Source organism: Rhinolophus hipposideros (genome assembly GCF_964194185.1).
Source record: "Rhinolophus hipposideros genome assembly, chromosome: 25".
In the NCBI taxonomy this organism is placed as follows: Eukaryota; Metazoa; Chordata; class Mammalia; order Chiroptera; family Rhinolophidae; genus Rhinolophus; species Rhinolophus hipposideros.
Genome location: NC_138071.1, coordinates 14,935,213 through 15,511,928, shown reverse-complemented (window position 1 = coordinate 15,511,928; position 576,716 = coordinate 14,935,213). Strand labels below are relative to the sequence as shown.

Genomic DNA, 576,716 nt, shown 5'->3' with positions numbered 1-576,716 from the left:
GCACCACGGCCAACAGCCCTGGTGTTACCACTTCAGAAGGAAATGCTTCCTGAGCTCATGATATATGGCACACCCTTGACCGGGTTACCTTATTTCCGTCCTCACCGCATCTTTAAAAGGTGGTGCAAATGCTCCATCTCACGGAAATGCAGACAAAGGCTTTAAGAGGTTGACAAACACTCTAAGGGAGGAAGGATGGAAGTCAAGTCTGCCTCTGAGGTCCTAGCACTGCCCCCCCCACCTCGCACTGGGACAATTAGCAAAGGAGGTCCAGGGCTCAACGCAGCGACCTCACCAACCTGGCTTCCCTGACCAGTTCAGGCTCAGTCACGAAGGTCTCCTCCCCACCATAAGGTAACAGAAACCTGCTCCCTCACTCCCTGCGTTACCCAAAGGCCTGCAGCTTGCAAACCTTTCTTTCTGTTTTTCTAGCCTCAGATGCCCCCAGTCTCAGGGGGGAAAAAATGACCCCAGGTGCCGCATCCTTGCCTGTTGGCCTCTCTTCTGCTCCAGCTCAGAGTTTTCTGCAATCCTTCCTCTTCTGTTTTCTAGCCTCTCCTTACCAAACCTGTAGGACTGTTTCGTTATCCTGCTCAGAATTTTACTACTATTTATCTTCCTCAGTCTCTGCTTTTCACAGAAGAGAAACACAAAACAAAACAGCACAACCACTACAAACGAGCAGATAATTCCTGAGCCTGGGAGCAACCCCTCCCAGGGGTGGGCACGGGAGGGGGTCAAGAGACATTCCTGGGCTGGGGGCAGGGAGTCTAGGGTTATCTGGAGCTGATTGCACTTAAAAGTGGTTGCTTCACTTCAAAGGGGCTTTTAAGGCTAGTTGTGGGTTCTGGCAATCAGAGACTATCCCCTGGGGAAGGCAGTAAACCTCTGAGAAGGAACAGAGCCAGGGGCCCCACCAGGCCACTCTGGGTCCCACACACACAAGTGAGGCTTTCCGGACAGGTTTCAGAGCTATTTACAGTCATTACTGTGAATCTTGGCCTCTTTTGTGACAAAGGGAGAAACTGTCGCAGAGGACAGGTCCTGGAGTAATGAGAATTCTGGGACACCCCGGGACCCATCTCTCTGCTTCCCATCACCACCACCAAGTTTCTTGCCTCATTTAGAGGTTCCCACACCTGCCAGGCCATAGGGGACAGTGCTAATGAAAGGGTTTCCAGGGAGACCCAGCATCCCACAGGGAGACCCAGAGTCACGTGCAGTCCTGCACATACGCCTGCACGGGACCTGGGCTTTGGGCTGCTTCTCCAGGATAAATTTTTAAAAACAGCCATTGATGACCCCTCCTGAGCACGTACACAGGATTTTGCATACATTTTTCTCCTCTAAGCCTCCTAAGCGCCCTGTGAGATAGGTGTCACACCCATTTGAAAATGAGGAAAGTGTCTCAACATCACTAATCATTAGGGAAATGCCAATCAAACCCACGAGGACAAACCGCCTCACACCCACTGGGATGGCTACTATTAAAAACAAACAAGCAAACAAAACACAACAAATGTTGGCCAGGATGTGGAGAAAATGGGACCTTTACGTACGGTAGGTGGAAATATGAAATGGTGCAGCCATGATAGAAAACCGTCTGGTGGCTTCTCAAAAAACTAAAAATAGAATTTTTCACAAATGATTCAGCAACCCCACTTCCGGGTATCTACCCAAAAGAATTGAAAGCAGGGTCTCGAAGAGACATTTGCACATCCACGCGCAAAGCAGCACTACTCACAACAGCCAAAACATAGAAGCAACCCAAGGGTCCATAAGCAGCTGAATGGATAAACAAAATGGGGTCTATACAGATAATCTCTTGTTCAGCCATAGAAAGGAAATTCTGACACGTAGCACAACATGGATCAACTCTGAGGGAAGTACACTAAGTGAAATAAACCAGTCACAAAAGATAAACAGTATATGACTCCACCTCTGTGAAGTGCCTAGAAGAGTCAAATTCACAGAAACAGAAAGTAGAATGGCTGCCAGAGGCCTGATGGGGGGTGGGGCAGGGGGGGAGGGGGATGGGGAGTTGTTTAATGAGTGTCGAGTTTCCCTTTTGCAGGATGAAAAAGTTCTGGAGACTTTTGCATAACAAGGTGCGATGTCCTTTACAGTGTGCATGTACTGAACTGCACACGTAAAACGGTTAACGTGGTCAGGTTTATGTTATGTGTATTGTATCGCAATGAAAAACGTTTCAATGAGGAAACATGAAGAATCCAGAAGTAAGACACTCTCCCAAGGGGCAAAACTGAGATCTGAGCTCACATCTACCTGGGGCCAAAATGTGTGCTTTTGACCCGCCAACTCGCTACAGCCAAAGGGTTTCGGAGAGTCGGCCACAGTCCCTTGTTGTAACCCCAGCAGTCTTGTCCTAGATGACACCTCGGCTCATGGCACAGTGTCGAGACACCTACACCCAGTGATCGACCTGTCTCTGCCGACACCTGTGTCCCAGGCTCGGTGATAGGCACTAGGGCATCATGAGGAATAAGACTGTCCCTGTCCTCACGGCCCTTACTTCCTGGCAAGGTGAGCCAGGTAACAGGTATGTAAATAAACCTCTGAGAAAATCACGGACAGTGGTAAGAACGAGGAAGGCAATAAACCATGAGGGCAAAGGAAAATAATGGAGAGGAGGAGGAAAGAACAGGTGGCTTTTGCTAGACTTGTCAGGGAAAGACTCTCAGAGGAAGGGACATCCCGCTGACTGACCTGAGGGAGGGTATTCCAACCGGAGGGTGCAGTTCATACAAGGACAGTGAGCCAGGCACAAGCTCCAAACTTCAGAAAAGGTTCGCTGGCGTGGCTGGCACAGACGGAGAGAGGAGAGAGATGGGGTTGAGGAGGGCAGGGCCTGCTGCACAGCTTGGGTCATCTCACGGCAAAGGTTGCACGCAGGGGGTGACACGGTTTGATTTTTGCTGTAGAAATAACCCATGGGTGTGGGGATTTTTCTATGTGAAGTTAACTTTTCCTTGGGGTATCATCAAATGCTAATCAATGGAGCTCAGGGCTCAGACCAGGACCTTTCAGAGGGAGGCCTGTGACCCACACACTCTGCACACCTGCCCCCTGGGGGCCAACGGACATTCCACAGGGCCACCCTTGGAAAGAAGAGGGGCTTGGACACAGCACCACTGCCCAGAGCAGGTGGGAAGGGGTGGGGGTTCTATTCTGTCTGCTCTGAGACTGGGCTTCCTTCCACCACCACGTCGACTCCACACGGATGAGCTCTCCAGATGGCTCATCGCTGATAAATTATGATTTCAGGAGGGACACGCACACCGCTTTCCCTGAGTTACAAGCTGTACTTTCTCTGTAATGTATTTTTAGCACTGTGAGCTTCAGCCCCCTAAGAAGAGTCAGGAGAATCAGGAGCTGTTTACACACGAGACAGCTGAGGCTCAGAGGTAGGGTTCTGATGCCGCTGAGACTGACAGAAGCACAAAGAGCCCAGGTGTCCCACTCCCCTAGTGTGCCAGCCCCGGGTCCCCTGTGCCCGCCTTGTCCGTCAGTGCGTGGGAGCCTGGACAGCCGGGATTTGCAGACTCATGGTTATCACACCTGCTGTCCTGTGAGGCCCATCTGGGACCTTCTAAGCTTTCCATCAGCTCCCAGCCCTGACAAAACACATCCCTCCATCTGCCCCAAATGTCAGAATGTGATTGGGAGAATCAGTGTTTTCCTTGACCACCATGATGGTTTACGGAAAAGTGACCTGATTTCAGTCAGGGGCACTCATCAAGCTCCCTGTGTGTTCAGACTCTGGGATAATCATTTGTTCTGCTCTGAGCTTCTGTGACCCCCATCTGGGCTTGTCTCTCTCTGACCCCTAGCCCTCCTGCCATCCCCAATCTCTGGTTCCTACAATGGACATCCCTTAAAAGTTGGGGTTTTGGGGGCGGCCAGTGGCTCAGTTGGTTAGAGCGTGAATTCTGAACAACAGGGTTGCCGGTTCGATTCCCACATGGGCCAGTGAGCTGCGCCCTCCACAACTAGAGTGAAGACAACAAACTGTTGCTGAGCTTCTGGAGGGGCGGCCGGATGGTTCACTTAGCTGGAGTGCGGGCTCTCAACAACAGGGTCACCGGTTCAATTCCCTCATGGGATGGTGGGCTACGCCCCCTGCAAGTAAACATTGAAAACGGCAACTAGACTTGGAGCTGAGCTGCGCCCTCCACAACTAGATTGAAGGACAATGACTTGGAGCTGATGGGCCCTGGAGAAACACACTGTTCCCCAAAATTCCTCAATAAAAAATAAAAGTTGGGGTATCGAAGCCTCCACTCCAGCTGCTGATCCTCGCCCCCTCCCCTCACCTGGGCTGTAATACTCACCTCTCTGCTGATGGAGCCCAGAAGCACACTCCAGCCCTAAGCCACTTCCTGCTCAGGGAATGTCCTGCAGACACCTCAAGCCTCGTTTGACTGACATGAACATAATGATTTCCTTCCCCAAACTGGCTCCTTCTCCTGCGTTCCCTATCTCCCTGAAAAGCCACATCAGTTGGCAGCCAGACATCCATCATCTTTGACTTCACCCAGGCCAACTGCCCACCATCGGTCATGAGATGTTATCAGTGCAACTTTCACCTCTATCCTCTCCTCACCGTCCCCAGCCCCACGACCCTCACTCAGGTTTTCATCATCTGTTGCCTACATTACGACAGCATATCTCAAATGGCCCCTACACTTCCAAGCCCCCTCCCAACACCTACCACCAGAGGTATTTTTCCAAAACATTGATCTGATCATGGTACTCTCTTACTCCAAAATCTTTCATGGTTGCCCATCGCCTTCAGAACCCTTCCTAATGCAACCTTGACCACCTTTGTGTCTGCTCTCAGCACCCTCCGAACACACCCTATTCTTCAGCCAGTCCACCTCAGTTCTTCCCTAAACTTGCCATGCACTTTTGTTCACGCTGTAGCTCCGCCTAGAATGCTCCTCCATCCTTCTTCCAGTAGGCACAATCTAGACTCAATTCCAAGGCCATCTCCTCTGACCCTCCCAGCCTCATTCCAGGATAGTCGCTCTTTCCTCACCGCCAGACTTGGTTATGGTCGCTTTGTGGTGGCCCGTCCACCTGCCTGCGAGCTCCTCAATAAGGCAAGGCCTGCCTCTGTGCCCCAGCACATCAGATGTTCCAACGCTCACAGAATTAGATCCATTCATTCATTTACTCAGTCACTAAATATTTATTTAGACCTGGCTCTAAGCAAAAGTTTTACCGTGTTTCCCCGAAAATAAGACCTAGCCGGACCATCAGCTCTAATGTGTCTTTTGGAGCAAAAATTAACATAAGACCTGATATTATATTACATTACATTATGTTACATTATATTATATTATATAAGACCGGGTCTTATAGTAAAATACGACCGGGTCTTGTATTAATTTTTGCTCCAAAAGACGCATTAGAGCTGATGGTCTGGCTACGTCTTATTTTCGGGGAGACACGGTAGGCACTGGACGGGGGATATGCAAGGATGCTTGAGCTGGAATCTATTAATACTATCCTACCTGTACCACCCGACACGTGAGAAGAGCCATGTGGAGGTTGTAAAGAGCACGCAGGCTCCATGGAGGGAACTGTCCGGCACAGTGACTGCCGTTACCCTAACAATCCAAGTGACCCACTGGGACTGACTGGGAAGGCGCCGGTGGCTACAGCTGATTACCAAGCACCAGCAACGCTCCAGTGCAATTCTGCTCCGTTCTTTGGGTCCCACGTGAGGCACCTCACAGTCACCTCATTTCCCACCATCCTTCACGGTCCCAGATCCCACGACCTCTGTGACGTGCGCCCGGCCTGGCCCAGGCCCCACGAGCACCCACTCCTACAGCGCTCGCTCCTCTGCCACGTATGCAGTTCTGCTCCATTGGTCCTTTTCTATCTAAGACCCTGCTGTGTGTGTCGCTCCGTGTCCCAGCAGGAAACAGCACACTCTAACTAGATCACCCTAAGAGCGTTCCGAGAGGCACTTGTCTTATTAGGGAGACCACTTCACGGACAGTGTAGGTGCCTGACCACTGCGCTGTACACCTGACGCTGAAGCTGAATAATAATTGAATGTCAATTATAATTTTATATATAAACAGTATATAATAAATATATATATATAGTCACAGAATATGGAGTACAGCAGAGGGAATAGAGTCAGTGGAATTGTAACATCCGTATATGATGTCAGAGGGGTAATTGGGGGAGGGGGGATATCACTTTGCGAGGGGTGTAAATGTCTAACTATGACATTGTTTTGTGTATCTAAAACTAATCAAATAAATAAACTTAAAAATAAAGGTCCTATTTCCAAAAGCATGGACAGACTGGAGAGGAACAAGAAGAGACAGGGCTATACCAAGAGCTGGTACCAGGACAGCGGTCACACACCAAGGGCTGAAGAGGTGACTGGAAGCAGTGTCACCGGACCTTAGAATGAGGTCAGGTAGGACCTCGACACAAGCTGTGACTCTCCATCACCAGGCACCCCCACCCCCAGGGAGGGAATTACGGGAATAAATCCCCAGTGTGTCCTCAGCTACTAATCCTACCGGTATTCCTCCTTGGCCAAATCCTGCTGGAAACCACAGAGGCCTAGATGTTTCTCTCTGGAGGGCAGAGCCTGGCAGGGTGGGTCTGCCAGGGCAAACAGATGATACCCAGCACACTCTCCAAACAGGAAATGTGTCTCCCCTGGGCCTGGCACTCTGTTTTGCCCATGACGTACGTACCATCGGAGATCATGTTCTCAATTAACTGAAGTGACTATTTTCCTTCTCAAGCCTGTTCCACGCCCTCCTCAGAGACAGACTCATTCAAAGCAAAGAAGGCCGATAGCCAGGTGTTAAAAGCCTGGAACTCTGGACAGAGACAGCCTGAGCTAGAAGCCCAGCTCTGCCAGTTTGTGAGTTTAGGCAAGTAGCGTAACTTCTCAGCATTTTAGGATTATTATAAGGATAAAGAGATAATTTATACCACGCATGTAGGAGGGTGCCAGCCACATAACAATGCTCAACTTGCAAATATTGTAAGTTGCAGCTGTTGGTGCTTAAGAATCCTCTCCTGGAGCCCCCTGAAGGCGTGCCCCAGCTCTCGGGGGTTCCCACACAGGCAGAACTGGCTTTCCTAGCCAGCGCTCCAGGTTCTATTCCCACCATCTTCCCCTCATCTTCCTACCCCCATAGCTTCTGTCTGTCCATGTCCCCCTTCAGGGCCTAAGAAGTGACCAGGAACTAGAGCTGCTTCTTGCAAATACCAAGGCTCACTCAGACCCCAATGCTGACCTACAGAGGCCCAGCCACCCAATGCCAAGACCCAATGCTGCCCATGCAGACACATCTGAATTTATAGTCTCTCTCCCTCCTAACTTACACAGACGCTCTGGGCGTTCCCCAAGACTGCCCCAATGCCTGGCTGTGGAATATGGGGGTCGTGGTGTTCCCTTCTAGGGGTGCCAATGTTTTTCTTTCCAGGAGAGAGCATATCACTTGGCTTGTAAACGTCTAGAGAGGGAGCCTGGGGGAAGGGGCCGCTGAAATTCCAGGGCTCCTTCCCAATACCATTTGACATCACTCCCCGAGTTGTACCAGGAACGGGGGGAGCCCATATGTCCATCTGAAGTTTCTCTAAACAGCAGAATCCTGGATCTGAGGCAGCTCTGGCCGCAGCCCCCACTTTGGAGCTCGCAAGGGATGTAGGGCTTTGCCCTTCATCATCATGTCAGCCTGGTGGCATCAGCACAGTAAACAGAGCCCTAAGAAGGAAGGGAGTGGAGGCGGAGGGGGTGATGGACTGCTTTCTCTGCAACACAGTCAATTAATAAGGAAGTTAAAAAGGGCCATTGTGTTATTCCACTTATGAGAGGAATGTGACCTGGGGCTGTGGTTCCAAGGTACCTGCTCTCAGCAGCACTGGTGTTGCTGTGGGTGATGAGGGCGGCTCTGGGGGGCGGTAGGATCTGTCTGGTCTCCTGTGAGTGCTATGACAAGCCGCCTGCAGGGCCCACAGCAAGGAAAACGGTGGTCGGTGGTCGGCAGGTTCCTCTAAGGCGCTTCCCAAACACAAGTCCCAGGCTGCCCCTCAGGGGCCAGGCCTCTGTGGCATGTCCCCTCCTGTCTGCTCTGTGTCCTGTTCTGTTCCCTCTAAGATGTGACCAAGTGATCTACCCCCAGTCTCTGCCATGTGACTGTGTCAGGGGTGAGATTGGCATCAGGGCCCACGCCAGTGTCAGCACAGAAGCCTGGGACTGGGCAGATGCCGGAGGGCACCTGAGAAAGAACCCTCTCCCATACTGGCCAATATCTGAAATTCCACCCTTAGACATTCATTCCTTTAGCTTACATACGGAATCTTTAGGCGTTCTCTGTACTAGGAGACAGGCGTAACACGCCCCCCTTCTCTCCAGGTGGCCACACGCTCATTCCAATGGCACATGGCACGTTTCCAGAGACTATGCCTGTGCCCTTGTCCTTGCCTAGGGGACCCAAATTCTGGCACAGAGGAGGTCATGGCCTACTTGAGGAGCTGCTGCTGTGGGCAGGCCCCTTCGAGACCAAATGGTTCAGCAGAAAGAACAGTAGCCAAGGGACCACTTCATAGACGGTGTAGGTGCCTGACCACTGTGCTGTACACCTGAAGCTGAAGCTGAGTAATACTGAATGTCAACTATAAAAGAAAGAAGAAAGGAAGGGAGGGAAGGAAGAGAGAGAGAGAGAGAGAGAGAGAGAGAGAGAGAGAGAGACAGAGAGAGAGAGACAGAGAGAGAGAGACAGAGAGAGAGAGAGAGAGGGTGAGGGAGAGAGAGAGAGAGAAAGAAAGAAAGAAAGAAAGAAAGAAAGAAAGAAAGAAAGAAAGAAAGAAAGAAAGAAAGAAAGAAAGAAAGAAAGAAAGAAAGAGAAAGGAAGAAAGAAAAAGAAAGGAAGAAAGAAAGAAAGGGAGAGAGAGAGACAAAGAAAAGAGCAGTAGCTAAGATCAGCAGCTGTGAGCCCTAGGCTGTGAGCTGCAGGTCACTTCCTTTCTCAGGGTCTCAGTTCCCAACTCTAAAATGAGCAGGTGGATGCCTGGTCCTCCCAGCTCAGACATGTTCAGCTATATACACACCCGATCCTCCAGGACAAGGAAGAGGCCTGGCTGGGCAGGCCCCGGGCAGACCAAGGCAGCTCCCCTGTGCAGGTCATGTTTCAAGTATCCAACACTTGCTTCCAGGCTGCCCCCAGCTCTTCCCTCCTGTCCCCAGGCCGCTCCGCCAGCCCCACCTCGGGTTTCCATTCCTCCTCTGGACCACACTGATTTGACCCTCACCCCACACCACACGGTCTTCCAGCCTCCTTAGTTCATACAGAAGCTAGGTCTTTTGCCACCAACGTCCTTCCACTCGACATTGGACGTGACCTTTCCAGGAGCCACGTCTAACACCCATGCAGAGCTGACCCTGAGTGTTACTGGGCAGCAGGGTTTCCAGAGCCATGGCTGCTCATCCCCTCGGCTCTGCTTTCCCACCTTCTCTCCAGCAGCCTGCGCCTCCCCGTGGCCCCTTCTCACGTGCCTGTGTGCTTCGCCGCCAGCCCCTCGGAACTCCACAGACGGGGTTGTGAGACCATCACCTACACTGGGGGATGGGGGAGCCCCATATCCCACATGCTTCTTGGCCATCACCATCTTCCCTTCTGGTAGTCCAAGGTCACACTAGTCAGGACAGGGGCCAAGACCCAACTGTGTGGAGTGTATGTCCTCATTCTGGTCAACAGCTATGACAGCATAGGGTGCCCATTTCACACTCATTCATATCAGCTCCTGATATGGTGAGACAAATGCCAACCCAAAGCCACCTGAACTTCCTACATGAAAAGGCTCCACGAGAGTCCTTGGGCAGCAGCCCTTCCAGAGGCAGCTCCCATCAACCTCAAACCCGGGACCTCCCAAGAGTAGCACGCTGCAAAGAATTCACGCAAAGGCCAACATTCACGTTCCTCAAGCACATCTGGCCGTGGCCCTGGGCACCTTTTCATCTGTAATCACTTCAGCAAAAGGGAGGCCATAAGGGTCTTTTTCTTACAGACGTCCTTGGTCTTACTATGTCCTGTTCCCTTTACCAAATGGTGGGTGGGGGGAGGGAGAGGTGAACTTTCAGGGCAGGAGGCGTTAGCAAGGCTGATGTCTGTGAGTTTCTCTTCCAAGTTCAAGAATTGGGGGGGGAGTCAGATGACTGGACCAGGGGTGGTCGGTGGAAGGGAAAAAGTGAGACTGCCCATCCTCCCCACCTGTTCCCCTCTCCCATGGAGTGTGTGCAGGTGTGTCCTCTTCGAAACCACCACGTGTGCAGGTGTGCCACCAACAGGAAGAGGTTGTGATTTTGTGTGTTTGCCAATGAGTCATAACTCAGCATAATTTAATTCTTCTAAAGGATTTAGCCCCTATGGAGTTACTTCTCCAACTCCCCCTCAGCTCAAACCCTCTCCCCAGGAAGGCTAAAGACAATTCTCTTTTCCACATTATGGAGACTCTTAGAGCCTAGCAAAGGGACGTGCCTTGACCCCACGTGTGGAATATCTGAATTTAAAACACAGACAAATGCCTCTTAATCAATATTTATCAATATTACATCACTATATACGCTTCCTCTTTCCAAACGAGGCTTGGCTATGATCAACAGCATGAATAGCTGGTTCTCTGAATTCCAGGGCACTAATAGAAAGCTCAGAAAGATTGTTTAGGAACAAGGGAGAAAAAAATAACCACTTGGGTAATCGATACTCTGGAGAGACAGTTCCAGGAAGCTACATAAATTGGCACTAAAAGTTTTAGATAAAATCACAGCGTTTGTCCACTGTGGAATATTAAGAGCAAAATGGAATTTGGAGATGAAGTCCCTGATCTTAAGAGTGACATCAGGGAGAATGACTACCCACAAATCCAGGGCACTCCTCAGGGACACAGCCCCTGGGCTCGGGGACCACAGACCGAGGGGGCTGTGGCACTTCCTGTGCCCTCACAGACACCCAGAGACCCTCCAGCCTGATGCAAAGTCCGCGTTCCAAGCCGCCTGAATATCTGCCAAGTGCCTCTGCCTGAGTTTGATCGGCAAAGCACAGAGGGTGGTATTTTTTTCATTTTGCTGCTTTTCTGTCTCTTTGTTCTTCCCTGTGCCTCATTATCTTGAGATGTCTTTAATATCTGAGCGGGCCTGGAACATTCCTCCTCTCTCCCACACGGGCTCCTGCCACCCCGGCGTGGAGGAGGGCTGCTGGAGACCAGAGCTCGCTGGCCTGAGTGTCTTCGGCTGGGGCAGCTGGCTCTCAGCCCTGGCGGAGGAACTGGGAAGAGGGTCCTGCAGCCTCCACGGAAGCCATCGGCCTCTGGAAACGGGATTTTAGCAGAAAAGAAGGAGGTCTGTCTGCCAACGCTTCTGCCCTGCCCTGAGTGCACGTGGGTGTGTACATGCACATGCACACACACACACACACACACACTTTACACCCATGAGTTCTCCAGCCAGCAATGCCTGTGTCACTGGGTCCCATGGGTTGTTAGGTGAGAAGAGTTTGTGGGGGCGTGAGCAGTGGGTATTCTGGGTTGGAATATGCCAAATCAGGTGTTTTCCTACAACTCACTATGACGCTGTAGGAACACACCCCCACAGACGGGATATTACTTATACGAACAGTCAGTCCCCAGCTGGTCAACATTCCAGTGACAACTATAGAACATTCTAGATCTCCCAAATGCTTCTCAAACCATCAGGTTTCCTGTCAGTCCAGGTGGGAGGAAGGGAGGGTGGTAAAGTCCAGATGGAGCACCGTGCTGGGATGGAGGTACCAGGAAGCCAGTCCCTCACCCCAAGGGGCCCCCAGGCTTTCAGAGGAGCCACAACCACACACAGGCCATGCCCTGCAGGCGGCCAGTGGGGCTCTAACAAGCCAAATTCTGTGACAGCACCAATAAGGGGAGGGGGGGAGGGGAGGAGTGCCGAAAGAGGTGGCTCGGGAGCTGAGCCTTAAACCTCTGAGAGATGTCTGATCTCGGCTGTGAGTTCAGAGTACTACAGACCTGTCTGGGAGCACGCTAGCTACTTGGGAGATGATGGGGCTAGAAAGGAAAACAGAGCCAGGTTCCAGAACACTTGAATGCTGTGATGAGAGTTTGCGTTTCATTTGTTCTAGCCAAAGGGCTTCCAGCACCGGTTTTCTAGTAAATCACAGGCCTCAGAGGATGACTGCCTGGGTTTAAATCCAAGCTCTGTCATTTACTAGCTATATGGCCTTGAGACCGATGCCTAACCTGTCTGTGCCTCAGTTTTCTCATCTGTTAAATGGGATAATGTATTTCATCACTTATAACATGCACTTTTTTCTCACGACACATTTTGGCACTTCTAAAATCATCTTAGAATGATTAGCAAGGTAGCAATAACTGAATAGATGTTATCCTCTGTGCATGCATACCAAAAATTACAGAATTAGTATCAGTTATTTGGAAGAAAATCCAAGCTTTTAAGAAATACAGTATCACTTTTAATGGCACAGAGAATATTATGTGGAAAAAAGAAAACGGAGATACATCTGATGACTGAGTTTAAAAACAATCCAGAAGGGTGAAACTCTTGAAGATGAGGAAATTTTAAGAATACCTAAACTAACTTATTTCATTTATAGACTTCTTAAGTTTGTACACAACAGATACAGGATTTTGGAAATCCTTGTCTAAACAAGTCTAAAAGAGCTCTTTCATTAAAATATAAAATAAAACCTCTAAATGATGAGGAAGCATTGCGTCATAATTTTTCTTAGTGCTATAAAAATAAGGTGCATCTTACAATCGACGGCATCATCCATCAACGAGATACGGTTATAATCATGCGTACCTCATAAGTTTGGTAAGAGGATAGAATGAGCTAATAGTTATAAAGCACTCAGAATGGTGCCTGGCACGCAGTGATTGCAATATACATGCTGTCAAGTAAATAAGCTGATTTGTGTTTTAGAAATGTTCCCGGCAGTGCTGTGCATTAAAAGAGGAAACTGAGGCTGGCCCAGTGGCTCAGGCGATGGAGCTCCGTGCTCCTAACTCCGCAGGCTGCCGGTTCGATTCCCACATGGGCCAGTGGGCTCTCAACCACAAGGTTGCCAGTTCAATTCCTCGAGTCCTGCAAGGGATGGTGGGCAGCGCCACCTGCAACTAAAATTGAACATGGCACCGTGAGCTGAGCTGTGCCCTCCACAACTAAGACTGAAAAGGACAACAACTTGACTTAGAAAAAAAGCCTGGAAGTACACACTGTTCCCCAAGAAAGTCCTGTTCCCCTTCCCCAATAAAATCTTAAAAAAAAAAAAAAAGAGGAAACTGAGGGCACAGGGCAGGAGACTCCTGCAACCCTGTGGGAGAGAGAGATGGTGAGAGCCGGTGTTACTCACGGCCATGTGGACAGACAGAAGTGACGAGCACACCAGAAAGTCTTAGTGGTGGGTCTTTACAGATGGTCACTGGATGTGTGTATGCAGGGAAGAGGGAAAAACGAAACACCACATTTCTGGGGGGAGAGAGGGATGGGGACACAGAGCGAAGCTTTCACGTGAGATGGGAAATTCAGAGAAGCAGGTGTGGGGAAGAGAAGAATGACTGGGTGGGACAGGCAGAGTGGGACATCTCTGGGACATCCAGGTGGAAGCTGGAAATTAAGGTCTAGTGCTCAACACACACATCCGAGACTCTGGAAAAAATGAAGGGAGGAAAAGATGGAAGGAAAGAGGGAGCCACCAAGGGAGAGAGGGAGAAAGAAGGAAGGGAAGCTGAACCAACTTCTGCCCATCACACATTACTTACATCGCCACTGGAACACTCACCCCATTCTCTTTCACACTTGAGTTATTTGTGTAGTTGTTAGTCTCGCCCACTAAGCAGAAAGCTGACGGCAGGGACCATATTCCCTCATATTTGTAACTCAGTGCTGAGCCCAGAGCTCAGTACATACGAAGCTATTCCATGAATATTTGTGGGTCTCATGCTATTTGAGGGTAGAAGCTTGGAAGCCTTGTCTTCTGGTTCACTTGCTCTTCACTCTGCTCCCCCAACCTGTGCTTGGTAACTATGTATTTCTTTTTTTTAATTTTTATTTATTTTAAGTGTGTTTTTCCAGGACCCATCATCTCCAAGTCAAGTAGCTATTTCAATCTAGTTGTGGAGGGCACAGCTCACAGTGGCCCATGTGGGGATCGAACTGGCGACCTTGTTGTTAAGAGAATGGGGCTCTAACCAACTGAGCTAACCGCCCCCCCCACTTGGGGGGGAAGTCACTTGGTGACTAGGAAACAAAACCGACTGGGAACCAAAACGAATCAGGAGGAAAAATACAGGCTCCTTGCCAGCATCAACGCCCAGCCCAACCGGATGAGGAAGGAGAAGAGAGGAGCCACAAAGAGAAGACAACACAAGACAAGCCAGGTAATACCTAGAAGATGAGAGAAAAGAGTATTTTGAGGGCTGACCACTGGATCTGCCGCGAGGCCTGATTGCCGTCCTCTGCTGTGACCTCAGTGTTCTTTCTCTCAGGAAACCCTACCCTTTCAGCTTGCCGAGTTCAACTTCTTCGTACCCGCAGGTGTGTGCGTGTGGGGTGATGGGTGGGTAGTGGAGAGCACCCACCACAGGTGCTTAGTTGCAGAGCTGGCCTTGCTGTGGCTGGGACACCTCGCTGGGTGGGCCTCGGTTTCCCCGTCAGTGCCCCGAGGGGATGGCCTGGGGGAGGGTCGGGGGAAGGGGGCGGATGCCAGCTCCTTCTTGACTTGAGCCTCTGATGCTCTCTGCCCTCTCCTCTGCCTCTTTTCAGCCCACAGGGAGTATGCAGGGAAGAGGGAAAAACGAAACACCACATGGCTACATGATGCTGATTTGCCTTCATGGTGCTTTTTGAGCACTTTTCACGGGTCCCCTGTTGTTTGGTACTTGCCACTTCCCCCACCCACTGTGTCTCTCTTTTGTAACCACCACCCTCCAGGCTCTGCTCTGCTCAGCACCACCCACTGAGTCTCCGTCATCAGGGTCAACCCTCTGAGTGTCCTTCCTGACCGTCCCAGGGCACCCCACACCCCACAACCCAGAGGCCTGGCTGCCTGTCTCAGGCATGCTCCTGTGATCACGCCATCGTTCTGACCGAGTCACTGTCCAGTTCAAGGAGAAAGTCTGAAAGGGAAGGTTGGGACCACCCCTTGAGACACATCTTCCGCCAGAATGGGTTTTCTGAGGAACCCTTAGCCTTAGGGGCCAGTCCAATCCTACCAGGCCTGTCCCCGGGGTCAGGTTGAGAAAATGGAGAGGGAAGGGGCAGCGCCCAGCCGACTCGATGGGAACTGAGCCCTGACCACGGCACCTGGGCGGCTCTGCACCCGGAAGGCAGAGGAAAACAGATGTTGGATGAGATCAGGGCAATGTCACTCCACCCTGCTCCACCAAACTTTCCATGGATGTCCCAGGATGAATACAGACTCTATTTTTGGTCACTGACCACCCCCATCCCCAACCCGAAGTCCACCAGAGAAACACTGGGTCTCCCAGCCAGCCATCCTTGCCTGCCTGGCCTGGGTCTGTTCCAGGGGTGCTCTACCCCCCACGGAACAGGGAGACTCCAAAACCCCATGGCATGATCCACTGCCCCCCTTCACTCTTTCTTTGCCCCAGCTGGCTGGGAGGGTACAAAGTCACCTTATTTCAACAGAGATGAAAAGGGGGAGCTGAGATGCTGAACAGAGGAGAGGGTACTGGGTGGTCACTGAAGCTCACAGAAGGCTGGGGCCTGAGAAGCATGGGTTGTGCCTTGGAAGATGGTGGCTGCTGGTGCCTGGGACAGTCCCCAGAGACCAAGGGGCCTTACAAGGAGACCCTGGAGCAGAGTTAGAGTTGGGACAGGCACGAGAGGGATGTTTATGAGACGAAGGGGGTGGGCTAGAATTCCACAGAGAGATACAGCAAGCCAAAAGTTGTAACATAAAATTTTGTGGGGAAGTGGAAAGAAGCAGTATGAACGGGGATCTGAAGAATGAAAACCCCCAAAGGCCCTGACATACATGCAAGGAGGGGGGTCCTTGGACGACAAAGGTTGGCAAGCCAGCCCAAATGCTAATTATTAAGAGGTGAAAACCTTGGGAAGATCCAGCAGAAAGGAAAGAAAAACAGCACAGACTTTGGGAATGGGTTTGCCTGGGTGAGTAGGGCTAGAGGAGGCAGGCAACGTGTGGTTTTAGGCCACGGAAAGAAATACAGAAGCAAGTTGATTTTTTGATGCACTTTATGTCTTGTATTTGGTTTACCCAGTTGTCAAAACCCATCCTCCCCCAGGCCCACTGGACGGTCAATTGAGTGATTTGACAAGGATCTTGTGGGCACAGATCTTTTGTTCATCCTTGTTTCTAGCAGGGTGAAAACTTAAAACATGTGAAAACTCATGGGAACAACGGTGAGCCAGCAACCATACCCACAACTACCATCGGGGTTTGTGCCCTACGCGGTGCCCAGTCCCGGGAAATGCTTGTTGCTTTGAAATGATTTGAGTGAGAATCAAGTTAACGAAGGAAAAAAAATATCAGTCCGTTTAGCCAAGCAACGGGTTTGACTGGGGATCGAGGTGACTTTCTTCTCCCTGAACTGCGGTGCTGATGAGGGCTCCAGGCTGGCACCCGGAGCTGGCGCGGTAATGGGTGGAGGGCACTGCCTTGGCTGCCTGCTGTGTCCTCTGCACTGGTGAGCGGGTCTTCGGGGTTGGCTCGAGGGGAGCAGCTGGGCCCTGCTGTGTTTTCAGAACTCAAAATTGCCTCTGACATCAGCAAATAGCACCAGCAAGTTTCATCAGAAACCAGGGACAAAATAAACAAATAAGAAGAAACCAGGGACAGCTGCGTGCCATCAGCCTAATTTAATAAACTATGCAGTCTACTATGGTCAGCTTTCTGCCTCTCGATGATTCCCCCCCACACACACACCCCCCCTCCTGTAGAGGGACCGAGGTCACAGCCGGGAGGAGGCTCCTTAGTCCCAAAGGTGGCCCGAACTCTGAGCTCCTATGCACTTTCTCTCCCTTCAGCCCATCTGCACGGCTCTTCATAGAACCTGCCACGCTGCGTCTCGCTACCTCAGAGCTTCCAAACTTGCTGTTCCCAATGGGTGGAAAACTCTCCTACTAAACGTTCTCACCGCTCCCTCCTTCACTCCATTCAAATATCGCTCAGCTATCACCTCCTTACAACGGCCTTCCCTTTGTGCCCTGCCTAAAATAGCACCCCTGTAACCGGTAACCACGTAACCCCTTATTCTAGTTTCATTTTCTTCAAAGCACCCATCTCTGTGTCAAGTTAGATGATACTCTTTCGTTTTGCCGGTCTGGTATCTCTTTCTCCTCCACCCCCCAGCCCCGGCTGAGGACAGGGGTTCGCCTATTCACTGCTGTCTCCCGAGCTGCTTGAAGAGTGCCTAGTACATAGAACGAAGTGCCATTCCTTTCAGGCCAAGAGGACCCATCTGACTTCCCATCAGAATGGGTGCTGCTGTTTCCAGTAAAGGGTGAGGCTGGGAGAGTTCCTGTTACCACGAGGCCACGGCTCGTCGGCAGCACAGGGACGCCACCATGCCAGTTTCCCTGGGCGAGGTCCTCGCAGGGACCTTCACATGCATCAGATCACGTATTCCTGACAATAACCTCATGCACTCAGCATTTTTATCCCCATTGTCCAGGTGAGAAAACCAGGGCTCGGAGACGGCACGCTGTTTCCCGGGTTCACTGAGCTAATCCTAGACTTCAACTCAGATCTGTTTGAGCCTAAGCTCAGCCACAAAGAAGCTGTTTCCTGGCACGAGACTAGAGTGACTGCCACATGACCCAGCAAGTCCACTTCTGGGTATTTACCCAAAGGAAACGGAAACACTAACTCCAAACGATATCTGCACCCCCGTGTTCACCACCAGCATTAGTCCCAACAGCCAAGACGTGGACACAACCTAAGTGTCCATCGCTGGATGAATGAATAAAGAAAAGGTGGTATCAGCCATAAAAAAAGAAGGAAATCTTACCCATTTGCCCACAACGTGGGTCAACCTTGAGGGCACTATGCTCAGTGAAATAAGCCAGACAGAGAAAGACAAATACCACGCGACCTCACTTATATGTGGAATCAAAAAACCAACAAAATCTGAGCTCATAGACACAAAGACCAGATTGGTGGTTGCGGGGTGGGGCGGGTAGGGGTGTGGGAATGGTTGAAGGGGATTAAAAGGTACAATCCTCCAGTTTTAAAATAAGTAAGTCAGCTGGTTGTCATGTGCAGAATGGCAACTACGCTTAATAACACTGTACTGCATACTGGAAAGTTGCTGAGAGTAAATTTTAAAAGTTCTCCTCACAAGAAAAACAATTATAACCATGTGAGATAATGGATGTTAAACCAGACTTATTGTAGTTATCATATTATATATATATATACACACACACACAAATATCAAATCATACACCTGAAACAAATATGTTCTATGTCAATTATGCCTCAATTGAAAAAAAAAAAAAAAACTAGAGTAATTGCCCCATTGCTACTAAAACCTCCCCCCTCCCCTGGATCTGTATTGGGGGCATCAGCCTGCCCAAGGAAGGGCATTTTTCTACCTTCTCCACCCATAACACTGAGATTGCTGAAGGAGTTAATGAGGCTTGTCCACCTAATCATCAAAGCCTTTGAGAGATAAGAGGGGAGAAGACGGAGGAGGAGGAAGGGAGAAAGGTGCAGGGGCAGGCTCTGAGGTTAACTGATCTCCTTTCTAAGTACTGTCTGCCAGGTAGGGAAAAGCAGCAAGGGGCTAGCTCAGACCCTCCACCCTCCCCCTCAACCCGATAGGCATCTCAGAAGTTATCTCAGCCAGAGAAAGAAACTGTCAGCCCAGTGCAGCTGGACCTCCAGGCCCAGGCTGCAGAAGACAATAGGGGGTGGTTTCCGGTTGGGGACAGCAGCAAGATGGGAGGCAGGGCCCCAGGCTGGACAGCGGAAGGCAGAAACTCTGCACGAGCCTGGTGACCAGCAGGCAGAGAAATGCCAGCTCCCAGAGCCCAGCTGTTGACTCACTGTATGTCTCAGGGACAGGTCACTTCCCCCGGGGCACCTTTGTCTCCAATGGACAGAGCCAGCCCACACCGGCTCTCAAGGGCTCTGAGGAAATGGGCAAGGGAAAGGGAGAAGGAAGGATGGTTCTGAATGAGGGAGGCTTTGAGGATACACGTGGCTTCTCAGCCTCAGTAGGTCTCCTGTGGGCAGGGCTCTCGGGGCACTTTGTAAATATCATCTCAGCTTAACCTTCGCCACACCCTGTGAAGTAGGCCCTTTTCTTGTCCCCACTTTACAGATGAGGAACAGAGGAGTCCAATCATTTGCCCCAGTCACATCTATGCTGCATGTCTCAAGTGAAAGGAAAACGAGTTCATTTCTCTCTTCTTACATCCTTTCCCTTTGCCATCAACACAAACAGGGGCCCAGAGCTCTCCGGGACCTTCCCCTGGGGATGAGGCTCCCAGGGTTGCCTGCAAGGACCTCTTCCAGCCCGGCGAGGCCAAGTACAGTCTGGCACACTGAGAACCGCATGGACATTTGGGAGCTGTATTGTCCTTTCCAGCCCTCATTACACACTTCCTGCTTTATTGCAATCTCCACTTTCTGGGGACTCTGAGCACCGTTATGGCACCGCTCACAGCTCATTATGTGAGGGAGGACGGGCTGGCGACACGGAGATTTGAATGTCAGGCTCAGTTCTGCTGCTTAGCAGCAGCCTGGCCTCTCCTCCCACTTAGGGGGGCCTCAAAAGGCTTTCGGTGAGCTAGAGACACCCCTCCCTGCTCCCTGCCACTGTGTGTAAAGCACCAGGTTCTGAGTTGGTAAGTGGGCAGTAAAAAAGGATGCTGTCCAGAATGTGATGTCCGCCTTGGCAGCATAGTCCTGCTGGGGACACTGAGGCAGAATTTGTTCCGCAGCAGGCCTCATCCTGCAGCAGGAGCTCACACAGGACACAGACCCCCTGAGGCAGGTTCCAGGCTTGAATCCAGCATAACACATTGTGCCAGGGTCTAATCTATCCAAATATCAGTGACGTCATCCAGTTTCTTTGCCCCTTCGGTACCATCTCCCTGACCGCTGATAGGGTATCAGAGGCTTGTAAACCCCAGAATCCAGCTTATTGGCCAGAGAGGCTCCGAAAACACACAGAAGCCTCTGGTGCTGTGAACAACAGGGGGAACAAAATCACCTTTCTTGTAAGGCAGCATCACCTTCAAGAGCACTGTCTCTGAAGAGCCTGGAAGGACAAGTCCAGGGTAGCTGCTGAAAGTTCAAGCTTGAACGGGGAGCTTCACAGTCTCCAGATCAAAGATCCAAGTTGATTTTTCTAGGTGTGACCCCGGTACCCCAGCAGACCCTGTGAGGTTCCTGTCCACTCTATTTTGGTCCCTGCATCTGGGAAAACTGACTAAATTTCCTTTTATTTGGAATTAAGTCCAAGTCTGAAGTTGGGTGGATGTGGCCACACTTCCGCACCCAAGTTTCCGTCGGTTTGAAAACAACGCTGGGTACTGCAGAGAACAGCTGTGCTAACAAGCACAGGCCTTATCTGTCCAAGCCGAGTCTCCCGGGGTGTCCTGGAGAGCCAGGGCAGTGACTGAAGCGCGGCCAGCCCCACCCAACAGGGAGCCAGAGCTACAAAGAGGCTGGTTCATCAGATAAGGTGCCTCAGAGAAAACCCTTAGAAGGGAACAGAAGAGTGCGTTTGCCAGAGGGAGGTACTCTCCCTTAAGAGCTGCCTCTAGCCCATCTTCCAGAAAGACTGGCCTGGTTATTCTCCTACCATCTGACTCATCTTCTCCCTCAGCATTCTCAGCACCTATATCCACACTGGCACGGGTTGGACATAGTGGGCACCACACCGAGTGTTCCTGTCTCTCTGAGCACAGGTTCTAGCTTTCTCATTCACTCTGATCACTTAAGAGCCCCGAAAGGGCGGGCACCCATGTGTGCAGTCATCTCTGTGGACGCCCCCATACCGCCTACTGCGGGACAAGCAAACCCACGCTGGCCCCTCTGTCAGTGTTGGGGCTTCTCTGCACCTGTCCCACTGCCTCAGTGGTCCTTGACCCGGGCTGCACACCAGAGGCATCTGCAGAGCCTTAGAAATGACTCCTGCTCATCCCACAAGTTCTGATTTAACGGGTCTGGGATATGACTCAGGCCTTCGTGTTTTTTAATGTGCAGCCAGGACTCAGGGTCTCTGCCTACAGTGTGGACACCAACTTGGAGCCAGAGATTAGCTAAGTCCAGGGCTGAGAGGTCAAAACAGGTAACCCAGGTGAGAGGTGGGAGAACCCATTCAGGCAGCCATCTTTAGAGAAGCAAAGACGTCAACACAGTACGTCATCAGACTAGCGCTGGCTTGGGGAAGGAAGTTGGCCCCAGATTTGAATCTTTCTTCCCTCCAAAGAAGAAGAGGCTATGACTTCTGGGCAGAGGAGATATTAAAAGATTTGTCAATCAGTATGGCGTGGGCAGTGCATGGAAGCCAGCTCCTGAGACTGCTGGACTCACCCTTTGAAACTTTACCTCAACAGTCACTACTCAACAAAATGCTCAGTAAACATCTGGTTTTTAAATGATTTTAAAACATTCAGATTTTTACATTTCTAATTCCCCTTTAGAGAGTGAAAACGTAATGCTTGTTCATGGTAGGAAATGCAGGAAAGCATAAAAAGAAAACCAAAATCATCCACAATCCACCATCCAGAGACAACCGCCGCGAACACACACACAGGTGACTCTCTCCCCTCCTGCTCAGAAAGCCCACCTGCATCTTCCTTGCTTCTGTCTGGCAAGTGCCTTCCTTGGAGAACCGTCAGAGGAAAAGTCCCAGCAGCCCCAAAGCCTCTCCAGGTCGCGTTGCAACACTTATTCCTCCTGAGGGAGTAGAAAAGGGAAGAAATCTTAGCTGCATTTGAAAGAGAAAGGGAAAGGGAACAACCAGGTGGGAATGGGAAGTCCCAAGGGCAGACCGAGTCAATCAGCAAACATTCCTGGAGTGTATGGAATTCAGGGGATACAAACACGTGGCATCCCAATCTCAGTCCTTGGGGACTTCACTGTACAATTAAGGAAATCAGACAGGCACCCACACACACAAATACTGAGATGAAATTAGTTAACAACTACAAAGTGCTTACAACGGTACCTAGAACATAGCAAGTGTTCTCTAAATGTTTGATGATAGTCTGGTTTTTATTACCCAAGACACTTGGCATCTACGTTATGAAAGTGATAAAAATCAAAAGGGCTCTTTGGTAGAGGGAGGAAAGATTGTTGGGGGCTTGGGGGAGGGAGGGAGGGACGAGGATGGATTCCTGGTTCTGAGAATGGACAATGACCTCAGCCCTGAGCTTTGGAAACACCCAGGAGCAAAGCCCAGGGCGTACAAAAACATGCATCTCTCCTCTGCAGTCTTCTCCTCTGGGAGTGGTGAGATGGGCAGAAGAGTGCACCCTGGGCAGGTTTCAGACTGCGGCAGTTACAGTGCAGCCATTTACGTGGCCCTTGGTGGCTGGGCCTGCTGAGCCTGCTGGGCTCTGTGTGCTGGGTGAAAGCTGCAGTCTGCAATTGAAGGGAAATCCTGAGGCGGCCTGAGGGGAGGATCTGGGACAGGCCCCATCGCTTTGAACAGCAGACGGGTTTTCAGAGTCTGCGTAAGAAGCAGGAAGGGAAGAGGGGGCTGGTAACCCCGTGCCAAAGAACAGGGATGTGGAGAGGGCCAGGATGTCTGCTGGGCAGGGAAGTCTGCTATTAAGTGTTGCTGGGTGACTGGTGTGTGAAGTGCCCCCTCTTTCTGACCTCCACAAACCTCCAGGAAAATCCACACTTCTCCCAGGGCTAGGGGCTGGATCAGAGGCTATAACAAAATGCTGGCTCCCAAGCCTGGAGCGGATGGGTACAGGGGCTCCCCACGGAGTCCTACTGAGGCTCACAGAAGTTGCTCTGATGTTCATTTCCAGCCAAAGTGCATGGACTGGTTCTCACACAAGATGTTTGTGCAAAGGACATCACAAGGAAATACCAAATACCTGTGTTTCCCTGAAAATAAGACCTAGCCGGACAATCAGCTCTAACGCGTCTTTTGGAGCAAAAATTAATATAAGACCGGTCTTGTCTTATGTTAGATAAGAGTCAGTCTTATAGTAAAATAAGATCAGGTATTATATTATACTATATTATATTTTATATTATATTATATTACATTATATTATATTATATTAAAGACCTGGTCTTATAATAAAATAAGACCGGGTCTTATATTAATTTTTGCTCCAAAAGACACATTAGAGCTGATTGTTCGGCTAGGTCTTATTTTCGGGGAAACACGGTATATATATTATCTGTCTTGTCGCTCCAACCACTGGCTGGTGGATTCCGGAAATAGTGATGTACGAGGGGTGGCCCACGAGCAGTTCCTTTTGATGGGTCCTTATCTACCCAAAAGGGGCGTGAGGCCCAGGGCTCCTGGCTCAGCCCCCTCACCCAGCCGGACCAGGCCTATAATTCAAACACTCTGGCCTCCTGGCTTCCGAGGGGCTTCGGTAGTGAAACCACAGTTCCAGCCGGTACCAGCCACACACTCCCCCTGGGGATTAGGGTGTAGGGGGGCTACTGCATTCCTACGGACCACCTCACCTCTTATCCCCTGCCAGTGCCGGCCTCTCAGGCATCTGTGGGCCAGACCTGGGGGCTCACATAACCCCCCAAGGAAGGTCGGGTAGCATTTCAGCTGGAGAAATGAGGAAGTGAGATTGTTTCTCCCCAGGAACCTTTCTCTGAGAGAAGCGCTTTCCCATGGACCCGCCTCACACTGCCCGTGAGTCAACCCCGGAGCCCGGAGCCAGGAAGCACTCTCCTTAACGCTTGGCAGACCTGCCTCAGCAGCTCTCGAGAGAAAGAGCCAGCCAGCAGCAGTGGGACAGGTCCATCACTCACTGCCACCATCCCCAGCAAGCGTCAGCCGTCACTGCTCCCTAGCAAAGCAGGGTCCTCGACCCAGATAAGGGCATCTCTTCTACCCCATTCAACCATAACCTCTTTGAGGGTAGAGCTATATCCTTAGTTCCTATATCCCAGGGCTTAGCATAGATTACGGCCGGTAAAGGACCCGGGCACGTCCCAAAGACTTCTCTCTGCTCAGGACTTATCTCTTTCCTTTGTCCTTGGCAGAACGAGAGCCTGTCCTAGGACCAGAGCTGACCTGGGCCTAACCAGGTCCCACAGTCTGCATTAATGGCCCCAGGTGGGCACCCCACCGCGGGGATGGTGGAGGAAGACGGGCTGGGCCCTCAGCTGGCCAGCACGCCCCACACCTACTGGTGGCTCCCTCCACCTCTGCGGCCAGAAGCCCATGGAGACGTGGCCAACTCCACAGTCAGGAGATGTTTCCCTTGAGGTGCTTCCAGTTAACATCTCCTCTCTGGAGGAGATAAACAGCAAGGCTGGTGACGTCAGTGTGGCCACCGAGGGCCTAAAGCCAGGATGACTGGTCACAGGCCCCTGGGAATTCGGGTTCATGCTTTGGCGCTAGTCTCAGGAACCTCAACTCTCACCTCCCAACCAAATCCGAGAGGTGAGGAGGACAGGTATCACTATCTCTATCTCACCCTGGAGAAGGTGGAGCCAGAAAAGTCAACGTGGCTTGCCCAAGACCTCATAACCACTGTGCAACAGCGAAATGAAACCTCAAGCCCCCGGCTCTGAGAACTGTGTGCTGGGAGAGAAAGGGCACCCAGGGCAGTCGTCTCTGGGACTCTGGGACTCTGGATGCAGGAGGGAGAGGTCACTTGCTCAGTGTGAACCTCGAAGCGGGGGGAGCACCCGTCCATGCCATACCTCCCTACAACAGGCCGCCATTCGCTCACTCATGAAATATTTACAAGTACCTACCTGGTACCTGGTACCCTGTGGGAGCTGGAGATAGAGATACAGCTACTTGTGAATGGGACACGCAAAAACGATGTCAACCTAAAATGGAATCGCAGGAGAGGAAATGGAGACTCTCGTGCATGTGCCCTCGGAGGAGCGGTACTTGAGCAGGAACTGCGAGACTGAGTGCGCGTTAAGTGCCTGATTGACAGAAGACCGCAACTTAACCTCCTGACCAATGAACCTCCGCCAAGAAGCTCTCTCCATCCTCCAACCAATGAACTTGGGGCTTGGACCCTGATTGGACTCCCCTCCCCTTGACCATAAAGACAGCCCATCCCAAATCCTCCGTGGACTTGCCTGTGGCCAGCTGCCCCCACACGTTTTCCAAATTGCAATCGCTCTGCTATTCTCAAATAAACTCTATTTCTGGTCATTAGAACTTGCCTTTATTTAGGTTGGCGGTGAAATTGGAGAACAGGGGAGAGAAAGACACTAGAGTATTTCTACCCCCTTCTCGCTGGGCGGGATACAACCAAGGCTGTATCGTTGAACTTTTTATAGTCTGTGACAATGAAATACATTCGTGTCTCTTGCATTTTGAATGAATCTTTTATCTCTGCCTGATTTTGCAATCTCATGTATTGGTTATTTGAAAAATATTGGTTCATTAAACCACAGGAATCTTGCAAGTGTGGGCCCATTTCATACAATATCAAAAGCCACATTCATTACTATCAACACCCATCTCATCAGAAAACTCTTTCGGTGTTAGGCAGCTGTCGAGCTCACAGAGGCAGATACAATTTTTCCAAAATTCTCATTTTTGCTTTTACAGCTGAAATTTTATAATTGGCAACAAATCAGTTGTCTTCATTGAAGTGACAGTGTCACTTTGTTCATTTTCAAAAATATCTGCAAAATATCCAAGTCTCATAAACACAGCTTGTCAGTCATACTTTCAGTAAATAAATAAATAAATAAATAAAGTTCCAAAGAAAGCAGCTAGTTCAGCTCACAACATTAAAAAGTTCTTTTTCCTAAGACAACCATCATATTCAGTGTGCTTTACATTATGTGTATTTCTTATTTCATCCCCCAGAAAAAAAAAAACATAAAAAGAATCATGGCTTAAGATTTAATAAAATTAGTATTTATTACAGTTCTATAAAAAGCATTTAGTGAAACTGGTTTTTGTTGTTGTTGTTGTTGTTGTTTCTGTGAATAAAGCATACAATGACTACTCCAAATTTTGGTGCCACTGCCGGGATTTATGCTAAGGCACCAGCCTGATACAGGCTTACCCTCACTTTATTATGTTTCACATATATTGTGGTTTTGTTTTGGTTTGGTTTTTGTTTTGTTTTGGTTTTTGTTTTGTTTTGGTTGGTTTTGTTGTGTTGTGTTTTACAAATTGAAGGTTTATGGCAACCTTGCAAGGAGCAAGTCTACTGGCTCAGATGGTGGTTAGCATTTTTTAGCAAAACAATATTTTTTTAATTAAGGTGTGTACATTGTTTTTAGATATAACACTATTGCACACTTAATAGACTTCACTACAGAGTAAATATAACTTTTATATGAACTGGAAAACCAAAAAAATCATGTGACTTGTTTTATTGCCATACTTGCTTTATTGCAGTGGTCTTGTATAAAACCCACCTTCTCTCCGAGGTATGTCTGTATAGTATTCTGACTAGTGACGTGGAAACTTCTTTACAAAACTTTCTTCTCCACTAATGAATGGGCCAGGTGTTTCCATTTGCACCTCCAGATTCACTCTCCATCATGAACCCCAGCAGGCTGACATGTAGGGACTATTTGAATGGGTTTAACGTATGGGAAACACCAAGCAGAGATGGGAAGGTGGGAAGAGAGTGAGGCTTCCCTTCTCTCAGGTCATCATGACTTGTCTGTGTTCCTGTCAGGGAACCCTCTCCATGCACCTGTCTCTCCAGGTTCTCCTTTTCCCCCTCCAGCCAGGGAGTGGTAATGGCTCCTGGCTCTTGCTAGTTGAGGGGTACTGTGTCATTTCTTGTTGGTTTCTCTTAACCTTGCCCATCTGTTGTAAATAGCTTTTTTCCAAAACTCTCTTCAATAACCTTTGTGTACGGCATCATTTTCCTGCAGAGACCCTGCCTTTCCAGCACCTCCCCAACCTCATGGTCCAGGCTGTCACCATACCTCCAGCCAATGCTCTCCTCTCTGTCAATGGCTCTCCTTTTCTCACCCACCTGTAGAGACACTGGATTTATAAATGATCCACTCCTTTTTTCTTCGCACACTCCTTTCTTCAGACATTCCTCTTCCTTCACCATTTCATGTGGGCTGTGTATACATATGAGGAAAGGGATAGATGATTGATAGATCGATCGATAGATAAATAGATACATTAATACATACATACATACATAGGTTTTTATTACGTATTATTTCTAGACCAATAACATAAAATAACATAATAAATACCCACGTATGAATGACCTAGTTTAATAAAGAGAACATTACTATAGCATTTTTTTAAATTAAAGTTGATTGGGGTGACAGTGGTTAGTAAAGTTATGTAGGTTTCAGGTGTACAATTCTGTATTACATCGTCTATAAATCACATTGTGTGTTCACCACCCAGAGTCAGTTCTCTTTCCATCACCATATATTTTACCATAGCGTTTTAAGCTCTTTTGTGCCCTCTTCATTACAACCCTTTCCATCCTCTACCTGAGGGAAAATAGTTTTCTGAATTCTTTTGTTCACTTTTAGTATTGTTTTTCAGTATATTGTCAATACATATGTATGCGTCCCTAAACTACCTTTTTGAAGCGTAGTATGTTTTTGAAGTTGGTTACTTTTTTCTGTTTGCTCATTTTCTTGTCTAGATATGTAGGCTATTCCAAACCATTAATACCAGTGACAGCCACTGAGCATCAGGGCTTTCTACTTAACACTTCCAGGCTACTTCCAACTTGGGAGGCTGTCACCTTAAATTGAAGGGAAAAGAGCGTGGATGATACCACATCACTTCTGCCCACATCCCACTGGTCAGGACTCCTATCACTCAAAACTAGCTACAAGGGCAGCCCGTTAGGCTCAGTTGGTTAGAGCGCGGTGCTCTTAACAACAAGGTTGTCAGTTCGATCCCCACATGGGCCTCTGTGAGCTGCGCCCTCCACAACCAGATTGAAACAACTACCTGACTTGGAGCTGATGGGTCCTGGAAACACACACTTAAATACATACAAGTTTAAAAAATAAAATTAAATGAAAAAGAAACAAACAAAAACAACTAGCTACAAGGGTGTCTGGGAAATGCAGCCTTGCGATATGCCTAGGAAGAGAAAAAGGAAGCTGAATTTGGTGAACACATTGCATTGTCTCTGCCTCTCCAACATATAAAAGTTCCCTGTGAAGTACTAGGCTATTTGCTCCTTGAAGATATGAATCTTGTTTAGTGTGCCTATCCCTGTCCTAGAAAGCTCTAAATGCATTTTAATTGACTATTCTGGGCCCACAGAGGAAAAGACAATTCTGTTACTTCATATTGCAAGGTGACTAGAGCTTGGGGATCATCTTTCTTTCCCTGGAGCCTAGATAACTAAAAGAAGTAATTTTAAAAGTGCAGGGGGCTTTTCCCAGCCCCAGGTTCTTGGCTCTCTGTCCTAGCAAACTTCCAACCACAGAGCCAGGGCACTGCCAGCCTCACGATAGGCTAGAGTATGTGTCATGCAGGATGTCATGCGGGGTCTCTGGTCCCACTCCCCACATAAGAACGCAGGACATGGTGAGGCCAAAAAGGAACACCCACGGAGCCATAGGTAGGGGAGTCATACCACTATATTTTCGCTGGCGGCTGGGCTGGAGACACAGGAAGCAGGAGCCACATGATCCGCAACCCGCCTTCCGTTTGTCTGCCAACCAACCTCACTTGCTAACTGCAATCCGCCTTTCTGCAATCCGCAATTCACAATCCGCAATCTGCCCTTGCTAGCTCAGCCATGGCAGTTATATCAGTGGCTAATGGCTAACCGGTAACAGCTGATGGCCAACTAGTCACAGCTGATGACCATCTACTACCCGAGCCAGCACCTTTCCACGTGAGGCTGACAGCCTGGAAACTGCACTCCTGGCTCTGTCCCCACAGTATGGCACCAAATATTTGGCCTCGTTATGATGTACCAGGCACTGTTCTAAGTGCTGGGGCAGTTAGTCTCTGCCGTCATTCTATTCAAATGAGAAGAGAAGCACAAAAACAGGTGAATGATTTCAGGATGCTTAAGGATTCATTCATCCACACAATCCTCTCCTGGGCTAAGACAGAGGACTGCTAGCTGGGGAAAAGAGGTGAGGTACAGACAGGGCAGAGTGAGTAGGAAGAAAAGAGAAGGAAGAGGGAAAGGGAAGAGAGAAAATGGTTCAAGGAGTGGGGCATAGTGGGGGAATACCCTGGGGGTCCTGCCCTGGTAGCTGAACTCTATTAGGGGCCCAAAATTGCTGGTGGCCCAGGGCCTTGGCTTTCTTGGGGCTTACTTTGAGTTTGTCCCCTCTGCTTCCAGGCTTTTCTCTGGGGACCCACCTGCCCCAAGCTTGTCTGCTTGAGACTATGTCAGCTGCCTCAGAGGCCTGGGCTGGGCCCTGAGGGAGGCCTCCAAAGGAGAGAGATGGCTGAACACGAACCCACCAGTGGCCCAAGATGACCTGGTTGGGATCATTTCTTTGTGTCTGATGGAAGAGTGAAAACAGAACAGCATTTGCCCTGAAAATCAAGTAGCCCCCTGAGACAGCTGTCATTTTGACAGAGCTGGGCATGCCAGGTCTCCAGGACGGCTTCCCAGCTCTCCTGGGCCTGCCTGTCAATGAGCTCAGGGAAAAAAACCAAGCCCCAAGGAGCCATGAGTCACCACTGCATGACAGCGACAGCCAGGAGGGCAGGCATGGAAGGTGGGGCAGGGTCTGGAGACACTGAGGCATGGATTCTCCCTGGTGTCCATAGTTCCACCTCAGAAGGCCGCCACTGCCTCTCTCCCTGGCTATATCCAAGCCCACCTTTCAGGTCCCCTTGCGTGTGACGTCTTGCCTACTTCTCCGGCTTGGATGGGAATAATTTGCCCATTCATTCATGTATCAGCAAATACTTACTGAACCTTCCATGGGGTAGTGGATACAGAAAAACACAACCATTCTTCCTTTAAGGGGCTCACATTGCACCGGAGCAGATAAGGAACTGAGTGTGAAGAGTGCTGGGTGCACATGTGCATGTACATACATGTACATGTGCATGTACATACATGTATATGCGCATACTGTGTATGTATGTGTGCATGTATATACATTTCACATATGAGGTTGCGAGCACCTGGGAGGGCACCTCACCCAACCTGGGCTGTTTTGAGAGATGGGTGGGCTCTGCCAGGTGACCTGCAAGAGCCCTTACAAAGGAACAGACGGGGGGTAAGCATGTCCACCGAAGTGAAAATAGGAAAGCATGGCCACCGCCTCAGTCTAATTGTACTAAATAAAGCATCAGCCATAACTTGCTTCCCTATTTGATTTTAACCCAGGGCATCAACACAGCCACCCTGCCTACATTGAATAGATCATTTAACCTGCTTGCAAGGAGCAAAGAGGGGCCTACCTCCGTTTGTTCTCACTGACCATCTGATCATCAATGTTTTGGTGGAGGAGGCATGGGAAATAAGGATAAGAAGTTTCAAATGGAGCAAAAGTATCCAAGATAGACGCAGGGTGGCCAACAGTCCCAGCTTTAGCTCTGAAAGTTCCACATCCTCGGGACGTCCTTTGTCCTGAGTAAATCAGGACAGCTGGTCACTGTAGAAAACAGACAGCGTGATAAGAGAGGTTTCTGGCTCATGGATCAATTAACCACCTGGGGGAGGTGAGGGGTGGCTGTAGGTGGGCACAGAGGGGGTGTCTATATACGGGGAAGGGAGACTCTTCCTTTGGAAGCATTAAACCCACATGCCCCCACCCCGCATCACCCTGGTCCTAACTGCCCCTGGGCAGTTGTCGTCTGTCCCTGACTTGTAGCCTCTGCACAGCCTGGAGCAAAACTGCAGCTCTCCCTCACCTCTCAATGACCCTGGTGGGGGGGCACGCTGGGCTTGTACCCCCCTTCATGGATAAGAGTCCATCTGGCTTCCTCCCTTGTCTGACAGCGAGGCCCCAGGGGAGTTGGGCTTTGGAGAGGGAGCCAGGCAGCTGTCTTTAACCCATTCCTGCCCAGCATGCCAGCGTGCTCCCTGCACATAGCAGTCCCTTCACCCACATTGCCACAGCCTTGAACGCTGGTGAGGGGGTCAGGGAGGATGAAGCTGTGGGCAATATGACTCTTAGCATCTTGCCCTCGGGGAGGAGACAGCTAAGCCCCACCCCACCTCCCCTCACTGGCCAAGCAAGGTCAGCAAGAGCATCAGTGTTGTTCCACCAATGCCACGCGTCTGCCAGACCCCACGGCTGCCCTTGAGCCAGCAGTCACGCTCAAAGCCGCCTCTGTGGCGAGGTTGCTCGTGAAAAGCCCCTGTGTTGAGGCTCCCGGCTCCAGTGAGGTCGTCCATACAAGGTCTGCATTCATGCCAGGCGGGCCCTTCTCGACCGCGCAGGCAGCCCCTGCACCCCGAGCAAAGGCCTGGGGTGTGGGGTGAATTGTCCCCTCACCTTCCACCAAGGCCAAGCTCCCTCCATCCGCTCACCTCCACCTTCTGTCTGCCTCCTGGGAAATGCTGACAGGGGCTCAGAGCAGCAGGACCAGGAGCACACCCTAGTCAGCGGGTCTTGGGGGACGGGGGGGGGGGGGGGTGGGGGGGGTGGGGGGGGTGGGAGGGCTATTCCTCTCTGTCAACAGCCGTCCAAGCTCCTGGCTGTCACGAAATGTCAATGAGAGGACACACATAGCAAGGCACACAGAAGATACTTTCTTTTCCCCTCTTGCAATGAGCTGAGGGGAAGAAAAAGAGCTGTCTGGAAGGTGCCTGCCTGTAGGGGCTAAAGAGAGAGAGTCAGCTCTGAGGACTAAGGCTGCTGGCAGGGACCTTAGCGATTAGAGAGCCAGTCAATGGGCTTTTTGAAGCTCGTGCACTTGGTGAGTTCTGTGCTAGTCTGCAGAGCATTCGTGCTCCAAGCAGTGGGGTAGAGCAGTGGGTCTCCAACGTGAGCGTGTGCTGGAATCACCTGGCTCAGCACAGCTGCTGGGCCCAGCCCCAGGGTCAGCGGTTCATCAGGACTGGGGTGGGGCCTGCGAATTGCATTTCTCCCCAATTCGCAGGTGGTGCTGGTGGTCAGAGCACTTCACTCTGAGAATCATTGGAATAGGGTCTCCCCTGACCTCAAGGAGATTACATGTCGTGAGACCACACTATATACACTTGAGTTCCTGAAGAGAGTTCCAAAGCCAAAACTACCCACAAATGCAATGCAGACGAAATATATCAGAATTGAAGGGATTTGCGGGGGGAAAGAGGGGAGATATTTGTTGTGCGCTTACTACATGCTCTCATGACCCTCATGAAGACCTATAATGTGGGTAATCATTTCCTTATTTCACAGATAAGAAAAAAAGAGGCTCAAAGGACCATCACTTTCCCAAGGGTAAGCAAGTAACTGAGTGGTTCTGAGGCCAGGCCTGCCTGACATCAAGAGGAGAGGCAGGGCTCGTCAGAGAAGCCTTCCAGAGGACAAGTGACTCAAGCTAGATGATGAATGGGATGAGCAGTGAAGAGGACTAGGAAGTTTGTGAAATGCCATCTTGAAATGGGGCCAGGGGGAGGAGAGGGAGACAGGTGTCCTCCATGTTGGATGGTGAAAGGTCAAGAAGGTGAAAACAGACTGTTTGGGAAAGGGGTTGGATAAATGAGAAGTATGGCAGGTGAGGGCAGCCATATGGGAGGGCAGTGGAGAGGGAAGCATAGAGGCTGGGGAGAGGGGACCCTGGGCTGCTGTGGGGCCTCAAGTGCCACACCAAGACCCCTGGGCCAGATACAGTGGCCAGAGGGCGCTACTGCGGGTTCTAAAGTTGGCAGTGGCATGACAGAGACAGTGCCTGAAGAAAATTATTCTGGCAGCCAGAGAGGAACAAGGAAAGTGAAGTGAACCAAAGTTTTGCCAGCCCCCCAAAACGGTGCCTTTGGGGATATTGATTTTAAGCTAGTTATTAAGAAACAAGACTCAGAAAGAATCTCTGACCCTCTTTCCTGCCTCAGAGATTCAGATGGAAAGGCCTGTTCCAGGAAGGGAATCTTAGGATATTCTCCTTAGCCTAATTTGAATTGAGTATGGTAGATGGGAGGGGCTCCAGGCAGGGGCCTGGTGGCTGGATCACCCCCCACCTCCACCCCCACCCCGTCCCTTTGTTTCTGGATTGCCTGACAGGAATTTCCCTGCTTTGTGTGCTCCTCTCTTCCTCAATTACCTGCAAATCGCCCATTTTCAACTTTTGAAATCTAAGAGTCTGCCCCGCCCCCTTTTCTCCTTTGTCGTCTTGCCTCCCGGTCTTTGGAATTTTCATGCTTATGTGAATTCCCTGTGTGCAGGTATTAAAATTAGATTTTCTCCTGATCATCTGCTGTATGTTGTTGGAATTATCAGCCAAGCTAGAACTTAGAAAGTGGGAGGGGAAGTTGTTTCTTACTTTGTAGCACCCACAGAGACTGAGACAGGTCTACCAAGTTGGTACATCTGGGCAGTCCAGGAGCAGGGAAATTCCCCTAATGTGCGGTAGGTAACTAGAGCAGTTCCCTGCGGTTTGTGGAATCCAATTACTGCCATTACCAACCACTCCTCCACAGATTATCTACAGGTTGTCATTTTTTTCTGTGTTTTTTTTTTTCCTCACCTCCTGAGGAGTCACAGTGACTCCCCCCAAAAACAGATCTTTCAGAGAAGGAAAGGGGAGTTGGTGGTAAATACGTGGGCACAGTGAGGGCTGGCAGGCATTTGCCCAGACTGCCAAGGGCCCGTTGGTATATGGAGCGTCTCAAAGCTGTCTTAAAATGAGTTCTCTCCCAATTTCTTCACTCCTACGATGTCCTCCAAAGGGGAAGGAAAGTCTAAAGAACCCTGACCCAAATGAGGGCTCCTCTTACAGGGCTTCGTCAGAAAGTGAAGATGTTCCCATTGCCTTGGAGAAGAGTGGGGTTCTTCCCAGTCCTCAACCGCCATCAGGGCGGCTGGGAGAGGAGTGTGGACTCCCCAGTGCAAACCGCCTGCCGTGTCCTGGGGGCCACTCACCAGGCCCATCTGGGTTCACAGAAGTATGTTCTTACATGAGCACGAGAGCATGAGCTGAGCTGGGAGGTTCCTAATTTCATTTCTTCTCAGATACAAGCTTGTAGCGAGTGGGCAGTAGGCCAGGCCAGGCCCGGCCCGGACAAGAAAGCCTCCATGCCCATTCGCAGCTCCTGGGGAGCTGAGCCAGAGGGTGGGGGAGATGCTGTTGGAAGGAGGCGCTTTGGAAATTCCTCACATTTTTTGGCCTTTGTCTCTGGGCATTGAGATGGAGATCCACGTTTGATTCTGCAGACAGCTCAAAGTCTCTCCTTTGCATTCCAAAGGAAGATACTAGCAGAGAGCAGAAAGAATTTGGTGATTCTTTTTTCATGTCAAAAACCAACTGAGTCATTTGGGGAAGGGGGTACAGAGGGGGTAGATTGGTTTCTTTTGTTCCTTCATTGCATTTCCTTCCTTCACCTCTTGCTCCAGCCCCAGGTCCTAGGCATCAATGTTGTAAATGTCATGCCCCTCTCTAAGAAGAGCTGCCCTCCAGCACTCTTTGGGTTCCGGGGGACCCTCCAAGGCACCAGTCTGCTGGTAGACATGCCTGGGTCCTGCCAACTCTGCAAGACCTCAAGCAAACCACTGTGGACTTGGATATGCCTCCAACCTGGAGAAGAATGTGGTCTTGTCCTCCCACTTCCCATCCCAAGAGCGGTGAGGGCACCAAAGGTGAGAACTAGGTGTAAGAACATTAATAAGGGACAGGGACGCTGTGGCTGGGCTCCACCAACAGAGCAGTAGATTAGCCAGAAGCCTCTTTGGCCAGTAATTTCAGACTTCCACGGACCTCTCTGTCTAGAAAGTCTTTGCAGTTATTGTGAACCAGAGTCCTTCGTTCACCAATTTGAGATCCATATCCTTTCATCCCATCCCCGCCCCCTGCATCCGCCCTCCCACACTGAACTGGTACTCCTCCCCCCAGATGCCACTTTGCATCCAAATCTATGGATTCACATGCAGCTGGGGCAGGAGAGGAAGCAGGGAGCCTCCGTGCTCTGACTAATGTCATAGCCTGCCCTTGAAGGCCACCAGTTGACTTTCTCAGCTCACTCCCTTCCTGATGGTGTCCAGATCGCCTATGCTCTGAAGGACCTGAGTCATCTTATCCACTTTGTAACCAAAATAAAGTCTTCCAGATTTGAGGCTAGGAGGAAACCATCCCTAGGAGGCTGTCCTCTCCAGACACACCCATCTCACACCTTCCGTGAAGACAGTTATTCCCCCAGTCAAGAAAGATTCCAAATCTCGGTCTTAGGATGGTGAGGACCATTCGCAAAGACTATGGTCCACTATTTTGTTTACTCCCATGAGACCCCCTCCACCCAGTGTGCTCTACTCTGGCTGGGCCATACAATTCCAGGGGAGTGAAATCGGAGAAGAATGTGTGGAAGTTTGTGGCTTTCATCTCTTAAACAAATAGCAAATTCCTCTGGGCTGCCCCTGCTGGAATTAAACAATGATGTGTTGGGGGAGCCTCTAAGGCGTTACCTTAGCAACGCCCTGGCTGTTTTCAGGCAAGATCTAGTTAAAGAGGAAAAGAACAAAAATAATAATGGGACGAGTCTGGATGGGGTCCAGGAATGGGGGTCTTTTGGCTGAATGTGTATGTTTTGTGTTCTGATGTGTTTGCAATCCTCCTTTCAGCTAAGTTTCCTCCCACCTCCCCTTGGTGTATTCTACCATTGGTGCGTTAGTCCACTAGAATACTAATGGGAGGCTAAGAAAGGACAGCATGCTACGTGGGGGAACGGGTTAGAAAGGGTGGTCATAGCTGGGACCACCTAAGTGGGAAGAGACATGCATGAAGCCTGCCAGGTTGGCCCTTGAAATCATGAAGGGAGAGGTCATGTCGTTTCAAACATGACCAAGGCAGGGCAGAGGCCCATGAGTGGGAACAGAAAATATACATTTCTTCCCACCTTTCTAAGTTCTTCCGACTGGACTAATAAACAAATTGACATGAGGCAGATTGGCAGGAGAAAAACAAATTAAAGTTTAGTAACTTTACGTGGAACTTCCTGTGTACATGGAAGAGACCCAGGAAAATTGAGTAACTCGACAAAATGGTGGAAGCCGTCACTTTAAAAACCGCCTTCAGCCAAAGACAAAAGATGTTGAGGGTGGAGAGTCAGTTAGGAAGGTTTCCAGGAAAAGTATAGTAAACAAGCAGATTTAAGTCCTGCCTTCTCCACTGATCAAAGTTTTGTTTTGTTTTTTAACAGAGAAAAACAAACAGTTTATTAACATATATAACCCATGTATGCATGTGAGATGTCCAGGGAAAAATGAGTAACTTCCTGTGGTAGCTTAGAATTCAAGCTCAAAATACCATCTTAATGGGGAATGGGGTGTGGGGGGGCGGAGGATGTAGGGCTCTTAGGAAAGAGTATATTATTATTATTATTATTTGTTATTGTTAGTGTATTGATCAAAGTTTATAGAGATTTACATATCCTTCTCTCAGAGTGAGGGAAATACCCCAACAAATGGAGATTTACCTTACAAATTAAATAACTTTTTACACAAGGTAACGTCTACTTGGTTTTCACAGCTTCTCCCTTGTCTGCATTTTCTTAAAATTAACCAACTTAAAATAATCACTATCCCAAAGAAGCATATTTTGGGGTGATCAACTCTGCTCCCCTTCACTTGCTACTCAACGTGGCCGCTTTTGTGGTATCAAAGCAGACCACAAGTACGGTGGGGATCCAACACACCAAAAACAGGCATGTCCCATTTGCTGGTAGAGCATTGTGGTGTATTTGTTTTTTAACTTTTTTTAATTTGATTTTTTGTGTGATGATGATGCCAATGATGGTTGAATAGTTAGGGGTTGAATAGCGTCCCCCTCAGAAAGACGCGTTCAAGTCCTAACCCCTGGTACCTGGTAATACGAGCTTATCTTGGCAGATGTAATGAAGTTAAGAGGAAGTCATGAGGATGAGCCCTCATCCAAGGACAGGTGTCCTTATAAGCAGAGGGAAATTTGGACACCGACACCGGGAGAATACACCACGTGATGACAGAGGCAGAGATTGGAGTTCTGCTGTCACTCGCCAAGGACTGCCAAGGATTGCTGATCGCTGTCAGACAGTAGGAGAGAAGCCTGGAATGGATCCTCCCTCTGAGCCCCTAAGAAGGAACTAACCTGCTGACACCTCGATTTCAGACTTCTGGCCTCCAACACTATCAGACCATACATTTCTATTGTTTGAAGCCACCTACGTTGTCACATTTTGTTACAGCAGCCCTCGCACAGAAACTTCTCCCTCTAAAGCACTTTCACGTACATCATCTGGTAAAAGCAGACAGAAGGGACATTTATTCCATTTTACGAACGAGAAGTCCCTTCCTTTGAGAGGTCACAAAAGTGAGGAAAAACTGTAGCAGGTCGGGCCTGGGACGGTGACATTCTTGCTGGGCCTGTGAAAATGGGCTCACACCCTGGGGATGTGGGCCTGAGCAGCCTGTACATCTGTCCCCAACAGGCATTGGGGACCTTCTGCTACTGCCCCTGAGGATACCAGATAAGAGGGACGACCAGGACTGTAGGACTCAGCCACCTCCACCTCTACCACCTACATCCTATGGGCTCACAGGTGCCCCCAGCAGTGTGGCAGAGCTAAGTATGGAGGCTTTGTGTTATCCAGAAGTTTGTATTTGAGTTATTAAGTGTCATCTCTGTAGTGACACTTTACCCAACCTCCTCCCCCCCAGTTTTATTTATAACACTTAACACCATCCATAATGCTCCTGCTTATTTATTTAGTTAATGGTATATTTCCTGTCTCCTTTACTAGAAGGTAAATTCTGGTCCCCAGAATAGAGCGCTGCCCATGACAGGTTCTTAGTGAGTAATGGGAAGAGACCCTGTTAAAAATACTACCGCGTGTGCGTGCACTGAAATGTTAAGCAGCCAGTGAGAAGAATGACTTGGGTTCATATGCTGTCCTTGGAAAGATGGCCATGGCATCATCGGGTGGGGGAGCAATTTGCCTGATGGTACACATTGTATGATCCAGGGGGATATGCCAAGAAGGCCAGCCAGGAGCGGTCACGACCCCGGCTTATCTTTCCCTCATGGCCATGACGAAGGACACCCCCCCAGCCACCCCCCCCCCTGACATGTAGGGTGGGGAGAGGCTGGTGTTGCTACTTCTGTCTCACACAGAGAAGGAGAAGCAGGGATTTCTGCCATCAGGGAGACTGCAGTGTGACAGAGGCATTTAAAAGTCCAACAGAAGCTCCTTCACCCATTGCCAACTAAGTTGCTGAAGGAGAAATTGCCTCTGCTGCGACCTCCGCACCCACTTTACCCCGAATCAACAACTGTTTTAGGAGAGCCTCCCACAAATTTCCTTTACTTGCCAAACCCCTCTTCCTTACACAAGCCCCGGCACTTTGTTAAGCTTCTAGCTGTTTCCTCTGCATAAAGGGCTCCTCAGTCCCCATTCCCACTGGTCTCCCTGGTCCACGCAGGAGAAGCTGCCCCCCACTTCAGCCAGCATGAGGAAGCTCTGGGGCCCTGTGGGGTACCAGCCTGCATTCTGACTTGAACTCTTTTGCATTGAGTTTCTAAACCTCTTCACCTCAATGTCCCCATCTGAAAAGCAGTTAGAGGAGGGCCATCACTAAAATTGGTACCAGGAATATAAACGGTGGGGTTGTTGTATCAGCACGTGCTCTATTCCCAGACCACACTGGGCATCGAGGAAATAAAGATCAATGAGCCTACCTGCGTGTCCACCTACCAGAAGCCAACGATCTGCTTGGGGAAGGGAGACTTCCAGGCACTCGGAGGCCAGTGTCAAGTAGTAATAACTCCAGCAGCAGCTTGGCCCCATCCCCCAGCCTTGGCTGCAGCACTCAGCTTTGCCCAGCTGTCATCTGACAGCATCTGTCACATGCACTTGAGACCATTCTGCCCCAGGGCTCCTCTGTGACCCGAACAGGTACTCGGGACACTCACACGTGATGGGATAACCCTTGGCCAGCGGGGGATGGATGGGAGTTCCTAGGTCGACACTATCCCATTCTTCCCGAGGACTATTCCAAGACCCACTCTATGCACTCCTCATAGGTTCCCGGCAGGATGGAACCGCAGCTGTCACAACCGCTAGCAGCCTGAAAACATCCTTGGATTGGCTTGCCTTCCTTCACTGTTCACGCTCTCCAAACCCCCAGTCCTGTTCCTCGGGATCACCTCCCAAAATGAACCACCTGGATTCAGGTCTCAGGCTTTCCCAGAAGGAGCTGAGGTTAAGACAACAGAGCCGCGGCTTTGAGCACGGGCTGTGGAGTCCTGCGGCCTCTGCCACTGGCCGGGGCTGTGAGCTGGGGCAAGATGCCCTCCCTGCCCAGGAATGGCATGTGTTCATCTGCTCTCAGTGTGTTCATCAGGCATCTCCAGAGAAACAGAACCGATAGGAGATAGGTACACAGAGGGTGCCACCAAAAATGTATGCACATTTTAGGAAAGAACTGTTAAAATTGTAATACTCAATATATACCGATAATAAAAGATGAATACAAGTCACGTTTGACTTCTGCAAAGAGGTGCTCAGAGTGGTTACCATCAGTGTAATTTTAATACAGTTTTGTCCTTTCTTAAAATGTGTATACATTTTTTTTGGCACCCTCTGGCTAGATAGATAGACAGACAGATAATAGATACAAGAGTCAAATAGCTACTTTGTCATAGGCACTGGCTTGTGCCATGATAGAGGCCGAGAAGTCCCATGATGTCTCTGAAGATGGAGAAGCAGGAAAGCCGGTAGGGGAACTCAGTCTAAATCTGAGGGCCTGAGAATGGGAGCGGGGGTGGGGTGGGGGGTGGGGTGGAGGTGGGGGTGCCAGTGGCGTAAGTCTTGGTCTGAATCTGAAAGCCTGAGAACCAGGAACACAGACGTCTGATGTCCAAGGGCGGGAGCCGACAGATGGAGCTGTCAGCTCAAATCCGCCTTCCTCTGCCATTTTCTTCTATCCAGGCCCTCAAGTGGAGTGGACGGTGCCCTCCCACATTGGTGAGGGCAATCTTCTGTACTCATTCCACTGATTCAAATACTAATCTGCTAATCTCTTCCAGAGACACACTCGTGGACATACCCAGAAATCATGTTTTACCAGGTCTCTGGACATCCCACAGCCCAACTGAGTTGGCACATAAACTTAACCTTGACACTAGTGGTTGCTGCCGTGAAGGTCACCTGAGAGATGGTTTAGCACAGAGGTTCAGGACATAGTCTCCGGAGCCAGGCTCCCAGATTCTTCAACTTGTTACCTGTGCGACCCTAGAGAAGTTAGTTAACCTCTCTGTGCCCCAGTTTCCTCCAATGTAACATGGGGATGGTAATAATAGTACCCACCTAGAGTTGTTGCGAGGATTAAACAAGGTAATACATGTAAAGTATCTAAGACAATGTGTGCAAAGCACTTTGTAGAGTGCCAGTCACTCTGGAAAGTACTAAAGATAAGTCAGCGCGAGACAATGTAGTAATCTTATAAGGTTACAACAAGAAAAGCTGGGAAACTAATTTTGTGAGTTTGAAACTGGAAAAGACATCTGAAAACTTCACAAGCACACACCAAAATTTGAAAGATTGATTTTCGTGACATCAAAAGGAAAGATTTCTTGCCATTGAAGGATATTAGAAAGAAAACAGTAAATGGATGACAGAATGGGAGAAGCCACTGCTAGGTCTAAAAACCAAAACAGATTTTATTCTGATTCTAAGTATACTCACATCACTAGAATATACAAAGGACTCCTAATAGTCAGCGAGGAGAGGGCCACACAGGAAAAAGATGGAAATAGACCATACAGAAAAATAACCCCAAACGAAGACCATGTGCAGTGGTCAGTGGTTGGCAACACCACTGTTCTGGAGAGCCACGTGACTGCCTGGGGCCCAGCCTGGGGGACCAGCCTCGGGTTGCTGGTATCAAGCCCACTCTTCGAGGAACCACACACTGGATGTTTCCTGAAGCGTTATCTCTTGGGGGTGGGGCGTGGTGGGGATGAAGAAATAGGAGGGGTGGGATCGATTCAGCTTCTGACCCTGGGTCTAAACAAGTCTTCACAAACATTTGCTACAACTATTGCAGTCATGTCAGTAGAAAATACAAACCTAAAGCGGGGAGGGATGGGGAGAAGAGACAGAATGGCAGGGAAGAAGGCACAGAACACATGTGGTCAGTGACTGGACTTAGGAGTGGGGGGCAGGGTAGGGGAGGAGCCCCCGCTTTTTAGCCAGAGTGCAGGTAGAATGCCATGGCCGGCAGGAAACGGAGGCACAGAACCTGGTGTGACCACAAGGGTGTGAGGTCCTGTGGAGACAGGCATGTGCTTGCAGCAGCACAAAGCGTGGTAGGGTGCAGGGAGCCCAGAAAGGCCCTCTAGGGTAAGGGGTGCCGAGCCCAGGCCCGGGGCTCAGCAGCGTCATCCTTGGGGCATTGCGGGCAGTGATGGCAGCACACGGCCACACCTGTGCCCAGCTGTGCCCAGCCTGTGAAGGGGGTATGCACAGTATAGAACCCCGAGGTGTGAGCTGGTGGGGGTCAGCAGGCAGAGGACGTGGGGCGGGGGGGAAGCGCCAGGAGAGCTGCCGTGGTTCAGGAGCTGGAAGCTGAGCCTTAACGACAGGGACACTTTCTGAGGCGGAGAGGATGGGCAGGGCCTTTCACAGAGAGGAAACTGAGTCAAAGGGGCCCAGAGACTGTAAGACACACAGCCTGTCCTGTCGGAAGACACAGGAGGTGCCTGGGAGGGCGAGGGGGACAAGGTGCCCACAAAGCCTGGCACTAAATCCTCAAGGCCTCCCGTGATGGCCTGAAGCACCTGTCTGGTAATGGGAGTCACAGCTCAGCCCTGTTTTCAAGACAATAGGGTGGGAGCTGGGCCAGGAGCCTGTCCTTTTGACCATGCACTCACCCCCCACCCCAATGCACGCACACGTACACATACGGCACCCACATATCACACACACACACACACACACACACACACACACACGCCCGCATTGGAGCTGGGCCTCCAGGAAATGCAGGCAGGCAACTGACTTGTGAAGAACCTGAAAGAATAACATGTGCAAAGCCTGCAATCTCGGGGACTGTCATTGGTCATTCAACCCCAGATAAAGTTTGGAGCTCCTGGATTTGGGGTGACCCCAGGGCACTCCCCACCTCCATTTCTGATCAGAATCACAGTGACTGGGCTAGGGTGATGAGAGGTCCCCCTCAGCTGGCGCCGTAGCCCCCTGGTCCTGCTCCTGCCCCTCCTACTCGCCCTCTGACGCACTTTGGCACCTTCCTGTCTCCCAGGACTCTGTCCCCAGAGGGCCCTCTCTGTCACTGTGCCTTTCCTCGGATAAGTGCAGGTTATCTGTCCATCTGTTGGCCACTGGCCTGTTTATCTTCTTAGGGCTCTTTTCCTGAAATAGCTCTGAGTTATCTAGGCTGCTGAAGCCAGCTGACTGCTCGTCCTCACAAGGAGAATGGAGGCTCACCACTGGCAGTTTTAAACTCCTTTAATCCAGGCCTGAATTCCACACAGTATTAGGCCAAGCTGGAGAACTCCCTGGGGAGACCCAGCACCTCCACCCATCGGAGCCCCAACTGCAGCCTGTGCCCACGAAAGCGCAAGGTGGCCTCTCCCTCCCGCCTCCCTCGGTGAGGCTCTGGATTAGGTAGGGAGCTGGTCGTGCTGCACCCCGGTTCTCTCACCCCAGCACCCACCTGGCGGCTGGGCACTTCTGCTTGTAAGGCCAGTCATCCCCTCCAAGTTGGCAAAGCGAAAGCCAATCTCATCCTTTGCCCTATTCCAAACCTCCGCCCTTTCCCACATTTCCATTGTTCATTCATGTCAAAACTTTCCTGGACTCCTGGATTAAAACCTGTCACATTCCTGTACCTTTCCCATCCTGGCCGTGCTCCCCACTAGCTGCCAGCACTTCCATGTGGGAGTCCCTGGGGCTCTGGAGTCCACGCCTCCTACACACAGCGACCAGAGTAATAGTCTTCAACTAGCATTTCACCCTGGCACTACCTCTCTCAACAGCCTTCCATGGCTCCCTGTGAATGGCTGTAGCAAGTCTAGATATATCTGTCTGGCTCTCAAGTTGCATGTCCACTTGTAGGATATCATATTCCACTATTCCAGAAAGTATTGCCTCGGCTCCAGCCAGGCTGGACCCCTCATGGCCCCCTCACCAGCAGGCTCTTTTGAGCTGCCATGCTTCTGCGTGAGCTGGCCTGCCGACCAGCAACACCCTGATGGACCTCCGCTCCCTCCAAGTCTCAGTTGTATTAAAGTCCTCTTCAGTTTCCATATGTATTCAAGCCATGTTAATTGAGCACTTACTACGGGCCAGGCTTTCATTGAGCAGCCTCCCTTCTGAGCTCTAATGCACGAGGAACTTCTGCCCACACTTTTGCACAGAATCCCTGGAGGTCTTGTAAGGCGTCACCATTACAGGTGTGTGACCTTCCACCATGTCATAAGGTCCTTGAGCACAACTCAGTGTCCCTCTATTTCTGTGTGCCCCATGGCTGTGGCTCCTCCACCCACGACAGTGGTTTTGTTTTTGTTTGGAGGGCTGGCCTAGAATTGCCAACTTTTTGTTTCATCAAGTAAAAACATTTTTCAATTCCCGTGATGTCATAAACAAATGCACACTTGAACACTAAGAAAGTAACACTAGGAAACTTGGAAGAACATAATCTCAGAAGGAAGGACCATCTTTACAATGGTCTGAGCGTAACAGTAGAGAAAAATCCACCACGTTTTTCCGTTTCTTCATTTCAGAACCTAATCTCAGAATACAAGGATTCTTGCTTGCTGATGAAGTTCAGCAAGCTAGAGAATTCATTGTGTTTCTTTTCCTTCGGTAAACATCCACCCCAGTATTCAGAGCCACTGTCTATACAGTCCCTTGCCAGGTGAGGACAGCTCAGGTAAGCGGAGTGGGTGCTCAATGTCTGTGTTTGGTTGTTGCGTGGAGAAGCCACCCTGAGTCTCCTCACACAAGACCCAGTCTGGGCGCCAGTGGGCAGTGGTGACCCTGTCCCTGGTCTGCCATCCCTTTGGACTCTCAGACGCATTGCCTGAGGTTTTGCTCCTTGGCAGGCACACGTATTCTTCACAGTGATTGCGTCCTACTCTTGGCCAGTGCAGTCCTGGAGCTTCTGGAGAGGTGGGTGGGATGGACGCATGTGGAGTGTTAGGCAGAAGCAGAAAGACATGGGTCCCAGAAGCTGACACCTCCCCCGATGGCCTCACAGCTGTGGGATTGTCAGGAGCAGAGCTGGGTGAGACCCCACAGCCTCTGTCTGTCCCCCAACTCAGGTTCTTTCCTCTCCCTTCCCTGTCTGAGCCAGCTTCTTCAAGAGAGAAATACACACAAAACTTTCCATTGCTCAGCCCTGGACCCCTCCAGCCGATTCCATAAAAAGCCATGGCTGCCTGGACGGGGGAGAGATAATTTTTCCAAAGGATGTACGTGTGTATTGTTGGGAGCAGCAAGCATTTCGGTGAACTCCGGGTCACAGCACAGCCTGACAAATGGCAGGAAGTTCAGGACTGGAGCCTGACATTTTTTGCACAAAGGCCCCGCAGCCCAGCCAGGTGAGCTGGGCCTGGGGACACACACAGGGCCACCGCCCGGCACTTCCTGCCCTTTGTTGGCTCATGTTGACAGCCTTCCCGGGGCTCTAAACAGCCTTTCTTTGGGGCCTGACTCCTGTTCGTTATTTATGGAGAGGAGCTCCTCAATATAGAAATGGGTGGGCCTGGAGTCCACAGGATGTGGGAAGGCAGGCTGGCAGCATGCCCATCACCGGGGGCAGAACTGACAAATTAAAATAATATGGCCGTCTACACCCAATAATAAGCCTGTGTGGTATTTATATACCTGATGAGATGTTCACCAGGCCCCCCTGGCACGCTTCAGGGGCTCACAGCCGCCCATCCCTCAGCCCTCCCGCTGGTGCCAGCTTTGGTCTCTGACCTGCTCTGTCTTCACCTGTGAGTGGATCTGCCTGGATCAACACTCAGAGTCCACGGGGGCTCCTAGGAGAAGGGGACCCTTTCTTTCTATCATAGGAAAACCTTTGCTGTCAGCTCCCTCGGGGTTTGTCTCTGCTCCCCGATAAGCTGGTGTGTGTGCACGTAGGATCTCTTTAAGTGCCGAATCCTTTCTTCATGACATCATTTACGATGGAATTCTTTCTAAAAGGAATCACACACATTTCTGATGTCTCTGATAGAAGATGTCGAACAGAATTGGAGGTTTTCCTGGCAACTCGGGGTCTCGGTTAGGAGTCCTGCGTGAGCAGGAGAAAGAACTTGGGCCACATAGGACCAGGAGATCTGGGGGCCATTCCTCACTCTGCCCGGGAAGCTGTGCAATCTTGAGCAAGTTCCTTCCCCTCTCTGGTTCTCAGAGGTTGGTCTGACCACATGAAGTGTTCATCTTGAGTCTCATGATCTGCGGCTCCATAATTTGTTCTGGTGCCATGTGGTCATGCAGTGATGTCAACACAAAAGTTATTGAGGTACGTAAGGCGAGTTGTCTCACACACTAAAATCATAGCTGACTTTGAGTTCCCATAATCATTTTTGGTCGACTTCCTACTTTCCTACCTTGTTTTGAGGCTAATTTTATACCACTGTTTTTAGACCCATCCATAATATCAACTCTCTCTTTCTAGTTTGTGACTTCTTATTCTGCTAGCACCATGTGTGAATTAAGAGTTAGTAGGCCTGGAGTAAATATACGAATGTATGCTTTTATGTGGGTGCTTTGCAGCACATTTCTGACGAACCCACGGTTTTTTTGCCCCCTTCTTAGCTCTTGACTCTATTCCAGTGGGATGAGTGGTCAGAAAGGTGAGGTCTGGAACGGTGAGGCACTACTGTACCTGTCCCATATATTCCTATGGTACCTTCAAAGAACATAGTAGAAATTTAATAAATTATCATTGAACCAGATAACTTCCCCTTCTACTCAAAATTCACCTAGAATAAAAGTCAGCCTCCCCCAAGTTTATTTCTGAGCTACATTGCAGAGAGCAAACGGGCCAGGCCTGCATGCTTGTTTGACAAACCCGTCTTCCTCTCCTCCTGCCTCCCACAAATACAGTGCCCCCTCCTTTCCTCGTGACCTCCTGCCCTGTTCCATGGAGCCCCTTCCCATCACTTCCGTTTATCCCGCAGGATAGGAATGAGCATTATTAGATTTCCACCCCCCCTCCCCAGGGTGAGATTTGGAAGCTCCAGACATTTCTAGAGGCCATGCAAAGGCATTCCAGGAAGGTGGAGCTCAAAAGGTATTAATTAACATTGCGTAGGCTTCAAACTTTACAGAGCACCTCCATATACTGTATTTCACTTAGTGAGCTCGTCAATCCTGACATAGCATTGCCTGCATGTGGCAGGTTAACTAAAAGGAGGTACAGCTGAGTTATTTGCCAGATTAATTTGGGAGCCCAGGACTTTGCCCAGGGTATTCAACCCAACCCCCCTGGAGGGGCTGCAGGGATGGTGAGAGCTGGCATCTGGTCACCTTCTACCAAGGGGGTAAAGCCAATTATCTCTGAGTAGATGGGAATGTGTGGAGGAGGTGGGAGGGGGTGAGAACAGGGTCTGAAGTAAGACCAGAGCTTCCTGAGTGAGGTCTTTCTTGTGGATTCTGATCACTTTCCTTCCCATCAGAGTGCCCTGGGAAGAACCTGGGATTTGGGATCAGAAGACTTGGGCTGAACCTTGAGCTCTTCTGGTCCTGGGGAAAATTAGACTCCGAGCTCCCTGTCAAATTTCTCATCTACAAAAGGAAAAGGATAACAACAGCAGCAGGACCAATAACACAACAGCCACAGCAAGACTACCTGCTCTCATCCTTCCTCACAAGGCAGCCGTGAGGATTAGGTGAGCCGAGCACATGGAAGAGACGCTCTTAGGACATAAACTATTATACACTGGCGGGTTGTCGTTGTTTGCATTCATTCCACAGATATTTATTTATGGAACACCTACAATGCTCTGGACACTGAGATAAGCCCTGAGGATTCAATGATGGAAAAAAAACAAGGCTCTCGTGACGCGTGTCCTCACAGATGAGTCGGCTGTGCCCCTCCAGCGTCCCGTGCTTTGGTTCTGCTGGCTGGGGAGCAGCGTGGGCCACTTCTTCAAGCCTCAATGTCCTTCTCTGGCTAACTGTTGTGGGAATTAAGTGACTTCATTTATGTGAAGCATCTCCATGGGACACAGTGCCTGTCACAGAAGGGACAGACACTTCACAATCGTTAGCTCTTTCTCCAAAAGCACCCTTTAATGTCACACTTCTCTCTGAACGATATTTGGATTTTTGTGCTCTGAGCTTAGTCGCTGGCTAAAAGACTCCCCCGAACCCTGTCAATGAGGATGAATGCAGACTGCTGAAGTCAGAGAGGTTCCTTCAGGCTCAGGATGGGTGTGTGTGGGTTCTTTGTGCCTTATCTCTCAATAGACCGCAGACTCTTGGAAGGTAGGGACTCAGCTCAGCCAACCAATGGTCCTCCCGGGGTGGGTACCAGAGGGATGGTAAGTGGCTCTGTGGCATGACCTCCTCTTCTGACCCAGGCAATGCAGGGCTTCCGAGAAGGAAAATGCCTCCTGAAGACAGGCCAGCTGTCAGGTCTGAGCCAAATCACTGAGAAATCCCACAGCTCTAGTTCTATCAAAAGATTTCCTTTCTGGCTCCCCACTGAAGTGTGAAACGTTCTGACAGCATGGGAAGGAAGCTTCAGGAAGGGCCTGAGACACTTAGATGAAGGAAAGATCATTCAACAATCTGAGCAACATTCACTATTCTGTTTCCTCAGACACAACAGTCCGGGAATAAAAAGGGGCCACAAAGACTGTGAACTGGCCAGTATTTTCCTGGCTCCTGGGTCCCCAAGCTCCGACCTCCTGGAGCCCAGCCTGTGACTGGGGAGTGTGCGGTGTGAGAACGCAGCTGTCCAGTCCAGCCACCAATATCCTGCCTGTCCCCCCCCCCCACACTGACTGGTTCTGGCCCAGATGGCACCTGTGTGATAATTAGGAAAGGGGCCCCCCATCTTCTGGGCAGGCCACGCCCACACCAGCCCTTCAGGTTCCTGCTGTGATGGCTGCTACTGGGTACTGTTGATAAACTGCCTCCAGGGCTACTCTGCTCTTCGCGGAGATTCTAGCCATGGTAGCCTGGACCGTTGTTCTAGAACCTAAGCGAAGTGTGTGCTTCTCTCGTTCCTTAGAACGAGTCCCCTGCCAGGAGGCTCCTGGACGCTTCATGTAGGTAAAGGCCTCCCTCTGACAGATTCGAGTGCTCACGGACATGCAGTCTGGCTCCTTGCCGGGACCTGCTATCCCAGAGACATGCTCAGAATCCCAGGGACCCTGTTTCCCCGAAAATAAGACCTAGCCGGACCATCAGCTCCAATGCATCTTTTGGAGCAAAAATTAATATAAGACCCAGTATTATATTATATTATATTAGACCGGGTCTTCTATAAGTATTTATAGTAAAATAAGACCAGGTCTCATATTAAGTTTTGCTCCAAAAGATGCATTAGAGCTGATGGTCCGGCTAGGTCTTATTTTCGGGAAAACAGAGGATTTTGGCCTAACTGCCTCCCATGCCTGAAGGCCCATCGGAGCGTGCTGTTGAAGCCCTTCAGTGATAGGCCCTCCTGGGGCTATCCATTTTATTTTTTAAATTGCCTTCGCTGATAGAAAGTTCTTCCTCTGATCATTTGACATATCTTTAGAGAAGCCATTTCTAAGCCCTGGATTCTGGGGACAAGTCAAATCAGAATCCTCCTCGCACCGAGCTCACTGTCTAGGTGTGTGTGTGAGCGGGGGGCAGATAGCAAAGAATATGCAAAGGGTAATGAGCCGGTTTCAGCGAATACAAATTGCCATGATGAAAACAGTGTGATAATGGGAAAGCCTCCAGGAGGCAGAGGGTGGGTGGCTCTGAAGCTCAGCGGGGTCAGCCATGGGGATGGTGGGGGCCAAGCTCCAAGGGCAGACGGGTGGGCCTAGGAAAGATGCTGGGGCTGGGTAAGGCTCTGGGAAAGGACCTCTGCTGCTTCAACAACACCAAGGAGGCAGAAAAGGGGAAAGGAAAGAAATGAGGATTCAGTCCTCGCTTTACAAGAAATCCTTTTTCGGGCAAAAACTGCCATCACCTCCACCACAACACATACCTTCTGTCATCACCCCAACTCACATGCATCTCACCTCCCACATGCTGACCCTTCTGCCCAGCATACATTACCACCCCCACCACCCCCACCCCGACCCTGGCAAACTGCTTACCCATCGAGATCCAGCTCCAAGCTCCCTCCTCTGAGAAGCCTTCCCTGCCCACCTGTGGGCAGAGGGCACTGCTTCTCCCTCCCTGCCCTCAAAGTGGCCGTACGAGAGTGGGCTCTGGAGGCAGACCCACCTGGCTCCCCCTCACCAGTGGTGTGACTTGGGGTCTTCATTTCCTAGGGCTGCTCTAACAAAGTACCACAAGCTGGGTGACTTAAAATAACAGAAATGTATTGTTGATAGTTCTGGAAGCCGGATGTCTGAAATTAAGGTGTTGGCAATGTTGAATCTTTCTTGGAGCTCTAAGGAGAACCACTTCATGTCCCTGAACTAGCTTCTGGCGACAGCTGGCTGTCCTTGACCTTCAGATACATAGCTCCAGTTTCTGCCTCTGTCTTCACTGTGTGTCTGTTTTTGCGTCGCATTCTCCTCTCTGTGTCTCTCTCCTCTTCTTATAAGGACACCAATCATGTGGGACTAAGGAAGGGCCCACTTCCCTCCAGTGTGAACTCATCTTAGTTTATCTAATTACATCTGCTACGGTCCTATTTCCAGATCAGGTGGCATTCTCAGATCCTGGGGCTTAGAACTTCGGCATCTTGTTTGAGAATCACAATTCAACCCGTAACACCTGGGTAAGTTTAAAATGTTTCCTCCTCTACGAAACACCATATGCAAACGTGTATCTCCCTTCTAACATGAAGATTAAATGAATCACCGGTATCCCAGGCTTCCCTGCTACATAATAAACCTTCACGAAGGTAGCTGTTCCTGTGAATAATAACTGGCTGGCCCAATCTGAGTTCTGCCGGGTAGGATGGACCACATCTTAGGACCTGAGGGGTGGGGACCAGATCCGAAAAGACTGCATGATCTCTGAACCTTCAAACACTAGGACAGGTGGTAGGTGGATTAACTCCAGACACAAGGAGAAGCAAAGGCAAAGTCTTGAAGGGAAACATGAGGGTCAGAGTTGAGTATAAAGAGCCTCCTCCCTCTCAGTGGGAAAAGAAGATGGAAAGGCTAGTTGGGGCCAGAATTTGGAGAACTTGAATGCCATGCTCGGAAATTTGGGCAACAGGAAAGGGGACAAGAGTTCGAGCCGGTGAGGACAGGCTCACATCTGATGCTGAGGACAGCACTCTGGTGGCACGTGGAGGGAAGGCAGGAGAGGAGGGAGAGAAGGGTGCAAGATGCAGAGGCAGGGCCACCGCGGGTCCAAAGGAGAACCAGCCACAACCCTTTTCTCTCGGAGCTCGGAGCTCCCTGGGAACTTGGACATGTCCATGTCAACAACCAGAGAGGAGGACCACGAAACAAAGCTACATCTACCTTCAGGCAAATGCCAGGCTAATCAAGTTTTGGTTTTCTCATCTGCAAAATGAGTTAGCGCTCCAGATTACATGAAGATTAAATCACTTTAGGAAAGTAAAGTGTTTAGCATGTGCCCAGAGTACAGGCAGAGCTCCATGCAATACCACTCCAGCACACGTTCTGGCCCTGGTCAGCTGCCAGGGTGGATGTAGGTAATTGCATGCTGTTTTTATTGCAGAGGGCAGAGGAATATGGGGTTAAGAGGTCAGGGGCTAAGTGGGAGATGAGATTGGAAAGCAGGTCGGGGTGTAGGTATCAGGAAGACTGAGCCGAAGTCTTCTTTTATTTCAACTTAATTAGGAATGGACTCATATCTCCCTCCCCGTTTCATCTCCACAGCACATCTTCCTTTGTTCCCGTGATGGCATCTGTGGCTTTCTGAGTTGGCAGACAGACAGCCTGGGACACAGAAGCATGAATGAGGATAATCCTGAGAGCCAGGCAATGGACTATGCTAGAACAGGGGCTGGAGTTCGAGACTTGTTCTGGAACCAACACTGTTTACCAGTTGGGTGACGAAGAACAAGTCCGATCAGCTCTCCAGGCCTCTCGGTTTTGTTCCCATGTGAGGAGGGCTTTGGGCCAGTGATCTCTGACACTTCCTGAGCCTCAGGCTCTCTCTGAATCTGAGGTGTTTGGGAATTCCAAGGATGCCGGTGCAGGCTGTTTCCTGGAGACCCATGCAGTTCCATTGCATTTGATGGGGAGGGATAAGCTGAGTCTGTAACCCACAGCCCTGGCCTGCACTGGCTCCAGCTGTCCTGGAAAAACCTCTTCACGGCGCTGCGCTGGGGCATGACCTCCTCTTCTGACCCAGAATGCAGGGCTTCCGAGAAGGAAAATGCCTGATGAAGAGCAGCAGTGGGAAAGAGCATAGAGTAATGTCCCTGTTGCCCAGGACTCCTCACAGGCGTGAAAGTAGTAGGAAGATGTGGGCAGTGGAGCAGTTCTGCTGACATAAAAATATTACCTTCCATTTACTGAGCTGGTCAACTAGGCATCTACACTCCCTCACATTCTCACAGTGATCCTGCAAAATGGATGTCATTATTTATTTGATAGAAGAGGAGACGCAACTCAGAGAGGTTAAGTAAAAGTTCAAGTTCACACGGTTATTACAGTGAAGGCAGGGATTCCAATTTTGACTGACTCACCCCAAGGCTACTTCTCATCAGCCATAACAGTGTCTCAGTCCCATACGTTCAGCGATAAAGTTCCTTTTGCCTGAGATCAGTCCTTCTCTCTCTGCTTCACAGCCCTTCTCCTCTAACTTCTCCCTTTCGACTGGCTTCTTCCTCTCGGCCCACAGTCATGGACGCTTCTCCCACTAGCTGGGTGAGGTGAAGTCTAAGGGAGTCACGAGATGTGGCTGGTGGTTTTTACAAAGTTAATGCAGATTCAGTTCTTATGACAGGTGTGTGACTACTTTGCACGGTGCCCTGAGGACACCGCAGCCAGCCACCGCCCGTCTCAGGCCTGCAGCTTCCTGAGAGCTGCCCAAGAGATGCTGCCCACCAGCAAACGTTTCCCAGGCCGCCGAGAGCCCACAGCCACAGCAAAAAGGGATTAATCCGAAAACTGATGTGGAACCATGAAAGACTCAGAATAGCCATGGCAATCTTGAGAAATAAGAACAAAGCTGTAGGTATCACACTACCTGATCTCAAATCATACTACAAAACAGCACGGTATTGGCATAAAGACAGACACATAGATCAATGGAACAGAATAGAGAGCCCACAAATAAATCCATGCCTATATGGTCATTTAATCCATGACAAAAGAAGCAAGAATTTACATTGAGGTAAAGACAGTCTATTCAACAATGGTGCTGGGAAAACTGGACAGATATATGCACACAAAAAATGAAGCTGGACCAACTTCTTAGGTCATATACAAGAATAAACCCAAAATGGATTAAAGACTTAAATGTAAGACCTGAAACCTACAAGAAAATATAAGAAATAAACTCTCAGACAATACCTTAGTTATATTTTTACTGATTATTTCCTCAGGCAAGGGAAACAAAAGAAAAAAGAAACAAATGGGACTATCAAACCAAAAAAGTTTTTTCACAGCAAAGGAAACCATCAACAAAACCAAAGATATCCTACTGAGTAGAAGAATACATTTGCCAGTGATATATCTGATAAGGGATTAATACCCAAAATTTTAAAAAAGTCATACAACTCAACACCTCTTTCTCTGAAGAGGGCATACAGAGGGCCAATAGACATATGAAAAGATGCTCAACGTCACTAATCATCAGAGGAATGCAAATAAAAACCACTATGAGATACCATCTCAGTCCTGTCACAATGGCTATTATCAATGAGTCGACAAACAAGTGCTGGTGAGGATATGGAGAAAAGGAACCCTTGTGCACTGTTGGTGGGTTTGCAAATTGGTGCAGCCACTATGGAAATCAGTATGGAGGTTCCTCAAAAAATAAAAAAATAGACCTACCTGATGACCCAGCAATTCCAGTCCTGGATATTTATCCAAAGAATTGCAAAACACTAATTCGAAAAAGTATATGCACCCCTGTTTACTGCAGCGCTGTTCACAATAGCCAAGATTTGGAAACAACTGAAATGCCCATCAATAGACGACTGGATAAAGAAACTGGTACATTTACACAATGGACTATTTACCATAAAAAAGAATGAAATCTTTCCATTTGCAACAACATGGATGGACCTAGAGAACATTATGCTAAGTGAAATAAACCAGACTGACAAAGACAAATATCATATGATCTCACTTACATGTGTAATCTAAAGAACAGAATAAACAAATAAACAAAATAGAAATAGACTAATAAATACAGAGAACAAACTGATGGTCGCTAGATGGGAGGGGGTTTGGGGACTGGATGAAAATGGTGAAGGGATTAAGAAGTACAAATTGGTAATCACAAAATAGTCATGGGGATATGAAATACAGTATGGGGAATATAACCAGTAATGTTCTAAAGACTATGTAGGGTGTCAGATGGGTACTGGACTTACTGGGGGGATCGTGTAATAGATTATATAAATGCCTAAGCACAGTGCTGTACACTTGAAACTAATATAATATTGAAGGTCAACTATAATAAAGTATACATATACAGGTAGTCACGGGACGGAAAGTACAGCACAGGGAATATAGTCAATGGTATTACAACAGCCATGTATGATGTCAGAGGGGTAGTAGACTTGGGGGGGTCATCACTTTGTGAGGGGTGTAAATGTCTAATCATTATGTTGTTTTGTACACCACAAGCCTTTTGTTGACATGGTTATTAAAACGTCATGATAGTCTCTCTCTCTCTGTCTCTCTCTCTCTGTCTCTCTCTCTCTCTCTCACACACACACACACACACACACACACACACACACACACACACACGGTATTGATACGGAGGAACACCCTCTGTCTTTCCCATATGCGGCTTTGAAACCAGGGCCAGAACGACTCTGCAGAAACTTCCTGATGAAAACAGCGGGGTCAGCCCTCCCCAACCTTGAAGCCTGGTTGTAGTGGCACCGCAGCCAGGGCGCCAGGGCTTCCTTCGCGGCCCTGGAGATGCTGGCAGCGCCTGCGTGCAGCCGAATTGCAGCTGAGAGGCTCAAGGAGTCCAAGGTCCTTGGCACAGGGGCTGGGTCCTGGGGACCTTTCTTCCCTCCTAGATCCGTCACGCAGAAACTCCGGATTATCAACCCAAGAGGCACGTGAGCCAAATCCGTGCAGCCCCCCGCGCCCCCCAGGGTTAATCACCCCTCCCACTTTAGGTCTGCGTTCCCCCTTTCTTCCCAAACCCGCGCCGCTGCCGAGCCTAGGGGGCTCCAGGATCTGCATTTCCCCCACCCCACCTCCGCCAGCAGCTTTTGAAAAAAAAAGCAGGGGTGCTTCTTCGTTCTTTCACCGGGTTAACTCGGTTTATGGCATTCAACTCACACCCCCCATTCCGAGTTTGCAAAGGTCTCCCCCTGGCCTCCCGTGCTGGCCGCTTCATTCAGGGAGGCTCTCCGAACTCCTGGCCCCGGGCTAAGTGCTCTTCCCGCGTTAACTTAGTTTAAGTCTCAGAAGCACCCTGAGGTGGGCGGTGCAGTCCCTCTAACGCAGACGCAAAAAACCCACCGACAGAGTAACTCGCCCGGGGCTTACACCTCTGGGTTTCGAGCCCAAGTCGGTTTTGGCCTCGGAGCCCTGAATCTTTACCGCTGTTCTTTACACAGAAGAGTAAAACTCCTAGTAATAGTTATTGAGATACTACTATTGGCCAGCGACGGCGCAAAATATTTCTCCCAAGTACCCTGGAAGGCAAGTTTGCCACTCACCACTTATGGGAGCTTGATCAAGTTTAACCTCTTTTTGACTCAAGTGAGGCTAAAAATATGGATGTTGTGAAGAGTAAATGAGTTCATACATGTGAAGCTCTTAGACTGGCACATATTAATTCTTTAAGAAGGTGTAATAATAATAATAATAATAATTATTATTATTATTATTACTATTAATCTTTACCATCACCTCAATTTAACAGGTGAGGAACGTAGGCCAGGAGAAATTGAGGAACTAATGAGTGGCGATTGCCCGGTCCACAGTCTGCAGCAGGACCTGCTCCGAAAGTCCTGCGAGGGTCCGACCCCGCAGGTGGGGAGCACCCGGCAGGTGGAGACGTGCTTCGCGGGCGCTGCAGGACGCGCGGCACCCGGGGCTGGGAGGGTCCTGAGCCCACACCTACGGCGGGGGGGGGGGGGCATCTCGTCCGGGACTGGCCCGCGAGGGCCGCGGCAGTGGGGGCTCCCCCGGGACCCCACGAAAGCAAGGCGAGCGACACCTGTGAGCCGCGCGGGCGGGGTGCGGTCCGGCACACAGCCCCCCCGCCCCGCGCTCACACTCAAAGCCCTGCCCACGGCCCCCCCGCCGGGCGCACACACGCGCGCTCACACTCACGCTCACGCTCACCCTCACCCACACACGCACTCACCCTCACCCTCACACACACTCACACTCACCCTCACGCTCACGCTCACCCTCACACACACTCACACTCACCCTCACGCTCACACTCACCCTCACCCTCACGCTCACTCACCCTCACACCCTCACACTCACCCTCACCCTCACCCACACACTCACGCTCACACTCACCCTGACACGCTCACCCTCACACACACTCACCCTCACACTCCCCCTCACCCTCACACTCCCCCTCACACTCACGCTCACACTCACGCTCACGCTCCCCCTCACACACACTCACCCTCACACTCACGCTCACACTCACCCTCACACACACTCACACTCACCCTCACACACACTCACCCTCACCCTCACACTCACGCTCACCCTCACACACACTCACACTCACACTCCCACTCCCGCGCTCCCCCGCCCGCCGCGCTCCAGGGCGGAGTTTCCTCCGCGGCTCATTGTTCGCGGCCCGGCCCGCCCTGCTGGGCCCCGCCCGCCCCGCCGCCGCCGGCGCGCTCCTGGGGGAGGGGGCGGGGGCCGGCGCGGACGGGACGGGAGTCGCCGCAGCGCCAGTCGGCCCGCAGCCGCGCAGACACCGCCCGCGCCCCGCCGCCGGCCCCGCGCCCCAGCCCCGCTCTGCGGCAGCGGCCACAGGAGGGGCCTTCGGAGCGCGAGTCCGCAGCCCCGGGTCGCCGCCGGCCGCCGCCACCGCCAGGCCTCCGCGAGCGGCGCCCGCGCTCCCGCCGATCCCGCAGCCACCTGCTCCGGGCCCGCCGCCGACACGATGCGCTGCGCGCTGCCGCTCTGGGCGCTGCTGCTGCGGTGGCTGCTGCCACTTCCGTCGCTCGCCGACACCGGTGAGTTGTGAGCCGGGCGCTGCCGAGTCCCCGCGGGCCGGTGCGACCCCAGCCGGGCGGGTGTGCGGGGAAGCCCGGCCCGGAGCTGCCTCTCCGCGCACCCCCGCGGGGGCCGCACGCAGAGTCCTGACCTTGTACCAGCCATGCCCCTTCCAGTTCCCCGAGCGCCGTACGTGCTGGGCCGCGAGCGTGGATTTCCCTGGGTCTGGGTTCGCGTGTAGTGGGCGGTGGGTTGTGCCTGGGAAACGGGGGCGCGACGGTGCGGAGAGGGTTTGCTGGCGAAGGACGCCGGGACTTGGGGGACAGAGAGGCTCCCTGCTTCCGCGGACCCCCAGGATCTGATCCCGGGGCATGAGGGACGGTATTGTGTAGTCTTTGATTATGCGCAAAGCGGCAGGCTGGACGGTCGTGAGAAAGTCCACGAAGCAGGTGACAAGCCTCCCCGGCGGCCCACGCGGGTGATGTGTTACTCGTTCGCAAAGAGGTTTTCCCAAGCAACGTGTAGGCTCAGCTCACCTAGCCCGTGCTGGGGCAGGCGGAGGGCGCATGAGTATAGCTTCCACGGTCACCGTCACCTGAATAGGGTTCCTGCCTGCATGCCACCAAAGGAACAGACCCACCCTTAGCTCATGGTCAGGGCAGGAGACCGCCTCCAGCCCCTTTGTATCAACAGGAAGTTTTCCCATGCAGCTTGAGCTGCACCTTAGACCCCCCTCATGTTCCTTCTAAAGGTGAAATGTGACCCTTTTGGGGGGACAGGCGGAGGCTGCAAATCCAATCAGAGCACACGTTCCGAAGCTCCTAGGAACAGCTGTAGTCTCCGCCCCAGAGACAGGTACATTTCCTTCTCCGTCACGGGTGCACGTGTCCTCAGAGAGAAAGAGGGACGTTCCTACCGTAGTGTCAGGAGTCCTGTGGGGAGAGCCCAGACAGAGAAGGGACCCTGCTGCTGCGAGGTGCTGGCATTTGGGACTAAACTCAGGGAGACAGTCAGATGGACTAGCAATGCAATCTCCTCTCTGCACCTGCACTGCAGGCAACCTTTGGAGGTGGGAAGGGGCCGGCGTCCAGAACACGCAGGCTTAGGCACCGGGGATGGTGGGTGTCGCTGAGACTCCACCAGCCTGGCCTGAAAGGAAAGGGCACTCCCAGTGGAGGAGGGGAGGAGGGGCCGCCGGGTGAGGAACACGTAGTAACCAATCTGAGGAAGGGCTCTGAGATGGCAGTCAGCTGAAGATTTGCACAACCTGCAGGGCTGAGAAGATGCCAGGGGAGGGCCGCTCTCCTCAGCCCTGCTTTCAGGGCCGCTGACTTCAGTGTGCACCTTTCTGCCAGGAGACTTAGTGCCAACCAGAAGGGAGATGGGCTAGTTCCCAGGGCTCCTGAGCTTAAAGAAGCTGAGCTTTGAGGAGAGGGTGTGGGCTGTGGAATGAGACCCCCCTGCCTGCCCTGAAAGGAGGTGGTCTGGAGTCACCCATGGGAAAACCTGCAAGCCCAACTTCGCTGGTTTCAAGGCTGCGACTGTCTTCCCTGGCATCTGGGCACAGCCTGGAAACCCTGCCTCTTCCAGGATACCCTCCTGAAGCCTAGCAGGGGCATGGCACAGGGTAGGAGCTTGATATGTGAGAAATGCAAACCCAGATCCCTGCTCCCTTCCCTACCCAAGTCACTTGGCCTTTCTGAGCTCCCCTAAAATGCGACAATTAGAATATTCAGTAATGAAGGGAAGAGCTTTGAAAAGCAGCAAGGGGATATGTTGTTATTATTTGCATACACTGAGGCCAGAAAAGGCTGAGGGGTGCAGTTTGGTGTTTAGTGGCTGTGGAGGGAGTCAGGGAGGACTGCTCCATCTCTGCCCTTCTGAAGGTGTGGCTACCTGGGCCACAGCCATCAGGGATCGCGTGACCCCCCCAAAACTGCTGGAATCCTGTGATTTGAGTCTAAAAAAACATAGACTTATAGTGTGAGTCTCCTTCTTAACAAAGGAATTATCCCAGGACAGGTCTCCTCGAGCTTAGCTTCTTAGACAGGTGGATCGCGCAGCCTACAGCATGAACAGCACTAAACCAGGGGCCTGACAACCTATTAGACCCCTTCTCGGGACTTTTTGGTTTGATACCCATTTGGTTGAACCACATGGCAAGTCGTACCTCTGAGCCTCAGTTTCCTCATGTATAAAATGGTAACAAATCTCTAACCTGCAAGTTGTCCTGATGATGAGAGATAACTGACGCGATGAGAAGACATTGTACCCAGCTCATGGTCGAGCTCAGTAAATCCTGGCTATTGCGATTCATGAAGCACGTGTACTGAGCACTTGGTCAGTTAAGGCCCCCCGGAATCAGGATTCCGCTCACGTTTGGGGTGGGGGGTTAGGGGATGTGTAGTAATGAGAACGGAAGCCTCGGTGCCACATGGTGTGGGAAAGGGAGGCATGTGTTAAAAAGCACTAAGATTTGGGATTGGGTGCTGTGGGCAAATCTTTCTGAGGGAGGTGGGGCTTTACATGGGGATTTAAAAATGAAAGGGTCAGTGTGGGATGCAGACCACTTCTTAGGACCTCTGAGTCTGAATGAATAGCAAGGTGTGGGGAAAGCACAGATCACAGGCTGCGGGTTCTTGACACGGGCTCAGTGAGCTGCAGGAAGATTCTGTGGGAGGAGGTGAGCTTTCAGGGCCTGGAGAGAAAGTTCCGGGGGACAGGGTGTCCTAGTATGGTGCTGCTTGGGCACGGCTTTGAGGCAGGAGTGAGCAGATATGGGGATGGGTTGGGAGCAGACTGGTCTAAGCAGGCCTGAGAAGAGGAGGTACAGGGGCTAGACTGGGAAGGGGTGAGAAGAATGAGGGACACCAAGGCACCAGATGGCAGCTTGGTCAGGGCTGTGGGGTGTGGACACCTACAAAAGGGCAGAGGAAGGGAGCTTGGCACACCAAGGAGGATCCTGTGGGAGTCCTGGGCCTAGAGTAGGTACAGCACAGCTGGGGGGAGGCCGCCCAGGGAGGGGGCCCAGGGAGGGGGGGAGAGGCGGCCCAGGTATGGGGGAGGGTGGCCCAGGGAGGCGGCCCAGGGAGGGGGCCCAGGGAGGGGGGAGGGGGTCCCAGGGAGGGGGTGGCTGCATGCAGCAGGCAGCAGCAGCAGCATGGAGGCTGCACTCCATCAGCCTTTCCTCAGGAATCCATGTCTGAAGGGAGAGGAGGGGCTCCTGCTGGGTGGATGTCTCAGCCCTTTGGAAGCTGAGAGAGGAAGGGAACTCCCCTGAGCACCGGGGGCTGGAGAGTCAATTCCCACCCGCCCACAGGTGTCATGGGGCTGAGAAGCCCTCCCTGCTTTCCTAGATGGAAGCAGCTTTGTTCCATCGGCTGTTGGATGTCTCCCCACCATGCAGTGAGGTCCCCGAGGGCCCCGGTCAGCAGCATATCCGCCTATACCTCCGGCACCCAGCACAGCGTGGGGCACTGAGCAGTTGCTCGGAGTTTTGTCTGGACTGTTGGGCTGAGGGGACCTGGCCTTGGCCCCTGGCTGCGGGCTCTGGAAGGGGAGCCCAGGCCAGCTCGCATCCTGGGCACTGGGCTCCGGCTGCAGCTGAGCCGGTGGGAGCAGTTGTCCAGGGTCCAGGCTTCTGGGCTTGGCCTCCCAGACCAGACTGGTCACTGCTGGGAGGACAGAAGAGCGCCTAGCTGGAGGCCCTCCATTCCTAAGGGAAGTAGGGGGAACCCTCGGGACCGCTCACTGCACTTCATGGCTGGGCGGTTGGGATTCCATGGTCCCTACGCTGGGAAGGGCCTGCTTCACCCCTTCACACTCCGGGGGCCCTTGGCAGGCCTGCCAGATGCGAGTCCTCCCACATAACGACAAAGGTGTCCTTCCTCTGCAGCCCCTCCCACCGGCCTCAGCCCACGGCCCCCACACACTTCCTCAGACCCTGAGGCTGGGGGAGCTCTGGGTTCACTTCCTATTTGTGCCCACAGGGAACGAAGCTCAGCGGGTGCGGGTGTGTGTTCCTGTCCTGTTCTGGTCCCAGCGACACGGATGAGGTCGCATGGACCTCTCCTTGTCACGTGTCCTGTCCACTGTCGGGGCTGTTAGTTAGATCACATGAGGTGGCAGGTCTGGAACTGTGACGCCTCGGGCCAGGCAAGCCCCACGACTGTGGGCATTCTCTTAAGAGACGCCTTCCAGGGACTCTACACAAAAGATCCTCAGATTCGCGGCAGCGTTCCCCCTCAGAGCCCTTCAAGTAGGCTGTATACAAAGTAGAATTCAATTGGCTAAAGGTGACTTCCAGACCACGTCCAAGTCAACTAGAAAATCATAGAATGCAGAACTCTAGAGCTGGGGAGCCTCCTGGAAAACATCTACACTGCTCACGTTTCACACGGGGGAATGCAGACCACCCTGTGGGGGTCACTTGCCCGCGTGCCTAGTGATGCCCAGTGAATTCTTCCCAGGAGACGTGTGGGCAGGTCCATGCAGATACTAGCAATGGGCCCTTTCAGGGCTCTTCTGTCCTGGGCAACAGAGAAAACTCATTACAACCCTTTCAGAAAGGGCTGCATGATGGTGACAGCTCTGGGCTGTGCTCAGACTCTCCCCACCACTCCACCATCAGGGTAAGCTGAGGCTGGGAGCCCTTTGTTACTCAAGAGTCAGGCTCTCTGAGAGCGTCCCAGTGCTGGCCTCCATGCATGGCGACCATCTATGTCTCCCATTGCCTGGGCACCCTGTTGTGTCCACAGCACCCAGCCAGAACCTGGAACAAACAGGTGGGTAGAAATGCTTTTTAGATGACCAGTGCACAAATGCTGCGATCAACTGCAGATTCAGGAGTGGCCCCTCCCCACCGCCCCCCACCCTGACCTCTTGTCTTTACTCTGAGCCCTGGCCCCACCCTGGACCCTAGAGCAGTGGCCAGTACAGACCCCTGGCGTAGCTTGACCTTCTGGCCCATCCTCCCTCTGTTCCCACCCCTTTCCCGACACACACCACTTCCACCACCACCCACTCTTCCTTTGTAGACGTATCCCCCTCGGGTCAGCCACCTCAAACTTCCCTAGGGCCAGGGCGCAGGGTGGCACCCCGTCCGCCAATTGTCGTTGCCGGAAGGCTGTGTGCCTCAGCCCAGGGCAAAGAGAATTCTGAGGAATGACTGAGTAAGGCCTGCCATGCAGCCCTGGGTTGGGGTCCAGGGGGCCCTCCCAGAGCCACGCATGGTCTGACCAGGAGTCCATAGCTGTCTGACCTCTAACTTTGCAACTCCCTGACCCAGGTCAACATAGAAGGGACGATGGGAGGCAAGGACACTTTGTAATTCTTAGACTTACTGGCTCGGTGTGAGGCTGAAGACATGCTCCTTTCTTACATGAAGTGCACAGAGCTTTGTCCTAAGGGCCCTTCTGTCCCCATCCAGTCTGACTCCTGTGCTCTGAACACGCTGACTGGAGCTAGAGTCTCCAGCTGTGGAAGCGTGAGGTGGCCTTTGGACAGCCTCTGTCTCACAGACCATTCCAGAGAGGGGAAACTGAGGCCCAGACACTGAGGCCTCGCAGATCACACAACCAGCTCTTCTCCAAGTATCCATGTGCTTCACTCCCTCATTTCCATCAGCTATCTGCTTGAATGCCACCTTCTCAGAGAGGCCTTCAGACCACCTTGTATAACACACCCATGTCCCCTTACTCTGCTTATGTTCTCCACAGCACTTATCACCTGAGTCCACTCATTTTCTTTGTCTCTGTCTCCCCTAAGTTCCATGAGGGCAGGGACTTCTGTCCAGTGCTGTAACCACAGCACCTTGAACAGTACCAGGCACATAGTGGACTTTCAGTAAATATTTACTGAATGAGTGAGTGAGCGGCAGAGCTGGTTTAGAACGCAAAGGCTTGCCTGCCAGCTCTAAACTTTCTAACTGCAAGGCTCCTAACCTCGTTCCAGAAGAAGAGAGGCAGGTGGCTGGCAGGCTGGGGTTTGGAGGAACAGACACATGGGCATGAGAGAGAGCAGGGACTACTGGAGGGAGGAGGAGAGCAGTGGGGTGTGTGTCTGCTTCTGGGCCTCTCCCACCCAAAGGACTCTTTGGGTGAATTTTAGAGCTTGTTAGAACTTGATTTGGCTGTTCAGAGCAACTAAAAGGAAATAGTGCAGTAAACAAAACAGAAGTTATATCCTTCTATGTAACAGATGTTTCAGAGGGCTGATATAGTGATTCTGCCACTATTAATATGCTGCCTCATGGTGCAAGATGGCTACTGGGGCTCCAGATGTCAGGAGAAAGGAATAAGAAGCCTGCAGCTCTTTTGAGGTTACCTGCCAGAAACCACACACAACACTTTCAGTTACAGTTGTTGGATGGAACTTAGTCCTGTGGCCACACCTAGCTGCAAGGGAAGCAGGGAGGAGTACTTGCCTTAGGGAAGGGTAATTTTTATTTCAGGAACTCATATGGCCAACCAAAAATCAGTGGTTCCGTTATAAAGACAAAGCAAAGGATGGATATTGGAGTAGGTCACTGGCAAATGCCACCATGGACCCCATCCCTGAAAACCTTGGGTTTCTCCGCAGTGGCCCTCTGTCCTCACCTTCCAGTCAGATCAACTTTGCATATGCTTGAGTGAACTGCAAGCAGTTGTCCTCGATGACCTGAGGCTTTGCTGCCTTCTGACTGAGCCACTTCCAGCTTAGCCCTTACTTTTCGGGGCTCCAGCCTTTCTGTACTGATGAGCAAGCAGTTCATTGGCATGCACAAAGAAACCGGGCTTCCTCCCACTCAGGTCCCTTAGCCTCAGGACCAACGGACTGATGTGGCCTGGATACTACCCATGAGCAGGGCCTGCACCACGGAAGGCATGGGGGGACCTGCTTCCTCCCACTGGGTGGCAAAAAAGTGTTTCTGCACCCATCCTCCCCTCCCCATCTCAGTGGGTCGAGTACAGGGCGGAGAGAGATACTACACTGTCTTAGGAGTTTGGTCCATGGAGACTCACGAGAGCAGCAGCTGGAAGCCAGTGGCTTTCAAACCTGGATGAGGCGTTCTGTGAGCTGCCTTGGGGACCACTGAGAGCTTGGGGTACACACCTGGAGGGGAAAACTAAGAGTAGGCCCATTTGGGGGGGGCTTCACATTCTACCCACATCATGTCGTTTATCTGTTCTGCATAGTAGGTCTCCACATAAGAATTCCTTTGAGAAAAAGTTCTGCTGTCATAGAGAAGAAACACTGAAATCTCTTGGCATATGCCCCAGGTTTTGAAGTTAGAAGCGTGGATTTTAGTCCGAGCTTTGGTACTTACTAGCCTTGTGACTTCAGACGTGATCCTTGGACTCTGTTTCCCCAGCTATAAAATGGGTATGATGCCATCATCAGGGAGGGTTCAGTACAATCACATAGGTGGTGGGCCTGACACATTTCAGTTTTATTTTGTTGGCTTCAGCTTTAGCCCAGTGTGAGGTGCGATGAAACGGACGCTGCTGCTGCTCCCACCCAAGCTGAACCTCGCTAGGCCAAGCTTTCTCCTCTGTGGCTCTTCCCTGGGAAGCAGCCCATCCCCGTTTAGTCACTGCGCTACAGCCAGGTCACTCAGGGTGAGCGGCCCGGTTCTGGGGGGTAAGTTGTACACCACAGTCCCAGGTTAGGGTGGCCAGGGTGAGCTTAGCTAAGAAGCGGCTCCGTGGCCAGGCCCCCACCTTTCTTGTTTCCACCCAGGTGCTTCTCACCCCTGCCCTAGAGGGCACTGCCTTCCACTTTTGGGCTTTAAGTGAAAAGAAGTTTTCCTGAAGCCATCCAGACCCTGATCCCTGCAGGTTCTGCCCGTCACACTGTGAAATGGAGTCTCACATTACACAGCTCTTTTCCAGCGGGATGAATGCTCTGGCCAGCCCTGCCCAGTGCCCCGGTTGAGCCTGCAGATGTGACTCTCTCCCTCTCCTTCTAAGTAGCTTTCTCACTCTTCAAACGATCCCCTCCCCCCGGCACCAAATTCCCAGTGACACCATCCAGGCCCAGCAGTGAAGCATGATGTGGGACTTTCTACAGCTATCTCGACGTTTTCCTTCTCAGAGAAGGGAGGGGAGGTGCATGGGGTCGCAATCCCGCAACTAACATAATCGAGGGAGACGAATATTTCCTCACAAAGATGAGAAGTGGGAGGAAGATAGGAGCTGCTCACAGGGCTGCCTTTGGCTCTCTATACACTAAACCCCAGTGGGGCAGGGCTCTGTGCCTCAGTTTACGCAAATGGTAAATCAGGGATAGCACCATAGGGTCTTCTTTCTTAGGTTTTGCAACTCTGTAAAACAGTGTCCCAAACTGTCCGTAGAAAACTTAGTTTTCAAGATATTAATCATTATGCTCTCGATACATGACAAATGAATAAAAAGTGTTTTAAGGCTAAAAGAGCACCATGATCCACAAACACGTGGAATGTGCTGCCTACTCTATTCCCTTTCTTGGAAAATCAAATGGTCGGAGCCATTCCTTATCACCTTCGTTTAACCCAGCGTGTTCCCCAAACATATGTTAACCGTGGGACCTTTTCCTTTTCTCCTTCCTCCTCTTTTTAGTAGAACATCTTGTGGGGAAAATACGATTGTAACGGTCGAGTGACCAACTGTCCCAGTTTGCCCGGGACTGAGAGAGGCATCTTGGTATGTAACACTCAGTGCTAAAATCCATCCAGTGTCGTGCAGAGACCGGACAGGGCTAAAGAGCATCAAATATAAACACAGCGGGGCTTGGCTAAGCAAGACAGCTTTTGGTACGGAAAGGCCCCCCCCCCAGGGCTTTCATAGGACATGGCATGGATGGTTGGTTGCCATGTGTACCAGCGTCTGGCATGGTTGGTTGCTGTGTGTACCAGCGTCTGTGCGGGAACCAGGAACATTCCAGGCCCCTCATGGGTGTCGCCATGGTGTTGCCACTCAGAGAGAAGGGGGAGGCATCACTAAGAGAATTATGGATGTGTGTTTTTGGTGTTTGATGTCTGCTCAGATGGGGGCCAGCGTGGTTGCTTCCGGCTTCGTCCTTCCCGTTGAACCTCTGTCCCCTGCAGGCCCTTAGCCTGACAGCATCACGTTTCCGTTGAAAATTCAGCCTGAGGGCCTCCTCTTGTCCTCCTGGCCCCAGGGCGTGGAGAAGGGGTTCCAGAGGATGTGCCGCCTGTCAGCACTGCCTCAGTGGCTCGCCAGGTGCAAGCAGTGCGGCTCTCTTCCCAGCTCTGCTCAAACAGGGCTTGCTGAGGTGCATGGAGCTCATCCACTTTCAGGCTGCCATTTTTCCCGGGAATCCAGGAGCCAGATGGCCGAAAGGGAGGCAGGGTGGGGGGAGTGCATCTCGGTTGCTGAGTCACCAGCTTGCATGTGTTTCCCAAGCTGCCCTAGCACATCATGCACCCCTTGCCGCCGGTCAGTGAGCTTGGGGTCCTCCTGCTCAGGCAGGTGCAGCCCTGCACCTCGGTCCCCAGGGGGCGCTGCCGAGTAGGGAGCCCACTGGGCCTCCGCTGGCCAACCCCCTGGGGGCTCCCTGCCCCAGGCCCTATGCCGTCAGCCCTCTCCCTAAGGTGCCGCTTGTCCCTGCCAGGCTGCCTTCACCCAGAGACGCCCAGAGCACCGCACAGAGTTGCTTTTCACCCCGGGATCATCCTGGTTTGGGCTTTGCCGCAACCACAGTGGGCTGGGGCACTAGAGAGCTTCTGCTGTGGACAGCTGGCTCCTGGGGAGACGCAGGGGGGAGCTTGTCCGTAGGCTCTCATTCCCCCCTTGGCACACTGGGAGGTTGCACTTAGGTGGAAAAACACTTTGGCTTTCCTCCCGGGCCCTGGGAGAGTCTGGGAGTCTGGTCCTGACCACACAGAATCGCATCTGAATTCCATGGGCATCCTGGGCAATCGTGTCAGCACTGCAGCCGTAACTGCCCCTGGGGCCTCCTGTTAATTAAGCTTTGTGTATTTCTGTGTGTGTACGTGTGTATGCGGGTGGCGGCAGGCATGGAGCGGATCCCCGGAGGGTCCATCCGAGGGGTGTTGAATAAAGAGCAGGGAAAAAAAGATGATGGGTTTGCAAGAGGAAGATGCCCTGGGTGGTGGGCCCTCCTATTTAGTATTTCCTAGTGGTCTGAAAGACTGGCTTCCTGATGATTTCTGCCCCAGAATTGCTGGTATATTGGGACTGGGTTCAAGTGTGTGGGTGCAGCCAGGAGGGCTGGGGGGAGAGAAGGAGGGGGAAACGGGGCAGCCTAGGTCCAACAGTACTGGTGCCTGAGTCATTAGAGATGGTTGGAGGGAGGGGAAGCTGTCGCCGTCGCAGGGGACTGCTGGGGACAGCCAGTGACACCTTGACTTCCTGAACATGAGGGAGGCGTATGCACATGTCCCGTGGTGTCCTGGGGGGCTCTCAGGATCTCACTGGCCTATGCTCTGCTCTCTCTCCTCTTCCTTTCAACACAGGCCTCCCCATCTAATGGCCAGGAAGGGGGGCAGCTGCAGGAGTCAGGAGCATACGGGCACATATGCCCCACAGGGTAGAGACCTGCTTTGGGAGTTGGACCACAGAGATCTAGAAACCAAAGAAGGTGTGACCTGGTACCCAGGTACTCAGACCATCTGTTTGCCCATCTCTCCCGTGTTGAGGTAGGATCAAGTGACATCTAGGGTCCCTCTAGTTCTGACGTTACGACCCAGGGACGCAGAGGAATGTGATGTCTGCTTGGCTTCTAGAGTCGGGGATCCACCCAGCCACGGGTCATGGAGGGCTGTGTGTTCAGCCCCGACTTGGTCCTGCAGCTCCCGGACCTCTGCTTCCCCAGCCGGAGGGTTGGGCATCAGCTCCTCTGCCAGCTGCGCTTTAGGTATGAATAGCATCACTATAAAAGCTAGACCACACTGAGGGAAGAGAAAGGCAACAGCCCTGTGACCCGCATCTCTGAATTCCCGTGGCCCTCGGCCGTGCCATGCTCCAGAGCACTGCACCCACTTTCCAGATGGGAAATCCGAGGCAGAAGATGCTGGTGATTTACCTAAGAGTTGGGTCTTGAGGCTCCAACTAGCCCCTTCCCCTTTAGGTATGCCTTCGTGTTCTGGGTGAATAAAATTTGCCTAGTTATCTGGGCTCTGCACCCACCTGGCAGAGTGGCAAGGCTGGAAACACGATAGAGAGTGGAGAAAGAAAGAAGGGCCAGGAGCGTGTGAGACACAGGGCGAGAGATGGTGCCACCCCCACACCCCTTTCAGAGCCCTAAGTCTGACTCGGGGTCAATCTTGTGGGATCTAAGCAAACCTAACCCCCTTCCTCACCTGCAAAACTTCAGAGGGAAACATTTCACCCTCTTCCCAAATTCTGAAGAGCTGTGAAATCAGCGTGTGTCAGTGTGTGTGTTTTCACCCCTTCTGGTCTCTGCCTCTCTCCACTACTGTAGGGGGATTAATTTTTAGCTGTTTGGACACCTGGCTCCAACCAGGGCTGGCTCTGGGCTTCTTGATTCACTTCCCTAGGTGGAACCCAGAGGAAACCAAGCTTCCTTGACTAGCTCTTAGGTCTCAAACAAGGGGACGGCTTGGCTTTGCTTAAAAGGAATGGACATGGCCTTTAATTACACTCCTCTCAGACCTTGGGCGGGGGTTGGGAGGGGGGCGGGGTGACAAGGGAGCCAGCTCTCAATTGTTTAATCATATCCATTTACGAAATTTGTTCTTTTTAAGCAACACCCTTACTGGACCCCCAGCCCCCACCGGCAAGCTAAGAACTCTCCCATCTTCCAACACCAAAGAAATCCAGATTCTGTGCTTTCTAGGCAGTAGTCATGCTTAAGCCCCCAACCTCTGGGGTCAAACACAGTCTTGACTTTATTTAACCCGCTTTGCAAAGGAAGTGGGGTTTCAGGAGCCGGCTAACTGAATCGGAGCTTCTCCCTGGACCCCACCCTCCACCCAGCACATGCAGATTTAGTCTGGGAACAGCGTACTAACATGGATTATTCTGCAGCAAGGACGCAGGTGTTATTCCTGGAAGGGGAAACTCTCTCCAGGACAGAAAAAAAGTCTGGAAGTTTGGAAAGCTATGCTTGCTACCTTAACCTTCAACTTCCAGCAGGCGGAAACCAGTCATTCCCTGGGAAATTCACAGGCCCCATTTCACAGAATTTTGTCACTCCGTTCCCAGAGGCGACTATCCCACCGTCTGTACTGGACTTCCCTCTGGCTCCTGGCCCTTGTTTGTTTTCAGCCGGGAGTGGAGACTGGTCCCTGGCGGAGGTTTCCAGGAGTGGCCGAGAAACCCGTACGCATCTGGTATTTTCATGGCTTTGGGAGGTGGGGTGGGAATGACAACGTGCTCCCTCAAAACAATATTTACCGAGGTTGTTTTTGAACTGACTGCTAAGGGAAGAGTTGGATGCCAAATGGGCGCGTTGTGGCTGTGGAAGTATGTAGGAGCCTGAGGATTTAGAGGGCAGCAGGTGTGCCCGGGGCAGACGGGGCCAGACGAAAAGTTGTGCTGGCATGGGCGAACCCTGTGCCACGGCGGTTACTGAGGGAGGAAGCAGAGCTCTCCGCTCACAGACGGCCGCTGCCTCACTGCTCCCTGCCCCCTTCTAATAGCAGGTCCTGCCTCCCCAGCCCGACTCCTGCACCTCCTCAGAGGGTCTGGGAGACGCAAAAGGGAGCACACGTAAACCTCTCAGCTCAGTCTTGCTGATATGATAAGGCCTCAATAATGGCTAGTTCTAAGTTTAAGAGCAATGATGAGAAACAGTGTTTGATGTGTAGAAAATTCCACCACATGAAGAGAGCGGAGCACGCACACACCCACGCCTGTGCCCCACGGTCTCAGACCTGCCACGAGCTCCACAGCACACATAGCACCCTGCCGCCTGTCCCACAGCCGCTGGCACAGGTATCTGTCCCGAGCACACAGCACATGTTGGCAAGATTGCCAGCTCAGCTTCCATCCAGCCCAGCCTGCCCCTCGTAGATCTGGAGTATTTCTGACATGTGCCTCCAAAGCTCGTACATGTTCTTAAAAGTTCATTTTGTTCCAAGATAGAGATTTCCCTGTCCCTTGACAAACGAGACCAAAGCCCAGGAAGCGCCGGGCTCACACAGGATGCGGGTCTCCCACCCCGAACCTTCTCTTCCTGCACAGGCTGCATGTACATCACACGTGTGGCCCTGCGAACAATCGTAAAGAGGAGCTGAAGGGCACTCTGCCTCCTCCCCAGGGCGCTGGCCTGGTGTCCTGACCTTTGTACACAAGCCCTTCCTGGCATGCGAGGTGAGCTCAGGCAGCGGGCATTGCGCCCACCCCTGTAGGCCGGTGGCTTGGCAGCTCCTGGGCAGGCTGCCCGCTCAGACAGATCAGGATTCACATGGTCTGCAGCAGGCGGAGGGATTAGGAGGCCCTGGGAAGGGTGTTGTTTTAAGGTTAGTCCGTCTTTCCAGCTCAGGAAGAGCCCCTGGGCAGCCTGGCAGTCCCCACACAAAGCTTAACACGCCTGTCCCAAACCTGCAGGGGTCAGCATGTGCGCACCCCTCTAATTAGGAACAGCCACAACAGGCCCAGGCCAGGGACCTCCCCGTGGGTGAGAGGGAACCAGAGCCGGGGCAGCGGGGCTCACCACAGGTAGAGGCAGGGCCGCAATCTTGGGTGGTACAGTTGATTGAATTCCAAGCTCTCCTCTTACCCCTCTGCCTTCAGCAACAGAATTGTAATAATGAGTAATCCAAAGAATGCATTTAGAAGCTTCCTGCTCAGAAGCTCAGTCCTGTTCTGGGGTGGGGGTGGGGGTGAGGTTCTGCCTTCTGACCCTCACCTGCAGAGCTTCTGACGGGGTGTGATGGGCGTATGCAGCCAGCTCTGCCTCTGCCTCTGCCTCGCATTAGGAGGGATTGCAGAGCTCATGGAAGCCACCCCTGTGAACCACGTGAAAACTAGGGCCCCTGAGCTGGCATGCACAGCCACCCTGGAACAGGCCTCCCGGCGCCAGCTCTGCACCCACCACCCCATCTCCTCTAGCTGAGTAACAATTGGCCGGCCCGGGAATGGGTGAGGGATGACAGAGCCGAGTGGAGTGGCCCACCCAGAGTGGGATCTGGGCAGTGACAGAGGAAGGAGCTCAGGAGATGGGTCTGGAGCTGTGTCCTCAGCTTGCCCTGGAGCCAGCCCTCCTGCTTCGTCTCCCATCCCACACTGTGGGACAAGCAGCAACAGGCCGTGTCCACACAGCTCAGCCTGCTTGAAGAGCAGACATCTGCTCCCTCAAGGCGTGCACTGCAATGTCCTGCAGTGGCCCTCGCTGGAAGCCACCAAATGCCCATCAGCGTCAGAATGGGTACCTGCATGGTGACACGTTCCCACTGTAGCCTACTCTATCGCAATGAGAATGAGCAGTCAGTCTCCAACTGTTCGCCCTGGGAAGGCTGAATCGCAGAAATAAAATGCCAAGGGAATGAAGCCAGACCCAAAAGTCAATACTGCGTGATGCCATTAATATAAAATTCAAAACCAGGCAAAATGAACCCATGATATTTACGTCAGAAGAGAGGTTACCCTTGGATGGAGAGTGGAAGGGAACCCAGGGAAGGTTTCCAGGATGCAGTGTCCTGCTCCGTGAGCTGGGCGCTGGTTACGTGGGTGTATTCCTTCAGCACTTGTGATGCATGCAGTTCTCTGAATAGATGTAATTCTTCAATAAAACAACTGAAATAAAGGGGGAAGGCGCTGTTCCCCGAGGACCCCCTGACGGAACACAGCAGAAGCTACTAAGAACCCATCAGCAGCCAAAACCCCAGGCCCCAGGCAGACAGTTCAGGTGGGCAGCCCAGGGAGAGAGGCTCTGGACCAGAGGAGAAGAGGAAGGGAGCCAAGGAGGTGCATGACATGCCTGCTGGTCAGCTTCTACCCCAGCCCTGCCCCCGACCCCCGCTGTCTGTCACTGGCCATTCCCGTGAGGGTCCGAGAGCGAGCGAGCGAGAGAGCGTGAAGCACTAGGGGCCCATCCTGGGAACACACCTAACACGTGGCCACTGGCAGTGGTGCTGCACAGGAGCCAGGGGTCCTCGGGGAATGCACGGTCCATTCCACGAGGGTCTCAGCACCGAGGAGTGACACTGCTAGTAAATGGTAACATCCATACAGAGTGGGGAGGGCGCCCCTGTAAGGCCCTTCACCCACACTCACCCCTCTGATGTCTGCGATTGGACTGGGGTGATCTTTGGTTTGTAAATTCTTACTTTTTAAGTTTGCTTTTTGAGTAGGTAACAGTTTAAGTATTCCCTTTTGTGATACGAGTTGCAAATACTCTTCCCAGTTTGCCCTCACACGGTTCCATGTCCTACAGAAGGCTAGCACAGGTGGCTCTTGGGGTCTTTAGGGACATCCCTGTATTGGGTCCGCCTCTGGATAGAAACCCAGGCTTCTGGCCCCAGACCCAGCGGGCATCCTGTGCGTCAGGGGTTGGCAAACTCGGCTCTGCCGCCTGTATTTGTAAATAGAGTTTTGCTGGAACACAGTCCCACTCATTTACTACATACTGCCTATGGCTACTTAGTTGCAACAGGGACTGTATGGCCCCAAGGTCTAAAGTGTCTACTCTCTGACCCTTCAAAGAAAAACTGCCATTATTCTACACATGGGAAGCAAAGCCCAAGGAGCCTAAGAGGCTTGCCCCTGTACCAGACCCCCACTCTTAGCCTGGTCTTCTGCCTCAGGACCCCACGATGCCCTGGAAAGAAAGCTACTCCCCGGTCAGACTGGCGCCCCAAGTGCCCGGACCACTCACTTGCTGTGGTGCTGAACTGGTCAGTTCACCTTTCTTCATTTCAGTTTCTTAGTAATAGAAACTTCTGGCGTTTTTCAACATTAAGTGAGATTCTACATAAAAACCCAGCCCTAGCTGATGGTCAGGGTGTTAATACATGAGTTCCCCTCCTCCTTCTGCAGTCAGACACTTATCAGACTCTTCCATCTTCACCCACACCCCTCAGGGTGGGGTGGGGCAGGAGGCAGAGGGGACGTAGCTTGGTTTCACCCAGGAGGAAACCCAGGCCTGAGCAGGAGATAGGCATGCTTGGCATAGGCCCCTACCACCAGGCGCACGTCGCAGAGCCCACCCAGCCGTTCCCTGAGACAGGTGTGCGGTCCCTGGCAGGGCAGAACTTGAGGCAGGAAAGGCCCTTCTCACCGCTGCTCTGACTCTTACCCCAGATTTCTCTGAGGAGGCGAGGAGATTCTTCTTGGAGCTGGGCCCCACCCAGGCCTCAGGTTCCGCTTCTCCAGGGAGCTACCCCTTCTCTGGGAATTCCTCTGACCATAACCACCCTGTGCTGTCACCTTGCCCCTCACCCCTCCCCACGCGGCCGTACCTCACTGGAGAACCTGGGGAGAGCCCCAGTGGGTCTGGGGAAGCCTTGTGTCCACCTTCCCCTGGGACGAGGCCTGCACAGGTGTGAGCATCCCCAGAGGAGGAGAGGCGTGTTAGAGCATGGCGCTGCGACGGGAAGTGCGGTGGGGGCCTGACTCGGGGCAGCGAGTGAGGAGCCTTTCCTGTCTGCCTTGGGATAGAATCACGGCTGACGTGACTTGAGCACTTTCTATGTGCACCCACTGTTCTAAGGACTTAGCCGTATGACGTAGGCACTATCACTACCCTCCTCACTTTTGAGGAACAGTGTTAAGACACTTGCCTGGCACAGCCAGTGTGGTGGAACTGGGCCTTGAACCCAGGTGGTCAGGCTCCAGGGGCAGGCTCCTAACCACTGTTTCGTGGCGAGGGAGGGGAAGAGCTAGAGGGGTCAGGCAGCGGCACTGGGCACTGGAGTGGGTACCCTCGGGCTCAGGCCACACTCCCAGATGCAGGGGACAGGAAAGAATGAGGCATTGCTGTTTTGGGGAAGAAGTGGGGTGAGGTCCTCAGGCCGTGGTGCCCTGGCCTGCAGGGAGGAGTGTACCCAAGCGAAGGCTGCCTTCCCCCATTGCCGGGAGACCTCCACACTGGACAGTGGCAGCCCTCTCCTGCCCCGGGAAACAGCCAGACGGGCCCCACCCACGAGCCAGTGTTGGGCAGGCCAGCTGAAACAAGCTGATAAGGGCAAACAATTCCCCATTTGAAGAATGCCCGGAATTATCTCCCCTGAGGGGGCAGCTCTGGGCCCCTGGGAGAGGTGGTGCTGAGGAGCCTGATAACCCCCAGGGGTGCTGTTCGCTGAGCAGCACCAAGACGCAGACTCACAGTACAGCCAACAGAGCTGCCAGGGCCCCGGGGAAGGGCCAGGGAGGTGGGGCCTGACCCCTCGGCGGCCTGACGGGGGTGACGAGGTCAGGTTGGGACTCTGTCCTTCCTGCGATTTCTGTTCTCACTACCAACCTCTACCCCGCGCCCCTTGTCTTAGCTTGGGCAGCTGCAACAAACCACCACAGCCTGTGTGGCCTACACAACAGACTTTATTTCTCACAGTTCTGGAGGCAGGCAATTCCGAGCTCAGGGTGGCAGCAGGTCAGGTCCGGGAGAGAACCCTCTTCCTGGCTTGTAGGCGGCTGCCACCTTCCCGCGTGTCCTCACACGGCAGACAGGAGGCTCTGGTGGCTCTTCCTTTTCTAAGGGCACTAGTCCCATCATGGGGGCTCCACTCTCAGGATCCCATATAAGCTTCCCAAAGGCCCCTTCTCCTAATACCAACCCATTGGGGGGTAGGGCTTCAACATAGGAATTTGGGGGGGGGGCACCAAACATTCATAGTGTAACACCCCTTGTGCCAGGGAAGTTGACCAGGTGCGTCTTTGGGGACACCAGCGCAAACAAGGGGACATCTGGAGGCATACAGAGAGCAGCCCCAGAGATTGTTATCCCCATTTTGGGGGGACCTGTGGCAGCCTGAAAAATGGTCCCCTCTCAAAATAAAAAGCTGTACACATCAAATCCCTGAAACTGGTGATTATCACCTTACTTGGGCAAAGCATCTGTGCAGGTGTAATGAAGCTGAGGATCTTGAGATGAAATCATTCTGGATTACCTGGATGCTTGTTCACAAGTTTGATTTGGCAGTCATACGTTTTTTCTTGTTGACAAGTTTCCTTATAAGTGACAGAGAGAGAGGAAGAGGCAGCAATGTGACCATGGTGACAGAGATTGGAGTCATGCTGCTGCAAGCCAAGGAATGCCAGTGACTGCAAGAAGCTAGAAGAGGCAAGGAAGGAAGGGTTCCCCCTGGGCAGCTCCAGAGGGAAGGTGACCTGCTCAAACCTTGATTTCAGACTTCGGGCCTGCAGACCTCCTCCGAGACAATACATTTCTGTTGTTTTAAGCCACCCAGTGTGTGGGCATTCGAATGGCAGCCCTAAGAAACTGATACAGGACCCAGGGCACCAAGAGGGTCCCAACTTTACCCGAGCCCAGTGCAGGCCTGGGAGAGCACCATACTGGTTGGCAGAGGTGAGGCGAGTGGGCTTCCCTGTTGCCCTCCCCAGGCTCCTGGTGCAGAGCTCTGACCTCTGCCCACAAGCCCAGGTCAGGCCCCCCCACCCCCACCACTGCAGTTAGGACCTTTGAGGTGGGGGGTAGGGAGCAGCTTTCTTGATGCCACAGAGGACAAGCATTTGTAAGGGGTGGGCACAGAACGAATGAGATACCTAGGGCCGAGCACCAGAGCAAACAGTCTCCAAGGACAGGAGCCCAGTGGGGGCCGAGGGGGGACCCAGAAGGGCCTGTTGGTGGAGGGCGGTGAGCGCTCAGCTAAGTAAGAGGCAGGCAGTGGGAGAGGATGACCCAGCTCCGCGGAGGCAGGGACGTGGGGAGTCCTGGCTGGAATGGGAGGCACTGACTGAGCTGATGAAGCCCCAGAAGCACAGAGGTGGGAACGGACCACGGAGGGCGGGGAATCACCTTTTTCAAAATGAAGGAAGGAGAGTGAGAGGGGCTGAGTGCAGTGTAGAGAGGAGACTGATACACGGGCGCTGGGGGAAAGTGCTGGCCAGGCCGTCAGTCGGCCTGGAGACGCTCTCGGGCCCCAGGGCAGCCCAGGCCCCTTACTGATGCCAGGACTTTGGGGCCGTCATCCTCCCAGCGCCCCCACCCTACGATCCACAACAAAGGACTTGGGGTCCGAGAGGGGTGGGCCCCAGAGAGCTGGGAGGCTTCCGCCCCACCGAACCTGACGCCGGCAGGGCCTCCTGGGGGGGGCCGAGGTCCGCACAGCAGGCGCCCTGTGCTGGGAAAGGGGTTTCAAGGTCCGTCAGGTCTCAGAAGGGCCCGGGGCAGGGCCTCCAACGTGGCTGGTGAGGACGGCTGGCCTAGGACAGCCTCACGTGTGGGGAAGGACCCACGCGTCCCCAGGGCCCTGAGGAGTCGGCTGGCCCGTCTCACGGATGTGCTTCCTTCACGGAGGGCGGAGGGCCGGCCGGGGCCGTGGGGATGGAGGCAGGTCCCGGACCACGGGCTGCGGGCTGCTGCCCCGCGTGCACTTCCCTGGTGTCCAGGCCTCAGCCACGCCCTGTCCCCGTCCCCCGGGAGCTTTCTGGTCTCACTCCCCTGGAGACGGACGGCAGTGGGTGGGGGGAGTGGGGGTGACGCAGGGGACGCGTGGGCGCCCCGCCCGCCGAGCCTTCCTGCCCCCGCCCACGGGGCATTCTTCTGGGTTTCCTCTCCCACTATTAATAGTCCCGGGTCTGAGCGCGGCCAGGAAGGCGAGGACGCAGCCCCTCTGCAGCGTGAGGGCAGGGTCCTCGGCCGGGGAGGCCCTGCAGTGGCGCTCGTCCCACTCGCGTCCAGTCCCCACCCGCGCGCCGAGACCAGCACGTGGGGCGCCCAGCCCACAGCCCTGCGGACCCGCCCCCCCCCCCCCCCCCCCGCGTGACGGCCCCTCCCGGAGCCGGGCTCGTCCCCTACCCTCCGCCCGCCGGTCCCACCCACCGCAGCGCCGCCACCCCGGCCGCCCGCGCAGCCCCCGTGACACCGGGCGTCCACTCTCCGGCCGCTGCGTCCACCTCCCGACCTGCCCGCTCAAGCTGCGCGTCGCGTGGACGCCGGCCCGTGTCACCGCCCGCGGTCACGCTCACCAGGACCCTCCCGCGCGGGCCCCCGGCCGCAGAGTCGCCGCGCCGCGCAGTCCCGGGGGGCGGGGGGCAGCCCTTCCGCACCCACGACTCGAGGCCCCACTGGCAAGTTCTCCTCGGGCCGGACCCCCCTCCCTCCTGCCTCGTGACCCCGCCGCCCGCAGCCGGACAACCACGAGGAGCGTGTCAGACACGCACACGCGCGTTCCCGCCCCACCCGGACCTGCGGATGGCCACGGGGGGCGGGCCCCGGGGGCCCCACGCTCCCTCAAGCCGGACAACCGCTGTCTCTCGTGGGCCGCTCCCTCCCCTCTCATTTCATCTGCACCACGACGGCTGCTGTCGTCTCCGCCGCACTGAGCGCACGACGCTGTGCGACGGAAACGCATCGTCCCACCCCCAAAACGACAGCGTGCCTACCGTCTGTGTCCATCCTCCCTCTGCGCTCAGAGGCGGAAGTGGCCGCTCTCAGAGGCGGAAGTGGCCGCTCTCAGAGGCGGAAGTGTCCGCCACGGAATAACGTCCGGGTCCGCCAGGGGTTCTGGGTCGACACACGTGTACCCTTTTCCGTATCTTACGGACCTGAGCAGGCTGCACAGCGGGAACGAAAAAGGAGCAATTTTCATCGGCCCTAGTGTCGCCTACCTTCAAAAAGGGAGGAAAACGTTCTTGACTGGACCGGCTCCCTCCAGTGGCTGCGTATTTCTCTGCTCGTCTGCATTCCTAACATCTGACAGTTACACACACACACACACACACACACACACACACACACACACACACCCAAAACAGACGTCCCTGTTGCATCTCCCTAATCCTAAACTTAGTATTAAGTTATCCCTAACTTAGTATTACATTCTGTAAAATTGCAGCAATATGTTCTGTTTCTATCTCTGAAATTTTATTTAGTTTTGTCAATTTTTGACTCAAATGAAATCATATAAGTAGTCTTGTTTTTAGCGTTCAGTATGATTTTTTAGATTAATTCATGTTAATGCATGCCTTAGATAATAAAATACATATAATGCATTTGCTGGTTTCCAGGGCTGTGTAGTGTTCCAACACGTGAATATACAATAACTTATTTGTCCACACTACTGTCGACAAACATTTGCTTGTTAATTGTATGGGGCCACTACAAAAATCCTGTTAAGAACAGTCTTATGAATACATCCTGAGGCGTGCATGCATCTCCCTAGGGTAAATGCCTGGTGACACAACTGAAAGTTGTACATTGAAAGCTGTCACTTGGTAACGCCATACTATTTTCCAACGTGTTTATACCACTTTACACGACTCCATATTCTTGCTAACGCTGGTTGTCTGACGTAAACTATTTTGCCAATCTAGTGGACATGAAATAATTCTTATTTGATTTTGCATTTCCCTAATTACTAATATATTTTAGAATGTCCAGAGACTATTTGGGCTACTTCTTCTATGAAATACCTGTTTAATTCTTTTGGCTATTTTTGCCTAAGAGGTTGTTGTTTTCTTGTTTTTTGTGTGTTTTTTTGTGTTTTTTTTCCCAAGTCAAGTTGTTGTCCTTTCAATCTTAGTTGTGGAGGGTGCCATTCAGCTTCAGATTGTTGTCCTTTCAGTCTTAGTTGTGGAGGGCGCAGCTCAGCTCCAGGTCCAGTTGCCGTTGCTAGTTGCAGGGAGCGCAGCCCACCATCCCTTGCGGGAGTCGAACTGGCAACCACAGTTGAGAGCCCTTGCTCCAACCAACTGCGCCATCCGGGAGCTCAGTGGCAGCTCAGCTCAAGGTGCCGTGTTCAATCTTTAGTTGCAGGGGGCACTGCCCACCATCCCTTGCGGGACTCGAGGAATTGAACCGGCAACCTTGTGGTTGAGAGCCCACTGGCCCATGTGGGAATCGAACCGGCAGCCTTCGGAGTTAGGAGCACGGAGCTCTAACCGCCTGAGCCACCAGGCCGGCCCCCGGTTGTTGTTTTCTTATATAGAAGTTTTTTGTTTTTTTTTAATGTATTCTAGATACAAATCTTTTATGACTACATATGTCGCAACTATCTTTTCCTAATTCTTTTTTATTTCCCCTTTTAAAAAAGTTTTTAAATAACTGTAGATTTACAGAAGAGTTCCAAAGATGTTACAGAGAGTTCATATACCTTTCAGCTTCCCCTAACGTTAACATCTTACACAATCATGCTACATTTATCACAACTAAGAAGTTAACACTGGTACAATACTAATAACTAAACTACAGGCTATTTATATTTTACCGGTATTTCCACTAATGGTCTCTTTTGTTCCAGAACATGACATTGCATTTAATCATCACGTCTGACTTGTCTCTTACAATCTGTGGAAGTTTCTTATTCTTTCCTTATTGTTCATAATCTTGATGGTTTTTAAGAGTACTAGCCGGATATTTTGTGCAATGTCTTCCAATTGGGGTGTGTCTGATGGTTTTTCATGGTTAGACTGAGGTAATGTATTTTTAGAAAGAAGATGACAGAAGTGCCCTTCTCATCACAGCTTATCGGGATATGATGACTTGTGGCTGGTCATGACTTATCACTGGTGATGTTAACCTTGATTATTTGGGAAAGACGATGTGTCTGTCAGATTTCTCCACTACAGTGTTACTATTTTTCCCTTTCCATCCTCTGTTAGAAGAGAGTCACTAAGACCAACCCACATTCATATAGAGGTGGGGCAGGATATGTTCCTCTTAGAGATGGGAAGAGTAGCTGCAATTTTTTGGAATTCTTCTGTAAGGATAATTTGGTCCTTCTTCTCCATTGATTTGTTTAGTCAATCATTTATCAGCATGGACTCATAGATATTTATTATATTCTTTCGGTTCCAATACAGTATTTTTTATTTTGTTGCTTAAATTGTTCCAAGTTTGGCCTTTGGGAGCTCTTTGTCTTTTGGATTTGCCCACGTTTTTTTTCTTCTTTTAGCACTTCCTATGTTTGGCATTACAAGGTGTTCCAGGCTCATCTTGCATTTTCCCTAAGTCAGTACTAGAGTCAAGTCATTTCTGCAAAGAGCCCTGGTTCATTTTATTGGAGAATAAAGAGGGCTGGGTATACTTGATGTTACTGGCATGTCACTGTTGGTAGACAGAGCTAGGAAATATATGTTTGTGTACTAACCTATATATGCACACAAATCTTGGTATTTCTTTATCTGTGTATATACTTGTATATTAAAACATGAGTTCATCCTGACCTCTCTGTTTCTAACATCACATCACAGCTTGCTTATTTGTAACTTCTTTGACAGTGAGGAACCTGGCTTTTGTTATTTATCATTTGTTTTTAGCCATTCTAATAGGTGAGTGATGATATTGCATTGTAGCTTTAATATTCATTTGCCTATTGAGTAATGATGTTGAACATCTTTTCATATGCTTGTCATTTGTATATATTCTTTGGTGATTTTTCCTTGTAGATCTTTTGCCCGTTAAAAAAAATTGGGTTATCTTTTTATTTTTGCGTTTTAAGATGAGATCCCCCACCCCAGCTTATTGAACTGGCTAGGACTTCTATGGAGTCCTATGTGTTCAGTGGAGTGGTGAGAGAGGACATCTTTGTCTTGTTCCCAAATTTAAGGGCAAGGCATTCAGTCTTTCCCCATTTAATATGATGTTAGCTGAAGGATTACTTGGAGACATCATTTATTAGGTTAGAAAAGTTCCCTTCTATTCCTAGTTTGCTGAGAACTTTTAAAATCATGAATGAATGAATGATCAATTTTGTCAAATGATTTTTCTGCATATGTTGATGAGCATGTGGTTTTTCTTACTTTGTTGTTGAGATGGTGAATTGCATTGACAGATTTTTTTTTAACTTTTTAAAAAAAATTTATTTTAAGTGTTTTTCCAGGACCCATCTGCTCCAACTCAAGTAGCTGTCCCAATCCAGTTGTGTAGGGCGCCGTTCACAGTGGCCCATGTGGGGATCGAACCGGCAACCTTGTTGTAAGAGCACCGCGCTCTAACCAACTGAGCTAACTGGCCGCCCCCCGGCCTTGATAGATTTTTGAAAATTGAACTAGCCATGAGATAAACCTTGCTTGATCATGATGTATTACCCTTTTACTATATTGCTAGATTGGATTAGTCATTAAGGAAATGCAAATTAAAACCACAGTGAGATACCACTTCATACCCACTAAAGTGGCTATAATGAAAAAGACAGATGATAGTCATTGTTGGTGAAGATATGCAGAAATTGGAACCCTCGTGCCCTGCTGGTGGGCAAATGGTAAGGTGCAGCCACTTTGGAGAACAGCTTGGCAGTTGCTCAAAATGCTGTACTGTAGAGTTACCATCTGACCCAGCAATTCCACTTCTAGGTCTGTACCCAAGAGAAATGAAAGCATATGTCACCACAGACACTTGTACATGAATGTCCATGGCGGCATTATTCATAATAGCCCAAAAGTGGAAACAACCCAAGTGTTCATCAACTGATGAATGGATAAACAAAACCCACATAATGGAGTATCATTCCGCAATAATAAGAAATAAAGAACCGACGCATGCTACAACACTGATGAACCTAGTAAATGTTATACTAAGTGAAAGCAGCCATTCATGAGATGAGCCATCCTCATGGTATGATTCCCTTTATATGAAATATCTAAAATAGGCAAATCCATAGAGACAGAGAAGTTAGTGGTTACCCAGCACATGGCTTTTCTTCTGTTATGTCTTCAGTACGAGGGTTTGTGTTAATCTAGTAAGGAGTTGGGTTGGGTTTCAAACTTCTTATTGTACCAGAAGCTGAAGTTTCATGAGTAATAGTCTGTTTGTCTCCCTGCTTGGCTGTAGCTCTTCCCTTTTTGTTGCTCCCCAGAGACTCTTCAAAGGTCTCTCCAGTTGTATTCCACTTATGTTTACTTCACACTTGCTAGCATTTGAGTTAAAGGCAGATGAGAAGGACATTCTCTGATGTTTTGATGAACAGTCAGGCACTGGAACCTGAGGCTTGAGGGTGTGGCTTTCACTCATGTTCCTGGTGTTTCTGGAAGTTAAGTGGGACTTAGCACGTATTCCTACCCTCCCCAGGGAAAAAGAGCACTTTCATTTTTCCTGGTCCTTTTCCCAGCTGTAGGGCATCAGGCTATAATCTGCCCCCTCCCCCCTTCTCCTATAGTTTTCATGCTTTGGTTTCCTAGCAGAAATACGGGACATGAATCTGGGCAGCATTTCGTTGGTGGCTGTCATTTTCCTTCCCCAGCTGTGGTGGGTTTCCACCAGTGCCCTCAGGCTGTAGATTTTGTTGACTTCCATGAAAAGTAAGGCTTTTTTCCACCTTCCATAGCGGATATGGGGCTAGATGGAGTTTCAGGAGTGGCTATTGTTTACTTTCCCTGGCCAGCCCCACAGGGCAACTTTTGCAAGGTTCTTCCCAATCTTCCTTATGAGCCCCTGGTGGGGGAAAACCTACATAAGGGTCTTAACCTTTCAATGTCTGCCGCGTCCTGGACTTCACACTTTCACACTAGCCCACACTCAGCCTTTAGCAATTCATCAAAAATATTTCTTTATCTTCTTACCTAACTGTCCTGGGTAGCAGATGCTGGGGTCCAGTTTCTCCCTGCTACAGGGGCCTGTCTCCAGTGTTCAGGATGTTTGTTTGCCCATGACCTCAGCTCTCCATTGGGTTTAAGAAGAGTCACTGATTTTCTGTTCCTCCAGCTTTTTTCTTGCTGTAAGGGTAAGAGCGACATTCTTTTCAGCTCTCTGGACTCTTTAGCTGAAACTGGAAGTCCTAGGGTTTCTTTTGATGAATATAGTTTTGGTGAAGCCAAATTTATCCGTCTTTTTCCTTGGTTTGTACTTTTCATATTTTGTCGATTGACAATTGCATATGAATGAATTCTTTCTTTATAGATACACATTAAGGCAAAACAGACTATGCTATGGAAACGTCCATGTAAGGTCAAAATTATTCGACGCTTGAATCGAGGCTTGGAGTTTCCTTATGAGAAAAGTATTAACTGCCAATTCAATTTCTCTGTGAATATAGGACAGATTATTATTTCTATTTCTTCTTGAGTCACTGGTCAATTGTGTTTTCTTAGGAATTTGTCCATCTCATCTGCTTTAAATTTATCAGCTTTTGCTCATAATGACCTATACTATGACCATCTGTTATTATTTTTGTACCCCACAAAGGGTTATTTTTCCCTTGATCAACTTCACCAAAGGCTTTACTATTTTCAGTCTTTTCAAAAAAATCATTTTGTTTTAAAGATTTTATTGGGGAAGGGGAACAGGACTTTATTGGGGAACAGTGTGTACTTCCAGGCCTGTTTTCCAAGTCAAGTTGTTGTCCTTTCAATCTTAATTGTGGAGGGTGCTGTTGAGCTTCAAGTTGTTGTCCTTTCAGTCTTAGTTGTGGAGGGCGTAGCTCAGCTCCAGGTCCAGTTGCCTTTGCTAGTTGCAGGGGGCGGAGCCCACCATCCCTTGCAGGAGTTGAGGAATTGAACTGGCAACCTTGTGGTTGAGAGGACGCGCTCCAACCAACTGAGCCATCTGGGAGCTCAGCGGCAGCTCAGCTCAAGATGCTGTGTTCAATCTTAGTTGCAGGGGGCGCTGCCCACCATCCCTTGCGGGACTCGAGGAACTGAACTGGCACCCTTGTGGTTGAGAGCCCACTGGCCCATGTGGGAATCGAACCGGCAGCCTTCGGAGTTAGGAGCATGGAGCTCCAACCCTGAGCCACTGGGCCCTGAAAAAAAATCAATTTTTGACTTTGTTTCTATTTCATTGATTTCTGCTTTTATATTTATTATTTCATTCCTTCTATTTTTCTTTGGGCTGATTTTGCAGCTTTCCATTACAAAATTGGAGAGTACATACAGGATCAAACCTGAGCAGGTCCTAAAGAACGATGTGTAAATTATAACGTGGCTCACACCCTTACGATGCCTATACCACACCACCACCTTTCCCTCAACTCACACCTAAAGGTCTCAGAGAAAGCTAGTTCCCTGTGGTCAGTTGTCTGAAGAGGGAAAAAAGCCAAGTTATGTTGGTGTATATAACATGCTGGAGCCAGGCAAGAGTGGACCGCTGTCGGATAATGGCCCGATTTAGGGGAGACCCTGAAGGAAAGTGTAGAGAGAAAGTTTTTCCAATAGGCAGGACTCTGAATAGTATAGTACATTTCATGGTCTTTTGTTTTGTTTTGTTTTGTTTTAAATTGAAGGCAAGCTATAGGTGAGAGGTGAAAATCTGACCAGATTCATAGGCAATAGCTGATGATTTTTAGATACATGATTAGGAACAAGAATGGAGAATCAGTGCAAGAAAGTTTATGGATGAGCCGTATAGATGGACTTCTAGGAATAGATCTGGAGTGCGAGGATTTTTGTCTCACTTTTGATAATCAGATGGACAAGATGAGCCATTGTGCCTATCTGTTAGTTTCTTCATCCACCTAATGACTGCTGTGTGGGCTCACCAACTGGTGGCCATGGTGCAGGGAGGCAGCTAAAACAGATACGTTTTGCTTCCAAATGTGTTTTCCCAGCCGTCATGTGCTGTCAGCAACTATTCACGGACTTATAGAATGCCCTATTCAGCATCATGATATTACACAGAGCGTGGGGCCTCACCAAGGAATTCACTCGAAGGTAAAAATACGTAGAGCATTCACCTTACAAGCAGCTATGAATTCTACATGCAGCCACATAACAAAGCAGGGAGGGACATGGGTGGAAGCCAGGGGATTCCCTGTGGTACCTCCTAGTTCTACTGATAGCCTGTCTGAAAAGTAAGTGGACAGATCGCTCACTGACAGCATCCCTAAAGACTCAGATCTCTGAGACACGCAATCCAGGGTCTCGTACTAGTGGTGTCAGTGGTGCCCAGGTGAAGCAACCTGTGCTCGCCGGTGGCAGTGATGTCCTCACCAGCTAAGTTCAGAAGAGTTCTGGGCACTGCTTCTGACTTGAGCCTGATTATTTGGCCATCTCAAGTGATTTTTATTAGCTAACTGATTCTCTTTTTAGTACACTCACTTTCTGTTTAAAGCAAGAGTTGATTTCTAATGTTTGACACTAAGAACCCTGGTTTTTATAGAATAGTGGGGGCACGGGAGCAGATTTGAAGGTTGAATTGTGTCCTCCCTAAAAGATATGTTCAAGTCCTGATCCCCAGCACCTGGTACCTGTGTAGGTGACCTTGTTTGGAAATAGGTCTCCAGAGACACAGACACACGGGGCAGAAGGCCATGTGATGGTGGCGTCAGAGACTGGAGTCAGAGCAAAACCGAGGAGCAGAGCAAAGAACACTTGGAGACACACAGATTCTTCCCTGTGCCTTGAGGCAGGCTCTGCTGACTTCAGACTTCTGCTGTAGCAGTGTTGGGAAACGAATGCTTCACTTGAGGTGCCCGAGTCTGTGAAAAGATTCAGTTCTGGGATCTGGATGGGTGTCTGACTGTGCTCTCTCTCTACTGTGCTCATTCAAGGCAGGTCTCCATTTGCTGGGCCTAGAGGTGGGACCGTCGGAGGCTGCCCATCCACTTTGGTCCTAAAGAACATACGGTGGGGCGGCTGGTTGGCTCAGTTGGTTAGAGCGCAGTGCTCTAACACCCAGGTCACCGGTTCGATCCCCACATGGGCCAGTGAGCTGGGCCCTCCGCAACTAGATTGAAAACAGTGACTTGACTAGGAGCTGATGGGTCCTGGGAAAACATGCTGTTCCCCAATTAAAAAAAAAAAAAAGAACACATGGTGATTAGCCACTGTCCCCAGTCCCCTTACTAGACTATTCTGATGACCATGGGTATCGTACTCCCCTTTTTTCCTGGGAATGACCTTCTGCCCTGGCCTTTACTAAAACCCAAGGAATCTGGTGTCCATCCTACCACACCTGACAAGTAAGGAACAGCCACAACACCCTGCTAGTCTCCTCAACAATATCCCCAAGTTAATCACATCCGAGACACCATCAAAGATAAGATGCACTGTCATGTGATGAACTGCTTAGAGAAAAATACTGTCAAAGTGTGGTGACCCCAATAATTCATAATACATGCTCATTTCAGAGACGTGAAAAATACACATCGTATTAGGTGGATGCAAAAGTCATTGCGGTTCCTGCAATTGTTTCTAACCTTTCAAACCGCAATGACTTTTGCAACAACCTAATAGAACTCATGAAGCAAAGTATTTCTCAAAGCCTTGGTGGAGGGCGTGTTGTTGGAGCTCTCTTAAAGAACGAAGTTAGAGTGTGAGTGAGCAGGTCCTACACGATATCCTACTCGGACACCTCTATCTAAGACCTTGCATTGTTCCAATGCATTATTTCAGGGAATTTCTGGCAACTTACCTTTATTTAATGAGTCCAGATTTCAGCCAACCAACTAAGAAAACAATTAGCACTGTTTCTAGCTGTTTGAGTCAGCATATTGAATCCAAAACCCCTCATAGGCATACCCATATTGATCAACTCAGCCCATTATAAAATTAGGATTATCCTTCCTGATCTCACACCCTCATATTATATTTGCAAGAGTTTTTGCAGCTATTCTTTAGTGTGTAAGCCTTCTCGTGGGTCAGATTCTGTATTGGTCTTTCTGTGGCAGCCTGCGGTCTGACTGTTATTACAGGTTTGGGGAAAAACGAAGAGTGGTGGACATGATGAGGAGATAACGGCTTTGTGTGTCAGTGAGCTCAAGTGAGGTTATTAAGAGTTTTCAAGCAAGGTAATAAGGCCACCATCAGACAGGAGAACAGGCTGAGTCTACTGGCAAGTGAGTTCCATTGCAGATTGAGATTTCTGGATACTTTGACTCGTCTGCATCCTTTCATAGGTCTCTGTTCCAATTCTCAGGGTCCTATTTTCATGTAAGAGACCTGGTGAGGTTATGAATAAAACCGACACTGTAATTTGGCAACTCATGGGATCAAACTTTTAAGTTTGACTTTCGGTCTTCGCAGCTTTTCAGCTGCAAGCAAGAGAGATTGCTTTACTGTAGCCTCAGAAAAACCTCTGCTTTTCAGCCTGTGCTTTGATAGGAAAACTTAAGAATTAGAAATTTATCTCTTTCTTTAAGCCAGTAGTTCTCACCGGTAGTGACTTTTATCTCACCCATGGGACATGGGGCAATAGCTGGTGACATTTTTGGTTGTCACAACTGGGGAGGGATGTTGTGTATATTTTACTTGCATCTAGTGGACAGAGACCAGGGATGGTATTAAGTATCTTATAATGCATAGGACAACCTCCCATAACAAAGAGGTATCCAGCCCAAAATGGCAGTAGTTCTGGGGTTGAGAAACCCTGATTTAAGCTCTTTACCACAGTAAGAAGTAAACATTCCTCTCCATCTCTTACTTCCTCAAATATGCTGACATCTCCCTTCAGCAATCTCATAAAGATACTGTGACACAATCAATTATAAGAAGCACCATACTCTTAAGAACTATTAAGAAGGCAAACTCACTGTCAAACCATAGCCCTACATTGATTTTGCACACATGTCCCTTACGTGTGCCCTTCATACTCTTCTATGGCAGCTCTCAGCCCTGCAAAAGCCACTTCACGGGCACTTCATTCTAGGTGATAGGTGATGATACGTATGACTGCTTCTCTCCAAGGTGCCATGTCCCTTCAGACCTGCAGAATTCCCACTTCCTTTAGCCCCAGGTAGGCCCAAAAATTAATCTCTGAAGTCCTGCTGCCTGCAACCACTCCCGATACAGATTTCTGCTTCTCAGTAGCAAAATGTGTGTGTGTGTGTGTGCACGTATGCCCGTGTGTGCGAGACACTGGATATTGTCTAGTGTATGGAGGAGCTGGGATTACTGGAGACCATTAGGGCTATTGTTAATATCACCCAAGTCAGGCTATAGAACTGGTCCAAAGAGGCTGGCATTGGGCGCTGTGGCTCTGGCTTAAACCATGTGTTCCGGCATCACTTCCACTGCTGCTTGCACTTGAGCATGATTTCGCTGCTACTGCCTCTTCACCCCCTGGATGGGATGTAAGCATCTAACTTACGGCATCTGAGCACGTGCTTGTGCTCGAATCACAAGGGATGATGGAAAAGCAAATATCTGGCATTTTCAGTATCTAGAATAGGAGACTGATCCTTCTCCCCAAATAGAGTCAAACGGTACAGATTCTGCTGTTGGCTACAAAGAATGGCAAAGGTCTACCCCCTCCCCCCAAGTCCACTCTGTCCTTTCTGCTCAAGACAGAAAACTAAGAACCGTCCCAGATTCTCCTCTTCACTGCACTTAGTACATCAGCAGGTATTTGATTCCATCTCCAAAATATAGTCTTGAATCCACTCTCTTGCCATCTCTTGTGTTAATAACTTAATACTATCATCCATTTCATCTGGATTACTGCAATAGCCTCTTTTCTCCCCACTTTCTCCCTTCCAATCCATATTCTCTAAAGCAGCAAGAGTGTGTTTCTTAGTAAATCACCCTATAAGACTTTAAAGTCTTCAGTGGCTTCTTTTTGAACTTAGAATAAAGTCTAAAATCCTTATTTTGGTGTCTAAGGAGGGTGGCCTTCCATCTTATTTTACTTAGGATACAATTTTTAAGGGAGCCTCCTTTTATTCTTAGAAATGTACGGTTTGGACAATAAGTTACTGTCCCTTTACCCACAAGGCCCTGCTCCTTGCCCCTCACTGACTAAATGTCATTCACAGTTATCTTCTCTTAGCTCTTCTATTTTGGGGCTTTTGCAGGTTCTGTTCCTTCTGCCTGCTACACTTTGCCTCTCATTTTCCACACAGCCTTTTCCTTGTTACCCTTTAAGTCTTAGCTTCATGGACATCTCTGAGCTGCCTTTCCTGAGCTCTGTCTAAACAGCCCCTCCCCTTTTTCTGTATCATTTCCTTGTTCATGTCCTCCATATAGTCAGAATTTGACGTTTAATTGTTCTGTCTACTTGTCTGCCTCACCCACTAGAATGTGAGCCTCCTGCGGGTATGTTTTATATATGTTTTATTCACCGTTGTGTCCCAGGGCTTGACAGGGAACCTGTGGTTTAATGGTTCTCTCCATAAATAACTTGCTAAATAAACAAATAGAAGGCCTTCGTTCCCTGACCCCTGACAAGGTTAAGCTAGCACGCTAAACACAGTCAAAGCACGCTGTACTTTTCTTCCTGAGCATGTCTCACAGTTGTACTTAAATAGTCATTTGTGTCATGTCAGCTTGATTGTAATTTTCTCCTTTTAGATTATAATTCCCTGAGAACAGACATATGTCTCTCTAACCATGCTTACAACAGGGCGATTCAGGAAGTATGAATCGGCTGACGCTTCTGGAGGAGCATGTGCCTGGGAGCTGCAGAGGACGCAGAGGTGATCGCGGTGGCCTGGTTCTGTGGTGGCAGATTGAAAACTTGAAGGGCAGGTGCTGGGGGCCGACGGAGAGGGCTTCCATCGTATGCAGCCGAACCAGCTGACCTCGTCTCTCTTCTCTCCAGCGGCACCTCCCTTGATTCCCTCTGCCTCACTCTCAGTCTCCCTCTCAGAGGCTTTTTGAACCCCAGAAAAATCTGGGCATATCCAGGACCTGGGCGTTAAGAAAGGCAAATGGCAGAGATGGGAGCAAGACTCCTGGATCCTGGGGAAGAGTTGGAGAAGCAGAGAGAAAAACTCCCAGCTAATACCCTAACTTGATTCTGTGTTGTCTTTGCAGGAACCGCGATCACAAAGGCCCCAACGACAACAGCCCCGACGACAGCAGCCCCGATGGCAGCAGCCCCGACGACAGCAGCCCCGACAACAGCAGCCCCGACGACAGCAGCCCCGACGACAGCAGCCCCGACGACAGCAGCCCCGACGACAGCAGCCCTGACGACAGCAGCCACGACGACAGCAGCCCCGACAACAGCAGCCCCGACGACAGCAGCCCCGATGGCAGCAGCCCCGACGACAGCAGCCCCGACGACAGCAGCCCCAACGACAGCAGCCCCAACGAGAGTAGCCCTGATGGGAAACGGGACAACAGCCTCGACGACAGCAGCCCGGACGGGAAACTGGACAGCAACCCAGACTGCAGGAACCCAGACGGCACGACCCCAGTCCATACCAGGCCAGCCCATAGAAACGCAGCCCACACAACCCCAGTCCACACGGGGTTGTGTCCCATGTCCCATGACCCCTCAACCTTCACAGCCTGTGAACACCTCAAACCCCAGTGCAGCTCCTCCTCCCGTGACCTCCCCACCCAGCACTCAGCAGCCGGCTCCGAGCCCGATTACTCCGAAGGGCCCAGGGAGCACTCCTGAGGGACCAAAAGAGATTACGGCTTCAAGTAAGTAGTTCATGCCGGTGGGCAGGTCACACCTTCCCAGCTCAGAGGACACCTACCACACTAAGTAAGCAATGTCTTTTATTTCCAAGCAAGAAAAACTTTTAAATGCTTACATTGTATACAGTGGCTCGGCTGGAAGAAGAGTTTCCTGCTGAGGGGTAAACCTTGTGAGTGCACTCCACCTTGATTCAGCCCTTTTTCTGTTTCAGTGAGGAGCAGAGACCAACCGTGCCACCCTGTTTCCCTGAAAATAAGACCTCGCCGGATCATCAGCTCTACTGCGTCTTTTGGAGCAAAAATGAATATAAGACCCGGTCTTGTCCGATCTTATATTACAGTAAAATAAGACTGGGTCCTATATTAATTTTTGCTCCAAAAGATGCATTAGAGCTGATGGTCCGGCGAGGTCTTCTCTCGGGGAAACACGGTATGTGTTCTGATGAGCCGTCAGTGTTTTGCCTAGTTGGGCACATAAACAAGCCAATAGTCTATACGTGAGTACGGCTCTGGGAGGTCGTAGTGGCGCAGTATTGCGGGATTAGAAGTACTCCAGAACAGTGTTTCTCAAACGCTGTTTGAGAAATGGATAATAAGAAATACATTTGATGGCAATCTACAGTGGGAAAATACATTGTAGCTTTACATCATGATCCAGGACACATACCTATGAGAGACATGTAACACACGCATAACTGATACAATTTTTCACTAACCTGGGCTTATCCTTATTATGAGTGATACACTCTGATATTTTCTATTCCATACCCCTCCACCCCCCTTTTTAAGTGCTGGTCTTAACCCAGTAAGTTAATTTCAAAACTCACGGATGGAATTATAAGCCTCCAGATTATGACTCATGTCAGATCTATTGAATTAAGAGTTTCCGAGTGTGAACCTGAGAATCTGCATTTTCAAGACCTCCGCAGGTAATCTGGGTGCGTAGTGACGTTCACAGACCACCACACCAGAAGAGAACGGTAGAATCCTGCAGTATAAGGGCTCTGCGCTGGATAAAGCTGGATTCAAATCCCGGCTCTGCCCCTTTGCTAACATGTCACCTTGGTCTAACTGTACAGCCTCTGTGAGCTTCAGTTCCCTTGTTTATGAAATCGGGATCGTTACGGCACCTTTCTCATAGGGTTGTTGTGAGGATTCAATAAGAAAGTACCTGTAAAGCATTGAGGACAGTGCCTCAGTTCATGTTAGGTATTGCTGCTGATGTCATCGTCATTACTCCTTTTCTCTGGTCCTTAAGCTGGCTTCTCCATCTGACCCATCCTGTAATATGTTACAGGGATTGAGCTCCTGTTTGCCTCTTCTTTCACATAGTCTGCTTACTCCAGTTTGCAATCTAGGTGGGGGATAAAACCAAAAAACCGGAGGAAATCAAGGACAAGAAAGACTGGCCTCTTCTCTTAAAGGTACCACTCATCTTTTCTCAATTGTTTCCCAATTACAGTGGTTACTACACAAGGAAATCAACAGAGCTTCAAGTCAGCCATCCCTGGGACCATTGCATTAGGACCTGCGGCCACGCCTCCTGTCAGAACCACAAGCTCCAGCACTCAGGTGGCTCCAACTGCTCCCCATGGCTCTAACATCCCATCTCCCACCTCACCTCTTGAGAAAGGAAGGGTAATTCCAACAGGGATGGGACAAGAGAGCCCAGACTCAAACAGAAGGGGCTCTGAGAAGAGCATTTCTATTCTTCTCTCCAGCCCAGGGTCCCTGGCTAGTGGGGGTAGGAGCAAACATCCATTTGCTCTGTGCTCTCCTTGGCTTGGCCATCTCTGGCTGACACAGCTGGACCGCCAGTCACACCGCTGGCTGTGGACCTCTCGCCCAGCCATGCCCCCAGTTTGCCAGGAACTCCTTCCTTTGTGTCACCCCCTCAGGGCGGGGAGGGAGAGAGGCGTCAGATGAGATCCTGTCCGTCTCAGCCTGACCCTTAATTCCAGTGGTTTCTTCCAGATCGAGTGCCAGCCTCTCGGACAGCTGAAGGAGAAATTGCTGATCCTGAACGTCACGACAAGCAGCCGCTGTGTGAGTACCTCGCTAGTCTGAGCCCCACGCTGACCCACACCCCCAAAATGCAGTTTAGCAGCAGGGTTGAGGAAGGGAGAAGGGAAAGAAGTGTTTCTTCTGATGAAAAGGGTGTGTGCTGACTTTGCTGGCCTTGCTTTGCCCTGCTAGTAGGAAGTGCCCCTTCCCATCTTAGAGAGGGACTGAGTGACCTTTGCACGACTCCTCGGGAAGCCGTGCAGAAGTACCAGGTCTCCTGGGCTTCCACTGTTCACATGCTCTGAGAGTCTGGAGACCCCAATCCTATTTCCCGTTTGCCTCTAGCTCAGGGTGTGACTTTATGTTAAGTTGCTCTCTTTGGGCTTCAGAGGCCTCGATTGAAAACGACAGGCTTAGTGTGCCTAAATCTCCCTGTTCTGATGGTGTGTAGTTTTCTATTTCTTGGACCATGGACTCAATGGGGAATAGCATGGAGAGATTCTTCCTCTAAACTGAGGAATCAGACAGATCCCCTGATCATCAGAGATCCATTGCTAACAGCTGTTCTTCCACTCAGGGTGGTGTGTGTGTGTATTGGGATTGGGGTTGTCAGCATGTATGTATGTGAGTGTCGCAGTGTGTGCCTTCAGACTGCCAGTCTCTAGGATTAAGGGTTTTTACTCAGTAAATGCCTGAGCCCTGTGAGTGCAGGTGATGGGCGGCTCACTGCTGCCCTCTCGTGGTCAGTGCCTATTTTTGCAAACACCCCTAGGAACTAGAACAGAACATGGTTTCCTAAAGGATGGAGAACTTGGGTTTACAACACTGTAATGCCACCTGTATTTTCTGCAGTTGTGTTTTCTTTTCTTTTTCGTGTGTCCATTTTGCTGGAATTTTCCAAGTGAACTTTACAAAAGCCTACATTTAGACTGGAGTTTTAAAAGGGAATGGTGTTTCCTTGGGGTTGGGCTTTTGGGATGAGGCACGAATCACACTGCTGCTTGCACAGCCTTTCTTCAGGCCCTTTTTGGCTAAAACTTGGCAGGTGGTGTGACTGGGTGTGAGAAGCATTTTTTCCCTTTGCTGTGAGGAGAAGGTGGAGAGCCCTGGATTCCTACCTGGTGTCAGGCTGGGGAATTAGTGAGCCTCAGGGAATTCTAGGTAGAAAACCAGTGGGTGGTTTGTGGGGGTCCTGAGGTAAGTCATAACAAGAGTCCTTTTCTTCGTCTCAGTGCCTTATTCCAAAATCAAGTCAGAGAAACACCAGCTCGGGTGCCTCTCGATGACAATGGCAGGATTGGGTAAAAGCCTCCCACACTTGGCTTCTTCACCTGTAGCCCTAAAGCCGTGTCAGCCATGCTCTTTCTGCTTAGAAATATAGAAGGCTCCCTTCCAAGATGACCCCCTGTGCATACTCCCATGTTCCTCTGTTCAGTGATGGTCCCGCCTTTTGTCCTGTAAGCCTGCTTATGGTTTCAGAGTTTTCGCCTAGGGAATGGGCACATGTTTCAATTCTGGGATCGATAACCTTGAGCTGAGAGTCACGGCTTCCTCTCCTGAGGTCAGTGAACTGAGTGTCGAACCTGGTGAGAGAGAGATCCAAGATGGCGGAGTAGATAAACACTGCGCCTACTTCCTTCTGTGAACACATCAAAATTACCACTACATTATACAACAGTCAACCTGGAAAATCTCCTGCAATCTGTTGAACAGAAGTTTTATAACTAAGGATATAAAGAAGCATCCACATCTAGACGGGTAGGAGGGATGGAGACGCGAAATGGGCTGGCCCCAAACCTCGTTGTGGCAGCTGAGAACTGGGAGGGATATCTCGGCGACAAAGTTCCCCCCAGAGGAGTGAGAGACCCCAGCCTGACACTGGCCTCCCCAGCCCAGCATACTGGTGCCAGGAAGAGGTACCCACACAACATCTGGCTGTGAAAAACAGTGGAGATTCCAACCAGCCAGGTGGAAGGAAGGCTGCAGGAAACCCAGATATCCTGTTAAACAGCCCACCCAAAGACTCTCTCACTTGCTGGCACTCACTTGGGCTCCAGCGAAGGGACAGTAACTCAGGGGGCCGTCGGAGGCATATGGGTATGTGGCTTGGAGCGAGGCCTGGAGGACAGTCACCAATTTCCCTGTGTAGGGCCCTTCTCCTGTGCAGCTGGTAGGCAGGTGCCATCTTTCCTGAGTTGAGCCCTCCCCCACAGGCCAAATCTGAAGCTGATTGGCGTGGTGAGCTCCACTGTTCCACCCTACTGACTCCCTGAGACCCCACCCTATCCAACTTGCTCAACACTAGAGGCACTTTATCTGAGAGCAGCCAGCCCTGCCTGCATGGCACTCTTTCTTGAAAACGACCCACATGGGTGGCAGCTGGCCTTGGTGTGCTCTGAGACTTTTGCTGAGCAGCACCAAGCTCAGCACTGGCACCAAACCAGAATCTACATTAACCTGTTGACCACAATTCTTCCTACTCTAATGATTCCCTGAGACTCTGCCTCACTCAACTCATGTACCCAGGAGGCTTTATCAGGGGCTGAAACTTAAGGGAGCCAGCAGGTGGCAGCAGGTCTTGGGATGTCTTGGTTTTTTGCAGCGATACCCCAAGCCCAGTACGGTTGGCAGCTATCCTCAGTTTGCAGCATGGCCTCTCTCATATGCCTCCAGGGTTAGCACAGGCAGTGAACAACTGCAGATCGCTTTGTAGCTCCTACCAGGTAGTCCATGGCTGGTCACAGGCAGTGGGTAAACCTGGGCCTGCACCAGAGCTCCTCCCAAGAGGCCCCAGAATCAACATACTTAGAGGTTGGCTTCAGCCCATAACAGAGCACCACCCAATTAGCCCAAGTGGCACACTCAAAAGGTGGTCTCAATAGGTATGATGCCACTGGGGTGAATCCGTCAGTGAGATAAGCCCCCCACCCAACAGCCTGTAAGCTGTGGACATGGTCAAACTCCATAGCCAATCAGCCTAAGAGTCAGTCCCACCCACAGACATGCCAATAGCAATCAAGGCTCAACAATAACAGGAGAGCACACACAACCCACACAAGGGATACTCTTGGAGCACCTGGAGCAGATGACTAGGAGACTATGCCAGGGCCACGCTGGACACCTACTACATAAGACTACCTGACAAGACTGGGAGACATAGCAGATCTACCTGATACAAAGGAACACACACAGAGAGGCAGCAAAAATGAGGAAACAAAGAACTACGTCCCAAATGAAAGAACAGGAGAAATCTCCAGAAACAGGACTAAACAAAATGGAAGCAAGCAACCTACCAGATACAGAGTTAAAAACAGTGGTTATAGGGATGCTAAAGGAACTTAGTGAGAACTTCAACAAAGAGATAGCAAGCATAAAAAAGGACACAGAAACCATAAAAAAGAACCAGTCAGAAGTGAAGAACACAATAACTGAAATTAAGAAAGTAGTAGAAGGAATCACCAGCAGACTAGATGAAGCAGCGGATCGAATCAGCAATTTGGAAGACAAGTTAGCAGAAAACATCAATCAGAACAACAATCTGTACAATCAGAACAACAAAAAGAAAAAAAGAATTTATAAAAAATGAGGATAGTTTAAGAGACCTCTGGGACAACATCAAGCATAACAACATTTGCATCATAGGGGTACCAGAAGGAGAAGAGATAAAGCAAGGGATTGAAGAAATTATGACTGAACATTTCCTTAACTGGTGAAGGAAATAGACATACGAGTCCAGGAAGCGCAGAGTCCTAAACAAGATGAACCCAAACAGGCCCACACCAAGACACATTATAATTAAAATAGTAAAGGTTAAAGACAAAGAGAATCCTAAAAGCAGCAAAAAAAGGGCAGCTAGTAACTTACAAGGGAGCTCCCATAAGATTGTCAGCTGATTTCTCAACAGAAACTTTGCAGAAGGGATTGGCACAAAATAGTCAAAGTGATGAAAAGCAGGGACCTACAACCAAGATTACTTTACGCAGCAAAGCTACCATTTAGAATGAAGGACAGATAAAGAACTTCCCAGACAAGAAAAAGGTAAAGGAGTTAATCACCACCAAACCAGTATTAACAAGGAATGTCGGAGGGATTTCTTTAAGATGGGGGGGGGGAGGATCAAAATCATAAGTAACAAAATGGCAATAGCTACATGTCTATCAACAATTACTTGAAAAGTAAATGGATTAAATGCTCCATTCAAAAGACACAAAAGGTGTGAATGGATAAGAAAAAAAAACCTTACATATGCTGCCTACAAGAGAATCATGTCAGATTGAAATATACACAGATGGAAAGTAAAGGGATGGAAAAAGTGTATTTCATGAAAATGGAAACAAAAAACAGCTGCGGTAGCCTTACTTATACCAGACAAAATAGACTTTAAAATGAAGACTATATAATGAGATAAAGAAGCACCCAGTAATTCCACTTCTGGGTATTTATGTGAAGAAACCCAAACACTACTTTGAGGCGACCAATGCACCCACTTGTTCATTGCAGCATTGTTTACAATGGCCAAGATGTGGAGGCAGCCTGGTGTCTGTTGATGGAAGAATGGATAAAGAGGAGGTGGTACATATATATATATCATGGAATATTGCTCAACCATAAAAGGGAATGGGTTCTTGCCATCTGCAGTGGCAAGGAAGGACCTGGAGGGTATTGTGCTGAATGGAGTGTCAGACAGAAAGACAAGACACAATGCGATTTTGCTTATATGTGGAATCCAAAGAATAAACGAACAAAACAGAAACAAACTCATAGATACAGAGAACATATTGATGGTTGCTAGATAGAAGGTGGGTTGGGGGTGAGTGAAAAACGGAAAGGGATTAGGAAGTATAAACTGATAGTTACAAAACAGTCATGGGGATATAAAGTAAAGCACAGGGAATATAGTGAATAAATATGGTAATAAGTATGTATAGTGCCAGGTGGGTACTAGACTAGTCAGGAGGATCATTTCTTAAATTACGTAAATGTCTAACCACCATGCTGTACACCTGAAATTAATATAAAGTAATATTGAATGTCAACTGTAATTGAAAAATTTAAAAAGGGGGGAAAAGGGGAAGGAGAATAAGAGATCCAAATTTGCAGGTATAAAACAAGTAAGTCATGGGGATGTAATGTACAGCATGGGGGATATAGTCAATAATACTGTGATAACATGGTACGGTGTTAGATGGTTGCTGGACTTATGGTGGTCACTTCTTTAGGTCTATAAATGTTGAGTAACTATGGTGTACCCCTGAAACCAATACAGTATTGTACGTTAGCTATAGTTTATTAAAAATTTTTTAAAAAGAAAAAAGAAAGGCTGGTGAGAAGTTCAGAGAGATTGGGTCTTCCCAGTGGGGTGGGGTTGCCAGGCAGTTCCTCTTCTAGCCCCCTTTCAGGAGAGAGATGATAAAGGGCAGTAGATTGTGATCCTTTAAGAGCTTTGACAGAGAAAGGGGCTCTAGGTGAAAGGTACTGTTCAACCACAGCCAAGGTAAACAGGGTGAGGGGACTGGGGCAGAGAAGGCAGTGTCTGTTCCTGGAGAACAGCATGTAACCTGTGACTCCTGGAAGTCCTAGGAATGCTGGAGAAGGGAACAGGTTCAGGCTGGCCACAGCATTCCCCTCACCGTAGCTCTGAAGGGCAGTCCACAAGCCTAGGCTGCGGGCAAGATCCCTGAGGAATCACCTCTGATCTCCCACAATAGGCAAAGAGCCTTCAAGATGACAAACTGGCCAAACTTCTGTGCCGAGCCGCAAAATCTACCTTCAACCCAACTCAAGATCAGTGCCATATACAGCTGGAACCTATTCCCGATACCCAGTCAGTGGCAATCAAAGAAATCAGTATCCAGAGTGAGTTGGGAGCAAAGGGGGACTCGGCCCTATGTGGGGCGGGAATGGGGCAGGGTTGGCGGTTCAGGAACCATGGGGATGGGTCAGTGCTGGTGTTCCCTCAGTTTCCTAAGAATTATCAAGCTGCTCCCCCTCCCAGAGCCACCCAAGAGAGCTACCCCTCAGGAGACTGAGATATAGTCCGTCCTCCTCGAGGCCCAGTCTCTATGCCTTACCAGACCGCTCTGAGCTGCACCACTGAAGCAGTGTTTCTGCCTCCTCCCCCACAGCAAACCTCCTTCCCGAGCACATATATGAATTGCTGAGGGACAAATGGGATGACCTGAAGGAGGTAAGTGGGCTTCTCCCAGGCGTTGGCACAGATGGGGTCAGGAGCCTGTCCCTGAAAGTCCAGTTATTTTGTTCCACAGTGTCTCTCTCAATGTAGCGAAACCTGTCACTTGCAAGCATCGGGAAGATAGGATGAGAGGGGGACAGGAGGCTGGGGAAATAAGCCCCACCAGACCCAAGCGGAAGAGCTCATGAACGAATGGGAGTTCAGAGAGAGGGTACCCCAGAAGCTGTTTCCTGCCACCTAACTTTCTCCTTCCTGGCCAGCTGGGAGTCAGTCACATGCAGCTTGGGGACCAAGGACCACCAGAAGAGACTGAGGACCGGTTCAGCATGCCCCTCATCATCACGATTGTTTGCATGGCATCCTTCCTGCTCCTTGTGGCGGCCCTCTATGGCTGCTGCCACCAGCGCCTCTCCCAGAGGAAGGACCAGGTGAGGACGTCCCTCTCCTAGCCAGGAAGCAGTCCGACTCACCAGACAGATGACTCGCACATCATTATTCCCATGTTAGAGGGGAGTGAGTAGTCAGTCCATGGACTCTTCCAGGCAGAGCTCATCCCTGCTAGGAAATGGACGTGGGAAATTAAAGAGGCAACCTGGTGGAAGGGAAGAACGTGGGCTTTGGAATCCGAGAGATCTGATTTAAGCCATAGTTCTGCCTCTATTATCTCTGAGCTTCAGGTTTCTCATCTGTGTAATGGGAAGAAGAGCCACCTTGCAGAGGTGCTCTGAGTTGTCACTGATGTAAATGGGTATAGGCATGCCTGGGTAGCCAGTTCTTTTATCTGCCTCGTCACCATTCCCGTCACTACACTTCTCTCCAGACCCATGGTTTTCAGCACTGGTTGCACGCTGTGGGGAGCTTTAAAAAAATTCCCATGCCTAGCTTCCTCACAGACCAACTGAAACAGAATCTCTGAATCAGTGTATTTGTTAAAAGCTTCCCAGTGAGGGGCGGCCGGATGGCTCAGCTGGTGAGAGTGTGAGCTCTCAACAACAGGGTTGACAGTTCGATTCCCACATGGGCCAGTGAGCTGCACCCTCCACAACTAGATTGAAGACAACGAGCTGCTGCTGAGCTTCTGGAGGGGCAGCCGGATGGCTCAGCTGGTTAGAGCGTGAGCTCTCAACAACAGGGTTGCTGGTTCAATTCCCTCATGGGATGGAGGGTTGCACCCCCTGCAACTAAAGGTAGAAAATGGCGACTGGACTTGGAGCTGAGCTGCACCCTCCACAACTAGACTGAAGGACAATGACTTGGAACTGATGGGCTCTGGAGAAACACACTGTTCCCCAGTATTCCCCAATAAAATTAAAAAAAGAAAGCTTCCCAGTGACTGCTGGGCAACCCAGTTTGTACCTCAGCAAAAGAGAGAAAGCACGGTCTCCATGTGGCTCCTAGCAGCAGCTGAGCTGGCTCCCGGTTCTGTCCTCAGTCTGTCGGCCTGAGGAAAGTTGTTTAACAGTCCTTCCCAATTCAGTGCAGTGGGGGGAGGCATGTGCCGGGGGAGGAAGGTTTGCAGGGAGGAATGCAGGACCGAGTGGAGGGCTCTGGGGAACAAAGCATCTCCGTGGGCTTCAGGGATTTGTCAGCGGAGTGAAGAAGTGGTGAGTTTTAGAGCTGGGCAAGTGCTTGTCTCAGACTAGCCGTGTGGCAGGCCAGTACTCAGGATGGCCTTTAGGAGCACTTCCTCATTCACATGAGCCAAACGGGGGTTCTTGGATTATAGGGGTGCATGTGTTATATGAAGACTAATAGCCTCAAAAATGACCTTTCTTCTTGGGTCATCTTCCCCACTGTAGCAACGACTAACAGAGGAGCTGCAGACAGTGGAGAACGGTTACCATGACAATCCAACACTGGAAGTGATGGAGACCTCCTCAGATATGCAGGAGAAAAAGGTGGTCAACCTGAACGGGGAGCTGGGCGACAGCTGGATCGTGCCCCTGGACAACCTCACGAAGGATGACCTAGACGAGGAGGAGGACACACACCTCTAATCAGCTCTGCTGGCGCCGCCGACAGTGCCAGAGCTGCAGACTGAAGCACCGCAAGTGCCGTTTGGACAGGGGAGGAACCCCCTTCCCATCCGAGGGGAAGGCTAGGGAGGGAGAGCAGACTCGGAGGGTTCCCTCCTCCCAATCCCACAGGGCCTTAAGTTTTCCCTTATCAAGCTGAACAAATCACATTCTGTCTAGATTCCTCCTGTAAAATAACCTACTAGTGCCTGAGCTGGAAGATGAGAGGAAGAGAGACCGAGAAGAGCCATGTCCGGGACTTCAGCCATCACCTAGTGGAATCCCTGCATTTCACAGATGAGATGACAGGCCTAAAGCGGGCAAGGGCAAGGTCACACAGCCACTGTGTGACAGTCAGGATGGAAACAGGTTCCCTCCTTCAGTCCAGTGCCGGTTTCCACCACGCCACTGCTGTGATCCCTGGTGCCCTTCCCGCAGAGCTGCCCCGGGCAGGGGTGAAGCTACCAATCGATGGATGGGATAGAAGTGAGAGCAGCAGGACCAGATCCTGTTTCAGTGGGATCTGCTTGCGTGAAGTTCTAGCTCCTGACCCAGCCGCGTCTGTCAGTGTTACCGTCCTCTGTTCTACCCACTCCCCTCACTCAAGTTTTATTCCCACTCTGTCCCAGGGCCCTGGGATTAACACCAGTCAGTCATGACCTTGAACCCCGAGTTGTGGATTCTGGTTTCCTGGCGTTTGCTTGGTGAGACTGGGATTTAGACCACACCGGATTCCCAGTGGGAATGTGGTCTGCTTTGGGGTCCATCCATAGGTGAAGAGCAGGGGAAGCCCTTCCTCCCAGGATGGGTCCTGGCCCATCACACGAGGCACCTTTTGAAGAAGCTTCCCAAGTGTGCCTTGGACCTCCCATTCCCACCGGGACTAAAACCCACAGCAGCCCCTGAAGGCAAAGCATCCCTATCTTGTTGTTCACTGCGCGGCCCTGGCTAGGAAACCCCTGAGATCCAGTGTGAACGGGCAGCTTTAGGACAGACTTTCCTGGGGCCCCAGTCAGCAGAGAGGTGTCTGAACAGTTGACTAAAACAGTCAGGAAGGACAGGCGTTCCTCTCTTTTGTGGGAAACTCAGGGACTTTTCAAGTTGCTGATAGTTTTGTCACGATGTTTTCTAATCCAGCCCTCCCCTGCCCACGGCCAAAGCTCAAACTGTAGGGAGACTTGTAGTGAGCTGACCTCACGGATTCCGAGCCCCCTGTGCACCGGCTAAGGAGGGCTACATCGTGTGGTATCCATCAGGGTGCAGCAGGGGCAGCCTGGGGGGCTGGCTGGCGTCTGTCTAACCTCTCACTGCTCTGGCCTGGAACCTTTGCCTCTTTTCTGCAGTCCCAATGGGGCTGCCGTTGTCCTGCAATGTCCGATGGCATCTCAGGGAAATAAAGTACTATCTGTTCCTCTGTGGGGAGGGTATGAGGGAGCTCAGCACTTAGCTGCCACGGAGAAGGCACCCAAGGACTCGGCATAAATGAGGTCCAATCTGATTTTCTGAGAGAGAGAATCCTGTGTGGAATTTTGACCTTTGCACATGGTGTCTGGTGTGCTTGGGCGTAAGTTCCCTGGAACCAACTAGGGAGCTGGGCAGCACTGCTGAGGAGAATGAAAATTGTCATTTCCGGGTGAAAAGCTAGAACCGCAGGACCTGTGGCCCAGGCCACGACAGCTGGGAGCAAAGAGGCTCTCTGCTTTGTGAGAGGGTCTTTCTAAAAGGGGAGGCTCGGTGTCCTTCCCTGGCTGCCTGATTCCATCTTCATAGCCTTTTACCCTTTGGCCTTGGGGCTCAAAGAGGGGCCCCAGTGAATTTCCCAAGAGCTAGAGAGATCCTAGGCGGACACGGATCCAAAAGTATTTGCCGTGATTCTCCAGTATGTAGAGAATGGCAGGATGGAGAACAGTGCCAGTTTGCGGGGGGGAAAGAGAGGAGACCTCGTCAGTCTGGGAGAAATCTGTTAGCTTCCTTCCTGCCCAGTATTTGGTTCTTTCTACCTAGTGGGTTTGTATTATGGCGTCTGTGAAAAAGGCCCGGCTGGATTTTACTCCTTCGCTAATTCTGGGTCACGTTTCCTCTAGCCAGGCCTTTAGACAGACAGCAAACACGCCTCTGTGAATTCATCAAAGGCTGCAGCCCCTGGGCCAGGCCTCTTGCGGAGAGAGGTGATGCTTGGCCAGGACTAGAGCGAAAATCAGAGAAATGGTCCAGAGAAATGGCTGTGGCTCTGTCTAAGGAGACCTTTGAGAAGCTTTGGGCTGGTTCAGAGGTTCCTTTCAGTGCTGCATCGAGATTGTGTTACTCTAGCTTTTTCAGGCAACTTCAGAGTCCAGTACCTTGCCTCGGCTTGCTCTTGCCACTAGACATCTATGTCCTAAGCCATACAGTTATGCTTCCGTAAAGGTCATCTTCCCATCTCTTTACTGGGTTCTAAATGCTGTCTGGTCATTCAGATTCTGGGGCTGAGAAAAGAGGAACTCTGTATGATTAAACAAGTTGTACCAAAGAGACTACAAACTCTTCAGTGACACTTGGGTTTCCCTAAGCTTAATCCAAGGCCAGAAACGATGCATCTGATGATTGGCCAAAATCCAGTGCACAGCATGCTGTCCTGTGAGCAGAGAGGGACGAGCGGTGCTTAGGAAGGAGGTACACAAATGTTCTTTGCATCAAGACAGAATACGGGTTCAACCTAGACATACTATTTTTTTCCCCCTCTTGATAAGGAAAGCGAGCAGAAAGTTTATTTAAACCACTTTTGAGATTTATCCTTTTAGATAATGTGCTGGAGAAACTTTGAAACACAAGCTCAAGCTGGTATAGATATAATATACATATTTTTGGACAATGTAAATAAAACAGCCACATAATAATCCACTCTGTATTTACTGCTTTAAGTGAATATACTTTGGGAAAACATTTGTTAGCTAAGAGATGGCTTTTTTTTTTCTCTGAACAAGAATGTAAATGTTTATTTTACTAGAAATGACAAGTTTTTGTTTGGTTTTTCTTTAATGAAAAATGAAATAAGATAGGCTGATGACAAAGTATTTGTCTTATATATCGGGCATTTTTATTTTTAAATAGGATCCTCACCCCTCCCAGCAAAGTCCCAGCCTATTATAGCAAGGGTCGGAGTGGATATGCACTGGTTAGAAAGGGACATTCTAGTCACAGGGAGAGGGTATTAGACACCTAGTCCAACTTTCCTTTTTCTTTTTTTTTTTTAAAGAAAAAACCTGAAGCCCAGAAAGTTAAAGTGACTTGGCCAAAATGACATGGTTAGTGACAGAAACAGGCTTAACTCCTGGGATGGAAGACTATCCAGGGCCTTGGAGAAGCAGTAAATTATTAAGGTCAGACGAGCTCCCCAAAGTGATACAAAGGAACAGAATTCCCTCCTCAAATCTTATCCTGCAAGCAAGGCTAGGGAGGGCGTGAAGACAAAAAGAACCTGACTGGTCTTCTCCATTTATCTCTGAATTATTTAGACCTAAGACTCAAATGCAGAATTCTTTTCTGTCCAGACAACAGTTTGAACGAGCTTTTCCATATGCACCTGCTGCCAGGATCAAAGGGCCTAAGACAGGAGAATGCAGAGGGGCAGGAGGAAAGCAGCGCCCATCTTTCATCACTGTCACTAGCTGATTCACTCAGGTTTGGTGAAAATGCAACACTGAGTGAAAGGACGGGATGACCGTTTGATGTGGGTCTTTCTGGTATGAGTGGAGGTTTGAGTTTGCCCAGGAGACTGGGGAGTGTGTGTTTTAGTGGACAGGGGTCTGAAGTACACTGGAATTTACGGAGAAACTTCTTTGTAAAGACTATACTTAATTATTGCCATTTTCTTACAAAAATATATTTTGGAAAATTGTATACTGTCAATTAAAATGCTTTTGTGTAAGCTGGCCGTGTGCTCTGATTGGCTTCTGTTCTTCACATGTGCACGTGGCTCATCACCGAGGCGTCTGAAGTCATCAGACAGGTCGATGCGTGCTGAGACCGCAGCTTAGTTATGCCTGAGAGTGAAAGAGGGAAGGTGTAAAAAAGGAAAGGAGGGATCCTGGAGGTGATGACGGTTCTCCAGATTATATCAGGCCTAACCGAGTGAGCCTAACCGAAAAGACCTCTTTCCCTCACAACACGGTTTGATCACCGTTTTACCTCTTCCTTTCCTCTATTTCTGCTTCAGATACAATTATGAGTCACTCATCACTAAGGATCCCACGGGGGCTGCTGAACCGTGGTCAGGTATGAAAACACTGGCGCCGAGACAAAACAAATGAAAAGACAAAAAATCAACAATAGAGGTTCTGTACGGGCCCTGTTCCTGCCCATAAAAGGATCTGTTTACTTGTCACAAAAAGCCTCTGCCTGTCCCTTATTTAGAGACCAGTGAAGATGGGGGAGGTTCAGGAAAGGACTCAAAGATGACTTGGGATTGCCTTCACCTCCTCGGGTGGTATGATCCAATGTACTGTCAGGTGAATCTGGTCCACATTCACAGTTGCTACACAAGGATCTCTTCTACTTGCCGGGCACCTTACAGTTTACAGAACATTTTTACATCTTATTTAGGAATTAACACCCCTCTACCAATAGGGAAATGAGGTACAGAGATTAGGATTCTCTTTGAGATCACACAGCCGTTTAAAGGGCAGTGCTTAGCCTTGGATCTGTATTTTTCCTCTTTCAGTCCTACATTCTGTTTTCAATACCACATTGATGCCTGAGTTCCAACAACAAAGTATACTTCTGGAATGCAACTACCATTATAATGTGGGAGTTCTGAAAGGCAGTTAACACCCTTGAGGGTGGACCGTAATTGGGCCAGGGTTATTTTGAGGTGAACTTTAAGTGTGTGCCAAGGCTACAGAAAGGAGTACAGTACCAGGAACTCTACTTGGGCAGGCCCTTGGGCCATGCTGGAGGCCCACTGTTCGAAGAAGAGAATGACTCACAGTTTATTGCTGGTCACAAATTAGACCTAAGACTCCATTCTCTTCCTGAATAAGTCATTCACCCTCCTCCCTGCCCTGCCAACCAAGAGCCACTCTCAGTTCAGTTAATTTGTTATGCCTCTTTGTCAATCAGCCTCCCCCATCCTACAAGCCTTCTCCCACATCATCAACTTCTTCTGGACCCTAAGCGGAAAAGTCAAGAATAGGACTGGCTCTTATAATTCACACTAGTGATGAATACTCAGGTAGCTAGTCTATTTCAAGGACCTGGGAATTTTACAGATTAAAAGGTCACTGGAATCCCAGCAAGCAGGATCTGCTGGCCAACATTTACCTAAAAGATGACAGTGAGGCAGCGAAGTTGAGACTGTACCCAGGGCGACCTAGAATCCCTGGTGGCTCTGGAAATGAACCTAGGATTCCTGCCCCAGGCTACTCATTCCTCAGTCCCAAGTTCAGAGGGAAGCCGTACATGACATGCTGTAGACATTGCCCAGTATCCTAATCTCCCCTTCTGGGGTATGCCAACCATCAACATTTACTAGCACAGCAGTGGACAGCTTTTCTACCTACAGCTTTTCTCTTTCTTCCCAGGAAGAATGTTTCTAGGAAGGATGTAACTGATTGGCCTCGCTTTTCCTAGGTGAGAACCCAGCAGGAGGAAAGTTCCCTGTGAATATTGGAGAAGCTTCCGAGTAAGAAGGATAGGATAGTAGCAAGTCTCATCCTCTACTGCCCCACCTTTCCTATGCCAGAAAAAGCCCAAGACATGGAAAAAGCAAAGGGAAACGTGCCATAATATGTGGTGCTAAAGAAGAAACGTAACCAACTAGCGTTTCAGCCTATACCAGGACCAACTGGCTTCAGAATAGCCATCAGTCAGTTCACATGCTCATACTTTCAAAATCTGAAGGGTTAGTGGTAAAAAACATTGCCTTGGTTTGTAGGAAAAAGTATGTGAGCATGGGCATACATGGCCATTTCCCTATTGGATGCTGGCTCACCCCACTTGGGTAACTAACTAGAAGCTCCTAAGGCGGCACTTCCAACCCCTGTAGATCTCCACACTCACACGACGTGGGAGCAGCTGGCATCTCAACTGTGCTCAACACGAAGCCCTCTGCTCGTTGCTGTCTTCCTGCCAGAAGACAAATATATCAAGGGAGAGGAGATGGTATCCCACATTTCGATCCTTTTAATTCTCTGGAGGATTACCCAAGGAAAGGCCAACTCCTTATCATGGTACATCATGTTTTCCTGTTGAAAACAAATGTTCCTTATGAGCCACGCTCAAAGCACACTCAAGAAATGAAAGCAATGCCGTAAGATGGGATTATTTGATCTGTAAATCGAGAAAATCATCATTATGAATTTATTATTATGAACGAAATCAGTTGATAGTTCACTCACTGCAAGATCACAAAGCCAAGAAAACGTAAATCAGATTGGGGATGAGAAGGGCCGAGGAGATCTTGTTACTGAGTCTATTTGGAGAACTCACCCAGCTCTACCCCAACAATCCATTATCTTTGTTTTGCATATTTCTGAGTTTATTTTTGTTTTTCAAGGTTCAGCCCTTAACGTCCTTCCCTGGGGACAGGGATCTAGAATTCTTCCAAACGGCAACACCTCCAGGTTCTCTTTTACTATCGTCTACAATTAATTTTCTATTTCAGTTGTTTTTTTCCTCTAGTTCCTAACCAGTACTGTATGTCCCCCTTAAAGATAACCTGGGGAACAAGTCCAAATTTACAAAACAGACAAAATAGGGCTGGTCATTAAGAGTACATAGAAAATATTTTCTGAAGTCATTTATCAGTGTTCTTTAAAAATGAAGACTTATGATCTCACTTATATGCGGAATCTAAAGAAAAGAATATGTGAATGAACTAATCAGAAACAGTTTTGGGGACACAAAGAAAAAACCGAGAGTTGTTAGATGGGTGGGGGGTGGGGGTGGGGATAAGGGGAAAGGTGAAGGGATTAGAAAGCAGCTGGTAACCACAAGATGGCCTCAGGGTTTTTTGAAAATTAATTTGGGGAACGTATTCAATAATGTTGTAAAGATTTTGTTGGGTATCCGATGGACATGTGTCCTATTTGGGAGACCACCTCAGGGATACTGTGGATGCCTGATCATGGCATTGTACACCAGAAGCTAAACATTAATGAATGCCAACTATAATTTTATATATATAATGTGATGGATGGCTCAGTGTGAGGTCGGAGGGATAGTGGATAGGGGGAGGGGGGTTCACAGTGTGAGGGATATAAATGATGAACGTCTAAGTATTACCTTGTCTTGTACACGTGAAACTAATAAATTTTAAAAAAACTAAAAAAAAACACACACACACGAAAAAACGAAGACTTACCCCAGAAACTTGGTGAGATCTACCAGACCTTCTTTATTTCAGCACTGTCTCAAAGGAAAACACCCTGAGGCCTGTGTGTATCATTTTCCATGTTTGGAAGCCTGAATAAAACACACCTTTTTGAGGAAAAAATGTAACAACTGCCAAGTACATCAACATTTTAAAAGTTGATTCCAAAAGTAGTTTTAGAAAACGAGAGACATCATGTAGTGACCATATATAACTTTTTATTAAGAAAATGAACAAAATACATTCTTTCTCCATTATGTACATTACATACAATTCTACAATTGCAACTGTTCAGCAGATCACTATTTATTCACAAAGCAGTGTTGTTAACACATTCATCCAACCTGGGATCAGGAAACCACCTGTACTTAAAAAAAAAAAAAAAAAAACAGAAACCCACAAAACCCTAAGATGTCCATACAGACTGCGCCAAAGTAAGCTAACCCGACAGGAGCATCACAGAAATGGGGGAGACTGCAGAACACACTCCACATAGCTCAACGATGCCTTAGAACAAGAATGATGTGAGAAGAGACCCGATGTTCCCACAGCACTTCTGGTTAAATGCTCCAACTACGGCTCATGCCAGCTGTCCGAGTTCCCTCGTGATTTCCATTTCTGATTTCGGGACCTCAGGATGCAGCCCTAACCCCAGTTACCACAGAAGAGGAGGGTGAACAAAAGAGTAGAACCCTGAAAGGCTGCAGTTATTTCCTTCACACACTAAGGAGTCTCAGGAAATATAAAACTTGCGAATCTTAGCTGGTGAGCAGAGAAACACATTTTTGGGGGAGACATTTGCTTAAGCATGATACGAGTCCTTGAAACAAAGAGTACCCTTACTTACATTTATGTTCGTCTGTTTTGCTTTGCTTTTCTCTGCGTTTCTTTTGGCCTTTGAAAAGCACCTCATGCTTTTTAGGTGTGGGTTTAATTATAGTCATACTAAAAAATACACCTGAACAGAAAGCTCTTTGTGGGTATGAATATGCTCCAAACGTCAGTAATGGTGCATAAAGGGATTAAAATGCAAATGAGATGAAATTTCCAATGACCTCAACAAGGCAGCTCCCTATTGCTTCTGGGTAATATCTTACACTCATAATTCAGGCTTAAAAGACACCCATCAACAGGATTATTTCCAGACTGCCTATCTAGAAAAGGGCAATGCTTAAAGGAATGTAAGTAAGGGTAGGAACAAGGCTTACACCCCAACCTCCACACATGTGGCAAAAGACAATGAGAATGATTTTGTTTTTGTTTTTTCTGGCCTTTACCATGTTGGGTAACAGAAGTCAGGAAAAATGAGTAAGTTCTCTTCAGTTAATTAATAGTGGTTTTCCTTCTTTACTATTACTTATTTCCTAAATTCCTACAATAAACATTTTTATAATCACAAAAATCAATAAATATTATTATTTAATAGTCTCATAAAAGATATTTAACACTCTCCGACTTTCAGATGAGCTGGCTGCTGTAACGCCATGTTTCCAGTCCAGGGGATGCTATAACAAAGAGAAGGGGCTATCCACAGCGTTAGTAAGCAGACCAGGAAGGACATTCCCTTGCCTATGAGAGGAGCTGTAGCTTCCTTCTCAATCTAATTTCCAGTCCAACTTTGGTTTTGAGAATCTCTCTCTACCTGAAGGGATCTCCATTTCTGGCCATTGAGTACTTCTAATTTATACAAGAAGTAAAAGAGTTGACTTTAAAAAACATTCTAACATCTTTCCCAAGCTGCGTATATATACATATGCCATTGTGAAAGACGGAATAATATCTGCTACCAAGACCAAGACAAGAAAAGGAGGTCCTCATCTTAGCTTTCCTGTACTCTTCTTCGGAGAAAGCAGACTCAACTGTACCTAGATTCTGAAGTGGTAACGGGAACAAAAAGATATACAGCTGACCCTTGAACAACATGGGGGTTCAGGAGTCTGGACTTCCTGTGCAGTCGAAAATCTGAGTGTAACTTCTGACTCCCCCAAAATATAACTACAAATAGCCTACTGTTGACTGGAAGCCTTACCGATAAGTCGATTAACACATATTTTGTATGTTATAATGCATTATACTGTCTTCTTACTATAAAGGATGCTGGAGAAAAGAAAATACATTTATAGTATTTATTGAAAAAAATCCACGTATAAGTGGACATGTGCAGTTTAAACCTGTGTTGTTCAAGGGTCAACTGTGTGTGTGTGTGTGTGTGTGTGTATACCCACATACATATGTATATGTAAAAGGAATCTGCTCATAGAAAGACACCACATTATTTTGCAATTTCTAAATTGAGCTAAAGACTATAATAAAGAAAAATTAATACTATACGAATTTATTCATTTCAAAAGACGTTTCACACAAGTCAAAAAAAAGCAAGCTGGCTTACAGAATAACACAGTCACAGCATCTCTTGGCCAGGCTAAATGTGATGTTTAAGAAAGAAAGTCCACTTTTATTTCTCTAAATGGGTGTTTTACAATTGAGGGAGAATATAGTTTACAACTAGTCAGTCACCAAAATAATTTTTCTGGGAAAGGAGGGGAAAAAAATCTCAAAAAGGAGACCAAGTACATGACTTTTTAAAACATCTATGTTCCCCACAGAAGACTACTCATATTTAAACTTTTGGACTTTGATATCCTACTATCAAATTGGGGGTTGCGGGGACAATTACTTTAGTATGTCTTAGAACTTTGTATTTTGTGCTTTTACAAGTATAGCTAGTGTGTATATGTAACAGTAAGCTAAGCCTTTACAAAGATGGAAGTACCCTAGGACTTCTAAAGTAGGCAATTAAAAAAATGTAAAGCTATGTATCTGTCCTTAGGTTCCCCTTTAATCTTAAGAAGGTAAACACAGCAACTACATTTGCAAACATCGGATAGCATATATCCTTTGTTGCAAAATGAATTTATAAGGCTCTGTCAACCGCAATGGAATTGGGACTTACCCTAGGTATCTTCTCTAATTTAATTACTCACTTTACAGACGTGGAGGCAATCTAAAGAAGAAACCAAGTTATTAACTACTTCTGATGCCAAGCCCAGAACTCATGAATTTCTTGGCTAAAAAGTGAAAAGGATGAACAGAGACCCTTGGGATTATGCATAATTCATTTATTTTAAAACATGGAAACTAAACTGATGTCAGCTTAATTCTGCATGGATTATACGTTAGGCATGAAATGACAATTCTCCCCACCCCCCATTTTCAAGGGCTAGAAAATAAACACCAACCAAATGACATTAACTAAACTGTAACAAAGGCTTTCTTGAGATTTGTTAACAAAGGAGAGAAATAAAGCTCAACATTGGCTACTTGAGCAACTCTTTAGTTAAGCACACAAGCCTGTTTAGTGTATCAACACAGTGTTTTTCCTTCCTGCCAATTAACTTGGCATTCATTAAGCACTGAACGAAACTGAAGAATGATGATGGGCTCAGGTTGGGATGTGCGTGGCTGACAGTTCAGATCTCCAAAATGACTGCTAGCCTCCCAGATGGTACAGAGCTATGCTGCAGCAAGAACTTCAACGTGGTGAAAAGCAAATCCCATGGGAGCCCCCAAACTGCATGTTAAAATGTTTTATTGCTGGTTTTCCTTCTGGATCCTTATCAAGGAACTAGCTGTATGTAAGAAACTGCTCTCACCACGTTTACGATCTGGAGCCCGTTACACTAGGTTTTCTGTTTCAAGATCTCTAACAGCTATCTGGGAGAAGATGAGAAAAACAACTAACCAAGAAATCTGCTTTCCAAAGACCTTTCAGAGACACTGGGCTTTGACCCCTTCTGATGGTCTTCTCCCAGCATGGCATTAATAACATTAATTACGGGTTGGAAACGAAGAGCTTTCTTTTTCATTTAGATTTGTGGATCTTCTGAGCCATGAGCAAAAAGCTCCATTTTCTTTCGGTAACATACCCCCATTCTCTCTAGCTCTGTTCCTGAGGCTGTTATCTCCAAGTGAAAACGCCATAGACAGGCAAAAAAAGACACTGCACACAAACGTTTAATAGCTTGCTGAGACTGTGTGAACAACAGATAAAAGGAAAGAGAAATTATTTCACAATTATGAGTGATATCTCATAGCTGGTCTACTTCCCTACTAACCGTTTCCCCCGACTTTTGTTGTTGACCCTAGAGCTCTCAGATGACATCCGTGTAACATTCTGTTTCCAATCAAGCCAGCAAGTGTTTGAGGACATAATGGTATCTCTGCAAACCTTCTTTCCAAATAATGACTGTGACGTAGAAGGTAAACTAGAATTACCCTCTAATTCTAGTGTTTTCAAGTTTTGAATTGGGATCCCTTGAGTTCAGTATCTATAACTTTAGAGTTCTACCTAACAGAAAAAGACAGTGGTATGGTTTCCCACCAGTGCACCTCTCTCTGCACCACTAGAAAAATGTGATTTACTATAACGTCTAATAACTCCTTGGGTTAAGGGCTACAGAATTCATTGTCAGAGGATTTTATCACTGGCTATGACTGGGAGTAAGGTTTAGACATTTGGAATTTGAGTTAATTCACATTCTTGAGGGAAAGAGACATATTTATAAGGCTGCATTATTTTTATTTGAGAAAAAATGAATACCAATCAATCCATAGCAATCAAAGCTCTTCTTAATATTTGATTATATCAGAAAGTAAAAGTCAATTCTTAACACAAATTCCAACTTCAGCAGAAAATCAGTGCTACTCAGAGGAAGTGGGAGTAGGGGGGAAAAAGGCTAAAAGATACATACACACACAGAAACACACACACACACACAAAGACAACAGGCAAATGGAAATTCTGGTGATGTGCTGAATTCCATGAGCTCTGCTATGAAACTTGTACCTTATCAGTAATTTTTATGACTTTACTTCCCAGTGCCAAGAAAAGAAGCCAACACTGGCTTCTCCATTAAAGCTGCCAGTCATATTACTATTCCCAAAATGAAAATGACAAGTAATTTTATGGCAATATCTGGATGTTATCAATTCTTTAATCATGCACCATTTTTAATTTCTATTTTGTCATAAACAAGGATAAAGGAGTACGGTGTCTCAGCATGATTTTGGCCTTTTTTCTCAAGCAGTACAACACTTGTAAGCAATGCCACAGAAAACCTAGAGCCTAAACAGCCAAGAATAAAGTTAGATTAGCTAAGAAAAATAATGAAAACACAATTCATGGTGTTTGGCGGCTAGGAGGAAATCAAGGTTAAAAAATTACGAATAAATAAAATCTCTTATGAAGACATTTTTTGAGACAAATAAAAAGAGCATTTGGTGAAGACATCCATAAACCGCAATAATGAGTCCTCCCCGCCAAACCAACGGCAACCTCATTCGGCTGGTCTAGTTGGCTCCTTAATTACTGCAACAAACTTGGAAACTTCCACCTTTAACACACCTCTAGGCTGTAAGTTTTAGATAGCACAAGACATTTCAGCATTCATACAAAGCACAGGGAGATATAGGCCATAGTCAAAAAATCACAAAAGAAGAATGTTACTTGACTAATAAGGAATACGAAAATCTTTGAGTGGAAGGGCCCAAAGATCCAATCTACAAGTACTGTCATATGCAGACCTTCCATGATATTCCTCCAGAACTATAAACCTTTTCTGACGAGGCCTGTACATCCCAGGTCAAGGACTATTTTAAGAATTTAAATCTGAGTGAAAATTCAGGCCACTATTTCTGCAAAACGTTGACACTGCAGACGAACACGGATTTTTAAGAAAAGAAGGGTTAGGAAGGGTATACATTTTTGTATAGCTAGACGACTTTGTTTTAGAGTACACATTGCAATGCTCCCTCTATGCCTCCCCCCACACCCCGAGATCACTTCCAACCATAATTCTTAACTGCTTTGCAACATTCAATCAGCTAAAGAGTTAACACAACATTCACTCAGGAAAGAATCAAACGACCCACAATTTACCCAATGAATTTCACATGTTAGAATAATTGTAGGGTAATTTCTTCATGTCATTACCACAAAACAATGTAATTCAGGGAATCAACTCAGGGACATGCTCCTTTTTAAGTGTTTTGGCACCCACTAAGCATCATTCTCAATCTCTTACTAAATGATTCAGCACCTCAAACTAGTTTTTGTTTGTAGATTAGATTTTAAAACTCCGTTTTACGACATGAAACTTAATGTATCTCCAAATAGCACTTTCAAGGGAGCTATGAAGAGATCCACTGGGACACGCTGGCAACCACTTATATTCAATATACTCATTTCACTCAAGAATGCAGTTGCTACAATCTTAAATCACTGAGCTCTAAACCCAACAAGCCTTTATATGATAAACCCATGAATTAAGTTTCTAATGTTCTCTATCAGTTTTTACTTATTAGACATGGATAGGTCAACTTTAGTATAAATGAAAACCATATTTAAAAGGATGATCCTGCCAAAACTTAATACTGTCAGCTTTTAGCAGAGTTGGGCGCCCACATCTGAATGCCTTTGCTTGAGGGAGAGTGATATATTTGAATTAATGAAGTTGGCCACAGGAGGTCTCTGCAATCCACAAAATTTAAATGTATTTTAGAAGTGTCTTGCAAATCAGGTCATTTCTCATGAAATCGAAGCACTGAAAATGTTAGAGATACAGTTTTCCTCTTGTTTAAATAAACTACTTCAAGTTTATTATTCTGGAATAATATATTCCATGGGGAAAAAAAAAAGAGAATGACGCTGAAGCTAGGAATAATGAAATTGAGCACACTGTACCTCCCTAATTCATCGGCCAGGTGTTTCAATCTGAGACTCACTAAACAAGAATGAAAGGTTTTTTTATGTATTAAAACATAGCTACTTGGCTATCTAAACAATGTGTCTAAATACCTTATTAGACTATTTAAATTATAATAATACACTGCTGGAATTCTTGAAAATACATGTAGCCCCTCGTTAAATATAAACAAGTTTCAAATCAGGGATGTGAAATATGAGCGATGTGTCAATCTTGGGCATGGACATAATGAAGCCCTATATTCTCCTACAATCATTACCAGCCGTGCCACCCCCCTCCCCATTCCAAGCCCCATGGCACAAATTCTGATTTACCTAGTCAACAATCTTCCCAATATAGTCTATCTCACTTAAGCAACACCAAATGGTTAGCTATGATTCAACCTCATTTAAACATGTTAGTGAAAACAAAAAATTCAGAAAAGGGGAAAAATTCCACCTAAAAAAAGCAAGGAAAGATAAAATTAAAACAAGCGTATGAAAAAACAACAACAAAAACCCAACTAGTACAGAATCAGGGAAAACCAAGAACTGAAAAATCACTGAGGTCAGGAACTCAGCTTCTTCCAAATATGGAGTCTAAGTGAATGAAAAAAATGACAAAACACCATAAAAATAAATGGTGAAGGGCAGCAGAATTTCATTTGGTTAACGTGTTTAAAGTGCCAGAATTCACAGTAAGCAAAATTAGAGGTTTTAAATGTAGAAACTCTTATCAAGTTCAAGTTCTTCCCTATCAACTCTGATTTGTACCTATTCTCACAAAACGAGATTGAATAGTCTACCATATTAGTGATACTAATATTTTATGTTCTTGATTATTACTCAGGGGAATCATTTTATGAAACTGAACAAGTACGTAAGTACATTCTATTTGCTCACCTGTAAAATCAACTGGTTAATTCTGTAGCCACACAATTTGGTACTTACTAAATTATATACCATATCTTTCATAAGGTGAGATACAGATCTAATTGTTTAATAAATCACTACTGATTGCTTTGGGATGCTTGGAAAGCTAAGGAGCCCAAGATTCAAGCCTAGAACTAGGAAAAATATATTTGTGTCCTTCCCGTAAAGAAGTGAAACCAGGCAGTACAGAGTACAGAGGGACCTCAGTGTCACGCCTACACGTGAGACCTTTTGAAAGTGCAAGTCGCTTCCTTCTTTCTTTGGTGAGACCTAATCCTGCTATTCAGGGACATACTCAATTCCATATAGTCATTCACTTTTAAGAGCCACTGAGCGGATGGACACTCATTATACTCCATCTGCTTTAGGCATGGTGGGGACCAGCTGCACACAGCACACTTTCTGAACAAAAGTAAGCTCTGGCCAGGTGTACTTCCCTATACTGCATTCCTCAGCACCTCATGGAATGATATGTGTCTCCACTCCCCACAAAAAAGTGGAAAAGCCCACCTGCCTCTTTTTCAGTTTAATGAAAGAAATATTTGCACCGTCAGTTTTTTCCTCCATTTAAAAAAGCTTGGTCTTGTGTGCTAATGAAATGCCTGTCAGCTGTATTCCACTGGACAACTATACACCATTATTCTTTAAAATATCAAGCTGCAGAGAGCCAACGTGTATGGAAATAAAGAAAAGCATAATTCTGCAAATCCCCCCCTCCAGATGAGAATGCTGCAAATTGACAGCACAAGGGAGAAATAGGAGCCCTGCTTCTGCACAGCTCTCCCAGAGGAAGAAGTCATTTTCTCCCAAAATTGCTCCAGAAATACCAAGGAACATATTAATCACTACTAGAATCCTCATGCTGGTCATTTTTTTTATAACAGCTCTTAAAGGTTCTGAACTACACTCCCCTCAATTTAAGGTTTCTGTGACTCAAAGCTATTATTATCTCTACTATAAAACATCTCATTATAGAAATACTATATACCAATCTCAGATAAGTGCCTGGACCGATCTCGGTTTCATTTTTATGACAAAAGAAGCACAAATTTGAGCCCGCTGTTCCTCCTATTGCTTTATGTGATAAAAGACTCCAATCAACATACACACATCTATCACTGTAACGTACATCAGTTGCCCTACAGAACTACATGCTGTTAAGAATGGAGTAAAGAGGTAAACACATGACACCACTTACAAGCAGTTGCGTGATACGCGGTAAAGTGAAACAGGGAGGAGAAAGAAGAAAGGCCAAACAACCCAACAAAATCCCAATTCCGGTAGCACTGAGTCTGTTAATAGTGCTTACTTGCCCTAATTTTATAAAAATGAAATAAAAATCAGAAAATGGTAAACTACCTAATTATTTTTTATACTCATTAATTCTTAAAAGTAAGAAAAAATATATATATATTTAAATGGAAAGTATACCAGTTTCACTTTATTATTAGCCTAATTGAGGAATGGGGTGAGGAGCACGGGGCTGAGGTCAGGTATGAAGGGCGAGGGTTAGGACGCGCAAAGGTCAAGATCCCTCCCCAGTTCTTGTGCAGTCCTCTTCAGTCGCTGCAGCCTAACCGGCGCTCACCGGCGCTGCCGTCCAGAACACTGACAGCGGACTCCGTCCTCCGTTTCTGTCCAGTGACTCCTCAGTTACAGTGTGATGAGGTCTACCAGGTTGCCTTTCGGAGGAGTCATGCTGTCAGGAAAGAAATTTACTAAGGTGTCAAAGAGCTGAGTTCTTTGAGCATAGGTGTGATCCACATCCGAAAAGCCTGGTGAAGGAGAGATACAAAGAAACTCATCCAATGGGTATTAAACTCAACATGTAACACAAACGCCAGTTGAGAAAGGCAGCCATGTATAATGGAAAAAAACAAAACCAGATCGGGCTTTTCACCCAGACCGACATGGGTTCCACTGCCTGGCAGTGCTGTGACCTTGGGTAAGCTAATCGGCTTTCTGTAACTGTTTCCTCTGCTGTCAACTTGTGATGATAATCCTGTTTACTTCACAAGGTTATTGTGCAGATTAAATGCACTGATGTGAAGAGAACCTCGCCAAATGCCTGGCACTTGAGTAACTAATATTGATTTCTCTCTTCCTTACAAGCAATTTTCTCTTCTCCTCCACTGAGGATATTTCACTCCTTTTCTGACTTTTTAGTGCTTCTGACCCACAACACTTCTTTTTGTAATAAAAATATAATAAAATCAAAATGAAAGGGGTCTTCAGAAAGTGGTCTAAATTTATTAAGGCCCTGAGAGCTGGAAGTGGTCTCAGAGAACTGAGAGGAAACACAGATGGTTAAGGGAAAGAAATATATATACAATATGTGGAATGGTACCTGGCAAATAGTAAATACCATACATTTATGGTTCTATGTACCAGGCTCTAAGGCTAGGCACACATGTCAAAAATAGAGCAATAAACTACTTTATCCAGATGAATATTAGTAAGTGGATGACAATCTTAAAAGGTGGGGAACATTGAATTATAGGATTTTTTTCTCCCTTTAACATCTAGAAGACATTTCAAGTTCACTCCAAGCGAAGGAATATTCAGGGACAGGCCTCTTTCCTTCAGACAGCTGGTGTATTCTCCCAGTTGCTTCAAATTTCTTATGCACATATGAAGTATGGCAATGATAAACAAAGTAGTTTTTGATTTTCCCCATTCCCCAAATGGCTGAGACATGAGAGTGCTACTCAGTGCCATCAGAAACAGAAACAGGGCCAGAAAGAGTTATATACGCCATGATACTCAGTGAAGACTATTTCCAATTGGACTGATTTTCATTTAATGAGAATGCCGTTTTAGGTGCAATCTGTTTTTTAATCTTGTAAAGAACATGAATAGAACATACCATCTCCAAGGATACCAGTTTCCTGGGAGGAAAATAAACAATGCCTCAAGAAAGGTACATTCCTTTTTATTAAAAAAAAAAAAATATTATTTTAAGTTTGAGGGCAAATATTTCTCTTTTGAGCCAAGCTTAGATTTAACAAAGCCTACTGTCCTATCATAGAAATAAGTGGAAATACTCCAAAATGTAAACAAACATTATCTCTGAATCACCAACAAGGTTATATATTCTTTTTTGTCTATTTTACACTTTTCTGAGTTTTCTAAATTGCTTTATTTTCCACTTATTTTGAAAAATTTCAAACTCGCAGAAGTTTCATGAGTAGAATAACAACTCATATACCTTTACCTAGAATAGTTAATTGTAACATTTTGCCACATGTTCTCGTTCTCATTCTGTGTGTGTGTGTACCCCCCTCATATGTTTGCGGAACTATCTGGGAGTAAATGACAGACATCTTCCCGCTAATTAGTTCATTTCACTGAAGAACAGGAACATTCACATAAATAACCTATATATATATATATATATATATTAAATTTAAGAAGGTTAACATTTATGTTCCAATAATTCATTTTCCCCCACTAATCTAAAACTCAATCCAAGATCAAATACTGTATTTAGTTTCTAAGTCTCTTTAGTCTGGAATAGTTCCTCAGCCTTCTTTTTTTTTTTTTTATGACACTGATATTTTTGAGGAGTACAGAGCAGTTACGCAGCAGGATGTGTTAATTTGGGTAATCTGATGCTTCCTCATGATCAGATTCAGTTTCTGCAGTTCTGGCAAGAATACTACATAAGTGATACTGTGTCCTTCTCAGAGCATCGTCTCAGGAGGCATGTGGTTATCAGTTTGTCCCAAGACTGAGGATGTTAACTTTGATCACCTGCCCGATTTGTCCAAGGTGTTCTTTTCTACCTTTGCAATTATTAAGCTATTGGTGAGAAGATAGTTTGAGACTGTGAAAATATCGTGTTTTCCAAGAGACCTGCACCCAATGATTTTAGCATTCACTGATGATTTTTCCTAAAACAATTTACTAATTATATGAGGATTTTTTTTAAAGGAGGGCACAGCTCATGGTGGCCCATGTGGGGATCGAACTGGCAACCTTAGTGTTATCAGCACCATGCTCTAAACCTAACTGGCCACCCCATATGGTGATTTTTTAACTCGACAGTTCCTTCTACATTTATTGGTTGACATTAATTGTAAAGAACTTTTCCTTTTCTTCCCTCCATTTATTTATTTGTTTGCATTAACATATACTCATAGATCCTTTTCTTGTTCAATGTTATATTCATTACTGTCATTATTCATCTACATACTCATACTGTCCCAGATTTGGCCAGTGAGACCTCTTTTGAGCTCCTGTCTTTTTGAAATGTCCCCATTAATTTCTGAGCACTTCCTTACTTTCTGACAAAGAAAGATATCTAAGCTCATCACAGCTCTGGAGTCAACTATTTTTCCAAGGTAAAAAATTTTAGTGGTGGATGATACTTAGAAACCAAGATCAGCTGTGCTAATTACCAAGGGTGTTGTTGTTTCTAGGCCTATATGTACATATTATACATACAGTGGGTGTTTTTAAAACAGAATCATGAGTTCATGTTTTCCTAGCTTATTCCAATTTTTTAAGAACCTCCGAGGATTCTACCTTTCCTTATCCCATTCCATATTTATATCTCCTTTCTCCCACTAGAAAAACTGGCTCCCAGCAACATCATATTTCCTCATTTGCTCAGCCCAAAACTCACACAAAACACATTCCAGAATTACTATACCCTGTCAATATCAGCAGAAATTCTCTGCTTTTTCTTTTAGATTGTATCTGAGTATGTAATCTAAGCATTATACTATTTTTCCCCCTATTGTGTAGTAATGTTACCAATTTGATAGACAGGTTTATTTATCTGTCTTCTTTTTTTCTATTTCCCCCTATTGTGTAGTAATGTTACCAATTTGATAGACAGGTTTATTTATTTCTGTTTGTATTCAACTTTAGGGTTTTTTGCTTCTTTGTTTTCTTTATTTGCAAAAATGTGGTATATTTTAAGATGTATTGATTCTGTGATAGTACTCTAAAGAAGTAATACCATTTTCATGCCATCAAGTGATTTAGGAGGGAAAGAAACACCAAGTTACTACTGTGTGCAAGATACTTTAGTATAACCTCATTTCACTGTCTCACACACACACAAAAACAATGAAGCAGTTAACATAAACTCCACTTGCAGATGAGAAAACTTAAAGAGAAATTCAGTAATTTAATAAGGGCTAGAGTTAGCTGGTAAAGGAAGAGAATGGAATGTGAACCCATGTCTGGCTGATTCTAAAGCCCACTTATCTATTTTTATTAACTAATATTCATTGAGTGCCTATTAATTTGTAGGCAATGCGCTATAAATTCATTTAATCCTCAAAAGAACATCTTTCACTTTTATTCACATTTACCAATGAGGAAATTAAAATTTGGACTATCATTAGATGAATGGGTTAAATGATGGAATACTCGGTCTGAATACTATTACGGAATACTATGTATCACTTACTAATACAATAGTCTAGTGGAGTTTCATGCGAACACCTCCCAGCTACATCACTAAATTTTAAACGGTTATGTTGCAGAATCCATGCTTTTACATTATGTGACCGTGCATATGTACAACTGATCCTCATTATTCAGAGGTCCTCATTATCGAGTCTCATTATTCACACATTTGTGCATGTGCCTCCTCACTAAACTTGAGTTCTAACCCCATCAATACTTGTGGCACTTGGTGGTCACTGGCAGACACGTTCTCAGCCAAGGCTGAACTGGGTGACGCTCTGCCTTCTTGTTTCAGCTCTCATAATATCAACAGTTTTTTGTCACTTTTGTGTTTTTTTTGGTGACTTCACTGCTTAGAACGGCCCCCAAGTGCAGTGCTGAAGTGCTGTCTAGTGTTCCTAAGCGCCAGAGGGCTGTGATGTGCCTTCTGGAGAAAACACATGTATTAGGTAACTTGGTTTAAAAATGAATTTACAGTGCTGTTGGTTGTTGAGTTGAACGTCAATAAATCAACAATATGACTAACATACAAATACAACAATAAATAATACACAAATACCTTTAAACAGAAACACACATAAAGGAAGGTTATGCACTGACTGCTGATGGAAAGGCTATGACGAGAGGCTGGCAGGAAACCACCTCTGTGTGTCCCATAGGAACAACGGTTCAGTCTTTAGGAATTCAGTGTTCCTGGTGACGTCACAGAACAGAACGACTGCAAATCACGAGAACCAACTGCACCTGTATGTCTGTGCATTTGTGTGTGTTTGTGCAAAGATCTGCCAGACGTGGATGGCTGTTACACTTGAGGAGTGCGGACAGAGATGAGGAAAGCTATTCAAGGAGAATCTTAAGCTTTACCTGTAGTCAATGTTTTTAAAAAATACATTAAAGAGGGGTGGGAGCTAGGAAACTCATCAATGGTAACATGACTACTTAAATGGCGGAGCTAGGACAAAAAAGGTTGTATTGACTCTAAATCTCATGTTTTATCCCAATCACAGTTTACTGCTTCTCTCAGTTCATTTTCACCATAAAATGAAATGAGGAACTAATCACTCGGAGTAGTGAAAACTGGGGAAGCTCAATGAAAGGTAGTCTAATTATTGGTTTAGGAAATGAGCTTGAGTAGAAGCCATACTACGAAGGTTTGAATCCTGGCTTTGGCACTCACTAGCACTATTTCTGGCCACTTACTTTAGCCTCTCTGTGTCCAGTTTCTTCATATATCAAAGGGTATCATAACAGCAGCTACTTCATAGGGTAATTATGGAGATTAAATGAGTTATGACATATAAAGTGCTTAGAATAGTACCTGACCCCATAGTAACTGCTCAATAAATATTAGCTATCACTTTATCACTTACTACTATGACTAAAGACAATGACTGCTCTAAAAACAAAATGACCTATTAGGAATATATTTTTAAATTAACATCCTATACAGACTAGGCAGCTTTTCCTATTTATGATGAAAAAGAAGTAGCAGCAAGAATTCTCATTTTTCTTCTGGATATAAGTTTCTTTATTTACAGTTTCTATTCCTAATAATAAACTCATTATTATATAAAAAGCACCTGTAAACATGTGAACTACAGACAGGAGGTTGAAGAAAGTATCTTGCTGAAATCTAAATTTGGTGGAAATAGCAAAAGTATAAAGGTTAAAAGGGCACATAGCACATGCTGTGAAATTTTTAAGGCTCCTCATTCACAACTGTCAACACAGTGCCGAAAAGCACTACGTCATAGACACAAAACATTTTAAACACATGCCTGAATTCATATTTGCACATCCTACTTGGACCGTAAAACTTATAAAGAGAGATGTGAAGACAAAAAAAGACAATATGGTCTGTAGACCAGATTCGACCTCCTTGTCACTTACCTTGCTGAAAATACACTTAATTGCTCCGAAGCATACTTTCTGGAAACAAGACACTACTCTTAAAATTAGCAAAATGCCTGGGTCCAAGCTTATAAGCGCCCTCAGCCACCAGAGCTCTAAACTAAAGATTCCAAAAAGTTATTTTTCGCTGAAGTCAGTAATTTTTCAAAACTTAGGTAATGCCAGCTGTTGAAAAATCATTATCTTTCTAATTATTTAAATTACATATAACATTGATACCTTTTTTTTAAAAAAAAAAAAAAAAGAGGGCACAGCTCACAGAGGCCCATGTGGGGATTGAACTGGCAACGTTGGTGTTATTAGCACCAAGCTCTAACCAACTGAGCTAACTGGCCGCCCCCAATACTTTTACTTAATTCTGAGAGGTTAAGATAAACTGGATTAATTAGAAGGGAGTCAGTCAGAAAGTTTGGGTGAGGCTCTTTTTTTACTTAGAGAATTTGGAAAATGAAATATTCAGTGTATCTACACATGAAAGATGTATACATCTATACATGAAATAACCCATTTGATTTCAATTCTAGGAGGAGTAAAGGGAAAACAAATCTGACAAAAAAATGAGTAAAAACAAGAACCAGAAACTCTACACACAGGCATGAAACCTATGGAAAGTACTTTTTGTTTATAAATTTCATGAAAAGTATTTTTTGTTTATAAATATCAAATTTCTCCTTATTAAAACTGAATTTACTCTTCATCCAAATTCACCAATGTTGCAAAGAGGATTCCATTTTTAAGGGTGGCAATAATAACAGTACCCTGAATGGAGCACTTACTAAGTATTTTATTATGCTAAGTATTTTCCATAATTATTTCACGTAATTCTCTCGACAACTTGATGTAAATTCTCTCATTACCTCCATTTATAGATGAAGAAATTAATGATTAGAAAGGTGACTTGCTCAAGGTCAGTTTTAAAATTAGCAAGTGGCAGAGCTGTTAGGTGACCTTAGGTTCTAACTCGGAACCGCTACACTGCACTCTCCTCTCTTAACAGACAAAGTAGGAAACAAAACCCCACAGGAATTTTCCCGTTTTGCTTTTTTTTTTTCTATTGTGTTTATATTGTTCTTAGTGTGTCTGACGTTTGTTTGGAATCCAAATAAAACAAACTGTTCCTGACAAAATATATTAGCTGGCAGTGAACAGGGGCAGAGACAGAAGAAAGGAGTTAAAGGTAAAGTATTTGCTGAAAACAGCCCAACATATTTCGATGACTGCCAAGAAATTCTTGTCCTAAAGGCTAAATATAAGTCAGCCAGAGAGACATTTAAGTGCTGCCCAGCCCACCAATATAACCAAAATAACGCCTCTGGGCTGTGGTTATCCATACATAACAAGGCACATATTCATTCCAACTGAAGAGCTGTGTGCCACGCTCTCAATTCACGAATCACTAAATCTGTTTCAAATGATAAAATTCAAAAGGGTGTGAACTTTCTAAAAGAATGCTTATACTTAGATTCTTCGTCCCAGACTTGAGATTTCTAATAGCCTGAAAACATTTTTTCTGGTCCGTCCTTATGTACGGACCAGTCGTAAATGACTATCTAAATTTTTAGGAGAACCTATTGGAGTTATGTGCTTCAGTGGTCTGCTCTGCGTTGCCCTGTGGAACCCTACCTACTCTGGAAGTAGACCTCAGGACTGGATCATGTTGCCTTTATCAGTAGAGAAGGCTCCATTACTCATTATGGAAAAAGAAAGGGCAAGACCCCCCAAAAACACTGCTATTCTTTCCCATCCCAGTGAAAAATACCGGAATTACATATGATCTGCTTTTTTTTAATTTGAGGTATGGTTTACATTCAAGAGACAAAAAGACAAACAATGAAGGAATTAAACTGACATCCCAAAGGGTTATTTTATTCCAGAGATAAAGAATAGTATTTATATTACATATATCAGAAAATTTCAATAGTATCGCTCAACTCTAAGGCAACTAGTAATATCACTGGCATCGATGGGATTAACATGCATCCACCGTGTGACTATATTCTACAATGATGACAAGAGAAAAGCTAGACATTCCCATACTTCAAAAAGCTAGTATCTTGTTGAAAAAGTGAAGCTATAATGACCAAACAAAAAGATCCTTGAAAATTCACCTGACTAAAGTTCTGGGTTCCGGAACTTCTAAAAATTCCCCATTTTACTACAGTCTAGTTCACTTTAATAATCCATTAATGGTCAGTGAGAGTACTCCTACATGAAGACTGACGCCCATATCTGGGGCTTAAAAAACACCTACATTTCAAGTAGAATTTGTCTTGAATTAAGATACCGAAGTACAAAAAATTCCCATTTTAAGAAATAATTTATTTTCTCTCCTCCCAAAACATTTATTTCATTGCCTACCCATCACCATTCTGTTGATACCAGACAATTCCAAAAAGAACAAACAGGAAAAATCATTCAACCAACAAGCGTTGTCTCATAGTATGTGTATCAGTAATACAGCCTGCATTCCATAACAATGCTGTACAAGTTAATTTATTTTGATCATGTTTCTACTGCCATCTGTTTGCATAACCCAGCCACTGGCGTAGCAGGAACTGCAAACTGATCAATGAACTGATGCTTGGAAAATAACCTTGTAGCGGGTTAGTAGAAATTTTGCATTCTACCTTGAATCTTACTTCATTGTTTAGATGAACCATCTCATTCTGTTTCATTTTAAAAAACCCAAAGCCTACCTCCCATATGGATAAAGTACACTGGACCACTCACCTAGAGCTGTAAAATCTGAACCAGATTTGAACAGAGCTGAAGCGAGCAGCTGAAACTGTAAAAGAAAGAGGGGCAAATTAGCTGGCGAAGCACATCAGAAAAAAATAACTTCTATAATTTTAACCACTTATTAGCCACCATATGTCTCTGTACATAAGTCTATTTACCAAATGGAGTGGCAAGAACACCACATTTAAAGAATATGCAGATTTTTCTACTGGACTGCTCATCGTTTTTCAAAATACTGGACCAAGACCTGGAATTGTTTTATTTTAAAAATTTATTAAAATATGTATTTATTAACAAACAACTGGTCAATTGAAATAAGAAAATTATTCACTTGGGAATCTATTACATATAGATACATTGGTACCCTGGACACCAGTTCTTAGTGTATATGCATTCTCATTTCAAAAATAAACACATGCTACTATAAAACACCCGCTGTCTCTGCTGTGTAAATCAAACTGAGAAAAAAAAGCATAGTTATTATGTATAGGCCATTCCTACATTACAAGTTAGATCAGGATTCCACGACCATGTATAATTATATTGCTATGTAATTATGAAGGCTCAGAGGCCTTTTATACACTGAAATAATATAAATGTTGATTAGATTCCTGGGCTAGTCAGTTAGCTCATTTAAAGCAGACACTGTAACTGAATAATAACGAAACAAAATAAGACAAAACTATTGCCAACACTGGTAATTTAACAAATTGGTAAAAAAAAAAATTTAGGAGAATTATTTATATTTATCTTGAATGAGGATAATGGAAAACAGGAAAGTTAAAGGAAAGAATAAGAGTAGATAAATGTGTAGAATGTGAATGGAGTTACTTGGCACTTTGCAAGGCTGAGCGGCTGATACCACTGATTTCTCAGGATGTACTTTATACCTATGCTTCCAACCTTTAAATTATCAGTTATCAACCACACTAATGTTTGTAAGCTCTGACGAATGGTCCTTTGAAGATTAGAAAATATGCAAATATTCCAGAAGTAACTATCTAAGCAACAATTAGGAAAAAGGAAGAGTTAAAAATATACGGATGTTCTTTATATTATGCTGGGTATCAGTCCTCTGTTAGAGATACCTACTGCAAATGTTATTTAGTCTGTGGCTTGCCTATTTTTCATATAATGTTTTTAATGAATGAAGTTTTAGTTTTATTGAAATCATTTTATCAAGTTTTATCTTTTAGGATTAGTGCCTTTCTGTCATGTCCAAGATATCTTTGCCTGTCCCAAGGTTGTGGAGATAATCTGTTTTCTTCTTGAAGCTTTATTGTTTTGGGTTTTGTATTTATATCCATAATCCATCTTAAATTAATTTTTGTGTAAAATGTGAGATAGAGATTGAGATATCACCACCATTTGTTAAAAAGACTTTCCTTTCCCCAATGGACTTGGCAAGCTGGTAAACAAATACACACAAAAAAACCCCAAAACTCAATTGATTCTATATGTATGAGGTTCTATCTCTGAACTCTATTCTGTTCTATTGATCTATGTGTCTCTTAAGCCAGTATCACAATGCCTAGATTACTATGGCTTTATACAGAGTGCTAAAATCAGGTAGTATGGGACCTCAAGCTTTGTTTTTCTTTTTCAAGATTATTTTAACTACTCCAGGGTCTTTGTATTCCCATATAAATTTTAGAATCAGTTTGTCTATTTCAACAATAACAACAACGACGAAACCCAAATGCCGGCATATTGATAGACTATTAAATTAAAAAACAATTTGGAGGGAATGGACAGCTTCATAATTTTCAGTCTTTCAATCCATAAATGTGATATATCTCTCCATTTATTTAGGTCTTCTTTAATTTCTTAAAACAGACTTATTACTACATATTTGGTTTTTTGATATTAATATAATCAAGGTTTTTTTTGGGGGGAACAGTGTGTACTTCCAGGACTTTTTTCTAAGTCAAGTTGTCCTTTCAATCTTAGTTGTGGAGGGTGCCGTTCAGTTTCAAGTTGTTGTCCTTTCAGTCTTAGTTGTGGAGGGCGCAGCTCAGCTCCAGGTCCAGTTGCTAGATGCAGGGGGTGCAGCCTTGCAGGGGGGTCAATCCCTTGCAGGAGTTGAACCAGCAACCTTGTGGTTGAGAGGACGCACTCCAGCCAACTGAGCCATCCAGGAGATGGGCAGCAGCTCAGCTCAAGGTGCTGTGTTCAATCTTAGTTGCAGGGGGCAGAGCCCACCATCCCTTGTGGGACTTGAGGAGGTGAACTAGCAACCTTGTGGTTGAGAGCCCACTGGCCCATGTGGGAATCGAAACAGCAGCCTTCGGATTTAGGAGCATAGAGCTCCAACCACCTGAGCCACCGGGCTGGCCCCTAAACAAGTTTTAAAATTTCATTTTCTAACTGTTCACTGTAAATATAAAAACAATGTTTTTCTATTGACCTTGTTATCTGTAACCTTTTTAAATTCACTTAGTATATTGTTTTGTAGAATGTGTGGAGTTTTCTATGTATACAATAATGTCATCTACAATGGCAAACAATTTTACTTCCTCTTTTCCAAACTATAAGCTGTTTATTTCTTTTTCTTACATGCTGAATAGATGACATCTGTTGGCATGTTTTTCATAGATTTTCTTTATGAGATTAGGAAGTTTCTTTTTTTTCTTAGTTTGCTAAGAATTTTTATCATGAATGGGTTTCAAATTTTGTCAAATGCATTTTCTTTACTTATTGAGATGATCTACGTGGTTTTTCTCCTTCATTCTGTCAATGCAGTAAATGACTGATTTTCAAATGTGAAACCAATCTTGTATTCCTAGGAGAAATCCCCACTCGGTCATGTGCATTAACCTTTTTATATATTGCTGGATTCAATTAGGCAAAAATTTATTAAGAATTTTGCACATATCCCTGAGAGATTTTATTTGCTTGTAATATTTTTGTTGGGTTTTTATATCAGAGTAAAGCTGCTCCATAAAAGGAGTTAGAACATCTTCCTGTTTCTGAGAGTATGTAGAATTGATGTTTTTGTTTCTTAAATGGTTGAAGAATTTACTGATATAGCCATCCAGGTGCACAGTTTTCAGTGTTAGAAACATATCCCTGAGAGATTTTATTTGCTTGTAATATTTTTGTTGGGTTTTTATATCAGAGTAAAGCTGCTCCATAAAAGGAGTTAGAACATCTTCCTGTTTCTGAGAGTATGTAGAATTGATGTTTTTGTTTCTTAAATGGTTGAAGAATTTACTGATATAGCCATCCAGGTGCACAGTTTTCAGTGTTAGAAAATTTTCAATTACAAATTCAGTTTCTGTCTGTAATTGACATGGAGTTCCTTAAGATTCTCTAATTCTTCTTGTGTCTGCTTTGGTAAGTTGTGTTTTTCAAGGAATCTGTCCATTTTATCAAGTTGCTAAACTTGTTGACAAAGTTATTCATAATATCTCATTACCTTCTAATGTATATATGATTTCCCCTTTTCATTTTTGATGTTGATAATTTGTTTCACTATTCCTCTTTAAAATTTTTTCTATTGTTTGTTTCCTATTTGACTCATTTTCTCTCTTCTACCTAAGGGTTCACTTGTTCCTCTTTCCTAACTTCTAAGATTTATTGGCTCTACATACAAAAGGATGGGGAAAAAACTGCCATTTGAATAATCTGATTAAATAAATGAAACTGGTATGTATGGGTCTAGGATTTTAACTGGTACCTACTGATATTATATAATCTAAATAAATCAGGACCTCTCTTCCAAACTCTACACTTGAACATACAACTATCACCTCAGTATCTCCAGCTGGCTGTTTTATATGCATCTCAAACTGAATATAGTCAACATTAAACTCCTGATTCCAGTCAGAGGTCTCCTACCCACCACTACAAACCAGGTCTACTCAGAGGCTTCTCATTTTAGTTGATAGTAACTTCACCCACCCACCAAAATCTTTGGAGTCATTTCTTGCAAACCTTACATCCAATCCACCATAAAATTCTGTTGATCCTACCTTTAAAATATATTGAGAATCCAATCCATTTCCCTTCTCACTATTTCTACTGCTACTACTTTGGTCTGAGCTACAGTAATCCCTTGCTTAGATTTCTACAATCTCTGCCTCCATCCTCATTCTCCTTCAGTCTACTCTCAATATAGTAGTTGGGGATCTAATTAAAACACACAGCAGATCATATCACTCCTTTGCACAACACCCTCCCTGAACTAGCTCCTTGTTCATCCAGAATCAAAGTCAAAGCCCCAGCAATGGCTTACGAAGTCATTCAGTCTGATCTCCCAACCCCTGCTCTTCTCTCACCTCTGACTACTCTTACCCCCTCACCTCTATTCAGCCACAATGGCCTCCCTGCTGCCCTCCTGAACAAAACCAGAATGCACTCACCCTGGGGTCTTGGTTCTAGCGTTCCCTTTGCCAGGAACTATCTCCCCCAAATGACCAGTGTAGGTCACTGTTTCACATCCTTCGAGTCTGTGGAAATCTCATTTTTAAATGCGGTCTATTATGGTCATCATATTTCATACAGCAACCACCCAATTTTCACCCGTTATGATTTTGATCTCCCTTTACCCTTTTTATCCCTCCTATGCCTGGAAGAATGCCTGGCGTATTGCAGGGACTCAATACACATCTGTTAAATGAATGACACCAGCACTAGGCGAAGCTCAGCAGAAGTGTACTTAATACAAAATGCGCAACACTGGTTGGAAACTTGTTTTTCTCGTTCCTTCTCTATTATAGAGTCTTCTCTGAAAAATGGTAAAAATGATTTAGATATACTTTTCTTGGGCCTCTTCTAGGAAAAAAGGTCATTTTCATAAGGTTTACTAGAAGCCCATCATTAACTTAGAACTCATGTTCTGGAGGCTGGACAAAAGCAGAGAACCATTATTTGGTATATAGTTGGTAGTCATTTCCCCAACAACAGGCAATATGACGAACACCATCATGATAACCACCTTCGAAAATAAGAGAAAAATCTAAAATCCACTTTTAGGTGCTGAGATAATCATTTAACATAATGAAAATTTTGTAAAGCACACACAGAGAACAAGAAAAGCTACTACAGAAAATGAACAGCGCTAAGGTCTTTCCTGATAACGGCAATGACTTCTTAAAAGGGAAGTGAAGATCCACGTGCCTTACTAACAAACACTGTAAGTATACATACTGGAACTGTCTCCAAGAAATGTCTTTCCCCCAAACAAAATCTGTTCACACATTTTTGAACAAAATGATAATCTCACAGACCAGTAATTCCCAATGTCAGGATATTTTCTTTCTGTTACATAAGAGCAGACAGAAGAACATCTTATGGTGAGGGTATTGTTTTGAGAACGTTTCTGAAGTGATTCTGACGCTGATATACATGCACACCATTTTAGCTAACTTCTGCTAGGCTGTAGACCTCTTGATAGACAAAACTTTTAAGAAATAGAATGTAAGTCTGTGGCATACAAAATCACAATTTGAGACTATTGAGGAAAGGAGAAAAAGAGAAACCCACTACCAAAATTTAAGAAATGGCTCTGTTTGAACTTGAGATACCTCCCTGTCCTGGTTTTTCCCATCAGCTTAGCTTTAAGAACAAACTGTCTTGTTTTCTTTGGCCTACTTGCAGCTCACACAGCTGAAATTATTTTCTTGGCAATATTCTGTTTTGTTTTGGTTTTAAAAAATAAGAAAAAATGAATGTTCCCGGGTTATAGCCATTTTAGATAGACTATGGAGAAAACACAAGGAAATCTATTTATAACTTTCAAATGCATGATCTAACAAAACGAACATTACTGGACTCTCTACAATTACGTTCAGTTATAAACCACAACAGATTAAATCAAATATTTTCTGCTACTCTGCAAAACTGCGATAGTTTCCCTTATTTCAAATAGTACTGTGAATTGACGCAAGGAAAGAAAATTAACCGTCCCCCTTCAGGGGGGTTCTAAAGTGTGTTCTGATGATTCTCCACCTCATGAAAAGTTGTAACCAATATTGAGTAAGAGAAACAGGATTTATTTTCACAGTAGGCAACTATGAAAGAGTATCTCTGTGCTTTGGTGCCAAGGACACGCAGGCTCTACTGCTGGGAAGTACCATGAACCTGGCGCCTGAAGGTGATTTGCTCTCAAATCTGAAACCTGTGTCAATGCCGAGCAGAGAAAAACCCAGCTTGACGCTGCTGTTACAAAGCTAAAGCAAAGCAACAACTAATAGAGAAACAGATGTCAGGGGCAGAACTACATACAATCAGCACCAATTCAGTGAGTGGAAGGTAAAACGGATTACAGTTCAGATGTTGCTAGATGAATCGTGAACAGGATGGCTGGCAAAAGGAAAAAGTGACAAAGGGAATCTCAGAAGTTAATGGGAAGACAGGCTGTAAAATCATGAAACTTGTTGCAGGTGTACTCACATGCTGTGGAAACGCAAATACTAAACAGTACACTGTATTAACTCTTCTGCTCCTATCTCAGGCTATGTAACAAAAACACTGAAAAGCAATAATCTGCTACAAATTTCTCAAGCTTAGGGACTACTGATGAATGGAATCAGCAGCCTACATCCGGTGGGACCACACTGCTAAAACACTCATATAACTAAGTATCAAAGCAGCAAGAATTCCACTTCCATCAACCTCTCTTCACTTTCTCCTTACAGAGAGGGGAGTTTTCTTTCTTCTCAAAGGATTCTGGAGCATCTGCAGAAAAGTTTCTATCAAACTATTATGTAATCTTTTAGTAACTGAAGCATGGGACTATGGAAGTAAAAACTTCCATTTCTTTCCCCAGAACACGAAACTAATATCTCAGCTAAAACTTTATACCTGAAAATCCTTTTCTAAATGGAGCAAGGGTTTTCTGTGTGACTTCAATGTCTATTACATGAAAATAAGCCTGCTCTATTTTTCTTCCATCTGCTCTGTGCCATTATTAGTGTCGGATTTTCCTTTAAACGTATGAGAGCAACATCAACAAATATAAGTTAGAAAGACTTTTTTTTTTAAAGCTCAGTTTCTGAAGTATATCACCACTTTTACCTCTTTTGTCTCTTCTGGGTCTGAATGATCCACAGTTATATAAAGATCGTTTTGCAAATATTTCAGAGCACTAAGGGGATCCATTTGGGCCTTTTCTTCAAACCTAGGAAAGATAAACAAGAATAATAACTGTCTGGAGTTATGAGAAACATCAGAAATGTCTTTTAGATCTGAAGCGAAACACTCTGTGCATGAGGAGGTATTGTGAATATCTAAACAACCCGTGTTTGCAAATCCAGAAGTAAGAAAATGTCGTTAGTTGTGTTCCTAGACATTGGGTGAGAGCACTTCCTACCCTCCTCTTAAAACTAAGATAAAGTCAACTACAAAACAGTAAATATGTCAAATAGTTTACACAACAAAACTGCAGAAAAGCAAAATATTTCATAAAAACAAGCAGAAATAAAAATACTTGGTTAGATTTGTGTGATACATTTTTCCCTCTGGAGGTGCTTAACAGATACTTTAGAAACAGAAAGGAGTATAGTTTCTTTTAATGAGTATCGTTAACACTGATTAGATATATATATATATTTTAAAAGATTTTATTGGGGAATATTGGAGAACAATGTGTTTCTCTAGGGCCTGTCAGCTCCAACTCATCCTTCAATCTAGTTGTGGGGGGGCGCAGCTCAGCTCCAAATCCAGTCAACCTTGTTGTTGAGAGCTCACGCTCTAACCAACTGAGCCACCAGCTGCCCTTCTGGCAGCTCAGTGGCAGCTCGTTCTAGTTGTGGAGGGCACAGCTCACTGGCCCATGTGGGAATCGAACTGGCAACTCTGTTGCTCAGAGCTTGTGCTCTAACCAACTGAGCCATCCAGCCGCCCCTGATTAGATATTTTTAATGAGACTATTTCAATGCCTCAGTCAGTAATGACAATAACAAAAACAACTGCAGCAGCTCATCGAGCATTTGTTACATGCTAGACACTGTATCAAGCCTTTTACATATATCACTCTGTTTATCCTCACGATAACTCTATGATAAGTTTTATCATCAATTTTTTAAAAACAGATAAGAAACTGCGGCCCAGAGAATGAATCTGGCCAAGATAAGAGCTTGTAAGTGGCAGAAGTAGAATCAAACACAGGTCTGAATCCAAAGCTGAAAAGGAAACGAGTTCTCTTAAAAAAAAAAAAGTCTGTTGGGACTATTTATCTATTTAAATAAGGTAACTGTCCTTTTGTTGTGGCATAATTGTATATGGATTTATTTCTAATAAATTTGTATGCTTTTCAAATGTACAAGGAGAAAGAGAAAAAGACATTTAATTTCATTTGGGAAAGGAAAATAATGAGCTTTTCACAATGGTGTTCAGGCTGATGGCATCAATAATTTCCTGTCTTTAGAGCTAATCTCAGTGAGAAGGTACCTGTACTTCAAGGAGAGCAAAGACTAGCAAAATAGTACAGCTGTCTTGTACCACATGATACCATGATTGTCAGCCAGCCAGACGCGAGTTTCTTAGGCAGGGGTCATGTTATTCTATCATCTTGTCCACAACGAATTAGACCAGAGTTGTGGCACCTGAGCCAAAAGCAATTATCTCAAGCTTGATCAGCAGTGGCCTGGTGGGGATATTCTCTCCAGTGAACCCTCTCTAAGAAGCTACTTTCTCTTAGACAATCAGAATGTGACATACACAGGACACATAAATGGCAGACTAAACCCAGAAGATAGTAAACAGAAGACATGAGATGATAGAGTCCTTCCTTTCTTTTCTCCCTTCTTCTCTCCCTCCCTTCCTTCCTATCTACCTTTTTATCTACCAAAGCCAAACCTAGCTACCTACCTAAGTGGCTCTGTCATTTATGGCTGAGTGACCTTACATGAGTTATATAACCCACTTAAAAATGCTTTCATCTCTTCTTTTATGAAATAGTGGTAACAGAGCTTACTCCATTAGCTTATTGTGAGAATAATATGCAGGATCTAGCACACAAAAATTGCTCAATAAATGGTAGCTATTTTAATCATTACATGCTAACCTTCTTCCAAACTATAAATTTTTATCATCTAACACTGTCAGTAACTAAAAGGACAGGTACACTTCTCTACATTTTCTAGTAGCTTATCACCTGCTAAAGCAAAAAGCAAACAAACATCACTCAGGAGACATACATGAAAATGATTAGGTGATTTTGCAATTAAATGGCAAAAGTAATGATGCAAAACTATAATTACATTTGAAGTTGTATTCTGAAACATCAAATTATAAACATATTATTTAGTCAACTATATCGTCACATTTGCTGTTAGGAAAGTTATCAACCGGTCATGTACATGTCCATAATCTAGAAGTCATTGATCTTGAGGTTAGGCCTTGACTTACTTGATGATAGGTTTATCACCTTTATAGACTTTTTCCCCCATTATTTTAACAGCTGTAAAATTTCCTTGTTCTATATTTAAAAATTTTAGCATCAGTATCTATCTTCACTTTGTATCTTCCTTTGAAAGAGGAAAGGAAAAGTAAGGAGAATAACAGGGCATTTACAGAAGTCATGATCTTCATAGTATTTACACAGTCATGTTACTAAATTTCCAAAGACTTAGGTAATACCAACAAGAGCAGATAAATGTTAGAGAAGTTTCAGTGAATATTTTTATACCTGTGTTTTCTTATGAGGTACTTGCAATGCCTCAGTAAGTAATCTTTTGAAGGCCTACACAACTTCAGTGACCAGAAGTCATCTAATCTCATCTTTGGGGAGCAAGATTTTCCTGGATTTCCACCAAATAAATAATGCACCTAATAAAAAAAAAACAGATTTTAAAAAATGCATTTCATACTCAAGAAACTACGTAAGTCACAGTAAAATTTCTTCATTTTGCTAGTAGTGTGTAACAGGTAACTTCCTCAGTCTTACTCTCATTTAAAAATAATCAAAACATTGCATTTCTATCAAAGGCTTCTACTGATTTTTCTCAAGTCTCCATTTTACTTTAATTACTGTGGCTACTTCCTTCAATTACCATTTATATTAAAATAAGTTCTATTACCATAATTACACTGACAACGGAAAACATGAAACAAAAGCAATTGTAGTGAGAAAATTAAAAAACGAAACCTCTGTTAAAATTGGAGTTGGGATAACCTGCAGAAGTAGCTCTCACTCCCCACCACTGGAAGATGTCAATTACAGACCCCAACAGGAAGAGAGCTACCTTTCATTCTCAAACAGGAAATGCAACTACTTTACTACCCCAGTAGGAAGAAGAAAAATTTTCTTCTTGAGCAGCAATAAGCCCAGCCAACTTAAATGCTGCAGCTCAGCCAATGAGAAGCATCACCTGGCCACTTATTTTCCTCCAATGAACTTTCATTTTTCTCTTACTGATGACTTCTTGTCCCACCCTCCTTTCTATAAGACTTCCATCTTGTATAACCCTTCAGAGTAGCTCTCTGCTTGCTAGATGAGATGCTGCCGAATCCATAAATCATTTAATCAAGCCAATAAGATCTCCAAATTTACTCAGTTAAATTTTGTTTATTAACAATACTACGACGTTAATCCAAGAACAGTTTGCTTACCGCAACGAATAATGGGGGTTATCAAGTTAATCAAGTGTTGATCGTAGTAAATTATATATTTTAAAAAATGACACACATGTGGAGTCACCAAAGGTGAACAGTAACTAGAAACTTTTCTAAATTTTAGCGTTGTAATTTTGCTCTGGGCTTAATGTCAAATCTTAAATGGCACATATAATTTGTGAAGTCACTTAAAATATTATCCCATTATTCAAGTAATGCCAAAAAGAAATGTAAAAGCAATGCAATAATGAGTTCACTATATTAGTTACAGTTTTAGTGATATTCTGTACTTACACAAAATGTTAAAGCATTTTTTGAAATTTTAAAAAAATCATATTCAATAATGTTACAGAATAGCACTATTCTATCTATCCTATGGATGGAAATTCATTTACCCTTTAATTTGGGAGCTGCTAAGAAAAAGAGCTTTTATCCACTCCCATGGTATCTTTTACCTAAAGGTCTCAAAGGATATAGAATCTAAATAATCATCTATGGCCTAAAAACAGAAATAATACCGGTTTTGTTAGTAACTTACTATACAATCTGAGCCCAACCACTAAACTGCCAGGAATTATGGACTATGTAAAAATGTTTATCCTCTTAAAACAGTATAGGGAGAAATCAGATTGAATAGCTGCTACATATTCTATTGAATGTCTGCTATGTATTATAACTTTTTAATCAAATTCACTCAAAAGTAATCAAAAGCAAATATTTTGGGATTCTTTCAGATTGAAGGTCATGGAAAATTTACAGGTCAATGCAGTCAGGATACCTTGTGTAACTCATCATATACAAGCTGGTGGGCAAATCTTGGACATGGTTCTTCCTCCTGAAGACTTTTACTTGGATTATCCTTTGCAGCTTGATCGTTTTTGTAGACACAAGACCTGCAAGACATTGCTTTTAAGGCATTCTATCCTAGAAAGCAGCTGTGCTCATAATGTTCAAGAACTGTAGACAGCAAGTTAACTGCACGTCTAATTACCAAGAAAACAATTATTAATTTGTTTACGTCAAATCTTAAAGTTCCGTTCATTCGCACAAAATAATGTGAATTTGTTGGAACTGAGTTTTCAAGTTCTTCTCATGTCCGTCAAAACCTCACATAAGAACAACGCACCTTGTGTTGTAAGACACAAAGAGCATTTAGGAGGCTCAACCCAAAGGCTGAGAAGATAATATCTATCAATTCACAATAAAATGGGAGATTGTTTTCATTTCTACTGTAAATAAAAATGAAAACATATTTAGAAAATAATCAGTTTGTTAGTTGCTGAGCACCACCCCCTATTACTGAACGGAAGAAGCTCTCTGAAGTGCCTCTTTTCTAGAATATTCATTTATGCAGTAGTCACACAATGTTAGAACTAGATCCTCTAGACCAGTGTTTTTGAAGACAAAATGTGTAGCAGCACCAGCTCTGTGAGATGCTGTGACAAAAAGTCCTGGTTTGAAAATGCTAAATAATGCCTCTCCACTGCTGTTTCGTTTTTATAAAAACTAAGAATTGGGAACATTAAAAAAAACATTGTTCTCAAGTCAGCAAAAACGCAGACTAAATTACAATTTTTTGCCCCCAGACTAGGAACCATCTACTAATAGAACAACTCACAGGTAAAATCCATTCACCGAACATACTGTATATATAGGCACCGCTTCTGCCTTTTCTCCTCAATACTGACATTTAAATGTATGACACCACAAAGTCACATCAGCCTTCCCTCTCTCTTCTTTTGAACCAACCACCTCAATAATGTCACGTTGGGATTGCAGCACAGACAAGGGCACTTACCAACTGTTCCTCACTATGTCGTAAATCCAGAATGAATTTCTGACGTTCTCTTCCCTCTTTTCCTTGTCTTTGCTGAGTCCAGATAAGACATGGATTTCATTCAGTTCTGGATCAATGGTTGCTCTCTGTGTGAATCCTGTCATTGGAACTACAAATTGAAAGAGAAAATAAGATAACAATATTCATATTGAATGACAGATTAGTGCTACTCTGTGAAAGAGTAATACATCCTTGCCTGCTCTGTGTCCACAGAATTTATGTTCTAACATTCTATATAACTTTTATGTTAAACAATAAACAATTATTTATTGCCTTCTCTCTACTCTAGCACATAAGCTCTACAAGGACCAAGGTTGTTTGGTTCACTGTTTTGTTTCTAGTGCCTGACATGTAACAGTTCCCCAGCTATCTGCATAAATCAATGATAATTACCAGAATAGAGCTAGAATGACGAAAAACGTAGAAGGAGGTATGCCTTCTACCTTCTAAAAAAATGTAATCATTTTCTTTTGAGGGAATGGGCAACACTTTAACTGATTTATTATCTGCCTCAGCTCTAATTTAATAGTAGAGATAAACTATTCAAATCTTGACCTGGAAAAACAATACCTGACAAAAACTGAAACACAGGTTTGTTTAGTATGGTCAGAGTAATCATTTAAAATTTTGTTCATCACATACAATGAAGTGACATAATTTCCAAGAAGAAAAATTAAACATTTTGGGGTATAGGTCATTTTGTTTTCTGAAGTGATCAAACTCCCCCAAGTTAATAACATTTTATTTTTCTAAGAAATCCATTAAATGAGTGATAGTCCTTCTGTACTATCCAGTAATTTGAAAATATCTGTATGGCAAATGCAAATTATTTTCATCATTGTTATTTGGAAATATTAGTTGAAATATAATGTTATGGCACACAACTAATTGCCGTGTATCTAAAATAATGTCATTGTTTCAACACCACATTTCTGGTAAGTGAACAATTATCATAGACTCAAAAAGCTAACCAAACATCAAACTGAAGTATTTCAATCAATCCAGAATACTATGGCAGGAGACGCTAGCCATATTGATCTTCATTTGTCTTTACTAGGGCTAAATCATCCAGTATCTATTCTTCCCAGTTTACCTTAAATTCAGGTGTCCTTTACATTTCTATTCAATAAATTTGCTAGAGATATTTTAGAGACTCTCCAAACGTATTCCATAAGTAAATACGTTAAGAAAATCTCTCACACACACACACACACACACACACACAATTCGTATGTATCCATCCACAAGTACATTTATATTTATATACATACATACATTGACCTAATCTTTATAGTAACCTGACCCCTTGGGTCATAGTCGTTAGTGGTCAAGTAAAGTCTGGTATTTTCTTAATAAGGCTTGGTAAACTTTCAAAAGTGCCAAAGTTCTGACCTATGTTCCTCAGATAACCTTGGAAGAAAGACAAAACCATAAAGAAATGAAATCACTTTCAATAATAGGCACCGCTTTTGCCTTATTGGAAGTGGAGGACATAACTTCCTAAATTTATTGCACTTACATTTCTTTGTCCCGTTTTATCTTAATACTAAGCTGTTGTTTTTTTTTTAAAAAAAATACATTTTATTGGGGAATATTGGGGGACAGTGTGTTTCTCCAGGGCCCATCAGCTCCAAGTCGTTGCCTTTCAATCTCATTGTGGAGGGCGCAGCTCAGCTCCAAGTCCAGTCGCTGTTTTCAATCTTTAGTTGCAGGGGGCGCAGCCCACCATCCCTTGTGGGAACTGAACTGGCAACCCTGTTGCTCAGAGCTCATGCTCTAACTAACTGGGCCATCCAGCCGCCCTGTTTTTTTTTTTTTTAAGATTAAAAATAGTACCTCTTTATTACATTTTATTTTATTTTTTATATTTTTTCAGTTACACTTAACAGTCAATATTATTTTATATTCGTTTAAGCATAGTGGTTAGACATTTATATAATTTATGCAGTGATCCCTCTGATTAGTCTAGTACCGACTTGGCACTATACATAGTTGTTGTAACATTACTGACTATGTTCTCCATGATCTCACTTATATGTGGAATCTAAAGAACAAAACAAACAAACACACAAAACAGAAACAGACTCATAGATACAGAGAACACACTGATGGTTGCCAGAGGGGGCGGGGGTTGGAGAATTGGTGAGACAGGCAAAGGGATTAAAAATTACAAATTGGTAGTTACAAAACAGTCACGGGCTTGTAAAATACTGAGCCTTTGAATTAAGAATTCTATAACATGGGTTGGCAAACTATGGCTTTATCAGGCCTATGTAGTGTCAAACGAGGCCTCATCCATTCATTTACATTTTGTCTGTGGCTGTTTTCACAGCAAGGCTGAATAGCTGCAACAGCAAACTTACAGTCTACAAAACTGAAAATATTTCTATCTGGTTCTTCACAGAAGTCTGCTGAGCCTTCTATCATCTTTTAAAACAAAACAAACTGCTTACCTTAATAAAGACCCACTAAGGAAATGGAAATTTTTGAGTGGAATGGAAGTCAATGGAGAGAGAAAGAAATTTTGAATTCTATAAAGTGAAGGTAGAATCTTCAGAAAGGGGATAAAAGGAGTATTAGGCTGAGAGAGATGTGGAAGAATATGGAAGAATATAAAACCAAATTTTATATGCTTCCTTTTCCATGTTGTCACATTTTGCCTAGAAGCATCTTAACAGAAAACTGACAAGGGTTGCTTCTCAAAAAGAGAAGCAGTGGGCAGGTTTACAATACTCAGGGAGTTAAGACTACCCTGTTAGTAAAATATGTGCTATGAAGTATTATAAAAAATTACATTGATTACATAGCATACTTTCCCATTTTTTTTGATCTTTTATATCCAACATGCCGCTTACTCTGCACAATGTTGATTCTGTCTCCCAGTTATATATTCAAATCTATTACTGGCTTTTTGAACAACTTTATAGAGGTATCATTCACATACCATACAATTCACCCATTTAAAGTATATAACTTGGTGTTTTTTTATACATCCACTGGAAAACCATCATCAAAATCTCATTTTAAAATGTTTTCATTTCTCCGAAAGGAAACCCCATATCCATTAGCAGTCACTCCCCACGCCCCCCTTTTCATGTCCCCACTGAGTGGCTGCATCATTTGACATGTCCAACAATTTAAGGTTCTAATTTCTCCACACCCTCATCAACATTTGCTATTGTCCATCTTTTTTATTATAGCCATCTTAATGAGTGTAAAATGATACCTTACTGTGGTTTTGATCAGCATTTCCTGAATAACTAATGATGTTAAACACCTTTTTATGTGCTTATCAGCCATTGGTGTATCTTGTTTGCAGAAATGTCTATTCAAATCTTCGGCCCATTTTTAAACTGGGTTATCTGTTCCTTTATTACTGAGTATTAAACGTTCTTTCTATACTCAAGATGAAAGTCCCTTGGGGCGGCCAGTTGGCTCGGCTGGTTAGAGCGCAGCGCTCATGACACCCAGGTCACCGGTTTGATTCCCACATGGGCGAGTCAGCTGCGCTCTCCACAACTAGAATGAAAAACGACGACTTGAGCTTGGAGCTGATGGGTCCTGGAAAAACACACTGTTCCCCAATATTCCACAATAAAAAATAAAAAGATAGAAGCTCCTTATCAGATATATGATTAGCAATAATGTTCCCCCATTCTATGGGTGTCTTAACACTTTGTTAAATGGTATCCCTTACAACACAAAGGTTTCTCATTTTGATGAAATTCAATTTATCTATTTTTTTCTTTTGTCATTCGTGCTCTAGTATTGATTTTGTGCTAGCTAAAGTTAGAGGGACATAATAAGGCATTATATGCCTCATTATAAGGCATAGACAATTAATATGCTAAGTGCCTAAACCAAGACATTGATCTTCAAAGCAAGAAATAAAAAATTACAGGCAAACGAAGATATTAAACCACTGGGTTCAATATTGGTTTCACATTTTCAAGTTATTTCACATCAATAAATCTTTAATCTTTACAAATGCTAATAAAATTCTATTGGGTGTGAAAGAAATGACTGTCTTGAGAGAATGCTCTCTTTATAGTAGTATTAGCCTCAAAGCTCTCAAAATATTTTTGTAACAGTATCCCTATTTATAAAAGTAATTTCCAACTTAAAAACATCTGTTTGGAGTTATTTTGCTTATAATATAGAAATCAGATCTCTGTGTTCAATAGGTTTTTGAAAGCTAGACTAGGAACTTCAACACCAATAAGTATTGGAAAGGAAAGGGGATGAAAGTAGAAAATCTTGTCTTAATTTAGACTTTCCTAATTAACTGTGATTTCATGTAAGAAACTTTTTTGGAACTCAATTTTCTCCTTTTAAAGTTGAAAGGAGCTAGACAATGTACTGGGTCTCTTCAAAGTTGAAATTTCTGTTGTTAAGATAAAACTCAGGAGGGTGATAGCAGTGACAGGAAAAAATCTTTCAGTAACAATTAAACTGGTGTTAGTGTGCAGCATGGATAGGCAAAGTGAGAGACTCGAGATACAAGTGATATAGGAGGCTGTTATGCCTATAATGGAGTGAACTGGAAGAAGGTAGTAAGGAACTATCAATAAAGAATCACTATATCTACGAAATGGATATCATCAGCACAAGAAGGGTTGATATGTCATAAGCACACCAAAAAAATCTCTAGACTGACATAACAGAGGCAAAGCTTAGAGCAGAAACTTATGAAAAATAAGAGTAAAAATGTTTCACTGAATTTTTTTGAAGATATCCAAATATTTTACTTTAAGAATACTCAAAAGCTACATTTCTCAAGGACAAAATTTCTATTAATCCTTATATTTACAGACCCGTACAAATATAATTTTTATTGCATACATGAAAGAACGAAAAATGTCCCTTTCACCAATCTTAGGACTTTTACCTTTCCTAAAATCTAGGAATTTATTTCCATTATATCTTCAATTATTTCACTTTCTTAAATTTTATTTTTCTGTCCTTTTGAAACTGCTGTTAAGATGTTGGTACTTGTACAACTCTTCTCCATACCCTTTGGTTTTTCCTGCTTCTTCCTGGAAGAGTATTCATTCTAATCTTTCAGCTAATTAATTCACATCCATTCTATTTATAATATTTGTTGCATTCTTTATTTCAAATATTTTTTATATCTAATATTTCCCGTTGGTTGTTTTTGATACTTGTATCTTATTTTATATTACTAATGTGTTTCCTTATATCTTTCCCTATATTGATCATGTTTGTTTTAAATTCTTGGTTCATCTGTTATAGATCATATATGCTGTCAATTTATTGATTTCTTTGGAGGCAGTTGTAATCCTCTACTGTCTAGTTACACTATTAGTCTGTGAGGTAATGTTTTTCTGAGGAGCAGCTATCCTTTCTGTTAAGATATATTAGGCAGGACCAAAGGCGAGGTCCTAACTACTAGCAGCAGCACCGCGAGTTGAAGGAAAATGGAGGGAAAGAGCCATCGGGTGGTGCGGCCGAAGCACGAAGAACCAGTCTATCACTCCCACTTACTATCACCCCTACGCAAGGGGTTCATACCTTCAAACCCTTGAGGGAAGTACAAGCTAGTCTCCCTGGACTTGAAGGGTGAGGAAAGGAAGAAACAAATTACTGAGAATGGATGGTCAGTGAACGTCTGTTTTCATCAGTTCTTAGCCCCAGTAGGGTTTCTGCATTTGTCATAATGTTGTTCTTTGGATTCCTGCACTAGTGCTATGGCGTACTGCTGCTAGTTTCTGTAGTGAAGGAGCAAGAATTGACTCAAGCTAATTTAGGGGACAGACTATCTTCTGTCTCATTTAAAGAATTCCTGAAGACTAGTTGCCCCTCTTTATTTTTCCAGGGTTGACTTTGGGGAAGAGAATCAGCAGCCTGTGTTTGCTACTTTGGCAGAAATACTTTCCATTTTATAGTATTTTATATTGTTTGATTTCCACTTTATTAATTATGCACATTGCATTACTCCTGTAATCACTTATAAAAATAAAAACTGGTTGAGCAAAAATGGCATTATCAAAAACTAAAAAGACCTAAAGATCAAAACCAAGAAAGAAGCTTTCATTCTAACATAAATATTAATACATCTTCTAATTAATTTTCTTTCCAGGAAGAAAACAAGGCTATCTTTTTCAATTTAATAGATTCTAATGGGTGGTAGAAGGAGGAAGGGGAGAGGAGAGGCAACATATAATATTTTAAAAGCTTTTAGATTCAAACGCCAAAAAGCTTGATTGAATGCCGGGACTCTTAACCAGTTTTTATAAAATGACTCACAAGGAAAAATTAATCAAACAGGTCAGTAAACAAGATCATATGTTAACCATGAACACTCTTCGAAAGGACACTTGTCTGAGAAAACAGAGTTAAGAACTATACAACAAACAACTACTACTGCCAACCTATTTTTAGTCTTACCAGAAAATTATAATAATAATCCTTCAACTCGCCTATTTTTTCTCTAGCATCTTTAACACTTGAAATAGTACAGCTAAAGAGAAAATCAAATAAAATACTTTATCTGACAGTCTCAATCACATTTCTTTTCATTCTTTTTCTTTGGTTTACCCAATAGGGAGAGATTTACCAGAATTTGTAATATAAGGAAACCCTACACGAAGGATAAAAAGCTAGAAATATTTTTGAGTCATTTTAATTCCTAGGAAGATACATTATTGTATTAATTCATGAACTAATCTGAACTCTTTTTGTTTCATGATCCACTGCACATATTCATTAATTAATTTAGTTAAGATACACGAAAAAAATAATTCTCAGAACTATCACAGAAATATAAATTTAATAAAAACAGCTTTCCATACATTCTCTATTTGTTAGTATATTTTCAGCTTCAAGTAACAGAAAATCTAAATAATAGTGGATTAACATATATGACAAAATTTTGCAAGTAGACATTGCCAGGGTTATTTCAGCAATTCAACCTAATCATGGCAGCAGGCTAACATCCCTACAATTCTCTTGGCCTTCCTACCACTTTTGAAAGTTGCCCGTACCCACATTAAGCATCACTTCCTTTTACAGAGCACACAAAGCAGGGAGAAAAAGAACTCTTTCAGCATCTACTTCTTAGGAAGGATATTTTTTCTCAAATGTCTTCCAGAAGACTTTCCTTCCATCTCATTGGTCAGAGGCAGGAAAAGCAAAATAATCTGGCAAAAAATAATAATGACTGCTTGAGACTAACCATGCTTCATCCCCTGGGGCTGGGCCACTTGCCATTAAACAAAACCAAGATTTGGTTAATAAGAAGAAAGGGCCAATGGCTATCTGGTAGGCAACCAACAGTGCCTACCACATTCTTATCTTCTAAATTTGGGACATTTTACATGTTAAATGAGGTCCTATTAAGCTCCAACGATAACTCTAGCTTACTTCTTTTATTGTACCTAACCTGGTTTCTACCACTCATTATTTACTTTTTGTAAAATTCCAACTAGCTTTTAACACTCAACAATATGGTATTGATCTATCCCAGCTGTATTAAGCTACAAAGAATTCATCTAACTGAATAGATCAACCATAATTTATTTAACTAGTTACCAACTGATGGAGAATTAAAAGTTGTTTCAAGACTTTTTACTCTTGCAAACAACAGTGCATTATATATTTCTGTATAACATATTTTTGTTTATCTGTACAAGTATATGAGAAGAAATAAATTCCGGGGGGGGGGGAATGCTTAGCTAAAGTGTATATGTATTTTATATTTTAATTGACACTAAGATTCAGTGAGTGATCTTTTAATTTACATTTTTAAAATTATGAATGAAGCTGAGCATCTTTACATAAGTAAATTTATTGGCTATTTATTTTTTCTTTGAACTATATATTATGTCACTTGCCATTGTTCTACTAGATTATTTCTTTTTTATTGGTTTGTAAGAACTTTTTATTTATAGTAGAGTATTAACCTTTGTCTTAGTTGCTGCATTGTCATTTATTTGATATTTAAGTATTTTTCCATATATAATTTTTTAATTTGCAAAAAAATCAAACTTCATCTTTTTTTATAACTTTGGGGTTTTGTGTCATGTTTGGAAAGGCCTTCTCCCAATCCTAAATCATTAATCAGACTTATAATTTTATTTTTTAAGTATAAAACTTGGGCCTATGGAGCATTTATTGTGATACATAGACATCAGAGACCCAGAATTGACTTTTTTTTTTTTTTTAACCAACGCTCAGTGACATCTTTGTGACATTTATTGCATAATCCATTTTCCTTCTGAGTGGAAATATCACTTCATCATATACTAAATTCTCACATGTACTTGGAGATATTTTTATACAATCTGTTCTAGTCCATTCCATTAATCTGCACAAAATTGTAGCTTTATAAATATAAATTGTAGTGTTAATACTACTTCATTACCTTTCATTTTCAAAACTAGTTTTCTTACTTTAGTGTTCTTACTTTAGTGTTCTTATTTGATGTTGATTTTACAGGTGAACTTTAATTCACATTTACTATCAAATGACAAATTTTATATTAAAAACATGAATACCATACTTTGATAAGCTTGTAACTAGAAAAAACACTCCTGGGGAGAGTGGAAGGGGAAAATGATGGAAAGTTATTATTTCCAATAATGTTGAGAGGAAAAAAGTACACAATCCGATTTTATCAGAATGGCACACCAAATATAAAAGATGGTGAATCGAAAACAATGAAGCTGAGTTACCCTGAAAATATGTACTACCATTTCCTAGCTCAGTTAACTAATCCATGTTAACAACAGCAAATCATCAGCTTCAGAATCTTCTCTGTACTGCTGAATTGGCTAATTGGTAAAAGTCTAAAATGGTCAAAAATATAAAAACTTTATATATGTTTAAAAAAAAACCCCACAATGTCAACAAGCAGAAAGCACATATTCCCAGGGCTGAAATGAAAATCAGTAAGATTTTGCTTTTAAGTTTCATGAAAATATGTTTATAGATAAATCCGATCTTGCAGACATAACTAACAGAGCACTCATATGTTAGTTTCACAGCATGGTAACAGCAGAAGGGAATAAAATTTAACTGTCAAAATTTTGGAGCTAGATGAGGCCTTAAGATCAAGTGGTCCAATCCCCTCATTTTCAGATGAAAAATCAGGTCCAGAGAAGTTGTACAATTTTGCCAAAGTTGCAGAGGGATGAGTGGCAGACCCAGATGAAGAGACCAAGTCCTCTGATTCTCAGTTCACTATTCTTTCAATTATACCAATCTGCCACTATGGTTAGAAGAGAATGGAATAAACAGTGGCAGACGTGGGAACATAAAGTCAGCAGAATTTAAGGGGCAAAACAAGTAAACACATATTTAGAACAGAGATCAGGTTGTAAGAGCTCTGTATCACCAATGTTTGACTTAGCATCTGGCAAATGATGAAGACTCAATATATTTGCTACCTTGAGTTTACTACAGATATGAGGAAGTAATGCTATTATAATAGACTGAGTTCCTGTAGCGAACGGTAAAGCTCTGGTGGTGTGACAGACTACCTTCTAAACATAATTTTCAGTTAGTGTTAAACACAGACCTTACATATGGGGAGTCTGCTAAACCCCTTGTGTTCACAGACTTATTGCCAAAAGTTATTCAGAAATAAACCCAAATTTTAGATGTGCTGAATTTTGATGTAATTATGTATGTGTTAGACACAATACTAATAAATCCCTTCTTCCTAAAAGCTGCCAGCCCACTGATTTAAATTATAATTTCCTTCTGAGAGGAGCATACAATTGCTATGCTCTAGTTAAAAAATAAGGTTCAGGTTTCTTTAGCTCTTCAGATGTTAAATCTAAGATAATTCATTTAAATAATTATAAAGAGCAACCATTTAAAATTTTATAGTATCTGACAAAATAAAAAATTTAAGAAGCAGCAATTTTACAATTAGATATATCATCTCTAATTGGTGATCTCACTAGTTCAAACAAATTTCTTCTATGATTTCAAACAAGCCAATTTGAAACTTGCATCATAAATGCGGTTTTAATCAAATAACCCACACTGCTGAATCACAGATAAACATAGTAATTATATGTTAAGTCCATCTCAAATTATAGTAATTAACTATAGCAAAAAAGCTTTAGAAGAACAGCTAATAAATAGAACATTTAAATGAGCATCCATGTAAAAAATAAAATCAGTGTTTCTAAGAACATTAAATAATGTGGAAATTTAAATAGTACCCTGTCTTGTCCTTAAAAGGACTTCTCATGGCTTACAAAATAAGATGAACTTACATTTAAATGGACTTTAAAAAACAAGGTAAAAGTAATTCAATGACAGGATAGTACCTTATACCCTAGTTCTGACGTGGGGCTTTCTGATTGGTCTAAATCCAGTGAAAGATTTTTTTTGAGATCTAAAGTACTTTGAAGACGAATGCTCTTTAAGAAATCTTGAATAAAGTCTATGCACTTCAGCTGAGCTTTTCACAGGTTTTGAAAAGCACAGTGAAGGTTATGTTGACAGATGAATACCTATGGAGAATTATGTTAACGACTGAGGTTAGAATCATATGCTTTAATTCCTAACCTGGGCTTGAGGATTTAAGAGAATTTCATGAGACAATGATTTATAAGCAAAAAACTGAAAGATGAGCACAGGTTAGCTACCTTTTGGAGGTGAAAGAGAAGAGCGATTCAGGTGGGCAGAATAGCATGGGCAAAAACCCAAAGGCAAGAAAAAGTATTCTGTATATAGAGAATTATTATTCAGCAGTCATGAAACCAGTAACTGGTGGCAAGGTGTGGGTGGATACCAGGAATTGGGGCTGAAACTAAATAAGCTGGGGCATATCATTAAGGAGTCTGTGAGTCAGGCTGAGTTTAGACTAAATCCTGAGAACAAAAAGAAACAAAAGATCTTAAGCAAGGAAGAAAAACCATCAGGTTTGTATTTTTAAAAGACACTTTCTTATCTTATTAGCACTAATCAAAAGGAAAGCCTGTCAGTCTTCTTCCTCCCTATGTGCAACTGTAAGCTCCATAAAGATGGCGCCCTTATTCACAGCTGTATCCCTAATGCTTAGCTTATTATCTGGCATCTACTAGGTGACCAACAAATATCTGTTGAATAAATATTAAAGCACATGATTCTGCACTTAACTGGGAACACATCAGCTACATTCTGCTTGCAGTGCAGACAGTGGGTTGAGGAGAGGGAAAGGGTAACAGAAAGAAGACTAGACCCAGAGGCCAAACAGGTGAGGACAGCCTAAACTGGTGAAGGAGAAATTGGACTAGAGAAGACGGAAGTAAAACAGACTTGATAGATCAGTGAAACTGACATACTATTGTGAAATCTGAGGTGCCGACAGTAACACCAGCCCAAACTAGAGGGTCAAGCCGTGAGCAGGGACACTCATTTCCTTACAATTGTGGTCACTTACAGACATGAAAGCTAAGGCAGAGACATGAAGTAACTTGTCCAAGGTTACCGTGGCTAAGGACTGAGATAGACCCTGGAGAGCTAGAACAGTGGTTCTCAATCCTGGTCACTATCAGGAACCCCTGGGGATGGGGACAGGGGAGACAGACAGAAAAAGAGTGGCATGGGGAGGGGAGTAGAAAAGGAAGAAGGAAAGAATAGGAAGGAAGAAATGCAAAGGAGGAAAGAGAGGGAGGGGAAGATAGGAGGGAGGGAAAAAGAGACGGGAAGGGAGGAAAGTAGGAGGGATGGAGGGAGAGAGATGGGGGGGAAAAAAAGAAAAATGAAAATAATTTTAGTTTCACGCTGATATCCCAATAGAGCCACTGAAGTTCCACAATTCCAAGTATAACTGTAACAGGAGGTTTAGGTAGGAAAATTTTCCAAGTACAGAAGTTCTAACCAGATGCTCAACTCTGCCATAAAAATCCTCAGTTAAAGCACTCATTACACATATTGCCTTTGGACAATGCAATTTACAGGCATATTGTCAAACTAACCACTTGGAAAATATGTGTCTAGACAAAAGAGTGGTATTTTCAAAACTTAAATTAGATCAAGACTCTGGCATTAAACTTTTCAATAACTTACTGTATTTAGAAAATAAAATCCAAACTTCTTGCATTCGTACAAGGCACTGAATAATCAGACTCAACTATTTCTTTAACCTCATTTCACACCAACTTTCCCCATCTCGGTTTGCACCAGCTCCAACCATTTCTAGAGCATGTTAAGTTCTTTCCAGCTTTGGGACCTTTGTACTTGCTCTTCTCTCAGTTCTTAACATGGTTCTTCCTAATTCTCTACTTTTTGTCTTAAATCTTAAAAGATTACCTCCTCAGAGACGGTTTTCCAACCGACTCTATCTAAATAGGACCTCCCGTGTTACTCATTATCAGAGCATCCGATTTTTTTTTCATAGTACGTAAAAGGCAACTGCAGGTTTCTGTCCACTAGAATGTGAGTCCTTTGTGAGAGGGGATCTTATCCCCTTGGTCCATAAAACATACTTGGCATATGGAAGGCACTGAAATATGTTGGGAGGGAGGAATGAAGAGGGTCAAACTTAGAAGCTAGTAGGTGACAACAAATATTATTAAATTAATAAATGAATTTGCTTGCACTGTGGGATAACACACCATAAATCAATTAAAAATTAAAGAACGTATAGCAGAACTAGTGATTCTGATTTCACAAAAGTGGAGTACAGAAGTAATTAGGAAATGAATTCACTTTTTTTTTTTTACTAATACCTCTAGTCCATGGTAATAAAACTATAATGATGGAAAAAATGACAATTTAATGAAAATTTTTAAATAGCAGACTATAAAATTGTGCTAAATTTAATACAATAAATAAGTTTTAAAAGACTAGAAGGAAATACATCAAAATGTTAACAGATTACATCTGGTTTGATACATTTTCTTTTTGCATCTTTCTGTATTTTCCAAATTCTCTACAAGAAGAGTATTCCTTTTATAATCAAAACAAAATTGAACAAAAAGAACAATTATCACACTTTGCTGGCTCTAAAGCTATAACCATAACCATTAATGAAGCGTTACACTGATCATTTTTTAAAGTCTTCAAATGATAGTCATTAAAGCCTACTTATTATAGTGAATTTTTTACTAGTAATTCTTTCCACTATTACTCTTTGCCATTTTTTTCTTTCAATCTTGCGAAGCAGCTTAGAATGATGGGAAAAAAACCTTTGCACTTGAACTTCTAAATCCCAGCTCTATCTATTGTTGGTTGTGTAATGCTGAATATATTCACTGAGTTCAATGTTTCTCATCTGGTAAAGGAGATTAACACCACCAATTAGAGATTTTCATCAAGTGCCGTGCTTTGGGACTGGCACACGGTAAGGTCTAAACAAAGAGTAGCTACTGGAATCCGTCAGAATATTACCTACCAGCTGGGTTATAAGCACTGAGGTACCATGATCAACTTGTCCCACTGTATCCCCAGCCTAGCACTGAGCCAGCACATAGTTTTCAACATGTATTTCTCAAATCATTACTATCTTCACTACCATTTACAGGTAGAGCTACATTAGGGTTGTAGGGGAGAATTACCTCTCTCTCCCTGGTTATTTTAATTTTTGAAAAGAAGATATTTTGATGACATTCAGGACATCAAGGGTAATATGACGAGAGCCGTGATGGCCTTTTCAGAAAAAGAGTTCCAAAATTGCTCTGAAGGGTGGATTAGGCGCTGGCATTTGATGCATTCCCAAGGGGAGTACTTTGCAGGTGACCATAGTGATATTCAGCAGTGAGGTATGTAGCACTTTTTCTAGTATTAGTTCATGAACTTAATTTCAGACCTCGTACGTATGTTACAAAACTCAGGTTCAGTGCCTCTTGCTGTCTGTGATGTAGGAATATTTCTCTACGTCCCCAAATCATGTAGGGGATTTTTGAGTGAGAGCTGGGATCGTGTCTCGTGAGACCGAAGAATGGAAGCCTGGACCCAGGAGAAGCAAAGAGTTTTGAAGAGGATAGTTTATTGAAAGCAAAGGGTCAGAGCTCCCGAGCGGGAGGGGGTCCCGAATGGGGATGCCCAGTAACTGAGGCAAAAATTCTTACTTTTATACCTTCCCTTGCCTGCTTGGGGGAGGGGGCTGGAGCCTTCTAATGGAATTTATCTATTAGGTTTGTCCTGTTTGCCCATCTTGAAGGGACTAACCCATTCCTATTTATCAGATCTGCTCCTTTGTCCAGCCAGAAGGGATTTGAGATTATTTATTAATCTCAAGGTGTATTTTTATGTCTCTGTCCTGGAGTGGAGGAGACATTCCAGGACCTGGAGTTTAGGATATGGCTAATTTTTTGTTTATTCCACCAGGAACCTTCCTGTCTACCGAAAGACATGCTAATTAACCTGTCTCATCTGGAGAGCCCAAAAACGCAAGTGACAAGGGTTGGTAAGGAGGAAAGCGTGTTTTATTCTAGATGTCGACAGCTAGATATCTAGAAAAAAACCCCCACTTTCCCTGAACCAAGAATGATTAAGAGGTTTTATAGGCAGGTAGGTGGGAAAGAAGAAAGAAAAGAGGGGGTTATCATTCGGGTCTTAGGGCTGATAGTTGAGAAATTGCCTCCTGGAGGTCTCCTGAGACCTCAGGTCTGCTTCAATATAATGTCGTCTTACATTTATCATCCATGGCCAGAGTGCTGTATGTGTCATCAGCAAAAAACTGCTAGGAAGTTGCCTCTTCCTAGTTATTTTAATGGAAAGTTAGAATAACTCTTAAAAGCTAGAGGAAGTCAAAGATCAAATCATATGCCTCCACACTATCCTACGGTAGCAGAAAATGACTAAACAAGACAATTTTAGAAAGGATAACTAATGTCACTAGTCATTTATTTCTTTTCACATTTCTAAATAATATGCTTAAGCTGCTATCTTAGACATCACCTACTGACTCTGTTGTAGTAGATGAAGATTTTTACTACACTGACTCTTATCTCCCGACTCCTCTCACCTTACCCCTCCCACTGAATTTTATGCCAGTTTTTGGTTAAATTGATTGTAGTTTTTGTATTATGATGATTAGAGAAATACTGCTCACCATAATAGAGCCAACAAATGGACTGTGACGATGTCCTTATAAAATTTTTTCTTTTCTTATTAGGTTCCTATCTTTTGTACTAGATGGTATTTACCTATTCACTTTTTATTCCAAATGCTCAGCTATACCTCCTGAGTCTACTTTTACCTGGAAACCTCTTTTGCTGAGGTAGAGAGGTCTACTCCTGCTCCAATTTGAACTGGGTGCTCATTGATTTGCTGTGTGGGTATCATCTTGGGACGGCCCTTCATTGCTTTCCTGTGTTAGATCCTCTTTTTCCAGCTACTTTATTTTTTCCTTAATTACTTTTCCTCCCTTTTGTTAGGTATATGGTATAGTAACTTCCAAAGAAAGAGTACATAAAAGACCCATCATTTTTCAACCTCGTGTGGCAGCCACTGTTCACTGCATGATCCAAAAGCCGCTTCTAAACCCCTTCCCCTGTGTTACAGAGAGGCTGGAGAAGCTCCATGCTTGCTTTCCTAGACTCCCGTGAAGCCAGCTTTCACAGTTCTTGTCAAAGAAACGTGAGGAGGAGCAAGGTTTGCTTCCCTTCCTTTTTTCCTTCCTGGAATGAAGGCATGATGTTTGAGGTGCTTCAGCCACCTGCCACCATGAGGTGACAGCCATGTTAAGGATTTAAAATAAAAACGGGCCTTTATGACATTGCTCCAGTCACTGCATCAGTCCCACGTTATCTACATCTGGATTTCTTATTCTGGGAGAGAACAGGTTCTCTATTTGTGTAAGCCACGGTTCTCTGGGTTTTCTATTACTTGAGGCACACATTCTACTGATAAACCTCATTTATCTGAAAATAGTATTTCTTCCCTCTTGTTTCATCGATGTTTTGGCCAGAAATTGAATTCTAGGTTGATGAGAATTTTCCTTCAGAATTTTTAAGAACTTGTTCCCCCTTTTCTTATAGCTTCCAATGTTGCTGAGAATGTCAATGTATTTCTAAATCCTGTTCCTCTGAATGTGACCTCATTTTACACCAGAGGCTTTTAAGATATTCCCTTTCTGTCTGATACGTGAAATTCTACAATGCACAATGACGTGCCTTTGGAGAGAGGCTTTGGTTTCCTTCTAAATTTGATATACTGACTTCTGTAGGGGACTATGTATAACCTGGACACCAATGCTTTTCAGTTTGGGGAAGTTTTCTAGTATTTCTTTATAATCTACTCTCCTCCATACCCTGGTCCTCTACAACTGGAGAAACTCTTATTAGTTCAATATTAGACCTCCTGGATTGATTTTCTAAGATCCTTATTGTCTCCAATTTCCATTCCTCTGTCTCTGTCTATTTTTCAGGAGATTTCTTACAACTTGTCTACTTTTTTATTCTAACAAAACTTATCTTCCAAAAGCTCTTTCTTAGTCTCTGATCTTTGATTGCATTCTATTATAGTTTTATGGATGTAATATCCTTCCTTCTAAGAAAATTGATCTTGATCATTATTATTATTTTCATTTACTTTGTTTAGTACATTACTCCATATTTGTTTTCAGGTTTATTTTATGTTTGTCTCTCTCTTTCATGGCAAATGCCCTAATACAGAAGATACTTAACTGACAGTTTACTAAGAGTGAAGAAACAAAAAATTAATTGAAAACAGTATGTGTACCTGGGCAACAGTACAGGGGGACTGGGCTGGTCATTGTATTGGGGACTATGCAGTAAGATTAGCCATTTTATTGGGGGTAGGGGATCCCCAAACAAGAGTATCTGGAAATATTTTCTCTGAGGCTATGTATTTCCTCTACAGAAGGTGATTCGAATCTTCTGCTAGGAGACTTGCCTGGCGTTTGGGAACAGGGAAGTGGTAAGAAGTTCCACTATTCCGTCTATAGGTTTAATTGTCCTATTTTCTACCCTGTCGTTTGTGCCTCCACAGAGCCTCCATCCTTTCATTTCCCCCAGAAAATAAAGCTCTAGCCTCTACCTAGTAGGAGGTAGAAAGGTCTGGGAGGCAAACTACTTCACATACACCACACCCCTGTTTTTCACTGTGGTGCTATCTTTCGTAAAATCAAAAAATGTTTCCCCTCCTAAATAGAAACAACTGTTTTAATAAAACGATCTGCCTTTTAAATTTCGGAAAAAAAGGAAAAGCAAGCTGATCTAACTTCTCACTAACTTCTCACCTTATTATTGAAATTAGGCATTGGCCTTAAACAAATATCACCCTTCTGTATATACTAACCACAGGCAAATGACTACTATGTACGGTAATTATGTACATTAACATCCGAAATCAGATACTTTTGAGAGCGAATAGGGAAGCACTAATTATGCCACGGCAATATGCATAAAACTGGGACTATCTCAGGCAAACCAGTCACCCTATTACTAGGAGAGTAACTTGTTGGATGCTGAGCTTGTGGAATTAAAAGGCATGAAGTCCCATTACGTGAAGTCCTCCCTCAGAACAAAGACATGCTCTACTATGCTCGTGCCTGATACATGAATCACTACAGAGAAAACAGAAGGTGACAAAAATTAGTAAATACAGAATAATACAGATTTTAGAATATTAATTCTTGCAAAGCCCTCACCCTACACGACAAGCACATACCTAATTCCTTTAGAAATTCACGTACTGTCTTTCTGCTCAAAGGAAATAATAATTTCATATATTTCAAACAGAATTGTATAATTTAGCTGGCTGATTCCTTCCTTTTACTCGGAATTACTTCAGGTAGAGAAACGGGACAAGGGTGAACAATGGTTAGAAAAGAATATGAGCTGTAGTCTTCTACCTAGAGTAATTAAGACCTGAGGGGAGAATCACTAATAAATGTGTTTACCCATTCCAGAGTCTTTCTTGGTGCCGTCCGATATGATGTCTACATGATCAGAGTCCACATCATAACTAAAGAAATCATTCAAATAGGTCTTCGATCGCTGGCCACCAAATACATACAAGCAACGATTTTTCTGAAAAATAAGAAAAAAAGGGTAAAGAACGGAGGAAGTAGTTACTTCCATGAAGAATTCAGAATGATCTTTTAAAAATTTAAACCGCTGTAAAAGTAATTTCATGACAGATCTCATGCAACGGAGTACTATGCTGGTACAAAGAGGAAAGAGGAAACTCTATGCATACTGCTAAGAGGTGATCTCGAGGATATCCTATTAAAATGAAAAGGTAGGTACAGAGTGAAGGTCTACTGGGTGCTGCCTTTGCGTAAGAAAGGAGAAAAAGGAATGTGCGTGTGTAGGAAGGAAACTAATAAAGGACAGTTACCTGTAGGAGAAGGGACAGAGCAGGAAGACAAGGATAAAAACCAGATCTCTGACAGCAACTTGACTTAAGGTTTTGCCTTTAGAACCAGATATATATTTTTATTTAACTAGAAAAAATTAAGGGAAAAAACTGAAATTTGAAAAAAAACACACAACAAAAACAAAACAAAACAAACGTATCTGTATGTAAAGATTATGACCAAATGTAGAGATGATCACACAGAGAAGTAGTATTATATTTCTAGTGCTTTTGATTCATGTTTTTGACTACCCATCCTTAGTGGGCTACATCCTAAACAGAAAAATAATCAGAAAGCAATCGTAAACAATATTCAGTGATTCTGTTGTTACTTTTGTTATTCTGTAAATCATTACAGAAAGACAGAGCAGGTAATGTAATATTGACATTAGGAAGTAGAATTTAAACTTAAAAGATAACACAAATACAAAATCAAAGACATTAAATTTGAAAACTCTGTAGCTTTCATTTGAATTGGACATATCAGTATGAACTCATGTACACATGCATACACAGGTGTACTGTGAGGGAGGCACTCCTACTGGCCACGGAGAAAACTTTGGGCATCAAATAGAATAATGACATCATTGGATAGAAAAATTGGGGCATCATATAGAATAATGACATCACTGGATTAAACACATCAAATATAAAAAAAATTGATGAATTCACACTAACATTTTAAAAAATCCATTGGTTAACTTTGGAGCCTCAACTCATTAATATGAAAAAGTAATAAAGGAAAAAAAATCAAACATCTATTATTACCTATCCTGTATGGTTTACATATCAGGGTAGCCACATAGTGAATGAGAGAAAGGTTGTTATAGTAAAATCACAGTTAATAAACACGGAAGAAATGATGCAATTAGAAAAATCACCATTTTACAATCTAGGCAATGACTATCAATGGCTGCTAGAGCCAGTAGGTAAAAAATTGACAGGAAACTATAATTGACCAATCAGGCTGATAAACCTTGAGCTCACCCCCCAAAAAGGGGAGTGAATTATAAAATCAAGACTCTAGATTTAACTACCAGCTTACAGGAAATATGGAGGATAAAAGATCACTTTAAATGATGTTGTGAGGATAAAATCAGTGAAATTAAGAAGGTATGAAATTCTAAAGTACACCACTCAGTTTCTTTAACAAATGTGTGTGTGTGTGTGTGTGTGTGTGTGTGTGTGTGTGTGTGTGTCAGGAACAGAAGAGTCAGTACTGTTATGGATGAAAAGCAATTTAAGAGACACAACCACCAAATATAATACATGATCTTTTTTGAATCCTGATGTGAATAAACCAACTATGAAAAGGTATTTTTCAGTATTTCAGAAAAATATTACATAATAAATGATATTAAAAAATTGCTTTACTTTGGTCGGATATTATATTGGTATTTCAATTACACTTTTTAAAAGTCCTTATCTATTAGTGTTAAAATGTCTTGTGATTTCCTTTAAAATAACCCAACACAATAAAATTTGAGAATAAACTTAAAAATGAAAGAAATAAATGGAATAGGAGTGGGGTACATATATGAAAAATGAACAATAGAATACTGATAACTGCTGAAACTAATAAATGAGAACACAGCAATTTATCATTCTTCTCTCCAGTTCGGTATGTTTAAAATATTCCATGATACATTTTTAAAGTTTTGTTCACAGTAAGAAGCCCAAGTTTTCACTATAACATTTGAAAAGGTTAAAGAAATGTCTGTATGTTGGTTTTGCTGATAAATTTTAATTCTAATTAAAAAAAGTCAATTCTTAATTATTTGCACTTAATGAACAGTAGCAGAGGGGAAAATAAGAACATATGAGAAAACGTATCTTCTAGTTACTAAGAGAAATCAATAAGTAGAAAAGTGTAATAAAGAGAAATAGATGTAATATCTATATAAGCAGTGAAGTTACTCATAAAAGTGCCTAGATTAGTACTCAGTATTTAGGAATTACTAAATTGATGGGAAAGAGTCTCATAATTAGCTAACAGTTCACTGTTAAAGTTGTATTTTTGTCAATCATTGCTGACACTAACGATTTATTTCCAATGAAAAATTCTGATCTCTTTCTAAAGAACTAGATTTTACCACTTCTTTTCCTATTGACATACACACAACAAAATAACGTAATACAACGGACAGAATATTCTTACTGAGTGAAATAGCATGCAGTGTCCTATCCGAGACTGGATATCCTCAGGCCCAGCATTACAGGAGTCCTCTCGAAGAAGTTTCCAGGTTTGACATTGACAGTTGAAAGCAAACAACCCACTGAATTGCGGTTCGCTGGCTCTGCTGTCGTCTACGCTGCCATTACATGTCAAAATTCTACCACCAAAGGTGTAGATCATATGTTTTTCTGAGTCCATACACATCTATCAGAATAAGGCAACAGATTAAATAGGTTTAGATTGTTCCTGTCATATGTGCTAAAACGAAACCAATGTATGCAGTTTTAGACTCAAAAAACCTGAACTTCATCTTAGTAAGACTAAGTTCTATCCCTGACTATCATTTGTACTTACTGCAATATTGTTCACCACCTGGTAGATGCAGGATGGATCGCTAAATAACCTATCCAGGTTCCCATTTTTCCCAGTAGGAGTGAAATATGTTAGGTTAAAGAGCTTTATGCTTTCTTGAAACTGCATAATTTTTACGAAATCAACCAGTAATACATGAGGTGCTGATTTACAAACCGAAGTGAATAAGGATCATACCCTATAGGTAAACAGTGATCACACCATTGTTTTCATCCTTATAAAAACTCCTGGGCAAGCATCCTATTAACCTTACTACCATTTCATAGGCGAGCAGATATGTGAATAAGTGATACAGCTAAGTTCATCTCTCTGCATTTATTTTACAAAACTCTTCAAATTATGTTACAAAATAGTAAAACAAACAAAAAATAGTACAACAAACAATAGTAAAACAAACAATTTGCAGCAATCAGTCTTCAGACTGACATCTACGGTGTGATGAACCTTGCCTTCTTTTAACACAGTATTATAAATTTAATTTTCTTTGAGGTATGTTATACAATGCATGTTCAAAAGCCAACCTTGATTCCTTCATTCTTTTAACTCAAGATTATAGCTTTTCATAAAAATCTCTGAGAAAACAACTATTTGTTAGAAGACAGTAAGAATTAAATTCTATTTCAAAGAATACCTAAGTCCAAATTGGGAATTAGATGTTGAACACAAGTGGCTCTTATATTTAAAGAATAAATTGTGTATACAAAGCATCTATTATTTCGCTAAAGCACAAATACTAGCCATTGTACGTTCAATTCTTTCTTCCCATCAAATTACTTCTGCTATTTATTTCTGTATTATTTTTAATAGAAAGCTATTTTAATAATTGTAAAGATTGGTTTTGAAATTAATATTAAAAACAAAAGATTCTAGCATCTTCTAATCTTTACCTACCACTAGAAAGATCCACTCACTTGCCATTTCCCAGGTTTCTGGCAGACTTCCACAAATTAACATGAAAATCTATCCCTCAAGGGTGAAATCTCGGTGAATATGGTTGCAAATTTAAGATGTCAAAGTTTTCATGTCCCTGGCACTCCAAAGCAAGTGTTCCCACTGTTTAATCCTAAATAATTCTATCAATTACATTGCTGAAGACAACTCAGTGGGGCCCCATTCACCACGATATCACTGTCTAGGTCTTCACTGAAGCTCGGTCACATTACCCTTTCCTAAGTACTTAAGGCTCAAATCTCTCCAAATACCAGGGGATCATGCTGAAAATCCTGAGGGATCAACATTATATGAGGCAATTTACATTTTCATAAATTCACAGACTCATACTAATTTTGGCCAATCTGTTCAAACTTCCTGTGGTTATCTAGCCCGAACATCATATCTAGCCCATGTGACGAACGATTCTACATATGGCAACAAAGGGGATATTTCCTTTTGGGGATATTTAATTGTGATATGCTTATTTTCTTTCCCTTCCTTTCTCTCTCTCTTTCTCTTTTTTTTAGAGGTAGAGGAGCAAAGATTTTTATTAAAGTGAAACTACAGCTCTCTTATGATAGGAAGTACCCAAAACTGGGATGCCCCTGATGTGCTTATTTTCATTTGTTTTGCCATTATTTTTAACTTTTTAAATCACAATTACTTTTGCACCAACCTACCGTGTTTCCCCCAAAATAAGACCTAGCCGGACAATCAGCTGTAATGTGTCTTTTGCAGCAAAAATTAATGTAAGACCCGGTCTTGTTTTCTCTAACTCTATGAACCCTCATCTGGTTTATTGGGCTTGTATCTTAGTAAGTCTTGAGCTCCCCAAGTGCCTTCACTGGCAACTGCAACAGGAATCACTGTTTCTATCAAGGTCATCCCCATACTTTTAGAAGGTAATGCTTTCTGACATCTACCACCTCTGGGCCTTTTTGGACACTTTCCATTTGTTTTTTCACAGACTCCTCCAGTGGCTGCCCTGGGTTCAACTTTCTGCCCTGCTCATGACATTTCCCGCTAAGATGTACCTCTGCTAGGCTAGGCCCCCGCTGCATTCCCAGTTTTCTCCCATTACACTGTTGTGGGTTTCAATACAGGTTCTGGGTATTTCCGTTGTTATTGGCTAACCTTACAAGAAATTGGGAGTGTGGGTTTTCTTTGGCTTCTGGTTTTGTTGAATATGTGCCGTGTGTGTGTGTGTGTGTGTGTGTGTAATCTTTTTTTGTTTGGTTCTCATTATTCCTGAAAATCGCATAAAGCAGCAACATGGAAATCTTCAGAACTACGGTGCCACTATGTTCTTAAGAAATCCAAAGTCTTTGGATGAAAATTTTTTTAATATGTTAAATTCAAAATGGCAAAGTAACTTTTAAACATGTCTTCGTGCCTCTTTCTCACATCCTTCTTAAAGTTGAACACTGTCAAATCTTAAAGCATCATAAACAACCCCAAGTAATTTTTGGAGTAAGTTCCAACTTATAACTTTATATGCATGAAAAAACAGAAAATGGAGGCTTACACAGATTGTGTAATTGTTCAAGGTTACAGTGCTGAATTAGCACTGAAATCTGGTGTTTTTTTGACCCCTATTGTTCTGCTGTAATGTCTAATCAGTTGAAAACCAAATACTGTTTAACAGAACCTAGCTTACAAGGAACATTCTATTAATATAATATTAAAGTCAAGTGAAACAAAGGCCATACACAAGGACAATATATGTGTTATATTCAGACTATGGCTCAACCTGTAATTCTTATTTCAACCTGTGGAAATAAAGACATAAGCACCTTTTATAAAAAAAATTTGTAACCAGTCAAAAGCAAGAAAATAAACGGTTTCCTTCACAATGTTATCTGCTGATGTCCTGTTTTTAAAAGATCAGAACCAGTCAAACTTTTTTGGGAGTTCTTATTTTCCACATGAAAACACAGAGGATGTCAGCAGGGAAGCACAAAGCACTGCAGCTCAGTTATGTAGAGCCAGCAGACGTTCCAAGTTCAATCTGGGGAGTACTCTGAAGGCTGATGTTTTTGATTTTTCATCCACCACTTACTAGATAGGCATGTAACCCACTCCTTTTTTCCCTAACACTCTCCTGTAGCAACTACTTATGAATATAAATATAGCAGTCGGATAAATGCAAAGACAAGAATTAACAAAAATCTGTAAAGAAACAATAAAAACAAACTTGGGTTTTAACTTGCATATAAGATAGGAGATAACGTAGGCCTCAGTTAGAGTCTACCATAATTCTAGCACCACCTCCCATTTCTCAAATACTAGATAATGCTACGTTCATCAACATAGTGTTACAGATTTTTTTTAAGTCTTTTTCTCCCTCATACTCCAAAAAAAACCAAACTGTGGACATAGGTTGAACCTGCCTACAGAATTCAAAGTGGTTCCTGTCTTGTATGAGGTACTGAACTATGCGGAACTGATAGAGACTAAGTATTCAAGTACAGACAAAAATGACAATGACACAGATGGAGCTGATGATGAGAGCTACACGTATATTAACATTAAAATGGCTTACCACATCACCACGTGTAGTCTTCTTGTCTACGACATCAGCGTACGATTTTTATTGGTGCTGAGTTTAAACTTCATCTAGTTTATGTGAAATTCCTATCTGTTTTGTAACAAGCTTGTGATTAACTTCAAAAGTAAATATATTTCACTCGAACTGGAAGAAAAACTCTAGATTTCAAGTGCTTGAGCTATTATCAATTAATCTTACATTTCTTCCAAGAATATAGAATAAGTAGTTTTAAAAGGGTAAACTGTTATTGTTATGATTTATGGATATTTTATTATAAAACTAAATTTGTTTTTCCTAATATGTATTACTCCATCTACTCTCTCTAAAGTTTTTATAAATCCACAACTGTATTGTGAAATCTTAGTATTTCATCCTGTACTAAACAAGAAAAAACATTTAAAGAATAATTTTATACCTACTGAAAAAAGTTATTTTTATTTTCTGTCACAGGTATTTGTAATGGAAATCACCAACAGACAACTCAGCATAACGTGAAATAAACTCGAAGAGCAAGGACTACTAAGCACGGATTAATTCTACCACATATTTATCTGTGCACCAAACCTGATGATCGAACACCAATTTCGGCCCTCCATCAGCAGCAGTGTCCTCACTGAGCAGCATCCATGTATTTGTGTCAATGTCGTAACGATAGAAGTCACTTTTCAGAGATTTGCTGTTCCTCACAGAGGAATCCAAGTAACGCCCCAATGTGTAGATTTGCCTTCGTTGAATGTCAATGCACATTTTATGACATGATCTGGCACTAGGACCATTCTGTGGAGAGAGGGGAAAAAAAAGAAGAAAAAAATTCAAAGAACAAATAACAGAAAATAAAATTAAATATCCCTTTTTGTTGACTTTCATTACGAGGTTTGCTCAGAGATTCATGGCAAGTCAACTAACACAAGTCCAACACTAGGCTTAAATCTTGAAAGAAAAGCAAAGAAACAGTAGGAGATACAAATCTTACCTTAGAAATGCTTAAAATCTACCAGGAAAATGTAATGAACTATTCTGTAACCTATGGCACACTTTTCAGGGTTCTATTATATATCCCATTACATTTTAGTTACTTGTGCACAGTTTAATTCTATAGTATATGCCAATCTACTTAAAGACACATTCGGCCTTTTATAGTATTTCTCATCATAATCTAGAACAAAACAGGCACTCTAAGAATATCTAGAATCACTGAATTGCATAACTGGAAGTAATTTTAATAAAGTCTCTAGTTTAATTATTTCCTTTTAAAGATGAGGAATCGTAAGCAAAAGACAAAAGGTATCCTCCTGATGGTAAGCTAGTGACAGAAGCAGAATGAGAATCCAAGTCTGACTTCTCATCCATCCTTTATATTATACAAAACTGACTCTCCTGATTGAATAAATAACACAATTAGGGAACAATATGAAGAACGGTATACTATCAGCAAAAACTAATTCATTGAGATCACTTGTAACACAGAACTGAATAAAAGATAAAACGATATTGTGGTATAAACCACATGAAAAAAACAACAACTTCAATTGGGCAGGACTGAATTACTTAAAAGGGGGAAAAGGAAACAGAACTAATATTTGTTAAATATCTCCTGAATTCTGTCTATATTATTACTATGTATGTGTGTATTTCATTTAATCCATACAACTATTTTATAAGGAAGTATTATCACCATTTCACAGAGTAAATAATTTGTTCACCTTCAGAAAACTAAGAAGTAAGATAGAGAATCTAAGCCCTAGTATAACCAGGGCAAAAACTGTTCTTTCCATTATTCCAGAAGATAAGAGAAACAAAAGCAAAAATAGACTTATTACAATGTGTGTAGTTATGACTGAGATGAAGAATTCCTGTTGCAGAAATAATAGAGTTGAAATAAAAGGTAGAAATAGGAAGCCTAGTGAGTAACAGAGAGAGGAGACTGGATATACTCTTGCAAGCAATAAAGAACCATAATAGATTTTTAGAACTGAAAATAAGATATAAAAGCGTATTTTAGGAAGAGTAATCCAGTATTATTACTTAGATTAAATGAAAGGACAAAGACATTAGGCATGAAGGACAGTTTGACATTAGTGTTATTAATCCAGATACTAAGTTGATTTAAATCTGCAGTTTAGTATTCATGTTATTAGGTTGGTGCAAAAGTAATTGCGGTTTTTGCAATTATTTTTAACCTTTTAAACCACAATTACTTTTGCACCAATCTAATAATTACTATTTTAAAACTTATTTTAAAATATTTTTGTCTAGGAAAATATTCTGTAGATAAGATGAAATTTTTATTTGAGAAAGAATTTCTTCCATAATTTTCCATAATTAAATAAGCTCAAAACAACTGTGGAGTAATATATAATAAATCGATGCCATATTTCCTAGAGTGTGAAATTTGAAATTTTAATAGGAGAGTAACAGAACTTCTTGCTTCAGCTTAATTAGTACAAGTGCTATTAAAACGTTGAGCAATTATTACCTAAAGAAAAAAAAAGAAAGAGAGAAAGAAAACAAAGATAATAGGAAGCAATAGAATAGAAAACAGACAAAGAACAAGATATACCAATTCATTTTAATGCAACAATATAAAATGTTAGCTGATATGGTTTCATGGTCTATAATGCAATTACCTTTACGAAAAAAACCACTTGTCAAGTTGGGATATGAGATCAAAAAAGAACGTGCGTGATTATCTAAAAGGCTATTGAAATACCACTTTCCTTTAAAAAAAAACAACCCCATTATCTATGTGAGGCCCTATTTTCTTCATATATTTCCACACAAAACAACAACACAAGAGATTAAATGCAGAAGTAGATACGAGAATCTGGCTGTCTTCCACTAAATTAGACATTAAAGAGATTTATAAAAATGTAAATTAAATAAAAATAGATTTGTTTTGAACCTATAAAAACTTACTTGCAAATCTACTCGGACATTTAAAATAATTATTCTCTTTAAGAGCAGAGCTTTTCCATTATCTTTCAATCTCCTGTGTTATTAGATGTATATTTAAGTGAGTTAAATTAATTTTGCTTTTTAATCGTGTATCATATTTTTAAAACACATGCCCTGGGGTATCATCAAAACAATACTTGTACTCACTGGTATAAAAAATAAAATTAGATAAATGAAATATTAACTGTTCAATTTTGGAAGAAATGAGCATTTATGCTACAGCCATATATTACCATTCAATTCAGGCATAGATAAACAAAAGGTTTTTAGGTGTCTATATGAAGAAATAATAATAAACTAATAAATCTAAACTTCAGCATTGGGTCACTACTTCACTGACTTCAAACTAACAGAAACAAAGTATTCTCATCAAAATAATCTCTGTATTTTTCCAGCATTAATTTTAAATAATTGTTAACTGTATTCTATATATTATTTACAACATATACAAATGGTTTAAAAATAATACCCATGCCCAGCTTCAAAAGCAGAACATTAATACTACCTGCGGTCCCATGTATACCAACCCCCCCTCCCACCAAAGCAGCCACTCCCCTGAATTTTGTATTTATCATGCCCTTGCTCTTCCCCAGCATGTTTTCATTTAACTTATCTTACCTATTTAATCACTAAAGAGAAAACGTAAGATTTATGCCTTAAGGAATTCAGAGTGTAGGTAAACCAATAAGTATAGTAAATTATTCCAGGAATATAAGGGTTAAATAGATACACCAAAAGAAGCTTCTAATTTTTTACGGAGAAGTCAAGAATGGCTTCATAGAGGAGGTGAAATGTGAACTGAGTCTAAAAGAATAAGTAGGCATTTACTAGGTAAAAGCTGGACTGGACCCTCTGTTACTTCCAAAACGTGAAAAAAACTATTGCTAAAGGACACAGGTGAGAAAGGTGAATAATTCCATCAACCAGAGGTATGGCTGACACATAAAGTCAAGAGATGAGGTTAGAAAGGTAAAGAGGGCCCAAATCATGATGAGAAATTTGAAGTTTTTACTCTAAGCAAAAGTAACTAAGGTAGATAAATTGCTTTCTTATTCTGATTATTGTTTTTCATACTTCCCTGTTTCTGTGCCCCTCACCACAGTGACTCTGGACTTGGTCACATGAGTTCCTTTGGCCAATAGGAAAACAACAGATTTGATGGCGTGCTCACGTCACTTCACGAGCCTTTCCCCCTTTTGGCCCTGCTCCCAAGATGAGAACAAGCCCCAGCTAGGAAACAGGAGAGTGAGTAACCCTGCAGAACAGAGCCGAGTAGGCACAGCTAACGCCATCCTGGACGACGACTCCTGACACGAGTGAGCCCAGCCCAAAACACAAGAATGATCCAGCCGATCTCTAAGCTTTCGAGTAAAATAAACACTTATAACTACATGTCACTGAAGTTTTGTGGGTGCTTGTAATGCAATAGAATAGATAATGGAAATGGACTGAAGCTAACCATAGGGTTTAAGCAAGTGTCACATGGCCACATATGTTTTTTAAAGACTGTGCTAATGGATGGAAAAATGGATCTGGGCATTCAACAATAGAGGCAAAAATATTTAAGAAAGAAACTAAAGTTGGAAACAGTGCCAAAAAGAGGAAAAGACATCTGAAATGCAACGTTGGGTGCTAGAACTGTTGGAACTTAGGCACTAATTAGATACACTCTATGAGTCAGAGGGAGGATTTCAGGATGAATCCTAGATATATTGCAAGAATAATTACAGATGAAATCAACCCAGATTTAATACAGTTTAAGAGAAATAAGTTGGGTATTTTTTTTAGATGTCTTTATAGAAATAATCATTTCAGAAAGTGTTACCTTAATACTGAAAGACAAAGGCCATTTTTATATACTATTACAGGGATAAAAAACATAAATCAGAATTTTAAGATACCTTTTGAAAAATAAGAACTACCCAAATGATTGATCACTGGAAAACATGAATAAGCAAGAATCCAGTTTGCTAGGATTAAAAACATAGCACCAGATATTTTTAAAATGGTCTTCATAGATTAAAATCAGTGGGTTTTGAATTTTGTCTTTTTTTCCTACTTTTCATTTGCAGCTCCTACTGTTCTGTTCCAGTTTATTTTTCACCTTGGAATCTGAAACACTTAGATGGAGGGTACAATAAAAAATTCTATAAAGATCTGGAAAAAAACGGAATTGACTAACTGTGTAATCGTGAACTTATTGAAATTCAAAGCCATAAATCTAAGCCACCTTATTCACTATGGAAATCCTTTATACATATATGTATCAACAGATACACACATGAATACATACATACAATTTAGTTAAAGATAAAATAGTTACCATTTGTAAAATGGATATATAGTCAAATAGTGAGGGATCAAAACAGTGAGACAGTGAGGATGACCAAACACAATTTTCCAGAGGAAATCAAAATAAGATGAATACTCAAAAGAAGAGTAGAGGTGATGGGAAGATGAGAAAAAAGAAAGTTACAGTTACATTTCCAGGCAAAAGTAGTAAAAAACTAAATGATCTTAGATACCCACTCTATCTCTATAAGATAGATTTGTTCATGTACCAATAGTTGAAGAACCAGGTATAGAAGAAGCTGGAATCCAAGAGTACTTAAACCAAACTTGTTTACCACAAATTATTTTGTTACCACTGCTGACAGACATTAGGAAAGAATACAAATCATCCAGAAAAAGAAGTGTACACCCGCACCCCTATTGTAACAGAGACGGATGAAAAGTCTGAGAACTTGCCTCTTTCTCAGTGTCTCTAGAGATACATGTCCACTGGTTCTCTTTCACACTGTACGCCCAGAAGTCAGCAAGATCTTGTGTTCCATCCCAGCCACCAAACAAATAAACGGTCTCTATGGAAATCAGAAAAATATGTGTAAAACGATAAACTTAAGGACAAAATATAAGTATAGGCACCCAGACCTAGTCAGTTGTTTCTAAGATCATTTAAGATACATCTAAATAAAGTTAAAAATGAAAACTTTAAACTGGTAACATTCCAAAATACATTACTAGACTAGTATTTCCTAAACATAGGTATATGGAAAGACTTCTGTGGAACCACTACTTTGAGAGACTTATAAAAGTACAGACAATGAGGAGGCATCCCCTAAGATTCTGATCCCATAGGTCTCCAGTAGGTCAAAAGGGTCTGTATTGCAAAGTATCCAGGATGAATCTGATGTGCAGCTAGGTTAGGAGTTTGTGTGTTAGGCCACAAAAAGTTTACATTTACCACTTTCTTAATAATGCAGCTTCAGACTGCAAAAAGGAAAAAGAAAGGAGGAAGGATAGGGGAGAGAGGGAGGGAGGAAGGAAAAGAGGGAGGAACAGGAGGGAGGGGGGAGGGAGGGAGGGAGAGAGGAAGACAGGGAGGGAGGGAGGGAAGAAGGAATGAAGGAGAAAGATAAAAAGCAAGAAATCCCAGAGAAATATACAGTGTAAAATACAAAAACATCTAGCTAGTTCTGAAAAAAAAATTCACATTAAAACTGTTTCCTCTCTATTGCAATACCAACAACAATGATTAAAACTAGCTAGCTGGGAGTTAAAGTTAGATATCTTAAGAATAGTGATGCATATGGCCTTGGTATTCCCATGGAAACTGGGGGAAATTTTTCCAAATATATTGTGGTAGATTTAACTCCTCAGAAATCAACCTTTTAAGTTATTCTAGGTATTCTGAAAATTTGGTTTCTTCTAACTCTGAAATGTCTATCATATCCATGGACTTTATCTCTGTGACAAACTGATTCCTTGCTCAGTGAATAGTGAAAAATCTTTATACATAACGTGGTGTATCATCCCATCCTTCTTTATATAATAGTGCCTTTCCTTTCTTCAAATCTTTCCCCCCTTTGTAAATACCTTATGTCTACTGGTTATACAAGCCCACCAATTATTTTTTTAAAAGTTAAGTAAGACATTACAGGAAAAGTGTAAAGCCACTTACTTTCTACTTGGCATGCCCTAGGCCTACCTGCGTGGAGACAGTTATCTAAGTGATGTCCCACCATGAAGGGTTACAATTCAAAGTGCACTTGGAAATACTCTAACACCATTTAAAAAGAATCCTTGCCATTGAGAGAGTTGGGCTGTCTTCTAAGAGATTTTCATCTTATTTTCATATGATTTCAAGCTCTCAGTGAATTTTCTAAGTGAAACATCCCATTTTATGCCCCAAGAACCTTGGGAAATCAAAATCATGCTTCTGGATAAGAACAGACCTTTGGAACAGGTCTGAGTTCTAATGCTCACTGGGTAAGATAGGTCGGTCACTTAACCTCACGGGGTCTCAGTTTTCATTCACAAAACTCTCAGTTCTTTAGATATAAGCTACATGAAGACATCCTGAAGGCTGTCAAGCAGGAACAGCATTTCTGCCTTTAAAACATGCACAAAAATAAGAAGCACTTTGTTGTTACTAATAGCACAGATGCACTAACAACAGGATTACTGTGTCTGCTTCCATGTCAACTCAGTACCTAGAACACGTCTGGCTCTGTACAAATGTGAAATAATGGCAATTATTTAAACTATTAAAAATTGTTGTATCTCAGAACAATCCATTATCATTAGTTAAGTAACATTCTGTTTCCCAAATGGCACACAGTAATGCCCAGATACATAAAATTTTACAGGAAAAAAAAAATTAAAGAATTGTCATCTGGCTTAAAACTTATTTGTCAAGGTCTCACTATAGGGACAATTAACGCTGTTCACTTCTGAAGCCTGGAGAGGGAGGGAGTATAGAAATAAAATAGCAATAGCAATTGACCTTTTGTTTTATAGTGTTTCTGGGCACCCTCTGGATAAGGTTACCCTGGTTCATTAACTTTAATAACCCTTCCTCTTGGGCTCTGGGTTCTCAATGTTCTTTCTGAAAAGCAGGTCTCTTTGTACGCATAAATTCTCACAGCAAAGAAAACCCACATTTCCACAACAGCCTCATTGATAGCTGAGCAAAATAAAATCTGGCACAGAGCACGCATCCCCATGGAATTAATCCAAGATGTCATTCTTCTCTCTGAATACTTGTGGTCCCAGTTGAAGCTTAATAGTAAAATTGAATAAATCAGACAGAAATGGGACCTTCTGACATACCTGAATGACACGCATAACAAAATTTTAATTAAATCCTCTAATCACTAAAGTTAAATTATTTAGAGAGGAAATATTATCTAGAAACAAACACCAGCAAAAGTATTACTTAATGCATAAAGAATATAAAAAACTTTGAAAGATTATATAAATAATGGGAGAGAACAGTAGTGAGAAGAAAGGAGAAAAATGAAAACAGTATTTGCAACAGGATAGTCTGGTTTAAGGACTGTCTCTTCTCATGCTTATGGGTTATATAATAACTCATGTACGTCCTGGGCCAGTACGATCGTCCTCAAGCAGCAGCCCTCTCTCTCCATTTTTTTTCTTAAAGGAGCACAGGCTATCCATCTTTCCCAGCAGTCAGAGGAACATGCAGTCAATGTTTAATTCTGAACTCACAGGGCACTTTGGAGAATAAAAAGAAGACCTAGTCCCTATCCTCAAAGAGCTTACAATCTAGTCAAGAATATAAAACAAGTCCACAAATCACCATAATGCAGGGTAGACTAAGGGCCTTAGAAAGATAAAAAAACACCATGAGGGTTCAAAAATGGAAGAGAGTATACCTGGTTGACAGGAAAGGTTTCATGGTGACAGTGGCATCTGACCTACGCATCACAAGGTGGCTTTGTTGAAGGAATGGAGAAGAGGACATTTCAAGCAGAGTAGAAAGTATAACAAAAGTACAGAGACAGAAAAACACATAGAAAATGTTCTGAAGACATGGACTCTCAATAGGCAGGCAGACTGCAGACAGAGCTGTAGCTGTACCACCGCATCTGTGTGACCACCACCACTGGTTTCACCTCTAAAATGGTACACCTGTATCATACCTATATCATAAAACTACTGTGAGAATTAAATTAAATAATGCATGCAAAGTGGTGAAAACTGTGTGATGAATAAATGCACTGTTCAATTTAAAAGAACACAAAAGGTAGTAGGTGCAGATGAGGTTAAAAATACAGGCAGTAGTAGCCTGATCATGCAAGGGGTTAAATGACAATATAAAGGCTTTGAACTTGACTCCCCACATCTCAGGCAGAGACATGGCATGGTCAGAGCTCAACTTGCAGCATATAGGACCAACTGAAAAGGAGGAGCCAATGAAAGAGAGGAATTAGAAGCAAATCAACCAATCACAGCCTATGTTGAAAACGTCACACCAATTTCATACTAAGAGACTATAAATGAATCAATCACCAATAATCAATCAATCAATCTATCTATCTCTCATTACTCAGGCCACATAAACTAAAATTCAACCATATTCTCTGGAAAAGTCTTTTTGGTACCAGAACTAAATATAATCCTACAGCTACTTAGTATCAATAGTACTAATCTACATATGTTACATATGAGCTAAAAATAACACAGAAATGTTAACACATCAGTATCTTCACACCATTTTGTACAAAGAAGCCAGGCTTTTTATTTTATGAGCCGAAATGCACTCTACCTTTCCAGTCTGATTCTCAGTACATCGGACTGTGCTGATTGCAGAATCCTCCACAAGATGGCACACTATTTTCGTAACTAAATCCATTGCTCCACTTTCAAACAGTACGGAATACATAACTACGCATTGCCACAGAGTGGGCTCAACCTCAGATATCAATTCATGGGTCAAAATGATGTAGCAGAAGGGTCAACAGGCTAGTGAAGGAGGTTAGCTTAATTCTTAGTTTAACACAGACCCCAAGAGAAAAACATGAAATATAAAAACAAGTTTTAAGAAACACAAATTTATACTCAATATAAAAACGAAACCCTGTCATGACACGAAGTTTATGGCTTTAATTCTTCTGAAAATGCAGCTAGGAAGATCTTGAATTGACGTGAGAATTTTTGAGGAGAGGCCTAAACAAGAAGGGGAAAGATCTTTTATATGCTCTTTAAGCTTACCTCCTTTAGCCGTTCCCTTGAACTCTCACGACCCAGCCGATTATCAAGAGGGTTAATCTGCCTCCCTTTTTAAATAGAACTATCTCCTTACATAAGGCTATGATTATAAAACTACCTAGAGACTGATCTTTTCAGTGAACTCAACATATACTTTCCCTGCTAAAAGGTTTCTTTTTTGCTAATGACAACATATTTTACATTCTTAATTAAGGCTGTATTTCAGAATTCCTTTGTGCTAATTGTACGAAAGAAGATTCATGTCATATGTAGCTACAGGAATATAGCCAAGTGAATATATTTGTAATTAACAAATTACAAATATTAAAAAACCCATGTTGACCTACTTCCTTCAAAGGTTCCTTTAAGGAATATAAGGAAAACCCATTATGTGGAGCCCTGTGTAAAAAGAAAAGCTCTTTCACAGAACTGGTACAGAACAGTCAAAGGTTCAGATTTCCATAGAAGGGCTCTTCCAAGTGACAAGTAACACCCCCTCAAACTCTTCTGTCGATACCAAATACTGGGGTTTTGCCCGAGTCGTACTACTACTACCTATTCTGACAGAGAAAGGGAAAAGGGCTGGTACTGTAGGTTCTCAAACTTCAGCGAGCGTTACATAACAAAGAACTGCCTGGTACAATGGACATTTCAATTTTCATCTGAACAGGCTTGTACACTGAAACAAACGAGACATGCCTTTTCTCTTTTCCTATTTGCCCTATTTTACCTAGACTTGAAACCAAATCGGAGTTGAAGAATCTAAGTAGAGAAGTGCCAGGTACAGGGATGACAGTCAGGAAAACTGACACACATATCCACTAGGACAAAATACTACATTCCTTCTCTACCATGGTATAAATAAAATTCACTTAGGATGGAAGCAAGCTTTGAAAATTAAATAGTAAGATTTATGCCATCATGTCCTTTGTTTTAAACGATCACTTTAGAGCTGAAGGAAAATGAAAAAAACAAAAACAAAAAAACTGTAGACTGAATAAAGGAAAAGGACATTTACTATTTAATTTTTAATATTTAAGAGAACAAGATACATGAAACACTGGGAAGCAATAATTGCTTTGAAATACAACCCACTTTAAAGAAGAGGAAATGAAGCGAAGGTGTTCATAAACGTTTTTAGTTAAGAGTCCCTATGATGATCTGAATTCATGGATTCTCTTCCCAGAAAAATGTACACACAAAATTTTGCAAATCACTTCAACAGATTAAGAGGCCTTGCTCCGGAAACCTTCAAAATGCATACTTAAAATAACAACTGGGCTTCTCTAAACTGTATTTCACTACTTAGGCACCAAGTGAATAAAGATGAAATTTCCAAGTAGAGGTTTTCAAACTCTACTTGGTGAAAACTTTTTTTTTATCAGTAAACCTACCTACTGCTTATCAACAAAATTCTTAAATGTTGTTTAATATTTTTTTCTAAAAATCCATACTTATGGTTTCCCTTCCTTTCTAAAACATCAATTAGGACAATATATATAAAAGATGAAACAAATATACCAAAATAACATTGGTGAGTTATTATTTTCCTCAACACAGCTTTTCAAGTTGTTTTAAATTGTTTTTCAAAATTTTAAAAATTATTTAAAAATATTTGTACTTTGAGATTCTGTCAAAAACACGAACAAAAAAATTGGTCTCCAAACTGATGTAAAATTCTCTCAGTAGAGTTAATCAGACTATATTATATATTGTTACATATAAAAATACATATATATATACATATATACTTTATGTACAAAATACATTATTGCTCTTAACTCTCACAACTTAACTAATATTACCATTTTTATCATCATTATAACTCACTCAAGATCAAACAAAAAGACAGTGGGAGAGTCAGAAGGAGTCACAACACAAACCCAGGTATGTATAACACACACACACCTCTCCCACAAACTCAACCCACAACACTCTGGTTGTTATCTCAGTAAGACTGGACTAGAAAAGGTTCTTTCAAAGATTTATGATAAATATCATCTCTTTGAAGATGATTAAGATCAACCTGATTAAGAGGGCTCTGGTACATACATGACGAAATCCATATTTACAGTATATGAAAGCACCTGGGTAAATCCTGCTATTAATAGTTTTATAACAGAAATAAAAGGATTTCTAGAGAAAAAATTCCAAGGATATCCCAGATTCTGCTCTTGTACCCAAGTTAAATTTGGAAAGCACCAAATGTTACCCTAAAGAATGCAAAGCTCTATGTAACATTTCATTTTTCTACCTAGATCCCAAGTTAATGATAACTACAGCTTTAAGAAAGCATAGTCTATATACTAGAATAAAACAAACTGAAGCATCGTAAAATTTAAATTTATTAGAATATAACTAAACATAAATTCACCTCAGGAAAGTATTAGCATATTAGCATAAATGACATCACAGAACCACCCACTCAGGAAGGTTTACAGCAATGCCAGAGTGCAGTTTCCAAGTAAATATTTTTCTTTCTACGTGACGGAAAATGGATTTCAAAAGTTTGATTCAACTGAACAAATATTTAGTGCACATTTACTCCATACCAGGCTCTGTGGCCATGGAAAATAAATAAGGCAAGATCTTTGTCCTTCCTCCCTCAACAGTCTCTCCCCAAGACCACTAGGGCTTGGGGCTGGGGAAGCTGAACAGACAGCAAGGGGATACATACCACCTATACGAGCAACTCTAAAACAATGTGGAAATCACTGTAGCAAAAACAGTATGAACGACGTGCTATGTAAATACAGACTGGGAAACATTCTGCCTGGACCTCTCTCCTGAACCCCAAATTAATACATCCAACTGCTTCCTTGACAAACCTACTTGAATGTCGCACTGGCATCTCCTACTTAACCTGTCTAAAACAGAGTTGCTGAACAAGACAGCATATTTGATCCTCTTATTTTACCCATCTAATGGAACAGCTACACTATTTTTCCTATGGCTCAGGTCAAAAGCTTAAGTCATCCTTCACTCCTTTCTCTCACACTTCACATCCAATCCTTCAGCAAATCCTGTTGCTCTGACATCTTTAAAACACATCCAAAATTTGACCAATTCTCAACATTACTGTCACCACTCTGGTATAAGCCAATGCTATCATCACTTTCCTAGTAAGCAATTGCTTCCTAAAAGGTCGCTCTGCTTCTTCCCTTCACCCAGTCTGTCTTATTAAAATGAGTCAGTTCATAGCATTTCTCAACATCCAACAATGTCTTCCCTTCTCACTCCAAATAAAGGCTTAAACGTTTACAAAGACGTAAAAGACTCAACACGGTCTGGCCCCCTCACCACCTCGAACTTTACTGACTGCTACTCTCTTCCTCACACACCTCAGATTTAGCAACAAATAACCTGGGAAAAACCAAGAGCAGGAGACAGGTGGGAAATAGTTTTACTTTGTAACACGATTATTTCAACAATGATCATTACTTCTATGGAATAAGTAATTTCATTCGAAATTTTATTTGAATACCTAGTTCTGCGATATTTCCCACGGAATTTTAAAACGACATGTATTTAACCCTTTAAAAATATGATAATGAATCTTCCCAGTAAGATCCAGAAAGGCAGACAGACAAAAATATTACGAGTATCCTGGGCCCCTTAAAGGCCATTCATGAAGACTCATTGAAGAAAACATGGAAATACCAACAGGACAGAGAATGGTAACAGAAAGGAATAGAGACAGCAATGGGTAGTTGAAACAAGACTGGGAATGCCGATGTATAAAAGTTACTAGTCTTTCCAATAGTGCTTTTCTTTTTTTTTCCCTCTTGCTCATAGCAGATTCCCGGATTCCTCACCCTCAGCACCAGGCACCTGTTGAAACGCCACCTAACCCGCAATCCTAAAGTCTTGTACAAGTTCAGAGGCTCTTTCTACAACTGGTCCTAGGTCACCTTCCCTTACATCTCTCTCTGCTTCCAGACAATTGAATTCTCAGAAGCTGCACTCCTGCCCTACCTCAAGCTGGACCCCCAACAGAATTAAACCACTAGTTCCTACCCCAAACCCCACCCACCCCACCCCCAGTATATACTCACATGCACACTCTCAACTCAATTTTACTGGAGAAAACTTCTAAGATTTTGGTGAGAGAAGAGAGACCCAGGTCACAAAGTGTGGCATCGCTGGCTGGCTCCACTACCATGCATCTCTTTATGTTGTTCCTTATGCCCTTCCTCTGGTCCTAACAAGCAAGTTCCTCTTCTTATTATTACAAAGAATAGTTCCTCTAGAATCAGTTCTCCTTAGCATTTTACCTTGTACCCTAAAGAACCTTCCCAAACAAATACAGTTCCTCCCTAAAAGGAATGCTGGAGAATAAAATTTTCTCCAACTTATCTATTAGTTGTAAACATTTTTGATATAACATTTGAAAGTAGACAATTTAAAACCGCTGGTAAGTACCACCCAGACATCACGAAGGTCACTATTTTGGTGTGTCCTTTCAGTTTTCCCCTCTGTGATCAACAATGCATTTAAAAAGAACCATCACTTCCAATTCCCATTTCAAGATATCAAAATGAAGAGGAGAGGTTTCAAGTAGCACCTTCTTTGAAACACATTGTTTCAAGTTTTTTAAAAAGCAAAAGGAAGAATTCCATACCAAGATGTTTTACACACCATCCTATCATTACTCATACAAAGGATTACTTGAATCTGGCTAACCCTTTCCATTCTCAACATTCATGGATAGTTGGGACTGTTTCCACAGTATTAGCAGTTAGGGGGACAAACGTACTGACCATCAAGCTCATTTGATGAGTAATTTTATCTTAATTGACCATCTATGATTAGTTATATTAGATTTTAAGTTTTTGGTTCTTTTTAAAGGCTGAAAATTGAGTTTTATTATCATCCATGGGCCTAAATAAAACTTAACTCAGCATTCAGAAAGTTAAAAAGAAAAAAGAAAAGCACTGAAATAGATACAAAATTGTTCTAAATAAAAATCCCTCTACTGGATAAGTCCCGAAATTTACCATGTAGAACCATTTGCTTAAAAGTGTATTTCCAAAGTACTTCTCTTACTTTTTATAACTTAGTACCAATCCTAGAAGTACAGATACAGGTTAGTTTTACTTTGCAGACTTTGTTACCCTATAATAAATCATCAGAAGGTATGAAAAAGAGATTACTCCTTTAAAGATCCCATCTGGAATAATATTCATAACTTTAATAGTCATTTTTAGTATGCTTTCTTATGATTATTATTTCTAAAGTAAATCAAGTAAATACTCAAGCAACTCTTCCTCTCTCCTTGAGATTTTTTCTAAAAGTGGGGATAAGGACCTTGACCGTCAAGAGTCTGCTGAAATCCTATTATAATGCATAAAACAAAGATTTTATAGAAAAAATATGTGGGCCTTTATCACGCTACTGTAATTATTTCACTTCAACCATCTCTGACCTGAAAAATTAGCTTTCAATCTTAGTGACTTGCTCACACTAAGTTCTGTCATGACATTTGCATCTTTTTAGTTTCCATTTTCAAAATTCATGGATTTAAAAAAAAAGAAAATTATTTTCCTTTCTTACGCATGTACTTACCTATTGCATATAGTCTCTCTCCCATAATAATCACTCCAGTCGTCACTATGACAATTCCTTCTGCTCCCTAACTAAGTGAACTTGAAGTGTTCAAGTAAAGCACATCACTTCCACATGTAATGAAAGCAGCCTTTTGTTTAGGAAATTAAAGGAGCTTTTTCAAATGCACTCTTCTTCAGGATATTATTGCCATATTTTTAAAGAAGAGTTTAATAATATTTCCAATTATGACTGAGAACGAAAAATAGGCATTATAATCCACTCTATGCTCAAAGGAGGGAAAAAGCTACTAGAGACAATCTAAACTCAAAATTTCATCTCCATTCTCAAAAAGTAACTATTCTAAATGAAAAAGAAACAATTTGTATATAAACCTGATTCTTGAACAAATAAGCAAATGTATGCTTATCAGACACTCAGAAAGGAAAAAATGATGCCTGAAACTCTACAGTTTTATCAAGCCTATTTCTGTGGGAGGGAAGGGGCCAACATTAGGGAAGCAAATTCTTATGCCTTGAAATGAATCTTTCCCAAAGAGACCCTAATACTACTTCTAAACAAGCTCACAGGCTACTATAAAATCTTAGCAGTTAATTTTAAATGAAATATTATAATTTCTCATTATTTACAAAACATTTGTGAAAATACATTAATACCTAGAAGATTATTACCTACAATTGAAATAATTTTTACTCTTAATTATTTTTTAATGTGAGTCAACAAAAACAGCTTATTTACTCCTGAAGCACTGTGAGTCAGTATAACATAACAGAACTGAGTATTACATTGAAAAAATATTACTTGGATGAATATTGGCACTCTATGAAGTAACATTTTCTAAAATCAAATAATAAAGTAAAATGATTCTAAATTATTGGTAGTATTTGCTTTTCAGGATGGTAAGTTGAAACTTATAATTTTACATTAACCACTAAATACAGTGGTATTTAAGCTGTCCTAGCCTGTAGAAACCTAAGGAAAATTTTCAACACAAAGTTATACAATAAAATTTAAAAGGCAACAAAGAATAACTAAAACAAATTATTTATAGGCTTGTAAACAGTGTTTAACAATTAATGGATCCTCCAGTACTTAAGCTACTTTGATATTCTCTCCCTTTAAAAATACCAAGGTGCCAAAAGAAAATGTATATACATTTTAAGAGATGTTATCTATGCTCAAGCAGTAGTTCGCTGTAATTAGAAGTGTCTGGACACTGATGGTAACCACTTTGAGAACCTCTTGTAATGGCAGAACTCAAACGTGACTTGTATTTATCTTTTGTTATCAGTATACATTGAGTATTACAATTAATACAGTTTTTTTCCTATCTTAAAATATGTATACATTTTTTGGCACCCTCTGTATATCTTCATTCTCTTTTACTTCTGTAATTCTCACTGTATGGTATTAAAACATAAATGTACTGAAAATCCAGAAATACAACACAGTTTACTATGAAAATCAAATACATACAAAATGACACACACGCAAAGCTGTAAAAGGCCTCCACAGCACGTTTCTTCTAGGTTATCTGATTTCATTTGCGCAGCAGCCCTCTATCACGTGTCACTGCCTAGTTTCGATGATACCTGTGGCTAATGCCTATTCTCTTCACTACTTGGTTATGACCAATGACATTTAACATTTGTAATGAATGAAAAGAAGTATATTCACTTTTACGTGATATTTAAAAATGCCTAATTTTTAAAAGAATCTGCTTTCCGCTGTAAGCATTTCTCACCTGTTTGAACATCAATAACCATCTGATGGCCCCCTCTCATTCCTGGTCGGTTATCTTCTCCATCACCTGAAACATAAACAATATTTTATTTTAAAGGAATAACAGAACAACAGTAAACCCAGAGTAACTTTATTCTTAAGTCTGTAATGAGTAGTAAAAATAACACACTTATTTCAATATTATTTCAATATTATTTAAGAATAAGTAAAAAGACTCAAAAGAAATATGACTTAGAGCTATGTTTATAATAATTACCTTGCTCATTTTTCCAATTGCTTTAAGTTATTAATGCAACTGGAAGCTACTTTTCAATGTGTTTATGACCAATGCCATAAATCAGCAAAGACACAGGATATTCCACAAAAACATAAGACCAAACATACATTCTAAACTGACAAAGTGAAGGTGGCAAACAATTAAAACAATTATTAGATATCAGGTCTTTATTCCAGGCATAGTTTATTAGTAGAATGAGCAGTTTTAGAAGTTCATAAAACTAGCTACTAAAAACTAAGATGTTACCAAGTTTTATATTAATGATAATTGTCTTACTGTGTTAACTTTGTGCCGATATTTCAGAAATCCGTTCCCACATAATGTACCAACTATTTTATTTGAGTACTGACTGACAAAATGTACGATTTGCTTTCTTTTGATTTTTATTTCCATCACAGAGCTTAATAGGTTTAAACATAATCAGTGAAACTTTTAAACTTCTATAGGAGAAAACTACTGTTAAACTAGATCTGACCTTACTTTATACAAAATCTTATTCATGTACACAAAGATATAGCTTCATTTCAATGGTTCAACAGGTTATAAGATTCTAATGTTTTACTTGATATAAACCATAAAACCTAAGGTTTCCTTTATAACTCTAGCATTAATTGAAATACTTTGGCTAATAACTTTCCTTGTATCAGCTTTCTCCTATGTAAACTAGGGAACGCCCAACTTTTCACAAATTTCACAGGACTACTAAGGAAAAGACTGAAATGTCAAACAGTTCTTATATATAGAAAACAGGATGCAAAACTGAAGCTTTTCATTACTACTGTATTCAAGAGCCAACCATTCAGAAGTTCTCTGCAAATTCTTTCTCTCTGTACTACCTAGAAAATTTACATTTTGCAGCTCATTATCATTAATCTTTTATCTTTGTCTTCCTTCTTCCCCTCAATCACTCAGTATTGCCACTTGCAAGAGTAGATTAAGAAAACACTAAAGCAAATTTCTTATATGTTTGTATTTTATATATTTAAACCATTAGTTTTCAAATACATAATTACAGGCTGTTTGCTACAGCATCTGTTTCTTTGAAGAAAATTACCTCATATATGACTGATAAAATAGGAGAAGGATGTTCGTATGACGCAGAAATTATGGAAGCTCGTAGCAATTTTCTCCAGTACATTCACGTTTACCACTATTAGGGGAAAGTTTTCTCACAATTAAAGAGAAGGCCTTAGCAATGAAAGTACGAAGACCGTAAGAAGACAGCTGAACATCCACAGAACTGCCTTCCTTTAATGCAAGTATTAATATTGGCATTCAAGAACTGCTACACTTTCCACTATTTCAACCATCTGGCAGGGCAGTGAGTGCAGATGAAGTGACAAAAATATTCCCCATTTGGAAAAAGTGGATCAATGAAGAAGACTACACCCTGGATCAGACTTCAAGTTTTGATTAAAACACTTTTTATTAGAAGCAAATGCTCTCTAGGGTCTACAGATCAAAGAAGGAAGCATGAGCCGCAGGGTCTAAGGCTCCAAACTCATTATAATGCTCAATATACGTAAATGCCAGTAAAGATTTAACTACACTAGTATTGTTTATTTTTATTAGGATTACTGCACTAGTTTTTATTATTATCTGGTTATAAAATCATCATGGATCTAGAATGGTATGAACCATTTCTACTTTTCTCATTAGTCTACTAGTTCTAGTGTGCAATTTTGCAGAACTTAAGGTTTTTCGGGAACATGTTTGGCATTATAATATAATAGCCTATGATTTTATAGTGTCTCTATGAAAGCAGTTTATGATGGTATTCTGTGTAAAAATTGCACAACCTTTTGTTATAAGCAGTAAAACAAGAAGGTTTAAAAGAAAAATTTAATATAATAAACTAGTTAAAGAACCTATATGTTGATTTAAATACTTGCTTTTCATTAACAGAGCTGTGAAACTTGAGCTACCTTGGAAAAAATGAAACTGCGACACTAAAGCAAAAGCGCCCACATCTAGAAGGTAGGGCTTACCTTTGGTGCTTTTGGGAATGATCTGACTCCACCGTGGCTTATATTCCTGTTGACTGATATACTGATTGAATAAGCCATCTGCAAATATCAAAGAATAGGACAGAATTACACCTTAACCATCTTATACTTTTTACCACAGCAAAAGAGACAAAAATGTACAAGTGTACATTAAGGGAAATTACTAATATGTCATTAATACAATAGCACATTTTCATAAAATATGCCACTTCAGTTTTCATGCTACCTCAAATATCAACAGTAAAGTATTAGTTGACACAGCTGCATAAACAAATTGTTTTAATGGCAGCTCACATTAAACTGTTTTCCCCATTTTTGTCTCTACCAAAGAAGAAAATGGGAGCTCCAACAACTTTGGTTTAGGCACTTATATCTTCAGAAAAAAACCCAAAACTAATCCTTTCAAGTGAAAATTCCACTTTCATAGTTTTCTTTGAGTACAAAATTACATAGAGATAAAAGTACCAATAATAATAATGTACTTATTGAATACTTACTAAATGTCAGAATCCATGTTCTCTTACTTACATAATTTAATTCTAAAGTCAACTTTATGAGCTAGGCATTATCATCTCCATTTTACAAATGGGGAAATGTGTATTTAAAGTTATGAAGAAACTTAACCAAAATCACGCAGCTCTTAAGCGGCGCGGGTGGGACTCATGTTTATACTTTACTTACTCTTGAATTTGTTTCATCAATAAATTCTTAATCTACTTTTGATGGAGCTGTTATACTAGTTATTATAATGGTCATGGAAACGGAACTTCCCACATACATCCATTCTATCCTAAATAATTAGCAAGCCCTAATCCCATACCCTCGACAAAGATTAGTTTAAGAATGGTATGGAAAACAGTTCTAATGAAACATGAGGATCTTCTGGGGGGACTTCTAGGAAGTGTTTCCTTACTTCTAAGTGGACAGAGAAGAAAAATCTACTTTCATTCCTCTACAAATTTTCTTCTCTGTATGCAATGTACACAACAGCTACAGCCAACTGGTAGAGGTATGAGAATAAAGCCAATTTTATAATGATGACAGAGTAAGATGGAGAGAAATTAAATCACTGAATCAACCAACCATGAAAACTACCTCTGGGTTTATTATGTGACATAATAACATTTCCTCATTTTTTAAACTAGGATTTTCTCTTACACGAGCTCAAATAGATTATAATTTGTAAAGTTACTATCTTTACTATAAATTCTTTCATTTGACTCTGATTTCAATTTGAATAAAGGTTTTCCTTTTTGCTTTGTTTAGTCACTGAAAGCAAATAGTTTTCCAAAGAATTTATAAGTAAAACTGTCTGTTCTCCATGACTTGTATACTCAACAGATACTGTGCAATATATAAAAATCTCCCTAATCTATTTTCTGGGTAATTATGAAGCTCAATTTGTAACCACACCCTTCCGCTTTCAAGACTTTTCAATGGCTTTAACTAGAAACTTCCACCTATACACTCATCTAGCTTCTCTTTTTTTTTTTTGCCTTTGAGCCTTTTCAAAATTCTTACAAAGTTCTAAAATTCTTCTCCCGTTTTAAAACTAGCATTCGTAAATTAGCATTTATATTTTAATTGTTAAAGTTAAGAGGAACAAGTAGATTATTTTAAGTGAGAGTGTTTCTATGATACAATTTACTCCCCATGAGCTTTCCTGACAATTCTTGCCCCACCCAGCATACTCTGGCCAATGCTGTTCTCCCATTACAAGAGCTGGAAATCCTTCTTTCAGATAAAATGTTGTGAGGCTCCTATTAGTAGTAAAGATGACAGTAAAAATATATACTAATTCTACATAATGGCTAGCTGAAGGGGAGAGAGAAAAAGTATAAGATGGAATATGTAGAAATGAGTAGAAAACTGACAGAGATAAGGAAACTGCAGACATGAAAAAATACACAGCAAAAACAGAGAAATTTAGAAACGTTATTAAATTTCACATTTTTTAATAGCAACCAAACGCCACGTTACCTGTCTCCCATACTAATTAGTTATACAACTTTTGATAAATCAAGTTAAGTTCCTTATCTGTAAAACTGGTGTTTAAGAGTTGGATAGGGCCTGAAATCCCTTCCAAATTCAGGCATCCTAGAATTTCATCATTGTTAGAACCAATATATTTACTGGAACTACGTGTGTCTGGATGGTTCCCCTTATGTTCATCTTAGAAATGTCTCTATCGCCTCTTTGGGGGAAATTCTTCTAAGAGCTCCTAAAGTAGTGATCACAGAAACAGTTATAATCATATGAAGGATCCCATCGCTGATCTTAAGTTATTTTGAACACCGCAGGTAAAACGAAAGTCTCTAATTGCTTTTTTCAACCAATCCTTCTAGCTCCATTCTTAGCTAACCTGAAAAGCTTACAAATACTCTACCCATCAAGATCTTTATGTTATTTTTCTTCTATCAAACACAACTGTCCTAATACTGTCAGTAATTTTCCAAAAATGCACTCTCAAACATTTACAATTTTTGTAAAGTAATTTTGCAAATACACAGGCACAGGTGGAAAAAATACAACACTGTCATACATTAAAAAGTTAAAAGTGAAGCTATTAGGGAAATGCAAATCAAAACCACAATGAGATATCACTTCCCACAAGTTTGAATGGCTATTATCAACAAGACAAGTAATAACAAGTGTTGGAGAGGTTGGGGAGAAAACGGAACCCTCACATACTGCTAGTGGGAATATAAATTGGTACAGCCACTATGGAAAACAGTATGGAGTTTCCTCAAAAAACTAAGAATAGAATTATCATACGAACCAGCAATCCCCCTTATGGACATCTACCCCAAATATCAAACATTTATCCCAAAAGATATATGTACCCACATGCTCATTGCAGTATTATTCATGGTGGCCAAGACATAGAAATGACCGAAGTGTCCTCCGATAGATGACTGGATAAAGAAGATGGTATATATATACAATGGAATATTACACAGACATAAGAAAAGATGAGGGGCTGGCCTGGTAGCTCAGGCGGTTAGAGCTCCATGCTAACTCCGAAGGCTGCCGGTTCGATTCCCACATGGGCCAGTGGGCTCTCAACCACAAGGTTGCCGGTTCAACTCCTTGAGTCCGGCAAGGGATAGTGGGCTCCACCCCCTGCAGCTAAGATTGAACACGGCACCTTGAGCTGAGCTGCCTCCCGGATGGCTCAGTTGGTTGGAGCACAGGCTCTCAACCACAAGGTTGCGTTCAACTCTGCGACTCCAGGAAGGGATGGTGGGCAGCGCCCCCTGCAACTAAAATTGAACACAGCACCTTGAGCTGACCTGCTGCTGAGCTCCCGGATGGCTCAGTTGGTTGGAGTGCATTTTCTCAACCACAAGGTTGCCAGTTCGACTCCCACAAGGGATGGTGGGCTGCGCCCCTGCAACTAGAAAAACAGCAACTGGACCTGGAGCTGAGCTGCACCCTCCACAACTAAGACTGAAAGGACAACAACTTGAAGCTGAACGGCACCTTCCACAACTAAGATTGAAAGGACAACAACTTGACCTGGAAAGAAGTACACACTGTTCCCCAATAAAGTCCTATTCCCCTTCCCCAATAAAATCTTTTAAAAAAAAAAAGATGAAATATTGCCAATTGTGACAACATGGATGGATCTTGAGAATATCATGCTAAGTGAAACAAGTCAGCCAGAAAGAGTTTAGAACCATATGATTTCACTCATATATGGGAAATAAAACTGAAAGCAACAAATGAACAAGACAGACACAAGACAAAGAAACAAAAACTCATAGACACAGACAATAGTTCAGTGGTTACCAGAGGGAAAGAAGGAAAGGGGATGGCAGAAGAGGGAAAAAGGGGGTCAAACATATGGTGATGGAAGGAGAACTGATGTTGGGTGATGAACACACAATGTGATTCGTAGATGATGTATTATAAAATTGTACACTTGAAACCTATGTAATTTTACTAACCAATGTCATCCCAATAAATTTAATTAAAAAAATTAATTTAAATTGTGAAAATGATTTTCTTGGGTTGGCAGGATTAGGGTGATTTTTGATTTGGGGGTTTCTTCTTTGTACTTTTCTGTTTTTCCAATTTTTTATATTGAGCACTGTAATTACCAGAACTAAAGTCACAAAATAACTAGATACACGGAACTGTTTCTAAACCTTGGGAGAACTTTGTAACATATTGCTATTACCAATATGATCCATTTTCACATCCTTTGTTATCCCGGAAATGTCTATTCTTCACAGCTCACTAGGCACATCCACATTCCTATAAGAAGTACTTTGTACATTGACATTAGTTTGTTTTTAACAAGGACAAAAAGAGCCAAATACACTCAAAGGATTTATAATCAGGCTTGCAGAAGATATTATTTCCAAAATTTAAAATATTAAGTATTCCAAATGTAAATATTAGAAATTATGATGACCTTACTTTAGGAAAATTAATCTTCTCTAAATAATGGTAGTTAATAGCATAGCATCAGAGATGCTCAGTGTATAGTAAATGCTTAGAAAAGGAAGAAAAGGCAGGGGGTGGGAAACTTTACTAGCCACATGGTTGACAGTTTCTTTGTCATCTTAATGTTACTAAGTTCCTTACATGTAAACAAACTGCTCACAAAAGCCCTACTTCCAATAAAGCTTATTCCTAGTACATAACTGCACCCTGACAAGCCACACCATTTCACACAGAAGAGTCAAGCACACATTTTTAAAAATTGTTTTGGGAACTTTTTAATTTGGTTCCCTCTTTCTCTAACAAATTCCTTTTGTCTTTACTAGTCTAAAAGTCACACAATTCTCTCTGGTATCTCTTATTCTTCTGTGAAGACTATTAAAAAAGATGAAGAAAATTATTTAGATGTAGCATTATCATGACTTTTTAAAAAGATCTTATCAAAGAATAAAGAATGGGCTTTTACTGATACCTACTCTGTGCAAGACACCACAAAGGTTTACTCATTTACTACTGCAAATAAACTTATGCAACAGTCATGATTAACTACTGCAAAGATGAGAAAATCAAGATTCAGAGAAGTTAAATAACATTCCCAAGAAATCTAAAGAAAAGGTATAATGCTCAATTCCAAAGCCCAAAACTTTTCTTTTCAACTCTTTTCATAGACTGCATATGAATACAGACATATAACATAACAGACTAACACAGATATAATAGAGCAGTTTTTAAATTACAATCTAAGATAAAACACTATAATAATACACATGGCAAAACTCACCTATTCAATAACACATGAAAAAAAGGAAGACTTTGGGAAATAAAACTCACCATACCAGAACATTCCACAACATCAAACAAATCCCATAGAATAAAAGAGGAATAAAACTAACGTTGTTGAAATATATCATTTATAATTTAAAGCAAAAAATGGAATCCCTCTGTTAAATAAAGACACTGGCTACTATGGCTAAAGTTGACTTTTTATGTTTAGTTTCTTTTCTGGAACACTGGTTTGCTACTACTCCCAATTACTTACTTACCAAGAAGTATTCCTGCTTGTTGGAAGTGGTTCCATATAAGCAATGGTCAATTTGTGAAGCTAGCTGTTCTACCAAACAACAAAAACAAAAACAAAACAAAACCCCTCTTCTTTTGGAGAAATCATGGTTTCACAAAAGACACAAAAGCTAGAAACTTACAAATTCCAGTCCTCTTCCATCTCTCTACACTACAACTATCCAACTCAATTATTACCTTCTTATTTTCATTTTATAATATTAAATTATTTCACAACTCCAAACAAAAAATATTATATGGACTTAAAAAAAACAACCTATGTTGCACCTTGCAGAGAATCATGATAAATTAAAAATGACCCTCATTTAATGTACTCTAAATACATATTATTGCCTTTTGCCAAGGTCATCAATAAACAGTCCAGATCAGACATGGAGCAGGTTAGATTTAGTAGCTATTTTCAATAAAATAACATGCTTATGAATCTTCTTTTATACTTTCAAAAAGAAAATGGTAATACAAATGTTGACTGAGGTTTTGGTAAATAGTAAATTCTGTTTCAAATCCATAAGAGACACACAAAAGAAACTTGATTTAATAGAAAAGTTTTTAAGGTTTAGAAATCAAACTGTCATAAGCTTGAAACCATTTGAGGCAATCAACAAAATTTTACAAACATTAAAGCAGGGTAAAGATTTTTTTCAAACTACATTGCTTTCAGTACCTTGTCTTAATGTAAAAGAACTCCCTTTCTGGATCTAAAAACAAATGAAAAGTTGACACCTCTATGTCCCAAATAATTTTACCAGGTTCCCTGTATTTCTAATTCTTGAAAGGTCTTGCTAATAACTTTTGTTTTAATATACTTACTTGTAGATAGTCTATATGATTCAGGGGAAAAATATAGGCTCTATTGAAACAATGACATTCTCATCTACAAAAATATGACAACACACATTACATTGTTTTAAAAGTCTCAAAAACCAATTTAAAAACAAGGCACTTAAACATGCTTGTGAACTATCTACATTTAAAAAATTATTTCTACATTGCAGAGGAAGTCAGGCAGTTGCTAATATTTCTGTATGTCTACTTTTGACAAAAATCTAAGCAAGAAAGTCGTAAGGGGGTCTGATAAAAGTCAAACTAGAAAAAAATGCATATATCACTTAGGAGAAAGCACAGAGACCTAGTTGCTAACAATTTTCAAACTATTTAAAGTCTCAAGGTCCAATACTGCCTCATTTTTATCCTACAATTATGGCTATTTTAAGTAAACACATTTCATACAGTCCTAGCTAGGCACAAGCTGTTCTTGTCTCCAATAGTGATTATTATCTTTAAAACTACATGATTAAAACATGAAACTTAGAAGGAAGCTTCTACTCACATAAAGAAATAATGACCAAATCTCATCTAAGACACCCCCCCACAAAAGCATAGATTACAGTACTGCTGCCCATACCCAAACTTCTATCAAACTGATTTCTCACCAAAACAGAGATTACATTCAAAAGAAAAATTAAAAATTCACTTATATAGGTAAATAACGTGTAGAGCATAAAAGCCTTCTGATAATTCAAGAATAATAATGGCTGGGTAAAACAGATTTTAAAAAATGCATTTTAGCAGTTGGTTCAAATTCTGAAGAGAAATATATGAATTATGGCAGTTTTAGTGCAACAATAAATAATGGGGAAACTGAGCCAGTAAGTATTTACTAAGACAGTAAAGCATAGTGGTAAAGAGTATACAAATCTTAGTTCTTCACTTACTAGCTATGCTGTCTTAGGAAAGCTATTTGATCATTTTCATTTATTAAATGGGGATAACAACTTATCCTAGAAGGTAGGCATGAGAATTAAATATACATATGTATATATATGGTTCAGAAGATTAAACAGTACATTATAAAGCCCTCAAATATATATTAGTTATGACAATGATAATTATGTGATATTTGGAACTACACTTGGCAGAAAACTAACAATCTGTTATGCACAAAATGAGACATATGGTACAAAAGCTAACAGGGGTTAAGAGAAGGGGAAACTACTAGGGCATGGGAATAACGTAAAAACCTGTCTTGAAAGAGCTGACCTTGAATAAGGAGTTAAAAGTGAATAGTGATGTAAGGGAAAGTAACCAGCGAAGGGAATACAGCATAAACAAAAGCATGAATGGGCAGGAATATGGAAAGAAGCCACGTTTCAAAAGCAGTCTGTCAGTGAGGTAGAGGAAAAAAAGAGATTTTGCATTCTGAATTACTGCTGAGAAGAAACAGGATCCTAAGGGAAAAGCAAAAATCCTACTATTCTAGAACACAGCCCTAGATCCTGACCCATAAGACCCTCCTTAATATAGTTAGGAAAAATGTGTCTCATTCAAAGATTAATAATACTGAAAAAAAAATCAACTGAAGATTTATACAAAGATATAAAATGGAAAAGGAAGAGAGAAATGTTTAAACTGGCAAATGAATCTGCATCAACAGAAAAATGTAGATGCAAATAGCCAAATACTTTTCCACGAATTATAAAAAAGTGCAGTAAGCAACACTCCCTATAAAACATGAGCACAAATTAGAGATATAAACAGCTGTAGAGATATAAATAGTTGGAAAAGATAGGGTAAGACAACAAGAGGAAATAATACATGAATTGTTAAGAGTTGAAGGAAAAGAGGAAGGAAAAATATGAAAACATCACAGAAATGAAGGCCAAAGTGTAAGGAGAGAAGATCCTACCAATAATATAGTAATGGAAATGAGATAAAGGATTTAGAAAAGATTGAAGAATTCAACACAAATGTGCAGTTAAAAAGGATAAATGAGAAAATGAGAGGAATGAAAGATAGACAAAGGCAACATATATTTAATTGAAAGAAAACCAAAATACACAAAAAAGCTAACAGTGCAGCCACACTGGAGTTGCCCTGTCAATATAACTATAAAATAATCTAAAAAAAAAAGATAAGACACTTAAACAGCCATAGGAAAAAAGATTACACTGAAAGAAGCAATAGTTGAAAATTACAGTTTACTGCTTGATAGCGACAATGAAAACTGGTCACACAGTGGAATGATATCCAAAGATTTATTTGAAGAAAATAACTGTCAACTGAGAATTCTATAACCAGCAAAAAGATCCTTCAGGAAAAGAGACGAAATTTCCAAGCAAACAAAACCTGAGAGAGTTAGTCTAAATTAGAAGAAATTCTAAAGGATGCCCTTAAGGCAGAAGGAAGATGTCTTAGCTATAAGATCAGTAATGCAAATATAAGGAAAAAAGTTAGTAAATATTTGGTTAAAGTTAACGAACACTAATTGTATAATACAAGAATAGTACTATTTTATAGGGTCTCTGAATCAAAATATCAAAATAAAGGACAAGAGCATATGAGTTGGAAGGTGAGTAGATGAGAAAAGTCCACTAAGTCCTTGTATGGGAAGAGGGAAAAGACAGTGATGAATTTTGTTAAGTATGTATACTTGTCATAATTTCTAAACTAATCATAACTAAAATACACAGAGAGCATTAATTCCAGGAAAAAAATAAAAATAAAAATATTAAATAAAAAAATAAAGGAAAAAAATTTAAAAAATTTTAAAAAGACAACAATCAAAAAGAAGAAATAAAGAACAGACATGACAAAATATATAGAGAGTAAAATGGAAGGTTTAAACCTACATATTTACCAGTAAATCAATCATGTAAATAAATGTTCAAATCAAAAGAAGGCAGATTTAAAAAAAACCCAACTAAATTTATAGAAGACTTTTTTTTAAAAAAGTGATACAAAGGTTGAAAGCAAAAAATGGAAAAAGATAGGCTATGAAAGTACTTAGCAAACGAAAGACAACATCTTAATGTAAGACAATTTATACCTTAAAACATTACTAGAGATAAAAACACACTTCATAATGATTATAGATTTAATTCAAAATAAAAGAATTTAAAATTTGTATGCATCTAGAAACACAGCTTCAAAACATATAAAGCAAACTATGAGAAGAGAGACAATTCTATAATCATAGTGGGAAGCATTAACACAGTTTTTCTCAGTAATTGAGAAAATCAATATTGGTAAGTAAAATTTATGCAACATGATTAGCACACTGAACCAACTAGACATACACAGAACAGTGCTCCAACAACTAAAGAATTCTATGCAAGTATACATGATGTTTATAAAAATTGAACAAAGTAGGCCACATAGTCTCATCAAATTTCAAAGAACTAAAATTTACAGACTATACTCTGACCATTATTCATTCACGCTAGAAATCAGTAACAATAACAACAAAATAACCAGAAAATCTTTATGCATTTGAAAATTGAAAACTATATAACTGGCTCACAAAAGAACCGTATCATTTCATAATGAAATTACTGAACTAGATAAAAGTGAAAATACCTCATAGCACAACTAAAAAATAAGTAGAGGGAAATTAATAACCTTAAGTGCATATATGGGAAAATAACAATGTCTGGAAATTAATAAGCTAAGCATCCATCTCAACAGCAAATTAATTCCAAAGAGAGAAAGAAGAAAACATTAAACAAAGAGCATAAGACAAGGACATTAAAAACAACAAAGAATCAACAAATCAGAAAACGATTCCTTCAAAACACCAGTGAACTTGGTAAAATTCTGGAGAGAGAGACAGTGAAGAAAAGAAAAAAGGATTGAATTCATAATTAAGAACGATAAATAATGAAAAAAGAGACATGTCAAGAAAATACTGTTTACTGCTCAGCAAACAGTAAACAGATAAGGGAATATTAAGTATATTTTCATGCCTGTAAATTTAAAACTTTAAGTGACACTGACAAATTCCTAGAAAAATAGAACTTGTCAAACCAACCAAACAACTATCCTGAAGAGTAAGTACTAAAACATTTAAAGAAATTTAACTGACAGGCAAAAACCTCTCTCTAAGCAAATTCCAAGCACAAAGAGCTCAATGGTTACGTTCTACCAAGCATATGAGAAAGAAATAATTCAAATCTTATACATATTCAGAGAATAGGGAGAAAATGTTAACTCCTCAATCCATGGGGTGAGATTAGCCTCACAATGACACTAAACCTGAAGAGGAAGGTAAGAGAAAGAAAAATTACAAGGCCAATCTTACTAATGAAAATAGCTGGAAGAATTCTAACAAAATATTAATTTAGATTCAAAATATACCAAAAAGTATATGACAAAGTTAAGCATATCTGAGGTTTAACATTCCACAATTAATCACCCTGATTTCCTATATTAGTAAAGTAGGAAAAAAATCATATAACAAAAAGTAGAGAAAAAGTGGTAAAATTCAATACCCATTTATAACAGGAAATCTTCACAATCTAGTAATCTGATACTGGATCTCTAAAAATCCCAGATCAGAAATGACATTTAGCAATGAATGCTGGAAGCATTTCTTTTTACATCATGAACTACAAAAGGAAACCCACTATCATTACATCCCCTCAACCTTGTACTTAAGTATCCCCGCCAAAAGATTACATACAAGGGGGGAAAAGGTGTAACGGTTGGAAAGAAAAATGTGGCATTATGCATAAGTATTTTCAACTAAACAAAAATGAAAAACACAGCATAGCAAAATTTGTATATAGAGCTAATACCATGTTCAGAAGGAAATTCCTGACATTAAATGCCTACATTAGAAATAAACTATGGACCTTGGGTTCAAAGAGGATTTTATGAATTTCACTTCAAAGGCAAGGGAAGTAAAAGCTATAAAATAAATGAATCAGACTATATAAAACTAAAAAGCTTCTGCACAGCAAAAGAAACCACTGACAAAATAAAGAGGCAACCAACTGAATGATAGATTTCTGCAAACAACGCCTCCTATAAGGGGCTAATATCCAAAATATATAAGGAACCAATACAACTCAACAACAAAAAGACAAGCAATCCAATTAAAAAATGGGCAGAGGACATGAACAGAAATTTCTCCCAAGAAGACAAACAGCCAACAGATACATGAAAAAAACGCTCAACTTCCCTAGCTATTAGGGAAATGCAAATCAAAACCACAGTGAGATATCACCTCAAACCTGTTAGAATTGCTATTATCAACAAGACAAATGATAACAAATGTGTAGAGAAGACAAATGATAATAAGTGCGTGGATAACAAGGCTGTGGAGAAAAAGGAACCCTCATACACTGTTGGTGGGAATGCAGACTGGTGCAGCCGCTATGGAAGGCAGTGTGGAAGTTCCTTAAAAAATTAAGAGTAGAATTACCATATGACCTAGCAATCCCTCTCCTGGGTGTCTACCCAAAATATCTGTAAACATTTATCCCGAAAGAGATATGTACTCTGATGTTCTTTGCAGCATTATTTACGGTGGCCAAGACATGGAAACAACCAAAGTGTTCTTCGATAGATGAATGGATAAAGAAGATGTGGGATACACACACACACACACACACACACACACACAATGGAATACTATTCTGCCATAAGAAAAGATGAAATAGTGTCATTTGCGACAACATAGATGGATCTTGAGATTATTATGCTAAGTGAAACAAGTCAGTCAGAAAAAGTCGAGAACCATATGACTTCACTCGTGGGATATAAAACTGAAAGCAACAAAGGAACAAGACAAACAAAGAAGCAAAAACTCATAAACACAGATAACAGTTCAGTGGTTATTAGTGGGTAAGGAGGGGAGAGGGGGCGGTAGAAAAGGATAAAGGGGATCAAATATATGGTGATGGAAGGAGAACTGACTCTGGGTGATGAGCACACAATGTGATATATAGATGATGTATTATAGAATCATACACTTGAAATCTATGTAATTTTACTAACCATTATCACCCCAATAAATTTAATTTAAAAAATCATTTAAAAATGCCTACATTAGAAAAGAATTTCTATTAATGGCCTCAGCTTTCATTTTAAGAAAACAGAAAAGAACAAATTAAAACCAAAGCATGTAGAAGGAAATAGTAAATATAAAGGCAGAAATCAATGAAATATAAAAAGAGAAAAAAAAGGAAAAAAATACCCCACAAGACAAAACAAAGAACCAAGAGCTATTTTCTTAAAATTAATAGATCTCACCAGACTGCTAAGGAAAGAGACAAAAGTTACCAATATCAAGAATAAGATATGATATAAAGGTATTGAAAGAATAGTAACAGAATTATTAACAACTTCACGCCAATAAATCCACCTATGTAGGTGAAATGAACAGATTCTTCAAAAGACACAATCTACCAATGCTCACCCATAATGTGAACAGCCGTACAGATACTGATACTAAATTTGCAGTTTAAAACCTTGCCATAAAGTTAAATCCAACAAGATTTGAGATCTCACTTAAAAAACGTTTAAGAGAGGGAATAGAGGGAGGGAGAAGTTTAAAGAAGGTGAAAAGGAAGGGATGAAAAGAAAGACCTCATGTTGAAACTCTAGGAAACACTTGAACTAGTAAGCCTGTTAGAGTGTTATTTATTAAGTTTTATCCCATCCTTATCTCACAAAAGTAAACTTTCATGTCTTAGGAAATAAGACAAACACTGCAAAGGAAGGATACCTTTGAGAATTTCCTGTTCCTAGGTAATTACTTTTGCCCATCATCACTGGATTCTACCTTTTCCCCCAGGCATTGTTAGAGAGGAGTGGCAAAGACTGGTTCAGGAATCACCCACCCCTAATGAATGTAAAGTAGAGATGTTTCTAGGCAAATAGGAAGCCTATGAGACACTTTCTTCAAATACAGACCATACTTGAAGAGAGTAGTAATACATTACATAGGCCAAAAGTAAGTTTTGTTTCTTCCATTAAAGATACTCGCTAGAAGATGGTTTTGATTCCCTAGATTTTCTTTCCTATTTAGCAAGCAGGAACTCCTTGCCCTTCTCTGCTATGTTTTTAGTGGAACAGAAGCCAAAAAAAGTCTGCAGTGTTTACTTCCTTATTTGTCCAACAAATTATCATCAGTGAAGTCAGCAGCAAACTGAACAACCCTGGAAGGAATGTTTATTAACTAAACACTGTTGCAAGCCAGTTGAGTACAAAAAATAGGACTTGGCTCTAAGTCTCAAGAATCCTTACTACCAATTTAACTTGGTTCCTTCCTAGCGCCAGAAGGGTAAGTTAAGTCTCTGTAGTAGCAGAGTTAGACACGATTTTAACATATTCTCTTAAATGACTATATTGCTAAAAAGACAGTTTTGAAACATGTAACTGTTTTTAGCCAAGCAATTGTTAATACATAGAGTTGTCAGTGCATTTTGTTGCTGTTATTATTGTTTACCTTAACAAAATATTACGTTATAAAGATAAGGATTTGAAACAAAACAAAAAAACCTATAAAATTACTTGTGCCTTTCTAAACCTATAAGGTTTTAAATATATAGAATTCCTTCTTCAAAATGGCATACATATGTATATACTTTCACTGATGGCCTTTTAATGGTTTGGGAAGAGACTGATTATCATACTTATTCTATTTGTTTATATTTCAAAGTATACTCTACTTCATAGTCATTTATTTGCATGTATCATTACCAATTAAATAAGCAGTAACAATGCACAAGGCTGAGAGGCAGGTTTGTTATTGTAACTCAAGAGAGTTAGAAGCAACTCATTGTAAGTTTAAATAGGCTGTACTGGTTCTGTTTCCTTCTGTTGTAAACTAGTCAACCAATATCTACAAATGAGTACCTAATAATATTGAATAAGTGATAAGATTAAAATGTATGAAAGCAGAGCATTGAGAAAGTCTATATTCTTTATTTCTTTCTGTAAAAAGATTCACCAAATGTCATTCCACAAGTTTCATAGTGAGTGTTAAGCTGTTTTTACTCACAACACTTCTGACACCAAATGTGTGGGGTTTTTTTTCTTACATCAACCATTTCTCCAATTCTCTGACACCACCTGGGTATCCAACCATTCAGTTTAATTCTGACACTACCTGGAGTTGGCTGATTCCACAAGTTAAAAGGCTCAGTTCCATAAGACAATCCCCCCTTCAGATGCCGAGCTCATGTCCTGGAACACCCATACTTCCAACCTCCCAGCTATAAACCAGGGGCTCCCACAAGCCTCCACTCAGGTTTGGTAATTCACTAGAGTGATCACAGAATTGAGGAAAGTACTTACTTGCTCTTACTGGTTAATTATGAAGGCTACAACTCAGGAACAGCCAGATGGAAGAAAGGCACATGGCAATGTACTAGTATACAGGTATGCTGGTGTGTGTTGGGGTCAGTATGTGTCTGTCTGTCTATCTCTCCCCCATGCGACGACTGTCCCAGCACCATGATGTGCTCACCAAACTGGAATCTCTCTGAACCCTGTTGTTTAGCGTTTTAGGGGGAGGTTCCATTATGTAGGCATGATTGATTAAAACACTGGTCATTGGTGAACTCAATCTCTGACCCCTCTATGCTCTTCAGAGGTGGGGGGGAGGAATGGGGGTGAAAGGTGAGGGTGCTGAAAGTTCCAGCCCTCTTAATCACACGGTTTGGGCTCTGGAGATCTGAAGCTATGTAGGGACCCCAGCCACCAGTTATCTCAGCATACAGGACACTCTTCTCCCTCCACAGATGCCAAGGGTTTTAGGAGCTGTGTGCCAGGAACTGGACAAAGATCAAATATTTATTTTTTATTATACCACAAGCACCAGCCCTGTTCTTTGAGATCACGAAAGTCACTGTGGGAGATTTTTTTAAACGGATGCCATTCTATAAAGCAACAACAGAGATCCTTTCTTAAAATAATAAAACATATCAGACCTTAACTATTCAATCGGGTGTCATCCTCCAAAACAATTATCTTGCAAGGTTATATTATGTTCCACCATTCACATTTCTTTCAAAATCAGAGTATAGGCCACCCGAGAAAATCAGCAATTATGTAGCATTCATACCACACAGAAGATGTTTGCAATATACATGTCCTCATTCATTAGAATTACCTACTAATAACATTTTTTAGCTTAGCCACCCTCCTCCCCAAATTACACTATTAAAAAATGACAATTTGTTATCAACAAAAATACATAAAGGAACAGGCCACTAACACTGAAGGTGACATTAAAAGCCTTTTTCTAACGTGGTTTAGCGCTAGTCAGTGTTAGAGTCTATATGTGCATGGTTTCCCAAGATGACAGATTAGATTTAGATATGTGAGTTCAATGTGTTTCTTTTTTGTTTTTTAAGTCTCATTACATTATGGACCCTAATAAAAGAAATCGCTAATCCAAGGAGCTAACAGTCTTTCCAGAGTAAAAAGACATGAAGGAGAAAAAAAAGAACCTCGTAACTGGCATAATCCTACATTCTTCTTAAAAAACTGTTTCTTGCATATACCTAAAAGCACCCGAATCAATCCAGGTTTGCGTGTGCGTACATACCATTCACAGCTTTTTCAATCAGCTCTTCACAAGCATCGAAATCCCCCTTCAACACCAGTTTGTCGTGCAGATCTGTTAGCATGGGGTGCTCCAGGGCAATCTTGGTTTTCTTTTGCAGTGACTCGAAGGCTTCTGTATAGTTGTGCTGTCTAAAATGTTTTAGGCAAAGGCGAATGGCTTCCTGTTCACGGTACTACTGGAACACAAGAAAAGTGTGAAAAGAAGAGATTTGCTTAGTTACTACTATAGGAAATCATAAGTGACGCCTAATCTAAAGGGAGCATTTACTATGTGCTAAGCATTGTACTAACCCTATTCATTAGTATCGTTATTATTTCCGCTTTTAAATGGCAAAACTTACGCTTAGTCAATTGTATTAAATTGCCAAAGGTCACAAAGTATGTAGCAGAAAGAAAGATACGAAAGAGATATAATGACATACAGATACATACAAGTATGTATTTCATAAACATGAAAGATATAAAAAGATGAAAGCAGACCTGAGCCTGAACTTTCAAGAAAAGCAGAAAAACTATTTATCAAAGCCTACTTAAGATTGCAAAAATTATAATTTTCATAGTTTTTACTAGTCCGATTACACTCTTGGTACTGAAAAGAGAAAAGCCATTAAATAATGTACATAAATTATATTTTTCATTCTTGGTTCTTAGTATTACTACTTGAATGATAAATATTGTCAAATATTTATGTGTGTCAAATTCACAAACAGGTTTTATGACTCAAAATCATCAGAGACTATTTAAATTCTATATTTTTTTCTAAATTTGGGCTATCTCATCTATTAAACAGCAATAAGTAAAAATCTCAATTAACTAGAATCCAAAAAGAGGAATGTTTAGTTTACTAACTCTTTCCCATAATAGGATGAATGCCAAAAATATAAGCTCATACACAGAATTAAAAAAAATAAAACAATAGTGACTTCAAGAATATGTTGAGATTTCCACAAATTTTCTAACTAAGAATTAATAAAATAAACTGATGACACAGAAGCAGTGCATGATAACCAAACAAAAATATGATTTAATTGTAAGCAATATCCTTTAATAAATCAAGAAAATTAACTACTACCTTTCAGGAAGATTTATAAGACTTGAAACACAAGTCAGTTTATAGTTGGCTGGTATTCTTTTTTTATTAATAAAAAGTTATCGAAACACTTTTTCCTTAAACACTACAGTTAACCAAGATTTTCCCTTATCCTACATCCAAACTAATTTAACATTATTATTTTCTTTCCCTTGACCTGTATGTAAAAATTTATCATACCTATCTAGAACCATACTAAACAGTAACACCTTTTTAATTATGCTGACTTTAAATAAAAGTCTGAATCACATCCACATTTTAAATTTTCCGTCAGGCTGTATGTAGATATATAGTAGGAGAGGACTTAGGAAATAACAGAATTTTAATGCTTCAAAAAAGGACTGAAAATCAAAGAGGGTGAAGATTTTAATTTCCAGAGGTTCATAATACAGTGAAAAGTGAGTATGATTAAACAATTTTAAGTTTTCAAATATAATCTCTCCACAATGTTGAGGACAGAGGTGAAATTTGCAACTTCTGCAATATCAAGAGATTTGTGTGACTATATTAAAGAAAACACACATATACACATCATAGGCTAAAGGAAAAATCTTAATTATCAGAGGACCTAGCTTTTTTTTTTAAAGAACCACATTTAGAAGATTTTAAGCATATACTATTTATTATGTGCGTAACACTGTAAGATGATTTTTAATATTTAAAAATATCGTATCTAACTTGTAGGAACTTACAATGTTATAAGAAATCCAAAAATATATGAAAAATACAGAAAATACTAAAAGTCACCCTTTATTTTAAATTGAATATAATGAAATGCCAAAAACAAATTACCATGTTTCCCCGAAAATAAGACCTAGGAGACCATCAGCTCTTTTGAATGAGTCTTTTGGAGCAAAAATTAATATAAGACCCGGTCTTATTTTCATGTAAGACCGGATCTTATATAGTATAATGTAATATAATGTAACATAATATAATATAATTAATATAATACCAGGTCTTATGTAATATAACATAACATAATACCAGTATAATATAATACCAGGCCTTATATAAGACTGGGTCTTATATTAATTTTTCCTCCAAAAGATGTATTACAGCTGATGGCCCGGCTAGGTCTTATTTTCAGGGAAACGCGGTAGTCAAACAGAAAGTTCCTCACTTAAGCTAACCAGAAAAGAACTGAAATTCCATTTTAAAAACCTTACAAAAACCTACACTGCTACCCAATCTCCTATGAGTAGATCAGTTTACCCCTTTTTGCAAATAAAAATACCAGGAACTGGTGATTAGACTAAAGCTTTATCACCATGACAAGGAAGAGAGTCCCAACCTCAGAAAAAAAAATTATCCAAGAGTCAAATAAATAAACATTAAAAAGAAAAATAAAGTATAATAGGTGTTCAAAAAAACACAAAAGACCTATTTCTTAGTAATTTAAATTCACATTTTTCAGGCTGCATCTACTGTATAAAATTGACCTATGAATAAAACTGTTAAATATAATTTTTATTCTTCCTGTAAGCACAAGATAATAATATTTATAGAAACTATTTCAAATTCTTTAAAAGGAAAAGTAAACATCTCTACTTTAATCAACACAAACACAATAGTGAAATGTATTATGAAAGCAATTTAGAACCACAACTACCCCACTAAAAACTGTGTTGAAATATTTCTATCAATATAACTTAAAAACAAAACTCCGGGTCAGATGGGTATAATAATATAACGGAAGACTCTGGAGTCAGAAGGCCTGAGCTTATATACTGGCTTGAACACTTTACAACTGTGTGACCTTAGGCAAATATTTATCCTCCCATTGTTCCATTTCATCATCTGTAAAATATGGATAGTAATTATACTAATCTCAGCGTGGTAATGATTAAATAAGTTACAAAGATTGCTTAAAAGCTGACGGAATATAAAAGCTTAATAAATGTTAGTTGATTAATCATAATGATTATCACTACTCTCAGTATTTTAAATTATTCTCAATGAAGACAAGAGACTGACACAATTCTCCCTTTACAGTCAACAGAAATACACAAGCAGGGTTGTTAAATACAGTCCTACCTTGCTATACCAGTTGAGACAGGGTTGTACTACATCAGGATCATCAATGCCACTAAGTTCAACATACCAGATGCTAAAGTTAAAGCTGGGTCCCCAGGATAAGAGTGGAACTTTGGGGAGAAAAAAAAAGAAGAAAGAAAAAGAAAGAAATTAACATAGTTCAAATAAAACTTTGGCAAAGTAAAATCACTATTCAAGCCTATTTGGATTCATTCAACAAATTTTCTGAACACTTTCTGTATGCCTAGCACTGAACTATTAGGTGCTGGGCCTACCGTAGCAAAAAGAAACATGACCCATGCCATCATGAAGTTTCTTTAATTATAAAAACATTGTAAGATCAATTCAAAGTGGTCACTCATATATCCTCCCCAAAACAGGAGAGGGCTGGATGATTTTCACAGGCAAATTTTACCAAACCCACAAGAAACAAATAACTATAATGTAATTTAAACTGTATCAGAGCACAGAAAGAGACTGAAGTTCAATTCCTTATCGTAGTAATAATCCTAAAAACAAAACCAGAAGAAAAAGGATTGAACGCCAATCTCAGCTATGAGACTATATTCAAACTTTTAAAAAAAAAGAAAAAGAAGTGCAAAAAAATTCTAGGTTTTTACTGTAACTAAATAAAGTTCATTCCAGGAATGGAATGATGGTTCGATAATAGGAGAGCTATTTTAAAACAATTCACAATGTTAACAAAGTAAAAGAGAAACAAATTTGAGTACCTCAAATGGTGCTAGGAGTAAACTAATAAAATTTACTTTCTAGTCTTTAAAAAGCTTTTAATATGTAAGAAATAAATGGTAAAACAAAATTTTCTTAGCTAGATTTTTTTTAAAAAGTTATCAAAAACCTCAAAAATACCTAATGGAGAAACAGTAAGTATTGCCTCTCAAGTCAGGAACAAGCAAAAGAGGCCCAGTATCTCTACTATGAAATATTATATGGGAGATCTTAGCCAATGCAATAAGGAAAAAAAAAAAAGGCAAATTAAGAAAAACTATTGTCACTTGAAGATGATACTGCTATCTACCAAAAAAGAATTCAAGAAATTCAATTGAAAAACTTTCAAAAATGTACATGCAAGGTAAACATGAAAATCAACTTTCCCTGCACCTATAATAACCAACTAGAAAATATAATGGAAAAAGGCACCTTTATAACAGCAAAGACATTTAAGATCCACTTAATAAAATATAAAATTTTACTTAAGAACTGAATAAATGAAAAGACATACTATGTTCCTAGATGGGAAAACTTGATGTTGTAAAAATGTCAATTCCCCTCAAATTCATTATAGAGAGATATATGAGATTTAATGTAATCTCAATCAAAATCCCAATGGCAAATATCCATTTTCTTGACATGTAACTGAACAAGTGATCTGAAAATAAGCAACACAAGAATACCCAAAATAATAAGAAAATAAACATACTAAAAAGATATAGCAATTATAAGTTTGATGGTGAAGGAAAAGGAAGGTAATTGCTCGAAAAGAGTGTATCCAAACATCTCTTAAAGAGTCAGAGGAATTTAACATAGGACGAACAACATTTCACATCAGGAATGACAGAACAGAGGAGGGTTTTTAACATGTGATCCATGGGCTCCTGGGGATTTCCAACAGGAGGCCCCATGCAGTACAAACTGTCTTTCATAATAAGGCTGTGGGGGGATGGGAGTGTGTGTGTGTGTGTGGATGTGTGTTTGTGTGTTGACATTTGCATTGATGGTGCAAAGGCAAAGATGAGTAAAACTGTTGGCACCTTGGTTCCACGGAAAGTAGGAGCGCTAAAGTGAACTAGTATTCCTTACTGCAGTACACATCGCACTGTGTTCCTCACCATCACACACTTGCAGTTAAAAAAACACCAACCAATTCATTTAAGAATGTCCTTATGCAGTAAAAACTAATCTTAAATCCCTATCATTAAGAACACATCTTTTAGTATTCTGTGTGACACCATGGGAGGTCCACATTAAGCACATTTGCTACAACCAAAGCATGATGGTTACTACAAGGGCCCAAGTGGCCTGTACAGTTGTTAAGAGTTGTGAGCTGAAACAGCCATGTGTCCCCTATCCCCTACAGGAAAGACCATCTATGATTATTTAGATTTGGGTATTTGCCAGACACTTACCTGCCATTTCAAAGAAAACAACTATTTGCTGCCAAGGATAGAATGTAAGCTTTCAAGGGAAAATTAGAAATTTTGGAAAATTCATATCCACTGCTGTGAGCCTAACTACTTCCCAATACTTAAGACTTTTCTGATGACCAGAGATAATGCTAATGAGTGCGATTTTTTAAAAAAAATATTCTATAACAAAATGTTTTAACGTTTGGAAGATCTGCATAACTCAGTGCATCGTATTTCCTAAACGACCAATGAATGATGTCACAAAACCACGCATGGGTAAAAGATTCACTCAAAGTGCAAGGAAGGCCAGTGGATCTTAATGTAACACTAATATGGTTCAGAGTAAATGATGCAATTACCTTTAAGAAACTAACACTTGTCAAATTTTGATTAAGTATCAAAACAGAATGTCTGTCATATCTGACATTAGGGCCACTAATTTCAAAGTCCACCGCTCTTTTTTAGAATTATTGGCCCCAATGAGGAGCTAAGATGTAATAGAGACATTTCCATACTGTCATCTAAGGAAAGCTGTGTGAGCGGTGACAGACACAGGCTGCAGCAACCAGCCATTAAGACATAGGAAGGGCTCCTGGGATGCTTCATATGGCTTTCAGTTTACATATGCAAATAAAATTTTCAGAAAGTTTTATATCAATGAATACTAAATTATCATCATTGTTTCGGCATTTATTTCTTTATGGAGCAGTACCATTTTAAAAGTTTATCTACGGTATTAAGTAGTTTAAGAGAATAAAACAGGATTCTAAACCCAAGGTCCCAAGAACATACTTTAGAAGTGTAACCAGACATCTAATATTAATTAGAGATCTGAAATCCATTCTCAAGATCAATAAAATCAGGAAGGAAAAAAAATCTTCCATTACATCTATTCAAGTACCAGTAAAGTATTCATTTATTAAAACCTTTCGAGCAATGGTGTTTTAGTGAGATTTCTTCTATATACCTGATGGCCCAACAGAATATTTCTAGAATAAAATCAGTTCTAATTCTTCACACCTTTCAAAGAACGCTGTGGGAAGGGAGGTTAGTTAGGCAGTTATCTCATACGAAGACCACATATTACAGACGAATAAAGAACATGCAGGTGACCCTTGAACAGTAAGGGCTTGGAGCGCTGATCCTCCAGCAGCCAAAAATCCACATAGAACTTCTGGCTCCCCCGAATTCCAGTCATCCCTTGGTATCCTTGGAGGAATGGTTCTAGGAACCCCCACAAACACCCAAATCTACGGATGCTCAAGTCCCTTCTATAAAATGGTATAGATGAATGTATACAGTTGGCCTTCCGTATCCGTGGATTCCCAACTGCTAACTGAAAATATAGTTTTTTGATCCACAGTTGGTTAAGTCCTGGAATGTGAAATCCAGGGATACAGAGGGCTGACTATAAGTTTACTGAAAAACTTCACGTGTAGGTGGACCCACGTCGTTCAAACTCACGTGTTCAAGGGTCAACTATAGTTAATTTTTAACAGATTGAAGGGATATGTACAGAATGATGCACACCCATTTTAAATTGTAACAATCTTTGGTGGTATTAACAACACTAATAATGCATATCAGACACAGTATGCATTATATGTCAGAAATCTAAATGTGAATTGCAGCTTCAAGCACACATTCTTTTTTCCCCAATAAGAGATACCTTTGCTCCCACCTCAGATAAAAAGATTAGAAATTCCTGATACACATTCCCAAGGCTAAGAGTTCCTTTCCTCGGATTCGACCACCATTTTTCCCCTTGGGACAATGAGACACAGATATGATCAGGATCAGTGTTTCCCATCCTTTTTCATAATGGCATGCATAGAAAATGCTATTTTTATGACACACAAGGATACTAGGATGCAGGCTCCTGCTGCTCTAGGATCAACATCTCAACACAATGAAACACATCTGTGACACATCTAATGTGCTTTCCCAGTATCACGTGGGAAACTCTTGTCTAGATGGCTAAAATAGGCATTACAGGATGCTAGCAATTTTAAGATCAGGTTCCAGAAGACCCTAAAAATCCAAAATGAACCATTGTGAAAGAGTGCATCTACCAGTATTCTACTATAGAAATAATTAGCAGGATAAGTACACAAGGCACTTAGCACAGTAACTGGCACATAGTAAGTGCTCAATAAAAGTTTACTACTATTATTATTAGCTGTTATTAGTGTATTAATTTTCCTTTTAATAGTACACTTTTAAAATGTTACCTTTCCACATGTTCTCATGAAGAGCCACCAGGGCGCCTCCCATCCTTCCACCCCCAGACTTAGGACTCATCCTACACTTCTAAATACTCCTAAGAATCCAGAGTGCAGGCTGAAGCCAGAATGCAGGCCGAAGCTTCTTCCTGAAATCCCCACAATCATCCAGGCTGTGAAAACCCCAAAACTTCACAGAAATTCAACACATCCCATCTACCAAAACCCAGGACCCCATCCCCCAAATATTCCCAAGAGTTCTCCCAAGCACCTCCTTGCCCCTACTACACCTTACTAATTTCCACACACAGCTATTATCTTGACTATGAATCACGATGTAAACCCCTCTGGTCATCTGTAACCAGTACCCTCCATTTAGGTTTTCTCTCATCTGATCTAATTTCCCAGAGGAGGTTTTCCTTTCCAAATTTTTAAGCTGCTCTCTCGAATCTAGTCTCCCAATTAATCACTCTCCTTTACTAATTTTCCTTTTACTTACAGGCCTTACTGCAACCAAGCTTCTTCTTAAGGTCAACTCTCAACTCCACACTAAGTCCTGTCAAAAACATCACTCAAAATGAGCTCTTTGCCTTTTTTGTGCCATGAACCCCTGATGGCTTTTCAGTGAACCCGGTGACAGCCACCCTCAGATTTAAATGTATAAAGGAAAATACGTAGGATTATAGAACAAGTCAACTGTATTGAAATATAAAATGAAGAAACAAAATTATGATATAGAAATGTTTTTCTTACTAACACATTAGATAACAAGATCTACAGGCAAGTCTAATAACTGCCATAATTTCAAAGTTACGAGAATATTTGCCATGCTATAACGTGATGGGAAAAATCTAACTTCTGTCTCTGACAAGTCACAAGTATTGTTAATGTTATTATGAATGACTGCCTATATTCATTATAGGAAGAAATGCTAAATACATTAGAGGTTAGAGAACATAAAGATGTAACTTTTCTTATATCAACTTCATGAAGCCACTGATTAATCCCTCTAAACAACCTGTAAAATAAACTCCAAAAGTATATATACAGCATCTCTAATGAGGCAAGCAGTTTGCCTGGTGCTTTTGAAATTTGAGGAAATAGAAGACAGGGTGCTATCCCCAAAGATTTCACAATCTACCTGAGGAAACAAAACTTATATATGTCACATAGTAAGAGAACTCAGCTTTTGGAAGTAGACAGACTTAAGTGGGTATCCCATCTTGACGCTTTATTACCTGTATGGTTTTGGACCAGACATTAAACCTCTAAACTTCAGTTTCCTCATCTGTAAAGTGAGTGTAATAATGTCTACCTCACAGCGTGTTAGGCGAATGCTTCATAAACAATACCTACTATTACTATTACTTTTAAGCAGTACAAGAACATACCCCAAAGCATCTACCAACTGCTATGTTTTTGATTCATCACCTATTTGCTGTGTAGCCTGGGACACATCACTTAACTTCTACCTCAGTTTCCTCAACCAGAAAAATAAAGATTTTATCTGCCAGTGTAATGTTCGAACGAGATACCACATGTGAAAGCACTTATAAACTATCAAAAACAATAAAATGTAAGAAGCTCTAAATGATTGCTGAAATGACATGATGGTTCACATTATACTTGTGCATATTCTTTTTCTATAGTACCCAAAATACTACATTTAAGAAGGCATGTAAACATAAGTATAAAAATGCACAAAAAAGACAATAATTTGCTTCAGAAATATGAGCTTAAATTACTTAAACTTAACTTTGGTGTAAGCCAAATTAATGAATATGTTATATTCATTATCAATGAAAATGATCCTATTTAGACATCAGTGCATGATTAGAAGATAATCTATCATTTAGTCTTGCTCCTTCCTGTTCCCCTCCATTGCTGTGCATAATTGAAGACTGACTATATTTAGAAATTGTGTTGTTTATGGATAAACTTTTAAAAAATAAAGCAAGCTCTTTCAAACATATCACTATAGCACATACACGTGAAATATTCAAACACATTGTCTTTCAAGGAGAAATCTAACTACCAACTAGGTAAATAAATACCTGTGCTAAACCACCACCAAAAGAGAGCTACACATCACTCAAGTGTTTTATTGAAATGATTTTTAAAGAAAACAGAGGAATAAACTAAAAATACTAACCTAACATATAAGCTTTTAGTTTGTTTCCTTATATATCATTAAAAAAAGAAATTTATCAAGAGAATGTTGGGAAAAGGTTGGAAAGCAAAGATACTGCAGACCACCATCAATATCTTTTAACAGAAAAGTCAGAAATATGAAGTTATCTAAATGTTAATATCCTAAATATCAACTGAGTTAATAAGTATCTACAATTATTTGGAAAGCTAATAACATTAATGAACATTTTGCCTAAATACCATAAAACTAACTCACTATGGTAAAGAACATCATCCTGCCCTATAATTAAAAGGCTGACAAAAAGGGCTGGAAAAGGTCCCATTTCCTGTCTTCAGGTAGCTGAATATATACTTGCTCCATAAGAGATCTCTGCTGTCTTACACAATTTTAAGGGAAAAAACTATGTGAAACTATGACTATGTGAAACAGTCTTTTATTCATACTTCTTCTAATGAATAATACTAGAAGATGAAGAACTACAGAAACAATAGTAATATTTTCCTTCAAAGAAAACTAATGACTGTAGGAAATGTACTAAAACCAGAACTTCAAAAAAAGAGAGAACATTTTATTTTGCATGAGTAAGCAAAACAAAAGTTGAATAAGTAGTTTAAAACTGTAAAATATTAATGTATTATATGAAAATATATTTTCACTGCTTGTACATTTGACATATAAGATTATAGAATTGTTAAAGCTATACATGAGTGTAGAAGAACTGAGGGGTCTGTATGCTGAGGAAAGAATACTCCTCAGTACAAAACAAGAAACAAGCAAGAGTTATATTTACTCCAAAAAAACCACAACAAACGTGCTTGTTCATAAATTCTCACAGGAAAATAGGACATGAATTTTTATTTACAATTATTTATTATAACAACAGAAACTATAGTTAAAAAAAAAGTAGCACACTGGACAGCCCAACCATTAAAATAGTTTTCCCTCTATAAATAGTTATTATTAAGACCTCAGATATTCTTTTTGCCTAATAGAACTATTTGACAATGAAATGAACAGGCCAACTCTTGAGAGAATAACAAACAACGAGTATGAAGTATACAGCTTGTTCCAAAAGAAAAATTTTTCTCCCAAATCAAAACATGGGATTCTGGCTTTTATTATTATTCTTAGAGAAATCTGATTCATTTTAAACCCAATTTTAACATAATATTTTCAAAGGTATGCAATATCGATGGAAATTAAAAGATTTGAGTCCTTAACTTTCTTACTTTCTAAAAACAATAAATCTTATAAAAAAGCCAAAATAACTCTAAAAATACTAATTTTGAAGAGGCATTACAAATACTTCCTTAAGCTAAAACACTTCATAAACAAACACATGCCTCAGGTAGTGCAGTATTTTCCAAACATTACTTTGCAACTTATTACTTAGAGTCATGCAATTAGTTTTATGTGTTTAACCAACATTTAACTAAAAAAAAATTAAATACAAAAGAACAGAATAGAAAATAACCATATTGCCTTAAGGAATTCACAGTATTTGATTTCAAAATGTTATAGCTTTAGAACTGGTAAACCTTCCAAAACATAATCCAGGCAATCAAATCACTAGATTTCATAAAACCGTCTAAGAAACTTTCAAATGAGAAAAGATTTAGAAAAGGTCCCACTTGAAATAACTGTCACTTACTCAGAGATTTATAAAGAGGGGCTAGAAAACGTTTTCTGTAAAGGTTCAAACAGTAAACGTTGAGGGCTTTGTGGGCTTGTGTGCTCTCTTGCAAGTATTCAACTTTGTAGTACAAAGGCTGACATGATGTGAGCAACCTGAGTGGCAGTGTTCCCATAAAATTTTATTTAAAAAAAAGACATAAAACAAGGGGCCAGCAAGATTCATTTAGCCCACAGAGGCTGTAGTTTCCTAACTGATGCTATAAAAAAACTGATTTCTTTTCCAGAATGCTAAAAACCTTACCTATTTTAATGAATCGACAGGGAAACATCTGTTCATCAATTTTATGCTTTAAGGTGAATGTTTCTTTGTTATAATCATTCTTTAAGCCACTGTAGAGGAAAACAAAAAGTTACCAAATCTGATTTCATAATTTAGTAAATGCACTAAAACACAGATTAATATCATACTCAGATTTTAAGGTGAAACCAATGCTCAAAATATATGACCAAGACAATGTAAAGAAGTAGTTGAACATAAGAATACAAGTCAAAACTCATACATTCACATCAACTGCATTATTACTGTATTCTCCTAATGAAAATTGTTCAATGTTAATTAAAGAATGAAAATGTGTGATGACTTAGTGTCCTTACTGTACAGCTGAATAGAACATAAAATATTCAAGCAGTAAAAAGAAAATTAAAAACAATTCACACCTGTATCTTACAACTTAACCAGAGCCAAATATTAGAATCTGTCAAAGAATTATTTAATTGTTATTAAGTTGCCAATGTTCCTTTTCAAGGACAAACTGACTGTTGGTTTAATAGCATCCACTTTATCCTAAATAAAAATAAACCCGTATCACCTCTCTACATAAACAACTAGGACTGATACAAATATTTATGGGAAGGTCACCTACCTTCAGGTTGCCTTATGTCCTGAAATACTTTCATGACTTAAATCAAATACAGTATAAATGTAACATTTACGTATATAAAGTACTGTGCTAATGGGACATACCATGTCACAAACATATTCTAAAACTCCATGGCTTTATTTGTCCATTCCATTGGCTATCTGATTTTTCATTATCTATGGGGTACATGAATACTTGCTTTCACGGTGGTCGATGTTGTTAAACCTCAAATTTACTGAGCTCCTTCCAAGTGGTGGTAGATACTGTGCTAAGTGTAGTCACATACTTTTTCTCTTTTTAGTCTCCAATTTATAGTAAACTCCCAGAATATTACTTCGGGATTAGTGGAATCAAACTTAATGTTTTGGATAGAATCTATATTTTTATAGCAAAAATTATAGCAAAGATTTTGATTAAAGTTGAAAGTACTTCTGAAGTCATTAACAGTTCAAAAATGAGACTGAAAAATAAGTAAAAAAAAAAAAAAAAAAGCACCAAATTTTTTATTCTTTCATGTTTGGTAACAATATTAACTAGTATCTGGTAGTTAAAAAAAAAAAAAAAGGCTAACTAACTCCAAGCCACAATATCAAAAGAAGGCACTACAAACAGAAAAGTGCAAATATTCTTTTCTCTCTTGAAAGAAAAATCAAACCATTCAGATTTAGCTACAAAGAGACTAAACTAAGACTGCAGGTCGCTTAAAAAAAAATTCTTTTGGCCTCATAATAATAACTCACCTGGACAATAACTCTGTCATATTTTCTTCATTCATTCCACCAAAGACTTTAAATTTCTTCAAATTGCAGACGTGAGTTTTCTCATATTTTCCAAACGTGATATTCTGGACTATAGCAGGCCTTTCAAGCTTCAGAATCAAGTACTAAAAAAGGGAAACAAACAAATTATATCCTCCTCCATGTAAAACAAATATTACTAATTAGAAAACTTTAGAAGTTAAAATTTTGGACTGTTAACAGAAGAACGTATAAGATCTGTCCATCCTGCACTGGCAGATTTTCTTTTATTAAGGCTATCATAATACTACCACTTTCTCCCAGGAAACTACACCATCCTCAACACTGTACATGAAGGAGGAGGAAAAAAGGACCAGTGAGATAACTTATAATCAAGCAATGGCACTCAATTAAAGACATAACAGACTATGAATAACCAAATAAAACAAGATTAGAATGCAAAAGTAACAATTATATTCTCATCCACTACACTTCATAGGAAATTCAGTGTTCAAAGTCAATGATAACATTTTACACCTAGAAACAGAAATTTACCAATCACCCCTGCCAATTTTATAAATTGAAAAACCCAGACCTCCTAATCAAACACTTGTATGTGAATGCTCAGAGCAGCACTACTCACAATGGCCAAAAGGTGAAAATAACTCAAATGTCCATCAACTGAGGGAGCGTTTCTACTGTTCAGCCATGAAAAGTATTAGAGTACTAATACAAGCTACAACGTGGATGAAGCTCAAAAACATGCGAAGTGAAAGAAGTCAGACACAAAAGGTCACGTATGGCATGATTCTATTTACATGAAATCTTCAGAACAGGTATTATAAATCCACAGAGGCGGAAAGCAGATTAGCATTTGCCAGGAGCTGGGTTAAGGAAAAAGGAGACACTGATTAACTGATACCAGGTTTCCCTGGGGAGTGATGAAAATATTTGGGAACTAGGCAGAAGTGATAGTTGCACAACACTGAAGATGTACTAAATACCTCTGAACTGTACACTTTAAAATGATTAATTTTACGTTACATGAATTTTACCTCAATAAAGTAAAAGAATGAAGCTGGTAGTGACTTTAAAGATGATGATATAATCAGAGCTAATATTTGGTGAGCAGTAACTGTTGTCTATCAGATTTCTACAGACATTATTACCTCATTTTCATAGGATTAAGAGAAGTAGTATTTTAATAACAATAATTATATTCTTCATCCTCATTTCACAGAGTAAGAAATTCTGGCTTGGAATGGCTAAATAACTTGACTGTAGTTACACAACTAACATGATAGAGCTGAAATTAAAAATCAGTCAGTCTGCTGCTGGGAAGACACTGCTGGTTGGCTCCATTCTTAACCAGTTCTTCCCAGCCACCTTCCACTCAAGGATAAAAATATGACAAAATTCTGGTCAAGGAGATGCAAGCAGAAATTTGCTGTGGCAGAAGTTTTAGTTTCTGAGATAAATGCTACCTCTCTGCTATTTGAACAGTTACAGCTGCAACAAGCACTGCGTAACAATAAAGAAAAAAATCAAGACAATCTCAGAGATAGCATCTGTGAGCCACTCAACTTTCACCGGTGGCTGTCTAACTCTAGTTTTCGTGTGTGGGGGGTAGGGGTTCGGGGGATTGCTATTTGTTTAACCCACTGTAATAGGACCTTTTGTTACTGGGAGCTAAAAGCATTCCCGATTCACTCACCCCTAAAGCCAAAGCTTTAACCACTACACTACACAGTAACAACTGTTTAAGTTTATATACTGCTTACACTCTAAGCAGCTATTAAAATTTTGTTTTTATTATTATAGTTGGCATACAATATTAATTTCAGGCGTACAGCATAGTGATTTGACATTTATATACCATACAATGTGATCACCCCTCTAAGTCTAGTAACCACCTGTCACCGTGCAAACTTACCACACTATTGTTGACTAGTTGCCCGTCACCTTTTTTCACCCATCCCTCCACACCCCTCCCCTCTGGCAGCCATCAGTTTGTTCTTTGTTTTTATGAGTCTGTTTTTTTGTTTGTTCATTTGTTCGATCTTTTTAAAAAATTCCACGTGTAAGTAAGCGGTATTTATCTTTTTCTGACTTATTTCACTTAGCATAGTAGGTCCATCCATGTCGCAAATGACAGGATTGCGTTATTTTTTATTGCTGAGTAATATAGCACTGTACACACACACACACCCCTTCTTTGATGGACACCTAAGTTGCAGCCATATCTTGCCTGTTATAAATAATGCTGCAATGAACACAAAAGTGCATCTATCTTTTCAGATTAGTGTTTTCATCTTCTTTGGATAAATACCCAGAAGTGGAGTTGCTGGGTCGCGTGGTAGTTCTATTTTTAATTTTTTGAAGACTCACCATACTGAATCTCCATAGTGGCTGCACCAATTTGCAGACCCACCAACAGTGCACAAGGATTCCCTTTTCTCCACATCCTCGTCAACACTTGTTATTTGTTGACTTTTTGATAACAGTCATTCTGACCTGTGAGGTTGTATCTCATTATGGTTTTGCTTTGCATTTCCCTGATGATTAGGATGTTCAGCAACTTTTCACGTCTATTGGCCATCTGTATGTCCTCTTTGGAGAAATGTCTCTCTTCATGTCCTCTGCCCATTTTTTGATATTTTTTTTGTAGTTGAGTCCCTTATATATTTTGAGTATCAACCCCTTATCGAAAATATCATTTGCAAAACTATTCTCCCATTCAGTAGGTTGTCTTTTCACTGTGCAAAAGCTTTTAGTTTCATCAAATCCCATTTGTTTATTGTTGCTTTTGTTTCCCTTGCTTGAGCGAACATATCCAAAAAAGATATTATTAATACTGATGTCAAATAGTTTACTACCTATGTTTTCTGCAAAGAGTTTTATGGTTTCAGGTTTTCCATTTAACTGTTTAAACCATTTTCGAGTTTGTTTCTGTATATGGTGTAAGGTGATAGAGTTTCATTTCTTTACATGTATCTGTCCAGTTTCCTCAACACCACCTGTTGAAGAGGCTATCATTCCTCCATTGTACATTCTTACCTCCTCAGTTGTAGATTAATTAACCATATAAGCGAGGGTTTATTTCTGGGCTCTCCAGAGAGCCCAGAAAATTGATCTATCTGCCTGTTTTTGTGCCAGTACCATACTGCTTTGATTAGATCTTTGTAGCATATTTTGAAATCAGGGAGTGTGATATCTCCAATCTTGTTCTTTCTTAAGATATCTTTGGCTATCCGTGCTATTTTGTGATTCCACATATATTTTAGGATTATTTGTTCTAGTTCTGAGAAGAATGTCATTGATATTTGAATAGGGACTGAACTGAATTTGTAGATTCTTAGGTATTTTATTCTTTTTGATAAAATTGTAAAGAGGATTATTTTCTAAATTTCTCCTTCTGATCATTCATTATTAGTGTATAGAGATGCAATGGATTTTTGTATATTAATTTTGTATCTGGCTACAGAATTCATTTATTAATTCCATTAATGTCTTTAATAGAATTCTTTAGGGTTTAGGGTTCTTTAGGGTGGATTCTTTAGGGTGGATTCTTTAGGATTCTGCAGATAGTGACAGTTTTACTTCTTTCTGTCCAATTTGGACGCCTTTTATTTCTGTACCCGATTGGTGTGGTGAGGACGTCCAGTACTATGTTGAATAACAGTGGGGAAAGTGGGCATCATTGTCTTGTTCCTGAGCTTAAAGGAAACACTGAGTATGATGTTAGCTGTGGGCCTGTCATATAGCCTTTTACCATTTTTAGGTAATTTCCTTCTATGCCCACTTTGCTGAGAGTTTTCATCATAAATGGATGTTGAATTTCATCAAATACTTTTTCTGCATCTACGAGATGATCGTGTGATTTTTATCCTTGGTTTTCTTGATGTGATATATCACATTAATTGTTTTGTGGATATTGAACTATTAAAATTACTTTATTATAGAAATCGTATAGGAAAATTGAGATTGCTATTCTTCAGTCATTAATTATTTTCATCCATATCTAATTAACAGGTGTGGCAATATGACTTTTGGTAATTCCAAGTTTCTTAAGAATACAACTGTGTATTAGAGAACAGGGTATGCAGACAGGCAAAGGAACATTCATATCTCTGTCACTCTCATGAAATCACACTCCCTCCCATTCCTTCCTACTCCTTTCTCTCTGTAGTCATTCTTTCAAGTCTTGATTTAAATGTCAGTTTTCCCAGACAACTGGTTAGTTAGGCATAGTGCTGGAACTAGTAAAAATGGGCCTTTACACAATCTGCTGTACACCATCCATCACCCCCTAGGACACCTCTAAATCCTATAGAAAGCATTTGCTTGTATGCATATAATTTTATTAATAACCAAGTAGAATTTATTAAAAAGTTACATAAGTAAAATATAAAATCTGTAATCTGAAATAAAACACAACAGTCTGATAGAAACACATCGTCAGTAAAATTTTTAATGTATAATCATGACTTTATTAATAAATTTTATAACTTCTATTTTTGCAACTCTTGAACATCAATGCTGAGTAGTGTTACTATTAAACAGTGTTGCCCCATAGTTAAATAGGTTTCCATTATTTTTCATTTGGAGAAATCACTGCCATAGATTTAGTAATAGAAACTGAAAAACATTAATTAAAAATGAATGTTTTAGATCAATTATGATGCTCTTAACAACAAGGTTGTTGGTTCGATCCCCACATGGGCCCCTATAAGCTGCGTCCTCCACCACTAGATTGAAACAACTACTTGACTTGGAGCTGATGGGTCCTGGAAAAACACATTTAAAATAAATAAAAGTTAAAAAGAAAAATGAATGTTTTAGAAAAACAATCTTAGACGCTACGTATCAACCCTTAATTTTGTATATATAGGTTTAATTTAAAAATAAAACATAATGAACTACTATGTCTTTACCCAAAGGGGGAGTGGGCACCTGCACAGAAAATCAATGAACTATCACAACGGTTCTTAATTTAGCCACAGAATTAAGCAAGCAATGGAAAAAAATATTTTAATGTTCAAAATTTGTTCACAATTTCAGCCTAGAGATTTTTACAATGTGAGAAACATAATTTTAAAAATCATTTTTAATCATATAAATAATTACAGTTTATAAGAAATAAGGATGATGTAAAGAAGAAAAACACGATAGGGGAAGGTGATGGTAGGACTTACTGTAGAGCTTTAGATGGTTCTATAAGTAAAAGTGTCTCCGAGGAGCAGAGACTTAAAGGATGAGACAGAATGCATTAGTTTCCCCAGGGTGCCGTTAACAAATTACCACAAACTTGGTGGCTTAAAACAACAGAAATGTATTCTCTCACAGTTCTGGAGGCCAGAGGTCTGAAACCAACGTGTCGCCAGAACCATGTTCTCTCAAAAAGCTCTAGGAGAGGATCCTTCTTTGCCTGTGCCACTGGCTCCTAAGTGTTCCTGGCGTGTGGCAGCATAACTCTACTCCCTGCCTCCACTTCTGCATGGCCTTCTTCCTTGTGTGTCTCTGTCTTCTCTTTTTGTGTGTCTAATAACAACACCTGATTTAGGGTCCAGCTTAATCCAGGATGATCTCACCTTGACATCCTTATCTTAACTACATCCGCTAAGATCTTTATTACAAACAAGGTCACGTTCTGAAGTTCTGTATCCTTTTTTTTGGTCTGTTTTGTTTTGGGGGGGTGGGGAGGAGTACTATTCAACTACTACACATAGCCAGCCGTCATAAAGGCTTATGCGAAATGAGTTCTAGGAACTGCTAAAAGGCTAGCATGATTGAAGCCTAGTAATAAGCAAGATAAAGAATGGTATATATTGAGATTGAAGAGGTAGGCAGTCACCACCTCATGCATGTCATTCTATGCTGTTACACACACACACACACACACACACACACACACACACACACACACAGAGTTTGCTTTGTGGAGAATGGATAAGAGGAACTGGCAGTTAGAATGCTATTACAGTCTCAGGCAGATATGAGATGACGGAAACTAGGACTAAAATGGTGTGGAGATGGAGACGATTAGGCAGTTTTAACATATATTTTGGAGAAAGAATGGATGGGATTTAGTAATAGTTGGATATAGGGAGGGGAGACAGAGGTACCAAGGATGATGATTTAGTTTCTGATTTAAATAACAAGGTATTGGGACTATCATTTACTCTGATGGGAAGGACTAGCAAAGAAACTGTTAGGCAGTATAGAAATGAAACTCAAAAAGTCCAGATTATACATCTGTGTATGTCTACGGATATGTACTAAAATCACTAGTTAGGTCCAAATAACTTAGTATTTATGTCCTGACAATTTAGTAGCCATCGGAAAAAATAATAGACATATATTAAAAGAAAAATATTTGTATTTCTCATATAAATCCCACTCATATGCCAACATGAGCTTGAGAGAGATGTTTAGGGTTCACTCACTCTGGGGCGCCATTCTCAAAACACTCTATACATCCTAGCACCCATGCATGCACATATAGTCCTTACTCTGGGAAAAGGAGTAGCTAAGGGTCGTTTTGAGTTTGATTTCCACCCTTCTCTAGAAAACCTGTGCCATTAACTTCTTTATGTGCTTAAGTTGCATATACTAAACATGATTTAAATTTCTTACTGACAGAGTAAAGCACTGTGAGCCTCAAACAGTATACCCTAATAACTGATGCCTTAAATCCACGCAATCTAATACACAGCCAGCTGGGGCTATTTAACCTAAACTCATTAAAATTTAATAAAATTAAAAATTGCTTTCCTCAGTTGCACTAGCCTCATTTCAAGTGCTCAATAGCCACCTGTAGCTACAAAGTAGATTATAGGATATTTTTATCGCTGCAGAAAGTTTACTGAATGACACTACCCTAGAGGCTACTGGAGGACAGAATATTATTTATCCTTGTACTAAGGACCCCTAAACTTTATACTTTTGTTTTTCTATTTGTTACTTACATTTTTCTGTCTTCTCCCTCATGACACTATGTTAGCTGTCAGCTTGCTGCTAACGTGCCTATCTTTTATAGCTATGTCCCCCAACCCACGCACAAAGTTGCTTCCAGTTTCTGAAACCTGAAGAAATAATTAACCAAATAGAGTAAGATTATATCCAAAATAGATTCAAGAAAAGGCCCTCAGGATCTAAAATTTAACACGATGATTTTGTTTTTTCAGAGTCCTCTTTTCCTTTCTTTCTGATTCTCAGACCTGTTCAAGATGGTACATGAATTGTTAGTTACCGTACAGTTGCTCACTATTTATGGATTCATCTACTCACTTAAATTTGTAACACCAAAATCAATACTCGCAGCACTTTCACAGTCATTCCCAGATATGCACGGAGCAGCAAAAAGACCGAGTTTCCTGATGCATGCTCTCTCAGCTTCGGTCAAATAAGAGACACTATGCGTTTTTGTTTTAGCTCTCATATACTATAAACAAGTATCCTTTACATAGTCTATTTAGTGCTACATTTTTTATATTTTTGTGCTTTCTGTTGGTGATTTCGCCGTCTAAATTGGTTCCCAATTATAGTGCTGCAGTGCAATCTAGTGTTTCTAAATACGAGAGGGCTGTGATGTGGCTTATGGAACAAAAATGTGTTAGATAAGCTTCGCGTAGGCTTCAGTTATTGTGCTACTGGCTATGAGTTCATTGCCAATGAGTAAATAATAGATATAAAATAAGGTCTTTAAACAGAAATACTTAGGTGTTGACTAGCAGATGAAAATATGACCAGAGGTTCACAGGAACCTACCTCTGTGAGTTATTAATACAATGAAAGATCCAGCAGACTGGCAAAATCTAAATTATCAGCCATGGGAAGTGATGGGGACAATACAAGGCATAGCAACTTCATCCACTGCCACTGATGGTATAAATCATACAGCCATTTTATAAAATAGCTTTGCTTTTACCTTATAGAAGTTGAACATATATATATACCCTGTAATCCAGCAATTCTACTCCAAGGTATATACCCTAAATAAACTGTTGTACATGTGTCTCAGGAGACAACATACAAGAATGTTCATAGTATCTTGTTCATAATAGGAAAACACTGTAAAAAAAAAAAAACCAAGAGCCTATCAACTACAAAATGGAGAAATTACATTTTGGCATACTCACACTGGAATACAAAACCATAGTGAAAATTAACAAGCTACAATTATACTCAAACATTAATAAATATCATAATGGTAAGCAAAAGAAAATGCAAGTCACAGAAGATTTATAATGATTCATTTGATATTTATGTAAAGTAAGAGCCAGACAAAATTTTAATCATAGGATATTTACAAACATATACATAGATAACACTGAGAAAACGCACAACAAAATATGAAATCATAGTTACTGGGGTGGGGTTAGAGGACAGATATTAGATGGGGTTCACGGGAGGCCTCAAAAGGTTGTGGTTGTTTTCCATTTCTAAAGATGGTTGATGAGTAAACAGGTGTTTCTTTTATTATTACTCATATTGTATATGTAAGTTGTCAATATACTCGTATAGTCTTTGGACATATATTTTGCAATGAACATTTAAACATCAGGTGATCCAAAAGGTATGCAAAGAGTAAAAAACCATTATAAGAGGAACTATAAGTACAGAGACTACGTTTCTAAGAATTACACTGGAATAAAAAAAAGTATAAAGTAAGTTTTATTTTTATTTATCTATCTGCTTTGCCCATCAGAGCATTAATTTCCTCAACGATATGGTCATAATAAGTGTTAATGCTGAAAGTGTGTAATTGAAAGAATGATGATTTTTAAATTCAGATGACCTCAGACACCACTTGTCAAGGAACAAATTTAGCTCATGGTCCGAACATCATCTAAATATATTACGTTAGTAAAATAACAAAATATATTAAGTTTATTTTCCCTAAAAGTGAGCCACTGAGTCAAGTCAACTTAAACTAATATTTCCTTAAACATATACAGAATGACCTGAGTTTCAGTGCAGTAGAAGTTACAACCTCTGCTCAGATCATCACTTCAACCGCTTACTGCTCAAAACAGTCACAGCACTTAAAACTATTTCATTTTAGTTAACATTTTCCTCAAATGGTATCAAGAAACTTAATTTTGCATCATTAGTAATCCAGAAAAAGTATTGATTAGATTTTTTAAAAATTTTATTGGGGAATGCTAGGGAACAGTGTGTTTCTCCAGGGCCCATGAGCTCCAAGTCGTTGTCCTTCAATCTAGCTGTGGAGGGCGCAGCTCAGCTCCAAGTCCAGTCCCCGTTTTCAATCTTTAGTTGCAGGGGGCACAGCCCACCATCCCATGTGGGAATTGAACCAGCAACCCTGTTGTTGAGAGCTCACGTGCTAACCAGCTGAGCCGTCTGGCCGCCCCTCCGGCAGCTCAGCAGCAGCTCGTTGTCTTCAATCTGCTAGTTGTGGAGGGTGCAGCTCACTGGCCCACTTGGGAATCAAACCCGCAACCCTGTTGTTAAGAGCTATCACTCTAACCAGCTGAGCCATCCGGGCACCCTATAAATTAGATTTTAAATGTTCCAGTAGACATTAATAAAAAGTCTGTTTCATCATATCCCATACTGCATTTGTCTATGAAATAAAAATTGTTCAGAAATTTAAACAAAAAAAGAGAAAATAAAAATTTACCTCACAATTTCAAAGACTGAATAAACTGTTAATGGCTTCCAGATAACATACCAGTTAAGTGTCTACTTAAGTGTCTACTTAACATACCAGTTAAGTGTCTACTTTTTAAATTCTGAGTTCTAAATGGTATCAGGAGCTACATATAATCTTACCTGGGGAGGATAGTTGCTCTCTGACGACCACCTTGAAGATTGGTCATTTGGTTTATCCACTAAAATATTCCTGAGATAAAGAAAATTACAGCAATTAATTAAAAAAAAAACAAGTTAACATGAATATGCAAAAAGAGGAATAATCTACCAGATGCTAAAATTATTACAAAGTTATATAATGTCTGGAACTTGAACAAGAAAATTAAATAAAACAGAATAAGAAACACAGAAAATGCCTAGTATATATAAGGTTTTAAAATATGATAAAAGTAGCATTTCAAACAATTGAGAAAAGAAAAATATACTGTATTTTGCCATGTATAATGTGTACTTTTTTGCCCAAATTTGTGAGAGAAAAATAAGCATTATACATGAGTAGTACTAATTTCGCATCTATATAAATGTTCTTAATTCTTTTATTTATGCTTATGAGTTACAAGTATAACTCTAGAAATCAATAACGATAATCCGTATGCAAAATACTGATGATAATAATACCGATAATAACACCGATAATCGGTTTTGTTGAATTTACCATGAACTTGTAATAACAAACAGTTCTTGGCTTTCTTTGATAGTAAATATTGTAAATTTGCTACTGATACAAAATTAAAGGTAGCTTTTGGGTATCCAAATTCTCGATATAAAATTGACTGGGTTTTACTGATAATATCTTGAGTACTGATTAGCAGACAAAAATGTTAAATGCTCCACATTTTTTTGCCCACGTGCTGCTTTTTGTATTTATGTTAAGTATTAAGAGAAGCAATTTAAAAGGTATTGTCAAGCAGGTTTACGGTTTAAGCATGTTTAATCAAAAAAAGATTTCTAATTTGCTACCGTTTTTTGCATTATAAAGAAATTTTAGCATTTATTTTTTAACATTATGGTACAAGGAATTTTATGTCATAATTACAAAACACAAAAACAAATACAAGGTACAAGATTTTTAGTATATATACAGTGTTGTTTGTAATAACAATGTACTTTTATGGGGAGAAAAGACAAAGAACATATACTTAATTGTTAATGTAGCTCTCAATGGTAAGATTACAGTGACTTCTTTCCTGTGTGTACTTTTCACATTTTCTAGAATTATCACGTTACTTTCATAATCAGAAAAAAAGGTGTTTTTAAAATAACGGATTACAAAACAGAACAAAAAACTATGTATGAAAAGACAGCAGTATGGTTAAAAGCTAAAACTAAAAAACTAGGATTTTTAAAAAAATCACTAATGTGAATGTTATAAAGCATGAAAGAAAACCTAATATATTATTATAATTATGGTACCACAAACATCACAAAGTATAATTATTCTGGGCAGGGGAAAATCAAATGACATGTAAATGAGCTAATTCCATCATCTTCCATAGCTCCTAGGAATAATGCTTCTGAACTTGGTAGCAAGAAAAGAAATTTAAGAATACTATTTAAAGTTTAGAATTAAGCAAGTTTAAAGTAAAAATATACTACATACCTTCTAAAGTATTTGAGACAGAATACCAACAACAAAAAGAACATACAGCAAAACAACAGGAAATAAAAGATTAAATAAAAGCAGGAAACATTAAAAACAGAAAATTTAAAATAAAATGACAATATTAACACCAAATATCTATTACAGTCATACATGTAAATGCCCTAAAATAACATAATAGGATATCATTTGGATTAGGTAAATAGTAGAAACATCACTATTTACAGGAAGACACAATAACAAAGTGATTCATGACAGACAAAAGATATACAGGCAGATACAAATTTTGTAAAATTAGGGAGTTTTCATAGTTTTCAAACTATGATGATAATATAAGTTGTAAGTCTTAATGAATTAAGCAAAAATAAAGCAAAAATCACAGTAAGTATGTGAAGAAACACAAACAACAAACTTTCCATATTTATGGTAAACATTATCATCAGATGATTAAATCAGACTCTTTTCCTTCCTTTTAAAGACGTAAGAGGTGTGGAGAAGCAACTAACAAAGACTTATCGCCTCTCGAAAATTTTAAGTGACAGATCACCTCTCAAAGCTTAAAGTCAACTGCAGATTGTTTTTAACTCCCTCTGAGATATTTCTCCCCTCAATCCATTTCCACTCTCCTGCAAGACAATTGAGGAACTAGTTTAGGGCAATAACTATTAACATTAGCCCTTCACCAACAGAGCGACTATGGAGCATTCTAAAAAACAAGTTCTTCTTTATATCCTTCCTTGAATATTTCCCAAAGACCTATAAAACATACCATCACTACTTGTATAGCCTTTTCTTCTAATTCTCAGGACTAAGCAAGAAACGTTAACCTCTCATATATCAATCACAATACCAGTTCACTATCTCTGGTTCCTAAAAGGAGAAATATCCCACCTTCAGCCTCTGTTACTGGAGCAATAGTAGGCAGTGATGTTTTTGTACCTGTGACTTTGCCTTACAACTACCTCAATGACAACTACCTAGGCTGGCTAGCGACCTATGATAGGAAATGGGATGGGCTAGTATGAATATAAAATTATAAGACAGAAAAATGTGTAAGTAAGCAGAACCAATGAAACAGAAAAGACATACAGATCAAGAAATACGAGAAAAAGAATACAAAAATAAGAATGTTGTAGACACAAAATAGAAGAGACTCCAGAGAACACCAAAAAAAATAGAATTGATGGCCTTTGAGTTGCTGCTGCCAGGAATCTGTTTCTGGAAACCAAAATAATACGACCAAAACACCCTTCTAGGTACTCTATGAGTAATTTAAATATTTTTATTATTGTCTAGAAAAATAAACGACAAGCAAAACAAGTTATGGAAGGCACACAATTCAGTACAGAACTGTATGATTCAATAACAAAGAAGATAGATGAAGAGGCCAGCTCAAGTCTAAAAAAAAATAAGTACAAATTTAAAAAATAACAATAAGGAAGATCAATCTATTAAAGTTAAATATCTGCCATTTTAAATTATATTTAAAATGCAAATAACAACTGAGAACTGGTCAAGAAGAACCGATAAGGGAGATGGATTGAGGATCAAAATGGCTTCCTTTTTCTTTTTTTAAAGGAGGGCACAGCTCATAGTGGCCCATGCGGGAATCAAACAGGCAACCTTGGTGTTATCAGCACCACGCTCTAACCAACTGAGCTAACTGGTCACCCTCTGGCTTCCTATTTTTATCAGGGTTAATTTAATTTTAAAATGTACACTTCCATTGCTGCCAATGCAGGATGGAAACTGAAGGTAATAAAAATGGACCACAGTAATGTCTCTTATTAGACACAGACTACAAAGGTAAGGCTGTAATGAAATTCTTCTATTAAGAATATAAAAATTTATAGTGAAACGCATGCGCAATTAAAAAATGGAATACAACTTTTTCTAAGTTACATGTCTCTATTTGGCATTTTTTAAATGTACTGCATATGCATCTACCAATTAAATGTCAGAAACAAACTATTAAAATTCACTGTAAGAAGATAATTTATGGGACATTTTGGGTTCAATTCAAATCAGCAAATTAAAATCATTTTTTGATTAAACATGCTCAAACCCTAAGCCTGCTTGACAATACCTTTTAAATCGCTACTCTTAATACTTAAATATGTAAAAAGCAGCAGTTGGGCAAAAAAATGTGGAGCATTTAACATTTTTTTTCTGCTCATCAATGCTCAAGATATTATCAGTAAAACCCAGTAAATTTTACATCGAGAGTTTAGATACCCAAAAGGTACTTCTAATTCTGATGTGCAAAAGCCAGTCAAGCGAACATTTAAATGAGGGTAGGATTCAACTCTGGAATATTTTCCTTTTTGTAGTTTACAAACACCCTACTAAAATTCGTGCCCTTTGGTTAAATGATGTGATAAAACAGATCTAGAAGATGTCAACTTTGGCTAGAATTCTAAGGCCATGGGGCTTGGCCACTAATTGGTTGGATAACCTTAAGCATGTCACATAATCTCTTTGGCTTTCAGTTTTTCATCGGCAGTGTAAAGAGAATAGTAAATTCTTTGGCCTCAAGTTTCTTCCAGCTCTAATCAGGGCAGCTGCACTGAATAACGCTATGAAACACCATTCACAAGGCCACGTTAACATTCTACAATTCTATGAAAAGCCTTCTCATCCTTCATTCAAGTTATCACGTGAAATCCTCCTCCACAGCAGTCAATTACAATACACAATCCATTGATTATAAAAGAGCTCCATTATGTGTGAACACTCCATTGGAGCAATACCATAACAGTACCAGAATGGGGACCTGTGGCCAAGGGGACTATGATCTCTTTTTAAATAAATAATAAATGTATAGGGCATAAAACTTAGGAGACACACAAAAAAGTACACAATAAAAAAATGTAATTCAAAATGTAAAACAGAAATCAACTGAAAGCAATTTTGAATATTCCCGGCTGTAGAGAGTTAAAGAGTGTAACAATTACAGCTTTTCCAAAAATCACTTATATTTGTACATACTGTAGATGTTTAGACTCACACATATATCCCAACTTTTACGCAGGAGCATAGTGGGAAAGGGGCCCTACCATAAAAAGAAAAAGTACTTATTCAACAAGTATTTACCGAGTCCTACATGCCACACACTGTGGTAGGCCCAGGGAATACAGTGGTATATGAGAAAGAAAGGATCCCCACTTGCGATGCTAATGTTCAAATGAGAAGCAGCAGAAAATAAAGCTGTAAACAAGATAATTATAGACTGATAAGTGCTACAAGAGAAACGGGGGCTGAGATAGGGCAGAGGAGTTTTTTTACTTGGAACGGTCAAAAAGAAAAAAAAAACCTCTGGAAAAAATGTTAATTATGCTATTTAGAAGGAGGCACTCATGTAAAAATGAAGGAAAAGTTGAATCTTCACAGAAGAACCAACAAGTTCAAATTCCTGGCAATTGGAAATAATCTGACCAACGAAATCTGAGAACTGGGTGAAGTCAGATAATGTCCTCCCAGGCCCCACGATAACGTAAATGCAAAGAAGGCAGGACATCTCTAAAGGAGCCTGAGAACATTTAAAAAATGCTGATGCTAAACTCTAAAAAGGCTTTCAGAACTACTACAGTATTCTCTTACTTTTAGAAAGACAGAAACCCACCCTGAATAGAAAATGCAGGGAACAGAAAATAAGCAAAGGATAAAGAATGACAACCTCCAAGAGAGATAAGATTCACATTTTCAGTGGGCATAGGTCCAAGCAGTGTGACAGACCTCAAAAAGTACAACAGCAAAATACATTTAAAGGTGCCTCTTCAGAAAGCTTTAAAATACCTGGTACACACACACAAACACACACACACGAAGGCCAAAAGCCTTTAACAGTCTTAAAAGTCCAAATTTTCATATTTCACAAAGGAGAGAGAGGCCTTGAGCCACAAAGCTCAAAAGCTACATTGGCCTATTCACTATTCACCTCTACTGCCTACAGCAGTTCTTCCTTCTAAAACTACTAGTTTAACACTGGAAACTAATATGACAGCTTACACTAAGACACTATAGGAAAAATATTAAATGCGAAACAAACAACATTCTAACAGATAATAAAACCGTGAGAAAAATTTGGCCATACACAAAAAAAATTAACGTTATTTCAAAATGACCTAAAAGAAATTAAGAAAATAGTTGAAGCGTTTTTAAGCAGCAATAAATCAAAATTACAACTCAGAAATATTATGACTATACAACAGAAAAGCTATCAAGACTCACATATCAGGGAGAATAGTTTTCAGAAACAGACTAAATGAGAAAGACCACAAAAAAGAACAGACTCCTCACCCCCCCCCCCAAAAAAAGAAGAAAGATTAGAAGATGAGTGAAAATAATTAACAGACACAAAAGAGAGCAACAGTAAGTAAGTGATACAATAAATACATAACTGTAACCAGAATAGTATTTCAAACTACGATGCAAGCAAGTCTTCCTAAAATAATACCTGAATCTATACAATGAAAGGATGATACATGGTATATTAGGGAAATTCAACCTAGAATATTCCCAGTATAAACTATTAGACTTTAAAGACTTTTTTTAAAAAGTTATTTAATATCCATGAAAAAAATACCAAGTCACTTACAAGAAAAAAAAAATCATAGTGTTAAGAAACTTCACAAATGCATGTTTCATACCCAAATACAATAAAACAAAAACTTTTAAGATACTTAAGCACAAAAAAAATGTGAGTCTAGGACTTCATAGTCAAAAACTATTAAAGAACTACACATATCCAAGAAATGATGTGAAAATATTAGGATAAAACCTAGTCATATAAACTAAAGACATTTCACTAAGGACATTTAGTTCACAGAACTAAAACTAACCATAAAGGATGACATTGCAGTGTGTAAATTTGTTCTGCAACAAAGTAGGAAAAAAACAGGTCTATCAAACTGGAGAAGAATGGAGAGAATAAGTGCAAGTCAGAATAGACTTACTACCTATCTCACAAATATTTACTCGTAGAAGGAACAGAACATCACAAAATTAGATGCAAGGAGACAGGGAGGGAAGAAGTGTCTAGTGTTACATTAGAGCAACAGGACTGAAGAGAAACAGAAAACCAAAACCGAAACACACACATACATACAAACCATCCTAAATTCCAAAAGAAACTTACCTGAATAAGAAAAAGACATAGTGAAAGATTTTATGTGTACGTGTGTACATAAAATGTCACAAAACATTAAAGATCAAACACATTGACAACCATAAATAGGTTTAACACAATTCTTTTTTAATTTTTAGATTAGCTAAGGCAAAAATCCAACTCTATGATGGATACAAGAGACGAATAAAATGAGGTAATTTCACAAATTATATATTTTTAAAAAAAACAGCTAAGACAAACCAGACAAATGCAAATAATAATAAAGCCATGTTAAAATTTTGATTTTAGACATTATGAAATTCATAGCCTTAAGCAAGAATAAAAGAGTACTTTGTAATAAGTTGCTACAGTCTATGATGCACATTAATGCTGGATATTACTAACAAAATAAAAAACGCACCAAAATTCCAAATAAAACCCCCAAATCAAAAAAGTAAAAAACAATTCTATAAAAATTCTTGGGTCAAAAGAGAAATACAAAGCAGACTGCAAAATTTCTACAAAACAATGCTAATAGCAATGTGGCACTTTCCAGTGGAACTTTCCAATATAATGGCCAGAGACACATGTGGCTCCTGAGTCCTTAAAATGTGTCACATCTATGGAGATAAATTTGAAAACTTAGATGAAACCTGTAACTCTCTGGGGAAAAAACTGTACCAGTAGACATAGAAACTCTAAAGAAAGAAATTTCCATAGGAACAAAAGAGAAAGTTATTAGAAAACCATCAAAAAACACCAGGTACAGCTGGTCCCAGTAAGAAAATCAAAACATTTAAAAAGAATAGATAATCCCAATATTCAACAACATAGAAAAAAGATAAAGGCATGCTTTAGTGAAGCTAGCATAAAACCTGATATCAAACCTGACAGCCTGATAATAGAAACACAGAATATTACAAATCAAATTCATTTATACTGATACAAAAAAAATATCTCATATGAAAATCCAATTAAAAGTGCTAGAAAACAAAAAACTACAGCATTAAAAAAATATTTAAGACCTAGTATGGATAATTCCAAAAATGCAAGGGTAGTTCATTACTTGGCTCATTAACGTAATTTATCATAGTAACATTTCTAAAGAGAAAGAATATTTAATGATTTCAATACATGCCCCCCAAAAAGCATTTGACAAAGTTTAACACGCAATCAGGACAAAAACAATTTTAAAAAAAGTTAGTATTTAACATTACATATACATGTATGCATGTAATTCATACATATATATATATATAAATATATACACACATACACACACATATACATAGCCAAAAAAGGTATATACACTTTAAGAAAGGAAAACTGTATTAACATTGTAATATTCCACATGTACTGATAACAAAAGATGAATACAAGTCACGTTCGACTTATGCGATTACAAGGCGTGCTCAAAGTGGTTACCATCAGCATAATTTTAATAGTTTTTTCCTTTCTTAAAAGGTATATACATTTTTTTGGCATCCTCCGTATATGAAGACCAAAAGCCAGCACCTTATGTAACAGTGAAACCCTAAAGCATTTCTGCAAAATGAAGGACAAAGATTCCCATTATCACCACTACTATTAAATTAAGTTATTAGCCAATACAACTTTTAAAAGGAAAGCTTTTTAAAACTGACTTTGCAAAGGTACTTCCATATTCAGCTCCAAAATCTAAAAGCTTGGAAGTTGTGTATCACTCCCATCTAGACAAGATAAAAGCTGAACATACTGAAAATCAATGACTTCTCCGATCCCTCAAAGAGCTGAGGAATCGATCCCTCAAAGAGCTGAAAATTACTGGAGAAACAACCACCTGTAATTTATGGAGACAGACAAAGACAGAAATCAGCTTACCTGAAACAGAAGCCACTGGAGCCAATAAATGGTAATAACAATTAAAAGGTCCTTTTGACAAATTTCATTAACTGGAGACTGAATATGGACTAGCTTAAGAGTTACAAACTCCTGTGAGATTAGTTTCAAGGGTCCCCCACACTTTTATAGGTTTTATTTCTAGTAAGAGAGAAAAATGCCTACCTGAGAATAAGGGAAAAGCAACCATTTAAAAATACCCCCGTGTTCTTCTTAATGAAGGCCACCAGTCTAAAGGCAAATACTTTACCTGAGTCTTACCCTTCCTGGAAAAGGGCAAGTAGCCAACTCCAGCCACCTCTAGCCTTTCTTTCTAACATAAGGGAAGAAAAAGAAAAGCTAAGAAACACTTCAGAAAGTAAGACTGCATGACTCAGACCCAGTAAAAACGGTACTGTATTTAAATTAAGATTAGAGAACATGTCTCCACCCTTATACCTAACCACCATAACAGGAGTAATGACAGCAAATTACAACTGAGAGAGCTATAAGACATAAACTCTATTTAAGAAGTTCTTAGGGAACCCCCCCCCAAAAAAAAAACCGGGGAGAGAAGAAAACAAGGACAATAGAGGAAAATGAAGCCTCTGGAACCTAGGGCTTCATCAAACATTGGACAGACCAACTTCTAACCTGATGAACTAAAACCTCAAACTAAAAGGCCTCATTAAGTCAGTTCCTATTCCCTAATACATCCTAGTGGGTTCCAACAAAAAATCTGAAAAAGCATGCTGAAAACCAAGAAAAAAGTCTGGAGAGAAAAAGCAAGCTTTTGAACCAGACTCGAATATGAAACAGATTTGGGAATAATCAGAAATAGGGAACTTAAAATAATTATCATTAATAGCTTAAGGGCACTAATGGAAAAAGTAGACAACATGAAAGACAGATGGGTAATGTACCAAGGAATCAGTGAGTTGGAAGATATGTCAGCATAAGTTCCCAAAATAAAAGAAAAAAAAATGTTCAAGGAAAAGACTGTCAAAGAACTTTGAGAAAATTACAAAGTTATAACACTGGCATAATTTTAGTAACAGAATGAGCAGAGAGTAAGGAGCAAAAGAAATATTTAACAAAATTTTTAACCAAAAAAGTAGTAAGAGCTGAAAATTTTCCAAAATTAACAACAAACACCAAACCACAGAGCCATGAAGATCAGAGATAACCAAGCAGGATAAATACCAAAAAATCCACACAAAGGCATTGTCAAAAAAAAAAAAAAAAAAAAGAGGGAGAAAAAACATCTTGAGTGAAGCCGGTATAAAGAACTCACTTACCTATACAAGAACGAGGATAAGAATTTCTTTGGACTTCTCACCAGAAACCATACAATCAAGAAAAGCGTAAAATGAAATACTTGAAAGTGTTGAAAAAAGAAAACCCCCAACCTACAATTCTGTATCCAGTGAATTATCCTCCAAAAGTGAAGGAAAAATATATAAACTCTGTCACCAATACCGCTGCTCTGCAAAAATTTCAGAGTTCTTTTAAGGAAAATGATGTGAGAAATTTATAACTACATAAAAAGCGCCAGAGAAAGACTAAATGGAGATAAAAACTTGCATTTTCTTATTCTTAACTCAGCTAACAGATAACTGCTCAAAGTAATAATGGCAACAACATATTCGGTGATTGTAGCATATGGAAAAGTAAAAATGAAAGCAATGTTAAAAGAAATGCAAGACAGGAATTAGAAATACTCTGGTATAATGTACCTGAACTACCCATGAAGTGGTATACTGTTATTTAAAGCTGTATTAGATGAGTTGTAAATATATTTTGCAAACTCTAGGAGCAGCACTAAAAACATGTTTAAAAGAAATGGTCTAAATAAACCAACTGAAAGGGACTGTCAGAGTGGATTAAAAAAACAAAAACAAAAAAAGACCCACATATGTTGTCTAGAAGAAACCCATTATAAATATAAAGGCATAGATATGTGAAAAGTGAAGAAATAAATAAGACTGTACCATGCTTTCAAAAGAATAGCTGGAGTAGCTGTATTATCAATAACAGGCAAAGGACTTAATAGTAAGGAAAACCATCAGGATAAAGAAGGGCATTAAATAATGAAAAAAGTGTCAATTCTCCAAAAAGACATAACAATCTTTAATGTGTCTGCACTCCCAAAAAGAGTGTCAAAATACCCGAGGGAAAACTGACAGAACTGCAAGAAGAAACAGACAAACTGACTATCATAATTGATGACACCAGCATCCCTCTATCAGTAAATGACAGATCCAGCAGGCAGAAACTCAGGAAGGATACAGTTGAATTGAACAGCACCATCAATCAACTAGATCTAATTAACATTTATAGAATATTTCATCCAACCCAGCAAAATACACAAGCTTCTCAAGCTCACAAAGGTACATTCACCAAGACAGACCATAAAACACATGCTAATAAATGTAAAATAGAAAATCATACAAAGTATGCTCTCAGACCACAATGGAATTAAACTAGAAATAAGTAACAGAAAGTGGAAAATCCAACAACATACTTCTAATACATGAGTCAAGTCTAAATATAAATTTTAAAATACACTGAACTAAAGAAAAATGAAAGTAAAATATCAAAATTTGAGTGACACAACCAAAGCAAAGCTTAGAAGGAAACTTATAGCATAGAATGCACAACATTTTAGAAAAGATCTAAAATCTACCACCTAAGCTTCCACCTTAGGAAACAAAGAAAAAAAAGAAGAGCAATTCAAGAATAAAGCAACCAAAGAAAACAAATCATAAAAAAGCAAAAATCAATTAAACTAAAAACATGAAAAGAGAATCAATGAAACCAAAAGCTGGATGTTTGAAAATAAATAAATAAAACTGACAAACTTCTAGCTATGAAAAAAAAAAAACAAACTACTAATATCAGAAATGAAAGAAGGGTCATTGCTACTGATCACTGGATAGTAAAAGGATAATAAAATAAATATTATAAATGATCTATTTCCACAAAACTGTAAAAGATGAAATGGACCAACTCCTTAAATGACATAAATTACCAACATTCAAGGAGAAATAGATCTTCTAAATAGTCCAGTAACTCTTCACAAAATTGAATCAATAATTAATAATCTTCCAACAAAGAATACCAGACACAGATGGTTTCACTGCTGAGTTTCACCAAACATTTAAAGAGAACAATGATACCAATTCTCTCATTTTCTTCCAGAAATGCATGTATAAGAAACACTTCCTAACTCTTTCTGAGCCCAGCATTATTCAAATACCAAAACCAGATAAAGACATTACAAGAAAGAAAAACTCCAGCCCTGTATCTTTTATGCATATAGATGCAAAAATATTATCTAATAAAATCTAACAATGTTAAAAATAATCACACACGACAATCAAATGAGATTTATTCCATATATACAAGGCTGGTTCAACATTCAAAAATCAATTAATGAAATCCAACACATCAACAGGCTAAAAAAGAAAAGTCATATGACATCAATAGATGCAGAAAAAAGCATTTCACAAAATCCAACACCCATTCATAGTTTAAAATCTCAGTACACTAGAAGTGGAAGGGACCTTCCTCCAATTGATAAAGCACATCTATAAAACATCTACAGCAAACATGAAAGTGAGAAATGAGTCGCTTTTCCCCTAATATTAGGAACAAAGCACTCCTATTCAATATCATACTTCAAGTTCTAGCCAATGCGATAAGACTAAAAAAAGAAATTAAAGGTAATATAGATTGAAAAGAAAGGAAACTGACATTGTTCACAGATGACATGACTGTAAAGAAAATCCCAAAGAATCAACAACAACGACAACAAAAATACCCCTCTTGGAACCAGTAAGTGATTAGCAAGGTTGCAAGATATAAGGTTAATATACAAAATTCACTGCTTTCCTACATACCAGCAAAGACCTGGAATGTGAAAGTGAAAACACAGTATCATTTATATTAGCACCTAAAAAAATAAAGTACTTAAGAATAAATCTAACAAAATATGTACAAGATCTACATAAGGAAAACTACAACCTCTAATAAAAGAAAATCTAAATAAATAATGGAGAGATATTCCATGTTCATGGATATAGGGCCCAATATTACGATAACCAGTTCTTCCCAACTTGATCTACACATTCTACCTAATCCCAAACAAATCCCAGAAAGCTATTTTGTGAATGTCGACAAACCAATTCTAAAGTTTATATGGAAAGACAAAAGACGCACAATAGCCAACACAATACTGAAGAAGCACAAAGTTGGAGGACTGACATTACATGCCATCAAGACCTACTAAGAGCTACAGTGAATCAAGTCAGTGTGGTAACAGTGAAAGAATAGATACACAAATCAAAGGAACAGACTAGAGCCCAGAAGTAGACCCACACGAAAAGTCAACTGATCTTAGGCAAAAGAGCAAAAGCAATTCAATAAAGAAAAGATAGTCCTTTCAACACAGGTGCTGCACCAGCTGGGCATTTACACGGTTAAAAACAAAACCCAGCTCTTCCCGAAAGCGGCCTGAGGTGACCTCTCAAAATGGTTCGCTATTCGCTGGACCCGGAGAACCCCACAAAATCCTGCAAATCGAGAGGTTCCAATCTACGGGTTCATTTTAAGAACACTCGTGAAACTGCCCAGGCCATCAAGGGGATGCATATCCGAAAAGCCACCAAGTATTTAAAGGATGTCACGTTACAAAAACAATGTGTGCCATTCCGTCGTTACAATGGTGGAGTTGGGAGATGTGCCCAGGCCAAACAGTGGGGTTGGACGCAGGGTCGTTGGCCCAAAAAGAGTGCAGAATTTTTGCTGCACATGCTTAAAAATGCAGAGAGTAATGCTGAACTTAAGGGCTTAGATGTGGATTCGCTGGTCATTGAGCACATCCAGGTGAACAAAGCTCCCAAGATGCGGCGCAGAACTTACCGAGCTCACGGGCGCATTAACCCGTACATGAGCTCCCCCTGCCACATTGAGATGATCCTCACTGAAAAAGAGCAGATTGTTCCGAAACCAGAAGAGGAGGTTGCTCAGAAGAAGAAGATCTCCCAGAAGAAACTGAAGAAACAAAAACTTATGGCCCGGGAGTAAATTCAACATCAAATAAATGCTAATAAAAGGAAAAGCAAAAAAAAAAAAAAAAAAAAAAAAAAAAACAAAACCCAAACCTTAGACCTTTCACAAACTTAACTCGAAACCAATCTTAGACCTAAATGTAAAACACAGAAGTATAAAACTCCCAATTGTCACCCCAATAAACATTAATTAAAGAAAAAAAAAAAACTCCCAGAAGATAATACAGAAGAAAATCTATGTGACTTGGATTTGATAATGACTTTTTAAATATAACACCAAAAGCACAATCCATGCAAGAAAAAAATTGATAGGTCGGACTTCATTAAAATTAAAAACTTTTGCTCTGCAAGACACTGTTAAAGAGAATGAAATGACAGTCTAAAGATGGGGAGAAAATATTTGCAAAACACATATATGATAAAGGCCTGTATCAAAAATACACAAAGGACTCTTAAAACTCAAACGAAAACAAACCAATTTTAAAACGAACAAAAGACGGGAATAGTCCCCCCATCTAAGAAGACATAGTAGATGGAAAATAAACACGAAAAGATGCTCCACATCTCATGTCATTAGGGAATTGTAAAAACAGCAATGAGATACCACTACACACCTATTAGAGTGGCTAAAATTAAAACAAACAAAGAAAAACTTATGACACCAAATACCATTAAGGATGCAAAGCAACAGGAACTCCCATTCATTGCTGGCTGAAACCCCAAATGGTATAATGTGACCTTGGAAAACAATTGGGCCGTTTCTTACAAAGCTAAACATAATCTTGCCATACAATCCAGCAATCACACTCGTAGCTATTTCCCCAATTGAGTTGGAAAGTTATGTCCCAACCAAAATCTTCACATGGATGTTTATAGCAGCTTTTACTCCGAACTGCCCCAAACTGAAAGCAATCAACACGTCCTTCATTAGATGAATGGACAAACTGTCATACATCCACACAACAGAATATGATTCATAGATAAAAATAAATGAACCACCAAACCACAAAAAGACATACAGGAATCTTAAATGAATACTGCTAAATGAAAATAAATTATATGATAATCTGAAAACAGCAAAATTATAAACAGTACAAAGATCAGTGTTTGCCAAAGATTCAGGAGGAGAAGGGAAAAGTAAATAGAACAGAATTTTTAGCGGATATATAACATTATGCATTTGTCAAACCTACAGAACTTTACAACACAGAGTAAACCTCATGCATGCAAATTAAAAAAATATTAGGAAATGAAGGGCTTCAGGAAAGAATGTGACAAAGAATCTGTGTTACAAATGTATGAAACAATCTCACTAAAGGCATGGGAAAAGGTGCTGACCTGAGTAACTCTGTAAATGAATGGAGTCTGTAAGACTAAAAGCCAAGGAACTGCATGAGTGCCTAACTCTAGTCAACAGAGTCCCGCAGGACACAGACTAACAATTCTGATGCTGCTACAGGTACACTGGGGTTGAACAACTGAATAAAGACTTGGCAATTGGTTTGATCCAGATTTCTTACTATTACTGTGAAAATTTACAGATCAGCAAAAGGAGGAGCCCACAATTATTCAATGTGCAACAATCAACAGCTTTTCTATACATTAAAAATGAACAAATGGAACCCAAAATTTAAAAACACAAAACCATTTGGAACTGCTTCAAAAGAAATGAAATAAACAGAACAAAACATATACAGGAGGCTCTCTATCCTAAAAATACAAAATGCTGATGAATGAAATCAAAGACAACCTAAATAAATAGAAAGATATAGTGTGTTCATGGATTGAAAAACTCAATAAAGTAAGGATGAAATAAGAAAAATAGAATTGTAAAATCATAGAAGATGCAATCCCATAAATCAAATTGGAACTGGAAATAGCAGTATGAACTCAAGATATACTTTTCTCTTAAAAAAAAAATGTTTATTTCCTAGCTATGTCCCCTAAAAGGGCTTAAAAGAAATGACAATCCAGTAGCAAGAAACATTCCTACTTTCCAACTGTGAATTCTAAACATCATTCTCCCATCAGGACACGATAGATAAAGGACATCTTGCTATTCTAAAAAGCAAAAAAATAAAAGACTAACAAGGTCATGTCAAAGGAACACTGGAGCAAGCCTGAAGGGCCTCCCACTTGCCAAAGATGGAACAATCTGGCATCAGAAAGAATGACTGGTGAAATTTTTAAAGACACAATGAATACATAACTAGCCTGATGTGCATAAATGCTTTTCTTTTTAAAAAGGAAAAAAAAATTGATACCTGGTGGGTATATGTCAACTCATTACTGTAAAAATTGGTCATAAAAAGGAAAGAACTAAGCTTGCTTTTCTAGTAAAATTGTGTTTCAGGGTAACCAAAAAGCTCTAATGGGTGAGGGAGAATTCTACACAGAAAAATTCCAGTTAACAAATGTGAAAGGAATGACAGCATTAGAAAATACCTTTAATGAGATAGCTTATTCTACACTGATTATCTTTGGATATTAAAAGCATTAATGAAAGGTGGATGGGCAACCTTATGATAAAGGAATCAAGTTGTCACCCCAGACTTGGTGTCTCCTGAAATGACACAATACAAAGTGCATGGCACCACCTAGGGAACAGTCTTTAAAAAAAAAAAAAAAAAAAAAAAAAGATCCAAAATCTGAACAAGTCTCTCCATCTGACTCTCAGTCCACACACAGTATGACAGAGGAATTGGTCAAATGCCACTACAAAGAAATAAGTAGACATATACAGCATGTGTCAGCCTCTTCAGGACACATGACCTGGTTTCTTCAACAAACCAATGGACGGAAGCAAAATGGGAGGATGGTACAACTGTTCTTGATGAAAAGAATTTTAAAGGAACATAACAACAAATACACTAAGTGTTTGGATCCTGATTCAAACTACAAAAAGACATTTTCAACAGAGAAACTTGAATATGGACTGGGTATTAGGTACTATCAAGTAATTACTGCTAACTCTATTAGGTAAAACAATGGCATTGTGCTTATAAGTCAATGTCTCTGGCAGGTAAATTCAAAGACGGCCCCAAATGATCCCTACCTTCCAGCATTCATGTCCTCTGTAATCCCTAGGAACTTGCTTCTAACCAAAAGAATACAGTAAAAGTCATGGGATGTCCTTCCCAGGATTGGGCTACACGAAACTGTGCCTTTCATCTGCTAGCATACTCACTCCCGTGCTGGCTTTGATGAAACAAATTACCATGTTGGAGCAGCCCACAGAGCAAGGGCCTCTTAAGGGCAGCCTCTGGCCAATAAAAACTGAATCTTGCCAACAATCACATGCTCTTGGAAGCAGATTCTTTCCCACTCAAGGCTACAGATGAAACCCCAGCCCTGGCTAACTCCTTGACTACAGCTCTGCAACAGATGTGGAGCAAAGGATCCGTATGAGCTATGCCTGAAATCTCGACCCTTATAAACTGTGAAATAATAAACATGTATTGTTTGAAGCTGCTGAGTTTGTGGTAATTTGTTATGGAGTAAGGGATAGCTTACACAATCTCCTCTCCTTTATGCATACTGAAATATTTACAAATGAAATAATCTTATATATTCATCTTAAAATACACAAGAAAGAAAAAGAGGGGGGTGCAGCAAATAGGTTTTAAAAAAAGGCAGACAAAATGTTGACAGTTGTTGAAGGTGGGATTCATTTTTCTCTATTGCTGGGTATGCTTGAAAACTGTTCATTAAAAGGTTTTTTTGAAAGAATGAATGAGTGAAGTAGGGGTGACAGCAAATACACACAACTCTCGTTTACCTGTGTAGAAAACATTTAAAAGAGACTGAGGTTAAGGCAAAGTTTGTAAAAGACTAGTGAAAGCTGGTTAATGGGCATTGAATGGGGGCAGGGGAAGAAACCAAGTGGTGCACAATGTAGGAAAAAAGAGGTAACTGGAATAGCATCCAAAGTACATATAACTGAAAGAACTAATCTAGAATGATCATCCCCATTTTAATAGACAAAAAGATGGAGAAAATTAGACAAATTTCATAACGCTTTAAGTATTAACCTGGACATGTAATGACATCACTTTCATTGACAAAAACCTACATCAAGTCTAAATGAGATCTAAAATTGTTTCACATTGTTAAAAATGGCTGGATTTATAAAGGTGTGGATTCTAAACTCAGCTCGAATACTTACTTCATAAATGACCTTGATTAAGTTCTGATAGTCTAATTGGCCTCAGTTTCTGCATTTCTAAATGAATACCGACACTACACTTGGAAGAATCATTGTTGAAAATTACGGGATGTCAATGGCCTAGCAAATAGCAGGCATCTGCTTATCGTCACCCAGAGCAAACTCAAGTCACCTTATTATTACAAGCACTTGAAAATGTTCGAGCCTGTAGCAATTATCTCTAAGGACTCAAAGCACGATGGGATCACACACTTATGCGTACACATTCCACACAAATGAAGAACAGCAAACCCCTGGGAAAAAGAGAATGGCATCAAAATAAACAAATATTCCCATACAGCAGAATGGTAAGATAGGAAACTCTCACTAACCAAAAATCAAACTGGAAAGCTAGCTAATGTCATTTGGGGTCTGTAAAAAACAGAAAATCTGCTGAAACAGTCATATAAAAATAGTCATTTACTGAATATGTCAGAAGGTTTGAATCATCAACCTTTTCTGACATCAAACAACTGGCCCTTCAGAATATACTTCCAAAGTAAAAATTGCCCTTTTCTACCTAAAGCAAAGACCATTAAAGTTGGTCATGATCTGGAAAAGATTTACTGCTGCTCAACATTGTTCAAACCTCAGACAAAATAACAATATATCCACAGAGGAATTAGAAAGATTGAAGATAGCAAATTCTTCCCACGTATCCGCAAAGGCTTTATTTATATGCGATTAATTTTATAGAAATAATCCTGAGCAGATTCTGATGAAATCAAGTTCTCAAAATATCTTTGCTGGGCAACACTTTAACTTCATTTGAGTTACTGTATGTGTGATGGTGGGTGAGGCGGTACACTTATTTCAAAAACTACTCTATAATATCAATGCCTTGCTATCCCGTGCCAAAAAGGCCCTAACATCAAATCTCCTCATGTATGAAAATAAATAAAAGGCTAGAGAGACTAAACGACTGACCTAAAATTACCAAGTGGCGGCATATATACACACAACCTTCTTATTTGTTCTTGTTTAAAGTTTACTTATTTGTTAAAATTATTTGTAAAAGTTATTTATTTGTTAAAATTAAATGAAACTGAAAACTGTGGGCAATGCTGAAACAAAAGGCATTACATTAAAAATAAAAAAAAATAATCAACCCAATTCTTACAACACTTTGGTATTTTCCTTGCAGTCTTTCCATATACACAAGCCTTCAAGTGTGTGTGTGTGTGTGTGTGTGTGTGTGTGTGTGTGTGTAAAGATAAATTGGATCAAACCATTTAATAAGGGCTGTTTTTTGTCCCGTGGTTTTTTTATATGGCATTATATCTGACGCATTTTTCTCTACAGCATTTAAAAATACTCTAAAACTTACATTTTAATGGCAGCCTAATAGCCCATCATAATTCAATGGTATCTCAACAAACTGTTCCATTAAATCCAGTAACTCTCAGGGCAACACGTCTCTATCAATAATACTAGATATTTGCTAGTGTATTAATTTGTAATCCATGCACTATATTTTAGATAAATATAAAAACAAGCACTGCCCTAAATGCCTTGAAAAAGCCGGTTAGAGTATCATAAAAATTTCAAAATACCTCAATTTCCTTAAAAGAATGAAATAAAACTCAGTTTTGTTTTTATTATACTTAAAATGTTTTTGCATACAGTGCCTAGTCTCCTAAATGCATTTGTAATCAGCGAATGCTTATTTCTCCTACTATGCAGAATTATAAAGGAAGAATAAATAAATAAACTAAGTAAATGGGAGGAGCTCACTGACACACATGGGCAGAATAAATGTTAAGTGTGCAGAGGGAAGACAGCAAGTGATCTGCAATACTATCAGCCACGCTGCCTTCAGTAAATAGCATCTTTTGTACCACTGTAATGATGAAATAAATCTGACCAAAAACTAAAAAGACTTACTTAAAGCATTAAAAAGTGATGAGTCTGTTGAGAAATATGGGCAGGGCCACCAGTCCACACATGTAATGTCTAAGGAAGGACCTGACCAACGACCCAAGCTGTGTCGTGTGCCCTGTACAACTGGGCAAAGTCTACCTCTAAAGCATCTTCCTGCTTCTGACCAAACAAGTTCCAAATGTTAACCTCGTTTCCTAAATAAGAGTTGGTGAATATGCACAAGGGTAAGGAGAAATTCCTGCTTTCAAAAAATTTGAAGAATGGTAAAATAAATTAGATTTGCCTATAAAAGAAGGCATATGACTCATTTACCTCTTCTAAGAAGTCTCTCCTCAAGCCCCAGCCAACAGTAAAAGCTCCATTCTCTGAATCGCTCTTGATTTCTGTAGCATTTTCTGCTTTTATCACGCATCCGAATTGAGCTTTTGCCACCTTCTATTGCACTATTATGAATCACTAGTTTATCACCAGAGACCCTGTCGGCTTGCCTGTTATCCAGGAGTTAACAGGCACCCAATAATTTATTTGTGGCAAAGAAAGTAAAAAATATGAAAAGCTGTAATTGCAACTTGAATACCACAATGTAACAGTAAAAATATAGACAAAAACAAAGTTTTTCTTTAACCCATTACCCATAGTGGCATTTGAGGTTGAAGAAAATGAAGATCATGATAGATGTCAGACTTAAATAAACTTTCAGATCTATGCGTATGAATTTTCCAATCATCTGAAATTCTCTTTAAGTTCCGAAAGAAACTACATATTCTGTCCAACTAGAAGTTATTATTTTCAGCTCTTTTAAAATCCATGCCTCAGTCTGATTAAGGAAAGAATTCGTAAACAAGTGTCATAAATATCTCCCACTCAATATGTAAACAAACTATAAATTTTAGGGGAAAAAACAACCAACTTTCTACTAACATCTCTATCACAAACTGCTTAGCAAAGTTTATGTGAACATATGTATGTATGTCTCCATGTTAAATATGTACACTAATAGGAAAGGTACATATCTTAAAAGATACGGACATGGAGCCAATCACATACATGTATTCTGAACAAACATAAAGCAAGACAAAAGACTAGCTAAACTGTCACAGAAAGTTCTCAGAGCAACAGATTTGAAGTCAAGTAATTTGCTATCTAATTCCAGATGGTCGCTTTTCTGACTCTGTTCAATTCATATGCATTAATCAGTTTCTTGACATTATTCAAAACAGAAAAAAATTAACTAACAACAGCCTGGCAGTTCCTCAGTTAAACATAAGGTATGTTTATGTCTGACCCAGGCATTCCACTCCTAGGCATTTACCCAAGAGAAATGTAAACACACAACCATACAAAAACTTGTACACAAATGCTTATAGCAGTAGTATTTATAACAGCCAAAAAGGAAATAGAACCCAAATGCCCATCTACTAATGAATGAAAAAAATGTGGTATACAGATACAATAGAATATCATCAGTCATAAAAAGTATGTAGTACTACTAACACATGCAACAGCATGGATGAGCCTTGAAAACAGTATGCTAAGTGAAAGAAGCCAATCACAAAAGACTCCATATTATATGATCTCATTTATATGAATGCCTGGAATAGGCAAATCTATAGAGACAAAAAGTAGATTACTAGTTAATTAGGGACGGGAGAGTAAGCAGATAATAGCTAAAGGGTACGATTTTATTCTTGAGATTATAAAAATTGGCTACAGTGATGGTCACATATATCTCTAAATATACTAAATTGTACACTTTAAAGAGCAGAACTGCATCGTATGTGAATTACCAAACCAAAACCATTATTATGTAAAAAAGTCAATTAACAGATACTTATGTTCAAGAAATTGGAGGAAATGATCCTTATCCTAAAATTAATCAAAGTATTGATAATACACTCTGAAACAATTAAAAGCCATTAGGCAAATCCGATTCTGTAATAAACTGCGCTTTAAAGTTCTCAAGGTCTCACCAGAAATACTGCCTGTAAGAATAATAAATAACTTTATAATAACTTTCTAAAACTCCAAGATAGATAAGAAGTTTTCTCCTGTTCCAAATCCTTCCGAATACAACACACCCTCTACCCCAATAACTAACTTCACTTAAAATATTCTCAGAAATTGCTGAAAACTATGAAAATTTACAGCATGGATGTAAAACTTACTAGTTATTTGATATTCTGAACACGGCCAGTATGTGACTCCCTCTAGCCCCAAACCAAACTTGCATTAAAAAGAGAAAAGCAGTCAAAATGCCTAGTTAATCACTCATGTATTGATTTAATAAACACTATTTATTGATTTAATAAACATTTCAGAAACATTTATTGATTTAATAAACATTACAACGATGAGAGGGGAAAAACTCCACAGTACCTACGGAGCCTGTGGGCTAGTCGGGGGATAGCTATTTATCCAGTAATCATACAAATAAATGCATAATTAAAATTTTATAAAGTGATACATGAGAAAGGTACACACTTGTATGAAAGCATTTCACTGTTGGGGCAGGAAAAGGGATGCCAGACACCCTGGGGGAACAGGGCTTCTCGAGAAAGTGCTGTTTCAGCTGAAGTACACATAGGAGTTAGGTTTTCTGGCTCTTCTGATCAAACTACTTAAATCCAAAGGGAAAGGGGGAGAAAGGGGACAATGAGGGGAAGGGGAAAGGGGACATAGCCAAGGATGCTTAAAATACGAGTAATTTAATATTTCTATTTATAAAAAACAACATGGCTTAACGACAAATACACAGGTAATGACTATAATAAATCAGTCATACTAAAGGAATATAAGGACGTTAAAGAAGTATTAAATGCCAACAATATTTACAAACCAGCAAATTTACATTAGATACGAGTATCTTCCTTCTAAACATTGTCTTCACATAAATAATATTCCCATGAAAGTTTCGTTAAAAAGGTAGAGAATATAAAAGTCACGTTATAGGAAGGAAAAATATATACTTATGGCGAAGATTAAACTCTTAATTTCTGGTTAATTTTTGACAAACAAGTATCAGGAGACTTACAAATCATCAACTAAATCAAGAATAACATCTCATTTTAACTCTTAATTAGTGGTTAAAACTGCTAACAAATAATGTTATATCTCTTCCATAATTTTTCCCATCGGATATTAGGAATAATCAGTTAAGGTGTCAAAAGGCAAAATAAAGAAAAACACAAATAAAAATCTAGGACTCACATGTCAGCTTAATACATTAATATAACCATGAGAAATGCATAAGCCAATAAGACAGAACAGTCTAGTCCGTAAGAACTACACACAGATTTCTGCTTTTAGATACGACAGGAAAGCCTATAGCAGAACAACATTCCCTCTTAGAACCAGAAAGGCTGTGTAACAGAAAGAAAAATGTTCTTAAGATATCAGAGACTTTCTCAGGCAGCTAAAACTTGAGATGCCAAAAAAACTCATTCTGTGCAGCTTTCCCTTCACCTCTCGGCTCATTCCATCTATTCCTTTACTGGCACAGGGAAAGCGAGTGAGAAACCAAGAAAGGGGATGAAAAACTGGGAAAGGACAATCATTCAAAGACAAAAAAGTCAGCAGAGCTTTTAGTAATTTCATGGGGCCAGGAGAACAAAACTTGGTGGTTGGGTCTTGCCATGACACCCAGGACTTGGGAAGTCAAAGATTTTCACCAGGGAATTACAATCTATCGTTAAAGAAAGAGGAGTAGGGGAAGAAATTTGACCACTAAAAAAATACTGAAATTCTACTACTAAAAAATACTATAGCTCAAATCAAAGGGAACAAATTATGGGGTTAAAGCAGACGAGGCATAGTTGAATAGAGAATTAGTGAACTGGAATATAGGCAAGTAAAACCTATCCAGAATGTAATAAGGAAAGAAAAAAATGATAGAAAAGACAGAGAAAAGCATAAGGGACAAACGGGACATGATGTAAGGTGTAGTACAGAATTTAATTGGAGTCACAGAAAAAAGCAAAAAAAGAATGGGGCAGAAATAATATCTGAAGAATCTCAAATTTTTTTCAGAACTGATGAAAGACTCATGCTACCAGAAACCCCCAACAGAGTAAATACAAAAACTATTGTATTCTTAGGTGCTAATAGCTACAGCTGTAAAATTAAAATGATTCTTCAATGACTGAAATACAGCAAATTCAGACCACCACAAAACAGCTGTAACTTATCCACATGTAAAACACAAAGTCCTTGTCTCAGGCCCCCAAAAAGAATTTATTAAAAATCTACATTTACCTAAAAACTAATGCAAATAATAGAGCCATTTGCCTATCTCAAACAAAAATTTTTTTAATGTAACATAAAACCTCCCAGCATCTGATCAAGATAAACAGTACTTCTGCATAAAAGGAAAATGGAGATGCTCTGAGAAGAGTCATAACTTGCTAAAAGTCACAGAGATCTAATTTTGGAGCCAGCTCTGCAGATTCAACCTCTAGTTCTCCATCCACCTCATATTTTTCCTTTCCTCAGTGTCTTTATTTTTCTAAAGTTCTAAGATTACCAGACTGAGAATATCAGAACTTTCAGTGGCCAGTAAAGTTCCCGAGCCAGGCCAGTGTCTAATCTGGGGGGGAGGGGGGAATTGAATACCTTCAACCAAGAAATTCACAATTCAGTGGATTGCAGGAGCAGATGGGATTGTAATGAATCCTCAAATTCATATGCACAACCACCATTGTCTAGAGACCAAATAAATAATAAATCTCACAGAAGTGTTCTATTTTCCAAATGTATGTGATTAATAAAATCAAAATTAATTTAAAAGTCAAAATGAAGGAAAAGAAATTATTGGAGCAATGTCACTTTGAATTACATAAGCATTCTCTAGACATCTCTTAAGAACATGCCTGACCAAAACCACATTCTTAACCCCAAATTACTAAGGATAATGCCAAAATAAACCAGGGTATGTAGAAACAGAAAGTTTTTTACACAGGCAGTAGGAAAATAAACTGCTACCTTTAATTCAACAATTCAACATCTAGGAACTCATCATATATGAGTCCCAAGATCTGTTTTTGTAAGGCAAACTCTCAGTACTCCTAATGGTCGAAGAACAACAAAAACAAAACAAACCCAGAAAGCCTAAACATACAATAATAGCAGACCAATTAAATGCCAATTTATTACATGGATTATAATATAGCATAACAAATGACAATATAGAAGAATATTTAGTAGCACGAGAAAATATTTATTGTAGTATATTAAGGAGGAAAGAGAACACAGCAACAACAAACAGGAGACAAAAATCAAACTGAAAAAACATATAGACACAACAAAACATCTGGAATGATATATAGCAACAGGTGATGGTATTCAGGGTAATTTATATTTTGTTTCTAAAAGTTTATATTTTGCAAATATTCCACAACAGACTTAAGAGTGTTTTTTTTTTTTGCAATCAGTACCAAAAGAGCAATTTAGGCATGTGACCCAGCAGTCACAAAACTCTCCAACTCAAGCTCTGTAAAACTCAGCTATAGTCCTTCAGAGAAAAAAAGTTCAGATTACTCTTCTACTGTAATAGGTTAGTGCGTTAAAATAAAAACTATACTGCATAAGTCAACTGACTATCATAAGGACAGTCACCATCCTAAGAATAAAACACTGTAACTGACAGCATTTGAAAGTTAAATATACATTAAACACTAGTTTATGAATAGATCTGTGAAAATTATAACAGATTTCTCCCATTTCAAACAGCTGCCTTCTGACCCCAAAACTAGTGCTGTGGGGCCAGGATAACGAGACATTAGTAAGAGTGAAGTTGTCCTCCCATTAAATCGTTTCCTGCTTGAAACAGACTCTTCCCTTTTTATTCCTAACTCCGGCGGGCCTTGATGTCGCCATCTCACCCCCACACTAGAAGTCTCAAGAGTGGAATCCTGGAAGTAGCCTCACCCAAGACGGGGAAATGTCTCCCGAGTTACTGTTCCAACAATGCCACCCAATGCCTGCCTGTGATCCTGACCTGGGGACAGAAAACGGATGATTATCTTCAGATTCAAGGCTGTGTCAGCCCTGGAACTCAGAAGGACGTGGGGCCACGTTTCCACGGCAGCCGAAGGCTAGAAATGTTTACCCGGCTCACTTTCAAATCAAGAGCAGGATTCCAGCGTCCACCAGGGACGCGGCCACGGCGCGGCGATCAACAGGGCACACGGGCCAGATGGGACCACCGGTCCCTTGGCCCCTGTCGCGGCGCCCAATCCTACCGGAGGCCCGACCGCCAGCCCTTGGCCTGGAGAACAGGGCGGAGGGCGGGCGGCCCCGGGTTCCATTCTTCCAGCCCCAGCTCCGCGCTGAGGCTCAGGGCACGTCGCACCGGAGAAACAGCAAACGCGAGAACACGCGGGGAATGTCTGAAGCCTGCGTGTGCGTCTCAGATCCGGTCTCTTCATTTGCTCCGGAACGCACAAAACGTGTCACTTGCAACTTGTTCATAAAAGCATCCCCTGGGCTTGTGCGACGACGGCCCGGGGGCGGGGGCCGGGGGTCTGCCGCGAGCGACCTTAAACCGCGACGACATCGGTGCATCATCCACGTCTCCGTAAAGGCGGCATTCGCTGCGCCCCTTCCGCGAGCGCTCAGAACGCGGGATCCACGAGCGCTCAGAACGCGGGATCCACGAGCGCTCAGAACGCGGGATCCACGAGCGCTCAGAACGCGGGATCCACGAGCGCTCAGAACGCGGGATCCACGAGCGCTCAGAACGCGGGATCCACGAGCGCTCAGAACGCGGGATCCACGAGCGCTCAGAACGCGGGATCCACGAGCGCTCAGAACGCGGGATCCACGAGCGCTCAGAACGCGGGACGCAAGTGCGTCCAGCGTTTCGGGAGGAAACGGCTGCCGACCGACCGACCCCCGCGGCCGCGCAGCGCGGTGGCACCAAGGCAGGCTTGGCCGCCCGTCCCTGCATGTGGGCCCGGGGAACGGACGCGCGTGTGGGTTTCGGGGGACAACACACGGCCGCTCTCGCGGCAGGTCCGCGCGCCCTCGCCCACGCGCCCCCGCGCCCACGCGCCCCGCGCCCCGCCGGCCCCCGGCCAGGGCTCCGAGGAGCCGCGCAACTTCTCCGCCCGCGCGCGGTGCCTTCCACGCCTCGGGCGCCCGCCACTCGCGAGGACCGCCGCCTCCCCGCCCACGCGCTGTCCCGCATGCCCTCGTCCCCGCAGCCGCCCGGGGACCCCCGACCCCGGCCGGCCCCACGCGTGTCCCCCGCGCGCCCGCCCCACCTGCCCGCCCCCCAAGCCCCACTCAAGCCCCAAATCCCGGCCGGAGCATCACCCGCTCCCACTTCTCCTACGCGCTCGGAAGCCGCCCCACACCTCGCGCGCCGGACCCTCCCCCCTCCCCGGGTCGGGGGCGGACGACGCTCTGGGCGGCCGGACCGACTCCGGAGGCCGCACGTCCACTCGGCAGGCCCCGCCTGGGCCTCTCGGCTCGGCGCCCTCCCCTAACCCCCTGGCCCCGCCGCGCTCACGCCGAAGCGCAGGGAAGCACTAGCCCAGGGCCCGGCACTTACTCAGGAAGGTAGGTGGAGGAGAAGGAGCTCCACTTGTGCAGCGCGTAGGGCAGAAGCCGGCACTCCGGCGCCGCAGCAACAGCCCCGCCAGCCGCCATCTTGTCAGCACCGTAGCGGCGGCCTCCGACCGCCGGCCGCGCAGGGAGGAGGGAAGGGGCGTGGCTTGCTCTTAAAGGGACCGCGCGCCGCGTCGGCCGTCGGCTCGCCGGGTCCCCGCAGCAGTGGCACCGCTACCTGCAGGGGCTGAGGCGCGCGCGCAGGTGCGCGATTCTCTCCGAGTTTCCGACGCTGAACCAACCCTCCTTAAAGACTTCGAGAAAGAGGGACGGGAGTGTGAGCGCCTGAGAGACTCTCCTGTAGGACTTGGACGGACTGGCGCGCGGGACTTCCCTTGCAAGCTGCGGTAAGGAGAATTCCCAGAATGTCATGAAAATAACTACATTGCGGTTATGGGCCAGGAAGGCAACGTACGAGAACAAACTTGCAGAAGGGGCGTCTCTGCGACTTGGGTAAACCGCTGCCTCCCCCAGTTTATAAATCCTTGAAGGACCCAGCCTCGAAGGGAGTGGAAGCGAAATAGGGGACGCTCCTGTCCCCTTGTCCTGGTTTTAGATGTCCTGTCCCCGTGTCCCAGAGTCACACGGACACAGGAGAAAGGAAATGCTCGCGTGTTTTGTGCCTCTCGTTGGAAACGTTTGCTGTGAGCCCTGTCCTACGAAGCGTGTGGGATGGCTTTGCTCAGTCACCACATTCACCCCCAGGCCAGAAAAATCCTCAAGGAGCTGGGAAGCTGTGTGTCATCATGTTTCCAGTTGGTCAATCTGCCCGCTTTTAATGCTGACACAAATGTAGCCCACACGTGCAGAAAGAGCCAGAGACACGAGTTCCAAGAAACAGACTACAGAAGGGATTGCTCTGAATGCCATGTGGGCGCGATACCAGCCTCTTAATCGAAAAAGGAAGGCTTGCCCTAAATATCTGACAGCTTTGGATAATGTCCCCATGAAGTACCTGCGGGTCAGGGTCATGCCTGTTTATTCCTTGGCTGAGCCACTGCAACCACCAAAGGACTCATCTCTCGTTGTCGAAGAGGTTCTACCCTGAAAGCCTGGACCGTGTCTTCCTCTCCACCTGACGGATGGAAAAACTGCTGCAAAAGAGCTTCTCAGTGGATGCCCCAGGGCGTTGAAGCACCTCCGTAATTGTATTCTCATCCTGTTATAATCATTAACCCGCCCAAACTTCCTCAACTCCTTTGCTGACTTCCTATTTCCAGGGGGGGAAACGTAGCAGTGGCCGCCACTTGCGTATCAGATCCAGGAAGCTAAATAGAAAGGCCACCATATGTCAACCTTTACCATCCCAGGGGCTTTGAGTGTTGCAGCGCAGTTGGAAAAGTATGTGTTCCTCCAAGGAATGCTATGACCTCAGTGACGCAAGCTGGGAAAGCAGAGACATCGGGAGAGGCCAGAGAAGGTACGTTCCAAAAATGATTCGTTATCTTTGAAGAAAAGAGAGACTTTTAAGGAGAGCAGAGGAGATGATGACTCGTTCAATTAGTTTAAAGCCCCGAATTTGCTAATTACACCTCTTACCCTAATGTGTAAAGAACAAGAGTCCTTGTTCTTTTCCAGCCATAGAGTTATGGTTTATGAGTGGTCTTTTAACAAAACACATATAAGTTCTTCCTAAGACGATTTTCTATAACTTTAGGTGACTTTCTGTTCCCTTTGGGTAACATCAACCATTCTTAACAGAGGCCTTTCCTATCCTGCTTTGATTACCACTCCCGCCTTCTCTCTCTTTTCTCTCTTTTACCCTCTTTCCTCTGGCCACACCAAACTAATACCCTGAATTGGCTCCTGTAACTTGTGCTCCCTCTGGCCTACGGGGCTTAGTCTAAGCCCATCCAGGAATAGTCTCCCCCATTCTTCACCTGCCTAACTCCCGTTTTTCAGATGATTTCATTCTGGAAAAAGTGTTCCTCATCATCTGTTCTGAGATTAGATCTCATTTTCCACATTTCCCTTGGCACCCTGAGTTTCCCTCCGTATCTTAGCAAACATCACAATATCCGTTAATTGCCTCTTGATTTCTCATTCTCTCTCCCTAAACTGTAACTCTCGTGAAGGTACAACTCATACATATCTTGTTCACAGTTGTACCCTCACTCTTGTAAGAGTGTCCAGCACACAGTCGATGTTTAACAAATCTTTATTGAGCAATAACTGAATTGCCCTAAAATGAGAACACGGTTTGCAAAGGACAAAGAATGCCAGAACGTCTCAGACTGCAAACATGTATCCCACAGACAATGTAAAGACCCAGGATAGCATGGCTTGCCTGCTGCACAAATTTTACAAATGGCAAAAGAAATCATTCGTACGTTAACGTAAATACAGAGAGAGATGATACTGACCCCCAAATTTGTGTAAATGTTAAGATACAATAGAAAACAAGAAATTTCAAGTTTTGCAGGAGTCTGCTCCTGCTCACATCTCCTAGGGGTACACCTTTACCTTCTCTGCCTTTGGGGCCTTGCTTTAGGTGACCGGGGTTAGTGTAAGGATACATGGGGAAGGCCTGAAAACTGTCAGCAGCCATTTAGTCCCTCCAGTTCTCCCATACTTCAAAAATTGGACATATTGATGGCCTCCTGGAGAGCTGGATAATGGATCATTTTTTAGGGATCAATAGCTCTAGTGACGTAGTCATCTTGTCTTCCCTTAGAAGTCATCATCTTTTACTCTCTGCTGCCTTCTAAGTATGGTTCTCGTAGTAAATACTTCTCAGAGAGAGTAACTGATTATAACTGATTTGGTTTGTCACCATTCACTATCTTTTCCTGCAAAGAAAAAAAAAAAAGATTTACTGAGAGTCTGTGATGTATCAGGCCATGTCCTAGATGCTAGGGAGACAGGGAAAAACAGGCAAGCGAGACAAAGATCCTGCTTTCATGGGGCTTACATTCTGGTAGGGCAACATATAATAAATACAATAAACAAATAAGTCAACTAGACAATTTTAGTCTGTGCATTTTGGGTGCTAAGAAGAGACTACACCAGAGTAATACTTCGATGGGATGGTAAAGGAAAGCTTCTCTAAGAAGGTAATACTTGAGCTAATACCTATACAAATAGAAAGTGCTAGCCATGCAAAGGCTAGATAAAACACATTCCAGGCAGTGCAATGAGCCTGTGGCAGGAAAACGGTTGGTGTGTTCCAAGAATAGAAAGTGGCTGGAGCATAGTGATGGAGGGGGTGAGTAGAGCCAGACCAAGTAGAGCCCCAACAGTCCTGGTAAGGAGTCATGACATGGAAATGGAACCTGTGCAGGAATCCAAGCCACGGAATAGCTTAATTCACTTTACATTTTGTGGAGAAATGATGGTGGCTTAGACGAGCAAAGGAGATGGAGAGAAGTGGTGGAATTTGGGACACATTTTGGAAGTAAAGCCAACTAGACTTGCTGATGAGGGAGAGAAGGCAGGAAGAAAAGGAAAGAATCCAGGATAACTCCTGGATTTGGGGTTTGTACCACTGAGTAGATAGTCATGTTTTTACTAAGAGGGGAAGATTTGGGGTTGGAACACTTCTGAGGTAGAAGGAATCAAGAATTCTGCCTTCAATGTACTGTATGGGGTGGTGCATAATAGATATGCAGGTGGAATTGCCAAGTATCCAATATACAGACCTATACTGCTCAGTCTTCTATCAAGCCACCTCATAGACCTTTGGCCTTCTTCATATCTAACCAATCAGTGGTTGCTCTTTGGGGGTGCTTGGGCACTGATTCCTGGGTCAATGACTTTTTCTCTGAGTAGCAGAGTCACCGTAACTCTAGGTAGAGCAGCTCTAGATAGAAGAAACCATCTGTAGGAGACTTCTGCAGAAGGGTCTAGGAATACATGAAGAGTCTAGGAAAAGAAACCTAGAGTATACATTGAAAATCTTAGTTTCAGTCTCAGTTCTGCTACTTTTCTAGATCTGAGACCATGGGAAAGTGACTGAACTTCTTTGAGTTTCATTTTCCACTACTATAAAATGTATTTAATAAAATCTGTTTCACAAGGGGTTTTGAAGATCAAGTGAGGGAAGAGTGCCTCGCTTGTTGGCTATGATATATAATAACATAAGTTCTCCTTTAATTCTCACAGAAACTCTGAGAGATATTTCACAAATGAGAAAAATAAGACCCAGAAAGGTTAAATAATTGTTCGTTGTCTTCGGTTTGTCCCTCCAGATGTGCGGGAGGGAACAGAGTAAGGTTGGGTATTTGTTCTCCTGACTCCCTGGCTGTACGGTCACTCTGGGCTGACTGGCCCTTACAACCAAAGGGAGCAAGTCCTCCTCCCAAGTGGCCTCTCCACACAGCTGTCTCTGGTTTGAGGTTCCAGAACCCTCCTTGCTACCTGTGGTTTCCCGGTATGTTCTCACATCTTTATAAATAGTCCCTTTAATAAACCTCTCAGATTACCCGATTGAGAATGCCATCTGTTTCCATCTGGGACCCTAACTAATACAATAACTTATCTAAGGAAATACATCTAGTCAGTGACAGAGGCAGAAGCTCTTTGGTTCAAAAGCCCGTCCTGTTCTTCTCCTGTGGGAAGAGACTTAATAAACTGTAAAGTATTATACTGCTCAGATACAAGACATTGTCTAATAATGAAGACCACCAGAGTCAAAAACCAAATACAGCTGATTTTGTTTCCAGGCAAAGGAACATGCCAATTGGCTGAAGGAGAAAAGAGGTGTTTTTAATTGTTAGGAATGGGTTTCAGGGTTGTTACAGAAATTAAAGATTAAAATAAATACTCTAAATAGGCTAGAATAAATCCGTAGCTCTGTACATGATTGGTTAAAACAAGCCCCATACTTTATTGGTCAGGAATAAAAAGGCTTCAGATATGTCATGTAAGGGTCTTGCTTTAACTTACCAGGGTCATTCACAGTTCATGGTTTCTTTAACAGGTTTTGCTGGTTAGCAGAGTTGAAGCACAATATTCAATGCCCTATCTCCTAGGCAAGCTGTGCTGTACATGGAAGAACTTCTCTTTACGATATTATTATGCAACAGATGAAGAAACTAATACCCAAATATGTTAGATGTCATGCCTAAGGTCACTTACTACAACTGGGCTGTTACAGATCTGAATCTAGAATCCAAGTGTCTAATTCTCAGTCACTTTTTTCCTAGTCTAATTGACGGGAACTTTTTAGGTCTATCCTTACATTATTCTTTAAATCCTCTATAACTAGCACATGTAGATAAGAAATATTTCCTGAATTGAATCTCTTTGTCCCTCCTGAATTTCTTGTCACTAATTATCTTAGTCAGTTGAGTCTGTTATAACAAAAATATGACAGACTGGGTGGCTTAAATAACCAACATTTATTTCTCACAGTTCTGGAGGCTGGGAAGTCTAAGATCAAGGTGCTGGTATATTCAATATCTGGTGAGGGCTCTCTTCCTGGTTTGCAGACAGCCACCTTCTTGCTTCTGCTCCAAAATGCATGCCCTCACTTGTAAAATATTAATACATTCATTTCATCCCAACAAACCCCCAAATCTTAACTCATTCCAACATCAACTCTAAAGTCCAAAGTCTCATCTGAATATCTAAATCAGATATGGGTGAGAGACTCATCCTAAGGCAAAATTCCTCTCCAGCTATGAGCCTATGAAACCAAATCTGCATAAGATAGACTTTCCCATTCCACAAGGGAGAAACAGGAAGGAAGGGGTGATTAGTCCCAAGCAAGTCCAAAACCTAGCAAGCCAACTCCATGAGATCTCAAGACTTGAGAATAATCCCCTTGTCTCGATGTACTGCCTTCTGAACTCCCTCTCCCCCCCATCCCACTTCCTGATTACCCCCTCACCGCCCCCCCGCCATCCTCACCCCTCTTCTCAGGGCTCTGCCTGGTGGAGGTCACAGCTCTACAGCTCCTGGCAGCCACGGCTTTGGGTGGAGGCTGTCTGGCCTGTTGCAATGCCCCCCACCTTTTGAAACCATGGGGGCAGTCCTGATGATCTCTGAATTGGCTTCAACGTCATTCTTCCCTTGTCTTGAAGAATAACTTGGTTCTTATTGAATATTTCTATGGTCCTGATCCTATAAAATCCAAGAAGTCCAACAGTCTTCCTTCATTCCATCCCCTGGGTGTTCCTACTGGAGTGGCTGATTCAGTCTCTAGTTCACGTCCACACTGACCTGCTTATCAAATGGCCAGTTAGCCACACCCTTGGTGTTCTTTTCCAAACACTGTTTTCTTCTCCTTCTCCTCCTCCTTTTTTTTCATTTTTGTTTTTTTGTTTTGTTTTGTTTTATGGACAGGCTGAGAAATTTCCAAATCTTTACATTCCGGTTCCTTTTTTGTTTAACAGTTCCACCATTGACTCATTTTTCTCTTTTTGCATTTTACTATAAGCAGTTAGGAGAAACCAAGCCACTTCTTCAGCACTTTGCTTAGAAATCTCCTCAGCTAGATGTCCAGTTACGTCACTTGCAAGTTCTACCTTTCACAAAACACTGGAACACAAACACCGTTCAGCCGAGTTCTTTGCCACTTTATAACAAGTATCATCTTTCCTCCAGTTTCCAGTAATATGTTCCTCATTCCTGTATGAGACCAGAATGGCCTTTACTGTCTAATATCTACTCACATTCTCTGCATGATTATTTATGTATTCTCTAAGATAGAAGCTTCCTCTCCGGCTCTCCTCTCTGCTTTCTGAGCTCTCCCCAGAATCACCTTTAGGGGTTCCTTCCCAGCAGTATTCTACCATGCACCTCAAAAATCTTCCAGCCTCTGCCCATCACCCAATTCCAAATCTGCTTCCACATTTTAGGTATGTGTTACAGCAGTGCCCCCACTTCTCTGCACCAATTTCTGTCTTAGCTCGGGCTGCCCTAACGAATATATCATACACTAGGTGGCTTAAACAATATACATTTATTTCTCACACTTGCAGGCTGGAAAGTCCAAGATCAAAGCACTAGTAGATTTGGTGTCTGGTGAGAGCCTCACTTGCAGATGGCTCCCTTCTTGCTGTAGCCTCACATGGCAGAGAGAGAGAGAACTCTGAGTTCTTCTTCTCTGTATACGGGCACTAATGCCATTGGGGGGTTCCACCCTCACAACCCCATCTAAACATAATTACCTCCCAGTGGCCCCATCTCCAAATAACACCACATTGGGGATTGGGGCTTCAATATATGAAATTTGGGGGGACGCATTCAGTCCATAGCACTGATTTGTGATTACATTCTTTTAAAAATAAAAGGAATTTGCTTAGGGATCATCTACAGATCAGAAGACTAAAAAGAATTAAAGGCATGGGGGCTGTCAATCTATTTTTGCTCAGTAACTGAAGAAAATCACCTTGGAGATTAGAAGAGTGAACTTGCCCCAGTATAATTCCCATTGGACGTGTCTTGTATGCCAGGAACTTACGTGTATTATCTCAATTAACCCTCACAATAGCCCTGCAAGTATAAACTCAGATTCTTGGAGTGGAAGATTCGCCAAACTCTATTATATAGTTCTCAAATATGTGCATTCCTAATATCACCCCAGGATTCCGGATTTGGAAGGCCAAGAGAAAGAATCTAATGTATTCCTGAAGATAACAGTTTTGCCCCAATCTTCTGTTCGCTCATGGCTTCCATATTAACTCATTTCCACTTTGTTATTGTTGTTTGAAATCATTTCTTTGAGCCCGATACTGCAAAAGGAACAGATGAAAAGCAAATACCAATGTTTTGTTTGCTAAGTAAGGGCATATCTCATGAGGTCGGACAATTAAGCTCACAAACTCATCCTAAAAAAAGTGCTACTTACCTCATGGCTGAATATCACTAGGGTCACCTTCGAAGTACTCCCCTTGGGAAGCTGTGCACTGACGCTGGCACCTAGTCCACCCTTCAAAGCAATTTTGGAACTCTTTCTGGAATGGCCATCAGAGCTGTCGTCATATGACCCTTGATGTCCTGAATGTCATCAAAATGTCTTCCTTTCAATATTTCCTTTATCTCTGGGTAAAGAACGAAGTCATTGGGGGCCAGATCAGGGGAGTAGGGAGGGTGTTCCAATACAGTTATTTGTTTACTGGCTAAAAACTCCCTCACAGACAGTGCCGTGTGAGCTGGTGCATTGTCGTGATGCAAGAGCCATGAATTGTTGGCGAAAGTTCAGGTCGTTCTCATCTTTTTCACGCAGTCTTTTCAGCACTTCCAAATAGTAAACTTGGTTAACTGTTTATCCAGTTGGTACAAATTCATAACGAATAATCCCTCTGACATCAAAAACAACTTGTTGCAACAAGTTCACGAACTTAATTGTCAGATCTCCTATTTATTTTCTAGGACATGGGACCTTCTGCCTGGTCCCAGTGGGGGCCTTTGCCCAAGTCATTGGTGGACATTGAGACTAGCTTCAGGTATGAAGCTTGGGTCTGTCTTCTCCCAGGAGGTGGCAGCAGCAGCAGCCTCAGCCTGCTGGAGAAAACAGAATTCATCCTTTTGCCTGTTGGCATCCAAACCTAGAAATTCCTGGTTCGAGCGACCACTTTATCCCTCCTTTGGTTTGCTGAGCTTGGTTGGAGCCAGGGCACAGGAAGTGCAGGAACTGGCAATAATTCCTCTCTGAAGTGCCTAGTTATTTTTATAAACACTTCTGTCTGAGCTGTAACCTTGAAGCAAGTGTGAAGAAGAACCAGGAAGTCTGTGGCCAGGGAAAAAGGGCTCCAAAAAGAAACAAATAGTAACTCAAACATTTCCATCCACACAGGCATAAATCCACAGGACCCCCGCTCACCATTTGGTGCCACACAAAGAATATAAATTCGAGACCCGGCCCCGCCTCCCAGCTACCAACCAGCTGACCTTGTCATGGAATCTGTCAGAGCTGCAATTTCCTCATCCATGTGGTATGGACTAGGTGATCTTTAAGCGCCTGAAAATTCTTAAATTATGAGTTACTGTACTTTTATTTTCGGGATTAAGTTGGGTTGGGCCTTTACCCTTTCAAAATTTAAAAAAATCCCAGACAAAACAAAGCACTACTGGTTCCACGTTAATCCCAGGTGAGCACATATCCTGGTTCGGTGAACACTGCCAGCTGCCTAGGAGGTGGGCAGGAATCCCAGGAAATGTCTGAACACCACAGCTAGGCATGAACTGTCAGCTGCTGGGAGTTGCTTTGCAAATGACCACATCTAAACGAAGCTGACAAAATAATATTCCAAAAAGCAGTTAACACTGATTCCTGATGTATTTGGAACCAGAAGTCCTTTTGGGAAAAGTGAAACTGGCTCAGAAAAATTACCCCAGCCCTCTGGGTAGAAATATTTGAGGTTAAGGGGATTCTTCAGTCAGATCCCTTGGTGCTTTTGTTCCATCAGCTGGTCTTTAGTGAAGGAGGACACAAAATGAGCTCTTGTTTCCCCCTGCTTCATCCTGCTTGCGCTTAGCTTCATTGCCTGGACTGCTTACATTCATTCAGTAAACACTTATTGGGCACCTACTGTATGCCAGGTGCTGGGAGTACACCTAGCTAGTAAGGAGCTCACCATCAAGTAGTCAGCTATTAAATGGGCTAACGCACAAAGAATTCAGAAAATCAGGATTAGCATATAAAATATAAAATAATAATAGTCGACATAGTGGTGGTAGTAGTAGCATTCTCTTCATCAGACACAGGCCAAATATCATATTTTCTAATTAAAGCTATGCCCCAGAACATAGTAGAATCATCTAGAAATAATCCCATAGTCCTGTAGGTATTGGCCTCTGTGGGTCAGTCAAGGCAACAGCCCTGTCTTCCTATTTCACTTGAAAAGTCATCACATTAGATTCTTCCTGGGTCAGGAAGCTTTGGCTCCAGAAGGTCACTAAATGGAAATATGTATATGTTACCTGGCACGAAAGGAGCCTTTCCCTTTTCCTTTTGAGAATATTAGCGCAGGTTATGGGCAGGTTAAATATGTTTCAATGTTCCTGTAACAGAGGGAACTGGGGAAATGACAGAAATAGGAGAGCATGCTGATAGCAAATTCTGGGTGTCTCCACACTAGAAAAGAGAACCATATCCAGCTTGGAGACCAGGTCAGAGAAAAAGGGAACACAGGAATGTACAGTGGTACTAGGGACGGAGCTGCATTATATGGTACAAAAAACAAGCAGAAAAGAAGCAAACCATTTCTCCTGGTTCCCCCACATCTCTGATGAGTCTGGGGAGGTCAGCTACCAGATACCCTCGTAATGTTGGAATCATGTAAAATCATTTCTCAAATGCAGATTTGGATAGAGACCTTTCCTATCATGTTGATAATGTTGATTGATTTTCCTCCTGTATATTTCCAAATAAGCTCAAAATGGTCTCCTTCTCCCTCACCCTCTACAACCAGTTGTTTGCAATGCCGGTTACTAAATATATAGCACCAAGGTTGAGAACCTCTGGCCTTCGGCTTAATTTTATCCAATTGAATGTTCGTGTCACTGCTCTCATAGCCCCAAATACCAGCATTATAATGGGATTCTCTGGTGAGCACATTCAGAGAAAAGCCTCTTGGCTGCATATCGGAATCCCACAGGAAACTTTAAAAAATCCCCATACCACATCCCAAACCAATGACGTATGAGGGGTGGGACGTAGGCGTCAATATACTGGGGGTGCCAAAAAAAGGTATACACGTGACTTGGGTTCATCTTTTGTTACTGGTGTATATTGAGTATAACAATTTTAATACAGTTTTTTCCTTTCTTAAAATGTGTATGCATTTTTTGGGCACCCTCTGTAATATTAAGTTCCTCAAAACGTGCAGCCAAGGAGAGAACTTTCCTCCCTTCTGTCAGGATAGAGACAGGCAGGAAGCTGCGGGTAGCTGACACCTGAGCTCTCCTCCTCCCTTTGGAATGTCTCCTGAGAAGTCCGCATGAAGAAACCAGATCCTGCAATGGCAGCTAGTTTGGACACGCACTTTGTAAGGTTTCCATTTCACCTTTCCCACCTTATCCACTCCGTTTGCATTTAAAATGATTTGAGTACTTAGGGAGCTGTGAACACTAGTGAATCAGTATTTCCAAGAGAGTTGGTCACAAGTGATGGTGATATAAATACCATGCTCTAGAATCCCACATTCATCTTAAAAAACAAACATGAATGCTTTTTTTAAAAAACCCTGCACACTCCTTAGTCTTTTTCCTCTCCTCCTTCTTTACCCATGTTTCTCTCTTCCTACCTGTCTCCTTCACCAACTCTCCTATCACTGACTTTCTGTCTGATTCCTGTCACCCCCTGTTTACATTCCATTACTCTCGGTAACACCCTATTCCTTCAGCATCTGAATCCATTTTTTTGTTCTCCGTTCTTGCCCCTGACCCCCACACACACCTCTCTCCTCTATTTCATCATCGTTCCCACTTACAACTCCTTACTTGACTATACTGTAGAACAAAACCATTGTCAGATATTTATATATTAAATAAGGCAATTTGTTGTTAATTTTAAAAGCAGATGAGTTCTGAAAATGCTGTATTTCTCCATGGAGAAAAAAAACTTGCTTATAGTTAGCACTTCTTAAATACTAACTAGAATAATTATTTTTCCTGTAACTGCCTGTATTGGCCATCGATTACTTTCTTCATGGACATAGTTCAGTGACCCTCAATAGAAAGTGGTACTCTGTTCCCTAATAATCCCAAAACAGCTGCTGACATCAATGCAAAAAGAGAAACAAGCTAAAAACAGTAGTTGAGTGTATGCACCCTGAATTGCATATTCAGTTGCAAAATCATCATCATCATTATTACTGTAATTGCAGAGGGGAGTCATTTAAATAATTGTTCAAAGTGTCTTCTTGAGGAAATAACTAAATCAGGGCCAGCTGTCACGAACCAACCTACAATAATAATCTTGTACGTGCACCTTCAGTATTCATAGCAACTCTACAATAACAAATTTGTGCATTCATCTAATGTCCTTAAACAGCCTAAAAAATAAACAAACCTTGATCAAATCCAGTATCTCACTTGGTAGTTGACCTGTGTTTTGAAGCAGTCCCAGAACAACCTTAGAATCATAAACCACTCAAGCAAAAATCGCATTATCCGTTCAATGACAAGCTAGGATGGGTGACCCAGCATCCACCTGCTACATTAGGGAACAAATCTAGGTACAAGTAGAGTGCAAACCAGGTTGAGAGGTCTGCAGACAACTGAAACATTTAAGAGAATTATCCACAAAGACAGACAAGCTTTATGGACTTGAAATTTGTAAACACACAGGAACTGTGAGAAAAGAGGGAAGGCCTTGTTTTTAGTTTACTTGCAAAATCAGCCAGAAGCATTTGAGATTTTTCTCTTCCCAAGATGCAGCTGTGCAACAACTAATAGGAACGAAGTGAGCCTGCACCAAGGACTGAATGTGCCACTTCACTAGGAACAGAAAATGTTCCCCTGATAGAGGCTGTCCTCTCAGATCAGTACCTTGGGTGTTTTAAAGAACATCAGCCAGAATATGGTGCGTTTATAAAGATCCAGAATCATCCAGCCACCTTTGCAAATTTTCTTTATATCTCAGTACTTCTGAATCCTGTTTGTATATCTTCTACGTACCTGAAGGAACTCAGAAGAAAGGGGAAAAGGGAGAAGGAGAAAGAAAATTTCCAATCATATTGCTTTATCCTTGCTGGGCTTTCAAATGGGAGTCTTGCCGAAGGCTTGGCCTGAGCAATTTCAGAATGGTGAATGACCTGAGACTGCTTCTTTTAAAGCAGGGAGCTGCTCTGATTCCATCTGCCCAGGTTCTACATATCATACACCTACTTGCAATGGCTCAATATTATTTGCATCCCCAGCTAAAATCAATTTGCCCACATACAGTCTCATCCTGTTTCAGTAATTAAAATATTTTCTGCAAAAGTGTTAGAAGGGGCACTGATTGACATTTTGGGGAAAAAAATTTTTTTAATGCACAATCTATGTACAGTAGGTTCTCAAATAATGTTTTGTTCAACATCGTTTCATTATAACATTGATGAGATGCCTTAGGAACTTCACTCTCATTTATGTCAGTTAGCTTGTGGTAACATTGGTTTCGTTACACATCGTTTTACTTAAGCTCCCAGAATCTACTGACAATATTCTGGATTGGTGAACACATCCACCTAACTTCATAGGACAGAAGCCCTGCCCTGGGAACCCTCCGAGACCCCGCCCAATTATCTCTTCATCTGGCTGTTCATCTGCATCCTTTACATTATTCTTTATTATATCATAAACTGGTAAACATAAGTAAGTGTTTCCCTGAATTCTGTGAGCTGTTCTCGCAATTAATCAAATCCAAGGGGGATGAAATCATGGGAACCGCCAATTTGTAGCCAAGTCAGACAGAATTTGTGGGTAACTCAGGGACTTACTGTTTGAGATTGGCATCTGAATTGGGGAGCAGTCTTGTGGGACTGAGCCCTTAACCTGTGGATCTCCAGGTAGATAGTGTCATAGTTTAAATTGTAAGACACCCAGCTGATGTCACAGAGAATTTCTTGGTGTGGGAAAAATTCCCACACATCTGGTGTCAGAAGCGTTGTGAGTGTGGTGGTCGTGTGAGAGGGAAGGAGAGAGACACAGGAGGAAAAGCGAGTTTTTCCTAAACACCTATACTTTGCTTTATTCATCTAATAATGTATCAAAAAATTTTCCGTGTCAGCAGATACCGATCTTGTAAGATCTTTTCATCATTGGATGTGCCATAATTTATTTAACCCTTGCTCCACTGAGGAACATTGAAATCATATCTATTTTTTGTTATTATACACAATGTTTCCATGAATATCCTTACACATATGTCATTGGGAACTTGTATGACTTTATAGAATAAATTCCTTTAAATGAGATGGCTCGGTCAAAATATATGTACATTGAAGGTTGGCTTAGATATTCCCAAATTGTAACCCTTAGTAAACAGTTCCCATCAACCTTTCCATCAACAGTATAAGTTTATTGATAACCCTACCAAAACTGAGTTTTATCAAACTTTCAACTTTTCGTTAACCCGACAGGTGAAAATGATACCATATATTGTGATTTGCACTTTTCTGAGCATCAAAGTGATGGGTTTTTTTTTTCAAGTAGTTTTTGCCATTCTGATTTTCTTGATGAAGTATTTGTTCACATTCTTTGCCTATTTTTCTGTTCATATGTTTTCCCCTCATAAAACTAAGATCTCTTTATAAATAAAGAAATAAGAACCTTTTCTCTTGGGCTGCAAACAATTTTTTCTTCTGTGCCATTTGTCTTTTGCTCTTACAGTGTTTTCTTGTTGTTGCCATAGTTATTTTTCTCACATAAAAGTTTTAAATGTTTTACACTAAAGCGTTGATCAATATTTTCCTTTTTGGTTTCTGTGTTTTGTCTATGTTTTAAATATTAGTTCTCTTACAAGATGGGTCTCTTTACAGTTGCCATTTAATGTACCAGGGCTTGATTTGAATTCCACTGCGTCATATGATATAGGTTAACATACTAGGTTTTACTGTGGAAAGAGGAAACTTACAACATCAAGGTCATTGAGAGAAGGAAGGGCATGGAGACCTCAACCTCTTACTGTCCCTGGCTGACCTGCTGGTCTCACAGAATGGTTTGTGTTCCAGGGAAGGGAACTTTGCCCTTCTTTTGATCTCCTTCTTGTATAGAATTAGTGTGAGAGTAGCCTTATCAGTGAATGGAAAAGTCAAACTGTCTTGGCACCAGGCAGCCTGGACTTTGGTGCCAGCTGTTTACCAGAGTTGTCTGGGAAACACACACAAGCTGCCCAGCACCTAGACTTCTGGTTCTGTGGGATGTTATACAAGAGAAGGGAGGCCAGTGGTCCCATGGGTAGCTGAGCTTTAGTAGTTCCTCAGGCTGGGAGCAGACCTTTTCCTCAGCCCCAACCCCCCATACCTGGTTTGAGCTAGCTCATTGTCCAGGCAACACAGAGTAAGCACCTAGATTTGTTTAGAACAAGCCTATTCTTTGCATCACATTAAATTACTAAGGTGTCAGGCAGTAGAGATGAGATTAACTTTTAAAAAGTTACCCCCAACTTTTTATTTTGAAAACTTTCAAACCCAAAAGGTTGAAAGAATAATACAATGAATGCTCCTATACTCATCACCTAGATTCACCAATTGTTAACATTTTGTCACCTTTGCTTTATCTCTTCCTATAAATGTACATTTTTATCCATTGAAGCATTTGGAAGTAGGTTGAGTACTTTATGACAGTGCACTCAAAATAATTCAGCATACATCTCCTAAGAATAAAGCATTCACCTACATATAACTTCCATACCATTTTCAGACCTAGGAAAATTAACAATTCAATTTGTTTAATTCCACATTCAAATTTTTCTAACTGTCCCAAATGTTTTTTGTCACCATATTCTTTTGTTGGCTGCATAACAAGGTCCATACATTGTATTTCATTCTGTCTCTCCAGTCCAGTGCCCCGAAATAGATATTTAGCAATGCCTGGAGATACTTTTGATTGTCACAATTTAGAGGTGCTATTGGCATCTAGTGGATGGAGACCCAGATGTCTGCTAAATATCCCACAATACACACGACAAGCCCCTACAACAAAGAATTATCTGGTTCAAAATGTCAGTTAGTGCTGACATCGAAAAATTATGTTGTAGTCTTATCTAGAACAGTCTCCTCACTTTGTTGTTGTTTTCATGACATTGACTTGTAGTGTCCAGGCCAGTTGTAATGCAGAATGTCCCACACTCGATGTTTTTCTGATTGTTTTCTCATGATTAGTTTCCATTTAAACATATTTGGCAAGAATATTACATAGGTCACTGTAACAGTTAGCTATTGCTGTGTAACAACGCGCCCCAAAACGCAGTAGGTGGCATAATATTAACAATCATTGGCTGGGTCCTTCTGCTGATCTGGGTTGGGCTCAGCTGATTTGGGCCAGACTCATGTATGGATCTGCAGTCATTTGGAAGATTGAGTAGGGGCTGGCTGGTCTAGGATGACCGGGCTCAGCTCCATTCATCTAGCACACTTAGCAGGTTAGCTCTGGCTGTTCTCATGGAAGCAACAGGGGTCTGAAAGAGAGCAGAAGCATGCAAGGTTTTTTAAAGTCTAGGCTTAGAATTGGCACTCTGTCACTTCCACAGCATTATGTTGGTCAAAGAAGGTAAAAAGCCAGCCTAGATTCAAGTGGTAGAGAAATGAACTCTACCTCAACTGGAGTTGCTGCAGTCACATTGCAAGGGGTGTGGACGAGGGCGGGAAAGAATCTAGGCCTATTGCCATCAGTCTATCACGGTGATATTGTGTACCTCTTGTTGCATCATGTCGAGCGGTACATAATGTCAGGTTGTCCCACTATGAGTGATGTTAAGTTTGATAACTTGATTAAGTGGTCATCTGCAAAGCTCTCTTTGGGAAAGCTCTTTCTTTCTTATTATCTGTGGGGTGAGACTGTGTCTATCCTGTTCACCACTGTATTAGTTTCCCAGGGCTGCTGTCACAAAATACCCACAAATTGGGTGACTTAAAACAACAGAAATGTATTGTCTCACAGTTCTGGAGGCTGGAAGTATGTAAACAATGTATGTTTAGCAGGGCTCCCTCTGAAACCATAGGGGAGAACTCTTCCCTGCCACTTCCAGTGGCTGGTAGCCCCAGCCAGTCTTTGGCTTGCCACTGTAGCTCTTCAGTTCAGCTTCCATCTTCACATGGCATTCTCCCTGTGTCTCTGTGTCTTCACCTGACCATCCATCTTCTTACAAGGACACCAGTTATATGGGATTAGAGTCTCATCCTTCTGGAATATGACGATCATTTTAATTAATTATATCGATTCTGACCCTATTTCTGAATAAGATCACATTCGAAGGTCCTCGGGGTTACGACTTCAAAATACCTTTTCTTGGGAAACAATTCAACCCGTAACACCTATTAACCCTTCACCGAAAAGTTTTATCATCCATTGATAATCCTTGATTGAATCAGTTATTACATGGCGGATTGCAAAACGATAGTTTTCTTAGGCCTCATCATTTCTTCAACATGTATTAGCTGTCATTCTTCTGTAAAAAAGAAGGTTTTGTTTTCCTGTTTCTCCCCCATCTCGTCTTTTTTCTCTCCCCCCTTTTTTAAATCACTTTGAATGTGTGCCTTTCTCTTTTATCATCATTTTTATACAAGCATACACACGAAATTTTGGTGATCAAATGGTCTCATATTTGGCTAGTGAGAGCCCATAAAGCCAACTCTTAAAGGAGAAAAGCATAATAAGTATTTAAACTTCTACTAAATTTAAAATTCTTCTTTCAAAAATGTGACCACTCTCACTAATCTATCCCATGGGACTGACTTCTGCTGTTCAGATCAGTTAGGACTCACATTTTTCTCCCTAGGGAGGCTATGTGATTGTCCTCGTGGAAAAAGTATCACCGTCATTCCTAAAGTATGGCCATAAATTAAAAAAAAAACAAAAACTATCATTTATTGAGCACTCCGCTGGACATACGTTGTTTTGATTATCATAATAACTATGTCCATGTAACATTACTATATTACAAATGAGAAATCTGAGGCTTAAAGTGAGGTACTGGAAAGAGCATAGATTTTGCAAACTGATGGTTTGAATCTTGCCTTTATCTCTTATTAGGTATGTGACCTGGAGCCTCTGTAGGCTTTGGTTTGTTTATCTGTACTATGGCCATGATGATATTTGCTTCACAGGTTTGATTGAGCACAGCAGGTCACCTAACCTAAAGTAGGTGTTTATTCTCTTCTTTCTATCCCGATGACAGGCCATGACTTCTAGGTCATGTTCGATAAATGACAATGCCATAAAGTCCACCAGCAATTAATTAGGAGTTGATCAAGCTCCTTAATTCAGAACATGCTCATTAGGAAGTAAAGATAGCTTGACCTAAGTTTCAGCTAAAGTTTATCTTTAAATATCTTTGAAAAAAAGGAAAAACCAGTTTGGTAATCAATTTCTTAAACTATAGTGTGGGAAGGAGATTGTATCTATTCAACTTAAGAGAACAACTTTCAGGGAGCTCTTTTGCACTTTACGTACAGGAGGAAGCTCATTTACAAATCAATCTTCAAAATAGGCTCAACTTGTTCACCTGGGAAAACAGTGCCTTCGTTCATTCCACAGATGGTAGGGAACACCTTCTATGACCCACGCAGTGTTCTAGGCATTTGGGATACATCAAAGAATAAAACCAACATTCCTGCCGTTGTTTGCCTTCTAGTTAGGGGGAGACAGGAGAAAAACAAATACATTTGCAAATTATAGAGAATATTGGAAGTAGGTAGGTGCTAATGAGAAAAAGCAATGAAGCAGGGGTGCAGAGGAGGAGGCTGCAATTTTAAATAGGGTTGTCATCGTTTCAAAGGTGACATTGGAGCAAGGACTTGAAGGAAGTGAAGAAACGGGTTGTGTGGCTGTGTGGGAGAACAAGAAATACCAAGGCCCTTGGGCAGGAAGGTGCTTGGCCTGCGGGAGGCACAGCAAGGAGGCCAGTGAAGCTGGAGTGCAACGAATGATGGGAAGGGTTTCATTTATCTAACAAACACTGAAATAGCCTCACTAGTGCACTAGTCTGAGCACTTAAACAATAGTATCTAATCCGCTATGTGATGTGAATACTGTTCTTCTCTTTTCCAGATGAGAAAACTGAAGCACAGGAATGTGAAATAACTGCCCCCCAAATCACGTAACCATCCAGTTCTGGAGCTGGGACTGCAGCTCAGGTATTCGATCTCTAAAGACTTTGGGTGCTTTGAAGCACCCAGGTTGGTGTCCTGCCTCTTTGTAGTAAGAGATGAGGTCTGATGACTGGGGACCAGATCCCATAGGTTGTTAAAGGCCACTGGGAAGGATTTGGGTTTGTTTTGTTCTGAGTGATGTGGGTTTTGAACAGAAGAATGATGTGCGTTTGTTTTTGCGATTCCAGAAATTTCCAAAACATGTATGTGCTTTCAGTGTGTACTACTCTTAGCATTTAATATACTTAGATAAAGTCAAAAGGATCTCAATGTATGGGAACAAAGAAAATTGCATATGTATAATTTAGAGATGATCTCCCATCAAATACCATTTGTGTAAGGGTAATCTCTTCTGTTTTTAAAGTCATACAAGAACCGCTTTATTGTGTAGATTTAGCAACACTTACTGGATTCCCCGAAAATAAGACCGGGTCTTATATTCATTTTTGCTCCAAAAAACGCGTTAGGGAGTATTTTCAAGGGATGTCCATCCTGAAAAATCATGCTAGGGCTTATTTTCCGGTTAGGTCTTATTTTCGGGGAAACACGGTATGTACTTGGCTGTGCTTTCTTGGGGGCACCAAGGCAAAGTTTTTTCCAAAGAGCTTAGCTTTCCTACTTTGAAGGGGAAAAAATGTATAGGAGCAAGTGGACTATTGAAGATATGCCCCATCTACATACGGAAGGTGATGAGTTAGTGTTGCTGCCTTCTTGGGTCTTAATGTGTCAGCACCCTGAGGTGGGCCACCAACCTTCACAGGGGCTCCACGACCTCAAGTGCTAAGTGACCCGAGGCAACTGCCTTTAAGAGGATCTCAAGGACCCTGGCTCACGCCACCCACCCTGCTCAAGGAGCACTTAGGAAAAGCACAGGGAGAGTCAGCCTGGAGAAGAGAAAGCTTTGGGAAGATTACACAGTCATCCAAGGATGATATTAATGATCATAATAATTGCCACAATTTACTTAGCATTTACTGTATGCCTAGCATCAGCCAAATGCTTTGCAAGCATGAGCTATATAGTAAACCAAGGCTTAAAGGGATTAAGTAAATTGCCCAAGTTCATGTGCTGCTGTAACTTAAGTGCAGCTCTACCTGTCTCCGAAGCCCATGTTCCTACTCGTATATTCTATGCTGCCGAGGAATCTAATTCTCTGTGGTTATTCCTTCTGCAACCTTCAAATCACTGACGTTCTAGAGGCGGCTCTAGTTCTGAATTTCCAACTGCCTGTTGGACATAACTGCAAGTTTCAGTCTTAACCTTTCTTGTACTGTTGAGTTTATCAGACACATCTTACGTGCCTCATCAGATTCTCTTATCATCATCTCTCAAATCCTCAGTTCCAGTATGGAGAATCCTCAAAAAACTAAAAATACATATACCATACGACCCGGCAATTCCACTTCAGGATATATTTATCCAAAGAAAACAAAAACACTAATTCAAAAAGACATATGCACCCTTATATTCATTGCAACATTGCTACCATGTTTCCCCGAAAATACGACCTAGCAGGACAATCAGCTCTAATGAGTCTTTCGGAGAAAAAAATTAATACAAGACCCGGTATTATATTATATTATATTATGTTTATTATATATATTATATTACATTACATTACATTACATTATATTATATTTATTATATTATATTGACCCTGTCTTCTAGTAAAATAAGACTGTGTCTTATATTAGTTTTTGCTCCAAAAGACGCATTAGAGCCTGATTGTCTGCTAGGTCTTATTTTCAGGGAAACACAGTAGTAATAGCCAAGATACGGAAGCAACCTAGATATCTATCAATAGTGAATGGATAAAAAAGATGTGGTGCATATATACGAGGTCTGACAATTAAGTTCGCGAACTTGTTGCACCGATGTTGCTAACTTTTTTTTGATATCAGAGGGATTATTCATTATGAAATTGTACCAACTAGACAAACAGTGAATCAAGTTTACTATTTGGAAGTGCTGAAAAGGCTGCATGAAAAAGTTAGATGAAAACGACCTGAACTTTTCACCAACAATTCATAGCTCTTGCATCACAACAATGCACCAGCTCACTGTCTGTGAGGGTTTTTAGCCATTAAACAAATAACTGTATTGAAACACCCTCCCTACTCACCTGATCTGGCCCCTAGTGACTTCTTTTTTCACTCGAAGATAAAGAAAATATTGAAAGGAAGACATTTTGATGACATTCAGGACATCAAAGGTAATACAATGACAGCTCTGATGGCCATTGCAGAAAAAGAGTTCCAACATTGCTTTGAAGGGTGCTCCCAAGGGGAGCACTTCGAAGCTGACCATTGTGATATTCAGCAATGAGGTCTGGAGCACTTTTTCTAGGATGAGTTCGCGAGCTTAATTGTCAAACCTTTGTAAGTCCAGCAGGGAAAGACAAATACTGTATGCTTTCACTTACACGTGGAAATCTAAAAATAAAACAAAACAGGCAAGCAAGAGGAAAATAAACTTGTACCACAGACCCAAGGGATCATTACCAGAAGGAAAGGGGTGAGGTGAAGGGTGAGAAGGAGAAGAGGAACCTAGTCAATCATACTGTGATAAGTTTGCAGAGTGACACATGATTACTAGAATTAGTGGGGTGATCACCTTGTAAGGTATAAAAATGTCGCATCACTAAATGGTACACCTGAAACAAATGCAACCAATCTAAGATTGCATGCTAACTATGCTTAAACAAATAAATTTTTAAAAATCCTCAGTTCCTTATTCTGTCTCAGCCACTACTGCAGCTAGCTGCCTTGCTTTGTTTGGGTCCATGTGGTCCTGCTACCTCATCTGACACTTGCCCAGCCTGGCCCTCCCCCTTGACTGCCACTAAACAATCTGTCTCAACAGCTACACGTTGTGAATTTCTGGCTTCTCTGCCTACTCCCCAACCAGGATTAAAGACCATACCATAGAACATTGCCTGTAGCTTGCTGAGAGACAAACAATGGCAACGTATGAGGAAAGTAACTCCTGGTGTGGTAAATTTTGATCAGTGGGAAATAGGAGATGGGAGGGAATCATAAGGATGGATTCCTTTCCCTGTCTCTCCCTCAGAATTGACCTGAGCTTGTTTGAACCATATAGAGTGTCTAGAGATATTCTGCATGGACACGCTGGCTTACCTGTGTCTCTGCAGATTGCCCAAGCATTATCTTGCATTGCTTCCCATCTTTCTCTGTCTTTCTTCCCTTTTACTGCCCTAGGAGTTCGTCTCCTAAATAAAACATTAGTGTGAATTCTTGGTTTGAGTTCTATTTTTCTAGAAAACATAGGCTAAGATATCCAGACTCCATTTCTCTCAATGGATCCACCACTTCCTAAATTGTCTTGGCTCAAAACTAAGCTTCCAAGACATAATAATATTGTCAGTTTCATTGGTATATTTGATAGAATTCATTCATTCCTCCAAAAAGATGCAGTTTATTTGAAAGAAAATAAAAATAATTGAAAGGATCCTGGGTGGTAAAAAATTTCTGAACCGGTAGCTCAGAACTACCATCAATCCTAAATCCACTCATGTCCTGAGTGTCTCACAACTAGCTTTGCCCTTCCTTTCTACTCCTGCCCTGGTCTGGATGCCTCACTTGGACTATTAGAACACCTTCCTAATTTGTCTTTCTGTTTCCACATTCGCCTACTTCTGATCCAATCGGAATACCATTGCCATAAGATCAATAGTCCTAAAAGCTGATTTTATCTTGTTCTACCATGTCCAAAAACCTTCAGTTAACTTTTCACTGCCCATAGAATAATGTGTCAAGTTCCTGCTAAAACTAATCTTCACTCAAGGCCGTCCGCAAACTCTCATGACCTCCATTTCCAGCTTTAATACCAACTATAGAGTGTCTCTATTTGCATTACACCACCCACTGTTCTGAGCTGCTTGCTTTTCCCAAACATAGGTTGCACTTTTCTAAGACCACCAGACCTCGGCTCTTGCATTGGAAAACAGAAGTACGTATGGGTCTTGGTACCCTCCACCCCGCCCCGGGAAGTACTAGAATCGCTGCCACATCCATAACCACCTCCCAGGGATTTTTAATAGACGGGACCCCAAATTATGTATCAATTTATCCTGCCGTTCCAAACAAGTAGGAGCCTAACCTGGGGCAAAAATCCTTTGCTGATGTGATGGCTTATCAAGGAATCTCTGCCTACCAGCCTGCACTGGACGGGGAGCAGCCACACCAGTCAGCTCCTTTGGGGGCGTTGAATATGAAACACAGGGAGGGAGTCGCCAATTAACGTTCTTCTTCCCTCTGTGTATCTTTTCGGGAGAAGCTAAAAGATACAGAGGGAAGGAAGAATGTGATCATATGGCCTCAGAAACCATGAAGCAATAGAAGCTGCGAGATAGAGAAAAGACTGGAAAGGACTCAGTAGCAGGGGCAGCAGAAACAGAGTCACAATGATAGCAGATAATTAGTGTACAGAGCAACAGATAATTACTGCTGCAGAAGCCACAGGATAACCCAGCTGCTCCGGCTGTACTGTGTGCGGCACCACCTTCCAGGCCCCGCTAGTCATTCCGTAAACAGAGATCGAGGGAACCTGAGTCTCTCTGTCCTGGAGATCAAATTTTTGCCTCCCAGTCTCTGTATCAGTCAGTATCATAGCAGGAAACGAAAGGCACACTCACCTGGGGTTTTGAAAGGAATTGGATGAAGACGCAATTCCCAAGGAAGTAGGTATGGTTAGGGAAGGGAGGAGCAATAATGAGGCACCCAAAGACTAGCTAGAATGGAAGCTCAGGGCTGAAGAGACGAGGGAAGGAAGTAGTGTGATCGGAGTCTAGAAAGAGCTAGGGACCATGAAGGGGCATAGCTGCTGCCAGAACCATGGTGCTAAAAAGCAGGGAGGAAAGAAGAAGAAATGTATCAACCCCCTTTTTCCTCCTCTGACACTTTCTGATGCCTCCTACTGGCCAAACCCCACAGTAAGCCAGAGGGCGGTAGACAGGGCCCAGGTGATGACATCTGTGGGTAACAGCTTCGTGGGTCACAGAGCAGGGCAGAGAAGGATAAGGGGCCGTCATGGGCTGACTAGTGGCCTCTCCCCCAAAAAATGTGTCCATGCCCTAATACCTGGAACCTGAGACTATTAGCTTATATGGCAAAAGATGTGATCAAGTTCAGAATCCCGAGTAGAAGAGATTATCCTAGTTTATTTCGGTGGGCCCTAAGTGCACTCACTTGTACCCTAATAAAAGAGAAGGAGGGGAGTTTTGAAAACTAAGAAGGGGAGGCAATATGACCGCATAATCAGAAATTAGAGTGAAGTGGCCACAAGCCAAGGAAAGCCTGGAGCCATCAGAAACTGGAAGAGGCGAGGAACAGACTCTCCCCTAGAGCCTTCGGAGGGAGCGTGGCCCTGCCAAAACCTTGATTTTGAACTTCTGGACTCCAGAGCTGTGAGAAAGCAAAAATTCTGTTGTTTTAAGCCACCCAGTTTGTGGTAATTTGTTAAGGCTGTCACCGGAAACTAACACAGGGGCCAAATGGAGAATTATCAGCACAAACTGTATTCATCTCGAATGCCATGCTGACCAGGATGTGTCCCCAGTCACCTTGGCTGGAAATTCTCTTGCCTCCCTTCTACATTCCCTTTGGTGCTTCTTTTTGGACCCTTCCTTTGGATTCGACTTAAATGTTCCCAAGTTATAGTGACTTTTGCATACAAATACTTGTTCATCCTAACCAGATTATAACATTCCTTTTGAGAACAAGAACCCTGCCTTGTACCTCTTTGTAGCCCATGAAAATCCTAGCACAGTACTTTGAACGGAGTGGATATTCTGTAATTGGTAAATGGGAAAGAAAGCTTCCATCTGTCCATCTGTAAATGGAAAATAGCAATTTCCACAGACATGCCTTTCAGAGATGATAATGGCAGTGTTTACCAGAAACAATTTCTGTACCTGTAACAAAATGATATATCTGAAACACCCACTCCTGCTGGAGCAGTACCTTAGGAAAAAATTACATTTAGTTTTACCATGTCCTCCATTTCATGTGGAGTTGAAATTGCCTGCAGTTCGCCTGTAGGAAAAGGCAAGGGATTAATAAGAAAATCTAAGAACTGAATATTGGTGCTCTCTCAGGAACTTTGATTCATCCAATAAATATTTATCAAAGGACGATTATGTTAAAGTACAGTCCATAAGTGCCGGAAACACACACACACACACACACACACACACACACACACACACACACAATAAGGCATGATCCCAAGTAATTGTCACACAATATGATGAACGCTTTTTATAAGAACAAAATGCTATGGGACCAGAAAGAAGGGAATGATTAACTCTATGGATGGGAGTTTCACCAAAAAAAGGTCACATTTAAGCTGAGTTTTTTTAGGACTTCATCAGGCAGAGGCGAAGTCAAGAGCGTTGGGAACCAAGAGAAATAACTTTTCCTGAGCTGTTGCCAAGCAAACCACACCCTCAGCTCAGCCCTGTTGTATCCAGCCCTATTTTTATTCATTATCCTCATAGCCGGTGGATACTGAGAGAGGAGGAGAATGCTGACTGCTTCCCTACTTTGCATCTAGATTTGCGTCAAAGAAAGGAGATTATCTGGAGGAAAAGTAGAGGCTGACCTCTAACAAGGGCAATAAAGACGAGTCCGAAGAGCCATGCAGTGAAGGTAATAAACACACATACCTTTCCTGAGTTTCCACCTCAATTCTGAAAACTGAAGTGGGCTATCCTATGGAAGTGTGTGATACCTGGACATAAATAGCTCAGAGGAAAGCAGGCAAGGAATGAAAGCACCCCTTAGTCTCATTGCCCCAAACCAGGAGGCACTTCTTTGTGGCAAAGCTCCCTTGAATGGGAATAATGGCTAAAGCCCTTTTCCCTCCCCTACGCTGACCTTCAGATCACTCCTTGGGGAACAGCTCTGTCCGGGGCACCGCCCAACTTCTCCCCCCCACTCAGCCCTTCTAGGCCTCTGAGACCAGAGCCGAGCTGGTTATGAGTGGGAGGAGTAAACCCTTGGGAAAGCAGCCAGGAGAGGGAAAGACTGGCCTAAGCCTACCAGGGGGGGGCGGAGGGTTCCCCATCCTCACCCTGTACCTTCCACTGGAAAATGGGGAAGCTGGGAAACCAGATTCCAGCCTCAAAATCCACATCACTTGTCCTTGTTTTCTCAAGAAACCTCTACCTTCCAGCCCTTGCCAGGAAGCCGGCGGCATTTTCACGAAGCAATAATAACAAGGACAGAGAGTTCTAGCCTGCTGGAGCCTGCTGGCTGGTCACTCTTTCCACTGCCTTTTGTTTTCATGCATCATTCCCTCACTTGCTTCTCAGATTCCTCAGGGCTTTGAAAAAGCCACAAATGCTGCATACAGTGACACCACCCAGCGGGCTGGCAGACACCGCTTCCACGCGCCCTGCCCAAAGCGATGGCACAAAAGCAAGCCCTGACAACTGACGCCCCGTCGTACACCTCATGAGAGGCAAGACAGCTTTGAGAAAGCGACCCCCGAGCACCCATCCGCCTAGCCGGCAAAGGGGGGGCTTCAAATAAGTGCCACCCAATGGACTGGTCCGTCACATACCTCTGTTTGATTCAAAATACATCTGCAAGGTATGTTGGACAATGATACTTCTCTACCCTGTCCTCAAGGATCTGAATGCAGCCAACCAACGAATTCATGCCACCAACGAAGTGACAGAGCATTCTCACTGTGCCAATTCGCCCATCCATATGTTAGATTGTGGATACGTACATCCATGGGGCACAGGCTCTTAGTGATATTTGGGGTTCACATCACCTGGGGCCTATTTCAGACCACACGCCAGAGCGACCCTACCAGAATCTGAAAGTAGGGTCCTGGCATGTTGGTTAAACTTGACAGTGTTGGTTAGAATGCAGGAAAGAAAAATTCTCATATACTGTTGATGAGAGTGAAAATTAGTTCAGCTACTATGGAGAATAACCTAGAGAGCAATGGAATAAAGTTGAGAAGGTGCATATTCTATTCCCTAGAAATTTCTATTCTAGATATAGTCTAGAAGAACTCTCACACGTGTGGCCAATGAGGTATCTATATGCACATTCATTACAACATGATTTGAAATAGCAAGAAACGAGCATAAATATCTACGCACAGAATATATTCTAGAGCTTTTGTCTGATGGGACTATATTGCAGTGCTATCTAGTATATCTATTTTATAAAGAAGGGACTAGCTCTGCAAGTACCACATGGATAAATTTCAAGAACGCGATATTGAAATAAACACAAATTTCAGAAAAATATGTACGCTACTTATATACATGTTTAAACAACCAAAATATTCATGTTGTGTAGTAAAAATATAAAAACATGGGAGAAGGATTCCCACCATCTTTAAGAGATTGGGTATCTCTGGGTAGAGGGGATGGAAGGACCTACCATTGTAACTAAAATGTTTTATTTATTTTTTTAAATCTTAAGGAAATATGGCATGCTGTTATCATTTATGAAATCTGGAAAGTTGATATTGCATGTCCCAACAGTGACTCTTAGCGTCTTCCATAGCAGAAGATCTTTTGAGATTTTTAGGATTCTCAAGTGCTGAAAATAAAAGTTTGTTTATGGGGATAAGCCATCCCCAGAAATGCAGATGTCATTACTGAGCCCTCTTAGTATTGTATGCACTTTGAAATGTTTTTCATTCATGGAGGAGTTGTTACACAGATTCACGCACACTCTCTTGCTCAGGTGTGCTTGTGACCTCCTGGATTTGTCAGGATCCTTAATAGCATGCAATGGAATGAAGCTAGGGATTGGTGCCCATTTGGATACCATTATTATAGTCATGCCCAGAGATTCCCAAACCTGGCTGAAAATCAGAATTACCTGACAAAAAATTTAAGGCAGTCGTCCATGCCTCAGCCTCTGAGAATATGATGCAATTATTCTGAGGTGAAACCCTGGAATCTATATTGTTAATAGGCTTGTCAAGAGATGCTGATGATCAGACAGGTTTGAGAAATGATGATAACTAACTATGGTTATGTTTCATTAATGTTTACAAAGAGGTTAGGATGGGAGAGAGATGGGAGAAAAACAAGCAAGAAAACTAAAGGAGGAAAGAAAGGAAGAAGGAATAAGGGAGGGACAGAGTGAACTTTCAAGTCCTTCCTACTCTATTTTTTCCTGACCTCTCCAACTTTGAATTATCTCTCCATCCCCTGAATTTTGCTACAGCTCAAATTATCTGTAATGTTCATTTGTCAGTTCTGTACTTCCCTTTACATTGCTGTGATGGGCTATTATTTACTCACTAGATTTATGTGTTTTTTCTTGAATTAGGCTGTCAGTTTATTCAGGACAGGGACCATTATCTTGTTCATCTATGTATTTTTTATAGTATCTAACACAATGCCTTGAACAGAGTAAACAGTAAAGCATCATGATTAAGAATATAAGCTAACACAAGCTCAGAAATATGGCAGGACATAAGATCAATATACAAAAATGAATTGTATCTCTATACACTAGCAATGAGCAATCTGAAAATGAAATCAATGCAATCCCTATCCAGATCCCAGCTTTTCTTTCTTCCTCCCTTTCTTTCTTTTTTCTTTCTTCCTCTCTCTCTCTCTTTCTCTCTCTCTCTCTCTCTCTCTCTCTCTCTCTCTCTCTCTCTCTCTCTCTCCCTCCCTCCCTCCCTCCCTCCCTCCCTCCTTCCTTCCCTCTCTCCCTCTCTTTTTTCTTTCTTTCCAGAAGTTGACAGGCTCATCCTACAATTCATATGTAACCCAGAATAGCCAAAACATTATTGAAGAGAAATTCAATAATTTCTCTTCAATATTGAAGAGAAAAAAACAAAGTTGAAAGACGCACATTTCCTGATTTCAAACACTACAATAATCAAGACATAAGGCGTAAGGATACGTGTTTAGATCAATGGAATTGAATTGAGTGTCCTGAAATAAACCCTCACATTTATGGTCAATTGATTTTTGACAGAGGTGCCAAGACAATTCAATAGGGAAAGTCTAGTTTTTTCAATAAATGGTGCTGGGATAACTAGATATCCACGTGCAAAACAGTAAGTTGGACTACACCTCACACCATAGAAATAAATTAACTCAAAATAGATCATACGCCTAAATGTAAAGTGACTCCTAGCAGAATACATAGGAGTAAATCTTTATGACCTTGGAATTGGCAATGGTTTTTTAGATACGTCACTAAAAGCAGAAGTAACAAAAGGGAAAAAATAGATATATTGGACTTCAAAATTAAAAACTTTTGTGCTTCACAGAACACCACCAAGAAAGTAAAAAGACAACCCACAGAATTAGAGACAACCTTTGCCAATGGTATATTTGACAATAAATTTATAGCCAGAATATATAAAAAGCTATTACAACTCAGTGCTAAAAAGACAACCCAGTTAACACATGGGCTAGCCTACAACCCTGTGAAAAAATAAATTTCTGTTATTTAGGCCACCCAGCCTGTGGTATTTTGTTATGGCGGCTGTAGCAAACTAATACAGTGGTTCTTTTGAATAAGTAACAATGATGTCATGTCTGAGAAAGGCCTATGCTTTGAATTATTGCATTTTTCAGGGTGATATCTTTTGATCACTCATGTCATCAATTGTGAGACACGTGAGAACTCTCCAGAAGATCAAGTACTATGCAGTACTTGAAAAGTTTCCATGCACAGGCCCGGTAGAGCCCTGGCCTTTGAGGCAGTCCCGTTCACCAACCCACAGGAAGGTAAATACTTAGAAGCAGATCTCTCCAGACCCTCGGGATTTTCATAAATTGGTGGAGATTGATCCAGATGGGCTTAAAACCTGAGAAAATGTCATTTTAAATGATGTTTCATGACTGGGGAACTTTTAATAACATGGGGGAATGATTCTCTTATAATATTAAGTAAACATTTTAGTGTGCAAATTTAACCAGTATAGACCCAATCATCATATGTGTGTGATGATATGCGTAAAAGAAAGACAATAGAAATACAGTCGAAGCCAACATTAACTTTTTCTTTGTGCTGAGATTACAGGTTGTTTTGGGTTTTTTTCTCTCTACCTTTTTGTATTTCAGAATTTTCCAAAGTGAGCATGTCTTATTTTTTTAAACTCACAAAATATGCTTATATTTTAAAGATTAAAAACTGGGGCAGAAGGTCTCTAACCCACTGTAGTACTGAGAACCATCTCCAGGAGACACACTTCTGGGAGTCCCCGCTCACATCCAACTGCTGTTGGAATCCTATTGCCCACATGTCCTCTTGAGATTTGGCCTTTGGCTCCTCCCCCATGCCTGGAAATGCCGATTATGCTTCTGCAGTGCCCTCATGTCTAGAACCGTTCTCTAAACACTGATGCTCCCTTTAGTCCTCTCACCCCACACTCTGAACGTAGGCTTTTCTTTCTGGATTCCGGTGCCCACCCCTCTTTCTCTACGAATGACTCAACCCTACCTCTCCCTCCCTCCCTTTCCCGCACCTTTCTCCCAACCTTTTGTGCTCTGAGGCTGCCCACAGTGGCACATGGTCATCTGTGTCCTTCAGGGGCACAGTGGCTGAGCAGTAACAGGCATAGATGGGGAGGGGGACAAGAGAAGGGAAATACTGGGGGAAATGTTTCTGAGTTTTCCTTGCTCAGAGAGCTCTGACACTCCTGGCTGCTCTCCACTCCTCTTGTTCCTCCTCCTTAGAGGAGGGGCTTAATCTGATTGGGGAATTGTGAGGCCTACACGGGGCATGCTCAGTTTAGCTCCTCCTTTCTTCCTCTTAAGTGTATACCTGCCTACAGTGAGGATATCACCTGGCTCTTCTCCTCTGGGGGCAGGGTCCCCTTCCTACCCCAACCCTCAACGCCAGCATGAAGGTTGGTCAAATGTTACCTGTGACTGGCTGAGTAAGTCTACTTAATTCTGAAACTCATTTAGTATTTTGTGTCCTGTCGTATCTCATCATAAACAGCCTTGATCTGCAGTCAAAGTAACCTTTCGGTCTTTATCTGCTCACTCTTTGTCTCATTTCTCATCTTCACCCGAATCCCAGGATGGGGATTGGAGCTTTACATACGGTAGTTTATTTAATCCCCACAGCAACCCCAGTAGTGGACAGTATTTTCCCATTTCACATAAAAGGAAACTGGTGCTCAGAGAGGTTAAGAAACTTGCCCGAGGTCTCACAACTAGTGAGTGGCCGATGTCTCTCTGACTTCAAAGCCCAAGCACTTTGCACTGCATCAGACATTGTCTTTGGGGGCCACCAAGACACTGCTTAGGGATTGAGGGAGCAATCTCATTTTGTTAATACTTCATCCTAACCACGTAAGCTATCAATTGACCAACACGCAAGGGAGGCAAAGGTGAAACAACCAAAGGACAAAGAACAAGGAGATTATAAAACTGTAGACCAAAAACATCAAGAAATTTTCCCCCTGATTTCTTGGACAAATGACCTCCCCTGCTCCCCAACTTGTGCTCTGGCTCCCCCAGTTGTAAACTAATTCAGTAATATTCTGTCCTCCTTAGGTCAGACCACATGTCATGCTTCCCTGAGACTGGTCCCTTTGCCCCCACTTGCTAGTCATAAACAAATATATTGTCATATGGCCTTGGGTAGCACATGGAGTAAAGTAATAATTGTAATGAAGAATATGAAAACCAGAAGTCGTGAAATGATGAACAGAAAATGATGTTGAAATGCCAACCATAGGGGCTGACCCTTTACACAGACAAGCTGAAGAAGATGTTTTGATCTGACCCCTGAGGCACAATCAGCTGGAGGGATGAACCAGCCACCGAGACAGCCAACACATCTCCAGATGCCAGAGGACCAGGCAGCATGTCCAGGAGCTCAAACCACTGCTCCTTTCTTCTTATCTTCCCGACAAAAGCTCAGAAAGGGCAAGGCCTCCCACAGGTCTGCAAGCACATTCCCAGTCGTCCTCCAGGGAAATGTGATGCAGGAAGATGGAACCATTCCAAAAGAGTGGTTCCAGCCAGATGAGGAATTACAGAGAAGACAGCCTTCCATGGAAACGACCCTGCCTCCTAATCCCCAACGTCTTCATTAGGGAACTGAGCACACAGGCGCACCAGCTGGTCTCCACCGCTTCGAAGCACTGTGGTGCCGTGGAAAGAACGACGCTGAAGGGCTGGTGACAAGAGACTGGCCTTCTCGTCCCCGGCTCTGCCACATTTTAGCTGGGTGACCTTGGCTGACATACTTAGCTTCTCTGGGCCTCACTTTCCTCGTTTGTTACATGAGGTTTGACTAGACAGTGACGTTTTCCGGTTCTGAAATCCTATCTTTCATCTTTGGATTAGCGTTGCGTTTTACCTTTAAAGAAAATTAAAGCAGGCTCTCGGGTGTTGTGTTTCTCGGAGATGCTCGTAGTCCAGTGATCGTACCTTTCACCTTCCCAGTAGTCGTCATTGGGTTCCCTCCTTCCACAAAATTAAACCTACATCCTTCTGCGTGCCTTCAAGTTTCTTCGTGATCAGCCGTATCTATCCAGCCACCCTCCCCTCATGCCCACCAATAATGTATTGTAGGCTCCGACAGTACTGGACTATTTGTCCTCCCTATAATACTTTCTTCCTGCAATATCAAACATGTATTAAGCATGGACTCTGTGCTGTACACTCACGTAGGGAAGCCTTTGCGCGTACTGTTCACTTTGCTCGGCCTGCCTTGTATTAATTAAGGTAGAGCTTGCTGCTATGACAGAGGTGGATTATGCTATGATGAAGGTAGAGCTTGCTGCTGTAGCTACTGAGCTATAAATCAGTAGATAAACACAACAGAAGGATAGTTCTTCGCAGGTAACAGTTCAGTGTGGGGAGCAGCCTTCACCCCAGCGTACTTCTATTTTGCAGCTCTTTAAGCTTTCGTTCTTTACTTCCAGAGCTAACAGCTGGGAAAACGAAAGAAGAAAAGGCACACTCACTTCTTAACTTCACCCAGAAATGATGCACTTCACTTCTGCTCACATCCCATTAATGAGAACTGGTCACTTGGCCCTTCCCAGATGTACAGGGAATTGGAAACTAGTAGGGCCACTTCCCAGAAAAAGAAGTCATACTATGGAATGAGAAAGCATTGATGATCAACCAGCCTTTACATACACTTCCTTGACTTGTAAAAGCTACCCTACTTAGGAAAGCCTTCTTCACCCTTCAAGTTCAAGTGCTCCCTCCTTTGGGAGGTCTTCCATGACCTACGTAGGCAGATTGAGGTCCTTCTTTTTTATGCCTCACTGCACTTTTCACGGCTCTCCATTATGACAATTATCATACTGTACTGTGCGGTTTTGCATGCCAGTCTATTTAATTGGGCTATGACCCTTGAGGTAGGAATCCTGTCTTTTCATTTTTCTATTTGGAAAGCTTAGCATAGTGCCTCGTAAATAGTAGTTTGACAGTGCTATTTAATGAGTTAATAAATATTACCAGTGAATGAAAGAAGGAACGAATGATTCCCCTAATGAAAAGAAGCTGGTTTTTACAGAGGAATAAAAATCTCAGTTTAAAAACACACAACTATTGGTGATTCAGGGTTATCCAACATGCTAACAAGAAAATAAGCTTCCCAGATAAATGTTACAGTTATAACTGATTATTACAATTATAACTGATATGTCTCTCCTATACACTCTAGAAGAGTAGGGACCATATATGTATTGTTCTCTGCTCTGACTCCAGCATCTAGCCCACTGTCGGCACATAATAGGTACTCAATAAATATCTCAGAATGAATGAATGGGTGAAGAAATGAATAAATCATGAATGAAGACTGCATCCTTAATTGCATGAGCCATGTAACAAATGCATAGCTTGGATGATAAGAGGAACGTGTGGATGGGGCAGTGAAGACTCACCACCATCACTAGAAAAACAGCAGAAAGTGCACGTCACCGCTTTTAACATCATGACCTTGGACAATCCATGTCATCATCCTCTTTATATAAGATGAACAAACATTGTTGGAGGAAGCCGAAATCGCGATGGGAATAGTAGCCTGTGAGTCAATGAGGACAAACGGATGTCTCGAAAATGTTGCACTATGCAATACTCTCTGTCAGTTGGTTAACGAGAGAGGCAGGAAGCAAGAGGGCAGCCAATTACGGCTTCGTGACAACCGTGAAATATGCATTGATTGACAAAAAACATGCTTTCATGGTTTTTGAAGAGGTATTGAGACAGTTCTTTAAATGTTTGTAATACATTGATTCTCCTCCTAGGTCCCACGTGACGAAGTTTGGTTTAGCTATTGCCTATGGCTTCCGGTGGATTACTTGTCAGACTTTGTTAGCGGAACCATCTGACGATGCGAAGGGCAACTTTCAAGTACATGAGCAGCTTCCAGTCACAACCTCTGCATGGCCTTGGTCCAGGTCTCCTGAACCCCTGGAAAGTCTTAAATGTAAGTAAGTAAGTTTGCAATGTGGACTGATGTGTGGTGGTGACGAGGTTATGGTGATGTTGACAGGTGGGCTTTTTCCAGAAATGGACCAAGACATTAATGGTAAGGCTAGGCATTAAGTGACCTGAAAAATAGGACAGTAGTACTTTTTTTTTTTGCACACCTTTGATAATACACCAAAACAGGACTATAGGCCTGCCCCAAGAAGCTACCTGTCTCCCCTGTGGCAGAAACTTCTATGAGCTGGGCACACAGCCAGACTATATTTCCTAGCCTCTCTTGAAGTTAGGCAGGGCTGTGTGACTGAGTTTTGGCCACTAGAATGTGGATGGAAGTGATGGGTGCCAATGGCAGGTCTGGTCCATAAGGAGTCTCCTGTGCAATGCTCGGTAGGCATTTTCTCCCTCCGCTGGCTGAAGGAAGAGGATTCTGAGAACCTAGAGGAAGGTGAGCTGAAGTTGGAAGGAGCCAGTGTCCCTGGATTACTGCATAGGAATCACCACATTCCACACACTTCTACCCCTACCGACCCATTTTGGACTGTGACAAGAACAGTACATTTTGTTGGGTCACACGATTGAAATTTTAAAGTGCCTTGTTACAATAATTAGCCTACGTTCATTAATACAGCTCTGTTTCCCAACTTTCAAGTAGGAAGAAGTCTAGGGTGAATTTCGGGAGTCTCAGAGGATTGAGATAAAAGAAGGTATCAGAGAACACGCTCGACATCAGGGACTGTTGCATTTATTGGGATCCTGGAGTTAATTGTAAAGCCTTAGAAATTTTCATAGAGCTGAAGCCATGCACGCATGCTGGCCTCTGCTCAGCTAACCAGTGCCCTCAGGACCTTTTCATACTCTTGGGAGAACAGTGAATAACTATCTCCCAACTATACATCACAGGAACCCCCAACACAGCTTGTTTGATTTAACATGCAGATAATACCACACTCCAAACCTGTTTTGCTTTTGCTTTTGTGTTTCGCTAAGCATGGTGATTAAGAAGAAGAAGAAAATAAATGAGTAAGTAACTTTGTGTTTGGAGGCATATTTCTAACATGATTACACAAGGTTTGCTGAGCACGGTCCTAATTAACAATTATGAGGGAACCAAGCACTGTGGCAAAAATGAGGTCTTTGGGTGCTTGCCTGAAGATGCTATTGGGAAACTTTTGTTTACTTACTAGACTTTGAAAATTAGATCCGTCTTCAAGTAGCCTCTGGGTGTTAAGGACAATAAATAAAGACATCCTGATTGAAAACATTAAAAAAAAAAAACCAACTTATTACAGCCTTTAAAATAACAAGGGATAAATTTAGCTTAAAACAGAATATTTTAAACTCATTTTCCTGTCCAACAGAAATACCAAACTTAAAGGCTGGATTGTACAGGTCATCTCTCTAAAGATGTTCCACCAAATGAAATTGAGCAGGAGCCTGGGACAAGGGCTCTAGAAAGTGCTAGGTAGCTTCTAGCTGTTCGTAGTAAACCTGAACCCATTAATGGAAAGGGGACAATCAATCTCCCTGTCTTGGGAGTGCCTAGAAAAAGGGATTGACTGGGTGATAGTCAGAGCCTAAGGGGGAGGAAAGGGGGAGAGATTTAGGGGAAAGTCTAATTTTTTAGAAGAGTCCACTTGGAGCTGCCATGGAAGAAGCAGACTTGGGACAAAAGTTATTATGCCACAGTAACTCATTGTGAAAACTGTATCTTCATACTAAAAAGAATTTCTGGCTGTGTGTGCTGCCTACAGGAAAGAGAAAGTATACTGGAAAGAATGTGGGTGTAGAGGTGAGGCCAATCAGAATTTAGTTTATAACAATAAGACTTGGGCTATTTACTTATCCTCTCTGAACCTCAGTTTACTCATCTGTAAAATGGGGCTAAAGATGTCTAGTTTTCGGACTACTTGAGGATATTAGATAATGTGTGTGACGTCCTCATTAATACCTGGTACCTAAGAAATACTTAATATGTTTTCTCTATAAACGTGATTTATTTAGTACATAAACATTTTTCAAAGAATAAAGCTCTTTGGGGGAAAATGTATCGGATCATTGAGAGAAGTTGAGAAGCACTAACATAACATAGTTCTCCGTAGCAACACCAGTCTCCCCTTAAAAACTTCTGTCAAGTTCTGAGCGTGCTGACGAGGAGGGGCAACAAGGAGGCTACAGATCCTTTGTGTTGATGACCGAGTCCTGCCTGGAGGGGGATACTCAGTTTCCCTAACCACACCTTCGCAACATATCCTGAAGCCCACCTGCTACTCTGCTGGATTCCTACGTGATTGGGGCATGGCTCTGGGGACAAGCTTCAGGAAGTACCAGGTCTGCTCCTAGCTACCTAACTGTTTATGAAGATGTGGGATTTTAGGTGGGAAGGCAAAGGAATGGAGTGTCTTGGGGCAAAGGGATAGAAGACGGATGAAGTTTGTGGAAGAGGTGACAGAAGTTAGAGGATCGTCATAGCTGAATTTTCACCCCTTAAAAATGAGGCAACAGAAGTTATAGCCTGAAGAGAAATGCGTGAGGGGAGAAAGGAACAAGGAGAGAAGAAGGAGTGAGGGGAGGGGAAGGGGAAGAGGAAGAGGAGAAGGGAGGAAGAGATAAGAAGAAAAGACGTGGGGGGGAGGTGGTATATATAAATAGGCGGAACATGAGAAAGGGAACAGGCTGACTGCTAGGTCTCGTAAACTATTGAGGAGGTCTTCATCACCAAAAGTAGTAATCCTCAGTGGAGGCAACAGGCACGTGTTGTTAGGTCTTCTAGTAGCGCTATTGTGGAAGAACTATTTCCTTAAAGGGACCTTTGTCACCTCCCCTTCCCAGCTGTGGTAACTTTGAAGCCAGAATCTTTAAAAAAAAAAAAAAAACAGAATAAATGGAGAAAAAGGATATTACTAATTCCAGTAATAAAATGAAAATTGTGGGTCCAGTATCCTAAGGTTAAATTCTGTCCTGCTCTGCAGAAAATTCACAACTCCCCTATTTTCGTGCTAGCTGAAAAACAAAATCACAAAAATAAACACAAAAAACAAGCAATAATAACCAACACCCCTCTGGGGATCCAGAAATACAGGGCAACCTTGAACAGAATTTAACTGACTTGGATATTTAATTGCTATAAAATAAAAGTGTTTAGTTGGAGATTAAAAATAACATATTTTACTTAGAAACCCAAATTCTTAGTTTAAATAATGAAATCCTTTAGCCTAGTTGCTTATATTTTCAATAATCAGTTTAGTTTATAGCAGCTAAAAGACAAGAAGTAAACATCAAAGAAAGAGAACAGATGCAGTTTTTCCTCACTAAAATTTAAAGAGTACCCAAGGAACAGCTAAAGATCTGTCTGTTCTGCATCCTTAGAAAAATGCCCTTTCTTACTTTTTTATTCTAAAGTCTAAAGTGTTTTTGTTGTTGTTGTTGTTGTTGTTGAGGGGAGGAGCGGAAGGTGGACAAGGAGTTATTTTTAAATGCCATAAAAGATTCTTCTGTATCTGAATTCCCAAAGTGTTCTGACTGTCTTTAATAAGTGTCAGCACAAAGATCTATTTACCCATGGTTAAATTCTGGCTAATGACCAAATTCAGGGTACCTTCTTCTGGGCCCAGAGAAAAAGTAGTCTCTGCTAGACTTCATATTCCAGAAATGCTCAGCGATAAACTTGAACTCCTGCATCAACTCCACAAGGAGCATAAAGCCTCAGTCTTAATCTTCTTATCCTTTATACGGGATAAATGTCACCTATGTACCATGCAACAACCCAGAGTCCCTTTATCTAAACATTCAAAGTAGGAATAATCATTTTAAAACTCCGCAAGTTGTCCAGTCTCCATTTTTAAAAACCTGGTTTTTTTAACAGGCTGTCCTCACCTTAACCCAGGGATTAATATTAGCTTCATCAGTAATGGAACAACCAGACATTATGCACAGCCCAATCCGATACAGTAGGAAGTACACAGCTTTACCTATAAAGAATTCTTACCGGAATGTTTACCCTGATTCTCATCAAGCCTTTAGGTCTAACTTTGAGCTTAACAAGAAATACAGAGGACAGAAGAACCAATGTAACAACACCATGAGAAAACAATCAGACAAATCCAGAAGATGGGGACATTCTACCGAATAATTACCTTGTCAAGAAGCTAATGTCAGGAAAATAAAATGTATGTGGGAGTGGCGAGAGGAGGCAGCTCTAGGTTGGGACCATTAGGAAACATAACAAGCAATTAAATATGTGGATCTCATTGGCATTAACCTCTTAAAAAGACTTTCAGGGGGGAGTGAGAAATCGGGAGTTATTCTTAAAGGTTATAGAGTTTGTTTGGGATAATATAAAAGTTTTGGAAAGGGTGATGGTTGCACAACATTGTGAATGGACTTAATACCCCTGAATTGTACACTTAAAAGTGGCAAAAATAGTAAATTTTACATTATGTATATTTTACCACGCAATTTGAAAAAAAAGACACCATCGGAACAAATAGGGAACATTTGAATGTGGATGGGCATTGAATGCTGTTGAAAAATTATGTGAATCTTGTGAAGTGTGATAATGGAATTGTGTTTCCCTAACACCGATGTGTTTATTATTTAGAGTTAGGGGTAAAAAATATGTAAATATGTATATAAAATATACGTACATCTATAACTTGCTTTGACTTACTTCAGAAAAGAAAGAAGAGAAAGGAAGAATATATAACACATTTTTGCAATTGTTTGATCTAGGTGTTCTATATTGGATGTTCATTATACTATTCTGATTCCTTTTCTGTATGTACTAGAATTTTGCAAAGGAGAGGGGAACCGTGGAGAAATCACTTGTCTGTACAAACTGTGATTGGAGTTCTGAATTGAAAACGTGAGTTAATCCTGAGGCGATACTTTCTGGAAGGCCCAACTTTCCAGGGGTAAGAAGATGAGTGGCACAGGATGAGTGAGTGTTGGTGATTGTAGCCATGTAAATCTCACCGAGGTCTTACACATAAAAAAAAAAAAAGAAAAAAAGGAGCCAAAAAGAAAACTCGGAAGGGTGAAGAGAAAAAGGTCAATCCAAAATGAGAGTGTAGGAAATCTACACAGAGGTTCATTGCTATCAATGATAACTGGCTCCCCAGCCCCCCCCACATCCTCCCTCGGGTGTGGTCTGCTTCATGGCACTGAAAGGTCAGGCTGTTGTTGTTCTGGAAGCGAAACAGAGGAAAAGGACTGTTTTCACCAAAGGCACCCTGTAGGTCATTTCCCTTTTACAAGTTAATGCACCAGAAAGCAAGTCTCTGGGTTTTGTCTCTTCTAGATCAATAGGAAACTCATCCCCATCCTTATTCTTCTTCATGGATAGAGCTTTAGGGTACCCTGACTACAAGTGCACTCGGAAGAGAAAGGAAGAAGACTTTGAAACAAATAACCACACAAGGCACTTCCTAAAAGCTCTGGGAATGTACGTGGATGGCTTCTCCTGCCCATAATATCTGATAACATCCACAAAGCACTTCATTTATATCAGCCATTGTAGTCACCTTGCTATAAAACACGAATCACTTTAATAATTCTGCCATTTCCTTGCGGGTTAAAATCTTACTCGGAAATCTTGAAATGAGCAGCTTCCTCTCATGAGTCTTTGATGTTCAAGGAACTTTTAAGCATTCTTACTTACCAAGACATCCTGCTCAGGTTTGGTTTGCCACTGTCATCTCTGCTACAGGCTTCTCTGTATCTCAGTCAGGAATCGTCCTCCAACATCAAATCATCTGGGAGAGGGACATCCATCTTCTTTCTGTCCTCTCCTTCCTAATCTGCAAGAGGAGACAGTCAGTACTCTGTTTGCAGGCATAGGGCCCTGTTTACAGGGAGCAGTAGAGTGAGTGGGCCTCCCCTCCTCTCTCTTTCTCTCCCCATTCATCTTCTCCCCTCAAGTCCCCTTTCTTCCCTCCCCTTCCCTTCCCTCCCTCTTCCCTTCCCTCTCCTATCTTCTGTTTCCTTTTTCTAGGTGGCCTCAGTATTAGGAGGCCAATTCTCCCTTATGCTGTGAAGTTCAGTCATTTGGTTCTCCTCTGTTCTCCCAAATGCTTTTGATTACTCATCACATCCAGTGGAGGCTAATAAAATTGCAAGGTTCAGGTTTGGGCTTAGGACAAGGAAATATGCCCTTAAATCTTCTATCTTGGCTGTGAGATGTAGGCCAGTTTACCAGAGAGCTCTGTGTTAGTATTTTAGGTGCAACCTGATTAACGAAATGTTACATTACTCTTAACTCTCTACTTTGAGGGGTAAAGGTCATACCTAGACTAAGCGTAGGCTTAGGTATTCTTAGATCCCTTGTTATAATAGATTATCTATCTATCTATCATCTGTCTATATGTCTAACAGCTTATTAAGATATAGTATATATCACATTCCATACCAATTCACCCATTTAAATTATATAGCTCAATATTTTTTAGTGTATGCAGAGTTATGCAAACATAACCACAATTTTAGCATGTTTTATCACCCCCAAAAAGAAACCTTGTAGCTATTGTCAGTGACTCCCATTTTCCTCTGAATCTCCTCCATCAGACCTCAGCAATTAGACTTCTACTGTATTTTCTGTCTTTACAGATTTGCTTTTCTGAACATTTTATATAAGTGGAATCAGTCTTTTGTGACTGGCTTTCATGTAGTATAATGTTTTCGAGTTTTGTCCATGTTGTAATCCCTCATTCCTTTTTATTGCCAAATAATATTAATTGTGTGGCTATATCATATTTTATTCAACCATTCATTAGCTGGTAGACATTTAGGTTGTTTCTAATTTTAGGTTACTATGAATGCTGCTGCTATGACCATCATGTGCAGTTTTTGTGTGGACATATGTTTTAATTTCTTCTGCTTGTATATCAAGGGGTAGAGTTGTTGGGTTATACAGTAACTTTATGTTAATCTTTTGAGGAACTGCCAGATTTCCAAGGTTGTGTACCATTTTACACTCCCACCAGCAATGTCTTAAGATTCCAATTTCTCCACATCCTCTAAAACACTTGTTACTGTCTGTCTTTTTTATTATACTCCATTCTAGGGGGTATGAAAACGTATCTGATTTTGGTTTTGATTTGCATTTCCCTAATGGCTAATGATGTTGAGCGTCTTCTTATATGCTTATTGGACTCTTGCACCTCTTCTTTGAAGGAATATCTATTCAAATTCTTTGCCCATTTCGAAACTGGGATATTCATCTTTTTTATTATTGACTTGTAAGAGTTCTTTATGTATTCTAAATACATGTCTCTTATCAGATATATAATTTGCAAATATTTTCTCCCATTCTGTAGAATGTCTTTTTACTTTCTTGGTGGTATCCTTTGAAACATAAAAGTTTAAATTTTGGTGAATTTTAATAGTTTCACCTCATATTTCAGTCAACAGTCTATCTTGAGTTAGTTTTTGCATATGGTGTGAGGAAGGGGTCTATTTTCATTGCTTTGCATGTGGATATTCAGTTGACCCAGCACAATTTGTTCAAAAGACCGTTCTTTCTCTGTTGAATTATCTTGGCACTCTTTTCAAAAATCAACTGACCATAAATGTGACAATTTATTTCTGGACTGTATTCCCTTCTCCTTATGCCAGTATCACACTATCTTGCTTACTGTCCTCCAACTTGTTCTTTTTTCGAACACCAATTCACCATAAATTGAGGTTTCATTTCTGAACTCTCTATTCTATTCTACTCTATCTCTTTATGCCAGTATCACACTATCTTGATTACAGTCCTCCAACTTGGGCTCTTTTCGAGATTTTTTTGAACTATTTTGGATTTTCATGTGAACTTTAGAATCAGCTTGTTGATTTCTGCAAAAAATATAAAACAACCCAGCTGGGATTTTGATAGGGATTGTGTTGAATATGTAAATCAATTTTGGTAGTATTTCCACCTTAACAACATTAAGTCTTCTGATCCATAAATGTCTCTCAATTTCTATAGGTATTCTTTAATTTCTATTAGCAATGATTTGTAGTTCTCAGAGGAAGAGTTTTCAACTCCTTGTATTAAGTTTATTCCTAAGTATTTTATTCTTTATGAGGTGGGTGGGATTGGTCCTCAGGCTAATTGGCTGTGGGGTTTGACCATGTCCACAGCTTACGGGCTGCTGTGCACTGACTGGGATTTGCCCCAGCGGGCTCTAATGCCTGTTGAGACTACCCTTTGTATGTGCCACTTGTAAGGTTAATTAGGTGGTGCTCTGCTGTGGTCTGAAACCAACCTCCAATATGTTGGTTCTAGGGCTTCTTTGGAGGGGTTCTAGTGCAGGCCCAGGTCACCCCACTACCTGTAAACAGCCGGGGAATAACTGGTAGGAGCTATAAATCGATCTGCAGTTTTTCACTGCTTTGCTAAACTTGGAGGCACGTGGGAGAGGCCGTGCTATGAACCGAGGATGGCTGCCACCAGTACCAGGCTTGGGGTAGCTCCGCAAAAACCAGGAAACCCTGAGGCCTGCTCCTTTAAGGTTCAGCGACTGGTAAAGCTTCGTGCAGTATGCAAGTTGAATGAGGCAGAGTCTCAGGGAGTCACTACAGTGGGGAGGGTTGTGGTCAAGGTTAATGTAGATTCTGGTTTGGTGCCAGTGCTGAGTCTGGAACTACTCAGCAAAAGTCTCAGAGCACACTGAGGCCAGTGGTTTCCTGCTTGGGGCCCACAGACCCTAAGAGTTTTCCAAGGAAGAGTGCAATTTGGGCGGGGCTGGCTGCTCAGGAGAAAGTGCCTCTGGCATTGGGGGAGTTGGGTGGGGTGGGGTCCCAGTGAATCAGCAGGGTAGAGCCCCAGAGCTCACCAGACCAATCAGTTTTAGATTTGGCTGTAAGCGTAGGGGGCGGACTCAACATATTAAAGATGGTGCCCACCTACCAGCTGCAGGAGAGGAAGATTCCACACAGGTAAAGTGACTGCCCTCCAGCCTTGGCCTTGAAGCCACACATCTCAGTCTGCTCCTGTATGCCTCTGTCGCCCCTCCCCCGGTCACCATCCCTCCATTGGAGCCCAAGGTGAGTGCCTGCAAGTAAGTCTGAGCATGGGCTCTTTAAGAGGACACCTGGGTTTCCCGCCACCTTCCATCCCACCCAGATAGTTGGACTCCCCACTGTTTTTCACAGCCCGATGTTGTGGGGGCTCTTCTTCCCAGCACCAGTACCCCAGAGTCCTTTGCTCCTCCAGGGGGTACCTCTGTGGCCAAGATATCGGTCTCTATTTTCAACCACCACACGGAGGTTTGGGGCCGGCACGATTCACATCTCCACCCTTCCTATCAGTCTGGACGTGGCTTCTTATTTATATCCTTAGTTACAAAACTTCTGTTCAGTCAGACTTCAGATGTTCTCCAGGTTGATTGGTTCTATAATTTAGTTGTAAAGTGTTCATGGAAGAAAGCAGGCACAGTGTTCATCTATTGCACCATCTTGGATCTCTCCCTGAATTGTTTTTTTTAATTTTGAGGGGGAGATTGCTCATAGCTACTGATCTTGTACTCTGCAACCTTGCTGAACTTTTTTTTATTTGTCGTAATAGTTTTTTAGTTGATTCCTTAGGATTTTTCATATACAAGGTCAGGTCATCTACAAATAGAGATGCTTGTTCTTCTTCCTTTCCAATCTGGATGTCTTTTATTTCAATTCCTTGCTGAATTTCCCTGGATAGAACTTCTAGTATAACTTTGGATAGAAGTGGCAAGCCCAGACATCCTTCTCTTGTTCCTAATGTTAGGGGGAAAACATTTAGTCTTGCACTGTTAAGTGTGATGTTAACTGTTGGTCTTTATCATGTTAAGGACATTCTGTTTTATTTTCAGTTTGTTGAGTGGTTTTTATCATGAATAGATATTAAATTAATTAGATCCTTTTTTTATACTTGTGTTGAGATGATCATGTGGTTTTTGTCCTTTATTCTATTGATCTGGTATATTGCATTAATTGATTTTTGGATGTAAAAGCAACCTTGCATTCCTGGGATAATTCCCACTTGGTCATTGTGTATAGTCATTTTTTTCCAATTTTTAAAAATGGTAGTAAAATACACATAACATAAAATTTACCACCTTAAACATTTTGAAGTATACAGTTCAGTGGTGTTAAACACATCCATAAGTTGTGCAACCATCACCACGATCCATCTTCATAACTATTTTCATATTGTCATATTGACACTATATCCATTAAACAATAAATTCCCGTTTCTTCCTTCCGCATCCCCTGGAAACCATCATTCTACTTTCTGTGTCTATGAGTTTGACTACTCTAGAGACTTCATATCAGTGGAATCATACAGTATTTGCCATTTTGTTACAGATTTATTTTACTAGCATATCCTCAAGGTTATAGGTTGTGGCATATGTCAGAATTTCCTTCCTTTTAAAGGCTTAATAATGTTCCACTGTATGTGTATGCCACATTTTGTTGATGTATTCATCTGTCGATGGACACTTGAGTTGCTTCAGTATTTTAGCTATTGTGAATAATGCTGCTATGAATATGGTTATATAAATATCTATTCAAGATGCTGATTTCAACTCTTTTAGGTATATATCCAGAAGAGAATTTGCTGGATCATATGGTAATTCTATTTTTAATTTGTTGAAGAACCTCCCTACTGTTTTTCCACAGCTTCTGTACCATTTTAAATTGCCACCAACAGGATACAAGAGTTCCAATTTCTCTATATCCTTGCCACACTTGTTTTCTGTTTTTTTGATGGAAGCCATCCTAATGAGTGTTAGATGGTACCTCACTATAGTTTCATTTGCATTTCCCTAATGATTAGGGATGTTGAGCAACTTTTCATGTGGTTATTAGTTAGTTGTATATCTTCTTTGCAGAAATGTCTGTTCAAGTCTATTGTTCATTTTTGAATTGGGTTCTTTGTTTTTCTGTTGAATTTCAGGAGTTCTTTATATGGTCTGGATATTAATTCTTTACCAGACATGTGCTTTGAAAATAGTTTCTCCCATTCTCTATGTTGCCTTTTTACTCTGTTGGTAGCGTCTTTTGATATACAAAATTTAAAAATTTTCATGAATTTTAATCTGTTTATTCTTCTTTTGTTACCTGTGCCAAATCCAATGTTGTGAAGATTTTGTCCTGTTTTCTCTAAGAGTGTATAGCCATTTTAATATGTTGTTAGATTCAGTTTTCTTGTACAATGTAGAGAAATTTTTTGCATCTACATTCATAAGTGCTATTGTTCTGTACTTTTCTTGTGATCTCTGGCTTTTATATCAGGATAATACTGGCTTCAAAAAATGAGTTGGGAAGTGTTTCTTCCTCTTCTATTTTTTGGAAGAGTTTGTGAAGAGTTTGTATTAATTCTTTATATTTTGGTAAAATTTAACAGTGAAGTCATCTTGGGCCTGGGCTTTGATCTAACTTCATTTTAAGTAACCCAAAATGACAGTGCTTGGGGAGGATGAGACATAATTCTGCCTTAGAATTATAGATTAGAATCAGAAGATCAGAGCTGGAAATTCCAAGAGTCCTATCTCCTTTCTTTCACAAATTAAAACATTTAGTGAGGGACGGGATAAGCCTTTGTGACTTCATTTCCTCCTCCAACAAGTTCAAGGTGTTTAGAAAATGGTGACTATGAGCCAAGGTTAAGCCTGGGGTTTACAGATACAAAACAGCAATAACTCTTAAAGCTCAGACAGATACTTCCCAGAAGCATGATGTCAGTCGCAAGAGATAGCAGGAGGGAAAAGGACTGGGGAAGAATTAGTGAAAATCACTCCACCATAAACACAATCTAAATTTTATTCCCTGTTTTGGGACTAGTAGTGAGACAAATACTTTAACACACTATTATTCCTGGGAACTAGAGCTCAGAAGATGTTGATGGCTTACTCGGAGTCACCCAGCAAACCAGGAAGATAACTAAGAATTAGCACCTTTTTCTCCTGATACCTGGTTTAGTGGTTTATTTTGATCAACATCTGCTGGTACTCTGTGCTTGGAATGCACAAGGGAGATGGTTCTCAGAGCCTCTCCATAAAGTTTACATTTGGTCAGGAGTGATCTCTCAGTACCTTTATCTAAAATTCACCTCCATTTTAGTCTTCATACTGGATTTATTTTCCATCAGAAACCAAATTCTAAACAGATACTCAAAAAAAAAAAATGTTGTTACCATCAAGAAAAGGTTTACGGCTATTAAGATCATATTAGGGGACAATTTCCAGAATGGTCGGAGAGGAGCTCCACAGATCCACTCGTCAACAAAACAACCATACTGGTGAAAATTACTTTTAAAACAACAATTTAAAGTTGTTCCACAAAGGTGGGGGTGGGGAGAGAAGCCAAAAAGACCAGATACTACTTGCTGCCACCCAGCGACTTGCTTGTAAAGCAGGATCATCACTCCAACAGAAGTGAGTCGCTGTCCCTGCCCCCAGTTTGAGAGCAGAATCTCAGAGATTTTTCCCAGAAAAAGAGGCAGATGATAAGAACAGAGAGTTTTGAAGTTCTCAACAAGAAGACAAACTTTATTTGGAAAGTTGGATGGGGAAGTTTAAGCTGAGGGAGTTTTGGAAAACAATGGATATTTTGGTAATAAGCAATTAGAAGGAAGCTGGTAGGTCCATAAGAATACCAAACTAGACTACAGAACATGTAGTGTACCAGAGAGAACCAGGAAAAAAGACAGCTAAGAGCCCTCCTGTGTTCAGAACAAATCTCAAAGATCGGCCTCAAAAACTACCTCTGGGGTGGCCAGTTAGCTCAGTTGGTTAGAGCATGGTGCTGATAACACCAAGGTTGCTGGTTTGATCCCTGCATAGGCCACTGTGAACGGTGCCCTCCTTAACAACAACAACAACAACAACAAAGCTACCTCTGGATCATCAGACTATGGAACAATTTATGTCCCAGGGCATTGTTGAAAACAATAGAGTGGTTAGCTAGCAGCTAATAGAACCTAACAGCTAGCGATCATACCAACAGAGACAAGCAGTTTAACAGAGATCAAGGATAGAGACAGTCCAGGAGAGCTGTGCTAAAATCACTGTCATCCCAGGATGTGTACACATGACCAAGCATACACCTTCTAAGGAACAACAACATCTACATCATACTGCAGGGAGATAGACTTTACTAAAATAATCTAACTAAGTCACTAAACAAATAAAAAAGCAAATTATACCAATAGGTTTATATGCTCAAAAGTAAACAAAGAAGTTAAGTTCAAGGGGACCAGTATCCAGAGTTGTTACAATATATTATCTAAAATGTCCAGTTTTCCAATTTTAGTATATGTGCTGCGTAGCGAGCACTAAAATGTCCAGTTTTCAACAACAACAACAAAAAATTATGATACATGCAAAGAAACAGGAAAGTGTGATGTGACCCATACATAGGAGGAAAAGAAAGCAGTCAACAGAAATCTCTGTGACAGGGCCCAGATACTCAACTTGGCAAAGGCTTCAAAGCAGCTATTATAAATATGTACAAAGAACTAAAGAAAACCATTCTTAAAGAAGCAAAAGAAGGTATGATGACAATGTCTCATAAAATAATCACTAAAGAAATATAAATTATTACTATTTTTTTAAAAAAGAACTTAATGGATACTGTGTTTACTTAAAAAGTGCAACAACAAAAGAAAAAATTCACTACAGAGCCTCAATAGTATATTTGACCTGGCAGAAGAAAGATCAGCAAACTTTAAGATAGAAAGATATTTGATCTCAAGAACAGAGAGAAAGAAGAATGAAGAACTATGAACAGAACCTCAGAGAAATGTGGGATACCATTATGCATATTAATATATGCATAATGGGAGTACCAGAAGGAGAGGGAGAGAAACAGAAAAAAATATTTGAAGAAATAATGGTTGAAGATTTGTGAAATTTGAAAAACATTAATTTACTCATCCAAAAGGCTCTACTAACCCCAACAGAAAAAACATAAAGTGATCCACATCCAAACACATCATTCTAAAGATGTTGAAAGAGAAATTTAAAGAGAAAAATCTTGAAAACAGCCAGAAAAAAAACCCCAACTCATCACATACAAGGGAACCCAAGTGAGATTAACATCTGACTTTTCACCAAAAACAACGGAGGTCAGAAGGCACTGAGATGGCATATTCAAAGTTCTGGGAAGGAAAAAAAAAATTGTCAATTAAGACTCTTTTATCTAGTAAAACTATCTCTCAAAAATTAAAGTGAGGAGTTTTCTTCAAAATGGCGGCGTGAGGTGAGCCTCTGTAACGCTCCCCTGGAATTTACAACGAATCGGACAACAATAACTCCACAAAGGACTCCCTGCACAGCAGACAGGCAAGAAGAAGAGGTCCACTACTGAATTCACCTCCAGGTGGGTGAATCGCGCGAGCGGGGGAGGAGGGAAGGGAGAAGTGCGGGACGGAGCCCCGCGGGCGCAGGACAAAGAACTAGCTCAGTGCTCCGAGCTCGCTGCATCCCGGAACTACCGCAACTGCGGGAGAGGGAAGGACTCGGACTGCTAGGGCTCCGCTTACGGCCCACAGGGCTGGGGGAGCAGCATATAGCACAGCTGAACCCAATGTTCACGGCAGACCTCGGAGAAAAGACTGAGGGAAGAAGGCTGAAAACTGTGGTTAAGCCCTCACTGCCGAGCGGAGAACGGAAGCCTTAGGCACTGAGACTAGCCGCCCCTCCCTACCCTCCCAGAGCTCGCCCCGCCCCCACCTGCCCGGTGCTAGAAGGGATAAAGTAGCAGTGTCAGATCACAAGGACAGGATCTTTGCTGTTCTGAGAACTGTGGACCGCAGAAACAGATTCGCAGCCCAACCAGTTACGGGAAAGGGGAGGGAGCTGTGGAAGCAGGACCGGCTGTGGTGGTGGTCGCCGCCATTGCTCTGGGCCACCTCTCACAACTCACCCCGCCCCTGGCCCCACCTATCTGGGCGGATCCCTGCAGGAGTAAACAGAACTGCTAAAACATACGGGCTCTGAATCTGGTGCAGAAAGAGCTTTGGAACTTCAAAAGCTCTCCGCACCCCCACAGGGACGTGACGCCCTATGACCCAGGTGAACTGTTAACAGAGGAGAGGCCCGTCTCCCAGGGAATCCCCCCATTGTGTGAGAAGCTGGAAAAGTGCAGAGAAAGTATAGCACTACTGTGTCAGAGAGACCTCTTCCTATCAACCTGTTGAAGAAGCCACTCCTGTAGATGTCTAGGAAGAGAAATAATAAATCAGTAATTGCCATGAATAACCAAGGCAACAAGACAGCTCAAAAAGAAAGTGAAAAGTCTCCAGAAAAGGAACTTAGAGATATGGAAATATGTGACTTAAATGATAGAGAATTCAAGATTGCAGTTCTGAAAAACCTCAAAGAGATGCAAGAAAACACAGAAAGGCAATTTAATGAACTCAGAAACGCAATCAAAGAACAACATGAGCATTTTACGAAAGAGATTGAAATTTTAAAAAAGAACCAAATGGAATTTCTGGAGATTAAGAACTCAATAGAAGAAATCAAGAATGAAATAACCAGCTTAGGTAGTAGAGTTGACCAGATGGAAGAAAGAATCAGTGACATCGAAGATAGAAACCTGGAAATTACACAGATGGAAGAAGAAAGAGACTTGAGACTTAAAAGAAACGAAAGAACTCTACAAGAACTTTCTGACTCCATCAGAAAGAGCAATATAAGAATAATGGGCATACCAGAAGGAGAAGAAAGAGAGAAAGGAACAGAGAATATACTCAAAGAAATTGTCAATGAGAACTTCCCAAATTTGTGGACAGAACTGGATCCTCGAATCCAAGAAGCAAATAGAACACCTAATTACCTCAATCCCAACAGGCCTTCTCCAAGACACATTGTATTCAAGCTGTCTAAAATTAACTCCAAAGAAAGAATCCTCAAGGCAGCCAGGGAAAAGAAGACGGTAACCTACAAAGGAAAGCCCATTAGATTATCATCAGATTTTTCAGCAGAAACTCTACAAGCCAGGAGGGAGTGGAACCAAATATTCAAACTATTGAAAGAGAGAAATCATGAGCCAAGAATAATATATCCAGCAAAGATATCCTTTAGATATGAAGGAGGAATAAAGACCTTTCCAGACATACAGAAGCTGAGAGAATTTTCTAATACAAGACCTGCACTACAAGAAATACTAAAGGAGGCTATTAGACCACCATCAACAGGGACAATTTGTGGTAACCGAAACATAAAAAGGGGGAGCGTAAAGGCCTGAACCGGAATATGGGAATGGAGAAAGTAAGCGTGATGAAGAAAATGGAATACTCTAAATATCAAACTTTCTTTTACATAATCTTAAGGGTAACCACTCAAAAAAAAATCCAGAACTGAAACATATACTGTAATAAAAGAAGAAACAGAGGGAAACATCATAGAATACCATCACACAGAAATAATAGACAACAACAAAAAGGCAAAGAAACAATGGAGACACAGCCTTACCAGAAAACTAAAGACAGAATGACAGGAAATCCTCACGTATCAATAATCACCCTAAATGTAAATGGACTGAACTCACCAATAAAAAGGCACAGAGTAGCAGATTGGATCAAAAAACTAAACCCAACCATATGCTGTCTCCAAGAGACACATCTCAGCTACAAGGACAAGCATAGACTCAAAGTGAAAGGGTGGAAATTGGCACTCCAAGCAAATGGTACCCAGAGAAAATCAGGTGTAGCCATAATGATATCAGATGAAACAGACTTCAGGGTGAAAAAGATAACGAGAGACAAAGATGGGCATTTCATAATGGTAAAGGGGACTATACAACAAGAAGACATAACAGTCATCAATATTTATGCCCCCAATCAGGGAGCACCAAAATACACCAAGCAACTACTAACAGAACTAAAGGGAGAAATTGACCAAAACACAATTATACTAGGGGACTTAAATACATCATTGACAGCTATGGATAGATCATCCAAACAGAAAATAAATAACGAAATTGCAGCCCTAAATGACACATTAAATGAAATGGACATCATTGACATATATAGAGCACTTCATCCTAAAACATCAGACTATACATTCTTTTCAAGTGTACATGGAACATTCTCAAGGATAGACCATATATTGGGACATAAAAGCAGCCTCAGCAAATTTAAGAAGATTGAAATCATACCAAGCATATTCTCTGATCACAAGGCTTTGAAATTGGATATCAACTGCGAAAAGAAAGGAAAAAGAAACACAAATACATGGAAATTAAACAACATACTTTTAAAGAACGACTGGGTCAAAGAAGAAATTAGAGGAGAGATCAAAAGATATATAGAAACAAATGACAATGAAAATACATCCTACCAAAATTTTTGGGATGCAGCGAAAGCAGTTATAAGAGGGAAATTTATATCATTACAGGCCTATCTCAAGAAACAAGAAAAATCCCAAATAAACAACCTCATGTTACACCTCAAAGAACTAGAAAAAGAAGAACAAGTGAAACCCAAAGTCAGCAGAAGAAAGGAAATAACAAAAATCAGAGCAGAGCTAAATGAAATAGAGAACAAAAAGACGATAGAAAAAATTAATGTGACAAAAAGCTGGTTCTTTGAAAAAATTAATAAAATCGACAAACCCTTGGCTAGACTCACTAAGATAAAAAGAGAGAAGACACTAATTAACAAAATCAGAAATGAGAAAGGGGAAGTTATCACGGACACCACAGAAATACAAAGGATCATCCAAGAATACTATGAAGGACTATATGCCACCAAATTTAATAACCTAGAAGAAATGGACAAGTTCTTAGAAACATATAGCCTTCCAAGGCTGAACCATGAAGAATTGGAAAACCTAAACAGACCGATCACCAGTAAAGACATTGAATCAGTCATCCAAAACCTTCCCAAAAGCAAAAGTCCGGGACCAGATGGCTTCACTAGTGAATTCTACCAAACCTTCAAACAGGATCTAATACCAATCCTGCTCAAACTCTTCCAAAAAATTGAAGAAGAGTCAGTACTCCCTAACTCATTTTATGAGGCCAACATTACCCTGATACCAAAACCTGGTAAGGACAACACAAAAAAAGAAAACTACAGACCTATATCTCTGATGAATACTGATGCAAAAATCCTAAACAAAATTTTAGCAAATCGAATACAACAATGCATTAAAAAGATTATTCATCATGACCAAGTGGGGTTCATCCCTGGGGCACAAGGATGGTTCAACATTCGCAAATCCATCAATGTGATACATCACATAAACAAAATAAAGGACAAAAATCATATGATTATATCAATTGATGCAGAAAAAGCATTTGACAAGATACAACATCCATTTATGATTGAAACACTTAATAAAATAGGTATAGAAGGAAAATACCTCAACATAATAAAGGCCATCTATGACAAGCCCTCAGCTAATCTCATAATTAATGGTGAAAAACTGAAGCCCTTTGCTCTACGTTCAGGAACACGACAGGGCTGTCCCCTATCACCTCTGCTTTTCAACATAGTGTTGGAAGTCCTTGCCAGAGCCATCAGGCAAGAGAAAGAAATAAAAGGCATCCAAATTGGGAATGAAGAAGTTAAAATATCACTCTTTGCAGATGATATGATGCTATATATAGAAAACCCTAAAGACTCCACCAAAAAGCTGTTAGAAACAATCAATGAATACAGTAAAGTTGCTGGCTACAAAATCAACGTACAAAAGTCCATTGCATTCCTATATACTAACAATGAAATCTCAGAAAAAGAAATACAAAAAACAATTCCCTTTGCAATTGCAGCAAAAAGAATAAAATACCTAGGAATAAATTTAACCAAGGATGTGAAGGATTTATATGCTGAAAACTATAAGACATTTTTGAAAGAAATTGAAGATGACACAAAGAAATGGAAGGACATTCCGTGCTCATGGCTTGGAAGAATCAACATAGTTAAAATGGCCATATTACCCAAAGCAATATACAGATTTAATGCAATCCCCATTAAAATCCCAATGGCATTTTTTAAAGAAATAGAACAAAAAATCATCAGATTTGTTTGGAACCACAAAAGACCCCGAATAGCCAAAGCAATCTTAAGAAAAAAGAACAGTGCTGGAGGTATCACACTGCCTGACTTTAGCTTGTACTACAGGGCTACAATAATCAAAACAGCATGGTATTGGCGGAAAAACAGACACATAGACCAATGGAATAGAATTGAGAACCCAGAAATAAAACCACATAAATATGGACAGATAATTTTTGACAAAGAAGCTAAAAACATACAATGGAGAAAAGACAGCCTCTTCAATAAATGGTGCTGGGAGAATTGGATAGCCACGTGCAAAAAAATGAAACTGGACTGTTATCTGTCACCATGTACCAAAATTAATTCAAAATGGATCAAAGACTTAAGCATAAGACCTGACACAATAAACTGCATAGAAGAAAACATAGGTACTAAACTTATGGACCTTGGGTTCAAAGAGCATTTTATGAATTTGACTCCAAAGGCAATGGAAGTAAAAGATAAAATAAACAAATGGGACTATATGAAACTTAAAAGTTTCTGCACAGCAAAAGAAACCATTGACAAAATAAAGAGGCTACCGACTGAATGGGAGAAGATTTTTGCAAATAGTTCCTCCGATAAGGGTCTAATATCCAAAATATACAAGGAACTCATGAAACTCAACAACAAAAAAACGAACAACCCAATTGAAAAATGGGCAGAGGACCTAAAGAGGCATTTCTCTAAAGAGGACTTACAAATGGCAAATAGACATATGAAAAAATGCTCAACATCACTAATCATCAGAGAAATGCAAATAAAAACCACAATGAGATATCACCTCACCCCAGTCAGAATGGCTATCATCAACAAGACAAATAGTAACAAGTGTTGGAGAGGCTGTGGAGAAAAAGGAACCCTCATCCACTGTTGGTGGGAATGCAGACTGGTGCAGCCGCTATGGAAGGCAGTGTGGAGGTTCCTCAAGAAATTACGAATAGAATTACCATATGACCCAGCAATCGCTCTCCTGGGTATCTACCCCAAAAATATAAAAGCATTTCTCTATAGAGACACGTGTACTCCAATGTTCATTGCAGCTTTGTTTACGGTGGCCAAGACATGGAAACAACCAAAATGTCCTTCAATAGATGAATGGATAAAGAAGTTGTGGTATATATACACAATGGAATACTATTCAGCGTTAAGGAAAGATGATATAGGAACATTTCTGACAACATGGATGGATCTTGAGAATATAATGCTAAGCGAAATAAGTCAGACAGAAAAAGCAGAGAACCCTATGATTTCACTGATATGTGGTATATAAACCAAAAACAAGACAAACAAATGAAAAACAAGAACTCATAGACACAGACATATTTTAGTGGTTACCAGAGGGTAAGGGGGGTGGGGGGAGGGAGATGAGGGTAAGGGGGATCAAATATATGGTGATGGAAGGAGAACTGACTCTGGGTGGTGAACACACAATGGGATTTATTGATGATGTAATACGGAATTGTACACCTGAAATTATGTAATTTCATTAACAATTGTCACCCCAATAAATAAATTAAAAAAAAAAAAAAATTAAAGTGAAATAATGATATTCCCAGGGAAACAAAATCGGAGAGAATTCATTGCTAGCTGATTGGAGTTATAAGAATCAAGGAAGTGCTTCAGCTTTAACACAAGTGACCCCAGTCAATAATTCAAATCCACGCCAAAATCAACGAGCGCTGGTAAATGTCATTATGAAAGACAGTACACCAATGGATATTTATTCTCCTGTATTTTCTTAAATGATCTATAAAGCAATTGTATAAAAATATATTTGACAATGAGAGCTCAAAGGAAGTGTGTGGGAACAAAACTGTATTTGAGTAAGAAATGAGTTACAAGATGGTAACTCAAATCCACAGGAACAAATGAAGAGAACCAGAAATGATAAACAAGAAGGTTGATGTAACAAACTACATATAACTTGCTTTCCTTTCTTTCCTCAACTTCTTTAAATGACATAAAATCATGTTTTATAACAATGTGTTATACAGGTTGTAACAAAACTATAAACCAACCAGACCTAACAGACATCTATAAAATGCTCTAACCACCACCAGCAGAATATATTCTTGTCAGGTGAATATGGACTATCTTTCAGGTTAGACTATATTCTAGGCTATAAAACAAGCCCCAATAAATTTAAAAGATTTAAAATTATACAAAACATGACTTCTGACCACAATGGAAAGAAATAAGCCTCAATAAAACAAAGAAATTTGGTAAATTCACAAATATGTGAATATTAAACTATACACTCCTAAATAACCAATAGGTCAAAGAAGAAATTAAAAGGGATATTAGAAAATACTTTAAGATGAATGAAAATGGAAGCAAAACATACCAAAACTTATGGAATGTCTCAAAGCAGTGCTTAGAGGGAAATTTGTAACTGTAGATGCCTATATTGAAAAATAAAAAAAGAAAAGAAAAAGATCTCAAGTCATTCTACTTTAGGAAACTAGGAAAAGGAGAGCAAACTAAACCCAAATCAAGCAGATGAAAGGAAATAGATCAGAGTGGAAACAAAGAATAAGAAAAACAGAAGAGAAGATTAAGAAAACCAAAATTGGTTCTTGAAAAAGATCAACAAAATTTACAAACCTTTAGCTAGACCGACCACAAAAACAAAAGAAAGAAGGCTCAAATTACTAAAATCAGAAACAAAAGGTGACATTACTACTGACCCTACATAAATACAAAGGATTATCCTAAAAAAAGGGGAAAATACTGTGAACAACTGCATGCCAATACATTAGATAACTTTGATAAAATGGACCAATTATTTGAAAGACAAAAACTACCCACACTGAGGAATAGAACTCATAATAAATCTGTAACAAATAAAATGATTGAGTTAGGAACTTAAAACTTCCCACAAAGAAAAGCCTGGGCCCAAGATGACTTCCGTATTGAATTTTACTGAAAACCCAGCTATCTTTGGAACGAAGTTTGTCTCCAGTAGGATTTTTATGAGGGCCTGTGTCCCTGACTTAATTTTTACTGACTTGTTAATAAGTACTGCTACAAGCCATTTGAATACCTTGGAGATCAAAGTTAGGAAGTCCCATCAGTCATTAAGATGGTTAAAATCAGTCTCCCTCCAGAGACTAGGTTTAACAAATTTACCCACAGGACAAGGATTCTTTGTCCAAAAAAACTCCAGGTCTGAATTGAGAGCAACTGACCAAACCAAAATCAGCCCAGTTTTCTTACTTGTAGCAGCCAAACCATTGTCCTGCCAGGTAGACAGACTTTTCACAGCACAATAAAGTTGTTCAAAACATTTGAGGCCCTTGAGAGTTATTGCTTAATGACTATAGAGCTTTTGTTTTGAATGATAGTAAAGTTTTAGAAATAGATAGTGGTGATGGTTACATAAGATTATGCATATACTTAATCCCACTGAACTGTACCTTTTAAAATGGTCAGAATGGCAAACTACATGTTATGTGTATTTTAACACACACACACACACACACACACACACACACACACACACACACACACTTGGGGCCCCACTGTTGCCGGCTGTCTGTCCAGAATGTTCCTCAAATTGTTTAATAATACCATCTAATCTGGGGCTTGGCCAGCACCTGAATTTCCCAAAGAGCTCCAAAGATTTCCTGACTATTATTACTGCCATCAGCATGGCAAACGAAAACAAAAATTTTAACTTCCCCTATCTCTCTGCCTGTTTCTCCAGAAACTTGGAAATAGGATGTAGCTACTTAGAGTGCAGGGATACAGAAGGGTTTATGGTGTGTGTATAACATTTAGAGTTAGCCTGAGTTGGCATTCACTTCTGTGTGCCCTCATTAAGTGGTACCTGAAATAACTAGCAGGATCGTTAAGTGGCTTACTCTAATCCTTCTAGATTGTTATTAATATAGAATTATGACGGTACAACCCCAATTAACTGCCCGTAGTTTTGAGCATCCTTTTTTGATTGTCTTTTTCCTGTTTATCTGTTAGCCCACCATAGCCTTGTGACCCAAGGCTCTGGAATGGATCAGCCCTCCTACTCACTCCCTCCTGCGCACACCACGTCTCCATGGAAACGGGTTGTCAGACCCTGCTTGGCTGCAGGTTCTGAAGACCTCTCTTCTGCAGCCTCAGTCCTGCACAGATTCAGTCTTAATAAGCGAAGCTTCTTAGTAGGGGCCTGTGTTAGGAGCTCCATCCTCTGTAGCCAGCAGGGTTTGGAATCATCCTTAAGCCTCATGTGGGTTACACCCGGGGAGTCCCCATTGGCACTGAGCTGCCATGAACTCCACCATTGATATTCAGGCCAGTGGGAGTGTTTCTGCCCTGGGTTCCTGCTACAACCTGCACTCATCCTCTTCTTCCAGTAAGCTCTCTCCTTCCCTGTCTCCCCCACCCACCAGAGCTGAGAGCCATTCTGAGCACTTCAGGCTCCACCAAGGTCAGTTGGTGCAACCTACATTGTATCGCTCAAAGTCATCTTTTTCTGCATGCCTATGATCTCTCCTGGAGTTCAGGCCCACATTATTTCCTCCTTCAATTACTGCAACTCCAACCTAGTCCTCCTACTTCCATGCTTGCTTCCCTTGTATCCAATCTCCAAATTCTAACCAGTGGGAAAACTTCCTTAAAAAGCAGATCTGACATGTCCTTCCCCATAGAAAGTCAGTTAGTGGTGCCCATTGCTTTAGGATAGATTTCAGACCCTCTTGCACGACACACAAGATTGCACCTTTATAATCTGACCACTGTTGACCTTTCCAGAATCATTTCTTGCTCCTTCCCTTGCATACTCTGACCTCAGCCGTACCAAACCACTTTACTTCTCCAATATGCCATGCTGCCACCTCCACCCGGAATGTCCTTCCTCCTTCCCCTCTGTGTAAGCCTTTCACAAACTCTTAGGGAAGCTTTCCTGTCTCTTGAATTTTAAGTGCCTTTTTAAAGTCCTAGAGCTCCTATGTTTAGTCCTTGTATGCCTTTCTGCTGACCTGTCAGCTCCCAGAGGGCAGAGTGTGCCAACCTGTAGCTCACTGCCTGGCATATTCACTCAAATGTCTGTTATACAAGTGAAAGAATGAAGAGTAAGCTTCTGGAAGAAAAGTGCCTCCACTTGATGATTATAAGTATATCCTTTTCCAGAGTCTTTCGTTGGTGCACACCGTTCATTCACCAGATTGGAGCATCTCTGAGTTTGCTGTACTGCCAGGTCACTGTGACTTGGACTGCTGGTGACTGTCCTTGGGGAAACTTCTATAAATGGGTCAGTTACCCCAGCTCAGCTCTGACTGGTCCTGGTTCCTTCCTTTGTATTAGTTACTGGGGAGGTCCCTGCTGGCCTCATGGCTGAACCCATGTGGCCTCTGTCAGCAGCTGGAGAGCCATTCCTAAGGGCTGAGATAGCAGGTCAGCCCCCCTCATTGCCCAGGGAAGATTAGGCAACTTCACTGAGGTTATGTTTTCCTTAGTAGAGTCCAAGATTTAGAATCACGGTAAGAGGAGAAAACGGCAGATAATTTCAGGAATAGATAAGATCGGTTCTGTTTCCCCGAGAGAATTTTTTTTTTTTTTGTGGGTGATGGAAGTGGTAAGGGACCTATGGTCATACATAAAGAAATAAATCAAAGGGGGAGTAGGATGCATAAGGATCCTTTCCCAGAGATTTCAAGGGATTACTTGGGAAAGAAGCCAGTAAAAGAGAGACCTCTTACCAGAGGTAGGTACCCACCCAGGTGGGTGCACACAGTGCTGTTAAAGCATTTGGCTTTCCACCCTGATCCAGTCACTTCTCTCTAAATCAACACCTCTCATCTTCCAAAAATGAGAAACTGACCAAATTTTTGCTATGAACCTGGATGAGATGAAAAAAGAATGGTTTTCGCCACATGCTGAGTTCTCTTGCTACAAGTGTAAGGCTTACACAGACAGGGAGCAGCAAGGACTCCAGGCAGAGAAGGCGGCAAAGTAAAGGCACAATCTCACTTTTTTCCCTGCAGTGAGAAAGCAAAAGATCCATTAGATAAGAAAATGTATGTGAAAGCACTTAGCACAATGCTTGGCAAATGGATGGGATTCAATAGAATTGACTTTTTTTTTTTTTTTTTTTTAAATCTATGCTCCGTGTAGGGACCCATAAGGCAGTATAGGAAGAATAATGGAGGAATATTCTCTACCTGGCTGATAGTTAAAATTTTGCATTAGCGGTTCTTTGACTACTAAAAAACTAATCTCAACTAGAAACAAAACACAGTATTTCCAGATATTTCTATTTTACTATTGACTTTTTTTTAACAGACAGTAGTGGAGAGCACTTATAGGCACTGAACATCATAGATGGGGAAGAAAGTGCAAATTTTCTATTTCTCAAAGCTACGCAAGCCTATCCATCTAAATTGGAATACTATTATGCATAACTTCTACCATACAAGTAAACAATTTTAACAAGTATAAGGTTGTAGCAGAGATGAGACAGCAAGTATAGAAACCAAAAAACAACCAGGCCATTCGCCCCAGTTTTGAGGTGGTTTCTTACCTGGACATACCAGGAGCGGTAAGGGATCTCATGTGTCGACAACTTAGAAAGAGTAGTTGAGGAAGCGAAAGGGATTCAGAAATTATGAGCACCTTTATGCATATAAAGTTCTGAATAAGCATCTAATTCTACTTTATATATGTTAATACTCCTAAAACCTAGACCAGCCCTTATAATACTTAGAAGTGTTCAATACATGTTTGCTTACCCAAAACCAAACACAAAACAAAACAGGTTTTCACTTGTTAACACCAGTTAGCGATGACCCACACTAGATTCAATAAGACTACTAGGTTAATATAAGCTCTGAAAACAAAGTGTTCATGTCCTGTGTTTACAGAGCACCATCCTACATGAACTTTCTTTCTATACCCAGCAGTTCCCTGAGATACGTAGTCATGACTGCCTCCATTTACAGGAAAAGGAATCGTGTCACAACAGGTGAAGGGACTTGCTCAGATTAGCAAGAAAATTAATGTTAGCCTAGAGTCTGAGATTCCTAACTCCAACATTAACAGAGAAAATGAAAAGACTAAAAAGAATCTTCACTGCGTGGAGAAAAGATTTCCCTTAATATTTTAATCAAGTGCTAGTATTACCACTCAATAATTAAAGTACAAAGATCCCAACAGAAAAATTGGCAAAGAACACGAACTGGCATAAAAAGGAGATCTCTGTAGCAAGCAAAGAAAGACTCTGTCTAAAATGCGAATCCATAGCTCTCTGATAAAATGGCCTAGGCGAGACTTCATAGACTAAATAGACCTTTTCTTGCCCAGACCCCAAACCTGAATTTTGCCATGTTAACACCCTCCACTGGGGGCGAAGCCATGAGAAAGGCAAGAGCATTGGGAAGATAAGTCAGCAGTGCCTGTGCTTCTGTGGATCAAACAGCAGCAGCTGAGGAGGAGGATACATCGGGCAGCATCACAGAGTCTGCCAGCCTCTTTACCGAGCAGACCGGTCATCGGTAGGGACCCAGCCCCTGCGCTCTGTGCAGCACTTGCTACTCAAAGTGTGGTTTGTGGGCAGCAGGTGGACACCTCCAGGGAACTGAGAGAAATGCAGAACCTCAAGTCCACATTCCAGGCCTCTTGAACCAGAATCTGCATTTTAAGCGTCCCAGGTGACGAGCCTGCACAGTGAAGCTTGAGGAACACGGCCCGAGGGGGCCTGGCTCAGGGTTCGCTCACTGTCGTGCTCAGTCACTGTCTGCTGATGGAGTGAAAGGCTGGACAGCGTGATGATCTCGGGATCCCTTTCAAAAGTAGCTTGTCTGACTTACTGAAAACCAGTCCCTAGCCAGCTGAGTAAAGTGTCCACCATTTTACAAAGGGCTTGTGTAAGATTGATGAACTATTAACAGTGGGTTGGTATTTTCTAGGGAGAATTTAGAGTTTCTTGTTAGTATCTTTTCACGAGGCTTCTTTCAATGCCCAGGAGGCACCAACAAGGCATAAGTCCTTTTCTTTTGTCCGCTCTGGTCCACCTCTCACAAAAGAGCAAGCTTTGGGAATGTAAGATTAAATGTGTAGCAATGAGAATAACCAATCTGAAAAGGCTGGAGGAAAGAGTGCCTACCAGTGTAAAGACGTTGCCCTTTTCCCTTTTCACAGAGTGGAGTCCGTAAGATTTCACCTTGTACCTTACAGGTGTGTGTAGCGGGGTGGGGGGAGGGTGAGGAGGGAAAGAAGAGACGAGGAAGAGAAAGAAGGGATGGAGAATAAAGGACCCCGTCCTGTCCCATGAGCTGTCACAGGCAGAGGCAGAGAAGTACTCAATCTTGAGTACTCAATTGAGAAGTACTCAATCTGGCCGTTAAAGTACTTCTGAAGCAACGTGGGCGCCCTCACCATCACCATCATTGTCATCATCATTTTAATGCTACTTTCTGTCTGCCAGCCTCTTTACGGCGCAGACAGGCCATCAGTAGGGACCCAGCCCCTAGCTTCAAGATTGGCCACCGATCTTAGGCTGCCAGGAAACTAGTTATAAGAAGGGAGACAAAAGGGACCCCGAGGACAAGAGGCATTCTGAGTTGCGCTAATGAGTGAGGTGACTCATGGCTGACTCAGACAAACGAAGACAAGCTGGTGGGGGGCAGACCTCAAAGGAGCCCTGCTGAAACGCTCAAATAGGAGGCCAGGGACACCGTGTTATTTAGAGAACCGCTCGCAGCGCTGGCGTTGGAGGGAGGAGTGGATCCTGAAAACAGAGGGAGAAAATTGCATTTGAGGCCAGCAACGGAGTTGTGAATCTGTAGGTAGCCTTCTGTACTTCAACCAATGGGTAACATTCTCTGGTGACAGTGACCTGCTCTTTGGCAAATCTCAGAATACGAACTCAATGGGAGTTCATTGTCATCAGGTCGCTGGGGAGAAGAGGTAAATGAGCTACCACTGTCTTTTTCTAAAGATCTCAATTAGAGAAAAGGAGCCTCTTGTGATTTTCTTTAGTATTTCACATTTGGAGAACATCGTGATCCAATCTGTGCTGATAGACTTTTTTTTTTTCTTTCATTTTGAATATATGACTAGGGTGTGTTGTCTCATATTAATGGCTAATTGAGGATTTGAGTTAGAAGATTGCAGGGTCACATATTGTTAGGAAGGGTTGGTAACTGCATTGTCCTGTATGGAGTGTCCTGAAATGACATGACTGCTCCACCCCACACTATATCTACGCTCCCCGAAGAGCATGTATTTGTGAGATGGCTGGATGTGCGTCTAGACTACCTGTGTGAAACAGTTTTTCTCTGTGTGCTAAGTAACCCGCATGGAGATCAAACCCACGTCAGACAACGCAAACCAGCTGAGCTACCTAAAAATCATTTCGGTTGATTACGTCTTTATATGTGATTTGATGACTAGTGTCACGAATGACTTCACCAGAATGGCACCATGGCAGTGGAAAAGGCAGGGGTTCTATGGCAGCGTGTCCACCCATGAACTTTCACTGAGATCAAAAATAATTTGCTCCCAAAGCAAAAGTGTCTCAACTTTGCCTGCCCCCAGCAGATGGCAACAGTAGTTGGACACAGTTTTTCAAGCGTTGGCCAACGAGTTTTATGTTACTAGAAGTCTGGCTGTATTTTATTTGGGGTGTTTTGCAACATTATTAACCCCAGTATGTTCTGATAATTGCAAAAGCAATGAGAATGCTGAATGTGTTATTGAGAAGAGGCTTATGATTATGATGAAAAGAGACAAACAAATTGAATGTGGTAAGAAAAATCGCCAGTGTTATATGTGAGGAAGAGATGGATCATCAGTAAATACGGGTGACTCTGAAAAACAGAAGAAATCCAAAACAAGTAAAAAAACAAAAAACACTGGCTGGGTCTATGCAATGAACAGCAATCAGCAAGAAATGAGGAAAAGTAATCCAAGAAATGGAAATAATTTGCAGTGTGTGATTAGAGCACTGGCATCAACTTTGAATGTCTACAATCCAAATCTTAATTCAGGTAACGGCTAAAGATGTGTACAAGCATTTAAAGCCAGATGTGGTAAAAGCTCTATTCTCAAAGGGTTGCTGAATTCTTTCAGAATTCATCTGTTTGTAAGGTGTACACATGTGTATATACATTTCTTTGATTTTTTTATTATTATTTGAATCATGCTTTTTTATTTAACACTGGGTAGTGGGATTTTCCTTTTAGCTTTGAGTTAATTCTTTAACATGGTTTTTTAATGGAAACTTGGTATTCCATTTCCTTGCTATGTCATGTGATCCACCTTTTGCTGAAGTCATAAGTATATTAATATTAATATGATTTAGCATAAATTGTTATGTTTCTCTGAACATTTCATTATAATAAGTTAGTAGAATAAAGTTACTAGGTGACAGTGTTATGAACATGTTTAAAGTTTTAATATATTTCCAAATTTTCCTTCAGAAAGGTTTTGTCAATTGAAATCCTTTCCAGAAAATTATCAATGTTCCTGTTTCCATGTACCTTTATCAGTAGTAGCTACTATTTTTCTTTTAACTTTACTCATTTTAAGGATAGAAAATATTTAATATGTTTATTTGGTTGTCATTGAGATCTCTTTCTACGATTTTGAATGCATATCTTTTGCCAATATTTCTATTGGAATATTTGCCTTTTATAATAATAATTGAATTATAATAGATCTTCATACATTAAGAAGCGTCCTCCTTCCCTCCACTTTTCATTAGCCTTTTAACTTTATTTATAGTGGCCACTATTGTTTTTCATCTCTAAAGATAATACCAGTCCCAATGAATTCACATAGCAGAAGGGAAAACTAAGTAAGAAAAAATTTATGAAAGTGCTATAAAACATAAAGGATTTTTATCACATACTTCCGATGTTGATGCTCCCCAGCAATGAAGAGGGTTGACCTACAAGTCCAACACGAATTGTCAACAATTAAACTTCTATTCTTGGCTCTGACAGTATCTTACAAAACAAGAAATTAATTTAAACCTTTCGTGTCATAGTTGCTAAGACTGTTATGAAAATAAACAAAGATGTAGAATATAAAACACTCTGAGACTTTTAGATGATTCCACGTAAATCCAATCTGTTGCATCATTAGTCTTTTGCTTTCTTTTGAAAAACCTAATTAATCCAGTACAGACTCATTGGCATAGGAAAGGCATCATATTTATCACTATTGTTACCTATGGCTCATAAGTTATGCCCTGCTTGTGTTCCCAAATAGTCCTTTTCTCAAGCTTTTCTTGACTTGAAAACAAAAAGAGATCAATCAATGAAAAACTCTTCTTCAATGGAAATATTTTTTTAAAATTATATACTTTTATATTTAATTAAGTAAATAATATCGGAAGTCATACACGGACAAGTTTTACTCCCACTGATGTTTCCATCCCTCTTGCCCCAATCCTGGTCCCTATGGATTGTTGTGTATCCTTCCATTATTTCTTCAGACATATGCAAGCAAATACAAATAAATATTATCATTATTTTTGCTCTTTTCATTCACAAAAGTGGCATACTATATACATCGTCCTCTACCTTATTTTTCTTTAACTTAACGATATAAAGAGGGTGACCAAAAAAATGTATACTAGTGGACACTTTAGTCAGCATGGCTCAAGCAGTAGTTTGCCGTAATCAGAAGTGTCTGGATGCTGATGGTAACCTCTTTGAGCACCTCTTGTCATTGCAGAAGTCAAACGTGACTTGTATTCATCTTTTGTTGTTGGGATATATTGAGTACTACGATTTTAATACACTTTTTTCCTTTCTTGAAATGTGTATGATTTCGTTGACACCCTCTGTATATTGACTAGCAGGCCTTCAAAAGGAAAACATTTAATGTAAACATGAGAATGACATTGGCATTAAACAAGAAAGTGTTAAATTCACTGTCTTGGTTCTACCACCATCACTATAGGAGCTTAGAGTTGGATAGCGTGGTGAAAGTTTCGCTAGTCAGTCATCAAACCTGTTTCCTCTTTTTCCCAAACACAGGACTGCAGTTTAAAGCCTCCCTTGCAGTGAGATGTGGCCATGTGACTAAATTCTACTGGGTAGAGAGAACGGGAGCAGAGTTTCTGTGCACCACTTCCAGGCCCAGCCCATAAAACTCTCCTCACGTAACCTCCACATTCTTTCCCTGTCTGTCAGTAGGGTGTTAATGCCCAGAACCACCCCATAAACCACACATTGAAGACGGCAGAATTACAAGATGGAAGGGCCTGTTTCCTAGAACTACCCCTTGGAAGGGAGCCACCCACCCATTTTGGATGTTGCAGCAGTGAGAAATAAATTTCCTATCGTGTCTGAGCCACAAGACAGTTTTAGGTTTTATACTCTGTTTCCCCGAAAATAAGACTTAGCTGGACCATCAGCTCTAATGTGTCTTTTGGAGCAATAATTATAAGACCCAGTATTATATTATATTATATTATATTATATTATATTATATTATATTATATTATATTATATTTATTATATTTATTACATTATATTGCATTATATTATATTATATTTATTACATTATAATACATTATATTACATTATATTACATTATATTGTATATGATATGATATGATATGATATGATATCACCTGGTCTTATAGTAAAATAAGACCAAGTCTTATATTTATTTTTGCTCTAACAGACGCAGTAGAGCTGACTGCCCGGCTAGGTCTTATTTTCGGGGAAACACGGTGTACAGATTTAGTACTGCAGCTCGTCTTGCCTTAATTAACTCAGATGACAACCTTAAAGTCCCTTTAGTGCAATGACTGGTAGATAGCAGGTGCGCAGTCACTGTTTTTCAATGAATGAATACTTGAACACCCATGGAAATAAAGAATTCATTCCCTACTCCACTGGTCAGTTTAATACGTCTCAATCAGTTTGAATTGTGGGAAAATTACTCATATGGAACTAAACCCCACCACCCTTTAACTTGTACCAATCTGGGACTGCCCTTCACGGCCATACGAAGTCAGTCTGAGCCCTCTTGAAGACAGCCTTTCAATTATTTGACAATACCTTCTCCCACCCCTCCACGGCACATCCTCTGGTCTCCAAGCTAAATCATCTAATCTTTTTCATTGTTCTTCTTAGATTATAGGTCCTAAAACTTATCACCTCCTCTGGGTACATTTCAGTCTGTCGTTGTTCCCTGTTCACTGAGTACTCAGGACAGAACCCCCACACTCTCGGTAACACTGACCAGCCTGGGAAGGTCCCATTGCCCCTCTGAAGTCAGGACTCCATACTTCAGTTACCACAGCTTACGAGGTGCATATCACCTGGTGACTCATTTTGAGCTTGTGGTCAGGCATCTTCCCTTTTCTCTCTCCTTTCCCCCTCCCTCAACATAGACAGTAATTCGCTGTATGACCTTAGACAAGTCACTTCTCTGGGACTCATTTCTCATGTGAAAAATGAGGTGGTTGGACCAGGTGCTATCTTGAGTTGTTGTTTTTTCCCCTCTTTCTAGGGTTCTTTGGGTTTACACCAGGAAGTTCTGGGACAGCTCACATTGTACTTTTACGAAGTATCTTTCACCCATAGTAGTAGGAGAGTGTAAATCTGCCTGAAAACATGAAGCTCATCAAACAACATGAAACTGTACAGGTAATTTTTTTCAGTTGTATTAAGCTAATGTTCAGCTATCTAGAAAGACGACAACCAGTGGACGAGGCTGAGCGATCGTGGTCAAAAAGGAAGAGAAAAAGGCACAGGCAGAAAAAATCCAATGAGCGCATGAGAATCAGGGTGTGGTTTTCTCTGAAGGAACTCTCCATCACTTTTTGAACTCAAGGGAGAGTGACCGCAAAAAAGGAATATATATTTCACTCAGCAGAAAGCCTGGTTTCATGGCTTGTCAATTTCCTCATCTCCCTGCACACACTGTCCAAATTTACCGTGTCTCCAATAACCCCTTGCCCTGGGTAAATTTCTTATAAAGCAGAAATCAGACATGATTTCAGCTGGTTTATTTCTCCTGGTATTTCGGTCCATGCCTAAGAGGCTGGATCCACTTCCCACCCTAGACCGAGAGTCTGTGCATTATCATTTGACCTCTTTTGAAAAACTCATTGCCAGCTTCATAACCTGACGTGGGCACACTCCCCATTGGGGCCTGCATTTCCTGTGGATGATGCGATGGTTTCCTAGGTGACGGTGGGAAGGACTAGACCTGTTAGCTTGTGGCTTCTGACTCACTCACTGCAATGGACGTCACAGAATCGTGGCTGAACAAGTGAATACTGATAAAAGCATGTGCTTAAGGGAGCAGCAGGGCACTAATGGTTAAAACTATCCCATTGCACCCGCTCTGCCTCCCATTAAGCAAACCAACAGGCCGACATAAATACTAGATTGAGAAAACAAGCAACAGATTTGAAACCTCTCTGAATTAGCAGTCATATAGAAGTGCACGGTGGAGTCTTATTTACAGCCCCAATATTTTATTCCTTTCCCTGTTTAGAATTTCCTTCCCCCCACCCCACCCCCAGAATGTGGAAGTACCAGGATTCTCTAATGAAATGTCAGATGGAAGATGAAGAGAAGGAGGCAGAGACAGCCAAAACCTCACCAAAAGCCTGTTTACGAAGGTGAGATCTCTTTTTGATCTTTCACATTTGTTCCCTGAGAGGCGAAAGTAAACTTAGGGTGAACTAACCAATTGTCAGAGCCCAGAATGAAAAATACATTCTGTCGGGTAATTAATCTTCAGAAAAGCTGGATTTCATGAAGCCTAGAGACAGAGACTCATGCTCACTCACAGACGCAGACACAGACACACGCGCGCGCGCACACACGCACACGCACACACACACAGAGACAGAGAAAGAGAGAGAGATTAACTTTCTAGCTACCTCTTTTACTATCAACTGATCCCAGCCACATACTAGTCAATGAAGACTGCCTGACATAGAAAAACTCAAAGAGTTCCTCTGTCCTTCACATCTGAAGACTGAATGGATTCTTTAAATTCTTGAATTCCTTAAATGACCAACAAACATAAAGGTTCCCTCCTGGAGATAATGCATCTTGTTTTCCATGGAGCTTTGAGGGAAGCTTTAAATAGCATCAGCAAGCATCCACGAATTAGACAGCAAATGTAGGTTAGCTTTATTTAGACAGATAAAGACAAGCAGAGAAAGTTGTCTGGTTCAAGGGCAGTGCAGCCTGACACGACAGCATTTCTCAGAGGAGGGGAAATTGCCTTGGGAGAGAGGTATTTTGGGCAAAGAGCAAAGTTCCTTGGATCACCAGGGGAAGTGATGCTAAATTCTTCAGTACAGAGCAGAAGGAATTAAGAATGGCTTGCCACTTGTTGAAGGAAAGCTCTATAGATTTAAAACGGAAAACAGAATTTAGCATTCCCTAAGTTCACACACATACACACACACACACACACACACACACACGTGCGGGCGTGCGCACACACACATTTTTTCTTTCCCATTTCTGGGGAACAGCATCAGAAAGGGCACACTTTCCAGAACATAAGCTGGGATAGGGATTTTATGAGACTCCTCTGGAGTGGGACTTGAGATCCTCAGCAAGTTCTGAGTCAGGAAGTATGTCCAGATGGAGAACCACTGGAGAGATGGAAGCCCAGACGGCAGGGAAACTGGCAAATTTGGGGGCATTCACTCATTAAACAAAAATGTAGATGCTTGGAAAAAAGCTGTAGTCAATGGGCTTAGTTTATGTTTTTTCTCCCTCTACCCCAACCCTTAGATTATTTTCTGAAAACAAATGCCTAATGGAAGGCAGTTGGTCTAGGAAAAAAACATGTAACTTTCTGGTTTTGTTTGTTTTTACTGTAATGTTTATGGTTACTTCTCTTCCTAATTTTTTTTTGCTGGTCTCTCCTCAATTGGCAAAGCCAAATGATATTTGATGTCAGCTTTCAGCCCCATTAGTAATTAGTTTTCAAAAGAAAAAAAAACCAATTTTAATTAGTAAATTTATATTATTTGAATAAATTATATGTAAAGTAGATAATGGTTTTGAGTAAACCAATTTATACATAATTCATTTTAAATGTTCCTGAAGTAACACTGAATTTAGACTTGTAAAAAAAAAAATCTTTAGTCTAAACATTTAGATGTTCGTAGAGTTCCATTTCTCCCCAAACTAGATGTTTTATTTTTTAAGGGTGTCACAACTTCTGAAAATTATACATTATATATCATTATATATTACCCAGGTAGCTAGCATAGGGGAAGTATTGTAACTCTGTCATGTAGCAAAATTTAAACTTCGTTTTGAATTAGATGCCACTTTCTTTGTACTTACCACCATTCACTTATTTCATTCATTCCTTCATCAGTTATTTACTGAATACCTACTGTATGCATCAGACTTACTTGCCTCCCTCTTTCACTTCTGGGTGCTTTTCTCCCCTTAGTCAATTTCACTCCATTCTGTCCATGCCAAACCCATTCGCTAGTTACCTGGTAAACGGGCATATGGACTAATAATTTACTCAATTGAGAAGTACTGTTTTGTACTTTAACCAAAGTACCGTAGTTCACTGCCGAAAATTCAATATACTTTTAACTGTTTGTGAGATTGGCAAATCAGTTAATTGTTTGAAGCCATTATAATTCCTAGAAGGTGATGGAAAGCCAATTCTTATAACTATATTTATAAAGTAATAGATTCAAAAGACTCATACGCGACCCGATACCAAGCTTACTCCAGTGTCTTATTAACTTTTTATAAAACCCCCTCACCTATAACTAGTCCTATAAATATTTCATTTGTACAGTTACATGAATATAATCAAAAAGAAAACTACTCTTTTACTTCTTTTTGGTAAAGAGACTAGCATTTCTACATAAATGGAAATGAAAAAATTTAATAACATCCTGGGATCCATATTTCTTGTTCTGACACCTCAATTGCTTCACTATTATTACAATATCTCTATTGAAATTTCTCAATTTGTGCTAATAATAAGGAGACTTTTAAAATTATATTATTTGAATACGAGTCAATTCAGTAAGTCAATCTCAGAACTTGTTTGAATATCTTTTAAGTGCTGGAGAAAAAACACTTATATTTGAAACTGAAGGCAAAGTTATAATCAATCACTGATCCAAATAAACAAGATATTATGTATGTAGCTTTAAAAAATTATAGCCTTTTTTTGTATTTTTCTGTGTTCTCCATCTTTTCTGCACTAAATATTATTATTTCAGTAATTCTAAAATGCTGTAAAGGAGGAGATATTGCAATGTATTTGAGTAGGTAAAATACGAGTCACAACGTTTATTTTTATTTTGTGACATTTATGGTTCTTCAACATGACCTTGGCATTCTTCCCCTTCTGATGCAACTTCCTATTCTGTTTCACTCTGTTTTGGTTGAGGTGGTTTCAACCTCCCCCTTCTCTGAGCAGTCTTTCAGCTTGTCTGTGAGATCTGTGAGATCCTGAGTTGTCACTTTGTTTTCTGAATATCCACGTCTGTTTTCTGTGGCAACACCTGCAGATAAACACCTAGCCGGCCATCCAAACGAACACCCCCACCCCCACCCCCACAGACTCTCAAACTCATACACGCACAGACGCAGGTGAACTCATACTCACATGCTCAACTCCTCCCCCCCACGGAGCTCAAACCACTCCAGCTGCTTTCTGGCCTTGGCAGCAAAAGCAGCAGCAGAGCTTCTAATGGTAGTTCTCGGATGGGAACCATCACTAATAATAAGTTAGAACTGAAATCGCTGCCTGGACTGAGGAGGGGACAGCTCTCCAGGCTAAAGATGGCAGAGCCAGATACATCAGGCTGTGTATAGTGGTCCAAAGGGAAGGAACAAGAGTTGGGTTCCTCTACCTGAAGTGCTTTGTCCTCTTTGTTAACAGCCATGTACTGGTATTTCGAGACTCGGCTTAAGTATCAACTCTTTCTGAAGCTTTTCCTGACACCTGACTGTCCCCTCCAATATACCCTTCCAGGACTTGCTTAATTAGATCCTTCTCTGCACCCCCAAATCCATTAGATTCAAACTTTTAAAGGCACAGAACTTTTAGCTTAGTACCTGGAGCCTAGCCGGCATTCAATAAATGTGAGATGGATGAATGCAGTCCACGGCTCCTCTCCCATGGGTGAAAGTAGCCACTGACTTGGTGGACGGGGAAAGACAGGGGGATCCTAATGGGTATCTTTTCTCTTCTTTAAAGTTGACGTTGGGAGTGAAGAGGTCCGTGTGATGGTATAAGGATGACCCTCCACATGAGAAAATAAGTCAGCGACAAACAGCCACGGCCTGGTCATCGTCCCCAACACGGGGACTTCTGCAGGTGATCAGTAGGTAAGTCCAATCCTACTTGGAGGACAAGCCTTTGAAAAACTTGCAAGTGCGAATAAGAAGACATTGTTGCATCCAGGAAGGTTGTAACAGAAACATAAAAAGGTGGCATAACGTTATTAAATGAATATGATTCGTGTTCCAGAGTAAAATGCTTCGACGTTTAAAATGTTTTAACATCAAGGGAGGGTAAGGATAAGACAGAACTGTGTTAGGTTCTTTACTTGCATGCTTTCGTTTTAATTCTCACAAAAACCTATGAAACAAATTTTATTGCCTTCATTTTACAAATGAAGACAGTGAGGCTTGGAAAGGATAAGAATTAGGAAGCCCTCCTGGTACTAAGACTCAGAAGAGCTTAGATTTGAACCCAAATCTGTCTGACTCCCAACTATTATCTTTACTCCTCTTGATTCCGCTCAGAAGCTACTTTTAAATATTGACACCAAGTTTTCAGGTTGAAAAATTACAGATTTAATCTTCATGGAGTACTGCCCATGGGTCCTAAACGCGGCTGGGCAATGTGGGGAGGATACAATGAACCATCCTCCATTCAAGGAGCAAAGTAGCTAGTGCAGGAAGCTGACACATAAACAGAGGCCGAACAGTAGATAATGGAATAAGGGCTGCTGTCAAGGGGACTGTCACGGGCTCCTTGAGAACTGAGGGAAGCAGTGGTGGTTCTGGTTGTGCAGAGACAGCGAGGCAAGTTTCACAGAACACAGGAAGATGGAAGTTTGAGAAGGCTCAGAGGAGGCGGTGGGGGGTGGGGCTTCTGCACATGCTGGGACACTGAGGAGCAAGGAGGGGAACGTGTTTAGAATGTGGGTGGAAAGTTCAGGAGGGTCAATGTATGGTTGGAATAGTGGAAGGTGAAGGTGGGTTGGGGCCAGGCCACGGAAGGCTTTGAATAGGAGTCTGAACTTGAAATGGGGAATTATTGAAGGCTTTTGAGTAGGAGAGGGCAAGGATCCAATCCAAACCTTGACTAAAGCATCTGAGATTATTGCTGAATCCATCCTGACACCAGATCACAAGTACATAAAGTACACAAAGCAGAAAAATATAGAAAATCAATATTCTTAATCAAGACTCAAAAAAAAAGGAAAAAAAAAGCCTGCTTACTTCTAAGGAAACACGGCAAATAGATATATGCCTAAATCACCAGCTCAAACCAGACCTGCCCTCTTCCTTCTGCACTGGCCAAGAATGGTCCCATTCTCAAGACTGGTAAGATAATCTGAGGGGAAAGGAGGGGCAACAAATACCATCTCTGCCTTCTCTGAAAGAAAAAATTCCAGCAGGGAAATGACAGTTCCTCTCACTTCCTTCCTTTTGTCAGACGCCAGCCCACAAAGATTGCTTAACTGTTCTTTCACCTCCGTGTACCAGACAAACACCCTAGACAAGGGACTAGGTCCTTAATTGAGTGAAAAGGAAAAGTGTAGATCATCTAAAAGCCTCTCAGTGGTGTCAGAGTGGCTCTCGGGTCCCTGAAAGCCCAGTGGCGGTTCTCAGCTCCTTGGTGAGGGAGGAGCTGAATGAATTTCCTAGCACACAATTCAAAAGCACTGGAAGTCAGCAGTTCTGAAAGACTGCAGAAATGGCTTGTTTACATTTTTCTCCTGGGCTGAGACCCATCTATTTAAACTTTAACCAGAGGCAATTATAAAACTGTGGTGAGCCAGAGATGGCAGCCTGCACAAGACAGGGAGACAGAGGGCAACCGTCTGGCATTGAAGGAGGAAAAGAATGTTTTCAGAAAGGGGTCAAGGAAGAATAGCAAAGAAGGTTTGGAAGCACAAGGTGTCACCTAGGCAGTTAGTCTTCAAGAGAATAGGGAGGGAAGTGGTGACGAAGGGGAGGGGAGGAGAGGGCAGTGGGTGGGCAGGAAAGACAGCGGCCTCTGATAGAATAAGTGGAGCTGGACGGTCACCTTCCCACTGGTTCAGAAGTCCCATCCAGGAACAGCGCACCGGCTGTAGCTCCGTTGCTTACACTTTTTTTCCCCCTCTTGGGTCAAAAGTGCATTTAACCCTAGGAATCAGCGGCTCTGAGAGGCCTGCCTGGAGCAGACACACCCAGACCGCCAGGACACAGGCCTTTTCCCCAAAGGCTGAGCCCCCTCTTCAATTCAGGTTTTCCTGGCAGAGACCCACATTGGGGCCGATGAGCAGTTCAGTGACGTCAGAGGAAGTACCCCACTTGACAAAGGACCCTGTTCCAGTTGTCAGTAAAATGAACTCATTAGCATGCCCTGATCTGGGTCTTAGGATTCGGTGAGTCGTAAGGACAAACAGAGAGAAAGAGAGAGAGAGAGAGAGCTGTTGCTCCAAATTGAATGTTTTGTTCTGGATTTGAGGACGTCCGTGGTGCTGACACGGACCCTAGGGCCGGTTTTAGATGCAGACGCAAATGTGGGGAGATCGACAGGACCCCCCATATGTCTCTGTGTCAAAGCACCTGAATTCTACCCCTAGATATTGACTCCTTTTGAGTTTTCTAACTTTGGGGTTTTGAATGTCCCTCCTCAGAAGCACATGCCATATACAGAGCAGGGCCCATGCCTCCGATGCTATCAGCTGATTTCTTAGCAGGATTTCACTGTGTACCAGTTCCAGCCAGATGTGAACCGGGGCCCTGTGGCAGGAAGAGCCAGGTCAAGAACAAGCATTTGGATGATGGAGACTGGGCGGAGGCCTTGGGCATTATAAGCCGGAAGCCAGCAAGAGTCGTGGAAGAGGCCAGAGACAAATTTCTGTCGGCACAACAGTGAGACCCAGTACCTCAGGGTAAGTCATTCCTTGAAGGAAACAGCTAAGCTCTTCCTCACTCTGGGAAGCTTTCTTCTCGGCTAACCCAGCTCTTACCAGGGAAAGCTATGTGGGCACAGCCAGGGGGAGATAGGGAAGGTCAGAGGATTTGCAGATATTCAGGGCCACGGCCATGGTTTTCCAGGGCAAAGAAGCCAAGGTCATTGGCTTCTCTCCAGACCAGTTTGCTACTTTCACCGGAAGATCCGTGCTCCAGTTCTGAGCTGCATTCCCAAGTCCAGCCAGCCATCTGAAAAATTCATGATGCTGTCCATAGGGCCTGGGTGGAGATGACGGTGTGCAAACTTACCCTGATTGGGGACAGATCCCCGGGTACTGTGGGTGGGGGGCACACGTCATACGAGCCATACAGCAGCGTATGACTCTTTATTTTTATCGAACATATGCTGAAAGTTCTTTTCTTAAAGTTTGTGTGAGTAGCAATTGCTGTCTTGTGCCCTGATCCCCAGAGAGAGAAGGCCTAACTCTGATGGCTTCTGCAGGATGCAGCCTGTGGGCACATGACTGCTAGCAGATGTCCCAAGAGCTTCACAGAAATTTCCGAAGGATACACATATTGCCCAGAATCTACTAGAGGGTGTTATACCTTGGCAAAGATATGTTGTAAAATCAGACATGAGATCGCCAAAGGAAATCCTGGGGGACTGTACATCAATCAAAGAGGCAGCATAGTATTGTGGTTAAAAGCCTAGACTCAGGAGCCAGGCTGTCTGGGTTTAGATTCTGGCACTACCACTTATTAGCTGTGTGACCTTGAGCAAGTCACTTAACCTCTCTGGGCCTCAGTTTCTTCATCCACATAATTCAGACAATAGTAGTTCCCATTTCACAGGGTTGTTTTAAGAATTAGAGTTAATATTTAAAAGGTTAAATAAGTTAACATTTAAAAGAACTTAGAACAACAGTGTCTTTCACAACAAGAACTATTAAAAGTGTTATATTTAAAAAGTAACATAATCAAATCTCCAGGCCTGGAAACCTTGGTGGGTTCTGTGATTGACCCTGTCTCCAAGAAGGCCTTCAGTTAGCTCTGGTCTGCACTTACTTTCCCATCATACCCAGCATGAGGAGACAGAAGAAACATACTCTGATGCCTTCCTCGCTCAGCCTTCCCCTGGAGCACGAGCAAAACACCTCTTTTCCACTTTTAGCACCATGCACACCCAGGGCTAAGCCCAAGGTACAACCAACAGTAGGAGCCCTGCCCAGTACCTGGGCCAGGTACGGGAATCCCCAGTGCCTCTGGCCCTTGGCAGGCTCTAGGCTTGTGCTGTCACTGAATGCTCACTCACCTGTCCTTCATGCGTCTGCCACACCAAACCAGGGTTGCAGAACACAAGGAAATGCCCTAATTGAGAAAGGCAGAAAAAACAGAGGGATGAGCAGGTGGGGGGAGTGGGGGAGAAGGATCATGGCAGGAGGAAACCAAACACACAAGGGAAAAAAGTAGCAAAGCTGAAATAAGTACAAGGAAACTTTCCTTTTTTTTTGGTCTCTATTTTGGGCCAAGTGAAAAACACAAACACAAGAGAATGAGCCGAGCAACTAGAATCAGCCAGTGAAGAGAAACAGGCTGCAGAACTGCAAATACGTGCTAATTACCTCATTCTTCCTCCTGTACCCTGCAAGCCTGGCCCCAGAGCCATTTGTACCCTGGCCTAATAATGATTTCATTTCACAGACTTCCTTCCACATTTTTTTCTTAATAAAGTCCATCAGAACTCTGTTTTAAGTAGAAACAATTATCTATCTTTAGGAAATTTAAATGCCAAAAATGCTCAGATAAGCATATTAGAGAAGAATATCTGGTATGATCGGGACAAATATCAAATCACAAATATTTGAAATTCTTCCCCTTCCGGGCTCTGACGAGAGAAATACCTTGTTTTGCTGAATCAGCTTACAGAAGACTCACCTCTGTTGTGTAGGATATTGGATGGGGAGGAGAAGCCAGAGGAAGGTCAAATGTTTGTCAAGTGCCTACTGTGTATCAAGCGTTCTGCTATATGCTGGAAATTCAAGAGTGAACACAAGAGTTGGGACCCTATCATGAAGCTAACTCTTTTTTTAAAAAAAAACTTTTTAAACAATTGTGGTCAGTTACATATAAAATTTACCATCTTAAACATTTTAAGTGTACATTTCAATAAGTATGTTTACACTGTGTGCAACTAATTCCTGGAACTCTTCCATTTTGTAAAACTAAAGCTCTATGCCCATGAAACAACTACGTTTCCCCATCCCCACAAGCCCTGACCACCACAATTCTACTTGCTGTTTCGAGGAATTTAATTACTTTAGATTCCTCAGATAAGTGGAATTACACAGTATTTGTCTTTTTGTGACTGGCTTATTTCACTTAGCATATCCTTAGGTTTCATCCATGTTGGAACACGTGTCATAATAGCCTTCCTTTTTAAGGCTGAATAATATTCCGTTGTATGCCCATGCCACAGTTTGTTTATCCACTCATCTGTTGGTGGACATCTGGATTGCTTTCAACTCTTTGCTATTGTGGACAAGGCTGCTGTGAAGAGGGACACACAAATAGCTCCATAAACTAACACTTTTTTAAGGAGCTTGTCCCATCATATTTGGATTATTTATTTGCCCATCAGTTGGCCCAACTAGATGGTTAGCTGCACAAAGACCTGTGTTATTTACCTTTGTACCCCAACTTTCTACACAGTGCTGGCACATAGTAGGAACTCAGTAAATATTTATCGAACAAAATAATTAATTTTTACACTTCTTAGTCATTATTGCTGCAGCTGGCTGTTTTACATATTTTAATAAGTTTTGTCATTTTAATGAGTGCTATTTTGATTATATTTACATACTAAGCTAGTTTATATAAGGGGATTAGTATGAAAAAATTCTAAATCTCAATCATAATTCACTTTCCAGACGAAATGCCAGTGACAATTCCTTCCCCCCTCACTTTGGTTAGAATCAACTGTTATCCCTCTTCTTCCTTTCCTTTCTCTTTCTCGTCACAGCACTGCAGAGTTCACAAGGACCTCATTACAGGTCTCCTGATCGCATGGGACATTCTGTAGAACTAAGCTAGGCTGGGCCTAGAGTTTGGTTTGGTCAGCTCAAAAAGTTTCACCGAGAGTCATTTCGTAAAAGGCACAGGATGAACAAGGCACAGCCCGACCTCTGGAGGAACTCTCAATCTTGTGGTTCTGCCTGATTATCCTTGGCCACCATTAAGCAAGTAGATTCAGTTTTCCCAGGTGTAGAAAACAGTGTTTACCTCCATTCTCCGTTACTCAGATGACAAACACAGATACTACAGCGTTTACAAAGCATTAGGACCTGAAAGACATTGTAAAACTTCTGAGTAACACTGTTATTCGATGATAATTACCGTGTGTGGTATGAGCAGTGCCAGAAGCTAGCTCTGTAATCCTTGACTCAATAGACATTTGGAATTACGGTTTCTGGTCAAGGTAGCATTCTTGGTACATCCACGTGGGAGGCACTAGCTCAGCTCTAAAGACAAAGCAATGGTTTTTAAAATATAAAAGAGAACTATGAAAAGACACAGTTGGCCCCAAATCTAAACTTTTCTAGGGATCAGGAATGCAAAGCAACAAATAGGACTGAAGACATGGGCCTGTTGGGTTCCAGGTCTGAAAGGAGACAGAGGATGCTGGAATGAGGCTTCCGCAGGGTCAGGGAAACTCAAAGTGACCCACATCGGGTGAGAGAAGTAGGTGGAGCCAGAACCAGGTTCTCCGCTTGACCCTACGGACGAGACTGAGAACGCCCATCCCAATACACACAAACTGGCTTATTAAAGAGGCTAAAAAGAAAAAAAGCTGACCACTGCCTGATGATGGGCCTTACGGGAGGGAATGAGGAGGCGGGAAGAAGGACACATGACAGGAAACTGGATCAAGCCACCACAGGCTCCACGAGTGACTCTGTGGCATCTCCATTGTCACGGTAGGGGACAAGAAAAGATAAACTCTTGTCATTCAGACCATATGATTGTCTATAAAGGAAATAAAACAGACTATATTGACAAAAATATTAAAACTAAAAAGACAATGCAGCAGGGTTTCTGGGTATAAGATCAACAAACAAAATTCAATGGCAATCCAATATAAGCATTTGTCACATACAATATTTAATATAAAACAAAAGACACCATTCTTAACAGCAACAAACAATAAAGTACCTAGGAATAAATACAACATCAAATGGGGATTTGATGTATAAAATGTTTTTACGGGAAAAGTTAATATTTGAAAATGGAGACATACACCATCTTCATGAATTGAAATATCCATTTTGATGAAGATGTCAGTTCTCTTAATGTTTAATTTCAATGCAAACCCACTTTTTCAAATCCCAACCTGATTATGTAACATGGAACAAGGACCACAAACATTCATGTAGAAGAATAAAGGGTCAACACATATTATAGTAGTTGGGATGCCTTGGGCTGCAAATCAAAGAATATAAAATTAACAGAAAATAAAACAGAACAGGTTTGTTATTTCACATCACAGCATGTCCAGTAGAAGGTGGTTTCAGTATTGGTTAATTTAGCTGCAGCACAATGCCATCATGGGGACCTGGGCTTTTTTTATCTGTCTCCTTAGTCATTCTCAGTGTTTTGGTCTCCAGCTTTCCTCCTCATGGTGGCAAGATGGCTGCCACAGTTTCAGGCATCACATTTCCCTCCAATTCTGTACAAAGATAGGATAGGAAAGTCTTTTTCTTAAGTGGGAAGAAACCTGTCCTATGCTATCCTATCCCACTTCCATTCTAGCATAATTTCACATAGGTCTCATTGGCAAGAGGTGTAACACATCCCTAGGGCTAAACCAATCACAATGGGATGGAATTACTAGAATGGGCTTAGCCTAAGCAGTATGGAATAGGTTCATGGACACCAAGAAACAATTTAGATTCAGTTGGAAAGGAGAAAGAGACAATATCCTTTGGCCAGATAACCAACCACAACCCAAGGCAATTTTGGAAAAGAATAAGTCAGGGGGTTTGCCTTGCCAAATAATTAAAATTTAAAAACAGAGATGGCATAACAAACCAAGAGTGAAAAGATGAACTATTTAATAAATATGAGTTGGAATAATTATATATGTATTTCCTATTTCACATCACAAGAAGCTTAAGTTGGTTTAAAGACCTAAATGTGAATAGTCAAATTTTCTACTCCAAGAAAAAAATATGACATTATCTTTACATCTTTGGGAAAGGAAGAATTTACTAAATAAAGTACAAACGAGTAAAACAAAGGAAAAGCCTGATACATGTTAATACTTTAAAATAAAAAGTGAAAAGACAGTCTTAGAGAAGATATTCTCCCAGATATAAAAGCCATAAGGTATTAAAATTCAAAAATTATAAGGAATTACTACAAAGCAATAAGAAAAAGAAACAACTGCAAAGAAAAATTGGCAAAGGATGTGAATAGACAAGTCATAGTAGAGAAACCCTAATCGCCAATAGACATAGAAGATGCTCAATCTCACTGGAAATTGAGGGAAAACAAAACAAAATCATAAAAACTTGACCATTTCATACCCATAAATAGGCAAAAATTTTTAATTTTGAAAACGCCAAAAGCTGCAAGATGTGGGAAAAACAGGACTCTTAGAAAGCAAAGTGACAACAAATATCACTGTAAATCCTAAGGCCCAGCAGTGGCTCTCTTAGGCATATTACCTAGATTAGTGGTTCTTAACCAGGAGTGATTTTTGACCCCCCAGAGAACATTAGGAAATGTTTAAAGACATTTCTGGTTGTCACACTTGTGCAAGGGTGGTGTGTGTTACTCAGTAGAGGTGAGGGATACTGCTAAAATCCTACCCCACAACAGAGATTTATCCAGTTCAAAATGTCAATAATATCAAGGTTGAGAAAGTCTGGCCTAGAAAAACTATCACGAGGTGTGTACCAGGAGACTGGTATTTAAATGTTAATTGCAGCACTGATTGTTATAGCAAACAAAACAAACCAAAAACAACCCACATGCCAATGATGCAAGAGAATGGATAAATAACTTGTGTATATTCACACCAGGGAATGATATTCAACGGTTATAATCAATGAGTTCGTTCTTCGGGTTGCAACACGAATAAGTCTAAAAAATAATGATGACCAAAAATTGCAGAATGTTATGTAGAGCGTGATACAGTATTCCTTTACTTTTTACAAACACAAAGCAATACCCTATATTGTTTATGAATATATGCATATAATAAAAAGTATAAAAACATGCATAAGAATGATTTGTAGAACTTCAAGATAGTGATTATTTTGGGGAAAAGAGGAGAGAAGAAAAATAGAGAAATAAAGGGGATCAGGAGTAGGCAATGGGTTTCAGCTGTACTTGTAAGACTTTTTATGAAAACAAACAAAAAACCTAAAGCCGGTAAGTCAAATATTAAGATTGGTGTTTCATCCATAAATGTTTGTTAAACGAGTTTCTGTACGTTTCAGTTTGATTGAAATATTTATTTGTCATGAAAGTATTACGAGAGCTGCATTTGCAAGAATGAGTATTTATGTGTTTCAGGAGCATAGCGTTGGTGGAGGGAGCTGGTATTTCCAGAAGTAACTGTGCTGCTCCAAAAGGAAACCGGAGAAGGGGGGCGTGACCCCTGAATGAAGAAGAATCTATTCATTTAAAGACCCTCTCCCAGGGATTCTTGGCAGGGAGAGGCAGCTTTCCTGAGCTTTCCTGCTGCGCCAGCTATTGGTAGGCTGTATCTCTGTCCATGGTCCTATTTCTCTGCCTCAAACCTCTTGGAAGGTTTTACAAGAATTCAGAGGGAGGTTCCAATGTTCCTCGTACGAAGGCACTGAAGTATTCTAGATAGAGCTGAGAAGTTGAGAGAAAAGGGAATATTGTGGGTACAGCAGGTCTTGAGTATTTGGAAAGAAGTTCTGACTTTGCATTAGATGCCACTAGCAGAAGGGGGTGGCATGGGACCGTCCTCCGTAATAATGATGAACAACAGCTCGCAGTCAAGGGAGCTCCCGTCATGCTGAATAAACCTGCTTGGTGAGAATGACACCGTCAGCTCCCTAACAGTTCATATTTTTAATGAAAGGCTTCCTTGTCTCTAATGCTTTTCATTTCTTTCCGACCCTCCTAAAAGACCAGCTGATATTCACGTCCGCATTTCCAGATATGAAGAGAGAGAGAGTAACGAAGCTTCTCCAAAGACTTAGGTTCTTTCTATTAACCAATATTTTTACCTAAGCCACTGGGGATATATCAATGGTGAGAGTAACTGAACTGAGAAAGACATTTCATGGGCGTCCTAGAGTAATCGCCTATCTTGCTAAAAGAAACAGCATTTCTTGAGATCCCAGGAGGAGTCTGGCACGACACAAAGTGACATGAGCATGAGAGTGCAGAACATAATGTTTGGGAACAGAATGATCCTCCAGGGACTGAAAAATTAATGTAGATCCAAAATTGTTTAAAAAAAAATACAAGGGTTAGTTGTAATAAATTACGGGAAAATACAGTGAAAGGTGTAGGAGTAAAAATCCCAAGCATAGTAGTGATAAACTATGGCACGACAAAAACAGACTGTGACAAGCCAATTAACCTCAGGAGAGCACAGACTCATGTGATGGGCAGAATACAAGATACTTACCCTGCAATGTCAATTTTGCAGGCTCAGTTACTTGTCGACCCACACAAAATCAATAGCTGTTTCTGATGGGCCACTGGCAAAAAAAAAAAATGTATTTACTCTTGTTTTCTATAGATGGAGTCCAAACCATCTAGCATACAATAAAGTGATAAGGGGGGAAACATGTGGGTTGGCAAACTTTTAATTTACAAAACTGGTGATTAGTTCTGGGTGATAGCTCTCGTGGAAATAGCTGCAATTGGGTTTGTAGATGCTGATTTTCATCAGCAACTAGGAACTCTGTTAAAAGCTCAATTTGGCCTACTTTTGGTTCCCTGAGCAAGTTAGTAGGGGAATTTTCATTAGGCAATTTGTTATATGTTGGAAGAGGGGAAAAAAGCAATGCGTGAACACTGTGCTATATATACGTAGAAAGGTATCTTAATAGAAATATGTACTCTACTTGAGGACATTTCCCCACCCAGCTGGTGGAAAGTGCTGGGAAATGCAGGGACCTAAATGGTCCTGAGACTGAGCTTTTGCCATCACTCTGATGTTCCTGTTTTAATAACTTCAACCTTGCTGGTGTACCAATGCCAGGAGAGTTAGTTTTCTATATTGGTTGTCAGCTTCTGTTTTGGGCTCCCTCTTGGTCACTGCAACTCTGTTCATTTTGATACATATCTTCTCAGATTTTCTAGTATCATAGTAATAGGAAAAGACAAAAATGTCTAGAAATATTTGTTCCATTGTGGAAAGGAACAAATAAGTCCGTCCTTCCAAACGAGAAGAACCCTTGATTCTCTCCCTTCACCTTCTTGTATCAAATAACAAAAAGAGGCTTAAAGAAATAGTTTTATTTTTATAAACAAAATGTCTGGCAAAAGATGGGTGCTGGTATTGGTTCAGCTGCACAACTATACCGTCAATGACCCAAACTATCTATCTATCCATCCATCCATCCATCCATCCATCCATCCATCTATCAATCATCTATCTATCTATCTATCAATCAATCATCTATTTATCTATCTAACATCTATCTGTCAATCAATCATCTATCTATCTCTCTATCTCTCTATCATCTTCTATTTCACCATCCTTAACATGTTGGCCTTTAGTCATCATGTCTTCTGTTTTGTTGTTGCAGGATGGCTGCCATGACTCCAGGCACTATGAGGGTGTTCCAGATAGCCATTATATCCATCTCCAGGAGGTTTTCCCTTAGGTCTCATTAGCCAGAAATGAATCACCCCTAACTGCCACAAGATGGGGAAATTGAGTATCTAGTGAAAGAGAATGGGATTATTATGATTGAATTATACCAATCATGATTCATCACTTGGGGCTGGACATATTGCCATCCTCAACAATGTCAGGGTTCTGTTAGCAAGGAGGAAGAGAGGAACGGCTGTTGGGGAGGAAATGAACACAGTTTGTCAGGCTTCTTATTCCCAGATGACCTGTCTCACTATAGCACCATCATGCAGTGCCCAAACCAATAATAGAACTTGGATTCCTTTCTTTCTCTGAGGTCCCACCTACGAACCACCAGAAAGTTTTGTTGACTCTACCTCCCATATATACCCCCAATCTGCTCTGTTCTTCCCATCTTCACTGCTACTAGCCTAATTCAAGTCACCATTGTTCACCTGGATTATTGCAACTGCCTCCTAAAGAGCTCTGTACTTTCACTCTTGCCCTCTACAATTCATTGCCCAAACCAAAAATCACTTCCTTGCCTAAAACCCCCATTGCTTCCCATCTCACCTAAAATTCAAATTCCTTACTGTGAGCTTCCATGACTAAAAGATCTAGGTTCTGTCCTTCTGTTCAACTTCATCTTGTACCACCTTTCCATTTGCTTCTGAGCACCAGCCGTCTAGGCCTTCTTTCTCTTCCTCACACTCAAATTTGGTACCATATTGGCAACCTTTGAACCGTCTCTTCTCTCCATCGTGAATGCTCTTCCTTTCTGATCTTTTCACAACCATCTCCTCCGTACCACTTAGATCACTGTTCAACTGCCATTTTTTCACAGAGGTATTATCTGGCCACCCAATTGAAAATAGCCAACTGATCATCCATCACTTCACTCTATTTTACTTCTCTGTATTGTGCCTATCGCTGTCTAACATTATCTTGTTTATACGTATCATATCACGAGAGGGAACTATTTCTTTATTTTTCAACTTCACACTAGAATGAATATAAGCTCCCCAAGAGGAGAAACTTTGTTGTGTTCACGGCTGTATTCCTGGCACCTAGATCCAGGCACATGGTAGATTTGCCTCACATATTTCTGAATGAATGAATAAATGAAGGGAAAGATTTTTAAGTAGAAACTTGAGCAGTAAAAATAACATCGGTAACATTTTGCCATCATCCTTAGAGTTATCCTTTATAGAGCAACATTACATTGTTAAAGGATATAAGTGTGTTATGCTTTAAAGACCTCACAATTCAGAAGCAGACACTAATTTCTCCCACCCAGCCTTTTTCTTCCTGTATCCTCCTTTCCAAAGCTAAACACACCACTTGTACTCTTAAGCTTAGTGCTTTCTCAGTGCAGTTATTCTCCACTCACTTCTTTCCTTTTGCCTAATAATATGATTCCATTTTTTCACCATTTTCTAAAGGTCTGGGACAATTTAAAAGAAACATCTGGGCCACATCCTCCTCTCCTTTATTTTTGTCCAGGATTTCAAGAAGGGGAAAACCCAAATGTTCTTGGAAGAAGAGAGAAATACTTAGCATCTGAAATTTGCTGCCTTTTTCTGAGGTTTTCACATGTCTATATACGTTCTTTAAAGGCGAAAACTGTTTCCACTCTCTTCACCAGAAAACCAGATTTTTCAACAGGCTGTCCTCCAGGTAAAATACGAAAATCAGAGAAATTAATATTCATCTTCCTTCACCTCCCTGTCTGCGATCCTCTGAGCCCTTTCTATACTTTCTCAGTCCCGAGGTGACCCTCTGCAGGCCCAGGCTTCTTGATAGCAGCTCGCTGGGCCAAAGGCCTCCATTCCAGCCTCCCCTGCATCTGGCAGACAAAGATCATCTTCAAAGGTCTTCAGTGATTATATTAAAAACTGAAATAAACTGTCTGTACTCACCCAATATCAGCCCCTCCCCTTCCCTCACCTGTCATCACCATCCCCCCTCCCAACCCCCTGATACATACACCCATGTCTAACTGCACACCTACATGTTACCTCTTGGACATTCACAGGCCCCTGAAACACATGTCCCAAAACAGCCTTGGCAGCATTTTTGATAATGCATCAGTAAAAAATACAGGATGTCTACTCTCAAAATATGTATATTAAGAAATAAACTATATATATATTTTAAAAAAAGGAATAAAGTAAAAATTAAATTCTATGGTTTAATACTGTCGGGAGCCTATCTCCAGATCATATCTCAGGTTAACTGGGTAACCCTATTTCCTTAAGGTTGTCAGAATTCAAAAGATAGCCCCACAAAATTCCCATCTCGTGGTTATCAAACACTAATCTAGATACTACTTCAGTCACCCATCTAGATACAGTTGTGAAGGGATTTTGCAGAGGCAATTAAAGTCCCAAGTTTACTTTAAGATACAGATATTATCCAGGTGGGCCTGCCCCAATCAGTTGAGCCCTTTAAAAGAATCATTTTCCTCAGTTGGTAGCAGAAGAAGTAAAAGAAATTCTAAACGTGAGAAAGATTGGACGGTGATTGCTGGCTTTGAAGATAGAGAAGACCCATGAGAAAGAATGTGTGCCGCCTCGAAGCTGATGACACTTGGCTGACAGCCAGAAAGCAAAGGGGGACCTCAGTGGTACACAAGGAACGGGGTTCTGCCAGCAGTGGGAATGAACTTGGAAGCAGATTCTGCCCCAGGTAAGAGTCTAGTCTGATGAATACCTTGATCTCTGTCTTGTGGGACACTAAGCAGAGAACCCAGCCAAACCCACCCAGACTTCTGTGAGCTAATTAATGAAATGTTCTAACCCCCTATGTTTATGATAGTCTGTTACACAGCAGTGGAAAACTAATACATCCCTTTGGTTTTCACATCTCTAAATAAAGGTAATAATGTCTGGCTATGTCTAAGAAGCACTTCAAAAGCAAATATTAACAAGATTTAATTAACATGTTTTTTTAAGTTCAACCAAAAAGAAAAATATTAAATTATTTCCAAGATGCTATGATTTTGTTGAATTGGTTGTAATATCCATTGAGGTTTAGTCCAGGGCAGTTAGACTCTAATCCCAGTTAGGTTTGTTTTCTCATAGTCATGGCAGTTGCGGGACAGAGCTAACTTTAGAAGCCACGTCACATGGGTTTAGAGCGTGGAATTCTTGCTTCGGGGGGGATGTGATTTAACCTGCCGTTTTTTTCATTTCACAAAGCCATGTGCTGCATTTTATAGATATGGATACCACATCTACATGTCAAATATAGGGCTTTTTTTTTTCCTTTTTCTTAGCTATATTTCCCTCTCTAAAAAACTTGACCTAAACTTTGGCAAATACGTGGAAATTCAGCAAGCTGTATCCTGATCTTGGGAAAATTATGAGAGAAGAGGCCAAAGATGATCATACCTGTTTTAAATAAAATCGATGACTGAGATGAAAATAAAACAAAAAAGTGGGGCAAGAACATTCTGACCCTAAGAAAACAGACATGAATGGTATAGCGCCTGCTAACCCAGATTGCTCCTCTTGAGAATGGTAAGTAACCGTGGAGTTCTCCAAAGAGTATAGCCCCAAGACCAGATCTAATTTAAACAAAGTGATCTGGGGGAAGAGGAAGAGGAAAGGAGTAGTTCAGTAAGCCAGAGGTCGTATGCAGGGTGAGAACATTCCGATTTAGGGAGCAGACTTTACATACAGGATGAGCAGATGGAAAATACACAGCTACGTTACTTAAATCCCCTGAGCCTCAGTTTCCTCATGTCTAAGTCAGGATAGATTTTCAGTGTTCTTAGCACAGGACCTAGGACGTGGAATCCTCAATAAATGGTGGCTGCATTAGGATCATGCAATCTCATCCTTCCGCCCTTGTCCAAGAATCCGGATAATCATCTCTATTCTAATGGATGATAATAGCCCTGCTGGCTAGTCCGAAGTATCATGTTCAAAGCAAAAGACTACAGGCCGGTGTCCAGGCCAGAAGTCTAACTCAAACTCCCTTAGGGTAGGGAGGGACAGAGAGTGTGTCTGGCTAGGGGAAGCTGATTCCCCAGGCGAGGGCAGGGTACTTATTAGATCTACTGAAGGAAGGCCCTATAGTGAAATATCCAAATAAAAATCTCTTTTTAAAACAATTCAATTTTTCTGGCCCAATCGGTTAACAATGACTGAGGCTTTGAATATCATATTTTTCCAACATGGTCCATTTTCTTGGCTTTCCTAAGTCATTAATTATGACCATGTTTTCCCAAATGTGAAAATTCCCCTTTCACAGATGCTGCTGCTGCTGGCCAACCCTCCTTTCCTGAGAAGTCTCTACAGCACAAAAATATTTTTGTTTTCCCCAATTGCCCAGAGGGAAAATTTCCTCATTCTTACCCCCCCCCCCCCTTGAAGCCCTTTGGCAATTTCCAGGAATCTAAGTAAAACAGAATCATTTAGATCACTTTTTAGATGTTCTACTTCTAACATGGCAAAAAGAATCCTGGACTTTAAATTTAACATTATTAAACCAATCTTAAGAGTTCCTTTTAATAACCAAAGGCAATGCCACTGAAATCAAAATACCTCCCACTTCTGCCTGAGAATATGGCTCTGGGTCTTGGGAGCTTCAATTATAAACAGAAGTGGCTAAAGCGATTCTCCTTGTATCTGGATCAAATGCCATTATGTGAAATGTGCTTCATACATATTAAAGCCTTATACAAATGTAGGCGTTTGGCATCAAAGTGGGTATATTGTGCCTAATTATGAAATTTCAAACAACAAAGAATTGAGGTGGCCACTTAATGAATTTAGGGAAGAAGGATTTTGAAGTGTGGTCTTCACTTCTTTACATAGAATGCGGCTCCTGCTCTTCATATACATTAAAAATAAAAACAAGTAGCAGAGACATGAACTTTGTGCCTATTGCTTCATATGCATAAGTTTCCATAGTAAGAGAATAGCTAAATGCCACTCTCGATTAAGGACCAATTAAAGTGAAAGTACATCTTTACATTCGAACATGTCAGTGGAAAAAACATGATTTCATTTACTAAAACTATTTTTGCTTCCCCCCCACCCCCAGAAAGATGATCAGGTGGTCTAATGTTCTAGTGTTTATGGGATAAACTGAACTATTACTGCGCAAAAAATCAGTACTTTTGATTACAATTACCTTCAATTGTGATATGCGGGTTATTAAGGAAATACTGGCTTTCTTCTTCCACCTATTCGACCTGCATTTTCTCAAGGTAAGTTGGTGGGTAAGCCAGGAAATGGTATCTAATTTTGTATCAGCATTAGTGAAATGTAAGCAGGAGGGGAGAGTTACCATAACATTTTTAAACAGAAATAACTGCCATTTGGATAATGCTCCGTGAATTTAACACAGATAATGGAGACCAGGATGGCCCCGAGTTTTGCAACCTAAAAGGAGCAAAATTTCCTTTGAGTTTGAAAATTTCCAGTTAAGTCTTTGCATTTACAGGAGTTTAATAAGGTATGTTTAGGAGTTGGGGAGGGGAGATTTTACTCTCCTTTTCATAAGGAAACAAATAAAAATTACTTCACCTCGACAAGAGAAGGAACCTTATGGGATAAGTTCACTAATCACTTTTCAAATGAAATAGACATTTTAAAAAGTTGGGTTTTGGGTCTCTTTAGACCATCATCAGTAAGATCATTCTTAGTTACCTGAATGAAACTCACTTTTTAAAACTCTAAAATATCTCTTCTTTCCATGTCTGGAATGATATTCCCATAAAATCTGTGACGGTTATTTTTAGTGGTGAGATGTGGGGTGTTTTTTGTTTTCTTCCTTATATTTTTGTGTGTTGTTGGAATTTTTTTCTATAGCTTTTTTTAATTTTATAATTCGTTAAAATAATAATCATTTTTAAAACCACTCTCCATTCTGTTTACTTAGCCAAAATTGTAGTTCACAGTCTTCTAGCCTCTCTATTAGCTAATTAATTTTCTGAATTTGCATCCCCAAAATTTAACACCGCTTTTATTTTAAGCTTTTATTTTAGAAGCATCTCCCATATAGCAATGGCGAAAAGGATATCTATTGTTTCTACAGGGCACACTCTTTGAAGGATTTTCTTTCGTTATTTTTGTTCTTTGTGTTGTCACATCTAGTCGGTTCAGAATATTGCTGACCTCTCCAATTTCCTTTGAAAGGAATACCGTCAGATGAACAATTTGGGTAACTTGGGAACACATTGTTCAACATAGATGGTATTTGTAGATGTTGGAAAGATCCCTGGATAAGATAATCTCCGAGATTTTCTTTTGTTGTACAGGTGTCACAGTGACAACAGGAGATGAATTAGGAAGAGACTTGGGAAATACTGTGGTATTGAGGCTTATACATGCTTTACACAATTCTCCTTTTCGGGATCTGATTCTCACGGTGTGAAGGACACCATGAACCAATACAATTTCCAATGTACCTTTAAGCCAAATGGTTCGGCCTCTTTACATTCCCCATGGACCCTAAAGGGTTACATTTCTTTCTTTCTTTATTTATTTAGGTGGGGGGTTCCTAGATCAATAACAGAAATTCAAAAATAGTTGATCTTATAAAGGGTGGCAGGATTAAGAATAATCCTTTTTCTTCCTTTTTGGCATTGCCCACTTGACTATGGTTGTAATGCCATTTGTGCCCTTTTTATCAACCCATCAATCAGCACAAAAGTGAAATAAAGTAGGACCGTGTCCGTCATTGGAAAATTTGAAGGTCAGAGTGGATGACTATCAGGCATGCGCTAGAAGAGACACACACATTTAAAGAGCACTTGACTAGTCACCTCTCAAGTTCCTTTTATCTTTCAAGTTTATGCTCTGAAGTTTTTGCTCTCTAGTCTTGTGGTGATGTGCCGTGTCGGAAGGACAGGAGTCTCTTCTGGCCACCTTTCTCACTTTGTCTTGAACTAGCAGCTTCTGCGAGAGTGGCAGCTCTGAGAATTAAACAGGAAATGGAGTGGGTGGGGAAGTCTTCTTAGGAGACTCAGAGCTGTCCAGCAATCAAAGGAATTCCCCACACTCTGAAGTCCCAAGGAATGAGACATTTGGGGGCAGGGATTCAACCATGCATCCATGTATTCAGTGTTGTACATGTATGTAGAGGTACATGCTATCCAACCCCACCCCAAGGAGAGTTTTCCTGCTTTCTGTAATATATTGCTTTTCATTTTAAATGGAGTGAATGAATGGTCTTTTTAAATTGTGTAGGAAAAAAGAAAGTAACAATGTACAGGGCAAGATAGAAGACGAGTCGCAGAGGAAGAAAGGCACAAAATAGGACTATTAGACTATACACTCACACACACGCGCGCGCACACACACACACACAATGTAAACATGCCCTATATGCCTGCCAGTCCATAACAGCTTCATTATTTATGTTTTACAATCAGTAATACAGTCATTGTAGCACACCATTTGAAGGAAAAAAATGACTGTGTCAAGTTTTAGCTTACAAAGGCTTCCCAGACTGTATAACTAAAAAAATAATACTAAAGTTATTTTGGTCTTAAAAGGTCTTTTTTCCTTTGCAAGTGACAAACGCCTTCACTTTGATGAATGCCCACTTTATCGAGGTACGGAAGAATGACATAAAAATCTTTAAGCATATTTATAATTTTTTATAAGTGGCTGGACACCTCGCCCTTTTTCTCTTATATTTTCTTCTGAAAGGAGGAATCAATGTTTCCACAGACATCCTAGATTTGACAAGAAAGGATTTTGGGGAAACATCTCATCCAGTTCTCATATGCTAGGCAATTAAATAGTAACCTAATTTTTTATAGGTAAAACAATTAATTGCTCCATAATAATTTTTAATAATTTTAGATTTTACCAAGTAACACATATTCATTGTAGAAAACTTGAGAAATGCAAACATACCACCCCCCCAAAAGAAAATCAAAATCATCCTGCATAACCATTGTTAACATTCCGATATACATCCTCCTAAATACATGTGTGGTCACATACAGATTTCACACTCAGTATTTCTTCAAGATGAAAGATAAAGGGCAAAAGAAAACAGCTGTCGCTCCATCTTATCCAAACCTGGAATTACCCTCCACATATTTTAACCATCTTCTTTCATGTGTCTTGTCTACCCTTGGGCCCAACCTGACGATAAACTGCAAAGGAGGGGCCAGATTTCCTGTTTGGAAAACAGTGCCAGGGTTGTAGGCAATTCATGACCTTTCTTTTTCTGAGTAGAGATCCAAGAGTTTGTCAAGGAAATATGATACTGCAAAAACAGTTTTATTTTTGTGAGGTAACATTGGAGGTCCCCACGTTGACAGCTGCCAAGGCAGTCGCATGTTAACAGGGCAAAGAGCTCTACAAAGGAAGCCGTTAACTTCGGCTTCGAGAATCCTTTTATCCTCCATGATTTTGATGGCTTTAAATGTGTCACCTGAATGCGATATTAACATAATCGTCTATATTCCATCTAATGAATGCACCTGCTTCTGAGACTTTATCTTCACAGTTCTAATGAGCTCTTCAAAAGACTTTACCTGGACTTAACTGTACTACTAGAAAAATAGCAGCTGTAAGCAACTAACAACACATTCAGTATTTGAATCAAGCTCTGTGAAGTTGTTCAACTTGAGAAGGAGTATGTATCTATCCATCTGTCTGGGATAAGGAAAATGAAGCTGAAATGGAGCAGTGGCATTTGGAAAGAGCACTGGAGTAAGGGTGGCTGGCCAAAGAAGGATATTCCCTGCTTGGCTGTAAAGCATGGATCCCAGGCAGTTCACTTAACTTTCTAAATCCCAGTTTCTCATTGTGGGGACAGAGTGCCAGAGAGCAGTTTCCAGGCTCTCGCCCTCATGTAGAAAGGTGCTGGCTCGGTTATTAGATGGCCGTCAGCTGTAATGAGGTGGCCATTCGCTGTGGCTGGGTGGCCATCCGCTGTTACCGGTTAGCCATTAGCTACTAATGTAACTGTCATGGCTATGCTAGGGGATGGGCTGGTTGGCAGAGAAGCAGACGGCAGATTGCGGATCGTGTGGCTCCTGCTTCCTGTGTCTCCAACCCAGCCGCCAGCGAGAATATAGTGGTATGACTCCCCTACCTATGGCTCCATGGGTGTTCCTTTTTGCCTCACCGTGTCCTGCGTTCTTATGTGGGGAGCGGGAGCTGAGACCCTGTATGACACTCATCTGTATAATAATGGTACCCATCTTATGAGCTTGTTGTAAGGATTATGCACCTTACTTATAAATAGTCTATAATGTTACATTTTATTATATTATTATGTTTATTATTAAAATGATGTGACTTTAGATGGATCAATCAACTTCTATTTGCTTGTAAGGTTGTATGGTGGTTCTTAGGTGAATAACTGCTCATTGAGACCTATAGTAAGCAAAAGACCAAATTGATGTCTTTTACCTTGAGTAATCAGAAAGTCTATTTCAATGCTGAATCATACCTTAACCCAACAGTGAAGATTTTTGAAAGGGAAAATGTCCACCAATCTCTAGAATTCTAAATCCTTAATCCTCTAAGCCACCTAGAATTTTTAAATATTATGTAGATGTTAGACTCTTAGGATATTTATATTATTTACATATTGTTTACTTTTAATATATATTTTAATACACCTTATTATATTGTCATACTTATTTCATGCTTGTTACACTGTGATTTCAACATATTTTCAGGCTGGTAATCTCCCTCCTTTTTTTCCATATGCTCCTCTGTATACTTTAATTTGAAAAGTATGTGGTAATAACCCATCCAAAACTCAATTGAATGGAAAATGAAAACTAGGACAAATGTTGCTTCAAAGATACACACAACAGATACATTACAGATCAATTGGAGGTAACACCCTGGAATAAAGATGCCATAGATTTTGATCTCTCTCTCTCTCTCTCTCTCTCTCTCTCTCTCTCTCTCTCTCTCTCTCTCTCTCTCTCTCTCCTCTCTCTCACAATCTCTTTCTCTCCCCCTCCTCCCTCTCTCAAATAGGTAGCCCAAAGGGGAGAAAGTTGCTAAGAAACTAGAAAATTCTCTTATCCCTCTTTATTTTATTTCAGTAGAAGTGAGACAACTATCCTGGCTGGGATGAAAGTAATTTATTTTCCTTTTCCCTTTTACACCATTCTAGTCAACAGTCTTCCCTCAATAATTGGAGCTATTTCATTGGTGTTTCACCCCACATGCCACAATGCTGGAGAATCACTCAGGAGAGAGGACCAGCTTGGTTCATCTCCACTAACTTGTTATAGGGGGTTCTCTGCAAAGGCATCGTGTTCTAGAAAACATCACCTTGAATCTGCCAGAATAGGCAGACTCTCTGGTAACTGCTTGTATCCCCACATTTCAAAAGATCCACTTTAACCATATATACTTGCATGGAGCATCTTTCCAGAAGACATTCATTTCTACTCTTAGACCTTAGCTTTGTAACCTGAGGGAACAAGCCCAAGGGGGCTGTCCTCCAGCCACCCTTTGTGTTTTGCTATTGAAGGCAAGCTGATCTCATGGTGAGGAGGATCTGTTGTTTATGGCCTGGCTAATCACAGTGTGGTCCTCACAGAGCACCATCAGCACCACCTGGGAGCCAGTTAGAAACAGTCTCAGGCCCCACCCTCGACCTACTGAATCGAAATCTGCATTGTAATAAGATTCCCAGGTAATTCCCATGCACTTTCAGGTTTAGGCAGCAGTGGTCTAATCTGCCTGGGATTGCTTTTCCCAGCAACAGACCTCACCATCTCCTGTTCCCAGGTTGTACCCATCCACTTCCACTTCCAGTCTATACACAGACTTCCCTGCAATGCTCCTGGGCAAACTATCTTTATTTTGGATGAGTTCCCAGCCCATGGGTCTTGTAGTGATCTGCATTTCTATGGTTCAGGTGGTCAAACGCGTGTATGGCACAGCCTCCCATTAGCCAAACCATATGCATTCCTCTCCAAGTCATCTTGCCCTCCTTAGTCTCACAGCTGTAGTGTTACCACATTCATAAATTATTGTTAAAGAAGAAAATTACCAAAAGAAAAAAAAATAGTCTCTATAAACCTGCATAGTTTAGAGCTAAAGAATATGTTAAAATTTTCCATCGTGGAAATTTCCCAGCTCCTGGGCTCTTCAGATTTTTTTTTTTTTTTTTCAGAGCTGCAAGCAAAGAATGGAAATTTCCAATTGCAGCATCAAGGGCTGCTGTTCTGCTGACTGTCTTGCTCAGCCAGGGTCATCTGCTTCTCTAAGACATCAAGGAATGCCAAGGTAGGTCTGAGCAAACACACACACTTCCTCTGCAGGAAGGAAGGAATGGCCACGCTGCGATGAGGAGAGAGAGGGGAGGGAGAGGTGACATGCCCTGCTCCATCTACCTGAGTGGGAATTTTGTTGATTGTTTCCACCAGAGCAGCAGCTTATCCTAGCTGACATCTTTCCAATGGCAGCTGGCTGTCAGGTGTTCTGTTTCTTAAGAAATCCCTGAGGTGGGTGTGAGAAGCAGAGAGAGGAAAGGAACCAACATTTGTTGAGGTCTATTCTTCTAAGCACTCGGTCAGGAATTTTATATCTATCATAGAACCTTTATGGGACCCGCCCAATGTTAATGTCTGCTTTTTCTACACCCAAATTTTGGAAGCTTCACTTGTTCTTCCGGACACAGCCCTACCCTCCTCTGACCCTCCCAGAAAGGAGTCATCTGCAAGCATTTTGAAAGTTGGTCTCCACCTCTTCAACAATATAAACAGCTCAGTTCCTCTTCACTGTAGCTAAGTTGAAATAAGTTTCCATTCACAGCTGGTTCCGATGTCTGAGTCAACAGGCATCTAATAGTTCCCTGAATTCTGTCATGTTCCTCCCCATGCTCTACAACTGCCACTACAGAAGTCTGATCGTGGCAGCTCCGTGGAAGGCCACGTGTGACATCCGCTTCTTGCAAACAAACCCAGCAGCCTGACTAGCTCTAGGCCAGAGAGAATGTTCTCAAACGTAGGTTGTGTGGCTTGTCTGGGTGGTTTGAGAATTTTGTTTTCATTTTTAGTGTTTTGCTTTTTTTTTCTTTTTCTTTCTTTCTTTTTTTTTTTCCAGTTTTGGGGGATTCTGAATGACTTAAGGCACAAGTGCTACCTATGTTTATTCTCTTCTTTCTGAGAGCCCAGGGTACCAGGAAACAAGTAGTTAAGAAGGATTTCTGACATCACTACTGCTATTTATACTTTGCATTATTTATTGAGGCAAGTTGGAAATAATGAAGGTATTCCAGCAATAAATTTTTTAAAAATCATCACATGGCTAGTGAGTTTTAAAAAGTATTTATTCTCTGTCTTTTTCAATCGCATCCATATCCGTAGATAGCTGTGCCATCTGTGAATACAGTGACCAATTTTTGATGGACATGGACAAAGGTGGGAATGTTCAGCAAGATTACTGTAGGTCTGTTTGGACTTTAGTCTTAAAGGCTAATGTTTATTTAGTCATTGGTTAGTACTGTGGTAATGATTTTCCTTATGCTCTCTTAATCCATTTCCTTATGCTTTCAATCCAGTTCCCTGGTGAAATTCATCAAGGTGGCATTTAATATGGGCCTGGGTCTCATACAAAATGTACCACATTTCTGACAGGCTTCTTTTCATTCCTCCCCTGCATCTGTCATTAGCTAAAGGATATTGGTCCTCTTAGGTGAAGACAATGATGATTCATATCTGTGGGTGGGGCTGAATAGACATATGATGACTATTTCTTTCCACTTTAGACCACAGAGATGACTTCAAAAAACAAAACAAAACTATGGTTAGAATACATGCTGTTTTAGATGTTGATTGATTGATTTCAATCAAGGCCCCAGTTCTCTCCCTGCAGTTTCCCTACCCCTTGCAATGTGACTTTGCAGCTCCTCCCATCAAGAGTTAGAGCCTCTTTCATCACCTAAGCCACGGAATCGAGGCTGGCCAGATGATGGGCTTTGGCCACTGGAACGCAATAGAAGTAACAGTGTGACAGTTCCAAGCCCAAGCCTCAAGTGTGTGCTTCTGCTTTCTTTCTTGGAAACTGCCGCTGCTATGTGAACAAGCACAGGGCAGTCTGCTGGAGGCTGAGAGGTCATGTGGAGTAGAGACGAGCTGTCATAGAGACAAGCCATTGTGGCTGAGGCCGACCCAGCCCAGCCGGCCCAGAGTTAACACACCAGCTGACCACAAATGCATGAGCAAGTCCGCCAAGATCAGCTGGGCCCAGCTCACTTTAGCAGAACCACTCAGCCAACTCACAGTCTCATGAAAAATAGGAAATAGTAGCTATTTCAAGCCACCAACTCTTAAGGTGGTTGTTATGAAGCAACAGATGATTAATTCCCTACCCCCCCCCCCCTTTTTTTTTCTCCTGACTGTCGGAGGCTCAGAGTCAAATATGAAGGCCAATCACAGAATTATGTTCATTCAATAGTCAGGTGTATTGCACCCTTTATGGCTAACATATTTGCAATCTTCTTTCTCCTTGGGAGTGAAAAAAATTTAATAGCCTATTGTTTGCCGCATTGGTTCTAAACCAACTCAGCCACATGATTTAAATATTTAGGTGGTCTTTACTTGTCATCAGATTAGAAGAGATGACTCTAGAACAGGATTGGCAAACGTTTTCTGTAAAGAGCCAACTAGTAAATATTTTAGGCTTTGCAGGCCATACCGTCTCTGTCACAACTACTGAACTCTGCTGTTGCAGTGCTAAAGCAATGCTAGACTGCGTGTAAACAAATGGGCATGGCTGTGCTCCAAAAAAACTGAATTATAAAAATTGGTGGTGGATAGGATTTGGCCCCCAGGCCATAGTTTGTTCATTCCCGATCTAGAAAAATCCATGTTATTGTGCAAAAACATCCTCCTCTATATTATGATCCCATCGACTTTAGTGTAATTTATCTCAATTGCTTTGAAAACACAGGTAAATTCAGTGAATTTACTTCCTCCATCGGAAGACCAACAGGGGCTGACGACAGAAGAATGGTGCTGTGCGAGCTAATAGCATTTGTACAGGGCAAGTATTATACTGAACAACTTAAAATTCCCTAGTCACTTAGTCCATCACTGGTTATATAGTTAATGCTAAAGACCAGGGGGACACAAGCGAGGTCTCATTCGTTTAGTTTCACAGCCTCTAATCTCAAATACTGATTTAACAAATGCACGCTGGATGTCACAATAAGGGTAGGGCTCCCTTCGTACTTGACTACTTGGAGCTCCCTGAATGTATTGTGCTATTTCACGCCTCTCTAGCTCTGCACACAATGTTCTTTCTTCCTGGAGCGCACTTAGCCCTCTTCTCTCACTGGCTAACACCCACTCACCGAGCAAAACTAAGGTCAGAGATACTGCCTCTTGGAAGGCTTCCCTGAGTGTACCTCCATCTCCTCACACTCAACTTCCAGTCCGCACATTCAGTCTCAGCATTTATTCTACTAAATTAATAATTAAAATAGCCAGTAATGCTGTGTGCATTATCATGTGCCTACTACGTGCCAGGCACTGTTAAAGATAATCATTTTAACTGAAATTATTGTTATACGTGCCCATTTCCCTAGTCCAATTATACATTCAAAAACATTGAGTACCTCCCAACTGTTGTACTAGGCAATCAATCAACCAATAATAAAACACAGGCCTCTAATATAGAGTGTAAGCCCACGGAGAGTACATACTGTGTCTTATTTATCTTTACGTCTCAACACCTAGCAGTCTACAGCAGAGACTTTAAATTAATATTAGATGAATAAATGAATGAATGAATGAATGAATGAATACATGAAAATAGCTAACACTTATACAGTACATAATATGTGCCAGGCAATGTCCTCAGCTCTTTACATGGGTTAAAAAGAAATATCAGACCCAAAATGGACTCACTTGTGGCAAGACCCACCAAGACAAATGTCTAACCTAAACACAGTTTCAGCCATTCCCAGGATAGGTATTTTAAACCAATATGTCTAGAATTTCCTGGTCAGCGTGAGTGAGGTAACCTGCCTGAGTAGACCCTTCCCCTTAAAGGAAGGTGACCTTGCGTGAAATAATGCACTCTTTTAGCTTTCTTGACCACCCCATTTCTCCCTGTAAAAGTTTCCCATTTTATATAGCTTCTCAGAGCATCTTTCCATTTACTAGATGGGATGCTGCATGATTCATAAATTATTCAGTAAAGCCAATTAGATCTTCACATTTACTTGGTTGAATTTTTGTCCCTTAACACATGGCCAACCTCATTTACTTCCCATCACAACTTTATCGGGTAGCTGGTAGCATTATCACCATTTCACATTTGAAGAATCAGATTTGGAGAATTTATAAGTAACTTGCCCACAGCCTTACAGATAGTACGTGACAGAGCTGGTTCCAGAGTCCATGCTCATAACCACTCGATGAAACGGAGGCTGAGTGACTCAGCAGAAATCCATTGCCACTCCTGGAAAAGTAATTCCAAGGGTGCACCTTGGGAGACAGGGATGACCCGGCGGTAGTGGTTATGAGCGTGGGTTTAGGAGTCACACAGGATTGTGCTCACATTTGCACTGAAATGTGTAGTGTAAGGTGAGCAATGTTGATGGTGGTGTGGACAGTGCATCTGAAGTACACCCTTACATTTCCTCACAGAACAGTGTGGTTGCATTCTGGACTCCCAGCTGCTTTCTCCCACCGCCCTCTCCTCCTCTCGAGAGGGCATGCACTGATGCTTGAGGAGTGAGTCCAGCACAGCAGCCAGCATGTTCCTGCTGCTTTGACTCTTCCCCGGTCGCAAGCAGGATTAAACTAGAACCATCCACACGGGCGTGTTCCAATGGACACTTAAGGAAATTAGCATTTTGAAGAGGACTACATAAGAATGTCCATAATGCTGGTGAACCGGGCCAGTCTTGTGCATGTTTTTTTAAAGGATTGCTGCCAGTCACGCACCCACTGATGGCTTTGGAAGTCCCCATGGGGCCTCCTAGGCAATATGCCACTCAGTGGGGAAGACACAGACAGGAAGAGACAGTGACTGGCCTGCAGCTATCTCTGAGGACAGGCCCGCCCTGCTGAAAAAGAAAGAACAGATATTTCCAATAGAATTTTGCTTCTGAAACAAACATATGTTTAGAAAGTTTTAGGTTTGAGCAGTAGGACATCAGAAAATAAAAGTGATCACAGCATCCCTGCAGATCCTTGAAGTCACGGTCCATTTGAGTGTAGAACAAATGTTCCCAGTTTCTTGCTTCCAGGTAGTTTTCTTTGAAAACATTGGACTCTTCCCCTTTACTCCCTTTGCAACCAGGAAAAGGAAGAGGCAATTTGCTTGGTGGCCTCCACCGATGGCGTAGAGGACCTAACAAAGATGGGCCTGGGCCGGGACTAGCTCCTACAAGCTTCCAGTTCTCAATCTGAGGCATAACAGAGCCCAATAAGAAGTTGACAATTCAATAATCAGCTCTTGCAAGCAACCATGTGTCTCTGCAGAGCTGTGCAAGGTTGGACCTGCAAGTACACGATAAGGTATGAAATGATATTGTCTTCCCCTTTCTCCTCTGCAGGCTTTCCTTCTGGTCAGTAATTAATCATGAGACTTCTCCAGGAAAGCACTGGCTACCTGGCTGGAAGACTTGAGAAACATTCAGTTGACCAGTATTCTTGGGCACCTCCAAACATATTTTTCAGGGTTTGGGTTGCATTGATAGCACCTTGTTATCCAACGAATCCAAATGTTATTGTATTGATAGCCTGTTTCATACAGTTTAACACTTAATAATTCTCCGCTTGTTTCATTATATAAAACTTGCATGTTCTCATCTAGACCACAAACTCGCTGTGGGCAAGGCGTCACTGTCTTTTCTTCTTCTGAATTTTCCACAGACAAAACACAAAATGGAGGAGCACACACTGGATGGTCGAAGAGGAATGACTGCAGCTCAGTGTCTGAAGACCTGGGTAGTTGTACCCCTGCCCCTTTCAGCTGAGAGTAAGGTCTTCAGGAAGCACGTAAGTTTCCGAGATGCAATTTCCTCCTCTTGAATGTGCCCCACGTACCTCACTGGTTTGTTGATTGGATCAAATGAGATAACAAATGTGAAAGTATTTTGTAACCCAAGATTCACTAGCTGCAGAAATGTAAGAAATATCTTCAGAACAAGAATTTAGCAAATAATCTAATTGACTTTTTCATAAGTTGTCTTCCATTTTCTTCCTTTAGGAGTTTTATTTCTAAGGATTTAATTTTATCTGAATGGCAAAGCCACTCCACATCTTCCTGATACTGTTTGACATGTTCCCTAGTGCATTTCACCCCAAGGTACCTTAAAATTGGATTGAAATCTAAGCAAACCAACCAAAAAGTCACAACGCGTGCCATGCTTACATCTATCACACAAGGACTCCTTGAGATCGATGCCTTTGTAAACCACTAGTTTCAGAGACTTTCTTGTGTTACATTAGCCCACTCAAAATGCACCTTAGACAATAATTATGCATATTTCTATACTCTAGCACATGTCTGATACATAGGATTGGCAGATCATCCCTCTAAACCCAGGCCAACTGAGAAGAAAATGAAAAATAGGGCATCTTACGTGGGAAATTTTATAAAGAGATAACACTATGACTTTTAGAATAATTCATCTATTTATAGTCCTTATTTTCTATTTGTTCTTAGCAAAGAAGACAGTCTCTCTGTAGTAATAGAATTCTATATGATATATTGGAAAAAAATTTTCAAACATGGTTCTTCCTCAGAATGCTTCTGGAAGATATAAAATTTAGTCTCAGTGTTTCTTCCCCTTTAACTGGAGAAAAAAATGAAAAGAGATAAGTTGTATGTTCTAGGGATTGGCTTTTATAGATTTCTGATTCCTCATCTAATACTCTGGGTCCAAATAACATGAACATAAAAATAACTAGAGAATTGATGACTTATCTCTGGTAAGTATTGTCCTTTCTTACTGAAATTTTTCAATTTTAGTATTTTCAATTAATTCATGAAAGTTATGCGAGTCTGGTTTTTTTCCGAGCTCAGTCATAGAGTGTCAACTGCAAGACTCATATACAGGGTTGAAGCATTTTGTCAATGTATTGAATCCAGGCCAGTTTTGAACTTCATTGATGGACATATTTTATGATGATGTCTTTATGGGACATAAAAAGAGGAATCTCTTTTTCAGAATTGACCAATCCAGAGCAGTTTTTTGAAACCTGACTTATTTTCTTCAAAAAATTTTTTTTATTATGGAAAGTTTCAAACATATACCCAAAGATAAAAACAAGGGTAAAAATGGACCCAACTTCCACCCTTGTGAACCCGTCATCCAGCTTCGGCATATAACCAATCTTGTGAAGCCTCATTTTTAATGGATGTTAGTACCCAGTACAATCAAACTCACACTATATGCCAAAACATTTTAATGTTCAAATCTGATAACATGCTTATTCATATGTATTTTCCTAAATAATTTTATTTTCATCGAACACTTTTCTTTTTTTATGCTCAAATTTCTCTTCTTTCTTCTGGGTCTCAAGTGAGGCCAGCCCCTTTCATAGTCAATGCTAGAGGAAAAATATCTAAGAACAGGAGGAAGTGGCAGATTTAAAATTTATTAATCATTCTCTTTCTATGACATCATGCCTTGCTCTCTTTTCCTAAAACATTGCAGGAAAATAGTGGTGATTGGAAGGGAGGCATTTCCAACAATAGAACTGATTCTTTGTTCCTTTGCCCCAACAGTACATGGCGAGTGGCAGATAGTGGGAGCGGGTTGCTCCATTCTTAATGCTAAAGCGAGAGAGAGTCCCAGGGACAAATACTACAACCCAAATGTTTCAAGGTGGAGAGTTTCTTATATGTAATAAGTTCTTATTTGATTATATATATATATATATATATATATATATATATATATATATATATAGTTTTGCAAAATACAAATAATTTGTTGTATAGATTATTATTCTATGATTTTTCAAAAGCTATACCAATATGTAGCCAAAACATAATTGGATTGATACCCCTAGGGAATCTAAAATAATAATAGTTTTTTTTTTAAAGAAGTAAATTAGAATGATGGAGATGGGGAGAAGTTATAAGGCTTTAACACAACCGTAGTTTCTTCTTTTATATTGTTCCCCATGGTAAAAAAACAACAACAACAACAACAGAAAAAACAGAATTCCTACCTAGGTGGTAACACTTGTACAACTCACTTAATTGTAGGATCTGTAATTGTTCTTGGGAACAAGTATACTGCTGTGAAATGGAAGGTATAACCTGGAGCCAGACAAGAGAAAAAAGACTTCTTTCGGAAGTAATATAGTCATGGGAAGGTAGAAGTATAAAAAAGACATAATGATGTCACCGAGTAGTTTAAAGCTAAATTTCATATGCAAAGGTCCTTACCAAACTATAACAAACTCTGTAGAACTCAAGGTTTCCATGGATAAAGGTTTTAAAACAAATGCAATGGGGATAGCAAGCCACAAAATGTACTGCAGTGTTAGTCATTATTGTTATTTGCTTTATCACCTGTGATAACCTGTTTTGCATTCAGTAAAGACTCAGAGAAAAGTAAGGATGAATAGTTATCATAATCTATTCCCATGTGGACTTTCAGCATGATAGCTTTCCTTTTTTCTTCAATAGTTTGACTGAAAGAAATCTGGAAAGTGTTACACACAGGACTCAGTCAAAACAGGGCTCATTTCCAGCTCTGTTTGTTTAAGAGCATTCATTGCTGTCTATGTGTGAAATTAAAGGAAGTGAGGAAATAAACTTCCTCAGTTATTACATGGCACCAGTGACCTTACTGCACAACTGACGAAATAAATTGCACTTCTTCTTCAGCCTATTCACAATGAATCTCTGAGATACAGGAATATGGTTACTCAGTCAAAAAAAACAACATGCATTAATTTATTGAAGAGAAGTAAACACTTCATAGGAAAACTTTCAACTTAACAGAGGGGGAAATAACTTTTAAAAAAGGGGAAATAATTTTTTAAAAAAGGATCAAGCCAGTGTACCTAAGGAAAGGGGGGAAAAGGGTGAAACAATGAAGTATAATAAGTAGTAAAAAAAACTAAATGAAAAGAATTAAAAAAGATATCAGTTACCACTATAAATTTGAATGGGCCGACTTTCGCTTTCAAAAAACAAACTTTCAGATTGGGCTAAAAAAAAATTTAAGCTATGCATAAGAAACTCTCTCAAATAAAATGACAAAGAAAGTTTGAAAATAAATGGCTGAGCAGATATGTGTCAGGGAAATCTAAAGGCAGGAATAGCTATGTAAATATTAAATTTATGGCCAGAGCTCTGGTCAAGATGGCAGAGTAGGTAAATGCTGTGCTGGCCTCCTCTCTCGACCCCCTCAAAATTATAACTAAACTACAGAACAGCCATGATTGAGAACTTCTTGAAATCTAGTTGAACAGAGAATTCTAAAACTAAAGATATACAGAAGAAGCCACCTTGAAACTCACAGGAAGGGTGGAGATGCTGAACAGAGCTGGTTTCACACTTGTGTGTGGTGGCTGAAAATCAGAAGGGATATCTTGGCCGCTTCCAGTGGCTTCTCCATACAAATGGCCTGTCTTGGTTCATGTTGCAGACTTTGCTAAAATCTCTTAGGGTTCACAAACCCCAAACAAGCAGCATCTGGCCTTGGTGTGTCCTGTACCTCTTGCTAAGCAGCCCTAAGCCTGGCATTAGTGGAAGCTGGTCTCAGGTCTCAGCTTAGCTTCTCCCAGGCACCTCCAGGCCCAGCACAAGTGGCAGCCATCTGCAGATCACTTTGTAGCTTATACCAGCTGACCTTGGGTAGGGCACAGGCAGTGGCTGACCTTGGCCTGCAACAGAGCCCCTCCCAAAAGGCTCCAAAACCAACATACCTGATGGCCAGTTTCAGACCACACCAGAGCACCACCCAACCACCTCCACGAAAGACAAACCCAAAGGGCAGACGGACAGGCACCAGAGCCCCTGCTATAGTGAATCCTGCTCTGTGGGGTCAGCCCCTGCACAACAGCTCCTCCACTGTGGTCACGGCCAGTCCTCACAACCAATCAGCCTGAGAATCAATATCCCCCCACCACCCATTGATGTTCAAACAGCAACCAAAGCTCAACTACAACAGGAGGGCACACACAACCCACACAGGGGACACACCTGGAGCACCTGGCTCAGGTGACCAGGGAGACTGTGCCACTGGGCCTACAGCACACCTACTATATAAGGCCACTCTACGAAGACTGGGAGACATAACAGCCCTACCTAACACATAGAAACAAACACAGGGAGGCAGCCAAAATGGGGAGACAGAGAAGCGTGTCCTAAATGAAAAAGCAGAACAAAACTTCAGAAAAAGAACAAAACAAAATGGAGACAAGCAATCACTAGATACAGAGTTCAAAACACTTGTTATAAGGATACTCAATAATCTCAGAGAGAACTTCAACAAAGAGATAGGAAACACAAAAAAGGAGATAGAAAACAAAGAACCAGTCAGAAATGAAGAATACAATAACTGAAATGAAGAATACAGTAGAGGGAATCAACAGATTAGATGAAGCTGAGGATGGAATTAGCAATTTGGAAGATAAAGTAGCAGAAAACACCCAATCAGAACAGCAAAAAGAAAAAAAAGAATCCAAAAAAATGAGAGTTTAAGGGACCTCTGGAACAACATCAAGTGTAACAACATTCACGTCACAGGGACACCAGAAGGAAAAGAGAGAGAGCAAGGAATTGAAAACTTATTTGAAGAAATAATGACAGAAAACATCCCTACCCTGGTGAAGGAAATAGACATACAAGACCAGAAAGTGCAGATGAATAGGGTGAATCCAAACAGGCCCACACCAAGACACATTGTAATTAAAATACCAAAGGTTAAAGACCAAGAGAAAAGCCTAAAAGCAGCAAGAGAAAAGCAGTTAGTTACCTATAAGGAAGCTCCAATAAGACTGTCAGCTGATTTCTCAACAGAAACTCTCCAGGTCAGAAGGGATTGGCAAGAAATATTCAAAGTGATGAATAGCGAGGACTTACAACCAAGATTACTCTATTTGGCAAAGCTATTATTTAGAAACCAAGGGCAGATAAGAGCTTCCCAGACAAGAAACAGCTAAAAGAGTTCATCCTCACCAAACCAGTGTTACAAGGAATCTTAGAGAAGAAAAATTTTTAAAAATATTAAAAATATGAATAATAAAATGGCAATAGCTATATATCTATCTACAATTATTTTTAATGTAAATGGATTAAATGTTCCAATCAAAAGATGTAGGATGGCTGAATGGATAAGAAAACAAGACCCTTACATATGCCTGTAAGAGACTCACTTCACATTGACAGGCACACAGACTTTAAGTAAATGGGTGGAAAAAGATATTTCATGAAAAAAAAATCTGGGGTAACAAGACCAGATTTAAAACAGTATAAAATAGGCTTTAAAACAAAGGCTATATAACAAGAGACAGGGAAGGACCCAGGAATCCCACATCTGGGTGTTTATGTGAAGAAACCCAAACACTATCTTGAAGGGACATGTGTATCCATATATCCACTGCAGCGTTATTTGCAATGGCCAAGACATGGAGGCAGCCTGGGAGTCCATCCATGGATGATTGGATAAAGAAGAGGTGGCACATACATGCAATGGAATATTCCTCGGCCATAAGAGACAATGAACTCTTACATCCGCAACAACATGGATGGACCTAGAGGGTATTGTGTTAAGTGAAGTAAGTTAGACAGAGAAAGACAAACGTCATATGATTTCACTTATATGTGGAATCTAGGGAACAGGATAAACAAGCAAACAAACAGAAACAAACTCAGATCCAGAGAGCATTTTGATGGTTGCCAGGTGGGGGAATTGGGAGAATGACTGAAGGGCGTAGGAGGTGAAGAGGTACGAACCGGTAGTTACAAAATCGTCATGAGGATGTAGAGTATAGCATGGGGAATATAGTCAATAGGATTATAATACCTATGTACGGTGTCAGGTACTGGGTTTATTGGGGTGACCACTTCATAAGGTACATAAATGTCTAATCACTATGTTGTATACCTGAAACTAATATAATTTTGTATGTCAACTGTCATTGAAAAGTAAAATCTTTTAAAAAGAAAAGCAAAAAGGTCAAGGCCAAAAATATGAAATAGGAACAAGAAGCGGGGATGATTAAATGCACTGTGGCAGAGATTGCTCGATGTCTATGCAATGCTCATTCTTCTTCATCCCTGCTAACAAAACCTCCATTTAATTTGGCACAGAACTATGTCTGGTAAAAATTTTCCTATCCTCTTCCGCAATTCAGGGTGGGCCATAAGTTGTAAGCAGAGGTGTATTGATTAGGGCTTGCTGACGTCTAATTCAGCTGGAAGCTATTCCTTTCTGCTTTCCTCTTTCTTCTCCCTTCTGACTGGAATATGTATGTGATGGCTGGAGTTGCAGGATCTATCTTGCAACCGTAACTTGGAGAATGGGCCTATATAGTACACGTGGCAAAACAGAAAGACAAACAGAGTTTGCACCCTAGGTGATCATGAAGCCGCTGTACTGGCCTTGAACTTCTTACCGCCAGACGTCTTTGATGTTTGAGATAAACGTATTTCTATTTCTGTCAGCCACTATTACTTGGGTGACCTTTCCTCTGCAGCCAGCTCAATTTCCTGTGGTTCAGATATAAACACGAAACACATACAGTTGTCAGCTATTATGCACAAAACAAATAGCACAAAATTAAAAAAAAAAGAAAGAAAATCAAAACCACTAGAAAGACAAACAGAATGTGATGAAATGACAACCATAGTAGTAGATCTTAATATAACTCAGAATTGGATAGAATATTAAGTCAAAAACTAGCGAGAAGATAGCAGACTATAATAATAGAACTTATAAGCCTATTATATATATACATGCATGCCTTTATGAGTATATGTGTGTGATTCATATACAGTAAAACACCCCAAAATTTATACTTCTCAAAAAGAGAATATGTAATCTTTTTATCTGTGTAAGGAAACATTTTAAAAATCAATTATATACTTGGCTATAAAAGACGAAAGCCTATTGTGGTGTAGGGTACAGTAAAAAGGTGATGGCACCAGAGAGTCTGTCCTATGGCTTGTTGGCAAAGTGACCTTGGGCCAGTTACTTAACCTTCCTGGGCTTTGTTTCTTTATAGAGTAGGGATCATAATAGCTAGAAATGGTATCTTTTATAATTATTCCTATCCTTCCCATCCCAGCATTTTCCAGCTTGATGTCCATTTGCCGACCTGTCGCTGCTAGGCCTCACGTGACTAACTCTAGGTAGACGTGCCGCGCCATCATTTGGCAGTCACTAGTTCACAATGGGAAGGTCAGCACTTCTCCAGTTGGCCTCAGCCAAACAATGAACACAAGCCTGTCTAGCCCAGAATTCAAGAGCACCAAAAGAATGTTAAATGGATGAATTGTGACTTGCAGGAAAAGAAACAGGCACCATTTTTCCAATTATTCTTCATTTCAGACAACTAGCTGTTTCCGTTGGCTGGCACAGCCGCTGAATGGGGAACACTATTGAGGAAACGCTGCTGAAGAAAGATGAATGTGGGTCGGTGAATTTTTTTTGACACAGTCCCAGCTTTATTTTTGTTTATTGCTAGCAAGCAACGATGAGGGACCTTGGGGAACAATTGACAAAAACTTTGTAATAAGGCTTAAAGGACAAGAAGTCTCCATAGCTCCCAAAATACAAACTTCTTGTATCCGCAAGAATCATCTGTAACATAAGACAGAACCTCTCCATGGAGTTGTTGGTTAGCAAAGGGAAAACACTTACAGAATTAAAAAATTTAAAACCCCACCAAATAAACCATTTTTCATATCACAAGAGCAAAATATCAAAGTACTTAAAAATTTTTAAAGATAGTATTTTCATGAGCAAGTGCTTTAACATATATAAATATGTGACTCTATTCCTAATACTATAATTGTATATTTTAATAGATTATTTCATATAAGTAGATTATAAACATATGGCCTATGTTATAAATGATAACTACTCAATACGCTTATATTTTTAGTAAAATTAATTTAATAAAAATATTAGGTATAAAAAAAGCTCAAAAATTTTATCCCTGAACTTAGAGGGAAAGCAGAAATGAACTGAAGGTAGTGAGTTCCCCAACTCATTTTAGGTCACAAACCATTGGTAAACTACTTCATGTCAACTGAGAATGAATGGGGTATTTGTTCCTGAGGGATATTTCTGTTTTCACATGTTTTTGTATGTTTCATCCCAAATATGTTGATGTACAAATAGATAAACCAAGGATGGTTATTATTATTTTGTCCAAAATATTTCCTAACTCTCTAGGTGTTCCTAATTTCTCTTAGCATTCTCTTAGCATATCAGTTCTTCACCAGTCCCTGCTCCTTCTTCTCTTTAAAAAGCTTTGTGCGATTGCAAAATCAACCCCGGTCTGTCTGCTTAGAATGACCTTCTCGCTAAATATCCTTTCTCAGTCTTTGCTTAAGTTGTCATTCACAGAAGCTCCATCGTTTTTCTGTGTAGGAGAACATCAAGCTCAAGATGTTTTTTTCCAACTATGAGGTTTCAGACTTACTCAGATAGAATTCAAACAATGTATTGCTTCCCAAATAGAGACACATACAGGGTGCCCATTTATCAGGAAGGAAGACAGGCTGGGGAGGAGAGATAGAGAAAGACTGAAACAGGAGAGAGGCAAAGAACAGACTTTCCCTGTCTAAATTGTACTAAAAGCTGAGATTTTGTACTTCTTCTGTAACTCTGTGAATTAGCACAAAGTTATCAGGACCACATGATTTTTGTGTTTGTTTGTTTTTTTTAATTCAACTTGTCAGATAGTAGCATGTTTACTGAATTGATATGATAAAATCAGTGTTAAAAATTTCATTAAATCATTAGAAGATTTTTTTTTTTCTGGCCTGGAAGAGTTTTGTTTTAAAAGGATCATTTTTTTTAATTCCAAAAAATTGTCTTGCTATAATTTACATGAGTCTGTCTAATCACGAAAGGCACAAATCATCTTGCATTCCTGCTTTCTCCCAACACTCAGGTCAGATGCCTCGTGCTGCCCTCGGTCCCTTGATGGGGATATGCCACAAAGTAATTTTAAAGGATAAAGAAGGATTAAGAAGAACAGAGAAGGGGTTCTGAGGCAAATGCCACACGTAAAATCAGGAATCTTTCTTTCCACGTAGCTTGTAAAGCTTTTTTGAATCTTTCTTGTCCCCTGTTCTTTGTTTTCCCTTCTCTAGGCAGGGAAACTCACTTTTGCCTGTTAAGAATTTCATCTGCCTCTGGGAAACAGGGCAGACAGAGTGGGGTGAGGGGTGGTGAGGGGATAGATGGAGATTAAAAGTCTTTAAAGTCTGAGAAAGGAAAGTGAAAACTGAAAACTAAATTTAATTGTCAGTTTCTTCCTCGAACATCACTTCTGGTTACAAGATAATTTGCAGTAAATGAAGATCATGTTTTTACAAACCTAACTCATATCATCGTTCCGGGACTCTGATGTCCCTCTTCTACTTTTTGGTCAATAAAGAAATTCATTTTACCAAGAATCCAGTCATTTAAAATTAGTCACAATGCATGACTCAAGATTCAACTAACTACAGTACTTTTCCTCATATTAGATTTAATGTTTCCTTCAAGACTGTCTTGTAGAAGTGCTACTTCCCCACTCCCAGGTAACTATAGATTTTTGTTACCTTGTGTCTGTTGTATGAATACATGTATGTGTGTATGAATAAAATACAATATGTACCTATGCATGCTGTAATTATAAACACAAGTTTAAAGAAAATACTGATTTTGCCAATTCATCCAAGGAAAGGACAAATTAAAACAAATACCACATTACAGACTACATCTGATTTTTGTTTTTAAAATCGAGTAATTTTTACTCAGGTTTTACAAATTTGACTTAGTCATGTCTCATATGCCCAGGATCAAAGTTTCCCTCATACATTTGAATTATTTATCATAGATGTCAAACATTACACAAAGATTTACAGTGAAATTAATATTGTGGCTCTAGTATAAGTGGCTGCTCCCCAATTGCATTTGACAGCATTTCTATCTTTCTGTGGTTCCTGAAAAGTCTAACAGCAGGTTTGGGTAAGTCAGAGCCTTTCTCGCTGCGGTTACTAGAGGAGACATTTCCATGGGCTTTCGCAGTGTGCCAGACAGGTAGACTTGAATTCATACCATCCAGCTTTGCTGGATCTTTATGTATGCTCACTAATAAATTAATCCTTGTGCAGCTAGATTAATCGACCCTGAACCAAATCCTTCAGAGGCTCTACCATGCTTCTGGTCAAAGAGGAAAGGCTCACATTCCCAGGATTTGCATGCGTAGCCTTTCTCCATCTAGCCCCAATCTACATTCCTGCTACATCCCTTCTATGCTGGTCCCATGCGTCTCATCTCTGCTCCCCCAGTACTTCCTGTACCTTCCCCCCTTTGGGCATGACTCAAGCTGTTCTTCTCGCCTGGAATTTCTTCTCCCTTTTGCTCTACAAACCCAAGATTACTCATTCTGTTTGTCAATTTTGTCTTTTTTAATTATATAATACAATAGAATGCATGCCTGCATTCTGTTTGGAGAAACATTCAAACAATATAGAAGTGTATGTATAGTAAAAACTGAAAGTCCCTATGAATTCTGGCCCTCCCTGATCCTCCCTTCCCTGTCACCCGCAGACTGCACGCCCATCCTCCCAGTTTGCTAGGTATCCTTCCAAGTCTTTCTCTCTGCATTTAATATACACATACAGTTTTCATTTGGGGGTAAGTGGGGTTAAACTAGGCACTCTGTTCTGTGGCTATCTCCTTCCTATTGAAGCCCTATATTAAATTTCCTCTCTCCCCTGATGGTCCCCTCACTGCTTTAGTATCCAATGCTTCCTCCCCCATTACCCTTCCTTGAACTTCTAACTCTTGGTATCCATGGTACTTTATTTGCTTCCGATCCATCTTTTTATGACATTAGGTTGTTTAACGTTTTTATATGTTAGTGTCTTCTCACTGGAATGTGAAGTCTTTGAGGGCGGACACTTTATCTTTCATGATGTTTAGAACTGTTTTATGCACAAACTAGGTATTCAGAACTATTCTATTGAGTTAGGTGAACTCCAGGTTCCCCATTTCCTGATTAAGGTGGAAAAGCACTGCTTAAATGGAGAGAAACATAAAAATGTACTATAATGAAGTACGCCAGGGTTTTCGTAGCCTTTCTGAAGAATTCCCCCAATCTGTTCTACATGGTAGGTGGGTCGATTTCTACACATGAACTGAAAAGTGCAGCAACTTCATGAGAAGTCACAGACCCCAGACAGAACTTTCCTTTTCTGATTTCTCAGACCAAGGACAGCTCCACCAGTTAAAAACCTTCAGAGATGAAAACATTCTTATAGTGAAAGGAGGTTTACAGCGCAGGCAGATGGGGGAAGGGTTGTAAGGGAAGCAGACTATTCCAGGAAAACACACTCTCAGACTTTTTTAGATCTAAAATCTCAACATTCACTGAATCACTTCTCCAATGCAATTAATCACTGGCATAAGTGCCACAGCAATTCAAAACGCCTTTCACTTTTCCATTTCACATAAAAGCTGTAAAGTCGAACTTGACATTCCTTTTAAAACATGTTATTTTCTCAGATCACATGTGAGTATCTTGTGTTTTAGTTTAAATGCTGTTTCTTGAGCAAGTTACTTAATACTTCCACGCCTCAGTTTCTTTAGCTGTCTATAAAATGGGTATAACAATCGTGCCTACTTTATTGGATTCTGAGCTTTAAAATGAGAGAATCACTGCAACAGGTAGCAAAATCTGGCTCATAGTAAGTTCTCAGAAATGTTAGCTCTGATGAAGATGAGTATCTTACAGCTGCTCACGTCTCTGTCAGGACTGGGAAGTTTTCTTACGTGGGACTTTAGTCAGAGAAGGCAGGCAAGAAAGAACACAGCTGAACTGTTGCCATGAACATAATGAGTGATGTTTCTTAAAAAATTCTATTCAATTCCTTCAATCTCATTGCAACGAATTGACTTAGAATCTTTCCTACACTGCCTGTTCCTTCCAATAAATGGGTGATTAAATGGGAAAATCTCTTTTTATTAGAAATTTCCTCTGAAATAGTATTAGTCATGACTGCATTTTACATTCCTTTTGACATCTTAGATGGATTCTATTTTTAAAAAAAATGTATTTAAATTGTTTTTTATTTATTTCTTTTTATTTTTTTATTATTAGTTTGGGGTGTGCAAAACAACATAATGATTAGACATTTAAACGTCTCAGAAAGTGATATCCCCAACAAGTTACATGTCTTCTATTAATAGTCTCAATTCTTAAGTCCAACAAATCAATTGAAAGAATCTAATTTAATATTTAATAACTAAGGATTTTGTTTTATCAAAAATGTTCCTGTTGGTCCCAAAAGACAGCTTCTAAATCCTTCAACTGAGGCCATTAATCAAACAGATAAAATTATTTTAGTTAAGGACTAAATACTTAGAATGCTGCAGATAACCAAAATAGCTGAAATACTTCAGATTGCGAATACTAGAGTCTCAAATAGTTATTGAGACACTGTGGACATACACAGAGAATATCTAAAGCAATGAACTGGTTAATTCAGATACAAAGACACACAGCATCAACTGATTGAGAGTTTCAGGTTGGATTATTCAGTTATTCAATTGTTTATTTCACCAGGCCGATAGCTACCTGATAAATTAATTTAGACTATCTTGATAATTAATTGTGTTCATGAATGTACAGGCAAAAGATTTGAGTTCAGAAAGATGAAGGTTTAAATTCCAATTTGGTCAGTGAATGTGGGCAAACTGTCTAACCTCTCTATGTCTCAGTTTCCTCATCCCTAAAATGTGAGTATCACGTGTTTTGCTGGCTTGTAAGGATAAAATGAGGTACTACATGCATAAAGAGCTTAAGGGACACTTAGTGGATAGACATCGGATTATTTCTCTTGTCTTTTTTTTTTAACCACTTCAGTTTTTAACCTGTGGTAATGAACAAGTAAATACAAAATATATCAGATGATGTTAAGCACCGAAAGAAGAGCAAAGTGGGAAACCTAACTGTCTACCAGTGGGGAAAGAGGTAGCTAAAATAAGAAAAACTAGAAGGAGACGTGGATAGGTGGCTCAGTCTCAGTTCATACGTTGTCAAGATGCACAGGACAAAGTTGTGCTCTTTCAGCCTCCATTGTTTCATAATTGCGACCATTGTATCTAGAAGGATAGGACGCAGCCTAAGATTATAGAGCCAAGCAGAGAAGAAGAAGAAGTCAGGAAGGAGGAGGTGGGAAGCTGACGCTTCAGGGACTAATGAGCTGTCAGGCCATCCTGTAGTGTCCGTGACCTTGAGTCTTAAAGGCAGGTTCCAAAGGTCTGGAAACTCACATTTCCCGTTGATACCCCACTATGCAGTCCAGAGGGTGAGTTGAGTTGTAGCAGCAGTTTCTTTTTATTATTAAAAAAAAAAAACCTAAAAAATTTCTGATTTTAAAAAATAAAATAACCCCATTACAGAAAGGATATAACCTAAATATAGAAAATTTAAAGGATTTGGAAAAAATAAGCCACACGTAATCCCATTAGCTCAATGTACTTAGTATCAGCATGTGGGTTAATTTTTTTCTAGTCTTTTATCATATGCATATTTAAAGATAACTGAAACCATACTGTACACAGTTGTGGATCCTGTGCTTTTAAATGTGACGCTCTCTCAAAACCATTTTCCCTGTTGCTAACCGGCTTTTCATAACTATCCTTTTAACAGTGAATAATATATTATTAAGTAACTGAACAGTGATTTACTTAACTATCTCCTTATATTGTTAGATGTTTAGAATCTTTCTAATTTCTTGATATTGTAAATATTGCATCAGTATACTTTTTCGTGTGTGCCTATTTTCTTTTCCATAAGTTAGATTCTCAGAAGTTTCAAAACATAAAATGTCCCAGGACCTCAACACTTTATGACTCTTTGTACTTACTGCCAAATTGTTTTTCAAAGGGATTATATCAATATACAGTCCCAAGAATGGCGTGGGAGAGTAACAAATCTCATTGCACCCTTGAAAACATTGGGTTATTACATTATTGTTTTTTTACAGCCTCAGTTTCCAGGTCGTGATGTGTCAGATAGTGATAAGCAGGATGGTGAACAGCAAAGTGCGGAAGGGGGTTGATGGTTGCTGTTTTATATACGAATAGAATAATCAGGAAAGGCCTTTCTGAGGTAGCATTTGAGTAACACCTGAAGGGAGTGAGGGAGTGAGGTATGAGAATTGTCTGAAGAAAGGGAGTTTCAGGCAGAGAAAACACCAAGAAGGGCCTATGGCAGATTCACGCTGGGCAGTCTTGGAGGAACAGCAAGAGGTCCAGTGGCACCTGTCCATCGAGAAGAGGGGACATGGGAGGAGATGAGCTCAGTGGAGGCGTGGGCAGCCAGGATGTGCAAGGCTTTCCCGGCCATCATAAGGCTTTTTATTTTGTTTTGAGTAGGATGGGAAGGCATTAAAGGGTTTTGGAAAGAGGAGGGTCACAAATTGACTTGGGTTTCATACGATTGCCCAATGTGTTCAGAATAGACTAAATATGCCCCAAACCAAACTCAGCCTCTTTCCCAGCAAATCTCCTACATTCTCAGCATCTCCATTCTCTGACTCATCAATGCTCAGAAACCCAGTCATCTTTTGCATCTCAAAACCTGTCATCACCAAGCCCTGTCAATTCTCCCTCCAAAATGTCCTTTGTACTTGCCTTCTTTATCCATCCCCATTGCCCGAACCCTACCCTAACAATTTCCTAACTGATCTCCCAACCTTCTAGCTTTTTGCTCACCACTCAGAACACTCAGTGCTGTCAGCAACCATCCTAAGAAAGCTGACCATTCATGGGTCTGCTCGTTAACTTTGCTACCCACCCCCACCTCCACCAATAAGGTCCAGATTCCTCAGAATGAAATTCAAGCTCTATCACAATCTGATTCTAATCTAGGGGTCAAAATTTATCTCCCATTATTATTTAGAATTAACTGCGCCTTCCTGTCTAACAAGTTTCCGGAACCAGCTCTGCAGTTCTTACCCTACTCCTTTGCTTACGTTTGTCCTTTGTCTCTCCTCACCCCCCACCCCCCGCACCTGTCCTTCTAGCCCCACCCAGAAATCCCACCCACACTTCTAGGACCACCCCAAACATCCCCTTCTTCACAAAGTCATCGCTAATATCCCTGGCTGGAATTATGCTTATTTCCTCCTGTGCTCCCCTAAGCTTTACTCCATGACTCACACAGTCTGTACCACATTATATCAGAGTTTTGTGACTATGCTTTCTTTTCTTCTAAATGATAAGTTCCTTGAGGATCCACAGCGTATCTTAGCAGCACTTATTACGATGCCTTGAACATAGGTATCCAGTAAATCTTGGGGGCACTTGAATTCCCCCAAAGCCTTGTTGCTAATTCGTTATTAAAACACAGCTAGAGTTCAGGTCCCCTGATTCCCAGCTCCATTTACCTTTCCCAAAACCATTCTATCTTTCTGACTTCTCTCTATGGTTCATTGTCATCTCATCCGAAGTACATTTGAAACCGCTGGAGAATTTTAAGGAAGAATGACTAAACAAAAAACAAATGCTGAAATTTTATTTTCCATGTAGCTACTGAAGCCGAAGTGAACCTAATTTAGGGGCACTAAATTTTCGACTCTGAATTAAAAATGAAAGTTCGAAAACATGACGCATACACGTCCAGTAGCTTGTCAGCTTCTTAGAATTTGATTTTTGAGCTGCATTCAATCTTTTAGGAGTCAAGTTGCCATATTTCTTGGTATTTTGTAAATTTGTAGTCTGAAAAAACAGAAAAATAGTGTGTGTGGGATTTTGCTTAACAACTGTCAGCAACATTTCGAGCCTTTAAGAATGTGAGAGGATTGAAACATTTGGGATGAGACCCTGAGGCAAAGCATCATTCCCAATTATCCCAATTCTCCCCATTTGGAAAAAGGAAGTAGTGTCCTAAATTGGGCTTCCCCTTTGGAATTTGAAATTAAATTATACTCATGATACACGTTATATACATCAGTATATGTAAAATGAGAATGAAATTAATTTATAGTATTTAAAATATAGTAATAGCTAGCATTAATATGCACACATGAGATTTCTTTGTGAGTGACGGCACTGATGCCTTAGGAAAAGGAAGACATGACTGAGTTAAAACATATGTTTTGGAGAATGGTTTAAGGTAGTGCGGGAAGAAAGGAAATGGAGCTGGGAATCAGCTTGGAAGAAGACAGCATTGCTCTGAAGAATGTCCCATCGAGGTTTCTCACACATTCAAAAGAAACAAGGATGAAATGAAAGCCTACCGTTTTACAGGGAAAAGAGGGACAAAACGGAAGCATTGATTCATCTCAGCCCACTCCGTCTCACTCAGAGTGTTACAGCGGCGACTGACTGACCTGTGAATCTGATGTGAATTGTAATATAGGATCATGGAAATGAAAGTCACCTCTGAAGGAGTTTCATCAAACTTCTATCCTTGGCAAGTAAGCCTCAAGCCATTACAAAGAGTTAGTATTTAAGGAACTTCCCCATCGGCAATTTTCCCCAACTACAACCTCAATTCCACCTTACAGAATGACACGGAGAATTTTTTCTTGTGTTCTACAATGGAGACATAAAAACAGCTTTTAGGCATAACTAATGATCATAAGCATTTCTGTATCACATGGATTGTATTTCTGGACCATTGGGAGATAACATAGAGTAATGGGTAAGAATTCAGACTTGGAGACAGACAGATTTGTGCTTAAGCCACAGATGTATGATCACAGGCAATTTACTTAAGCTCTCTAAGCCTCAATTTCCTCACCCATAATGTGGGGATGATAATACCGTCCAGCTGATCAAATTACTGTGAAGAATAGTCTAGAACAAGTGCTGTCCAATAGAAAAATCACGCAAGCTGCAAATGTGAGTCACATAGGTAATTTAAAATGGTCTAGTAGGGACCATTTACTTAAAGGGAAGTAAAAAGAAACAGGTGAAATTAATTTTAGCCATATATTTTACATAACTCAACATATCCAAAATATTTTAATGTGTAAAAATATTAGTGACATAGTTTCCATTCTCTTTTTTTGTACCGAGTCTTTGAAATCCAATGTGTATTTTACACATAGAGTTTATCTTAACTCAAAGTAACCACATTTCAAGCTTATGTGGCCAGTGGCTACTGTATTGGATAGTGCAGGTTTAGAAAAAGGCTGTCATGCATTTAGCATTGTACTAGGCACACAATGAATGCTAAAAAGTTGGAACTTCCATTATTATCATTAAGATTATTCTTAGAGAACTGTGTAATCTTCTCCAAGCCTTTGTTTCTCCAGACTGGTTCTGTGTAGGGGACTTTTAGGGGCCCTTGGAGAACCTTCCAGTTACTTCTAGGGCAACTTTCTCATGGCCACTCTCCATGTATCCAAGGGAAGGGGGCCACAAAAAGTGGGATCTGCGTGGAGAATGTGTCCACTGAGTACCAATGACCTTTAGGTACTGATGCACTGAAATTCAAGAAGTAGGCATCTTACTAATCTGCCACCTTCTCATATAAATAGGATAGGATAGGGTATTTCCTAAAGAAACCTCTTGCTCCTCTATTTTTCCCCTTACAAGTAGTGAAGTGCTGTGCCAATACATGGTGCTCAAAAGTTGGTAAGTGAAACAGAATTACTTTATGATCCAGCAATTCCACTAGGTATACCCAAGAGAAAAAGACATGTTCATCCATAAACTTGTATAACATGTACACATTTTGTCTATCCATTTATCAGTTGATGGACGTTTGCATTATTTCTACTTCTTGGCTATTATTTATAATAATATTATAATTGAATAATATTATTCATAATTGCCAAGAAGTAGAAATAACTCAAACATCCATCAACTGATAAATGAATAAGCAAAATGTGGTACATCCATGCAGTGAAATATTACTCAGTTATAAAAAGGAATGAAGGGCTGGGACATAATACCACCAAGGATACACCTCGAAAACATTATGCTAAGTCAAAAAAGCTAGTCACACACGGCGACATATTATGTTTATGTGAATTGTACACAATGGGCAAAGCCATAGAGACAGAAAATAGATGAGTGGTTTCCGGGGGCTGGGGGGAGGGGAGAATTGAGAGTGACTGCTAACAGGTACGGAGTTTCTTTCTGGGGTGATTGAACTTCACCCCTGGAATTAGATAATGGCAACGATTGCACAACCTTGTGAATATACTAAACCACTGACTTGTTTCAAGAAAAAAGTTGATTTGTTTCCCTAAGGAAGCAACGGTCAGATGCACAAATACTGCCTGAGGCCCAGCATAGAGAAGTGTGTGTAAGACTTTAAAAATGGATCATCTGTGCCCAAATATTATTTGATCGGATATCACCTTTAACTAAAGCATCCATAATATCATCTCTCCTTCCCATAAATAAAGATTGTTTTACATTTTAACATTAAGAAGATTAACTACTTAGAGGGTACACTCCTCAAGGACACACATGCGTATACACAGATATGCAAACATAAATGCATGTAAACGTGTCAGAATTTTCTGAAGGAACGTACCCGTTGTCCCTCTGCTTAAGGCTCTCCCACAGCCCCCATCTCGCCCTTGGGATGGTCCCACTCTTCTCCAGTGCCACCTGCCTGCTGCAGAGCAGCGCAGTGTGGCAGTGAAGGCCCCGGCCAGACACAGCCAGACAGCCTGGGTGAAAGCCCGGGTCTCACTCCTCACTAGTTCTGTGACTTGAAGCAACTTCCGGAACTCTTCTGTGCCTCAGTTTCCCTTTACCATGGGGCCTGGAGAGTGTGTGGGCTCATTGCAAGGATCAGGAGAGTTCACATATAAGAAGGGCTCACAAGAATGCCTGGCCTAGCGCAGATGTCCTGTAAGTGCATCTAAATAAAAATCAATCAGTAATGAAAGCCCTGTCCCCACAGCATGCCAACCTTGCTTGAACGTGCTTTACATCTTTCTGCAACATGGTTTCCCCACAATAGCTCCTTCCCTTTCTTCCTTCAGTACTTCGTTCAATGACAACCTCAGCAACCCTGCTCACTCTTCCGCCTACCTTCCTTGCTTGTTTCTGTTTGTAGCATTTATCACTTTCTAATATCCTAGGTGATCTTTTGCTTATGTATCTTGTTTGTGACCCATCCCCTCCAACCAGAAGGCAGAGGTATTATCCATCTGTTTGCTCTTCAACCCTAAGTACTAGGACGGTGGCTGCTCCACCAAGTTTTTTCGAATGAATGAACAGACCGGTTACTTCCGGGGACGGGGGGTGGGATTGGGAAGGGAGTGAGATGTACCTTTCACCGTACCCTTTTGCACCATTTTATGTTTCACCACGTGATTAAGTTCTTTACACAACAATGAAAAGTGAGAAAAGGGTCTGTGGATCTGAGGGAGAAGCATCAAACAGGAAGACGGCAGGCATCCACGACCAGAGCAGGATTCTAGAGAAAAGGCAACCTTTAGACCTTATCCTAAGAAAGTGGAAGGACGGCCACCTCAGAAAGGGCATACAGCCCTAGGCTTCAAGCACAGCGTGTATACACATTAGCAAGAAGTCTTTTGTGTTGTGCAATGTGTGTCCTGTACCTATGGGTACAATGAGAAATTTTTCCATGGCACAAAGCCTATTTCCAGGCACAGTAAACAGAAGCATTTGCATAGGGCTGTTTGCTCACTTCCATTACTGCAGCATGGACAGGCGGGGGCAGACGTCTCTGTCCAGGGCCTTCCTGGACACAGGTGGCCTTTCTCATTCCCTAACAGGCCCTCTGAAAATCTGAGAAAGATGACAGGACCCCATATAAGAGCACTGGACTTCTAATAAGCTGTTCCGTCAACTTATCCCAACTACTCTGGGGTAAAACTCTGCTTCAACTTGTCTTTGGGGTCCCCCCACCTCTCTTTTCAATATCTCCCTTTCCATCCCCATGCCTTACAACCTCCCGGCGCTCTCCTGTCAGGAGAATCACTGATGAGTCACCAGGCCCTCGTATAATGTGTTACCCCATCCACAAGGTTTTGCATTTAAAAAGCAGTCAACAGGAAAGATGATGATGAGGATAGCAGTTACCATGTATCAAATAGTTACTGTTCTAGGTGTTTTACTAAAATGCATATAATTTATCATATTTAACCCTCCAATCACCTAGTGGGGTAGATATCATCATATCCATGATATATCGTGTTTCCCCAAAAACAAGACCTAGCGGGACAATCAGCTCTAATGCGTCTTTTGGAGCAAAAATTAATATGACCTGGTGTTATGTTATGTTATGTTATGTTATGTTATGTTATGTTATGTTATGTCATGCTATGTTATGTTATATTGTATTATATAAAACCTGGTCTTATTTTACTATATTTATATTAATATACCTATTAAAACTTACTTATATTAATTTTTGTTCCAAAAGACGCATTAGAGCTGATTGTCCGGCTAGGTCTTATTTTCGGGGAAACACGGTAGGTGAGGAATGCAAGGTCACATGGTTAGCAAATGGCAGGAGAGGGGTTTCGAGGAACTGTCTCTAAAAATCTTTGCTGTAAGGAATTCCATCATAATATTCACATGAATGAATTTCTAAGGTGAAAGCTTTGACCCTGTAGGGAGAGAGCTGGGAAGAGTCAGACAATCACAGCAACCCCCAGTAGCAATGAAAGTAACCATAGAGGCTTGAAACTTCAAAACAAACCACTGTGTCCATGACTGACTGCCTAGGTTCAATCCTGACTGAACACACATGAGATTACCTGGGGCAAGTCACAAAACCTCTCTGTGACTGAGATTATTGTTAGAATTCAAAAAGAGAATGCCCATAGAGCACTTAGAGTAGTGTCTGTATGTGTGAGTGTGTGTGTCATTCAGATGCTGTATATTTTTATTGCTATAAATCCCTACCATTAGAATAATTCATTTCTGGCTTCCATATAATAAAAGTGTTCTTTTACCTGACTTCATAATGTAGTTGTTGATCTATTTCTTATCGGATGTTTTATTGAAAACATAGCATAACCATTGAATTTCAAAGGGAAACACCCCAAATCCCATTTTTTTCTAACACAATGATTAGTTTTACTTTTGCATGTTGCCTTCAAGTTTTGCTAATTCTGAGACACTGCATGGACAGGACACTATATTAAATCATTTTGGATTTTCATGTCACTCTGTCACAAATTGGCTGTGTGGCTGCAGGGAAGTTACATAACTGAGCTTTGCCTTAGTTTCCCAAAGGATAAACTAGAGGTTAGACCAGATGATCTTTATGACCCATCTAGCTCTAACAGTCTGTGATTTTTATGTATAATCTACTTTTTTTGCATTCATGATATTCATATGGATATTCATATGGAATTGCATGATATTCATATGGAATTCATATGTAATATATATATATATGTACATAATTGTCTGTGTGTGTGTATCAAATGTGTGTGTAAGAAATGTTTGCAGAGTTAGTTACCTTTCTAAGCTATGTCTGAGAAATAAATTAATGAGTTCTGCAAAGGTAAGGTTGTAATGAAAAAGCCCAGGAATTTCAAAAGTAGCTACGAAATTACCAAAACAACTATAAAAATTACTATTTTAATACATTCATGATATACACATTTGCAACTAAAGTACCAGCAAGTCCACACATGAATTATAAGTAATTACATTTAGTTCGACAGGCCATTCTAATTTGTGTTGCTCTACTGTTACTAGTTCATAGCATACACACAAAAGTGTTACATCCATGTAGTTTTTCCATGTGTTATTCTGAAGTTTTAAAATGTCTCTAGAAGAAAATCAAGGAGGGAAAAACAAAGAAAAACCACAAAAAGGAGTGACTCCACCTGTCTTCCATCACAGGGGCAGAAACACATCAATGAAAATGTCTAAAATTATTCCTGGGATGAAACAGGTGCACTCCTGCACTGCTGCTTGGTGTGTAACCTGCTCGAACCTTTCTAGAGGCGCTTTGACAATATTAATCAAGGGCTTAAATAAGTTCCCACCCTCTGGCCCGGAAATTCCACTTACAGGAATTTGTACTAAAGAAATAATAAGTGTGCAAATGGGTTTGTTGCAGTATTACATAAAACTGTAAAGAACTGGAAATACTATAAATGTCCGGAAATAGAAGAATGGCTAAATAGCTGGTGATGCTCATACAGATATTAAATATATGAATGTGTATATGCATGAATGTATATACCTTTATGATATGTATGTATATGTGTGCAGACGTTTTTTCCTGCCACAACCAGATCGTGTTTTGGAGACCAAGGGTGCTTATTGCTACTGGCTGAGTCACTGTTTCTAGGTCTTTTAAGTGAACAGAGGAGCTAGGAAATATTTCTATACATAAACATATGCATCATAAGTTTATACTACTAACTTCTAATTCAAATTCAGAACTACAGGCTTTTTACCTAACCTCTTCGCTTTGTCATCTGTACTTACTTCCTCCCATGCTGAGAATCCTGATTCTCAAGGACACCGAGCACGATAGAATTAGAATATCCCATAATTAATACTTGCTTTTCCCATATTCCCCAGAATAGCAGTATCAACAAGTATCAACACCACCACTAAGATGATTACCAAAACCTGTTTTAAAATGTTTTTGCAGTTGTTTTTATCTTTAGGGCATACCCACTAGGGATAGATATGTAGTCAAATTACTGTCTTAAAATTATTTAAAATAATTTTTCTGTATGCTACCAACTGAATACACAATGACGCTTTTAAAAAAAAATTAGGAATTGCATTTTTAAAAATTAGCATTTTTATAATTATGGAAAATATTTACATGATTCTAAAGTTAAACCTGTAATACAAGGTAGATTCAAAGAAGTCTAGTTTGTATCACAACTTTTACTTCATTCCACTTCATTCCTTTGCCCCTTATAGGTAACTATTATTTTGTAATGTTTATCCTTCCCTTGTTTGTTCTGTAATATAAGCAAATAGATACACATATGTGTATATGTGTATATATGTGTGTATATACATGTATGTAAGTATATATTTATATTTATTCTTACAAAAATGGTAGCAGCCTAGACTCACTTTTCTCCCACTTTCTTTTATACTTATATCCTAGAGAGATCAACCCATAAAGTATATCTAAAGTTTCCTAATTCCATTTTATAACTGCACAGAACTCCACTCTGGGGCTATATACCATACATACTTGGTTCAACCAGTCCTCTATTCATAGATATGTGGGTTGTTTCCAGTCTTTTGCTATTGTAGTTTCTGTTCTATGGCTTTGTATTATATTTATATATACTCAAGTCTTAAATGTAAATACATTTTTATGGTGTGAAACTACACAAGATGAGCCTAGACCATCTTATCATACCATGTAACAGGAGAGCTATCAAAGACTACTAGGGTCACGTCAAAGAAAGTCAGGAGTCAATTTGAAGATTTTATCACAGGCCAAATAGGGATTATTTATTTATTTATTTTTAAACTTTTTTTTAATTTAAGTGCATTTTTCCAGGACCCATCAGCTCCAAGTCAAGTAGTAGTTTCAGTCTAGTTGTGGAGGGCGCAGCTCACAGTGGCCCAGATGGGGATCGAACAGGCAACCTTGTTGTTAAGAGCACCGTGCTCCAACCAACTGAGCTAACCGACCGCCCCAAATAGGGATCATTTCAGCATTAATAAGAATAATAAATAAGATGTATTGAATTACAATGTTTCAATTAATGAGTTCAAATGATAATTAAAAAACAAAAATGAAAGCAAAATAATGAAACACCTGTTTGGCACATGCCAGGAAATCAAGTCAAGAAACAACAGGATGAAAATATCACTATTTTGTAATCTTTAGATTAATGAATCTAGGTAACATCATAAAACAAGAGATTATTACACATTAGGCACTTCCCAATGACAAAACACGCAACTACCTGTGAAGCAGTCTTGCGAAAAACAAAAACAAAAATCTGTATCTGATAGAGCCTGTAGATAGCTGTAGGAAACACAGAAGACAGAGGAATGGGTTAAATTATACCATGGGATGCAATGAGAAAAAACCAGGTCGTGGAAAGTTCTACAGGGCCAACAACGTGGTTTCTTCAACAAATAAATTGCAAGAAAAAGAAATAATAGAGTGGAAACTCATATATGTTTAAAGAGATTTAACAGACATATCAACCAATCTCATCAGTACTACATGTGAACTTTATTTGGATCCTGCTTCAAACCAACTATCAATGTAAATTATAAAGTTTATGAGACAATTGAAAATTTGAACAGGGACTGAATACTTTAATCATAGTATTAAAGCATTATTGTTCATTAGTTTAGACGTTATAATAGCTGTGTTTTAAAAAGTCCTTATCTTTTAAAGATACATATTGAAATATTTGTGGAGGAGATGATACAATTTCTGGAATTTGCTTTAAAATCAAATGAGTGGGAAAGAGGAAGAGGCTATTGATGGGTTGGCCATCATTGGTCGATGGGGACATGGAGTTCATTATGCTCTCTGTATACTTTTGCCTAGATCTCAAATTTTCTACAATAAAATATTAATATTCATTTATATATAATATTCATTTATATATAAAATATTAATATTCATTTATATGTATGTGTGTAAACACCCATTAAGGAAATACAACAAAATGTTAATGGTGATGATCTAGGAATGATAAAATTATGGGTGATTTGGTGATTTTTTTTCTTATTTTTACTCTACTGTATATTCTATATTGTATACTACACATATATTCTTAATCATCAGGAAAAACTTACTGAAAAAGAAAAATCTTTTATTTCTTTAACAGTACCAGTTTTACAATGCAACTAGAATTCACTTCTGACACAGTGAATAAAATAACTTTGTATGCTTTTAATATAATTGGGGAAGGCAAATTACTTAATGTTTAATTATATTTAGTCTTGAGCAGGTACAGATAATATTTCAGGAACATAGAACTCTAAAGTTTGAGGTTTGGAAATTCTGTCATTTAGTGTCATAGGATAATCTTACAATGATAGCTTCAGAGTAAACAGTTAATTTTTTTTTCCTCCTTCTTACATAACACAAAAACAACTGATCCAGTTTGGCACAAACTTTCTCCTCCAAAGTCACCTTTGTGCTGAAATTCAGCACCTCGGGTTTCAGTCAAATAACTTGACGATGAGAATAGTTTTCTTAACAGTTTTCTTGTAATTTTACTACAGTGTTAGTTCCTGGCAACTTGGGAGAGTCCTTTATTCATAGTTAAGTGGGTCGGGTGAATGCTTCTGTCTCCTGCTTTGTAATATGCAGAGAGAACAAGCAGTTTAAATCACTCCTTTTGTATTGCTGAAATAAATGTACGGCCCTGACAGTAGATGCAATTAAAGAAAGAGACACTTAATGGATATTGTCAGCATATTAATAGTTAATAGCAGTACTGCAGGGTTTGTCATTCAATTATGAGGAAATTAGTCCTTTAAGATCAGTAAAATTTAAAAAAAACAACTTATAAAAACAAATATGCTTTATCACTACATATAGACATAATAATTGTATCATCATCTGAATCTTTTATAATCTTTTATAATGGTCCCTTCTTCATTTATTTTGAATTAAAGACATTTCATTTATCTGATTTTCCTACTTCTGTTTGTTCACATGTTCCTAAAGAAACCATAGTCGGCTCTTGTTATGAAATATATTAACAGATTACCATAAAAGTAACATTTTGTTCTCAATGTAGACTTTAAAAGTTATTGGTAGATGTAGTCATTCATTTGGAAATGAAATTTTTTGATTTAAAAAAAATGGCTAGAGACAGATAATAACGATTTGGGCCCATTTGTTCATGTGAGATTCCATGGATTATTATATTATATACTTCACATAAGTTCAATCTGCATTTGCAGCTGTGTGCCAGGTCTTGTGCTAAGTATTTTTTATACAAACAACCACAATTATGTATTACAATAATCCTGTGAAATAGTTATTTTGGACCGAGGTTAAAGTTGCTTGCTCAGGGTCACATAGTAATCTACTTGATTGCAAATCTTGCGTTACCGTTTTTTAAGTTTATGAGCATTGGTGATGGAGAGCATTTGTAGCAGTCCTTGATGCCTTAGCAAGCCTTGCACTAGAAAGTATGTTGAGTCAGTTCAAAGGCTGATACTCATCTGTCTCCCTGTAAAAACCGGGTTCTCTGCCTCCGCCACACACTGGAAGATGTACAGAAGGTACATTGGGCATCACAGCACAGCTAAGCTAGAGCACCTCCCAGGAAGAAACTGACCAAAAGGCATCATGGAGAAGGGAGAGGACAATCCATTCTTCACAGCAGCCAAGCAGAACTAGCTTTCTGCCTTGATCTTTGAACAAATATAAAAAGGTTCTGACATCTGTAAGCCTGGGAATAGACAGTGTTTTGATTTGGTGACCAGCAAACTAAAGGCCAACCTGAGAAAGCTGATTCTTGACATATTTCCAACAAGCCTCACTTGTTTCATCTCAATGGACTCAAAGCTAAGAATTAAAAACCTCAACTTCAGTAAATTATATGTTTGAAATATTGAGAGTTCTAATTAGACCGGCATCCCAAATGCCAGTAGAGCCCACTCTACTCATTTACTCATAACTTGATGAAAAACTGTTCGTTTGGGATGTGGTTTTTTTAAAAAACAATTTACCTTCAGGCTGAGTTAAAGAATGGAATATGAGAGAAAATAATTTTTCAGCTTTTGTTGACTCAGAGATGAAAAGGAAAAGTACGTTTATAGGAATTTGGCTGCTTGGTAACTCAAAAATAATTGATCTAAGAAACTTGAAATTTTACATGTTAAATGCGAAGTCCAATTATAAATTTCAAACGTAATTTTCCAAAGCATACCCTGTTCTAGCTTCTAATGCTACAGAATCATTCTGGTGGGCATCAACCGGGCATCAAATTAACTATTCCTATAACATTGTGCTAGAAGTTACTAGTAGGAATATTTTATTTGTGGAGACCTAAATACAGTTACACAATACCTTGGAAATGGACTTGAACTAAAGGATCTTAAAAATAAATAGGAACAACAAAAATAAAACATGACTAACTCTCCTGCCACCATCAAAATAAATGTTTCCAAGGACTTGAAGCCAAGAAAACAGAAATCCATAAACACAAAGGCCAAGATAATCAGTTGATTCTACTAGGTCTCCATACATGACAAAACAAAATTCTAAAAACCAAACAAATCCAAAATAACCCCACCTGTTTTGAAGGAAAGAATGCCGAAGAACATTGACCTTTTCTGCCTCTCTTCCTAACACAGAAATCCCAGCTTGCAGCTGATTTTCAAATTACCAAATCTCCAAAGATTATGGGAGACGGATGTCCTAAAAATGCAGTAAGTTCGATCCCATGGGTCGTGTGTCCACATTAGCTGAAGCCGTAACTACTGAGGGAGGAGTAATCTACCTCATTCATTTTAATAACCCATTCTTTCTCAGATTTGCCACGGAGCCAACTCAACTTAATTATTAAGGCACAATAATATTAGATTGAATTATTTTTCAATCCAAGAATTTTTGTTATGGAGAAAAAGCTGGGACAATTTAAGCAATTATGTGCTTCACTTCTCCTTTTCTGTATCTCCATTCTTGCTTATGTATAAGGTATTGAATTTAACTTGTTTCATTCTTAATGTTTAGCATTTTGTCTTCTTTTAGAAAAATTTAGATTTTAAAAGGCTGCAGGGTAAGTCTTGGTGGCTAGTTTCCATGAGGAACAAATCGTAGTTCCTAGAGCTCAGACCTGGAGAACACAGGCCAAATTTTGGCTGCCCTGAAAAACCCTGCATACACAACTACTGTATTTCCCCAAAAATAAGACCAGGTCTTATATGAGCTTTTGCTCCAAAAGACGCATGAGGGCTTCTGTTCAGGGGATGTCATCCTGAAAAATCATGCTAGGACTTATTTTCCGATTAGGTCTTATTTTCGGGGAAACATGGTAACACATATTCTAGATTTTACCATCCCTTTCCCAAAGCACTTCCATGGATGCCGCACCTGCACAACCTATCCTTGTACCCATGCACACACTATTTCTTTTCATTGGGATACAATATTGCTAAAGAGCAAGGTCACTTGAAAGGAAGCTGAACTTGGAGGCAAAATCCAAGTGTGAGTTCCTGCTCTTCAGGGCGCCAGTTACAGGCAATTTACTGCAGTGGGTAAGCATGTGCCTGCTAAAACCAGAATGCGTAGGTGCAGATCCTGGTTTTTCCACTTCTACCTATGTGACTCTAGGCACGTTATATAACTCTTGTGCCTCAATTTTCTCATTTGTAAAAGGGTGATGTCAATAATGACCTCATAGAATTGTTGTGAAAATTAAATGTCTTAATAGGGCTTAGCACAGAGCCTCAGGTATCTTAAGCACTCAATAAATGTCAGCAATTATTGTCACTAGCTGCATGACCTTGGGGAATTCACCTAACCTCTGCAGGACTCCATTTCATCTTCTGTACAAAAAGGGATCACGTGGTCTTGATGAAGACCAAATAAACTCCAACAACGTATGAGGCCATCATTTTAAAAACATAATCAAGTGTTGATTAGATAACTCCTTCAACCAATTAGAATTAGTTCCTTCCTGGCCTGTGCTTCAGTAATGCTGAAAACACACATACACGTGTAGCACACACAAACATACACACACTCCTCCTGTAGCACTTGTCACACTGTATCATAAGAATTTGCTTACCTGTCCACCTCCCCCACTAAGAATGCATCCTCTGATTCACCTCTGCAACCTCGGCACATTGGACATACCTGGCACAGGACAGGTACTCAATAAACACTTGTTTAAATGAATATTGTCCAAATGACGGAGCAGGAATTCTCAAGGCCATTGCCAAGAATGATGGATTATCACTTTCTGCCAAGTGTCCTCAGTAGACCACCCAGACATGTGCTTGGTTTTCCTCATGCGCTATATATTGGGATTCTGTCATTTCGGATGCAGCTTGTGTGGTTGCAGCCACTCCTTCTTTTCACTTAGTAAATAATTATTGAGCACGTATGATGTGCCTATGTATGGTGGTGGTCCTATGCTGGGCTCCACATAATGTACCACAAATGGCAAAGGCCCAGGCGACTTTAATTCTTGCATACTATATTGGAAGAACCTATTTACGAAAGAATCATTTACAACAGGAGATAGTAAGCTCCTTGGTTTGATTACTTCATTCGAGTGACCGATCTCAGTGTGGGAACAAAATGGTTTTCTAGAAGTGGGAACCCTTATAGAATAATAATTAAGGTCAGGGACCTGACAGCTGAATCCAAATCCTTTTTTTGCTTTGTATAAGGAGTAAGACCGGGGGCAAGTTACTTAACTTCTCTAAACCTCACTTTTCTCATCTGTAAGATGGAGCTAGTAGGATTGATGTAGGTATTAAAAATGACAACCTACATTAATCTTACTTACTATGGTCCCCGCCATATAGTAAGCACTCATATGTATTTTGTGATTAACCCAATCCCTCACCCCAGTGTTTGAACTTCCATTAGAAATATATTCAGCAAATGGGGCATGACTACCCAGCTTCTGCTTGAACACCACCGGGGTCAGGAAACTTATCATCACCAGCAGTTGTCCATTTGATGGATAATTGTTGATAAATTCTAGTGAGTTGTAATATACATGCTTACATCTTTCATTCATGGGTCCTCGATCTGTCACTTGAGATTACCCAGAAGAAATCTAATCTCTCCTCTGCAGGATAGCCCATCTAACTTTGGAAGGTAGCTACATATGCTCGTCATCACTCTCCTCCTCACACGTCCACACTCAATCTTAGATCCTTTACTCGTTTCTGATAATGACACTGCTTACTAGATCCCTTATTATCCTTTTTATTCTTTTCAAATAATCTTTTATCAATGTCTCTCTCTCAAAGGCTGAAGATCAGAATTCACAACACAGAACAAAAGTGGCCTGATCACCAGGGAATACTAGACAACTACTTCCCCACTTGAACCCTATTTCTATTAATACAACAAAAGATGGATTTGGGGGAGGGGGAAGTTATATCACACTGTGTTGATTCATACTCTGCTCACAATCAACAGGAGACTAAATCTTTCTACATGAGCAATTGTAGGCCATCTTGCCCTCAACTGGGACTAGTACAATTGCATTTTAGGATTTTTGAGTACTTTATATGGGTCCCCATTAAACTTTATATTGGTAGATGCGATTCATTATATCACTTTATCAGGGTTTTTGGGGGAGAGGAATCCTGATTGTACCATCCAACTTGCTATCCTTTCTACTTCTGTATCATCTCTAGATTTGTTCAGCATGCTGCCGGTAGTATCTGCTTAGTCATCAATAAAACATAAAGGGGAACAAGGCTGCCAACCAGATTTGCATCAGATCCCTAGAGACTGGGTGTGATTCAGCCTCTTAACATTTTTTTAAACGACATCATTTACACTATATGGTCAGCACTTGGCATAGTAATAGACCAGCTACATACCATTTAGTGTTCCAATATTGAGCACACGGTGGTGAACAAAACCAAGTCAAACAAAATCCCTGCCCTCGTGAAACTTACATTCTAGTAGAGGAGATAAAAGAACAAACAAAAAGATAAATAAATAATGCTATTCTTTTAAAATGAAAAACTAAAGCAGGGAAGGGGCTTGAGAAGGCTGACTGGAGGGATGGATGGAGGGATTGATTGTCTGTGGGCAGTAGGGTTAACGCAGAGTTGTTTCGGAGTTTGATTGCACAGCTCATGTCTTGTATGCTTAGGGTGCATCTGGCCCCAAAGGGGTCCCAGGCACAGTGGGTAGCAAGCCTTTCTGATTTCTCAAAACTCAACTTTTCTCTACGTGGAGTCGTATTGGGAAAAAAATTGATAGACCAATGATGAAGAAATTAAGTAGTCATGAAACGAAAACAGAAAAATCGAAAGAACGTAATTCCTCAAGAGACTTCACCACATTTCTTCCTATGCACAGGATATTCCAACATTGTAAGACCAGCCAGACGAACAAGGAAGACGCAAGACCAAGAATTTTTAAATTATTGCTCTACAAGTAAATGCAAAAGGTAACACTTACCTTATTCCAGTCCCCATGTTCTCAAGTATGGCGTTATGAATCCAATCATTTATGGAAAGTCAGGAGGATGGAATGCTTGGGTGACCCCAAAACACGGCTCAGAAGAGTCTGGATATTGAACTCTGGAAAAGAAGTCCATAAGGGACAGATCTGAAATCTACCTGTATTATCTATTCTCTGCTCATGATGCTAACTGACATTGATAAATTCTTCTAAATAGCTTTAGATTATCTTCAGATCCCTTTGATATTAGCAGGACTTGGTAAATTTTTGTTTAGTACAATCTTAATTGCACCTTCTGATTGGGAACTTATATGCTCACAATGAGACTTTTAATATTTACATTTATTCATTCATTCATTCATTCACTGAGCATCTCTTTTGTACCAAGTTCTTTGTTGGTGCTGGGGATTCAAAGGTGATTAGGATAAACATGGTCCCTGCTTACATGGACCTTACAGTAGAGGGCAAGATAAAATAGGAAAGGCAGCTCTGATAACGCAGTGTTTTATGCAGCGAAAAGTACCCAGAGCTCAAGGAGGGTCACCTCACCCAGACTTTGGGAGATTGGAAGTTACTGACTTCTATATGGAGTATACGAGGTATGAAGGAGTTCATCCAATAAAGAGGTAGGACAGATCTGTTTCAGTGGATGCAATTTTTGGTGGGAACGGAAATGACTATGCATACTTTGCCTCTAAACACTGAAAATCATTCAGCACAGCTGAGGCCGAGTGGTCAGAGAAGAGCCTGGAACAGTCAGAGGAACCAAATTACTCCTAACCTTACAAGCCATGTCATAGAACCGGTAGAGTCTGCTGACATTTGTGATTGCGTGAATGTTGGAGTTTTACAGGGAGGGGAGTCGAGACTGCTGCTCAGGTTTTGGACTTGGACTTGAACAGCTGGATGGGCCAGGCTATCACTCACTAAGAGAGAAAAAATGCAGAAACAAACTAGAGGGGATTTGTGGGAGAAGGGGACAAGTTCACTCTTGGTCCTGTTTGGTTTGGTTCCTGGGGAATGTGCACGGCCTGGTAGCAGCTTGATTGAGAAGTCAGGGGATACAGGTTTAGAAATTATCGGTACATGGCAGGCAACAATAGAATCCACAGGGGTGAAAGAGAGACCCTGGGAGAGTGTGGAGGGTGAGAAAAGGGCCCAGGAGGGAACCCAGAGGAGTCCCAAAGCTTCAAGGAGGGGCAGAGAAAGGATCCTTGAAAGAGACAGTTGAGAAGGTGCCACCAGGGGGACAGGAGGAAAATAAGAAATATGAGGCATCACAGCAGACGGGGGAAAAACACGTTTCAAGTTGGTTGTGGTCAACAAAGCCCAGTGCTGTCAAGAGACCAAGTAAGAAGCAGCTCGAGAAGTACCCATGGAGCGAGAACCAAGAAGACATTTGGCCAGTTGGGTGGAAGCAGGGTCAGTACAGGTGGGATCCAGGTCACAGTCAGCTGAGGAACAAATGGAACCAAAGGATGCAGACAACTGTTTTCCAAAGTTTGCCTTCAAAGTGGAAGATTCAATCCCTAGGTTTTCTTACCAATGGTTGGAAAATGGGGCCACCAGGAGGGCTCCCTCACCACTCTTACATTAGCCTAATTAACTACGTGATAATGCCTTTGGCAGGTGTGGCCTGTGTGGGGACAGCTTTCTCATAACCAGGGCTGGATGTGGCTAAAACTGGGGAGTAAACAAGATCTGGCTTTCGTGCTCGCCTCTTAACTCTTCTTCTGTACCCACCCCTTCCCTAGGTCTCCAAGGTCCACCCAGGCTTCCTGGACCCAAGACCTACTGTGGTGCATGAAGGTACAGCTGAGCAGCCCACCTCTCTGAGCAGCCCACCAATGAAGTGATCTTCCCAGGTAAAAACCTGGTCAGAAACAACTGTCGCATTATTATCGCTCACCTATTGCTGTAGCTCATGTATTGGGACAGTCAGAGGGAGGGAGGAAGAATTTGGTCACCTTGGAATCTGGAGCAGGCAGCTGGCTCCACAGCTGGCCAGGCAACTGTCCAGGCAGGGGTCCTCTCTGAGAGCAGAATCCAGGAGCCAAAACAAATGGGTCAGGTGAAAAACAGATGACCACAACAGTAAGCCACTCTGAAGGTTGGTCCTAAGGCATGAAGGTGAGCCAAGACATAACGAATGAACACGGCAAGGGGTGTGGATGAGAGGGGAGGAGCAGCGGGGAGTCCAAGAGCAGGGACCAAGAACTACAAATGGGCTAAGCTGTTCTGCACACGCAGAGGCCAGGCACAATTATACCTGGGCAGGTAGGTATATCTCCATCCACTCTGTTATCCTGACTCCTTCCTCTGGGCTGGTTTAGTTCTCATGCCCTCATGATACAAATGGAATTTCTGACATTCACAACAATTCCCCAAACCTTATTTTCACACCCCCTCTCATGCCCTCCTAACCCTGTATTCTAAGAAGATAGGAAATCTGTGACATGGTTGGAGCTGACGGGGAGCCCTGAGGCATCCACTGTAGCTAATTGGAAAAGGTGGCAGCCATAGTTATCCCGAGCCTAAGAACCGGGAGTTGCCATCAAGGCTTGTCATGGCTCATTTAGGCCCTAAACCAATAACAAAACTAGCTGTTTGGTTTGTCTAGTTGAAACATTATTTGGAAATTGTAATCATCCCAAGATAGCTGTGAACTCTAAAATGCACACCATGACTAACCTGGAAGACGCAACTGTCTGTAGTTGGTGATCACGGCACAACGAGGAGATAAAGAATCGGGGTAGACATCAGAGACAAATACAGTATTTTTACCTTGTGCACAGACTAGCTAAGCTGCACACACTGAGTTTTCAGCTAAAAAAAATTTTTTTCATTTTACTCGAGTCAATAATTTACCCACTGGATAGTGCTTAAAGTGCAGTTTTCATCTAACTCTCGTTTAACGAGATCGAAAAGTAAAAACTAAATAATAATACCTCATTTGTGTATCCTGCTTGTCTTGCAAAGAAGACGTCATAACCCATTCTATACTATGTAATTTACAGTAACACTTTTATAATGTAAATGCTAGTAAGGGCTATTATCATTTTACAAATTATGCATGAAAGAAGCCCAGGCATGTGGGAATAAAATAACTGGGTCAATGTAACTTCCATGTCATAGATGTAATAGCTGTGGTTTTTTCTTTTTACAATGTAGCCAAACTTAGACAAACATGTTTATCAAGGGTCTACCTTACCCTTAAAGTTTAAAATGCAGAATACCTTGCTTAAAAGAAATAACGAAGACCAAAATGTTCATGTGTTCCACAAATCAAATCTCTCTCCCAAATCTAGATCAAAAGCAATCAATTCCTACTAGCCAACTCTGATTTTTATCAGCATGGTTCTCATCATTTTGTGCCACACAGATTATGAGGTGACTGTGTGTATCACTCTTATCTTCATACGCTGCCATGATCTTGTAATCTCAGTCGGAAAGTGCCGTTACATTCACAAATTCTGCATATATGTAAGGTCATTGGCCCTTTTCAGCTTGTATTAGCTTCTGTTTGGGGGGGTAACATTTTTCTGATCTTTTCCTGCATTCGTTCATTCACTCACTCATTCATTCACACTCTCACACATCCACGCATCCATTCAACACACATGGATTGTGTGCCCAAAATGCACAGACTCTCGTCTAGATGCAAAAGCTAAAAATAGGAAGATGACAAAATCACTGACTTCAGGAAATTCACAGCTCAGGGAGGGAGCCAGGAGAATAAATACCTGTAATCCAGTGTGGTAGGTGTGGAGGTGGAACCACATGGAAAATAGTTTGGGGAGCACAGAGGGGAGATCCGTCTCTGTCTGAGAGAATGAGGAAGGCCCCCTAGATCTGAGCACGCCAGGAAGAAGCGGGTTTGGGTATTTCAGGTAGAGGGCACAGCATGGGCAAAGGCACCGACAGACAAATAAGAAGCCAATGTGTGTGGGGAACGGGTACGGACTGTACTCGTATGACAGGTAGTTCTTTAAATATTCTATGGCTGGTTCAATTTCAGAATCCAGACCCTGGATGTCATCATAAATAATTCTGTGAAGGGAAATGTATGGCCCCTGTGTCATTTATTCTCCGTCATGGAACTAAAAGCACATTCTACATGGGATCTGCACCAAAGTGCCTTTTGAGACTCTCTTCGAGGAATGTTACATGGGAACAGCACAAAATCAAAGCTTGGGGCTGGTCTAGCCACGTGCTGTGTTCTCCATATTTCATGCCAGTTATACTCCAGGGAGTAAGAACGGGTAAGAACAGCCTACCTAGTCTTCAAATATAGGTGATCCCTTAGCCCAGCTCCGTTATTATTGCAGTATAAAAAGTATATGTAGAAATACTGCCAAATACAGCATCCAAATGCAGTGTTGGATGGGTCAGACTTTTCCTGTTCACCTCTTTCCAACCATTCAGACTTGGTGTTCTGCCCGGCCTCCAACATAATGAAAGTCAGCTTTATTAGGCTTCTTATCAAACTACCCCTGGCACTGCCCCCCACACACACACACACTACAGAGGTGTTTGGAAATAGTCTCTGAGAATCCTACACCCAAGACCTTGCAGGGACAGCTCTCCCTGAAGCCTCTGAAAAGCTCTGCACTAGAGGGCTCGTATGGAACCTTCCCTAGACTACGTCTAGTGCCTTGGTAACCTTACTCTAAATTCTGTTGTCACTTAAGAAAAGCTTTGTACCACCAAATTGCATCATGGTTTCTATTTGGAAAATTTTCAGAGACTCTAAGAGTTCAAAATAACTCATCTATTTTTGTTCCTGACCAATTATGGGATCCTCTCTAAGACATCATTTTTTTCATTTAGCCAATACTTCACCCATTCCACGAACATCAGCTTCCTCATTTTGGATTCTCTTGAAGCCAATCCAATCGGCCTTTTGTCCGCTGAAAAGTCACCTATGAAGCTTGCAATGACCTCTGTGTCATTCAGACCTCTGTGTTGACCTCTGTGTTCTCAAATCCAGTGGTCAATTATCCATCCTCATCTTACTGACCTCTCAGCAGCCTCTTGCCACCAGGGTCACTCCCTTCTTGTTGAAATATTTTCTTCACTTGGCTTCCATCACATCACGCTGCCTTTCCTCCTACCTCTTTGTTTATTCCCTCTCAGTCTCTTTGGCTGGGTCCTTCCTGATTTCTGAATGCTGGCGGCCCCCTGGTCCTCTACAATTGCCCATCCCGTCCATTGTTTTAAACACTGTATCTCTTGCCCTGACATCTGACTTGGAAGCTGAGGAGGGTTTCTTTTCCTAGAGTGCTGAAATTTGGGTTGGGCCCCGAAGGAGGATAGGAGTTGGCCAAGGGGAGAAGATCCTTAGGGCATAAGATGAGAAAAGGCACAAAGAGGTGACAAAAAGGGATGTCTGTTGTGGGCTGGAAAGGACTGAGAAGGTAGGTTGTAGCCACACTGTGAAAAACCTTGATTTACAGTTAAGGACTTTAGACGAAGACAGGTAACTATAAGTAAGAGACTCTTAAACAGGGGAGAGATGTGATGATTCATATTTAAAAATATGGATGACTAAATAAAACTTTAGTAGCAAGATGAACGCTGGACTAGAGTAAGGGGCGACTCCAGCCAGGAAAGCCAATGAGAAGACCACTGTCATAACGTAAGGAAGAGATTACAGTCCGAATCACCACAGCAGCAATGGGGCGAAAAGCAGTGACAGATCCACGGGAGATTTAGAAATAGTAATGATGACTGACCTATTGATTCAATAGGGAGTAGGGGAGAGCGGCCAAAGTTGAAGTTCAATAACATTAGGCTAAATAAGGGAAGGAAAGCAAGTGTGGAGGGGATGAAAAGTAGCATAATAAGTTAGGAGTAATTATAGGATATCCACTGGCGAATGAAAGACCCGTCTGCAGATCAGGAGAGACGTTTGGACTGAAAATATAGGTTCAGAAGGCAGTGCCCAGTGGTGGCTAAGTCCTCAGAATGGATGAGATATCCTGAGGAGGGCAAGCAAGAACAAGAACCTGAAAAAAAAGCACGCAGGCAGCTGTCAGAGGAGGAGCCAGGGAAGGAGAATGGGCAGGTGCAGCCAGAGAGCGAGCTGGTGAAAGGGGCCGAGGGAGGTCTGCAAGGAAAGCGAGAGGAGACCTTCAAAGAGGAAATGAGCAGCAGTTCTCCCTGGGGTAGGATGACTAATAAGATTAGGTTTGGTAATTCGATCTGAAGAGGACAATGTCTAGAGTTAGAAGGCAGGCTGGAATGGACTGGGGGAAGAAGACTCTTCTTTGACGTTTGGCTCTGAGGAAAGCAGGTAATGGTTTGGAAGAAGGTGGAGATGGGCAAGGTGTAGGAATCTTTTTTTTTTTTTTTTTTTTTATGGGATGGAAGTTTTAGTACAACTGGTGACCCACCACCTAGCTTCTGCTCAAACATCTTTCGGAAATGTACTACCCCACAGGTAGTTGCATTTTTCAACAGTAATTGAACAACAGATTCAGTTCAGCCTAGATGTGCCAAGTGCCTTCTATTTCAGAAGGCTTGGGCTTGGCATCTCAGTGCCTAAAAAGATACGCAGACACAGTTATGTTTTGGTTTTTCATTTCCTGGCCCAAATCTGCCTCCTTGTAACCCAGCTCTCTGTCCTCTGGAGCCACACGTAATGTAAGAATTTCTTCCCTATTGCAGCCCGTCAACTAACTGAGGATGGTTTTCAGCAATATCTTGGATTTCTTCACGTTTAATTGTTGTGAGATAATCCAAACTTTATGTATGTATACGTACATGTATGTGTGTATGTATGTATTTTGTTACTGGCTGGCTAACATGTACGTATGTGTGTAGGTATGTATTTTGTTACCTCTGGAGAGCCATAGCCTCGTGTGTCCCTTTTAAATGTGGCACGTAAGAGTTAGCCGCACAAACCAGTGGGCGCATTCTCTCCCTTTTCTGCGACGCTGTCCTGTCAATGCCATCTGAAACTGTACGAGTGTTCTGACGTAACACTACTCGTGGTACTTCACAGGGAACCCAAACCCTGAGAGGTTTTGCACCTGAGATGTTGATAAACTAGGTCTCCCAATTCTTATATTTATACAATTGACTTTTTAAAGCGAATTGCAGGATTTTGCATTTCTTTCCACACTAAATACTATATTTTAACATTTGGCTTTTATTAGCCAATAGTAAAAAGGGTAAGGGCTTAGAAGTCCGACAGATGTAAATTGAAATTCCCATTTTGTTATTTATGTAGCCCAGTGACCCTGGACGTATCATGATCTCTCTCCGTCTCAACTTGCTTATCAGTGAAAATAGGGATAATCATATTTACATCGCCAAGTGGTTCTGAGGCTTAAAGGAGGGCTGTACCATACCGAATACATCCTTGCCTTAAGTCATTACTCAGAATTCATAAATTATCCTTTTAAGAAAAAAGAAAAACAAAGCAAGTTGAGCAGAACAAGAGCCAAGGACCAAAAGAATACACTTTAGTATACTAATTGAGCATAAGAGCGTGAAACCAGACTTTCTATGACTGAATCCCAACTCCTCTACTTACCAGCTATCGAATTGGTTTCCATCCTGAGCCTTGGTTTCCTCATCTATAAAATGGGGATGATAACAGTGCCTGCTTCTCTGGCAGTTGGGGGACATTAACTGAGGTGATACATAGAAAGTACTTTTGTGCTGAACCTTGCACATAATGAGTACTCCATGAGTGGTATTACTATTACCACTGGAAACCTCCAGGTAAACGGTGCTCTTTTAATATAAATTTTTGGGTACCATCATTTTATCTGCTAAAAATACTGTATAAAAGCCTGTCCCATGATCCTTATATTGTGTATGAGGATCCCATGAAAACCTCCATCCAATGTCCAGCATGACCAGTTTGTCTCTAATCTTCCACCCTAGGAACTTTATCTACCAAAACAAACAAACAAAAAAACAAACAAAACAAGATAAAAAACCAACCAACCGAACAACTATTTAAGACCCGAACTATAAGATCTTGGGCAAGTCACTTGACATCTCTCACCTCAGGCTCACCTTCTGTGTAATGGGAAGAATAATGATACTCGGAGGTCTGGGATGAAGGTTACATGACCTGAAGCATATGTGGGGGCAAGGAAAATGAGTGTGATTTGAAAGGACTTACGTGAACACATCCTGGCTCCTGTTCATACCATCTTTCTTTTCCTAAGCAAATTAAACTTAGTGAAAGTTCTGAAATCCACCTTTCCCTTTTCTAAAAATTGGGATAATGGTATAACTCCAGGCATGTGGTACTTCTCCCATCCTCAGGGGTTCCTCATAGCATCTCTATGATACTGTCTGGATATTCTTTTTGTATCCTAGGATGTGGTTTATCTGGATCAGAAGGTTTGAATTTCATTTAAAAATGTGAGGTTTTCTCTTATACTCTCAGCATTCACCTTGGTCTCCCTTTTCCTCTTAAATTTCTTTTTGATTCTGACAAACTGAGCAATGCATGTTAATTGAGGTGGATTTAGAATACACAAAACTCACCAAGAAGAAAGTCAGTTGTAACCCACTTCCAAGATATCACCACTATTAATATTTTTCGGTGTAACTGCCCAGTCTTCTTTTCTGAGCAAGTGTATTTCATAATAAATGACCAACATTTTCTGATGTCATGACATTTTCCATAATCTTCTTTTTACTGGATGCATAAATTTCATCATAGGAATACATTACAATTTATGCAATACTTCACTTTGGACACTTAGGTTATCTCAAGTGTTCAATATTATAAAGAATCCTACTAAATATTCCTGTATATTAAATTTCGTGAGTGACTCTGGTTTATTTTCTTAAGATAAAGCCTTAAAAATGAAATTACTGTGTTAAATGGTTTGCATACGATAAGGTTTTTGTTTTTATACACAATGCCGAATTGTTCTCTAGAATGCTTCAACCAATTTATATGCTCAATATTGTATAAGGGTTCCTGTTCCCTGCATTTTTATCCATGTAAGGTATCATTTTACAGTTCTTGACAATTTGCTATGCACAAAGAAATCTGGTTTTATTTTAATTTGCATCTATTTAATTGCTAATAAGACTGGACCTTTTTTTCCCCATTTTTAAATTATTTATTGGGAAGGACTATTTTCAGATGAATTGACCAACTGAATCCCCTTTTCTCTTTTTTCCCTTTTCATGTTCTTTACCTATTCTTCTTTTGAGATGTTGTCTTTTTCTTATCAGTTTGTAAGAGCTCTTTATATATTAAGGATAATACCCTAACATACACACACACACACACACACACACACACAAGAATCTCTCATCTATCTCTTAATTTTGTTTGTGGTACTGATTGGCTTAGTGTGGAGTACATGTTCTACCTCCTTAGATAAAGGAGGAGTCTGCTTTCCCAGAACTATGTGGGTGTCCCAAAGGAAGAAACAGCTGAGAAAGGGGACACATATGAGAAGACAACTAAGGTAAAAACAGCTTTCAAGAGCAAGATCATTCTTCTTAATAGAAAATGACAAACACTCTTGCCATTTGAAAACTCATTTGTTGTACCACTATTAACATGGTAGAAACTAGAGTGGAAATCATGAAAAGACATGGTCCCTTCCCTAAACTGTTTACATTCTAGCTGTTTACATTCAAGTACTAAACCGTTTACATTCAAGCTGTACAGGGACTACTTGGGTACATCTCTGTTTCTAAAGGTCCAATCACATGTGGTTGGAACAATTTTCTCCACGGCCGACTGATCTTGAGGGCCTGCATTCTTTCTTTAATACAAGTTCCATAGACCCAGTAGAAATAGGCCACAGCTCCTACTCTTCCCTGAATTTATTCTGGTAAAGCCTCTGTCTCTTGGTTACTTTATTCTCTGGCTACTTATTTGAACCACTCCTTGTCTTTAAAAACATAAAAACAAACAAAAACAGAACAACAAAACACCCTCAGGGTCTTACTTATACCACCGTGCAATGTCTTTCCCTGGTTTGTGACACCAGACCTTCTTGCACCTTGGCCATGCCTGGTATTATCAACACACACACACCCTCTTTCTATCTGCTATTGACTGAACATTTATGTCTCCCCCCCAAAAAAAATCATATGTTGAAGCCTTTAATGCCCAATATGATGATATTTGTATGTGGGGCCTTTGGGATTTAATTAGGTCCTGAGGGTGGAGCCCCCATGAGTGGGATTAGTCACCTGACTGAAGATCTCTCTCTCTCCTCAAACAGATACAGCAAGAAGATGGTTGTCTGCAAACCAGGAAGTGGGCTCTTACCAGACACCAAATCTGCTGGCACCTTGATGGTGAACTTTCTAGCCTCCAGAATTGTGAGAAATACATGTTTTGTTTGTTTGTTTAAGTCACCCAGTTTATGGTATTTGTTATGGCCGTTCAAACTGGCTAAGACACCTTTCATCTCCCCTCTATGACAGTGACTCAGCTTCAGTGGCCAGCACTGGTCTCTTTTTACCCCGTCTTAGGGGTTTTGACCACAGTTTTCCTCTCCTGGTTTAGTCCTGTCTCTCGTATTTGCTACTCTTCTATTCTTCAATAGTGCCCATTCCCCCTGCTCTGTTCCCTGCATGAGGCGTCACTCTTCTGAATGTGGCCTCCAAATTCCTTTATGACTCATTCCTACCTTTGGTAGCCACCGGCAGCACTGCCACTCTCAGGACACAAAGTGGACCCCTCATCTGCTGAGTGCAATTAATACTGTAACAGCTACGTGAATACAATTCCATAGGCCCCCTATTCTAAGACCAATTTATTGTATGATGCACAACCATTTAATTACTGTTTTTAGAGCCCTCCCCCAAAACATTACCACAGATCTATGAAACATATCTATTGAAGATGCTTTCCTATTTTAGAACTGCAAACAATGTAAGGGGAACAAAGCTTGTACCTTAGAATCTAAGAAATGCTGCAGTTGAATGGTTGTATTTCTCAGTTAACTATTAACAGTAGATGACTCAGCCCCATTCAATGGCACTACCACATCTTCATAATTATTCTTACTATGTATACAAGCAAACAACAAACAAACCAAAAACCCATTAATTTTCTTCAGTACTTTCCCCAGACCCTAGTTGTCTCTGGATGGCAGCCCTCCGGCATTATTTTCACAGGGTAGAGCCCTTCTTTTGAATGAAGCCCTCTTATTTACCCTAACTCCTACCTTTTGTACATGTCCTTTCAAAATACAACGTTGTTAGAACACTTCTTGAGCAGTCACATTGATCTTTACCAGATGCTCCTTTTTCTTTATGGAAATCACTGGTTTTATACAAATTTAAATTTTGAGTCATTTTACTCCTGTTGAGCTTTCTTTCCTTGTTCCTGGGCAGAAAAAAATATGTCCATATTTTGTCTTAACTTATTCAAGTCTTCCTGGTGTTAGATTAGCAATTACAGAATGGCCTTCTCTGGCTATTACTAACTTGAGGATGCCGTGGTCACTAATTTTAAGTTGTCTGTCACTTCCACTTCACCAGCACATTCTTCTTAGCTGGTGAGAATTCAGCATAGACTAGTACCTCTTCAATAAGCAATTAGTTTAAATTTAAGTCATGCCAACTTTATTTGATGCTTACTTTTCCATAGAATGAGTTTGTCAGTAGGTTGTGAGAGTTCTCCATTACCCCTAACCGGTGCCTGGGTGCCAATAATGTTGTCATTTGTGTCAGGAAAGCATTATTGATGTTGCCATTACAGTATCACAAGGCATGCTGGGACTAGTTGACCATACACGGCCAGTGGGTTGAGAGCATGAGCCAGGACTGGGGCAGGGAGGATTCCCAGGGCATGAGCTGTGAATACAAAAGCTGCCTTGGATTAGGGCAGCTGGGCTGTGCAAGACCCCGTGTCTCACACCAAAGTAAAGGTCAGGAAGCTATTAATACTAAACAGTCCAGTATGAAGGGTGAGGCACAAGTGTACCCCAGTTTAAGGGGATCGTGGCAGGAGCAGGGGCCCAGAATATAGCCCTCTGGGGGAAGAGGACTGGTTAGAGATCATCTAAACAAGATGTCAGAGTCACGGTGAAGTAGGCCAGGGCTCAGGACGGGGTCCCACATCTACAGGGAGACCGGTCTACAAGGCAGAATGACCAGAGACTGAAGTGTGAACGTCAAGGTGGAAGCCCAGACTTGGACAGACACAGGAGTGGGAGGCATAATTATGAGGGGGGAGCTACAGGTGTACGTACAGGTGTCCACGACTCACAGTGGACCTGACTGAAGGCAACAGGATGCTGGGCTGGGTCCTAATGACACACTGTCTCCCCAGTCAGCATTGGTAGTGAGGTATGGGGGAGGCTGGAGAGCTAGACCTATGGGTGGAGCTCCTTACACAATACAGCAGCTGGTTACTAGGGAAGCAAAGGCAAGAAAACTGGCCAACCTTATAATCCCTCCTGTGACAATGTCACTTCCGCTTTCACTTTCATCCAAATCTTCTATCCAAACCAGGCATCAACCCTCAGGTTTGTGGGTTTCCATTTGTGTTCATAGTTCTTCACTGATTGTATACTTCTTTTGAGCAAATTATGTACCCTCACATTAGTACAACAACAGCTCCTGTTTACTGATTAGTTACCATGTACCAGGTACCACCTAGTTGATTTACAAATTGCCACAACTTCCTTGAGAGGTAGGTATTTTTATTCCCCTCCTAAAAAGAGAAACTGAAGCTTATATGGTTTATGTAATCAGCCCAAGGTCACACATCTGGGACACAAAAACGCTCAGACTTAAACTTAGTTTTGTCCAACTACCTATCTGTTGCTTAAATGACTGCATTTATACTGATACATCCAAACAATTCTCACTGACACCTATCAGCCACTAGATTTTCCATCTGTCTGTCCCTCTGTCTGTCTGTCTGTCTGTCTATCTATCTATCTATCTATCTATCTATCTATCTATCCTCTATCTATATCTATCTGTCTTTTCCATCTATCTACCTATCCATCTTCTATCCTCTTTTATCTCTAACTCCATAACTCAGTACTACACTATAAAAGAAGTAGCTCATTAATAAGTACTGAATGAATTAATGCAGTTGTAAAATGTGATTAGAACTACTACATCCTCTTTTGGTTTGGGTATTTATAAAGTCAAGTAGTAAGAATTCTTGTTTCCTCTATAAAAGTAGTACATTCATGCACATTCATTCATTAAAAGGAGGAGAAAGGGCGAAGTGTTAAATGAATACTGAATTGAGGAGACATACTTTATTTCCAAGTAGGTCAAATGTAGGCAAATGTGTTTATATGCTCAAACAAATTTGAGAAGTTAAAATCAAGGGCCATATATGAACAGATAGTTTTCTTCAGAAGCCTGAATCTGAAAACCTTTTTCATGACACGATCTTCACGTTTGTCTAAATCAGAGGTTGCCCAACTACTGTCTACTGACCAAATCCAGCCTGTCTCCTATTTTTGTATGGCCTATGAGCTAAGAATTGTTTTCCCATTTTTAAATAACTGCAAAGGTCCAAGGAAGACTATTTCATGACATGTGAAAGTTATATGAAATGCAAATTTCAGTATCCATAAATAAAGTTTAATTGGAACACAGCCATGCTCATTCATTCACTTATTGTCTATGGCTGCTTTCACACGACAAGGGCAGATTTGAATAGCTGGAACAGGCTGTGTGGCTCGCAAAGTCTAAAGTATTTCCCATCTGGCCCTTTACAGAAAAATTTTGCTAACCCCTGGTCTAACTAAATAATACAGAGCATCATAACATTTTAAATATTGTTCAAACTACGGCCATTATTTTAGTTTCTAATTCAAGGACACTACCAAAAGGTCATGACATCTCTTTCACTATCTAGGTTTCCATGTTCTCAGGACAAAGTCCAAACCTTTTCCCCGTTGGTATTCTCTCTATTTTCTCCTAACTGTAGCACCTTTCTGCAGAAACAGTAACAGACTGAGAAGCTGGTGGTTTCTCCAAGAAGTGATACATCTCTTCCTGCCCAAAGTCATCATCCTTTTTTATGGGAAACTAGGACTGGGCATGCTTACAAGTGGATACAGTGTATTACAGAACTGTAGTGGATTCACCAGACTCCACAAATGATTCAAGGTGCTAGGATAGAGTCAGATAGACGAGGAAAAGCAAATTGCTCTTTTTGTCATCACCCAGGACCTAAATAAAGACAAAGATGACTCAGAATGACCAGACACGCAGGTGAATATTACTTATTAAAATGTTTTTGGGAGGCACTTAACATCTAAACAACACAGCACTGTGAGAGCTCAATCAATGTATTAGTTCAAGAGTAAACTCAAGGGAGCAGAACCTCCTTATTTTTCGTAAAATCAAGTTTGGTTTGCGGTAAAATTCAATGGACTCTGTCTTATTTATTTATTTTTTTGAGATGAAAAACATATTGTCTCTCTGTATGGCTGCCTGTCTCTCTTTGTGTCTTTGCCTGTCTCTTCAATTTAACAAAAGTTTAAATGTGTGATCATTCATTATATGTGAGGCCCAGAGCAAACCCTGAGGGTATAAAAGTTAAGTAAAATAATCCCAGCTCACAAGAAATTTAGGATTTATGAGAGAAACAAATTATAGTGATCTTTCTGGACCTTTTGGCAGCATTTAACATGAACTGATCCTCTTTAACATATTCTTCTCTTGGTTTCTTTGGCCCCATAATCTCCTGGTTTTATTTTTCTGGTTTCTGATTCTTGGTCTTCATTGCCAGTTTTTTCTTTTTTTGTCCAGTCTCTACGTGATCAGAGTTGAGCCCTGGGCCTGCCTTTCATTTCATTCTATCTAGCCTCCTTAAGCAACCTTCTTCCAAATTTGTAAATCCAGTTCCAGCATCTCTTCTGACTTCAGAACCCCCATATCACAGGTCTGCAGCAGACATCACCCTTTTTCGTAATCTCCAGAATTCTGTGACTATCCCAGGATTCTCTGTCTTGGTGATTGACACCAATACTCATGCATCTGATCTGGGAAGAACTCTCAAGGCAACCATGACACTACCCTTCTCCATAACCCACCGTTTCCATTCCATCATCAAGTTCTTTAAAATAACACTTGACTCTGATCACTTGTCTTCCTGTGCATGCCCCGACCCTAGTCCAGGAAACATATCATCTCTGACATGAATCGTTGAAATACCTTTCCAACTGGTTTCCCCACATCAGCTCTGGCCCTGCTCTGTTTTATCTTCTCACAGATAATGTTTTCCAGAGTAACAAGAGCAAAAAAAGGAAAGAGTCGTTACGAAGAAACATAATGCTAGCAAAACACACGTTGTTCTTCATCGTATTATTATTTTCTTTTTTATGTAGCAACGTATTGTGCAGATCTTTCACATCAGTACGTCTTACATTGCCTCATAATTTTTAAACAGCAGCCTACCTTTCACTTGTATAACTGTACCATAATTCATTTAACCACTTGTCTATCGATGGACATGTAGGTTGTTTTCAGTCTTTAACATGAATAATGCTTAAGTGAAGAGGCTAGAAGAATCATCCTTCAATGTATATGTGAACATATCTATCGGAAAAATATGTAACAGTGGAATTGCTAGGCCAAAGGCTTTGTACATTTAAAAATTTGATCAATGCTTCCAAGTTGGCTGCCACAGAGGTACCAACTTTCACTCCTACTGACAATGTTTGCCTTCACCCCAGCCAGGTGAACAAAGCATGCTCTTAAAGTTTTTGATTTGTGTCAACCTGCTATGTAAAAAAATACATCTCATTGCAGTTGTAATTTGCATCTCTTTTATGAGAAAGGGTGAGCATTTATATATACTTTAAAGATCCATTTGTGTTTCCTTGACTGCAATCTGTATATCATACCCTTTACCCCATCTCCCAGGGTTTTTGATATTTTTCTTATGGATTTGTAGGAGTGCTTTGATTTCTTCTTAAATAATCTAATGTCTAGGTTCTCTCAGGTATCCTAGTATTTCGTGAAAGTCACAATTTAGCCATTTTTCTCTCTAATAATAAGTAATCATCAAATGTAACTGGATTATAGGGGAGCTGACATGAAGAGCTTACATGCAGGGGTTATGCCTTGATTTGCAGAAGTCCCTACTTTCTGATAAAAGCTTAACAAAATTGCCTTATGTCTATACTATTTCATTTAATTGTTCTGACAGCCCTGTGAGGCATGTGTTACTAATTACAAATCCCAAGTGAACTTCAGAGAATGTAGATGTCCATTGTCACACAGCTAGTCAGTCTTCCACTTCTGGAATCTTAAAAGCCTAGTAATCCATCATCACTGGCCATTCCTCAACCACACCAGGCTCTGATCCTTGATGCCTCTAATTTCTAATAATCTATCGCTCCTCTCTTTTTCCTTCTATAAACATCCAATCAACATTTTAAAGTGCCCACTATATGCTAGGAATCCTCACAGGGTTTAACCTTTAGAGGGGTTCTCAACCATAAGCAATAAAAACAAATAGTAATAAATAAAGTTTTACTACTATGAAAAAAAAATACATAGGATGGTTGGGAGGTGGACAGAGAAGGATACGTTAGTGAGGGCTGTTGGGAAGGGCCTCTTTGACAAGGTGATATTTAAACAGAAATTGGAATGACCAAAAGAGTATTCCGGGAAAAGGAAATACCTGGGGCAAGTCCTTTAAAACAAGAGCAAATCCAATGTGTTTGAAGAATAGAAAAAAACAAAACAAAAAAACAGTGTGATTGGAGTCTGGTGAGCGTGGTGGGAGACGAGACGGAAGTGGTGGTTGAGGATTCCACCTAGGGCGTTGTAGGCCAGCAAAGGAGTCTGGACTTTATTCCAAGTGCAATCAGAAGACCTGGGAGGATTCTAAGAAGAGAAGTGATCTGATCTGAACTGGGTTTTATGATTTACGTCATGCTGGCTGTGCTGTGGAGAATAGGAGCCACAGTGGACGCAAAAAACAAACAAATAAAAAATCCAACCAATCAGAAAGCTACTGAAGGATCCTAAAAGATTGTATTAAGGTGGTCGCAGTGGAGATAGAAAGAGACAGACTGTGAAAATGTTTTGGAGGTAGGGTTGACCTAAATTCCTCATGGATTGGAGGGGAGAACTGAGAAAAAGAGAGGACTCACGCATGTCTGCATGGTTTTTGGCTTGAGCAATTTGTGGATGATGACGCCGTTGAACTGAAGGAGGCAAGAATTTTGTACTACTGGATTATTTCCGTCTTGCCCTAAGAAGCCTTACCAGGCCACGACTTTTCTCTCTTCCCAATACCTTTATTTTCCTTCCCTACGTGCCCTTTAGTCCTTATCCAAAAGAACTTCCTCTATTTACCTCCTCTCCTCCAATCCACCCCTCAGTGCTCTGCAGTGGGGTTACTAACCGCATTATCCCCATAAAGTCTCTCTTGCCAAACACAACAATGACCTCCTTGTTGCTAAGTGCAAGAACTTTCAGTCCTCATTTTTTCTTGACCTTTCTCTAGCATTTAATACCGTTGACAATTCCTCCCTTGGCTTCTCTGAACCGACTCGTTCCTGGTCCTGCTACCTCTCTGGATGTTTCTTTCCTCCCCTTATAAATGTGGGCAGTTTCATAAGGTTCCGGAGGAGGTCTCCTCTTCCTATGTCTTAGCTCTTCCCTTGGGGGTTTCATCTACTTCCAGAAACTATCACTTATTCTGATGGCTCCAGCATAGATCTCTCACCTGAGCCCTAGACTTCCCTGTTCAATTAGGGAGTAGGAGGCTTCCCTTTGGTATCCCACAGACACTTCAAACTCAACATGTTTCAAACTAAATTAATTAGCTTCCCTCCTCAACATACGTTTCCTCCTGAAGCCCCCATCTAGGCAGAGGGTACCACTATGCTCCCATTTCCCTGAGCCATAAGTCTCTTCCTAGTCCTTAATGCAGGGACTATCAACAATAAAATTCAGTTGGTTCTATACTATTTCTTGAATTCTCCTTCTCTTTCCATGTCCGTTCTTGCTGCCTTAGCTTAGATGTCCATCATTTCTTTCCTGTACTGCTCACCTCCTAAGCATTCTCCCTGCTTGCAGTGTTACACTAATAAATTCTCCAAACTGGAGTGATCTTTCTAAAATGGACATGCTCCTTAAAGTTCATCAGTGGTTTTTCATCGGCCGTAGGCTAAATGGAAACTTCTTAGGAAAATATACAAGACCTTTCATAAAACAAGCCTTTGCTGATCTTTCTGGGTGTATCCTTCAGGACTCCTGCCATGCATTCATCCAATGTACTTACTGAGAATCTGCTGCTTTGCTGGGCACTGTCCTTCAGCCCTCTGGGCACATCTTCTTACCACCAGGATTTTACACATAGTGCTTTCTTTGCCTGGAATACCTTTCTTTTTAATTTGCCCACTTGTCTGGATTATTTCTCCTTTTCCTTCAGAACTCCTCTCCAAATTCCCCTTCTATGGTTAGGGACCCCGACTATGCTCCGTCAGGGTTAGGTACCCCTCCAGTGAGATCCCTTGTTGATATCATCTCACTATTGTGTGAGCAGCTGTGTGCTCATCTGTCTCCTCATTATACTCTCAGGTCCTTTGGAGCCAACTGTCTTATTCATCTTTGTATTCGCAGTGCCTAGTACAGTACCTGACACAGAGCAGACACTCAATAATGAATAAAGGGGCAGAGTTGGGTTTCAAAGTCAGGTCTTTTCTCTCTGACACCAATCTCACATTTCTTCATGCTACTTCTTAACATGTTGAATCTGAAAACTTCACAAATCTGTGCTAGGTATATTTTCACCTGACACTAATTAAAATACAGGCAAATAGATTATTTAGCTCCATGAGGATTCAGTTGATTATTTCTTGTTAGCCCTTCCTCATCATTCCATCGTTTTGCTGATCAAAGTCCTTTGAGTTAATTAAATCTAGAATGTCTGAAAGCCTTTTCTGTACAACTTTTATATCCTTTCTACCTCTTATCCTGCTGCTTCTACAACACTACCACACAAGCCGAGAGTAAGTACATTAAGAGTGAGGTCGATTTCGTTTGATTATCTGGCATCTGACACTAAAAAAATGATGTATCAACAGCAAATAATTTCCCATTACGATTTCCTCCAAGGTCTCTATGGGTAGTTATTAAAGTTTCAAAGTCAAAATTTAACATTGCAAAATCCAACTAAAATTGAAATTTTTATGTAGTGAGTTCAGTATACTCACAGAATTTTGTAAATGGAAGGAACCCTAGACATCTTTTAGTCCAGCACTTTTGTTAAACTTCCATGAGGAAACTGACAGAAGACCTACAATGGCTCACCCGAGGTCATCTAGTCCATAGGAGAAGTGGGAGCAGATTTCCTAACTTTCACTCAGCTGACCTTTCCTCAATGCCATATTCACCCTATTATTTTCCATCTAAACAAATTACATCAGAACCTACCAAACGGTTTACATAGTGTTTATCTTTACGATATTGCCTTTGTGATATCCTTGTTATAAAGGAAGGAACCGAAAAAAAAAAAAAAAGCAAGGGAGATAGGGGATTGGTAAAAGAGACAATTAGTACACAAAGTGATGGGATCCCACTTGTAGCGTAGCTTTGTAATCACACTATTCTCAGAGTACCTCAGTGTCAACCCAAGCTTATTTCTGCTCTTGGGGCCTGGATTCTATTCAGTTCTATGCCTTATTTGGTCTAAATGATTTCCCCAGCTTCAATGGGTATTTTTTTGAGCCTCATTTTAGAAATATCGTCTTTAAATCTACTCCCTACTTGAGTTTGTTTTAGTTCTAATGCAGAGGAATGAAGATTCTGGATAAAGGAAAATAAAGACAGTGGATTTCTCTAGGCTTTACATTTCAATAATGGTTTTCTCAAATGGCAACTGGCAGTCAGTCTACTTTATTCCTCAAATGATGAGTTTTCCATGGGGAATTAGAATTTAATTGGGCTAATTTGTTTTCACGGAAAGCACAGATTTCTTTCCAAGAGAATCAGTTTGATAATGGTGTACCAGCTAGTGCTCTGAGACCAAATATAAACCACTTCTGAGAAACAGGAAGTGAACCTGACTGGTCTAGTGTGTGTGTCCCTGGCAGTGACGCAAATACAGAAATCAAATTAGGAAAACAAGATATGTGGGTGTGAGGCAATCGATAATAATCCAGGATGGTACAACACAAGCAAGAACACTTTTAACCAAATGCTACTCATTTTAATAACACCCAGAGAAGTTTGATTTCCATGTAACATGCTAGTGATTAGAGAGCAGGATGAGCCCGAGTTCCCTAGCAACAGCATGTGCTTTTGAGACAGTCATTAGCCTTTTCAGTGAATTCCACCAACCCCTTACTTCTAAATGTACGACTGACATTAAAAAATTATAACATATATATGTTATATATATATTACATATACATATACATATATATGTATATGTATATACATATATATGTTTCAGAAAGTGCTTTAAAATTTCCGGAGTGAAATGGAAAGGAATGATAGTAATAAAAAAGGTTGCCCTGAGAAATTGCACTCAGGTAAAAGAAGTAATGTTTACCTGTGCCCCGCTGGTCCTTGTGTTCACTGCTCTTAGTTCTGTGTCTCTGATTCCCCTGTGGTAAAAGGCAGAGGACGTGAAATTGTTCAGGGTAAGGCAGTCCCCTCATCCAACATGAATGATGGTCTGAAAGTGGGGTGCATAGTGGAGGAGGCAGTTTGTGTAGGGCCGAGGCTAACGCCGATAGGGTGGGAGGGAATGAATATAAACGCATAGTTTTCTTTCTCCTTTCAGCAGAATAAATCATCCATCCTGGTTGAAAGAGCTTGGGGAAGGAGGGTGGTGAGGGGAATGAAGCTCTTTTTCCTATTGATTGTTTAATTGCTCCAGTGGCTGTTTGTCTGAGGCCACTGGCCAAGAGCATTATTTTCGAGGCTAAAGTGAGGCTGGGCAGGTTTCCATACCCTTCCCTAGTTTTAAACAAGACAATCCATAAAGCGCAACCAGGCTATAGGGATATGGTTTGTTGCCTTTTCCTACCCAGCTGCACCCTAAAGCTCCACGGCTGATGGGATGACGGGTCTCAAACCCTGACTCATTTGCCTCTAGCTCTGTCCTGGGTTTGGGACGCACAACTCCTCTGTGTAGCTTGGGTCAACTGCGGGGCGTTATTTGAATGGTAATTATTGCTGCGTTTGGCTGGTCATCCTTATTATGGCCTGGGTCCCTTTCAACCGGACACTGGGCTCCTTCGGTTTGGCCGGGTGACTCCTAGTTCTCCCCGCCTCCCCTCCTAACCCCCTGCGCGCTGCCTTCCCAAGGCGACCACCTGCGCAGCCCCACTTACCATCTGCCCCGCGGGGAGGGCCCCCCGGGGGAGCGGAGCCCTCCCTGCTCCCGGGCGGCTCTGGGGGAGCTCGGTGTTTGCCTCCAGCCCTTCGCTACCGGAGAGATCAGGTTCCTCCCCTCCTCCCCCTCCAGCTCCGGCCGCCGCTGCCGCCTCCTTGCATGACACAGCAGAACCGCAGCTGCCGCAGCAACTAACTCCCAACCATCCGCCCAGGAAGCGCCGCAACCCGGGCTCGGGAGGGGCGGAGGGGGGCGAGCCGGGGGCCCCCGCCGACGGGGTTTCTGGCCCCCACACTCCTTTCTCAGCCCCGGGGCACGGGCACAAAAGCATGCTAAAGCCGACCAGGCCGAGCCGTTGAGGAACGCAGGGGTTTGGCGTCAGAAGGGATGGGACCAGAGACACATGGGTGCGAAGGAGACCCCAGCTGGGGTAGGACATTGCAGGTCAAAAAGGGGAAGAGGAGGCCACGAAGTCAAGGGCCGGGCTGTGAAGGAGAATAAAGGAGGTCAATGAGAGGTAAGGGGGTAGAGTGGCTGCGAAGGGAGCCGAGCTGTGACAAGGGTGGGGGCTGGGGGTGAGCTGCAGGGGAAGGAAGGCTGGGAGGCAGGATTTCGGGGAGGCCTGAGCTAAGGACCCAGGCAGCGTGGGGGCTGAATTGGGAGGCAAGGGCAGAAAAGGGGCAAGAGGTGGAAGAACCTCGCATGAGATAGGAAGGTAAGAACTGGGGGACATATTATGGAATTAGAAGGGATGTAGTGGAACTCATTCATCATGGCTGATGAGGTAAACTGATGAGCTGGGAAGAGAGACAGGCAAGGGAAAGCCGAAAGCCAGGATGATCACCCACCCCACTCGTCAGCCTCCTGCGAAGTTCCTCCTAATTCTGCCAGTCCCAACAGGGAGTTTTCCTTACAAAGGGGCAAGCGTGAACTGAAACACAGGGATAGCCATTCAGCTTAGATTTACAGGATCAAATCTCCATGGTCCACACAAACTTTCAGGCAGAGATTTGGGATTTAAGTTGTCAGCCCATTAAAGCGGTGGTGATTCAAAACCGGTGTTAGCACGTCCGCCCATCACTGGCTTTCAAAAAGTCTTTCAAAGTGTTAAATATTTGAGTTAAATGCTAAACAGGATGACAACAATTACCAATTCAAAATGCAAAAATGCACATGCTAAAAAAAAGAAAGAAAAAAAAATGCACATGCTTTTCTCTCTCCCTACACACACGTGTATCTATAATTTCTAGGGTCTGGCATGTAAAGTTTGACACAGGGGAAACTGTTTTTCTGATTGTCTTCTTTCCCACCAATCACCCTGGATGCAGTTTACAGCAGACCAGCTGCTTCTCACCATTTGAAGGCATGTGGTCAGAAAGTAATGCAAAAGTGCCACTTTGGTTTTCCCTGTACCTTGCAGGGCACATCTTCGTACCTCACTTCCTGACACAAACAAGTTTTCACTGTTGTCAGCAACAAAGCCCTGATGTAGAGGCGGAAGAGAAAAACAACTGCATCGCATTTTGTCTCCTGCAAAGCATCGTCCACGGTCACCAGAGGAATGCAATTCCAGAAAAGTTTCAGAGCGGGCGGTGATGGTAATTAGGTCTCAAATGGCTGAGGCTATGTGTCAGTATGGTCTTGTCCTTTCTGTTGCCTACCCGAGAGCGAGCTGCCTGCACTCGCAGAGGGACGAATCCGGTTTTTGTTTTTTTGACTTGGTAAAATCGAATCAGACCTGACAGAGAAGTCATTGCTCTTGGGGAAAAGACAGTAGGAGCCGCGAAATGTCATTTTAACAGAGCGTGGGTTTGGTGACTGTGGGAAAGGACTTCGGGACGCGCCTTCTGTTCGGTTTCCTCTGCGATGCGCACAGGCTACACGCACGCACAGAGCCCACGGCTCCCGGAGGCTGCGACTCGCTGGTCGCGGTTTCGGTGGCGCCGGGAGCCCCTGCGTGGACGCCGCGAAGGAGTCCCGGCGGGCGGTGGTGAGAACGCCGCGGCCGCCGCCGCCAGTCCTGCCGCTGTTGTTGCCGCTGCTGCAGTCACGTGGGAGCCCCTTTAAGTTTCCATAGAGAGGCCTCTCCGGTGTCACATGATGGACATGATATAATGAAACAACATTGTGGAGAGGAAAGCATTAGGGGAGCCCACGGCTACGAAAACAAGTGAGTGAGACGAGGTGGGAGGAAGAGAAACTACGCCACCTCCCTGGCCGCGGAGCCGGCGACGAGATGGGGGCCACACGGGGGGGGGCGGGGGGGGCAGGGAGACCCCGTCCTCCGCCCCGGCCGGGGGACCCCGCGGCCCACCGCGGAGAGGACAACTTTCAGCCGCAGCCTCGGCCAGCCCTGCACCTGTCTCCGGAGCCTGCATCGCTCCCTGTGAGCGTCACAGGGAAATTCTAGAAGAACATGGTCTACGAAGGTACATGCGCATCGTCTCCCCCGTGCGTGTCGCCCCGGAGGACGGGGAGAGAGAGGGACCGGAGCCGCGGCGGGTGCTCCGCGCTAAGGTAAGTTGAGGAGGGTGGGGAGAGCCGGGGGGCCTCGCCGGGGGGCCCGCGGGACGCGCGGTCCGCTCTCGGGGGGACTCGGGGGCAGCGCGGCGTCCTCGCGCGGCGGGCGAGGCGGTTGAGGCCGGTGGTCCAGCAGGAACCTTTCCGCTGTGGACGCGGTCCCACCCTCGGGCTCCCTGGGGCTCACGCCTGCCCCCGGGAGGGGGCCACCGGTCGCCGCCGGGATGGTCGGGACCCGGGCGACGGAAGGTAGGGGTCGCGGCGTTCCCCGGGAACCACGGTCGCGCCGCGAAGAGCACTTTTCCCCCCTTGGAGGTGGCCAGATGCCACATGGCTCCTCCGGAGCTGCTGCCGGGTTGAGAGTGTTTTTTTTTTTTTTTCTCAATGTCCGCATTCCAGCTAATGTTGCGCAGATAAAATTCAAACTTGAGGTAAACAGAGAGGAGGAGGAGGGGAGCGAGGGGGGAGACTGTTTCCATTTAGAGATCCCACCTCTTCACTTCGCGGAGATCCACGTCCGCAGCCCAGGGCAGCGCTCGCTCCCGTCTCCCACCTACCCTACCTTTGCTGCCGACCAGAAGTAAGGGGGTGACGGCGCGCGCGGGGCGTGGGGGGGCTGTTTATGGACGACGCGTCTTCTGGGCTCTCCACGGGAAAAACACCCCGGCACTGAGCCTCTGCCTGCTCTCTCTTTTCGCCGGGAGGGACGTGGGATGCCTCGGTTTGCTCCGGAGCCCGGGGGCGGGAGGACAGCGCTCCCGGGCTGGGCGACAGGGCGCCTGTCCCCTCGCACTCCCGCTTAGTTAGGGTACCGGAGCGTGTCGCTCCCACGGTACCCAGGCGCGGGCTCCCGAAGGCGGGCTGGGTGGGTCTCCAGGTGTCCAGAGGGCAGGTGACGTAGCAGGTGTGTGGTGGGCATTTCTATTTGTAAGTTGCATTGGGTGGGACAACGTGGTCCGAGAGTCTCAAGGCGAGTGGATGGGCAGAGCTACCTCTCGGCTTTTTTTTTTTTTTTTTTTTTGGCGAATTACGGAAAAAAATTCAAGACGTTACCCACCCCCACCCCCGTTTAAAGATCTGCTTCAGTTGGAAGCGACGCTGAAGGGTGAGTGGGGATGTTTACGGGTGAGGGTGAGCTCCGTCCGGTAGAAAGCTAGGCTGCTGACAGCTTGTATCTGTGCACCCACCCTCAGCCCTGGGCAGGCGACGTGGTGGGCTGGGTGGTCCGAGAGGGGTGACGGCCCCCCGGGTGGCAGCAGACTCAGGGTCCCTGAGTGCGCGAGGGTCCGCAGCCCTCGTCGCGGGGGAGTGCCGCGGCAGGTGGGAGGCGGCCACGTGAGGGGGGTCTGCAGAAGCGCTGGAGCTGAGAGCGCGTGAAGTGCGTAGCAAGAGTCGTGACGGGGCTGATACGAATCGCGTGGGCGGTGGGCCAAGGAGGAGCGGAGACTCGCACGGGCGCGACCCTAGAGCGGTGGCGACGGTTTTATTCCGAGCAGCGAGCGTCTCTGCCGCGGGTGGGTGCGCGCTCCAGGGCCGCCTCCTGGGAGACCGTTTCCGGGCGGGGTCCCCGGCCCGGAGCGAGGGCTGTAAACAGGGTGGCGCCCTCTGCCCTCCCGGCCCCAGCCTGCCGGGGCGCGCGGCCCGTGGCGGCCTAGGCGCGGCCGCGGCGCTGGGCAGTGGCGACGGGGACGCGCCTGCTCCCCGCCACCCCCGCTCCCCGCCAGCCCCGCGCGCCCCCGCCGCCGCCGGCCTCTTCTGTTTTTGTTTTGATGGAGCCCGCGTGCAGCTGGCGCGTGTCGAGTCACGTGCCGTGGGCGGGAGGGGGCTGGGGCGCGGTGACGCACGCGTCCCGAGGGCCAGGCCCCCTAGGCGAGCTGCGGGGGAAGGGGCGAGCGGGCTTGTGCCTCTAACATCGGGATCGCGTCGGGAGTAGGGCTGCATCTAGTGGAGCTCGTGGGAGTTGATCCTCCGTGAGCAGTATTGGGACGTGGGAGTAAATCCCACCGCACTTTCAGTTCGTTGGCACAGCAGGTAGGCGAGTCTCGCTGGTCCCACCGTCAGCGCCGGACTGCACTGATTCGGTCAGAACTTAAACAGACTTTCCCAGCGTGTGTCTGTATCTGTGGGCATGTAGAGACCCATATGTGGTTCTTAATCCTGGCTACACGTTGTAAGCAACTGGAGAGCTTTAGGAAGAACTGCGATGCCCCGCCGCATCCCAGACCGATTGAAGCCCAATCCAAACAGGGCTTGGACGTAGTGTACTTAAAAAAAAAAAAAATCCTTTCCCTATGTCTGTATGGTATACGGGGGGGGGGGGGGGTGAGAACTTACAGAGATAACCAGTTTGATGGAATCGACAGTTGTGAAACCATCCTTCTTTGGGGACTAAATAGTAAAAATAGCAAAAATAATAGCATGTATTGATCTGTCACTAGATGAGGTCCCTCCATGCAGTCGTCGTGGCTATGCAGACGTGGATGTAAGTATGCGTACTTGAAACCTTGTTTCCCCACTTTACAGGTGGGAAGTTGAAGCTCTGGAGGGTAAGAATTGGTGAGTGACGTTGCCTGACTAGTACCCTGGGAGGCTGACTCCATGCAGAACCGATGCTTTCAAGCATTACATATGTTGCGTTGGAAATAAACATTTACCTAAGGGCCCCATGTTTGTGTGAATAGAAGGAATTATATGTTCGCCTGCGGTCCAGCGAGTTTATACATACATATTGTGTTTCCCGGAAAATGAGAGCTAGCCGGACCATCGGCTCTAATGCGTCTTTTGGGGCAACAATTAATATGACCCGATATTATATTACATTACATTATATTGTATAAGATTTGGTCTTATACTATAGTAAAATAATACCAGGTTCTATATTACTTTTTGCTCCAAAGACGCATTAGAGCCGATGGTCCGGCTAGGACTTATTTTTGGGGAAACACCGTATATATGTATATAATAGGAGGGAAACATATAATTCCTCCTATTCACACAAACATGGGGCCCTTAAGTAAAGGTGTATTTCCAATGCAACATATGTAATGCTTGAAAGCATCGGTTCTGCATGGAGTCAGCCTCCCTGGGTACTAGTCAGGGAACGTCACTGACCAATTCTTATATAAGACCTGGTCTTATGTAACATAATGTAATATAATGTAATATAATATAACGTAATTATATTACGTATAATACATAATTATATTACGTATAATAACGGGTCTTATATTAATTTTTGCTCCAGAAGACGTGTTAGAGCTGATGGTCTGGCTACGTCTTATTTGGGGGGAACACATCACGTATTTTTATCCGGACAGTGTTGCGTGTATTCAAAGGAGAACCCCTTACTTGGTGAATTTGTTAAGGCCTATAGGCTGCTAACACTTTCAAGGAGTTTATGTTGTGAAGAGAAGAGAGAGGGGATCCTAGTAATTTGAAGAGAACAGATTCTTTGCAAGTGTTTGTGTCTTGAGACTTGAACATATGTATAAAGTGAAGGGAAGAGTCCAGAAGATGCTGATATTTTCCAAGAATTTACATGAGCAGCCACAGAAGTCCTTTGGGTCGCCGGGCAGGACACAGTTTTGGTGGTCGGAGGAGGGACGTGGAGGGACATGGCTGACAGTGCAAGGCAATGCGCAGAGTAGCAGAAATTCTGCCATGAAAATTTTGGAGGAAAACTACTACTCTGTTGTGCAGTAGAGAAGAGTTGCTTCTACAGCCCCCTTCTCCCTTTGATTTATTTCATTTGTCTCCTGGTCAGATAAACTCTCAGTGGGAATATTTAGATGTGTGTGGGGGCCAATCCATTTGTTTTGAATATATGTTCATTGATATGTTCTCTAAGGCTATTCCAAACAAAACTCACAGGAAACAGGTTTTTTCCTGAAAACAAAGGGTTCCAATGAAGATGGTTGTGTTTTATTAAATACGTATTGCTAAATGGTACTGTGTCCCGAAGAAATGCCTTGGTATTCCTGCTGATGATTGCTGTCTCATATTGTTAGGTACGTGGGAGATGGGGGCATGTTACTTACCAGATTTTAGGGATTGGTTTTCACGTTGCTTGCAGTGTTGGTGAGGAAAGTTTACAGACCTGTGAGGGAAGCCTGACATAAACGTGAGTAGTGTCATGTTGGCGTCTGGCAGGGAAATAGCTCTCTAGTCTCATCCCCACCCCTGTTCACCACCAAAGAAGACACTTTTCTCCAGCATTGCCAAACCGCTGTGGTTCCTTTGCACACCTGCCTAGGTTGCTCTTCTGCTTCTTGGGTCCCTCCTTCAGCAAATTTCCCCCGTTTCTCCTCAGGACACCTTTTGAAAATACCCTGTCACCTGTGTGTCTGGTACGTACTTGTCTCGCTGCATTTAACACATTGATCATACTGTTTTTGTTTACAAGTTGGACACTCCCTCCTACATGCAGCTCATCAAAGATGGGGATTCTTCACTGTGTGTTACTGGCACACAGTAGGCATTTAAATTTATTGCGTTGGTCCAAATTGAATTGGAGTTGCATTATTTGTGTTGGTGTTGCCTGGGTCACCCATGGTCATTCTTAACTGGGCTCACTCACCTCTGCTGCTAGCCACTAGACTAAGATACGTCATTGCCCAGAGAATACAAAATACTACCGACACATTCTCATAACAGGAATAGGGAGGATGGGGCAAAATGTGTTGTTTTTCCCTCCTTTCCCAGTTTTATTCTCAATTGGCCCGTTGGCCGGCATGAATTTTCTTGGTTGCTCATGCACACTGGGAGAGATGCTCAACATTCCCACTTTTCAATTTCACTTAGGAAGGAAGAAATGGCACTGCGTTACCGAAGGACAGACATGATTTTATGTGCCACCTCTGAGTACAGGTGCTTCATCATATTTCATTACACTGTAACGTGCACATTTACTGTTACCAGACGCATGGGTAGCACAGCCCTGTCCTGGAGAGCTTTCTGAGATGACAGGAAAATGATTGTCATGATATATTTTTAATGACTTAGAAGTGATAGTCACTATCCACTTGAGGCCACTGAACACTTGAAATGCTCCTGCTGCGACATAGGAACGGAATTTCTAATTGATTTCCCTACAAACAGTCACAAGTGGGTAGTGGCTCCTGTATTAAACAGCACAGTTATAAAGGACCTGCTTATATTCAAGTCCAGGATTTGGCAGGGAAACACTTAGGCTAAGGTATTCTGCTCTTAAAAGAAAACTATGGATTCGTTTTCCAGGGCTTACCACTGTGCTTCCCGTTCATTGATTATAAGGTGTTTACTGGGTGCTACTTTAGACCTATGTGAGGCCTTTCTGTCATAGAGCATTTGTCTGTGTGTCCTGGGAGCTTTTCATGTGGTTTCCCTTTCTTAGGAGCAGAGTGGCGGGATTATGAGTAATTATGATGGTGAGTAATTATTTACCAATCAAATGGATTTGAGCCGTGGGCGTGTAAACTAAATGGAAGTCTGTCCCATAAGCGAATCAATATTTCTCTTAAGATGTCTTGTGAAAAGGAGGCACTGTATTTGTCTTGCTGGTCGTTATATCCTCAGTGCTTCACGTAGTGCCTGGCACATAGTGAGTGCTCATCAATATTTGTTGAGGGAACGGTGTTCAAATAATTGATCCCCTCTAATTTAGCTTCCGAGGGTCTATTGTGGAGCTGAGAAGGAGGCCAGGCATGAGGAACTATGCTGAATTTACAGTTCTTCCAAAGAGTGCAATCTTGCCAGAGGAATTACTGTTAATTTAGTGACTGATTTCTTTCCTATTAGGTATGTAGCAGGAATTGGTACCCTTATTTGATGATGGATTGAAAAATCAAGTTACAAGAAGATTTGGTGCTCAGGTCACACGAGAACATTGGAAGTGTACATCAGATGGAGTAGTTGTTTCTCTTGCCTCATGAACTCGTCCATGATTCGTCTTCAGAGAAGTAAAATCAGACACTGACCAATGTTAGAAAATTTGGTTTGTAAAATTGAAGTTAATTATATATGTGTATATAGATGAAGTCAGAAAAGAGGACTGAAAGTATCTCTAATAGGGCATGACACTGAAACAACAGCCTCGGTATGAAAAACAGGAATGGAAACATTTATTTCTTAAACCTCTAAATCTCGGCCTGCGGTAATCTTAACACCCAAGTTACAAACATCTCAAGGGGGACATTCGAAACGTAAATAGGAACAGATGTTTAGTCGTGCAGATAACCACTACTAGGCTGAAATATTTATATGAAAAGGTATGATATACATCAAACATCTGTTTAGAATGAGAGCCCTAAGGCCGAAAATTGTAGATTTCATTTCATGTGGTACTGCTGTATTGGTGGGTTGATGAACAGCCCAATCTGTGGTCTAGACCTTGTAGGAGATGATATGCTGTACATCAGGCTCACATATGTGGCTGGATTACAGGCCTGGCCTTGTTCCTTGAACGAGGCCTGGCCTCGTTCCTTAGCTTCCTGTCATTCCGTCACTATTGTGTTTCACAAATGAAAACTAATTTTCTACGAGAGTAAGTAAAACATAAATGAAAATATAAATCTGTTGTTTATTTTTCCAAAAAAACATCCAAAAAGACATAAAGATAAAATGTGAAGTTCTTTGGAGGGTGGAAGGAGCTGTTACTTTCTCTTTTAACAATTTCTGGCCTCTTAGTCCTCTACGAGATGGCTCTTCACACACCTTTGGTATGAACCTCTTTGGTGGGAGTAGGGGAGGCCCACAAATGACCAGCCATGCGTCTCATACGTTACGGCTGGTGCCCTCAACACCGAACCAAAACACAACTAGAACAAGTTATAGCCATAACTATTATCAGCAACAAAAGTTAACCCAACCAAACAAACAAATAAAAAAGCCTGTGAGGTTCGAGTTGTTGCTTTTGTGGAAAGGTTAGTAATGTGAAGTCTCTTTTTAGGTATTAAATGTAAATTACTCATGACAAAAATTTTATATCTGTCTGTCTGTCTGTCTAGCTATATAGCAATGATATAAGAATCCACACTGCACTCGATCAAGATGTATTTGTTCTATAAGATCCTATTGAGTTCCTTGGATTCAGGCATATGGTTTAAGAGTCATTTTGAAAGTTTATTGAGAACTGTGTCTCGTGACCTGGGTCACTAACTTGCATAAGAATTGAAGGAAGTTACTGGCTCCGTATCTTTCTTATCAGTGGAGGGGTTGGATTGGCTTAGTGGTTCTCAAACCCTCTAGTTTCTGCCTCAGTAGGTCTAATGTGGGACTAATAACCTGCATTTCTTACAGTTCCAGGGGATGCTGATATTGCTGGCCATAGGACTGCATTTTGAGGCCCAGTGGATTAAATACCTCTTCTCAAGTTCTGTGCTTCTGTGCCTGTTTTTCCCCCCTTTTCAAGTTGCAGCACCTGTCCTTTGATTTCTGCAATGTTATGTCATTTAGAGATTGCCATATGGCAAAGTGAGTTTTAAAACTTCAAAATGGGTTCATTAATTTTATTTTGAGAGTGTCTTCAGAATTCCATATGTTCTGCAATCCTTTGGCTCTGTTGAAACTCAGATTTGGTATTCTTTTCCAGGAGCAGAAGTTAAAATATGCTGAAATATTCCTGATGTGGTTAAATGACAAAACTATTTGCTGTTCCTTAAACCTAAATGTTGTATCAAATCTAACCAAGTGCCTCTTAATGTACAACTACATGGGGTAGCTGGATGGGGTAGTTGTGGGCTCACTAACTAAAATGGTGTTTATGAGACATAGTTCTCATTCTAGTTAAAACTATGGGCTGGGGTCTGTAGAGACTCTGGTAGCATTAATCTGGACATCCTCTGAAGATAACTGCCTCCTAGAAGAGTCAAGGTTGCAGGAAGGAGGTGCCTGTCAGGGGTGAAGAGTAAGTCGGCACGGCCAGCCCCTATTTCGAGGACTCTGGGATCAGTGGAGGCTCTGCATTTTCTAAAGGAAAGGGATCTGGGGCTGGAATCTGGTGGGAAGGAGGTGGATATACTAAGAGACGTCTTAAAGCCACACTGTTCTTATCCAGAGTACATGTTTGCTGGGGCGGTGGAGGTGGGGTAGACGTGGGGAGGGGTTCATGGAGACTCCAAGGCATTTGCACAGGTGGTGCTCTGGAAGCATTCCACTTTAAAGCAGACTCCTAGGTGCCAAGAGTCAGGTGGACTCAAGGTTTGACAGCATGTTCTAACGCGAGTGAATTTATTGGTGAAAAAAACAATAGTAAGATGTGTGTTTGGGGGAAGATAATCTTATCTAAGAGAAAGTAAATAAAAAAATAGGTGAGAAGTAGGGAATGGGAGGGTAAAAATGAAAGGTTTTAAGTTTTTAAATGTTTTAAAACTTTGTGTATGTTAAGACTGGGCTAGCTAATAGCACAGGCATCTTTGTGAGAAAATAAATTAGTCAGTTTTCCTTTCCATTTCCAGTAAATACTTCAAAATATCACCATGTGCTGTTGTTTGACTTACATGTTTAAATCGAATGCCTGGATGGCATACACAGTGCTTACTTATGGGTGTGTTTTATGGATTAGGAAACATTTGTGTAGCACAGGCCACGAGATCGCACTGCTTTTCACAATCTATTAAGTTTTAATTTTATCTTGAAATCCTCTTTATTTTCTAACTGCTTTTATAAAATGGTTGAACCTTAAATCTTAGAGTTGATTTAGCATCTGTATAACTGATTTTAGACTATATGTTTCATGGATACGGCTTTAGATTTTGAGCTGCTGTTTATTCTTTGAAAAGAACTACATGTGATTTGCTACGCAGATCTAGTCATTTGTTGACTCCAATATCTATGGCCTAATCTTTGTAACGAAACCTGTGAAACTGTTTGGAATTCTTTAGACTTGACAGGTTGAGGACGGGGTAGGTAGTCTGTATGACGGCAGTGTTGGGGACAGATGTCCCATGGGCCAGCTTTCACTGAGCAGCCAGCCAGAGGGACGGAGGTTTGCTGGGTGATCCCCTCCCCCTCATCTTTCTTGGAATTTGCCCACCTCCCCCAATCCAGGGCCTTTTGACAGCCCCCTGTGTGTTAGAGAGTGAAGACACTTAATAGTTTTCTTGTGTATAATCACACTAGCACTTGGCAACATCTGTGTTTGCCCTCCTACCTCTCTTGAGCGTCCTTTCTTCCAACTTCTGACATTTCTGTTTCTCTTGCAGCCAGGCGTGTTTGGCTTCTGGTTGGCCAAACCTCCCTGTGGATTTCCTCTATGGTCCTACCTCCGCATTTTCTTGTTCTTCCTTTTCCTGTTAAGTTCTCTTTCGGTGCTGTGGCTGATCTTACTTAGTTTGGTGGAAAGAGTATTGAGGTCGAATAGAATAGCGTTTAGCAAAATGATCAGTAGCTACTTGCCTCTTTGGATGCTGTGCTAGGTGCTTTAATTTCTTCCCACTGGATTCCCGTTCCCACTTGGGAGACTGTCCCAGTCTGTGCCAGAGGCAACTCGTCTATAAAATGAGGGGTTAGTGGAGTGAGGTGTTTCTGGCCCTAAAGGGCTATGATTGGGTTTATTTACATTGTGGCGTGATTGTAAACCCTCACCAGGAGCATTGTAGCTGTTTGAAAGACACCTGGTAAGTAAACTGGTCTCAGGGTAGAGGGGTGCTTGAACCCCAGGATCAGGAGATCAAGGACTCTGTAACAAACTGTCAACAGTGTAGCAGGCCCTCTTTCTCCTTCAAGAATTAGGAACAGGTCTCAAGGGCACTCCTCTCCATACTTGTGCTGTTTACGTCCGAAGACCCCAAAATTGAACCTGAGCACTCCACTTGGGAAATGTTGTTGACCCTGATTCAGAGATTCTGTTGCTTCTCATCTCCATGAGGGAACAGCTGGGCTTCTGGAGACATCCTTTTGTGGATGGTATTTAGACAACTAGGGGAGTTTCTGGGAACGTGCTTTAATACTTCTGTAAATTCTTAAACAACTCATAAAAAAATGCTACCTCAGGTCTTTCTCTTGAAGAATTGTACATGGCCTGTGACCTTGAGTGCTTGTTTCCTATTTCTAGGGGAATTTTTGTTATGTTCACAGTTACACCAAGTTACTTATCTGTTCATTGTCAAGGTCACTGGCGATTGTTTTCCTTTCTGCCTTTATTATTGATATAACATGCATTCTTGCCCATATTGGCCATTTTACAAAAATCTGTGATTATCTTTTTTTTTGTTTCTTTGTTTCCAGAGATTAAATATTCCTTCATCTTTTCCTATTTTTTTAGCTTTTCAAAATTGTATAAAACCTACTTTTTATAGACTGTATCCCAAAAGACTGTGATGGCTCTTCAGTTTTTAGTTATTATTGCCTGAAAATGCAGGTACTTGACAGCAACAAGTAAAAAATATTTTTAAATAAAACGCCATTCATAGCCTTTCTTTGGATTTTATCTTTGAAATCTGTGGTCTGTTTTGTGCCTTGTAGCTAGTTTGTGAAAGATTGCTGTGTTCGCAGGCTTCTCTTATTTTCATGGAAAAATATGTCAAAATCCTCCTTTTCTTCCACTTTAAAGGGTTTGAAATTAAGATGCCTTCTGCTACTAATTTAATTCTTCTGACAAGGCACACAGGAGTTTGCTCTTTGCCATCTGTCTTTGTCAGTTTGTCACCAGTTTGGGACAAGGACGTCCTAGGCTTAATGAATCAACACCCTATTATTTAGTCATCTCATGTCATGTGCAGAATATTTTTTCAATAATAGAAGATAATTTGAGATTGTAAACAACAGAAATATCCCAACAAAAGACTTGCTCTAAGAAGAGTTTATAAATGATTATCCACATAATAGCTGCAGAGCATTTGCTCTTGTGTGGGGGACGTGACGGTGGCATGATATCTTGGGCTCGTTCTGTGTCCGATGGTCCCAGCCCCTTGACTGAGGAAGGGCACCCCATGGGTGACGCACTGGCACCCCAAGAGTCTGACTGGAAAAATGCCTTCTGACTTTGTTGTTTTTGGAGAGCATTGAATTGCAATTGTATAAGTATACGTATTACCTGCTAAAACATCTTTTTGGATAGTTGTGTTTTTGTGGAGTGAAGCGATCTGAGCTCTGGGAAGATTATTCATGAGGAACATGTCACATTTTGGACATGCCAGGTAAACAGTCTAGTGTATTTTGGATTGAAGCTTTTTCTCTATTAACTTTTAACACATTGGAATCCCCCAGTCCTCGACAGGGAGTCTTAGGAGCAGGCACAAGTAAACATGTCTCCTCTGGGCAAATTTTCTGTCCGAAACTGAACAAAAGAAAACAAACAAAAGCACTTGAAGGTGTCTGGAGTCTACCTGAAATGCTTGTGGGATGCTAGCACACACCGTGTCCCTAGGATGCTGACAAGCCATTTTTGGCCATTCCTCTCCTCATTTATTCTTTCCTTTCCTTGTTTTTTACTCTCTCAATTGCCTTCCTTTTTGGGTTCTTTTCTCAATCTTCTGTTCTTTTTCCTTCCCCTTTTGCTTTCTCCTCATTCCTGTTGTGGATAGCTTTGTAACATTCTACAGTTACCGCAGACATCTTTTTAGCTTGAATCATGGCACACCAGAGCTAAAGACAAGCTTTATTTTGCTGTAATATTTAAGGTTATACCGTGTGTTACCCTGAAAAAAAGACCTAACCGGACAATCAGCTCTAATGCGTCTTTTGGAGCAAAAATTAATATAAGACCTGGTCTTATTTTCTTATATTAATTTTTGCTCCAAACGACGCATTAGAGCTGATTGTCCGGCTAGGTCTTATTTTCGGGGAAACACAGTAAGTAGTCCGTAAAATTCCATGCTGGTGCAAAATGTTTCTAAAGAGTTTAATACATTTCTACGGCATACTCCAGGTTGAATGGAAAATATATGACATGTAGAACTTCCAAACTCTTTGGTATATTTAAATAGGCATTCACATTGGTTTCAGATTGAAGCTTAAAATTTGTGCTAACGGACATTCTGCCAAAATTTAGGTAATAGTAATCATATAGATGCTGAGTTTCAGGATTCTTTCTGCTTACCAAATTTTTGATAAACAAAGATGTTTGGGTTAAAATGTCTTTAAATTGCTTAAACTGTAACAAAGCTTGGTGTAAAGAATGTGACAACATCAAATTTGTTTTAAATACCCACCTATTAACTTATGCCACTGTCAAGGATCAGAGTATATTCTGGCTCTTAGAGGCTTCAGAGCTAGTTTAATCCAATTTAAATGTATAGATGAGACAGTTTACTTAGTTTTACATACCGGGTCAGTGGCAGCATTGACCGCAGTTAGGTCATCTGCTTCCCTATGCACTCTGCTTTCTTTGGGACAGAAAGTTAAGTTGATGAAATTTAGAGGTAAAACGGGCAGAGAAGCCTGAGAAGCGTATGTGAGTTCTAAACCTAGCTTGATCGTATTAGTTATGAGATGTTGCACTACGTGTTTAACCGTTCTGGATCTCAGGTTTTTTTTTGGGGGGAGGGGTTGAATTTGAAGGTCCCTTCCAAGTCTGTGACTTGTACTCAGGGGAGAAAATTGAAAAAGACTTAGATTCTTCCTATAGTCCATTTTTCAGTTTCGATTTGTGTCTTATTTCAAGTTGATATCATTTCTGTTTTTAGAAGTGTTGCTGGTATTTTTTGCTAGTGAATCAACTTTTCCAATGTGCAGTGTCATTAGATCCAGGTGGTTGTCACATGATTGTTTCCTTAGTATGCAAGAGTCTCTAACATCATCTCGGTTAACTAAAGCAAACCCACACTCAGAGGCAGGTCTCCCCTTAGTTTCAGACCAGGGGAAAGGTACCGTGAAGGAATGAATATTCCATAGACAGGTAATGGTGAGGTGCTTTCTTCACATTGTTTACAGTTTCTTACGATGTTCAAGAGTCATGCCATACAAAGAAAAGTATAAGAGAATCTGGCCATTTCCACTTCTACAGTTGCTTTATTTGGGATTGTGGAACAGGTTTTTCCGTTCTCAGTTGGCTAATCTGTCATCATTTGTGTCAGGGAGAAGACAGTTGTGGCAATCTGGAAGGATAAGAAAGATGAAAGTTTTGGAGAAAAGGCTGAGGAGCCCGGAGCTGCAGTTCTAAGGAGGCTGGAACAGTGAGCTCTGGGACCTTCCCTTTACTGCTCAAGAGCGGTCCCCATGACCTTTGCTTGGAAAAAACGCATTCTATTAGTACAATTTTTTGAACACTTATGTGCATCGCATTGAGTTGGGTGTGGTGGGAATTACAAAATAATTACTCATCAAGAGCTGCTTCCTCTGAATATTTAGTGTCTGGCTGGATTTCCATACCTAGGCCCCAGAATGGTGAGATACCATAAATCTGACCCCAAAGAGGGTCTAAACAAGGAGAAAGAAGTGAGAGGGACTGAAGCAGCAGGGAAAGATCCCAAGGAACCATGAAATTTGAGTAGTTTGAAGGACCAATGGTTAAGAATAACTAAAGCACTCATTTTAACTTTCTTTTGGGAGAGTGCCAGATATGTGGTTGAGTTAGGTTAGGACACAGGTTTGGGAGTAGGGAAATGACCATTGTATGTTTGAAGGTGACAAGTGAGGGGACTCTTTGGAAGTACCAGAACCTTTTTACCCCACCTTTTTGTTTTGAAAATGTCAAATTTTTAGAAAAACAGTACTCTAAAAACCTTATGCCCTTTTTCTAGATTAATCAGTTGTTAACTTTTTGTCATACTTACCCATATGCTCTGTGTATATGTGTGTTTTGAATCAAATGTGGTATGTATATTTGTACTACTTTGCTTAACCACTTGAATATAAGTTGCAGAAACCATGACATTTCACCTCTAAACACCTGCTAAAGGGACTTTTATCAGTGTAACCGTGATACAGTTATCACACCCAACAAATTTAGCATTGATATAATAACATGGCCGAATGTAGAGAAAGTATTTAAATTTGGAGGTGGAATGTGTATTTAATTTTCTTTTTTAGAATCAGACAGACTTGTCCGGCACAAGTCTGAATGACTGTATTGAATGAATTGGTGGAACAAGAGACCAGAGCCACAGAAACTGGTTTTTACATATTTAAGTATACATAGCCATAAAAATAGAAAGAGGAAGGTCATTATATTCTGATATACTGTACTCTTGAAGGTACAATTTTAAATAACAAGGCATTGAAGAGTGTAAAAAAGAATTTATAAACAGTTGTGTGTATATACATACATATTATACATATAGAGTATATATATAATATATATATATATTTATATATACATATATAGATATAGAGGTAGACAGGTATTTCTCTGGAAGGATGAAAAAATGAACTAAATATTTCATGCCTTTAAGAGAAGGAAGTAGGTAGCTGGAGGACATGAAGACTTTTTGAATTTTGGACTATTTGAATATATTACTTATTCAAAAATAAATAGTAAATAACCAAGCATAGACTTAATATCATATCATTAGCTTTGTAGCATGTAAGATAATAACTTCTGTTGATGTCCTAAAGAATTTGGAGAATTGGACCTGAAGCAAAGAAGGTGGAGGGAAATTTTTATCTTTTCAATTTTGAAGGGAAGTTTGCTTGTTGTGCCACTTAATGAAAAAAGATGTTCATGATGTAAGAAGGTATTTTTTCAGGAGCTGCTAGTGTGTGTAGGAGGGACTTGGGGATGTGATATCCAGTTAAGTCGGGGAATTTCACAGAGGAAGATGGAGTATGAGTTTGTAAATTCTGTATTCCTTTTGGAATAAAGGATAATTTTTTCCTCCTCTAAGAAGAGAAATTTGTAGTTTGTTTCAGGAGAAAAGGAAGATGGTAAATGGGATTCAGAATTTACATTGTGTGTGTATTCATACTGCTTTTGATGATAAAAGATGATAAGTACATTTAAAAAGCTGCTAAGAAAAAATGAGTATTTAGGATTAATTGCTGGCTATTTTCTTCATTTTTTTTCAAAGACAGATTCTTGGATGTTACTGATGATGACATGAAACTTAATAGAAAACCTTACTGAGTAAATACTAGAAATCCATGTTAGTAGTAAGTCACTTTCATTGGATAGCAATTTTATTATTTCATGTGATAGCTCTTATGTAATTATAAGGTGAACCTGTGTGGTATTTATCCTTAAAAATTGCTATTTTGCAGTGTTTTGAGGTATATTGCATGAAAATTTAAAATTAATTTCCAAGTTAACTCAGCCACAGTTTATTTTCTGGTTTTGTATGATTAACACAAAGTTGTTGATTGGTACTTAGTGCCCTTTCTCTCGAAGGCCAGTGTTTATTAATCAGTGAGTGCTGAATTGCTCCCAGTGTCATGTTAGGCATCCTGGAGTTAATAGAGACAGATGGTCTGCCCTTGATAGATGCTTCTAGAAAGTTAACATTTCAACAGTGGTAGGTAAATTGCTGTCAGGGAGGGGAGCCTCTGATTGCCCAGGCAGGCCTTCTTCAGGAGGAAAGGAACCCTGCGCTGTTTGATCAGGCACTTAGGGTGTGACTTCACAGGTGAAGAAATTTGATTGTATCAATTTACTCAGAGTTGACAGGGATTGTGGGACTGACCGAAGCTAACCAAACTAAGCAAGCTTACAGGAGATTGCCTATCCCAGTGAGTTAATTTACAGTGGCAGGTGTACTATGGCCAGCTGTAGACGTGTTGAAAGGATAACATATAGATGGTAGCTTCACTTGGTGAACATATGAATTAGGTGGGGGAAGAACTGGATCTTTTCGCTCGGTATTTCCATCAAGACATGGGAATTTGTTAGAGGACTTTTTTCACTCCAGGGGCTATTCTGCCTCAAAAGCTGGGGCCTAAAATCAGAGCATCTTTACTACAGAGTGTGATGCTCCATAAACATGATGAATTCTTCTCCAGCTCCCTTTGCAATCGGTTATCAAAGGCCCCATTACCCTATGCCAGACATGTTACAGTCCAACGCAGAAATAACAGTAATAAGAATAAAGAGTGCTTATCATGTGCTGGACGCTTTGCTAAGATGTTTTTCTTATTCCATTAATCCCCCAATAACACTAGGGAATAGATACTATTATCATTTCCTGTTTATAGAAGAGAAAAATCAAAGTTTAGGAAAGCTTAGAGCTTGGAACCCAAGTTCAGAGCCAAGGGAGCCCGACTTTAGAGAAGCTTCCCGGCGATAGAATTTCTTTTGCTCACGTCAGCTTCTTTCCAGTTGTGTTTTCCTTAGCATATAGCATGGTCATTTTGAGACACCTTATCTCTCAAATGAATGCTTAGGAAATACAATTATTGTTAAAATATGTTAAGCACTAACTCTTAAGGTAGTTTCTTTTTGAAGATTACTGATCTTATCTTTTATGATAATTCTGAATAATTTCATTTGGAGGATGGCCATTAAAAATTAAACAGTTGCTTAACATATGGTGATGGAAAGAGAACTGACTCTGGGTGGTGAACACACAATGTGAGATATAAATGATGTATTACAGAATTGTACACCTGAAATCTATGTGACTTTACTAACAATTGTCACCCCAATAAACTTTAATTAAAAAAATTAAACAGTTGCAGAAACACCTGAGGATAATGCAAAGAACTATTTTTTTGCTAATCATTCACCTATTAACATTTTTCCCATGTACTTGATCATTTGTGCATATTTTCTTGCTCTGTATTTGTGTATGTATATGTGTATATATGTATATATTTTTTTCTGAATCATTTGAAAGTGATAGAGATATCATCGCCCTTTACCCCTAAATATTTCAGTGTGTATTTCCCCAAAATAGGGATATTTGCTTACATAACAGTTTCTACTTTATGAGTTTATATTGTTAAAATATTTTCATCTAATCTGCTATCTATATCTATCTTGCAGTTTTGTCAGTTGACTTAATAAAGTCCTTTATAACATTTTTTCCCCATGGAATGAGATCCAGTTTAGGGTCATATATCACACTTAGTTGTCATATCTGATAATGTCCTTTAATCTGGAATAGTTCCACAGTTTTTCTTTGTCTTTTATCAGATTGATGTTTTTGAAGAATAGAGTTCTTTTCCTTTTTTTCTTTTTTTTTTGAGATTTTTATTAAAATATAATGTACAATATTATATTAGTTTCAGGGGTACACCACAGTTCATCATTTATAGACCTAAAGAAGTGATCATCATGATAAGTCCAGCAACCATCTGACATCATATTATGCTATCACAATATTATTGACTCTATTTCCTATGCTGTACATTACATCCCCATGACTTAACTTGTTTTATACCTGCAGATTTGGACCATTTATTGCCCTTAACCTTCCTCCCCCCCTTTTTAATTTTTTAATGACAGTTGACATACAATATTATTTTATATTCATTTCAGGTGTACAACATAGTGGTTAGACATTTATATAAATTAAGAAGTGATCCCCCTGACTAGTCTGGTACCCACCTGGCACCATACATCATTATTACCATATTATTGACTATTTCCTGTGCTTTGCTTTACATCCCCATGACTTATTTTGTAGCCCAATTTGTACTTCTTAATCCCTTCACCTTTTTCACCCTTTCCCTCAATCCCCATTGCATGTATCACCCCGATAAATCTAGTACCAATCCAACAATATACATAGTTATTACAATATTATTGACTATATTCTTTATGTTATACCCTACATCCCCATGACTACTGTGTAACAACCAATTTTTACTTCTTAATCCCTTCCCTTTTTTTCACTCACACTCCCAACCTCCCTCCCATCTGGCAACCATCAAAATGTTCTCTGTTATCTATGAGTTTGTTTTGTTTGTTTATTTTGTGTTTTTAGATTGCACATATAAGCAAAATCTCATTGCATCTGTCTTTCTCTGGCTGACATACCTCACTCCTCACGGTACCTTCCAGGTCCGTCCATGCAACCACAGATGGCAAGAACCCATTCCCTTCTATAGCTGAGCAATATTCCATTGTATATATGTACCACCTCGTCTTTATCCATTCATCTATCAGTGGACATTCAGGCTGCCTCCACATCTTGGCCATTGTAAACAAAGCTGCAATGAACATATGGATACACACATCTCTAAGTAGTATTTTGGGTTTCTTCGGATAAATACCCAGAAGTGGGATTACTGGGTCCTTCCTTGTCTCTTGTTATAGCCTTTGTTTTAAAACCTATTTTATCTGGTGTAAGTATTGCTACTCTAGATTTTTTGTTTGTTTGTTTTTATTTTCATGAAATATCTTTTTCCATCTCTTTATTTTTCATCTCTGAGTGTGTATGTGCGTGTGTGTGTGCGTGCCTTTCAATATGAAGTGAGGCTCTTGTAGGCATCATGTATAAGGGTTTTGTTTTCTTATCCTTTCAGCCCTCCTATGTCTTTTGAGTTGAGCATTTTATACATTTACATTGAAAGTAATCGTTGATAGATATGTAGCTATTGCCATTTGATTATTCATAATTTTATCCTTTTTTTTCCCTGTGTTAAAGAAGTTCCCGTAACATTCCTTCATTCCTTGTAATAGTTTGGTGGTGATGAACTCCTTTAGCTTTTTTTTTTTTTTTTAAATCTGGGAAGCTCTTTATCTGTCCTTTGATTTTAAATGATAGCCTTGCTGGGTAGAGTAGTCTTTGTTGTAGATCCTTGCTTTTCATCACTTTGAATATTTCCTGCCAATCCCTTCTGGTCTGCAAAGTTTCTATTGAGAAGTCAGCAGACAATCTTACGGGAGCTCCCCTATAAGTTGCTAGTTGCCTTTCTTTTGTTCCTTTTAGGATTCTCTCTTTGTCTTTAACCTTTGCCATTTTAATTATAATTTGTCTTGGCCTGGGCCTGTTGGGGTTCATTTTGTTTGGGACTCTCTGTGCTTCCCGGGCTTGTAATGTCTATTTCCTTCACCTGGTTAGGAAAGTTTTCAGTCATTATTTCCTCAAATAAGTTCTCAGTCCCTTGCTTTCTCTCTTCTCCTTCTGGTACCTCTATGATATGAATGTTGTTACACTTAATGTTGCCCCAAAGGTCTCTTAAACTATCCTCATTTTTAAAAATTCTTTTTTCTTTTTGCTCTTTCAGTTGGGTGTTTTCTGCTACCTTGTCATCCAAATCTCTGGTTCGATCCTCTGCTTCCTCTGGTCTGCTGGTGATTCCTTCTAGTGAATTATTCATTTCAGTTATTGTATTCTTCACTTCTGACTGGTTCATTTTGTGGTTTCTATGCGTTTTTTCTGCTTGCTATCTCTGTTGAAGTCCTCACTGAGTTCCTTGAGCATCCTTATAACCACTGTTTTGAACTTTGTGGTACCGTGTTTCCCCGAAAATAAGACCTAGCCAGACAATCAACTCTAATATGTCTTTTAGAGCAAAAATTAATATTAAGACCTGGTCTTATATTATATTACATTATATAAGACCCAGTCTTATAGTAAAATAAGATTGGGTCTTATATTAATTTTTGCTCCAAAAGACGCATTAGAACTGATTGTTCGGCTAGGTTTGTTTTCGGGGAAACACAGTAGGTTGCTTGCCTCCATTTCATTTACTTCTTTTTTCTGGAGTTTTCTCTTGTTCTTTCATTTGAGACATATTTCTTTATTTCCTCATTTTCACTGCCTCCCTGTGTTTGTTTCTATGTATTTGGTAGACCTGCTATGTCTCCCAGTCTTGGCCAGGTGGCCTTAGGTAGTAGGTGCCCTGTGGGGCCCAGTGGTACAGTTTCTCTGGTCACCTGCTCTGAGTACTCCAGGAGTGTCCCTTGTGTGGGTTGTGTGTACCTTCCTGTTATAGTTGAGCATTGATTGCTATTGGCACATGAGTGGGTGGGATTGACCCTCAGGCTGATTGGCTGTGAGGTTTGTCTGTGTCCAAAGCTTATAGGCTACTGTGCAGGGGGCTCACCCCACTGAGTGGGATTCACCCTACTCACTCCAGTGGGCTCTGGTGCCTGTTGAGACTGCCCTTTGTGTGTGCCACTTGTGGGGCAAATTGCGTGGTGCTCTGCTGTGGTCTGAAGCCGACCTCTAGGTATGTTGGTTATGGGACCTCTTGGGAGGGGCTCTGGTGCAGGCCCAGGTCACCCACTGCCTGTGAACAGCCAGGGACTACCTGGTAGGATCTACAAAGCAATCGGAGGTTTTTATCTGCCCGTGCTAACCCTGGAGGTGCATGGGAGAGGCCACACGGTGAAGCGAGGATGGCTGCCACCAGTACCAGCCAGGCCTGAGGTAGCTCAGTAAAAAGCCAGGACACCCGGAGGCCTGCTGCCACCTGCTGGCTCCCTTAAGATTCAGCCACTGATAAAGCCATGTTCAGTATCCGAGTTGGGTGAGGCAGAGTCTCAGAGAGTCACTAGAGTAGAAGAATTGTGGTCAACAGGTTAATGTAGATTCTGTTTTGGTGTCAGTGCTGACTCTGGAGCTACTCAGCAAGTCTCAGAGCACACTGAGGCCAGTGGCTGCCCACCTGGGGCCCGTGGGCTCCCAAGTGTTTTCCAGGGAAGAGTGCAATGTGGGTGGGGCTGGCTGCTCCAGAGAAAGTGCCTCTGGCATTGGGGGAGTTGGGTGGAGCTAGATCCCCATGAATCAGCAGGGTGGAGCCTCAGAGGTCACCAGACCAATCAGATTTAGATTTGGCCTGTGGGGGTGGGCTCAACACTTTAAGATGGTGCCTGCCTGCTGGCTGCACGGGAGAAAGACCCCATACAGGGAAAGTGGCGACTGCCCTCCAGCCCTGGCCTCAAAGCCACACACGTCAGTCTGTTACCTGTATGCTTCTGATGACCCCCTGAATCACCATCCCTCCGTTGGAGCCCAAGGTGAGTGCCTGTGAGCAAGTGAGACTGTGTGTGGGCCGTTTAAGAGAACGCCTGGGTTTCCTGCTGCCTTCCACCCCACCTGGATGGTTGGAATCCTCACTGTTTTTCACTGTCAGATGCTGTGGGGGCTCTTCTTCCTGGCATCAGTACTCTGGACTGGTGGGGGTCCTTCACTCCTCCATGAGGAATCTCGGCAGCTGAGATAGCCTTCCCTATTTTCAGCCACCACACGGAGGTTTGGGGCCAGCTCATTTCGCTTCTCTGCCCCTCTTACCAGTCTCGTGACTCTTTATATCCTTAGTTATAAAACTAATGTTCAGCCAGACCAGATGGTTCTCCAGGTTGACTGTTCTGTAATTTAGTTGTAATTTTAATGTGTTCATGGAAGGAAGCAGACACAGTGTGTATGTACTCTGCCATTTTGCATCCTCTTTCCTTTTTTTAAAATAGAAAGTTTCTCGTTTTGTGTTGATCTGATGTTTCCTCATCATTAGATTCAGGTAACGTGTTCTCAGCCAGAACTTACTTTTCCCCCAGCTTATCTATCAAGTTGATTGGTTTTAAAAGTAAGGAAATTAACATTTACATAATAATATTATCTAAGGACAGACCTTAGATTCTGTCCATTATTCCCCAAATGTCTTTATAGTAAGAAAATTACAAATGATACATTACATCTGGTCTCCTTTTTTTTTTTTTTTTTTTTTTTTTTGATGCAAACGTTCTTTTTTATTTTGCCACTTAAACCACAATTTCCTTGTGTGGCTTGACAGGCATGGGGTGCGGGACAGGCTGCTGGACCATGGATCATAGTAGCAGGAAGGTTAGTAGCAGGAGTGATGTGGTGCTCAGTCTGAGTGCCCCTCACTTGGCTCCCCGGGGAATATCATGCAGCCTAGGTACATAGTGTTAGATGGGGAAGGGTCGAGGCAAGACATTCGCTTTGTCTCCTCCTGGTGAGGAATGGGTCCCACATAACTAGAGCTCAGTGGACACGTCCAGTCCTTTTCTGAATTGAGCAGGCCAGTAGCAGCATGTGGGGCCGTCTGCCTCAAGTCCCCTTTGCCTCCCCAGTCCCTTTGGCAAAAGTCCCTATGATTTCCGATACTGCCATTCCCAGCCCCTTCCCTGCATCAGTGTCTGATCTGATGGAGGTAGCTTGTGGGGCCTGGCTTCCTCCAATTCCGGCGGATCCTGGCACTTGTCCTCCTAGAGTTCAGATACTGATCGCTGGAAGCCATCTCAGTGGCACTGCTCTGTGGGTCGACCGCTGGAGCGTGGGGCTCTGGGATTCTGAGCCGTCTGCAGTGATGCAGCGAGTGGCCCAGGAGTTTCTGCCTTGGGGGCCTCTTCCTACGCAGCCTTCTCAAGGCGTCTGCCACGCGGTGGTCCCCTGCACACTCCCAGATGATCTGCGCCCGTTCCTCGGCCAGCTGGTCCCCACTGCGCTGAAACAGGCCCTGGATCTGCAGCAGCTCAGCGTCCTGGAAGATGTTAGCCGAGGCCTGCTTGCGGCCCCGGGCCTCCGTCGGGGTCTGCCAAGGGGGTGGCTCGCTCACCACAGAGGCTGGGGTGCCCATCCCGGGTGCTCATGCAATGAATTTGCAATATATTAATATGGTGCACAACTGAGCATTCTTTGTAATATATGAAGCTCGTTCAGACACCTATGTCCACCGTGGTCTCGGAGGCGCAAGTAACCATGAGAGGCAGAATACACTTGTGTGAGCTAGGCAGCAACTGACTCCTCAGCTCCCCTCCTTCGGATAACCATGGTGGTGGCAATAATCTGGCTGCCCGAGGCGGGCCACCTCGGTCACAGCCGTGGTTCCCCAGAGAAAGCGATCCTTAGCCGAACAGCCAATCCTCCTGGTCTCCTTTTATCTGGAATAGTTTCTCGGTCTTTGTGCTTCATGACGTTGACATTTTTGAAGAGTATGAGCCAATTTTACTATAACGTCTCTCTTTTTTAATTTGTTTGAATTTCCCTCATGGTTAGATTCATTCAGGTTTTGTACTTTTGGCAGAATTGCTATTCCAGGGACATTATGTTCTTCTCAGGGTGTTGTGTTTGGCGGCACATGATGTCTGTTTATCCCACTGCTGCTAATGTTAACTTTGGTCACTTGGGTAAAGCTGGTCTGCCAGGTTTGTCCAGTGTAGTTACTCTTTCCTCCCTTTCAGACGATAACCATCTTGTGGAGTGATATTTTTAATGCCCTATTACTTACTCCTCAAATTTTTACTTGTGGGCCTTAGCACCCATGGGTGATTCTTGCCTGAAAGAATCTTCTCATGATGATTCTCATGATGAAAGAATCTTCTCAGTTCTTCTCATGGTGTTTTCCCAGTGGTGATGTAAAATTCCATCATGTCCTTTTCATTTGTTGGCTTCCGTCCACAAATGATTTCTCATTTATTTATTTACATCAGTGTAGATGCATGGATTCTTACTTTTTTTTCAATTCTCATTACTTACTTTGATGCTCAAATTGTCCTAGATTTGGCCAGTGGGAGTCTGTTCAAGCTGGTTTTTATGTCCTTCTGACACGTCCCCATCATTCCTTCCCACAGCCTCACTTTCTGGCACTCAATAGTCCTCCTTTAATACCTTCTCTGCCTCATCCCTGGCAATGGCCATTTCTCCAAGTGTCTGTTTCTCTATAACCTAGCCAAGAGTGACTTTTTATACTGTTTAATTTTTGCCAATCTGATAAGTGAGAAATAGCACCTCTGTGTAGCTTTAGTTTGCATTTCATTGTCGAGTAAAATTGAGTATCTTTTCTTATGTTTAAGGGCTATATGTATGTGAATATATGTATGTATATGTATATATGTGTGTGTATTTGTATGTGTGTATACATGTCCTTTGCCCATTTTTCTGTCAAGTTAATAGTCCTTATTTCCTCGGTTTTAACAGTTTTTCTCTGTATTATGGAGATTAGCCCTTTATTTGTGATATAAATATTTTCTTCCATTTTATCTATTGTCTTTTTTTAATGATTTTTTTTTTTTGGTCATGCAAAATTTTGTTTAAAAACTTTGTGTAATCAAATTTTATTTGTCCTGGTTTCGAGTCATAATTAGTGCACCTTTCCTTATGTCAAGGTTAGAGAAGAACTCATTTCCCCCTCTCTAGTATGTATATGGCTTCATTGTTTTACTTTTAGATCCCAGATTCATTTGGCGTCTATTCTTATGTATGGTATGAAGTATGGATCTAATTTTATATTTTTCCAAATAGCTAACAATTATTGTAACTATTAACTAAAAAGTCAATTTTTGCCCCAGTGATTTTTAGATGCCTCCTTTATCATATACATACTGAATTTCCATCCGTAGTTGGGTCTGTTTTTGAACTTCCTATATTACTCCACTGGCTTGTCTGTCTATTCATGGGCCAGTAGCACACTTTTCATTATAGAGGCTTTATAGTATATTTCAATGTCTGGAAGGACTAGTCCTCCCCTCTAGTGTTTTAGTGTTTTCCTGGCTGTTTGTGCACGTGTATTTTTAATATGAAGTTCAGTATAAATTGTCTAGCTTCATTCAAAAGAATTGTTGGTATACTTATGGGGATTGCATTAAATTTATGGCAAATTGACACTTTTTGATGTTGACTTGTTCTATCCAAAAATAAGAAATGTCTCTGTATTTGGTAAAGTCTTCATTTGTGTCATTTTAGCAGTGTTTTAAGGTTTTTCTCAGATGGGTTTTACACATTTGTCATTAAACTTGTTAAATATTTTCTTTTCTTTTTGAAACTTGCTTTTTTCACTTACTGTATCCTGGAGATCTGAACAGTCAGTACATGTAGACCTGTTTCATTTTTTAAAATGGATTCATGGTAGTTTATTGTATCCTAATTTAATTTTTCCTCTGGATGTAGTTCATATCACTTCTGATTTTTCCCTATTATAAACAATGCTATTGAGAATATTATTGTACCTATATTTTTCCTTACTTGTGTTACTGTATCTGTAAAATAGATTCCTGGAAATAGAATTGCTTATCATAGACCATGTATATTTTTTGGGTAATATATTCTACCAAATTATCATCTCAAACTATTTGACACTTTTTAAAAAATTTTATTGGGGACTGTTGGGGGACAGTGTGTTTCTCCAGGGTCCATCAGCTCCAAGTCGTTGTCCTTCAATCTAGTTGTGGAGGGCGCAGCTCAGCTCCAAGTCCAGTCGCCGTTTTCAATCTTTAGTTGCAGGGGGCACAGCCCACCATCCCATGCGGGAATTGAACCAGCAACCTTGTTGTTGAGAGCTCACGCTCTAACCAACTGGTCATCCGGCCGCCCCTATTTGACACCTTTTAAAGTCAAGTAAACTGTATTGTGTATGTCTGTTGTCAAAAGACATTCGAAACTTTTTTGAAAGCCTCGTGAAAGTTAATTTTAAACAAAAATTTGCATCTGTTTGTCCATTAATATGGGGAATATAAAGATAGCACAGCCATGATTTCTACCTTAAATAACTTAAATATCCTTTTGGAAATCAGATACGTGTTTGTTTATATGCATTAAAAAAATAGAAAAATTTCTTTGTTAAGTAGACTTTGAAGTTACCCTAAAACAAAGTATTGAGTTTAGTTTGGTAGAGAGAATCAGGAAAGACATCTCCTGTGAGATTAGCATAGGCTAACGTCGAGGCAGAATTTTACCATGTCACGTGAGGTCCGTGGAATCACTGGCCTTAGAGTGAAGGCAGTATTTTGTACTCAAAGACAAAGTCAGGGCCCTTAGTGGTAGACCTGGAATGCCTAAAGTAAGTGGACTTGATTCACAGGGCAGCAAGCAGAGAGCCCTTCTAGGTTAGTAATCTGTTGCTGGGGAACAAATTACCCCCAAATTTAGTGCCTTGAACTCCAATAAACATTTACTATGTCTAACTGTTTTCTGTGGGGCAGGGATTTGCAAGCCAGGGGGTGCTATTGCCACACTCTGTTCCTTAGAAGCAAGCCAGGAAATTCAGCTCACATTCAAGGGGTTCCTCCTTTTAAGGAGAGAAAGCTCAAGGAATCTGGGATCATGTTTTAAAACCACCACGCTGTGTGTGTTCTGAAGAAGAGAAGTGATGGTATGATTTTGAAAAGGAGACAAACATGGCATCTAGAGGAAATGTAACGTGGTAGCTCTATCAAAGATGAACTGAAGAACGGCAGAAGCGGGAGACAGGTCCTAGTGAAGTGATCGAGCGATAAAGTAATGACGGACATAGTCGGGGGAGATGAGAGAGGAGATGTAGGATGCGTGAGGGATCCAGCAGAATGATGAGAGAGAGGAAAAGGAGAGCAAAAAATGATCGCAATGTTTCCAGATCTGCAAAACAAACAGGCGTGTGATAACTACAAAGAGAAACCAGTTTTGAGGGTATAAAACTGTTGGATTTTACACATTTAAGGGGAAATGCGTAAGCAGTTGAAATTATAGGACCAGGGCTCTTGTTGAAAGGTCCAATCCAAGAGGGAAATTTCACATTTGTCATCCCAGAAGTGATGGCTGAGTTCTTCAAGGGATGAGTACACAGTGAGAGGCCGGCGCATTGAGGACCATTTGGGGGAAGCTGTGGTTTGGAGAGTGATTAGGAACAGGAGTTAGAGCCGTGGCGTTTGAGAGAAAGAAGAGCCAGTTATGCTCCTGTCAGGGCCGGATAAAGCGGAGTGATCAAGAGCTTCAGATGTTGCAGAATCTGAAGAGAATGATGTTTGAAATGAATGCATTTGCCTGTAAGATTATTAGAGGTGACAGCAGTTTAAGTGAGAGTAGAACAATTTTGGAAATTGGATTATAACATTTAATTTGATGATTAAGTTTCTAAAAAGTGCTTGAGGTGGGAGGATGAGTGGCTGGCATGCCTTTCGTCGCTTAGATGTTGAGATCTTACACCCTTCCTGCTTCCTTTTAGTACCACCAAGCCTCTCTGCAGTGGTACTTCTACTCAAGTCTTGGATCCAGGGATGAAGTAAGATTTCACCGCACTTGTTTTCGGGGAATCGTTTAACTGTAAGTGAAATGAACTGACTTTATAATTTTTTTTTCTTTGCTTCACATGTTGCTTTTAACTATTCTTATCTGTGCTATTCTCCCGCCGCCTTTCCCTTCCCTTCCCTTCTCCCCTGGTTAGTATGACTTCACACTCAGATCTCAGGAAAGGAATCACGTATTTTTCCTCTCCCTTACCTCCCAACTTCAAGCACAATTCTATTATTCATACGCTTTGTTAATTGAATTTGCAGGGGTGCAATGAATACATAGTAAATATTAAAATAATAACTGACAAATGTAAATACTATATTGAGAGATGATTTTGTATTTTATGTTATATACCTGTACATGTGTTTAATCAGTTTTCATGTTAGTAAAATAATTGTCAATAAGATGGAGCAAAACCATGAAAACATTTTTAAAATTACTTAATGTGACACAGTGCAGTTCAAGATTTCTGTATGGATTTGGGATTAAATTGATGGAAGAATTGTGTAGCAAAACACTGACAAAGCCAGATTAAATCTGTTTCCTCTGCTGTATGGAATGGTTATTATGTTAATTTTTTTCTGATAGTGTTATTTTTCTTTTAAGAAAAAGCTTTAGGTCTCCACTAAAGACTTAAAGACACTAAACCAAACTAGCAGTTATAACTATGGTTTCAAATTAAATGGTAGATTGCATGCTGTGATAAAAGAACTATTGCTGGTAAGTTCTTTTTAGCACAGAAAGATATGCTAGCTCTTCGTGACATCATCTTTGAATAAATAGGGGGCATTAAATGATGTAGTCCAGTTCTGCAGCATGCATGGGAGGTGAGCACAGGAGGAGATGAAAGGGGCCGGAGAATGTGAGAAGGAAGAGCAGGTGTGAGGGAGTCTGAGAAACTCTGGCACAGGTAGCCAGAAAGTAAGTGGCTGATGAAGGCGGTGTGGAAAGATAAGCACCAGCTCTAAACAGGTCAATACTGCTGTGACAGTCCTTACATGTAGTTTTCATTACATGTATGAAACCTTTTCTTTCTGCAGTGGGTGTGAGAGAGAGGGACAGAAAAAAGGAGAGAGGAGGGTTGTCTCAAGATTGTGGATGGTATTTCTTTTCGCAATTAAAGATCTGGATAAATTTGCAAAGATGACATTATGACTTTTATTACTTGCATCCGACAAAAAGTTAATGTGGTTAATTGGTATATTTTCCTTTTCCTGTTTCCCACCTGTTGACACTGTCCCGTCCTCTTTTCTCTTGTGTTCTCTGCGACTCACTTCTGGTGCCATCAGTCCCAGATGCTTCCTCCTGGGGCCTCTTCCGTTCCCAGTGCCCCACACTCCTCCATGCCTCTCTGTCTCCAGAATGACCTGTGAATTACTCTGTCACTGCATTCCTACAACGTGTTATATGGACGTCTGTTTATGTGTCTGTTTTCCCTACTAGTCTGGGAACTCCTTAGTAGGAGGGGTCAAGTCTTACTCACCATGGTCCACGAGTATGGCAGTGAAGTTGATGAGCTTTGATGGTTGGGAGATCCATGACTAGAGAGAGAGAGAGAGAGAGAGACATCACATGAACCTTAAAGAATCCAGGGTGGACTGAAAAAAGTAAGGTAGAAATCCTGGTCTTGAGGTGCTCCACGGAATAGGGGGTGCAGTGACGGCTTGGGAGCAAGAAACAAGTAAGTGCGATGCTGTGTGATAAGCATTGCAGCAGAGGCCTCATGTACCACCTGCTCTGGAAGCATGTAACAAATTTGGCCTGGGGAGGCCTGGGAAGGCTGGCATTTGAGTTGAGTCTTTTGGAGTATGTAGTTGCTTACCGTGTAAACAGGGAGGAAGACCTTGTACCTGAGCTGTAGAGGTATGAGGATCAATTTTTGAAATGTTGAGGAGCTTGAGCTTCATGGGAGTTGGGGATTGGGGAAATGAGGTTGGCAGGAGCTGCATGTATAATGCTAGTAGCTGGTCTTTTCACTGTTGGCTGCGGGGAACCCATTGGAAGTTTTAAAAATCAGAGGAATGGCGCAGAATTACATTTTAGTAAAATGCCTGGGAACAGTGTGAAAATTGAACTGGAAGGGGAAAAACTGAAGAGAATAGACTAGTTAGGAAACCTAGTGCAACAGTCTAGATGAGGGAGACGAAGGGCCTGGGTTGAGGCATTGACAGTGGAGACGTGGGAGAGGAGACAAAGTAATTTGGGGAGGTAGAATTTATGAGATTTAGTGACTGGAGCTGCATATAACAGTTGTGAGAGAGATGGAAGGATGGAAATGGTTGTAGATTTTAAATCCTTTATCCATTGGCTGAGAGAGTAGAAAGGAAGCATTGGGTTTGGTTTTGGACATGTGAGAATGGGGCGTCCAAATGACAAAAACTGGAAGGCAGTTGGAAATATGACAGAAGTTTAGGAGTGAAAGATGTGGAGTATGGAGTCACACATGTGTGAATGGGCGAGATTATAAAAGGGGAGCTAGCTGAGCAATGAGGGATGGCCCAGCAAAGGACTCCATCCAGGACACACCAACATTTAAAGGGCATAGTCAGGAAAAGACCATCTAAGCACAGTCCATATCAGATGCCTCCAAGATGCCAAGTTGGGATGAGAAGTAAAATGAGACCATTGGATTTGACCAAGTCAGAAACTCTGAGTGAGAATAATTGTAATGTGGTGACATTAGAAACTTCATTTCAGTGGCTAAATGCAGTGGATCTTAATGAGTAGAGACAATGAGTCTCGACTACCTTTTCATAAAAACCAATCCAAAATAGAGCTAGATTACAGAAGAGAGAGAGGGGGAAGGTCTTTATTTTAGTAGAAGGTAGTATAAGTATACTATGACGGTCTCAATGTGTCCACACATGACTGGAACAACCATTGTAGAAAGTGAGAAGCAGAGCTCAGGGACAAATCGTGGGGTATGGCCCAGCAACAAGGCTGTGGCTGAAGTGAAGAGCAAGCTATTCTCCAAAATGGTAGAATTACTGGATTTTTTTCCCACAGCGCTCTCTTTAGCTTGGGAGCTGGAACACGTCAACTATTCCATGGTTATTTGTTTTACTAAAAATTCTTTTTTCAAAGGAATTTGTTGTAAGTTTCTTTTAAATAACACGTACTTTTCAGTGTTCTTTTCTGCGCAGTAAAAGATACATAACATAGAATTTTTTTAACCATTTTTAAGTGTACAGTTCAGTGGCGTTATGTACATTCACATTGTTGTACAAACCATCGCAACCATCCATCTGCAGAACTTTTTCATCTTCCACAACTGAAACTCTGTGCCCATTAAACACTAACCTCCCCGTTTTCCTCCCTCTTCCACCCGTCGCTGGCAACCACCATTACACTTATGTCTCTATGAATTGGACTACTCTAGGAACCCGAAATAAGAGGAATCATACAACATTTGTCCTTTTGTGACTGGTTTATTTCACTTAGCATGTCTTCTGGCTTCCTCCATATTGTCGTATGTGTCAAAATTTCCCTCAGTATTTTTTTTTTAATTAATTTATTTATTTATTAGTTTCAGGTGTACAAAACAAGGTAATACTTAGACGTTCATCATTTATATACAATGGAGTATTACGCAGCCATAAAGAAGAAAGAAATCTTATCATTTGCAGCAACATGGATGGATCCCTCAGTATTCTTAAAATCTGACTTAAACACGCTGATTCTTTCAAGAACACAAGTATTCCATGACCTTTTATAAATTGTCCACACCTGCCACATTAATTTTACACAGAAAATGGAGGTAGGAGAAATGAATTCACATTTATTACTTACGTCCCGTTTACCCTAATCCACTCAGTCATCACAACTCTGTAAGGTAGATATTACTGTTATTCTTATCCTATAACTGAAGAAACTGAATTTCAGAGAATTAAATAACTTGTACAAGATCACACAGCTGGCAGTTAACTGAGCCATGACTGAGATCCTGGTCATCCCGATACCAGATGCCATGCTCGTTTATAACTCTTCAGTTCTCTATGTGGTCCTACTTCAAATGACATTCTAAAGGAGCCAAATCTCTTTGGTTTGAACTTAATGACAATGTGCTTTTTAAGGTTTTCCTGGTGCTCAGCAAATGTACAAAGCTCCTCATGACATTAAACTGTTCCTATTTTGTATTTAAGCTTTTAGAACAGAATAAAACATTTGCCAAAAGTGGAAAATTAACTCATGTAATTAATTGAATTCACACATGTATTTCATGTTGTGTATTTGTCCAACTTAAGAGTTTTATCTGAGGTGGCTTACAGAACTAAGTTGATAGATTTCTGAGGGAAATACGTTGTTTTTTTGTATTTATAGTTTTAATCCTAATCACAAGTAGGAAAGGAGAAAATACTTTTTTAGATGAAAAATCTATATAACCATTCGTTTTTAAGGCTCTCACACAACAAAATGTTATTCAAGTAATCTGACTACAGTATTTGAAGCCAAAAGCCACAATCTGATATTTTCCTTGCTGAAGATTTTTTGTGTTGACCTATAAATTCTTCTCTGAATTCTTGAATCCTCTATCCTGTGCTAGGGAAAGACATTTTTCTTTAAAGATCTAAGCAGTGACAGTGAAGTACCAAGGTTGTTGGAGTGGATGATCGCGATACAGTAAAAAAAGTCATATACAGAGCGTTTATTTCTAGAGCTTGGGGACTCCATGGAAGTAAGCCAGTGGGCTCTGGTGTTGTTTAGAGGTTGTGCTTATCTCTGCATCTTTGTTCAGTGTTTTGCTTTGAAAGATCTGAGAGCACTACTGAGTTTTTGAGTTTCCGCATTCTATGACCAATTGTTAGACCCAAAGTCTGAAGTTTGTGTTGATTTTAGAAAGTCATTCTCTGAAGCCCATTTCTGGAATGAGTTTAAAAAAAGAAGAATACCAAAAGCCAGGTTCAGTCTTATAGTGGATGCTTGGAAAAGGAGAAGGGGTTCTCTGGGATCATTTGAGTGGGTCAGATTACCTTCTAAAGGATAAAAACAAAGAATAAATCAGAGGGACTGGAAAACACCCTAACTTCTTCCTTCAGGCAAGTAATACCATATAATCGTGGACAGATGATTATTTTCTCTCCATTTTATTTTTCCTTGAAGATTGACAGAATTAGAAAATGTACAGTGGTACATTTAAGTATTTTCGTGTCCAGGCGATTAAGAAGTGTGGAATCTCCTCTTTATTTCGAGGCTCTTCTCTTATTCTGCCTGCATAAATTTAAAAGCAACTAATTAATGTCTGTCGTGAAAATTTCTCATTGGGAAAGTCATGGCAAAGGGGTCATTTGCCTACCTAGAGTCAGGGACTTAATCTGTAATCAAATAGTCAGGCCTTATTGTTTTCCTCAAATGTAAAGGAAAGAACAATGCACAAGATACAGCAAAGGTATTTTTAAAGTATGCAATTTGTGTGACTCTTGCTGAGTCAGGTGAGTGGGCGATGCTGGCAGAGTTGTAGAAAAAACTTGACTTCTAGCAAGGAATAAAAACCCACGCTAAACAGAACAGGAGTGGGGCTGAGAATATGCTCAAGGAGAAGGAAGTGTCTGGAAGGGGGACTCCTGGGTGGTTAGGTGGTGGGTCTAGTGTCTGAGGAGAAAGCTTTTGACCCAAAAGGACTAGATCTGGGACCCAGAGGGAAAAGAACTCTTCTCTTTACTCTGAGACTTGACAGAAGAGCTCAGCCTGCGTCTGGGCTTGGAGGTGAGTGGCCAAACAGAAAGGACCCACCCCAAGGAATTGCTGGCCGGAAGGAAAATGAGTTCATGGAGGGCCTAGGAGTGTCCTGTTAATGCTCTAGACCTACTGTGAACTTGTGTACTATGAGATTATTGTGCTTAAAACTTAGTCCAGATGGACAGCATTTATATGCCCAAGGTGCATGGTAGTAAGTATTTTGGTGTATTTGAACAGACTCTCAATCTTTTATTCACTAAGAAGTACCAAGTAGGGGCTTCTTGCTAGCAGACGAGAGAGAGCAGGATTCGATGTCTTCATGGGATAAAACTCCGATGCATTTAATTCAGATAGGGTGACAAACTCCAAGTATGAAATCTCTGTGGGGACCAGGCAGAAAATTACCTGTTTTTATACGTCATTTGATCCTTAAAGTTATTCTCCAGTTGTCGTCTCTCAGAACATGGCTGGATTTGGCCCTTTTAACCTTAGTAGGTTCAGAGAAGCAGAGACCTGGAGTGTGTTTATTCATTCACTTGGGAAGAAAGCCCAGTGGAGTCAGTAGAATGTAGTGTCTGAAGGTGTGAGAAATACGTGATTGTCCTACAATGTACTGGGAATTTTAAAGACGGGGATAGATTTGAGGTATAGTGGTTACATGACTCTGGTTTAATTTTCCTGGTTTTTGTCTTCATTGCCTGTACCGTTGTTAAATTTTATGAAACTTAGTACAGTGTTCTCTAGTTTAAATTGGAGCAGGAATTATTCTTTGATATTAAGTAACACCTCAGCTAGTTTTCTCACTCAGAATATATTTAGTCAACAGATAATTGCAGACACATACTCAATACATTGCTTATTTTAGGTGGATACTAAGATGAATCAGAGGCAGACGTTTATTCTCCAGTTGTCTGGTCGAAGGGAGAAGAGGTCGTTCTATCCAATGATGGTTGAGAACTTGGGTTCTGCAGTCAGAACCTTCCTGAATTCGGATCCTGGTTTTGACATACACGAGATATATAACCTTGGAAAATCTCCTTAATTATCTCTAAGCCTGGGGTTCCTCAGTTATGAATCTAACACCAGGATCTCTGTAATAGTACCTACATCATAGGAGTGCGGAAGAGAGAATGGTTGTCAAGGATTTGGAATATAGGTAAGTCAGTCCTCCGTAAACATTGGCAATACACGCAGATGAACAGAATGGCATTATGACTTTGCTGGAAGTTCAGTGTTAGAAATACGGCTTGGGGAGTTATCTATATGGAAGCAACCATCCAGACAGTAGGACACTGAAGGACATTGCCAGAGGCAAACACGAGAAAGAACAGGGCAGAACGAAAAATCTTGTTTTCTCAATCCACGAAAGTGGACTAGCAATTATATTTATTTTCTTTGATGTCTTGTTTGTAATTACTTTCTGGTAACGCAGATATTAAAGGAGTTGAATCCAACTGACACTGATGTGAAGATAAGTCATTAATTCTTTCAGTACATGATTGTTGAGCTTGTCACGTACCCCTCTCATGGATTCTAGCACTAGATCTAATTTATCAGCACTGAAAAATAAAACAGTTTTAGGAGCCATTTTGATGGTTGGTTCTCAAATTCAGGAGTTTAGCTGGCTAATAACGACAGGTGACTATAAATGTTTGAGGGTTTTCAGGCAAAATGGATGAAACTACTAAATAATAATTTGGCAAATAATAAAGAAGTCATGGAGTTGGATTTCTTAGCTCACTATTTTGCTCCGTCTTCTCAACGGGAATATCTCTAAATATTTAATATCTTGTGATATGCTTTGTTCTGATTACCTTGTGATATGCTTTGTTCTTTAAAAAGTTACATAATATTTAATACATGCAAAAAGGTTATATAATTCTATCAATACATTAAAGCTATTGTGTGAAGAGGAGCTTAAGTCGTTGAATTCATTATTATAGCTTACTAAATATACATTGGTCAATCATTAAATATTTCTTGGGTGCCTCCTGTATGTCTCCTGCCGGTGTCTGGTAATGGGCCTGGGGCCCTGTTGGTCAGTAGGTCCAATATTTGGGAAAAAGCAGAACTACGGCCCAGAAGGCTGAGAGAATGAGCTGGAACCCAGCAACGTCTGTATCTGTCGCCACATCTAACCAAGAAGAGATTCATGACTTAAGAGAACATCAACTGCTGCTGTAGCTCCTCCTTCCAAATCTCAAGGAAATCCTTCTTTTGGCCAACTCTGACCTAGCACCATTTAAGGAAGAGGATTCTGGGAAATGTAGTTCCACTTTACCCAGGTTGCTACAATACAAATCCCTACATGTTCCTGTACTTAGGTGTTGTTTTATGAACAAGAGAAACATTCAGAATTCTTTCTGCTTAGAAGCGATCAGAATATTTATTTAAGATACCAGAATAGTTTAAAAATAAAATTTAACCTGATTATACCATTGTTTTCTTTTCCACTAAACCATATCTTTATTTTTAAAGCCATGAAATAATTTAAAACAGGAGTAATATAATCTTACCTTCTTCTGTTGCAAGAAAGTATTCTTTTAATTTGATAAGTAAGTTGTGCTAAATTCTTTTTTGTTGTTGTTGTTATATTATCCACTACAGTGCCATCTAGTGATAATTAATTTACTTTCTGGTTGTTGAAAATAGTTCACTAACACAGTTTACTTCTTGATAAATCAAGAACTTTACTTTTTAGTTATTCCTAACTCATAAGACATAGGGGACGTATTTTTAAGTAAATCAAATATTTGTAAATAAAAAGAACTGGAAAAGAAAAAAGCTAGGAAAGTTTTTTTAATCTTCGGATTTTAGTCTACGTCTCTGTCCACATGTACACACATAATGAGTTACTATTTGTCCACTTGAATCCGGGAGAAAAATAATTTTTTTGTTTGTGAAAAGAATAGGATTATTTTAAAAATATGATGTAGTGGAATGAGTATGGGCTTTAAAATCAGGCAGGCATGGGTTTGTCTTTTGACTTTATTTTTCTCATAATCTGGCAGGCAGTGTTCCAGGAGCTTTTCTGTGTACTGAATCATTAAATATTCACAAAAGCCCAACAAGGCATAATGACGACTAAGGCAACCAAGGCTCACAGAGCAGTTAAGGGTTACGGTGCTTATCTCCTTGCTTTTGTGGTTGTTTATGTATTTGTCTGTTTCTCTAATACAGAGTGACCCTTCACAGGGAAGGTCTTATTTATGTTTTCCCAGCACCTGATACTGAGTCATATGTCCCCAACTCAGTTGGTGAATATTTTTATTTATTTATTTTTGGCTTCCATTTAATGAAAACACAAGGGCCGCAACAAGAACAATAGAAAATTAAATTGTTTAGATAAAATATCAGTGTTTTCTCTATATTTTCTTCAAGTAAAAAAAAAATAAATATAATTTTTAAAAAAGGTATTAACAGTCAGGAACTCTACGTTCTATTCTCCGTTTGGCTGTTTATAATTAATTTAAATCTCAGTTATACATGCACAGAATTCCAGGAATCCAGGAGTTACAAGGCTTGTTGCAAAACCCAGCGGTCTCCCGAATCTCACCCCCACTCTAGTCTCTACTTTTGGGAGTTCAACTCTGAGACCTGATTCTTTGGTTAATTACCTCCACATCTCTAGATAGCATGTTGCTCTTTCCAGTTTTTAGTTTTTCCAGTTTTGGGCATTATCTTTGATTTCTCATGATAGAAGAAGAGGATTTATCTTTCTTATGCACCCTTACCGTCCGTCTGTGCAGGGCCCTCCTCCCTTCTCATACCTGTAATTAAATTTTGAATAATAAACAGTATTTACATTATTGTGGCTATAAAAACATGATTCACAGCTGAAGCATATAATCCATGATTACTTGTTCTTTCCAATACAATTTTTTGTGTACCCTGGTATTGATTGTCTTTTTGGAGAGAAGGGTGTTGTTAGTTTGCTTAGATTTTATATACCTATTTATTACCTTATTCATCCCTAAGCTCTTCCCTAGATGTCTAAATATAGTTAGGATATGTAACCTTGAGCCAGTTGTTTAGCTCTTCTAATACGATGTTTTGTCATTCATAGAATGAAGGGTCCATATTTGTGATAACATGGATGGATCTTCAGATTATAACGCCAAGGAAAATAAGTCAGACAGAGAAAGCAGAGAACCATATGATTTCACTGATATGTGGTATATGAACCCAAAACAACAAGACAAACAAATGAGAAACAAAAACTCATAGACACAGACAATAGTTTAGTGGTTACTAGAGGGTAAGGGGGGTGGGGGGAGGGAGATGAGGGTAAGTGGGATCAAATATATGGTGATGGAAGGAGAACTGACTCTGGGTGGTAAACACACAACGGGATTTATAGATGATGTAATACAGAATTGTACACCTGAAATCTGTGTAACTTTGCTAACAGTTATCACCCCAATAAATTTTAATTAAAAACAAAAAGAATGAAGGGTCCAGATGACCTGAAGACTTAGGCTACTTGTATCTCTAAAACTTTATGGTTTCATGAATCCGACATCTGGGTATTTTGTGCTGATCATGTCGTTCGTGCATAGCACGGCCAGCCCGCACACAGCCTCTCTGTCTCACCTGGTGGTCTTTTCTCGGGTTACCTGAAGCATCTCTGCTGCCTCTCACAGGGGTGCGGGGACTCGGGGTCTGGCTGGAAGTGGAGCCCCATTTGTGTGTGACCAAGACTGGTGGTCAGCTTATATATGCATAATAAGCTAGAAATATTCTCAGTCCAGCCAGAAGATCAGAGATTCTTAGACTAGGGAGATTCACTCGAGTCTTTTGACAGGTAGAAGCATTGATTATCTTTATACTGAATAGTCACGGAGAAGCAGAATGGATAAATACAGGTTGCCAGGAGTGAAATAAAGATTAAATGAAATGCAAGATAAGAACAAACAATAATTAAAATTTTGTTTGAAACAAAAATATAACAGAAGCTCCTTCGCAGCAGCTTCTCACAGATTGTCACAGGAAATAATGCTGGAGACATAAGCATGAATGATCTAATGACTCTTAGCTTCATAGATATTTTGTTTACCTCAGTCATAGCCTTGGTATGCTAGTGAACAGGGCCTGAGATGTTATTTTGGGAGATGTCATTATTACTTCATGTATATGTAAATGAAAACAAGAGGACAGGATGGGCGTGTACAGGAATACCTTGGAGATAACTGCAGGTTTGGTTCCAGATCACTGCAAGAAAGCAAATACTGCAATAAGGGAGTCACATGAATTTTTTGGTTTCCTAATGCCTATTAAAGTTATGTTGCACTATACTGTAGTTTGCTAAGTTGCAATAGCATTATGTCTAAAAAAAAGCAACGTACCCACCTTAATTAAAGAAATACTTTATTGCTAAAAAATGCCAACCTCCCTCTGAGCCTTTAGTGAGTCGTAACTTTTTTGCTGATGGAGGGTCTTGCCTTTAATTTGCAAAAAACTGAGTATTTTTGAAGTGCAATCAAACGAAGTATGCCTGTACCATTTTAATAATTTCCTACAAAAGCTGTCATTCTAGACGGCCAGCACTAGGAGGCCACAGAGACTGTGATTCTGATGGGCTCAGGTTTCGTCACACATCTTTCCTGTTGGAGTTGAAAAGGAAAGCTAAGGTAAAAAGCCCAGTTGGAAACGTCTTACACTTCAGGATCAGATAAAGTGAACTAAAAATTAGTCATCCTTTTTTTCCCCATAATGCAGTAATGGATCTAAAATAGACAACACGCCTTTGTTTGCTTGTGACATTGCAAATAAGGGAAGTAGGTATGCTGATGCGTAACCACCACTTTTTAAAAATTGTACTTCCGGTTTTTAGTTCTCGAACCCATGGATCCAAGCCCTGGGGACCTTATGATTGGATGATGTCAGTAGTTTCCCAGTGGATCCCACCTTTGGTTTAATTTCCCTCCAGTCCATTATATGAGGTCTGACAATTAAGTTCGTGACCTTGTTCCAACGGTGTTGCTAACCTTTTTTGATATCAGAGGGATTATTATGAATTTGTACCAACTGGCCACACAGGTAACCAAGCTTACCACTTGGAAGTGCTGAAACGGCTGCGTGAAAAAGTTAGAAAACAACCTGAACTTTTCGCCAACAATTCATGGCTCTGGCATCACGACAATGCACCAGCTCCACACGGCGCTGTCTGTGAGGGAGTTTTTAGCCAGTAAACAAGTAACTGTATCGGAACACCCTCCCTACTCACCTGATCTGGCCCCCATTGACTTCTTTACCCAAAGATAAAGGAAATACTGAAAGGAGGACATTTTGATGACATTCAGGACATCAAGGGTATGACAGCTCTGATGGCCATTCCAGAAAAAGAGTTCCAGAATTGCTTTGAAGGGTGGACTAGGTGCTGGCGTCTGTGCATAGCTTCCCAAGGGGAGTGCTTAGAAGGTGCCCATAGTGATATTTAGCGATGAGTTCACGAACTTACTTGTCAGACCTCTCGTATTTGTTGAAAACGAGTTTTTCATCAGAAATAGTTTGGTTACATGTGTCCTCTGATTAGAAACCTTCGGTACTTTCCGGTCCAATAGTGTGTCAAATTGAAGCCCATTCATTCAAGCACTCATTCATTCAGATACGTGTAAGTGCCTTTGTACAACAAGACGGACACTCAGAATTTCTGCCCTCGTGGACGGTATATTGCCCCATGCATTTTCTCAGTATTCTCCAGAGTCTCTCTTACAGCTAAACAAACATATTTATTCATTCCTAAAGTTTTACCTTTTTACCTTTAAATATACATCAGCCTCTTGGTCATTTCATTATGCTCTTCTTTCAGAACTGCCTCTGGTTATTCAAAAACCTAATCTCCTTCTATTACTGTGTGACCTCCCAGCCTTCGCCGTACTAGTTCATACTGTATTAGTTTCATTTACTTTTAGTTTTTCTCTATTAAAATTAAAAATTTTACATATGCATATGCGGTTGCTTAAGAACAAGGTGGTCTTTCATTGCTTTATATTTCCTGTTAGTGCCAAATATAACATTTTATAAAAGGGAAGTATTACCTTAATGACTGTAGCACATACTACTAGTAATTTCCCTGCAACCTTTCACCACTCTCTTCTTTTCTGACGGAACCTCAATTTTGTTTCAAACCCACTCTTCTCTGCAGGTCCATGTGCTTTGGGGAAGGTGGGCAGGGGCCGTACCCTCCAGTTGTCATGCGGGTTCCATTCTCGCCAGGTGGTTGGTTTGAGCATGAGCACGTGACCTAGTTCTGATCCCTGGGACAGGACGTCTGCTGGGGGATTTCAGGAAGGGTTTTCCTCCCTGAGAAAAGCAGGGTTGTGTGGGAAGTTCTCCCCACTGCAGGCCGAGCTCCAGCCAGCTTGCAGGCATGAAGGGAATGAGCCCAAACCCCAGTCACCAAACTGAGGATGGAAGAGGAGAAAGACAGGTGGAGCGTGTGCCCTGGCTGGCATGATTGAGCCGTCCTTCCTGGGGATTTCTTGTTATGTGAAGATAATGAAGCTTGGTTGGTTTGGGATTTTCTCTTATTTGCAACAAAGGCATCTGGCTAACTCTTCATCCTTCAAGTGTCAGTTTAGAGTTCCCTGTACATCTCTCAGTTCCCTGTACATCTCCTGTCACGGACTTGTCATGATAGATTATTTACTGTCAGCACCGCAGCTAACTGCAAGCTCCATGAGAGCAGGAACTTTCTGAGGCTCACAGCTGTATCCTTAGGCACCAGCATAGAGCCTGGTGACTGATAAGGTTTTTTAATGTCTATGTTTATTCATATTATCCTCAAAGCAGACACAACGTACAGCAATAACCCAAGACAAGTGACTGCATTTATAAGCCCTGGAATATCTCAGCGGCCCTGGTTTAATCATCCTTCTGATATGTAAACACATACCTCAGGGGAGAGAAGCCTCTTACCATCTGTTCAGTCATTTTTGAAGTTTCAAGGCTTGTGCTTTAACCCACGTCCCAGTAAAATTTGCCCAGAAAACTCTTTAACTGTGCAGGATTATAAAAATACTCACTTGCTGACAGTGACATAGTTGGTGTTCAGTAAACTAGCTGTTAACGTGTTTAACAAATGTTAGACTGAATCTGTCCCAGTGACCTCAACTGGGGCAGGAGTAGGGGGCTTTCGCGGTGGGATGGGGAGAAAGTGGACACATCAGAATCATCTGGGGAGTTTTTTTTTTTCCATCGATATACTTCCCATCTGCAGGTTCTGCCCTGCTCCAGTTCCTGTCATATTCCTTAGGGGCTTGGGTTTTTTTGTGGCCAAAAAGGAGGTGAGAACTCTGATATAACCTGCTCTGTGTTTGAATCCCCCCTGTGGGCTTTCCTGTTACAGTAATGGAATCATTTGTTTTGACACCTGACCACCAACCTATCTGTTCTATATGTCCATAAACTCAAGTGTTGGGGTTTTTTTTTAAGTTGCCATTTTTAATGGTAGCTCTTTCTATTAAAATTACAAAGTGGTGTTTTTTGGCTTTTAGGAATTATTATTATTCTTTGTATATTGACCTTATATCCAGCAACATTGATGACTTATTTTTTGTTGGTTGTAATAGCTTTTCTTCATAATTCTGTGTATAAACAATTATCACTTGGAGATAAGAACAATTTTGTTACTTCATAAAAAATTTTATATCTTATTTCTATTTCTTCTATTACGTTGACTAGGAGCTCTACCTTATTGAATAGACGTGACGGTTATAGTCATCTTGGTCTTATTTCCTGGCTTTTAAAGGAAATACTTATTTAATCGTCAAGTATGATTTTGTTGTAGACCTTTATTAAGGAAATTATTTTCTATCCTTGATATGCTATGATTTTTTTTTAATTATGAAGGTGGGTAAAGAATTAACAAAACCATTTCTCATTCTCTAAGGACATATCTGACCTTGGATGAACTTTTTACTCATTTCCTCTGAGTCCTGATAACAGTGGAAAGTCAACTGTGTTACTAGGCAACGTCGTTTATGGCACAAGTAATCTTTATTTGGTAAATGTGTTTGGGCGTGGAGGAACTATGTATGAACCCTAAATTCTTGGTTAAAAACAATAGCTTGGAGCTTCCCTGGGAGCACTTTTCAGAGATGGGTGTAAACTTTGTGAGGATGTTGGAAGCCGTGGCTGGGACCAATGAGGTATTGGTTTCTATTGGGGACATAGGCTTCTAAGCCAGCATGACTGCACCCACCCTGTGATTTTCATTTCCTTGCACCTGAGCTGTCATCTGAATGCCAAAGAGAGTAGGTCCTGCATGGCCATGTGGACTCCTGGTAAACTATTCCCGTGAAGAGAAACACCTGAAACTGCCCTGCTGGCATGCCATGTTTACTGCTTATGCTTACTGAGTAGATGTTGCTGTGTGTGGCCTGTGGTAATTGGGTAGCTCAAAATGTGTTGTTGGAAGTCCCATGTGGGCATTGCACAGTGCATCCAATCAAAATACAGAAATAAGGCGTTTAAGGGGCTTGATCTAAGTTTACAACTCTCACTTATGTCTTCAATTTCTAATTATTATTTATTGGAAAACTCATGTTCTCCTTGACTATAAATTAATATTATAAATTGGAACTTATAAAAATAAATATATACACTATACCATTTTTCATTTTGTTATGTGTTAGATCCTCTATATGTTTGTCAACCCCAAAATGGTTCTGCTACTAAAAAGCTTAATAACTAATGTTTTAGACTTGTGTGGTCCAGTGGGGAGATATTTGCTCTTCTAATACGGCTGTTAAAAATACATATAATTAAAAATTCAGTTTCTTGGTTGCACTGGTCTCATTTCAAGAACTCAACAGCCACACGTGGTTAGTGACTGCCATCATGGACAATGCAGATACGGAATATTTTCATTATCACAGAAAGTTCTATTGGATCCTTTGTAGGTTTTAATGTTTATTCCTCAAGCTTATCAGAGAGCTTTATATTTTTACTGTATATGTTACATACTATAAGAAACTGCTGGATGAACCAATCAGGGTCTCTATCAGGAAGAGGAGTATTTACACAATAATCTGCTAGAGTAATATTTCTCAGATTTGCACACCAGAACAAATTCTGTGTGTCCTGAGACTTACCAGCTCATGGCCAATGTGAATTTTGTAATCGATTGTTTTTCTCTTTTTGTTTTGTCAACCAGAGAGTGCAGGGCGGAATTTAGGGCTTGATTTAAGAAACCTGGAGCCTACCCAATGGCATGCATTTTTCTCTTGTCTGATTTTTATGTGTGTAAAATATCATTTGATCGTAATATCAGAACTTCTATAGGCTGTCTCAAATGCTTTGTGAGAGGAGGTGATGTATTAATGTAGTAATTAATAAACACCTTCGAGACTTTGACGGATGCTTTCGTTGCTTATTACTTTAGGCACTTATTACTGAACATCAGTGCTGAGAAAGGGTGAAGGAGCTGAAAACACTTCGTAGCTGATTATGAGTACGATAGCCATATACGTAATCCGGACTGCTTTCCAAATGAAGTGCCAAATGAAGTGCACACAAAAAAGTTTTCTAAAATGTTTTAATTTTCAAAATAATGTTTGAAGAACTACCTTGCTAAAGTAGTTTGTAAAAATTTCAGGCTTTTTTGTACTGTTGGGGAATTCAACCAAGAGCATACATATGTGAGTATTCAAACTGGTAAACTAGGTTTAAGTAAATTAGAGAGAGTGCTTTTTGTTTCTCTGTAGAAACTTTTGTTATCTTTTGGGTAACAGAGAATTTAATTCTGGGCATTTATACCTTCTCAGTGTAAAATCACCACTGTGCTCTTCTCTTTTGTCCATTTTATTCTGGAACTTATAAGCAGGTCACCAGTATATATGTTTTTTATGTTTAACATTTTGCAGCTTTTGAAAACGCTTAAAGCAGCTTATATGTGCATTTTGGGCCAAAAGGTAAAGTAACTATATAAAAATAAAACCAACCTCACCTAAAAGCATTTGAAGGATGAGGTACTCCCATATATCAGCGCAGAGCAAATTTGGATCCTATCTTTGATTTTACGTTTTCCATTTGCTTAAGTGAGAAAAAGAAACAGAACAATATCGTTTTCATGTACTGACAACCGGAAGCATACAAACATCTGCAGAAACCAAACATTTCCTGGAACTAAACTCGAGCAGAAATTTATCACGTGAATCTTTGTTTAAAGAACCCAGTGAAAAATATCTTCAACCACAGTTATGTAAAAGATCCAGGAGAGCAGTTCACGTGGATTAGATTGGCCAGAAGGCGTCTATGGAAAACCACGGCTCAGGAGGTGTGTGTGTGCTGGTGCAGGGGCTGGGGTCACTGAGCAGTTTTAGGAGCAGAATCCAGCAACTACTGATTGGAAATTATACTAAGGAAAGGAGCTTAGAAAGTCACTGTTATCGTTAGGACCCTTAAATTGTGTTTCTCTTAAATGTTAAGTGTTTTGGTGTAAGTGTTAATTTTCTCCTGTTGATTTCAAGTCCTCTGACAAACGCCTTGCAGTGGAGATATTTTATTTTGAAGAGGAATGTGAAGCTTTTAAGCTTTGAAGGAAGCAAACAACATTTTTTCGTGGAATTTTAAGAGCTAGGCTTCTATTTTTGCCCATTCAGAAGTCTAGTTCATTTCAGAGTGAAGGACGACAATGGAATCTTTATTTTTTCAGGGAGCTTGGCGCTCATTAATACAAGTTTTCATAACAGAAAGTAATTCAAGACTTCACAAATTATGTGATATGGAAGAAACAACTTTTGCATGCAATATTTGAGGGACAAATATAACAAGCTATCCATTTTTTTCCCCATGAAAACCTAAACTGAAAAATGAATTTGGTCATCATACTGCAGTTTCTTTGAAGAATATTTGTATCCCTTGGGCCTGCTAGGGTGAGTTAACTGCAAATTCAACTTTTAAGACACGTTAGACTGTCCTAAGGGTAAGATTGATCTTTTCATGTTAATTATATACAACAGTTCTAATGTAGATGTTAATTACTAGCTGCTCATTCTGGTGAAAACTGACCAACTTCTGCTTCTTAAGACAGAGTCTCACTAACCAGCATGTAAGACGATGTACCCCCGGGGATTTCGGGAGGCATCTTGGTGGCTTTAAGAGTCTGGTGCTGTATACCTACTACGTACTATACACGGCTGTTAATAAGGATAAAATGCCTAGCACATAGTAGCTACTCAATAAATGTTGCTTCTTCATCCTCATATTATTGATGATAGCCATACATACAGTTCTAGAATTTTTATACTAGATCATATACTTTTAGGCAGGTTGGGATCTATACTGCTTTTAGCAGTGTTGTTTTATGATTCGTATATTGACACTTAAATGCACTAATAGCATATGTTGAAAGTATAATTTCTATTCATTAAATTATAGGTTGATAATCCAGGGAATAATGCAAGTGGTTTTGAATTTTTTGGTGCAATGAGACAAGATTGAACAGTATTCAAGAGTAGAAAAATTGTATCTGAATGCAACTTTCTCCAGTTTTAGCTGTGAATTTTAGTTCAGCATATATAAAGGTATATTGCACTGATAAACCATCCCCGTGTAGAATTCACTTAGAACTAAGTGGGCCCTGGAGTCTGGGGGTTGGAGATGGGAGAGTGTGCATTGCTGGTACAGCCTGTGTGAGTCGTGGGACTCTTCCAAAGACAGGCTAACTCTAGAAAAAGACTTGAAATCATTTGGCTATAGGCTGAGAAATGCCTGTGGGAGAGGGGAAGACAATTGGAGATACACATGAGAAGTTTAAAGAAGAACCTCATGAAAAGAGAGCGGCCACAATTAGATTCTCAGTCGTAGTTCTTCCTACCACCCAGTTTAAGGCTCTGCAGGGCTACAGGGTCTCCCTACAGACAGTGCAGCACAAAGTACAATATGGAGGGCTCCAGAGGAACCCTGTCAAGACCATGCTCCAGGCAAAACATTAATGAAGAGACACGTACCTCCCCAAACGAGGAAGCAGTTGGGTAGTTACAGTGTCATTTGAGGGAGTTAGTATTGATAATTGAAACCCAGAAGTCATATTTTAAAATATTCTATTTAACTCAAAATTAGTAATATTCATATAATATAGGGAAAACGCAACTTTCAGTGGAAAAATACGATCATCAAAGATGAAATTATATGATGATGGCGTGTGCAAGTTACTGTGCAAAATGTGATTCTAACTGCATAGTCCGTGCTCCCCAGTAATGTGCTGTTAAGAACACTAGGGTCTGGAGATTAAGTTAAATGACCTATCCATGATATTTTTTTCAAACATTCGTTCATTAAATATAACGTATATCGGGGACCTGTTATGTGCCAGGCGTTTTCTTACCACTGGAGGACTACAGTATTGAACAAAACAAAAATTTCTTCCCTTACGAAGCTTAAATTCTATAGAGGGAAGAGAAAAAAAGTGGGGGAGCGGAGGTACCCTGTGGGGGTGACATGATTGTATGAATGTAAACACATAACAGTGAGTCAGGGAAGTGGAGTAGAGCATGTAATGGTGATGAGGTGTTACATGAAAGAGAGTGGCCGGAGAAGGCTTCCCTGATGGGTTGACACTTCAACTGAAGCTTTGAAGTAGGGGGGGCAGCGTGCCACGCAAATGTCTGTGAAGACACGCATTCTACAGAGAGGGCACGGTACGTGAAAAGCCTCTGGCATGAGTATGTTCGCTTCTTCAAGGAGCATCAGAGAGAGAGCAGTGGGACAAGGGGGGAGGTGACCAAGGGAGAGGGTTATAGCAGATGAAACGTGAGAGGTTACCTGGGGCCAGTTGTGGACCTTGTAGGTCATTATATGCCTTTTACTCTGAATGAGAGGGACACCGTTGGTGGGTCTAAAGCAGCAGAGTGGCATGATGTGATTTTGTTTTCTCAATATGACTCTGGCCTTGTGTTTTGAAAACGGTGTGCCGCAAGACCAAGGAAGAATCAGCTGGGAGGCTATGACAATAACCCAGATGAAGATGATGGAGGCTCAAATGGCAGTAGTGGTAAAGTAGGGAGTAAGGAGAAGTAGTTGGAATTTCGATATATTTTTAAGGTAGAGCCAGCAGGACTTGCCGATGGATTGGATATAGGGAGTGAGGGAAGATGAAAAGTCAGGGATTGAATTATCATTTAGTGAGATGGGGAATCAGTCCTAGGAGCATGAGTCCTTGAGGGGGAATATCAGGAGTTTGACGTGGGGGGAGGGTAAGTGTGCAATGTCTGTTAGACATTGAAGGGGTGATGTCAAGTAGGCAGCTGAAAATAGGAGCCTTGAATTCAGGGAAGAGGTTCAGACTCTCTTATCGCTGGTATTTAAAGTGATGAGACCCATTGAGATGGCCGAGGGGCAGGAGTATAGATTGAAAAGAAGTTTGAGAACAGAGACCCTGTGACATTCTAGAATTAAGACGTTGGGATAATGAGGCGAAGTCTAAGAAGGAAATGACCAGTCAAGGAGGAGGAGAGTCAGGAGAGTGTGGTGTCCTGGAAACCAAGCAAAGAAAGTTTTATGGAAGGGGGGGAGAAACCAGCTCTGTCAAATACCGCTGACAGGTCCAGTAAGATGAAAACTGACTATCAGATTTAGTAAAAATTGTCTCTGATGCTTTTTTTTTAAACCCTAAATGGCCTTGAATGAATTTAGTTTACCTCTCTCTGGAGATAACAATGGTACCTGCCTCATAGGGTGATTGTTGATGAGCTAATTCATTTAGAGTACCTTCCTTAGCACCTGGCTGTTGGATAGTTTAAGTCACTGGTGGCTTTAACAGCAGCTGTTTTGGGGCAGCAGTGGGGACAAATGACTAATTTGAGTGCGAGTGCGAATGGGAAGAAAGAATTGGAGACTGGACGTAGCTATTTTGAGTATGCCTATTAAACCAGATTAGACAAATGGCAAGTTTATACATGGGGATGTGGTGCCAAGAGAAAATCTCTCTCTCTCTCTCTCTCTCTCTCTCTCTCTCTCTCTCTCTCTCTCTCTCTCTCTCTTAGGTTTGGAGTATACACTATTAATATGCTGATGAGAATCATCCGGTATAGAGGGGAAAATTGATGACGTAGCTGGAGTTAGGATTGTGAGGTGTTTGGTTCATAGATAACAAGTTGACTAAAGTAACTAGATTGCCCTTTGTTTCCTTATGCTCTCCTTCTTAGTCTCTCATTCATTCATTTACCAAACATTTATGGAAGGTTCACAAGGTGCCAAGAATTGAACTACCGTGTTTCTCCGAAAATAAGGCCTAGCCGGAGAATCAGCTCTAATGCATCTTTTGGAGCAAAAATTAATATAAGACCCGGTTTTATTTTACTATAAGACCTGGTCTCATATAATGTAAGACCGGGTCTTATATAATATATAACATAATGTAATATAATATAATGCCCAGTATAATATAATTATAATATAATATAATTAATATAATATAATAATATAATATAATACCAGGTCTTATTTTACTTATATTAATTTTTGCTCCAAAAGACGCATTAGAGCTGACTTTCTGGCTAGGTGTTACTTTCAAGGAAAGATGGTAGGTACTGTGAAAAGAATGATTAAAGGGTCAACAAGCAGCAGTGATCTCTACACTCTCATGAAGCTTGTACTGTCTGGTAGAAACAGGCTTTCTAAAAACAAACAAATAAGTAAATACAGATTTTGATGAATGCTTCATAAGAAACGTACAGAGTACTTTTGAGAGAGAGAAAATACTATGTTTCCCCCAAAATAAAACCTAGTCAGACAATCAGATCTAATGCATCTTTTGCAGCAAAAATTAATATAAGATCCTGTCTTATTTTACTACAAGACCTGGTATAATAATAATATAATATGATATAATATAATATAAATAATATAATTCCAGGTCTTATATTAATTTTTGCTCGAAAAGACACATTAGAGCTGATTGTCTGGCTAGGTCTTATTTTCGGGGAAATGGTACCATGCTGTGATTTAGACTGGGGCTTTAGAAGACCCCTCAGCTATGAAAGGTAGCCATGACTGAGAGGAAGAGCATTCCAAGCAGAGGGCACAGAGTATGCAGAGGTCCTAGTGTCGGGGAGAACCTGGTGCTTTTGAGGTTTTGAGAGGTGGCCAGTGTGACCTGAGAGTTAGGAAGTGACCAGGTCATGCAGAGCTTTGGAGGCCATGTTTGGATTTTGGATTATATCCTAGGAGTAATGGGAAGTCATTGAAAAGTTTTAATGAGGGCAGTGACATGATGAGGTTAGTATTGGGGAAAAATAATCTGTGCTGCAGTATGTCATGGTGAATGGACTGGATAGGCGCATCAATGGAGAAGAAGAATATCAATGTAGGCAAATAGGTAGTATCTGTGAAAATATTTAGACTGAAATATTTACAATTTTGCTATGAAAGAGAGAGAATTGAGAGTATCCTTTATTTAGCAGAATTTGCTTTGACTTTGCCAGGTTTCTCAACAGCTGTGCAAAGAGCATTTTCTTGTTAAAAATCATATCAGTAGGAAGAGTCACATGAAGGTATCCGTGATTTCAGAATATTTAACATAAAATGAAACTTTGAAAAAAGATTGTGGCAACTTTGTGAAGAGTTAAAAACAATAAGACCATATCAACTGTGTTTTCCAGAAAAAATACCAGTGACATGATATTAGAGACAGAATCTAATAAGAAAACAAATTACAGTATACGAATATGAACCAAGAATAATTCATCAACTTATGATATTTTACATGTTCATACAATAGAAAGAAATCTTAAAATGTGTGCTTTATTGTAGTGGATGTACATTATTTTTATTTTTTAGCATAAAGCCAATATTCTAAAACAGTTTATTGGTTAATAAATATTTCAAAAGTTCCCCTTTTCGCTTTCAAAAGTGTCTTGGTTTGTATGATAAATTACATGGTTAGAAATATATCTCTTAAGCATAGAGATCAGACTGGTAAAAAGTGATCAAGTTATAGTACAGGATGTATATTTTATTGTGCTGATTTAAGCTTCTCCCCAGAGAGATTTCTGAAAACAAAAGAGCAGTTATAATACCAAGTATACCTTTATGAGTTCACCCACCACTCTAGGGCCATGAATTAACTTGTTTTGAACCCTCGCTTAAAAAAAAGAGAGAAAGAAAGAAAAGAAGAAACAGAAGTTATTCCCTACCTAGACAATCCACTCATGAGTGTTGTATCTTGGTTGTAATTCCAGTTTTCTTTCTCACACAGGCATTTTATTAATGCTTTCCAGAGTCAGAATAGTTGGGATATTTTACCATCTGGAGTTTCTCTGCCTCGCTGATCTCAACTCCAACTTGCCAGATTATGGGAAATGAGAGACAACACCCTGTAACAGCTGAGTAAGTAGATGCTGCTGTAAAAAAAAAAAAAAATGATTTTTAACTTTAAAGTTTTAAAATACTATGCATTTTCATTGAGTTCTTTAAATTTTGTTGTTAAATAATGATGGCAATGATTATAATTCCAATAAGTGAATATTTATAAATAATGGGATTCTGGAAGAAATTAATCCCCTGTTGATTAAAAAAAAGTTAATGAAAACATTTTCATGCATAATACTTTAGCTATTAAGAAACATAGGATATAAATGCATATATGAAAACATTTAAAGCATTCTCCATAGTCCTTTATCTTACTTTTATATAATGAAATGCAAAATTACTGGTAAAGCAGCTGTTCTGAATTTTTTAAATGAAACTATATCTTATACAAAAAATAGTCTTTTAACACAGAATGTATTTTGGTTAACTTGAAATAAATACTTTTTTTTTTTAGTGGAAATAAAATCTTAATAGTTCTTCCTATTTGGAAATAATGATTTTTACCCCCTGCTAATATAGATAAGAATATAGACTCTCTCTGGGTTTAACTTTGTTTCTTAATTAAGAGACTAGGGAAGAAGGGCATTCATTCTTTCTAATCCAAACATCTGAATGGTATTTGTCTTTCTCCGTCTGATTTATGTCACTTAGCATAATACACTCTAGGTCTATATGTGTTGTCGCAAATGGTAAAGATTTTTTTATGCCTAGTAATATTCCATTGTGTATATGTACCACATCGTTTTTATCTAATTGTCTATTGATGGCACTTAGGTTGTTTTCATATCATGGCTGTTGTGAATAGTGCTGTAGTAAACATAGGGGTGCAGATATCTTTTTGGATTAGTGTTTTGGATTTCTTCAGATAAATACCCAGTAGTGGAATTGATAGATCCCAAGGTATTATAGTTCTATTTTTAATTTTTTGAGGAACCTCCATATTGTTTTCCATAATGGCTGCACCAATTCTGCAACCCCACCAACAGTCACAACGGTTCCTTTTTCTCCACATCCTTGCCAACAGTTGTTTGTTGATTTATTGATTGTAGCCATTCTGACAGATGTGAAATGATATCTCATTGTGGTTTTAATTTGCATTTCTCTGATCATTAGTGACATTGAACATCTTTTCATAATATCTGTTGGCCGTCTGTATGTCCTCTTTGGTGAAATGTCCATTAAATGTCTATTTGATTGAATTGTTTGTTTTTTTTGGTGTTGAGTTTTATGAGTTCTTTATAAATTTATTAATCCCTTATCAGATGTATCATTGGTGAATATCTTCTCCCAATCAATAGGTTTTCTTTTCATTTTGTTGATAGTTTTATTTGCTGTGTAAAAACTTTTTAGTTTGAGGCAGTCCCATTTGTTTATTTTTTTCTTTTGTTTCCTTTGCCCAAGGAGATACATCAGAAAATATTTACTAAGAGCAATGTCAGAGAGTTTACTGCCTGTGTTTTCTTCTAGGAGTTTTATGGTTTAGGGTCTTATATTTAAGTCTGTAATCCATTTTGAGTTTAATCTTGTATGTGGTGTAACGAGGTGATCTAGTTTCATTTTTTCACATATATGTGGAATCTAAAGAACAAAATGAACAAACAAAACAGACTCATAGATACGGAGAACAAACTGATGATTGCCAGATGAGAGGGGGTAAGGGGGCTGGGTGAAAAAGGTGAAGGGATTAACAAGTACAAATCGGTAGTGATAAAACAGTCATGGGATATAAAGTATGTATAGCATAGGGAATATAGTCAGTGATATGGTAATAACTATGTATGGTGCCAGGTGGGGACTAGACACGTTGGGGGGATTACTTCGTAAATTATATAAATGTCTAACCACTGTGTTATACACCTGAAACTAATACAAAATAATACTGAATATTAAAAGAAAAAAACATCTGAATGAAATTTAAAGAATTGAGCCAGTTGTCTTGATATAAATTGTTTCTTACAATGGAAGCTATTATTACTGTTGTTCATCCATTGAAACTGGACAAAACTAAGAAACCATGAGATTATACCAAGGCCTTTTGGAATGCTGGGTTTAAAAACAATTAATAAATATACAAGATATTCCCCACTACGATGGGGTTATTTAATTTTGGTCGATATCTGTGTTGTCCTACATGGCAGTCACTGGTCACATGTAGCTATTGACATTTGATATGTGACTAGTCCTAACTGAGATGTGCTGTCCATAAAATACACACCACATTTCAAATACTTAGTATGAGAAAAAGACCAAAATATTTTATTCATAATTTTTGTATGAATCACATGTTGAAGTGATGCTATTTTGGATATGCTGGGTTAAATAAAACATGATTAAAACGAATTTCACTTTTGTTTACTCTTTTGTGTGACTTCTAGAAAATGCAAAATTACTCGGGGCTTACCTTATGTTTCTCATGGACAGCATCATCATCTACAGTCAGCATTCTTAGTCACCCATTCCTCAGCATTCCGTAGGCCTTCATCCTCCTGGTCGGCATTGTATAAAACAATCTATATTGTTTAAAGATGTTCTTTGTCTTGTCAAATGTCTACCGAGCACCCACCATTTGTCAGACGGTATTGGTGATACGGCAGTGAACAAAATCAGCAAACTCCCCGCCCTTATGAAGCCGACATTCTATGGGAAAGACACAAATAAAATATGTAATGTATTAGAAGGCCATGCGTGCTTTGGCGGACGTGTAAGAGAGGGATACAGTTATGAATAGAGTGTCCAGGGAAGGCCTCACTGGAAAGGAGGGATTTGAGCAAAGACTTGAAGAAGGTGAGGGAAAGAGCCCTGTAGGTATTTGCGGGGAGAGTGTTCTAGGCAGAGGAAATAGTAAATGTACAGACCTTAAGGAAGGCCTGTGGCTGTCCTGTTGAACAGTAGAAGGAGACTCAGCGACTGATTGGAATGGAGTGAGTGGCGAGGAGATGAAGGGCAATGAATGATCACATCACATGGACAGTTGTTTCTATAAGGGTTTTGGCTTTAAGCAAGATGAGAAGGAACTGGTGGGGTTTGAGAAGAGAAGTAAGGTGATTTTTCTGTGGAAGCTGCTGTGATTAGTTTAGGATGGTCTGGAGTGAGTGTAGAGGCCTTGCCCGGGGGGGAGGCGGAGAGACCCAATTCAAGGCTATTGTGGTGACCCAGTTGAGAGATGTTGGGGCCTGAGAAGTAATAAGCAAGGGGAGTGATGGAATTCTAGTTACAGAATTCTCGTTGTTGTGAAACTGAATATGGGATGAGAGAGAAAGCAATGTATCAATGGTGACTCCGTTTTTGGCCTGAACAACTGAAGGACGGAGTTGCCTTTTGTTGAATGGAGGACAATTGTGGGAGGGATAATTTTGGGACAGCACCGGGAGCTCAGTTCTAAACACATTAAATTTGAGGTGCCTCTACAATATCTAGGTGGAAAGGTCAAGAAGGGAGAATGGAGTTCAGTGAAAGAGAAGTCCAAGTAGAGAGGCTAAATCATTAGCATTTAGCTATTATTTAAAGCTCAGAGAAGGGTTGAGACCACCAAGGGAATAAGAGTAGATAGAAACCAAGAGAGCCAGGGACTGCTGCAACATTTGGAGGTCGGGAGATGAGGTCAGAGAGACTGAGGAACAGACCAAGGTGGGAATTGGGATAGTCTAGTTCCCAAGGAAGCAAAGGGTTTTAGGGAAGCAGCAGTGACCAGCCTCAAATGCTACTTGGTGGGTCAGGTAAGATGTGAGCTGCAACTTGATCATTGGATTTAGCGATGTGGGGGTTTTATTAGTAACCTCAACAAGAGTGCTTCAGTAAAGTGGTGGAGACAGAAGCCTGAGTGGAATCGATTCAATGAATCGAAATGAATCAAAGAGGGTGAATATACAGACTCTCTCTTCAGGAACTATGGCATCAAGAGGGGTTAAGGAAATTTTTGGTTTTAGTTTTTCAGATGAGGGAAATCACATTTCTCTCAATGCGTGTATTAGAGAGATTTCAGGATATTCTTCTGAAATGACCCACCAGATTTCCACTTAAGACCACCACCTCTGTGTGTATATCTGAGGAGGGTTAGTGTTTCCCTAGCAGGATTTCATAGAACTGTGTTTGGTAAAAGTGAGTGCGTGCGTGCACGTGTGTGTATGTGTAGATGCTGGCATTGATTATGTTAAAGGTTACTTTTGCAATTTTTATGAAACTCTGCTGTATTTGTTCACGTTCAGGGTGCGCATTCACATTCTGATAACCAAACTTTCAAGGAAACAAATGTTAAACTGCATCTCCTCAAATGAAAGTGTTGAGAAAGCTAGTGTTTGGGTTTAATTTCTTTTCCTAACGGAAGTGACCAAAGCATTGGAAGAAATTGAGGCAGAGACACGCCCAGGGTCACAAGATGAAACATTACGAGAATAACTGGGTCTTAGATCTGATTTACTAGCTATGTGGAACACTTAATCCCTTGATATTTCAGTTCCAACAGGTATAAAATGAGGATAACATTTGTTCTACCTAGTGTGTTAGGTTTTTATGAGGATCAAATGGGATTGTAGGTGAAAGAGCTTCGTCAACTAATAAAGCATTCTATAAATATTAAGTAATAGTGTTAAAAGCAAGTTAGGCTTAAGGATTTTGTGACAGTATTTGTATTAACTGGAGAAAAAAATGGAATGTAACAAAATCTGGGTGGAGAATAATTATAATACATAATAATACTAATAGAATCTTCAAGAATTTGCCTATTGCCTATGTCCAGCTTTGTTAATAACACCACAGAGTCTATTATATTTGGGCCATCATAGAGTTTTGTGGCCAAGAGCCATGACTGAGATCCAAACAATCAATCAGTTTATCCCTTAGGAACTTCGAAATTACTATCTGACTATTTTGGTACTTGAATATAATGTTAGTTTGCTGAAACTATGAGGAAGAGCCACTCTCTTAATGGAAAATATTCAAGCTATGATGATAAATTTTATGTCAGACCTGAGAGCATTTCTATATTTGATACTTGAAGTGGAATTGTAGTCATACTTTATTTTTGTAAGAGGTTGTGTTATGGGAAATTAAGAAATTTAAAATGGGTAGCCAAGGTCACTCCCATTAATGGCGATGTCAGGATGACAAGTGATTCTCTTTCTCAATAAAATAAGTATAAAACTGGATAAGACTGACACAAACAGTCATTTCTGGGCCCCGGAAATCGACCAAAAAGACAGATGATAAATATGCTGGAGCTTTGGGTAAGAAGAGGAGGAGTTTGGGGGCCTCTTCTGTTCCCCCATCCTCATCTCAGTTGCTAAGAACGGCATTGTTATCAGCTTATAGTTTTTACCAGAAGTGCGAGACTCACTTTGCAGCAGAGGCTGGGGTTGGGGGTAAAAACCCCACAGCTCTGCTGGCTCAAGGTTGCATACTCAGTTCCTAATGGATGGGGAAAACCCATAGTTTTGCCACCTCAAGTCTGCAGTTCTGGTTTGGGGCCACTAGCCAGAAATTTAAGAGGGAGATCCTGGAAATGAGAGAGCCGTAGGAGGGCTGCGATCAGCTTTCCACACATCTGTGGTGACTGCTAAACTTTGCGTATCCAAGGGGTAGATACTCAAGAGAGCCCCACAAAAAGCGAAAGCCACACAAGACCCCCGCGAGAGCTTCGGCACAACTTCGAATGTCCCTTGGCCCACATACAACTCCGTCAGTGCAACACGGTTGGGCTCAACCTCTGACCACTAACCTGTGCAGACGCTGAGGTAACCTCTAGGAAAGGGAGCTAGAAAATAGAAACACAATTTTTAAAAACCAAACAAAGACATCAGGGATGATACTTTATGGGAGCCGGTTTAAGTTCAAGCAAATTACTAGAACCATCAACACTTGGAATACTGAGGTTTATCAGCGGACGAGTGCTTGAATAAAATATGTATCCATGGAATGGAATACTATTTGGCAATAAAAAGGAACGAAGTACTGATACATGCTACAACATGGTTGGGCCTTGAAAAAACATCATGTTCAGTGAAAGAAAACAATCACCAAAGGCCACATATTATGTGATTCCATTGCTATGAATTGTCAAGAATAGACAAATCCATTTATAATGGCATCAAAGAGACCAAAATACATAGGAATAAACTTAAGAGAAGTATAAGTCCTGTACACTGAACACTGCAAAATTTTGCTGAGAGAAATTAAAGGATAAGTGAGAAATTAAAATAAATGAAAATATATACCATATTTATAGGTTGGAAGACTCCATATTGTTAATGTGGCAACTTTGCCCAAATTGGTCTATAGATTCAACAAAGTCACTGTCAAAATCTCAAAAAGGATTTTTGTAGAAGAATATTTGTAGTAATTGGCAAACATTCTAAAACTATATAGAAACGGGAGAGAATCTAGAATAGTCACAATAATTTTAAAAAAATAAGAATAAAGTTGGAGAACTTATATTAGCTTTCAAAACCTACCCTAAAGCCACTGTAATAAAAACAGTGTGCTATTTGCATACAGTTAGACATCTAGATTGGTGGTACAGAATATCCAGAAATAGATACACACATGGTCAGTTGCTTTTCAACAAAGGTGTAAGTGAATTCAGTAAGGACAGTACAGCTTTCAACAAACGGCATGGCAACAATGGGATTTCCAGGTGAAATAAAGTGTACCTCGACTTTTACTTTATAGCACACCCCAAAATAAACTTAAAATGGATAGTGGACCAAAATGTAAAGAAGACAGCTTAGCAGGAAGTCTTTGCTTCTTGAGCTTGATAAAGATTTAGTAAATAGGATGTAAAAAGCACGAAGTATCAAAGAAAAAAGGATGAATTGGACTTCATCAAAATTAAAGTTTTGGTTTTCAAAAGACACTACCATTAAGAAAATTAAAAGTCAAGCCACATACTAGGAGGAAAATATTTATAAAATATATGTCTGATAAAGGATTTGTATCTAGAAAATATACAAAGGACTTTTAAAACTCAGTCATAATAAGACAGCAACCCGATTTAAATGTGTGCAAAAGATTTGGATAGACATTTCACCAAATAAGATATATGAATGGCAAATAAACACATGAAAAGAGTTCCAACATCATTAGTCATTAGGGAAATGCAAATTAAAGCCATCATAAGATATTGTTCCACACCCACTCTAATGGCTAAAATGAAAAACTGACAATCCTTGTGTGTTTGTTGGCAAGGATGTGGAAACCACCAGAATTCTCACACATTGCTGGTGGAAATAATAATACAACGAAGCCACGATGGAAACCAGTTTGGCAGTTTCTTGAAAAGTTCAACATACATTTAACAAATACTCTGCAATTCCATTTCTAGGTATGCTGTAAAGAAAAATAACAGGTTATGTCCAGACAAAGACTTGTATACAATGTTCATATCAGCTTTGTTTGTGATTGCCAAAAACTGGGAATAATGAAAGCGTCCACCCGCAGATGAATGGATAAGCAAATTGCGGCACATCCATAACAATGGAATGCCACTTGGCAATGAAAAGGAATGGACTATCAATGCATACAGCAACGTGGATGAATCTCAAATTAATTATGCTGCATGAAAAGTCAGACCCCACTAAGTACTATATTGTCTGATTCCATTTAGATGAAATTCTAGAAAATGCAAACTAATCTATAGTGACAGAGAGATCAGTGGGGACCAGAGGATGGCTTGGGAAGAGGAGAGAGAAAAGGATTCCAAAGAGAGGGACACAATAAAACATTGCTGGAGGGAGCATGTATATATTTTCTTGGTTATGCGTGATAGTTTCATGGGTGTATACATATGTCAAATTGTACTCTTTAAATATGTGCAATTTACTGTAAAGCAATTACATTTTAATAAGGTGACTAAAAAAAATTGTGCTGGTTCACAAACCAAACAAATATTCACAGCAACATTATTCACAAAAGATAACACTGGAAGTGATCCAAATTCATCAGCTGATGACTGAATAAAACAAAATGTTAGCCACACAATGGAAATTATTCAGCCATGCAAATGATGAAGTCCTAATTCATGCTACTGATACAGATTACAACATGAATGAACCTCAAAAACATATGCCAAATGAAAGAAGCCAGAAACGAGGGACTATATATTGTATGATACTTTTATATGAAATTTTTAGAAAAGGCAAAACCATACATCAGATAAGGGGTTGCCTGGGGCCAGAAGTGGGGCCAGAGATTGTCTATAAACAGGCCCAAGGGGACTTTTGGGGTGACGGAGGTGTTCTTGGTAATACTTGTGCACTTGTAGAAATTTATTAAACACACGTAAATGTACACTTAAATGGATGACTTTCATGGCACGTAAATTATACCTCAGTAAAGCTGTTGAAAAATAGGTAGCCACTCAAAATTTTAAATTCTCTTTAAGATGACCATTCAAGAAATGGGAATACCTTACTGATTTCATTGTAATATATTGCTTTGGGATACTTTGGTGAGACCTGTTGAATATACTGTTCTATGTCAAATGCTCTTTGGATTCTAATTGTAAAACGGAAATCTTTATTAGTTCCCTTTCCCAGAATTCCGTGACTAGTAACAGCTATATCTCCCTTGCACGTAAACATTGGATTAGAATGATTGGTTTTATATCTAATAACTAGTAACACTCCCTACTGGAAGAAATGGTAGTTCCTAGATTAATATTCTGTTCATGTGAAGCAGTTCAAATTTGTGGTGGGAGGTTGTCCTCCATCTTTCAATTCTTCAGGAAGGAAATAGATGGCCTTAACACCTTGGTAGTTTTTTAGACATAGAAAGGCATACCCTTTTAGGCCTGGGGCGTCCATAGAGCTGTCTCCAACCCCAAATATGTGGAGACATCAGGTAATCTGGGCATAAGATCCCTTCAGGAGACAAGAGGACATAGAGCATGATGGAGAGAAAGAAACCCTTCCGGCGCACTTTCCAGCTGGGTCTGGCCGTGTTCTGTACCAGACTTGGACTGTGGATCTCTAGGGTTAGGGACTTCATGCCTTTGCTCCTGCACATCCTCATATGTAAACTAAGAGATAGAATTTTACTTCCTTAGGTAAAAGGGGGTATCTTTCAGTAGAAAAACTACCTAATTTTAATGAAAAAAATCATCTTGCTAGAACATGGTACTCATGATTCTGCCTGAGTCTGTGCACAGAGAGGAAAAAAAACAATTTTTGTTTTGGAAACAACCAATTCTTTGACTGAAATTCATTAAGCCATTTTCCCAAATAAGGTGCCAACTATTTAACCAAGTTCTAGTTCTTCCCCTTTTCTCTTTTCCCAAAACAGATCCTTTATTCAACAAAGGTTTATGGGACACTTTTATTTGGCAGGTACTTGGAAGACAAGGGTAAAAGAAACATGGGGTATGACATAAGTAGGATAAAAGAAACGTGGGGATAAAGGAGGACGACAGTTGATTATTTTGGAAATTCTAATGATTTCTACTTTGTCCTTCTTTTGAAAGAAGAACGCACTTTTGGTAACAAGTAGACCCATGATACACACACAAAAAAAACCAAGGAGATCCATGATACACAAAATAACATTTTTTGAGAATATTGAAAAATAATTTAGAAAATAACTCTCCTTTTTCATGAAAACTTTTGCCCATTATTCACTTTCCTGTTTTGTTAATGATCGTGACTACATTAAACTGAAAATAACTATCTGAACAGCGGATTTGAAACTACATCAAAACAGTGGGAGTTAAAAATAGGTTCTACCTTGGCTTGTAGTAACTTCAGACTTGTCTTTTAGTAATGAGCCCAGATCTTTCTTTCCATGTCCTCTTGGTTGAGTCACCTTGTGGACGCAAGTTGCCTGATCCCGGTTAGGCCCTTCCCTTGTCAATAAAGAGAAGACGAAGTACCTGCTCCAGGGCTGTAAAAACTTAGAAAACTTGGGCTTGGGCGCCAGTGTAAACAGCTTCCTTCGGTACCACAAGAGGGAGAGCCGATGTTGTCACTCACCTGAGCTGAGGTCTGAGTTTCTAAAATGTGGGTGAAAAGTTAGGATCCAGTGGATTGCTGGGAAAATGTGAAAGAAAAAAGGTTTGTTGACAGTGTCAAAGAAAAGAGGTACTCAAAACACGTAGTGAGGAAAAGGAAGAGATTGTCGATAAAAGTCCTGTAAAATATGAAAGCTTTTGCCAACATAGATCATAGATTTTGCTCCAGGTAAACGAAATGATCCTTTTTGTTTTTTATCTATATCTGACAGTTTTATTTATTTCGTTTTCCTCCTGCTTTGCAATTGTGTCTATAAATATTTTGTATCAAACAAATATGGAACCCAAAGTTGAGTTTCACAGTACTGGTCCTGGATAATTAATATTGGTTAAAGATAAATTGGATTGTTTGTGTTCAATGCCTTGGATATGTACAATACCTATTTGCCCTAAATTAATGTTAGAAAATCTTTGATTTTTTTTAATCCTGTCCCCCCCTTTTTTCTCTTATTTGAGCTTCTGAATTCTTATATGTGCTGTTCTGCTGTTTACATAGCTCAGAAAGTTGGTTGGGAATGAGGAAAGACATTGTTTCTGGGTACCAATCCTAGGGACATGGAACTAACTTTAATATACAGTGAAATTTTGAAATTTGAAACCAAGATCAGAGCTAGACACATAGAGTGAAGTTGGCAGTCGTGGAATTATTCTAATAAATTTAAGAAAATTGTTTTATCCCAATTATGTCAATGTGTTTTTAGATTTAAATTATTCGGGTCACCTTATTTTGCTAGCACGTTGTGTTTTATGTAACTATAATTATGCTTTAGCATTTTTTGTATTGGAAAATGTTGTGAATTTAGAAAGAATCCTAGGCATCTCCTTTTGCTTTGATTCCTACTTTGAGAAATTTTCTGAGGCTCTTCCTGGTTCACAGACTGCCTTGGTTCAAATTATGGTGCCCACTATGTTTGAAACTTGACAAACGCAAAGTTATTCCTTCAGTTTCACTCTCACTCATTTGAAATCTGATAATTTCTTGAGCAAGAGTAAGAGCAGTGGAATTGCTATAGAAATTATGCATGATTTAATCTTATGTCGCAGCCAATTAAAAATGACGATTGCCAGTACCTAGTAAGGAATTACAAACTTATAAATACGTTTCAGGTTGCAACATTAAAAAGAGAAAGAATATAAAAGAGAAAAGAGCTCTGTAGCTCTGTTTACTTTGCTTCCACCAAGAAATGTGTTCTTATTCCAAAAATGTGGGAACATCCACGATAATCTGTTGCCCACATGACTGTCATCCATCTTCTTTATTGTGGTAAAAAGAAGGTGGAGAATAGTTGATACAAGGTCAAGTTGTCCCTTTTCTTTAACGTTCCTTTTAAAAATTAAGGATTATTTCAGGCATATGAAGAAAAGCATAAGGAATATTATGGAATTAAAATGTTAGTTTTTAAAACATTATATGTGTGCTCCCACAAGCCTGTCCCACTTACTACCTTACAGATATACCTATACTGAATTTGCTGTTTATCATTCTCATACGAGTTTTTACACTTTTACTAATTACAGACATATTCCTAAACATAAATAGAATGGCAGTACATTTTTTTCATCCTCTTAACAAATTTCTAAGTGTACAGTATGTTGTTAACTGTAAGCACCAGGTTGGAGAGCAGATCTCTAGAACTTTTTCATCTTGCACGACTGAAAGTTGAAGCACACTGAACAACAAGAACTCCTCATTTCCCCTGACAACCACCATTCTACTTCGAGCTTCTATGCGTTTGACTACTTCCGATACCTCATATAAATGGAAATCATGCAGTATTTGTCCTTCTGTGACCGGCTTATTTCACTTGGCATAACGTCCTCAAGGTCCATTCGTGTTGTTGTACATGACAAGGTTCCCTTCTTTTTAAAAGGTGGTTAATACTCCATTGCATGTAGACACCACATTTTTTTTATCCACTCATCCATGGATAGACATCTAGGTTGTTCCTACCTCGTGGCAAATGTGAGCAATGCTGCAGTGAACATGGGAATGCAAATACCTCTTTCCGATCCTGATTTCAGTTGTTTAGGATAAATACCCAGAAGTGGAGTTGTGGGTCATATGGTAGTTGTATTTCTAATATTTTAAGCAACCTTCACATTGTTTTCCATAGCAGCTGCACCGTGTTACATTTGCACCAACAGTGCGCGAGCGTTCTAATTTCTTAACATCCTTGCCAATATTTGGTATTGATTTATTCATTTATTTTGGATAATGGCCATCCTAACAGGTGAGATGATATCTCATTGTGGTTTTGATTTGCATTTTTCCGATGATTAGTGATATTGAGCATCTTTTCATATACCTGTTGGCCATTTGTATATCTTCTTTGGAGAAATGTCTTCTTTGGAGAAAAGGACTATTCAAGTCCTTTGCCCATTTTTAAAATTATTTTATTTATTTACTTACTATTGAATTGTAGGGGTCTTTATCTATTTATGGATATTAACATATCCACATGTGGTTTGCAAATATTTTCTCCCATTCTGTGGATTTCCTTTTCACTCTGTTGATTGTTTCCTTTGTTGTGCAAAAAGCTTTTTAGTTTGATGTACTCCCGTGTTGTTTCAAGATCAATGTCATGAAACTTTTCCCTCTTGGTTTCTTCTAGGAATTTTACAGTTTCAGGTCTTACATTTAAGTCTTTAACCCATTTTGAATTTACTTTTGTATATGATAAAAGGTAAGGGTCCAATTTTATTCCTTGGCATTCAATTTTCCCAACACCAATTATTAAAGAGAATGTCCTTTCCCCTTTGTGTTTCTTGGTGCCCTTATTGAAGATCATTTGGTATGTGTGGATTTATCTGGGCTCTCTATTCTGTTCTAATGGCCTACAGTCTGTTCTTATGCCAGTATCAGTTTGAGAAGAGTAGTTCTCATACTTCTTTAAATATTTGATACAATTCACCAGTGAAGCCATTGGTTCTGGGCTTTTCTTTGTTGGGAAGGTTTTGATTGCTGATTCAGCCTATTGACTAGTTATAGATTTGTTCATATTTTCTATTCATGATTCAGTCTTGGTAGGTTGTATGTTTCTAGGATTTAACCCATTTCTTCTAGGTTATCCAATTTGTTGGTGTCTAACTTTTTTTTATTTCTGTGGTATTAGTCGTTATGTCTCCTCTTGCCATTTCTGATTTTGAGACTTCTCTCGTTTTCAGTCTATTGTCAAAATTTGTCAATTTTGTTGATCTTTTCAAAAACCAACTTTTAGTTTTGTTATTTTTTTACTCTCTATTTCATTTATTTCTGCTCTAAATCTTTAGTATTTCCTTCTTTATGCTAATTTTGGGCTTAGTTTGTTCTTTTTCTATTTCCTTGAATTGTAAAGTTAGCTTATTTAGTTAGGATCTTCTTTTTTAATGTAGGTATTTACCTCTGTAAACTTTCCTCTTTGTGTTGTTTTTGTTGCATCACATAAGTTTTGGATGTTGTATTTTTGTTTTCATTTATCTCAGGATAGTTTCTAATTTCCCTTTTGATTTCTTCTGTGACCCATTGGTTGTTGAAGAGTGTGTTGTTTAATTTCCACATGCTTGTGAATTTTTCCATTTTCCTTCTGCTATTGATTTTTTCAATGGTGGAAGTTTTATTCCATTGTGGTCGGGAAAGATACTGGTATGATTTTTAATCTTCTTAAATTCGTGTGGTACAAGGTTTCAAATAAGATATAAATTGTATCTGTTGAAAGTAGAATTCCAAGGAAAGCGAGTTTCAGAATGAGATGAACATGCAGGAAGTTTATCAAGGGAGATTTTAGGATGAACCTAAAATCAGTTACCTGTGGAAGAGAAGGGAGCAGGATTGGGCAGAGGAAGAAACTGGGTTGTGGTGCAGTCCAAAGAAAGGCTTCAGCTGATTCCAGGGGAAGTACTGAGGGTGGGATAGCCGTTCAAAATGGTCCCAAGTAGGATGAGGGACCAAGCATGCCGGCAGTCCCTGGAGAAGGGAGATGACTCTTTGGTGAGATGACTCTTTTAAGCTGAGGGTTGTCAGTTTGCAGTATTCCCAGTAGCTGGGGGAATAGCCCTGTAGTGCTAAAGAGAGACCTAAGCAGCCCATTTCAGCACTCACCGTACTAACATACTATACGCACCATCAGACCTTACCTTTTTGACCCAAAATTACGTTTTCGAGGTTTGTTCATATTAAATCTATACCTGTGGTCACTCATTTTAATTGTTTCATGGTATTCAGTTTTATAAATGTGTTACAATTTTAAAAGACATTTTCCTATTAACAGACATTTGAGTTTTGCAGTTGTTCACTATTGAAAAAATGTGGCTCTAAGAATTTCTAAATATATCTCAGCGTGTGAACAGTTAATCTAGGGTATATAACCAGAAAATTCTTGGGTCTGCTTTGAAGCACAGCTTCAAATTTAATAATTATAATGAAATGACTGATTGGTTGTATCTTGTCCATATCCTCACAAACACTTGTCATTGTCAGCCTTTAACTTTGCCAGTTTGATGGGTATGAAATGGTATCTCCTTGTGGTTTTAATTAGAATTTTGTTGATTACTGGTGAGATTGAGAGTTTATGTGTTTATTCACTACTTGGGTTTCTTCTGTGAAGTGTGTATTCCAATCACAGACCCATTTTCCTACTGGTTTCTCTTTCTTATTAATTTGTGGGCAACCTGTATATATTTCTCCTGCCCATTCCTTCTGGCCTATATGTGTACAAATACCATCTACTGTTTTTTGGCTTGATTGTTCACTTTTTAAATCATGTCTTTTATTGAATAGTTTATTTTTAATGCAGTCAAATTTAATCAGCCCCTTCCTTTGGGCATTGTTTCTTTGTATCTTATTTTTAAAAAAAAAATTTAGGCTGAAGTCATAAAAATATTCTCTATTTTCTAATAAAAGTTTTAAAGTTTTGCTTTTCATAGTTTCACATGTAATCCATATGAAATGAAGTTTTGTGCATATTGTGAGGTGTAGACACCTCATTTTATTTTTCTACAGACAACCAATTTTCCTAGCAGCGTTTATTTACTAGTGCATGTTTTCTGCACTGAGGTGCGGTGCCATTTTGTCATACCAAGTTCCCATCTATGCAGATCTTTTGGGGGGTTATTTTTTAATACTGGTCTATTTATTTTTCCTGCTCCAATTTCACACTTCATTGTTTTTATTTCTTTATGGTGTCTTGTTGTCTGGTAAGGTAAGTCTTCCCTTCTCCATGTTCTTTAAAATTATCTCTACTTTTTGCCTTTTCCATATGCGTTTTAGAATTATACTCCATGAAAAACATTCCTTTGATTGAGTTCCTGCATTGAATTTATAATTAACTTGAGGAGAATTGACATCTTTGCAGAATAGATGTTGCCTGTCAGTATCTTTAATAATCTCTTAGGTTGGTGCAAAAGTAATTGCAGTTTAAAAGGTTAAAAACAATCACAAAAACCGCAATTACTTTTGCACCAACCTAATATATTTCGGTCTTTTTACTGTACACATAATTTTTATAACTTACTTTTTTACTAGATACTGACATTTTTATGTAAGTACTGACATTTTTATGTTAGTAAATAAATATCTTCATCAATAATTTAATGACTACATAACCATCCATTACTTGGCTAGACAGTAATTTATTTAATCACACCCTTCTTGACATTCAGATTACCGTATTCCACAATGATTATTCTTGAACTCCATCTTTCCCATCACAAAATTATATGTAAATATTCACCTAAGTTTTATTCTAGTATATTAAGAACACTTTATATAATACTGTAATTTTTTATCTGGGATGTATTTAGGTGTAAGCTGTGAGAAAAATAACTTATTTTCTTCTCATATAGTTAGCCAGTTTTTGCATACATTGTCTTTTTGGTTTGACTGACTGTCTTTTTGGTTTCACCATCAAGCAACCATCAACTGTGCCCATATATAGCAGGCATTCCATAAATGTTTGAACAAATGAACCAATTTTTAATACTTGCTTTTTTTTAAGCTGTGTTATTCCTTTACGTTGGTGTATCTATTTTAGACCGCATGGTTTTAAATATTAGAGCTGGTAGAACAAGACTTCCTTCATTATCATCATTACTATTATTATTTGTCAGATTTTTCCTGGGCTGTTGCTGCATTCTTTGCCTTGCTGATGAACTTTAAGTAACTGGTCACTTTCCCTGTAAAACTGTTACGATTTTTATAGACAGTATTAGTTTCCTGGGGAAAAAATGTAAAGGCATTTATATTTCAATTTTCTGGCCTAAATGAGTACTGCATGTTTATCTAATTTATAAATTCCGGGACTTTGGGGTCAGAGAAGATAAATCCCCAGATTTCCTTTTTGATTAAAATTCAAGGCAATGAAAGAAATCCACGGCAGCAAACAGAATCATGCCACACGTTTATTCTGTCCAGACAAAACTTCGTCTGTATCAAGCATCACTTGCAAGGCGTTGCCTCTGCCTTTCTAAACATGGCTGTCGTGGTACCACGTTTCTGACTGAGCAGATTCTTGACAATCGATAATATCTGTACCCCTACTTCTTCTCTGGTTTCCTTTTTTTTTGTGGTAAAGAAACAGTGCACAAAGCCTGCCAGGTTTGTGAGGGAAGTCTGCACAATTTTTTCACACCTGCTTGGATTCTGGCTGTGGTATTTGCGAAGTGAAGCACTGAAGGCAGGTTTCTCATGTGTTTTCAGAGCACTGATGGCTCTGGGCCAACCCAGGGAGCCTTTGTCTTTTTTCTTGCATAAAACGGCCTGTTTTTCACTTTAAATGGAAGTGTTAGGCACTTCAGAGATGTTTGCTTTTGTGACATGGGTGCCATTTGTGGTCTCTTAGCATCTTAGACAGGTCCCCAAATTGACCGAAGTGTCTGTTGGTCAGCATCCAGAAGGGTCCAGATGCTAGCCTGGGTTTGTTGGTATAACCAGTGCTGCCACACACACCTAACGTCCCATACATCAGTGCTGTGGGCTGTTTTTAAAAGTTTAAATAAACCCTTTATTTAAAATAATTTTAGATTTGAAGAAAAGTTGCAGAGGTAGTTCAGAGAGTTGCCATATGTCCCTCACCCAGTTACCCTAGTTGCTGATTCTGACATGATTCTGTTGTATTTGTCGAAATTAAGCCACAAACATTTGCACATTCCTATTCACTAAAATCCACACTTTATTCAGATTTCACTAGTTTGTCCCGAATGTCCTTTTTCTGTTCCAAAATCCACCCAAGGTAGCACCTTGTGTTATCATGTCTCCTTAACTTCCTCTGCTCTGTAACAGTTTTTCAGACTTGCCTTGTTTTTTGATGAACTTGTGAGTTTTGAGTAATGCTGGTTAGATAATTTTGTACAATGTCCCTCAGTTTGGATTTTTGTTATATTTTTCGGATTTTTAGACTGGGGTTATGGATTTTTGGGAGGAAGCCCACAGAGGAGAGAAATGACATTCTTTATCGCATGTGTGAAGTGAATGTGGTATCAACAGGACTTATCCTGATGATGCTGACCTTGATTACCTGGCCAGGGTCGTGTCTGCCAGATTTCTCCACTATCAATTTACCCCCTCCCCCCCATTTCCATACTCTACTCTTCAGATGGATATCACTGAGCACAGTGTCGATTCATATAATAAATTTGTTAAATTCTTACCTATCTGTACCCTGTTATACTTAAACCATGGCTATAGTTTTTCTGTACTCTGAATGTGTAGGTTTTGTGTTTAAAGCCTTAGAATACATAAAAATTGCCTAGGACTAAGAGGGACCTGACGTAGTTAGGAGCTGTTTTGAATCTTTCTTCCAGTCCTCATATGTTTGGTTGATTGGTTTTATTTTAAAGTCTTCATACCCTGAATAGTGCATCCGTGTATCACATGGCCTGCCCCGTCCTGCTCTTATGGCCTCACAGATTGTATTCTTCTAGCGTAAGGAAGCCTCATTTTTCTTTTATTGCTGGGGAAAGAAGGTTAGCATGACAATATTTCATCCATACTGAAGTTTTATCTAATAAACGTACCAAAGTGTATTTACTCTAATCAATTTGGTGGAAATCTTTTTACGTGTAACATTGTCTTAAAGATTTATGAGTTTCAATACTCTGACACCTATTCTAACCTCATAACAGGTGGTTTAGCCCTCTCCCACACCTCTGCTGCTTGTAAAGTAGCTGAGCCATAGGTGTTTAGATTACAAATTGCTTGCTGTTTTTGTAGTGTTTTTGTGGGGTAAAATTCTCAATGAATTTAAATTTTTTGTCTGATTACTTTTGCACTCAACTCACGAGTCTCTACATTTTCACATTAAGTCCATTGCTAAATAGGAATGAAAGAAGAATAATATTGTATTGTTTTAGCATGTAATGGGAATGTTCTTGAAATTATGTATATAAATAATGATTCGTTCATTGAATCATCATATATCTGCTCTTAGGTAACTTACGGTTTCAAAGCACCTTGTGATAAACTTTGTGATGCCGAAAAGTGACCGATTTTGCAAATCCACAAGTGCAGACAGTTAATTTCATCCATAGGTACAAATGTTTCACTAAGGTGGACCAGGACCAGTGAAAGTATTTGTTCAGAACATTTGGACTTCATGTTTCCTCCTATTACTGTGAACTTGAGAAACTGTTGTAAGCGTGCTATTTTGTCTTTAAGTCAATCTTAGAATCTAGTACTAGGGAAAAGAGTTCAAAACATGCATTTTCAGAGGGCTGTGGCTCACTTCATGGTCACGTGGTATGACCACTCAAACACAGACTAGAGCTTTTAATCACCACAGGGGAAATCCTTTCCCTGGCCCCTACTTTTAGTCACCCAAAAGATCCCTAGTCCCCATTCATGTGGGGGATTCCCACATGGTCTATAGTAAGCCTCCTTTAGAGTTTTTGTACGTGAAGAATGTGGTGAAATATTCGTATTGCATACATCTGACATCTTCAGTTGTGTGAGGGCTGTTCATTGTACCGTTACTTTGTTTTACTATTACTCATTCTTTTTTCTGAGTGTGGCTGTGCACGAATGCGAACGACTGAGCATTATAAAATGAAATACAGAAAATGAATTTGCCCTCAGGTAGGTAAAAGGCCTATTACGTATAAGAGCTTTTTCTGGCTCTTTTATCTGCAGTTAGGAAAGAAAGCTCTACAGAGCTTTTGGATACAGGAGGCCGCTGTGCCTGCCTTAGCTGCACTAATCGTGCCCTCTCTGGTTAGCTGCCTTGGTGCTCAGAGGCAGGCATATTTTTACTGCCCAGGTCTGGCAGGTGTGCTTCGTGGAGTTACTGTTCAGGTCAGCTTCTCAGGTCTTGAAATGATCTTCAAAAAGATGATCAATGTTGAGCCATTTGGGGAAAATATTAGGTTGGTGCAAAAGTAATTGCAGTTTTTGCAGTTATTTTTAATCTTTTAAACCGCAATTACTTTTGCACCAACCTAAATACTGGAATGAAAAGCCATGGCATACCACGTGTAATGAGTATGCTAAGAACCAGTCAGTCAGAAACCACCTGTGTAGACCCCCTACGCCGTCTCCGGACTTTCCTGAGCCCATGTGAGAGCATGCATGGCTTCTGTAGGGACAAGTTTCTGTTAACTCTCCCGTTTGCTCAGTTACCCTGTTCCCACAGGATCAAGGGAAAACCCCCAGCTGTAGACAGGAGCCGGCCATCCACCCACACGACCACTCTGCAAGCACACTTGGAAAATTTAGTTGCCAATGGAAGCTTTTGTAAATGAGAGGAAAACTGGTAACTGGCACACAGAAAGCAATCTGCCCGGGCGCCCTCTGCCTTGCCTTGCTCTCTCCGAGCATGGTGCCCTGGCCTCAGTGCGGCCCTTGTTCTCACTGAGGATTCTGTAGAGATGGAACAGGGACCTATCTCTAGGGAAATGGGCAGGGACCAAGGCTGTGTTGCCCTAAAGCCATTCAGAAGTCCTCCCACCCCCATCCCAAAGCCAAGAAACAATAAAAAATAGTTTCTCCTGAATTTTCCTGGTTCATCCTCAGGCCTTTTTTAATTTTTTTAATGAAAAACTACATTTTTATGTTCTTCTGTCAAGAAGATTCTGCTCTGTAAGGGTGTTTTAAAATTGTTATCCCCCTTGAATTTTGCTTCTCCTCCGAAATCCCCTGAATTTTTCCTCCGGTTGTAAAATTTCTGGAAGTTTTACATTTAAACCCCCTCCTGTCGGCCTGTCTGTGCTTTTCAGTGGACTCCAGTCCATCTTTAAGTCCCTGCTCCGTGCCGGAGGGTGCTGTGCGGTTGCCTGTGGATTCCAGGCCACTTCAGTTCAGGGGGGCGCTGTCTTCAGAACCACACTGTTTCTCAGGGATGGTTTCTGGGCTGCACAATAATTACCTCTTTCAGTAAGTTTATTTCAGCTTTGTCTCTGTTCTTAACACTAAGACACAGAAACCAGTCTTAATATCAACTATCCCATCTGACTCTCACTTGATCCAAACTCAGAGCATCTCAAAGTAGGGTTGCCCAAGGGGATGGTAATGCGTTTGCCTGGAAGGTTGACTCCTGCCCTAGACTAACATTCATTCATTCAACAAACATTTACCACATGCTCCTTTGGAGCCAGGCTCTGTGATGAGATTGGGGTTGGGGCTGGGAGGGTACAGAAATAAAAAGGCCAGTACTGTCTTCAATAAGTTTCCAGTCGAGTGAGAGACAGGGCATGCAGGGTGGTAACAGAGAAGCAGCTGGAGGGGCCTGCAGTCCAGACACTCAAGGCAAATCGTCCTGGAGGAACTTGGTTTGGGAAGACGGATGCAAGTAAACTCAGAGGAAATGAGGGTTGTGATAAGTGGGGGGCACAGAGAGTCAGGGGAAATGTCAGGTTCTGAGGGAGCTGCTGGTGGAGGGTGCTGCCTGCTCCCCGGCCTGTGGGGGCTGGAGACCGAGGAGCATGCTGGAAACTACAGGGTGTTAGGACACACTTGAGGTTAGGGTTTGTTAAAGAAGACTTCTCAGACAGTTTAGTTATGAGCACGTGCTAACATTTTATGACAGTTCTGCAATGCAAGAGAAGAGGCCCCTGGTCGATGCACTCTTGTTACAGGAAGAAAGAATGATTAAATCATCATTGAAAAGACTGTCCAGTTAAAAACCTTCAGTCTCTACCTGATACTTGACAGTCAGCTGGGTGGATGGTAGTAATGAGTTCTCCAAAAGAAACTTGAATCTTCTTAAAGTTCATTAGAAAATTCCATCGGAGAAAAAGCCTTTTATCTGGAATGCTGTCGATTGCTTCCCACTAGGATGTCGTGGCTTATAAAGGAGGCAGCTTGGTTCCACTGCAGACCAGGTCTGGGGCAGTTTTTCTTTCATAGGTTCAAGATCACAAGGGAGTGCAGTGGAGTTTTCCAGGGGTCTGCTGGTGAAGAGCTTTGTGACTTAAGCTGAGGAGAGTTTGGATTTGTATCCTGAGGGCAGTAGGGAGCCACTGAGGGAATTCCAAAGCCCAGCCATCATCATGGGCAGTGGATTAGCTGCAGTGTGAGGCTGGAGCAGCAGAGATAGAAGTCAGCAGAATATTTCAATGATCCAGGAAAAAACAAGGATGAGGGATTTGAGTTCAGCACGTCTCTTCCTCCTCCCCCAACCCTTCCACCTGGAGCAGCTCTGAGACAGAAGCAGAGCTGGGTAGCAGAGGTTGCTGTTCCTCCAGTTGGTTTTAACTTTTTAAATTTAGATGATGATTGTTCTTACCACAATAAAAGAAGAGATGATGATGTTAAGAAGATGAAAAGATGTTAGAGGAAGCAGCCAGACTAAGAGCTCAGAGAAAGGAGTCAAGGCCTTGAGTGTGGGTGTGGGGGGAGTAGGCGGACTCTGCCTGCAGCCCTGGGCCCAGTCGCCCCGCCCCCTCCTTCCCGGGTTGGTCCCATCTCTGTCCTAAGGTCCCAGAAGCCTGTTCAGAGAGCAGATGCTGCAAGGCGCCTTGAAGCCTGGCTGAGAACCTGCTCGAAGCCGCTTCCTCCCCATTCCATTGGTCTAAGCAGGCGCAGAGCCAGCCCAGATTCAAAGGGGTGGAGAAATAATAGATTTCACCTTTTGATGGGAGAACTTGCAGTGTCACGTTGCGAAGGCATGCGGACACAGGGAGGCATTAAAAGGAAAAAGCAGTTTCAGAACCGTGGTATCATGTGACCTCGGCCTTGGCCTTGAGGCTGTTCTCAGTAATTCCTGCTCTAATTTGCTGTAATTACATAAGATTCTGCCCGGCCTCAGAAATCATCAGGCTGAACCTACTTCAGCTTCCGTCTGTGCATTTGCCGTGGTTAAAATAGAACCTTGAGAGATGCCCGTGCCCCAGGTCACACACCTGTTGGCATGTGGTGATCTGCACTGTGTGTTCTTGTCGTTGTTTAATGACATAATGGTGTCATGCTGGGCAGAAGTGAAGCCAGGTTGCAGGAAACATGAGGGACCTGACCTTCAGGTGTGTATTCAGTGCTTTCACCTTTGTTGTCTCCGTGGTCTTACTGTTCCAGTGTCTTCTCTGTTCTCTCTTATTATAACGTTAAATCACTGTCACGTCAACATATTGCCATAGAATTAACACTCCATAACTACCCGGTAGCGATTGCGTCGGCATATTGGAGAATATGTGTTTCTTTTCTAAACTTGATGTGAAGAGAGCCTCGCCCTTAACTTTTATTCCCGTTAGAAACCTATATTCAAAACGAATAATAATTCTCATTTTGCTCTTCTAATGTCATCCAGGTTGCAAAAATATCTGCCTCTAAGAACTCAGGAGGAATTACCTTGTGGGAGCAAAGGTAGTGAGTCATACCTGTAAGCTTGGAAATGGGAGTTCATTTGAGCCTCTTCCTCCAGTCAGCAGGTTTCCTAGGCAACCATTTACGCAGTAATTTAAAGATGAGGAACTAAGAGGTATGTACTTGGACATTTTAACCTTTAGATGCAACCCCTGTCAGACTGAGACACCAGTTTTCATTTTTCTTATTTAAAATAAGTAAATAAAAGCTTAACACTTAATTATAGAAAAACACACTATTAAGACATCTGTGTGTCTGTGTGTGTCTGTGTGGGGGGGTTGCTTTATCTTGATCTCTTTAATCCTTTTTCTCTGATTGGAATGTTTATATATATATATATATATATATATATAAGATATATATATATATCTATAATATATATATTTATATATAAATATAAATATATATATATAAATAAATAAATAAATAAATGCTGGCTTATTTGGAGAAGCAGAAGAGAAGTTACTACTCTAAAAGTGATTTCGTTTAGCTGTGAAGTTGTTTGGAAAAGCAGATCATCTTTTCCTGTGCCTGGATCTGAGTTAGTTATCATCAGTAGAATTTCCAGGATGTGGAGAAGAGAAGTTTATTAATCCTTTGTTTCTTCTTTCAGTGCTTGAATTTACATTGATCCCAGTGCCGTAGTTGTTGGGAGTACGATCAGCCTACCTTAGATCGTACTGAAACCTTAGATCTGGCCCTGGGGAGAGGGTAGTAGAGTCATCTGTGAGTACGAATGAGGGACTCGCCACGAAGGAGACACGACCTGGGTTTGCTGAAGCTTTTCCTCTAAATCTTCACTCTCATCCTTTTATATAGGTTTCCATTTGGATGTCTGCAAGGATCTGATAAACATTTCTCTTCCTCTGTGAAACACTAACACTCCCAGACCTTATTTAACACGGACTTGCATTGAATTAAATTCCATTTTAATCACTACGGTGGCTTTTTTGTCGTACCAGGGAAAGAGGAAAGTCCTACCTACTGGTTATGTGACAGACTCATTTTCAGTAGTGTTAGAAATAACCTGAAAAGACTGAGAATAGTAACATTAGCTGCTGATTTTAAATAGGTTTATGTTACGACCCTAGGTCAGGGGTTCTGTAGAAATGTAGAAAATAGCTGTTTTTCTACTCTGAGTACCTGTGGGTGTTATGACCCTTTGGAGCTTCTAGCCGCAATAATTTAAATTTCCTTTGGGATACCCCAGTTGAGTCCCTTTGATCACCCACAACTTTGAGACTCTCCTGCGATAGAAATTACATAGGTGATTACGTAGGCAGATTACGTAGGTGAACTTTGTCTTTATGGTTTTTTCCTCATACCTAGCTCTGGAAGGAATGATGATAGCAAATCCTGGTCTCGCTCTGAACTTTTTTTTTCCCCTTTAGCAAGAGTAAAAAACTTCTAATTCTTAGACTCAGAGTGTATGTAAATGTACTTACTTCTAGAGAAGGCCATTTTGACAGTAACATTTCAGTGGTAGTGATGATGCAGCTCTATCCTTAATTTTAACTTGTTTCATTTAATGACATATTTGAAATGTCAGGCTGTGTAGTTGCTAAAGTGCCTTAAATTATGTTTGAACGAGTTGGGTTGTAAATAAGGTAATACTTTGGCTTACCATTGTTAATATCTACAGTTTTACATTTCTGCGAGATTAAAATTGATTTATTCATTGCTTGGTGCTACATTGATTCCCTCTTAGTTGCCAGTCACTGTTCTAGGCATTGGGAATACAGAGGTTAAGGCCTAGTCTCTATTTTAAAGCTGCTAACAAGTCTGAAAGACATGCAAATACATAGCCTTAAAAGAAGAGCGAAAAACTTGGGTAGCAACTTACTCTGTCAGGCATTGTTCTATGTGCCTTCTCGGCTTTAGGCTTCACTTGTGAATTGATACAAAAGTCCTATTTGTATTACTCTTATTTTCTCTATTTTACATATGAATAAATTAAGGCCCAGGGAGGTTAAGTACTTGTGTGAGGTCTTAAAGCTTGTTTTGGTTGAGGGTCAAATGTGTTAAGTGCAATACTAGAGCTGTCGGAGGAGTTTTCTGGCAGGACAAAGGAGCATCCAACTGGGAAAATGGGGAAGAAAGATGTGGATATCAGTGAAGTTTTCCCAAAGAAGACAATTCCTGAGCAAGTCTATTGAGAGGAGTAGAAGAGCCGTGAGATACTTATTTAGTATTTAGTACAAAATGCTGCATCAAAAATGGGTTCATAGGTGGAATCAGTGACAATATTGGGAGATGGGGAGATACTAAAAATATATGAGATTCCTGCATCTTCAGTATAAATGACAAGGAAATGGATTTCCAATTTAGAGTCAAAGCTTTGTTTCCAGTTGGTGTAAGGTATGATAAAAATTTGGTACTTAAAAGAAATTATAATAAAAATACTAATTTACTTATACTCTGTAAGCCTGTGGGTAACTGTGTGACCCCTTTTCAACGCTCTAAGGTGAATTTCCCAGTCATTGAAGATTTTATCTTAGGAAACCTGTAGTAACCTATAGAAATAATCTACTACCATGTTTCCCTGAAAATAAGACCTAGCCGGACAATCAGTTCTAATGCGTCTTTTGGAGCAAAAATTAATATACAACCCAGTCTTATTTTACTATAAGAGTGGGTATAATATAATATTATACAATACTGAGTATATGATATGATATATGATACAATATGATACGATATGCTATGATACCGGCTCTTATATTAATTTTTGCTCCAAAAGACTCATTAGAGCTAATTGTCCGACTAGGTCTTATTTTCGGGGAAATTGGGTAGTGTTTACTTTGTATAAATGCAGGCAAAAGATTGATTTACATCTTTCAGATTAAAAGTTGGCAGGAACTACCAGATTAGGTAGATTAGATTTATAACAGATACAGAATTACTTGGAAGGTGGATTGGTGGTGCCCATGCGTGGCCTGGCTGCGCCATCTTGGTCCTTGCTCCTCCCTCCTCCATTTTCCTGGAACAAGGAAGGCGTTCTTGAGCATCAGCCATCTTTTTGCTCCCCTGTAACCGTTACCTGCCGACTGTCTCATTACTCCCACCCATCACTGATGACTCTTCTCCACACTGACCCAGCTTCACTGGATGACCCACTTGTGCCCCTGCCTGAATGAGTTTTGAGGTGTCTCATCACCAGGGATCTTCTCCCCAACTTTCCCTAGCTCCCCACTCCCTGTACCTTGTCTACTTCATGACTCAGATCAGTACATCAGAAATTCCCTGTTGGACCACACCCTCCTGTCCATCCACCTTGTCGCACAGAGTTAAAGCTTTGATCTCGCTGAGACCTCTAGTCTTCTGATTCCTTTGCTCTCTACCTATCCGCCAGTTCCTTCCTGTCTTTATGTCCTTCCTCATCCAACTTAGAATACATGGGCCAGGTTTTAAATCACTACTTGCTAAAACCCTATACTTCTCGACCGCGTTGTCCTTTCGCTTGTACCTGGGCTGTTGAGCCGTGTTGGAGAAAAATCCTACCACGGGGCAGATTGGTACCTGTCCGCATAAATTCCGACGTTGCTCCAGCACTGGGCGGCAGAGGCACCATGTTATTCTGGTGAGCTGCCATTCGGATTGTTCATGGTGATGGTTACTAAGCTGATTCACTCTTTAATAAACGGATGATGCTTCTCCTCCTCTCCTCCCATCAGACGGTGCACTCCTGCAGCGGTGCCCTCTCCCACCTGCCGCCTAGCCTTCTCTGTCCCTTGGTGTCCCTGATGACCTCCTGGTTTTTCTTCTACCTTTCTCACTCTGTTAGTCATCTTTGCTGGTTTCAGCTCCGTCAAACCGACTTCTGTCAAAAGGCAAGTACAGATGTCTGTTTTTCTCTTTTCAGTACAGTCAAAATGTTTTTGTGCTTTTGTCCTTTGCCTTCTTCTGAAGGAAAAGTGCCATTTGTTGTAGGGGAGCAGGCCCCTGGCCCTCTCGGGCTATGACTGTGAGTGATCTCAGCCAGGTGCTATGCCAAGCTGCAGAGAGTACCCATCTGCCTTGGCTGCGAGTTATTCTGCACTCTGCAGAAACAGTCCCTAGAGGGCAAGCTTTGATTGGCATCTTTCAGATTAGAGATGAGGAGGAATTTCCCAGATAGATCACTTTTATTACTGCAGTGTTCTAAAGTGTCATCTTCGGTGTGACTCGCCAGTGCGTCTGCGGATTATTGAGGTGCAGTGAGATGAGAGATGTGGCCCCCCTCCTGCCAAGTGAACCTCAGACGTTTCCTGCTTTTTGCCAGTGTGCTGATGCTCGGCTCCGCTCGCTGTTGGAGGGTTGCTGCCCACTTTCTTGCTGCTGCTCGTAAACGCTGCTTCTCCCACCTGCTGCCTCTGTGCGGCCCAATACTCCTCTCGTTCTTTTTTCTTCTTCTTCTTTTGTCCCATCTCTTTGGTTAGCTTTCACTTAAAAATATGAACATTTAGCAGACATTAGTCATTGATGTATTAACTCTTCAGTTTCAGAGCTGGGCACTGGGGGGTGCCAAGAGTAGGAGAAGGACACGACATTGCCCTGCTGGTGACCATCAGGGAGGAACATCTGAATGTTACAGCAATTCCAGCTTATGACAATAAAGACCAACAGGATCTATGCTGAGACTTTCACATACATACTTTCATATCATCTTTAAGAAATCCTGTAAGGTTGCCGATATGATCTTATATCACGGAGAAGGAAACTGAGGCTCTGAGAAGTGAAGTCATTTGCTCAACGTCTCTTAAACAGCAGGTCACACCTGGGAATACAGTCTAAGATTGGGGTGCAAAGCTCAGGCTCCCCACTACTCTGAATACAGTTTTTCTACTCTTCCCACATCACCTCTTTCAAAGGGTGGGCCATAAGCAAACGAATTCAGGGTCTATTGGAGACTATGTGACATTGCATATTAGCTTTAGTGAGGAGTTGGAGAACTAACTAGCGAACAGTCATGTGTTTTTATTCCCCCATTGGTCTCAGTATGGTTGCTGGAGGGCAATATCCTTATCTGCCTGAAAATTGCACCGCCTGTATCTGGGTTAGAGAGCCTTTGTTAGTGCTGTAATTCTCTTGTGTAACATCGTCTCATGAAAATATTTTTAATTTGCCCCTCTGTTACCTGCCAACTTCAAACTTACACCTTCAGAGACTTCTCTGCAAGTTGGAAATTTTAAGTGCTTTACATCTGAAAGAGAAAAAGGATAGGGTTATATATCACAGAGTGTATATAGAAACTGCTTTATAGATCACTGAAGATAATCGTTTTGTCTATTACAGTTAGCTGGAAACCAGCCCCTCTGTATCCGTCTGAGGAACTTGAGCTGCTCCTACCCTGGGCTGGGCCTGGCCATACTGATGTGGACTGGCCTTTGGTTCTTTTTAGAGAGCTTTAGTTTCCTGTGTTCTGATCGTAATAGTTCCTACGCTCTCTCCCACTCCAACTCCTTTTGTTTTTATTGTTTTATTCTAGACAGGCAATTCACAGATTATTTTGAGACTGTTTTATGAGAACTGTTTATGCATTTATTCAGTAAATATTTATTAAGCATTAACTGCCAGCCAGGCACCACTCTGAGTGCTGAGGCTTATGGCAAGGCACAAAACAGCATCTCGGTCCCCTTTGAGCTTTTGTTCTAGTGTGGGAGACACCCAGTAAACTTATCAGCATGTGATACAGTATTGGATAATAATAGGTGTTATGAGGAAAAGGAAAGCTGCGGAAAGGATAGGAAGAATGAGAGCGGAAAAGGCATGTTGCTGTTTTAGCTTAGCCATCAGGTGTTTCTGAGGTGACATTTACCCCAAGACCTGAGTGTCTTAGCCAGTGTGGGCTGCTATAACAAACAAGTGTAGACTGGGAGGTTTAACAACATTTATTTCTTACAGTTCTGGAGGCTGGAAGTTTGAGATCAGGGTACCAGCTTCTTGGTGACAACCCTCTTTCTGATGATGGCTGGCTGCCTTCTTGCTATATCCTTATATGGTAGAGAGAGGGGGGAGAGAGAGAGAGAGAAATCTCTCTCATGTCTCTTCTTATGAGGGCACTAATCCCAATCCTGAGGGTTCCACCCACATGACCTACTCACCTCCCAAGGCCCCAGCTCCAGATACCATGACACTGAGGGTTAGGACTTCAGCATCTAAATTCTGGGAGAACAGAAACATTCAGCCCTTACCACTGAGTGAAGTGAGGAAGAGCATTCCAGGCACAGGAGATTGCAAGTTCAAGGGCCCCGAGATGAGACTGAGCTTGACATGTCAGAGCAACAGTTCTGTGGGCCCCAGCGTTATTGCTGGAGCCAGATGGACAGCAAAGGAAAGAGCATTTGGAAATGAAGTTGGAGCGTATGATGGGGTCCAGTCCATGTAAGGCCTAAACTGGTGGCCAGTTGAGATTTGATTCCCGGGGTGTGGAGGGCCTTTCTGAACAGGAGAAAGACGGGTCAGGAGTTTTAATTTTAAAAGGTCACTTTGGATGCTGGGTTGGGGTGGGAGGCAGGAGTGCAAGCGTGGTGTGATCTAGGTGAGGGGCGGTGATGACAGACCGGGCTGGTAGCAGTGGGGGTTGGAAGAGATGGTTGGATTGGGAACACTGGGGGCAGTGGTGGTACAGTTTGCTAATGGGTCAGTTGTGGGGTATGAAAGGAAGAGCCAAGCACAATTCCCAGATTTTTAGCCTGAGCACCTCGGTGAAGGAAGGGGCCATGTATTGACATAGGGGAGTGTATGAGGTTAATAGGGGAAGACGTTGGGAGGTGTTCCAGGAAAAGAAAGATTTCACAGTCAAAATATGTTTTGGAAACATATTGTAGAGCATGATCAGGACAGCTGTAGTACATGTGACAGGATATGGGGGGAGAGGGCTAAAGAAAACCATTTTTCTTTTTCCCCCTATTATACCTTAAAAATACTCTCAACATTCTCACCAAGGGTTATTGTATGATGGTATATATAGTACGTTAGAAAAAGCAGCTAATTAGTTATTCCTACCAGTTGACAATGTAAACAATTGGTTTGTCATTTTACATGACCGTAGTCATAGTGATTGCACGTCTACTGTTCAAATAGAGTCAGCCACGGTGTTTGGGTGAAGCCAGAGCAATGAAGGAGGCATTCACAGGTTCCGCAGGAGTCCTCGCACCACTACGGAGCAGGAACATGGCGTTTTCCCAAAATGCGAGTTTCCAGTTGAAGGCCTAGTGAAAGTCCTTAGGGGCTATGGGTAGGAAACAGCAGAACAGAATGAAAAATTGACAGAGAACAACCGGAGAGCAACAGTTTGTCACTCCAGCATGGGCGAAGATCAGGACTGTCACGGAAGGGACACTCTCATGAGGGTTGGTTGAGAAGAACAGGAAGGAAGGGTCCCACAGACAGGGTGTGCTCGGCCAGTGCACCCCCAGGCCTCAGGTAGGTCTGTGTTGGAGTGATAGAATGTCGCCCCCTTCCTCCTTTTTTTAAAAATAGATTTTTGTGTGTGTTTTGGTGCTTGTGATGTAAAATTTCCATAACATAAAATTAGCTATTTGCAAGTGAACAATTCAATGGTACGTAGTACGTTAATATTGTGCAGTGCACCTCTATCTCATTCCAAAACATTTCCTCTTCTCAAAAGAAAACTCTGCATCCATTAAGCAGTCACTCTCTATTTCTCCCTCCTCCTGGCCCTGACAAGCACCTTCACCCTTTTTATGGGGTACAAGAAAGTCGTTTTGACCGTGGATGAATAGACAGGGTGCTTAGGACCAGGAAGCGTGGATTGGGGACGCTAGCTTACAGGCACCGTTCAGGGCACCAAGAAGTTATGTAAAGAGATGAGAACATTGACTCATTAATGAGTTCTTTCAAACGAGGATTTGAAATATCCGAAAGTCATGAGACTTGGCAACTTGGAAATGCTGTTGTCCCAGTTCTTCAAGAGCCAGATTTCAGACAGCTAATAGTAACGTTTCTAGAGTGCCTGGTGAGCTAAGTGAATGGAGTTGGGAAAACTGCATGAAGTAGAAGAAATCTCCCATTCTTTCCTTTCCCCTTCTGTGAGGGGCTGTATGTTTGTGTTTCCCCCCGGCCAAATTCATATGTTGAAGCCCTAACCCCCAATGTTAGGGTATTTGGAGCTGGTGCCTTTGGGGGATGAGTAGGGTTAGATGAGGTCATGGGAGTGGAGTCCTCATGATGAGATGAGTGCCTTTTACCAAGAGGAAGCAGAGCTGTTCTCACTGCCCCCTGTGAGGATACAATGAGAACACACACAGTCTACAAGCCAGAAAGCGCTCTCATCAGAATTTGACTATGTTGGCACCTTGGTCTTGGGGTTACAGCCTCTAGAACTGGAAGAAATACACTTCTGTTGGTTAAGCCACCTAGTCTGTGGTAATTTGTTACAGCAGCCTGGCTGACTGTGACAGCTTCCCTTCCTATGTATTTATTTAATGAGCTAACCATGCTGGGCACCCAAAACTAATCGTTAAATCCAAACGATGTAGTGGTATGTACAGTTTAAGTAAAAAAGGTACCTTCTTCCCTTTGAGATAGCTATTTTAATAGTTTGAGGTTTATTCTTCTAGACTTGGGCCATCTGATAAGGTAGCCATTTGCCCCGGTGGCATTCATTTAAATGAATGAAAATTACCTGAGAATAAACGTTGAGTTCCTCAGTCTGCCATATTTCAAGTGCTCAGATCCCTATATGTCTAGTTCTACCATGTTGGAGATTAAAGGCACAGAACATTTCCATCACTACTGAGCATGCTATCGAATAGCACTGTTTTAGATGAATTTTATTTATATACAAACATCATATGCATATATATATATATATATGTACACACACATACACAGTTGGCATAATATTTGTACATACTCTTTTGCAGTTTGTTTTTTTCATCTAACAGAGAAACTGTTAATTTAGTGTGGTCCACATGCAGCATCATGCCAGGAGAAATTGTAAGCAGAGTGCCTAATCAAACGTAGAGCTTTAGTAAATGAAAACTTTTAATTTCAGATTTTAGAGGTAATTGCAGCATATCTTGAATGCTTGTTCCAACTTTAATAAAGTATTTTTAGAAATAGTCTACTCAGCCTTAGGTATATTAAGAAAGAAGATGGTAGATCTTGAGCTTAATTTACAATGTTTACCATACACATTCAGACACACACATTCCCTATTGTTTTTCTATCTTGTAACGGGGCTTTCGATCTTTTTTAATCTACCCATTATTCAATAGGCCAGCCCTGTCCAAAATGGCAGCCACTACGCAGGCACATGTGGTTACTAAAATTAAAATGAAATGAAATTGAAAATTCAGTTCCTCCGTTGTACTAGCCAGTTTCAAGTGTTCATTGGCCACATGTAGCAGGCACAGGGTGGATGTGGCACATTGCCATTTTATAGACAACGCTACACTCAATGCTTTCGTCAAATGCATTTCTCATTAAAACACAGTGGTTTTTCCACAGGTGAGGGATGGGAGAGTCTGTCTAGGAGGACAGGACAGAATTTCTGGGAGTGGGTAGAGAGCTTGCATTTTCATGCCCTTCCTACTCACGATTCTGATCCTTCCCTCTGGAGACACATGTCTTCCAACTGTCTGTTGAGAATTAGCGTTCTACAGTAAGTCAATTGTGGGAGAGCAAATTGGTTCCGATAGAACATTCCTTTAAGTGATAATTGATGATGTGCACCACTGTTAAATAGCACCTGTATGTAGCAGTAAGTGTTACTGTTCAATTTGGAATCGAAAGTGCTTAGTAGCATGAGTTACAGTGAGCCCTGACCAAAAATTAGGTGTAAGCTTTTTAAAATGAACAAGTAATAGAATATTGGAAATGCATCCTTTTGTGCCAAACAAGATGTATTTGTGCTGCCATGTATAGTGGAAAATACACAGTCTGGATGAATTTCCAGGAAACAGGAAGAATAATTCTGTCTGAAAGGGAAATAGCATAAGAGGGAGACCAGAGTAGAACAGCGAAGGACTTTTTCACTATGTATATATAGTCTTTTGTCTACCTTGTGCTTGTATTACTTAGTTAAAAAAAATCAATATAATGAAGGGAAAAAGAAAATACATCCTTAAAATGTGCAGGATGCAATTCTAGGAGGCAAGGGTTGCTTAGGACAGAAAGACTTAATTATACAGTTGAATAAGAGCAGACGGCCGACCAGCGGCTTCATGTGACAATCAGATGAACCCTCAGGAGGCCTCCTGGTACACCAGGACCTGGGGTGGCACATCATTTCTCACCTGCTGGTTATTTTGCAGCAATTACAGCTATTTAAAACTTTTATTATATACAATTCAGTGTGTTTTAGAAGAAAAACTTTGATTCCTAGTACTGAATTACTTCTTTTTTCCATGCAACCTTTCGTAACACTTGTGGAACACCGCTCAGGAAATGCTGATTTATACTCAAGGAGATAATTAGCTCAGAAAGACGAGGTTGAAAAGAAGGTGTTCTAGGTCTGGGGCACCCTGCTTCAGCTTCACCCTTCAAAAAGATGAATACTGGTGTGCATTTTCATTTGAATAGCGAAGCGAGATAGCTTGTTCAGCACAGACCCCCCCCACGTGTAAGTCACATGTGCTTTGGGCATGGATTTTACAGTCAGCACTGTCCTTTCTCCTCCCCCACCCTTTGCTCCAACTACTTTCAGTGACCAGGATGTGGGGCGGAGGGGTCCAGCAGTGTGGGGGCCTGGGCCGGGGAAAAAAGCTGTTGTTTTTTTTCCCACCATCAAGTCTCTGTACTCCAGCTTCTGAGAGACCACACCATCAAAAATGGAGCGCCCACCTAGTAAAAATAGTGTTCGTGGTTTTTTTTTTTGGGGGGGGGGAGTTCGTTTTGGAAAACAGAACCCTGTTGTATTAATAATTCCACAAAATGGATTTTTTTCTATTAAAGCACGTTGCTAGGATCTGTACTTTCTCAGTAAAGAAAACTAAGGGGAGGCTAACCAGTTAGGGGGAAATTATGTGCTCAACTACGTATGTTACAAAAGGAAGTCTTGTTTGTTGTGGAAGTTTAAGGCAGGGCTTCCCAAAAGCAAAGGTAATTTTCACAATATTTACCAACCAAGACAGCATCGGAACCCAGATGTTCAGAATAGATGCCAGCCTTCCATAACCTGTGTGTGCAGGTAGGAGATTACTCTTGCCGAAAGGTGAAGTCATTTGAGACGAGAGATGAACTATTGGGGGGTTTTGTGGTAGAACCAACCTGCTGATTGTCCCCTAATATCCATAACTTTATTGAGTCTCTGGAGCCCTATTCCATAGCTGGGATGCTTGGCAGTTTCATGGTCAGGTGACTAAATTCCGGTTAATGGGAAGTATGTTAGCATGTGGTCCTTTCCAGAACCTTCCTTAAGGGACGGTGTGTGCCCCACATTGCCCTTTCTTTGTGCCTTTCCTATTTTGCTGTCTGGAATGTGAATCCATCTTGGACCATGAAGTTGAGGTCACATGTGGTAGAGCAACAAAACAGATGGAGTGTTGCACTTGCCTTGCTGGGCTTTTTCCTGAGAAAGAAACTTGTCTTGGTTAAGCCACTGATACTTTGGGCTTCCTGTCGCTCTCAGCCAAACCTAATTCTAACTACTGTGAGTCCTAGATATGCTAGGCACGTTCAGTTTTATCTTATTTCAAACTCCTAACCATCCTACGAGCCAGGTAGTCTTGTCTAACTTAATGGATTAAGAGACTGAGGTTGGTAGTTAATTTTTATTAACTACCAACTTGCCCAAATACACCCAGCGAGAGCCAGCATTTGAATCCATGGCTCATCTTTCTGACTTCAGATCACCAAAAGCTCAATCGTGCGTTAGTCAGTAACACAAAACGTAAAGAAGGGCATATGCCACATGGTTTTGTAACATTCATGCTTTGGCAGAGCCCCAATTTTGTGGATTTTTAAAAAAGACGTTGGGTTTTTCAGAGAATTTCATTTGTGGCTTTTTGAAAGTGACAAACATGTTAACTGCTTTTCAGTCAATAATACTTATCAGAAAAACCTTTTTTTTTTTTTAATTTCAAAGAAACCTGTTGTTCCTCTGATTTCCAGTATTTGCTTAATTGTCTTTCGCTAATTGGGACATTTCAATGAGAAAAGAGTAGTTTAAAGAGAGGTTTTGTAGTTCACTGTCTTCAGTGATATCCACGTTGAAGAAAATCTGGGATTTCTTTTTTTTTCTTTTAGAAATCTTCTTACTATATAACAATTCCAGAACATTCCTCATCTTCATTACGTGGTAATGTAGAAAGTAGGATGATAGAAAGCTAAATGTCCTACGTTGTTTGGATTGTCACTTGAGGGCAGACTCTCCATCCAGCATTTCTGCAAAATTTAGACAGAACCTGAGAGGACTATGGATGCCCTGCTGCCTGCTTAGGGCTGGGGTGGAGCAGGCAGACTGGCAGCTAGTGCCTGGAGGGCAGGTGGGGCCCAGTGGGTCTGGAGAGGCTGGTGAGCTGGGTCCCGTGAAGAAACTACTTGGCAGCAGAACCTGCAGTAGATACTGGCATCTTGTCTTGCTGCCAAGGCTCCTATTGGTGCCCTGGGTGATTCCTCAAGTTCATTCATTTTTGTCATCTGAGAGTAGACGCTTAATTGGTTAGAACAGCATTGTCTGAGTATATTCCTGGGAATGCTGATGTGCAGGATTTGCTGTTACAAAAAGGGATTCTATGGCAAATACATTAGGGAAAATGCTGGGTTCTAATTCCTGTCCTGGAAATTCACAGTGCACAATTTAGCATTTTAAAAGTCTAAACATTAAGAAATTTATTTAACTTTATTTAACACAGTTTCTGAAACTTACTTGAATATGGAAATTGTGTCTTTTTCAATTTAACGTCCTCTGGAACTACTTCCTGATTCCTTTAATAAGCAGTTACTTAACGGTCTTGGAAATGACTGTCTGAGTAGGTTGAGTTCCTGCGAAAATGCAAGATTTAAATCTCGTTAGCGTGGAACTGTTGTGCCGTTCCACTTTCTCGTATTTCAGAGGCCACTTTCTCTAACGTGCAGTACCTCTCTGCTTGTGTATATTTTATAGAAGCAAAATCTGAATGCTTGGAGGTCCCTTTGAGGTCATCTAAATCCTGTCTTAGTTCCTGGTTGAAGAAACTCAGATTTAGAAAAGGGTTAAGTTGCTTGCCAAAAGGCCCGACAGCTAATAGTGACCATCATTGGGCCAAGATCCCTTCGTGGGCCTTTAGTCAGTGCCTCGTGGAAATTACTTGAGTTCATTCCTTACTTTCAGGACTTTTATTAGTGATGTCTCCAGATTGGGATGGGACAGGAGCAAAAGAGCTGATGATTGATGTCCTGCCAAGGTTGGGGGCTGACAAAATGAGCCAAAAGAGAGAATGCCCTAGGAGGCGTAGATGGGGCCCAATGAAAGAAATGCTGCTGAGGAAACCAACAACCCCAATCAGGAGTGTTCTGAACATTCATTTTATTTGTGTGACTCGCAATGACTTAAACGGTCTTTGCAAGAGAAAATGCAAAAAGTGAATTACCTCCGGGTGGCTCCTAAGCAGTGAATAAACTAACAACTCAGCAGACAATGTTGCAGCTCCCACCATATTTTGTAGGGAGACAGCTGCCTGGGGCCCATCAGGAAGTGCTTGTTAGCTACCAGAGGTAACCCTTATCCCTTCCTCAGGGAGGTAAGGGTTTGAAAAGAATGATTTTTGGAATTTTTTTTACAAGGCCCCTGGTACTGACGTCATTCAGGTCCAAATTATTTTTGCCTTCATTTAGATTTTCTTTCTTTTATGGTGAAGTTAGTAGACCCTTGCTTGTCGATTCCAATATGAAATGGCATCCTTTTATTGTTGGGAGAGGTTCTTTTTCTGTTTTATTTGTTAAGTGTTAGAATATCACCTGTCATAAATGTTTGTGGGCTTAATCTTGAGTATTTTTGTTATATTTTTATGAAATACTGTCTACAGTCTTATAATGAAAGCACTATCTATTTATTCAAAGCTTTCTGCTTATGTGTCCCCTTTTGATGGTGCTATGGTTAGGATAAAAGCTATAATTGGACCTCAGAATGGAAGGATATTAAGTTTTCTTCCTGACAGCCCAGAAGAAGAAAAAAAAATAAGGTTATAGCATTGCTTTGTTTCCATTGAATTCATCCGGAAAATTCCTGCAATGCCAGACTCTGCAGCAGAATTTCCAAAGTCTCTAGTCTCTGTTGCAGCTTCTTGTCTCCTGCAAAGAGTTAAAAAGAGAAGACTTGCCTCAGTAAACAGACAGTGGCATTACTGAAACTCTGAGAATAAGTTTGAATTAAACAAACAGGCAGAAGATGACAGAAGAAGTCTTATTTCTAAAAGCAGGGAGTTATTTCCCCCATGGGTATAGACCTGAGGGCTGTGAACAAGTAATAGTAAACATTTATGATAAACATGAATGTGTGAACTTAGGTTTTCAGAGCAGTTTTAGGTTCACAGCAGAATTGATAGGAAAGGACAGAGATTACTTGTATATCCCCTCTCACCATCCACAGCCACAGCGTCTCCCGTGATCAGCACCCCCGAGCAGAGGGCTACGTTTGTTCCAGTTAATGAATGTCGTCCTGCGTCGACACATCATAATTATCCAGCCTTGGTGTTGTACCTTCTATGAATTCGGACAAGTGTATAATGCTGTGTGTCCATCATTCTAGTATCACGTAGAGTGTTTTAACTGTCCTGAAAGTCCTCTGGGCTCGACTAGTTCATCTTTCTCCCTCTGCAAACTTAGCAACAAGCACTGATCTTTTAACTGCATCGATAGTTTTGCCTTTTCCAGAAGGCCATAATAGTTGGGATCATATGGTATGTAGCTGGTAACTATATTTGGAATCGGATCATTTGTCTCTTATTCATGCTGCAAGGGTAATACACGAGGGAGCGTTTTAGAGGTTTTTTCTGAAGCAGAAAACTCTTGATTTTTGTGCCTTAGCATATCCCACCTGCAGGTCTAGAAGCTGGGTTATTGACGCTTCACCCCTGGTCAGGGCTGCAGGACGGTGCTGGCATTGATTTCTGGTACCCTGCCTGCCGTGTGGGCCCCTGTCCATGCACGTAGCACCGTACTTCGGCAGAGACATGCAGCGACGGGCCAGCAGTGGAAAGTCCAGCAGCCAGCCCAGCAACGAGGTCCAGGATTATGGGTGGTGATGTCGGCCGCAGGCACAGCTGTGTGATTGCTTGTTTGACCGTTCGTACTCCTTTGAATCATGAAATATCCAGAGAGTTTTGTGTTTGTTTGTTTGAACAGATTTCAAATTCAAAGAAAAGTAGTTGAGAATAATGTTTTCTCCTATTCGAAATGAGGTGATTCTCCCTATCGAAGGGAGAAAGTTTATGAAAGATCACTTTGATTAAGTAGACTTTACAACCCCTGACTTGAACTTTGGTCCCTGCCTGCTCCTTCTGTCTTTGATTTGCTATAATGATTATAAAGCTCTTCCTTCGTTGAGTGGACATCTGCCTTATGGTGATTTTGGCCTGTGTTCCTGCCTTTGTCTCCTTAATCCCTATTGAGGGAGCAAAGTACAAAGCCCCACTATGTATTCATGTTCTGAACATTCTCATTTCATCTTCATAAGAAACCTGGCAGGTCGGTGTCATTTACCTCTCTGTTACAGATAAGGTGACTGCGATTCAGAAACTGGCGATTCTGAATGTTTTCAGAAATGAAATGATTTGCCATAATCAGTACGTAACAACTGATGGCTGACTTTTCATCTACATGAGAAGGAAACAGGATGACACTTAACAGAACAAGACCCAGGATCCTCACTGCTACTCAGATCGTCTCTTTATGTCCCTAAATCCAACACATGCCTTGAAATGGCGCGGGAGGTAGAGACAGGAAGTTGCCTACTTGTTAAACGCACACCTGCTCCCTTTTCCACTTACCCGGGAATGCGGCCAAACTTCAGATGGGGTTTTTCTCAAGGCAGCTGGTTGATTGTACCTATCAATTGGTGTCCTTTCGGTGAGTCTATAGAGGGGACTCAGAGTCTGTATAGGGAAATCAAAGGATGTTCGAACTCTGCAAATACATGTTTAGGTCTTTGTGCATTGCATAGAGTGAAGACTTGACAAGTATTTGACTTTTGAAGCATCAAGTGGTGGCCTTTGAAATTGGGGCTTGGGAGGGGTATCTGTGGGAGTGCCAGCCACGTGCCATGCACAGCTGCCCTCCGGTCCCGAGGCTGGGTTAGGCTGAGGCAGCATACCTAGCCTAGCATAGTACTGAATGGTCTCGAATCAAAGGGGGAGGCAAGTCACATGGTAAAAGCTGCTTCAGTGTTAAACATGAAGGGTAAAACTTCAAGTGCGTCGGGAACCAACAGGAATTGGAATTAAGAGTAGATACCAATGCGAGGAACTATTCTAATGTAGGACTGAGGCTTTATGTAGTGGGGCTTAATCTAAGCAATCCCTGCATGCAGCACTTTCACTTCCAGGGACGTACTCTAGAGAGACTTTGGAACACACGCAAAAGGAGACAGGTGCAGGAAGACACCGCCATGTAACTTTCACAGATGTAAGAATAAGTGTGAAAATAATGCAGACGTCCATGGGATTGATGAACACTAAATGCAAAATGGGCGTTTGAGCTGAGCCCATATTTTCTCGTTAAGGCATGAATTCCCTAGCTCTTAGTTGTCTTGAAGAGATGACACTGTCTAGAATTCTATTCTCAGTTAATGTGTGTGTGCGATTAGCACATAAGGCTGACAGAAATACAGGGCTGGCAGGACTTAGGGAGAACATCAGGCCTCTCTCCCTTTGTAGTTGGTGAGGCTGAGAGGCAGGGATGAAACTCCAGGTTGCTAGTGATGGGGCTGGCACTAAGGATCAGGCTTTTCTGATGCCCGTTCAGTATTCTCTGCGCCACACATGAGTCCTCGCCTGAAGAAGGATCTTTCCTGTAAACTGACGTCACTGGTCCCCTTACCCCTGCTCAGCCCCTCTATTAGCACACTTGAGAGGATTCAGGGGCCTTAAGATACACATTTCTACAGTATGCCACATGCATAGATGGCCACACCTCGAGTACATTTTGTTCTGTGAAAATACCTGAGGGTCGATCCACATTTCTTTTATTCCCTCCAAGGTGATTTATAAGTTGGCTCCAACTTTATATGGCTCATTTGTTCCTGAAAAACCTTCGTAGGACAAATTGTTAAAAGTCATCAATAATTAAATAATGGGAAAAATTGCAGTGATCCTGAACCCTCAAGCTGACATCCATTTACACTTAATGCAGCACCACGTTCTATTAGAATTTTGACATAATTGCTTCACGGAGTGGCATAGTTAACTATAACATGACCTAAAAAGTTATTGCGTTCTCTGTTATACTGCTTTATCCACCCTCTTCCCCTCCCCCCCTTTTTTTTAGCTCTTTTATAGCTGTTACACATCAAGAGTTTAAGACCACAATGAAAAACAAAACATAGTTCAGTAACAAAAAAATACCAACCTCGCGTAAATTCTGTTTAATGGCAAAACAATCAAGCAGTATATAGACAAAACAAGTCAGTGAAAGCAATGTGTTTTTGTGCGTTAAATGCCTGAAATGATCAGTGTTGTAAACCAGCAAACCTCAAGTACAGGGAAATAAGAACTTCATAGGACAGGCTGTAGCTCTAAAACCACCGTGATGTCCACTGGTGACCTTGTCCTCTCGTGGATAGCTGCCCTTCAGGAGATTCATATCTAAATAATATAAACTTACAAGGTTTTATGCCTTTTTGTTGCCTAGCATGAGTGACTGATATATTGCTTGGCTAGCTTGTAATCAGTGGTAAATAATGCCCACCCTCATGCGTGGATAATAAAAGATCAAACTAACGAGGGGCACAGGTTTTTTAAGAAGATTAAAAAAAAAAAAAGTAAAATTCGGATGATGAAGGCTCATTGTTTAGTATTCTGTAGTCTTCTCCCGTCCCAGGTTTGCTTAAAACTTAGATGACTTAGGGCCAAAGAAACGACCCCTTAGCTGGCTCTGCCGGGATAAGCTGAAATATGTTGGGATATTTCTGTTTCATTCCGTGCAATACTCTAATGCCTAAAATGGTCTGCCCTTAGAGGAATGGTGGGCTTTATCATTTGATTAGTAGTAACAGTCACTTTTAGGACATGAAATATACAAAAGTAAAAAAAAAAGCATGTATTTCATCTATATTCATAGTAACGTTTTCTATTTCGTGAGGATGAATGAAAAGTAGATTTTTTGTATTCCCTCAAACACACTAGTCTGGAAGTGTTCTCAAATTTCTCCTTTTTCCTTCTCCCTTTTTGTCAGCAGATGGCGTCTGACTGTTTCTCTTTTCTGCTTTCTTTAACTTTTGATTCCTTTCTCCCCCTCGACCCCCACTAGTGGCAAACATTTGTCACAAGAATGGATGTTATTAAAAAAAAATCTTACTGTGACATTGTCTTGAAAAGGATAAGAAAAGGAGGAAACCCGTTTTCATTGCTTTAGGCATAATACAACCGGCTAATTTTGTCTGGTAACGTGTTTATTAGAGGAACATTTGTTTTTCTTTACAAGTGGATCTGCTATTTTATTGTGACAGTTAAACGTGCCTTTATATTTCTATCATGTTGTTTTGTATGTAGGCTCCTGTTTTCTCTTTTAGATAGATGGGCACCTTTGGTTAATTTGACCTTTTTTTTTTAACATAAAGATGTTTTCCAAAAGAAAAATCTTTTGATGTCCAGATAAGTAGATTAAAATACCTTTGTACTTAGTTTTGAGAGCAAACTGATAGGACAGTGATTTGGGCTGGTCATTGTAAATATGAAATACACTTAAAGACTTATGATAAGGTAGAGAACACATACAACTTAATGAAAGATTGTTAATGATTGGAAGGGGGGTTAATTAACATGTATCATAAAAGCAGACTGCATGTGGAACAGTGTGTTTGAGTTCATGAAATATAAGGAATACTATGAACTCCTTTCCTATCCTTTCTGCATCAGTAAATATTTGTGGAATGTTTCTAGAATTAAGGTTACGTAAAAAAACACGAGTATATGGAATTGTCTTTGCTGCCAAGGATACAGTCTTGTTGAAGTGATTTGTTAGTTCACTTTTCTGCTGTAGGAAGAAAACTAGGGGGAGCCCAGTTTTATCTTGAACACGTTTTTACTTTTCATCTCTGCTTCTCTAAATCCACGTTGCAACTCAGTGCCACCTTCTCCATGGTTAGCGCAATTCTCCTCGCACCTCCCTCCACTCACCCACCCCACCTCCGAGAAAGGTGACTGCGTACTTCTCTGAACATTCTTAGGTTGGTATTGATGCCAACTCTTTTCTTGTCACTTTCTACCTCGTGGTATACTTACTTACTTACCGTTGCTGAATTTAAAGCATGTTGATTCCCTGTAGTTCTTAGTACAATACTTGGCATAGAAATGCTGTTCATAATTGCATTGGCTCTTCGCATCAGTCAGACCTGGCTTTGAAACTCAGTTCTGCTCTTTACCAGCTGTTTGAATTTGGGCAAGCTGTAACCCCTCCACATTTCAGTTTTTCTAATCTGCATAATGGGGGTGAGACTTTGGGTAGAGACAGATGTTGTAAAGATAAAAAGCAGTAGTGTAGATAAAACACAGTGCCTGGGGCATAGTGCACGCTCAGTAAATCTCCGTGTGTATCTGCATGCCCTCCCAGGGCGCGCACGCACACACGCACAGCCACTGGGTGTGCAAGATGCTAAGCACTAGAAGAAAGACAAAACCACACAGGTCCTGTACTCATGGTAAAAACCATGCAAGGTAGAAAACTATTGGGGCAGTAGAGATGGAGTTTACATCTTTCTGTCAGAGAAAGCATGGGTAGGGTTTATGGGAAGTTTTGGTGCAAAAGGGCAATTATGCAGAAACTAGAAGAATGAACGGGTAGGGCTTGAATGGATGGAGCTGGAGGCTAGAGAGGCAGATAAATATTTTTAAAGATTTTGTCTTTTTAAAAACTACTTTATTATACAATAGAACTTTCTGATCAAAGACAGATGATGGGAGATGGAGATTCCTACTGATCTGCCACTGGTTTCCTCAGGAACTTGCCAAGTGCCTGTCTGTGTTCTCCGATGGCCTAATCTTTTTGCTCCAAGTGTGGTAGTTGCCCCCAGGGACGTGGGAAATGATAGAATAGCGTGGCAACAACTTCGCCAGTACTCCAGCTGTGGTGGTTTGTAGCACCATATTGGATGTGTTTCCCACGGATAGAGACGGGGAAAAGCAACTTGGTAACTGTCCCTAAAAATACGTCAGCAAGAAGCTTTTCAGTGTAATGGTGAAATAATCAAATAGAACACAGACAAGTCCTTTTCGTATATAGAGTCTTCTAAGTGCTTTGAAGTCGATAGGGAGTACGAGAAGCAAGTAATTCGAGGCCATCCAAAAAAATCAAATGGCTTATGCTGGTTGGGCACTGTACCATCCAAATTCACGTACGGACCTTCATCTCCAGTCAGCACTCTGAAGTTGACGTTAGTGATCCCAATTGACACAAAGATCTGGGCTCAGACCAGTGCATCAGGAAGGGATGGAATAACGTGTATCCTCCTCTCAGAACGTGGAAGGTCCTCGTGGTGAGGAAGGCCACTAAACCCACAAACAGAAGCCTCACTGTGACTGCACAGTCCCCTCAGAGAAAGTTTAAGAGTGGTCTGAGCACGGCTGACCTAGGTAGTCCCCCGTCTCCTGTCCTCTGCTGCTCCAAGGAGAAGCTGCGGGAGTGGCGAGGGGTGCTGCTCTGCCAGCGGGGACACGAGGGAGAATGCTAAACCCATCTGCGCTGCAGCTGTAAAATAGATGATGAAGTCTACATAGAAATACGTCTAGCAGAAATCGCACGCCAGGATAGGAACTGTGGAGTCGGTCAGTGTCTGGTATATCGGAACATGAATGTGGTTTCACTGCCCTCATCGTCGTCGTTGATGCTATGGCCCGGAAGGGGCTGGTCTCTCCTGGCCATCCACCTGTCCTTCCTCCGCTTTCATATGCCTCTCCATTTCTTGTACTGGTTAAGTAGGAAACGGAGAAGAATTTCCTTTCCCTCAGGCTCAGCAATCCTGTTTTGGTTGTAAAGCAAAGTCAGAACCCCGCCGTTTAGTGGTGCGACCTCTGAGGTTATGTTGCTGGACCCATCCATCCATCACCAGCTTTGTGATCCGAGGTAACTCAGTGTCCCAGCACTTGTGTTTACTCATCAGCAAAAGCAGGCTAATGATACCTATTTCACTAGAGGACATAGGTTTATAACCCGGAGCTCATAGATGGTATACCTTAAAACTATGTATGTAGTTCCATGTTTCTGGGACCCTTACCTTTCTTTGCATTCTCAGAGGGGTCTGTAAACCCTCTTCCCTTAAATTAAGAATCTCCGCCTCAGAAATTATTGTCAGTTTGATAAAAGACAATAGATACAAAATGATTTAATGTGAAATACAAAATGATTTGATAATATGTAAGACAGTATTACTCCAAGTAGATTATAATAATTCTTTCCTTAGACCATTTAATTTATATTTCAACTCTTTTGGAACTCCCTGATAAACATGTTTTCTGTTTTTGCAGTATCTTCCTCCCTCCCTCCAGCCTTCCGTCTCTTCTGTCTTTGCAATTGCAGAAAATCTGGAATATAAATCTGCGTGCAGTTTTCTAGGCTTAAATAGTTACCCAACCTTTAGTTCAGTCCCAGGTGTAACATCCCTGATTGTGGTGTGTTTCTAACTTCTAATGCTTCAGCATTTAAAACTGACTTTAAGGTCTTTGATTGCCATAGTATTATTCTGGTTGGTTTTGCTTTAGGGATATTTCAGCCCCACTTCTGTATTCATAGAGAAGAAAATGATTTTCTTTTATCACTAAGACTAGTTACTTATCTAGTCCTTTGAAAGAGATACCTTTAGTTCCTTCCTATCTGAGCTTACTAAATCTTCTTTTAAATATGAGCTTATCTTTTGTAACTCAGTGACAGAAAGTAGAAAAAAATTACCCTAGATTTCATAAGTCTCCTGCATTCTAAACCAGATACAGTTCCTAGTTCTTTTTAGTTACCTATTACTGTATGCAAACCATCTGAAGACACTGGATTAACACAACTCTCATTTTATTTGCCTGTGCGTCTGTGAGTCCTGAGGCTCAGCTGGGTGGTTCTCCTGCTGATCCTGCTGATGTCTCTGATTATCTAGAGTGGTTGCAGCAAGATGGTGGTTGGGGCTGGAATATCCAAGATAGCTTCAGTCACATGTCCAGCACCTTGATGGGGTCAGCGGGGCGGTTTTCATCTCTCTTTCTACCTGGTTTGCTTGGTCTTCTATATATGGCAGCTGAATATCATTGGATATTCTGAGATGTCAAGCCCCAATATGCAAGTGCTTGTCAAGCTTCTACTTGCATCATACTTGCTAACAGTCCGTCTGTCCAGCTCAGAGTTGGTGTGGGAGGGCATGACATGGGATGTGATTACCAGAAGGCGTGGATCATCAGGGATCACTACAATAATATGCCACATTAGCATATAGGAGTAACTCAAATATTTTTATTAAACGGATGCTTTAAGTTTTTAATGTAGAATAGTTCACAATGTAAGTACAGAATTTTCCTGTAATTTAAGCTTTCTTAACTCTTGCTTGGATAAGGTATATTGATTATTTTTTGCGAACAGCTATATGTCTGTAAGTATTACTTAAATGGTAAGCCATAAGTATTCTTCCCTTTTACTTGTAGCCACTCTGGGCTTGTGACACTAGAGAAAATAAAGTTTGTCCTTTGCTCTACGGAAAATCAGGTTTAAAAATCTAAATTAAACAACAGAGGAATTGAAAGAAGTTTTAGGCAGTTGAGTAGAGGATGTGATTTTATTACAAAAGTATGTTTCTGTTTTGCAAATTGTATTCATCTACAACTCCCCATTAACAGATTTAAGAATTCATTAACGTACTATTAATGATTTGCTACAGAAAGAGAAAGGGTGGCAAGGGGCGAGAAGGAATTTTCTAATTTCTTTTTCTTTTTTTAGTTTAGGACTTTTTTTTTTTTTTTTTTAAGTTCTAGATGCTGTTATCGTTTGAGGACAATCAGAAACCAAAGATAAAAACAAAGCATCAATGGTATTAAAATATATCAAGGAAAACATTTGCTGTGATGCTATCATCTGGAGTCTGTCTTTTACAGATTGATGGATATCAGGTCATTTTTCCAGGGCGAGTAATAGCCTTTCTCTGCCTTTGAAATATACGAGGAACATTTCAACTTCTGAGAAAGCTCTGACAAATGATGGCGGTTACTGAACAGAAAGCGGATTGTGCTTACGTGGAGTACTTCTGATGGCACTTTAGTGACTGGAGTACTTCTCAAACTTGAATGTGCACGCTCCTCTCGGGGAGCGTATTGGAATGCAGACGCTCCAATACGCTTCGTATTGGGGAGCTTCGGGCTGCAGCCTAGGGCGCTTCATTTGTGATGAGCTTTGGTGTACTTACTCGGGAAGTCTCCATCCTAGCGCAGCCTCTGCGGTCAGTCTGCTTCATTCCGGCACACGTTGGCATGTGTGTGGCCTTTTGCTTTTGTCGCTGACCTCCAGCGGGACAAACAGGCCTCCTTTCGGCATCTTTTCACACATGCTGAAGCCATGTATTTCACAACTAGGAGACACGTGTTCATTTAAAAAACACTTTCCTTTGGTATATGACATTTGGAATATTCCTTTGGAATATGTAGTCATGTGTGTAAATCCGGCCTTTGGTAATGGCTGTAATTGAAAACCAAAAACGTTCTTTGCTTTGAGTCAAATGGATTAGTCCGTCAGAGATTTCTTATCAGAAGCCTCATAGCTGGCTATCAAGAAGACTTCCTTATATCAGATTCTCCTCCGAAGCCCAGGCATATAGGGAGCCAAACACTCTGTTCTGCCAGCTTTTTGCCAAGTGCTGGTGGAAATGGCATCAGGGTGTCTTCACCAGCATAACCGAGTGGCTGCCTGAGTCGCCTCTGTGCTTCATCCAAACCAGGGAACCTTCCTTCTTTACTCTGCTGCATTCACTTCTCCAGGACTCTGTGTCTCATACTGGGTCTAAACATATCGCTGGAAGCCCGACCTGCTTTGTTTTTTTAAACAGATTTTTCACAGTGTATTCTTCCTTGCAGCCATCCTTGTTACAGAGGAGAGCACAGTAAAGGCAGCCCCTTAGATCTAGCCCATCTAAATAGTCCTATCAAAAATCGTTTTTCAGTTAGAAAATATTTTTCATTGGAAAATTAGGTACTAATAGCGCCACCTAAGAAGACATTGCCAGGAACTCATGCTTTGAACAAAGGCAGGGTGGGCAATGGGAGTGAGGGCTTTGGAATCACACAAACTTGGATTTGAATCCTAGCTCAGCTGTAAGTAGCTCTGCGACCTTAGGCTGAACCTGACCTGCAGCAGTTTTGTAAATCACATTAAATCTGGTGAGGATTCCCACTTCTCAGGGTGTGTGGGAAATTCGCTCTGAGTCACTGTTGGAACTCCTCACCTCAGAGAAGGAGAGAGGGGCTTCCGCTCTTGTCCATTTGTGGCTGGGATCCCTGGGATCCACTCCAATGGAGCTTCCGTTGGGTGGCTCTCCCCCAACTGTGGCCAGCTCCCCAAAGGAGTCTTTGCAGAATTCCCCAAACCAGAATTCACTACCATCTCCCTAAGAACCCTGCCAGCCATTTTCATCTGAAATCCTGACGCCAGCAGTTGTGTGAATGGGTCAGGGCTTTGCCCTTCATGGAGACCCGAACCTTTTTCCTCTCTCCCAGTTTTGGAAAAATCAGCCCCAGGGGTTAACTACCTTTTTCAAGCCCACGAGCCCACCACCTTCATACCCACAACTCTGGGGAGTTCTAGCCTCTTAATTCCTTCAGTCTTCAAAACTCAGGGTCTCCAGGTTTAGTCCAGAGAATTCTCCTCTTTTGTCGTAAAACACGAACAACAACAACAAAAAAAACACACCCCAAAACCAATAAAACTATTTACAGCTACTACTGCTAACATTTATTATGTGCTTACTTAGAGTCAGATGCGCTTTAAGTATCTTCATTTTAATTCATATAACAACCCTAGATGGTATCATTCCCATTTTTACATATAAGGACACGTGGCTTTATGGGGTTTGGCTGAGAACCTGTGGCTAGTGAGTGGAAGAATCTGAACGTGAACTTAGATCTCTTTGGCCTCTAAGCCCTGGAAACATGGCCACTGAGCTTTGCCAGTGACTGTTCTATCTTGAGTATGTTTCTTCAACGTATTTCCCTTATCTGAAAAAAATCAACGTAGAGTAGTAGTTGTATTCCAAAGTTTCCTTCCATGTCAACAATCTGCGATTCTGCTCTACTGCTATTTTATTTCCAATCTTTTTAAGCAAGAAAAATGATTTTTAAACTGCACAGAGTGCAGAACTGCAGCCATCCCGTGGGAAGTGTACCTCAGTGGGGGGAGGTGGCCACTTACCACTGGTATAAACGAATGATTCTCAGACTGGCTGGTTTGCTGAAGGAGCTTGCGAATATCTCACCCCAAACGCTGACTAGTTTTGAAAAATCATGCAGAATTTTAAAAGGGTCGAATAAAGGAGAAAAACAACATTTGTTCAAAATCTAAGCAAAGCAAGGGTTTCTGGATGCCAAGTGGATGTTGTGGTTATTTGATCACCAGTGAAACGTATCATTCACTAGATGATTTGTGAATTTTTAGAAAAGTATGTGGTATTAGGAGGTCAACCTATGTTTACTAAAGGACAAATAATGCAAACCTAACTTTGTTTCCTTTTGTGAAAGAGTTCATTCATATATGAAGCGCACGCTGTTGACAAGTTTTGTCTTAATTTTATCAAAGCATTTGAACGATAATTCTATGAAGATGGTGGATGTTGATTAGATTGGTGGTTCCCCCCCCCTTCTCACCCCCCCAACAACCGGTTCTCACCTCCTCACCATACCTGTTGGAAGGGGATTACTGAGAAAAGGGCTGAGGAATCCGCATTTTAAAAAAGCTCATCGGTGTTTACTGCAGTTCACTAACAGAAGTTTTCAAACTTTTGGGAGGACAGGAAATCCTTTCATCAAATGAAATCTTGTATGAAACGCGACCATATAAAACAGATAAAGCGGCATTTTACTAGCATAAATTTTTTGAAGTTTGCATTTATAATGTTGACTGCAGAGTGAGTAAAACAGTGAGGCAGTTATGAAAATATAAAATCCTAAATCACGTGTCGATAACCGCATAATAGCTGCATTCACATTATCAGCTTCTGTGTTTAAATAAAATTGTATACTTTAGATACATACCATTTTAAAAACTTGTTTTGATAGATAATTATTTGGAAGTTATAACAAGGGTTTTGGGGTTTTGTTTTTAAATTACTTAGCTTGGGATCCCAGGATGTTTTCCAATTGAACCAGTCTAAGGTAGGGAATATTTGTTTCAGAACGGTAACCTTGTAACGAAACCTCTGGAAACAATTGCTCACATTCCTTATCATACATCTGAAGTCATACAGGAAATAATCTAATTCTTAGAATAAATATTTACCCTCTCTCAAGTAGGATATTATCACAAAGGACTTTTCACTGCGATGAAAGCAGAGCCACACAGATGCCCCCGAGCCTCGCCTGAGGCTCTGTGGAAGCCCGCACACGGGTGTGGCTTTGGATTCGTGTGTGTGCTTGAACGACTGCCTGTGCACACCAGGATTTTTCATTTCGTAAGACTGAGGCGGGGCTACCACGTCCCTCACCAGTGTCACACGTATAAGTCCACGTGGCACAGAGAGGTGGCCGCGTAGCCTACTGTGGGGTCTGCCTACCTCTCCCTGGCAGGGTCTTTGGCCCATGACTCTGTATCAGCGGCGGGTACCCAGGTAATAGTACCTGCAGTGAGTGAGAAGTTGGCACCTAAGCCATTTCAGTGTCAGTTATAAAAGAATCATAGTTTATAAAATGTCTACAATATGTATAAATGTTAGAAACAGATGTTGGTGCTATCCTTGGAACACTTCCATAGTCTTTTTAAGAACATGAGTCTAATATTGCCTGGATGCCTGACTTATGTCAGGAAGAATGTTCGGTGGGCTACAGCGATAAATGTGGGGATGAGTAGGTAGTGTCAATGAGAAAAACACTAAAATTCACAAAGAAAGAACAGAGTACCTTTGAGTACAGATTAGGGGTGACTTCTTCTGGACAGGAAATCAGGGAGAGCTTCCTGAAAGAGGAGACGTGGGGAGGTCCTGATGACATATAGGAGTAGGACTTGGATGTGAGCATATTAGGGAGAAGAAACGAAGTTCTGGGGCACTTTTACATTTGGGGAGAGTATAATTTCAGGGGAAAATGTAGCTAACACTATCCTCTTAAGCAGATTTCCTTCTTCCGTAATAAATTAGCTCTAAATGTATTTTAAAATTTATTCCACTATTAATCAGTTCCAAAAAGGACCATTCTCATATATTTAAATGTGCCTGAGGTTTATTTCCAGGTTACTACCGTCAGACAGTGATTTACTTGTTCAGATTTAGACCTTCTCAGTGGTATTTTGCCCAAATTGTCTGCCCCTTTAATACCTACATGCTTCATAAATTTGCCCTAAACCAGGCCTCTGCCAGAATTACAGCCGTTCATTTGTTCACCCACGCTGGTATATTGGGCACCTGTTTATGTGCCAGGTTTTGAAGAGTTCTAGGCCCCCAGCAGGGAACAAGTCAGAACTGGACAGGTGAATTGGATACCTGGAAACCACCTGAAGTTCTTATCATGAAACTGTATTTAAAAAGATAACAATGTAACTTTCCCTATAAACTGATAACAGAATAAAATGTACACCACCCAGAGCTTTTACATTTTAACAGGGATCAAAGCTTTGCCTCGAACTGTGGCTAATCAGGCAGTGTGTGAGGGAAATTGTGGTTTGAGCCTTGGGACTTTTCCAGCTTCTATGGCTTTTGAAGCGGCAGGGTGGGTACTGTCCTCTGTGTACTTTGTGGTGGGGACTGGCTCTGATAATATTCTTGTAAGGAAAGGAGCTTAAAAAAAATTCTACTGCATGGGAAAGATCAATTAGATAGACCATAACGGAAAAGAGCTCTTGTTACAATTTTGCCTTTCTGATGGGGCAAGAAGAGCAGAGCACAAGAGGGGGTGCAGCGTACCGCAGGTGCTGTTGGTCATTGAGCAAGTCACTTAACCTCTCTGTGCATCTGTAACTAGGGATGATGCTAATAGTACCCCCTCAAAAGATTGTTAAGGGTCAAATAAGTACTTGTGCGTGCGTGCACACGTGAACACACACACACATACACACACACACATAGCATTTAGAATTCTGCCTGTCGTAGAGTAAGCATTGTATTAAAATCAGCATTTTTTTTTTTTAGCTAATGGTTTTTCCAGTTTGCTGATTTTCTGAGAATATGTAGTAGATATATAAAGTAAGAGTGGGTAAGAAGCTAGACCAAATGAGGATGGTTAATTTGTCTTTGTCTTCGCACTCCCCACCCTCCTGCCCCACAGACCCCAGAACTGTTATTTTTTTTGTAAGGCTATCACATCATATTTGAATGTATGACCTTGAAGTTTTCTGATTAAGTAGTTCTGGGCAAAGCTCTAATAGTTGGAAAATAAATGAGGCCTCCCACACATACCTGCTCAGCCAAGAATTTGTTTGCCCCAGGACCCGTGGGTGGGCGGGAATGAAAGCAAGTACACACCCAGGCTTGTGTGAACTCTCTGTTCTTGCCTGAAACTGTGGTGTCACCAGTACTTTCCGGTCATTTCTTTTCATTCTCAATTCTAGAGAAACAAATATTTTCATTTTTTTTAAATGCTTTTTTTCTCTTTCCTTTCTCCAACTCCCCATTTGTTTGTTGGTTTTCTAAAGTTTGGCCCTTTATTTGTCCTTTGATATTACACATGGGCACATTTCTCCCAAGCCCAGGACGGCAACATACGACTTACAGTGATGAGCCGCAGGGCACCCTGCGCAGACGCTGAGTTTCCAAGTCTGTTGGCAAGGTGCTCTGGAAACGACCTGGAATTTTCTGCTGGTTCTTGTAGCCAGGGGTGGAGACCCCTGCCTTTGCACTGGGGTGTGTCACAGGTGCTCCTGCAGACCAGGAGTGACTCGGGAGCACCTCCTGCCTGCATCCCCGGGAGAGCGGTGAGAGGGGTTCAGTACAGCCCTGCAGAGGGGCGTGCTTTCCTGTTCCCATGAAACGTGCCACATTGGGACATGGGGTCTGTGTGACTTTCAGTTAGTAATTGGTGTCTGGCTTGTCGCATGTTTTTTTCTTTTCAGCCTATTAAACATTTAATCCCATTGTCCTGGTGTAGTGCTCTCCCGAGAGAAGGTGGGTTCTTTTTCTGAGTGTGAGAACAGGCACACGGGTGTCAGGTGCTGTCCTGTGGGAAGCAGTCGGGGGTAGAGTGGAAAGAGTCGTACTCGGCCCCCGGTAATCTCAGAAGGTCCTTAGACCTCGCTGAGCCTTCAGTTTAAATCTACCCTGTGGGGTCCTCTAAAGGAGACTATGAAACTGCTTGGGGGATATAGGGAGCTTCAGTCACGTTCCTTTTCCACTGTTTCCTTCTCGGGATGGAAACCAGCCTTAGTAAGTAGGGGGTGAGTTCTTTCTAATAAGCTGACCGGGCTTCAGGGTGGTGGACTGGTCTGGGAGGGAGCCTTTGCCCTGGAGTCAGAGCCCACGTGGGTCTTCCCAGGAAACAGCACCCTTCTCCCTCGTGACTGGCTGAGGAATTTTGGAGGCGATAAAACCCGCTTTGAATTTCGCCACTTTACTTCCCTTCTGGTTCGCTCACATATAAGGAAGGACTGGCAAAATTTAAAAAAAAGAAAAAAAGAAAAAAAGATTTTGTTTTGAAAATTATACCCTATCTACAAACAGCCTCAAATCAAGAGTAACCACCAGACATCCTGTTCTCAGTGTGTTTGCTTCTGGGGCAGCTGCCTGGTCGGCACTGCTGTGCTCGGGGCCCTGCACAGGCCTTTTTCACCTTGAAGCAGATCCGTATTCTCTGTCACTCAGCCCAGGCCACCTCTTCCTGCCACTGGTAAATCCCGGAGGAGAAAATGAAATTAAAAAAGAAATAAAAAGATGCGTTAAAGTAAGTGTGTCTGATTGAATGGTGAGATTAGGCCCTAAGACTTCTGCCTAATGTCTTCTGAAACACACACCTTCAAGCTATCTTGTGAAGTCTCAGGAGATGAAATGAGGACCTTCCTTAACCCCTAGACTCTAGCGTCCTCACTATGGAGAAGGTCCACGGTGCTTTCCTCTATAATAAGGAAATGGGGTGGCGGTTCATATGCAAATGGCCCCGCCACCCACTGCGAAGAGCCTCCGGCCTCTCTCAGGTATTGCTCCATTGCTGCCAGGGCTGGCTGTGGTGGTGCCATGCACAGGGTCCAGAAACCACTGTGCTGCCATCCAAGGCAGCAGCGCAGGAGAGAAAGGGGGACCAAAGGAAGCAGGCTGTGGAGGAGGTAAGAGTGGGAAGGTGTTTGTAGTCGTGTGAGGGGGGCGAAGGAGAGAGAGAGGGGGTATAGAAGATGCTAAGTCTGGATCCCGATTCCGTTGCTGAGCCAGGCTCCGTGGGACCGTTGTATGGTCTCAGGTGTGGGTTCGTGTCTCGTCTTCCGTTCTTTGTGAAGGGTGCTGACGTGTTTTCTGGAAATCCTTCTAAATAGTAATTACTGTTATTCGCATAGTTTTGTAGTGCCCAGATGTATACACCTGTCAGTCACTCCCTCTAGAAGTCCCCGCTCAGAATGGCCCTTCTTGTTAAGTGACCACAGAGCACAGAACTTGTCATGTTTTGAGAATGGCCAGTGGTGGGGTAAAAAGCAGATCAACGTGGGTGTAAAGTCTTTGGAAAACAAGAACAAATGGTAAAATAAAATTTCCCTTATTTGTACTAATTAGTAATTAGGGTAAAAGTTTGCATGAATTAGGAATGTTGGAAGATACAGTTTGCTTTCTTGTATGCAGAGTTTTCACATAAAACTGTACCAAGTATCGCTGGGATGTTTTGCCAGCCGCCGTTCCTGTACTTGCTTTAATGATACACTTATTCCACACTTTTAGGAAAATGCCATGGGCACATTTTTTTGCAGGCTTCCCTGTAACTATGAAAGATGCTTTTTAACATGCAAACCTATAAGGAAAATTATTTGTAGTAAATAACACGTACACATATCGTTGGAACTGTTTCTAAACAATTAGCTATTAACCATAGTTAGATGAAAACATACACAAAATGGTAAACCCTAATGAAGGTCACGGTAATTTGCATCTTTCTACGTAGAATAGGTTGATCGAAACGACCTTCCCAGTATCAGAGTTCCTTCTCCAGTGTATATCTCACAGAGGATGACTTAGGCATCATCTCCTCTCTGTCCACTTCTTCCTCTTCTTGCTTCACTTTCATCCATTGCATGCTCTGTCCAGGTCACTGCGGTCGACGCGTTACACAGATAAGTACCGCATGATCCTGCCCTCATAGGCCTCACAGCCTAAGAGTGTGCAGTAAGTGACGGGGTGCAGGGGGGAGAGGGGAGAGGTGTGTGAGCTCACCTGGACGAGGAGCAGGCTCTCTCTCCACCTGCCCAGCAGGAGGGAGACAGCGCCGTATTTGCTGAGGAGCGTCCAGGCACCGAATGCTCAGGTCGGGGTGTCGTGACACCGTCTTCGGGGAATAGAGTACAACCTGGCGTAGTTGCTATGGCAGGGGGAAGCTGCCTCGTCGTGATGGGAGCTCAGGACTCTGCAAAAAACAAACAAACCGAAAAACAATAGTTCTGTGGCTGAGAAGTGTATTTTGTTAGAAAGTATTTCCTTATACTATGCCAAGTCCCTCTCCTTTTCTATTTTACCTTTGGGTTCAAGCCAAAGGGGCCACACACAGAGAGTCTGGCTGCTCTCTGCCTCATGCCTTTATATGTAGGTGGTGTGTCCCTGCTTTGAATCTTGCCCCAAGCTGTGTGTACCTTTGTTGATCCTCCTTAATAGATTTTGGTTAATAGTTTGTGTCCTAAATGTAACCCAATGATAACTCCAGTTGGTCTTTTCAGAGTCTACAAGAGGTGATGGTGATCTCCTCGATTGATCTTGAAGATCTCCAAAGCTGCTATTGCCATTGTACCCTCTTCTCTGCTGGCCGCCTTCTGCCAGGTTCCTCCCGCTGGTTGTACAGGACCCTCGAGGGCGGGAAGCAGTCAGGGCGTCAGTCCAGCCTCTGCTTTGCTTCCTTCCATTCGGCCTCTTCTCACCACACCGTCGCCTTTTGGTCATCTTAGGGCTTTAGAGAAACAAAAAGTAGCCCTTTCTCACACGTATGCTGAGGATACATGTGCTAGAGAAACAGTCATTTATTTGCAATCTCACCACTGTTATACTTTAGAAGCAAAGAAAGAAGTACACTCTTGTGGAATATTAAAATAGCTCAGAAGTTAAGGGTCGAGCTCAGGTTTACATTTCCAAATGACTTATTTGTAATTAGAAAAGATTGGTTATATTCTGCAGGAGAGATTTGGCCATATGTGTAAAAGAGCCCCCTCTGCCTGAAAGTGGGAGGGATTGGGTCCTAGAGAGAGACTCTCCAGGGCTAATGAATGATATAAGCTGGTAGCTACAAGCAGTCATGGATAAAAATTCCATACTTTGTCAGCAGGGCCAGTTTGAGGTTAGTCCAGAAGCAAGGCTTGGCCCATCACTAAGCCAGGGTGGTCTATGGGTTAGAGCCTCTTTACAAAGAAAAGAATGAGATGGAAAATGTTCAGTAATTTTGGAATTACTCACCTTATGCAGAAGCCAGACCTTACCTATTAGCAGTGGTCCTTGGCAGAGACTTCTCTCTCCGTGGGGAGGGCGTGAGTAAAGGGAAGGGAGAATAAAAACAGAAAACCTCATGTGGTTGCTCAAGTAGAAGTTTCAGATCTAATCAGTCAGCTAAGGACGCCTCAGAAAAGACTGCTGATGGCTGGGGTTTTATTGTCCTATACACGGAGGGCAAAGTCTTGTTTTCAGTATAAAACAATGTCTTGAGTGCGGTTGTTTCAGTCTCTGTCAGTGGTACGTACGGGGGTTGCGGGGGAAGGAGGGAGGGTGATAAGTATTCTACCATAGTACTCAACCAGTGGTCTGCAGACTAGCCATGTCAGCACCGCTCGAGAGCCTACGACACTTGCAGACTCTCGGGCCCCAACCCCAATCAGAAACTGCATGTTGACAAGATCCCCAGGCATTTTCTGTGCACACTGAAGTCTGGAAAGCACAGCTCTAGTGGGTGAGGACCATACCCAGTTCACGTGGATGGTTTGCCTGTCTGAGCGCACTTTGAGAAAAGCTGAACAAGTAAGACCTCCAAGGCCTAGGTGTTAAATGTCAAGAATCAGAGTTTAATTTTGTTGGCAGCTAGAGACCAGGCCACCTGATCGTGTCTGACTAAACGGCAACATCCTATTTATGGCAGGACAGGGGTCTGCTTTCCGCACAGAGGAGGTGCTCTGTCGCTTGACGTGATTCCTTGCCCTGGAGGGACTGGTTTCCATGGTGACGGTTCCAGGCAAGGATCTCCCCTGACTTTTTTTTTTCCTTATTAATTAACAGAGCAGAGAATTACAGGGGCACTTTATTTAAAACATTTCTAGACTTCCATCACGTTCGTGTTTTATTTTTATTTATTTATTTATTTTTTACTTGATATCATGTTATCATTGTGGGTTTCAGGGGAAAAAGGTGTAGAAAAGTGTGGCTTTCTTGACTGATGAGCCGAGCCTTCCTTCTGGATGAACTCAGACTGGCACCACTGACGACTGTCAGGATAAGACCGTACTGGTCTAAGCCTTCTTTCGGAAGGATACCTGTGTTTGGGGTTTATCCTGTTGTCCGTCACTAGACCTTCAGGTGGGAAACCTTTTAAGTAGAGTCGTTAACTATCATGGTGACATGTGTAGAATGATCTTTCTCCTTACCTAGGGAAGCCTTTTATTTTCAAAGTAAACCAAAAAATGCTACGACATAGTGGGGACCATTAGAGCAAGTATTTTTATCTTTAGTTGTTTTATAATCTGATGGCACAGATTTTTTTTTTTTTGGTCTGTTTTGATCTTTTCCACTATCTGTGGCAATCGTATAGTACTTCTACAGTAGATTAAAAGTCCACTAATGTTTCTTTTGTAAACGTAATAATTAAAACAAACAAAAAGCCCATTTCATGATAAAAAGATGAAAATTACTAAATGAGAGTTAATCCCAGGGCATTTCCCTCAAGTTCCATGAAGAATCCATCACCGTTTTAGAAGCACCGTCACTGCTGCACTCTCCTCCAAGCCAGTGTAATCTCTTGCCTGGATTGTTGCAGTAATAGTATCTGGACTTGCTGCTTTCTCCCTTGCCCTCTCCTCAATCTGTTCTCCACGCAGCAGCCGGCTCACACTTGCCTCTGCACAGAGCGTCTCAGTTGTGTTCTGTGGCTCTCGGAATAAAAGCCCAAAACCTTACAGTGCCCTAAGAAGCCCATTACTTACCTTTCTGATGCCCCCATTCCACTACTGTCTCCCTTGCATGCCCTGGTCAGACAGGCCACCGTCCTGCCTCAGGACCTTTGCACTTGCTGATCCCTCAGTCTGGAACTGTCTTTCCCGAGATACCTACATAACTCTTCCCCAAACTTTCTTCAGGTCTTTACTCACATGTCAGTCTCTTGGTGAGGCTTCTTTGGCCACCCTATTTAAAATTTAACCCCCTCCCACACACATACCTGATATAGTTTATATTTTACTTAATATATATTCATTGTCTGTCTTCTCCTAGATCTCAAAGATGACACATCTTTGAGAAGAGAGGGTTTTGCCTACGGAGTGTGTGTCCACCCACGTAGAACAAGGCCTGGCTTATTCAAGGCGCATACTATTTGTTGAATGAATTTAGAGTCAGGGGCATTATTGGACTTTCTCCTACCAGTTTTGTTCTCATCCTCATCACAGAAAGGGACTGAAATGTTAGGAGAACATCTTTAAATTATTAAGCACAGCTGTGAGCCATTTAAGCAATTCTGCGTAGTGAGTTAGGGAATGCCAATTGTTGATTTGTAAGGCAAATGGGAGAATACCATTAGTACACATCAGGTCTCCTGTGTGCCAGGCCTGCAGAGCCGGGCCCTGGCGGGTAGGAGGAGATGCAGTAGATGAAGCCTCCTTCAGGGATCGTCACACTTGCCTGCTGTCAGCCCCTTGGTTGTGGCGGCAAACTCATGCCCCGTCCTCTGAGGACTACTGCTTTGGGGGTGTGTGTGCTCACGCCTGCGTGCATGTATATTTTGTTTGCCAGTGTCGTCTCCTCAAGGGCTTCCTTTGGCCACAAGTTATGTTTTCCTTTTTGTTTATAGTGTTTCTTAGTAACCCGCTGCCACAAGTCCTGGTGGCAGCGTTGCTACCCAAATGTATCTCGAACTTTGCACGATTTCTCTTTCAGTGTCTTGAGATTTATTTTGACCATGGAAGTCTAGGAAACAAAAACGTTCCAGAAGTGAATGGCGACAGTGCCCATCTAATTGCTGACACACTGAGGAGGATGGAACCCACTTGGAAGCCATGTGGTCTGCCTAGCAGAATTATCCCTGTTTGAGTAATGGATGCAGCCCATTCTCATAGCCCAAACCATCACTCATTCAATACAGTATCTCTGGAATTCCTCTATTGTACAACGTGTTCACAGAATGAGCACGGCGTCCACCCTCATGGAGCTTCTTAGAGTCTAGTGAGAGGTCAGTATAGATAAAATAATCACAGGAGTGTGATTATAAACTGTGTAAGGGCTACAAAGGAGCAGCTTGTGGGGCTCTGGGAGCTTGACCCTACTCGTGGGGTTGTGTGACATTTGAGCTAGGATCTGCAGGTTACTGGGCCTGTGTGTGCTGGGGAGGGGCGGAGCAGGGCGGGTACAGTGTGTGCATTCCCTTCCAGGCTGAGGAAACAAGGTGTGCAGAATCTCTGAGGTGTTGAGGGATCTTGTACATTCAAGGGAGTACAAGGAGACCCCTGTGGCTGGCGTGTGAGGGTTGCAAGGAGAGCGGTGCTCGGAAGGGGCCAGAGAGGTCAAGAAGGCAGGGTACAGTCAGCTTTTGGGCGTTTCTCATAAGACCCATACAGAACATTAAAGGGGCACCAGTAGCCAGTAGGACAGAGCCATGGTCTTTTTTCTATTTTTAAATGTTTGCTCTGGACACATTGTAGATAGCAGACTAGAGGAGAGAAAGAATGGAAGCTGGGGAAAGAGCTAGCAGTGTTTTGTGTTCGTCTAGAAGTACGGTGGCAGTTCAGACTAGGAAAATGATGGTGGAGGAGGTGGAACACTTGTCTCGAGAATGTCGGAGGACGTTGGCCTCTGGATTGTGATTGCTCTCGTGTGCTCACTGAATAATCTCCTGTTGATGTGCCTTGATCTTTAACCTGCCTATAACTTGCCTATACCTGGGATTTCAGGAAATATTTGTTGACAAAATGTGAATACACTGGTCAAGCTGAATGGAGCAAGTTCCCAGGCTGTCTGACAGAGGAAAAGGAAAAGTTATATTTTTCCTTATAAATGAATATGTAGACATTACGGCCTTACGTATCACTCTTTTGTGGGCTTTATTAACATCAGTGAGTATTGACAAATACACTTATTTCTGGAACCTTTGGGAAATAGACTTTTGGAGCCAGCAGAGTTTAAGAGACAGAACCCAGAGACAGATCGTGAATTCCCTGAGGTCAGTATTACCTGGCGGAGACGACGTGAACAGCCACCTTTCCTAGCCAGCACTCTCGTTTTGGATGATAATTTTCCATGATCTTTTAAATAAATTTTAAAGTAAACCTATAATAGCTACATCCACCAAAGACAGCTACGTCTGTCTTTAGAACAGCAGTTATTTCACCCAGTGGGGGAAAGGTACAACCCACCTGAAAAAGAATTTGCGAGGTAGTTTGAAAAGGCATATTAAATGCAGAGGGGTTCAGAGTCACGGAGAGTTGTTTCCCTATGCACCTAACCTTTTATTATGGTATGTTGATTTCTTTAGAAACCATAAAGCATTTGTTTTCCAAATCTCTTATTATCTATACATACAGTGATAGTGTCTTAATGGTTCTATTTAGAAACTCAGTAAAGTTAGGGAGCTGAAATAATTTGAGTTTAATGAAGCCTTTTTGGTACTCTTGAGTTCAGAAGATATGAAACAATGATAACAAAACATGTGCATTTGTGACTACTCACTAACAATATTTTTCTCATCTCTTGCAGGAGAAAACTGGAAGAAACCGAGGTACTTTTCATGGAACGGAGTAAACCACTGCACAGGTAAGTGAAATTAGGAGGGGTTGTATATACGTTAGTTAAATTAGTTAACATTTGTGAAGTCCTTAGAAGAGGAAAGGGCACATAGTAAATACTATATAAGTATTTGCTATTATTAAGTTCTTTTAAATGTACCTGAGCCCAAAGCAAACCAGTCATACAACCAAAAAACTACCCAACAAAAACAAACCCTTTGCTCCTAAAGCAGGTGTGAACATCGTTGGTAAGTTCTAGCAGGCTCTCTCTCTGTGACCTGTGATAGGGGCCCGAGAAACTGAATTTCTTAATCTTTGAGCACCCTGGGAATTGGAACTCGCATTCATTTTTGGTTTTGAGCACTCATTCGTGATGACCTTAGAAGTGTTAGATCAGGTTCAATTTTGAAACAAAACAAGCTTCTTTAAAATTCGCGAAGAGATAGTTCCTTATCATTTGGGGAAACGGCCGAGTTTACAGATAACCACTGAAATGGCTCATGGATGGTGATGATAGAGAGGCTGGCATTCAAAGCACAGCTCTCACATTTTCCAGTGATGACCTGTGATAAACTGGAATAAGAAGTTTCCAACTATTGACCCTGCGTAGGCACTAACGTCGTGTTGTAAAACTGGCTGTGTTACTAAGACCTACCGACACATTCAACAGATACTCTCAAGGGCCATGTTGCGTGCCAAGTACTGTGCTGGGCGTTGAGATTACAAATTTGAACCTGTCACCTTTCTTCTCACCCCCTCCCATCTCTCTGGGTCTCTACCAATTCCTGCCTTTTTTCACCTGGCTGTGGGGAGACCTCCCTCGAGGTATCAGCGCGCTCTATTCAGGGTGCAGAGAAAATGCCGGGGGTGGGGCCCACAGTCTGATTTCATAGAGTTAGACATTTCTCTAGTTGGCATTTATCATGTATCTTCCTTCGCTCTGACTTCTGTTTTCCAATTTACAGAGTTTATTTTAAATACTTCGTCGTTTTCTGTTTTGCCATGTTTTTCTCCTGGGATTATGGAAGTGACTTTTGTATTTGGTGACGTTACAGATGACATTATTAACTTGAGAGAGACGGGCACTGGTGGGGCATTCAGTTTATCAGTGGTTTTCAAACCTTTTTATTGGAACCCAAGGGAAGAAATCGTGTTACATTAGGATGCAGTGCACACATTTGTGCATGCAGATGTATGGTTTCCCGAAATAATACCTTTGCTATATGTGAATTGTGATAGAATTTTCTAGTCTGTTGTATTCTACCACGTTTTCTGTTTTCTCTCTTCTTTTCTTAAATAAAAACATTTTTTCAATTACATTTGACATACAATATTATCTTTCAGGTGTACAACATAGTGATTACATTTATATAACTGATGAGGTGATCCCCCCCCATAAGTCTAGTCCCCAGCTGACCCTATACATAGTTGTTACAGTATTAGTGACTATATTCTCTGTTATACTTTACGTCCTCGTGACTGTTTTTCTCTCTTTTTAATGCTCCCCAAGACCTACAAAATGCTCTTCATAACCTACCAGTCAGTTGTACTTTGACAAACTTGCAGTGTTTTTATGCTGTGGTAGGTGTACATGCTTTCTTGCCTTCCTGTCCATCTTCTGTAGTAACGCACACCAGTCTCTATGCCTTAAAACCGCCTCAAACTTGCCTCAACTTAACTCTTATGGGCAAACTCTCTCCTTTATTTTGTAACTAAGACTGTTTCCATTTTCTCACACACCACTCACTCCTCAACTTTCTTTCTATTTGAACTTGGACCGTCCTCTCCTCACCAATAGCCAAGAATCATTGTATTTTACCATTTTGAATGAAGTAGATTCTTATGTACTGTCAGATCTTGCATATTAAATATAATTTTTAAAAAAGTAACTTATTTTTCATGAATTCCTATGTTTGTTTAGACCCCCATATTCAATTTCTCAGGAACATAACTATTTTGACGGTCTGATCTCAGGAGTCATGTCCTTACTGGTCCACAAAATTATAGCAATGGGGGCAAGGGTCGTCTCTATGTCCTTGTCTTTTTGGTTGGTGTCACGGGCTGCAGAGAGACACCTGCTGGCCCAAATGCAGTGTTGCATTGTTGTTCTGTCCGGAAGTCTATTGTAGAGTCATTTTTAGGACCTTAAAGTTTCATAGTACACAGGTAAGCATATATATTGGGATACACTGAAGTCACTCACCTAATCTCCTCAAACGTTTTTACAATTTCTTGCTCAGCATGTAATGAACTGAAACGAATTCACACCATATCACTCATTCAAGAAACTGAGATCCAATGGGGCAAAAGGATGTCGTGGTGAAACTTGATTCCTTACTTTCATGTGTTCTTACTGGGGCTACAAAATGATCTTTTAGTAAAGCACCCAACAAGCCGGGATCCATTGAAAACTCTTAGAAATGATAGGTCACTCTTCCAAGAGAGTTAAGAACTTAAGTTTTAAACGGCGTAGGTTTGCTGCTTGGTTTGTTACATGAGAGATATATTTGGTTCTCTAGTTGTAAGTCTAGTGCTGGAACAAAACAAGAATCTAAACTCTATTGTTTATTTTTGAAGCCCTAATTAGAATAGCATAGTGATTTCTGTACAGTACTTATTTTAAGCAAAATTCTCATTGATTTCGGTGGCAAGTTTGTAAAGGAAGCATAATTATATATACATCTAAGGATACGCAGTGCATACAACACATTTTAAAGATTATAATGTGCAAAAATGGTTCTTTTAAACAAAACTAAACTAATATTCACCTATCTTTGAGGAATGTTTCTAGGGTTTTATGGGCAAATGAATGAGACAGCATACCCCAGTTTTCTGTCCTTGTTTACTCCTAGTACACAGATATGCCTGGAAACCAGTAGAAAAACACTGGAATGGGTATATTAGTCCCTAAATCAACAACTTTGAGAGAATACAGCAGAGGGAGCTCAATCTGTACCCCGGCAATGGTTCCCCTTCATTAGGATTTGTCTCTTCTCCCCTCCATTTCAAAAAGTAAACTCTTAAGTATCATTGGACAAGATTGTACTGGCCTCAGAGAATGGCAGAACAAAAAGGGATACTTTTAATGGTGCCAGGAGACAAATTATGGCAGAAATTTAAACAGTATTTGGAAACGTGAAATATTATGTGTGAGTTTAATAACCCCAAACAAGATGCAATATGTATTTGTAATCGTATTTCATACTTGTCCAATTTTTCTGGTCATTTCCTTTATTCATTTTCTGAGAGGGGAAACTGAAGTGAAAATGGAAGCTCTTATTCAGTTTTATCAAGTCACCTAGGTTGATCATGAAAAGTGTGAGAAGTCACATGAGGTAACGAAGCACTTAAACTTTTAAAAGCGTGAATAAAAGAATAAAAGAATAAGAAGAAAGAAACAGTGTGGTATGGGTTGCTGGTTTTGAGCTTCAGGACTTGATAATACTAAAGTCCCCAAGTATTTATGTTTTTGTCGTGAAATAAGATAAATGAAATGCTTGGTTCATTGTCGGTGCTACTGCTGTTGCCACATATGAAAAATACTCAGTGGAATGCTCAGTAAATTATTTTAGTTGTGTCTGATCGTTAGGGATGGATTTGTTTTGATCTGGCCTATATATGTTTGTAATAACTTGTATGGCAGAGAAAACAATGATGTTGATAGATTTATTCAGTGAGTCCTACGTGCTAAGAAGCATTGGGTGAAGAGCGTGAGGGTAGATACTCGTGTCACTCAGTTACACAGAATGTGCACGATCTAAGAAAGCTTAGTGAGGTTAGTGCGTGAAAGAACTCAGTCATCGAACTCCTATTGGGGAATCAACGATAACCATCATCTCATCAGAACCATAAGCTATGTATCTAAGGAATGTTGCCTCCATATTTAAAGTTCTAAAAAAAGCTTTTGGTTTTGCATTGTTGATTAGCAGTGATCGCCACACAAGGAAAATACCACTTACTAAAAGAGGAGGTAATAGAATAAAAAAAAACCTCAGATGTTCCTAAGTTTGGAGCATTACTTTAATAATCTTGATAAATATTTTTAAATAAATATTTGCAATTTATGGTCTACCACAGTAGACCCTCAGGGTCAGGATAGTGTAATATATGTTTTTTTAAAAACACATTGAAAGTAGCATTCCTTTTCAAAGTCTGTGTCACCAACATGAATATCTGAGTGTATTTCCTGAATATCTGGCATTTTCAGTTGTACATAGTATATGTTGCTATTTCAGTAGGAAATGGACCTTGTCGGCAGATAAGATTCCAAAGGATTTCAGTATTGGGAGTATGTGTACATCAGTAACTGGAAGAAAATAAATCCTAACACCTCTGACTGAAGGGGCAAATAAATGTATATATATATGGCCAATTTTCAGTTTACCACCTTAATGGAAAGGAACAATAGCATGGCTAATCACAAATTTTCCTTTCACAGTAACTTCTTTTCTTACTTCGTTTTGGCTTTGTGTTCTGTGTTTTCTAGAGGGCACAGCAGCTTGCAATGGATTTGGAAGTGGTTCAATATGTATTTGTGAAAGAAGAAAATTTCTGTAATTTAAAATATGTTACAAATATTGGCAAAGATTAGAATTAATACTTAGGGGGTTTGTTACATTTCCATTGGAGATTCAGGTTCATTTGCCTACCCTTAAACCCACAAACATCCAGAGCTAAGCAGATAGTTAACCCTTGAATCTGTGATGACAACCTCCTGACTCACCTCCTCCACTATTCCCATCTTTTTTTTTTTTTTTTTGGTAAAGGTGAAATTAGTGTAGGATTAAGATCAAAGATATTTGAAGGGAGACGTAAGTCACAAAATAATTTCAGTTTTAGCATTTGAATTTGGAATTGACAGGCAGGTTTAGATAGAGGCCATTTACTTTAACCTTTTCAATTTACAGATAAGGAAACTGAGTTTCTGAGAGCTGATATGCACAAGGCCAGAGCTATTAACAGGCAACACTGATGCTGACAGGTAGCTACTACTTACTTAGCCAGAAGTTTTAGTGATGTTTTTCATTTTTATTGAGGTATAATTGAAAATAATAATTGTACACTATTTAAAGTGCACAACAGGATGATTTGCTGTACATGTATATTGTTGAAAGGGTTCCCCTCACTTTAACAATTTTCAAAAATGAGCATTAAACCTCAGTCTTTTTTTGTCCTTTGTTTTTTAACTCACTGCTTGGAAAGTGTGTGTCTTAGCAAAATGTAGTGGAAAGCGAAGCCTACTCCTACCCAGTGCACTGTTTTTTTCCACTCTATGAGATTTGGGGCAGCCTGACATGTGCACAGACGGGGGTGCGGGGAGGGGAGAAGGAGAGGCCCAATCTTTGCCTCAATGGTGATGGAGGTTTTATGGGATAATTTTTAAACCTGCACCACTTCCTTTTCAAACAGTAGTTGCTCCCTGAGAACTTCTATGTCTTTCTCAGCTGTGTGTAGAACACCCCTAATTTCTCTATTCTAGGGAGGCCTCTTGTAGATTCCCTCAATAAACAAAATGCGCCTGTTTAGAAGGTTATTGTCCACATGATTTTCTACTGGAAGAGAAGCCATTTTAGTGTTGGCCATTAACTTACAACATTAGAGCACTGTGCTTGCAGAGGCTACAATTTTGCATTTGACTCCCCTCTCCCCCCACCCCATATATCCTTCAGCATCCCAATTTTAAAAAATCCAATTCCCACAACCAGCTACTACTCTCATCTGGATGGATGGCTATTTTGAAAAAGAATGCTCTTGGCCCCAAGTTCAGTTAATGACACATGATAAATGGGCCAGGAAAATGAGCATCATCACCAAAAAAAGTCCCAAGATGTAATACCACTAGTAAAAAGTGTCATATTTGTAAAAGCAGACATTACCATTCTTGTATCCAAAGCTGTATCTTTCTTAGAAGCTGACCAACTAGGTTGGTACACAAGTGAATCATCCTTTATTTTTTAACTACAGAAAATGTACCCCTAACCCATGTGCAGAGTATTGGTTTCAGACAGTACCTGGTAGAAATAAACAGTTGAATCTGACCTGGAAAAAGTAACCTAAATATACCTATCCTTCTCCTTTCAGTATGTTAGAAGCACACAGTGTTTTCTCAGCATTTAAACAGCACCGTGTTAGGTTCTTAGTCATGTGTCTAGTAGCTAGGAAAGGTAACCGTGCTACCAAGAATAGTAGTTACTTTTACTTGTTTTACTATCCATGTAGATCGAGTCTGTAAAGCTTCCTATGTACCCTGAAGGCAAAGGTGGGCAGATTGGAGGAAAAAGAAATCTTTGGCACATAATTCTTTTATATTTTTCTGAGACACAGTGGTACACTTGTCACAGTGTACATTATACCTGCATTTTCTTTGGATCCGATTTGAAACCAGTGAAGAGAGGAACACAGGTAGATGCAGAGAAAGAGGTCCCCCTACAAGCTGTGTGTCACCCAGATTGGCAGTAATCACTGCAGCTACAGGAGTCACTGGTTTGTGGAGATAAGACATAAAAGATGTATCAGAAATGATTGGGTAATACAAAAATTTAAATACCAGCACCTGAGAATGAATTCTTTTTAACATTTACTTATTTATAAATTTCCTTCACCCCTTTCTCCTTTGGCAGCCATCAGCTTGTTCTCTATATCTATGAGTTTGTTTATATTTTGTTTATTCATTTGTTGTTGTTTTTTTATTTCACATATAAGTGAAATCATGTTGGATTTGTCTTTTCTCTGCCTGACTTATTTCACTTGGCATAATACCCTCTAGGTCCATCTATGTTGTTGCAAATAGCAGGATTTCGTTCTTTTTTGTGGCTGAGCAATATTCCATTGTATACAGAGGGTGCCAAAAATATATACACATTTTAAGAAAGGAAAAAACTGTATTAAAATTGTAATAATATATACCAATAACAAAGGATGAATATGTCACGTGAATACATTTTTTTGGCACCCCTGGTCTATAGACTACATCATCTTTATTTCTCTATTGATGAACAGAATAAATAAATAATAAATAATGTAATAAGTAAATAAGACAGATTTTATTACGGAAAAGTTAGGGGCTCACTCAATTACATTCTTACGTGTTTTCTAGGGAGGGAAGAAAGCGATGTTGAAGATAGAACTAATTTGCTAGGAACCATGTTCAGAATGCAAGGGCATCCAAGTGCAAAAGAGGCCCGCTATCTCTGGTTAGACCGCGGATTGTACTTGACTAGCAGGAGAAATTAGGATAGAGAGAGAAGCCTCCTAGCGTTAACAGCCTAAGTTTGCCTTTGGAGCCCCAGTCTGCCTTAGGTGTTTATTCCCTCCTTCCTCCCAATGTCTCAGGCTTACTTTACTCTCAGTTACAGCTGATTGTGGGTAAGGATATGATGCATTAAGAGGGAAGTCTCTGGATTCAAACTTCATGGGTTTGGATTCTGGCTCTGCCTCTTAGGCAGCTGATTTCTTAATTTCTGAAATTCTTCATTTGTAAAACAGGGATAATATTAGTATTTACCTTCATGGCATTATTGAGAGGATCGAATGAGTTAATGATGTGAAGAGCTTAGAACACTGTCAGGCACGCAGTGAACACTCAGTACGTGTTAGCTGTTGGATTTTTTGAAAATTTCATCCTCTATCCATAACTCCCTTGTTATGGATAAGGGAGAGTAGACTAAACTGTGGATGAGTAAATAATGACTCGCATGATATCTTTAGAATTGTCGATTAGTAATGTAAATGCATCTTTGTTTATGGGTTCAATTCCAAGATAAGACCATGTAGGCAAAACACGATTAAATTAAATCCACACATGAGCCTCCCACCTCCTTTCAAACAAGATCTTGAATCTTCTTTCCTAATAAACCATTTCCTTCGCTGGGATTCACAGAAAGGATTATGTTTGACATCATGAAAAAGTGCACACAACATACACACATAAATGAAACAATTTCATGAAACAATAGTTACACTAAGTGTGATGAACTCTTATTTTCTATTTTATTACATTCTGTTTCATTTTTGTAAAACTGCTGCGTGCAGTGCTTTATGTGTGTTTTCCAGTCCCCCTAATGGATGACCCTGTAGTTTGAAAAACATTACGTTAGATCAATTTGACTCCTGTCCAGGAGCCAAGGAAGATACCATGGATTGTAACTGATAATCCTTTCGTTTTTGTTCTCTTTCCTAACCTCCCCCGATAATGGAACTGGAGGGATTCACCAGCTTTACACACGCGCACATGCACACGCGCACACACACACACACACATATTTAAATGCCCCCAATCTGTTTAGTAAAACCAAAGTCTGTGTTGTCATTTAAAAGGCCTTTAAATATCACTGTACTTTAGGTTCACTTTTAACACATTCGGAACATTGAAAAACGCATATAACTCCTATCACTATCAGATAGGGTCCAATAGTCCATTTCAGTCAACATTTTAAGGTTAGATATGATAATAGTAACAGATTTTTCAGATTGCGTTACCTCATTTCTTCTACCAACACTCCCCAATTAAATAAGGAATTAAGAGTGTCATGCAGGAAAATGATTTATTGTTAGAGCTCTAGAGAGCCGAGGCTTTGTCCTGAGCTGCCTGGAGCCTTGGCTTTGGTCCTTCTTTGGCCAGCGCCATTCTTTGGGAGCTTATGCTCTGGGACCAGGAAGCTGAGCACACACCGCTACCCCGTGCTGACTCCTGACTGTTGTCATCAACTGAGTCACCAGCCAGACCAAATAATGACTTCTTTGAAAGACTGACCACCAGATTCTTACCCGCTTTACCACATAAGGTCTTCCCATATTACAAACCCTTGCTCTGCACACGTTCAGTCATGCACGTGACCAGTGGCTCCTTGCCTGGGTCAGCTTCCCATCCCCTCTGCTCCACACGCAGCCAAGGTATCCTGGCTGGTGCGTCTACTCCAACACCCTTTCCATCTGACTTTGAACTGAGTGTTACATCCTCTTCTTTATCTGCACTCCTTTCAGATGAGTCTTTGTTAATTCCACATACTTCTATGTCAGATTTCTTCTTTATTTCAAGTAAGTCTGTCTGTGTATCTCTTTCTTAGCTTTTTTCCTTCCCTCTATTTTCAATTTTGGAGAGCCCCCTGTGGTGCTCGTAGTCATAGCCAATAAGCCCAAGAGTGGGGATATAATCATTATCAAGAGCCAAGGACACGGTATATTTGGAGGTAAAATAAGGTATAATAACTAGTGTCATCAACTGTCACATCTCTTAAGTGTCTTTGTCTGGTTCATCCTCTTCTGATTAAACCTTACATTGTATACAGAAATGGTTCTTCGTTCCTTTATTTTATTCCTTCCATAATTACGAGTATTACAACACAGTTATAATAAACATTTCAGATATATACTATTACAGATACATTATGAGTGAAATAAGTTTTTGTGGACCGACCTGGGTTCTGACTACTGTTAATTGAATCACTTCTAAGGGAGACGCAGTTCCAGTCCAATATCACCAATATAGGTACATTTTGGGAACACACCAAGTATTTGAGGACTACTTAATGTCATTATGTCTCTTAACCATGCTTTGTTCCTGGAAAGAAGTTGACTATTTAAACATCATCTAAGTGCCACTGGAATGCTTCTATAATTCTATTCAATAATAAATTAAAATGGAAATCATAGGAGAATTCAGAGTATTCTGAAAATAAGAATACGGTGAAGTATGGATTTTGAAATCACAAATCACTTTTTCCCTTCTGTGTATGTGAATGTTTATCACAGTCTCTTGGACGTAAAGTTTGCTACTTTTGAGCACTGTGTGTATGCTGAGGGACAGTGCCTTACAGAACATTGGCGCTTTTCCCTGATTCAGTGGGTGGTCCTGGGTGACCCGGGATACCCCCTTTACGCTGGCCGTTTTCTCGCACATACACTTGAAATGTGATGGCTTTGCCTGATGAGACACGTTATCTTTGTAAAGACTGGGAAACAGTTAGAAAATGTTTAAAAACAAAGGCTATTACATTTTCCTGTTAGTAGAATTTTAAGCAGATTTTTAAAAGTATTGGCTCTTCATGAAAGCATTTCAGTCTTTGTTCTCTGTGCTGACCTGGGATTATCTTTTTTTTTTAATAATGATTACCTAGCAACACTTTAAACTTATTCCTCATTTTGAAACTCATGGTAATATCTTTTTCTTTTTTGGCTTGAGTTTAGTATGTAGTCTAAAACTTATTGTACCATATGTGGCAAACTAATGGCCACTGATGAAACTGAAATCCTGGCAAGGGATCTTATATATCATGATGCTGATAAATGCATTCATTTGAAACGCATTATCTTCACAAAATTCTGGTTTTATAAAGTGACCTGAATTTGCGTATATACTAAGGGTATTGTTGCTAAAGAGATAGAAATAGAGATTGTAATTTTTATGTTAGGGTGCATACAAGCCAACTATATAACAGAATTCCTAAGCTTAATGTAGTAAGCAGCAAACTGACAGCAATAAATGAACAAAGAAACAAACAAAAACTCATAGGCACAGGCAATAGCATTGTGGTTACCACAGGGGAAAGAAGGGAGGGGAGATAGACGATGGTAAAGGGGGTCAAATACATGATGACAGAAGGATATTTGACTTTGGGTGGTGAACACACAATGCAATATACAGATAATGTATTGCAGAATTGTACACTTGAAACCTAGATAATGTTATTAACCAATGTCACCCCCAATAAATTTAATTTTAAAAATAAAAATAAAAAACTCTGGAAAAAGTAAAATGTATTATCTTGACAAAATTTTGTTTTTATAAAGCGACCTTGAACTTGCAAATATACTAAGGGTATTGTTGCCAAGAGGTACAAATAGAGATTATAAGCTTTATATTAAGAGGTTACACAAACCAAGTATGTAGTAGAATTCCTAAGCTTAATGCAGTAAGCAGCATTCGAAATATGACTTGACACGGCTTTTAACAATTTAATGTATGACCAGCTTTGAGACACAAAGGCATACATAGACTAAAATGATTAAATACAATTTTTTAAAAATCATCAAGGCCTGAGACAAGATAAAATAGAGCTCTTGGGTTTGGGCAGTGTTTCCTCAGTAGCCCTCCTGGGGAATGAGATGAGTCAACAGACCCAAATAAGGGGGGACATGGCAGCCTCTAGTTCCCACATCAAGGAAAGATGCTCTGCTTTCATCTAGTGCGTCTAATGGTCTTTCACCTACGATTTCATTGGGGGACAGAAAAAGGGTTCCAAAGGTAATACATAGTTTGAGATCTACTTCCCTGACAGATGCCTGTTTTACATATTAGGCAAATCAAATACACTGGATCAGCTCCTAGTAAAAAGTTGAAGGTATAAAGTCAGCTTTCTTAGCGTCCTGTGTTGAGATGTCAGCATAAACACAAAGGGGACCGTTTGGAAGAACTTGTTCATAAACATGCTGTTTTCTAAGACGAGTTCCCCTTATCCAGAAAGTTTGCTTAGCAACTTTATGCATTTTGGAGGGAAAAGTAAAACCTTCTTTATTAAAGTAAAACCCAATTTTCATACTTGTTGGTGATACTCAAATAACTTCTATTTATAATATAATAACGGGGGCCCCCATCCCCAGCACTTTGGACTGAAGTAAATTAGTTTAAATGGAGAACAGATGATGGAAAATGACTCAGAGTTCTCTGGAAATTCATACAATCTTAGGTTGGATAGAGAAGGAACCAAGAAGAAATATGGAAAGATGATATCATTATAAATACGTTTCTGACGGTGTGACTCAATTTCCTTTTTTTTTTTAATTCTTTATGTTCATAAGATAATGGGGATGAAGGTGAGCACAAAAAGCCAGGGCAGTCTGTCTTAGAGAATTTATTGCTGGTGTGTCCTGCTGTTAGATGTAGACTTTTGAGTTTGTGTGTTCATACACTTCGTTCTTTTTTGGTGAGACTTTTTTTTGGCAAATAAAGGTGTTTATAAAATTCTTGATAATGGTGCCTGGGACATAGTAAGCAATCAGTAAGCGTGAGTGTCGTCTCTCCTTCATTTTTCTCTTGTTTTTAGCAGCGTTATTTTTCCCCCCAATGGTAGCATCTTTTAATGTAATGTTCACATTCAACCTCATGTACTGCATTTTTCAGGTTCTGCAGCTTGAGCCTTTCTCTCTTAGGGGAGTGATAAGATGCATGGGGAGTGGAGTCAGGCAAACCCAGACTGGCTCTCGTTTTCCACAAATTGTTCTGAAAAGGTGTTACTGTTCTTATTGCTTCTGATTTCAGCAGTAACCAAAGACAAAATAGGTGAATAATAAAGGAAGGTGGCAGCAGCTATAATCAGCTGTTAAGTTCCATTGACAGGAAAAGTAGTCCTCAAACTTTAAAGTACATAGAATAACCTAGAATGAATGCTAGTTAACATGCTGATTCTTAGGCCCCACTCCCAAGATTCTGAGTCCAATCTTAGGTAATTCTAATGCACATGGTCCAAGGACTACATGTTGAAAACCTCTAATTGTGGAAAAATCAGTTATACCATTGCCCCATTAATCTTGGTTTTAATTTCTTGGTTGGTCATCAGTGTAAAACAAAGGTTTCTTCCTTTTTTTTAATTAAAGTTTATTGGGGTGACAATGGTTAGTAAAGTTCCATAGGTTTCAAGTGTACATTCTGTATTACATCGTCTATATATCACATTATGTGTTCACCACCCAGAGTCCGTTCTCCTTCATTCACCATGTATTTGATCCTGTTTACCTTTATCTACCATCCCTCTCCCTCCTTACCCTCTGGTAACCACTAAACTATTGTCTGTGTGTATGAGTTTTTGTTTCTTTATTTGTTTGTCTTGTTCCTTTGTTGCTTTCAGTTTTATATCCCACATATCAGTGAAATCATATGGTTCTCAAGTTTTTCTGACTTCTTTCCCTTAGCATAATAATCTCGAGATCCATCCATGTTGTCACAAATGGCATTATTTCATCTTTTCTTATGGCAGAATAGTATTCCATGGTGTGTATATACCACATCTTTATCCAATCATCTATCAAAATACACTTTGGTTGTTTCCATATCTTGGCCACTGTAAATAAAACTGCAATGAACATCGGAGCACATATATGTCTACGGTTACATGTTTTCAGAATTTTGGGGTATATACCCAGGAGAGGGATTACTGGGTTCTCTTGAGAGAATTTACTGCTCTATTTACCACTCCTTGGTAATTCTGAGCCCCAATACCATGGCTTAGAATTCTTGGCTTAAAAATAGATGTACCGTGCCTATACCGATGTACAACTCTTAGGCAGTCATATAACACAAAAGAATTTTGGCAGTGGCATGAAAGTCATTTGTAAATTTCCAGTGTGGACATAATAATTCTTTTTTTTCATTGACACTGTCTGGTAAAGGAGTCATATCTCATTGTGGTTTGCTCTCCTCGCGGTTTCCTCAATGTTAGGGAGAATGCTACAGAAAAACGAACCCTTTCTAGTTTTGACTCACTCAGGAGTGGAGTGGCTTTCTGAGATGGGATATAAGAGGCATGGCCCGAAGGTGGCAAATCAGACTTCCACACGCGTTGCCTTCACTTAGCCAATAGCTGGTTCAGAACGTGTATATTACGATGTGCAGTTTCATTCATCGGGGGATTTCAGGCTCCAGCAGCAAACAGCCCTAAGCCTTGGGTGACTCGTGGGCTTGGCGCTTTGCGTTGACTCCTCCATGAGAGTTGGCGTCTGGCTGTTAGAAGAATTAATGGTAATCCAGGTAAGGATAAATTGGAGAAATCGTTCCTTTTTTCCCTTTGGGTGGATTTGAGATTTTAGAAAAATTAATCCTCTCTTTAAGAAGAGCTCAGAACTACGTATTTGTCTTAACTCTTTCCCTCTGAATTGTTTTGTAGTGTTAATCCAGAATGTCATCCTTTTGAGGTGAAATCCACCCTCTCCAAATTGTAGTTTCATTTTCAAATATTAAAATGTAGGATTCCATTTTTCTTTCTGTGCATGAAATTTTTTAAATGCAGTAACTATAGTTGCTAAGATACTAATTACGTGTAAGTTCCTGGTTTAGAACTGAAATCTTATATTTTTAGGAAGTGTGCTTTAAAAGTTGGGCCGAGGGGAAATTGATGTTTGCGTTTGATTTATGAAACAGTGGTGTTACACATGGGTCAGACTTTTCTCTGTATTAAAGGCCAAATTTTGAGACATGCTACTTAATTTGTTCTGACATGAGATCTCCCCCTCTGCCACTCTTCTCTCCATCTGTTTTCTAGTGGTGGGATCAGCTCCGCTTCTTCTCAGGCATGTGGTTTAGTCTGTGTATATTCAGTGCAGTGGCATTTTTTTTGAAGACGTGACTAAGGCTTCTTGGATGAATTCTCTCTTTGAAAGAGGTGGTAGAATTGCATCAGAAAGACATTTACAGTAAATGGCTCCCCCCCTTCCTGTAATGACCACATGTGAAAGAATGCATTAATTCTTGTTTTGAGGAAATGAGAGTTGTAGAGTTCTATGAAAAACTCTCTTTTTATCATTAATTAACCAGGCTCGAATGTTAAAAATTCTAAAATCAGAATCACTTTGTTCTGTCTAAATAAGTGTCACAAAGATAGCGCTTTTCATTCCATATTCTGCATGGAGAAACCCCTTATCTTGAATTCAAAAAGAGGAAATAACGCTAAATATGGCTATAGTTAAGGGCGTAAGACTAATTTCTTCATTGTAATTTTCCATATTAGATTAATATATTTCTTAGGTATGTTGCTGATTTGTTCTTCAGGATTTGATTTTGAGTGTGATAGACAACAAAGGCTCAGAGGCAACTCCCGTAGGTCAGCCAGCCAGAGGTTCTCATGGGGACAGTACCTCCTCCTAGGGGACATAGTAGAAATTGGGGAGGGTTATTTGGTTCTACAGTGAAGGGTATTTAGTATGGGGGAGTCACAAATGTTAGATGTCTCACAATGGGAAAAACAAAAGGAATCTCTCCGAATCTCACGTGACTTTCAACTGTCCTGTTGCATATTCATGCGGTGAAAAAATTAGTTTTTAATGATCGGAGCCTAGATTTAACTCCATTTTACATAAAAACACAAGGTAACTTTTGCATACTTTTAACATACACAGAATATACTCATTTTTATTCTGTTGTCCACCTGTTACCTCTCCTCTCTTATTTTCCTTTTTTTTTTTATATGGAGGGCTTCTGATTTGACCTCTTACTAGTTCCAACTTATTCTTTATAAGTTGTAAGCATCTATTTCATTATATAGTTTATTGGACCTGAAATTTTTGTTACATATTGAAATACGTCATTTTATTGCACATTGCTTTTCTTTTAGTTTCTCTTTTATATTACATTTAGGATATTGATATTTTAAAAAGTATATGTTTATTAGTTGCTATTCATCAATGAATTTTATTTCAGAATAGTAAATAGGGCAGTACAGAATTTCTGGTTATAAAATGATGGCTTTGAGACTAGTAGGGTTTTGAACCAATGATCCAATACCTCTGTATTTTCAGGAAGGACAGTATGCAAATCACCCAGATGGGAGGATGTGCGTCTTTGTGAAGTTCTCTTGGCAAGATTTCACATGTGCCTCATTAATATGTTTCAATATCTTAAAGTCTTCACATGAAGCTAGTTCTTCCCTTATTAAAAGTTTCCAGGAGTTTTCATTCTGTCACTCTAAAAACACGAGCTTTGGTTTCTGCTTTCCTGTAGGAAGGGACAAATGGGTATTGAGAGAAGCTTACAGGCCATTCTATAAGCTAGCAGAGGAGTTAACGACAGACTCAGCTTTTCTTGAATAATGGGGCATTGTGTCATGGTCTACTTATCATGAACATGTTCTACATACGCCATTTAAACTTCTGACTGTGCTATAAATACAGCACATCTAGGAAAACTATTGTCTCTATCACAGAATTAAATCACCAGAATCACAGCTGTGAGATTAGTGTGCCCGTCCCATGGTGACCTAGACTAATTAATACTTGTTGTTTGGGGCTTACATTTTATAATTCCACAGACCTTTTTCTTGGATTGTTATTTTGTTGTTGTTGTTGTTGTTGTTGTTGTTATGTGGATATAATTATTGCTTTTCAGATACTTCTGGGAACACTAATACAAGTTGTTTTTTGAGTTCTTTGTAGAATGTCTTAGCTCCCTTGAATTTATTGTTTCTTCCAGGGTCTTGTTGTTTATCTTAGTTTCCCACTTTTAAGTTGCTGCCTTGCTTTAAATGTGCATTTATCCTTGATTGTTCTTTCCCATAAAGATGAGGCCCTGTTAAGGCTGACCAGGGCTCTGGACGGGGGCTGCATCTCACCACTGGCAGGCTTCCCCCTGGTGGTGCAGAGCCAGCCCTCGTGTTGGGAAGGCGCTAATTAGGTGTCAGAGTAAAGAGCATTCTCGGAACCACATTAGCTGTTTATTCCTCACCAGACATTTTGCTTAATTTCTTGAGAGAATCATCTCCCTAAAAAAATTTTTAGTTTTTGCCTGGGGGTCTGTATCGTTTGTTGTTTCTTATAAAGACAGGGGTTAGTCATGGAAGGAACAATTGTTGACACTTAGACTTTTCTATTAATCTTCTCCTTTCTATTCTCTTTCTCATTTCTGTCCTGTATTGTTACTTGCATTTTCTGAGCCTAGAGCCTCTCTGGGGTTTTACAGGGTAAGTCAATTATCTCCCTCCTTGGCAGCCACCCTCTTCAAGAACCTTTTGGTCTATAAGTTGCCTCTGCTGAGCTTCATCAATCAGTATCATCATTTTCTGGCTTTCAGGTTCTCGGTAGTCTTTTTACTGTAGTGGGTGTATATGCTTTTTTATAACTATAATGAGATCTTTCCTGTGCGCCGACCACCATTTTGGATGGAGTCTTAGTTTAGACCACTATAACAAAGTACTATAGACCAGACGGCTCATAAACAACAGAAACTTATTCCTCACAGTTCTGGAGGCTAGTTCCTAGATGACCATCTTCGTGCTGTGTCCTTACATGATAGAAGGAGCAAGGGAGGTCTCTGGGGTCCCTTTAATAAGGGCACTCATCCCTCTCATGAGGGCTCCACCCTCATGACCTAATCACCTCCCAAAGGCCCCACCTCCAAATACCATCACATTGGAGGATAGGATTTCAACATAGGAATTTTGGGGGGGACACAAACTTTTAGTCCATAACAAATGGGAAGTCCTCTAATTTGCCTATTTGTCAGAGTGTATCTGAAGAATTAAATCAGAAATGTCTTTAGCCAGGCACTTAGCCAGGGAAAAGATTAGATGAGCGTACAGTAACTGCAGTGGGTATTGGGGTTTGGGAAAACTAACCCTCAAAATAGCTTGGCTGGGAAGAAACAATGAGCTGACGTTATTCCACACAGATATGCTTTCCAGCTACAAAGGCTGCAGACATTAATCATAAAGCCCCACCAAGATGCTTTTCTAGCTTTGTTTCTAGAAGAAAAGATGCATCTTGTAAAACATCCAACTTAGTCATTAAAAAAAAAATCTATAAAAGCGGTACTTGTTCCTAATCTTTAATACAAATATAAATGTGGATATGCTTACTTTGTAATTTCTTCTCTGCCCTTTGGCATAGGAGTTTCTGAAAGACTCGCCGGTTCCTTCATTTCTATAACTTCTATTCCTTAGGAAGCAGACCTACATACTTCTCCCCTTTCTTGTAAGAAACATCTCATGTTCTCCCTTCCTATTTCATTTGTGTAAAAAAAAAAAAAAAAAACCAAACCAAACAAAATAAAACAAACAAAACCCCCAACAACTCCAAATTCTTACTGATCATCCCTTTCTCGTATTTGTTGTGTAGTTCCTGAAAATGTATAGTGGATACTATGAAGATGGGGAGAATTAGATGTTAACTAATTAGTCTTTTAACTTCCCTGACACAAGTGGTATCCATTTGTGTCTCAGAAGAGACTCTGAATTGATGTTTCTAATCTTATTGTTCCCTCATTTTTACTTAGAAAAAATAGCTGTTTCTCTGTGAAAAATCACTGGAGATCTCCCCCAGAGGTCTTCCACAGTTAAAGCCAGTTGCCCCAACGTGGTTGACCCTAAAGCAGAATCTTCTTAGGCCTATTCTGATCTCTAGTATAATACTAGGAGCCCCAAATCTGTCTCTAGAATTTACAAAGTAGTACTGTTGGGTATTAATTATTCTTTGTGTAGTGACTGAGAAGCCATTGAAGATCGTAAAGATCTCTGGTATCTGACCTCTGTATTCTGTAAGTTGTTTGCCAGCTTAGAGCCTTCTGGACAGTTCGAGATCAAAAAACAACCCCTCGAAGGCCATGCCCTTCGAAGCAGATATGGAGAGGACTGAAATGTCCTGAGCTCCAAAGATAAGAGTTCCTAGGCAAGCAGAACATGCTTGTAGTTTTATTTCTGGTATTGTCCAGAATGAATATTATCAGTCTGTTCCAGGTGCTCTTCTTCCCAAATCCGCTTTCTCCCATTTATCCCCCATAACCTGCTGGAGGTAAGGAATGTGTTGAGTGTAGGTTGTCAGTTGTCTACTGAAAGATGGTGGGCCTAAAAAGGACACTCGATGATTGCAAGGATTTAGAACACTGGTTCTGGCACCTGCAATATTGGTTGACTATTACTATTGGATGAAAAGACAACCAGCAAGTTCCTCCTCTTCCTCTGAAGGAAATACCTAACATAGATGGTTCCAAAGAAATGAGCCCACCATGATAGTCGTCAAACTAAAAGTGATTCAGATGCAGTTCCCATTTGATGGGGTCAAAGAGTACAAATCAAATCACATTCTTAGGAGGACCTGAGGATATGAAGACAATTAGGGAGCCCTACTAACCCTCCTTCTTAATTGATGTAAAATTTGCACGTGGTAAAATGCACTGTTAAGTGTACTTATATAACCAAACCCCAGTTAGCATATAGAACATTTCTATCGTCCAGATTTTCTCATGACCCCATCAAATCAGTCTCCATTCCCATTGGCAAAAACTTTCTGATTTCTATCACTACAGAATATTTTTTCCTGTTCTTGAATTTCATGTAAATGGAATCCTAGAGTAAGTACTCTTTCGTGTCTAGCTTCTTTCACACTGCAGTTTTACGTTGTATGTATCTGTCATTCATTCTCCCTTAATTGTTGTGCAGTATTCTGTTACATGAATAGAATAGACCTAGTTTGTTGGTCCATTTTCCTATTGACTAACATTTGGATTGTTTTCACCTTTTTGGCTATTATCAGTATTAAGCTGCTGTGAAAGAGTTTTCTCTTACTCTCCTTCCTTTTTAGATTTAGGATTAGTTGCTGGGCCAAAGTAGGTGTATGTTTATCTTTACAAGAAACTTCCAAGCACTTTTCCAAAGTGATTGTACCATTTGAAGCTCCAAGCAGCAGCGGATAAGAGTTCCAGGTGCTCCAATTCCTTCTCTCATTGGTATGTTGTGATTTTTATTTGCACTTCCTTGGTGGCTGTCATGTTCTTATTGGCCATTTGTATATCTTCCATTTGAAGTATCTGTTCGATCTTTTACTCATTTTCAATTTTCTTTTGGCCAGTTTTAAATTGGATTTTTATTATTATTATTGATTGGTGGAATCATACACACACATACACACACGTATAGGATACAATTTTTTGCCAGAAATTTGTAATTCAAATATATTTTCCCAGTCTACTATTACCTTTTCATTTTCTTAAAAATGTCTTTTGAATGGTATTGGAATAGCGATGCACAGTGTCAGATGGGTAGTAGACTTGTTGGGGTTACCACTTTGTGAGAGGTATAAATGTCTAATCATTATATTGTGTTGTACACCTGAAACTAATAACAATAATAAAATGTCTTTTGATCAGCAGATGATTTTCATTTTGAAGTAACTTTAATTAATCAGATTTCCCCTCCCTTTATTACCAGTACTTTTTGTTTCTTAAGTAATCAGCCTCCCCCAGGTCATGAAGATACCTTGCTGGGTTTTCTCTTAGAAGCAATGTAGTTTTAGCTTTTATGCTTTGGTCTATGATCCATCTCAAATTAATTTTTGTGTATTGGGAAAGTAGAGGTCAAGCTTCAATGTTTTTGTCTATATTTTCTCAGTTGTTCCAGCATGATATGTTAAAAAAAGACATTTCTTTCCTCATTGATTTGCTTTGGCACCTTGGTTGAAAATCAGTTGCCCATGTATGTGTGGGTCTGTTTCAAAGGGACATAAAGAATGTTTGTATAGACCACATGTGACGTGCACTTACATCTAGGACATAACAGTTCCCTTTGGTCAACCTTAATAAGCTTTCAATGACTAGCCATCTTGAACTTATATATCGCGAAACAGTTGCGTCAAAGTCACTGACAGAAGCTGTGTGGGGCCATTTTGTGCTAGCTTTATAAAGCCAACCCAGCTCAGGCCTCCAGAAGTTCCAACATTCCCACATTAAACGTAATGTTCTTATCTGCCCAGAAATATACCATCAAATCTGTGAAATCCAGCCTGAGCCTATAGGCAACGTCAAAGAAAACTAAATATGTGCACTTCAGTTTTCTTATTTGGAAACTTGGATATGCATGGATTCAAAAAGACTGATTTGGAACACATTATAATTAAGTTAGGATAAGCCAAAAAATATTACTCGTAAGAAAGGATTTTCATAAAGTAAAGAAGCTTGTGAAGGAAACGTTTTAATAACTTGTACAAATTGTATGCAAAAATAGACCTGCTGACTTTAAATAAATCTTGTCTACAAGTAGACTCTCTACTTGGAATGGTTTCTGTGAATAGGTTTACTTACATTTTTACTTGAATATAATAATAAAACATTTTCTTTTAAAAGATCTTTTTTGTTTGAAAAGTGAAGGGAATGAGTACAGCAGGACACACACCCAAATTATTCTCTTGGAAGGGTAGAGTGAGTGGTGATTATTTCTGATTATTTCTCTTTGACCCCCTCAATTTTAGAACATTAGAACTTGAGTTTTCATGGTGTGGCAGTGCAGTGAAGGTTGGGTGTAGAACGCTGATATCTCACCACCTGGTTTGGGATACCAGCTCTCCTGGTCCGCACGGGCATAGAAATTGGCCCCCCTGTGCTTCTTTCTAAAATCTGGATAATGAGAGCGTGCCTTAAGTTTAAAGGAAGCAAAAAGCTTAGAGCTGTGCCTGAGTCACAGTGGTGACTATGTAGCTGTTGGCCAATGGTGATTATTATAATACTTTTATAATAAAAGAACACAAAAACAGGGAAATTTTTTTAAAGAAGAAATGAAAAGGCAACACTATATTACACTATCCTATGATGCAGCTATCTCACTTCAGAGTCCTAGACTCCAGTTGGTTGGATTGGTTAGGTGTTACTATTAATTCCCATTCCCTCCCCAAAGGATGTAGCATGAGCGATTTTTCTTTTGCACTCGGTTTTTCTTTTGCACTCCTCGGGAGACTTCTGCCCTGAAAATACAAGAGGTGCTTCGTATTAACAACAAGAAGTGTTTCTGTATCTATAAAAAGACATTCTCCTCTCCCCCAACTTTGCTCAGTTAGTTCAGAGAAAACACCTCATCCGCTCACTTGAAATACCATCTTCCCTCGCCTGCGTTTGGACCTGTACAGTTGTACTCCTCCGTTTTTGCTTTCTCCAGCAATGTCCTGGCCAGAGCCAAAAATAGAGCTGAGTCGGGGAGAAGTGGCCACGACAGGCCTTCTTTCCCACCCGTGCTTCCCCACAAGATTTCGGAAGGAGAAGTGTCTGACTCTCACTGTAATCCTATGTGCACATTCAGCAGGGTTAACCGTACCCCAAAGCAAACTCCAGCTCAGACCAAGCGTGGAGCTGGTCATGTGTAATGCATGATGTCATTCCAGTTGAAACATGGGATTTGGGTGACGCGTAAAAACCAGGTTTGGCTGTCGCATGGAGTGTTAGCTGTCTACCGGTCGTTACAGGATGGCCAGCAGAGTCTCTGGGAAGCGTTTGTCGTGGTTGTACATACATGGTTAAGGCCTATTAGGGAAAACTGATATTATTACAGCTGACTTTCCTGGTCTTAACTGTATTACAGGTGAGACTTCTCACGAGGTCTGCTCAGTGTAATCGAGTTTTTGTTTAGTTTTCGTTGACGTTCTCAGTGTTGTTTGGTAAATGCCCCAGGTGCACAGAGTGCAGGCAGGTGGCTCTCACGATTTGACGTGAGGGAGAAACACATTCGGCAAGCTGCCTTTCTACTCTGTGGTGGCTGCTCCCTGCCTGCCACCCCAGGCCTCTCTCGTCCCCCAGCAGCTCCTGCTCACCTCCTCGTTTTCACCTCCCTTCGTACTCTCTGTAGCTGGCCATGCCTCCCGTGTCCCAGAGGAAATAGAAGCCAGAGGGTAAACACACTCAGGTTCCTGCCCTCACTTCATACACGTCATCGGCACCTTCCTGGTCTCCCTCGCCTCCCGTTCCCATGGAAGAGGATCCTTCCTCGTGGCCAAAGCTCTGGATCCCACCCCACCCCTCTCATCTTTGCACAGACTCTCTCTGTGACCTTGTGTCTTCCAGTCACCGCTGACATTTTCCTGTGGGCATTGAAACCTATTCAAGTCTTAATCGGTTAAAAAAAGAAAACACAGGCCTTCAGCATTGCCTTGGCTTTCGGTGACCTCTTCATTCGCTTCTCCTGCCAGGGCCAACCTTGAAAGAATCGTCCGTATTTGTTGCCTCCATTTCCTCACTCCTGCCCCATCCTCCTGCTGCTCCAGCCTGGCTTTGCACCTGTGACCCAACTAATACTGCTCTGGCCAGAGCTGCTGGTTGCCTTCCTGTCCTTCTGTTGCCATCTTCGTCAGACATGTTTGGATTCTTCTCTTCCGTGACCTCTCGGCAGTGAGAGCATTGGATGTGCTGTCACTTTGGCCTCCCAAGACCCTGCCCTGCCCCTCGGGCTTCTCCTCATTGCCCTTTGCAGGTTCTTCTTACCCATCTCTCAGCTCCAGCCTTTGTATTCACGTGCCAACTGGGCATTGCCACTTTGATATCTTACTGGCACCTCATATCCAACAGATCCCAAATTGATCAAGTTACCCAAGCTTGAAACCTGTGACTCAATGACCATCCTCTCTTCTTGTCTTCCAAATCCACAAAGAAACCAAATCTGGTAAAATTCTACTTATCAACAGTTCTCTTTGTCTCCCATATGTCCTCCTTGGTTTCCATCATCCTTTACCTGAATTATTGCATTAGCAACCCTCTCCCTGCTATTGGTATCCTTCCCCGGTCCATTCTCCTGGCTGCAGCTCTCAGAGTGATGCTTCTAAAATGCGTCCTTCTCATGTCATCTCTCTGCTTCAGCTCTTAACCGTTTCCGTAATACCCTGTACCCAAACTGACTGGCGCCCCTTCAGACTACGTGTTTTCACCCTGTGCCTAAACAAGCTATCAAAGCACTGGAGTTCATGGGGAGTTGGAAAAAAGAGTTATTTTTCATTCCACAGAACTTCATTAAAATCCCACCTGGATGTCAGTCACTCCTGCCCCCCAGAGTTCCTGATCAGGGACTTCACGCCCCTCTCATCCCTTCCGTCCTTCCCCACTCACCCGTGGACCTGCTCATGTGTTCTAGCCTTAGCTCTCAGACCTGCAGTACTCGTACTCTATTTACCTCCACCCCTTTTCTTATTCGGAGCCGCTCGTCTTTTTCCTGAATGTTCTGATCCTTAAATTTCATCCCTGTCTTATCTTAGTGTGGGTTCCCTCGAAGCAGATTCTGGGCAAGGATGCCGCCTGTTCCGACTCCACTATGGAAGAGCTGTGGGACCGCTCCGTGCCTCACTTTCCTCATCTTTAAAATCCTACTTTATAAGATTGTAGTGAACATAACATTTGGTGCGTGGAAAGTGCTTAAAACTCTGGCTGGCCCATAGAAATAGCCCCATGACGCTTGCTACCGTGATAACAACTACTATTATTAAAAACGTGAGTTCTTTTAGATTGCCATCCTCAACCTGTCTACATCCCATTAGAGCCCCCTCTTATTGGGCACCAATAGAACCCTGTGCCTCCTTTAAATCGCAATTGCTCATTGGATGAGGGAAGGATGATTACATCCTGTTCACCATCCCACTCCCAGCCTAGTGCCTGGTACATAGCGGGTAGTATGTGGTATGGGCGTACTCAATTGTTATGAACAGAATTAATCAAATGACTTGTAGAAAGAACATTCCTAGGTTGCTGTGTTTCTTACCTTGAAAAAGCTGCCCATTTAAAAAAGAAAACATAACAAACCATAACTGCGTTCCAGGGGCTTGTCTTTAAATCCAGCATTACCGGGTGAGCCTGGGCAGTCTGTCTCCCTGGAGCAGCTCCAGCCAAGGGTCTTTGTCCACACCCCACATTGTTCCGTTCTGTGGTTATGGTGTGCAATACGGAGAGGTTACGTCTTTAGGACACTCAGGGTGTCCCTCCCTATTAGCTGATGAGAAAAATATCCTCATGTTGCTTGGACTTGCAGGTTCTTTCCTAGTTACGGGGAATTTTCCAGGCTGGCTATAACAAGGAGGTCTCAGAAAACCACAAAGAGGTCTGATGTTTTCTTCCAACTAAACATGATGACCCTTCTTCTTTCTATTTTTTGATCATCTGTGTTTATGATCTGAAATAATATTATGCTATAATTCAATAGAATATTTGCTATTTAAATATTGTTCTGTAATAGTATTTAAAGAATCGGGTATCAGAAACAAGGTTCTATTTTATTTTGGTGCCCGCACCTTTGACGTCCTTTAAACTTTCTTTCATGCCAAATTGGAAGCCGCCTTCAAGACTTCTAATTCCCTTCCTTCCTTCCAGTGTATTTAGCATGTGTACGTAATTTTTTACTGTAAAATACATACAGCATAGAACTTACGATGTTAACCATTATTAAGTATACATATCTTCATCATCCTCCTCCAGAACTCTTTCGTCTCCCAAACTGAAACACCAGACCCATGAAACACTAAACCCCCGTGCCCCCGCCCCCTCCAGACCTTTGGCAAACACAATTTTACTTTCTGTCTCTATGAATTTGACTACTCTAGGGATCTCGTGTAAGTGGACTCATACAGTGTTTGCCTTTCTCTGCCTGCCTTATTTCACCTCGCATAATGTGCTCATGGTTCATCCATGCTATACAGCATGTGTCCGAATTTCTTTCCTTTTTAAGGCTGAATGACATTCCCTTGTATTTATATACCACATCCCTTGGTGGATACTTCGGTTGTTTCAACCTTTTGGCTATTGTGAATAATACTGCTATGAACATAGGTCTACGCGTATCTCTTTGAGACCTTGCTTTCAATTATTTTAGATCTAATGATGTCTGGAACCTTCTCTCTTGATGCTTCTGTTCCATGGACTCCTGCCTTCCTCTTCTGGCCACTGACTACCCCTCCCCCATCAACCTTCTTTGCTATTGTTCTCATAACGTCCTGCTGGTGAAATCTTCATGCTTCACTATGACCCTCGCAGCGCTGCTCCATGGAGAAAACAGTTTGACAGCTAAGAAATAGGACTTGTTCCCACCTCCTACACACCCACCAAAGCCTCCTGGTTTCTGAAGCCGTGCCAATGGTTCCTAAATTAAAAAAAAAAAAAAAAAAAAAAAAAAAAAAAACCCTTTGTAATAGGGCAGATTTTGTGACTATTGACATTTTGTATTTTGAAGTTTAACTATTGATAGTAGCATCTTCTTGATGTATGAGTCCTCTAATTGTGAATTAGTATTTTTTTTCTTCTCATGTGACAATCATAGAAAACTGGAAGGGATAGCAAGAATATCACACACCATACCACTACCTAAAGGCAACCACTGTTAACATCTTGATGCATGGCCTCCTGGCCTTTTTAATGTGCATTTTTGCATATTTAAGATGATACTGCCTTGCACTTTTTTCTTGCATTTAATAATAAAGTACAAGCATTGTCTTGTTTAAAAGGGCTTTGTAAATGTTTTAATTATTTTGTATGACAGAGAAATATTCATAGGGTGTTCATTAGCTTAAATAACATCTGTGGAACTTGATCTCCACAGAATTGATTTCGGTGGAGATTATAAAGTAGGAGCTAATTTTATGTATTCTGGAATATTATCTGCTTCTCATTTTGTCCAGAATCCCAGTAAAGGTGTGATGTGAGCCAAAACAAGGGCTTTTCCTTATTTGAGTGCCTTGATTTTCCCACGGTAAAAAGCAAGGAGGAGGCTGTGATACCTCTCTGGAAGGGAGGAGCCAGGAAGGGGGACAGGTACCGTCTCGGGGGCCTTATCCCTCAGCCCAGAACTTGCCCTGGCCCTTCTCAGCTTGGGAAGTTTGACGCTTAGCACAGGTGGGTGGGGGACAGACAGAACGGGGCCTGGGAGTTAGGGACTAGGTGGTCCACAGTGGGCCTCTGTAAGTCTTGACCCTGTTTCAATTATCCACGACTAAGAGAAGCAACCAGGGCTTGGCTTGTAGACTTAGTTGAACCTCCAGTTATCGATATAAGGCAGCACGTAGTGAAAAAGAGTGCTTGCGTAGGAAAGTCAGAAATCTCGGGTCAAGTGTCAGCTGTCAGTCACCTGTCTATGTAACACAGAAAAGTCTCTTGACTGCTCTAATTTACTGATTTATGTAGAATTAGGGAGTTGAGATGCATAGTCTCCGAGATTTAGTCTCCATAAATTGTGGCCCAGGCAAGTGGCAGAATAAGGTTATGCTAGGAATCTCTTGGGGGATACTTCTTGGTAACTAGTTCATCTTTCCCTAATTTACTCAACAAGTATGATACCAACTTCAGTAAGATGATTGCAATGCCATTTAATACTCTACCTTGAAGAATGTGTGCTTCTAACTTTTCCTAACTGTTCTTACTCAAGCTCAAGCTTCCCTTCTTCTGTCTTTCGTCATGATTTCTTCTTTTGCCCAGCTACCTCTTGGGTTTCAGAATTAAAGAAAGATGAGCTAGTAATCAAATAGCCAGAACCGGTTGCTGTCACCAGCTCTGTCCTCCCACCTGCCCATAGCTGTGGTATACACTTTTTAAAAGGCTGAAATAAAAATAGGAAAAGCATTTTGAAAACTGGGAAGCATTGATGTGATAAAAGTAATAGCTTTGAGATATAAATACCTGCTCTCAAGCATGTTCCCTCTTATCAGTAAGTTATTATGTATTCAATATTAACAACAAAAGTTGTATTGAGAAACAAAACAGCCACAGGCCAAACGTTTTCAATTTCAGATATATTTATCTTACCATCTATTTTAGAAAAGTATCGCAGAGAATGTGTCTCAAGTAGTGTTTGTATAATAAATCACCTATCAGTCAATCCATTACACATGTTAAAAGTGTTTTAACATTCATCTCCCACTTTTTGGTTTTGATTCACTGAACATGGTCTGATACCTGTGACATAATTTATATAACACAAAAGGATAATTTAGATACGATTTAATGATAACCCTAGTGCAAGCTCCCGTGCCACAAATGAGACATTTTTATGGCACTGACATTTCCCTCTTGAGACTGTATTTGTTGTAATAAAATACAATGACCATTTGAAATCTGTAGAACTTTGTGGAGTCTGGATAAATCGAAACAGTTTTGTTTGCTACAGGAACACACAGCACGCTACGTATTAAATAAAGCCTAAATATCTGTACAGAGCTGCAACCGATGTTTTGTTTGATGACAGTTGTGCATTGCCTGATCCTCAGATCACACTGAAAAATGACCTTTAAAATAAACTGAATGGATCTGATCTTCAGAGAAACAGTTCCTTTATTAATTAAACTTTCTCACTGTGCATTGCTTTGATCTTGTCATATTTTTTAAAACTTCCTGAGGGCTTATTTTCAGAGCTTCCAAACAGATTATTTCTCAAAAGCCGTAACATATTCATGGCTCAATGAACCCCAAAGACAGTGTTTCTAACGCCCGGTTAAGTTTATTTTTCTTAGTGTGCTAGTCTGCATAATTTTCTTTGCTGTGGGTCACGTGATTCCTTCCGTCCATAATACACGCACTTAAAATTTGTACTTCCTGGTTGAGGCATCAAGATTATGTAAAATGCAAATCAGTCTAAATACCTAACAACAGTAATTTTAAAGGAAAAAGGCTGTTTTCTTTTTCATTATTGACACCTAGAAATTCGGATTGTGTGCTTGCCTGCTTGTATTTAGAAAAGTGAGCCTGTTAGGGATTTTTTTGTCCCTTCCCTTTCAGATTGAATCAGACTTTGCTTTCATTATAAAAATAATGTACCAACTAGATAGACTGTGGGAGTGGAATGGTTGCAGGACTGAAATCAAAATGGTTCCGATTACTGAGAGAGCTGTTCATTTACTTTGTTACTCTTTTCATGATCCGAATGAAGAGTACAGCATCTCTCAAAAGGTAATGATTTGATATTTCAGAATTGTAAATGGCCATTTAGCCTTTCTGCTGCCTGATATAAATGAAAGTAATTTCTAGCAGGCTGGGTGACACTTGTTTTATCATGGATCTTAAAATCCCTCACATTTTCTCAAAGCAATTTTGAAGTTGTCATAGTAACAGCATATTTGGAGGGTCTTTTTAGTAGTTCTTTAGCTAGAGTTAATTAATTTTATTAACTCTGGATGTTTCTCTTTTTACTCTTCTCTGACAAACAAGGGCCATAATTGCTCAAATATGTAGTTCATGTTCTTTATTTCTTGGTGACTGCTGTTAAAGGACTTGATATTTTGTAAGTTGTTTCAGGAAAGGAAGAGGAATGTTATCAATTGATTTCAGATAGGTAAAACTTGGATTTTTAGTTACTTCTGTGTAAAATTGCACTACCATGATAGGGTGGGAAAATAGTTTTATTTAAAGATGTAGGTTATGGGAGATTTTCCCCAAAAGTTAATGTTGACTCAACTGCTAGGTATTACAGCCATCTTTGGCTTTTATTCTAGTATATCTGGAATAGGAATTGAGGGACACAGAAGGGAAATCTGTGAGACTTACAGGAGAAAAATTATTTCTTTAAAACTGCGACACTCAGCTTCAACACCAAAAGCATGTTCTACAAAAGATTTATTTTTAAAAAAGGGATAAATCTGAGTTTGTCAAAATTAAAAATTCAATACTTTTTGAAGCTCAAACATATACTAAATAATCCTCTAGGAAAGTTTGTGGGAATTTTTTATTGGAAGAGTGTAGGTCAGGGTCTCCTATTAGTAAAACTGTGGGATAGAAATTCTTGCCAATATGGCGATCGGCGAGAGAAGAAGCTTTCTCTTGGGCAGGGAGAGGGGTCAGAAGAAAGAATGGTCTGTACTAGATCTGGGTGCCGAGACTTTAAAAAGTATCACATGTTTGATGCTTTTGTTTTCTTGTAAAAGTGATCAGAGAACTGTGACACGTAGAAAAGGTATCATGTGAGTTCTGTGGGTTTCATGCTCACGCCTGTATCCTTACTGTTCTGTGGAGTATTTGTTCATCCAGGGGTGATTCGAGACGGTCGGGGTAGCAGTGTGTGCAGCCAACAGCAGTAAAGGTGCTAATACACGGCCAGTGATGTCAGGAGTTACGAGACAGCGGTTTCAAAACACTGCAGTAAACAAGGTCAAAGTGTCCCATTTTGCTGGAAGAAGGTTTGTTTTTATGAGCTGGACAGTACATGGATGAAGTAATTTTTTCAAAACAAACATCAAATTTATATGGTTGGGGTTTTTTTTGTTGTTGTTTTTGTTTTTAACTTTTTGAATTTAACCAGATGAGATTTAGTAAGGGTTGCCTTTTCAAGCAGTATTTTACACTTTTTCCATGTTTTTGGTATTGATTTTCTAAAAAAAACTCTGGAGTTTTCACACAGGAATGAAAGTACTTCTGATCTAGGATTCTTAAATGCTGTTTTAGAGCGCAAGCTAGGACCCAGTACCTGGCAAATGCCAATCCACAATTACAAGTATAAAAGACTCCTTCTAATTTGGTCCCTGTTGCTCTTACTGAAAGAGGTGTTTTAAGTAGGAGAGAGTTAATGGCGCAGGACACTGCTGACGGCGTGGTTCTCGTCCTAATGCATTTTCCAACCTTGAACCTGAGAATGCCAGACGCTCGAGTCTCTGGGCACTCATCTGAGTAGTTATCTGCTGGTGGCCCGGTTCCTGAGGTAACAAGAGGGTGGCCCAGCCGTGTGTGGTAACAACAGCAAGTGGTGCCACGTGGCACGCAGAGGTCGCCTCCATCTGCCCTGAGGACCCCTGCTCCTTGGAGCTTCTGAGATGCCCTGTGAACTTGGGATATCCTGTTAAGCGCAAGCGTTTTGGAGTTCCACGGTGAACCTGGATTTAAGCATAAAAACTGCTTTTAAAGTGAAAGCAGGGCCTTGGGGGAAGGAATTACCATCTCATTCCCGACCTGCTTACTGTGCTGGAAAACAAAGTAAGTTTTGTTTGTTTCTTTCTTAGTCACGCTCTCCTACATGTTTTTTCTTGCTAACATTATTAGACACCCCGTATCTGATAAGTGCCAAGTGTTTTCTCCTTCATTGGGAAGTAGGATATGAAGTGTGTTAAACAGCTAATTGCTTCTTTGATCTTTTCTCTCTCTCTCTTCCTGTATCTAGCATGCTGGCTTGTTTGTTAGAGACAGTAAGAGACCGAAATGTATGTAGTATGATCAGTGAGAAAACAGAAGTTCTTTTATTTCTTTAATGGTCTAAGAACTTTGCCATTAATGAGATGACAATGACATAGACCAGGCTTTTTACGTGGTGTGGCCAGGAGCACATGTAGCAAAACATGTAGCCCCAGCTCACTGCCCTTTACTCCCACTGGGAAGCAGTAGGGGTGTGTGTACAAGAGGAACGTAAAGACAGCGTAGCGTCCCCAGGTGGGAGCTGAAAAGCCAGGTGGGAATGGCTCCTACACAAGAAGCTGTAATTTAAAAACCTGTCAGGGAATGGAAAGGAGCTGAGGAATGCAATTTTTAATGATGTTGAGAAAAACTAGACTTCATATAAAAATGAGATAAAATGTAGAAAGACCTAACCTTGTCAACAGAAACTGAACTTTCCTCCATGTTAGAAAGCTTCATGCCTTGTAGATTTATAGAAAATGTGTTTAATAGCTTCTAGGGAATAATTCCAAGGCTTGCTCGCCTGTACAGAAGAGTGTGTGACACCAGCCTGATTCTGACACTTGGCCCCTACCTTCCATTTGTGTTTGTTTTCTACACGGACCCCGCCTCCAGAGATGCTGCAGGGCTTGATAAATTTTTAATACAAAGTTCTGTGGCTTTGAAAATGCAAAACAAACAGAAACGCAGAATGGTTTGAGATTTGTAATTAAATTATCCTTCCTCCAAAACTGGGCTGTTCTTACTGTAGAATTTTCTTGATTTTTCTCAACTGAAACAGTAACACTCTGAAGGTAGAAGGAGGCAGTGTGACTCTAACACTGAATGCTGTGTGAATGTAAGTTAGGGTCTCTGTGCTGTGAGAATTCACATTTTATCTCAAAGTGGTGGTGACAGGACTCGAGGTGTGGGGACTTCATTTGAAACACTTTAGGCTCCCTGTATGAATGCATGTCTGAGAATTATTTCAGCAAACGTCTTTTATATATGTAGCGTGGTGCTCAAAGCTCTAGTATTTCCCAGTTAAACTTACAGAGATTCAGTTTATAAATTAAAGATTGAAAGCAGATTGAAAGAAGGGTGAATGAGCAGTGCATTATCACCAAAACGGTTTGTTAAGGATGGTGCCAAGTGACAGGGCTGTCCCCTTCTGAGCTGCCCCTCCTAATTAAAGGGGAAGGTGGCTACCATCTGTCTCCTTTTATTCAAGGCAGTAGGAGGCCTGGGGTGGAAGGAAGCACCCTCCCCCTTTTTTTTTTCTCCCACTCTTTTTTATAGTCAGCTTTCTCCATAGTTAGTGACCCAGAAGGTCATTGATGATCTGTCTATCTCAGAATGAATAGTAACACAAGAATGCAAGGCACTTGCAAAAAAAAAAAAAAAAGTTTATAACATACATTGATCCATTTAGAATTCTGCTTGAATTATGTCTGAGAGTACTGTAATCTCTGTGTTGGTGTCTTTGCCCCCTTTTGTTACTGAGGGCATTACTGGCAGGAAAAGTGGGGAGTTTTACATTTACTGATTTTGCTTTTTCATGGAAAAGGGTTTACACTCCACTGGGCATAATCAGAAGATGGCAGCATATAGCTATTCAATAGGGATGTACAGCAATATTATTCTATCAGAATCAAGGATACCTGTTAATTATGATATATGCATGTTATCTCAAGGGAAATTGTGGGACAAGGATGTTAACAGATGTCCGAGTTGTTTGCTGCAGCTTCTTGGACCAATTATTAAAATAACTCACATTGTTTATCCTTTAGTTAAGCAATAATCGCCTTTGAGCCTCTTTCTCATGAGAATAGGTTGTGGGAGAATTTAGTTTGGGCTCATGGCTTAATTGCTTTTGAAATGTAGAATAACAAAACGATTGAGCTTTCTTGCCTCAGTTTCCACCTCTTTAAATGGAAGAAATGCATGCTGGGTTTAGATGTACGTGTACTTAAGAGAATATGAAATAACATTTTCTGTTTTTGATAAAAACTGTACTGTAACTGGAAAATTCTAAAATCTTTGATTATTCTGTTTTCACTTTTTATATTTTTAAGCAGAGTGTCAATAATCATCTAAAAAGGTTCAGTCCTTACACACTCTTTAGCACCCTCAGGCAGTCAATATAGACTTCCCAGAATATGCTGGGTTTTAGAACTCTTGTGACATGGAAATGTGGTGTTTCTTAAACCCATACAGTATGTTTGGAAAGCCCAAATGTGAGTGTCATGTCTTTAATTTTATTCAGAAGTTTTTGGGTTTTTTGTTTCTTTTTTTTTTTTTCAAATTTGTCATTAACTTGTGATGAGCTTTCTTGGAAACATAGATGTGCTTTAGTTGTTGAGTCTGGGGAGAGCAGTGTGTAGGTTCTGGAAACATTGATGTCAGTTTGTATAACTGGCTGATATCCGAAAAGTTGATCACTTTCTAACCACTGAAGGGTGCACATTGACATTGTTGAATTAATTCAGCCATTAATTGACAAGCAGGTCTTTGGGGCTTTTTCATGCAATAATTTTTTTTAATTAAATTTATTGGGGTGACAATTGTTAGTAAATTTACATAGATTTCAGGTGTACAATTCTGTATTACATCGTCTATAAATCCCATTGTGTGTTCACCACCCAGAGTCAGTTCTCCTTCCATCACCATATATTTGATCCCCTTTACCCTCATCACCCACCCCCCACCCCCTTACCCTCTGGTAACCACTAAATTATTGTCTGTGTCTATGAGTTTTTCTTTCTCATTTGTTTGTCTTGTTCTTTTTGGTTTATATACCACATATCAGTGAAATCATAGGGTTCTCTGCTTTTTCTGTCTGACTTATTTCACTTAGCATTATTCTCTCGAGATCCATCCATGTTGTCACAAATGTTCCTATATCATCTTTCCTTAACGCCGAATAGCATTCCATTGTGTATATGTACCACAACTTCTTTATCCATTCATCTATCGAAGGACATTTTGGTTGTTTCCATGTCTTGGCCACCGTAAACAAAGCTGCAATGAACATTGAGTACACGTGTCTCTATAGAGAAATGCTTTTATATTTTTGGGGTAGATACCCAGGAGAGCGATTGCTGGGTCATATGGTAATTCTATTCGTAATTTCTTGAGGAACCTCCACACTGCCTTCCATAGCGGCTGCACCAGTCTGCATTCCCACCAACAGTGTTTTTTCATGCAATAATTTAACCGTTCAACTAGGTGCTTCGATAACTATCCTTTTTAAGGTGTGATTTAAACTAACAGTGTTTATTTCAGGGGGGACTACATAAATGAATTAAAGAAAGCACATCTGTGAAGTGTGACTCTGACATAATGTGATTAATATTTTAACTCACATAGCAAAAGACACATAGACATGGCAAATGAATGTTACCTCCTTGCAGTACTGTGTTAGCTGGGAAGAACTGAGTACATTCTGGTAGTAAGTACTGCAGATCCAAAAATGAGCAAGTCATAGACCTGGCCCTTTAGGAAGACACAGCTTAGTGGGATAAATGACATATAAAGAGGTAGCACTACACACTGACAAGTACTATAAGAGAGGTACATGTGGTGTTGCTAGAGCCCACAGGGGAATTAAAATAAAATTTGATGGAAAAATGAGAACTGTTGCGTACATGATTTATAAAGGGGCTTACATAATAGGATTTTGGAAATGAAAGCCCTGAAAAAAATCACTTCTATTTTAAGAATGAGAAGATTGGAATTTATTTCTGAAATGTTTAAATTCTTAGCCAGTTGAAAACCTTATGAAAAAAGGCATTCATTCTAATAGACATCTTTTTTTTTTAACCCAAAGAAATTGTGGTATATAAAAGATGAGGTTTAAAAAAGGTTTTGCCCATTGTTAGAATAACTATATTCTCCAAAGGAGACTCTCTGAAAGAGTGACTCTTATTTTCATGTTAAAATTGAGTATTTGTGGCATATTAAATATACCAAAGCATTGCACGCCGTGTTTATTGCTGAGAATAGCTATACAGTTTGTAGGAGACAGTGAAAACTTGAAGCTGGCCTACATCTGTAAGTATATTGTGGGCAAGAAAAGGCTTCTTCCCATCCTCTTTCGTGCTTTATTTTGCGGGGACAGAATTTCTGTCCCGTAGCCAATACTGGAGCTCCCTTGTGGATGAGTTAGTTCATTTAACAGTGATTTGTAGAGTGTCGCTGTATGCCAGGCACTGTTTTAGGAGCTGATCACAAGCCAAGCTGATTGACTGCAGACCCCAGATGCTGGGGTCCTCACTGGGACCCTGTAGTTCTGTACAGTCAGCACCATTTCCTGGGTGCTTTTCCCGAGCATGATAGCGTGAGCCTGGATGTGATACCACCCTTGAAGATTTTGGAGTGAAGGTTCTGTGCACAGATAAACTTAGGATAAGCATAGAAAGAGAAAAGTATATTAACATAGAGAGAGAAATAAGTACACCACACGTTTGTAGAAAAGATTTTGTGTCTGGGGCTGTCAAGAGATAGTTCACCTGGGGAGGGTTTGAGCTAGACATTGAAAAGAAGGCAGTGTTGGATGTGAGGACTTGGAAGGAGAGTGTTCAAGTCCAAAGAAACATGAGCAAAGGCACAGGTAGGGATAGGAAATACCAGTGTATTTCCTATCGAAGTGAGCAGTAACCGATTTGTTGTTGCTGGGCAACAGTGTATGTAAAAGTGACTAATGACAAGATAAGGTGGCAAAGGTCTGTTGAGGCCAGATCTGGGAGGGCTGTGAATGTCGTATGACTAAACACTGAAACTTTATCCTGAGTCACTGGGAGCAGTTGAAGAATTTTGATTGGGAGAGTGACAATAGGATCTCTCCTGTAAGAAGCCTCATTTGGTAGCAATGTGTGGGGTGGCTTGGACTGTAAGAAACCCAGAGCTGGGGAACCCCGTTAGAGTTGTCCCAGTCCAGGGAGGAGGTGAAGAAGGCCTCAATGAGGGGAGACAATTGGAATGGAGAAAACTAGGTAAGAGGTGGGATTTAGGGACTGCCTGGATAATGGGGCTGCCTGGAGAGGAGGAAGATGGAAGCAAAAATAACTCCATTTTGATTTTTTGAACCCAGATGCCATTTGTTATTTCTGTGCCATTTGCCACGCATTTCACTTACATTATCTCATTCAGTCTTGTCCTACTCCTGTAACGTTGGTATTTTTGTCCTTGTATTTCAGGAGGGAGAAAAGTAAGGTTCAGAGAAAGATTTGTCTAACTTTGTACAGCTAATAGGATATAGCACAGGGTTGTACAGGCATCTCTGATTTCCATGCCCGTTTTCTTTCTACTGTGCTAGGTTTAGAAGAGAAGAGATGATCTCTATCCATTTTGTACATATTCAGTTTAGGTGCTAGAAGCTGTCCATGTGGCCTGGAGACGTGGAACTGACTCTCAAGACAAGTAACTTAGGAGGACTGGAAACAGGTGTTTGTTCATTTATTCAGCTAATACTTGTTGAGTGGCTGTGGGAATACAGTGGTGAATGAGAGAGTTGTGCTTCACAGAACTACAGCCAGTGAGGGAGACTCCATTCTATGGGTTGAGTGTAATGCAGGGTAAAGTGTAGAACTGCTGTAAGGACACCTAACTAGGGGACCTAACCAAGTCTGCGGACAGGGAACATCTCTGAAGGAAGCTATGGAACTTAACATGACAGTCAAATAATGAGTGCCAAGATAAGTGAAAAAAAGGATATTCTAGGCAGGGGAAAAAAAGAAGGTACTAAGACCCAGAGGCAAGAGAGAAACATGGCAGATCTGAAGAACTAGAAATGATGTGTGGCTGGAATGGAGGGAACCCTTGCAAGGAGATACCAACTAGTGATCACTACCGACTAGCTATGGAGAGGTAGGAATCTGCTAGATCAGGAAAGGCCTCAGGTGCTGTGTCAGGGAATCTGGTTATTTTCTTAAGGACATAGGAAATATTGGTGAATTTTAACCACTGGGGTGACATGATGAGACTTGTTTTTAGAAAAACCATTTTGTCTGCTGGAGAACAGATTTTTAGGGAAGCTGGTACTGGAAGCAGGAAAACTTGTTAGGAGACCATTGGAGAGAGGGATCTGGGTGAGAGATGATGGTTATTTAAAGAAACAGAGGCTCTGGTTGCTATTTAAGGATGGTAGATGTGTTGGAATTTGGGGATTTGTTGGATAGGAGAGAGGAATAAAAGTTAATATGGAAGTTTCTGCCTGAGACAGCTGGGTTGTTACTGGTACTTAACTGGGGGACACGGTGGGAGGATCAGATTTGGGGGTTAGGATTATTAGGTTTGGTTATCCTAAATAACTAGAATTCTAAGTAATTGGTAAAGTGAGCTGAAAGATAGGAAATTGCAGAGAGAGAGAGAGAGAGAGAGAGAGAGAGAGAGAGAGAGAGAGAGAAGAAGTTATTACTGTAGAAGTAAAGCAGTTGACAAGATAATAAAAGGACATGGTCACTAGAGTGGGTGAGTTAGAGAGAAACTGGCTGTGAGACTTTTCCTATTTAGCCCAGTAACACTGGTGGCTTTCTTATTTGCCAAAAATCATACAAAAATGCGATTAAGTGGTGATGGGGATTAGTTAGTTCCTTGTCCAACAATTTGGGGTGTGTACTGGGGGGAGAAGATACCACATGTCTTTGCGTATGTCCCTTGGTTCTCTGAGGGAATAACCGGCATGCCTGCCATAGACTGGGCCTTATGTGTGCCAGGAACGGTTTTATGTGCTTTACAAACAATCTCATGAAATCTTCTCAATGTTATCATCTCATCTTACATGCAAAGGAAGCAATGATCAGGGAGTTAAATAATGTTTCCAAAGTAAGTACCAGAGCAGCTTCAAACCTCATCTTGATGACACCAGCCAGTGCTGTCAGTCATTCTGTTGTGTCTGTACTGGTGCCTCCCTGAGGCACCACTTTTCCCTGTGAGACTATACACTCCATGAGGACAGGATTTTTTTCTACTGGGTTCACCACCATTTTCATCATCTACCAAATGCAGTACCTGGCACATAGTAGGTGCTTAATGCATATATGTTGAGTGACTGACAGACTCACTCTGTTTTCTGTGATCACTACCAACTAGCTATGGGGTCAGGAAGAGAGCAAGCACCGACTTGAGAGTATGTTATGGACATGTGTGGATTTAGCTCCCAGGCACCTTTCCGAGGATATTTTCTCTACTTATCATGCTTTAGGATGAACACATCAGCCTAGGCTTCAGTCAGGTAGTACATGGCTCTGTAAATAAATCTCCCTCCCAAAAGAAATCTAGATGATACTATGTGCACCCCACTCATTAGCATTCGAGACTGATCTTTTATAGCTTGTACTCTACTCTGGTTGAAGACATAATACTGGTACTTTTTAAGAAAACATCAAATTAGGTATTTTTAAAACATTGCTAAAGTTTTCTGTTTCCTCCATTAGTAGATTCCTCTGTCTTTCTCTCAGTCTCACCACATGCGCGCGCGCGCACACACACACACACACACACACACACAAACACCTTAATTTGTCACCTATCTCATAAGCATGATCTTCTTTCTTTTTAATGAAATAGATGGTAATACATGAAAAATGACTTTGTGAACCAAAAATGTATTATATTTTGTCCAAATTTTTCCTCGAAGTTCATTTCCTTTGCTTCTCACAACTGGAAACTAGATACTATATTCAGCAGCATTATAGAAGCTTATTTTTCCTCTTGTAAATAGTAAATTATGATGAATTTGACTAAAGAATATAAGTTCAGAATTAGGCAGTGTTCAATACTTAGCTTTATTATATAATCTTGCCTTTAATTATACAAGTATGTGAGGTCTTCTGAAGACTCAAAGTAAATAATGTGATTTTTTATTTCTCTGTGAAATATGATATGGTCTGGAAGAGTCATCTCTAGTCTTGTGTGTTTCATAAAGATACATTAACTTTTTCTGTGAACCAAGGTTTATGCCTTTTCTAAATTTTTCACCTAAAGAAAAACCTGGGCAGCTAGAAACTCCATTATTCTTAGTGCAATAAGGCTTAGAATTTATATCCAAATCCAGGCCATGCAAGAATGCAGATTCACTCCGTAAAAACTCATTAACAGCCTGCTTTCTACCAGACTGCACCTCCTCTTACTTTTGGAAGGCTTCAAAGTAGGACAGTTTATATTTGGAAATGACCAGTCAAAATAGCAAGACAGATAATAGGCAAGAATGTAATTTTTCAAAATTTAAATGGGGGCAGGGTGGAGCATACATCGAAACAGAACACAGTCTTATTGGAGCTATAAAATTAACAAATACCTTTTAAAACGGTGTCCTCTCAACTGTCTCAAACTCAGAATTTTTGCCGGCACGCCTCCTTTTGACTATCTATTCTGAATTGTTTATTTGTTTTAGTAAGAGGAAAGAAAACATTCTTCTTTAAGAATGCATTAGAAATTAAGACTATTAATTTTTAGAATATGGTGACGACTGCTTAGCAAGGGTAGTGCTTCATTTGATCAGCCACGGAGGAAGAAGTCACAGAAGTGTTCCTGGCTAGCACATCTTCACCATGATGGAGAAATGGGGTGGCTTTAATTGCAATTCTTTCATTCCCTTCCTTGCCAAGCCCAGTGGCTTCTGTTACAGCATGTGGTGACTTCTCCCCTGGAGACTCACTCAGTCCAAGTTACCATAATGTTTAGGACCAGCTACAAAGACATTCCTTCCCCTAAAACCATGCCAAATCTAAATCAAACTAGCTTCTCCTTCCTGGCCACTCAAATAGATCCAGGCTCTTATTTGAAAAGGACAAGAAAAGCACAGGCCTCTTTTTGCTTTATGCCTGTTCGAACAGCTAGACAAGGCGCGTCATGCCTAGTGTAGCTTTGAGCTCATCGCTTCCTTCTAAAATAGACTCGGATACTCTGTTCGTTTTAAGAAGGACATCTTAGATGAAAGGATATTTTACATGTGGCTACAACCAACTGTCTGCTATCAGGGCTGATGGGGGAAAGAAGGGTAACTTGAACCTCACAGGCCTTCAGCATGGACGGTAGCCCCCAGAGGCTCAGGATCCGACAGGAGAGGGAGACATTCTCATCTTCGGCAGGCTTGGATTGTCCACCCATCAAACAAATCACACTAAACAAGTGATGTCAATCCATTTTATCTTTAAGAAAGAAAGCCTAGCAAAACAGAAAAATGATTCTTTAGAAGTAAATTTGCTCTGACCTGTAAACCCAGTCATTTTCCCCTCAGCATTTGATCCATGTATGAGATGCGTTTTATTCATTCTTCTTAAAGTAATTCTATTTCATAACCAAGTTTGTTAGTATACATTAATTTTTTTCATATTTTTAGCAAGATTTATTTTCTTTCACTGCATAGTTTATTGGTTTGAAGTCTGACTTTCAGCACAATTCATTTTTATGGGTTGTATTTCTGTCTTTCTAATTTGTTGATTATTTGATGTATACACCAGTTTATGTGTAACACATAAGTAAGCACTAAGCACAATAAAAAAAAAAAAATTGTGCTCCAGGGAACCACTACCCAATTTTAGAATTAGAACAGTACAAATACTTTTGGATTTCTCTGTAGTACTTTGTTCCAATCGTTCTCCAGCTTCCTCACAATTCTGAATTTTGTGTTTAAAATTCTCTTGGCTTTTTTTAAAAACAAATATCTACATTTTATCACATAATTGTGCATTGCTAAAGGTAATTTGAGACATGTAAAAGTGATGTCACACTATGTGTGGTTTTTCTGTAGCTTATGTTTTCCCTCCAGTTTATGTTTGTAAAATTCATCCATGTTGTTAAGGGGGCATAGCTGAAGTTCCTTCGTGTGCATTGCTCTAATATTCCAGTTGTGTGTGAATATATCACAGTTTACTCATTAGCTTGTTTATGGGGGTTGGGAAACAGTTCTGCTTTAGACAGGTTGCCTTTGATGTCTATTAGAATGCCAGAGGAGAGACCATTAGTAGACAGGGGGACGGATATTCAGGTCTGTAATTCAGGAGTAAAGTCTGAGATGGAGATTCCAGTGTGTATATGGTAGCTAAAGCATTATTTCTCCAGCTGTTTCTAGAATGCTATTTAACCCATCAGTTGAGATTTTTATTTTTGAAATTAGTTTTTATTTATTGACGTTCTTTGTTTTTGTTTTTCCAATTTGCCTGGTCGCTTTGCTGAAGTTTGACTTATAACCGAATAAATGAGGAGAGTATGAGCTTCAAAGAAAATAGGGGAAAGTGTTTTGCAGGCTCTAAAGGGCTGTATAAAGGTTAGGTATCGTTATTATAACGTCTCTCGGGGAGTTTCGTGAGGTCCAGGGGAAACTATACATAAATTTGCTTTGTAAACTGAAAAAATGTGCACTCAGTTATTATATTTGATTTTAATACCTTGTTAACTTTGAACTAATAGCTATTGATAACCTGGCATTCACTTTACATGTATTAACTCATGTAATCTTCCCAACAACCCAAGGTAGATACTGTCTACTCAAAATTTATGGTTGAGAAAACTACAATTCAAAAACGGTAGACCCAGGATTTGAATCCACAGAGTAGGCTCCTAGAAGCTGTGTTCTTAGCTGCTCTGTGGAACTGCCCCCTTTTAGGGGCCCAGTACTCTTTTGCTCTGCTACTCTGCTGGATGGAACTGCCCCCTTTTCAATGACAGGTTTCACCCAGTTGCTTCAGCTCTGAGGTTTCAACAGTGTTTAGGTCCCCCTTTTGGCATGGCCACCTTGAACCCAACTACAAAATAGCACTCCAGGCAGTGGACTCCAGCAAAGGGCTTTGTCTCTACTGACTTAAGTTTCACCACTAAACCAGGCCTCAGACCTCACAGGCCACTGGCCACCTGCCAAGTGCCCACTCCATACCCGCTGAAAATGATGTCAACTTGATTTAAGTTATTTGCGTGAAGCCACCCAGTGAGTCAGTAGTGGACCAGGGTCTCCTGCCTTTCAAACATCACATTTGTTTGGTGTTAATAAAACCATATTTCTCCAGGGGATCTGGCATAAATTTATAAGTGCTTAATTTTACTACAGTAAATACTAAGAATCCTTTTTAAAGCAAGGAAGCCAAGCCCCAGCCAGGGAAAACACAACTTGCCCTGAGGGCCTTAGACAAACTCACATTGGCACTGGGATTAGATCAGAGCTCGTTGGCTTTGGTTCCATTTCCACTGGGGCTTCCTGAAGGGGTTAAGACCTCCACTGTGGCCGCAAAGCCACAGCTGGACCTGGAAATACTCTTGCAAATGACACTGGAATGTGTGATGTCCTACCCAGAGTCAGCAGGTCACAGCTAATTGCCATCAGGAGGGTGTGATGGGGAATTGACACCTCTCTGCTTTTCTTGCTGTGTGAGGCGGGAGCAGTGCAGTGAGCTTCTCCTATGTTTGTGAGTGTGCCATGTTTTCTAAAGCTGCATCAATCAAGAAAAAGATGGAGGCTTCCAGGAGAAAGGAGAAGAAAATCTAAATTTTAGACTACTTGAGTGCTGAGAGTGCAGGCCGCGTGACTTACTACTTCATCAGAAGAAGAATCCTAGCCATATTGTAGACCCTGAGCTAAAAACATATTTTGATAAATAGCTGGAGAAACTTAACTGAAGGAAAGGTCTCAGCAACATAAAAGCTGAATTTCCAAGGTTGGTTTGATTATGTTTCTACTGGAACTGGGTTTGAATGTATTTTTCACAAGGGAAGTTCCCACAGGAGACCCATAGTAGTAAGGCACACAAGGGCACGCTTTGTTCCTTTTCATTTTCACAGTTCCCAGGGTGGCCACAGATGATGGAAGTTCATGTTCCTCTCTGCCATGTCAGTCATGGCAAACATGGACCAGATTCGAGCTATGCTCAGCTCAGGAGGTTAAGCTTCCTGTCAGTAGCTGTTCGTAAACAAGACGCTTCAGAACGACAGTGGTCTGTCTGGACTTTTCTTTCCCTTAGAAGAAGTCTGTGTTCACATTTTTCTCTGCAGTGCCTGTGATTTTATTGTACCTCGTGTCCCTGCAGAGATTGAGCAGGGAAGCCCACAGCCAGTGAGCAGAGCAGGCAGCACACCCAGCCTGTAAGCCCTAGGCTGCAGCTCAGCTCGGGACCCTGTGAGCGTGGTGAGACTGTCTGTCCTGTGTGCATGATGTCCATTGTAGGAAATGTCACACAAGGCAGAGCACGTCGGCACTCCCCCCAGGTTTGGGCATCAGAGGATCCTCTTAGTGACACAGCCTGCCTTCTTAGCTATCAGGTCTGACGTCCTCTGTCCTCAGTGCCCATGCTTAGTACTGATAAGTGATTTCACTATTGAAAGTTGTCCTTTTACCAGTAGCTACATGTTTACGTGGGTGGTAAAAATTAGAAGAATTGTTTGAGAACTAGTTCTCCCTTTCCACAAATATATCTAAGGTTAAAATTGGGACTTCATGTTACCAAGACATGTTGAACGAATAGAAAAGCAAGAAGTACTAGACTTCTATCACAATTCTTAAACTATCCACTTAGAGAAACCTCACTGTACTTAGCACAGATAAGTTGAAAGGTCAGTAAGCAGGACTGCCTGCTATCGTGGCTGTGTAGATAAAACATGAAAGAGTTATTCCTCATTTCTCTGCCTCTGTGTCATAAATAATCATTTTAATTTAATGTTAAAAGATCACTCTGAGTTACTATGAGATTTATGAGATAAGGGTTGCAAAGAATTTTAAATTCTATGAATGGAAAATCTGATGAAACCACTCCTTCCGCTTACTAAAACCAGTGTAGTTGCTGTGGCAACGTTTCTTTCCTTCCCATCCTTCTCTTCCTACTTCTCTCTTCCCTGCCCTCCACTCCCCATCCCTTCCGCCTTCCGTCTATGCACAGTGTTTATACAAGGATAACGCAGACATCAGTCCTTCCTTCACAGAATTTGCAGACTAGGGGGAGAAACAGGCAGGCTGCAAGCACACAGCGTCAGTTGTAGGTTAGGATGTGCTCTGGAGGAAAAGAGCGAGCACCGGAAACAATCTGAATTAAACCTGGTGTGTGCTGACTCTGTACATACGCAGAAACTAAGGATGATGCCAAAGGGTCGATTTTTAAGCATAAACACTTTGATTTTTATAACACTGTCTAGTACAGAATCACTCTTGGAGATTAGTGTTATGAGCTTGTTTTCATATAGGTAAAGAATAGGTAGGTAGGAAGGAAAGGAGGAGAAACGGAGGGAGAGAGAAAAGGGAAGGAGGAAGGATTTTCCTAACAAGCAGAAATGACAACCTGTAAAAACTCATTTCTCACGTGTGCGTGATAGGATTGGATGATAAGTGTTGGTTGAGTTGTGGTAAACCAGAGGAGAACATTTATTTTATTTGACTTTATTTCATAAATAAGGTTAGAGCTAGGATATACATACTCTCTGTCACTTTCAGACGCGGAACTGGAAAAGGGAGAGTTCGTTTCTGTATATACAATAGCCGTCTGTTCCGAAGGAAAATTCATGGAAATATCCCTCCCGTCAGTGTCCTCAAACTGAAAACAGAAATCGGGGCCGCTGTTGATGGATGTTGACTCAGTGGGCCAGAAGGCATGGCTGTGAGGAAAGCCACCGTCCATGCTGAGGGTGGCCACCCTGGATGGCCAGTCTGCCAAGCGCAGGCCTAACTTCTACACGTGGATTCATTCCTCTGCCTGTGTGCTGGGGACCACCTGGTGGTGCATTTCCTGCTTGCTGTGCCTAGAAAAGAGGGCTGCGGAACTAACACCCTTCTTCCCAGTCATTACCCCTAAATCAAGCACGCACAGGTCATGGGGACAGTGTCTCAGTTCTCAGGATCTGTCTTTGAGTCCCTTGGGGACAGCTCTTGTCTCGTCTTCGGCCCCTCTGACTAAAAGCAGCCAGGGCTTTTTAAACCAACTAATTTTTAAACAGAGGAGAAACTTCAAGCAGAAACCTATTAAAGCTGAACATTCCCTTTTCTCAGTAGAACGTCAGATCATTGAAAGTTTGTTCACGTTTGTGATTGATCCCTATATTTCAATAATTTTAAAATAAATACTTCATTTTAATGTGAGCAGTTGGCTTCACTGTCCCTTATCACCACCGTCATTTCCATGAGGTTCTAGGTCTTTTTGTGAACAAATGAAATGCGGTGCTTTCTTTATGATAGAAATTAAATCTAGATCCCAATGATACTTGGCACCTCCTAAATACCCAGATGGGCACAGTATTTGTCTTGAAGTGAAGACGTGCATAGGGTTTTAATCACATCATGTTTTATTTTTGCTCTTTTAAATATCGCCTTTTCAATCGTTGGTTCTTAATGAATGACGGATTGTTTACAGTGGTTTATAACCAGGAATTTGAACATTAAAAAATTCTAATCAAGATACAGATGGAAAAACATTTTTTCCTTCTCATCTTTTACATTAGAATAAAAACAAATTGTCTCCCTTTTGGAAACTTAACAGTTTGAGAAATCCCATCATTCTCTTCTTGAAAACGTACGTTTAATAAATCAGTTCAGAGGAAATTTAATTATAGTTCTTAAACTATAAAAAGCTCTTATAAAACAAAACCAAGGGTAGGGCTGGAATAAGTTTCACCTCTTGAGTATAACTGCCATTTGAAAGAAAAGCAGTGAAAAACAATTTTTGCTGTACCTTCTTCATTGTGTAATCACTGAACGGACTTGGGTTTTTTTTAAAGCAGGAACAAGACACAGAGTTAGTTTTCTACTCAGGTGATATCATTGGAGTCCAAAGACCAGATTCCCAAACAGGCCTCAGATATCTGAGGGGACATGGGTTGTTTGGCACAACCTGAAGGCAGAGGGCTGTATTCTGTTGTAGGGGTTTTAAAAGAGAGTTTTTGATCAGAATTTTACCCTCTTTTATCTTTCGAAGTGAGTAAATCTTGATAGCAGATTATTCTCTTGAAACTAGATTGACCCAATGACCACAGAAAGGTACGCTTTGGGAGTGTTCATTTAATTAAGAAAAAGCTGATAGGAGGGGCCAAGGAGCTGACAAGTACTGTTCCTTTTGCTGAACTTCTTTTCCAAATATGAGCCCAGGAGTCATGAAAACAGGTGTTTCCTTTGCCCTCCCTCTGTTGTGCTCTGACCATGCACCTCCAACACACACACACACACACACACACCACACACACATCCCTCCAATATAAGCCTTCAACATACATATACAGACACACACAACCTCTAACGCACATAATACGCACGCACACACACATACACACACATCCCTCCAATATACACCTTCAACGTACATACACACACACACACACAACCACTAACGCACATAACATACACGCACGCACATACTCACACACACACACACACACACACACACACACACACACACACACACACGTGAGCACGCCCTCAAAGACGACCCTTCAATCCCTCGTTTTCCAGCTGTAGCTGTCCCAAAGGAGCCCGAGCACTGTGGGATCAGGCCAGGGTTTGGGTTTGGTAAATGTTGTTCATGCTCCCAAAGCATGAGACTGAGCTCCAGGCAAACAGGTGGCAACAGGACGCTGTTCTCTGGTCCATGAACATAGTAGGACGACGCTTTCTGCTCCTGTCTGCAGACTGCCTGGTATATCTGTAGTTAGCATTGCATTTATAATGGAAGTAATTAATCTGACATGCAGATAGCTAAATATAATTTATAGTCTGATGTAAGGTTGAAACATGAAAGATCATGCTTTTCAAACTACTCTGATGACTTATGCAGACAACTCATCTTAGATAATGGTGAATTAAGCCTGCCAGCATCTGAACATTTTTCACCCATTTGTTCAAACACCTGCAGATGGGTGCTTGCTAATGCACGTGTTTAATTGCTTGAACTTAAATTACAAAATCCCTCAAAGGATGTCTTCATCCTAGAAAATACGACAGGTCTCTTGCAGGGACAGTCTTCCCGTTCTCAGGAGCTCCTCGCCTTTCCCAGGCCGTAGGTGCTGGCTCCTCTTGGAAGAGGTCTTCTCTGCAATACAGGAAGTGTAGCCCATCGGGGCAAGTACAGATGTCTGAGCCATCAGCAAAATCACTGCAGGAATTCCCTGGGAAGTCTGTTCTGTCAGAAACAAGTTTAATGCAGGAGCTATAGTGTATCCAGGTTTCTTCAAGACGCTGATTGGCACCGAGCAAAGGGCTGCTTTATCAGCCCAGAGACCGCCTTTATTTTTAAGCTCCAGTCATTCACCTCTGCTCAGGCTGACACCCTGCAGACACAGAAGATACCAGGATGAGATTAAAATGACCCCGCAACAGAACAGGGTGCTCTTGGCTTGCCCCTTGTTATTTGTCCCTCCAGTGGTTCCTATCTGGCGTGACGTCAAGGCTGCCATTCAAAGCAGAGAAAAAGGAAACCGTGGCCTCTCTTCACATCAGTAGCCCTGACAAGCTGTTGTTTCTCAGCCATCCCAAATGCTCTGTGTCTGGCAGAGCTGTGCATTCCATGCCTGGGTGACCTGGTTAAATGCAGGAAACCAAATGCTCTCCGCTGAACGCTCTCCAAGGCAAGCGTGTCCCTCCTGAGCTGAAGCACAGGCCCCACCCGTGAGGACTGTAAATGGAGCCGCAGCATTGATCTGCTTGCATATTCAGGTCTGTTTAGGGTCTTCAGAGAGAGAATGTCATTATCAGTGGCCCTCGTTAATATACACTGCAGCCACGTCATTATAGTGCCTCTACGGTTACTGCCACACAATCCGTTTTGGAAAACCTGGGCTGTATTAAAAACCTCTTGGAATCATAGCCAAACGTTCCAAATGCTGAACAGCCACCCCTTCCTTCCCATCCCTCCTTCCTTCCCATCCCACCCATTCCCCAATTTCAGATTTCTGAATCTAGAAAGGCTCTCGTGTGTATTTTTCTCGTACTTGGACACGACGCATCATTAGGTGTGACTGACCTTTTCATATATTTGAAAAAGAATCTCAACTGTAATGTGTCGATCACAGGCTCTGGATTTTTCTTAATGAAGAGAAACACCTTTTGCTTTGCAAAGGCAAGAGGCTCTTTAAATGTATCCCAGAACTACTGTCTATTTAGGAAGAAGCCAAGATCCATACAGTAAACACCAATCTTGCAAGGCCAAAGGCTCACTCAATGTTCTGATCGCTTCCAGTGAATGCCTCACTCAGCATTTACCGAGTTTAGACTCAGTCTACAGAGGACAGGCCTTCTTGGGTTTCTTTCTGGCATGGATGACAACATTTTTTTTATTAGATTCTTGGACGTGGACACGATACTCACCAGTAGAAGTACAACCACCACACTTTGTATTCCGGAGTTCTCTTGGTTAAGTCAATATGCATTCTAGGTTTTATGTTAAAAATCCCATTAAGTCTTTCTCAAAATAGTCCTTCTCTGAATCTCTGATGGAAGGATATGCAGAAACCAAAACCATTTAATTGTATACACAAGTGTTGATACACATTTTATGTCCAGAAGAATCTTGATACAGTGGGGGCTTTTTAAAGTGGATTATTATAAGACAAAATTCTTCCAGATTATAAACTCTTGTCTTCTGGGGAAAGAAAGTAGAGATCTTTTGAGGTAAGTGGATAAGGATGCAATGGATGGCGTGAATCTTGTAAAGTTAGGATTTCCCCTCAGAGTTCCCTAGACCTAGCCTGCAGTCTGGTTTTGCCTAGACAAGCTGATTTACCACAGGCTAGCTTAATGCCATATGATTGCCATATCTCTGCCACCATAGACACAGCGTTGGGAATGGGACATTGAGCTGATGAGCTTGGCTTCTTCATAGGTGCTCTGGACTAGGTGAGCCTGAGAATCTTGAAATAAGAAGAAAACTGGAACGTGACTTTCCATTTGTAGACTGGAGAATTAGTCCTTTTTTGGTTGTTGTTGACTGCTATTTGCAAATCTATAATCCCTTTATTCTTCCTTTTCCTATTAATACCATTTCTGGAAGTCCTTGTTATCTAAAGACAGCTGGTCTAGAAAACCACTGTTAAGAGAAAGAATCAACTTCAACTGAATCCAACACTTAAACAGCAACATTTAAAAACATGGTTTTACGGAGACTAACTTTTATTGTGAAGAGTTACAAAAGTTGATCTAAGTTTGTTTTACATTATATAACAGATTTAGGAGATGATGCAACAATATGTTATTTCTTAGGACAAAGACTTCTCTTGAAGCGTCTAACCTCTCCTGTAAATTCACCTCTGTTGACTTTTTCTCCTCAGTTGTTAACTGTTCAAACTCTCTTGGATCCTTATTTGTCAATGACGGTGTGTGACTCCAGCAGTTCTCCCGTGTCATTTTCACCAACTTTAGGTAAATCCTGCAGTTGCACATTACCAGCGAATTACAGTTTATTTGCATTTTTATTCTGTGATTATAACGAACCGAGAAAGTGAGCAGGAATAGAAGCTGATGTCAACGTGGGCTGACCATGAAGTGATCGCTTTATTGGTCAGTGTTTTTGTATTATGACGACCTGTGCTTCCTATACAGCCTGGCAATGCCAGGGACTCAGAGAATGGTTACTCAGTTAATTAGGGATCCCCACTCCCATATGACGTTATATTTAAAGCAGTCTGAGTGGGGCTTTATAATCAATCACATGTAGGTTTTTATGCCATTCCTGTCACTTAACTAGGTTATAAAACCTTGGGTGAATTATTCACAGAACCTCAGATTCTTGATCTGTTACGTGGAGTAATAAAACCAATTTGTGGAGTGAGGGGGATTAGAGCCCATGCGTATACAACTCCTTGATAATACAATACACAGGGCATGCAGCTCCGGAAGTGCTCCCTACGAGGAGTGCTATTGCATGTGTGTGGTGCCTTACATTTTATATAAGAGTTTCACACTTAATTTAGCAAAGTCCCTGAAGATTGTTTTAAGGTATGCCGTCGTGACCTTTAGGAAACTAAATAAACCTCAGCTTACATTTGGTGGCTGTGTATATCAACAGATTAGATGATAAAATGTGATAGCCGTGTTCTTCATACTTCAGATGAGAACCCTGAGACCCAAGAAAAGTATATACCTTTCTCAGGATCACATGGTATCTGGCAGAGCTGAACCCAGAACCCAGTCTTCCCATTCTTGACTGTGTTTTTCCACCACACGGTTGCTCATTGGCAAGTCATTCACTTAAAAAGGCCATTGTACTCATTTGGGAACAAAGTGGCAAAGGTCTGCCATGTTTATTAGAAGCAGGAATGGGAGGGAGAGGACAAAGGCGGCCATCACCGAAGACTTGTGACTGTTGACTCAGCTCTGCTCCGTGGGGAGTCAGGGGTCCCAACTTTAAAGCTTGGTCAGATGGCCACACTGTTAATTAAAGTAAAATAAGTAGAATTAACTGGTTTTCTTGTTTCCTGAGGGGTTTCAACGATTTCCCTGTCTAGATGGAAATATGGAGGAATAATGATAGGAGAAGATTTCAGAGCTGAAGAAATAAATTTGAGATTCTCATGCTTAAACAAGGAGCATTGAAACCATTGTAATATATAGAAATGTATGCGTGTGTGTGTGTGTGTGTGTGTGTGTGTGTGTGTGTTTTAAACTGGACTTTGTGGCATATTCCCCAATTCAAGGCGGAGCCACTTTGTTACATTAGAACTTAATACCCTGTTATAATTACACACTGTTATACCTTTATCAGAAAGAAGAGCTATTCCCATAGGTTCTTCTGTGTTTGTGGGTTTGTTTTTTGGATGGATCCTGGTGTGGCATGGAGAGACAGACTTTGCTGGGCCCTGTTTTATAAACAAATCTGTTCATGCACACTTTCTTCTATCACTGAATGTGTACACTAGCTCTGCTTCTACCACCACATACACGGAAGCCTAGGAATTTAGAAGTTTGCTTTCTTTTAAAAGTATGCAGGTACCAAATAATAGTGTGCACGTGCATTGGAAATGTGCACGTCTGCCCTGTGGATGTTTTTGAATCTTCACAGTTTTAACCCTGGGCCGTGAACTCTGCCAGGGCGTTGCAGCTCAATACATAGGCGTACGCAGTGCACCTGGGAGGCCTCCTTAAAGCTACCACAAAACTATTGCTTCAGCTCAGTAAATAGAGAAAGCTGTTTTTACCCTTCAAGTTCATTCTGCAGGCCACAAGTAGGGTTCGTCACCAAAAATAATAAAGCGTAATACTGATCTTTCCAAGAAGGGATGATCCGTCCCTTTCTTAGATTGGAATATGAAGTTCAAATAATATATATTTATAGTGACTTCCTACCTGTAATTCTTTGCATGTTTCATTTAATATTTCAATCAAGTTCAAGTTTTTAATGACAGGAAGTATGTGAATAGTTATGACAGGAGTAAATAACATTTGATTTTATGATTATAATAGAGGAAGTAACTTTTCATGCCAAATAAATCTTTGGGGCAGGGGAGCTGCTTTATAAATTTAACGTATATAAATGTATACGTTATTCCCAGAAGAAATTCCCAGAATCTTCATTCTCTTATGTAGAAATAAAACCAGAATGTGGTCTTAATTTCTTTCTCTTCTGAACTCTTCTTGTCACCAAATGTCTTTTGTTTTAGGAAGAGATATTTTTGGACATTTTGGTGTGACCCATCATGATGTGGAACCATTAGAAAAATTCTAGGGGAACATCATAAGGCCAGAGTTTATAGGGGGGAAAAAAGAGGCATGAAAAACTTGAAGACCCTAAATAGAAAATTACTTGTTCCTTGAAAAGTAAATGGCCATATCATCATTTATTGTTGAAATTGAGGGGTCCCCCAAGTTCCAGTTAACTCTTGTAGCCACGTTCAGTAAGCACGTGGGTGTCAACTGTAACAAAAATAAATAAATAATCGTATGCAGGAAAGACAATTTATAAAGACAATCTCTTTATAACATCAAAGAGATTGAATACAAGCAAGTTCAAAGAGAAAAGAAAGAGGTGTGTAGAACTTCAGTTACGTTCATCATAGGCAGAAGTTTAATAGAGGTTTTGTTTTTCCCTGACTTAAAAAATAATAATAATAACAATGGGAAGAAAATATTTTTTTCCTCATCTTTCTGTTTTCTTATTAAAGCCAGAGGAACTTGTAGTGAGAAGAAAATGTGTAATGGACATTCATTTCTGAGGACTAATAGCACACAGACACACATCCCGTGAATGAATGGCAGCCTGATGAGAAGTGTTTCATCACAGCTCCAGGTGCACTGGCAGCCCCCATGGGGCTGTGAGGCAGTGGTTTCAGCATTGCGCTGGAAGCTATAGGATGGAGGTTCAAACTTAACTCTGTGACCTTGAGCCTCATTTAACCACGCTGACTGAAAACAAGATCTTTAAATATCTTCTACCTCTAAAACTCAGTATCACAAGTTTTTCGAAGAAGCAGTTTGCAAGTTACACAAAACTGTTCTCAGAGGGGAAAAAAAAAACTTAACATGTTAGAGCTACCAGTACTTGTCATTAATTTTTCTCGAAGTTCTGCAGAGAATGTATTTGCATGCGGCATGATTGAAAATCTGCCTCAGAGTGTAGTTTCCAAAGCAGTTTCGTAAGTGCTATTTTACTTAACATGCCCCATAGCCTGGTGTGACTGGTAGATATGCTGATGGAAGGCTTCGGGGCAGAGTGGTCAAGGCCAAGCTCCCTGGCTTTGTATCCTGGCTCCATCATCTACTGATTGGGTGACCCTGGTCAAGTGCTTACACTCCCAGGCTCTCAGTTTCCTTATCTGTAGGATGGGGTAACAGTAGTATTTAGCTAGTAAGGTTGCTGTGAGGATTAATAGATATGTGTATGGCTCTTGGGAGCGCCTAAGCCAGCCCTGTACGTCAGTTTGCTGTTATCACTGATGATTAAACTGGCTAAACGACATTGGGTAATCTGCAGCAGAGCAAAGCGTAATCCAAGGAAGAGTCGGGACTCGAACACAAAGCCTTCCGGCTTCCCACGGTCCTCTCCTGTGAGACCACTTTCCCTCCTGTCTATAAAGTGCCATTGAAGAGTACGCTCCTTTTCATTGTTTGAAAAGAAACTTTTGAGTAATTATTAAACACAAAGAACTCCTCTGGCAGGGTTTTATTTTGTCAGGGGCAGTGGGCCCAGAGGTCTGGAAAGCAAACACGGGTTCTATAAACTTGCCCTAACTGATGTCCACCGCATAGCAAATCACAGCAAGACGTGGATAGTCTCTAACAGTTTAATCCCATTCTAAATCCTCAACCATGGAAATCCCTCCTCCTTGCCCCCCAATTAATAGGCACCCCTAAAGGGCAGCCGCTTCTTGGCCACGTCCACGCCTGATGGGTTCCTGCTCTCTAGGTTTTCTGCCCCTTAGGCATGTGTTCCATGGTCTTTATTCCCTTGTTCCACTTTTCTCTTTTTAACACCTGTGCACTGGCCACAAGGACTTGAAGAGAAACTTTCCTATAAAGCTGGGTCTGAGATGGGAACAAACAGCACGGAAGCTTGGAAAGCTTCAAGCATGTGTGTGAACATGACACAGCGGGAAAGGAAGCTTCCTGTTTCATCCGTGGGGGGGTCAGATACTCTTAACGTGAGCAGTTGTCAGGCTTCTAGTCATTGCTTTGTCTTTCACCAAGCTCGGTAGCAATAGGATTATTTTTCATTGGAGATGTTTAACCTTGTTCTCCCATAAAGGGTTCCTCCTGTTCTTTTGGCATCATACAGAACGTTTATTCCTTCCTCAATTGAGGGGGCTCATAAGGTCTTGGGAGCGAGGGCCGAATTACGACTGTTACGCAGCGTCGTTCTTAATGCCAGTTACCGATGTTCTCATGCTCATCCTCAGTTTGAAGGTGATGGTCAGGTTTGAAGGTGATGGTCAGGTCATGCAAATGGTTTCCATGCTCTTCTTTCTAAAATATCAGTCTGGTAAAGAGGATAAACACATGATTGTATTAGTGAAAATTTCCTTCCAGTGTATAAAACACAGATGGTTTTACTACATTTTTTATGTACCAGGGGTACCGAAAAAATGTATACACATGACTTGTGTTCATCTTTTGTTATCGATATATACTGAGGATTACAATTTTAATACAGTGTTTTTCTTTCTTAAAATGTGTGTCAATTTTTTTTGGCACCCTCTGTATATTCTTCATGTTTACCTTGAGGATTCACTCACCAATGAGCAATAGAAGAGTTGGGGTATAAATGGCAAAGAGTTACCATGTCAGATAGAAATTAAGGGCTCAAAGTGCTGTGTAACAAATACATGTACGCTTTCATTTTATTTGTCTTTGTTCTTCGGTTCCCATTAAGTGGAAGCTGGTGTTTTCCTCCTCCCTCAGTCATGAACACCCCTCCCCACCATTCCCACCCAAGATGGAAGTCCAGTAACAATGCCAAAATGAAAGGCTTCTTTAAAGCTCTTCTTTTAGCAAAATATCTGCTAGTCCCTTCAGAAACTGAGCTCTGACACTATTATACTCTTGAAAGTGGGATAAAGGTAAATTTTCTTACTCATTTTGCCCAGTGTCAAGAAATTCTATTCTTCTCTGATGTAAATGATCGCATTAGAGTAAAGCCAAGAGAAATACAAAAAGACAGTGGCCAGTTTTCAAAGGGCGCTTGGGTTTGAAAGCCATGCAGCCACTCTGTGAATGTGATAGGGCCTTATCCATAAGGGTTTTTCTGCCTGTCACAGACAAATCTGAAAAAGCTCGCTCTTCTCACACACCCTCCCCGGGGATGGCACTCAGAGGCTCTCCCTTCGATATCTCAGTGCCCAATAGGAAAGATGATTTCCATATTTGAAATTTGGGGACAAATGAGGATAGCCCTTTCCTTGAAGGGTTAATGCTCTAACCAGTTTCAGATTGGTTCACTTGAATCTTAAAATTACTTTTCTGGTCACGCGCGCTGAAGGTCTAAGCATTTGTGAAATGTCTTTTTTTTTCCCTGTCTCCCGATGGCTGTTCTCTTTTGGCTGTCTTAATTACACAGGGGTTGAGAAACCAAATTAAAATTAGGCGTGGCTGGTAAACAGTGATCACGTTGCATGCTTTTAGCTTTGTTGGTTGGAGTTACTTCTCCTCCCTGTGTTGCTTTCCTCCCCACTTTTTCCCCCCTCACCCAAAGGAAATATCAGAAGCTCTTTTAGAAATACTCAGAGGAAGTGAGTATCCATATGCTGGTGTCTGGCCAGCCACTGAGCATTGACAGGTGGACAGTGCTGCTGCAGCACTCCCAAATTTAGATTCATCTGAATATTTCCCCCAGAGGGTTAAATTCAGGGTGTATAGACCAAAGGGTTTTTGTGTACTGAGGGAGTTAAAGAGGAAATTGGTCATTGCGTGTCATCTTGAGGCATGGTGATTCAGGGAGCTGTGATGGGATCAGTGAGGCACGTGGCTGCCATCTCCGAGGTTTTTTGCTCACTTCTCAGAGGACAGGCTTCCTTCTAAAAATTAATGCTCCCTTGCACCGCCAACAGCGATTCTTTTGCAATGAATCACTTCCAGAAATGAATAGCCACAGTTTTTTTGGAATGACTGTTGTGAAATCCCTCGTTTATAATGGCAGGTTTTCCGTTGGTGCTTTTATCAGAGAGAATTTCTCAACATCAAAACGAAACCTCTTCTTTAAAAAGAAAGTCCTCTCGATACAGAAAGCAAAAGTATTTCTAGCCTCCTGCCGAAGAACTGTCACGGAAGAGAACTGTACCTATATTTAGAGATACATGTCCATAGATATATTTGCCTACATGTGTGAGTTCTTGGAATTATGGATTCATTGCTGGTAGCCGGTGATTTCCTACGCAGAAGGTCGCTAACTGCAAGAAAACGTTACATGCGGTGAGTAGGAGGCAGAGCCTGAAGGCTGTTGCCAAACCGGTGTTCATCGTCCTGAATCATGGAGCCAGAGGACTGCTAGCAAGCTCTGAAATGTCTCTGCTTTCTGTGATTTAATGGATGGACCTGCAAGGCTCACAGAAGCCTGGGAAGGGTTTTTCAGAACGTGGATTAATAGAATGAATAATCATTGAGTCTTTTGAATAGACGAGTCCTTTTGAGGAGGAGAGAATGTTTTACAGAAGGAAGCGTTGTGTGGGGGGCTTTTAGAGGTATGGTGACTGCTCTTCTCTGTTTCTTGTAACTATCATTCCATCCTCTCATGTGAAAGAAATAAATGGCTACGTGATCTCAACAGAGAAAAAGTTATGCCAACTTTTTTTTTAAGGAAGAAACTTCATCTCCATGTTACTACTCTCCGGATTTTTTTTTTCCTCCTAAATCTTCACAAGGGGAAGCTATTCCATGGAGAAGACTGACCTTCTGGCAGTACCTGCGATGGGTCTCATCCAGAACCTGGTGGGACGTCCCTAGGCTACTGGCAGCACTGTCACCCAGGGGGCAAAAAAAAAAAGGGAATATGGTTACTGGCAATACTAAGTGCAGCTTAAGGAATCACTCTCTCTCCACAGTGGAGAAGTTGTTTGACCTACTGACTCATTTCATAGGAATTGGGAAAACAACCTAGTGTGGTTTTCATTGTTATCCCCGGAGGATTCCAGAATCTGTGTCTGCAAATAAGATGAGTTGGAGGAAGGTAGACTTGCCACTTGCTGTTTCTCCTTCTGATGAATTTAATCCCTTGCTTCCAGGACACGTCTGGCCTGTGGTTGGGGATCGTTTGTATGACCCGCTCAGGGGTGAGTATGGATGACAGCATTTTCTGATTTTCACTAGTTCTTGCTTCTAGATTTCTATAAATGGCATTTTGTCAAAGGAAAGCTATAAAGAGCTTTTTTTCCCCCTTTCGTATTTACCTGTAGAAATTACTCTGGGTATGGGGATAATTCTTAAAGACAACATAACCTGTAGAGAACAATGAAAAGTCACGAGACAGTTGGATAGATTTTTGCATCATGTCAAAACAAAGGCACTTTTGATTTTGACATGTTTTTTTTTTTTTTGTAATGTTTAAAATACAAGTATGGAAGATAACAGTATACCTTCCCAAATAATATAATTACTAATAGTTAATGAAAGACATATGTTTTAGGCTAATAACATAGTATTGATGTACAGGGAAACTTTTCTGATTCATGATGTTCTATTTTTAAATCAATGTTACCAAATAAGCTAATGGTATCAAAAGAGGACAGAGAAAGCATATTGAACTTGGATAAAAGTAGACACTGGGATATTTGAAGTGATTGATATTTAAAATGTTAGATTATTGTCTCTGTATAATTGTACATATGCTGGATCCCCCAGGTCACACCCTCAGGTTATGTTCTTCATTAACGCAAAAGATGCTCGATGTATAATGATTAGAGAAGTTCTCATTCACTTTGGAGATAGCTGAGTAGAAAGTTGGATCAGTCGTGCTGGTGTTGTTTATTCAGTTTTACTGCCCTCTATCCCAATGCCTTTGAGTTGGAGTTATTAACCTTTTCAGGGTGTTAGGCCCCTGGGAGATGATAATGGAAGCCATGGATTCTTTTACCACCTTCAGACACAAACATTTGCCTGCATTTTCAGGGCATTTGCACCCCAGAGAAGCTCAGGATGCCAACCTTAGAGAGGGACCTTACCGTGATTCTGCCATTCTTTAGTGTCCCAGTAAACACTGATTTAAAAGAGGAGGTGTCTAAGTCATAAAGGAGTCATACTCTATGGTTGCTAGGTCGGGGTGCAAAGCCTGAGTAAAGGAGGAAGGGTGGAGAAAATATATGACTAACGTTAAATAAGAGAATGGTTAATATTATCAGAACCTCCAAACAGATACCTTAGAATCCCTAAACATTTAACCACGTGTATTTGTAAAGTACATTGTGAGGTCCAGTAGAGACTTTTAAGAGACTCCACGTTACAGTTGGGGAGAGTTTTCCTCACACACAGTGAAATCTCTTTTCTTTTTTCTTTTCCATTGTATGTGTTACCAAATTAGGTAGGACAGTAAATCATCAGAACGCCAGAAATATAAAGTATAACAATTGTAGCAAACTGGAAAAATGATTCTACATTAGCAGAAGAGATTGAGTGGGGCATAGATGTAAGATAGTTTGGTTGACTACAGAAAAGCCCCCGGGGTGGGGGGGGGGAAGGTAGTCCTCACTGCCCATTAACTAAATTTAAGTCAATATTGTAAGTCAATATTGTTGTGGAAAAGGTCAACTAAATTTAAGTCAGTATTGTTGTGGAAAAAAATAGACATGATTCTTGAGTATATTAAAAGGAGTGTGACCTAAAACGGTAAGAAGGTAATAAGACTTGCATTAGTCAGACTGACTATCGGGTCCAATTTGAGTTTTATTTGAAAAGAGATTTAGGACAATTGTGAAGAGCTGGTGTACTAGCACCAGAAGTTACACACTCTTCTAGCAAAAGAGAGTTTTCGTCTGAAAAAGGCTAAAGGATTTCTTGCTAATAGTCTTTAAGTAGTAGTAGCAGCAGCTTGCTTTATCTTTATATTTCTGGGCCTAACATACTGCCTGCTTTCATTCAGTGGAGTGCGATGCTTTAAATGGCTGTCCTGGGCAGGGACCTTAGTGACACTTCAGTGATAGGCTCAGCAGGAGTAAACAGATTAGAACCAGAGGTCTTGTCAAGATACAAGGCACATAATCAACTTTTGGACTGATTAACAGGCAAGAAAGAACTATCTTGATTGCCAAGATGATAAAATAGATGAGCGGCTAGCTGAGGGAAGCTATGAAATCTTTGGTTGGGATCTCATTCAAGACGAGAATAGAGAGTTCCGTTTTAGATGGCGGAAACATTTATTGCTTGATTCAGGAGACACAGAGGGCCTACTTTGCAAGGTGCTCAGTCTGGCAGAGGACACCAAGACACAAAACAGATTCCCAACGTATAATCAGCGCTACGGTTGCATAAAAACAACTTGCTCTGAGGGATCTTACAACACTTAGCCACCATCCACGAGGCTTCCTGGTGGAGGTGATGTCTCCATTGCTTCCTAAAGGACAGCCTTCCAGGAGTTAGCTAGACAAGGGAGGGAAGCATTGTGGTGAGGGGTCCAGGCAAAAGAAACAACGTATGCTGAGGCTCAGAGCTAAGAGGTATGCTGGAAGGTGCAGGGAAGGGAATGATGGGAAAAGATGAAGCCGGTGGAGTTGTTGGTAACAGAGATCTGATGAGCCATGCGTGTTTGCCTGAAGGTGTCTACGTAGGAGGGTCATGTGGTCCAATGTACACTTTAGAAAGATCAATACAGTGAAGAGAATGAATTGAAGTGGAGGGGTGAGGGGACAGGTCAGACAAGGCAAGGAGACGAGACAGAAAGAAAGCTGCTCTAGTCATCCAGTGGAGAAATGAACGAGGACACCATTGGCAGTGGGTTCAAGAAATTATAGTGGGGTGAAAACAGGAAAAGGATAGTGTCTTAGGTTATTAAGCCGTATCATTTCACTGCAAAATACGAAATGCCAAGAGGAAAAACAGATTTGAAGGGAAGATAAGGCAGCATTTGGATGTGCTAGCATGCGTATAGACAGAGTAAGCAAGAGACAGTGAGTGGGAAAGCGATTTATATGGGTCTGGATCTTGAAATTTAGATTAGCAACGACAATTCAGTCATTACCTTATTGGTGGTATTAACTTGAGCAGACATATTTCTAAAGCAGTGGATGACTCTTCCAAATTTTTTATATGGTATTGTTTATTTTTTTCTAACTAATTTGTAATACTTTCAAAATATAGAATAATGTAAAGAAGAAATAAAAATTCTCTGCTCCCACCACCCAAAACCCTGTTAATATTTGTGTTTATTTCCTTCCAATATTTTCCTGCACACAAACTCCCAGACACAAGGGCAGAATCAGCCTCTTTCCATACAGGCACTTCTATATATTCTGCTTTTTAAATGAGCATATTCTCCATGTGCTTAAAAATACTTGAAAAACATTTTTGATGGTGCCTTTTATTCTTTAATTTGGGAATATTTAGTTTGTTTACTTTTTTTAAAGCTACTTTTTATATTACATTATTATCCTTTTAAATACATGGATCTTGGACATATTTTAAATGGTTTCCTGAGGACAGATTGTTTGCAGTGAATTCATTAAGTCAAAGGAGCCTAACTTTTTAAAGATCCTTGATTCTCTTTGCCAAGTTGTTTTCTAGAAAACTTGTACCAAGTTATACACATTGTAGCTCTGTATGAAATGCCTGTCCCATCAGTACTGAGTAGTATCTGTTTTTTTAAAAATCATTAGACAAAAATGTTACATTATTTTTGGTTCATTTATTCCACAGCTATTTAATGAATACCCACTCTGTGCCAGTCATATGGCATTTTTTTAATTGCTACTGGTAAAGTTTAGCTTTTTCATGTGTTTATTAGTGCATTGTTGACTTTCGTAAATATTCAGTTTATGTTCGTTATCAACTTTTCTGTTGGGGTGTGTCTGTTTCTATAATTTATTTAAAGTCTGTGTGTGTGCATGTGTGTGAATGAGATATTTGGGGCAACTATCTCAGCTGCTTTGATTTATAATTTTGCTTATGATTTTTTTTTTGAGATACAGCACCTTTATGTTTTATTTAGTTGAATAAATGATAAATTTGTCTATTTTTTTTTCTTTGACTTCATCTGTTACCTTAGGTTTAGAAATTCTCTCCCACCTAGAAGTTGGAAAATATTCTTCCAATCTTTTAAAAAAAGAATTTCATTTTTCATATTAAACTCACCAAATTAGAAGTAAGGTGTGAGGAAAAAATCCGAAGGGTTTTTTTTGTTTTTTTTTTCCAAATAGTAAATCCCCAAACATTGTGTATTGCATCATCTGTCTTTCCCCAGTTAATTTTTGGTGCTTTCTTTATTTTATATTTCTAGACCTTTTACTGTTATATGTAGCTGTAGGAGTCCCTGGACTTTTTGAGATATTAGTACCAGAATGGAGGATGTCATAATACTTTTTTCCAATATTTTGTTATGGAAAAATCTCAAGCACACAGCAAAGTTGAAAAAAAAAATTTGGGAATTTCACTATATACACCAGCTAGATTTGACAATTAATATTTTACCACTTTTCCCCTTACTTATTTAGTTGATAATTTTTAAACCTGAATCATTATTTGAATTCAAAAGTGGAATGTCGAAACCATTTTCTCTAATTCTGTTTTTTTTCTCTAGCTGGTAGGCTTGATTTCCAGGAAACTTTTAGCAGTTTACATTTAGTATAGTAAGATAGCGAACATCATAATAAATACCAAGAGAAACTGCTCTCAAAATGTATTTTGCTCTTTTAATTTTATGAATATGGTTTGATTGTTAAGGGTTATGATTGTTACATACAATGCATTTGTTTTTCAAACCTAAATCCCTATTAAGGGTTTCATCCTCCAGGGCAGTCCAGTTGCTTTTTGTTTTTTTTAGGGGGTGGGACTAGAGAGGACATTTAAGAAAAGGATAGGAAAGCTACAGGGATGCTTGTGGAGGTCTACGCTGGGTGGCCCTTGTCAGAGCTATCAAGAGGGCTGTTTGGGCCACACGGGGCTTTGAAAGACTTCTGCTAGCAGTCAGGCCACTTTCCTAGGTGGCTGCCACAGAGCCCTCAGCATAAAGGCTGCTCTGTCCAGGGCAGCCTGTCCCCCCAGACTGGCCCTACTGATGTTTGTCGTTGAGTGTCCCTGCTTCATATTGAGTGATCACGTCACATAAACCTTAGGTCAAGTTGCTCAATCAACTCTTTGCAGCCTAAATGACGAGCACCCTTAAAATTCCCATGAGTTTTTGATAGCATCCTAGCTCGGAGATGGGTTGGCAATTGTGTCTTTTTAACAGTAAACTGGCTGCGACTACAAAGTACAGCACACAACAAGCGGAAAGGAAGAACGCACAACTTGCATGAAATGACTCCTCGCCTGTGGTCACCCCTAGAAATAAACCGTGGTTTAATTTTCGGTACTGTTCTCCCATCTGAGGCTGAACTTCCTGTCTGTAAAAACAGTTGATTTTATTGGGTTATGTAGAAGATGTTTTTTTCTGTATCCAAAATCTGCGATTTTAATGTGGAACATCGAATGTAGGTCAGCGTCCACCCCTTCCCCAGAATCTGGGAAGACAATTTTCTTTTTTCAGCTTCTCTGGGTAATACTTTCCAGGACGTTATGACCACGGGTGAAGTTCACCAGACTCTGGATGTAGGGTTAAAATTTTAAAGCCATTAGCTCCCATGAAAGGAATGCGAGGGCATTCCTGAGATCGTTCAGTGGAGGAAGCCTTACTCACAGGAAGCTTCTTAACTGACGAGCTGCTTACGGAGCACGTTCCTGCCTCTGTAAGACTCTGGGAGACTCACTCTGTGGTCCAGCGTCACCTTTGTTCTAGACTCTCTACTCTTACTGAACGATGCTATCGTAGTTCAGAAGTCTGGCCAACAAATGCCTTGACGTTAAAGAATAGCTACCCCGAAAATATTCAACATAACCTGGTGTTCGTGGAACATCAATATGCAAAAGACGTGTCCTCTTTGCGTGAATGATTTTCAGGGGGAAAACATTAAATAGCTGGAGTTTTTCTCTTGCCACTGTCCCCTCTCACTTTTCTGCTCCAACAAGGGTCCGCGTGTTGCCTCCCAGCCCCTCCCTCTGTGCTGGTTCCTGTTAGACACCCCGCGTGGGAAGACACAGCTCCCATCCTCACTTCGCTGCCCTCCTCTCCAGCCAACCCAGAGGCCTACCATGCTAACCTCTCCCAGTCCAGTTTCGCCTTTCACTTTACAGATAGGAAAATACGCAAGTGCTGAGTTTCTTTGCTTTTCATTCATGTGCCAGGAGCAAGGGAGGGTAGTTACAAAGCACTGCTCTACCCTGTTATTTTCCGTACTGTTACAACGTAAAGAGGACTGAGGTGAGAATCTACTCTTTCCACCAGCCGTCACCAAGGGATGTCTCGGGTTTGTGAATCATCTCCTAAATCCGCGGCTAGTCTTAAAAATGTAGCTTCCAGGCTAGGTCTGCAGGAAAATAAGATTGTGAGCTCATAAATGCTATGGTGTGAGTATGAAGTTGTTCACCCGATCCCATAACATTAGCACTAGAAATCCTGAGGACGAGCGTGAGTCACCCCTGCGTGGAACCCGGTAGCTCCAAAGGGGTGAACATGGAGCTATAAATAGCTTTTAAAATGAGTTGAAATTAAAGGGTACGATAAAATCTGGAGATGTTCACGGGCAGTGGGATCATACAACAGGTTAGTAAGGAAAAGCAGAGATATCTGAGGGTGCATCTTTAACTTTTAAGATAAGTGTCTTGGAGAGAAAGTTCTAACGGAATACTCTACGGTGTTACTCTTTACGGTGTGACTCTTAGAGATTAAAAAAAAACAACAGAGGGCACTGAAGCAATGTTTCAGATAGATCATGAATCCATTTTCCAGTGTGGCATTTCTAATATACTGATTTAACTGTGAGCTCTCCCATATACAACTGAAATAGCTCCTCTGTGCTGATAAAGTGTCACATAGCTGTGACCTAATATGTGCCAATCATGACTAACTCAGAACTCCAGCTCACTGTGGTTCTATTTCCTGTGGCCTCAGTGTTATGGGGTCAAGCTTAACAAGGATAATTTACTTTTGGATTCAAGGCTCTAATTTTTCATTCTTGCAAACTATAGATGAGAATGGACCTGGTCCTACACAGGTGCAGGAGGTTAGTAATAATAACAGCAGTAGCTACACTGTTAGCAGGGCACCATCTGCCAGGCCACGTGCCAAGGGCCTTACTTGGTTATCTGCTTTAATAAATAATCCTATGTGGCAGGTACTGTAATTACACCCATTTTACAGATAGAAAACTGAGGATCAGAGAAGTCATTTCCCCCAAGATTACACAGCTAAGTTGAGAAGCCAGGATTCAAATCAAAGCAGCCTGACTCCTAAGTCCAAGCTTTTGTGTCCTATTCAGTTTTCATAAATGACTCCTGTTTGGAGGTATTTTTATCCTTTGGGGCCACCCAATTTCATTTGACAAATTATCTTTTGTGGTGGTTTTGATGTCGGAATATGTCTCTGTGAGTCCCCAAATGATGTAGGGGATTTTTGAGTGAGTGCCGGGATCGTGTCTCGTGAGACCAAAGAATGGAAGCCCGGACCCAGGAGAAGCAAGAGTTTTGAAAAGAGGATAGTTTATTGAAAGCAAAGGGTCAGAGTTCCCAAGCGGGAGGGAGTCCCAAATGGGGGTGCCCAGCGACTGAGGCAAAAGTTTTTACTTTTATACTTTCTCTTGCCTGCTTGGGGGAGGGGGCTGGAGCCTTCTAATGGAATTCATCTATTAGGTTTGTCCTGTTTGCCCATCCTGAAGGGATTAATGAAATAACCTGTTCTGTATCAGATCTGCTCCTTTGTCCAGCCAAAAGGGATTTGAGATAATTTATTAACCTCAAGGCATATTGTCATACCTCTCTCCTGGAGTGAAGGAGACATTCCTGAACCTGGAGTTTCAGGATATGGCTGCTTTTTATATTGTTCATTCCACCAGGGATTCCCCCCCCCCCCCGCCCCGGTCTACCTAGTAACATGCTAACTAACCTGTCTCAACTTTAATGTATTGGGGAAGAATAGATTCAGCCTGCAAAGCTGGGCATTTTCGTGCCATACCTTGATCACCTGGATACAACTTATGTTATGAAGGGTGCCTGTTACTACCACCTGCCCCCATAACTCCAGTGAACATGCTGT

The 576,716-nt window shown here is 41.2% G+C and overlaps 4 protein-coding genes and 1 long non-coding RNA gene across 18 annotated transcripts; 3 read left to right on the top strand and 2 right to left on the bottom strand.

The window, feature by feature from the left end:
- Positions 1-55,524: 55,524 nt before the first annotated feature.
- On the top strand, positions 55,525-104,205 carry PODXL (podocalyxin like; the record flags this gene model as incomplete). The annotated part of the gene is made up of 9 exons (XM_081038318.1): positions 55,525-55,811; positions 56,359-56,780; positions 89,472-90,089; positions 91,549-91,658; positions 92,061-92,132; positions 97,799-97,946; positions 98,216-98,277; positions 98,544-98,711; positions 100,083-104,205. The coding sequence occupies 9 exons, from the start codon at positions 55,525-55,527 to the stop codon at positions 100,278-100,280; spliced, it is 2,085 nt and encodes a 694-aa protein (XP_080894444.1). The 3' UTR covers positions 100,281-104,205.
- Positions 104,206-112,208: 8,003 nt separating this feature from the next.
- MKLN1 (muskelin 1) lies at positions 112,209-402,481 on the bottom strand. Of its 13 annotated transcripts, XM_081038809.1 has the most exons (22): positions 400,113-400,278; positions 399,326-399,380; positions 378,826-378,947; positions 287,319-287,457; positions 247,440-247,837; positions 220,290-220,359; positions 210,495-210,637; positions 209,136-209,224; positions 200,679-200,788; positions 197,532-197,724; positions 181,649-181,726; positions 179,385-179,450; positions 167,810-167,922; positions 162,671-162,883; positions 158,236-158,457; positions 155,620-155,749; positions 137,751-137,898; positions 136,731-136,845; positions 135,027-135,166; positions 132,413-132,515; positions 125,384-125,438; positions 112,209-117,096 (listed from the first exon to the last, which is right to left on the bottom strand). In XM_081038809.1, the coding sequence occupies exons 5-22, from the start codon at positions 247,535-247,537 to the stop codon at positions 116,975-116,977; spliced, it is 2,208 nt and encodes a 735-aa protein (XP_080894935.1). In that variant the 5' UTR covers positions 247,538-247,837; positions 287,319-287,457; positions 378,826-378,947; positions 399,326-399,380; positions 400,113-400,278; the 3' UTR covers positions 112,209-116,974. The 13 variants fall into 13 exon arrangements, with proteins under 13 accessions (XP_080894935.1, XP_080894938.1, XP_080894940.1 ...); XM_081038812.1 differs by lacking the exon at positions 247,440-247,837; XM_081038814.1 differs by lacking the exons at positions 247,440-247,837; positions 399,326-399,380 and adding an exon at positions 354,184-354,277 and having other exon boundaries at positions 400,113-400,275.
- LOC308493094 (large ribosomal subunit protein uL22) lies at positions 233,238-233,822 on the top strand. Its single transcript, XM_081038817.1, has one exon. The coding sequence runs from the start codon at positions 233,267-233,269 to the stop codon at positions 233,819-233,821; it is 555 nt and encodes a 184-aa protein (XP_080894943.1). The 5' UTR covers positions 233,238-233,266; the 3' UTR covers position 233,822.
- Positions 401,535-454,258, top strand: LOC308493095. Of its 2 annotated transcripts, none has more exons than XR_013992613.1 (3): positions 401,535-402,631; positions 429,311-429,408; positions 452,258-454,258. It is a non-coding gene; the product is annotated as an uncharacterized lncRNA (long non-coding RNA). The 2 variants fall into 2 exon arrangements; XR_013992614.1 differs by lacking the exon at positions 401,535-402,631 and adding an exon at positions 403,044-403,214.
- Positions 424,113-425,169, bottom strand: LOC308492871 (arginine vasopressin-induced protein 1). The gene has a single exon (XM_081038333.1). It carries the CDS (start codon positions 424,970-424,972, stop codon positions 424,526-424,528), a length of 447 nt encoding a protein of 148 aa, XP_080894459.1. The 5' UTR covers positions 424,973-425,169; the 3' UTR covers positions 424,113-424,525.
- Positions 454,259-576,716: the final 122,458 nt, after the last annotated feature.

Coding starts and splice junctions, on each gene's coding strand:
- LOC308493094 (XM_081038817.1), top strand. CDS start 233,267: ATGGTTCGCTATTCGCTGGACCCGGAGAACCCCACAAAATCCTGCAAA.
- MKLN1 (XM_081038809.1), bottom strand. CDS start 247,537: ATGGCGGCTGGCGGGGCTGTTGCTGCGGCGCCGGAGTGCCGGCTTCTG. Junction 158,458..162,670: donor AATTGGTGTTCGATCATCAG/GTTTGGTGCACA, acceptor TTATTCTGATAG/ATGTGTATGGACTCAGAAAA. Junction 117,097..125,383: donor TTCAGATTTTACAGCTCTAG/GTGAGTGGTCCA, acceptor CTCCTTCACCAG/GCTTTTCGGATGTGGATCAC.
- LOC308492871 (XM_081038333.1), bottom strand. CDS start 424,972: ATGGGCACCCCAGCCTCTGTGGTGAGCGAGCCACCCCCTTGGCAGACC.